Here is a 576,716-nt window from a genome sequence, read left to right on the forward strand (position 1 = left end):
TCCCTACTCAAATTTGGTATATCAAATGACATATGAAATACTGACACAGTCAAACAGAGTGATGTGCAGGACATAATCAAACAGATGGATGTGCAGATGTAACAGACATGAGTACCTATAATAAGTTACTCAGTTGCTAAGAGTTCCTGCTTCTCATTCTGTGCTGGATTATATCAAAGTTGTAGATGTTCAAGAAATGATTGATTGCGTAATTCCTATTAAACAGTCTATCAAAATTTGTTCCAGTAATTTAAGGAGGATTAGTGAAGCATAATACTTTCTAGATGTGGCAACAGGGATTTTTACCCAGCTGAGGTTGTCATTCAAAGGTGTATCGAAGTTCTTCACAGATTGGTGATATGATATTATAGCACTGCCAACAGAATACTCAATAAGTCTTGACAAAATTCAGAACACTAAAAGCAGCAGATACTTTCTCATCTTTAATATTAGTCTCAGGTTCTGAGCTCATCTCAGTACTGAACACAACTGGTAACTGTGTGAAATTACAGTATTGATATCTTCAGGACTGCCACCCATGCAAAGCTGGAGGTCTTCAGCATAGAAATGGTTTTTTACATACCAGTAACAGCATTAATGAGATCTACATCAACATCTGTACTGTGAATGGCAGAGGGTATATCTAGGTGTACCAATTAGTAGTGTTTCTTCCATTTCATTCATGTACAGAACAAGGGAAGAATGATTGTTTGAATGCTTAATCTTATCCTCGTGATCCCTGTGCAAGTGATACTTGGGGGGTTGTAGTATATTCCTAGAGTCATTATCTAAGGCTGGTTCTTGAAACTTTATCAATGGACTTTATCACGATTACATCAATCTTCAAGAGTCTGCCAGTTCAGTTCTTTCAGTATCTCTGAGACACTCTCCCACAAATTCAGACATATGACCATTAGTGCTGCCCACCTCTGTCTAAGTCCAATATCCCCTGTAAGTCCTCTCCGGTATGGCTCCCATATGCTTGAGCAATATTGTATAACCTGTCACGTGAGTGATTTGTAAACAATTTCCTTTGTAGACTGATAGCACTTCCCTGGTGTTCTACCAATAAACCAAAGTCTACCACCTGCTTTACCTATGACTGAACCTATGTAATCATTCCATTTCATATCCATACAAAGTGTTACACCCAGGTGTTTGTATAAGGTGGCAGATTACAACTGTGACCCATTGATATTATAGTCTTAGGGCATAACATATTTTTGTTTTGCAAAGTGCAAAATTTTACATTTTTGAACATTTAGAGCAAATCTGTGCACCACATTGAAATCTGATCAAGATCTGACTGAATATTTATGCAGCTTCTTTCTGCCAGTACTTCATTATAGATAACGGCATCATCTGCAAAAAAGCCAGATAGTGTTATTAATATTGTCTGCCAGATCATTAATATACAATGTGAACAGCAAGGGTCCCAACACACTTCCCGAGGGTGCACCCGAAGCTACTTCTACAACTGATGATGACTCTCCCTCCACGATAACATGCTGTGTCCTCCATACCAAAAAGTCCTCAATCCAGTCACAAATTTCACTTGATACCTCGTATGTTTGTGCTTTTGATAGTAAGCATAGCTGTAGCTGCTGTACTGAGTCAGTTACTTTTCAGAAATCAACAAATACTCAAACTACCTGGTTGCCTTGATCTGAAGCTTTCAGATGTCATGTGAGAAAAGTGTGAGTTGGGTTTCATATGATCAATGTTTTCGAAATCCATGCTGGATGGCACCAAGGAAGTCATTCTGTTCAAGATACCTCATTATGTTTGAGCTCAGAATATGTTCAAAGGCTCTACAATGAATCGATGTCAAGGATATTGTTCGGTAGTTTTGAAAATCACATGTACTACCCTTCTTTTAGAAGGGTAGTAGATGTGCCACTTTCCAAAAACTGGGCACAGTTGTTGTTTTTTCCCCCCAAGGGATCTGTGATGGATTATATTAGAAGAGCGGCTGACTCAGCTGCAAATTCAGTATAGAATCTGACAGGGATTCCATCAGGGTCTAGAGCAGGGCTTCACAACATACGTGCTCGCGGAGCAAGCTGTGAGCAGCAAGGCGCGAGCACGGAGCAGCGCGAGCACGCTACCCCCACTACCGGACCAGAGCAGAGAGTGGGGAGAGTCACGTGGGGTACACAACAGCTGCCGCCAGTCGATGTAAATCCGTGGCCAGCTGCAGGGATATCACTCACGAATTATTACTGCGACAAATGAAACAAATAAAGGAGAATGTACACGTGCCACATAATTTTACTAGCTTAGTGTATGCCTCTACCATCTGTAGACACTGAAACTAAAGAATTCCACGACAATCCTATATTTTCAACACTTTCTTCAACACTACTTAAAATATCACCTCCGGTTGTAGTGTTCTTCATGGCTACTACATCGAGGAGCTCCTCCCTCTCCTGAAGGTCTCTGTTAACACCTCTAATAAATATGGCAAGCTGCGCTGTTCCAGTGATATCAACACTTTCGTCCAGAGCTGGAGAATATGCCATAAAATCTTAACAGATATTTGCAAGCTGGCTCTGGACGTCGTCTGCCATGTCCTGTATGCGACGCATAATGGTCATGTTAGATAATGGCAAAATCCGAAACTGTTCAACTTGAGATGGACACAAATGTTCCGCTGCAACTACCAAACATTCTTTTATTAAATCGCCATCAGTTAAGGGGCGCAGGGATTTTGCTAAAAGCAAAGCAATTTTGTAACCCACTCTGAGAGCTGCCTCAGTTGACTTTTCTTCGTCGTCCAGATCTTCTTCGGATAGCTTCCTTTTATGTTTAATAACTTCCTGTGCATGGTCTGGTCAATCACATTTTCCACGTCCGTAGTCTTTCGCGTGGTACGACATATAATGTCGCTGCAAATTAAATTTCGTAAAAGAATTCACCGTTTTGTGACAAACTAAACATTTTGCAACACTATCTTTTTCAGTAAACAGATAAAATTCCTCCCAATGGGGGTTGAACTGCGAAAGCATGGTTGGGGTAACACAACGGCGACTTCACATGATTCTTAACCAGCGAAGTGACTGTTAAGAGCTGATCGTAGAACTTTAAACGTTACACAGTCGGCGCGAATTCAATAGGTACGCTGCGGCCCTATTCAAACGTGCGCGCGCATTTCCCCTCCCTCCCCACTCCGCGACCTTGCAGCTGCTCGCGAGCACGTGCCTGAGCAAACACGAGTACTCGCGCTCAAAACCGGGCAGTTGTTAAGCCCTGGTCTAGAGCTTTGTTCAGTTTTAATGATTTCAGCCGTTTGTCAACAGCACTGACACTAATACTCATTTCATCATCTTTTCAGTAGTGTGAGGATTAAATTGAAGCAATTCTCCTGAGATTTCCTTTGCAAAGGAACATTTGGAAATGGAGTTAAGCATTTCACATTTGCTTTGGTACCCTCAATTTCGTTTCCTGTGTCATTCACTAGGGACTGGACAGTAACTTTGGTGCCGCTAAAAGCCTTTACATATGACCAGAATTTCATGGGTACTGTGAAGGTTCACTTGACACTATTCTGCTCTGGTAGTCATTGAAGGCATCACACATTGTTCTTGATACCCAAATGTGTTTCATTCAGCATCTTTCTATCTATAGCTTTATGCTTTGTTTTACACCTATTATGCAGGAATCTCTCTTTCTTTAGAAGTTTCTTTACAGTGACTAGATATCATGGAGGTTCTCTCCCATTATGAACTGTTGTACTGCGTACATATTTATCCAGTGCATGATCGACTATTCTTTTAAACTTGAACCAGAGTTCCTCTACATGCTCCTGCCCTGTGCTGAAAGTTTCAAGTTCCTCAGTGAGATAGGACACTACTGACTTTTATCTAGTTTACTGAACATATGTATCATTCTGCTTGTTTTAGTTGGCCTTTGTACTTTGGTAATCATTGTTGCCACAACTATTACATGGTCACTAATACCAGTTTTGATGTGGACATCTTCAAAGATGTGGCTCGTAGTGAAATTGCGTGCTTATGGAATATCATCTCAGTTACGTGACTGGATCTGTGATTTCCTGTCAGAGTGGTCACAGTTCGTTGTAATTGATGGAAAGTCATCGAGTAAAACAGAAGTGATTTCTGGCGTTCCCCAAGGAAGTGTTATAGGCCCTTTGCTGTTCCTTATCTATATAAACAATTTGGGAGACAATCTGAGCAGCCATCTTTGGTTGTTTGCAGATGACGCTGTCATTTATTGACTAATAAAGTCATCAGAAGATCAAAACAAACTGCAAAACGATTTAGAAAAAATACCTGAATGGTGCAGAAAGTGACAGTTGACCCTGAATAACGAAAAGTGTGAGGTCATCCACACGAGTGCTAAAAACAACGCAACTTTGGTTACACGATAAATCAGTCCAATCTAAAAACCATAAATTCAACTAAATACCTAGGAATTACAATTACGATCAATTTAAATTGGAAGGAACACACAGAAAGGCTAACCAAAGACTGCGTTTCATTGGCAGGACACTTAGAAAATGTAACAGACCTACTAAGGAGACTGCCTACACTACGCTTGTCCGTCTTCTTTTAGAATACTGTTGCGCGGTGTGGGATCCTTACCAGATAGGACTGACGGAGTACATCAAAAAAGTTCAAAGAAAGGCAGCATGTTTTGTATTATCGTGGAATATGAGACAGAGTGTCACAGAAATGATACAGGATTTGGGATGGACATCATTAAAAGAAAGGCGTTTTTTGTTGCGATGTAATCTCCTCACGAAATTCCAATCACCAACTTTCTCCTCCGAATGCGAAAATATTTTGTTGACACCAACTTACATAGGGAGGAATGATCACAAAGATAAAATAAGGGAAATCGGAGCTCGTATGGAAAGATATAGGTGTTCATTCTACCCATGCACTGTACGAGATTGGAATAATAGAGAATTGTGAAGGTGGTTCGATGAATCTTCTGCCAGGCATTTAAATGTGATTTGCAGAGTATCCATGTAGATGTAGAAAGAGGTGATGTCTATTTGTTACCAGTAGATCCAATATATTTCCATCATGTTCTAGGTAATTTTCAGAGAAGACAATTAGTAAAATTCCAGAGGCTGTCTTATCACAACCACCACTATCAAAGCTGTAAATTTTCCAGTTAACTGTTAGATGATCAAAGTCTTCACTGATGATTACAGTATGATTGAAGAATGTGTGTACAAGTGAACTGAGGTTTTCTCTAATGTTTTTGGCTACATCAGGAGATGAGTGTGGTGGTTGGAGGAGAATCCAGCTACATTTTACACCCACCCCTGATACCGCGTCTTTCCCGAACAGTCTCACATGCAGCTTCAATTTCTATCTCTATGGATATGAGTTCTTGCCTACTGCAGCAAATACATCACCTTCATTTCCCATTTGCCTATACTTTAGATATACACTTAAATTTTCCCCAAAAATCTCACTGCTTTCAATTTTTGGTTTCAACCAGCTTTCTATACCTAGTATTATGTGAGGTTTACAGTGTTTCATGAGCTCTTCAAACACTGGCACTTTGTTGCGAATGCTTTGGCAGTTAATCATTAGGGTTTTAATACTTTAACCTGAGGGATGCATTTCTTTCGATCTTACACTGATACTTCTGTGTTTCCTACAGCTATTGTTATGGATTGGACAGAGAGTCACCTAATCTAGTGTGCATACCACACACAGTCAGCTACCTGAGCAACAGCCTCTGATGTGTAGTGCACACCTGACCTATTTAGGGGGACACGGGTAAAGTGAGTCCCACTGGCTCAGTTTCAGTTACAGTGAAAAACAACATCTCAAACTTACTTGTTAGGTGGACCGATACAACACCAGACAGCTAGATCTACTATTGCCACGCCACTCACAATCAAGTGGACATGTAATGACAGATCCTCTATTTTCTGTAGAGAAGACAGGATCCACAGGAGAGAACAATACTTGAGGTACCTCTGGTAGAGGTATCATAGGTACATGACTCTCAGGAGCTCTTCCAAGACATCGATTTGCAGCATCTGCCAATTGTTTGACAGTAGTCAGAGCGATTTCCAGCTGCTTGTGAACATCAACCAACTCGTTCTGTGTTTGAGAACAGCATTCACAGTGAGGCTGCATTTTTGTTGGTGCAGTGTATTACAAGGAACTTATCAAATAACTTTAAATTAAACCTGCTGGTTGTCTTTTAATCTGCTGATCTAAAAAGTTGCTAATTCCCTATAAGAATTGAAGCAAGTACACAAAACAACATTTCTATTAAGCCAACATAAAAATCATTGGTAAAAATTGGTAGTTCCATGAAATGTTTACATGTTAATTATATTTGTTATCAAACTCAAAAACAGAGTTAATTTATGATAAATGCAGATAATGTATGGGGCTGTTCTACTTTAACAGAAAACGATATGTAACACAAATGTTAGTTAGAAAATTTGCTTCAGTATCTAAATCACGAATGGAAATTTGCTACAAATTGCTCATAGACTATGCAAAGGACAACGTTAGCTTATCTTTGACTGAACTGTGAACCACAAATGCTGATTTTCTACAAAATAAATTTTATATCCAGAACACTCATACCAGAAACTTATGAAAATATAGTTTTTAAGCATCTGAAAATTCTCAGACTAACCTATTTCTCATGTAATTGTACAATGAAATTAGAGAATGATTGTTTTGAATGAGGACAGACTTACTGTTCTCGAATTTCAGAAGAGCGAAATTTAGTTTGAGCCTACAATTGATGATAACAGTAAGAGTTTATCATGGCACTCACGAATGTTCAAAATTTCACAATATATCACAATGCAAGTGGGTATTGATGCAGTCAATGAAAGATTATGCAGAAGCAACATGAATAGTAAAATACGTGAATCTAGAACTTTAAATCAGCACATGGACTTGTACATGTGATTGCACACTAGGGAAATTTCCTAAGTGGCTTTTATCTATGAATAAAGGTGTGTACTGCAGGGATTTTTCACTTAGGTGATTCTGTGCACACTTCTACATTCACATGCTGAAGAAGACTGCTGCATTGTGAGTTTATCTCAGTGAAAATCACTACGTATCTGTTTACAAAACTTTCATAGTTGATGGATTGAAATGTACTTTTCATTTACATCACAAAGTTAAATTTATTATTGTTTATTCATTCCATGTTGCAGCTGATGCCATCTACTGAAGGAAACCTTAGAATTCCAACATATAGAAGTTGGAGTCCAAAGAGCAACCACATTCAGCATCAATGAGAAATGATAACAGAGCACAGCAGGAATATATTTCCTCTACTAGTAAAAAATGCTGATGGAATCAAATGCTTTGCTGAAGGCTAGAAACGTCAACATCAAGGCATTACAGCTGTGTATGGCAAATTCCATCTCATTAGTTATCTTAATTAGTGTTTCACAGTCGTATACAGTGCATAAAATGTTGATTGTCCAGTAATCACTGGATGGTTGTGGATCTTTCTTCTTTGTAACAGGTTAAGTTATGTTGATGACAGTGATGACTATTGGTTTGTGGGGTGCTCAATGACATGATTATCAGCTTCTGTACAAATTCCCAATCTGTTCACTGTGCAGTCTCTCCATTATTCTGAATTATGAGGAAATGATGAGGACTACACAAACACCCAGTCCCTGGGCGGAGAAAATCCCGAACCTGGCTGGGAATCAAACCTGAGACCCCGTGATCCAGAAGCAGCAACACTAACCACTAGACCACGAGCTGTGGACTAAGCTATGTTTCATTTCCATTTAGAGGAATATGTGTTATTTATAAAAAATAAATTAAATGTGTCTGTCTAGATTAATGTTATGCTTACCACAAGATTTTTGAACAAGGTTATTCTGAAACTGTCTTCTCAACCAGATAACAACAGGCCTGTCCTGCAACAAAGCACTTCAGCAAAAGCAGAAAGTGACCACAAAGGCCTTAGCTGTGAAATGGTGTAAGTGGCCTGGGAGGGGGGATTTACAAAAGGTAATGTCTGCATCCCTCTAAACATAGTTTCTCACATAGTTACATATACAGGCACATGGATCAGAATGACAATATGCCTCAATCATATGTACCTTTGGTTGACTTGGCACTTTTTTCTTCTTGCTGCGACCACCAACTGTGATCATGTCCTGCAATTGCTTGTTTAATAGCAGGTTGGGGAAGCATACATGTAAGGAGGACCTGGCTGCATTGTTCTGACTGTTTTAATAATGAAGCAGATATAAGATGTAGTTAGCACTTCAGCCACATCATGCTGTTCAATTGCACTGTTCATTTACTAGCTCCTCGATCATGTGAAAGTCACAGTCCAGATAGTCATTTCTGCTGATAGTAGTTAACAATGGTTTCTGCAGAAAAGCCGGTCATAACTTTTATGAATGTTCGTATAATTGTTCTGTGACATGGTTAGCTGCTGATCTTGCAACATGATACAAGAACGAAAGTACCTTCACTGTGAATTATAATTGTGTACAGTTTAGAAGTCTCTCTAAAATAGAATATTTGCTGAATTGTGTTCAGTTTCATGTTCCTTGATTCTGTTACTAATATAGAATATCTAATGGTTAACTTGATGACACCCCCCCTCATGAACCATGGACCTTGCCGTTGGTGGGGAGGCTTGCGTGCCTCAGTGATACAGATAGCCGTACCGTAGGTGCAACCACAACGGAGGGGTATCTGTTGAGAGGCCAGACAAATGTGTGGTTCCTGAAGAGGGCCAGCAGCCTTTTCAGTAGTTGCAAGGGCAACAGTCTGGATGATTGACTGATCTGGCCTTGTAACACTAACCAAAACGGCCTTGCTGTGCTGGTACTGCGAACGGCTGAAAGCAAGGGGAAACTACGGCCGTAATTTTTCCCGAGGGCATGCAGCTTTACTGTATGATTAAATGATGATGGCGTCCTCTTGGGTAAAATATTCCGGAGGTAAAATAATCCCCCATTCGGATCTCCGGGTGGGGACTACTCAAGAGGATGTCGTTATCAGGAGAAAGAAAACTGGCGTTCTACGGATCGAAGCGTGGAATGTCAGATCCCTTAATCGGGCAGGTAGGTTAGAAAATTTAAAAAGGGAAATGGATAGGTTTAAGTTAGATATAGTGGGAATTAGTGAAGTTCGGTGGCAGGAGGAACAAGACTTCTGGTCAGGTGACTATAGGGTTATAAACACAAAATCAAATAGGGGTAATGCAGGAGCAGGTTTAATAATGAATAGGAAAATAGGAATGCGGGTAAGCTACTACAAACAGCGTAGTGAATGCATTATTGTTGCCAAGATAGATACGAAGCCCACACCTACTACAGTAGTACAAGTTTATATGCCAACTAGCTCTGCAGATGACGAAGAAATTGAAGAAATGTATGATGAAATAAAAGAAATTATTCAGATAGTGAAGGGTGACGAAAATTTAATAGTCATGGGTGACTGGAATTCGGTAGTAGGAAAAGGGAGAGAAGGAAACGTAGTAGGTGAATATGGGTTGGGGCTAAGAAATGAAAGAGGAAGCCGCCTGGTAGAATTTTGCACAGAGCACAACTTAATCATAGCTAACACTTCGTTTAAGAATCATGAAAGAAGGTTGTATACATGGAAGAACCCTGGAGATACTAAAAGGTATCAGATAGATTATATAATGGTAAGACAGAGATTTAGGAACCAGGTTTTACATTGTAAGACATTTCCAGGGGCAGATGTGGACTCTGACCACAATCTATTGGTTATGACCTGTAGATTAAAATTGAAGAAACTGCAAAAAGGTGGGAACTTACGGAGATGAGACCTGGATAAACTGAAAGAACCAGAGGTTGTACAGAGATTCAGGGAGAGCATAAGGGAACAATTGACAGGAATGGGGAAAAGAAATACAGTAGAAGAAGAATGGATAGCTTTGAGGGATGAAGTAGTGAAGGCAGCAGAGGATCAAGTAGGTAAAAAGACTAGAGCTAGTAGAAATCCTTGGGTAACAGAAGAAATATTGAATTTGATTGATGAAAGGAGAAAATATAAAAATGCAGTAAATGAAGCAGGCAAAAAGGAATACAAACGTCTCAAAAATGAGATCGACAGGAAAAGCAAAATGGCTAAGCAGGGATGGCTAGAGGACAAATGTAAGGATGTAGAGGCTTATCTCACTAGGGGTAAGATAGATACTGCCTACAGGAAAATTAAAGAGACATTTGGAGGAAAGAGAACCACTTGTATGAACATCAAGAGCTCAGATGGAAACCCAGTTCTAAGCAAAGAAGGGAAAGCAGAAAGGTGGAAGGAGTATATAGAGAGTCTATACAAGGGCGATGTACTTGAGGACAATATTATAGAAATGGAAGAGGATGTATATGAAGATGAAATGGGAGATACGATACTGCGTGAAGAGTTTGACAGAGCACTGAAAGACCTGAGTCGAAACAAGGCCCCAGGAGTAGACAACATTCCATTGGAACTATTGACGGCCTTGGGAGAGCCAGTCCTGACAATACTCTACCATTTGGTGAGCAAGGTGTATGAAACAGGCGAAATACCCTCAGACTTCAAGAAGAATATAATAATTCCAATCCCAAAGAAAGCAGGTGTTGATAGATGTGAAAATTACCGAACAATCAGTTTAATAAGCCACAGCTGCAAAATACTAACACGAATTCTTTACAGACGAATGGAAAAACTAGTAGAAGCTGATCTCAGGGAAGATCAGTTTGGATTCCGTAGAAATACTGGAACACGTGAGGCAATACTGACCTTACGACTTATCTTAGAAGAAAGATTAAGGAAAGGCAAACCTACGTTTCTAGCATTTGTAGACTTAGAGAAAGCTTTTGACAATGTTGACTGGAATACTCTCTTTCAGAGTCTAAAGGTGGCAGGGGTAAAATACAGGGAGCGAAAGGCTATTTACAATTTGTACAGAAACCAGATGGCAGTTATAAGAGTCGAGGGACATGAAAGGGAAGCAGTTGTTGGGAAGGGAGTAAGACAGGGTTGTAGCCTCTCCCCGATGTTATTCAATCTGTATATTGAGCAAGCAGTAAAGGAAACAAAAGAAAAATTCGGAGGAGGTATTAAAATCCATGGAGAAGAAATAAAAACTTTGAGGTTCGCCGATGACATTGTAATTCTGTCAGAGACAGCAAAGGACTTGGAAGAGCAGTTGAACGGAATGGACAGTGTCTTGAAAGGAGGATATAAGATGAACATCAACAAAAGCAAAACGAGGATAATGGAATGTAGTCAAATTAAATCGGGTGATGTTGAGGGTATCAGATTAGGAAATGAGACACTTAAAGTAGTAAAGGAGTTTTGCTATTTAGGGAGTAAAATAACTGATGATGGTCGAAGTAGAGAGGATATAAAATGTAGACTAGCAATGGCAAGAAAAGCGTTTCTGAAGAAGAGAAATTTGTTAACATCGAGTATAGATTTAAGTGTCAGGAAGTCATTTCTGAAAGTATTTGTATGGAGTGTAGCCATGTATGGAAGTGAAACATGGACGATAAATAGTTTGGACAAGAAGAGAATAGAAGCTTTCGAAATGTGGTGCTACAGAAGAATGCTGAAGATTAGATGGGTAGATCAAATAACTAATGAGGAAGTATTGAATAGGATTGGGGAGAAGAGAAGTTTGTGGCACAACTTGACCAGAAGAAGGGATCGGTTGGTAGGACATGTTCTGAGGCATGAAGGGATCACCAATTTAGTATTGGAGGGCAGCGTGGAGGGTAAAAATCGTAGAGGGAGACCAAGAGATAAATACACTAAGCAGATTCAGAAGGATGTAGGCTGCAGTAGGTACTGGGAGATGAAGAAGCATGCACAGGATAGAGTAGCATGGAGAGCTGCATCAAACCAGTCTCAGGACTGAAGACCACAACAACAACAACCTTGATGACAAGTGTAATCACCCTGTTAGATTGTTAGACTCTTAGTCAGCCTGTGTTTTTAATTTTGAAATGAGAGTTCGTATGAATGTCACATAATAAATATTTTGTGTGAAGCGTTGTTGCAACACAGGCAAAGGTCAGTTGTGGAAATGAAGCCACTGAATATTAAAAGTAAAGTTATTAAAGAATACACCCAACTGACAACTCAAAATAAGAGGGCACGTACATTCATGAGTGAGTGGTTCAAAATAATAATTAATACTGTAAGGGTCATAAGTATAGTTACGTCAGTACACATTCAGTTGTGTGTGAACGTACGATCAGGATAGGGGCACATACATTCTAAGTACTATCATTCCCTGTGGCCTGAGCAAAAAGAAGTGTGGTTAAAATGCATTTATTCATCTAAGAAAGAAAATAATTGGACTTCATAATTAAATGAAAAGAAAGATTGCAGGTTTTGAATGTCGCAGCAAATATGACCTTTATATTGAAATTGACATTGGTGGCCATGAAGAGAAAGAACACATTCATGTACCTCTATTGTTGAGCAGCGCCATTGTGAAGATCATCACCTCCATCTAAATTCTCCATACAAAATTAAAATAAAAATAATCTTCCAGAGTTAAGGAGCTGGGATCCATGGTATCGTAAGTGAGAAAGTCATTCTGTTTCAGAAGTTGCTTTCATTATTTAGCACAATTTCACTAGTAACTGCACAGCACATCTTATCACCAAGACATGAGAACAACAAAAGGTAACTAATAAACGAAGAGTGTAAAGCTTCTTTTGTCAGTCAGTGTTAAATACTTTTCAAGTAGATCTTTGGTGTGAGAATCAAATAATTATCTATACATTTAACAATAAGAAAAAAAAAATATTAAGTTCCTTTACATATGACACACAAATACAGAAAGTGCAGTTATTGTAATAATTTATAAAACATTTACTGATGGCCACTGATGTACTATACACAACTACAATATTGAATTTTCTTTTGTAAACACAGTGGATAGAGGTCTGTAGACAGCATGTCCAGCCTTTCTTATGCTGTCCATAATGAAGACTCGTGCAACGCACTCTAAAAATCACTATTTGCACTCTTGGAGGAGGCAACTAATTGATCCTGAGGGATGTTACAAAATACTTAAAATAGGTTCAGGATATTGTACCTCAGCATTACGTCACAGACACTTTCATTGTCAAGAAATATCCCCATGAGATGCCGCTTACTAAAGAAATCCTCTTGAACAACCACTTCAAATCTGGTAAGGTTATCAGGGAATGAGGAATATTTTATGAATCCATAATGGAACCAGTTGATCAGTTTTTGTTATTCTTGTGTCTACATGATGGGCCATTTAACTATATGTTCAACACTCTCTTTTGTAAATAGGCGAGAGCAATACGAAAAACAGTTCTTTGTGAAGGTATGACCCTTGCCTAGATCCAGAAGGGCAGTCAAGATGGCCTCTAAAGAGTCGGAATTATAGTCCTTGGTTGAATAGGCTTAGGGTCTTTTTAGACACTTTATTTGGATGAAACAGCATGCAGTGTCTAAAACCATCACATCTAGGAGTGCTTTATTTAATCATAAGTTAGTCAGATTAAAAAACACACACACAAATAAAGCTGTTATTTAATTGTTCATTGTTGGAGTTAAAAGTTTAAACACTTGCTGTCTACAGCTGCCTCCTGATTAGGAGCATAGATTATGTGTTGTTTTTATTATAAAAGAATTCTGCCATTGGCTATGCTATACCTGGTGATAAAATTAAGAGCTCTCAGTTATTTAGTATAATTGTGAGTAGCAGTTTTCTATAAGGTGCACTCAAAAAGAAATGAGCAGGTGGCTGTAAAATGAAAACTGCTGAAAGGTTCATAATGTCATTCCCTGTGGAAGAAGGTGTTGTGCCTATAAGAGCACTGAGGTCCCAAACTCACTCCTAGAGGGCCACAGGTGCACACCCAGGTGCTGACAGAGTAAGTGCACACAAGTATTGAATGTTGGAAGAGAAGGGAGTAACCAGAACACTGTAAATGATATGTCAGAGAAGAATGTCTGGATATACCCCTAGAGACAAAATAAGAAATGTAAACATCATACAAGAATTAAAGATATTTACTATAAATGAAAATACAGAACCACATCTTTAAGGATCCCATTCTCTTGTTTAGATGCATTTGAGTGTGTATCAATGACTTGGCACATGAAAAATCAGAACGTATAGAAGTATCATATGAAAATGGGACTGTGTCTGTGGAAGTCTCATTTATTATGGAGATGTTAAAGGATGTTATCCTTCAAAGTAGTGTCACAGACCATCTGTCAACACATATACCTATATTTTTATCTATGTAAAGCAGCATTCTGGACTGTCACTCCAGCAGGGTTAAACTGTCAGCACTGGAGCAATATCTCCTCGACTCACAATACAGGAGGCAGAGTAGTTTCCTGAAGTCTTTGGTGAAAGTGAGAAATCAATGTACCATGCACACCAGGTGCACTGTATGTCACCTTACAGTGTGTAGCAGATGGTACTTCATGTAGCACTGTCATTTTCCCCTTCTCTTGTTTCAGTTGTGAATTTACTTCAGAAGGAAGATGGATGGTAAACTTCCATATGACCATGAATCTTGCTGATTTTATGTTCGTTATCTTTCTTTTTTTTTGTGAAATATGCATGGGAGGAAGCAGGATATGGGTTGACTCTTAGAATTTCAACAGCAAATCACATTATGGTGTAGGTGCCTCTCTTGTAGTGTCTGCCGCTGGACCTGGCTGAGCATCTCCATTGCATATCCGCATTTACGAAATAAACCTCTAACAATGTGTACTGCTCTGCTTTGAATCTTATCTATTTCCTGTGCCAATTCTAGTTGATACTGATACCACACTGACAAGCAATGTTAAACTATTTGATAAACCAAGATTTTGTAAGCAACCTCTATTTGTGGAAGGATTATAGTTTCTGGGGTTTCTTTCAGGTAATTTGTGTGGCATCTGCATTACTTGCAATTTGTTCTATGTTGGTCATTCCACTTTAAATTTTTCTGTACACATACTCATAGATATTTTATGGATGTGACTGCTTCCAGTGAGGGTTTTGCAATAGCATAATAGTAGAGTGTAGGTACCAACATGACGTCACATAACAATCTGCTCTCAAGGTCACGCTGTAACATGATACCCAGCCCATGCCTTGTAGTCAACTGCATGTGGTATGTTCAAGGCCATGATGTAAACTGACACCTATCATGGGTCAAGACAGGACACCCCACCACCCTTTCCACTGCTCATGCTTGTGGGTCAACTGTACGAGGTGCATTCAAGTTCTAAAGCCTCCGATTTTTTTTCTAATTAACTACTCACCCGAAATCGATGAAACTGGCGTTACTTCTCGACGTAATCGCCCTGCAGACGTACACATTTTTCACAACGCTGATACCGTGATTCCATGGCAGCGGCAAAGGCTTCTTTAGGAGTCTGTTTTGACCACTGGAAAATCGCTGAGGCAATAGCAGCACGGCTGGTGAATGTGTGGTCACGGAGAGTGTCTTTCATTGTTGGAAAAAGCCAAAAGTCACTAGGAGCCAGGTCAGGTGAGTAGGGAGCATGAGGAATCACTTCAAAGTTGTTATCATGAAGAAACTGTTGCGTAACGTTAGCTCGATGTGTGGGTGCGTTGTCTTGGTGAAACAGCACACGCGCAGCCCTTCCCGGACGTTTTTGTTGCAGTGCAGGAAGGAATTTGTTCTTCAAAACATTTTCGTAGGATGCACCTGTTACCGTAGTGCCCTTTGGAACGCAATGGGTAAGGATTACACCCTCGCTGTCCCAGAACATGGACACCATCATTTTTTCAGCACTGGCGGTTACCTGAAATTTTTTTGGTGGCGGTGAATCTGTGTGCTTCCATTGAACTGACTTGTTTCTGGATTGAAAAATGGCATCCACGTCTCATCCATTGTCACAACCGATGAAAAGAAAGTCCCATTCATGCTGTCGTTGTGTGTCAACATTGCTTGGCAACATGCCACATGGGCAGCCATGTGGTCGTCCGTCAGCATTCGTGGCACCCACCTGGATGACACTTTTCGCATTTTCAGGTCGTCATGCAGGATTGTGTGCACAGAACCCACAGAAATGCCAACTCTGGATGCGATCTGTTCAACAGTCATTCGGCGATCCCCCAAAACAATTCTCTCCACTTTCTCCGTCATGTCGTCAGACCGGCTTGTGCGAGCCCGAGGTTGTTTCGGTTTGTTGTCTCCTTCAACTGTCGATGAATTTCAATTGGTTTCACACCACGCAAATTCAGAAAACGAATGAGTGCACGCTGTTCAAGTAAGGAAAACGTCGCCATTTTAAGTATTTAAAACAGTTCTCATTCTCGCCGCTGGCGGTAAAATTCCATCTGCCGTACGGTGCTGCCATCTCTGGGACGTATTGACAATGAACGCTGCCTCATTTTAAAACAATGCGCATGTTTCTATCTCTTTCCAGTCCGGAGAAAAAAAATCAGAGGCCTTAGAATTTGAATGCACCTCGTATGACACAAAAATGATGGGAAAATGAAGGTCACCCACTCACTGTGCCGGTTCTTAGACCAAAATTGAGATAAATCTCCCCTCATTGATCCAGCCCAATAGGAAGACTTAAAAAGGGCAGAGAAATAGTTCACCCCCTCTTCCCCTTCTCTCTCTAGGCCAATTACGTTAGTCTTGTTAGTTGATGTCATTACGGCCATGAAAGGATCATAACATGAAGAACCAGCAGCAAACTTAGACTGCTTAAAAATGGCAGTAAATATTATCGTAATTCATGAAGATAAGTTACCTATGACTTTTTGACATTACGGTGTGTGCCTAAAAGTTGTGGGAAATTCAAAGGGGTGCATTGTCCATTTGGCTGAATTACTATAGTTTAATGATGTCCTGGCATTTTGAGTAAGCACTTCAATATATGACCATCTTCCACTGCTATTCACTATTTTGTGGTAATATGTTACATTTTGGACTGATTGCACCCCCCACTCCCAGTATTACAGATAAACATTTTTCAAAATTGTCAACCAAAGACCACATGTAAAACTTGTAATTTTAATAATTACCACAGTGCATTATTTAAACAAATAAACTATTGATAGATACCAAGACTGAGTTTTACTGTAAGAATCTTACCCCCTACATTACTAGTGTGTTAAAAACAATGACATCACTAATGGGATGTCTTAGAGCAGGTAGAAACTGTAAGAGTACAGTAGACTTGTAAATAATGGCAGGAAAATCCGAGTAGTAGTATTATTTCTACAGACAAGTATTTTGTGTTAAATATTACACCTTAAACAGTATGCCCCGTTTATGCAGTTACCACCACCACCACTGGCATTGGATAAGAATGGTAGAGGAATGCACATTATTTAAAGCAAACAATAAATAACTTCCATTATCCATTCAGTAAGTGCACGCAGCCTGTGCACTGTCTGTGTGCATCATTCTGAGCCACCTTAGAATTGCTGCTGAGGTCACTTCCCCCTGCTAAAATGCTAGTTATGCTACTGGAGTGCAAATAAGATGGAGAATGGTCATTCTCTGGCACACTGGCAAAGTGAATGTGAGACATCCAACTGTTGAACACCCACCCATCTGATACATAACACCACTGGGGGGATAAGACCTCTGGGGTGTCCTCTGTCACAGTAGCCATCAGCCTTAAAAAATAACCTACACATGATAGGTAACACCCAGCAAGCTGTAAGCTGCAGAGCCACAGTGTTCACATGTCATCACCCACAGGTTGTGTGGTATATATCGACAATTTTGTATTTTGCAGGTTTTAGTTGGAGTCGACCAAAACAGTTACTGCTCACACATCTTAAATATGATACCAAGTGTTAACAGAAAGCATTGATTTGTGTTCAGTCATGCAAAAGTATTTTATGTGGTCATTCAGTATTCATTTAATTGGTGTATGTTAACAGGAACATTAAAAATGTGAAGACTAACAAGCTCTCCCACATAGCAAAGCACTAATCTATTCATCTCAGCTTCCCAATTGGATCTTCCTTACACAGTGCCTCCCTACATGTATTCATCATATACACTCCTGGAAATGGAAAAAAGAACACATTGACACCGGTGTGTCAGACCCACCATACTTGCTCCGGACACTGCGAGAGGGCTGTACAAGCAATGATCACACGCACGGCACAGCGGACACACCAGGAACCGCGGTGTTGGCCATCGAATGGCGCTAGCTGCGCAGCATTTGTGCACCGCCGCCGTCAGTGTCAGCCAGTTTGCCGTGGCATACGGAGCTCCATCGCAGTCTTTAACACTGGTAGCATGCCGCGACAGCGTGGACGTGAACCGTATGTGCAGTTGACGGACTTTGAGCGAGGGCGTATAGTGGGCATGCGGGAGGCCGGGTGGACGTACCGCCGAATTGCTTAACACGTGGGGCGTGAGGTCTCCACAGTACATCGATGTTGTCGCCAGTGGTCGGCGGAAGGTGCACGTGCCCGTCGACCTGGGACCGGACCGCAGCGACGCACGGATGCACGCCAAGACCGTAGGATCCTACGCAGTGCCGTAGGGGACCTCACCGCCACTTCCCAGCAAATTAGGGACACTGTTGCTCCTGGGGTATCGGCGAGGACCATTCGCAACCGTCTCCATGAAGCTGGGCTACGGTCCCGCACACCGTTAGGCTGTCTTCCGCTCACGCCCCAACATCGTGCAGCCCGCCTCCAGTGGTGTCGCGACAGGCGTGAATGGAGGGACGAATGGAGACGTGTCGTCTTCAGCGATGAGAGTCGCTTCTGCCTTGGTGCCAATGATGGTCGTATGCATGTTTGGCGCCGTGCAGGTGAGCGCCACAATCAGGACTGCATACGACCGAGGCACACAGGGCCAACACCCGGCATCATGGTGTGGGGAGCGATCTCCTACACTGGCCGTACACCACTGGTGATCGTCGAGGGGACACTGAATAGTGCACGGTACATCCAAACCGTCATCGAACCCATCGTTCTACCTTGCTGTTCCAACAGGACAATGCATTGCTACTAACCATATAGCAGAGATGCTAAGTTGCAGATTGGCACAACAAAAAGACTGTCAAAAAATGAGCTTTTGACCATGGGACGGGTATACACTCGCACACACACATATCCATCCACACATATACAGACACAAGCAGACATATTTTTCCCCCTAAGGTAAGTCTTTCCGCTCCCGGGATTGGAATGACTCCTTACCCTCTCCCTTAAAGCCCACATCCTTTCGTCTTTCCCTCTCCTTCCCTCTTTCCTGATGAGGCAACAGTTTGTTGCGAAAGCTTGAATTTTGTGTGTATGTTTGTGTTTGTTTGTGTGTGTGTCTGTCAACCTGCCAGCACTTTCATTTGGTAAGTCACATCATCTTTGTTTTTAGATATATTTTTCCTACGTGGAATGTTTCCCTCTATTATAAAAGTATGTAATAAGGCTCATTTCTGGTACAAATTCAAGAACAGCATGCTGAAACCTATTCAAATAATAACTACACCTTCTCAATATATTTATTTCTTAATGAAACAATATTATGAAAAGGAGAATTGCTACTAACCATATAGCAGAGATGCTAAGTTGCAGATTGGCACAACAAAAAGACTGTCAAAAAATGAGCTTTTGACCATGGGACGGGAGATGCAACCAGGTGGGGGTTAAGGAGGAGGCTGGGATGGGGAGGGGAGGGATAGCGGGGTAGGAGTGGAGGACAATAAAGTGCTGCTAGTGGGAGCATACAAGGATGAGGTGGATAGAGGGTACAGCAACTAGGTGCAGTCAGGAGGTTAGATGGAGGACACTGGAGGGTTAGCGGGAAAGGAGAGAGGTAAAAAGACTGTGGATGTGTTGGTGGAATAGAGGACAGTGTATTACTGGAATGGGAACAGAGAGAGGGCTAGAGGCTAAGGACATAGACTAATGAAGGTTGAGGCCAGGAGGGTTACGGGAATGTAGGATATACTGCAGGGAGAGTTCCCACCTGCACATTTCAGAAAAAGTGCTGTCGGTGGAAAGGATACAGATGGCACAGGCTATAGAGCAGTCATTGAAATGAAGAATGTTGTGTTGGGCACAGTGCTCAACAATGGGATGGTCCAGCTGTTCCTTGGCCACAGTTTGTTGGTGGCTATTCATGTGGACAGACAGCTTATTGGTTATCATGCCCACATAGAATGCAGCACAGTGGTTGCAGCTTAGCTTGTACATCACACAACTGGTTTCACAGTTAGCCCTGCCTTTGATGGGATAGGTGATGCTAGTGACCAGACCGGAATAGGTGGTTGTGATGGGAGGATGTGTGAGACAAGTCTTGCATCTGGGTCTGTTACAGAGATATGAGCCATGAGGCAAGGGGTTGGGAGCAGGAGTGATGGATGGAACTGAGTCATGAGGGGATGGTCGGACATTGGGAGGTGGTGATTGGAGAGATAAAGCATGGGATATCTGTTTTTGTACAAGTTTGGGAGGGTAATTGCAGTCTGTAAAGGCCTCAGTGAGACCCTTGGTCATCACTACAGGTGTGATGGCATGGATGACTAGGCTGTATGGAAGGGACTTCTTTGTGTGGAATGGCTGGCAGCTGTTGAAGTGGAGGAATTGCTGGTGGTTGGTAGGTCTGATATGGATGAGGTACTGATGTGGCCATCTTTGAAGTGGAGATCAACATCGAGGAAGGTGACTTGTTGGGTTGAATAGGGCCAGGTGAAGCAAATGGGAGATACAGTGTTGAGGTTCCAGAGGAATGTGGATAGAGTACAGTCTCTCTAGATGCAGATCATGAAGATGTAATCAGTGAATCTGAACCAGGTGAAGGGTTTGGGATTCCGGAGTTCAGGAAGGATTCATCTAGAGGGCCCATGAATAGGTTGGCATAGGATGGCTGTATGCAGGTGCCCATAGCTCTACCCCAGATTTGTTATATGTGATGCCTTCAAAGGAGAAGTAATTGTGGGTGAGAACATAGTTGGTCATGGTGATTAGTAAGAAGGTTGTAGGTTTGGAATCCACCAGGCATTGGGAAACATAGTGTTCAATAGCAGTATGGCCTCGGGCATTAGGGATGTTGTGTAAAGGGAGGTGGCATCAATAGTGATTAGCAGGGCACCATGTGGTAAAGGAACAGTAACTGTGGAGAGTCGGTGGAGGAAATGGTTGGTATCTTTTGTATAGGAGTGTAGGTTGTGGGTAATAGGCTAAAGGTGTCAGTCTATGAGAGCAGAGATTCTCTCAGTGAGGGTACAGTAACTGGCCACAATGGGGCAGCCTGGGTGATTGGGTTTATGGCTTTTAGGAAGCATGTAGAAGGTTCGAGTGCGGAGAGTGGTAGAAGTGAGGGGAGAGAAAGAGAGAGGGGGGGGGAGGGGGAGAGAGGGATAGGGAGACTTGTGGGAGAGGTCCTGAGATGGGCCCAAGGATTTGAGGAGAGATTGGAGAGTCTGCTGGATTTCTGGAATGGGATCACTATGGCAGGGTTTGTAGGTGGATGGATCTGACAGCTGGAAGAGTCCTCGCATCAGGTAGTCCTTTTGATTCAAAACAACAGTGTTGGAACCTTTATCAGCAGGTAGGATTATAAGGTTAGGGTCAGTTTTTAAGTGGTGGATTGCGGTTCTTTCCTTGGATGTAAGGTTAGTTTGCATGTTAAAGGATTTGGGGAATGATGGTGAGGCAAGGTTTTAGAAGTTCTGGAACATTAGCAGTGGGGGATTTTAGGGCATTGGGGTGGCATATTTCATCAAAATATAAGAGGTATTCGAGATAAAGTTAGTGAACTGCTTATACATGTTGAGTCTGAAATTATTGGTATATCAGAGCACCACTTAAATAATTTGACACTTCAGAGACTTCCTTTACCAGTATATAGAGTTCCTTGCGGGCTGGGGTAGTGGCCATATATGTAAAAAACAGTATTTGATTTGGGTCCATAGACGCATAATGGCACTGCAATGAACAGATATTTGAATGTTGTGCAGGGACAGATCAATTTAGTGAAATTAAACTTCTAATTGTTGTTGTTTATAGGTCCTCTAACTCTGACTTCAAAGCATTTCTGCTCAAGCTAGAGAGGGTTCTTGATTCACTTTATAGGAAGTACCAGAAATTAGTTATATGTGACTTCAATATAAGTTTTGTATATGATGATGCAAGAAAAAGGATGTTGGCAGAGCTAAATTCATATGATCTGATGCAGACTGTATTTTTTCCAACTAGGTAGGGAGCAGGGGAACAGTAGCTTAGCCATAAACAATATTTTTATTCATTCTTCATTACTAGACTGGCATTCTGTTAGTAAAGGGGTGAATGGCCTTTCAGACCATGATGCACAAATTTTAACACTAAAAGGCTTTTGTACTCAAACAGTTGTCACATATAATTACAAACTATATAGAAAAGTTAATGCAACAGCAATAGAGAGTTCTTTTAAACATCATCAAGGAACAAGAGTGGTAGGATGTTTATAGTGCCGATAACATAGATGACAAATATAATGCTTTCTTTAACACATTTCTCATGCTCTTTGAGAGTTGCTGCCCATTAGAATGTTCTAAATGGGGTACTAGAAGTAAAAGGCAGCCTAGGTGGCTGACAACTGGGATAAAGATATCATGTAGAACAAAGCGGGAATTATATCAAAATGTTAGAAGTAGTCACAATCAAGCTACAGTAGCCCATTATAAACAGTACTGTAAGGTGCTTAAAAATGTTATTAGGGAGGCAGAGGATATGTGGTATGCAAACAGAATAGCTAATTCACAGGATAAAATTAAAACCATATCGTCAGTTGTGAAGGAACTGTCTGGTCAGCAGCACAAGGTCGACGACGTAAGGTCAGCTCATAGTAAAAATATTTCTGTTCCTGATAAATCAGATATATGCACAATATTTAACAATCATTTTCTGGCCATTGCTGGTGAATTAAATAAAAATTTAGTTTCTACAAGGAATCATTCACTCTCTTGGTAAATGCCTATCTGAGATGGATGTCTGAAATACTCCTCTGTGATACAGACAACGGGGAGATTGAGTCAATAATTAAATCACTGAAGACTAAGGAGTCCCACAGATATGATGGAGTGCCTAGCAGAATATTAAAATACTGTGCTGCACATGTTACCCCTGTATTTATCCATATTTGTAATTTTTCCTTTACGAATGGTCAGTTTCCTGGACGATTAAAGCACTCAGTAGTCAAGCCGCATTACAAAAATGGAGAAAGGGAAAATGTAGACAATTTTAGATGTATTTCTATGCCATCAGTGTCTGCTAAAGTTATTGCAAAGGCTATGTATGTAAGGATAGTTCATCATTTTATATCACACGATTTGCTATCAAATGTACAGCTTGGCTTTAGAAGTCATTTAACAACCGAAAATGCTATATTATCTTTTCTCTGTGAGGTACAGGATGGATTAAACAAAAGGTTTCGAACGCTAGGCATATTTTTTGATTTAACTAAGATGTTTGATTGTGTTGATCACGAAATATTGCACCAGAAGTTGGACCATTACAGAACTGGTTCACCTCTTACTTTAGCAACAGACAGCAAAACGTCATTATTCACAATGTTGAGAATGGCTGTGATGTGGAGTCTGAATGGGGTTCAGTCAAGTAGAGGGTGCCCCAGAGATCAGTGTTGGGGCCACTCCTGTTCCTTATTTATATAAATGATATGCCCTCTAGTTTACGGGCTGCTCTAAAATATTTCTGTTTGTTGATGCCACTCCCTTGGTAGTAAGGGAAGTCATGTGCAACATTGGCTCAGCTTCAAATACTGCAGTACGTGACATAAGTTCATGGCTTGTAGAAAATAAACAACACTATATCAGAGTAAGACTCAGGTTTTACAGTTCCTACACACAATTCAACAAAATCTTACATTTTAATTTCACAGAATGGACATATGATTAGCGAAACTGAGCAGTTCAAATTTCTAGGTGTTCAGATAGATAGTAAACTGTCATGGAAAGCCCACATTCAGCATCTTGTTCAAAGACTTAATACTGCCATTTTTACTATTCGAACGGTATCTGAAGTGAGTGATCGTTCAACATGAAAATTAGTCTGCTTTGCTTATTTTTGTTCACTTATACCATTCTAAAATGATATTTTTGGCTCAGAAATGGGCAGTTTGGACAATAAGTGGTGTAAGTTCACGAACCTCTTGTCGACCCCTGTTCACAAGTCTGGGTATTTTGACATTGGCGTCTCAATATATATATTCCTTACTGTCATTTATTGTTAACAGTATTAGCTTACTCCCAAGAATAAGCAGCTTTCACTCAGTTAATACTCGGCAGAAATCAAAACAGCATTTGGATCGAACTTCCTTAACTCTTGTGCAGAAATATGTGCAGTGCACCGCTGCATCCATTTTCAATAAGCTGCCACTAGAATTCAAAAAACGTAGCAGTAATCCATATGCTTTCAAATCGAAACTGAAGAGTTTGTTGTATTAGTGATTGCATTTACTTAAACTTATGGCTTGACTTTTTTCGGATTCATAAACATTTTATTTTTATCTGTTATTACTTTGATGTTGTAATTTCATATACTGACACGTTCCATGACCTTGGAGATTTGCTTCTCAGTTTGGTCCTACGGAACTTGTTGTGTAAATAAAATAAATAAAAAAATCACAGTTGGATGGAGGAGGCAGGCAGGCTTCGGCATTGGTCTTTGGTTGAATCTAACTGGTAGAGTTGGTGGCAGAAAAGTTTTTCCATTGTAGGGACTGTGAGAAGGAGGAAGGTCTTTAACAAGTCCTGCATGACTGAATTTGGGAGTGGGGCAAAATACAAGGCCTCTGCAAAGGACTGATACTTCTACAGGGCTAAGGATCTTGGGGGAAAGATTCATGACTGTGTTTCGGGTCTATTTAGGTTCTAGAATATGTATGGCGGTGGGAGGGAGTTGGGGTGAATGGAAGGTTGGGGTAAACATAGGTCTGCAAGGCAGCGTTTGTCAGCTATGAGGGGCTGTGAGGGAGGTTTGGAGGTTGTTGTAGAGTTGGTGGATAGTGGTAGTCCAAGGTGGGAGTAGGAAGTGAACAGGGTTCACAGTTTTTTTGAGGTGGCATTGTGCATGTTACTCTAGTTCCTGGAGGGAAAGGCTTTCAATGTATATTATGAGATCCACGAATTTGAGATTGCATAGCAGGAGAATTTTATGGATAGAAGGAGGTATGGTGACGAGGTTTGGGCCTGAATGATATACACTCCTGGAAATTGAAATAAGAACACCGTGAATTCATTGTCCCAGGAAGGGGAAACTTTATTGACACATTCCTGGGGTCAGATACATCACATGATCACACTGACAGAACCACAGGCACATAGACACAGGCAACAGAGCATGCACAATGTCGGCACTAGTACAGTGTATATCCACCTTTCGCACCAATGCAGGCTGCTATTCTCCCATGGAGACGATCGTAGAGATGCTGGATGTAGTCCTGTGGAACGGCTTGCCATGCCATTTCCACCTGGCGCCTCAGTTGGACCAGCGTTCGTGCTGGACGTGCAGACCGCGTGAGACGACGCTTCATCCAGTCCCAAACATGCTCAATGGGGGACAGATCCGGAGATCTTGCTGGCCAGGGTAGTTGACTTACACCTTCTAGAGCACGTTGGGTGGCACGGGATACATGCGGACGTGCATTGTCCTGTTGGAACAGCAAGTTCCCTTGCCGGTCTAGGAATGGTAGAACGATGGGTTCGATGATGGTTTGGATGTACCGTGCACTATTCAGTGTCCCCTCGATGATCACCAGTGGTGTACGGCCAGTGTAGGAGATCGCTCCCCACACCATGATGCCGGGTGTTGGCCCTATGTGCCTCGATCGTATGCAGTCCTGATTGTGGCGCTCACCTGCACGGCGCCAAACACGCATACGACCATCATTGGCACCAAGGCAGAAGTGACTCTCATCGCTGAAGACGACACGTCTCCATTCATCCCTCCATTCACGCCTGTCGTGACACCACTGGAGGCGGGCTGCACGATGTTGGGGCGTGAGCGGAAGACGGCCTAACGGTGTGCGGGACCGTAGCCCAGCTTCATGGAGACGGTTGCGAATGGTCCTCGCCGATACCCCAGGAGCAACAGTGTCCCTAATTTGCTGGGAAGTGGCAGTGCGGTCCCCTACGGCACTGCGTAGGATCCTACGGTCTTGGCGTGCATCCGTGCGTCGCTGCGGTCCGGTCCCAGGTCGACGGGCACGTGCACCTTCCGCCGACCACTGGCGACAACATCGATGTACTGTGGAGGCCTCACGCCCCACGTGTTAAGCAGTTCGGCGGTACGTCCACCCGGCCTCCCGCATGCCCACTATACGCCCTCGCTCAAAGTCCGTCAACTGCACATACGGTTCACGTCCACGCTGTCACGGCATGCTACCAGTGTTAAAGACTGCGATGGAGCTCCGTATGCCATGGCAAACTGGCTGACACTGACGGCGGCGGTGCACAAATGCTGCGCAGCTAGCGCCATTCGATGGCCAACACCGCGGTTCCTGGTGTGTCTGCTGTGCCGTGCGTGTGATCATTGCTTGTACAGCCCTCTCGCAGTGTCCGGAGCAAGTATGGTGGGTCTGACACACCAGTGTCAATGTGTTCTTTTTTCCATTTCCAGGAGTGCATGTAGTTTTGCAGGTACAATATATGGGACTGTGTTCTGGCAAGGCATGAGGAAAATTTTCTGTGTTGACACAGATAGAAGGAGTAAGGATCCATGGTGGAGGATAAAAACATATCAAAATACATAAGTAACGTAGAAATACATCAGAAAAATGTGTAAAAGTACATCCAAACACGTGGAAAAAATCACAGAAGGATGAAATAGATGGAGTAAGGGCAAACAAGATGAAATCTGAGGGAGTAGGCCGATAGTGAAAGGCGAAACCAACTGAAATTGGCATGAAGTCACAATGAGATCAAAGGAAAAAATAAATAAAAAGACTGTAATGAGAGAGCGTTGTTGGTGGATAAGTGTCAAGAAAGGGGACAGCAAATGTGACTAGTTAGGTGAAGTTAGTATGTGCGAACTGGAATAGAGAACAGGAAGAGTGAGGTTAGGCGTTGGTAGGATGAGATACAAGTTCATGTGGCACAGGAACACACACACAAAAATACGGAAGAATGAGGCAGGAAGAGTAATCAGTTTGAAGATATTGGATTAATGACATTGGTGGGATGTGAGATCCTTCACAAACATTCAGCATGGTCTCGTAGCAGTCTGTTGAGCACAGCTGAGGTGGTTGATACTGTGTGGCACGTAAGTAGGGCATGCAGTGCAGTTTGTAATGTGACAACAGAAACACAGAAAAGAAGAGAAAGAAGGATGGACACTGGGAATAGGTGTGCCTTCATCATTGGTGCCGACGTTTTTCAGTATCGGCTTCTGGCACACTGCTCAGTATTTATAGCAGAGTTCTTCACCTGTATCAGGCCACAGAGCACTTCTTGGGACACAAGGTTTTCAATTGCATCATCTGCTCAGACTCTCTCAGCGCCCTTCAAAGCCACTTTGCACTTTACACAGTCCATTCCTCAGTGCAACGGGTCCAGGAAACACAACTTGATCTTGATGGAGCCACTGTGATGTTTATGTGGATTGCTGGTCATGTCGGTTTGACAGGAAATGAGTTTGCTAGCCCACTAGTTTTTATATTCCCTCCAATGATCTCTGTGTCACTGTCTGTCAGGGGGTGGAGTCACATTGGCATCACCACTGGTCCTCCCTTCATGAGTGTAGGCTCTGGGTTATTAAGCTTCTCCCAGCAGCTCAGATGACCACCTCTCAGCCCTCCCACAATGAAGAGGTGATTTTAACTAGGTTGCATATTGGGCACTGCCTTTTTAGCCATCGCCATTTCTTAAATGGTGCTCCCCCACCACTTTGCGCGCATTGCGCCCAACTTTCAACTGTCCACCATTTCCTGACGGAATGCCCTTTCTTCAACCATTTACATTCCCATTTGGGTTTGCCACCTGAGCTACTGGCCATTTTAGCGGCCGACACATGGGCTGTCAACTGCGTTTCACTTTTTACCTGTTGTGCCAATATGGCAAAGGCCATTTAATTTTTAATTCAGGACCTCTGTTTCTGTATGGCGTATTTTACAGACCTTTCTCCATGTCTCTGTTTTTAGCTTTTTCTTTGATTGATTGGGATTGATGTATAGTTGTTTCTAACTCCTCTCTTTGTCTTCATGTTTCACCTTTTTTACATGGTCGCATATGACCCAAGTTGTTCTTGCGCCCTAAAACAAAACAAAACAAAACAGACAAACAAACTGGGAAATAGTAATGCATTAGAAAACAGTAACAAAGAAAAACAGCATTGGGTTATGGTGAAAGGACAAATTTATCTTCCCTTCTATACACCTAAGGGGTGCATGTGCCTCGCTGGAAGAGCTGTGCGGGCTGGTTCTAACATATTAGCCCAAAAGCTAATGACTGTGGTAACATTCAAAACAAGCTAATACGTCTTAATCAAGGAGAATGTGAATTGGGTGGACCATGGGTGGCTTACAACCTTTGTTGGGTGTCGTCCAGCGGGATGGGAAAACCATTTCAATTGCGCATTTCATGGCAAAGGGGTGCCCAAACGGCTGTGGATAGAATAGTAATAAATCAGCCTGATAGTCCTGGTGCGTATTGCACTTCACTGCACTATTTGCACTACACAGCATGTGGTATTCTAATTGCCGATACCAGGAGGACAAACTGGGCATCTGGCATCAGGCTTTACATGTCTGTCGTCAGTAGAAGCACCTCGAGAAGAAGCAGACCAGGAAGGCAGCATGGAAAAAAGGTGGTAGCCCTCCTGTTCTTAAACAGACCATGACAGGACAATGACAACGAGCGTGGGGTAAGAATTCTGTGGTTTGCTCAAACCTCATCAAAGTGCCGCTGTGCGGGTGAGCTGCTGAGAGCACGGCCGGGGATGTTGCCTTGTCAGAGAGGAACAAGAGACTAGTCAAGTGATGGTGTTGCATGCCTAGCATCTGGAAAGCATGATCATCTAAGTTCTTCCTCTTGCAGAAGTGACCAGTGAGGGCGTTAGGGGGGCTGGTTCCCAGTCTACACAGTCTGTTGTCTGCTGCTACAAGTGGAGGCGATGGAAGGAGTCACCACACAGTTCCCCCCTTTTGAGAGGAAAACATCAGTCTCAATTGCACAGTGAGGTGTTTGAAGCTGACTGCTGATGCTTGTCGCTATAGCGCTTGTGCTGTGGTTTCCGGTGAGAGGAGGGGGCATAGGCACGTCCTGTGCTCTGCATCGGGAGTATCTTAAGTAGGATCACTGCTCCAATGGTGCAGGTGCTGGTGGTGGAGTTGATGCTGGTGACGGCACACTGTTGAGAGTGATGGGCACCTGTGGAGTTGGGGCACTGTCTATGTTGGCTGGAGGCTATGAAAATGGTAGTGCAGTGGCGACATCAGAGTCCCAGGCACTGGGAGGTGTGTCACTCACATAGTTGGTTGGTGGTGGACCAAGGCAGCATTGGCTGGTGATATGTCAGACATGGCGTCAGGGGTGGCAACAGCTGGTGACATGTCTGGGAAAGCAGAGGGGATGGTGCTGGCCTGCATCATATCAGGTGCGATGTTGTTGGTGCTGTGGCTGGTTCCAGTGGTAGGTGGGGCAACTCTACCTTGATGGTGCTGTGTTTGATGGATGGAAGAGGTTCTAGGACATAGGCTGACTTCAGCCTGTGTATAGAGACAGTTGTTGTGACCCTGTTCAGATGAATGAAGAATGTCTTGTCCCTGCATTGCAACTCCAAGTGTGGGCCCGAATGCTGAGGGCATAGGGGTGGTTGGTATGCATCCACCTGAACATGCCATGTGTGCATGCTGTGCGGTTACTGTGGATGAAAGTATGATGCACACCATGTCGTTGTGGAGGTGTTGGTCACAGATGGGCCATGTAGCCCTGGAGCTGCTGCACAAAACCTGGGATAGTGCTGTCAGGAGGGAGTGGGGTCACTTCTAAAAAATTGCCAGGAATGGCGAGTGGCTGTCCATATACCACCCCAGCAGCTGAAGTTACCAAGCCAGTTGTGTGTGTTCTGCAGGCCTAGAAGTACCAGGGGTAGGGCAGCAGACCATTCATAAAAATAACATGTGAGGGTGGCTTTAGGTGTGCTGTGGAACTGCTCCACCATACCGTTAGCTGCAGGATGTTAGCTGGTGGCATTGTGGAAATTGGAGCCACAGGTGGCTGCCAGAGATCGGAAGAGGACCAAGGTGAAGTGGCACCTGTGATCTGTAGTGATGTCATGTGGACAACTGAAGCAGGACAACCATATGTGAACAAAAGCTGCAGCCACAGTTTCGGCTGAAATGGTTGGGATAGGGGTGGCTTCTGGCCAGCAAGTAAATCTGTCAATAATTGTCAGAGATATCAATACCCATTGGAGGAGGATAGTGCTGACAATGTTGAGGTGAACATGCATGAACCAAAGTTGTGTGGGGGTAAAGGTGGCTGCAGGGGAGGCAAACATACCATCTTGCCTTGGTGCACTGACACGGGACACAGGACAGGGACCAGTTTCTGCAGTCACTTTGGATGCCCAGCCAGATTGTGATGAAGCAAGCTGGGATATTTTGACTTTTATTTTGACTTCCCCTCTTGTTTGGCCATCTGCCTCCTTAAAATACTTTTTTTTTTAAATTTTAACTAATTACCATTAACACACGTGAATATAATCTGCATTTTCATAAAAGAGAAAGGTTAGCCCTCAGTTTTAAATTATGTAACACCAGATCTAATTTTGTGCTTAGTTTTCTGTATGTAATTAATTTTCTAATTTATTTCGACTATTCATAGTTAGTATCTTTTGTTGTAGGGTGAAATCAGTAATTGTTTCTTAACTTACATTCTATTATCGACGTATAAGGAAATATAAATTCTGTACTAATTATAAACATTTCGAAGACAAAATACTAGTAATATTAAAGTATCTACACTCCTGGAAATTGAAATAAGAACACTGTGAATTCATTGTCCCAGGAAGGGGAAACTTTATTGACACATTCCTGGGGTCAGATACATCACATGATCACACTGACAGAACCACAGGCACATAGACACAGGCAACAGAGCATGCACAATGTCAGCACTAGTACAGTGTATATCCACCTTTCGCACCAATGCAGGCTGCTATTCTCCCATGGAGACGATCGTAGAGATGCTGGATGTAGTCCTGTGGAACGGCTTGCCATGCCATTTCCACCTGGCGCCTCAGTTGGACCAGCGTTCGTGCTGGACGTGCAGACCGCGTGAGACGACGCTTCATCCAGTCCCAAACATGCTCAATGGGGGACAGATCCGGGGATCTTGCTGGCCAGGGTAGTTGACTTACACCTTCTAGAGCACGTTGGGTGGCACGGGATACATGCGGACGTGCATTGTCCTGTTGGAACAGCAAGTTCCCTTGCCGGTCTAGGAATGGTAGAACGATGGGTTCGATGACGGTTTGGATGTACCGTGCACTATTCAGTGTCCCCTCGACGATCACCAGTGGTGTACGGCCAGTGTAGGAGATCGCTCCCCACACCATGATGCCGGGTGTTGGCCCTGTGTGCCTCGGTCGTATGCAGTCCTGATTGTGGCGCTCACCTGCACGGCGCCAAACACGCATACGACCATCATTGGCACCAAGGCAGAAGCGACTCTCATCGCTGAAGATGACACGTCTCCATTCGTCCCTCCATTCACGCCTGTCGCGACACCACTGGAGGCGGGCTGCACGATGTTGGGGCGTGAGCGGAAGACAGCCTAACGGTGTCCGGGACTGTAGCCCAGCTTCATGGAGACGGTTGCGAATGGTCCTCGCCGATACCCCAGGAGCAACAGTGTCCCTAATTTGCTGGGAAGTGGCGGTGCGGTCCCCTACGGCACTGCGTAGGATCCTACGGTCTTGGCGTGCATCCGTGCGTCGCTGCGGTCCGGTCCCAGGTCGACGGGCACGTGCACCTTCCGCCGACCACTGGCGACAACATCGATGTACTGTGGAGACCTCATGCCCCACGTGTTGAGCAATTCGGCGGTACGTCCACCCGGCCTCCCGCATGCCCACTATACGCCCTCGCTCAAAGTCCGTCAACTGCACATACGGTTCACGTCCACGCTGTCACGGCATGCTACCAGTGTTAAAGATTGCGATGGAGCTCCGTATGCCACGGCAAACTGGCTGACACTGACGGCGGCGGTGCACAAATGCTGCGCAGCTAGCGCCATTCGACGGCCAACACCGTGGTTCCTGGTGTGTCTGCTGTGCCGTGCGTCTGACCATTGATTGTACAGCCCTCTCGCAGTGTCCGGAGCAAGTATGGTGGGTCTGACACACCGGTGTCAATGTGTTCTTTTTTCCATTTCCAGGAGTGTATTTAGCTCTATTCAAAAACATGTTAGCAAAGCCAGCCCTTAATTAATAGTTTTGTCAAAGGTATTGTTTGCATAACTATATTTATTAATTTCATAATTTAAACAAATAATTCACCCTTTCTCTTGTAGTAGAAGAAACTATTTAAAAGAACCAATTTTTCGATGTGTTCAGTTAATTTAATGAGTTAAGTTTTAATTGTAATTTAACTTTGAACAGTTTGTAGTTTCAGTACCTATTATTCTGATGATATACATGGTGTTACAAAAAGGTACGGCCAAACTTTCAGGAAACATTCCTCACACACAAAGAAAGAAAATATGTTATGTGGACATGTGTCCGGAAACGCTTACTTTCCATGTTAGAGCTCATTTTATTACTTCTCTTCAAATCACATTAATCATGGAATGGAAACACACAGTAACAGAACGTACCAGCGTGACTTCAAACACTTTGTTACATGAAATGTTCAAAATGTCCTCCGTTAGCGAGGATACATGCATCCACCCTCCATCGCATGGAATCCCTGATGCGCTGATGCAGCCCTGGAGAATGGCGTATTGTATCACAGCTGTCCACAATACGAGCACGAAGAGTCTCTACATTTGATACCGGGGTTGCGTAGACAAGAGGTTTCAAATGCCCCCATAAATGAAAGTCAAGAGGGTTGAGGTCAGGAGAGCGTGGAGACCATGGAATTGGTCCGCCTCTACCAATCCATCGGTCACCGAATTTGTTGTTGAGAAGCGTACGAACACTTCGACTGAAATGTGCAGGAGCTCCATCGTGCAAGAACCGCATTTTGTGTCGTACTTGTAAAGGCACATGTTCTAGCAGCACAGGTAGAGTATCCCGTATGAAATCGTGGCAGTGAATCGAGGAAGTACAGTACATACTGACGAAACTAAAATGAGCTCTAATGTGGATATTAAGTGTTTCCAGACATATTTCCACATAACATCTTTTCTTTATTTGTGTGTGAGGAATGTTTCCTGAAAGTTTGGCTGTACCTTTTTGTAACACCCTGTATAAGGGCCTGATTTTTGGTCATGAGACAGTCAGTCCATGGATGAGTTTCAGACGAGGAACCTGTGTTGGTTAGAATGACGACAATGCATGAACTTAACAGTGAAATAAGTGTTAAACAGTTAGGCTGTGTGTTAAAACAGTGACAGTCTCTGCTCCGTACATACCTTTCTATTCTTCAAGAACTGTGAACTTTGTTGTGAGGTTTTTACTGCTCCTCGATATTCAATAGTAAACTATGGTAACAGTATGTGGAGGTTCGCCTGAAAACTATTAATGAGGCTTATGGCAAGTTAAAACAATAGTGCACTGGTCATATTAAATGTGTATATTGGGGGTTGTGAAAAGTGAAAGTAAACATCTGTGAAACGCAAATGTGCATCTGTTGGCTACATCATTCAAAGTAGTCAGTCTTTACTTCCAAACTCCATTTTTCAGCCAGTGTAGCAATGCAGTACGTCGACACTGAAGCCAACCAGTCAATGAAGAAACAAAGTAGGCAAACCCCTACATATGGTGCCCCAATATGAGGAATATTGTACTTAGCCACAATAAACAAGGACTCACAAATTTTTGGCAGTGAACTCAACAGCAGTTTACAGTGTAGTGGTGCAACAACTAATCAACGCATGTGTTTCATGGCCACAGTATGACAGCAGCCAATCAGCAAGTTGGTTCTATTGAAGCAGCCACTGAGTTCAGGAGCAGCCAGTCAGCATGCAGGCGGACACAGCTGACTGCAGGTAAACAAGACGCCTCGCCGAGAGTCTTACAATTTGCCGCTGCCGTGCAGATGACAAATCCGATAACAACTGCAGCAGCAGCAGCAGAAGAAGAGTGATTAAAGATAATGTAATTCATAGCAAAAGTCAAGTGATGCATAGTGAGTGTCCTTAATGAAGAAGACAGTGTGACTGAGGACAAAGCTGTAGAGGTTAAGTTGTTAAATGAACAGAAGTGCATAAGTGTGACTGGTTCTGTAGACGCTGTTAGTTATAAATCAGATATGAATGTACTGCTTGTTCACGAAAAGAAGAGCCAGGCCTCCCTAGTTCTGAGTCGTTAAAATTCGGTCCACTTTGGTTCAATCGTGTTTAGCGTCCGGCCGCTGCCAACCTCAGTGATGTGATACTGAACTGTACGTAGCCATTGTAAAGTGACTGGTGAGCTTCACTGTGTCCCTTAGTGAAGTTTTAGACTGCATTATGATTGACGAAGAGGTTCCTGGCCCATCGTGGACAATGCCAAATACTCCATCCATTCCTCAGTAAAGGGTAGCATACTATGGAGTCGAGAAAGAAAAATAATTAATAATGTCGCTAAATGCTGCAAAGAAGAGAGCAAAAATAAAAAATTGCTCCACCCTCTTTCGCAGCCAATAACACAAATATTTACTTATACAGCGGTGAGCGTCAGTTCCGTGAAAAGAATACGTAGATTTTCTAAAGACAACCCAGAAACGCTCAGCAAAAAAGAAGGTAAATTTCAGTTCAAATTTTTCAGTTTGACATTGCTTTGAATCTGCCGTACTGTTTGTTTAAATTACTGTAGGCGTTTTGTTTGTATGGTGTGAAAGAATTTCTTGTCCTCCAATAGGCATATAAAATTGACTCTAAAGCTGTAAATTAGTCATATCTACGCAATTCGCTTTGTAGCATAGCGGTTATGATGCTTGATTGCTGTACCGAAGGTGACGGGCATGAATCCTGTTACACCGCAATTTTTTTAATATTAATAGCAAGGACTGTTATAATCATTTTCACTCAATTCAGTTAAATGTGACTGCATAGTATGACAGCAGGGACCATAACCTAATACACTAACTAACACTACTCTATAAGTGTTTTAAAAAAGTAGATTCTTCACCTGGAAACATCTAGTTGTTACTTCTAACTATAAATTCTTACAGTCTGACTCTCTAACCCTTTTTTTAAATTCTCTTTTATTTAGGCCAAGATCTACTGGAAAACTCCAGTTGGATAATTTTGACAGGGCTGTTGTAAAACAAATAGTCAATGATTTTTATATTGTACAGAAGATTGCTCCCAGTCTGAGAACACTTCATCCTGTACTACAAGAAAAGATCGGCTGGACGTGTGGTATTACTTCATTGCAGAATATTTTGTTATCCATGAGATTCACATGGCAAAAAGTACAAAATAAGCGGGCTTTTCTGCTAGAGCATGGAAACATTGTTGATTGGTGGTCACATTTCGTTGTGCAAATGAAACGTCTGACGGAAGCAGCCACAGAAATATTCTATTTGGATGAAACATGGATCGACAGCAATATGACAGTAGGTAAATGTTGGCAGAAGAGTGATATTGTCGGCATTGTGGGTTGGGGAATGTCCTCCAAAAGACTGATTATTGGAAGCATTGGATCAAGGAAGGGATTTGTCAGGGAAGCCAAACTAAAATTTTGGGCTAAATCAACAAAAGGTGACTACCATGATCAGGTGAATTCAGGAAATTTTGAAAGGTGGTTTTCAAGCATGGTGTTCCCGAAACTTCCTCCAAAGTCAGCAATTGTGATGGACAATGCTCCGTACCGTAACAGACAGGTTGAGAAATCACCCACATGGTATGACACCAAAGTGAGGATGTTGGAATGGCTTCAAAATAGGCGTGTCGCCTGTAATGAGAGCATGAGAAAGCAGGTTCTGTTTGCTTTAATACAAGAGCATAGACCTGCTAAAAAAACATATGTTATTGACGAAATGGCGAAAGAGAAAGGCCACATGGTTGTACGCTTGCCTCCCTACAATTGTGATCCGAGTGCCGTAGAACTGGCATGGGCGAAATTACAACGGTTGCTTAGGGAGCACAACATTTCAGGGGACATGTCAAAAGTTAACCTTTTTGCGACAGCAAGTGAATCCCTTTTGTCTGTAACTGCCGATGACTGGGAAGGGTACTGCAGGAAGGTCCAACAACTAGAAGAAGAATATTGGGCGTGTGATGGTGTTGTTGAACTAGCAATAGACGATATCATTATTAACACTGCCAAAACAGACAGTAGCGACGAACATGAAGCACACACAGTGATTCTGAGTGATGTATTTGAGGGTACAATACAGCGTAACAATCACCAATAAATTTTCCAAATTTATTCCTTCTCTTTTTACTGCCACAATGTAAGTTTTTCTACTAGTTCTGCATAATGCCAAATTGTCCGAGAGAATTGTTATGAAATTAGTAGCAATAGGCAGTATCATTCAATACGAAACTTTCGATTGCACTTCATAATGACCAACCGTCAAAATTGCAATATTGGGTTTTAACATAAATAATTTCACGTATCCTGCAATCTTTTATTATGCCACTGTCTGCTTTTGCGCTAGTATATGCGCAACATTATTGCCAGCACTGAGTAACATCAGTACGACTTATTACACCGCCAATATGTTGTGTGCTGGTGGGTGGAGCTTACCTCCTCTATACCCTGCATCCCCCCTCAGAATTAGCTCTTCTCTTTGTGAACAAGCAGTAACTTTGAAAGGTGGGGACATAAGTCCTATTGTAAAGAGTGAAATGAACAAAAACAGTACTGAAGTGGGTAAGATCCATAAGATTAAGGAGGAGGAATCTAGTAGCAAAAGTTTGTGGCAAACAGAAAAGTGGAAATGATGTTAGGCATATTATAAGTAGTTTGAGTGTTTTTAATAATATAGCTATGAAGGAAGACATTAGGAGGTTGGAAATTAGTATAAATAAAGTAGTGCATAATACTAATGAGAAATACTGAGTAGTAAATGTGTAGAGGAGAGTGAGAAACTTTGTGATTACAATAGTAGGAATGTGGAGGCTTCTGTAAACTGTGTAAAGGTGAAGGGAAAGCTGTGAGGAAATTTTGTGCTGAAAACAGGGTTAAATCTGAGAACCAAATTGATCACATTAAAAATGATTCAGAAACTGTTGTAGAAATCAAGTGTGCATTAGTGGTAGAGGAAAAACTAGAGAAAGTAAATGAAAATGTAGATTCAAAATTGACTGAAATGGAGAAAAAGGTGGAAGAAGTACAAAATCTAAATCATAGTGAAAGTGAAAGTGGGTCTGAATCTGACAGCAGTTGTAATGATGATGATAATAATGATGAATCCAGTAGTAATGAGGATGAGGTGTTTGAATTTATAATTCATAATGATGGCAACGTGTTAAGTAAAGAAAGAATAGAGGAGGATAATGTTACGCCTAATGAAGAGTTAGAGTTTGAGAGTGGTACTGAGGAAAAGGACCATGCTATCTGTCATTTGACTGTGTCTGATAATCATTTTGTTAAACAGGATGATAGTTTTTCCTGGCAGAGTAATACAAAGGATTCGTTGTATGAAGAAGATCATATGGTAAATAAAAAGGAAGTGTGGCACCCTGTAATAACAGAAAGTGTACAAGGTACACATGTTAAGTTTAAAGTGTAGTTTGACATCAGATTTTTAGTCATTACAAAGGTTTCTAGTTCCATTCATTATACAGTTGTTTCCTTTGTTTAATTCTCCCAATTACTGTTACTTCTTTTTCCCAACATTTGTCAATATTGTTTTCATGAAAATGAATAAAGACTAATTATAATAATAAGACAGTTTTTACAGGTCATGTACATAAAACTGAACCTGTCGTGGTGTTTGTTGTTGTGGTCTTCAGTCCTGAGACTGGTTTGATGCAGCTCTCCATGCTACTCTATCCTGTGCAAGCTTCTTCATCTCCCAGTACCTACTGCAACCTACATCCTTCTGAATCTGCTTAGTGTATTCATCTCTTGGTCTCCCTCTACGATTTTTACCCTCCACGCTGCCCTCCAATACTAAATTGATGATCCCTTGATGCCTCAGAATTTGTCCTACTAACCGATCCCTTCTTATAGTCAAGTTGTGCCACAAACTTCTCTTCTCCCCAATCCTATTCAATACTTCCTCATTAGTTATGTGATCTACCCATCTAATCTTCAGCATTCTTCTGTAGCACCACATTTCGAAAGCTTCTATTCTCTTCTTGTCCAAACTATTTATCGTCCATGTTTCATTTCCGTACATGGCTACACTCCATACAAATACTTTCAGAAACGACTTCCTGACACTTAAACCTATACTTGATGTTAACAAATTTCTCTTCTTCAGAAATGCTTTCCTTGCCATTGCCAGTCTACATTTTATATCCTCTCTACTTCGACCATCATCAGTTATTTTGCTCCCCAAATAACGAAACTCCTTTACTACTTTAAGTGTCTCATTTCCTAATCTAATTCCCTCAGCATCACCTGACTTAATTCGACTACATTCCATTATCCTTGTTTTGCTTTTGTTGATGTTCATCTTATATCCTCCCTTCAAGACACTATCCATTCCGTTCAACTGCTCTTCCAAGTCCTTTGCTGTCTCTGACAGAATTATAATGTCATCGGCGAACACTTTGCAAAGCAAAATAATTAATTACAGTCAGGTTTAGTGATTTTAAAAGTGTCCTGTTTACGGGGGACAAAGAAGACCGCATGGAAAACAAAAGGAAGTCTGTTAAACGTATAATAACGAAATGGAGCGACATTAAGCTCTAACGTGATAGAACTAAGTACATACTTTAAAAGTTTTAAAAAATTCCAAGAATTCAGTGACATTTGTAGTAAATAACAGTGCATGATGGTAGGACTTAAAAATGTTAACACTGTCACAGCAGACTTGTGTTCCTTTAAGCATATTGCTCGTAATAAATCAAAAGATTCGTCTTCTGATGTTAAGGGCAGACGTCGTCTATGAATCACCAATGACTCTGGCCGAAATGTGAGCTTTGTATTTCCGTTTCCAGTTACAGTGTAGAAAGGTCATTCAGCACAATGAATATGGTGATGACAAAATTAAGAAATAGACTAGTCAGGATACACTTCAAGCTTGTGTAATGCCTCAACAGAAGCGGAGGAGGAACCCAGAAAAACTTTCATTACACATTGATGGATTGAGTGATTGACTGACTGATTGATTTTTATTGTTGTAGAGACCTCAGAGGTCATCTGAGGCATTACAAAAGTCAACATTACACAGTATAAAAACAAGAAAAATATTACACAATATAAATATTACACAAATAATTATAGTACTTTCACACAAATACAAAACAGAGAAACTTCTGGTACAAATTGATATTGCATAGTAAATTTAGTCAATTACAGACTTACTCAGATGTAGAAGCATATACAAACTGATCACAAAAAGTGTTGTCATACCATATTCTTTGCCTCTCTTAAAAATTCATCAGTTTTATAAATGCTGAGCCCAAGAAGAAATTCTTTTACTTTTACTTTAATTAAATATCAGAGATGAATGGAAATTTTTCAATAATAATACCATCGCTATTTTTTCCTATGTTTCCACCAAAATTTGAAACCTATAACATCCTCCCAGCCCCCCCGAAGCAATCGGCTGTATTCGTCACTGTGTCGAAGCAAATCGAAATCCAGTTGGTCATTATCTGGTGAGAGGATAATATCACCCAAAAATATCAGAAATAAAGTATCTGTCGACATGAAAAGCAATACATAAAGGAATGAATTCCAAGAAAATTGATTTTTGGTGTTAGTGTTCCAGTAGTACGTTATTACATCCTCTTGTACAGTCAGTACAGCTACACAATTTTGTTGGTTGGCCATCTTCAACCAGATAACTAGCTTGATTTTATCACTAACAGAAGTAGCTGAAAGTCTAAAAAGAAGAGTTCATGCAAGCACACTGTGGATGATAAGAGAAAAAACTGCCTCATTGCTTTTAAACATATCATAAAACTATGTTTGTCTTCCAGCTATCTTATCTAAAGAAAGTGGGACGACTGAGTATTTGCATCGGAGATAATGCATCCATTGCATTCAATCTTCTCATTTAAAAGATATGACTCTTCGTTTCTTTCAGCTTGGAGTTCTCAGAGCACGAACATATCGGTCACTAAATAAACTTCAGCAACGGCGAAAGAGCCCCAAACTAACATTACTTACATATTCTTGTTGTCTCATTGCACTCACTGGCATTGTAGCCTCTGTTCTTGTGTGTGTGTGTGTGTGTGTGTTTTTTTTTTTTTTGTGAATACCAATGTACTTAATTCCAATTTGTGATAACAATAATGATTAGAAATATCTTCATTTCAGTACTGGTGAAACGTTATGACCAGCTTTGACTACGGGGGTTTCAAGATGGTGGCTTCGAGGCAGTGCAGCAGGAGGAGGACAGTTAGCAAATTGGCAGCTTGCATGATTACGACTGCCACTGCAATCTCATGTACACTCTTCTTTGGTTAGCACCCTGACCACAGTAAGAAGTATTTCACGATATTCTTGCACTCACTCTCACTTTATGCCAAATGCCTTTAACAGTCTAGAAAGTTGTTTGTAGCGAATTCTCTGGCACAACATCAACAGCATTCTTATCCTTCGACGAAGTGTACCTTTTATTAACTGCCTATTTCTTTATAGCTGAGAGGGATTCTATTCTTGGATGCAGGCACCACGGATTACTTTCAGAAAACAGTACATGGAAATCTGAAATTAGGGTATAATTACAAGTAACATTCAACACATAATCTCCTTTGTGTTCAAGTTTTAAGTTAACAATCTTATCACACTTGTTATATTGTTTATTTCTTTGTAACTCTTTCAATGCACATTATCTCTAACGTGTTCCATAGTTAGAGAGATTAACTTATATACCATCAAATGGGGTACAATTGACTGAAAAGTTAAAAAAGCATTTGATATTAAATAAATGCACATTGGTAATGAAAAATCTTTTATTTTAGTTATTTTATTTATTGTTAGAAAGTTCTGAATTCATGGCAATGGCTTAATGTATAGCTCCCATTGTTCCCAACCTCTATCTGAATACAAATCGTTTTCAGATGGACTGATTTTTTCAACTTTTCCAATGAGCTTACACTTTTATTCATGTGACTGACATAAAAAAATCATGTGTCTATTCCTAGTAAGACACACTTAGTAAATGCTAACACAGCAGACATTGCGGGGTGTTAAACACCCCGATTTTAATTTTAACAGTATGTTGTCATGTTGTTGTGGTCTTCAGTCCAGAGACTGGTTTGATGCAGCTCTCCATGCTACTCTATCCTGTGCAAGCCTCTGCATCTCCCAGAACCTATTGCAACCAACCTCCATCTGAATCTGTTCAGTGTATTCATCTGTTGGTCTCCCTCTACGATTTTTACCTTCCGCACTGCCCTCCAATACTAAATTGGTGATCCCTTGATGCCTCAGAATTTGTCCTTCCAACTGATCCCTTCTTCTAGTCAAGTTGTACCACAAATTTATCTTCTCCCCAATTCTACTCAATACCTCCTCATCAGTTATGTGATCTACCAATCTGATCTTCAGCATCCTTCTGTAGTACCACATTTTGAAAGCTTCTATTCTCTTTTTGTCTAAACTATTTATTGTCCACATTTCGTTTCCATACATGGCTACACTCCTTACAAATACTTTCAGAAAAGACTTCCTGACACATTTCTATACTTGATGTTAACAAATTTCTCTTCTTCAGAAACACTTTCCTTGCCATTGCCAGTCTACATTTTATATCCTCTCTACTCTGACCATCCTCAGTTATTTTGCTCCCCAAATAGCAAAACTCATTTACTACTGTAAGCGTCTCATTTCATAATCTAATACCCTCAGCATCACCTGATTTAATTCGACTACATTCCATTATTCCATTAGAATGTATGTGTGCAAAGTATGTCATTCTCTGGCATGAACTATTGCACACAGTGAATAATATTTGTAAGGCATAGCATGCTGTGCTAATTTTTTTTTCAAACATCCTAATATGTTCATCCCATTTTAATTGTTGATCAACATAAATAACCAAAAATTTTGTGCTGGCTGCACACACTATGGTTTCATTTTGAAATTTAAGTTTTGTCATATTCGGTTTTTTCTTTATATAGAAGTTTATGATATTAGTCTTTTTCACATTAAGGGTTACTTTGTTGTTATTTGACCAGTTGTGAACTGCCATAAGTGCCTTTTCAGCTTTTACATTTAACATTTCTGGTGTCCTGTCTGTAATTATTATATTGCTGTCATCAGCAAATAACACTGTTTCACCTTGTGTTACCCTCTGTGGGAAGTCATTAATATAAATAAGAAATAGTACTGGGCCTAACACACTCCCTTGAGGTACTCCAATGTTCAAATATTCTTCATCTGAAAGATCTTTCACTAAATACTTTGAGCTACTTGAAATTTGAGATATCTCCACCCTCTGCACTCTGTCCGCAAGGAAAGATCTAAACCATTTATTTACAACCCCCCTGATTCCTAGTGCTTCAAGTTTACCTAGTAGTATTTCATGGTCAACTGTATCAAATGCTTTACTGAGATCTAGGAAAATGCCTCTTACTTGTTCTCCTTTATCTAGGGCTTCTAGAACTACTCTTGCAAATTTTTCTATAGCTGCTTCTGTTCCCATTCCAGTCCTGAAACTAAACTAAACATATCGAAGACTCAAGTGATGCAGTTCAACACCAAACAGTCAAAATGTGAGCAGATTACCGTTAAGACTGTACACAACAACCAAGATATAGAAGAAGCTGACTCAGTCAAATTCTTAGGTTTAAATATAGATAAATATTTGAGCTGGCAGGCACACATGGAATACCTGGCAAACAAACTGAAAAGCTTTGCATCTGCAATGCCAATATTATCAACTGCAATGGACATGGACACATGAAAAGTAACATATACAAGCTACTTTGAATCCATTATTAGGTATGGTAGTGTTTTTTGGGGTAACTCAACAAACATAGTGCGGATACTAAAAATACAGAAAAAAATCATTTGAAATCTGTGCACTGCAAATCACAAAGAACCATGTTGACCATTATTTAGAAAACTTAAAATATTAACTCTGTCTCCTTATACATATATGAGATTATTATATTTTTGTACACCAGACATGAATTATTTGACGGAAACCATTTTGTCAATTCACGATACTAGAAATAAAGAAAATTTTATGCTCCCATTCCACTGCCTCAGACTGTATGCCCAGGGACCTCAATACATGGGAATGAAAATTTGTAATAAATTAAAAGGGGACAAGTTGACGCAGATGAGTTTAGGTTCACTTAAAAGAAAGCTTTATGAGGTACTGACACAGAAGTGTTATTATTCAGTGGATGAATTCATGCAGGACCAACTGGAAATTTGAGCTGGATACAATGTGTTACACGTTCCACATTTATTTATTGTAGTGCTATTATTTATTAATGTAAAAATCATTGTAACTGTATTATAAATTTTTGACATGTCTCCTGTATGCGGACCAAATGGATTGCAAATGTACATCATGAGATGAATATAACACAATTCACAAGATTCAGCAACACATGACCATGATGCTTCAAGTGATTCCACAAGAAGTGTTTGCTGACAGTTTCCAACAGCTTTACAACCAATGTCAGAAGTGTGTTGTAGCTAATGGTGATTACTTTGAAGGCTGATAATGTATTTTGTTTATAACTCTAATTTCATTTATTTTCTGAGCCCATTCACCAAACTTTTCAGATGCACCTTCTATATCTACTACTGAAGAATAAACATAGAATTTTTGGACTTTTTTAAATTGCACCTATATTATGGAGAAAATCAGTTGTGTGATTTAATGATGATAGCATTGTCTTGGACAGATATTCTGGAGGTAAAATTGTCCCTCATTTGAATGTCCGAATGGGGTATACTTGGGAGGATGGAGTCACTGGGAAAAATAAATCTGTCAACCTTTCTGACAGAGCACAGAATGTTAGATCCATTTTTAAGGTAGATAGATTTGGGAAACTAATATGAGAAGTGATAGGTTCAAATTGGAAATAGTGTTGATCAGTGAAGTGCTTTGTCAGGAAGAAGAAGATGTCCAGTCATGTGAGTACAGGCCTACCAACATAAAATCAAAGGGGGTAATACAGAAGTAGGTCTATTAAAGGCTGAAAAATGAGAAATATGAGTGAATTACTATGAACAGCATAGTGAATGCATTATTATAGCCAAAATAGACACATCTACCTACTAGCTCTACAGGTGATGAAGGTACTGAAAGAATGTAGGATGAAGTTAGAGAAATTATTCAATTTGTTATAGGAGATGAAACTCTGATTGTGATTTGTGGAGGCAGGGGCTAGAATTTGATAAGGGATGAACAAACACAGGGGAAAAGGAATGACAGAGGAGGCTGGGTGGTAGAATTTTGCACAGAGTAGCTATTTTGGTCTTCAGTCTGAAGACTGGTCTGATGCAGCTGTCCATGTTACTCTATCCTGTGCAATCCTCTTCGTCTTTGAATAACTACTGCAACGTACATCCATTTGAACCTTGGTCTCCCTATACAATGTCTTATCGTGATTCCTCCCCCCCCCCCCCCCCTCCAATCTAACCTGCAGCATTCTTCTGTAGCACAACAGTCCAAAAGTTTCTGTTCTCTTGTGTGAATTGCTTATCATGCATGTTTCACTTCCATACAAAGCTACAGTCTAGGCAAATACCTTCATAAGGCTTCCTAACACTTAAAATTATATCAGATGTTAACAAATTCCTCTTCTTTAGAAATTCTTTTCTCACCATAGTCTGTGCTTCAGCCATCATCAGTTATTTTGCTGCCCAAATATTAAAAATTGTCTACTACTTATAGCGTCTAATTTCCTAATTTAATTCCCTCAGCATCATCTGATTTGAATCATCTTCATTCCATGACCCTTATACAACTTTTGTTACTTCTCATCTTACACCTCTTATAACTGCACCATATTTTTATTTGGTTTCCTTTAGTACTTGCTCAATGTAAAAAAAAAAAAAAAAAAAGGAATAGCACTGGGAATAGTGTAAAAACATTTCTCATTCCTTCTCAACTACTGTTTTCCTTTTGTGTCCTACAACTTTTACAACTGCAGTCACATTTCTTTACAAGGCATAAATAACCTTTAGATAACTGTAAATGGGTACAATTTAATAATTGTTTAACACTTGGTTAAACAGTTTCTGACAAATTTGGCAACTCCTCCTTTCTCCAAATTTTCTCTACAGAAATAAGAAGCTAACTTGAATTCTGTAACATTTAACATATCTATACCAGTGGTCACATGATATTCAGAGAGGCAGATTATATCAACTGCTTTGCTCAGCTCTAATTCTTCAATACAAATAAGCAACTCATTAAGCTTACCCCTTAGTCCTCAGACATTCTGATGCAATAAAGATAACTAATTTTTTGCACTGGCTGAATTACAACTGAGGAACCTAGTTTTCCTGTCAATTTTTGAGCATCTCTAGTTTCAATCAGAGGTTGTCTGCATAAATTGTGAATATTAAAATTTGCTTTCCGGCTGCTTGTTTCATTAATATGAATGTCATTTTCAACCTGTATCTCAACATCTTTTGTTTCTGCCTTCTCTACCCTAAAAAAACTGCTGCTCTGTCAATTGTAACCATTGGTACTTTACCACTTGTGATAGTGCCCCCCCCCCTTAAGTTATTTGCTATTAGCCAAGACAGTTTTCCCTTCCCTTTCCCATTGAGGTGAAGGCCATGCCTAGCATAGTCCCACCTGCTAATAGAGTCAACAGGAGCCACACCGATGTGAGACCCTATATCTGATCCAAGCAGCCGTTCTATATCTCTAAATTAACTCTCCTAACAGAAGAGTTTAAATGAGGCTGTGAGGCTGGTCATGGTGCCTCAGAACAGACACAAGCCCAACACCAGTATGTCCTGTTGCTATAACTGTCTTCACCAGGTCACTCTCAATTGAATAATTAGGGTTCTTGTATATGCTGTTGCTCACCCCACCCACTATTACCATGGTGTCTTCCTTTGTGAAGTCTTGCAAAGTGAACCTACATCCTCTATCACCTAACCCAGACTTGCACTAGGCTTAAAACAACTTGTGACCTGGTAACCTGAACCTAGTTTATCCTGCAACAGTTGGCCAACACCACTACCATGTGAAATACCTAACAACAAAACTTTCTTCTTCTTCACAACTTTTTCTGACTTCTTACTTTTCAAACACTTTCTGAAAGTTTGTTGTGTCCTGTCTACCACTACGTCTACTTGTGGTTCATCAGTTTCCAACTGTGACAACAGATCAAACCTGTTTTCCACATTCATAACAACACTGTCTGAGAAAGTACTATTCCTATTTCTTCTATAGTCTGTTGTCACTTCCCACCTCTCTTCCCCCCCCCCCCCCCTTTGACCTTTACAGATCTTGTTTTGCTTTATCTACTCCACCTGAAGGGCAGCAATCTTCTCCTCCTGTTTTACTATCTTCCTATCTCTACAGCAAATCCTACACAACCAATGTGGAGCAATATTGATTCTGTGACTTATCTTAGAAGACAGATTAAAGAAAGGTTAACATATGCTTATAGCACTGACTGGACTCTTTGAAACTCTGAAGGCAACAGGGATAAAATATAGGGGGCAAAAGCTTAGCTGCTACTTCTAAAGAAACCAGACAGCAGTTATAAGAATCAAAAAACATAAAGGTAAACAGTGGTTGAGATGGGAGGGAGACAAGGTTGTAGCCTATCCCAGATTTTAATCAGTCTGTGCTTTGAGCAAGCTGTAGTGGAAACCAAAGTGTAATTTGAAAAGGGCAATGAAGTCCAGGAAGAAGATATACAGGGTGAATGACCAAAAACTTGCGCCATAAATACTGCAGAAATGGAAATTTCTATTGATGTGCAGTTTTTATTGAATGGGTTGGTAATGAGGGGCTCATATTGTTAACCAATAAACAGATTGTAATAAAACTTAGCAAGTATATTTTTTGTGCAAACATACACTTTTTTGAAAGGAACAAACCAAATTGACATTAACAAACTAAAAGTAGGATAAATTAGAATGTCAATAGAGTTTGTTGCAGAATTCTAGGGCAAGTCATTTATGAGATATATTTTGAAAATATCTCACACTGGCACTTGTTTGTGCCATTCAGCCTAGGTTGTTGCTAGGTATGATGTTGTTATGTTTGCTTACAGCGAGTGTGCTTGTGTATTCCTGGACTGCATTGCAACTTGCTAGTCAGTCAGTGTGTGACAGTCCAATCAGTAGGTCATGAACGGGCAATGGGATACCAACACAGAAAAATCTGATATGCTCATAGTGTATGGAGAGTGTAAGAAGACTGCAGTTCATTCTTGTATGATATATGGGGGCAAGCTATCCCAAAAGATGTCAACCATCTTGTTGTTATATGAAAGTTATATGAAAGTGGTACTGTAACAACTAAACAATGTAAGGGAAGGAAACAAGTGATGAGAGAAGAGGGGGAAATTAATATTCTTGCTGCCGTTGGAGTGGATCTGCATGTTAGCTCCCATGTAATCGCTTGAGGAAGTGGCATGGATCAGGCAATTGAACTTTGCATTCTCCATCGACATAGGTGCCATTCCTATCACATCTCTCTCCATCAAGAACTGCATAGAAATTATTTTGAGACTCATATTGAATCTTTACATGGGCATTAAGATAGGATACTCCAGGTGCATTATTTACCTTGTTTCATAATGAAGTGACATTTACCATGGCCAGGTAAAATGCTGAAACATGCACTATTGGCCTCTTGACAATACCCATTGGCTATGTCAGGTGGAATGTCAGCATCCATGGAGTGTAAATGTGTGGTGTGGGACAATGAACCCTCTGCTCATAGTCCCGTTTTTCCTAGTGGAACACTGAACACACACAAGTATCACAACCTCCTAGTAGACTGTCTTCCATGGATCTAGAAGACATTCCTCTGCAGACTAGGAAGCACCTGTGGTACCAACATGATTGCTTTCCAGCCCATAATGCATGAAGTACTACAGCATGTCTTCACAAATTGTTTCCAAATCATTGGATTGGATGCAGACAACTTGCAACTTGACCGACCCATTCCCCAGATTTAATGCCTGTAGGCTTTTTTCTGCAGAGAAAGCTGAAAGACACTGTCTACAAGGACACATCAACTACACCCAATGATACACAATGATGTATTACTGTAGTCTGCTTGAACATCTCTGAAATGCTCATAACAGATTAGAAGTGTGTATTGCCTTTGCCTGTGATCATTTTGACATAACTTGTAATGGTTATGTTACTGGTCATAATCCACATAACTAGTTTATGCACTTCAGTTGTTCTTTAGTGTGTGTTACCACAGGTATTGTACAAATGTCTATGTGGGAACTTTTAAAAATATGATATCTTCTAAACCTAGAATCCTACAACAAACACCACTGACACTCTAATTTGCCCTACTTTTCATTTATTAATGTCAATAGGCATTGTTCCTTTTACTAAAAGTGTATGTTTGCACAAAAATGCACTTTCTAAGTATTATTATAATCTTTTTACTGGCTAATGATACAAGCCCCTGACTACCAATCCATTCTGTGAAAACCACACATCCATAGCCTTTCCATATTTGCAGTGCAAGATTTGGTGATTCACCCCGTATATTTGAGGTTCACTGATGACATTGTAATGTCAAAGATGTTAAGCATCTTCAAAGGTCAGTTGGATGAGGGCCAAAGTGGAGATGATATCAAATGCAGACTGGCAATAAAGAGAAAAGTGTTTCTGAAAATGTGAGTTTTTTTTTAGCACAGAATGTGTTAGGGAATATTTTTCTAAAGGTATCTGGAGTCCCTCACCCCATTTGTGAGCAGAACAGAAAAGGGCAAGGGAATGACTAATAGTGGTACAAGATATCCTTCACCATGCACCATATGATGGCTTGCGTACTGTGTGTGTAGATGTTCCTGTACAGTGTAGCCTTGTACGGAAGTAAAATATGAATGAAATACAATTCAGATAAGAGAGAATTGAAGTTTTGCAAGGTAATGCTACACAAGAACACTGGAGATTAGATGGGTATATGGGATAACTAATGAAGTGATACCTAATCAAACTGGGGGCAAAATACATTCATCACATGAGTTGACTAAAAGAGGGAATCAGTTGATAGGACACATCCTGCAGCATGGAATCACCACTTCAGCAGTGGATGGAAGAGTGGGAGGTACAATCTGTAGAGGAGAGCAAGGCCTGACTATAGTAAGTGAGCTCAAATGGATGCAGTTTGTAGTAGTTATGTAGAGATGAAGATGTTTGCACAGGTCTAGAGTGTGGAGGAATGCATTAAACTTGTCTTTGGATTGACCAGAATAGAATTAAGCATCTTCAGCTTGGTATCAGTTTACCAGCCACTAATCTTGATGCAAAGACTCAGTGTAAAATGTGCAGTCATATTTGAAAAGATACAGAAAAGTACACCTGATACCCATCTTAAAGTGAGAGAGACTACAATGAAAGCAAACTAAAGCATTGTGCTGCTGAAAAGTTAGTGAATATAAATGTCATCAGTTCTGAATTCTTGATTCATATGCAAATCTGGTAGCTATAGGAACATTGGAAGTAAAATATTTTGTTTGTGTTTGTGCATTTGTGGCTTACAGGTGCTTGGTGGTGAGGTTATCAACACCCTTATGAAAATTAGTGGAACAAATATGCTTAAAATGCGTAAAATTTTGTAAAGCAAGAAAGAGTATTTCTTACATAATTATATTCTCAATCCCATACGCGGTCATCCACACAGTTGCACTGTTTCACATTCTTTAAAATATCGCAAATATAGGCAGAGATCCTAAAACTGTAAATTAAAATGCAAGTAATACAAGAGGAAAGCTAAAATAAATATACAGGAATATGTGGCTGGCTGGTCATTTATATACTTAAAAAAAAGAAAAGAAAAGCATGGATGAGACAACCACCCCAACAAAACATTAAAATCTGCTCACAAAAATTTAGGGAACAAGTTGGACATTGCACAGGATTTTAAAAGTCATACCACATACATGTCCTAGGCAGTTACAATAGAAGGAAAATTTGTCAGTAAATGATCTTCTGCCCTTTTTTCAGAATATAAAACACAGTACACTAAAAACTGGTGCATTGCAGTCTATATGCCACAATCACCACACATAGGATGTCTTCTCACTGGAAGAAGCAGCTATGCATCAAAGGTCTTTGTCCTATGCAAAGACAAGTAAGAAGGGCCTCATCTCATCTGTGTGGCTGAAATGAGGTATGCCATTGCCAAGTTGTCTACTTTGCTAAAGAACAGCTTACTGTCTGTCATTGCCATGCACACCTTTTCCCATTTACACTTGACTCTATACTTCAAGAGTAAGGTGGTTGTATGTAGGGGGATAGTACACTGAACTATCTGATTATCACAACATGCCTCCTTGACTGCTACACCTGCCACTTCATTTCTCTTCTTTGTAGATGGAGAAAGCTATCCTTGATGTTCTGGACCACGTTCCCTGCTGCGTACAAGTGTCATACAGAGTGAATGGCACTCAGGGAATCAGAACACATAACGAATTTAGAAATCACAACACATTTGATCTCATCCAGTGACCTCAGGATCATTTATGACTCTGCATAAAACATAGTGAACTCTCAAGGTAACTGGATCTTGAGGACATGATCACGGAAAACAAAAGATCAGTAAATGGAGTCCCCTTGTTTACCTCCCTCTGTGAATACTGCTATATGCACTCTAAGACAAAAAAATCAATGTACCATGAAGGAATTATCCAAATGGGATGGAAATTGGTAGATGTGGTGTACATGTACAGACAAACAAACAATTCCAATTTCAGAAAAATTGGATGATTTATTCAAGAGAAAGAGCTTCACAAATTAAGCAAGCCAGAACCCATTGGTCCACCTATGGCCCACCTGCAAGCAGTTATTTGGCTTGGCATTGACTGATAAAGTTCATGAATGTCTTCCTGAGAGATATTGTGGGAAATTCTGTCCAATTGAAATCCAAAGCTGGTTGGAAGGCTCTGTCCATAATGCTCCAAGTGTTCTCAATTGAGGAGAGATCTGGTGACTTTGCTGGGCCCGGTAGGGTCTGGCAAAAAAGGAAGACAAGCAGCAGAAACTCCTAACATGTGCAGGCGGGCATTGTCTTGCCAAAATGTAAGCCTAAGATGGCTTGCCATGACAGGCAACAAAGTGGGGCATAAAATGTTATTGAGGTACCGCTGTGTTGTAAGGGTGCCACGGATGACAACCAAAAGCATCCTGCTATGAAAAGAAGTGGCAGCCAAGACTATCAACCCTGGTTGTCAGGTCATTGGTGGGTGACAGCAGGTTGGAACCCCATCACTGTCCGGGGCATCTCCAGACACATCTTTGGCCTGGAATCTCATTGACTGGGGTAGAGTTGTCTTCATTGATGAGTCCAACTTCAAACTGAGTCCTGGTGGCCAGTGAAGACATGTCTGGAGATGCCTCTGACAGCAATGGGATACCAGCCTGACTGTCGCCCACAATACAGCCTAACAGCTATGAATGATGGTCAGGAGTGTCATTTCATTTCACAGCAGGAGCCTTTTGGTTGTCATCCATGGCAAGTCATTCTTTGTTTAAATTCCAGCAAGATAATGCCCACCGTGCACAAAAAGAGTTTCTGCTGCTCGTCTTTGTGTTTGCCAAATGGTACCTTGGCCACCAAGGACACTGGGTCTCTCAGTAATTGAGAACACTTGAGAGTATTGTGGGCAGGGCCCTCCAACCAGCTCAGGATTCTGACAGTTTAATGCACAATTGGACAGAATGTGGCACAATATCCCTCAGGAGGACATCCAACAATTCTCTCAACCAATGCCAAGCCCAGTAATTGCTTGCATACAGGCCAGAGGTGGACCAACATGTTATTGGCCTGCCCAATTTGTGAAGGCCTTTCTCTTGAATAAATCACCCAATTTTTCTGTAACTGTAATCATCTGTATGTCTGTACTTGTGCATCACATCTACTGATTTCTGTCCCATTGGGATAATTCCTTCATGGTCCTTTTTTTGTCTTAAGAGCGTATTGTGGGGCTCATTTAAAATGATGTAAAATATTGTATTAAAAATTGATGCAGGAATGTAGCTTCTCCTGTAACACACTAAATCTAAAATTACTTTGAGCATCTGCAGTAATCATTGCAGCTGTTGGATCCAACCCTGGATTTTGCTTGTACTTGCTCCACATCAAGTGACTCCACCAGCGTATGCACAGAGCCCAAATGGCATTATTCCTCATGGACAGATTGGGGAAGATGTTCCATAGCTGAATGAACAACAGTATGGTATGCTGGTGAATTGGGAACAGTGAGGATCTTATTTGATTGACGTACCTGGTGAGTGGCAGTTTCCCAGCATCAGCACAGAGATTGGGTATGGTGCCAGGCCCACCATGGCCAGCCTGATCCTCTCATTGTGGATAGCATCAATGATCTTCAGATAAGGTCTCACAGACCCATATGTTGTGCATCCAGTCTACCTGTGATCTCACAAAAGTCCTACAAAACTGGAGCAGATGCATCATGTCCACTACCCAAAGCCTGTTGCTAAGGCACATTAAGATATTAAATGTTTCTACAACTACATCTACATGATTACTCCACATTTCACAATTAAGTATCTGGTTCATCAAACCACCTTCAAGCCATTACTCCAGCATTTCACTCTCAAGCAGCATGGGAAAAAACAAATACTTAAATCTTTCCATGTAATCTCTGGTTTCCATTATAATGATAATTTCTCCCTAAACAAAATATTTTTGCATTTGGAGGAGAAAGTTGGTGATTGAAATTTCATGAGGAAAAAACGTGTTTCTTGTAATTATGGACATCCTGATTTATTTACAATAACCATGGCAATCTCTCTTCCCTTTTGTGATAATATAAAATAAGCTGCCCATCTTTACACTTTTTCAATGTCTTCAGTCAGTCCCCACACCTCGCAAAAATACTCCAGAAGAGTATGCACAAGTGTAGAGTTGATATCTCTTTAGTAGATCTGTTGCTTTTTCTAAGTGTTTTGCCAATAAATCACAGTGTTTGGTTTGCTTTGTCCACAACACTATCTATGTTTTATGGCTATAGCAAAGAAGTTAACAATTACACAACTTTCCTGGGGAACACCATTCTCCTGCTCAAGAATATGTGACTGCACGCTGTCAACTCAGTACCTAAAATAATGTTGTGGTAAGAAGAACTGAATGAACATAGGAAGGTGGAATTGAAAGGCCAATTGGTAGAGCTATTTAACCTTATCCTGTGCAAGCTTCTTAATCTCCCATTACCTACTGCAACCTACATTCTTCTGAATTTACTTAGTGTATTCACCTCTTGGTCTCCCTCTACGATTTTTACCCTCCATGCTGCCCTCCAATACTAAATTGGTGATCCCTTAATGCCTCAGAACATGTCCTACGAACTGATCCCTTCTTCTAGTCAAGTTGTGCCACAAACTTCTCTTTTCCCAAGTCCTGTTCAATACCTCCTCATTAGTTATGTGATCTACCCATCTAATCTTCAGCATTCTTCTGTAGCACCACATTTCGAAAGCTTCTATTCTCTTCTTGTCCAAACTATTTATCGTTTCAGAAACGACTTCCTGACACTTAAACCTATACTCGATGTTAACAAATTTCTCTTCTTCAGAAATGCTTTCCTTGCCATTGCCAGTCTACATTTTATATCCTCTCTACTTCGACCATCATCAGTTATTTTGCTCCCCAAATAGCAAAACTCCTTTACTACTTTAAGTGTCTCATTTCCTGATCTAATTTCCTCAGCAGCACCCGACTTAATTCGACTACATTCCATTATCCTTGTTTTGCTTTTGTTGATGTTCATCTTATATCTTCCTTTCAAGACACTATCCATTCCATTCAACTGCTCTTCCAAGTCCTTTGACGTCTCTGACAGAATTACAATGTCATCGTTGAACATCAAAGTTTTTATTTCTTCTCCATGGATTTTAACCTACTCTGAATTTTTCTTTTGTTTCTTTCACTGCTTGCTCAATATAAAGATTGAATAATATTGGGGAGAGGCTACAACCTTGTCTCACTCCCTTCCCAACCACTGCTTCCCTTTCATGCCCCTCGACTCTTTTAACTGCCATCTGCTTTCTGTACAAATTGTAAATAACCTTTCACTCCCTGTATTTTACCCCTGCCACATTCAGAATTTGAAAGAGAGTATTCCAGTCAACATTGTCAAAACCTTTCTCTAAGTCTACAAATGCTAGAAACGTAGGTTTGCCTTTCCTTAATCTAGCTTTAAGATAAGTCGTAGGGTCAGTATTGCCTCACGTGTTCCAATATTTCTACAGAATCCAAACTGATCTTCCCCGAGGTCGACTTCCACCATTTTTTCCATTCGTCTGTAAACAATTTGCGTAGGTATTTTGCAGCCGTGACTTATTAAACCGATAGTTCGGTAATTTTCACATCTATCAACACCTGCTTTCTTTGGGACTGGAATTATTATATTCTTCTTGAAGTCTGAGGGTATTTCGCCTGTCTCTTATATTTTGCTCACCAGATGGTAGAGTTTTGTCAGGACTGGCTCTCCCAAGGCTGTCAGTAGTTCTAATGGAATGTTGTTGTCTACTCCCGGGGCCTTGTTTCGACTTAGGTCTTTCAGTGCTCTGTCAAACTCTTCACGCAGTATCTTATCTCCCATTTCATCTTCATCTACATCCTCTTCCAGTTCCATAATATTGTCCTCAAGTACATCGCCCTTGTACAGACCCTCTATATACTCCTTGCACCTTTCTGCTTTCCCTTCTTTGCTTAGAACTGGGCTTCCACCTGAGCTCTTGTATTCACACAAGTGGTTCTCTTTTCTCCAAAGGTCTCTTTAATTTTCCTATAGGCAGTATCTATCTTACCCCTAGTGAGATAAACCTCTACATCCTTACATTTGTCCTCTAGCCATCCCTGCTTAGCCATTTTGCACTTCCTGTCGATCTCATTTTTGAGACGTTTGTATTCGATTTTGCCTGCTTCACTTACTGCATTTTTATATTTTCTCCTTTCATCAATTAAATTCAATATTTCTTCTGTTACCCAAGGATTTCTACTAGCCCTCGTCTCTTTACCTACTTGATCCTCTGCTGCCTTCACTACTTCATCCCTCAAAGCTACCCATTCTTCTTATACTGTATTTCTTTCCCCCATTCCTGTCAGTTGCTCCCTTATGCTCTCCCTGAAACACTGTACAACCTCTGATTTAGCCAGTTTATCCAGGTCCCATCTCCTTAAATTCCCACCTTTTTGCAATTTCTTCAGTTTTAATCTACAGTTCATAACCAATAGATTGTGGTCAAGAGTCCACATCTGCCCCTGGAAATGTCTTACAATTTAAAACCTGGTTCCTAAATCTCTGTCTTACCATTATATAATCTACCTGATACCTTTTAGTATCTCCAGGGTTCTTCCATGTATACGACCTTCTTTTATGATTCTTGAACCAAGTGTTAGCTATGATTAAGTTGTGCTCTGTGCAAAATTCTACCACACGGCTTCCTGTCATTTCTTACCCCCAATCCATCTTCACCTACTACGTTTCCTACTACCAAATTCCAGTCACCAATGACTATTAAATTTTCATTTCCCTTCACTATCTGAATAATTTCTTTTATTTCATCACACATTTCTTCGATTTCTTCGTCATCTGCAGAGCTAGTTGGCATATAAACTTGTACTACTGTAGTAGGCATGGGCTTCGTGTCTATCTTGGCCACAATAATGCATTCACTATGCTGTTTGTAGTAGCTAACCCACACTCCTATTTTTTTTATTCATTATTAAACCTACTCCTGCATGACCCCTATTTGATTTTGTATTTATAACCCTGTATTCACCTGACCAAAAGTCTTGTTCCTCCTGCCACCGAACTTCACTAATTCCCACTGTATCTAACTTTAACCTATCCATTTCAGTTTTTAAATTTTCTAACCTACCTGCCTGATTAAGGGAGCTGACATTCCATGCTCCAATCTGTAGAACCCCAGTTTTCTTTCTCCTGATAACAACGTCCTCGAGTCATCCCTGCCCGGAGATCCGAATGGGGGAATATTTTACCCAAGAGGACGCCATCATCATTTAACATACAGTAAAGCTGCATGTCCTCGGGAAAAATGACGGCTGTAGTTCCCCTTGCTTTCAGCCCTTCACAGTACCAGCACAGCAAGGCCGTTTTGGTTAGTGTTACAAGGCCAGGTCAATCAATCATCCAGACTGTTGCCCCTGCAACTACTGAAAAGGCTGCTGCCCCTCTTCAGGAACCACACGTTTGTCTGACCTCTCAACAGATACCCCTCCATTGGGGATGTATCTACGGTACGGCTATCTGTATTGCTGAGGCACGCAAGCCTCCCCACCAACGGCAAGGTCCGTGGGTCGTGGGGGTGGACTGTACACCTTATTGATTTTAAAAAAATACCCATATCTAATATTGCCCACATAGGAAAGCATGCTGAGTAGTTGCCTGTAGTAGGGTGACATTGTCAACAGTGGATCGATATCTCTCAAATCCACAGTGAGAACAGCTAAAGAATTGCCTGGTCTCTAACGTCCAGACCAGATGACAGTTGACCTTGCTTTCTAAGGTTTCTTGTACACCTTGTTAATTCAACAGTCCTGTCCCTATTGGGTCCTTTCCTTGTTTGAGGATAGGTATCAAAGTTGCCTCCCTCCACAAGTTTGGAAATTGTCCTGTCTACCATATCGAATTAACACATTCTAGGAGGAATTACTTTGATGCTGTTTGTAAGTTTCGCAAAATGCTGCATTCAATTTGGCCATGACCCGATTCAGTATCACTAGCCCCAGAAGGTGCCAAACCCAGGTAACACATGGGAGAGAACCATTGTATGACTCAGAATTGTTGGATCTGTAATGTTACTCACCCCTCTCCACGGTTGCACATTAGCAGTGGGATGCTACATCCTGGCTGGCAGTAGCAGCAGTCATCAAAAAATTCTGTGCTTTTCTCTGGCTATTGTCTGCAAGCATTGCTTTAGCACAAGTGTTATAGGTATCCAATTGCACTTACTGGAAATCATCCAGATGGTTTCCTATGGAGTGGTTGTAATGGTTGCCATGACCTTTTCTTGCTCACCTTGATTATGTGCTGTGGTTAGTCTATTGCTACTCTAAAGGCTGTCAGGTTTTCTGCTATTAGGTGGCACTTAAACCATTGCAAAGCTGCATGACTGACACAGTTTACTAAGCAGCACTCATTGGCCCACCAAGATACGGGCCACCTTGTAAGAAGACAAGTCGGTGTCACCCTGAATCACATGTGCAATGTGATCTACCTAGTTTTGGATGCCTTACTCAGTATTCAGACACAGTCATATGGCTGAACAGCATCCAGTTTCCTCTGCTGATTATCCTTCTCAGCAGCTTCCTGTCAAGGACTCCTCCATCTGGTAAGTAGACCTAGAGTGGCAAGTAGTCACTGAAATCAAGATCATCAGCTGCTTCCCAGTGAGCAGAATCTGTGAGGCCTGGGGAGCAGAAAGAGATGTCCTTGTCTGAGGATAATGCAGTAGCAGTGTTGCAATGAGTGGGACTGGCTTTATTGAGGCTGCAAGCACGAGAGACATCATGTAGCTCCTTAAAACTCAGCACTAGAGTGTGGGCCCTGTAAAATATTATCAGCTTGTATGTCTCCCAATAGGAGAAATGGTTGAGGAAGATGGTCTATAAATTGTACTGAATCCTTTTTCAGATAATTATTTTGAACAATTAGTTCATGAGCCCACTCGAAGCGTAAATGGTTGCGAAAGCCTTGATCTCTCAGAAACAAATAATCCTGGACAAATAGGGAGTATCGTGACAGACACAGGGATTAGCGACCACAAGGCAGTTGCTGCTAGGCTGAATACCGTAACACGCACAACCATCTAAAAGAAACGTAAAGTACATCTATTTAAAAAGCTGATAAAAATGCTCGTAATGCCTTCCAATCTGATCATGTAACTGTAAAAAAGATGTGGAATGATTTCAAAGAGATAGTATTGATGGCAATTGAGAGATATACACCACATAAACTAATAGGTGTTAGTACTGATCCCCCATGGTACACAAAAAGGGTCAGATCATTGTTGCAGAAGCAAAGAAAAAAGCATGCCAGATTTAAAAGAATGCAAAATGCCCAAGATTGGCAAAGTTTTGCAGAAGTTCGAAATACAGTGCATACTTCAAATCGAGATGCTTTTAATAATTTCCACAACAAAACTCTGTCTCAGAATCTAGCAGATAACACAAAAATATTCTGGTTGTACATAAAACACACCATGGCAAGTCGCAATCAATACCTTCACTGCATGATAACAATGTTGAAGTCACTGATGTCAGTGCCACTAAGGCAGAGTTATGAAACACAATTTTCTGAAACTCCTTCACCAAAGAAGATGGAGTAAATATTCCCGAATTCCAATCAAGAACAACTGCCAAGATGAGAAACATAGTAGCAGATGTCCTTGGTGTAGCAAAGAAGCTTAAATCACTTAATAAAGGCAAGGCCTCCGGTCTAGATAGTATACCAGGCAGGTTCCTTTCAGAGTGTGCCGATTCAATAGCTCCATATTTAGCAATCGTATACAACTGCTCACTCATAGAAACATCCATACCTAAAGACTGAAAAATGCCTCAAGTCACACCAATACCCAAAAAGGGAGATAGGAGTAATCTGCTGAATTACAGGCCCATATCGTTAACGTCAATTTGCAGTAGGGTTTTGGAACATATAGTGTGTTCGAACATTATAAATTACCTGGAAGAAAACATTTTAATGACACATAGTCAGCACGGATTCAGAAAATATCATTCTTGTGAAACACAACTATGTCTTTATACTCAGGAAGTAATGAGTATTATCAAAATGGGATGTCAAATTGATTCTATATTTTTAGATTTCCAGAAGGCTTTAGAAACCATTCCTCACAACCATCTTCTAATCAAACTGTGTGCCTATGGAATATTGCCTCATTTGTGCGACTGGATTAGCGATTTCCTGTCAGAAAGGTCACAGCTCATAGTAATAGACGGAAAGTCATCAAGTAAAACAGAATCAATATATCCGGCATTCCCCAAGCAAGTGTTATACGCCCTCTGTTGTTCCTGATCTATATTAACGACATAGGAGACAATCTGAGTAGCTCTCTTAGATTGGTTGCAGATGATGCTGTCATTTACCATCTTTTAAAGTCATCAGATGACCAAAATGGATTGCAAAATGATTTAGATAAGATATCTGTATGTTGCAAAAAGTGGCAATTGACCCTGAATAAAGAAAAGTGTGAAGTTATTCACATGAGTACTAAAATAAATCTGCTAAATTTCAATTATGGGATAAGTCACACTAATCTGAAGGTTGTAAGTTCGACTAAATGCTTAGGGATTACAATTACAGGTAACCTAAATTGGAATGATCACATAGATATTGTTGTGGGTAGAGTGACCAATTCATTGGCAGAACACTTGGAAGGTGCAACAGGTCCACTAAAGAGACTGCTTACACCACGCTTGTCCACCCTATGCTGGAGTACTGCTGTGTGGTGTGGGATTCGCATCAGATGGGACTGACAGATAACATTGAAAAGTTCAGAGAAGGGCAGCTCATTTTGTATTATCGTGAAATAGGGTAGATAGTGCCACAGACATGATACGTGAATTGGAGTTGTAATCATTAAAACAAAGGCATTTTTCGTAGTGACAGGATCTTCTCATGAAATTTCAATCACCAATTTTGTCCTCCGATTGCAACAACATTCTGTAGCACCAACCTACATAGGGAGAAATGATCATCACAATAAAATAAGAGGAATCAGGGCCGCACAGAAAAATTTACAATAAAATAAGAGGAATCAGGGCCGCACAGAAAAATTTAAGTGATCATTTTTCCCGCGCACCATTCAAGAGGGGAATGGTAGAGTGACAGCTTTAAGGTGAGAATGAGATTTTCACTCCGCAACAGAGTGTGTGCTGATATGAAACTTCCTGGCAGAGTAAAACTGTGTGCCAGGCCGAGACTCGAACTCGGTACCATTGCCTTTCATGGGCAAGTGCTCTACCATCTGAGCTACACAAGCACGACTCATGCCCCTTCCCCATAGTTTTACTTCTGCCAATATCTCATCTCCTACCTTCCAAACTTTACAGAAGCTCTCCTGCAAACCTTGCAGAACTAGCACTCCTGGAAGAAAGGATATTGTGGAGACATGACTTAGCTACAGCCTGGGGGATGTTTCCAGAATGAGATTTTCACTCTGTAGTGAAGCTGCGAGGATGGGGCCTGAGTCATGCTTGGGTAGCTCAGATGGTAGAGCACTAGCCTGTGAAAGGCAAGGGTCCCGAGTTCGAGTCTCGGTCCAGCACACAGTTTTAATCTGCCAGGAAGTTTCATATCAGCGCACACTCTGCTGCAGAGCGGAAATCTCGTTCTGGAAACATCCCCCAGGCTGTGGCTAAGCCATGTCTCCACAATATCCTTTCTTTCAGGAGTGCTAGTTCCGCAAGGTTCGCAGGAGAGCTTCTGTGAAGTTTGGAAGGTAGGAGACGAGCTACTGGCAGAAGTAAAGCTGAGGATAGGGCGCGAGTCCTGCTTGGGTAGCTCAGATCGTACAGCACTTGCCCGCGAAAGGCAAAAGTCCCGAGTTCAAGGCTCGGTCCGGCACACAGTTTTTATCAGCCAGGAAGTTTCATCTTTAAGGTGGTTCATTGAACCCTCTGCCAGGCACTTAATTGTGAATAGCAGAGTAATCATGTAGATGTATAAGATTAGTGAGATCATATAGAGCATATAGTGATCTTTCGACCAATGTCGGTTCAAACTGCAACTAGGGATACAGCAAAGGAGTGGCATGTGCTGTTTACAAAGACAATAGCCTGCCCTTGGCACTTTCCCCAGTCAGATCGCCCTTCCAGTAGAGGGTATAGCCTCATAGCACAGAGGAGTCAGTGTAACATTTTGTCATCAAGATTTATGTGAACATATTTTGTACAAATATTGAAGCTGATATATTCAGTGTAGTCCATAGGTGTTGATTCACACTTCTAAAATAAAAACAGGCAAATAAACAAAGTTAAAGTCAGGTAGTAAGGAGGGGGGAGGGGAGGGGGGGAGAGGGAGAGGGGGAGGGGGAGGGGGGAGAGGGAGAGGGGGAGGGGGAGGGGGGAGATATATATATATAGAAACCTGTGCTGTGAGTTTTGTTTCCAAAATGGTGCTCATTTTCTTTTGGAAACCACTATCTTGGATACAACTCATAATTTTCAAATGGAAAGTCATATGACTCATCGAACAGACAAACAAGAAAATCAATGGTGACTTTCATTTGAACATAGGTTTAGTGACTCTCAAGGTATGGCTCAAGTTTCTTCTTTACGGTTGGCCTGGAAGCAGGTGATATTAACACAAGCTGAACACACTGAGATGCTTCAACTATTAAGAGACAGGAGCATCTCCTCTCAATGAATGTAACCCAGACAAACCACTCATAACCCACACTGTGCTGGTGAAACTGCTTGCAAAATTCGATAAATCTGGGTCTGCCACAGACGAACCAAAAAATGGATGATCAAAAATGACTGTAGATGAAGCAACATCAACCACTGTTCTGGCATCATTCAGTAAGGAGTCAAAGAGTGCAGTACTCGTCACATCTTGCAGGAAAGTGAGTCAGTCACACATCAATAATGGTAATTTTGGCCTTACATAAATGGCACCCTTACAAAATGCAGATGTTACACTATCTCACCATGAACGATCCAGATAGCTTAGTTCAGTCTGCAGGAAGGGTGACACACAAGCTGACAAAAAATGTTGTTTCCCCTGTGACACACTCTTTATGTATGTAGCTAATTTCTAGGTAAATGGAGAGACAAATGAACACCATCACAGATGCTGGTCAGAAATCGAACCTCATTAGATGAATCCATTAAAAGGAGCTGGTACATCAAAAGTGATGGTTTGGCATGGAATATGTGATTCTTCTCTTGTTAGGTCCTTCTTCATTCAAGGTAAATTAACAGCAGTCTGTTGTCTGCAGCTGTTAGATGAAATGTGCTGCCGCCGCTGTTGTCTATAGATGTGACATTTCCATTTTGCTTTTAGCACAATGGTGCCACAACTCATTATGAGCTAGCTGTCCAGGCTTACATGGATAACTAGTTTTCCTGGATGCAAGTCCATTAATTTTTTATCTGTGGGGTATGTTAAGACAACTGTGCATGCAGTGAACATCAGAAACCTTATGCACCTCAGGGAGCACACTCTTGAAGCTTGTGCTCACATTCCGATACTCACATTGTTTAAAGTGCATGAGTAATTATATAACAAGCACCTTAGGCAACACCGCAACATCCTGGTTCTGTACATAACTTGAGAATGATGTAAGGTACACTCAAATGAAAGACATTTATTTTGCTCATAAAATTCTCATCTGTTTGACACATAACATGACCTTCTTTCCATTCAAAAAACAAAGTCTCATTCACAATTTTTACTAATTTTTTGAAAATCACTTTCACCAAGTATAGGCTATTTTCATATCTAAAAACTCATTGCAGCAACTGTTGACAATGCACAATAATAACTGCAATGAGTTTTTAGATCTAGAGGTGGCTTATACTGGCTGAAACCAGTTATAAAAAAAATAATAGAAGTTGTGACACAGATTGTATTATTCACATACTCAGAACATACAGATCACTGTGGTGTCCCCACAATAGTTCAATGCAAACTTTTTCTAGTGATAATTACAAGTTACATTTCAGATTCTAGCTTCCAGAATAGCTGCAATGTGGTAACATAGCATCGTAGGTTCCATCACCCCTCACCATCCCACACTACTTGATTTTAAATTTCTGTTTAGCCACTTGTTTTTGTTTTAGAATGGTAATCGAAGATGGAGGTAACTTGTCGAAACAGTTGACAACTACACAGGGAATTAGACAACATCTACATACAAGACATCGTCGCCTATGGCATACATATCAACAGACAAATAAAACAGAAGTTATGGCATTCAAGGGAAAATAACCTATCAGATCTAAAATTGTACTAAATAATGTAGTAGTGGAACAGGTAACCTACTTTCACTATCTCAGCTGTAACACGGAATGAAATTTCAACAATGAAATTGACAACAAGATCCTAAAATTTAATGCGTTTTGTGAAGGGGCAAAACACACAATATGTTGTATGGATCTGAAACCTGGGTTCACAGACAAAAGGATATAAGCAGGGATCCAGGCTGCAGAAATATTTCTCTGTAGTGATAAAGGGTGCACTAGAGAAAATCAGTTCAGCAATGAAGACATTAGGAATGAATTGCAAGTTGATGCAATGAACAAGAAATACACCTATATAAAAACAGATGGTGGGAACATGCAGACAGAATACCTCAAAGTAGACTTTCAAAATTAATTCTTGACTACAAACCATGAGGGAAAAGACAAAGGGGAGGCCATGGAAGAGATGGCTAGACCCTGTTGACCAGAACAGGTGAAATCACCTAATCCATGAAGGGAGAAGAAGAAGATATATTGCATTCTTCAAGAACCCTTCCAGCAACTATTACCGCTAAGTGCTTATACAATATGATGTGCTCAAGAAGTTAATCACTAACCATTTATTCAGTTAATACAGGATCATTTCTCATTGTTACAGGCATTATCTTACATTTATTCATATTTAAAGAGAACTTTTGGTCATTACACCCAATCCCTTAAGATTGTCCTGATGGTACTTTCCTGTACACAACAGTATCATCAGCAAGTGATCTTATAGTACTGCTAATCCAGTCTGATAAATCACTTATGGATCCTGAACAATGGAAACTCCAGGTTGGAATATCAACAATGTTAAGTATAGATTGCTACTCATAGTAAAGACGACATGTTAAGTTGCAGGCGCGCACATGATCACAATCACCGACACCTCTGAGCGGCAATCTGGAGTGGGGCAGAAATGGGGGAGGGACAGTAGAGCATGGGTGGGGGAGGGGAAGGGTGTCAAGAGGCTGTGGGGAAGGTAAGTGTGGAATGGAAAAGGAGAGGAACAGTGAAGAGGAAGATGAGTAACTGCATTGGCAGAGGGTGGCACACAATGACAGTGAGGGGACATGATTAGGGAAAAAGTAATAGGACAGGAGGGATGGAAAGTGTTGGGTGGAGGGTGTGGGGTTAGTAGGTTACTGTAAACCAAGGTCAGATTTGGGAGCAGAGAATGTGTTATAAGCATAACTCCCATCTCTGCAGTTCAGAAAAGTGCTGGTCAAGGAGAGGATCCAGATGTCCCCTGTTGTGAAGCAGCCACCCAAATCAAGCATTTTATGTTCAGCTGCATGTTGAGCCGCAAGGTGGGATACCATGCTCTTCGCCACAGTTTGGCAGTGACCATTCATTCTAGTAGACAGTGGTTGGTACCTGTACCAGCATAAAGAGCTCTGCAATGATTCCAGCAGAGCTGGTATGTGACATGACTTCTTTCACAGGTGGCCTGGCCTCTGATGGGGTAGGATAAGCAGGTGACAGGACTAACAGGAAGTGCTGGTTGGTTGAATTGGGCAGGTCTTACACCTGGGTCTTCCATAAGGACATGATCCCTGTGACGGGGTTGGGATTGGGAGTAGCATAGGGATGGACTAGGATGCTGTGGAGGTTGGGTGGGTGATGGAACACCATTGTAGGAGGATAGGATGTCCATTTCAGGTGATAAGATAGATAATCATAACCCTGGCGAAGGATGTTGTTCAATTTTTCCAGTCCAGGGTAGTATTGGGTGACAAAGGGGGCACTTCTTTGCAGTTGTTTCTTGGGGGTGGTGGGAGGATTTGGGGTGCATGGGGATATGGCACAGGAAATCTGTTTGCCGACTAGGTCTGGGGGTAGTGACTATCTGTGAAGGCCTTTGTGAGATCTTCAGTATACTGACCAAGGAAGTTCTTGTCAATGCAGGTACACCATTCCCTGGTGGTCAAGCCATATGGGATTTTTTTGGTGTGTAAGGGATGGCAGCCATCAAAATGCAGGTACTGTTGGTGATTGGCGGGCTTAATGTGGACAGAGGTGTAGATGGATCCATCACAGGGGAGGAGGTCAATGCCCAGGAAGGTGGCATGCTGTGTTGACAAGGATCGGGTGAAATGAATGGGAGAGAAGGTGTTGAGGCTGTGAACGAAAGAGGATAGGATGTCTTGGCCCTGAATTCACATCATGAAGATATCATCAATGTACATGAACCAGACCAGGGGTTTGGAGTTCTGGGAGGCTAGAAAGGTTTAGTCTAGATTGCCCACAAGTTTGGCATAGAAGGGTCTTATGCAGATGACCATGGCTGCACCACAGATTTGTTTATCTTTCCTTCAAAGGAGAACTAGTTATGGATATTGAGAACTTTAGAGATCTTATTACAATTCCTTGTGCTACACCAGATGTTGCAATTGTTTCTGTGGAACATTTGTCTTTCTATACAGAATATTGCATATTTGCAAAGATATTCCAGAAGATGACATCCTGGCTAATAGTGATGTAGTATGATGTCCAATATTGTTCTAAAATCTGGAAAAGGAGAATCTGCCTTTTCTTTTGCATCTGTTGTTTGAAAATTATCATGTAAGAATAAAACAAATGTATCAGGTGGCTGCATTATTTATTGATTTCCAAAAAGCATTTCACTCAGTACTACACCAACTTTTATAAAGAGAAATATGATTACATGAGGCATCCAACAAAATTTTTGACTGGATCGAGGGTTTCTTGAAGGTAAAGACTCGGCACGTAATCACAGATGGGAATTCATCAGAAGAAGGTGAAGAAACTTCAGGAATTCCCCTGGGAAGTGCTGGGTAGCTAACTGTTCACTTTGTATATAAAGGAGTGAGTGAACAATGATAACAGCAACATCAGACTTTTTGCAAAAAATGTAGTTCTCTGTACAAGAAGAACTATATGGAAAAAAGCTGCACAGAAGAATGGCATATTATTGAAGTAGAGAACACTCTGAAGTGCTGGAGTTGCAATAACATATAAAGGTAGCAAACAATGCACATCAGATTATAAACTGCACAGATGTTAGTATTCAAATCTGCTGGAGAAGAAACTGGCTTGTTTTGTGCAAAATCCATTCACCATGAATGAAGGTGGATAACTTTCTTTTGGAATTTTAGGTATTATGAGGCAGAAATTGAAATTTGATTATAGGATATCAATGAAAATAATCAAATCTTGAAAATATAAAAGTTACTGGATGGATGTAAAATTTACTCATCTAGCAGCAGGAGAAGGAAACACATAGAAAGATTTCGGAGATTGTGGCTCCTTCTTCTGGCAGAAGGGTTGAAGGGAAGGAAGAGGGGTTAAGGGAAAGGACTCGTGAAGTTTAGGGAAAGGGATAGAGTTTGGAAAGTCACCCAGAACCCTGGGTCATGGGAGTCTTACCAGACAGGAGGAGAAGGACAGTCTAATTGTTGGGGACTGCACCAAATGAGATTTCAAAATCTGAGAGCTTAAAGCTGGGAGACAGGGTAACATGCAAGATAGAGATTACTGCCAAAACATCATACATGAGCTAATAAGATTGGAAAGCTAATTGCATTGTATGTGATAGAAGTGTGTGTGTGTGGGGGGGGTTAATGGACAGTTCAGGAAATGAAAGATACAGAAAATTAAAAGGGAGTGAAGAAAGGAACAGTTACTGTGAATAAATGCTACGCGCAAAGAAATTAATGAAAATTAAGGCCAGGTGGGTGGTGAGAATGAACAACATGTTGTAGTGCCTAGTCCACCAAATGTGCCATCTAGATTTTCCCCCCGACACCAGTTTTTCAGAACTCCGCTGGTGGAAAGTGGCACTATAACATGTCCTTGGTTCTTGCCACCCATATTACCTTAATTTACGTTAATTTCTCCAGTCTCAGCATTTCTTCACGATAACTTTCTTTTCTTCACTCCCTTTTAGTTTTCTATATCTTATTTTATTACTTGGGTATCCCCCCCTCTATCACATACAACACACTCAGCTTTCCTCTCTCATTAACTCATGCATGATATTTTGATAGTAATCTCTGTCTTGCGTATTACCATATCCTCCACCTCTAAACTCCCAGGTTTTCAAATCTCATTCAGTGCATTACCCACCAATCAGTCTTTCCTTCTCATCCCATCCAGTAAGTTTCCCCTGACCAGGGTTCTGGGCAACTCTTCTGAACTCTATGTACTTTCCTAAATCTCACCAGTCCTTTTCCTTTGCCCCTCTTCCTCCCCTTCAAACCCTCTGCCCGAAGATTGAGACAGTGGCTCCAAAAGATGGCAGACTTAAATACCTCACCCATATGCGTGTGCATGCATGTGCGCACATGCACACAAGGAAATTAACATCTTGCCATGTCCACAGAAGTCTGCATTCTGGTGTCTGTGTGGTTGTGTGTGTGAATATAGTTTTTAGTGGAGTGATTGATCAAAGAAACTCTTCTAGTAGCAAATAAGAGGAATAGGTCCGTAAACACACAATAATTTTTTTGCACTGATTGAAGTGGGTAGGGTTACACCAAGAAGTACTAATCCAGTATTTATCAATCATTGTGGAGTTGTTCATCACATAATTGGTATTAAATGACTAAACTTTCAGTCCCTTGAGGACTGATGTCTGTCATCAGTAGGAGGTGTGACTGCCACAGACACAAATACACTCTTGTATTCACTGTGATACGGAAACAAACAGCCTCCAAATGTCATCCTGAAGAACTCGTTGATATTCTTGAAATGGATACTGTGTCAGTTCACACAGATTGCTGGCTGTAGGCCCCCATTTCCCCCCACCCCCACCCCCATACTTGAAACAGGGCTTGACGGACCTAACATCTCTTGACAAATTAATACTTAAATAAATGGACTTTTTCCTTTTGTGCTAAACTACCTTCAAATATTACCTATTACATAAGGTGTGTATATTTTCTACTCCTACAGTATACATAAAACTAAAGGCCAGAATTAATAATTGCAGAAGAAGAAAGCACTCCAAGAAACAACAGTTGTTTTGTGGTGTACACCATTTTTCACCCTAAATAAAAATTTCTTCCCTCAAAAACTATCTGTTGCATTACACAAAGGTGTCACCATTGTTGTACACTTATGTTGTAAACTTATGGTTTCATATTTTAGTATATGAAGTGAAATCTTTAAATGTCCATTAACAGGCTAATTTCATTTTTGATGTGTGGCTGCTTTCTTATGAAAGATATAAATTTAAAGTTTCAGTAAACAGATGAAAATTTTAATATTATGCTGCCTTGTTCTATTTTACTGTTTTGTCAACTGATCCTTCTAGTGCATCATCATCTTTCCCACAGTGTCACTCTCTTGTAAACTGGAATACTGGCATGTGCACAACAACTGCAAAAAAGTTTCAATATCATTTATTTGGATGGCAATACTATAAGGAAAATAAAACATTAGCATAAAGACTTATTTTAAACAATACTTTAATACTTTAAATATCACTTCCAGTGAATTTCACATAAATATTTTAGCACCCAGATTATTTCTGGATCAACGTTTTTCTTTTTTACATTTGATCAAATATTAAAACATTTCTTATTCAATAGTTACCGTACTCAAGGGAATAACTTACAGTGATACTTAAAACAGCAGACTGGTGTGATCTTGGCTTAAGGCAAAACTGTTTAGACAAATAATGCTGCAAAATATATCACAGTTATCTATGCAAAATATGTCAAACAAGCCAGGAATCTAAAGATTTGGAATTTATATAAAAGCAATTTGATATAAAGACTATAGATCACAGCTGCCTTTGTGAGATATTTTTCCAGTCACCTGAACTAGAAAATTGTGAACACAGTGCCAGAATTATTACAAAGACATTGAGTATCGTCATTACTCTGTCAAACCTCATGAAATTCATTTGAAAACTTGTGCCTTCTTATTCTGTCAAACAACACAAATTTAATTCTGGAACCTTGCACAAAAAACTAAATGGTGAGGTTTGCATTTCTGCAGTATAGACAAAGAGGCTTTCACAGGTTTAAAGTTGCACATGATTAACAATTCACATCTATTTACTATAAATACAAAGTCTCTCTTCATAAAAAAATAATTGTAGTTTCACATTAAAATGATCACATAAATGTCTGTCCAGACTGATGAAAATCTGGGCAGTTTCAACATCTTACAAAACGAAAATGCTGCAGACGCTGCCACTTTATGGAAACGAAAATGATTCTCATGGGAATGTCACAGTTCATTTCATCTGTGCTTTCTGTAGTGATATCACATGCCTTGACTTCTGAACCAGCAGCTTCAGCTCCATACATCTGAAGAGTATCTTTTCTGGTTCTCCATCTTCTTCACATAGGCCATAGCTTCTGACTCTGACATGTTTCCTTTTTCCATGACAACTTTCACAACAATGTCATGCACATCACGTGCCATATTCTTTGCATCTCTGTAAATGACAAAAAGAAATTCCTGTAATTGCTTTTTATAACAAATTTATACTAGTTTTCTCAAAATATAGTGGTCAGGATTACCTACCCACAAACATATAAGTGCCCATTGTTTTCTCCAATGATACTCCAGATTTCATCTTTGTTCTTCTGTAGTAGGTGGGTAACATATACTTTCTCTGCTTGGTCTCTTGAGAATGCAACATACATCTGGGAACAGTTAATGAAAATTAAGCAACCTGACTGATTCAATTTGCTCAGCACTATACCCACAATTAATGCAGTATAAAACCCCCTGTGGTCAAACTATGATCCGTACCTTAAGTGTACCATCATTGACACACTGTTCCAGTTCATCTTGATAGATAAAATCTTCAGATTTCTTACGACAGCCAAAATACAGTATAGTGTCACCAACTGGCTTCCCTGTAAAATAATCCAAATATCAATATTCTGTGAATGATAGTAAGTTGCACGTGGTAAACCTGACTCACACAGTCTGACAAATGGGAATCTGTTTCAATCTCAAAATCAAATATTCTCTTTTGAAAAGCTACAGGAGACAAGCACACAGTAGTACCAAGTGGGATGGCTGCGAAACAAAGATACTCCATGTCCTGTATTAGAATGAGGAAGATAATGCAGCTACAATAATACCAATATTTTACATTCTCCATAGGTGTGGTTCTTAATGCCTAATGACACCTTTTATCAATTTTTCTCATGCCAAGATTAGGAGAAGTGATCGTGCCCAGTTGCCGATTACCAGCCTGTGTGACAATGTGCTAGGGTGAATCCAAACCTCTCTATAATGCATTTTGATGTATTAAAATTCAACACTGTTAAGGGTGAGTCAACCCATGGCTTTACTCATCAATGCAAGTTTTGAATTTTTACTGGTAATCTTTCATGTAACCTCACACATCATGAAAGATTGGAATTCCCATTTTGGACACTTCAACTTCAGTATTCATAGTATCTGTGTGTGTACTGCCTTCCTGTCAGCATTATATGTGAACATCAATGCTTTTATTTATCTACATCTAGTTCAACTTCTATACTGCATAAGCTACCATTCTAGCAAAAGCAACTTTCAGTAGTTATTAATTGCAGGTTTACCATAGCAGATAAACAAAAATATACAGTAACAGATAAGAGGCTCTACCTTCTTTTTTTGAAAGATGGCGTTCTTGAATAAACCCACGGAAAGGTGCCAGACCTGTCCCTGGACCAATCATTATAATGGGTGTCTGAGTTCTTGTTGGCAGCCTGCAAAGAAATACAGACATGAATAATTGTTTCAGATCAATACAGACATGAATGAAAAACTTAATGATTTCAGTAGCCAAGAGAGTGAAAAGCTTCTGAGTTCTCTGGGGCTAAAGACCAATGAAACAACTCTACAGAATCCATGACTGACAAACTGTTATGGTTTGTTCCATCAAATTTGGACTGTGAATGACAGAGCTCCATCTCACTAGGAAGCAACAGTTTTAGCAATAATTCCTGCAGACTCATTTTATAGTTAATATTCACTCAGTATGAGAAATGAGGGGCTGGTGGAAATTAGCACTCGACAAAATTATATATTTTTTTCCAAATAAATGGGAAAACTAGCTTTTAGAAAAGAATTTATATAATCAGATTAATTGATTGCTTCATTCATTCATTCCATAAATCTCATCATCCAAGGGAGCCTTAAGGATCTGGAATGAGTGACAATATGCTTTAAAATAATATTAAAATGTCCTGGGAGGAATACAGACAAGACGAGGATTAAAGTAACTACTCACTGTACCCTTGAAGCATTGAGTTGACAATAGGGACATTAAAAAATCATAACTAAGTTTTCAGAACACACAAAACGAGTTAATAAACACACACACACACACACACACACACACACACACACACACACACACACACACACACACGTATTTGCTTGATTTTATTGATTAGAAAGAAGATATTCAGCGGTCTGTATACTGGAAAAGTTACAACTTTCATATGAACACATGTGTTAACCGGAGAGAGAAAAAAAAACAACCACGAGTCCAAATATTCTGATAAATTTCTGTATCTACATCTTTACACCATGCCCACCTTAGAGTGCGTGGTGTGGTGGATGGTGTTACTAGTACCATATCTTCCCCCCTCCTCCCCAACCTTCCTTTCCTTGTTGTGTTTGTGAATGATAATGGGAAGAACAACTGCAAGCAAGATCTAATTTCTCAGATATTCTTTTTGTGGTCATTTCAGGAATGAAGCAAGTGGAGGTAATAGTTCCCTGTTTCTTCTTGGAATGTACATTAACACAATTTCAACAGTAAATCTCTGTGATGCACAATGCCCCTCTTGTAGTGTCTGCTGCTGAAGTTTGTGGAGCACCTCCATAACACTCATCCAGATCAAAAGAGCATGTATGAAATATGTCACTCTTTGTTGATCTTCTCTATCTGTTCTATTAATTCAGCCTGGTAAGGGTCTCAGTCTGATGAGCAATACTCAAGAATTACCAGAGGTTGAAAGGTTCTTTTATTTAGAATATGACTGGTTTCAGGTTCCTATGCACCCATCTTCAAGTGGTATAACTTCATGCTGTGACCCCAAGCATCGCGGTGGATAAGTACAGGATGTGGTGAATTACCAGCGTGTGCAGAGCACATTCACTGGCAATACACTGTGTTCTGTACTTGTCCACCACGGCACCTGGGGTCACAGCACTAAGTTATAACGCCTGAAGATGGGCGTATAAGAGCCTGAAACTGGTCATGTTCTAAATAAAAGAACCTTACAACTGCAGCAGTATTTTCAACCTCTGGTACAATGCTCAGTTGTGGATGTTCCTCCGACAGGATTGTTTGTACTCAAGAATTAGTCTACAAATGTTTTGTAAGTCACTTTTTCCACTGAACCGCAGCCTGACCCTCTGCTTTTCCTACAGCTGGGAGTTGTTCCACTCCAGGTCACTCTGGATCATTAGTCCTAGGTATTTTATGGTTGCTACTTTTCTCTCAGTGATTTATAGTTAATAGCATAAATGAAAAGCAATGGATCTCTTTGCTTATTTACACATTCAGTGCCAAAAAGCAAATCCTTGCTTTTGTTGTCTATCCTCTGCAGGTCATCCTGCATTTCTCTCTGCAATCTTCTATTATTTCAACGTTCTTTCCTGTCAAGTTCTGTCTTCTAGGAAGTCCTTAATTCAGTTACAAATTTCATCCAGTAATCAGTAAACTTTTATTTTGTTCACTACATTGCAGTGTGGAATTGTACCGAGTGCATTCTGGAAGTTTAGGGTGATGAAATTAACTTGGCTGTTGTTACACATCATCTTCTGGTGCTCATGGAGGAACAGAGTCAGCTGAGTTTCACATGATCTCTATTTGTAGAATCCATAATTATTTTTATGGTGTCTTGCCCCACTCATTACTAATAGCGTGCCTATGGGATGCAGTGTTCTCGGAATGCTATACAACAATTCAGTCAAATAACATTAGGAGTTTTATTCCCAGAAAGCAAATTGACAACACTTAACTTGACTATAGCAAATGTTGCTAGAGAGAGGCGGCATCAAAACAATACAGTCTGATAGTGAAGCACTAAACACACTGCAGGCTCGGGCAGCAGAGGCTAGCAAGAGCTGCAGATATATTCACTTGCTGCAGGGGGCGCGCCTGGTGCGACACCATCCAATTATGTGCACCACTGGCTGCCCTTTCTTCATCACCTTCTCTGCTCTTGCATGCCACCTCTTCATTCCGGTGTTTGTGGTTACGCCGGAACAATTTTTATGGAGGTTGTGGCATTGATGGCTGGGAGGCCCCAACTAGGGAAGTTTTGCCAACGAGTTGCAAGTCTTATTTCAGGTGATGCCACACTGGGTGACTTGCGTGTTGGTAACAATGAAGTGATGATGAGGACAACACAACACCCAGTCCACAAGCAGAGAAAATCTCCAACCTGGCCAGGAATCAAACCCACTGCATGGCAGGCAGACCCATTACCACTCAGCTAAGCAGGCGGAATTTATAGAGGTGATTGTTGTTTTCTAAAAAGGTCAATGCCTCAGCATAAAAAAGTTCTAACAACTATTCTTGAAAGTTGAATTACCTTCAGTTTTTTCCAATCAGTTGGTACCCTTTATGTTTGCCAGCAACCTGTTAATGGCTTTTGCACCAGAACATAAAACTCCATTCTAAGTAGTAGGCAGGAATGCAAAGTCTACAGAAGCATTCTTAATTTAAGCATTGTGGCTGTTAATTTTACAATTCATGTTAAATTCACTAGCTAACCATTAACCACAAATATCATTAGGACGTAAATACAGTGTATCCATTTATGTGATGACCGTGTGCGTGGGGTTGTGGTTGTGTTCATCATGCACGGGAACCACATAGCCTGGTCGAATGAGTTCCATGTCTCCCTCTCAATACTGCACTGCAAACCCCTTCAGCCTGTGTCATTCAAGCAGTAAAACAAACATCATGGGTGTAACAGTGAAGTCTATGAATGCAGCAATGGCAAGACCAAATTATTCCATTCCACAATGAGTGTTTATTTACAATTTGTATGCCTGTATGGAGTTCAGTCTTACTGTCCAGTGCAAGTACTTAAACCTGGTGATTCTGTGCACAGGGTTATATTTTGCGAATGGGTTTTGAAACAAGTGCATGATGGTGAAATGGATCCTCACCTCTTCTGTTTTCAGACAAGGCTTGGTTCCATATACAAGAGTATGTCAATTCCCAAAACTCTCAGAATTGGAGCACTGATGGACCTATTCCACTGAAGCACTTCATGATCAAAAAATAGGAGAGTGGTGTGCAGTTAGTGCTGACAGAATAATAGGTCCAGTTTTTTTAATAACACAGTTAAAAGTGAAAAATAAGTGCAAAATATTTTGCAACCATTTTTAATTAAATAAGTGCAAAAGTATGAAGCTTTGTATTTTTTCATTAGGTTTTGAGAAGGGCTCATACAGCCAATTTGAACATAATTCACGATGTGTTCCATGCCAGAGTCATTAGCAACAATATCTGGCCCAAGCGTGTTCCCAGTTCAACTCTGTGTGTTTTCCATTTGAGGGGAGCACTAAAGGATAAAGTGCACACAACAAATCCACAGACGTTACAGAAACTCAACAATAAGATCTGCAAGTCAATTAATTCAATTTCTCAAAGAGAATTACATCGTGTGATGAATAATTTCTTGAGTAGATATCAGAAATGTGAGGAAAACTATGGCACGCAGTTCCAGCACCTCCTTGTATGACATGGGTGAGTACAAAATTTATTTGCATATATTTTTAATTTAGTACTGTAGTAGTAGTAGTGAGGCAACACAGCATCTGATTCACAGGGCAAAAGTGCCCTTACTGCCTGCTATCTACTGTGCTGTACATGCACTCATCGGATAAATGAAACACCCTGTATACTGGCACATGATTGTAAGAACCCCAAAGTCCCTGAAATGCATCTGCCAGATCTTTTATTTGATTTACATTGCACACGTACTGCAGACTACTGTATGGTGGTAATTTTTGACCTCTGTTACACTGCCTCAAAATATTATGCCATCGGACATTTCTGAGTCAAAGTATGCAAAGTACAATAGCAGTCCCATCCCCAAGTTAACACAATGTGAGAGATTTGCAAGTACAAATCGGGTAGAATTGAGCTTTTTGACTAACTTATCCAGGCACTGGAATAATGTCAGTTCACTGTAGAAAAATATAATGAGCACAATCTGCTTTCCTTAGATAGTCAGAAATATTTGTTTAATTCAGTTACAAACAGGAGTGACATTCAAACAGAAGAACAAAATCACATTCAAGGAGCCCAACCGCATAACAAATGAGGATTGATATGGCTGTAACATTAATACAAAATAAGCCTGAAAGTAATTAAGAAAGGTTACAGTTTAACTTCCTACTGACAACAAGGTCATCAGAGACTGGGCACAATCTCTGATTGGATAAGGAAGAGGTTTGGAAATCGGTAGTGTCCTCTTCAAAGGACCTATCCCAAGCTTCATCCAAATCAATTTATGAAAACTACAGAAAACCTTAATCTGGGTCAGTAGACAGTGATCTGAACCCCAATTTGAACACCATTCCACCTGAAAGTGACCAGCAGCTAAATCACTGTCACCCTGACTGGGTTTTCTGAATATATTTATTGTCTATGCTATCATTAACTAGTATAGCTTTTCTTTAAAAGAGGCAAAGTAATGAGCAACAGTGGAAAATAAAAACTAAGTGTATGTGAAAGGATCAACTGCTGCAGATGCATATTGCCAATAATAATAAGAACACTGAATCTAGACGCTACTTGGCAAAGTTTTATCTTTCAGCTACCAATTTGTAAATCGGTATTTTACCCCTTCCCCAGTTTATGCCTTACATCAACTCTCTCTTTGTGTTCTGTATATGGAGTACAGTGCAGTAAGCTGGTTACCATGTAGTCAGAAAAACCAATATATTTATCTCAAGTCATCTCAGTTGTTGCTGAAAAATGTTCAGTCATAAGGTTAAAGAAGATTTTTGTTCTCTATGTCTGCGATTTCCTATGTAAACTTGTCTTTGCTACAGTTATAAAGTAACTATTTACATTCAAAAGAAGGCTACAAGGAGAGATACTGAAGTGAAATGTGAATATTTTAGTTAATTGTGCGATTGGTTATTCCCAAAGAACAATTTCAGCTGCCTTCACAATCAAGCAGCAGCAGTAGCAGAAGTTAGTTGGAATGTTTTACAGATAAATTTAACCCAAATCACATTCAAGCACAAGTCCTCATGTTAATTTTTAATCAGTTACGAGACCTAAAACAAGAGATGCAACTACATCATTAAGCAGTGAACAGACATCCAGTTGCTTTGGAACAGATTAAAAAAGAACCATACAATGCTAATTTCACTAGAGCCAGATTAAGCATTTGCACTATTACCTGAACTGTGATCTTCTAATGTAGATTGGAGTAGTGGGTGTAAAATCTTCTTTTGGTTGCTTCTTCTTCAGCCAACTTGTTGCAACACCCTTGTTGTGGCGACCAGTAGGTGTCGTATAATCCACCAACACTGCTGTCACATGCACTGAATTTGGATACACCTAGAAGAGCACACAGTAGTTATTAATATCATAATGGAATAGCAGGAATGTGATACAAATAAAGAATTAAATTATGATTACACGAAGCTGCGTGTGTATGAAATAAATGAAAAATAGTTTTATCCATTGTCGGACTTGTTAACTTATTGGTAATTGGATACATACTTCCTGTGATGTACTTGCACATATTAATTTTTCGATTGTACAATGTATCTTTCTCTAGAAATCAGTTTTACTTTAACTCGCATCTTCCTTCTTTTATCACTTTCTTATGCTCCATTTGCCAGAGGATATTTTTATATTATTATATTAGTAGTATTATTAGGTTTTCTTGCACATAAATTGAGAAGATTTGGATTATTTTCACAAGTGTGGGGATGCTCCCGTACTACTACTACACCAAACCAATAAATCAGAGCCACTACAGTATGGTACTCTGATAATACTGTCTTTGTACTTTGTTCAATGAGTGTTCTCTTATGGTTTTCCACCCTAGGCTATGTCCTATGTGAGTGACAGAAGCAACCAACAGCATGTGACATACGGATGGGTGACAATCCAGCTAGAAGCAGCAGAAGCAGGGATCATGCCCTAGTGATCGGTGTGTGAGTCAGAAACTCTGCTACTAGATGGCTACAAAAGCCAACCAAATGATTCTATAAAATTGTGTTCATACATTGTGAAATGTTGTTGTACCTCATAAGTAAGCCAGGAAAATTAGCTTTACTTAGGCAAATAAGGTGATAAAGGAGCACTGTGCTGAAATTTACAACAGTTGGGAGGGGGGGTGGGGGGTCACTTCATGGAGAATTACATCATTTATATCATTAAATATGAAGATCACTGGACAAATTCTTGAAATATATGAGAATGAAGACATATGTTTGACTATCTCATCAATGAATTACATCAAGTGTTTCTTACATGGCCATGAATGTTCAGTGACCAATAACTACACAAGAATGACTGACCACTGCTAGTAAAGAAGACTGACGCATTTAGCAACAAGTTGTCCTTAGGGGTAGCAGTAGCATCTTTGACTAGCAATCTACTTTGTCATGGGTCTCAGGTTTGGGCCTGGTTACACCTTAAATTTTAACCACCTCAACTATAACCTGTTAAATGTACAAAGTTTTATCTATACACTTTAGACTGCATCACAAAATATATTTTTAAGGTCTTGCCAAAGTACTTTATCTTTAAGTGTATACACACCTACCCCAATATATCATACACATTAAATTCCTAATAAAACACACTGAACAACCAAGAAGTGTTACTGATTTTTGATTGTTGAGAACATAATTCATCAGCAATCAATGTTAATTCCAAGTGTTTCAGTTAATCTAAATAGTCTGCATAAAGAGGTCAAATGGTTTACAAATTGCTTTTTCTAAAAGTAAGGAATAAAATATATTAGAGAAATATTTGATGTATCTTATTCGTTGTACACGATTCAAAGGCATTGTCAAGTTTGAAATAACTTTAGGCCTCTGAAGACACCAAGGTAGCAAAGGGTTGCATCCCCAGATGTGTATTTGGAGGTCTGATAGATCCAAATCCTTGAGACAGTCAACAGCATGTATCCCAAATGGCTTGGTCACATGGGGCCAACTCTTGAACAGCCATTCAAAGGCAGGTTGGACCACTGCACTAAATGACAATGACTGAGGTGATGCTGAGATTTTCAATGCCTGTTGAGCCAAAAGGATACAGTGCCAAATCCAGAGTGATGGTTCACAAGCCTCTGCACACAGACTCTAAACTGGGCTGGTCCAAAAGGCTCTTGTCAATATACGAATGCTCTCATGGTGGGTAGCGTCTAACGTCTTGAGGTAGGAAATATGAGCTGACCTATAGACCACGCTGCCATAATCTAAATGTGTTCGACCAAATGCCCTATAAAACTGTAGGAGGTGGGACCTGTCAGCTCCCCATGTTTTTCCGCTAAGCCCATTTCAAAATATTCAATGACTGGAAGCCCTTTGTATATAGGTCTTTCAGGTGTGGGAGCGGAGTTAACTGGGAGTCAAATAATAAACCCAAAAAGCACACAGTTTCTTAAAAACATAAAATATTGTTCTCCACTGTGAGCACTGGTTGGCTAAAACTTCAACAAGCACAGTTAAAATTGACACATGTAGTATTCTCTGGTGAGAACCTAAAACCAGTTGTCCTGGCCCAGGTTTCCAGCCTCCTAATGGTCAGCTGAAGCTGCCTCATCATCATTGTAAGATCAGAGGAAGAGTAGAAGATTGCAAAGTCATCTACAAACAAACAGCATTTGACAGGGCTCCTGACTGCGGAGGAAATGCCATTGATAGCGATGGCAAACAACGTGACACCGAGTACACTGCCTCGGGGGATCCCATTGTCTGGAACATAGCAGTCAGACAAGGCATCGCCAAAGCAATATTGAAAACACCGGTCCTCAAGAAAGGACTGGATAAGAAGTGGCAGGCGACCATGTAGTCCCCTTTCACGAAGTTGGCAAAGGTTGTTGTACTTCCAGGTAGTGTCATAGTTTTTCATGGTCAAAAAAACACACAAACCAAATGGTTTCAGCATAAGTAGGAACCCTGTATCACAATCTCCAGCAGAATTAAGTTGTCAAGGGTGGAACAGTAGCACCTGAAACCGCACTGGGAGCAGGTCAGGTGACCTCAGGATTCAAGCATCCAGATGAAGTGGCAGTCAACCATATGATCAAGGGCCACACTCTGGTAACTGTTGGGAGCAATTCGGTCCTTTCCTGATTTCCAGAATGGAATTAATATTGCCTCCTTCCAAGTTTTGGGGTACTGTCCATCAAACCTGATCTGATTGAAACAAGAGAGGAGCTGTCCTTACACTTCAGGGCACAGATGACGAAGCATGGCATAATGAATCTCACCAGGTCCTGGAACAGTGTCTCTGGCTGCAGGCAGAGCTAATTCCAGTTCCCACATGGAAAATGGAAGCTTGTAGACTTCCTCATTATGTGAGACGAAATGAGAGTTCCCTCATCTCTGCAGTCCTATGGAACACCTGAAAAGCAGGAGCTTGTATGGATGACGTAGTGCCAGCAAAAAAATGTTTGGCTAAGACCTGAGCCATATCTTCTGGCACATCCACCAAGACCCCATTACTTGACAAGGCTGTAAGGGGATGTGTACTGCCCTTGCCTGAAATCCACCTTATTGATTCTCAGACTTGCTCAGTGGAAGTGGATCGATTAATGGAAGTCTTTCCAGGAAGCCCTCTTCCATTCTCGTGCAGATTTGAAAACCTGAAGGTTTTCTGAAGTTGGATGGAGTCTTAAGTTCCGCAGAGCTGTTTGTCTAGCTCTGATTGCCAATCGACAGTTATCATTCACAAAGGTACAGGCCGTCGTCTGAGATGGTTACTAGACGGGATGGATTCTGCGGCAGCCCACTGGATCTCAAGTGATATGGGTCACCATCTCCTCAGCACAATCCTTTTGTTCGAAAATAGCCTATGTAAATCTGTAGCCACTTCCCACTGAACTGAGTCTGCAATAGCTGGGAAACAAAAACAAAGGTCAATGGCTGAAAAAGACACTGTAGCTGTGGAAAAGTGTGTCATCTGACCCAAGGTCAGAAGGCACATTCTCAGAATGGATGAGTCGCTGTTTCGGCTAGAAGTGTTCAATTACAAAGTCGTTTGACATGTTTTAGGGACCCACCAATACTTTCCAATGCTTTGTGAATATAGAAAGGAGAGACCATCTCAAAGATTTCCCCTGTTCTCTTCATTACAATATAAGTGTTATAGCACACTAATGCTCTTTTATATAATTCTGCAACTTCTTTTTGCGAGGATTGAACAACTGAGCTCTCTTTGATGAGTGGGTGTAGGTACTACCTGAGAATACACCCATCCCATCAGGAGTAGCAGTTTGATGAAACCATTCCATAGGGATCCCATGAGATGCTAGGAAAACAACCCTTGACCAAGGCAGAGCCTTGCATGACCAAGCAATCTTTATACAACTTGGGGGATGGCAGGTGCCCCAGAGGTTGCCCACTCGAGACTGTTTTACCTCAACAGCCGTTGACCTCATTAGCACACAGCACACCTTGTGGCTGAGGGGTTTCTAATAGATGTGTGTAACTTCCTTGCAGTCCAGGCGGTGAAGCAAATGCACATTCTCCAAAGCACACAACATTCCACCGCTGCACCACACAGTGGTTGCTGAAGCATGCCTGGAGCTTATGGTAACAGAGGACTGATGGCGCTTACCAGTCCAGAGCTCAGGAACCTGGGGTCACCAAGCCCAAAACCAGCAACCAAGTGCTGAGAGCCTGGGGGGTACTGACACCTTGTTTGCTTTCCTAGCATCTTCTGTTCCCAAAAAGTCTTACATTTAGTATATGATTGAAAGGAAGCCTTTTTGGCACTTAAATATCACAACAATGTATAGTTTTATGTGCAAAATAGCTAGGCTTTGAAGAGATGAACTTTTTGACACTTCATTTTCATAGCTAGCAGCAATTGTTTGAAATATTTAAATGTTCCCTAAAATCACTAAGTTTTTCTTAACTACCTGATTACTTTCAAGTAACTAAATATTTCTTTGCAAAACTAGACTGGTCAGTTTCATATCCTATTTGTTTATTTCCCACTCTTTGTTTGTATATGAAAATTTGGACAAAAACCCATTGTGTAATTTATAGACTGTCATGTGTCTGCACTAAAACATTTGAGCAAAAAGTTTTGGTATTTTTTATCATTTATGAAATGTGACACTTTATATAGCCACAAATGACCTGCCCCAAATTTTGTGCAGTTATTTATTTAGTTTCATGCAGCATAATTACTATGATGAATAATGAAGAGAGATTCAGTCCTCTGAGTAAAGATATCAATCTGTAAGATGTGAAAGTATCAAATTTTGTCAATGATCAGGCAGTAATATAATACCAAAACTACTTCAATTTTTCCTTTTATGGCAGACTTACAGAAAAGTCAGCGTGTAAGCATTTTGCCATTCTTATGTAGCCTTAGCCTTGAACATCTGAAGTTATGCACCCACAGTGTTGAATGCAACTGGGCATTGCTGACACATTATTAGCTTTGTCAATGACTAAGCACTAGCAGTCCAGGTCAGACACAGTAAGTCAGGCAAGTGGATTACCACACTACACAAGTACCATGGTGTTACTATTAAGGTCAAAGTATGGTTTAAATATTCTGATAACAGTGTAGAAACAAGTGATGTATTTTAGGTAAGTGTATTCTAGTATGATCTGATGTATAGAAAGTGACTGATTGTAGGAGAAATATGCACTGAAGCACCAAAAAAACTGGTACAGGCATGCATATTCAAATACAGAGATATCCTAACGGGGCAGAATATGGAGCTGCAGTCGGCAATCCCTATACAAGACAACGAGTGTCTGGCACAGTTGTTAGCTCAGTTACTACTGCTACAATGGATGGTTATCACGATTTAAGTGAGTTTCAGTGTGGTGTTACAGTCGGCACACGAGTGACTGGACGCAGCATCTCCGAGGTAGTGATGAAGTGAGGATCAACATGACAGAAGTGTAGCCTTTCAGCAAATTGCTGCAGATTTCAAAGCTGGGCCATCAACAAGTGCCAGCCTGCAAACCATTCAATGAAACGTCATCGATATGGGCTTTTAGAGCCAAAGGCCCACTCGTGTACCCTTGACAACTGCACGACAAAAAGCTTTACGCCTCGCCTGGGCCCATCAACACTGACATTGTACTGTTGATGACTGGAAACATGTTGCCTGGTCGGACGAGTCTTGTTTCAAATTGTATTGAGCAGATAGACGCATACGGGTATGGAGACAACCTCATGAAGCCATGGACCCTGCATGTCAGCAGGGGATTTTTCAAGCTGGTGGAGGCTCTGTAATGGTCTGGGGCGTGTGCAGTTGGAGTGATATGGGACACATGACATGCCTAAATATGACTGACAGGTGACATGTATGTAAGCATCCTTTCTGATCACCTGCAACCATTCATGCCCGTTGTGCCTCCCGACTGACTTGGGCAATTCCAGCAGAACAATACAAAACCCCATCGTCCAGTATTGCTAAACTCTTATGAGTTTAAACACTTCCACTGGCTACCAAACTCCACAGACATGAACATTATTGAGCATATCTGGCATGCCTGTTCAGAAGAGATCTCCACCCCCTCATACTCTTACACATTTATGGACAGACTGCAGGATTCATGGGGTCAGTTCCCTCCAACATTACTTCAGACATTGGTTTAGTAGAGTCCACGCCATGTCATGTTGCAGCACTTCTGCGTGCTTGTGGGGGCCCTACACCAATTAGGCAGGTGTACCAGTTTCTTTGGCTCTTCAATGTATGTGCACTCATACTATACAACCAGACCAACAATAGCATAAACTTTGAAATATTTTTGTAACAATCAGACAAACAGACAAACAAACAAAAAATTACATCTATTCAACCATGTCATGACTGACTGAAATATAGTAGGATTTCAATAATCAAACTTGGAACCTCACTCCAATAATGGTCTGCCAATGGTCACCACACTTCTAAATACATTGATGTACCAGCAGCCAAGCCAAAATGCAGCTAAATAATTTGGGTGAAGTACTTTCAGAATATAATGCAAGTATGCCCATAAATTGCAGAATACTATTTAGCACACTTTCCATACAAGTAGTGTAGTGAAATTGCAAGTGTTGTGCAGAAGTGGAATGGCCCATGGCTTAACTGTAAACTATTTCAAAGATGCATGACTTTGATGGGCTTAACTGTAAACTATTTCAAAGAGGCATGACTTTGATGAACCATTCTCATCCTCCTGAGAATGTGTACGCCCATGCACTTTATTTATAATGCACCACACACAAGGTTCAGGTGCACAGTCCATCTGCCAAATAATACTTTACTACCATACCAAAAAGTATAGGGAACTTAACACTCGATGTTCAGAAGCAGTTAATACAGTTACAAACATGACATGTTGGGTGTGGTAAAAATGGATGAGAAGGAAGAAAACTAGATGTAATACAATGTTCGATCAGGCAAAACCCGAAAGACAACTGCAGTGGAAGAACTGTGCTCACAAATTGGATTTACCTACATTTTACAAGGAATGATTGAAGAATGAGTAAATCAAGAAGTAGGAGAGAGTGGAATGAGAGTCTTGTTAACCACAATTGACAGAAAGATAGAAACAACATAAAGCTGAACACGTAAGGAAGGTATGGAATGCGTCATGTCACTGAATAAGAAACAGCTGCAATATTAGACTATCAGGATGGGCTGCCACGAGTTGTTTGAAACTTGTGATTGATTCCTTTGCATTTTGGCATTATTTCAACCACATCAGTACTTATATCAAAAGGAAGAGAGAGTGTTATTCTGGGGTTCTAAGGATGTCTCATGGACAATTCAGAATTTATCAATATTATGCAGGTATAATAAATAATCTCCTAGTCAAATGTTCATTCCACAGGATACAGTGTATTGAAATTAGTGATCTAAGAAGTTAAAACTTTATCCAGATCAGGACTGTTACACTGGCTACATCCTGTTAGTAATGTTCTACCTGAATTTTAATCTTAACTAAAGATACAGTTCGAACACACCATTAAGATTCAACAGCATCTTTATTACAAGAATATGTAAATATAGCTCATGTACCTTTGGAGATGATGAAATGGAGTAGTATCTCGCCTGCAGGCGGGGAAGCAGTTCACACAAGTGATCAAGAGCAGGCTTGCAAGAGGGCAGATCTTCCAGTATATGAACAATGTTACGGTTGTCTTTAATTATCCATTGATTGTACAATGACTTTCCTTCAGGAGATGTGCTTGACATTAGCTTCAGTTTCTCTTGTTCCTGAAAAAGAAGAAAATTTATTTTAAATATCTGATAATTAACTGAAAGACTTCCACTAGCAGTCAAAAGTGAACTTCATACAGTTAACAGTTTCTCTTACATGCAAGATAAAAGAGCACAGACACCGTAAGACAATAAAGATGTTTACCTTTATGAAATATTGTTGAATGTCATCATTACAAGTGCCAGTTTAGAAGTGTATTGCACAATAAAACAACATATATAGATCTCACAGCATTTGTCTAATCTTAACGGTTACTCGTCGTTCATTACGTTCCCTCACGATTGTGACAGTACAGTTTTGAGAAGTGGAGTATTTCAAACAAATACTGAGTTATAGTGCAGTTTCTAAATGAAGCATCAGTCTCCTATCATTATACAGTGATACTCCAATTTCACCCATATGTATAGTTCATAAAGTAAATACAACAACCAAATAATGTTCCTTCTGGTTAAATTCATTTCTGTCAACACCGATTGCATCAATAAGATCACCCAAGAATCATAAAATTTTTTACCTCCTTAATTTATGAAAAAGTTATGTATACTCTGGACTTTTTTCTGGGATTTTTTTTTAAACTTGTTGTCGGGCTAGGGAGCACATCTTCAAATACAGATTTACTCTGATGAGTTTACTGCAAGAAAATAATATACTAAACAGTCAATGCAGAACTAGATGGTATTGCGGTTAAGATACTGCTTATTTATTCTGGAAGGGTGTTCAAATCCATGTCCTGTCTCCCTAATTTAGGTTTCTCATTGTTTCTACAAAATTCTGCCAGTGAATTCTGTGATGATTTCTTCAACAAGGTCACAAGTGATTTTCTTTCTCATTCTTGTCCCTTGTTGTACTTCACCTCTAATTTGGTATACTCCTCTGACAATTGTGAGCAAGATTTCCAGCAACCGTCAGAGATGGAACTTTCACTTAGGCAGTTATCTCCTCAGTAGCTACGACCTTTCACCAACAGTGGTGTCACGCAACACTATTGCCTTCATCCAGTTTCTCTAAAGGCAATATAATAATCATTATTACAGCATCCAATGACCTTCATGTTTAAGCCCAGCTTGGGTTTCTTCCTTTTAAAAAATGCCAACAAACATTTTGATTATGATTTGTATTCATCCTACAACTCAGAATAACTTAGAAAGGATTTGCATTACTCGTAATGTAACAGAAAACAGGAAGCATAATAGCTTCTCATTTTGAAACACAATATCTGATCATGTTTAATTATTTGAAGACTGAAACTATCATATATTTCTGAGACTTTATATAATTTCTTTTCCTTAAAATATAATGGGTGCTGCTGAAAATACACATCATTACAAGGGTATAAGTCATGAAAATAATTGCAGACATCACATAAATATATGTAAACAAAAGAAATGTAGTCTTATAATCCAGGAGGAAGAGCAGAAGGGGCAAGGGGACAGCAGAAAAACAACTGTTTTATGGTCCCATGTCCTCTGTCACTTTTTTGCAAAAGATGTTTCACAGTTCCATAGAGGAGTTTGGATGCGAATCAGTCCCTTCTGTGATTGTATTTGGTTCAACCAAATGAGATATGAAAGCAATCTTCTCAAAGGGGAAATTTGCGTCTTACATGTTTACCAGTGATAACTAAAGATGATAATTTTTCCAGTGCAATCCTATGATTTAGCAATACCAATACATTTGAATCCAACAAATAAAAGCTAATGCCACAAAACTGTAATCAATCCATAAAAAAGCTACATCTTTTTATAATGGTTGTTAAACAAAAGTGCTGACAGCAAGCACTGCAAATAAAAGGATGTGTAAGAAACCACTTTGTCCTCCCAATTCCAGAGTGTGTTTGTTATTACGCATTTCCACCACTCAGAATGTCAACCCAATAATTAAATAATGTTTGTGGTTTTTTCTGTACAGTATTTTGCAATGGACAAATTTTCATCTTATCTATACTACTATTTAAAAACAAGTGATTGTTTAATATTGTTATCAAAAATCTTGAAAGGTTCTCGACTGATTTACTTCAAAGTTTTTACATGATACTCAAATAAAAAGTTCTGACGAAAGTTGTATAAACAACTGAATGCGGTTTTTTTCTCTCTTGCAGTTGGTTTTAACAGAAAACAGGAAAAGTGTTTTGTGGCATACTGGGTTATGATTAGACTGCTACTAAGGAATCTGTTCGTACAAAACTTGGAGTTACTATACATTCACATACTAAAATTATGTGAAAAACTGTTATTGAAGCTACTATTTTCACAGATCCAGCAGCATGAGAAGTCTCTCATATGCCATATACCCCAACGATCCTAACCAATTTACCCAACTTCAATTCCCAATCAAGGTTTCATTGGCGATAATAAACAAGGCTGAAGGTCAGAGAGAGGGGAGAAGAGGTGATGGATTGAGGGGGGAGGGAGAAGGAGATTAGGATGTATATATAATTCCCATGCATATTTAGCAATTGCAAAGCATAGTCACATTTGCTAGTAATGTATATTAATTGTAGTTTAAATTATTACACTGCATGTATTGTAAGCTGCTTGAGAGAGCTGGGGGGATAGCAAAGCCACCTACTAGTGATAACCTGGACCACATAAGCTGCTGGGCACCTACACCATAAATGGAAGAATATCCGGCCTCTATCAGCAGAGGCTGTTACTATTATAATGACTGTAGTGAATTAAAAGACACTCCTTCATCCACAGAAAATGGCCTACGCAAGTTTTCATCAATTGTGACCAGAATTGGCAGATATATAAGGTAGTTTATGTTTATGCTAATAGGTGGGAAAATATTAAAAGAGGCATATTTTAATTCTCATCTCATATGTGGTGTCTAAGTACAGGAGATTTAGTTTGGCGGCAACACCTAAAGAGGATTTTTGTTTTGCTTGTTTGAAAAAGAGAGAGCCAGTGCCAAATAGGCCTATATATGAATTTTGATTTAATTTTTTGTGATGAGTAAGATTAGTTTGGATATAGCGAGAAGTAATGCGATAATTAGAAGCTTCAGCTCAACAACGTGCCATTCATTCAACAAGACATCCTCTTCTGGAGTACTGCTGCATGGTATGGGATCCTTACGAGATAGAACTGATTGAGGACACTGAAAAATTTCAAAGAAGGGTAGCACCCTTTAACATGAAATAAGAATGAGCTTATCACGAATATGGTCCACTTGTTGGGATGGCAATCATTAAAACCAAGGTGTTTTTCTTTGGTGTGAGATCTTTTCATGAAATTGCAATCACCAACTTTCTCCTATAAATGCTAACATATTTTGTTGGTGACCACCTACATAGGACGATACAATAACCATAATAAAATTACAGAAATTAAAGCTTTCACTGAAAGATTTAAGCTTTTGTTTTTCCCGTGCTTTGTTTGAGAGTGGCTTGAAGTTCAGTTAACTCTGCTAGGTACTTTAGTGTGAATTGCAGGTATTCACATAGATGTAGATATGTAGATGAACTTAATTGTAGGGGACAAAAATTTAAAATCAAGCATCCTCTTTAAAAACACAACTAAAAATGATGCAATGAGATAAAAAATTTACGATAAAGAATTGAAGGCTTTTTATATGTTTTTCTGGTGCAACAGGCTGTGCTGCAACATCTCAGTATCAAAGATAATATGAAGACAGCTAGCCACACAATTAAAAAAATTATCACTACTCATCTGATAAGACATTCTTTTCTTAAGGCGTAAATAATCAAAATCTATTTGTCATTTCATATAAAATCAGAACTGTTAAAAAAGTGTTAATGAGGATGCATTGAAATTTGTGTACCTTGTAATAGCATCATAAAATGATTAACACATGAAGATTCTGTTGAAACAATAACACTGATCTATGACTACAATTGTCCCACAGGGGTATCAGTTACCACTATGTTAAATTTGTACAGGGCTAAAATTATTTTTAGATCATGCAGAATTTTTTAAATTTGTCATCATGGCTAATTTGCACAGCCAAGAAAAGAAAACTAAGATTTCTGATACCTGCAAGTAGAATCAACAACCCCATTGAACTTTAAGTATCCCAGTAACCAGAGATTCAAATCTTGGAAAATTCCATACTAAGCTTTCCAATGAACTATGAGAATCACCTTCCAAAGATGGCATATGTAGAAAACACAGCAAATAGTAAGAAAATTCTAATGATAATTTCAAACTAATGTGTTACAGATATTTTAAAATAAAATTACCTCTGGATCCTTAGTATACTCTATGAGTTCCTTCAAAATGTGAGTGCGGGGATTAGAAGTGATGTCCAAGTAATGCCTCAGAGCTGTACGATATGAACAAGGACAAGGGAATGGGTGCTTCTTAGTTGATTCCTCTGTAACAGACATAAGGTACATTGTTACTATCAAAGACAAAACTTTTGAAAAAGTTCCTTTAAGGCAATTTAAGAAGCCAGTTAAGTTTTAATAAGCTGTTTTTATCATAAAGAAAGTAAGATGTCTGTAACGAAAGAGACCCTCAACTACACTGAGTAAAGATAAGAGGTTTCTATTCACTGGTGGGAACAGGAACAAGGATATAAAATTTCCTGACATGTAATTCATTATATTAGGCAAGCCATCAAGGTCCAAGTACATACTGAAAAATATAATGAGAATAATAAACCTGAAACCAACAAGAAAAATTCTTTAAGAATATGTAAGTTTACGTACCATCAGTATTTGTCAATGTGATCACAGTGTCCAAGTCAATATTCAACAGTTCACCTATCCTGTTGACAAGTGCTTCATCATTCATGGGATACACAGCCACATGGTCACCTGCAACAAGCACAACAAATGTCGCATAATGTTACAAAAAACATCTACTAGACACTTGAAAGAATTATTGTATATCAATTTTGAAACTGATTTTAATAACAAGGGATTGTATTACTTTTAGATAAATGAATGGGAAAATGAAGAGATGGGAGAAGACAGCCAGGTTTAAAAAGAAGAGCAACTAACCAATACCTTCCACATAAATTTTTTTTATAGAAACCGAAGGATTAAGAAACATCCTGTTACCCCATTCCCACTATCCAAAATGCATTGGTGTCTTAATGAATGACATATTTTTCCACTTTAAGGGAGATCAGGATTTAGCTCTGCATCGACATTAAGGTCCTCAGAGACCATTTTCTCATTTAGTGGTAAATGTATCAATTAATCCTACCTTTCAGACACTGTTGCAGTTTGTCCTGCATCTGCTTTCTTTGCTTACTGTATTATACATTTCAATAAAAAATCATCATCCATAAATGCAGGTAATAAATTTGCACAGTAAAGGATAAAAATGTGCAGTTTCATAATGAACCATACATAGCATGAATTTAAAAGTCATCTTTAAAGGATAGAGAGACCCCAAGACTGTGTTATAATAATGTGCAACAAAGAAGTCAGCTGCATGATGCATTCCATGTGGAATAGACGGAGAATACCTTGCTCTGTTATGTTTACATAATGTCATACATAATTAACACTACAGTGGCTAAGTATCCTCACAATACCTAAACTAACATGAAAACCGTTGCTAATAGTAGTATGTGCACCTTGCAATGCATGCTACATACAGACATGATAGAATTTGCTACTGCCTGGAGTATCATGCGGTACACTGCTCCTTTCTAATTTGCAACATCCCACCATCTGCCTTCTCACATGCATACCATTACAGCATCATGCTGTCATCGCAATTACAAGATAAATGTTTGTTGAAATTTGTGCATCAATACACCATACTGCACTGGGACAAAGTTTGAAACCTTAATAGGTATTCTGTTCATTACTAGGCATGTCCAATTACAAGACTTCAGTTGATAATCCCATCCCAGTAAACAGCAACAATATTTTTATTAGTATCAAGTACTCTGAGACACAAGATGGCGCCGATAGGAAAGTGTAGTGACGCTTCTCTCTCGCTAAAAAGGCAAAAAATGAACAGTTCTTCGTGTAGAGAATGTAAAAAGCGTTTGATGAAGGGTATTCTGTGTATCAAATGCAACTTCTGGTTACACGAAAAGTGCGCGAAAGTAAATCTAAAGTTCGTCAGCGATGATTTTCCGTGGACATGTCACGGTTGTTTACGTGATGAAACGGCCGATCTTGTAAGTGCAGTTGATACAAAAAACGAAATTATAAAATTACTACGAAGTGACATTGAGGCATTAAAAACCGAACTTTCGACCAGCAAGAAAGAAAACGATACATTAATACAAGAAAAGAAGTCCTGTGTGTGTAAAAGCCATCAAACGGAAAAGCAACAAGATCGCGAAAATACGAGTGACCGATCGTACTTTAAAATCAACATTTCAAGTGTTCCCGTTGATGTCTCGGTAAACTCAGTAAGCCAAAAACCGGAAGATAAATATAAATGGAAGGTGGTGACATACAGCAAAAGGAAAAACAAGGTGACAGATACACAACAAAAGGAAAATGACTTTTTAATAATTGGCGATTCGCTGCTGAAGAATATTGCTGTCCCCAATTGCAAGAGCGACGTACGACCTGGTATTAGAGCGCATCAACTCGGTAAACATTTTAAAAATATGGTAAATGCAAGACAAGATACTAAAGAACCAGATTCTGAAACCAGACATAACTATAATGGGGTGTTTATACATGTTGGAACGAATTCGTTAAGGAGCAGCAGTGAGGAAGAAATGGCAAGCGAAACAAGAAACATGATTCGTTCTGCAAGAAATATGTATGCAGGATCTCGTCTGATACTTAGCGGAATCATAAACAGAAGGTCGGTGAGTGAAAAATATATCGCCAAAATAAACTGTGCTCTTAAAGAACAATGTAATCGTCTTGGGGCAATTTTTATAGACCCAAACAAATTCCTATGTGAAAACTCAATAGCGAAGGATGGCTTGCATTTAAATAGACTGGGGTCTGTAACGTTCAGCAGAATGTTTGCAGATGTCTGCAAAATCATTAGATGCAAGGGAAACTAATATGGCCTGAAGGGGGTGAAAAATCATACACTCCAGCTGGAAAAGAAAAATATAAGCACCATACAAAAAAAGACGATACTAAAGAATTTGCCCCAGAATACAGCTCACAACATGTAAACCAACAAAAGAAAAATTAGATATAAGTACTTCATCAAAATATTCAATACTTTGGTAACAAAAAATTAGAAGCAGAAGTACTCCTGAGTGAAGTAAGACCAGACATATTATGCATAAGTGAACATGGACTAACTGAAAGTAAAATACATAATGTGGCAATAAAGGACTACAAACTAGCTAGTTACTTCTGCAGATCTAAATATAAGGGTGGTGGCGTTTGTATATATATTAAAACAGGTACTCTATCAAAGAATGTAAACAGTGAAGCTGCTACATTTCCCATAGCTAGAGAAAAAGATTTTGAAGTTACTGGTATAGTGGCAGAGGATTTTAGAGTGTTTTGTGTGTACAGGTCACCATGTGGCAATATTAGCATCTTTCTAAAAAAAATTGCTAGCTTATTGAGAATGAATATGAAGAGAAATCTTATTATATGTGGAGACTTCAACATTGACATGGGAAAAAAGACACAAAAATAAGACAGGATTTTGAAGAATTGTTAATACAGCATAACATGAAAGTGACAATAACTGCACCAACAAGAGTGACTTCACAAAGTGAGACAATTATTGACAACATAATTACTAATATGTGTAACTATGAGTCACATGTAGTTCAGACACAAATATCTGATGATCATGGACAACTAATCAGCTTTTGCAGAAGTAATGACACAGTACCAGAACCAAAACAAACAACCAAAGAAATTAGGATCATCAGTGAACAAAATATCAACATCTTTAGAACAATGTTAAGTAAGGAAACCTGGAATGAAACCCTACAGGCCCAGAGTGTAAATGAAAAATATGATGCATTTATTTCAACAATTAAGTACCATTTTAATGTAGCATTTCCCAAAGTAAAGAGACAAGAAAGGCAGCAAGATCAAACACAGTGGATTACCAGTGAAATACTAGAACAGCGAAGGAAGCTTCAGGACGCGAGACGGATGGGCGAAGCTGAAAAATATAAAATGTTAAAAAAGAAGTATAGAAAAATAATAAGAGAAGCGAAAGCAAGAGCAATTGACACCACTATAACGAACTCAAATAACAAGGCAAAGGCAGCTTGGAATGCAATCAATGCTGAAAGAAAGGAAAAAGATGGGTCAAACAAATAAGAAGGTATTAGGTCAATTAAAATAGACAACACAGTGGTCACAAATGGTATGGAAATAGCAAACATGCTGAATAATAACTATATCAGTGTAGTAGAAAACCTAAAATTGGAAAGAAATAGTCAAAAACAGAAGGGTATTAAGGTACCAAAAAGATCATGCAATACTATGTTCTTAAGACCAGTCACGGAAGATGAATTGCGGAAAACTATACAGAAACTGAAGTCCAAGAAATCAGCTGGTGATGAAATATCAAATCATGTAATAAAGCTGGTATGTGAGGAGATAATAACACCACTGCTGAACATAGCGAACTGTTCTTTCAGAGATGCAATTTTTCCAGAAAAACTGAAGATAACGAAGGTAGTGCCAGTGTACAAGAAAGGGTGTAAGGATGATCCCAACAACTACAGACCAGTTTCACTGATATCAGGTTTCTCAAAAATCCTAGAAATGCTTATGTATACCAGATTAGTTAACTATTTGGACAAACATAACATTCTCATGCCCTCACAACATGGTTTCAGGAAGGGTAAATCTACAGAATCAGCAATTGTCAGTCTAACAGAATACATTTTACAGTCCTTAAATGAGAAAAAGGTTGTCTCTGCAATGTTTCTGGATCTTTCAAAGGCATTTGACACCATTGACCATGAAATGCTGATACAAAAATTAAGCAACTATGGCATTCGGGGGCAACCAGGTGAATGGATAAAATCATACTTGTGCAACCGCAAGCAGTATGTATCATTAGGAAACTCGTACCAATCAGAAACCAAATCCATCAAATATGGAGTGCCGCAGGGTTCGGTAATGGGGCCATTGTTATTTAATGTATTTGTTAATGATATAGGTGTTGAGGAGGAAGAAAAGAAAATATTGTATGCTGATGACATGATAATACTAAATAGTGACCAAAATATGGAACAGCTTGAGAGAGGAGCATACATATCTGCAAATGTCACAGCTCAACGGCTGTTGGAAAATGAACTGGTTATAAATCTAAAAAAGACTATGTATGCAGTGTTTAAAAACAAGGAAAAGGCTGTAGACATGGATTTAGAGGTTGATGGAACAAGGCTGGAAGAAGTAGAATCTGCTAGATTCTTAGGTATTCTTGTGGATAATGAACTGAAATGGAAAAAACATATTAATAATGTCTGTAAGAAACTGAGCTCTGTCATATTCTTAATGATGCAGATATCACAGTATTCAGACAAGAACCTTCTGTGTACAGTGTATCATGGACTTTTCGAACCATACTTACAGTATGGAGTGACTGTGTGGGGAAACGCAAACAAACAAGAGACAAAACGAGTGTTCACATTACAAAAAAAAGCAATTAGGACCATTTTAAGAAGAAAGACCTCTGAACCATGCAGAAACTGTTTCAAGAATTTAGGTATCTTAACTTTTTCATCGTTTTATATTCAAAACAATAATGTACATCACAAAAGGTAGTGAGGACTGGGTTACAAATGCTAGTGTACACACCCACAATACAAGAAAGAAGAATGAAGTACGGAGCATACCCCACCGACTGGCAATGCTAGAAAAAGGACCCCAGTACTCTGGTATCAGACTACTAAGAAGTCTGCCCAAAAACCTGCTAGATAGTGTACTTCATAATGACTTTCCAAAGAAACTTAAAGACTATCTCATTGAAAAAGAGTTTTACAGTGTTGCAGAATACTTATGCCATTAAATTTGTATATATTGTTACTCATTATCAGTGATGTAAAAATGTAAGCTAAAGGTGTAGAAAAATAAGTGATAAAGAATGTTAATACTTTGACATGTCCTATATTACACGTACATTTACTGTACACAATGTAATCTTACAGGATCAAATAAAATTCAATTCAATTCAATTCTGAGTAATCGATTTGTCTGTAATAACAATTTGAAAATAAGTATAATATGAGTAATATTCAATTAAGTGCAATGAGCTTTTTTATGTTTCCCAAGTATCTTTACATCATTCAAGTGAACTGTATGAACATCATGAGTTGAGATGGTGGGCAGTAATAATCAATTAGGGGAAAGCTGGTAAGGTGGCAGACATATATAAAAGAGCTATACAAAGAAATCAGACTAAGATAACAACATGAAAAGGGAAGATGAGATTGGAGATTGATCACACTTTAAGAATCTGACAGAGCCCTGAATTCTAAATAAGCATAAACAACACCCTTAGAGTACACTACATTCACTCAGAACTACTGATATTCACAGAATAACATACCATGACAAAACAATTTCACCTGCTATCCAAAATATATGGGACAGGTGAAATATCTTCAGATTTCAAAAATAATGTAATAATAATGACAATAAACATATATATACAACTACAGAAATCTGTAATTATTGATACATGTTCAATTACCCGAAAGTTCCTAAATGCAATGTAACATATACCGTACAGTTAAAAGGAAGTCACACTTGATCAAGGTCCGCGTCACTTTCCATTTTTAATCAGACATTACGTCTGAGACAGGAAAGAGAAATAATAATAATAATAATAATAATAATAATAACATCAAACAACAAATACTGGAACAAAATAATGTGCAATCAGAAGGAGAAGAAAATACAGTAATGGACTCAAACATCCCAGAACAAACAAACGGATGGATATATATGTGTGTGTGTGTGTGTGGTATTTTTTTTTTTTTTTTTGTGTTAGGGCGCAAAACTTCTATGGTCATTAGCGCCCAGCCCGTGACTTAGGAAACCGTAAAAAACCGAAATTGAAAACCAGCAGCAATGGGAACAAAGTCATAAAATTGGAGAAACTAAAAGCAGAAGGAATGCTTAAAAATCCACTACAGAAAGGGGTTGGTTGTCCCCAAAAAAGGCTTCAAATGACTGACGTCATTTCACTGTCACTAATAAACTGGAGAACGTGGTCGGCCGAGCGCGTGTCATCTGCTAAAATCGACGATAGATCAGGCGATAGCTGTAGACGGGAGCGTAACGGATTAAAATAGGGGCATTCAATTAAAAGGTGTCTTACCGTCCACAGCTGAGAGCAGTGGGGACAGAGTGGGGGAGGATCGCCGCTTAAAAGAAGTCGATGGCTAAAAAGACAGTGCCCTATCCGGAGTCTAGCTAAAATCACCTCCTCCCGACGACGCGTTCGGGAGGAAGAGGTCCAAGCGCAAGGAAGGGCTTTCACTTCCCGCAATTTATTATGGGGAAGTGTGGACCAATGTGCATGCCATAAATGAGCAACTTTGCGACATAAACCTCTCCGTAGATCGGTGAAGGGAAGCGACTGAATAGCTGGCCGAGGAAGAGAGACTGCAGCCTTGGCCGCTATATCGGCCGCCTCATTCCCACAGATACCAGCGTGTCCCGGGAGCCAGAGGAACGCCACCGAGACGCCCCCCAGGTGGAGCAAGCGCAGACAGTCCTGAATCCGGTGGACCAGAGGGTGCACAGGATAAAGAGCTTGGAGACTGAGGAGAGAGCTGAGAGAATCTGAGCAGATAACGTACTGTATCCGCCGATGGCGGCGGATGTAGTGGACAGCCTGGAGAACAGCGTAAAGCTCCGCAGTATACACCGAACACTGGTCGGGAAGCCGAAATTGATTTGGGGTGTCGCCAACAATATAGGCACTCCCTACACCTAACGATGTTTTCGAGCCGTCGGTGTAAATAAATGTGGCGGCCGTCATTTGTGCACATAGAGCAGCAAATGCCCGACGATAAACAAGTGTAGGGGTACCATCCTTGGGAAATCGACAAAGGTCACGGAGCAGGCAGATCCGGGGACGGAGCCAAGGCAGTGCTGTACCCCAAGTTGTCAAGAAGGTTTTAGGAAAGCGGAAGGAAAGAGAATGGAGCAGTTGACGGAAGCGGACTCCCGGGGGTAGTAGGGAGGAGGAGCGGCCTGCATACCCTACATCAAATGAGGCGTTGAAAAAAAGGGCATGGGCTGGATTATCAGGCATGGAAGACAGATGGCTAGCATAACGACTTAGGACTGCTCGCCGATTGGACAACGGAGGTTCAGCAGTCTCAGCATAAAGGCTTTCCACAGGGCTAGTGTAAAAAGCTCCAGACACTAAACGTAATCCACGGTGGTGGATAGAGTCGAGACGCCGAAGAATAGACGATCGAGCAGAGGAGTAGACTATGCTTCCATAATCCAATTTCGAGCGCACTAAGGCGCGATAGAGGCGGAGAAGGACCACTCGGTCCACTCCCCAGGAGGTACCATTCAGGACACGGAGGGTGTTAAGCGATCGCAGACAGCGAGCCGAAAGATAGGAAACGTGGGAGGACCAGCACAGTTTTCTGTCAAACATAAGACCCAAGAATTTAGCGACGTCTGAAAACGGAAGGTTGACAGGTCCTAGATGTAAGGAGGGCGGAAGAAACTCCTTACGTCGCCAAAAATTAACACAAACGGTCTTACTGGGAGAGAAACGGAAGCCTGTTTCGATGCTCCAAGAGTGGAGGCGATCGAGACATCCTTGAAGACGTCGTTCAAGAAGGCTGGTCCGTTGAGAGCTGTAGTAGATCGCAAAATCATCCACAAAGAGGGAGCCCGAGACATCGGGAAGGAGACAATCCATAATTGGATTTATAGCGATGGCAAACAGTACAACACTCAGCACGGAGCCCTGGGGTACCCCGTTTTCTTGGGAGAAAGTGCGGGAGAGAGTAGTGTTCACCCGCACCCTAAATGTGCGCTCTGCCATAAATTCGCGAAGAAAAAGAGGCAGCCGGCCTCGAAAGCCCCAAGAGAACAGTGTGCGGAGGATGCCTGTCCTCCAACAGGTATCGTATGCTCTCTCCAGATCAAAAAATATTGCTACCGTTTGGCGTTTCTGGAGAAAATTGTTCATGATATAAGTGGAGAGAGCAACAAGATGGTCAACTGCAGAACAATGCTTTCGGAATCCGCATTGGGCAGGTGTTAAAAGACTGCGGGATTCCAGCCACCACGCTAAACGGTAATTCACCATACGCTCCATAACCTTACAGACACTACTCGTGAGAGAAATGGGGCGATAGCTAGAGGGGAGATGTTTGTCCTTTCCCGGTTTCGGAACAGGAACGACGATAGCTTCCCGCCATCGTCTGGGAAAAGTACTGTCGGTCCAAATTCGATTATAAAGGCGAAGGAGGTAACGCAGACTATGGGTTGATAAATGCAGCAACATTTGGACGTGGATACCATCTGGTCCTGGGGCGGAGGAGCGAGAAGAAGAGAGTGCATGTTGGAGTTCCCGCAAGGAGAAAACAGTATTGTAGCTTTCGCGATTTTGAGAGGAGAAAGCAAGAGGTCGCACTTCCGCTGCATGTTTCTTCGGGAGAAAAGCTGGCGGGTAATTTGAAGAGCTCGAAATCTCGGCAAAGTGCTGACCCAATGAGTTAGAAATTGCGACGGGGTCCACTAATGTGTCATGCGCGACAGTGAGCCCAGAGACCGGGGAGAAACTAGGCGCGCCTGAGAACTGTCGAAGCCGACTCCAAACTTCCGAGGAGGGAGTGAAGGTGTTAAATGAGCTAATAAAGAATTTCCAGCTTGCCGTCTTGCTATCGCGGATGACACGACGGCATCGCGCTCTAAGCTGCTTATAGCGGATACAGTTGGCCAAAGTAGGATGGTGGCGGAAAATGCGGAGAGCACGTCGCCGCTCACGTAGTGCATCACGGCATGCCTCGGTCCACCAAGGAACTGGGGGGCGCCGGGGCAATTCGGAGGTGCGTGGTATTGAATGTTCCGCAGCTGTAAGAATAACGTCGGTAATATGTGTGACCTCATCGTCAACGCTGGGAAAGTGACGGTCATCGAATGTCGCTAGAGACGAAAAAAGTGTCCAATCGGCTTGAGCAAACTTCCAGCGTCGCGGGCGCATTATGGCTGTTGAGGCTGCAGTCTAAGGACACATGGAAAGTGGTCACTCGAGTGTGTATCATCAAGGGCGAACCATTCGAAGCGCCGAGCTAGCGGAACAGTACCGACCGCAATGTCCAAATGAGATAAATTTGCCGTGGAGGCAGACAAAAACATAGGGACCCTAGTGTTGAGGCAAACTAGATCTGCTTGGTGGAAGACATCAAGCAATAGTGAGCCACGTGGACAAGGATGTGGAGATCCCCAAAGCAGGTGGTGGGCATTGAAGTCCCCAACCAGCAAATATGGGGGTGGAAGCTGACCAAGAAGATGAAGGAGATCAGCTCGTGCTATTGGTGTGGACTATGGAATGTATACAGTACAAAGAGAGAACGTGTATCCGGAAAGGGAAAGACGGACGGCGACAGCTTGGAAGGAAGTGTTTAAATGGATTGGGTGATAATGGAGAGTTTCATGGAGAAGAATCATGAGTCCTCCATGTGCTGGAGTGCCTTCAACAGAGGGGAGATCATATCGGACAGACTGAAAATGAGGGAGAACAAAGCGGTCATGGGGACGCAGCTTTGTTTCCTGAAGACAGAAGATGACCGGCGAGTAGGATTGTAAGAGGATCGACAATTCATCCCGATTGGCTCGAATACCGCGGATATTCCAGTGGATAATGGACATAGGGTGAACAGGAAATTGAGGAATGTGACCAAGGTCGCTGTCAACGCAACGACTGCTCTGAGCTTGCGACCGACAGCATGGAATGGCATTCAGCCAAAGGCAGAAGATCCTGATCCATAGGTTGGTCAGGAGCAGCTCCCGCCACCAGCGACCGGCCGGTTGATCGGCCGCCAGCAGTGCGCCTCGGCGACACAGAAGACGGCCGAGGGCGACTTCCGCCAGGTGGTGCTGTAGATGGGACACGCCTTGGCGGAGAAGGAGAGGAACTGGGTTTCTTTGTAGCCTTCTTGGAAGTATGATGTTTAGAGGAAGGAGGAACCGATGGTTGGGAAGTTGCCGTACGTAAAAACTCTTCACGAGTATGCTCTTTTTTCGAAGTCTTGGTGTCTGACTTGTGGGCTCGAGATTTAGCAGAACTCGACGAAGAGTGAGCCAGAGAGTGGGCAGGCGAAAGTGGTGAGGTTGAACGGGCGATCTTTGTGCTGGCCGATCTGACGACCGTGGCACTAAAGGTGAGGTCGCAAGTCTGCGTGGCCGCCTCCTTTGTTGGCCGAGGAGAAGCAAGGACAGTGCTGTATTTTCCTTTCTGAGGCACGGTGGGCTGTCGACTGGCGAATAATTTTCAGGCAGCAAAGGTCGACACCTTTTCCTTTACTCTAATTTCCTGGATGAGCTTTTCGTCCTTAAAAACGGGACAATCTCGAGAGGAAGCGGCGTGGTCACCCATACAGTTGATGCAGCGAGGGGATGGAGGTGGACAAGCACCCTCATGGGCATCCCTGCCACACGTAACACATTTGGCCGGATTGGAACAGGACTGGCTAGTGTGATTGAACCGCTGGCACCGATAGCAACGCGTAGGGTTCGGGACTTAAGGGCGAACGGAAATTATCTCATAGCCGGCTTTGATTTTCGATGGTAGTTGAACTTTGTCAAATGTCAAGAAGACAGTGCGGGTTGGAATGATGTTCATGTCAACCCTTTTCATAACCCTATGAACAGCCGTTACGCCCTGGTCAGACAGGTAGTGCTGAATTTCTTCGTCAGACAGTCCATCGAGGGAGCGTGTATAAACGACTCCACGCGAGGAATTTAAGGTACGGTGCGGTTCCACCCGGACAGGGAAGGTGTGTAGTAGTGACGTACGCAGCAATTTTTGTGCCTGGAGGGCACTGACTGTTTCTAACAACAGGGTGCCATTCCGTAATCTGGAACAAGACTTTACTGGACCTGCAATTGCGTCGACACCTTTCTGAATAATGAAAGGGTTGACCGTGGAGAAGTCGTGACCTTCGTCAGACCGAGAAACAACAAGGAACTGTGGCAACGATGGAAGAACTGACTGTGGTTGAGACTCAGTGAACTTACGTTTGTGAGCAGACATAGTGGAAGGTGAGGAAACCATTGCGGAAGAATCCCCCATGATTACCGGCGTCTCCGATGGCGCGCTCCTCCCTTGTGGGGGCCCTCTCTGAGGGCACTCCCGCCTTAGGTGATTGTTCACACCTCAGGTCACACCTCCCGACAAACGGACGGAGGGGCCAATCGGCACTTTCGGAAGGTATCAGCTCAGGTAATCACCCCTCCCTGGGCCTGGCCGTTACCAGGGGGTACGTACGTGTCCTACCTGTCTACCCGGGGCGGGGAATTACGCGTTACCCCGTCACCGGCTACGCATGGAAGTGCGTGGGTTGGCCTTCAGACACGCACAGGGAGGAAGAAAGAGAAAGGGAAAGGAAAGAAGAGAGGTCTCAAACGCCGCAGCGGAGAAGGTAGAGAGAAGAGGTAAGGAAAAGAGAAGGACAAAGGAAGGATGAAGACTTACAAGCAAGGAAGGAAGGCGAAGAATGTAGTATATTTACAAGCGTCCGTCTCCGGACGTAGGCACAAACCATAACCCCAGAGAAAGGGAAAGAAAGAGCCAGAGATGAAAGGGGGGGGGGGCGAAGATGGGGGATGGGGAAGGATGCGGAAAGGGAAGGTATGCAGCCCGGAAAGGAAGGAAGGCCACATCAGCTCGGGGTCCCGTGCTCGCTACGCACGTATCCACAAAAGAGTTGTGGATCCCCTGTGTGTGTGTGTGTGTGTGTGTGTGTGTGTGTGTGTGTGTGTGTGTGTGTGTGTGTGCACGCGAGCGAGAGTGTATACCTGTCCTTTTTTCCCCCTAAGGTAAGTCTTTCCGCTCCCGGGATTGGAATGACTCCTTACCCTCTCCCTTAAAACCCACATCCTTTCGTCTTTCCATCTCCTTCCCTCTTTCCTGATGAGGCAACAGTTTGTTGCGAAAGCTTGAATTTCGTGTTTATGTTTGTGTGTCTATCGACCTGCCAGCAATTTCGTTCAGTAAGTCACATCATCTGTGTTTTTAGATATATTTTCCCATGTGGAATGTTTCCCTCTATTATATTCATACCATTAAATTATTTAACAGTTACATTGCAGACCCATACACATTCCCTGATACACTTACACATGGAATAACTTATCTGAAACCTAAAGATCAAGCAGACACTGCAAACCCAGCTAAATATCGCCCCATAATATGCCTACCAACAATATACAAAATATTAACTTCAGTCATTACACAGAAATTAATTACACATACAACACAGAACAAAATTATAAATGAAGAACAAAAAGCCTGTTGCAAAGGAGCACGAGGATGTAAAGAGCAACTGATAATAGATGCAGAGGTGACATATCAAGCTAAAACTAAACAAAGGTCGCTACACTACGCATACATTGATTACCAAAAAGCTTTTGATAGTGTACCCCACTCATGGTTACTACAAATATTGGAAATATACAAAGTAGATCCTAAATTGATACAGTTCCTAAACATAGTAATGAAAAATTGGAAAACCACACTTAATATCCAAACAAATTCAAATAATATCACATCACAGCCAATACAGATTAAGCGTGGAATATACCAAGGAGACTCATCAAGTCCTTTCTGGTTCTGCCTTGCTCTGAACCCACTATCCAACATGCTAAATAATACAAATTATGGATACAATATTACTGGAACATACCCACACAAAATGACACATTTGCTATACATGGATGATCTAAAACTACTGGCAGCAACAAATCAACAACTCAACCAATTACTAAAGATAACAGAAGTATTCAGCAATGATATAAATATGGCTTTTGGAACAGACAAATGTAAGAAAATTAGCATAGTCAAGGGAAAACACACTAAACAGGAAGATTACATATTTATAACCACAGCGACTGCATAGAAGCGATGGAAAAAACAGATGCCTATAAATATCTAGGATACAGACAAAAAATAGGAATAGATAATACAAATATTAAAGAAGAACTAAAAGAAAAATATAGACGAAGACTAACAAAAATACTGTAAACAGAATTGACAGCAAGAAACAAGACAAAAGCTATGAATACTTACGCTATACCAATATTGACCTACTCATTTGGAGTAGTGAAATAGAGTAACAAGACCTATTTAGAAGCACTCAATACACTTACACGATCACAATGCCACAAATATAGAATACATCACATACATTCAGCAACAGAAAGATTCACATTAAGCAGAAAGGAAGGAGGAAGAGGATTTATCGATATAAAAAACCTACATTATGGACAGGTAGACAATTTAAGAAAATTCTTTCTAGAACACGCAGAAACTAGCAAAATACACAGAGCAATCACTCATATAAATACATCGGCTACACCACTGCAATTTCATAACCACTTCTACAACCATTTAGATCACATAACATCAACAGATACGAAGAAAGTAAATTGGAAAAAGAAAACACTACATTGTAAGCACCCATATCATCTAACACAGCCACACATCGATCAAGACGCATCCAACACATGGCTAACAAAAGGCAATATATACAGTGAGACGGAAGGATTCATGATTGCAATACAGGATCAAACAATAAACACCAGGTATTACAGCAAGCATATTATTAAAGATCCCAATACCACAACAGATAAATGCAGACTTTGCAAACAACAAATAGAAACAGTAGATCACATCACAAGCGGATGTACAATACTAGCAAATACAGAATACCCCAGAAGACATGACAATGTAGCAAAAACAGCAACAGCAACAGCTTGCCTTACAACATAAACTTATAAAACAACATGTTCCCACATACAAGTATGCACCACAAAATGTACTGGAGAACAATGAATACAAATTATACTGTAACAGAACCATTATAACAGATAAAACAACACCACATAAAAAACCTGACATCATACTCACCAATAAAAAGAAGAAATTAACACAAATGATCAAAATATCCATACCCGATACAACAAATATACAAAAGAAAACAGGAGAAAAAATTGAAAAATACATCCAACTGGCTGAGGAAGTCAAGGATATGTGGCATCAGGATAAAGTTGACATTATACCAATTATACTATCAACTACAGGAGTCATACCACACAATATCCACCAGTACATCAATGCAATACAGCTACATCCAAACTCATATATACAACTACAGAAATCCGTAATTATTAATACATGTTCAATTACCCGAAAGTTCCTAAATGCAATATAATATATAACGTACAGTTAAAAGGAAGTCACGCTTGATCAAGGTCCGCGTCACTTTCCATTTCTGACCAGACATAACGTCTGAGAAAAGAAAGAAATAATAATAATAATAATTATTATTATTATTATTCTGGCCCGAGTGGTCGAAGTTGGCGGTCATGTTTGAATGAGGTGTGCTTGCTTATGTGAATGAATGGTGTGCATTTCTCTTTTTTCGATGAATGCTGTGGCCGGAAGATTATGTGTGTCTTAATTATGTCTGTCCGTAACTTAGTGTCTCATCTTTGTGGTACCTATTTAGCAATCTATCTTCTTCTAGAATGCAATAATTCCGATTCCAAAGGGGACAGGTTCAAATAATTTACAGAAGAATGGTAGAAGCTGACTTTGGTGAAGGTCAGTCCGGCTTCAGCAGAGATGCAGCTACGTACAAGGCAATACTGACTCTACGACATAGAAGAAAGGCAAACCTACATTTACAGCATTTGTAGAGTTACAGAAAACTTTTGACATTGTTGACTCGAATACACTCTCTGAATTTCTGAAGGTAGCAGGAATAAAACACAAGGAGTGAAAGGTTATCTCCAACTTTTACAGCAACCAGACTGCAGTTATAAGAGTCAAAGGAGATGAACTGGGAGCAATACTTGAAAAGGGAGTGAGACAGGGTTGTAGACTATCCCTGATGTTATTCAAACTGAGCAAGGAGAAACACAGGAAGGGAATTAAAGTTCAGGGAGAAGAAATAAAACTCTTTGTGGTTTGGCGATAACATAGAGCAATTCCAGGAGGGCAAAAGATTTGGAAGAGTGGTTGAATGGAATGGATAGCGTCTTGAAATGAAATTATAAGATGAACAACAAAAGATAAGGTACCACAAGAGTATTGGTATGTAGTTGAATTAAATAAGGTAATGCTGAAGTAATTAAATTAAGGAATGAGACACAAAGTAGAACATGAGTTTTACTATTCAGGCAGCAAAATAACTGATGTCGGCCAACCAAGAGAGGATATAAAATGCAAACAGGAAGCAGCAAGGAAAGTGTTTAAAAGAAGCCGACATTTAAAATAAATGTGTTTGGAGATCTTTTCTGAAGCTATTTGCCTGCAATGTAAGCTTATACTGAAATGAAATGTGAACAATGGACAGTATATAGAAGAAGAAAATAAAAGTTTTTGAAAACTTGTACTACAGAGGTACTGCTGAAGAATAGATGGCAGGATCACATAACAAATAAGATATGCAGTTCTAAATAGATAAATTTATAATAAAATATTCCAATTAAAGTAAATATAAATAAGGGTATTAATTATGATAATCAATTTTTTTTTTAGTTTTATGGGTGTAACGCAGCTGTCACATCTTCCTGCCCTGCTAGAACCCGACTGTTTTTTCCTGGTATAAAGGTATTTATGAGGTTTTCCTTTCAGGTGAAGTGACTTGCTCCCCCCCTCTCCCCAACCTTCCTATACAAGTCCTTTTTGTGTCACTTGAAGTGATTTGCTCCCCCCTCTTCCCACCCTTCCCATCCAGGTCCTGGTTACACCTTTGGCAAAATAAAAGAAGTATTCATAAAGTAATGCACATTTATCATTCAGGGAGATTTATTCAATGTAGTTAATAAAAGAAATACCAAATGTTCACTGTACCTGAATCGTATCTCATTTTGGATCCCTCAATATCAAATTCTATATGCATGCAGGATCGATCACCAGCCTTATGAAGTTCTCTGTTGACTTTAACTGGTGCAAGAAACGGGTTCTTTGCATCATATGGGCTGAAAAATAAAAGTATTCATTTATCTCTTCATCTAATCTTAATATTTAAGTGTTGTTACTATTTTCGTACTGTCATGTACCCATTAAACATTAAAATTATTGTTCTTAACATGAGGAATCAATAATAACACTATTCTTATATACGAGAGTTGGAACTTAAATAGTGGCAACTATTTATTCACAACCGATACAAAAGATTTACATGTTTGCATCTGTTACTGTCCTTCAAAGTAGTCACCAGCGTTGTGTAGAACCCATTGCCAGCAATGTGGAAGGCATAATAAACCATTAGCAGAACCCGTTCTGTTGATGGTGTGAATGGAGCAGTCTACTGCCTGTCGAATCTCTGGAACAGTTCTGAAGCTAACGCCACGAAGTGCTTCCTTCATCTTCGGAATCAAATCAAAGTCACAAGGACTTGAGTCCAGGGAATATGGTGGATGGTACAGTACTTCCCAGTTCCATCGACCAAACAGAGCAGCCACAGCTAGTGCTGTATGTGCCCGTGCACTGTCGTGCAAAATGATGGGTGGGTTGCACAGAAACTGTCGCCGCTTCTTTCGCAAAGCTGGTCACAGGTGATGCTCCAAAAATGAACAGTAATGCTGTGCACTGACAGTCTACCGTGGAGGAATGTAATGCATTGAGATAACACCATCACAGTCATACACGAGAATCACCATAACTTTAGACCGCTTCATTTGCACCATCAACAGAACAGGCTCTGCTAACGGTATACTATGCCTTCCACATCGCTGGCAACCGGTTCTACACAAAGTTTGTGACTACTTTGAAGGACAACAACAGGTGCAAACATGTAACACACTTGTATCAGTTGTGAATAAATAGTTGCCACTATTTAAGTTCCAACCCTTGTAGTTCATTTTTAACATATTGCCATAAAAGAAGTAAAGAAGACTGATGCACCATAAAGTAAGAAAGATCATGAAAGAAACTCATCTGTGTTCGTGTTATTACATGAATATGATATGCAGCTTACAGTTTGCATCAAAAGAAAGCTGCAAATGTTGTTCAGACACAGGGAAAGGACACAAGTCACAAAATTGCTGAGCTGGAAAGAGTGTGGTTTGTTTGTACATGTTCCTATTATTACCGTACAACCAAGGAAGCAATAAAGATTTTTAAAATAAAAAATTATGTTTATGTCCTCAGAGGTTGCTCAAAATATAATTTAGCTTATAAACTGAAAGTATTGGAACATTAAGAAAAATGAAAATCTTCTACTCACGGTCTCTGGTTTGCAAGTGAATGCAGCCGTGCTACTTCTCCTGTGTAGATCTTGTCAGGTGAAATGGAGTCGTGCTCAGTGAGTCGGTATTGCCGCACACTAACATCTTCACCAGTGGACTCTATACCAAAGAATTCACAAACAGCTGGCCAAAACTGATCCTTCCATGTGATAAAATCGTCTTCAATACTGTCAGAATGAGAATAAGATAAGATGAGTAAAACAATGTGGGAAATACTTTACTTACCGTAAAAATGCAGACAGGCACAATTAAAAGTCACAGATGCTTGATGAACACTCATTCACTCACCCCCCCCCCCTCTTCCCTCCCTCCATGCATTTATCTCACATGATGTACAGTAGCCACAACGCTCAGAGAATAAAAAGACCTTTCCACTCAGCCATATCAATCAGACACACACCTGTTTAAAGGTTCAACTGTAAAGCATTGAAGCTCCAGGACACGTTGTTGGATGGTGATCACATTCACTACAGTATGAATAAAGGTGGCACAACACCTAAGCAATGTTCCTTTGATCTGTTGTTCTCCACAATTACATTTCAGGCAAGTCACACCAAATGGCTGTATGCAAATTACAGCAGTGAAATTGCAGGTACTGCCACTTCAGCATAATCAGGTACTAAATGTCCATAAAATGAGGCAGCAAGCGATAACGTCCGGTTTAAGTCAATATTATTTGTGTAACTTGTTAGCTAGTCATCCTGCGCCACCTCTTAAGCAAATAATGTGGAGGTTCTGCCACAGGTCCACACTCTCATGGCCACTACATGTTTTAACAATTGCCACCAAAAGTTTGGTGCTCTGATTTGTGAGACTAAGCCTGTATTTTAACAAAGTGATTGTACTCACTTGGCATCATCGTCGCCAAGGCCCATTTCATAGACACGTGTTGCGCCTAGGTCTTCCAGCCTCTTGTCAATGTACTTGGCCACCTCATTGTAGTGCTCGTATGTCTTATTGCCCAGCCCAAACACCTGCAACAGAAAAGCGAGTGATATAAACAACAAAACAAAAGTGCAGAAATCTCTAGGCCAGCTCAAAAAATGGTAATTGGAAGTTCACTCATACTAAATTAGAAGGAAGGAAAAGTATTCAAATTTCATTGATGACCACGAGAAATGTATTTTGCGTGTGTGCACAAGTGTGCAAGTGGTAGTATTTGTGCGCCTGGGCATGTGTAGCCTTGCAATAAAAAAAAAGAAGTTTGGTTTACATGCGGGGAACTAATGAGGGGAAACTTGTCAAGAAAGAAATCAGGAATGTGAAGAGAGTATGGCTCATAGGCACAAATAATTTCTTCCTTAGATTCTGACCATTAGCAATAAGCACAAAAGCAATAGTTCAACACCCTCCCCTAAGTAACAGAGCTTTTGTTTGGTAAGATATGGACAATGATGTGTCAGAAAACTATATGAGATCAGATTTCACAAACTTTTGAGTACTAGTTAATACAGAGTAACATAGTATCATTCTATATACTGTAGGTATTGGACACATCTGTTGCTGTTCTCAACATGTGTATTCCATTAGGGTATGCCACCAGTTCCTTGTCTTCTTGACACAATATTTTGATGCATAAAACTTAGATGTCATCTAGTGTTCCCTACTGCACTAAATCACAGAGAATTTGGCAATCTTTTTATATGTGCTGATTACCACACACTGCCATTCCCTTTTTGGAATTTCGAGGTCCTGCAGTCACCGTTCCCAGGGGCTTCTGGACCATCCAAGGTTTTCTGCACCATGTCTAATCCCCGATTTTATGGCATAATCCCAGAATTTGATGCGTTCATACCCACTGTCTCCACTCATATGGATTTCTGCCAATTTGACAACCTGTAACTGGTTACAATAACCCAGAGTGCTGGCATCTGTGCCAGAGATTTTGTTACATTTTAATATGATATGATGAAGCTCTATACCATGTTTACTGACATCTGAACTGCACGGTTGCTCCAGATGAGGGATGTGTTCATACACCATACATTGTACCTTCCTCATCCTAATTGTTAGGTTGATGAATGATATGCTGAACTGTAATGGAATACTGTAAATTGCAACATTTCACAAGTTGAAGTGATTTTTAATACTTAAGGAGATTGCTTGTTTTGTTCAATGTTAAATCAACTTCCATGTCAATTATCATCCACATATAGGTAAGTTTGAACCTGATATTACTTAGGAGGTACTTCCTACAAGGTGCTTTCACTGCCAAAAGTGAGATGTGGAAAGCAATGGCCACCAATGCCAGCAAAAAGTAGCCCCCACCCCCTCCCCAGTGGAGTATAGAGACAAACAGAAGTCCTCAAAGAGTAGCCTTATTGGTGTCAGCTAACACCAGAAATGTTCTGTCGTCAGCCCACAGAAAGAAAACAGAAAACAACCAGAATAATGGAGAAACAAGTATTACCAGCAACATCTGAAGGAACAGTAATGAGATTTAGTCCTCATCAAAACTCCAAGGTTCAGTACACGGCAGTGGTTTTTCTCAGCAGCCCATACCATTGAACAACCTCTGGGGAGCACCTTATGATGATGGTGAATTACGTTTGCAAAATATTGTGCCCAGAAACACTCAAGGAAATGGCTGCATACCAGGAAGACATCATGTGTAAGTGTCATGTCATGTCATGTCATGTGTCACACTTTGCAATTTAATAGGCAGGATTTTACAGCTCTCAAGGTCATCAGTGACATCCTCCTGTTTTACCAGTCTTTCTGTAGTTTCTTCTTGTTGTCAAGTCTTTTATTGTCTGTCCATTGTATGTTTATCTTCATCACTTTCTTTCTTTCTTCCTTCTCCTTTCCTACCTTCTCCTTCTCCTTTCCTTCCTTCTCCTTTCCTTCCTTCTCCTTTCCTTCCTTCTCCTTTCCTTCCTTCTCCTTTCCTTCCTTCTCCTTTCCTTCCTTCCCCTTCTCCTTCTTCTCTTCTCCTTCTTCTTCTTCTTCTTCTTCTTCTTCTTCTTCTTCCCAATCTGTCCTGATATATATTTTATTACAGCATTCCAATATATTTTACTACAGGATTTCAATACATAATCAAATTGTTCTTTATACTATTTAATTTTACTTTTATTATTACTTAATGTCATCACATTCAATTCACAAGTGAATAACTCTCGCTGTGTTCCATGAAACAAGATTCGCTTGTCTTGTGTAAACTATTTCGCCATCTCTTCAATAGAACTGGATCTTATGCAAGAATAATTCAACCATCAAGAAGCAACAAAATACTTCGGTCATTTGACAGCGTTTGTCTTCACCTGCAGCTACAGTTCCTCAACAGAATATTCGCACTGTGACAGTTTCCTAGAAGTCTTGATTCAATTTCCCTCCTTTAGGAGAAGGCCCCCTCCCCTGCATCTGGTTCCATCAAATTGCCATTTTGTGAACAGTAACGAGGGACAGTGCAACAGAAACAAAAGATTCGTGGGAAGTCTGATGCAGTCTCACAGAGCCGGTTCGAGTAAATATAGTCACACAGCAATTCATCTGTAAGCGCTAACCCAACCCCCCCCCCTTTTTTTTTCTTTCTCGCTCGTGCGTCCCAGCTTGGCGCCCGAAGCGGCGGTTTGTTTCGTCTGGACTTTAAACAGATTCGGACCCTGAACTCTCAACAAGCGGAAACTTGTGCAGAATGTTTCTAGTAAAGAGGGAGTTGAAAACGTCACGGTACGACTGCTTATCGAAGTCTTATCACCTTGAATAACAAAAACATGATATTATGTGTGTGTTTGCAGGAACATGCCTAAGGTCGTGATAAGTACAGAAATCCGAGCGCCACCGTTCCGAAACATGGCGCTAGAGCCCAAAAGAAACGGAGCACCCCATTTTGTTGAAGTAGTAATTCGCTTCCTGAGTTTGAAGGTGAAAAACGCTGCAGAAATTCACGCCGACATGCTGGAAGTGTATGGCACCAACGCGCCATCGTATGACACAGTGATTACAGTGCGGGATAAAGCCATGTAGCCAGAGTTACCAGAATCTGCAGGTCCCGGGTTTGGGTGTAAAAAAAACATGTCAAGATAGATATGAGTGGTATTCAACCCGCCGTCCAATGGAAATAAAGCGGTGTCCAAATTTAATTAAAATGAGTAATAACAATTTTAGCTCATTTCAAAATCTGAGCATTAGCCACATCATTCATTGGGTGTCATAAGTCGACACACCACGATACTTAGAAGAAGGTTCCATTGATTTCCAGTAAGGAAGTAATTAATGGACGCCACTATTAAAGTCGTTCATTCCTACTAGGGTGTACCCGATTTTCCTACATTACTTTTGATACGAGCCGTCTAGAGGGATGGTTGCTTTCATGTTGGATCTTTGTTGCACAACGTGTTGTTTCACGGTTCCTGCGTGTCTTAAGTTTTGTTGTAATAGGATACTATACTACGGTTCCCCAACAGTAGAAGGTATTAACACTGTGCCGACGAAAACACGAGAAGCACTGAAGAATAAGGTAAACTTATTTGTTTTGTTTATATAGGTTACCGAGTTAAAAACATACAAGTAATTTCTACAGCCAACAGTGTTTGATCTGATAATAAAATGTTATCGTTATAACTAATTTACTTCCGAATTCAATAATAATGACTATCGCTTGGAATGAAACCCTAGAACGCTTCTAAGCAGATAGGGCTGCCTGTCGCTGTAGTAGTCTGATCAAGACCTTAACACGAGATACAGCCTTTGCGAACACGGATACGTTCGAGCAATGTGCTTCACATCTGAGACATTGAAGCGAAAGCCAAGGTGCTGACCATCTGTGGAGGTGGAATACCTCGTCAATTTAAAACCTTGATAGCAGAAGAGATATTGAATAGAACTCAAATTATCGTCAGTTCTTACCCAGTCGATTTGGAAGAAAACTTAGCTGACAAATTGGGGCAGTTTGTTGAACTGCTCAAAACGGATGTGAATGCTGCTGACAGCATGAAGCACGAGCCTCTGAAACTGCAATTTTGCAAACTTTAGATAGAAAATTCGCTTGCTTCCCAAATGTACAAATAATCTTGCGCATTTACTTGTCTTTGATGATAATGAAAGACAATAGAGAACGTTTTGTTTCAACAAAGCGCATTAAAAATGAGTTAACTGTCACTGTCTGACAAGAATGTCTGGACGATCTCACCTTACTGAACATGGAATGGGATTTGCTTAAGAGACATTGATCTGACTTGTGTTATCTCTAACTTTGCCCAAATAAAACCAGGAAAAGTATTTTTGTAAACTGTTGTTTCATTTTATATCCTAAACTTTGAGTGTAAAGCAAATCAGTGGTTTCTTCGTAGCCTTTGCTACGAGCTTCCTGCTGGCTTAATTCAGCACTGAGTGGTCAAGCAAGTCCGAAGAACGAAGGGGCAGTCCATCTCTCCGTGAAGAAACGGGAATCGCAAAGGTAGTGGATATCCTGGTGCTCGAAGACCGGCGAATCGTTATCCAGAAGAAGGGGGGAAAAGTGAAAAATCAGTTTTCACCATCTCGTACGACATTTTGAACATGACAAACGTCATTGTGTTCTGCACTGCTCACCGGAAATGCAGCTGTCAGGTCAGTCCAAGTGACTTCTTTGGTCGCGTGATCATCATGGACAAGTAAAGGGTCTATCACGAGACGAAGGAGCAAAGCAATCGGCGAAAATCCGTGGATTCGCCACTGACGAAAATGAAACAAGGACCAAGCCCCATCGAGAAAGGAGATGCTGAGGTTTTTTTTCTTTTTTTGCGAGAAGTCGACAGACAAAGCGTCTAGGGAACCAGTGTTTTTGCTTCACGACACTGCCACAGTTCATTCTGCACAGAACACACATACTGCTTTTTTGGGCTTTCAACCCCCCCCCCCCCTCCTCCCCCTCCCGGTATTATTCTGATATGGCACCTAGTGACTTTCTTTCCTCATGTGAAGAAACCATTGTGTGGCAGTCATGTCCATAATGACAACGACATGCTTTTTTGGGTGGAATGTTCCGTGAAAAGTCAAAATGCAGACTTCTATAACCAAGATATCCGCCAGGTCATCCGTCGTCGGAAAAAATGTGCCACACTGAAGGATGGATATGTAGAAAAGCTCTAACACCAAGCTTCATGATCGCAGGTTTTTTTGTTTTTTTTTTTTTTTTTCCTTCTCCAAAGCGATTGTTAAAACTTTATGAGTGCTCCTCGTAGTATCTGTAAAACTATCACTTTCGACTGACTGACTGGTGTGCTGATACTGAAAAAGAGTACGGGCGAGTCGTCAGAAGCTGTAGTCTAAGAAAAGGTAGAAAGAGATAAGCAGGTCGGGTCAGCTGCGGTCTCCGCGATGGTCAGATGTCTCCTCGGTGCGTTGTCCCGAGCTGCCACCGGCTCGCGAGGTCAACGGCTGATGCCTCCTCAGATAGCACACCGGAGCGGCAGTGTGAAACTGTCTGTTTCAAAACTTCTGACGCTTACACTTTAAACGCCGCACTTTGCCTACAGTAATGCTAATGCGTGTCACGTTGATCAGTGCGCAGGTTATCTATGCCAAACGCTTAAGCGGGAAAGTACCGGTAATCCAGAGGGTAGACACTGCGCGAGGGGGGGCATCTTATACGTTACTAACCTGAAGAAACCGTGGCGACCTTAACAACATGCAAAATTTGTCATGTCTTTGCAACACTGGTTCCAAAATCGTGACGGCGACTTTTAACACTAAATGTTTTCGAAGGCTTCGCTTTTGGTTCGCACGCATTTAAGAGTATGTGGAAAAATGCATACTAGCATTAGCGTTAGGATTTTAATTTGCTTCGTTTTACTAGAGCCTTTCAATAAATAAGACTTGTGTAATAATAATATTATTGCTAATACTATTATTAATACAGTCGTTAATGTGCGTAGGAAACATCCTTTTAGGTGCTGCTGTTTCTTCTGCACACGGGCGAAGTTTGGAACAAGTGGGAGAAAGAAACAAGGAAATTATATGAAAAAACAGCAATCATGAAGAATCTTGAAAATAGCAAAACAAGAGATCCGCTGGGACAGGCTGTAAGAAAAGGAACAGTATCTTAAGGTTGTAAAAGAAGAGAAAACTGATAAAGCACCAGAATGTGATGATGTGACTGGAGAACTGATTTTTTTCCCTAAAAGTACGTTGATTTAATCAGGATTCTAATACGTCACATTACTCCCCCTTCCTTTGGCTACAAAGCACTACTTTTTAACACATCCGATTCGTTGAAGGCGGCAGCCTTAAGCCATCCCACTGGGACGGCCTGTATGCCTGCACGTCGATGTCGGAGCCAACGGCTTGCTTCGTCAATAACCACCTCATTATCCACGTAAAGCTTCCCGCGGAGTGTATCCTTCCATGGGCCAAACACATGGAAGTCGGAAGGCGCGAGATCCGGGCTGTGCGGTGGACAAGGAACAGTCCAATACAGTTTTTTGAGCTCGTCTCTACTGCGCAAACTTATTTGAGGCCTTGCGTTGCCATGGAAAAGGATTAGTTCATTTGCGTTTATGTGGCGACGAACACGCTGAAGTACACTACTGGCCATTAAAATTGCTACACCACGAGGATGACGTGCTACAGACGCGAAATATAACCGACAGGAAGAAGATGCTGTGACATGCAAATGATTAGCTTTTCAGAGCATTCACACAAGGTTGGCGCCGGTGGCGACACCTACAACGTGCTGACATGAGGAAAGTTTCCAACCGATTTCTCATACACTAACAGCAGTTGACCGGCGTTGCCTGGTGAAACGTTATGATGCCTCGTGTAAGGAGGAGAAATGCGTACCATCACGTTTCAGACTTTGATAAAGGTCGGATTGTAGCCTGTCGCGATTGCGGTTTATCGTATCGCGACATTGCTGCTCGCGTTGGTCGAGATCCAATGACTGTTGCAGAATATGGAATCGGTGGGTTCAGGAGGGTAATACGGAACGCCCATCTTATCCGCATGGCTGTAACGGATCGTGCAGCCACGCCTCGACCACTGAGTCAACAGATGGGGACGTTTGCAAGACGACAACCATCTGCACGAACAGTTCGACGACGTTTGCAGCAGCATGGACTATCAGCTCTGAGACCATGGCTGCGGTTACCCTTGACACTACATCACAGACAGGAGCGCCTGCGATGGTGTCCTCAACGACGAACCTGGGTGCACGAATGGCAAAACGTCATTTGCTCGGATGAATCCAGGTTCTGTTTACAGCATCATGATGGTCACATCCGTGTTTGGCGACATCGCGGTGAACGCACATTGGAAGCGTGTATTCGTCATCGCCATACTGGTGTATCACACGGCGTGATGGTATGGGGTGCCATTGGTTACACGTCTCGGTCACCTCTTGTTCGCATTGACGGCACACTGAACAGTGGACGTTGCATTTCAGATGTGTTACGACCCGTGGCTCTACCTTTCATTCTATCCCTGCGAAACCCTACATTTCAGCAGGATAATGCACGACCGCATGTTGCAGGTCCTGTACGGGCCTTTCTGGATACAGAAAATTTTCGACTGCTGCCCTGGCCAGCACATTCTCCAGATCTCTCACCAATTGAAAACGTCTGGTCAATGGTGGCCGAGCAACTGGCTCGCCACAATACGCCAGTCACTACTCTTGATGAACTGTGGTATCGTGGTGAAGCTGCATGGGCAGCTGTACCTGTACACGCCACCCAAGCTCTGACTCAATGCCCAGGCGTATAAAGGCCGTTATTACGGCCAGAGGTGGTTGTTCTGGGTACTGATTTCTCATGATCTATGCACCCAAATTGCGTGAAAATGTAATCACATGTCAGTTCTAGTATAATATATTTGTCCAATGAATACCCGTTTATCATCTGCATTTCTTCCTGGTGTAGCAATTTTAATGGTCGGTAGTGTAATATATTGTCAGATTCTTCCCGGAAAGTGCTCTCTCGAAATTTTAATAGCAAACCTCTCCATGATGAACGACGTCTGTTGTAACGTCTGCCACTGGATTTAACTGAGCGTCTCGATGAAGCTCTCGCGCCGACTAAACCATTCCGTGACAAGCGCGCCGCTCTTCGTTGACTCTTCTCTGTTTCTTATATCAGTCTTACCTGTGAAGGATCCCATATTAATGAAAAGTACTCAAAAACTGCTCGAACAAGCACCTTGTAAGCCACTTCCTTCGTGGATGAGTTACATTTCCTTAAGATTGGTCCTCTCTAGGTCTGGTATCTACTTTTCCTACTATTTTTTCGTGTAGTCATTCCAGAATGTTTTAAAAAGTTCTTCATAATCTCAGTAACAAAGAAAGTCCAAATGTGAAGGATATGACACACTGTTTCAACACATGTCGAAAATATTTTTAAGTAAATATACAGAGTGTTCAAAACAGTGTCAGATATTCAGGGGGCAGTACTGGTCAAAAATGGAAGGAAAATTCCTCCAATTCCTCCGGAAACAAATATCTGCGGAGATATGGGCTGTTTTAGTTGTGACGAGTAATATGTTGTGTTCCGGAGTCACAAGAGGTGGCATACTAAATTACCACAATTCGCATGTTGTGGCAGCCGCAAATCCTCGAGAAATAGTGTAAATGAAGCATTACGATCGCTTCGTTTCAGTGTATGGGCAGGAACTGTCAGTGACAGACTAAGTCCATACACTTTACCAAACAGATTAACAGATGCTGAGTATCACCGATTTCTGCGCGATGAATTACTTGACTTCCCTATGCATCAGACCTGAATCCGTAGGTTTTCTGGCTATGGATACCTTTAAAGGCTTGGTGTATGCCCAGCCCATCGACATGTGCAGGCGTTACAAGAGCGTGTGAGCAATGCATGTGAGATAATCTGAATGGAGCCATGTGTATTTCAAAGAGTGCGTCATTTGTTTTTGGCGAGTAATGTTTAGTATTCAGGATTCACAAGATGGTATACTAAATTGCCGCAATACGCACGTATAGGCAGACGCAAATTCTCGAGTAATCATGGAAGTGAGGCACCGGGGCTGAAGGATATGTCAGGATGCAGCACTACCTGTGATGTATACTACCACGTAACAGACAGATAGGAGTGAGAGAACAGATTGGCCCACATATCAACAAGTATTTATATCCGGGCGTATCATTATACGAACTTTTCTTCTAGTTTTGATCAATTTGCCTTCTACAGGAATAAGTGGCACTTTCTTTTTACATACAAAAAGTACTCTTTATAATCGAATAGGCAATAAAACTGAACCAAATCCAGTTGAACAGCAGTTTGGATTTAGACGGAAAAGAGGCAAAAGTGAAGCTATCTTAATGTTACGAAAGGTTGCTGACAAAATACTGTACTTACGAAAACCACAATTTATTGCATTCGTTGAGCTGTAGAAAGCCTTGGGTAACGTGAACAAGATGTGCTAATAAAAATTATGTCTGGTAATTCCGAGGCGGACAAATAGTGTAAGCAATGCATAAAAACAGAAGAAGCATCATACACACAAATGTTGAAGTACAAGAGGGTGACGTACACAAAGAAGTATGTCAGCGATTTAACTTATTATCAGTTTTGTTCGGCCTGTGTACTGAGAAGTGCTCTAAGGAATGTAAAAGGGATATGGAAGGAATAAGTTTGATGGAGCCAGAATCAAAATGGTAATATTTGCTGACGATATAACCGTCACTGAGGAGAACGAAAAGAAATTATAAATAAATTAGCAAAAACCATGTGCTAGCAAGAACTAAATACGAAAATTAAAAAAAAGTCTAAATATGGTATGCCGCTGCAACATAGCGCAGCAGACGGAGTTAATGATACCACTCTGACAAATAAGTACCTTTAACTACTTAGTCAAACAATCTCAGTTGGCAAAAGTTCTGCGGACATAAAGTAAAGAATTGGAAACGCAATAAGGGAGTTGTCTGGAGCATGCCGTTGTATTACCCGGAAACCCTGATTATTGATGCATGCTACAAGAGATGTCTGGAGGCATTTGAAATGCGGCGCTGGAGGAGGGTGAAACAGAGCTCGTAGGCAGTGAACTTACAAGTGAAGAAATTCTTACGATAATCGGTGGAGAAAAGATTTCTACTGTCAATGGCAAGAAAAAGATGAGTTCAGTTAACTGGGCACCTCTACCGACACAAAAATTTCGTAGTTGATGTAATGGAAGAAATGATTCAATGCAAGAGGGGGAAAAGAAGAACTACATTGCAGTATTCGACAAAGATCAGATATGATGATTAGCAAGTCCGTACGAGGTAATAAAGAGACAAAAAATTAACAGTGGAACGAAAAAGAACAACTGCTAGCAACCAGTCTTCGAAATGAGAATAAAGAGGAGCCGAGCGACGTGTAGGTTTCGTAACTATAGACAGAAGGCGCTGTTTCTGATGTCAAAGGCGTGAAGCCGCATGGATAACGACTCCTGCTCCGCTGCCCTATGGCTGCTGTGCGATTAACATCCAAAAAGATGCTCATCGACTTGTAAACGACAGTGTTATACGCCAGGCCAAGAGCATACAAGGGAGACCTGAATAGGGTATGAGCTTTCAGGGTACGGTTTGGTATTTAATGACTGCACGCGTTACCTGATGAGCGTACAGCTCTTGTTACTCAGCAAGGGACACAAAAAATATTTAAAAAAAATTTTTAAATTATTCTTAACAAAACATTGGCCGAGTGGGTCTGTAACTGAGGACAAGCCGTGGCTCTTTTTATCGGTGTCAAGCATTTTCATTTGTGCGACACAGCAAGCGCACACAACTTTTTAAACTGGGTAGTGAACTTTTTGTTCCTTGGGGCCCGCAGTGAACAATATATTTTGTAGTGACATAATTAGGATAATGATACACCGTTTACACTGCTCTTTTGATGAGTTTTGTTTCGTAAATCACAATGAGCTCATTTCGGGACATTGCCATCGACAGGTGTCCTGTAAATACATTAATAGGTTCAAAATGGTTCAAATGGCTCTGAGCACTATGGGACTTAACTTCTGAGGTCATCAGTCCCTTAAAGCTTAGAACTACTTAAACCTAACTGGTCGCGCGGCTCCAGGCTGTAGCGCCTAGAACCGCTCGGCCACTCCGGCCGGCCATTAATAGGTGATAGAATATCAAGACTAACCTGTAACTATCATCGTAAAGGCATTATATATTCGATTGATGTTTTTACCTTACGTGCAATATCGATGCCTCTATACGCCGTCTTTCTTGAAATTTGTATTTAGATCTTACTTGGACGTTCGATATAGACGTCCTGTTATATCTGATTTTCACATATAGTTTACTAAGTTTTCGTGCGTTACTTTCCTTCTTGTCCCTTGGTTGATACGGCATCAGCGATATCACATGTTTACATAGTTACCGCTACAAGTAGGTGGTGTGTGGAAATTCGGTTACGTTTTGATTATTTTCTGACGTTTGTTTCGGATTACGTTTGATACCTGAAACTTCGTCTGGTCTGTGTTGAGATTATTATGTTTTATTTTTACTATATGAAACAAGGCCCCGGGAATAGACAACATTCCATACAAATACTGACAGCCTTGGGAGAGCCAGGCCTCACAAAACTCTACCATCTAATGAGCAAGAGGTATGAGACAGGTGACATACCTTCAGACTACAAGAAGAATATAATAATTCCAATCCCAAAGAAAGCAGGTATTGACAGATGTGAAAATTACCGAACTATCAGTTCAATAAGCCCCGGCTGCAAAATACAATACTGGCCATTAAAATTGCTACACCACGAAGAAACGCAGATGATAAATGGGTATTCATTGGGCAAATATATTATACTAGAACTGACATGTGATTACATTTTCACGCAATTTGGGTGCATAGATCATCAGAAATCAGTACCCAGAACAACCACCTCTGGCCGTAATAACGGCCTTCATACGCCTGGGCATTGAGTCAGAGCTTGGGTGGCGTGTGCAGGTACAGCTGCCCATGCAGCTTCAACACGATACCACAGTTCATCAAGTTTAGTGACTGGCGTATTGTGGCGAGCCAGTTGCTCGGCCACCATTGACCAGACGTTTTCAATTGGTGAGAGATCTGGAGAATGTGCTGGCCAGGGCAGCAGTCGAAAATTTTCTGTATCCAGAAAGGCCCGTACAGGACCTGCAACATGCGGTCGTGCATTATCCTGCTGAAATGTAGGGTTTCGCAGGGATAGAATGAAAGGTAGAGCCACGGGTCGTAACACATCTGAAATGCAAAGTCCACTGTTCAATGTGCCGTCAATGCGAACAAGAGGTGACCGAGACATGTAACCAGTGGCAGCACATACAATCATGCAGGGTGATACGCCAGTATGGCAAAGACGAATACACGCTTCCAATGTGCGTTCACCGCGATGTCGCCAAACACGGATGCGACCATCATGATGCTGTAAACAGAACCTGAATGCATCCGAAAAAACTCCGTTTTGCCATTCGTGCACCCAGGTTTGTCACTCAGTACACCATCGCAGGCGCTCCTGTCTGTGATGCAGCGTCAAGGGTAACCACAGCCATGGTCTCAGAGCTGATAGTCCATGCTGCTGCAAACGTCGTCGAACTGTTCGTGCAGATGGTTGTTGTCTTGCAAACGTCCCGATCTGTTGACTCAGTGATCGAGACGTGGCTGCACGATCTGTTACAGACATGCGGATAAGATGCCTGTCATCTCGACTGCTAGTGATACGTGGCCGTTGGGATCCAGCACGGCGTTCCGTATTACCTTCCTGAACCCAACGATTCCATATTCTCCTAACAGTCACTGGATCTCGACCAATGCGAGCAGCAATGTCGCGATACGATAATCCACAATCGCGATAGGCTACAATCCGACCTTTATCAAAGTCGGTAACGTGATGGTACGCATTTCTCCTCCTTACACGAGGCATCACAACAACATTTCACCAGGCAACGCCGGTCAACTGCTGTTTGTGTATGAGAAATAGGTTGGAAACTTTCCTCATGTCAGCACGTTGTAGGTGTCGCCACCGGCGGCAAACTTGCGTGAATGGTCTGAAACACTAATAAATGCATATCACCGCATCTTCTTCCTGTAGCAATTTTAATGGCCAGTAGTGTACTAACACGAATTCTTTACAGACGAAAGGAAAAACTGGTAGAAGCCGACCTCGGGGAAGATCAGTTTGGATTCCGTAGAAATGTTGGAACACGTGAGGCAATACTGACCCTACGACTTATCTCAGAAAATAGATTAAGGAAAGTCAAACCTACATTTCTAGCATTTGTAGACGTAGAGAAAGCTTCTGATAATGGTGACTGGAATATTCTCTGTCATATTATGAAGATGGCAGGGGTAAAATACAGGGAGCGAAAGGCTATTTACAATTTGTACAGAAACCAGATGGCAGTTACAAGAGCCGAAGGGCATGAAAGGGAAGCAGTGGTTGGGAAGGGAGAGAGAGTTATAGCCTATCCCCGATGTTATTCAATCTGTATATTGAGCAAGTAGTGAAGAAACAAAAGAAAAATTTTGAGTAGGTGTTAAAATCCATGGAGAAGAAATAAAAACCTTGAGGTTCGCCGATGACATTGTAATTCTGTTAGAGACAACAAAGGACTTGGAAGAGCAGCTGAACGGAATGGACAGTGTCTCGAAAGGAGGATATAAGATGAAAATCAACAAAAGCAAAACGAGGATAAAGGAGTGTAGTCGAATTAAATCGGGTTATGCTGCGGAAATTAGATTAGGAAATAAGACACTTAAAGTAGTAAAGGAGTTTTGCTATTTGGGGAGCAAAATAACTGATGATGGTCGAAGTAGAGAGGATATAAAATGTAGACTGGCAATGGCAAGGAAAGCTTTTCTGAAGAAGAGAAATTTATTAACACCGAGTATAGATTTATGTGTCAGGAAGTCTTTTCTGAAAGTATTTGTATGGAGTGTAGCCATGTATGGAAGTGAAACGTGGACGATAAATAGTTTGGACAAGAAGAGAATAGAAGCTTTCGAAATGTAGTGTTACAGAAGAATGCTGAAGATTAGATGGGTAGATCACATAACTAATGAGGAGGCATTGAATAGAATTGGGGAGAAGAGGAGTTTATGGCACAACTTTATTAGAAGAAAGGATCGGTTGGTAGGGCATATTCTGAGGCATCAAGGGATCACCAATTTAGTATTGGTGGAAGCGTGGAGGGCAAAAATCGTAGAGGGAGACCAAGAGATGAATACCCTAAACAGATTCAGAAGGATGTAGGTTGCAGTAGGTACTGGGAGATGAAGAAGCTTGCACAGATAGAGAGCATGGAGAGCTGCATCAAAGCAGTCTCTGGACTGAAGACAACAACAACAACAACAACAAAATTATTATTTGCTTTTTTCTCATCATTGTCATATATTGATACATAGCACTACCATCTAATGCGACACTAGACACACACACACACACACACACACACACACACACACACACACACACACACACACACACAACACACACACACACACATAGATGGAAAGCTACCAACAGTCGTGAAAAAAAAAAGTATTTTCAACCAATCCGTGCTTCTCCCGGCTGACAGCACAAACAATTTGATTTTTCTCACAGTGTTATATTGGATTTTCATGAAACATTGTGTTCGAATCCTTGCATTATAGCCTGCTCGACGCTCGACTGTTGGCGGATATTGCAGCAGCATGAAGGCATTATCTGTTAAGGTCGGTTTAAGGATTATTCCATCGCTGCTCGGTGGGATAGTTTCATACTTATTCGTAGCACGACACAAATTTACGGAATTTTTACAGTATTGATTTATTTCGCTAATTGTTTTCATGTTACAATGCAATCGTTAAGCGATGGCTAGCTGTCTATGGCCTTTTAAACCAAAAGCCTGTTCGCGAAGTATATCAGTACTGTATAATTTCCACAGTTTGTGTTTTTTATTGATAAAAAGTAATGGTCGGAAGTATATACACACCCAAAGGCATGCAAAGCGCCCACCCGTTCAGAGCAATAAAGCAATATTACCTGCCAAAAAACAGTACAAGGTGGCCCTTCCAAACCTTCCACGGTTCAGACGCCCTGGAAGAAAACAATAGATACGATAATAAAACTGCACCATATGTCAGAGCATCTCAAGGGATTTACATTTCCGCGTCAAACGTGCAACTACTGTCTCCAGAATGCAGCACGATCACGTAAAATGAAAATAGCGATTCACAGTAGCGCACGCAAGCAGTAGTACGGTTTGCAGGAACAAAATAGCCGATTATTGTGCAAAGAAACCGCCGCAGGTGATGTAGATGTGAGTTACCGGATCTGAAAACGACTAAGGAATTGTAGTTGCTGACAACTTTAACTGTTCTGAAACGTTGCAGTGTTTCAGAAGAGACAGTGGAGGACATCAGACAATCTTTTCTCAGAAGCCCACCTAAGTCAATTCGGCAGGCATCTAGCCATCTTAACGTACCCCAAGTAACATCGCACTGTGTAGTATGTTAACACGAACGTATAATCACGAACTGCAAATTCCGGAGCATCTGGTGCCGAACGACAAACCACGCCTACAACAGTTTGCTACGGATATACTGCGGCGTACTGACATGAGTGCCAGGCTTCTGCAAAGGTGTTTGTTCTCAGATGAGGCAACCTTTGGTGTTTCAGGAACGGATAATTGGCATAATGTACGGATTTAGGGGTTGCAACATCCGCACGAAGTTATTGACCATATTCGTAATTGCTCTAGACTGGACGTCTTGTGTGGGGGTACTGCACGACATGATTGCTGAACCGTTCTTCTTTGAAGAAAACACAGTAAATGTGCCATTGTATTTGGAAATGTTGTAGCAGTTTGTATACGCGCAGACATAAGACTTGGCAACCCAACATCTCCTTTCAACGAGATGGGGCCCCGCCGCATTGGTGAACGGCTCTTCGCAAGTTCCTGAATACGAAATTTCCCAATCGCCGGATCGCATACGGAGGACTGGTTGTCTGGCCGCCACGTTACCCCGACATAGCCCGCTGGATTTCTATTTGCGGGGATTCGTGAAGTAACGTGTGTATGCGACCAAAGTCGACGCTATTCGTATGTTAAGATGCAGTATTACTGATGCGATTGCAATAGTGACAGAGGACATGTTACGAAGAACATGGCAATAAACTGAATAGACTATATTCTTCGTGCTACAAATGGTTCACGTGCAGTGGTGTACTGATGATATATAAATTCTTTGGAAAGCTCTAGCATATGGTACCATTTCATTATCATACCTACCGTTTTTTTTTTTTTCCGGGCCTTTGAAATACGGGAGGGTTGAAAGGGTCCTCTGTTATTTATTGGCTACATTCGAATCTCTGTTTTCCCCTACAGTTTCTTTTACCTCTACAATTCCCTCTAGTAACGTGAAAGCTATTTATTGACGTCTTTACTGATGTCCTAATAGACTGCCCCTCCTCCCAGTCAGTGTTTACTACACATTCTTTTTCTCGCCGTTTCTGAGGAGAATCTCTTCATTTCTTATAAGCCCACATCTGAACCGCTACAATTTTCTTCTGTTCTGCTTTTCCCACAGTGCGCGATTCACTTCTGTACAAAGCTGTACTCTCCAGGCCGCTCTCTCACAGAAATTATTCCTACGTATGCTGCTGGCTGATTTCTTTGAGGGAGGGTGGACCTATTTGTTTCAGCTAGTTTGCTTCTCATATCTGTGTTTACTAGTGTTTAAAGCCCCAAAAACAAACAGAATAAAACAAGGGCGAAGTGAGGGTAGGGAAAAATGTGTCCAATTATTAATCTATCAAGAGACATCCTGCTATACCATTTCACTTAAGTTCATGAAATCAGACTGCGCAGGGTGTAGTGAGTTATGTGCAACCGCTGGTGGGGAAACAACTTTCCACTCCGGTAGCGAGAACTGTCAGTTGAGAATAGTGTTCTCTGTTCTCCCTGTTTGGACTTTATGAGCTACACCCGGTGATAAAACGGATAACAGTAGTGTGAGGACTGTCTCCTGGCGAGATATAACAGGACTGTAGCACGAACTGAAATGTTATTGCACATCACCGCATGACAATCAGCAGAACGTAAAAGATCGGCAATACAGCGCGCGCAGAGAAAGAGTGATATTTATCCGTGCTATTCTCTAAATTAAAAACTAAACTCCGTCCGAACAGGCCTCTGAAGGATCAATGGTGCTGACCGACCTGCGTTCATACTCGACAAATCGTGGCAGTCCATGAATGCGGGAATGGAGGGCCGTAGGGTCAGCGCACCGCTCTCTCGGCCGTAGTCAGTTTTCGTGACCTGGAGCCGCTACTGCTCGGTCAAGTAGCTCCTCATCTGGTATCACGAGGCTGAGTGAAACCCGTTCCAGTCCTCCCACTGAGGAAGAATCCTTGGGATTATCGACAACCGAAACCGGGCTGTCCGCATGGCAGTCGGCCGCGCTGAACACTCAACTACGGAGGCGGACCCGTTTATAGTAATAAGGCAACTGCAAATTTTAGAGGTAGGAGCAAGAGCTAGCAGGCAAACGGATCGGACGGTACGGCGCGCGATCGTCGGGCCAAGGGTTAATCAGTGTGGCGACATGCTCGGATCGACGTGACCTCTGTTGGCATCCGCTAATTGTACACTGAAGCGCCAAAGAAACTGGTATAGGCACGCTTATTCAGACACAGAATATGTTGTTGTTGTTGTTGTTGTGGTCTTCAGTCCTGAGACTGGTTTGATGCAGCTCTCCATGCCACTCTATCCAGTGCAAGCTTCTTCATCTCCCAGTACCTACTGCAACCTACATCCTTCTGAATCTGCTTAGTGTATTCATCTCTTGGTCTCCCTCTACGATTTTTACCCTCCACGCTGCCCTCCAATGCTAAATTTGTGATCCCTTGATGCCTCAAAACATGTCCTACCAACCGATCCCTTCTTCTAGTCAAGTTGTGCCACAAACTTCTCTTCTCCCCAATCCTATTCAATACCTCCTCATTAGTTACGTGATCTACCCACCTTATCTTCAGCATTCTTCTGTAGCACCACATTTCGAAAGCTTCTATTCTCTTCCTGTCCAAACTGGTTATCGTCCATGTTTCACTTCCATACATGGCTACACTCCATACAAATACTTTCAGAAACGACTTCCTGAAACTTAAATCAATACTCGATGTTAACAAATTTCTCTTCTTCAGAAACGATTTCCTTGCCATTGCCAGTCTACATTTTATATCCTCTCTACTTCGACCATCATCAGTTATTTTACTCCCCAAATAGCAAAACTCCTTTACTACTTTAAGTGTCTCATTTCCTAATCTAATCCCCTCAGCATCACCCGACTTAATTTGACTACATTCCATTAACCTCGTTTTGGTTTTGTTGATTTTCATCTTATATCCTCCTTTCAAGACACTGTCCATTCCGTTCAACTGCTCTTCCAAGTCCTTTGCTGTCTCTGACAGAATTACAATGTCATCGGCGAACCTCATAGTTTTTATTTCTTCCCCATGGATTTTAATACCTACTCCGAATTTTTCTTTTGTTTCCTTTACTGCTTGCTCAATATAGAAATTGAATAGTATCGGGGAGAGGTTACAACCCTGTCTCACTCCCTTCCCAATCACTGCTTCCCTTTCATGTCCCTCGACTCTTATAACTGCCATCTGGTTTCTGTACAAATTGTAAATAGCCTTTCGCTCCCTGTATTTTACCCCTGCCACCTTCAGAATTTGAAAGAGAGTATTCCAGTTAACGTTGTCAAAAGCTTTCTCTAAGTCTACAAATGCTAGAAACGTAGGTTTGCCTTTCCTTAATCTTTCTTCTAAGATAAGTGGTAAGGTTAGTATTGCCTCACGTGTTCCAACATTTCTACGGAATCCAAACTGATCTTCCCCGAGGTCCGCTTCTACCAGTTTTTCGATTCGTCTGTAAAGAATTCGCGTTAGTATTTTGCAGCTGTGACTTATTAAACTGATAGTTCGGTAATTTTCACATCTGTCAATACCTGCTTTCTTTGGGATTGGAATTATATTCTTCTTGAAGTCTGTGGGTATTTCGCCTGTCTCATACATCTTGCTCACCAGATGGTAGAGAATATGTAAACAGGTAAATACGGTGCCGCAGTCGGCAACGCCTATATAAGACAAGTGTCTGTCGCAGCTGTTAGATCGGTTACTGCTGCTACAATGGTAGGTTATCAAGATTTAAATGAGTTTGAAAGTGGTGTTACAGTCAGCGCACGAGCGATGGGACGCTGCATCTCCAAGATAGCGATGAAGTTGGGATTTTCCCGTACAACCGTTTCACGAGTGTACCGTGAATATCAGGAATCCGGTAAAACATCAAATCTGCGACATTGCTGCGGCTGGAAAAAGATCCTGTAAGACCGGGACCAATGACGACTGAAGAGAATCGTTCAACGTGACAGAAGACCAACCCTTCCGCAAATTGCAGCAGATTCCAATGCTGGGCCATCAACAAGTGTCAGCGTGCGAACCATTCAACGAAACATCTTCGATATGGGCTCCACCCTTGATGACCGCACGACGCAAAGCCTTACGCCTCGCCTGGGCCCCTCAACACCGACAATGGACTGCTGATGACTGGAAAAATGTCGGACGAGTCTCGTTTCAAATTGTATCGATCGGATGGACGTGTACGGGTATGGAGACAACCTCATGAATCCATGGACCCTGCGTGTCAGGTGGGCTGTTCAAACTGGTGAAGGCTCTGTAATGGTGTGGGGCTCGTGCAGCTCGAGTGATATGGGACGCCTGATACGACTCAGGTGACACGTACGTAAGCATCCTGTCTGAACATCTGCATCCATTCATGTCCATTGCGCATTCCGACTGACTTGGGCAATGCCAGCAGAACAATGCGACTCCCCACACGTCCATAATTGCTACAGAGTGGCTCCAGGAACACTCTTCTTAGTTCAAACACTTCCGCTGGCCACCAATCTCCCCAGACATGAACATTATTGAGCATATCTGGGATGAATTGCAATGTGCTGTACAGAAGAGATCTCCACCCTCTCGTACTCTTACGAATTTATGGACAGCCCTGCCGCATTCATGGTGTCAGTTCCCCCCAGTACTACTTCAGATATGAGTCGACTCCATGCCATGTCGTGTTGTGGCACTCCTGCGTGCTCGCGGGAGCCCTACACGATATTAGGCAGATGTAACAGTTTCTTTGGCTCTTCAGTACATTTAAGTGATATGGAGCCGACCGGGCAATAGTGAAGCACAGTTCTTCCTATGGCGGCACACATATATGACGACCGTTCCTTATTCCCATTCTTGGCTGTTCCGAGAGCACTTTGTCAGGCCACACAGGTCCCGATTACTTCCTAGTTTCCTCAAAATTATTTATCAACCCACAGTAAATGCCAGTGGCTGCTCCCAAGGGCAATGAGCTCTGAAAAGGCTCGAACTGAGTAATGGGGAAAGAAATTTGAAATTGTCTGTTTCCTTTCCGAAGGAATCATCGCGGAATTCGTCCACAGCTATTTGCAAAAACCGCGGTAAACTACAAGGTGGATTGAAAGCTGTTTCTTCCAAATCCGAGTCCGTCTCCTTAACCACTGCGCCACTTCGTTCGACTACGTTCTTGAGTTATATTAGATACACAGTTGGTTATGCAGAACTATACACAGAGGTAACAAAAATCTTGGGATAACTCCTAATATCGTATCAGACCTCTTTTTGCCCGGCGTAGCGCAGAAACTCGACGTAGAATGCGCTCAATTAGTCGTTGGAAGTCCCTTGAAAAAATATTGAGCCATGCTACCTCTATAACCGTCTAGTGCACGAACTGACCTCCCGATTATGTCCCATAGATGTTCGATGGCATTCATGTGAGGCGATCTGGCTGGGCACATCATTCGCTCGAACTGATCACAATGTTCTTCAAACCAATCGCGAACAATCGCGGCCATGTGACATGGCGCATTGTCATCCATAAAAATTTCATCGTTGTTTGCGAACATGAAGCCCATGGAAGGTTGCAAATGATCTCCAAGTAGCCGAACACAATCATTTCCCGGCAATGATCGCATCAGTTGGATAAGAGGACCCATTCCATTCCATGTAAACACGGCCCACATCATTATGGAGCCAGTACCAGCTTGCACAGTGCTTGGTTGACAACTTGGGTCCATTACTTCGTGGAGTCTGCGCCACACTCGAACCCACCATCAGCTCTTGCCAATCGAAATCGGGACTTATCTGACCTGGTCACGGTTTTCCAGTCGTCTAGGGTCCAACCAATATGGTCACGTGCCCAGGAGAGGCGCAGCAGGCAATGTCGTGCTGTTAGCAAAGGCACTCGCTTCGGTCGTCTGATGCCGTAGTCCATTAACGCCAAATTTTGGCGTATTGTCATAACGGATACGCTCGTCGTAAGTCCCACATTGATTTCTGCGGTTATTTCACGCAGTGTTGCGTGTCTGTTAGCACTGACAACTCTAAGCAAACGCCCCTTCTCTCAGTTGTTAAGTTAGGGCCGTCGGCCGCTGCGTTGCCTGTGGCGAGCGATAATGTTTGAAATTTTGTATTCTCGGTACACTCTTGTCACCGTGGATCTCAGAATATTGAATTCCCTAACGATTGGAATTACGTAAAGTCCTGTGGCGTTTGCTCTTTGGAGTGATTTCAGTTGCTTTTCTATCCCACGATCTCTAATTTAGATATGTGATTTTGACATTCGTGCGGCTATTAAAAAAAAAATCAAATGTGTGTGAACTCCAAAGCGACCAAACTGCAGAGGTCATCGGTCCCTAGACTTACACACTACTTAAACTAACTTATGCTAACAACAACAACAACAACACACACACACACACACACACACACACACACACACACACACACACGCCCGAGGGAGGATTCTAAACTCCGGCGGGAGGGGCCACGCAGTCCGTGACATGGAGCCTCATACCGCGCGGCCACTCCGGACTATTTTAAGGAGAAACTACAGTATCATTTCGCTAAGCCAAACAGTTTTGGAAAAAACTGTTAGTATTTTGACCTGTGTCATCCTCTGTTTCGATGCCATTACAGTCACTGAATGCCTAGACAGATTGCTTCTATCTGTTTACTGATATAACGTAAGACCAATTATCGTTCAGTATTTTTCGAATACCGGTTCACTAAGTTTAGTCAACAGGGTTGAGCTATATGTAAACAAACAGAAATCTTCCGAATAATCTACATGAAACTGCAGTATAAGAAATTTATTTAAAAAAAAAACAGTCTGATAAACTAGCGCCGTACGTAAGACCCACTACTTATCATATGACAGCTTGTCTCGGTTGTGCGTCATCACATTGACATTTCATACCAGCGTGTTTACAAGAAATGTCATGCTACATTCGGCAAATGAACTGATCACAATTGTTGATATTACGTATTTCAGATTTCAACCGTGACGCAGAATACTACTTTTACATGAAATAATGATAATTTGCATGCAACCGGAGGTTTTACCCTGTCACTATAAATTCAATAACCAGTACCTTCTAGCAATGGTGAAGTGTTCAAATGCGTGAATTTCTGAGCGACCAAACTGCAGAGGTCATCGGTCCCTAGACTTACACACTACTTTAACTTATGGTAAGAACAACACACACACACACACACACACACACACACACACACACACACACACACACACACACGGAGGAGGACTCGTACCTCTGGCAGGACCGCGCAATCCGTGACATGGCGCCTCAAACCACGCGGCCAAAACGTGCGGCAGCAATGTTGACCTGGAGGCTGTGCAGAGAATACTACGTTCTGCATAGTGCGAGAAGTCCACAGAGAGTACGTTTTACCCCCTTAGAGGTTTTAGTTACTGTGATTAAATTAAGTGAAGAGCCGATTACAGTTTCACTGCATACAAATACAGCTCTGACTTGCATTCATGCGAACAGCTTTCGCCGTGCACTATGATTCGTCTACAATGACGTCATAGCCTCACTCCTTCGCACGTGCGCTTTTCTAGCGAGCCAGCGGATGTGTTGGCGAGCCAGAGCAACAACACGTCATTAAGCACCTGAATATGATGAACAGCTGTCTCGTTGATATATTGTGCAGCTTTCACAACAGTATCCGATGTGACGCCCGTGAACCAATGAGGCAACAAATTTAGATGTAATCGGAAACTTACTGAAAGTAGGTATAAGAAGCGATGGTCTTGGTTCCCTCCTCCCAATTCCTAGACAAATCTACATCTTCGTTGGCACTCCACAAGCTACATTGCGGTGTTTGGCCTCCTCAAAAAAGATAGCTTCAGAGTTTTCAAAGTATATCGTTGGGTTTGTGTCGGACCTCATGAACACAACACCTAGAGAGGCAGTCGCATCAATAGTTCTTGAAAATAACTATACGATACGATAATTTTTTCACTATTCTCTCCACTGTTTTACAAGGAAACCTTTCTTTCTGGTTCGATAGCTAATAAAATAAGAAATAACAAAAGACTCATTAAGCGAGGAGAACACAAAATAAGACAGGAGCAGAGGAAAGGGCTTTCCTGGCCAAAAGATGTCTGTTGGCACGAAACATCCGCCTTAATCTGAGAAATGCATTTCTGAGAATGTACGTTTAGAGCAGAGCACTCTACGGAAGTGAATTATGAACTGTGGAGAAAGCGGAGGAGAGGAGAATAGAAGAATTTGGGATGTAGTGCTACACAAGAATGTTGAAAATTGAGTGATCTGGCAAGATAAAATGGCTCTGAGCACTATGGGACTCAACTGCTGAGGTCATTAGTCCCCTAGAACTTAGAACTAGTTAAACCTAACTAACCTAAGGACATCACAAACATCCATGCCCGAGGCAGGATTCGAACCTGCGACCGTAGCGGTCTTGCGGTTCCAGACTGCAGCGCCTTTAACCGCACGGCCACTTCGGCCGGCCGGCAAGATAATAAATGAAGATGTGTGCAGAATCGTTAAGGAGAGAAACATATACAAAACGATGAGAAGAAGAAGGGACAGGATGGTAGGATAGTATTAAGACTTCAGGAACAACTTCCACGGTACTTGTGGAAGCTGCAGAGGATGAAAACTGTAGGGGAATTCAGAGATTGGCATATATCCGACAAACAATCGAGGACGTAGGATCCAAGTGCTACTGTGAGATGAAGAGGTTGGCACAAGGAAGGAATTTGTGGCGGGCTGCTTCAAATCAGAAGACTGATAAAAAAGTACTGAACAAGTATCTTCCCGGATAGAGCAGTTGCTGAACTGCAATGTATTGTGTTTATTTATTTTTTTATTTGCTATTACTTTAGCGGTCGTAGCTCTATTCTCAAGCGGTCATTTCTCTAATCAGTAACCCTCAAGCTGGATAGTGGTATCGACACTGACAACAGCAGGGCTAAAAACTGAGCTTTTGACAAGATGCTGATTACAAGAACGACGGCTTGAGAATATGGCAGCGACCGCTAACAAAGAAATAAAAATAATGCACTGCAGCTACGGAACTGCAATTTTCCAAAAGATACGACGGTTGTTACGGTTACAGCGATTTTTTTTTCGCATAAAAGGGATATATGCAGGACACGTAGGAAAGGAAAGGAAAAAAAAAAAAACACTAAGAGGAGAAGAAATGAAGGTGGTGTGTGTGACGAGCACTTACCGCGTAGTTGAGGCCGCTGAGGTCGGGGTCTCCGTTCTGCAGCCACTCGTAGAACTCCATGGCGTTGTCCGTGGGGTCGCCCTCGCCGTACGTAGCCATGCAGAACACAGCCAGGGAGTTGGGGATGTCCTTGAGGCCCGTCAGCTCTTCCTGCAAGCAGGACGGGCTCATTTAGCACAAGACTGGCTGACTGAACTAATTCGTTCAATTAGGAGACGCTAATGTGCGCAGACAATTGAGGAACACATGATTTGTAAATTGCCACGTATCAGCCATTAAGACTGTCAATCGCACTAATATTAAACGTCAGCCCCTACATAGCACATCCGACTTACTAATGATTCATCCAGCTCTTAACTTTTTTTTAAGTACAAGGTGACAACTATTGAACTATATGAAAGAAAATCGTCATAACTTCTGAACGGTTGGCATTAGGACGTTCAAACCGCACGGTAGGCCGCGGAGTACGATGGGAATTAGTATGCGCATGCATGGCCTGGTTTAGCGACGAAGTACATTTCATTTGGTTGGTTTCGTCAGTAAGCAAAATTGGCGCATTTGGGGATCTGAGAATCCGCATTTCGCGATCGAGAAGTCTCTTCACCCTCGACGGGTGACTGGCGCGCAATGTCTATTCACGGAATAACCGGTGCGACATTCCTTGATGGCACAGTGACTACCTAACGGTACGTAAAGGTTTTGGAACATGATTCCACCCCATTATCAAAATGGTTCAAATGGCTCTGAGCACTATGCTACTTAACTTCTGAGGTCATCAGTCGCCTAGAAAGAACCAATTAAACCTAACTAACATAAGGACATCACACACATCCATGCTTGAGGCAGGATTCGAACCTGCGACTGTAGTGGTCGCTCGGCTCTAGACTGTAGCGCCTAGAACCCCACGGCCACACCGGCCGGCTCTCCATCCCATTATCCAAAGTCACCCTGATTTCGACAAGATGCGGTTCATGCAAGACGGAGCTCGATCCCCATCCCAGTAGGAGACTGACTGACTAATGTCCTGGAGCACTCTGGGGATCGCACTCTGGCTCTAGGGGAACCAGGAGGGCACTGGCGTGGCCTCGATTGGCCGCCATATTCTCCGGATCTGGACACATGCGACTCCTTTTTGTGGGGCTATATTAGGGACAAGGTGTACAGCAATAACCCCAAAACCATTGCTGAGCTGAAAACAGCCATTCAGGAGGTCATCGACACCATCGATGTTTCGACACTCCAGCGGGTCATGCAGAATTTCGCTATTCGCCTGCGCCGTATCACCACCAATGATGATAGGCTTATCGAACATCTCATAACCTAAATCCGAATATTTCTAGTGATGTCTACATGTTGAATCAAGTGTTTGCACGCCGTACTGTAGCTAATTTAGGTTTTTTTCATACCGTTCAATAAGTGTCACCCTGTATCTGATACATAGCAATATCGTTTATCCTTTATGAAGAGATGGGGTGCAAAATGACAAAAACTAAGAAGAATGAATTCTGTGGTGCACTATCTGTAGTCTTCATATTTCTTCTGCTGCGCACCGTGTTTTCCGGAGAGAATTGCATGATGGGGCGCTGTCACGTTTAAGCTCATTAATTTAAGACGACATCTAACGAGCCAATACGGTGAGAGATGGAGAGGTTGAGCATGGCCTATGACTTGGCTTGCACGATCACCTGGCCTCAGTTCTCTGGACTTTTCTGTCTAGGGTCATCTCAGAAATTAAGTTCGCGGCACTCCCTTTGAGACTGTTGAATTGCAGCAGCGTGTTGTTCAGTCTTGTTTAGATGCACGAGATAATCTGGAGTGATCTGAAAAAATTCCTAACTCAGTGCAGAGACGAGTGGAGAATCACATCAAAATGAGATGACAAAACGGGAAACACCTACTTTTAAAAGACATGAGTGTACAGTAAATTGTAAAATGCAATGCGATGAAGACATATTTCCTGAAAATATCCTTTATTCAGTCTGTCGACCGCTGTTTTATTGTCTCAATATTACTGGTTTCCAGCAATGTTCCAAACTTAAGATCATTTTTAGGGTTCCGTAGGGGACTGATGACCTCAGGAGTTAAGTCCCATAGTGCTCAAAGCCATTTTTTAGGGTTCCGTCACTCAGGTGGAGCGCTTAGAGACTCCCTTTTTTTGTCAGTCTGTCTGTCTGTCTGTCTGTCCGTCCGACACTGAAGATCCTTTTTCTCTGTAATTGATAATCGTATTATGTTCGAATTTGCTTGCAGCTTAGGGCAATAAAAAGATACGGCCATTTATGTCAGCTCTTTTGATAGTCGCAAACTCACTCATCAAAACATGTAGGGTACTTCCCGCTGAACCTGAATCATGAAATTTGGCCGGTACAAGAGTTAACACGATTATTGACACGTATTTTCCAATCTGATATACAATGCAGTACTACAGAGTCCTTATTTCAGCCATCACTTACAAATCTGTTTCAAATATAATAATTAAGCAATCATTTTTAATTTTCGATTTTCACAAGAACTCTGAAACCACGTTTCACCGCAATCTCAATGCTGCAGATATACATTCCGGAGACTGTTTTTGTGCCAAAAAATGTATTAGTATAATACCTACTTCTAGTTTCGGCGAGAATTTAATTCCCCTGTGGTTTGAAGTGAAGTATCAGATGTCAGCATCTATTAGTCAATTTCTTTCATAATTACATTACTTTTAGTGTTATAATTTAAACGATTTAAATGACGCCAGAGCGCAAAGGATTCCAACAACTTACGTTCGCTGATCTTTACACTTTGATTCAGCTAATTCAAACATTCAATAACGAATTTTTTTCAATTTTAAATAAGAGATGATGTTAATTAGCATAGCATGTGAATATAACCCTTAAATTAATCAAATAAATGAAAAATTCCAAAAGCGAATGCGAAATTGCACAAATAATTTAAACTTGAAACTCAAAATATTCTCGATAATCTTGGAATTCCGGGACCGATACCTTGCCAGTAGATTCCCGGGACCGATATCTTGCCAGTAGCGACATCGGTAACAAGCAAAAATTTTAGATGTTCCCGATTCCCGGGGTGTATTAACTATCAATATACATAATTAGGTTTGTACGGAAACCTCAAAGCTCGAGTCCTACTCGCATTTGGCCAATTTTGCTGTAGTTGGAGCGACCAGTCTTAATGGAAACACTACCACAATACATTTATTTTATTAGGTAGTTAAGTTATAAATTAATTTTAAAAAACCTTCCCTCCCTATTTTCTGAGTGTCCCTGAGGTGAGAGAGAGACTGAAATTACATACCTCCATTAGATCGGTATAGGAGTAAATTGTAAAATTAAAATCAACGCCTTTTCAAGTTGTAATTATTGGAGGTCACAAGATGGCAGTGACCGTTAGACACATTCGTTGGTCTGAAGAAAGGCGCCAGGAGTGCAGGGATACCTTGCTGGGAGGTTGTTGGCATTCAGGACCAACAACGTAATGGCAACCCTCAGAACTCGCTGTTAAGACGGACACAGCTTCTTGAAGGAACGGCCGTTTAGGATGGCAACAGAAAATCCGCCGTTTCCTTGCTGCGACCGACTTTTTAAATGGGCTCCAGCAGGATCACTCTGCCACACTCGTGTTTGAATGCAGCAGCAGACAACACTCAGCGTCCGCCTAGCCGCGTGTCCATCACGGAGGACTTCGTACTGGCCATGTGGATGTAACACTTCACGCACTTAACAGTCGTAAACTCTTAACTACCTTTGAAACAGAGTATGAAGTTTAATATTCGCGAGACGTAAATGATGCACTTGACTCACGCGATCGGAACACAACATCCGGCCACCGTCTGAATAACACAGCGAGATGCTACGTCCTACAGGCTATAATAAATCACCGTCCTCTAACACTACCATTTTCATATAGAGATAGCCGATACCATGTATACTATCGATTCTCGCATAGGTTAAAATTATCTCAGCTGTTTCATTAAAAGAATTCATATGATTTTGTATATTGCAGACTAAAATGTATAAAAAGAAATTAATGTGTTACAGTCGATATGTATAAACCGTTAAAATTACTCTTCTTTCAAAAACATTTGAAATTACGAAATTTCTGGTGTACTTAAAATTCATATTATTAATTCCACAATCTAAATCCCCATTATTAAATTTATTTCTGAATTTATTTATAAAATAATGATATAATTTGATGAAGATTCTTCTTTAGTAAACAAAATTTGTAAACTCTTTTGCTTTGTAAACACTCTGGAATAATGTGAGTAGCGCAGTATGTAAGTAGTAGTGGGCATGCCTGTGATGGTGGTAGACGTTTCCTAAGTTTGTCACCAACAATGTAATTGTTTTTTATTGAATGTGGAAACGGTGTGATGTTGAAAGATATAACAAAGAATAAAATTCAAGAATAACACAGGCAAATTTTCATTCGTTATTTAGCCATCAAGAACCTACAAAATCGAAATTTCAGCTGCAAGGATGTACTGCTAGACAAGACTTTGACCCATCGAAAACAACAAACAGATTATGAAGATAAGTAAAAAGTTATTCCTTTGTATGTCTTACGCCTCTCTAAGCTTCCAAAATTTGTGCACAGAATGAGAATTTTAATAGTGATGTGTGGGAGAGTAAGGCCAATGTCGCTACTCATTGCTAGTATTTCTCTCCCCCTCATCTCAGCCCTAAAATGGCTGCCTTGATATCATTTTGTAGCTTTTAGTTCTAATTGATGCTTCATCACCTGATGTTGGATACCAGTGCACTCTTCCTTCTCCATTTCAGTGCTTAATTTTCGTTTTCCTGTAGGTTTTCAAATCTTAAATGCACAATACATTTGCGATGATTAGGCAAATTTGGACTCCTCCCATTGTTATGATTGTGGTGCGGCCCTTTCGGTTCACCTACATCTGCATGATAACCTTAGGTTAGTCGATGTTCAAACTGACTGCTTGATTTACGCCTGGAAGTCAGACGCTTTCAAGGCCACACGTTACGTCATCACATCCTTTGGGTAGCAGGCGACGTGCACCGTAACAAGTGAAACTGGGAATGTTTCTGCAGAACACTGCTTACTCCAACTACAAGAATGATCTGAAGATAGCAACAATGTCCAAAACCAATAATTTTGAGATAATAAAACAGCAATCGACAGACTGAACATGACTGTATTTTGCAGAAATAAGGATCACGAATCACTTCCTCCTGACAAATATGTCCTGTTTTTCTTATGTACTTCTTATTACGGTACGCCATGAGAGAAATTTGAGCCTAATTAGACGGAAACTTAATCAAATAAGTTTCTACAAACCAGCACAATATTTCACAGTGAAGTAGGTGTCTCCTCATCGTCACACATTCGCACTTATTTCTAAAAGACTGCCGGGCGGTTCTAGGCGCTACGGTCTGGAACCGCGCGACCGCTACGGTCGCAGGTTCGAATCCTGCCTCGGTCATGGATGTGTGTGATGTCCTTACGTTAGTTATGTTTAAGTAGTTCTAAGTTCCACGGTACTGATGACATCTGTTAAGTCCCATAGTGCTCAGAGCAATGTGAACTTTTCAACACGCCCTGATATAATGGTGGCAGTAGAATGGTTGTGCAGTCTGCAGGAAATACCCGTTCTCTAATCCTTCTCAATTGTGTTTTGTGCAATGAAAGCCTTCTTGCCATCAGTGATTCCTATTCTGAGTTCGCGTAGAACTTCCGGAATGCTCGCGTGCTGATGGAACCTACCTGGTACTAATCTAGCAGCACACCTCTGAATTGTTTCGATGTCTTCCTTTAACCTGGTCTCGCGTATATCTCGAACACTCTGGCAGCGCTCGAAAATCGGTCCCACAGGTGTTCTGTGCGCGGTCTCCTTTTTAGGTGAGGCACAACGTTTCCAAAATCGTTCCGGTAAACTGAAGACGACCATTCGCCTCCCTTGCAACGGATCTTACGTGCTCGTTCCATTTCATCTCTCTTTGCAACGTAACGCCTGGTATTTAATCGACCCGAGTGTGCCAAGCTGCGCAGCACTAAGGCCGCACGGTAGCATTAGATGGTTCTTTTTTCCTAGAAGTCAGCATTAACCTACATTTTTTAATTGTTCATTTGTATTTTATGCTATCGGTCACTTCTATTTGTTTTGTGTTTAACATAATGCAACGCGTTTCGAGCACGTTCTGCCCATCTTCAGGCGTTTATGCAGACAGAAAATTCTCACTTGAAAAGGAGTTGACAAACTAAGTTAACATGGAACATTTTGTTTACTCTTCGTTGCTGGAGGGGCTGTTGTGGTATTTGGACGGAGGGCGGACATTGTTCGGCCAAAAATTGATGTCTTCTGCTTGAGTGGGTTGTGTCTTGTTTATTATGAAACAACAGCGATTTTGGCATCCAAAGCTTCCTTTTTTCATCCTTTGTACACTGGCGGAACTGTTGTGTAACATTAAACTTTGTACCATTTATTTTGTCACTTCTTTTGGCGAAATTGCGTCAAAAAACTGTGATAAAATAAATATTACAAAGAATAATGTTACACAATAGCGTAACTACGTAAAAAACAGTGAAAAGTGAGTTGTGCGAGTTTAATGTTACGTAATATTTCCGCCAGAGTACCAAGAATGAAAAACGAAGCTTTGGGACGCCAAAATGGCTGTGGTGTCAATCGTAACAAACCACCGAGCGAGGTGGCGCAGTGGTGTGCACACTGGACTCGTATTGGGAAGGACGACGGTTCATTCCCGCGTCCAGCCATCCTGATTTAGGTTTTCCGCGATTTCCCTAAATCGCTACAGGCAAATGCCGGGATGGTTCCTTTGAAAGGGGACGGCCGACTTCCTTCCCCGTCCTTCACTAATCCGATGAGACCGATGACCTCGCTGTCTGGTCTCCTCCCCCAAAACAAACCAACCCTGTAACAAACAACGAGAGACAGCCCACAAAAGCAGAACAGATCACTGAACATCAATTTCTCCCCAACCACTGCGTCCCCCCCCCCCCCCCCCCGCCCTTTCCTGCCAAAAACCGCAACAGCGCATTCAGCAACCAACAGTGAACAAAAAGTTCTATATTAACTCACAAGGGGAGGCCACGACGTTTGGAACGCGGATTTACTGAAAACTTCGTACAATCGCAGTACTCCACGAGGACAACAAAATGTGTAAGCAGTAGCGCGTTCTCCTCAAGCGTTATTGAGAAAATCTCAAGATAATTTCGGTCGTCAAACATATACCTGTGAGAGACCATTTTTACCATGAAGCGCCGGCAGCCGACTGGTTAGCGTTCAAGCCCTGTAATCCCTGGGTCGCTGGATCTAGTCCCGCTCGTCAGTTTTTTTTATTTCTAACAAAGTCATTTTCTCTACTATTTATATTACAATTGATGTAATGGGAAAATATGTGTAATCGGAACTTTTATTAAATTTACAATGTTACTTGGCAGTCTACAAATTTTTATTATCACAAATAATATAATATTCATAACTACCGACTATTAAACGGCCAAACGCATAAAGTGATACTGAAAATGTATGCTTATGTGTGATTTGAGAAATCCCTTATACCTGGAAGGACCTGAAACGACTTGTTACCTCCAAGTTTTGACCGGCACAGACGGCTTTCGAAAGATGTACAATTAATCGTCGCTTTCGACATTACGAGTACAAGTTGCGGGATGGTATTTTTCGTAAAAACATGAAAAACAAAGTTAAACGGCACCAGCTGCATTGAATAAATGCTTGTTTCCGCGCACGCAAGGTCTTTTGAGGTTTTCCGTGGAAAAACAAACCTCTTAACATTTTCAAAAATCTCTCTTTCAGCCGATAATTTGGAAGCAAACCATGCATAACGCAACAATTTCCTTAAATATCGGCGCTGATCATTTGTCAAGCAGTATCGAGTACATTTTAATAGCGTCTTCACGAGAAGCAATTTCTCGTTCTCTTTCGATTAAATACGAACAATTTTGAAGACACGGACAAGCACACATTTTCAGTATCACTTTATGCGTTTGGTCGTTTACTAGTCGGTAGTTATGAATATTATATTATTTGTGATAATAAAAATTTGTAGACTGCCAAATAACATTGTAAATTTAATAAAGTTCATCCGATTACACGTATTTTTCCCATTACATCAATTGTTCAAATGGTTCAAAATGGCTCTAAGCACTATGGGACTTAACATCTGAGGTCATCAGTCCCCTAGACTTAGAACTACTTAAACGTAACTAACCTAAGGACATCACACACATCCATGCCCGAGGCAGGATTCGAACCTGCGACCGTAGTAGCAGCGCGGTTCCGGACTGAAGTACCTAGAACCGCTCGACCACAACGGCCGGCACATCAATTGTAATATAGATAGTAAAGAAAATGACTGTGTTAGAAATTAAAAAAAAAAACTGACGAGCGGGACTCGATCCAGCAACCCAGCGATTACAGAGCTTGAACACTAACCACTCGGCTGCCGGCGCTTCATGGTAAAAATGGCCACGCGCAGGTAAATATTTGACGACCGAAACTATCTTGCGATTTTCTAAATAACGCTTGAGAAGTACGCGCTACTGGTTACACATTTTGTTGTCCTAATGGAGTACTAAGAGTGTACGAAGTTTGCAATAAATCCGCGTTCCAAATGTCGTTGCCTCCCCTTGTCAGGTTACGTCAATTTACTTTTAAATAATAGTTTTCTGTATGCATAAGGGACTGAAGACGGACAGAACATGCTCGAAATGCGTCGCGTTATGTTAAACTATACATAATACAAATAAAAGTGATTGGTAGCAGAAAATACAATTAACTATGCCACGCAATCACGGTTCGGAAACAAAGCCACAATTAACTTACTTTTTTTTTCCTTCAAATTTAGCGAAACTTTCCATTCGTGGCACCAAATCACCCTGTATCTTCTTACAGTCACCCATCGATGACAGCTTCCCATACACTTCCGGGTGCACTACGAGTCTAGGGGAAACACAAAAACAGCTGTAAATTTCCTGGAATGTTTCAAATTCATGCCACTGCGCGTTATTTCCGTTGTCCGCGCTGCCGTTAGGTGGCATTTTCGTGCGTACTTTGTATTCGGTAGTCACAGGAGTTTTACGTGAGAGCCACGGTGCGTGCCGGGCCACGTCATTGTTGACAGTGCCCGTGTCCAGGCCGAATGGCGGGCGCTGTTGGCCACTGGAGAGGCGAGGCTGTTCCGGGAGTGGAGGAAGGTCAGGCAGAGCCCCGTCGTACTGGCGCAACATCCTCTCCGCGCCGCGGTCCCACGCGCTGCGTCGGGTTAGCGCCGTCCTCGCCACGAGCCGCTAGCGTGTCCCTGGACGTGTTTGTGTCGACTCTACGCTGGGAGCGACATCATCATGACAGCGAATTTGCGAGGCGAGCTGACGCTGCTGATTGGGAGACATTATCTCATCACGCGCTGCCTGCAGCACGGGCTAGCACCTAATGGCCGTGAGTCCGCTTTTGCTGGCCTCTGTCTGCGGGCCACGACGCCACGTCTCCGCACAATGGCGGTTATCGCTGAAACAACTGGTTTTCGGTTAAATCTTTTTTTCAATGCCAGTTTAACCAAACTGTTAAAACTATCATATACACACTAACAACGACCTGCTTGCATGGCGTAATGCGCAGCGCGCTAACTTGCCGCCCAGCTACGTTAGCTACTACTGGCTCGAATCCACGCGGCAGGATAACGACAGTAGGCTGGTACACAGGGCAGCAAAAGTGTGGTTTTTAGGCGGTTTCCCACATCCGTTTAGGCAAATGCTGCGCTGGTCTACATCTACATCCATACTCCGCAAGCCACCTGACGCTGTGTGGCGGAGGGTACCTTGAGTACCTCTATCGGTTCTCCCTTCTATTCCAGTCTCGTATTGTTCGTGGAAAGGAGGATTGTCGGTATGCCTCTATGTGGGCTCTAATCTGGTCTCTTCACGAGATATATGTAGGAGGGAGCAATATACTGCTTGACTCCTCGGTGAAGGTATGTTCTCGAAACTTCAACAAAAGCCCGTACCGAGCTACTGAGCGTCTCTCCTGCAGAGTCTTTCACTGGAGTTTATCTATCATCTCCGTAACGCTTTCGCGATTATTCAATGATCCTGTAACGAAGCGCGCTGCTCTCCGTTGGATCTTCTGTATCTCTTCTATCAACCCTATCTGGTACGGATCCCACACTGCTGAGCAGTATTCAAGCAGTGGGCGAACAAGCGTACTGTAATCTACTTCCTTTGTTTTCGGATTGCATTTCCCTAGGATTCTTCCAATGGATCTCAGTCTGGCATCTGCTTTACCGACGATCAACTTTATATGATCATTCCATTTTAAATCACTCCTAATGCGTAGTCCCAGATAATTTATGGAATTAACTGCTTCCAGTTGCTAACCTGCTATATTGTAGCTAAATGATATGGGATCTTTCTTTCTATGTATTCGCAGCACATTACACTTGTCTACATTGAGATTCAATTGCCATTCCCAGCACCATGCGTCAATTCGCTGCAGATCCTCCTGCATTTCAGTACAATTTTCCATTGTTACAACCTCTCGATACACCACAGCATCATCTGCAAAAAGCCTCAGTGAACTTCCGATGTCATCCACAAGGTCATTTATGTATATTGTGAATAGCAACGTCCTACGACACTCCCCTGCGGCACACCTGAAATCACTCTTACTTCGGAAGACTTCTCTCCATTGAGAATGACATGCTGCGTTCTGTTATCTAGGAACTCTTCAATCCAATCACACAATTGGTATGATAGTCCATATGCTCTTACTTTGATCATTAAACGACTGTGGGGAACTGTATCGAACGCCTTTCGGAAGTCAAGAAACACGGTATCTACCTGTGAACCCGCGTCTATGGCCCTCTGAGTCTCGTGGACGAATAGCGCGAGCTGGGTTTCACACGATCGTCTTTTTCGAAACCCATGCTGATTCCTACAGAGTAGATTTCTAGTCTCCAGAAAAGTCATTATATTCGAACATAATACGTGTTCCAAAATTCTACAACTGATCGACGTTAGAGATATAGGTCTATAGTTCTGCACATCTGTTCGACGTCCCTTCTTGAAAACGGGGATGACCTGTGCCATTTTCCAATCCTTTGGAACGCTACGCTCTTCTAGAGACCTACGGTACACCGTTGCAAGAAGGGGGGGGGGCGGCAAGTTCCTTCGCGTACTCTGTGTAAAATCGAACGGGTATCCCATCAGGTCCAGCGGCCTTTCCTCGTTTGAGCGATTTCAATTGTTTCTCTATCCCTCTGTCGTCCATTTCGATATCTACCATTTTGTCATCTGTGCGACAATCTAGAGAAGGAACTACAGTCCCCACATTACCATCCGCAAACAATTAAAATACACAGAACGAAGTTTCCACGATTCACAGGCAGGTGGCACAAACCACTTCCCTCTCTTAGAGTATCTTAATGACTGTGACGTAACGGAAAGCATCCAGCCAGAAAATTAAAACATAAAATCCACCAAATCCCGAAAAAGCCGACTCCATACTAGACGGGATAAATTCTAGGGAAAGGAAACAAGAAATAGACGCGTTAGCGGTGTGGGTTTTTCTATTGCCTTACGTGAAATGATTGTCGGTCTTAGGGCTAGTTATTAGTTCTTTGAACAAGGTTGAGGTTGTATTGTTCACCTATCTCTCAGAAGTTACGTTTTCGTAGAAGTGTGGAAGAGGGCACATTTCAAGCTCCACGCCGCGCGGAATTAACTGAGCGGTCTCAGGCGCTGCAGTCATGGACTGTGCGGCTGGTCCCGGAGGAGGTTCGAGTCCTCCCTCGGGCATGAGTGTGTGTGTGTGTTTGTCCTTAGGATAGTTTAGGTTAAGTAGTGTGTAAGCTTAGGGACTGAGGACCTTAGTAAGTCCCATAAGACTTCACACACATTTGAACTTTTTGTTTGTTAAAACTGCTCAAAATAACCGGTTTATGAAATAACCTCCGTCTTTAGGGCACGAGTGACCTACCGGGACCATCCGACCGCCGTGTCATCCTCAGAGGAGCATGCGGATAGGAGGGACGTGGGGTCAGCACACCGCTCTCCCGGTCATTATGATGCTATTCTTGACCGAAGCCGCTACTATTCGGTCGAGTAGCTCCTCAATTGGCATCACGAGGCTGAGTGCACCCCGAAAAATGGCAACAGAGCATGGCGGCCTGGATGGTCACCCATCCAAGTAACTACCACGCCCGACAGCGCTGAACTTCGGTGATCTCACGGGAACCGGTGTATCCACTGCGGCAAGGCCGTTGCCACTTATGAAATAACCTATTTTCGGTTTTTACGTGCTGCTATTTGAAAGTAGAAATCGAACAAAGAACAAAGATTGAAACATTTTGTCTCTCTCAGTTTCAAAACATACAGAACGAAATTATTAAAGTAAATAGGTAAATGAAAGAAAACTTAGTCCGTCAACTGTTCGCCACTCTTCTCGAAAGGTGATATGGGGATGACTACTATAAAAAAAATTACCAGTGTTCTATTTATTCCAATTGTGCTCAAAAATCAAGTTGTAATCGCGGATTGAACATTACAAATAGTCAGTGCTAAAGGGTAAAAACTGAGATTGAACTATTTTTCATGTTAATTTGTCCGTTTTCAAAGGCTACAAGGAGATAAAAGACGTGTTACGTAGACACAGGCACACGATCAGCTGATTTCTGTTTTTATTGTAAACCACGAATGAACTGCTAAGTTTTTAAGTTTTCTCTTCATATTATGTCAAGTTTTTGTGACCCATCCCGTTTTCAATCGCGGAAAGCAAATGAACTGGTATCGCACTTCGTAAAATACTTCCCAACTAGGGATGGTGCCATTCTGTAATACAACTGACGTCCGACGACAGTGAGGAACTACCACCATATGGGGCAAGTCTTGCTCCATGCTTGCACGCGAGTACCGTTTAATAGACAACACTATACGTTAACAAGTTCATTACTGTCTCAGCAGTGCCACACCAGTTCTTATGCCACGTGTTTGTTGCTCGTTTCTGTCGGCATTGTTATTAAAATAGCACTGATCGCTTTTCTCATTTTCTATTACAACGCAATATTTGAAACCGATGCAAATTTTACAAATAAAAATTACTCCTTTTTTAAGAAATAAAATAAATGAGAACAAGCAAATACCGAAAAATACTGGTTATTCAGAACTAAAATACTGGTATCGATTATAACCACTCGGTTTTTCTCAGCCCTAACACACGAGCGCGAGTCTACTTTAACTGAATATGAACACGTTACTTAAACATACAGTAAGCATTAAAGTGGTAAAGAACGGTGTGTGACAGAGGGTGCTTTGTGCATCACTGTCCTCCTCCTCCTCCTCCCCCCCTCCCCTCCCCTCCCCCCGCTACCCAGTCCCCTTCTGTTCCAGTCGCAAACAGCCCGCGGGAAGATCTGCTTACAACCTTTCAGGTGAGCTCTAATATCTCTAATCTTATTATCAATTTCTTTTCGCAATCTCTGTGTACGAAGAAGCAATATTTTTTCTATTTAGTCCAGTTTCGTACAATAATATTTTACACCAACCCTTTAATTTTGGTCTGTGATAACCCGAGCGCAAACAAATTGTCAATCACATCGCGCCACATATGTAAATAATGGTACAGTAAGAAAGTAATAAGTATTATTAGTTATAAGATTCGCCTGTTATCCGAGACACGGTTTTTTCATATAGACCGAAACACGTTTTAGCACCTCTGTGCCGTCCTCAGTGGGTTTTCTTTATTTCAAAACGGAAAATTTGAATGTTTTAAGTGATAATTAAGCTACGAAAATTAATCCTAAACAGTTTTGTTGTCATTACCTTAATTTTACATTATGGAATTATGCAGGACCCTCTCTACATTATTGCGTATTGGTAGCTTTGTCATCTGCAACTAAATGTTTTTGATTCGCGAGTTAAGTCATCACTTTGCATGCAAAAGTAATCCTGTTGTACTAAGATATTTGCAGACTATATTTGCAATTACTTACAAATCTTTTTATTTTTTCATCTGTATTCTCTTGCGCAGTTGTGAAGCACACCCAAACACTACAAATATTTGTCCGAACCTAGTTTGTAAATAGCACCGATAAAACTCTGACAAAAAATAGTATAAATTTTGTTCTCTCTCTCTGTGTGTGTGTGTGTGTGTGTGTGTGTGTGTGTGTGTGTGTGTGTGTGTGTGGTGTTCGTTTTAAAAGGCATGTTGATCCTGTACGCCTTAGCAGACTGAAGAGCTGCAACGGCTCGTATGTGGTGTTTACATTTGCACACAAAACGACGACAACGAAGCTTTTTGCCTTACTACTTTCTGAATGTACCATATTTACAAGTGTTGCCTCGATGTAATTGAAAATATTGTCTTCGAGTTGGCCATCCTAGAGCAAAATTAATTATCCAGTGTAAGCTATTGCACTCGATAGCTGGAATAAATATCTAAAAAAAATATTTCTGGATTACTATGAATTTTACTACGATCATCTCCTCCCCCCCTCCCCCTCACGACTCGTGAGGAAGAAATATGAAGCTGACTGTAAAATGAACTTACGCTTTGGGAATTTTAAGGCTACATTACACCGTGGTTTACCGTGCCTCTGTAGTGACTGCCACAGGAGTTGGAGAGCATTTCTGTGGCGCTTTCGTCTTTATTACACTAAACTCTTAACAAAACGCGCTGCGGTACTTTGAGTCTTCCCTATTTAAAAAAAAAAAAAAAAGTTCGAATGGCTCTGAGCACTATGGGATTTAACTTCTGAGGTCATCAGTCCCCTAGAGCTTAGAACTACTGAAACGTAACTAACCTAAGGACATCACACACATCCATGCCCGAGGGAATATTCGAACCTGCGACCGCTCGGCCACCCCGGCTGGCTTCCGTATTACCTCCACGAATCACACATCGTAAGTTTTCCAGACTGAGGATAAATATTCAAGTACCGGTACATCGAAGATTTTTTTAACCCCTTCAAAGGCGGAATACGCTTTCTAAGAATTCTCCCTATGGATCTTAGTCTGGTATCTGCCTTCCCTCTGTTAATTTTATGCGATCGCTCCACTTTTCATCACTCTGTAGGGTTGCTCGCATATATTTAATGGCTGTGGCTCGGTCCAGACACTAATCGGCAGTCCTGCAATAGACGAAAAACAGATTCTTCCGCCATTTTAGGCTTACTGCCACTACAATTTTATGGCGTTGCGACTTGTCTACATACAACAGAATCGCTTTAGAAAAGAACTATAGAGCTTCCAACATTATCCAGTAGGCGATCTGTGTGTGTTGTGATCAGTGATCGTTCTAGAACACTCACGTGATGTACGGACGAAGCTACTTTTACTTCTTAAGATTTCTCTGCGTTATTAACGACGTATGCAACGGTACTCGGGCTCGTTCACTACCTATTTTTGCACGTGGCTCATCTGCAGAGGGGGTTGGTAGTGAACGGTTGCATTTGCGTCCCTAATACTGAGTCATATATTGGCTAGCCTTTGAACAGCAGTGAACTGAATACACAATTGTCTCTACCACAACCTTGCGAAATGAGGTACACTATACAAGTTCAAATTGAAACTTATTTATTTAAAAAAGAAACCCTTCTAACTATGTGGCCATGCATTTTTACGCGCACAAATAGATCCGATCTGGATAATAATAATCGGTGCAATTCGTACACATGGTTTACTGTCTCGCACCTGCACACTTTCACGTTGTTCCTTCACAGTTTATTCGCATCCACTGGCGTCCATGCTTACAGTCGCGGCACTTTCCCGCTCCGAACTTACCACCACAACGGACTAAGACCCGATTTTCCCGCTCATATCCCCAGTCGTGAGTCGGATTACGTGACACTACATTAATTAAAATAGTTCCTAAACATGAGCACAATTCGTTTACAATTTTATAAGATTTAAATACTTAAACCTAAATACATTACATAATTTTACACACAGTTATCACCACATAATTTTATAACCCGTTGCAATTAAAAAACAAAACACTATGCAACAGAACTACAAACGCTCATCAAAACACAAAACAAGTACATTCATGTCCATTTTGCATTACACTATTTTCACTCTGCATTTAATACATAATTTTATTCTTAAGCACGGAAAATTAAAATCAGTACTAATTTATGACATGCTATCAGATTACGTAATTAGGAATAACTCCATATTTTGGCACAGCTTCACCCCTCTCCCTTCATTTAATGACGTCTTTGCACGAAATATGAGACACACAAATACTTGTCTGGCACTACGAAGATCGAAACTGAATGGTGTTTTCATAATAAAATAACGACTTACTTTGCAGTTGTTCTAAACATCTTCATAACTTAATTCTACTATGAAATGTTTTGATTGAAGTACACCAGCCCAACATATTTCTGCTGCTGTGCTTTAAATTTAAATTACAAACTACTTGAAAGAGCTCCATATTATACCCCGTTACCTTACACGTAGAGTATACTGTTCGTTGTGAATTCTTCAATACACTCACAAAGTTGGTCTGACAATCTACACACTCTTATTTTGTTCATTCCACATTCGTTTACGTCTCAGCATTATCTTAGGTACTGCTAATGACTAAGACACTAATTCTGTTTTCAAACATAACTTCCGTAAACGTTAAAAAAGTGTCAGGTCGCGAAAGACAGCATGTCCTTGAACCAACTGTCCCTGTGTCTCGTTCAAAACTTATACTATAATCTAGTCTGACATCTAAAATTGGTTTGTAGATTGTCTGATCCCATCCGATATGAACTACTCGAAAGCCAGGGGTGGTCAAGGTATTTATTTTATGTCGTTACTGCTTTTACCACCTAAACACACCCTACAGTCTCTCAGCAATAGACCATTTTATCACAATCCGTCTCCGGCGAACAACGACCTCTAAGATCACGCGTCGATTCCACAACAAGCGTCGACCTTGTACTAGTTTATTCCCCGTCATAATGCCAAGGAAGATCTTTAAACATTGTCACTGAGCCGTTCGAGAAACGACTCTGGTTATCGATTCCAGAGAAGTGTCGCTGCAAGTGCTGTTGCGGCTGAGTATTCTCTTCGGACAACGAAGAGGTGGACGTAGGTCGGGGTCGCCAGTCAGCAGCCACTCAGCCGGTGAACGAGAAGCACGGAATGGAGCCTCTGTGCGCCGCGAGAAAGCTAGGAGTACTTTACATAGTGACATGCATCCAGCGCCGAGCTGGTTGGCTGGCTAGCTAGCTCCGTACACAGCAGAGAGAGGGGGAGAGAGAGAGAGAGAGAGAGCTCTCTACATAGTCTAGGCACAGAGGACGTTGCGCTGGTGCAAGCTACGCATGTTACCTTCCGATAAGGCAGTAATTATGCAGAAATGACAGTTACATGCTAGCGTGGATGTCAGCTGTGGTTGCCAGTGAAATTAGCCTACGGAAAGTGGCGGAGTGGAATTTGTTTGCTACAGTGCGATTAAAATTACGCCGGCCACTGTGGCAGAGCGGTTCTAGGCGCTTCAGTCCGGAACCGCGCTGCTGCTACGGTCGCAGGTTCGAATCCTGACTCGGGCATGGATGTGTTTAATGTCCTTACGTGAATTAGGTTTAAGTAGTTCTAAGTCTAGGGGACTCATGACCTCAGATGTTAAGTCCCATAGTACTCAGAGCCATTTGATTAAAATTACTTGACGGTTTGCGTCTGTCACTTGCCGGTAAAGTGTTGCCACAGCAGCTACCGGTTACCGCTCGGTTTTGGGTGACAAGAAATACGTGGGATCACTTCGCAAATGCTGTTAATGTATAATTCGGAGCAATGATGGAAGTGGCAGCGGCGAGGTATGACGGAAGTGCCGGATGCTCTGTCGACCGCTGATTTTCAGTCACCGATGACTGAACTGCGGCAGCCGACGCGTTTCGTAGCCTAAGCTAACCACAACCTCGTGATGTGCAATATATCCGAGAAAACGGTGGCCAACAATCTGCAGCAGAACCTAAATCACGATCGCTATGTTCACGGCGATTAGAGCTAGCCTTTACCAGCAAATTCAAGGCAGAAGAAAATTAGATTCAACGCTAAAAGCGAACCGTAATTTCTCGCTATCATTTGATTACCTGAAACTAGCCCCATGCTGGCTACACGAGCTGCCCGTTACCAACTGCTGAGCAGTCCTCGTTGGCACTTGATTGCATAATTACAGACGACACAGGCAGCTTAATATATATGCTACGCCACAGCGCTGGGAAGTTGTTTTTACAACTATGGTGAGCCAGTCGCAACGATGAATTGTAGCCTTAAAAAGTCTGGTTCAGGCAATGTCGTGCCACTTTTATCTATCGTAAGCCGATCTCTGTGATTAGAACTTAAGTGGCGCTGAATGGCGTCTTATGCAAGTATCCAGTAGTGTTGGGTCAACGCTGTGTATGAAACGTGTGTATTTCATTAGCATCGTTCGTTTGTTTTGTTTTAGGTCGCCAAAACAACTGAGGCCATAAGCGCCCATCATTAGCATCGTGTGTGTGTGTGTGTGTGTGTGTGTGTGTGTGTGTGTGGTTACTATGTTTGATGAAATACGAAATAAAAATGCCAGACCCACAATTTGGGATCCGAACACATTAAGAAAGAATGCCGGACAAGGACTTTGAAGCGAACTGCTAATCGTTGTGGTAGTTTGGCAATAGCGAGCGGTTCGCGAGTGACGTTGAGCGCTCATGAAGTGTCAACTACCCAGTAATTTTAATCGGACTACTGTTGGTGGCGCTCAACTGCATTTCAGTGACTGGTAAAGGCTATTCAGCATGTTGATTACTGCAGCGGGAGAATGTTATATTGTGCCCGATCAGCTTATGGACGTCTTTATTCTTGAATCATTCGCTTTCTTCACGGCTTTCTTTTTCTTACTTGTGGCCCCGGGCAGGATGGTGTCGTCTTTGGTCAGGTATGAAGCTGCCTCCTAGAATAAAACAGTGTATCTTCAAGCTGTTCAGTTTAGTGTATTTGTGTGTAGTGTAAGTTCTGAGGTGTCTGGCTTTACTAAAAATAAAGATTCTTCCTCGTCCCCCTTTGCTTGTGAATTAGTAATAAGGTTAATGTTTAGTACTGGGTTACATGTGCCGCTACTGTGTGCCTTTTATGTAGTGTTAAAGAGTGTAATATTTTATCAAAATCATCGATTAAAGTGTTTTTCATATTCAGCTTGCTGGTGGCGCCGATTACTTTTTTTTTATCGTTTGTTTTTAAATATTCAGTGTCCTGTATGGAGATACAGGCTTTCTCGGCGAATTATTCTCGGGTTTCCAGCCAGTTCAAGGCGTCGTTCTGCGGCAACGTTTCAACACGTTTCCGGGTTCACGTCCACCTCGTATCTTTATGGACGTTGGATCTCAAGTTCCTCTGCCTCTTCCGCAACGGATGGGACATGGCAGAGGGGCATGCGATCCACCGTCTATAAAGAGAACCTCAAAATTCAGGCAACATATTACATCCTCCTACATATATATCCCCAAATGACCACAATGATAAAGATAACAGAAATTAAAATTCACGTGGAGGATTACCGATAATAGTTCTCCGCACACACTGTTCGCAAATGAAACAGGAAAAATGAGGGAGTGTGGGAGAGAGGGAGAATGAACAGTAGTGGTATCGTAGGTACCCTCCACTATATACCCTTACGTGGCTTGCAGAGAACAAGTGTAACGTTTTTGAAATCCCACACTGTATTATCATCAGACGTAACAAGTGCAGCAAGATACAATCAACGACACATGAGCTGCAGCAAAATACAAACATTCAACATAATAAAGAAAAAATCTCAACCTTTCACGATTTAGAGAATGCTTTCGACAATGTTTACTGGGACACACTGACATTTTGAAGGTAGTGGGGATAAAATACAGGGAATAAAACTTTATTCACAACTTGGGCAAAAATTAGACTGCAGTTGTAAGAGTTTAAGGACATGAAAGAGAAGCTGTAGATGAGAATGAAGTAAGACAGGGTTGTAGCCTCCCCCCCCCCTTCCCCCCCGTGTTATTTAATCTGTACATTGAGCAATCATTAAAGGAAACCAAGGCGAAATCCAGAAAGATAATTAAAATTGAGGGAGAAAAAAAAGCTTTATCCAAAGACACTGTGATTCTGGAAGAGACGGCAAAGGACTTGACAGAGAAGATGGATGGAATAGACAGTGTATTGAAAAGAAGTTATGAGATTTATATCAACGAAAGTGAAACAAAGGTAACTTGAACGTAATCTAATTCAATCAGGCGGAGCTGAGGGAATTAGATTAGGATGTGACACACTAAAAGAAGAACACGAGTTTAACTACTTGGACAGCAATATGACTGGTGGTAGGAAAGAGCAATATATTTACATCTATCTTTTCTAAAGGTATTTGTATGAAATGCAGCCTTATAAGGAAGTGAAACGTAGACGATAGGCTATTGAGGAAAGAAAAGAAGATTTTAAAATGTGGTGCTACAGCAGCTGAAGCACCAGGGAAACGTCAATTTGGAAATGGAAAGAAGTGTGTGTGTGTGTGTGTGTCACGAAAATGGAACAGCAGAATTTAGGGTAATGTTATGCAATCAAGTTTTGTATTAAACTCGGGGAATCCGCGAGTATGACCTTTGAAAAGTTGAAATAGGCATATGGGGGAACATTCCTTATCAAGAGCACAAGTTTATCGCTAGCACAAATCATTTTTGGAAGGTCGAGAACACGCTGAAGATGAACCACGCTCGACTTCGAAAACCGACTAACGAAGAACGGTTGCGTGGTCTTATGAGATCAGACAGACGTTTAAGAATTAGCGTAACAGGTGACCTGTTGAACACTTTCAGCATGCATCAAATTTTGGCCGAAGATTTGCAATTTGCACATGCGAAAGGTTTGTGCCAAAATGATGCCAAAAAAATCTCACAACTGAGCAGAAGGGCAATCGAAGAAACGTGTGCGTTGAACTTCTTGAGAGTATTGCGAATGACCAGGAATGGTTCAATCGTGCGATCACAGGTAAGATGACTGATTTTTCAGTATAATCGCGAGACAAAGCGGCAAAGTGAGGAGTGGCGCACTGGGATATCTCCTCGACCGAAAAAATCTCCAATGAGTAAATCAAGGATCAAAACAATTCTGATTTCCTTTTTCCACAGCAGTGGTATCGCACATTACGAATTTGTTACTCCAGGACAAACTGTCAACGAAGTGTTTTACACAGATTTCCTTGAACGTCTCAGGAAAAGCGTGAATCGAGTGAGACTGAACACTGCAGACAAGTGGATGTTGCATCATGACAACGTCTCATGTCACACAGCCACTTCCATCACGCCCCTCCCCCCCTCAAAAGTCATTCCTGTTGTTCTACAGCCCCCCCCCCCATTCACCTGTGAGTCCTTGTGACTCTTCTTTTCCCAAAGGTGAAAAATGTCTTAAAAGAACGTCATTTTGGAGCTCTGGAGAACATTGGGCTCTGGAAAACATTCAAAAGAATGTGACCGCCATGTTAAAGGCCCTAGCGGTTGAAGCCCTTCAGGCAGCTACCAAGTCTTGGAACAAAGACTCTGCTGATGTACCACTCCCAATGGGAATTACTTTGAAGGAGACAACATTGTTGTTTGAAAAAATAAAAACTTTCGTAGAAAAGAAAATCAGTCCCATTACTTTTTTCTACCCCTTGTATTCAGAAGTGAAGGTAGATTAATGTGTGGAGCTGTGTCAAACCAGTCTTCGGGCTGAAGATCACAACACTAGACACTCAAGATTTCATTGCTAGAGAGCATAGGCCACACTTCACGACCGCGGAGAACGCGGAACGGAAGAATTAGGCCAGTTGGACAAGGGCACGACATGACATCAGCCGTGAAATGTATCTGCTGAAACATTCCAGCATACGGGCGAGATGGCTGAGCCGCTAGGGAAACCTAGAAAACCGGTGAACCGCTCCGATCTGGTAGAAATTTGAACACCTGTCCTTCAGAAAATGAGTGTGGTTCTAGAAAACTGCATGTCTTCCCTATGTTCCCATTTTTAACTAATGTACATCTATGGTGGATACGTATTTCTGTTTACTCGCATGCAGATGGGCTGCTCCCGCACACGACTTTCATGTCAGTATGGTCTAATGTATCCAGATACCGTGTTACAACCACTATGTTTAATATATTACTAAATTACTGCCCCAGAAATTACACGAATACGCTAAACATACTGAACTCAACAACAAACACCGTCCGAACAGGCCTTGAAGGCCCAACAGTACGACCGGCCGCCGTGTCATCCTCAGTCTTCAGGCCTCACTGGATGTGCATATGGAGGGGCATGTGGTCAGCACACCGCTCTCCCGGCCGTATGTCAGTTTTCATGACCGGTGCCGCTACTTCTCAATCATGTATCTCCTCAATTTGCCTTACAAGGGCGGAGTGCACCCCACTTACCAACAGCACTCGGCAGAACCGCACAGTGACACATCCAAGTACTAGCCGAGCCCGACAGCACTTAACTTTGGTGATCTGAAAGGAGCCGATGTTACCACTGCGGCAAGATCGTTGGTTACATATTTCGAATTCAGTCATTCTATTTTTGAGAGATAAAGCCACCATAAGGTGGCCTGCAGAATACAGCTCTAGACGTAGAAAATGTTTTAAAATCATCAGCTATTCAGTACATTACGGGATATTATTTGGAAACCTTCACAGAGTGAAGATATCTAACGCTACCACTGATCAGCCTTAACTTCTCGTAATAGAAACAAACAAACACACACACACACACACACACACACACACACACAAAACAGGAGCAGGAGCAGCAGCTGTGACTTTCTCACGGGTATTCTAATCACATTACGCAGTCACGTACGACGCGGAACGAAACCACGATGGAATGATTTGAAGCATAATCCATTACTTATCGTCAGGTACGAACATTAGAAAACACCGAGCAATTACACTTTACTTTGTTCGCCAAGGCTGTAAGCAATCGGAAAATTAAGTGTTAACACCTAATGAAAAACATTTGGAATTTTCTTCCCTTTATGTGTATATTGCTTTAACTAAGTAATACGGTACAGGTATGGGTAACCATCAATTTGGGGATTCCCTGACTTCCAAACAGCCAGCTGGAAAAAAAAGTAACGACAACATTTGATCTGAAACTTCCTGATTACGGTTCTTTCATTTATGTAGGTGACAGCATAGTGCTGCTTACTGCCAATTTGTTTGGATTACCGAAAGCTGAGCACTTGTTTTCTGCAGGTGTTGCTGCAGCAGCCACTGGCATAAAATAATTTGAGTGGCTTTGACTTCCCTTCACAGTCACTAGTAAACACCTTTGAATGCAATTTGCGACGTTCTCTCTCTCTCTCTCTCTCTCTCTCTCTCTGGTTTAGTGTACCTCTCCATGTCAGCTCTCCTGTGAAGCCTCTCCATCATAATATGCTACATTCTTTTCCGTAACTGTATTTTTAAATAGAAAAATCGATACATGTAAGTCTACCACTACCTACTCTCTACTTAGAAATTCAGTTACGGAGTAAAAATGAGCCGCGAGCGGAAATAATTTAAAATCTTTTTCAATACTTTCATTATCTGCGAGCACCTTTAACTCTCATGGGAGTACGTCAATTATTTTTATGGCTGCACACTTTGCTCCTTTCTTTCCAAGAGTAAGGTTAAACTATAGTCAGTGGAGGCAATTTTTGTTCCTAGTGTTACATTTATAAATGCTACAGTTATTTTCGGATTGCGCCTTATTAATCCTAACAAACTTCATAAGAAAAATGGTTCAAATGGCTCTGAGCACTATGGGACTTACCTTTTGAGGTCATCAGTCCCCTAGAACTTAGAACTACTTAAACCTAACCAACCTAAGGACATCACACACATCCATGTCCGAGGCAGAATTCGAACCTGCGACCGTAGCGGTCGCGCGGTTCCACACTGTAGCGCCTAGAACCGCTCGGTCACATCGGCCGGCTACAACCGTTCGCTCGACGGAAGATCCGTACACAAAGACTGGAAAGTTGCACAGGTCACACCAATATTCAAGAAAGGTAGTAGGAGTAATCCACTAAATTACAGGCCCATATCGTTAACGTCGATATGCAGCAGGATTTTGGAACATATGTTGTGTTCGAACATTATGAATTACCTCGTAGAAAAAAAGCTCTTTATTCACATGAAGTGTTGAGTACTATTGACAAGGGATTTCACGTCGATTCCGTATTTCTGGATTTCCGGAAGGCTTTTGACACTGTACCGCACAAGCGGCTCGTAGTGAAATTGCGTGCTTCTGGAATATCGTCTCAGTTATGTGACTGGATCTATGATTTCCTGTCTGAGAGGTCACAGTTCGTAGTAACTGACGGAAAGTCGTAGAGTCAAACAGAAGTGATTTCTGGCGTTCCCCAAGGTAGTATTATAGACCCTTTGCTGTTCCTTATCTGTATAAACGATTTGGGAGACAATCTGAGCAGCCGTCTTCGGTTGTTTGCAGACGAAGCTGTCGTTTATCGACTAATCAAGTCATACGAAGATCAAAACAAACTGCAAAACGATTCAGAAAAGACATCTGAATGGTGCGAAAAGTGGCCGTTGACCCTAAATAAAGAAAAGTGTGAGGTCATTCACATGAGTGCTAAAAGGAACTCAAACTTCGGTTACGCAATAAATCAGTCTAATCTAAAAGCCGTAAATTCAACTAAATACCTAGGTATTACAATTACGAACAACTTAAACTGGAAGGAATACAGAAAATGTTGTGGGTAAAGCTAACCAAAGATTGCGTTTTATTGGAAGGACACTTAGAAAATGTAACAGACCTACTAAGAAGACTGCCTACACTACGCTTGTCCGTCATCTTTAAGGATACTGCTCCGCAGTGTGGGATCCTTACTAGATAGGACTGACTGAGTACACCGAAAAAGTTCAAAGAAAGGCAGCACGTTTTACATTATCCCGAAATATGGGAGAGAGTGTCACAGAAATGATGTAGGATTTGGACTGGACATCATTAAAAGAAAAACGTTTTTCGTTGCGACGAAATTCCAATCACCAACTTTCTCTTCCGAATGCGAAAATATTTTGTTGACATAGAGGAACGATCACCACGATAAAATAAGGGAAATCAGAGCTCGTACGGAAAGATATAGGTTTTCATTCTTTCCGCGCGCTATACGAGATTGGAATAATAGAGAATTGTGAAGGTGGTTCTATGAACCCTCTGCCAGGCACATAAATGTGATTTGCAGAGTATCCATGTAGATGTAGAACAGAAATTATACGAAGAGAAAATGTTGCTGAACGTAAGTATTTGAGAACGTTTGTAATATGTGGTCTCGACTTCCAAATTCTGGTCATATAGACAAAAAGAAACTTTGAAAGATCAATTGCACTCTGAGATGACAAAAGTCATGGGATGGCGATATGACGATATACATATTAGGCTAGTACAGCGTACACATGGTTTAATAGGGCAGTGCATTGGTGGAGCTGTCATTTGTAGTCATGTGAGAAGGTTTCCGACTCCAATTGGGCCGCACGACGTGAATTACTAGATCTTGAACGCAGAAAGGTAGTTGGAGCTAGATGCATCGGGCGTCCCATTTCGGAAATCGTTAGAGAAATCAGGATTTCGAGATCCAAGAGTGTAAGAGAATACCAAATTGGAGGCATCCCCTCTCACAACGGACAACGCAGTGGCCGACGGCCTTCATTTAACAACAGAGGTCAGCGGCGTTTGAGTAGTTGTCAGTGCTAACAGACAAGCAACAATGCGTGAATTCAACGTGGGGCGTAAGAAGAACATGTCGGCTAGGATGGCGCGGCAAAATTTGGCGTTAATAGGCTAGCAAACGACCAAAGCGAGTGCCTTTGCCAACAGCACGACATCGCCTGGTCTTCTCAGTTGGATCCCACACGACTGGAAAACTGTGGTCAGGTCAGATGAGTCCCGATTTCGGTTGGTAAGAGCAGATGGTAGCATTCGAGTGTGGCGCAGACGCCATGAAGTCATGGACCCAGGTTGTCAAAAAGGCACTGTACAAGCTGGTAGTGGCTCCACAATGGTGTCGGTTGTGTTTACATGGAACAGACTGGATTATTGACTGTAAATGGTTATGTTTGGAATCTGGAGACCATTTGCAGCCATTGATGGACTTCGCCGGCCGGAGTGGCCGTGCGGTTCTAGGCGCTATAGTCTGGAGCCGAGCGACCGCTACGGTCGCAGGTTCGAATCCTGCTTCGGGCATGGATGTGTGTGATGTCCTTAGGTTAGCTAGGTTTAATTAGTTCTAAGTTCTAGGCGACTGATGACCTCAGAAGTTAAGTCGCATAGTGCTCAGAGCCATTTGGGACTTATGTTCCTAAACAACCATGGAATTTTTATGGATGAGAATGCGCCATATCACTGGGCCACAATTATTTGCGATTGATTTGAAGAAACATTCTGGGCAATTCAAGTGAATGATTTGGTCATCGAGATCGCCCGACATAAATCCCATCGAACATTTATGGGACATAATCGAGAGGTAAGTTCAGGCCCAACATCCTGCACCGGTTACACTTTCGCAATTATGTACGGCTATACAGGCAGGATGGCTCAATATTTTTGCAGGGGCCATCCAAAGACTTTATGAGTCCATGCCACGTCGAGGTACTGCACTATGCAGGGCAAAAAGAGGTCGACACGACATTAAGAGGCATCCCATGAGTTTTGTCACCTTACTGTATGTAATTTCCTTTCTCTCGTGCTTTATTGTTGGCTCAAATGGCTCTGAGCACTATGGGACTTAACATCTATGGTCATCAGTCCCCTAGAACTTAGAGCTACTTAAACCTAACTAACCTAAGGACATCACACACATCCATGCCCGAGGCAGGATTCGAACCTGCGACCGTAGCAGTCGCGCGGCTCCGGACTGAGCGCCTAGAACCGCTTGACCACCGCGGCCGCTTTATTGTTAGTTATTGATCCTACATCCTGTAGCGAATTAACTGCAAGTGAATGGCTTTAGTTCTCTGTCATTCCATATTTCTATTGTATCTTTACGAGTAATGGAAGCCAAGTGTTCCTATAAGCATGGCCACATGTTTTACGCCCTGTCGTTAGAGCAAGATGCTGCGGTGTTACACCTTGCCAGCCGAGCACTACAGCTAACCAATGGAACCCAATGAAGATTATGGAAGGCTGTGCGCCTCGACGCTACTTGCAGCTGTTACTCAAGTAGTCTCTCTGAACACTGATTATTCGGTGCTAGTAATGGAAATGTAAAAGAACAGGAAGGGCAGTACCACTATCAGTCCAGATTGCACTCTTTCATTGCGGTATCTTCTGCGTTAAGGTTTACAAGGCAATAGAAAACGAATCTTAAGCACTCAAATCGGGAGGACAGAGTGGATTAGTGTGCAGTACACACTTTATAATACATCAGTTAAAATAAAAATAACAAAAATGTAACCAAGGAAGTCCCTGCAAGGTAGAGACGAGTGAGACATACAAATGCTAGCAATGAGGAGATACTACATTGCAGCATGATGGCGCATTACCTAACTTGGGAGTGATGTGCCGACAGTGACTTGCGGTTGTCTGAGAGGTCAACTGTGATTGACACGTGTCGACTGCTCCGGGGCACCGACAAAAAGACTGACAGTGAGTGATCCTATTGGATGGCGTTTAGAAAACTAGGCCCAAGCAAGGAAACAGCAGACTGTCAGGGTAGGCATTGTTTTATATTGCCGCCGGCCGGAGTGACCGAGCGGTTCTAGGCACTACAGTCTGGAACCGCGCGACCGCTACGGTCGCAGGTTCGAATCCTGCCTCGGGCATGGATGTGTGTGATGTCATTAGGTTAGTTAGGTTTAAGTAGTTCTAAGTTCTAGGGGACTGATGACCTCTGAAGTTAAGTCCCATAGTTGTTGTTTTTTGGGGGAAGAGACCAGGCAGCGACGTCATCGGTCTCATCGGATTAGGGAAGGAAGTCGGCCGTGCCCTTTGAAAGGAACCATCCCAGCATTTGCCTGGAGCGATTTAGAGAAATCATGGAAAACCTAAATCAGGATGGCCGGACGCGGGATTGAACCGTCGTCCTCCCGAATGCGAGTCCAGTGTGCTACCACTGCGCCACCTCGCTCGGTAAGTCTCATAGTGCTCAGAGCCATTTGTTTTATGTTGCCACTGTAAACAGCAGTTCCTACACAAAGTTGTGTGTCTCACCAGCGAGTTCTGAGACAACTCTGTAAGTAGGCTGTTTAGGTTTTTTTATTAGTAACGCCACCTATGTATGAAAATCACTGGCTGTGCTGTGTGCAGTCTGTGGCTGCTTTGCATTGTTGTAATACTCGCCATTGTAGTGTTAGGCAGCTGGCTGTGAACAGCGCGTAGCGTTGCGCAGTTGGAGGTGAGCCGCCAGCAGTGGTGGATGTGGGGAGAGAGATGGCGGAGTTTTGTAATTTGTCATGAACTGCTATATATATGATGATATCAAGGTAAATACATTGTTTGTTCTCTATTAATATCTTTCATTTGCGAACTATCCCTATCAGTAGTTAGTGCCTTCCATAGTTTGAGTCTTTTATTTAGCTGGCAGTAGTGGCGCTCGCTGTATTGCAGTAGCTTGAGCAGCGAAGATTTTTGTGAGGTAAGTGATTTGTGAAAGGTATAGTTTAATGTTAGTCAGGGCCATTCTCTTCTAGAGATTATTGAAAGTCAGATTGCGTTGCGCTAAAAATATTGTGCGTCAGTTTAAGCACAGTCCTGTAAAATTGTTCAAAGGGGACGTTTCAACTCTAGATCCTTTGCGTTACCATTACCTGACTGGTCGTAACCGCTAACTACCTCCCATGAATAGGAGGTGTGGCTATAAAGTAAAGGGGACTGATGCTGTCATAAAGTACACATGAACCAGCGCAATATCTGTGAAGCGTGACGGCTTTTCAGTCGAATGCGGAATCTCTGGTGTCTGTAGACATATCAGCGGGGCCGTTGGCTTCGTTTGTGTCAGAGCTGTTATTTTGTTTTGCCGAAAAAATGACAAGTAAAATAACGGAGTAACGATTGTCTTGGACTTTCACATGAAACTGGGAAAAACTGCTACTGAAACGTATCTTTTACTAAAATGAAGTATAGGGTGAAGACTGTTTATCACAAACGGTTTCTCAGTGACTCAAGCGGTTTCACGATGGCCGAGAAGACATTTGTAGCAAGGGCCTACGGGACGAAACTGCTGACGTTATTTGTCCCTAAACTTACACACAAACACACACACACACACACACACACACACACACACACACACACGCAAACAAACTTAAGCTAACACACACACACACACACACGCAAACAAACTTAAGCTAACTTACGCTGTGGACAACACACACGCCCATACCCGAGGGAGTGTAATCTCTGACAGGGGGGGGGGGGAGTCGCGCGAACCGTGACTAGGCGCCCAAGACCGCGCGGCCGGAGGAGACACTGAACGTGACTCACGCCCAGGGCGCCCTCCAATATCAAAAACGGATTAAAATATCGAAAAAGAAGTTAATATTCGATCTGACCGTCAATTCAGTATTCGACCGATTGCTGAAACTGTAGGAATTGACGAAGGCCGCGTAAGGAAAAATTTACATAATCTGCTTAACATGAGAAGTGTGTGAGCGAAACTGGTGCCGAAAATTCTCATTTTCGAAAAAAAAAGAACCCGTGAAAATGTTTGTACTGACACTCTGAATATCACTGAAAATGATTCTTATTTCTTGGACAGAGTGATAAAATGTGACGGAACCACGAACTTAGCACCAATCCGTGCAGTGGAAGGGCCCAGCTACACCGAGAGCGAAGGACGCTCGGCCGGCCAAAGTGGCCGCGCGGTTCTGGCGCTGCAGTCTGGAACCGCGAGACCGCTACGGTCGCAGGTTCGAATCCTGCCTCGGGCATGGATGTGTGTGATGTCCTTAGGTTAGTTAGGTTTAACTAGTTCTAAGTTCTAGGGGACTAATGACCTCAGCAGTTGAGTCCCATAGTGCTCAGAGCCATTTGAACCATTTTTTTCGAAGGACGCTCGAATGAGCACATCAAGATTCAAACCGATGAGAATTTTTTTTTTTCGGTATTCATGGAACGGTATATTTTCACTGGGTTCCTGAAGGTCGAAATATTAATGACATTACTACCTTGACGTTCCTGCTCAATTCCGCGAGGAAATAAGAACAAATTGGCCAGGTGCGAGCAGGACTTGCGCACTAAGGATTCCGCACAAAATTATGTACGTAGACAATTAGAGAAAGTCTACCATTTTTGCCTTTAATCAAGATTGATACTGGTGAGGTATCGGTCCCAGGTATTCCGCGATTGCCGGCCAGAGTGGCCGTGCGGTTCTAGGCGCTACAGTCTGGAGACGAGCGACCGCTACGGTCGCAGGTTCGAATCCGGCCTCGGACATGGATGTGTGTGATGTCCTTAGGTTGGTTAGGTTTAATTAGTTCTAAGTTCTAGGCGGCTGATGACTTCAGAAGTTAAGTCGCATAGTGCTCAGAGCCATTTGAACCATTTATTCCACAATTATCGAGAATATTTTAATTTCGATAATATAAATATGATGAAGCCATGCAGGAGGCAAGTGACCATCATTACAGTAACCAGTAGTTCTCCATTCAGGCTGACTGGGTAACAACAGTAAAAGTCAAACATCAAGCAAGCATGGTTTGTTTCACATACAACTTGAAACGCCATATCTTCATACAGTAATTGCTCCTGGATATCTGATGACGGATTTATTCGTTTTAATTTAAAGTTTGACGTTGGATAACTAATGATAAAAGAAATACTTTTCGTGTAATGTAATTACAAATCAACAATTTTCTTCCATTACTTGTACTGTGACATCTTCCTTCTTGCCAAATTTCATGATTCTAGGTCAATGGGATATACTCTGTAGGCTTTGATGAGTGAATTTAGGAGTATTAAAATATGTGACATAAAAGGCCGAGGCTTTTGGTTTCTCTGACTTAGCAGCTAAGGATCTATAGATCATAGTATGTGACAAATTTCAACTTGACACGTCTACTTGTTCCTGAGAAAAAAAAGGGGTCTTACCAGATGGACTAACAGAGTTATATAAGAAAAGACCAAAAAATGGTGTCTTACAGCTACAGATTTACAATTTCTGGATTTTTTACGTTTTGCTGTATTGTGAAATATTCCTTCTTGCCAGATTTGACGATTCAATGAGAAGTACGTTATAGGTTTTGATGAGTGACTTTGCGACTATTTAAATATGTGACAAATGGCCGTACCTTTTGATTGCATTTACTTAGAAGCTTACATTTATAACGTAGTCAAAGGACCGTATAACTCAGTAAGCGACATAAATTTGAACTTAATACGTCTAACCATTCCCGAGAAAGAGTTTTTAACAATCGGACGGTCAGACACAGACAAGAAAGCGATCCCTTAAGGGTTCCGTTTTTACCGATTGAGGTACGGAACCCTAAAAAAAGAAAATAATTGTGAAAGAACATCAAGATCACGCACCGGCTCTTACCCCATTATCTGTTAACATTTCTCGCGAAGTGAAGCATCTCCGTTTTTACCGATTGAGGTACGGAACCCTAAAAAAAGAAAATAATTGTGAAAGAACATCAAGATCACGCACCGGCTCTTACCCCATTATCTGTTAACATTTCTCGCGAAGTGAAGCATCTCACTGTTAGACCATCCACCTTATTCGCCTAAACTAGCACCCTGTGACTTACACAGTCCCCAAGGTCAAATCTGCATTAAAGAAAAGAGATTTTAGTCCGTTGAAGCGGTACGCGTCATCAAGAAGCTCACACAGAATGACTTCCAGCACTGCTTCCATCAATCCAAAATTCGCGTACTGAGGAGGGGAGTACACTGAGGGTGACAATAATTAAACGTGGCTTTTTTTTTAAGAAAATGTTTTACAGCAATGGTCCCTTTTTTATATAGCCACACTTCGTCTATGGTGTCGTTCTTCAAAAGGAGGAGCTTCTCCAATAGTCACTGCTATCTAGGTGACCACCAATAATTACTGGTCAAAGGCGGGACCTAAATTACTCCTGCACAGAGGGAATAACGTTCAGTAATTTCCGTACGACTCTCGTCTTGAAGCCGCGCGGGATAGCCGTTAGCGTAAGCTAGTTTACGTTAGATTAAGTCTCGAGATGGGACGGGAGGGTGGGGGGCAGGGAGAGGTTGCAGCAGGGGAGGGGGGACAACACAGAAAATATGGAGGCGGTTTTTTAATTTTAAATTATAGCTTAATTCTCTAATAAAATAGATGTAGTGCCAGCCACAGACCATGTCGCATTCCTCGGGGTCCGCCACCATGCCCTTGAGGCGATAGCGCGCTCCCTCCTTGGCGAGCCGGCCGGCGAACTCCTCTGCAGTGCCCGTCTGGCTGCCATAGAACACCACCAGGCTGCGACCCGACGTCTTCAGCTTCTGGATGAACGACTGGTCGGACGCGGGCGCCGTCATTGCCGTTGGTCTGCAACCAATGAGGCAAGTCACCTTTCCTTCCTACCGCTCACAGAACATATTGGCAAAATACATGGACGGAAAAAAGTTGCAACACAAAAAAAAAAAAAAAAAAAAAAAAAAAAATGTACAGAAATGAAATTTCGAATACATTTGTCTAGGTAACATAATTAACTGATTAACACTGCTAGCTCACAGGATAATGTAAGCACGAAATGAGTCATTGCAAATGTGAAATGCTGGTACATTATTAAGCTGTGTAACCGCCAGAATGTTGAATGCAAAACAGTTGCGGGTGTCAGTTTGTGGGATGGAGTTGCATGCCTGTTACGCTTGGTCTGTCAATACTGGGACGGTCAGTGCTGTTTGTGGATGACGCTGAAGTTTCCGTCCGATAATGTCCCATACGTGACCGATTGGAGATAGATTAGGTGATGGAGCAGGCCAATGCAACATGTCGACACTCTGTAGAGCACGTTAAGTTACAACAGCGGTATGTGAGCGAGCGTTATTGTGTTGGAAACCAACTCCTGGAATGTTGATCACGAATGACAGCACAATAGGTCGAATCACCAGATCGACGTACAGATTTGCAATCAGGGTGCGTGAGATAACCACAAGAGAGTGCTCCTGCTGTCATACCAAACAGCACACCAGACCACAAATCCAGGTTTAAGTCCAGTGACAGGTTGGTCGTAGGCCCTAAACTGGCCTCCTCCTAACCAACAAATGGCCATCACTGGCACCGAGGCAGAACCAGCTTCCATAAGAAATCACAACAGACTTCCACCGTACCCTCCAATGAGCTCTTCCTTGACATGACAATTCGCAAATGGGGTCCGTGGAATGCACGCTACAGGGCGCCTGGCACGCAGCTGCTCTTGAAATGACAGATTCGTAACAGTTCGTTATGTCGCTGTGGTGACAGATGCTGCTCTGGTTGCTGCTGCAGATGCAGTAAAATGCGCCAGAGCCATACGCCAAACACTTTTGTCTTCCCACTCGATACTGCCACGTAGCTGTCCGGGGACTAGTCTTCTTTTGACCGTACATTCCCCTGGCCACCGTTGCCGGCAATCGTGTACAGTGGCTAAATTCCTATCAAGTCTTTCTGCAATAACGCACAAGGAACATCGAGCTTCCCGTAGCCCTATTACACGACCTCGTTAAAATACGGTGAGGTGTTGATCGTGGCGTCTGTCGCGTTACGGTCATTCTTGATTATCAGCTCACCATGCCCAATCTCAGGGGTAACGAACGTTGATGACTGTTACAGCGTCTATTAAAAAACCTGATTTTCATCCTCGTAGCGCCACTCTTGTGCGACTGGCGTGAAATTTGAATAGACACCTTCAGACGTAGAAGCACATGTACCAACTTTTCGTTTACGTCGCGCAAAACACTCTACTTGCGATCGTTTTTCCAACAGTGAAGTTTCACCTTCTCCTCCATTCTTTTCCAAGAAAATTTTATTTCTGAATCCGTAGTTGATTAAGTATATTATTGGAAACATAATGCCCACGGCTAAACATCATTGTCTTCATTTATATTTCATCCTTTGTGACTAGTTTCATGGGCTCACTTCCATTTCCATGCGCGCTGTATAAAAATAATACGTAAAGAGTGACTCTCAGCATTAAGATACAAATTTTGACAAATTACACTGTAACAGCATTATAATACCATTAATTTGTGGAAAAATGGCGTGCAGCATTGTTGGCTGGGAGACCTGGAAGGGCAGGTTCAGTAGCCTAATTGGTAAGGTTTATCTATCCTTCGTGCACAATGGCACTTTCCTTCGCGAAAATGAAAAGTGTGTAGAAGGGTGCCGTCCGTGGTAAGTGGAGGCAACTAATGGGTGTTTGTAGTGTGATGTCATGTATTTGATGATGATGATGATGATGTGAGAAGGGAGTAGGTGAAAACTTGTGCCGGCATATAGCCTACTCCTCTCTAACAGCACCAATGATGCAGCGTAGCTTAACGTCCCCATCCGAGAGACGGACCAACTCACTTCATGAGATATCGCGGAGAAGGACACTGGTGCACAGTTTAGTGTTCAGGAACTTGATGCCGCCGGCCGCGGTGGTCTCGCGGTTCTAGGCGCGCAGTCCGGAACCGTGCAACTGCTACGGTCGCAGGTTCGAATCCTGCCTCGGGCATGGATGTGTGTGATGTCCTTAGGTTAGTTAGGTTTAAGTAGTTCTAAGTTCTAGGGGACTGATGACCACAGCAGTTGAGTCCCATAGTGCTCAGAGCCATTTTTGAACTTGATGCCAACCACCCTCATCCCCTTTCCCGTAAGGACAAAGTGTAAGCAACCAACAGCACGTGGCGTACGCGGGCGACTGCCCATCCGAGCACTGGCCACACGCAACATCTCTGACCTCGGTGAGCGTACGGGAGCCGGTGTACAGGTGTTCTACGAGGAGAGGCCATTGCCATTTGATTTACGTAACACAAAGAGAGTTTAATCACTACATGGGTATAATGTAGTTCACATGATAAATAATCTGCAATCTAATAACAGTATTTCGTCATAGGGGCAATATAGATAAATGCACTCTCAGGAAGAAAGTGCAAAGAGGCAACAATAATTATGAACCATCTAGTTCTGCTCTGACCAGCAAACTTTGGTTAAAATAATATATAGATTATGTGGTTTACAACTAATGTTCCGTCTGGGCAGTTTCACTCCCTTCGAGTCCATGGCTACTGTCTACGGTTTCTACACTACTCTTGGAAGAAAGTGGAACACCAAAATCGAGAGATGTGTTCACAATGAAATTACAAAAATGTTCAAATGGCTCTGAGCACTATGGGACTTAACTTCTGAGGTCATCAGTCACTTAGAACTACTTAAACCTAACTAACCTAAGGACATCCATGCCCGAGGCAAGATTCGAACATGCGACCGTCGTGGTCGCGCGGATCCAGACTGTAGCGCATAGAACCGCTCGGCCACTCCGGCCGGCAATGAAATTTATTCCACCGATTGGAGACATGACACTACACAAATGATTAGGATTATATATCTGTACATGCGCTGTGATGACGAAAATCAGTATATAGTAGCGCCACCTCGTGCTGCAATCAGAGCCGCTAGACGTCATGGCACGAATCAAAGAGCGCCTGAATATGCTACTGACCACGCTGTTTGTAGGCGCGTCCACAAAGCATCAACTGTGGTTGCAGGAGGACCTAAACGGACAAGTTGCGACTGTATCCGAGGCATGTTCGATGGGCGAAATGTTAGACGAACGGGCCCGCCAGGGAAGCAGTGGTGCCCGCAATTCTTCGAAGAAGGTTTGCACATTCCTCGCCACATGTGGCTAGGTATTGTCCTGCTGAAATACGGCATGTGGAACCGTCTGCAGGAGGGGCAGTGTCTCGGGCTGTAAGATCTCCCTGATGTAGCGGTAGCTGTTCAGACTGCCCTCGCAGACTTAGGAGGCAAGATCACACATTATAAGCAATGGCGCCCCCAAACTTTGCGTTTGTCCGCCTGCCGCTCAACAATACAGCCTGCACGATTGCGTTCACCACGGCGGCGTCGAATGGGCATGCGGCCATCATTGTAGGACAAGCTGAAGCTGGACTCGTCCGAAAACAGTACATTTTGCCACTCAGCGCGTTAGTGTTAGCGTTCACTTGCCCATTGTAGTCAGAGGCATTGGTGGGTGCTGGTCGATGGAAGCTGACGCAACGTCATGCGTTCCACCAGTGCAGCGCGCAGAGGACAGCGTCAAACCGTCGACGCAGAAATGTCTACACCCGTCGCAGTATCCCAACGTTGCGCCAATTCCGTAGGCGAAGCTGTTCCGTCAGTTACAGTGTGTCATCCAGTACACTGTCACTACGTTTACGTCCGACACATCTTTCGGGAGTCGGAAACAATTTCGGAAAGCGTTTTTCGCTGTCGTGATTACTTGTTAAGGCCTGAAGTGGATTTGCTAGCCCATTCAAATACGGCCTCTGGAAATCAGCTGTTCCAGTTTCTGATGTAACCGGCACAATTGCTATTTCTCTTCGGTTAAATATTAGAAGTAGCTTCATGCTCAGTGTGATATTTCTACTTCTCCTTCACACTGCGAAAAGTCACTACGTCTATATTAGCTGATTTTTTAAAAAAACAGGTCGTTAACTAGCAACCCAAGCGCGCTTCAAAAACAGTTGTGCTTTGACACGGTAGCGAAAATCGATTGTGGAAGAGGAAAACCGGCAGCAAGAAGCGGATTTCCAGACTATTTTGGAGGGTTTACATGACCAACCAAAAGCGGTATTGGAAAATCGATTTACGTACTCCGGTTGCCGGAGTGGCCGAGCGGTTCTAGGCGCTACAGTCTGGAACCGCGCGACCGCTACGGTCGCAGGTTCGAATCCTGCCTCGGGAATGGATGTGTGTGGTGTTCTTAGGTTAGTTAGGTTTAAGTAGTTATAAGTTCTAGGGGACTGATGACCTCAGAAGTTAAGTCCCATAGTGCTCAGAGCCATTTGAACCATTTTTTGTACAATCATTACTCCTGAGCGTTTCACTTTTTACAAATAGTAGCGTAGCTTATTTTTGGTATTCAATGAAGGTGACGTGAGCTCTCTTTTATTCGATATGTCACACTTCTATTTGAAAAATATCCTGTGTATAAATATGAAGTCTTCAATGGTCGATATGTTACCCCACAGAGATTCTGATAACAAGCAAAGTGATCTTTGGTTGTCAGTAGCATTGTCATTGCCACTGAAAAATAAGTGAAAGTCAGGTGTTGGTATCGCTGTAGAGCGGTATGAAAATAAATGGCAGGTCACAGAAAGAGAGACGCAGAGGGGGTTGCTTTTTGAAGATAAGATTTTATAAAGATTAAGTTGAGAAGTGTAAAGATATTCTGGCGATGTTGTTGCTGAATTGCGTGCTCGCGCGTAATTTATCATGAGTTTGCGAAAGGGAAATATTTAGCACGATTTTTATCTTTGTCGGTTCGGGTCAGTTAGTTTGATGGATTGCTGAGACGTGATTAAACAAAGTTGTCTACTCGCACATCTAGGACTCAAGAGTTATAGATTTACCACTCCCTTACCATTTCATTAACCAATTTGATGGTAAAATTGTATTTTGTATGAAAAGTGATTTTTCTGACGATGGTTGTGATTTTTAAGGAATGAGATTAATGAGATTCACAATACATTTTTGATGATAGCCTCTTTTCAGTCACTGAGTAAGTTTCTCCCGTCGACTCCTCACGAATTTTTATTTTCTAGTCATGCGCTGTCGCATTGCTCTTAGTGGAACACAGTTGTTCACACTTGGTGTATGATGTGGTTAGCATTGTTGCCCTTCCTTGCACTGGACTTCGACAAGGTTCCTTTCTTTAGCTGGTTTGCTGCTGCGTTTAATATTCACCAGTTTCGAGCAGTATCTAGTTTTCGTTACAACAAAATTTGTGAGCGCCGATTTAATACCAGTGACACATTGTATTTCAAAATTATCTTCAGGGTCGGTTCAGTAAATACCAGTTCAGACCCCGTTTATTATGCAGATATTCTGACTCTTACAGTGCAGTATTACATTCGTGCGTACATCATTTAGTGCACGGTATTTTAATCAATCAGTTTGCGCACATATATTTACAGGGCATTATCACGGAAGAATTTTGGATAGTTATTCTTTCAAAATTTTACTCTGCCGGTTTTTGTGTGTTGGAATTGCAAGACACGCACTGTTAGCACTGTTGACTGCATTTCACAGCACAGCATTTCCCAGCACAGTTTTTTTTTAATATACATATTCACGTTTTTTATTTATTTTTAGTAGAAGTTAATTGTAACACAGTTATACTGTTTCTGGTGGATTTGGCACTCTTTATCGGATAGCATTTACTTAAGTACACCACTTGCATTGCTCAGGTTCACATTGCAACACAGATATACGAAAGTACAGAATAGCGAACGTGTTTACACACAACACATCAACAGTAATAAAACAGAACTGTTGTTGTTGTCGTCGTCAGGCCAAAGACTGGTTTAATGCAACTTTCCATCTACTCTATCCTGTGCAAGCCTCTTCACCTCCGAATAACTACTGCAACCTACATTCTCCTGAATCTGCATACTATATTCATTTTTTCCTTCCTATACGATTTTTCTTCTCCAATACTGAACTGTTGATCCCTTGATGTCTCAGACTGTATCCTATCAACTGACCCCTTCTTTTAGTCAGATCCTCCCATAAATGCACGGCTCGCATTTATCCCATTTATTGTTTGTCATCTTCTATTACGGTATTGCCGCCTCGTTTTCTTATTCCTGTCGTACTTGCCCGTGAGCGGCAGCAGCAGCGTATATCGACAAGTGCACTGTCGTACCATCTCTGGACGACCGATAGTATTTCCGGGTCGTCGTGTGTCTGGCAGTCTGTTCGGGACGGACCAGCAGTGGAGTCGGGACGCAGCAGCAGTGGAGTCGGGGGACGGAGCGCCGGTGAGGCGCAGACAGCCAGTGTTCGCCGACCGCTGGCGACACACACTGGCGAAACACGCTGCCGAGATTGGGGCAGAACGATCGTTGGTTGGTCGTCGCATCGGACGACGTATACTTGGTCCTTTCACCGTTTCCAGGCCTGTGCAGTTGGTCGGTTGGCGTGGAGCACGAGGAAATCTCCGCGGCGCGTAGTTTGGCCGAACCCGCTGGCTGCCTCTATGCGGTGTCACAGTGTGTGGTGCTGTTCCCATTGCTACGAGGTTCGTGGCTCACCAATCCTGGGCATGAAAGTTGAGTTTTGACTTAATCTACCAGCCAGTCACGACTGTTCACATTGTGTCGTTTGGAGTTCGTTGTCAGCTGTTGGGATATTCCCGAGAGCAACAACATGTGTTTTCAAGTTGGCAAATTTTAGCCACCCTCCCGTGGAGTTTAACTGCACTTGGTTATTTGAATTTAAGTGCACCAGCGGAATCTTCTGCCTTGTGGCCATTAACGTTCCGGTTACCTGTCCTGGTCGTTGACGTAAATTCAGGCAGTGTACTTTCCTGATCATGTTGTCGCTATCCAGCACAGTGTGTAGTTCGACAGTTCAATGTATTGGTTGTGGGCGCCAATATCTTCTACGTTGTTCCATTGAACTCCCTTGTGTGCTGGTCGGGTGAAGCGGAGGTTATCTTGTCGGTGGGTCCGTTGACTGTCTATCGGTTGGGTTGTCGTCCAATCGACAATGGTTGGGCCGACTGCCTGTCTCACCTAAGCGAGCGTTAGTGTTCGAATTCCAGGCCGACCCTCGGAACTTCTGAGCGCCCTTGGGTGTACTGCCTTTTCTTGTTTGTTTTTGTTGTTTGTACTTGTATGGCTTCTAGCCGATTTTTAGATTAAGGTTGTTTTGCCCGTAAGGCGCCAGATGATTTGGATCTTCAGCCTAATTTAAGAACTGTTCTATGTAAAGCCTCTGGCATTTTTAAAATTAATGTTATTGAGTTTTGAGTGTTGGGTCTTCAGCTGGTGTTGAATTTAAGTGGTTTTGCTCTTAAAGTGTCAGATTCTTTGGGCATTCAGCCTAATTAAAGAACTGTTTTAAGATAAGGCCTTGCCTTTTAAATTGATGATTTTGGTTGAGCTTTAAGTTACTGGCTTTCAGCAGTTTTTAAATTAAAGTGGTCTTGCCCTTAAATCATGAGATTGTACGGCGCATTCAGCTGTTCATTAAGTTCCAAAACCAAAGCTGGGTGTTTTTTTTTTCTTGGCTCTTGTAATGTTTGATCAAATAAAAGGTTGTATGTTCGAGTGTAACTGACAGCCGCTTCTTTGGCCCCTTTCCACAACTTAAACTACTTGTCCTGTCCTGCGGGTTTAGCAGGGCATCTCACTTCTCATTAGTTACGTTATCTACAGATCTAATCTTAAGCATGCTTCAATGGCAACACATTTCAAAAGTTCCTATTGTCTTGTCTAAACTGTTTATTGTCCATGTTTCACTTCCATATATGCCTAAACTCCATACAATAACCTCTAGAAAAGAATTCCTAACACTTAAATCTATATTCGATGTTAAGAAATTTCTCTTCTTCAGAATCGCACAGTTACAATTGTCTTATTGGCTCTGAGCACTATGGGACTTAACATCTATGGTCATCAGTCCCCTAGAACTTAGAACTAGTTAAACCTAACTAACCTAAGGACAGCACAACTGTCTTATTTCTATGAGTGTATGTAGCTATATCCTTAGAGATAACGTCACTATTTGTAAACTAAAATGTACTTCATACTTTGTATGGATTTATGTCCTATCGTCTATTGCATACATTAACGGCGGTATAATACTGTTATAATTTACCAAAATTTGTATCTTTCAGCTGGGACTCACTGTTTATGCATTATTTCTATGCAGGAGCGTTGGAGACTGTGTGCCACTCCGAAGTGCTCACAACGAATGAAACATAAACCATCAAAATAAAAATAAAGGTGGTTATCGAACTGATATTTCCAGAAAAAATACTGGCCAAGAAAAAATCTCACACCCTGCAGCAAATCACGTGCATGACACCTACCTAATTGGTATTATGTTGGAGAGTATTTATTTTGTTTTTATTAGCTTTAACTTGCTGACAAACCCGACGTTATTAATAACTTAGCACCGTCTCATTTCTGGCAAGGATGGGACAAGAAATAGAATGTAACGCTTTTAACAATAAAAATCCAATCCAGTGGCCAGTAATTTCTTTTTTTATTGCGCGACCAGTTTCCACGCCTAATGCTTCATCTCCAGGTGCCGCCAAATAATTATGGAAACATAAACGTGTGGCAGCCGGCCCAGCCAGTTATGAGGGGTCACGACCACGGCTAACAAACGCGTGGGAGCGTAGGACCAACAGCCCTTCTGGACAGCCAAAGCATCAGTCCTTCAAACTTATTTCACATCCAAAGAGCACGTTTTCGGATATGTTGAGAGGCCAGACAAACGTGTGGTTCCTGAAGAGGGGCAGCAGCCTTTTCAGTAGTTGCAGGGGCAACAGTCTGGATGATTGACTGATCTGGCCTTGTAACATTAACCAAAACGGCCTTGCTGTGCTGGTACTGCGAACGGCTGAAAGCAAGGGGAAACTACAGCCGTAATTTTTCCCGAGGACATGCAGCTTTACTGTATGATTAAATGATGATGGCGTCCTCTTCGGTAAAATATTCCGGAGGTAAAATAGTCCCCCATTCGGATCTCCGGGCGGGGACTACTCAAGAGGACGTCGTTATCAGGAGAAAGAAAACTGGCATTCTACGGATCGGAGCGTGGAATGTCAGGTCCCTTAATCGGGCAGGTAGGTTAGAAAATTTAAAAAGGGAAATGGATAGATTAAAGTTAGATATAGTGGGAATTAGTGAAGTTCGGTGGCAGGAGGAACAAGACTTTTGGTCAGGTGATTACAGGGTTATAAATACAAAATCAAATAGGGGTAATGCAGGAGTAGGTTTAATAATGAATAAAAAAATAGGAGTGCGGGTTAGCTACTACAAACAGCATAGTGAACGCATTATTGTGGCCAAGATAGACACAAAGCCAATGCCTACTACAGTAGTACAAGTTTATATGCCAACTAGCTCTGCAGATGATGAAGAAATTGATGAAATGTATGACGAGATAAAAGAAATTATTCAGATAGTGAAGGGAGACGAAAATTTAATAGTCATGGGTGACTGGAATTCGTCAGTAGGAAAAGGGAGAGAAGGAAACATAGTAGGTGAATATGGATTGGGGGGAAGAAATGAAAGAGGAAGCCGCCTTGTAGAATTTTGCACAGAGCATAACTTAATCATAGCTAACACTTGGTTCAAGAATCATAAAAGAAGGTTGTATACCTGGAAGAATCCTGGAGATACTAATAGGTATCAGATAGATTATATAATGGTAAGACAGAGATTTAGGAACCAGGTTTTAAATTGTAAGACATTTCCAGGGGCAGATGTGGATTCTGACCACAATATATTGGTTATGAACTGCAGATTGAAACTGAAGAAACTGCAAAAAAGTGGGAATTTAAGGAGTTCGGACCTGGATAAACTGAAAGAACCAGAGGTTATACAGAGTTTCAGGGAGAGCACAAGGGAACAATTGACAGGAATGGGGGAAAGAAATACAGTAGAAGAAGAATGGGTAGCTCTGAGGGATGAAGTAGTGAAGGCAGCAGACGATCAAGTAGGTAAAAAGACGAGGGCTAATAGAAATTCTTGGGTAACAGAAGAAATATTGAATTTAATTGATGAAAGGAGAAAATATAAAAATGCAGTAAATGAAGCAGGCAAAAGGGAATACAAACGTCTCAAAAATGAGATCGACAGAAAGTGCAAAATGGCTAAGCAGGGATGGCTAGAGGACAAATGTAAGGATGTAGAGGCTTGTCTCACTAGGGGTAAGATAGATACTGCCTACAGGAAAATTAAAGAGACCTTTGGAGAGAAGAGAACCAATTGTATGAATATCAAGAGCTCCGATGGAAACCCAGTTCTAAGCAAAGAAGGGAAGGCAGAAAGGTGGAAGGAGTATATAGAGGGTTTATACAAGGGCGATGTACTTGAGGACAATATTATGGAAATGGAAGAGGATGTAGATGAAGATGAAATGGGAGATAAGATACTGCGTGAAGAGTTTGACAGAGCACTGAAAGACCTGAGTCGAAACAAGGCCCCGGGAGTAGACAACATTCCATTAGAACTACTGATGGCCTTGGGAGAGCCAGTCATGACAAAACTCTACCATCCGATGAGCAAGATGTATGAGACAGGCGAAATACCCATAAACTTCAAGAAGAATATAATAATTCCAATACCAAAGAAAGCAGGTGTTGACAGATGTGAAAATTACCGAACTATCAGTTTAATAAGTCACAGCTGCAAAATACTAACGCGAATTCTTTACAGACGAATGGAAAAACTGGTAGAAGCGGACCTCGGGGAAGATCAGTTTGGATTCCGTAGAAATGTTGGAACACGTGAGGCAATATTAACCTTACGACTTATCTTAGAAGAAAGATTAAGAAAAGGCAAACCTACGTTTCTAGCATTTGTAGACTTAGAGAAAGCTTTTGACAATGTTAACTGGAAAACTCTCTTTCAAATTCTGAAGGTGGCAGGGGTAAAATACAGGGAGCGAAAAGCTATTTACAATTTGTACAGAAACCAGATGGCAGTTATAAGAGTCGAGGGGCATGAAAGGGAAGCAGTGGTTGGGAAAGGAGTGAGACAGGGTTGTAGCCTCTCCCCAATGTTATTCAATCTGTATATTGAGCAAGCAGTAAAGGAAACAAAAGAAAACTTTGGAGTAGGTATTAAAATTCATGGAGAAGAAGTAAAAACTTTGAGGTTCGCCGATGACATTGTAATTCTGTCAGAGACAGCAAAGGACTTGGAAGAGCAGTTGAACGGAATGGACAGTGTCTTGAAAGGAGGATATAAGATGAACATCAACAAAAACAAAACGAGGATAATGGAATGTAGTCAAATTAAATCGGGTGATGCTGAGGGGATTAGATTAGGAAATGAGACACTTCAAGTAGTAAAGGAGTTTTGCTATTTAGGGAGTAAAATAACTGATGATGGTCGAAGTAGAGAGGATATAAAATGTAGACTGGCAATGGCAAGGAAAGCGTTTCTGAAGAAGAGAAATTTGTTAAAATCGAGTATAGATTTAAGTGTCAGGAAGTCGTTTTTGAAAGTATTTGTATGGAGTGTAGCCATGTATGGAAGTGAAACATGGACGATAACCAGTTTGGAGAAGAAGAGAATAGAAGCTTTCGAAATGTGGTGCTACAGAAGAATGCTGAGGATAAGGTGGGTAGATCACGTAAGTAATGAGGAGGTATTGAATAGGATTGGGGAGAAGAGAAGTTTGTGGCACAACTTGACTAGAAGAAGTGATCGGTTGGTAGGACATGTTTTGAGGCATCAAGGGATCACAAATTTAGCATTGGAGGGCAGCGTGGAGGGTAAAAATCGTAGAGGGAGACCAAGAGATGAATACACTAAGCAGATTCAGAAGGATGTAGGTTGCAGTAGGTACTGGGAGATGAAGAAGCTTGCACAGGATAGAGTAGCATGGAGAGCTGCATCAAACCAGTCTCAGGACTGAAGACCACAACAACAACAATCAAAATTTTAACTACAAAGTCCCTCTACAACCTCAAGGAGCTAGTAACAGGAATTTTAGAACACACTATACAGGGTGAATATTAATGAAACCGACAAATTGCAGGAACAGAGTCCTTATTTGAAATGCACGAGAAAAGGTCCTGTCAACACGTGTCCGGAATTGGATGGTGTGCGTGCAAAGACAACATATCGTCCTGCAACACAGTACAGAGCTACATCGCATCCATGTCACAACAGCTATTCAAAGTGGTCTCCATGGAATGCAGTGCACGCGTTCGCACATCGCATCATCGACTGCCGCCCTCTTTCCATTGTTCCTGCCTCTCTCCGAATCGCGTTAGAGCGTGAACACGCTGTTCAAGGGTTTGCACACCAGGAACTGGTTCAGCACGCACAACGCTTTTTCAGATACCCCCAGAGATAAAAATCCTGGGGCTTTAAGGCCGGTGATCTGGCAAGCCACGCCACAGAGGCTCCACGTCCTATCCAACGTCCGGGGAAGATGTTGAGGTGATGGCGAACTGTAATGCGGAAGCGGGGTGGTACTACGTCATTAAGAAGTCACGTAACCTGTAGTATTGCCAAAGGCACATTCTCCAGCAGCCGAGGCAGAGTATTCCGCAGGAAGTCCAGGTACGTTCCTCCCTCGAGGCGTTGTGGAATAACAACCGGTCCACGTACGTGGTCGACGAGAATCCCTGTCAACACACTGACCATGAACCGATGCTGATGAGACGCATCAACCATTCCCTGAGGAGCGTCTGTACCCCAACGGTAACGATTACGCAGTGCTGGTAAAGATTGCTTTCTGACTAAAGAGGACCGATGACTTAAATCCTATAATTGTGATGGTGTGGCGCAGAGCCCATTCACAAAATCCTTCCCGTAGAGATAAATTCGCTGCTGATAATCGTTCCACTCATTGCATGTGATAGGGATAGTAGCTGGTGTCATACAGGATACACATAATCGTACTTTGGCTTACACCATGTTGACGGGCCACTTGCCTGTAGCTTGTGCCGGGGGGTTCGTCACATTAGCCTGTACAATCCAGTCTTCCAAATCTAGTGTACGAAAAGAACTCCGCCTCCCTGCTCGTTCGTCTGTCTCAAAGAACCGATGATCACACAAACGCCCGAAAAGGGCTTGCAATGTTGTGATGTGGTTGGGTCTGTGAGGGTACTTGTTTTGGTATAGCCGTGATGCTTCTCGACTGCTTCCATTTGCTTGGCCGTACACAAACACCACCTCGGCGTGTTACCGACATGAATACTGGGCCATTCTGCTGCTTAAAGTACGTTGCGTCAATCACACAGCCTACAACACACAAGGAACGCACGACACGAGGAACTGTCATTCGTCAGCGCCATCTACCTTTTCCTCCATTTCAAGCCACCTATCCGAGCTAGAAGTTTGACGCTTTTATTAATGTTATGTTGTTTAAACTAAAAATGCACATTATTTTATAATCATTTAACAAAAATGTTCACATTGCAGAATAAATAAAAACGAAAACCCACTGACGTTGGCACAGTGGTGCCGAAACATGTTTGGGTACATCTACATCCATACTCCGCAAGCCACCTGACGGTGTGTGGCGGACGGTACCTTGAGTACCTCTATCGGTTCTCCCTTCTATTCCAGTCCTGTATTGTTCGTGGAAAGAAGGATTCTTGGTATGCCTCTGTGTGGGCTCTCTGATTTTATCCTCATGGTCTCTTCGCGAGATATACGTAGGAGGGAGCAATATAATGCTTGAATCCTCGGTGAAGGTATGTTCTCGAAACTTCAACAAAAGCCCGTACCGAGCTACTGAGCGTCTCTCTTGCAGAGTCTTCCACTGGAATTTATCATCTAAATGATCCTGAAACGAAGCGTGCTGCTCTCCGTTGGATCTTCTGTATCTCTTCTATCAATCCTATCTGGTACGGATCCCACACTGCTGAGCAATATTCAAGCAGTGGGCGAACAAGCGTACTGTAACCTACTTCCTTTGTTTTCGGATTGCATTTCCTTAGGATTCTTCCAATGGATCTCAGTCTGGCATCTGCTTTACCGACGATCAACTTTATATGATTATTCCATTTTAAATCACTCCTAATGCGTACTCCCAGATAATTTATGGAATTAACTGCTTCCAGTTGCTGACCTGCTATACTGTAGCTAAATGATTAGGGATCTTTCTCTCTATGTATTCGCAGCACATTACACTTGTCTACATTGAGATTCAATTGCCATTCCCAGCACCATGCGTCAATTCGCTGCAGATCCTCCTCCATTTCAGTACAATTTTCCATTCTTACAACCTCTCAATATACCACAGCATAATCTGCAAAAAGCCACAGTGAACTTCCGATGGCATCCACAAGGTCATTTATGTATATTGTGAATGGCAACAGTCCTACGACAGTCCCCTGCGGCACACCTGAAATCACTCTTACTTCGGAAGACTTCTCTCCATTGAGAATGACATGCTGCGTTCTGTTATCTAGGAGCTCTTCAATCCAATCACACAATTCATCTGATAGTCCATATGCTCTTACTTTGTTCATTAAACGACTGTGGGGAACTGTGTCGAACGCCTTGCGGAAGTCAAGAAACACGGCATCTACCTGTGAACCCGTGTCTATGGCCCTCTGAGTCTCGTGGACGAGCTGGGTTTCACACGACCGTCTTTTTCGAAACCCATGCTGATTCCTACAGAGTAGATTTCTAGTCTCCAGAAAAGTCATTATACTCGAACATAATACGTGTTCCAAAATTCTACAACTGATCGACGTTAGAGATACAGGTCTATAGTTCTGCACATCTGTTCGACGTCCCTTCTTGAAAAGGGGATGACCTGTGCCCTTTTCCAATCCTTTGGAACGCTACGCTCTTCTAGAGACCTACGGTACACCGCTGCAAGAAGGGGGGCAAGTTCCTTCGCGTACTCTGTGTAAAATCGAACTGGTATCCCATCAGGTCCAGCGGCCTTTCCTCTTTTGAGCGATTGTTCCTCTATCCCTCTGTCGTCTATTTCGATATCTACCATTTTGTCATCTGTGCGACAATCTAGAGAAGGAACGAGAGAAGGAACTGAGAAAAACGGTGTTTTGCGTAACTGGCGGACCTCACATCCAAAAATTATTAATGTTCACTCAGTATACACTGCCGTGGCGTGTACTCACTGTATGGTGTAGGACTTTGTGGAGAAGGCGGCCAGCTGGGCCTCCTTCTTGGCCTTGCGGCTGCGCAGGTACCAGACGGCGAGCCCCAGCAGCGCCGCCAGCAGCAGGATGTCGACGGCGCCGAGCAGCGGCTCCTCCTCCACCGGCTGCGCACCCAACTCGTTGCCTCCGGCCTCTGCTTCCATCCTGCAACACCAGCACACTCGGACACGTCAATAACGACGGCGACCACGGGGAGGCACTGTATATTATACCGCAATATGCAATCAAAGTTAAATACAGAAATTTGTATCGAAAGTAATCTTTGCCTGATACTACACTACCGGCCATTAAAATTGCTACACCAAGAAGAAATGCAGATGATAAACGAATATTCATTGGACAAATATATTATACTAGAACTGACATGTGATTATATTTTCATGCACTTTGGGTGCATAGATCCTGAGAAAACAGTACCCAGAACAACCACCTCTGGTCGTAGAAAACGGCCTTGATACGCCTGGGCATTGAGTCAGAGCTTGGATGGCGTGTACAGGTACAGCTGCCCATGCAGCTTCAACACCATACCACAGTTTATCGAGAGTAGTGACTGGCGTATTGTGACGAGCCAGTTGCTCGGCCACCATTGACCAGACGATTTGAATTGGTGAGACATCTGGAAAATGTGCTGGCCAGGGCAGTAGTCGAACATTTTCTGTATCCAGAAAGGCCCGTACAGGACCTGCAACATGCGGCCGTGCATTATCCTGCTGAAAAGCAGCATTTCACAGGGATCGAATGAAGGGTAGAGCCACATCTGAAATGTAACGTCCACTGTTCAAAGTGCCGTCAATGCAAACAAGAGGTGACCGAGACGTGTAACCAATGGCACCCCATACCATCACGCCGGGTGATACGCAAGTATGGCGATGACGAATACACGCTTCCAATGTGCGTTCACCGCGATGGCGCCAAACACGCATGCGACCATCATGATGCTGTAAACAGAACCTGGATTCATTCGAAAAAATGACGTTTTGCCATTCGTACACACAGGTTCGTCGTTGAGTACACCATGGCAGGCGATCCTGTCTGTGATGCAGAGTCAAGGGTAACCGCAGCAATGGGCTCCGAGCTGATAGTCCATGCTGCTGCAAACGTCGTCCAACTGTTCGTGCAGATGGTTGTCATCTTGCAAACGCCCCTTCTGTTGACTCAAGGATCGAGACGTGGCTGCACGGTCCGTTACAGCCATGCGGATAAGATGCCTGTCATCTCGACTGCTAATGATACGAGGCCGATGGGATCCAGCACGGCGTTCCGTATTACCCTCCTGAACCCACCGATTTCATATTCTGCAACAGTCATTGGATCTCGACCAACGCGAGCAGCAATGTCGCGATGCGATAAACCGCAATCGCGATAGGCTACAATCTGACCTTTATCAAAGTCGGAAACGTGATGGTACGCATTTCTCCTCCTTACACGAGGCATCACAACAACGTTTCACCAGGCAACGCCGGTCAACTGCTGTTAGTGTATGAGAAATCGGTTGGAAACTTTCCCCATGTGAGCACGTTTTAGGTGTCGCCACCGGCGCCAACCTTGTGTGAATGCTCTGAAAAGCTAATCATTTGCATATCACAGCATCTTCTTCCTGTCGGTTAAATTTCCCGTCTGTAGCACGTCATCTTCGCGGTGTAGCAATTTTAATGGCCAGTAGTGTAAATGCTACCACAGGGTGTAACGTGGACAAAGAGAAATAATATTTCCCGACTTTTCCTGGTTAAAAATACAGTTTCTCTCGGTTCAAAATATACCTTTTCCAGGATCAAAACACACTATTTGAGTATTTTGCTGCCTACGTAGCAGAATTCCTTTGTTTACACCACGATCCCCAATGCTAACTTTTAGTTTCTCGCTGTTGTCAATTCTGCTCCTTCTCATTACTTTCATCTTTCCATATTCTGTACTCTTTAAATTCTACATTCCATTCAACACATCCTGCAATTCTTCACATTCACCGAGATAGCAATGTCGTCAACGAATCTTATCGTTGATATCAGTTCACTCTGAAGTTTAATCCTACTCTTGAACCTTTCGTTTATTTCCGTCATTGGTTCTTCGATGTACAGATTGAACAGTAAGGGCGGAAGACTACATCCGCGTCTTATACCCTTTCTAGTCAGAGCACTTCGTTCTTAGCCTTCCAGTCTTATTGTTCCCTCTCGGTTAGGAAGTCTGTAATGTCTAAATAGGGACCTGTAGCCGCAGTGCTGTATGAGGCAGAGGTATCAGGGGGTTTCGAAGATATTAATTTAGCTCCAAGTGGGCAGATAGATCAGCAGTACACGTCAAATGATATCATAAATCAATAGCCTATACAGACGACATTTTACTGGTGAGCCAGAACGAGAATTGGCTGAGAAATATGGCAGAAGGCGTCATCGTAGAGGCGACGAAACTGGGTTTGGGTTGGGTTGTTTTGGGGGAAGATACCAAACAGCGAGGTCATCGATCTCATCGGTTTAGGGAAGGATGGGGGAACGAAGTCGGCCGTGCCCTTCCAAAGGAACCATCCCGGCATTTGCCTAGAGCGATTTAGGGAAATTACGGAAAATCTAAATCAGGATGGCCGGGCGCGGGATTGAACCGTCTTCCTCCCAAATGCGAGTCCAGTGTTCTAACCACTGCGCCACATCGCTCGGTAGGAAACTGGGTTTACAGCTCAATGAAAACTAGACTGAACAACTACTGGTATCACGCACTGAGCAAGACCAGGTCACGCTATCTTCACACAGACTGGCATGTGCTACTTAATCCTGAAAAATACACTAGGTTCAACGCGGTCACAGACAAGACTAAACGCAAGACATCCTCCTCATCATTTGACCAGTTGTTTTCTACGGCGTAATAACATGGAAAGCGAGGCCCACAAGAAAAACAGACCGTGGCACATACGTAACAGCATGTGACACTGCAGATCTTTTCGAGTGCTAGCAGCCGTCTCCAGCAGTAGCAAGTAACTACTCCAGACGAGTTTAACAATGCTTAACTGAGCGTTTACATGCATGCAAGCTCTCATTAGCACACGACAAAGTGACACGACAAATGGGTATCTTTTCACTGATATTTTGATTTCTCGTGGGCCCTGCACGGAACGGAGTGTTCGTGAGGTATGGCGGACAAGGCGACTGCTGTGACGTCACATGCTCGTTGCGGGGTGGGGTGGGGGTCGTAATTCTCACGGCCTCCGATGGACAGCTAGCAAGGAAGAGAGCAAACGTGTTGTCTTCTTTGTATTACAACCAGGCAGCTGAGAGGACGACAAGTGGCGTGACGGGAAGTCAGAGGATCATAAATGCATTGAGATACAAGAGACTCCAGCACATTAGCGTGAGGCGAGAACATGCGAGAACGCAATGCCTGGAGAGTTGGTGGGACAGCTATAAAAACCGCTCCTCCTTGACAGTGCGAGAATACGTGCGGGGGAATGGTACAACAAATTGGGCATTTTAAGATAGTGAAAGACGTGGCCCTAAATCCACACAGGTTCAGGCAACTTGTTGTAGCAGCAGATGATCTTTCTGACCGATGATAGCTTCAAAAAATGGTTCAAATGGCTCCGAGCACTATGGGACTTAACTTCTGAGGTCATCAGTCCCCTAGAACTTAGAACTACTTGAACCTAACTAACCTAAGGACATCACACACATCCATGCCCGAGGCAGGGTTCGAACCTGCGACCTTAGCGGTCGCACGGTTCAAGACTGTAGCGTCTAGAACCGCTCGGCCACTACAGCCGGCTGATAGGTTCACGATAATTAAGGTGCCGGTATTTACTTAGCTTTTGACCTCCAAATACTTCGCTACAAAACAGTACACACACATTTCCACCGACGTATGAGTGTGGCTCGTAATGTCGACAGAAGTAATATTTTACGGATGGATCAGACTATGGAAACAATACGACTAGTACGCAAAGGGAAAGAATTTTATTGTGTAATTAATTCTATCATTTACGAAGATATGGAATGATCTGTTTTGTTCTGGTACTCAATATTTATTACTGGTACTTCAGAGAGAGGGTTGAAACCTACAGCGCAGGGGCGGCTCCAGTGATTTTACCTCTCCTACCAGACTTTTGAAGGATTTGGTATTTCCACAGTGAAGGCTAGTTTTCGTGCGTCATGCCTTACCTCTCGGCGCGCCGGCGAGCGCACGCCGTCGCTTTACGGCGGAGGCAAAGTGGTGTCTTTCTAGAAATTAAGGACAGAGCTCTCCGGTAGAGAAACCTTGTATGCTGCTGGCTAATAAGGCGACTAGCTATTACGAAAGCGCCAAGAGCTTGAATACTTCTGGCGGTTGTTTCTTGTGAAGTGGGAAAACGAGCTCTTTCTTTCGTGATAATCGTAGATTGTGTAAGTTCGCATGAGTCTAGAACTTGAGTAATTAAAGTAAGTTCAGCTTAGGCAGCACACTCAAAGGTAAACTTTAGATTAGCAATTAGGGTGGTGAATTAACCCAGGAATTCGTGGATTTAGGACAACTGAAAACGATGAACGGAAGAACTGTCAAAGAAGACAAAAGCATAAATAATTTGTCTTTCGATAACTAACTGCCGCATTTTGAAGTAATTTCACAATGCGACTGACATAAGATTTATAGCCATTTCTGAACCTCGGTGCTCTTTTGCTAGCATGCAGTGAAAGTTCTCCACTAAACGTCAACTAACAGCGAAGAGGGCTCTCAGTACGCAGAGGCAGACAGATTTTGCTAATCTGATTTATTTGCACTCGCTTCACGCTCTCCGCCATTCTGGTCACAGGCAGGTCAATCGGCACACCGACAGCTGTGTTATCCTCTGCCAATGGCGTCAAGTTCAGGTCCTCACTCTAAGGAAAAATTTCTGGCAGTACCGGGAGTTGACCCCGGGTCCTCCATATGACAGTCAGCCACGCTGACCACACTGCTACCGAGACGGACTAGAGAACGCAGGTGATCAGTTATTTTCCGTTTTTCTAGATTTCCTACTACTCCGTACACTGATTAGAGAGATGACCGTAAAGAGTATTTCCTCCGAGCGTCTCACTGTTAACTAACGATTCTTCACGAATTAAGGTCAGAATGTAATTTTGTACGGCGGTCATCAAAAAGCGTAAGGTTTTAGTGTTCAAACTCAAATTATAAATCTAGCAAGCATTCATCACATATTCAAGGTACTACCGAACGTGAAAAAAAATTTATTAAAAATAAATAAATAATGGTTCTAGAACCGACCCCAGATTTATCACAGTACGCACGTATTTTAATGCACGGAAGAAGAGTTAACTGTTATTCTTGTGTGTGTTCGGTGAAATAAGTCACGGTGAAGAATATGTTCTAACGCCATCATTGTCCAATGAGTGTGATGGGCACATTTCAACGAAACACCGTGTTATGTTCTTTAATGTATCTTAGATACGCTACCTTCTTTGCCCAACACGCCCTAGATATTTTAAACCTTCATCCTGCCAGATTTTCTGACCATTTTGACAACACTATTGACAGTATAGAAACAAACACAAAAATGCCAAGGATTTTAGTTTTCTACAAGATAAATAAAGGAAGGCAATACACATGTCTTGAGAAGCAGACGTTTTGTAAGAGTTGGCACAAAAATGTCAAACTAATTGTATGAAATTAGTTATACCTTCGGTCTATACACTTATTATGCGACTCACACACACACACACACACAAACACACACACACACACACACACACACACACACACACACAGAGACAGAGAGAGAGAGAGAGAGAGAAACTATGTTAACAGGTAGTGAGACATGTTTTTCGCTGTTGGATATAGTGCTATTCCTAATCCTCTCCTCCTCTTGTGTGTTACGAACAGCTATTGGAAGTTCACTATTTGTGTTTGGGACAGTGAATAGCAAACTGATCTAAGTATGGAAAAATTCATCTTAATGCAGATGAGTAAGAAAAACAATCTTAACATTAATGGTGTGCCGCTTAACACAGTCACGTCGACTGAATAACTAGGCGTAACGGTGGAAAGCAACATAAAATGAAACAAGCGTGTAGGGCCGGTTGTAGGGTTGGCGAATTGTAGACTTCGATTTGTTGGGAAAATCTTAGGAAAGTGTAGGTCATCTATAAAGATGGCAGCAAACTAAACACTTGTACGACTTATTCTTGAATACTTCAAGAGTGTTTGGGATCCCTTCAGGTAGCTTTAAGAAAGACATCGAAGCAGTTCGGAGGAGTGCCGCAAAATTTGTTAACGACGGGTCAAACCAACAACCAGACACCACGGAGATGTTTCGCGAACACCAATGGGTTCCCCGGTAGCGAAGGTATTGTCCTTTTCAAAAAAACACTCATGACGAAGTTTGGAGATACCAGCATTTACAACAGAGTACAGAACGGAACGATCTTACTGCCACCAATATTTATCTCGCGTACGGACCGCAAGAGCCGATAACAGTAATCAGGGCTAATGCCGAAGCGTGTATATATATGTGAATCACTTTTTCCTCCCTCCCTTTGCTAGTGGTAGAGGAGGGGGACCGACAAGCAATGGTGCGAGATACACTCGCTCATTCGCCTTATGGTCACTTGCGAGAAGTATGTGTTCGTATGTAGACTTGTTTCCCGAATTAAAAGAACTTGATACACTACTGGCCATTAAAATTGTTACACCAAGAAAAAATGCAGATGATAAACGGGTATTCATTGGACAAATATATTATACTAGAACTGACATGTGATTACATTTTCACGCAAATTGGGTGCATACATCCTGAGAAATCAGTACCCAGAACAACCACCTCTGGCCATAATAATGGCCTTGATACGCCTGAGCATTGAGTCAAACAGAGCTTGGATGGGGTGTACAGGTACAGCTGCCCATGCAGGTTCAACATCATACCACAGTTCATCAAGAGTAGTGACTGGCGTATTGTGACGAGCCAGTTGCTCGGCCACCACTGACCACACGTTTTCAATTGGTGACAGATCTGGAGAATGTGCTGGTCAGGGCAGCAGTCGAACATTTTCTGTATCCAGAAAGGCCCGTACAGGACCTGGATCTGCAACATGCGGTCATGCATTACCCTGCTGAAATGTAGGGTTTCGCAGGGATCGAATGAAGGGTAGAGCCACGGGTCGTAACACATCTGAAATGTAACGTCTACTGCTCAAAGTGGCGTCAATGCAAACAAGAGGTGACCGAGACGTAACCAATGGCACCCCATACCATCACGCCGGGTGATACGCAAGTATGGCGATGACGAATACACGCTTCCAATGTGCGTTCACCGCGATGGCGCCAAACACGGATGTGACAGTCATGATGCTGTAAACAGAACCTGGATTCATCCGAGAAAATGACGTTTTGCCATTAGTGCACCCGGGTTCGTCGTTGAGTACACAATCGTAGGCGATCCTGTGTGATGCAGCGTCAAGGGTAACCGCAGCCATGGTCTCAGAGCTGATAGTCCATGCTGCTGCAAACGTCGTCGAACTGTTCGCGCAGATGGTTGTTGTCTTGCAAACGTCCCCACCTGTTGACTAAGGGATCGAGACGTGGCTGCACGATCCGTTACAGCCATGCGGATAAGATGCCTGTCATCTCGACTGCTAGTGATACGAGGCCGATGGGATCCAGCACGGCGTTCCGTATTACCCTCCTGAACCCATCGATTCCATATCCTGCTAACAGTCATTGGATCTCGACCAATGCGACCAGCAATGTCGCGATACGATAAACCGCAATCGCGATAGGCTACAATCCGACCTTTATCAAAGTCGGAAACGCGATGGTACGCATTTCTCCTCCTTACACGAGGCATCACAACAACGTTTCACCAGGCAACGCCGGTCAACTGCTGTCTGTGTATGAGAAATCGTTTGGAAACTTTCCCCATGTCAGCACGTTTTAGGTGTCGCCACCGGTGCCAACCTTGTGTGAATGCTCTGAAAAGCTAATCATTTGCATATCACAGTATCTTCTTCCTGTCTGTTAAATTCCGCGCCTGTAGCACGTCATCTACGTGGTGTAGCAATTTTAATGGCCAGTAGTGTATGAATCCAGAGGCGGTGATCGCGGAGCGCACGATCCGTCATAGAGCTAGTTACACTCAAAGGAGAAAAAGATCTACGTAGCACAAAGGAACTATCCGAATGGGATGGAAGTTGGTAAATGTGATGTACATTTACAGACAAACGAATGATTTTAGTTTCAGAAAAATTGATCATTTATTCAAGAGATGGAGCTTCACAAATTGAGCAAGTCGATAATGCATTTGCCCACCTCTCGCCCTTATGCAAGCAGTTATTCGGCTTTGCATTGACTGACAGAGTTACTGGATGTCCTCCTGAGGGATTCTGCTGAATTTGCATTGTCAGAATTCCGAGCTAGTTGGAGGGCTCTAACCATAATGCTCCAAACGTTCTCTACGAGGGAGAGATCCGGCGTTCTTGCTGGCCAGGTAAGGTTTGGCAAGCACAAGACAAGCAGTAGAAACTCTCGCCACGTGCGGTTCGTCATTATCATGCCGAAATGTAAGCCCAGGATGGCTTTCCATGAAGGGCAACAAAACGGGGCGTAGAATATCGTCGACGTACAGCTGTGCTGTAAGTGTGCCAAGGATGGCAACCAAAGGAGTCTTGCTATGAAAAGAAATGACACCCCAGTCCATCACTCCTGGCTGCCGGGTCGGATAACGGGTAACAACTGCTGTCCAGGGTGTCTCCAGACACGTCGTCACTGACAATTCTACTCCAGTGAATGCAATGCCAGGCCGATAACGTGTTTTTCATTTCTGAGTGTGTATTAATTTGTACTCATAGCTACTTATTGCTAGTTTTACTTTATACATAAGCGACAGATCAAAAATGGTTTAAACGGCTCTGAGCACTACGGGACTTAAACTCTGAGGTCATGAGTCACCTAGACTTAGAACTACTTAAACCTAACTAACCCAAGGACTTCACACACATCCATGCCCGAGGCAGGACTCGAACCTGCGACCGTAGCGGTTGCGCGGTTCCAGGCTGTAGCGCCTAGAAGCGCTCGGCCACCCCGGCCGGCAGCGACAGATCAGTTTTGTTGAATGACAGGCTTCTAAACAAATTTAACTCAAATGTATAATTGGACCTTTCTTTAAATTGCGCGAAATTAGTAACATTGTTAAGGTTTTTGCGAATACTAAAGCTCGGAAAGTAGATTTTCTGTAAACATTTATTTCTCTTAAAACTAAGTATCTAATTACAAGTTTAATGTTTGTGTGCTAATAATTAAGATTTTGCAAAACGTGTTCTTCTAACTCCTAAAACAAAAATTCTGAATAAATTTTTTAATCCAACCTAAGTTCGACATCAGAAGTGAGTACCAACATAGTGCTCGCAACCCTCCAGTGCTAGAAAGGCTGCATGAAACTTTGAAAGAAAGGTGACGTTCTCACGCAACCCTATTGGGTAAATCAAGAGAACAGGGATTCGAGGAAAATTGTGCACTAGTTGCGTTGCTTTTCCCATATAATTTGTGTACCGAGGTGTATAGGCATTTTCCCTGAGCGCCTGCGTGAATGAATAGGGGCTGAAAATGTCTAATACTGCTACCAAGTACGCTCTGTCTTTATGCTTGGTGGCTTGCAGAATATGTGTGTAAGTGAAGAAGAAAAATATTTGGAATCAATAGCAACGCTCACGGGTGTTTAAGAATTCGAAAGACTAAGTAACACCTTACGTAAGTGTGCAATTTCAGTGCAGGTCTGACGCTACGCTTTCATCAACACTTTTCAAGCGATGCACGTACTCTAAGTTAATTCCGCACACGTGCCCTTCACAAGGATGAGCGAGTCGTCGAGCGTCTGGCCGCGTGTAATACGAATGCATTCTTTGTAGCAACACAACTTTCACGGCAGCGGTACTGGTGCCTTTCCAGACATGTTCCTTCCTACTGTACCACATCAGCAGACCAGGAACTGTATCCTGGGTAATGTTCTGTTGCAGTAATCGAGCGGTAGGGGTTTTAAAAGAAAACTGAAATGTGAGGATTATAAAGGTCGTACGAGAGAAAAGACTGAACAAATACGTATGTACCAAAAAAATTAGGTTTCCACGTGATTTAGATGCTATTACTGAAACATTCAAAAAGTTTGCCGTAGATTCCGGTTACCACTGAAAGCATATGTCACTGATACGTTTCCAGTTGCGCACGAATTTTTTAGTAAGCGCTCCACAACTGAGAAATCGTAAATCTAAGGACGAGGTCTAATGCACAAAGCGAAGGCCAATATTATAAATACGCACATTTCAACAAGTCAGGAAGGTAAGCAAGTGAACATCATGTCCATTATTTACATTATCGTCGGTAAGGTGCATGCTTTTAACACAGGGGACCATGAGTTTATGCTTCCAACATATACTTAGGCCCCTACTGCACAGAGGTAGTGAAATTTTTTACAATACATTAACATATATTTCAGCAACCGTAAAAAAGAATTTTTTTTCAGTCACCAGTCGTCTGACTGGTTTCATGCGGCTCGCCAAGAATTCCTTTCTTATGACAACCTCTTCATCTCAAGAGTAGTAATTGCAACCTGCGTACTCTATTTGCTGGATGTATTCGAAATCTCTCTCTTCCTCTATAGCTTTTACTTCCAAAAGCTCCCTCTAGTACCATGGAAGTTATTTCCTGATGTCTTAACAGAAGTCTTACCATCTTGTTCCTTCTTCTTGTCAGAGTTCTCCGTATATTCCTTTCCTCGACGATACTACAAAGAACCTCCTGATTGCTTACCTGATCAGTTCATCTAATTTTCAATATTCTTCTGTAGCACCACATCTCATACACGTTGATTCTCTTCTCCTCTTTGCTCCGTCCATCATTGGTTATTTTGCCGCCTAGGTAGCAGAATTCCTTAACTTCATCTACTTCGTGACCACAAATCCTGATGCTAAGATTCTCGCAGTTCTCGTTCATGTTACTTCTCATCACTCTCTTCTTTCTTCAGTTCACTCTCTCTGGTGCCTTTACCTTTCCTAAAGCCGAACTGATCCTCATCCAACACATCCTCAATTTTCTTTTCCATTCTTCTGTATATGTTTTCTTGACATCAACTTGGATGTACGAGTTGTTAAGCTGATTGTGCGATAATTTTCGCTGTTGTCAGCTGTTGTAACATTCGGAACTGTTGTAAGGTATTTTCTCTGGAAGTCAGATGCTATATCGCCAGACTCATACATTCTACACACCAATGTGAATAGTCGTCTTGTTGCCACTTCCCCCAATGACTTTAGAAAGCCTTATGGACTGTTCTTCTGCCTTATTTGATCTTAAGTCTTCCAAAGCTCTTAAATTCTGATTCTAATACTCGATCCCCTATCTCTTCTATATTTTAGACAAAAAATTCGTAGCCTGGCTTATTGAACGGACCGAGAAGGTAAAAAGTCTTGCGTAATCACGTTTAGAGAATGAGGAAAATGTGAGAGAACATTTCACAGTTTGTTTTCTCGGAAGCCTTCATCTACTTTTACGTACGAATTTCTATGCCCTGCTGTAGAATTCTCTTCCCCGTGACTAATCTTCAAGGCATCGTCGGTTTAACAACGGTAAACAATTTGACGACTGTCACGAGAGGCTCGCGGAAGCCACTACAATTTTTATTACAGATGAGCAAAAATTTTCCCAGACAGCAACAGATCAAAAATTGTCCACAACAAGGAGATCACTGGCTAAGCGATTCATTATCTGCAATGATAATTGGCTACACAGAATTTCCTTTGTTCTTCACGCTAACAAATGTTGCAGCTGCGAGCTGTGACAACTTCAGAAATAGCGCATATATTTCGGAGATTTCACATACAATGTACACCGAAGAAAAAAAAAAACGTGTTGTAAGGTGTGTCTTTGCCATAAAATTTTTCACTTCACGTTACTAGTACTCTTTGTCACACTTAGAAACTGTTAACATGTAACTATGTTTTAAAATAAACTATCCAGTCTATAACCTAGGGAACATATTTAGACAGTAATTACGAATGCATTGTTATAGTGAACAGACGACACAGTGTTATTGTGTGTGTACATTTTTGCTTGTTAGTGGCACGATTACGTAACGACCATAAGGCTCACATACTTAGAACATGTACCGGTACTGCTAATGAGATTTTAATGCAACATTTTGGTTTATTTGAAAATACATTCTGGATTTAAAGTACTTTCTGAGAGATATCAGATGACACAGTGGTTAGTTTATTTGACAGCTACACGATTATATCACGACGCTACTAATGAGTGACAATTTATATTATTGCTTTTGCGCTGTATCTGTTTTTCTGTATTATTCTGGAAAGTAAAACATGTTTTAGTTGTAACTTTTGTGGTATAGCTACAATGAGACAGCCTTTTCCGTAGCACAACAATACGTTACATTATAGTACTTTCTTGATCACGGTAAGGTATGTAATAACTACGATATCTATACGCAAGGCATTTCACTTTCGTTTATGATGAGGTAAGTACATTGACTTCAGCAGAACTTTGCTTACAGAGGACGATAACTACGACACTTCCCCAGAGATTATCTTACAACAAGACGCACAGTTTAGCGCTACAGTGCACGTATTTGAGTGATTAATTTTGTACTTAAACCATTTATTTTTCAAGATTTTTGAATTACAAAGAAAGTTTTCCGTGATACATTTCATTCCATTGCTGTAATCTGTAACACCTGAGGGTATAATTACATTTATCCTCAGGGGGTACACGCCTACTTTGTGTACAATGTGTTTGGCAAGCACAAGGAGCCCTAGCTAATATGGTATTTGCTTATACAACTTTACACATCGGTAACATATTTCTCTAACAAAGAATTACACAGCTATCTGATCATTTAACTGAGAAAGACAAATACTTATTTTACTACATCAGTGACAGATGTTTACGTAATTACACAGTTGGATAACTTCACACTTGCGAAATTGTATTTTGTCTGTACTTTGTGAACTGTTCATATTTTTTCGGAACCATTGTGATATTATGAGAGCTTTGAATGATATATTAGATATGGGATCATATAGTACGTTTGAGGTAGATTACACTATTTAAATGAGCAGAGAATTTTCTTTAGGTTTTGAAATTATTGCAGAAAGCTACGACGTTTTCAAAATTTGACTGAGGTGTTATATTATTACGACGACGATGTGTATTATGCTGCTGAGGTATGTTTATGATCAATAAGATGATGCTACCGTATATGAGGAATTTGAGTACGCTACGTATTTCTCATGATGAAATATTGAAGAAGTGTCGACGAATATGTATATGTATAACGAGGTAAGGAATAATGAGTAGTGGTTAGGGACTCTGATTTGTGGAAAAGGATGTTGGAAACCAAGAATCGTACTTTAGAATTATGAAATGTGTGAATGTATCACAATGCCACTGAAAATTTTTTGGACACTGTTATATTCATAGGATTTTGTTTCTACACATTTGCAACGCAAATTCTCGACCTGTGAAATTTTTTATGTGAGACTGTCACAGTTGTGCAAACTGGTGTCTTAAATTTTCGGTAAGAAAGTTAAGTGACCTTCACGTAATGCGTCGTGGGCACCCAGATGGGAGACAGAAATATTTTATGTCTATACACCTGATTATGACTACTGTCTTTCTAGTTGAGAGATATTTTTTACTACCTTATGAAATGCCATATGGCTAATGAATAATATTTCATGCCTTCCTTTGTATATATTTGCTCATTTCGTTTAATATCTAGTTTCTAGCTGCACTGCAGCATTGGTTAAAATAAAATTTTATAGATGTACTAATATAAATATTTTCTGTCTACAAATCGAGTAAATAATTTTTTTCAAAAAATGAGGGAGCACAAAAAGAAATTTACCTTCACAGGAACTGCATTCATAATTTTCTTTTCAAGTACTTGGTAATTTATTTTGTAGAATAAGTTGTGGTGCACCACTTTAATGACATAGATATTAAGATGTGAATAGACATTTCCCTTTTCTGCATTGATGTCTTGAGTGTAATATTTTTTTTCTGCTTGAGCTTTGTCATGTTTAGATATAAGTTATTGCGTTTGCTGCTGCTGTTTGCCAGGCATAGTGCTACTAAATTTCACTTTGTATTACTCTGTTAAGCCAGTTTTACTACTGATTTATTTTTCTTGTTGCTGCACATTGGCTCATATTAGTGATAATGTTCATTTGCTCTTCAAATTTAGATTTACTGCTGCTAGCTTTGCCAATTTGTATTTTTTTGTCATTGCTGTTTGTGTTAATTGTTTTGTGCTGCTGCATTGCCTCGTCCCTTCGTATATATATCTGAGCTCAGTAGATTTAAGTTAGCTTAAAATGGGGTAGGCTATATAAGAGAACGAGTTGTGATGAATCTGAAGAAATGCATTGAGAAGCTATAAGAATATGGTTTGGCCAAAAAAGTATTTTGAAAGAGGATATGAACAAAAAAGTAGGGTTTAGAGACAACAAGTTTAGGTAGGATTTTCTTGGAAATAAATGATGTAAGATAATGGAAAATAAATAATGAGGTAAGAAATATGTGAACATATAAATACAGAAAGCATGCTTGGATAGGATTTTTTTGGTGGAAACAAATGTTGAAATAAGACGAAAGACCTATGGAATGAAGGTCTAGGTTGGACTGCAGTACCAAATGTTACCCTGAAAACGAACCCTGTCTTTCCTTTCGTATTATTCCGCTGTGTTTATGTATCCTTGTGTATTTGTCTTTTTCCTGTCTTTATGTGTTTAGCTAATAAGAATTATGTTGTAGAATTTTTCAAATACTATGTTATTTTCTTTGTAAAGATGTTTAGGCATTATTTATTCTGATTTGTTTTAATGCTCATGTGTGAAGTTGATGTTTCAAAAGTTATTCTGATCTTTTATGTATGAACTTATGTCATAATTCCTGTAACACTGATATATATGTTATTTCGATTCTTTTGTAAAGCCTGTACTACAAATGTTATCTGTATTGTTATGTTCTTTAATGATGTATTTTGTACCTTTGTAATTGTATTCTTATGTTATAAAATTGTAATTGACACCAGTTCATCATATTATTAACTTGTAAGTTCCATTTCACTTCACACGTTTCTGTTGGTCATAGTATATGGACAATATGTGAGAAGTAGGGACTGTTAGTGTTTGCACGTGTGTTAATCATTCAGCAAGGGACTGGATAACAGCATTGCTGGTTCTAAGGACAATTCCAAAAACTTTGTGAGTGCACAACTGGTGGTTATGGACTTGCTATATTGTCTGCAAGACTCGTCGATGGTGATTGTGCACCTGCACAGTCGCAGCAGATGGCTGCTGGGCATCTCTGCAAGGACTACAGCGGGTCTACACTTTTGATGATCCATCAATACCATTATTTCTACAAGGACTGCAGTGGATCTGCACCTCTGGTGGCCCACCAATACCGTAATCTCTACAAGGACTACAGTGGGTCTACTCTGTGATGACCTACCTACCAATATTCTTCAAAACCTCGACTGACTTTGCGGTGGGTTTGCTCTGATGTGGCCCATTACCTGTCTGCATGTCAAGAGTCAGCACTGTCTTTCCGTTGGAAGGACAACACTACTTCTTCAAGACTGCATGGAAATCCACTACTTCCGTGTGCATTGTCTTTTACTGCTCAGACTTTGAGAAAGGAAACGGCAGTTTTACTGTAATGAATGATCAGGACTGTCTTTATGGACTGTGAGAATATTTTAGCTTTTGACAAACGTTGTATCAATAAGTGTGTGTGCATTTGATTTCTTTGTTATTGTAATTATGAAAAAAATTTTCAAATCTGTATTGGCCACTACCCAAAATAATTTGTAAATTTTTTTGTGGGGAGCATGGGGGCTATGTAAGTAGGCTGTTTAGGTTTTTATATTGGTAACGCCACGTAGCGCTCTGATGAAAATCACTGACTGTGCTGGTTTGCATTGTTGTCTGCCATTGTAGTGTTGGGCAGCTGGATGTGGGGAGAGAAATGGCGGAGTTTTGAAATTTGTAAGACTGGATGTCATGAACTGCTATATATATTATGACTTTTGAACACTATTAAGGTAAATACATTGTTTGTTCTCTATCAAAATCTTTCATTTACTAACTATGCCTATCAGTAGTTAGTGCCTTCAGTAGTTTGAATCTTTTATTTAGCTGGCAGTAGTGGCGCTCGCTGTATTGCAGTAGCTTGAGTAACGAAGATTTTTGTGAGGTAAGTGATTTGTGAAAGGTATAGGTTAATGTTAGTCAGGGCCATTCTTTTGTAGGGATTTCTGAAAGTCAGATTGCGTTGCGCTAAAAAAATATTGTGTGTCAGTTTAAGCACAGTCCTGTATAATTTTTCTAAGGGGACGTTTCACAAGTTTCATGCCCAATACATCAGAAAAAAATTGCTTGGCGTGAGCTAAATGATATGCAGACATCATCAGTAACCTCTCCAATGGTGATTCGGCGATTTTTTGGAACTATTTTCTTTACTTCTTCCACACTGCCGTCAGTAATTGATGTGCCAAGGTGAACAGGGCAGTCCTCACCTTCAATCACTTCTTGGGCCTCTTCGAAAACTATAGCGCTATTTAAACACTTGTTTTACTCATAATAGATTCGCCAAAAGCCACAGTCAGCATTTCGAATGCGCTGACTTTTCTTTATTTCATTTTTAAGCTAATTTTAATGCAAATACTTTGATCCATGTTCGTTGTAATTAAAAATTCGTGGAGAACTCGAAAACACGTGTAACCTTTTCTACTGTCGACGATAAACTAAATATTCAAAACAGGTGAAAATGCAAACATAACTCACGAACATGTGTACCGACAAGATAAAAGAAAAGGTTTGATAATCAGATGTACAAAGCCTCGAAATTAAATTTCCATTACCTTTGAGCCCACCTGGTATACCGATGACAAACATTACATCCAACTTTTAAAGCTCTCTTCCAATTCACACAATTTGAGGAAATCCTGATGTTTCAGTGAGTGGTGTGGGGAAGGAGCTGCATGTTGTAATAATGACATGGTGACACACGTTGGCCTCAGCCGCTGATTAGCAACATGGAAACCGAAATCATGGGAAAGCAGGGCAGTTGGCGAATGACCAGCTAGCAGCGGAAGCTGAAATTGCAAGCATGCTGACGTAATTGCGAACCAACAGTCGCTGTACACGAATCTGGCGTGTAATTGCCAGCCTCCCGACCCTGGCGGTGACCCTGCATGACGCAGCAACGCGTTGCCAACGGAGCCGCAGATGCCTGCGTTGCTACTCAAGAGTCTCGCAGACTCACGCGACGGCTGCCAGTTTTCAGCTTCTCAACAGCGACATTAAGAGTTTCTGAAATGGAAGATTCGAACAGAGCTTTCTTCGACTTCTGAGCACATCTTAGAGCAGTGGTTCCCCAGGTGCGGATAATTACCCTGAGGGGTAAAATGTAATTTTCTGAGGGGTAAAAACAAAGTAATTATCAATTTTTTGTGCGCCTGTAACACACCGAGGAGACAAAAGTCATGGGACACATAACATCGTGTCGGACCGCCTTTTACCCAGGCTAGTGCAGCAACTCTACGTGGCATGGACTCAACAAGTCGTTGGAAAACCCCTGCAGAAATACTGACCCATGCTGCTTCTATACGAGGGGAGTTTGAAAAGTCCGTGCAAAGTCCGAGAGATGGCACCACCGGCGCGTATCGAGGTCACGTTTAGTTAGTAGCATCTTTGGAAACAACGTACACAAGTTTCAGCCATATTGGTCTATTTCTCTACTAGAGATGGGCAAAGTGAAACACGTTACTGTTTCAAAACAAATGAAACAGTACAATGTAATGTTTCGATACGCTGTTTCGAAACAGTGGAACAGTTTGTGTTTTGTAGTCTAATATCCCTACACATTTTATCATCTTGAATGTCTACTGTGTAAGTATGTCCATATAAACACAAATGAGGTGCGAGAGCGCTAATCATATCGCAGAAAGTATGAAACTATCACTTAGGTGTCTTGGCAGCGTGACTTTCATACTTTTCAATTGGCTGAGGACAGCCGTAGCTGAAGATAGAAGAACCACCACGAACGAAACTGGAGGTGGGAGCAAACTGCAGAAACAACGGATATGCTACTGGGATTCCCACATTCCGTTAGTATGGGTAATATACCCATCCTGCTAATTTCCATGCACACAAAGGGAATCATTGTGGATAATAGGCACAGTGACTAAAGACTCACAAATAACGCCAAATAATTCGAATAAATAACAAAATATATCAGAAAAAAATTTTGTCTTTCAAGGTGTTTCGAACCGTTACTATAAATTCACCATGCTTCCCAACCCTTCCCGTTCACCATTACACTATCAGTGATATGTCAAACAGATTGCTTGCAATTATACCTACATCAAATTTATGTATATGTCTAATAACTGTCACTCTACGCCTTTTTTTTATTCAAAATGTTGTAGGCTTACTTAAGTTTCTTAATATGATTATTGCACATGAACAGAGAAGCGTATGTTATAAAAAAAGTGTAATTTAACTAAATGATTTTCACATATTTATTATTTTGAATGTGAATAGTATGCGTTGTTTTATTGTTTTGTTAGTGTTTATAAAGCAGATGTTACGGCATTTCGGAATAGGACAGTCCGCTAGAAACGAAGCTTTTTTTTCGGATATCTTAAGCTTCATGCTATTTCTTGTCAAAAAGATTTCGACACTCTTGAAAGTGTTTCATGAAGTCGTATGTTGTGTTTCAGTACCTGCGCCGAGCCCGAAACTCGTCCGACACAGAGCGGAATGAAACATCCCCGTTTCGATACAATTAGTCCGTGGACTGAAACAGCCTTATTTTGAAACAACGATACAGTTTCTGTGTCTGGCTCGAGATCGAATCTAGTCCGGTTATCCGAGACAGGGGCGGAATGAAACACCACTGTTTCGAAACAGTGAACCACAGCCGTTCCGAAACACTGAAACAGTTCCACGTATCGATACACTGTATCGAAACATAGAAACAGTGGCCAAGTCTCTACGTTTGGCATTCGCGTGAATCAAGGAAGTCGAGTGATTGTCAAAAAATGAACGAAAAAGAATTTCGTACGGTGATTAAACATTACTTTATGAAAGGCAAAACGCCTCAGAAGACTAAAGAGAACCTTGATAAACATTACGGTGACTCTGCACCTTCGATTAGAACAGTTTATAAGTGGTTTCAAAATTTTCGGAGTGGCCATATGGGCACAAGTGATGCTGAACGTTCTGGACGCCCTGTGGAGGTTACGACTCCCGAAATCATTGATAAAATCCATGGCATGGTGATGGCTGACAAGAGTTAAGGTGCATGAGATTGCTAGTGCTGTGGACATCACGAATAAACGGGTACATAATATTTCGCATGAACATTGGGACTTGAGAAAGCTATCCGCAAGATGGGTTCCGAGATTGCTCACGCTTGACCAAAAACTGAATCCTGTGAAGTGTTGCAAGGATGGTTTGCAGCTGTTCAGCAAGAATCCGCAGGACTTCAAGCGTCGTTTCGTCACTGTGGATGAAACATAGATACATTACTATACTCCTGAGACCAAACAACAATCTAAACAATGGGTTACCAAGGGAGAATCTGCACCAAAAAGGCGAAGACCATTCCTTCGGCTGGAAAGGTTATGGCGACTGTCTTTTGGGATTCGCAAAGGATAATCCTCACCGACTATCTGCAAAAGGGTAAAAATATTACATGTGAATGTTATTCATGGTTATTGGACCGTTTGAAAACAGCTGCAAGAAAAACGCTGGCGATTGGACCGCAAAAAAGGCATTTTCCATCACGACAATGCACCAGAACACACCTCAGCAGTTGTGGTCGCAAAATTAATGGAAACAGGATTCCAACTTCCCACTATTCTCCAGACTTGGCTCACTCGGACTACTATTTGTTCCCCAATTTGAAGAAATGGTTGGCGGGACAAAGATTTTATTGAAACGAGGAAGTGATTGCAGCAACTAATAGCTATTTTGCAGACTTAGTCAATTTCTATTATTCGGAAGGGATTAACAAATTAGAACAGCGTTGGACGAAGTGTATAAGTGTAAAAGGAGACTACGTCGAAAAATAAAAAAGGTTTACCCCAAACACGTAAGTTGTTTTTATTTTTGTACAGACTTTTCGAACGCCCCTCGTAACTGTCCATAACTGCAAAAGTGTTGCCCGTGCGGGATTCTATGCACGAACTGGCCTCCCGATTATGCCGCGTAAGTGTTCGATGAGATTCATGTTGGGCGATCTGGGTGGCAAAACCAATCGCCAGGACTGTCTAGAGTGTTCTTCAAACCAATCGCGAATAACTGTGATATGACGCATTATCATCCATAAAAATTCCATTGTTGTTTGGGTAGATGAAGTCCTCGAATGGCTGTAAATGTTCTCGAAGTAGCCGAACATAACCATTTCTTGTCAGTGACCAGAAGACCCAGTCCATTCCATGTGACCACAGCACACCATTATGAGCCACCACCAGCTTGCACAGTGCCTCGGTGACAAATTGGGTCCATCGCTTTGAGTGGTCTGCGCCACACTCGAACCCTACCATCAGTTCTTACCAACTAAAATCAGGACTAATCTGACCAGGCCATGGTTTTCCAACCGTCTAGGGTCCAACCAGTATGGTCACGAGGCCAGGAGCGCCGCTACAGGCGTTGTCGTGTTGTTAATAAAGGCACTCGCATTGGTCGTCTGCTGCCATAGCATATTAACAACAAATTTCGCCGCACTGTCTTAACGAATACGTTCTTCGTTCGTCCCACATTGATTTCTGCGGTTATTTCGCGCAATGTCGCTTGTCTGTTAGCACACACTACGCAAACGCCGCTGCTCTCGGTTTTTAAGTGAAGGCTCTCGTACACTGCGTTAACCGTGGTTAGGGGTATGCCTAAAATTTGGTATTTTCGGCACACTCCTTACACTGTGGATCTCGAAATACTGCACTCCCTAACTATTTCCGAAATTGAATGTCCCATGTGTCTAGCTCCAACTACTGTTCTGCGTTTTAACTGTGTCGATTCCCGTCGGGTGGTCTTAATCAGACCGGAAACTTTTTCACATGAATCACTTGAGTACAAATAGCTCCACCAATGTACTTGCCTTTCATACCCTGTTACGCGATACTATCGCCAACTGTATATCTGCATATCGCTATCCGATGATTTGTCACATCACTGTACTGATTACAGAAGTTAACAGTAATTACATTTTTTTCAAATACTAGCCGTTACGTGTGATGCAGTGTGGTGGAGATTACAGCTTGTAAAACCCATGTATGACTATCATCCACCTCACACAGTGAACTCACTACACATAAAATGTACTTTGTACCGTGCGTCTAAGACAGTGAAATTGAGACACACACATCACATATGCTTAAATACCTGAAGCAGTTTCCCTCTACCAGTTGTAAGAAGTTCAGGAATGGACCATAAATTCCATCATTATTCATGTCGCAACAATAAAAGAACTAAGTGACAGCACAACTCAACAGTAAGTGCGCAATGACTTCTACACTGCGGTAAGGCCTCACTGAATTAATAATAATAATAATAATAATAAATTGCCAGTCGTAAAAGGCGACGAAAAGAACAAACCACTAATAGGGCTAACCCCCCTTTTAGTGTGATGAGTTGGTTCAGGACAGAACTAAAGAAGCCTCGGACAAGCGCCGTCATGGTCGGGGACGACGCTTGAAGCCTATGCCCGCCCACAATGGTAACAACACTGCTAGCCAACTGGAAACGGATCCAAATAGAGGTGTTTTGCAGGATATGCTTCCTGCAACCACCCTAGAAGGAAAACAAAGACAGAGGATGAGATGGTCAGATGAAGTTAATCGACACCTCATGTTCTGTCATTACCAAGCAACAAACCTAGGAACCAACACAACTGGATACAGATCACAAGTATACACAACATTTATTACCAGATACCCAGAATTAAAATTTTTAACAGAACAACGACTAGCTGATCAGATCAGTGTAACAATCAAAAATAACAGGATACCCCAGTCAGAATTAGAAAACATCAAACAACAAGTACAACAAATACTGGAACAAAATAATGTGCAATCAGAAGAAGAAGAAAATACAGTAATGGACTCAAACATCCCAGAGCAAACAAACAACGAACAACACGCATCAATTAAACAATCAGAGGAAAACGAAATCTTAAGACAGCCACCAGAACAAGTACAAATAGAACACGAAGTGACACACATGTTAGATATAGAAGAAAAATTTCAGCTGACATATATAGAACACAAAGACACAAATAGAGACATTAGACCATTCTTGCATAGACCGCCAAATAACCCACAATTCGAAACAACAATAAAAACAATCCACACAATCATACACAACAAAATAAATGAAAACACAACTATGGAAGAGTTACAACTACTGGTTTATATAGGAGCACTCACTACACTAAATATACACACTAGGCAGAGATCAGAACCAACCAACACACAGAAGAAACCCACAAAACCAGCATGGCAACACAGGCTACAGATCAGAATAGAAAAACTGAGAAAAGACATCGGACAGCTAACACAATTTATAAGAAATGAAATGTCAGAAAAACAACGAAAAATGTTAGGTAAAATCTCACAACAAGAAGCTATAGAACAATTAGATGAAAAGAAGCAGAAATTACAAGCATTGGCCAAACGACTTAGAAGATACAAAAAAAGTGAAAATAGAAGGAAACAAAACCAAACATTCAACACAAACCAAAAGAAATTTTACCAGACAATAGATAACACACACATTAAAATAGACAATCTACCAAACATAACAGAAATGGAACACTTCTGGAGCAACATATGGTCAAACCCGGTACAACATAACAGGCATGCGCGGTGGATACAAGCAGAAACAGACACATACAAGATGATACCACAAATGCCTGAAGTGATAATTTTGCAGCATGAAGTCACCCGAGCAATTAATTCTACGCACAATTGGAAAGCCTCTGGAAAAGATAAAATAGCAAATTTCTGGCTAAAGAAGTTCACCTCAACACATTCCCTGATACACTTACACATGGAATAACTTCTCTGAAACCTAAAGATCAAGCAGACACAGCAAACCCAGCTAAATATCGCCCCTTAACATGCCTACCAGCAATATACAAAATATTAACTTCAGTCATTACACAGAAATTATTGACACATACAACACAGAACAAAATTATAAATCAAGAACAAAAAGCCTGTTGCAAAGGAGCACGAGGAATATCATCACATCACAGCCAATACAGATTAAGCGTGGAATATACCAAGGAGACTCATTAAGTCCTTTCAGGTTCTGCCTTGCTCTGAACCCACTATCCAACATCCTAGATAATACAAATTATGGATACAATATTACTGGAACATACCAACACAAAATCACACATTTGCTACACATGGATGATCTAAAACTACTAGCAGCAACAAATCAACAACTCAACCAATTACTAAAGATAACAGGAGTATTCAGCAATGATATAAATATGGCTTTTGGAACAGACAAATGTAAGAAAAATATCATAGTCAAGGAAAAACACACTAAACAAGAAGATTACATATTGGATAACCACAGCGACTGCATAGAAGCAGTGGAAAAAACAGATGCCTATAAATATCTAGGATACAGACAAAAAATAGGAATAGATAGTATAAATATTAAAGAACTAAAAGAAAAATATAGACAAAGACTAACAAAAATACTGAAAACAGAATTGACAGCAAGAAACAAGACAAAAGCTATAAATACTTACGCTATACCAATATTGACCTGCTCATTTGGAGTAGTGAAATGGAGTAACAACACACTTACACGATCACAATGCCACAAATATAAAATACATCACATACAGCAACAGAAAGATTCACATTAAGCAGAAAGGAAGGAGGAAGGGGATTTGTCGACATAAAAAACCTGCATTATGGACAGGTAGACAATTTAAGAAAATTCTTTCTAGAACAAGCAGAAACTAGCAAAATACACAAAGCAATCACTCATATAAATACATCGGCTACACCACTGCGATTTCATAACCACTTCTACAACCCTTTGGATCACATAACATCAACAGATATGAAGAAAGTAAATTGGAAAAAGGAAACACTACATGGCAAGCACCCGTATCATCTAACACAGCCACACATCGATCAAGACGCATCCAACACATGGCTAAGAAAAGGCAATATATACAATGAGACGGAAGGATTCACGATTGCAATACAGGATTAAACAAACACCAGATATTACAGCAAGCATATTATTAAAGATCCCAATACCACAACAGATAAATGCAGACTTTGCAAACAACAAATAGAAACAGTAGATCACATAACAAGCGGTTGTACAGTACTAGCAAATACAGAATACCCCAGAAGACATGACAATGTAGCAAAAATAATACATCAACAGCTTGACTTACAACATAAACTTATAAAACAACACGTTCCCACATACAAGTATGCACCACAAAATGTACTGGAGAATGATGAATACAAATTATAATGGAACAGAACCATTATAACAGATAAAACACCGCCACATAACAAACCTGACATCATACTCACCAATAAAAGGAAGAAATTAACACAACTAATCGAAATATCCATACCCAATACAACAAATATACAAAAGAAAACAGGAGAAAAAATTGAAAAATACATCCAACTGGCTGAGGAAGTCAAGGGCATGTGGCATCAGGATAAAGTTGACATTATACCAATTATACTATCAACTACAGGAGTCATACCACACAATATCCACCAGTACATCAATGCAATACAGCTACATCCGAACTCATATATACAACTACAGAAATCCGTAATTATTTATACATGTTCAATTACCCGAAAGTTCCTAAATGCAATATAACATATACCGTACAGTTAAAAGGAAGTCACGCTTGATCAAGGTCCGCGTCACTTTCCATTTTTGACCAGACATAACATCTGAGAAAAGAAAGAAATAATAATAATAAAACAACAATAATAATTTGCGGCAGCTGTCAGATACAAAGCATTGGTAGCCTGAAGTAATCTAATTACTGCCTGTTCAGAAGCAAGGACTCCAGCAATCGAGTGATTTACAAACAGCGTGCCTAAGTATGGTGTAAACATTTTAATTTACTTGATTTTAAACGCAGGTGGAGACAGTCAAGAAAATATGGCTTGCGAGACGAGTGGCATACAGTGAACATGTTTTGCAACAAGCGTCTACCCTCAGTGCGGATAGCTCACTTTCATTTCTGAGGTGTAGTAGATAGCACTTGGCAATGTACTGGGGATTACTTCATCATTCCGTAAGAAAAGCTTTTCACAAATGAGCAGTACGAACTGTGTCAATTGACTCATTACTTCGCCGTTTAATAAAGCACCTACAAAAATTAAATATAATTTACCTTTTGCAATTTTAAAATGAAAGTATTTTCAAAGAATACTCTTCCTCTTTCTAAAGTTTTGTTAGGCTCTAGTGTTGATCATGCTGGGGGTAGAGTAGAGGGGAGGGGGGTGGATTACTATGGAATATCTGATTAAGCTCAGGGATAATGGTCTCAGAAAGATTGGAAACTGCTCTCGTAGAACCTGTGCCAAGCGCGATGCACATAAGCTGCTGGAATATCACTATCCTTCAACACTTGCACGGCTTGAGAATACCACACCTCTCGGGCAGATCCACCTACTACATGCGGTTCGAATTTCACGTTAGACTGAGGTAAGTTAGGTACACTCAAGTCGCAAAGTGGCGTCCAACTGATACACTTTGCGCCAGCAGTTGACACACACTATATTGATAATAAAGACGAGAAAAATCATTGTGACCGGGAGGTGCCATGGGGTAACGCTGAACGCCTTTTATACGAAGGATAGATGCTGATTCAACGGGAGTTTCACGGGGCCACGACATCCTCCTAAGAACAATTTACTTACATGAAATGCAGTTACACAGGGTGTTACAAAAAGGTACGGCCAAACTTTCACGAAACATTCCTCACACACAAATAAAGAAAAGATGTTATGTGGACATGTGTCCGGAAACGCTTATTTTCCATGTTAGAACTCATTTTCCATGTACTTCCACCTACGCTCAATGGAGCACGTTATCACGATTTTATATGGGATACTCTACCTGTGTTGCTAGAACATGTGCCTTTACAAGTACGACACAACATGTGGTTCATGCACGATGGAGCTCCTGCACATTTCAGTCGAAGTGTTCGTACGCTTCTCAGCAACAGATTCGGTGACCGATGGATTGGTAGAGGCGGACCAATTCCTTGGCCTACACGCTCTCCTGACCTCAGCCCTCTTGACTCATTTATGGGGGCATTTGAAAGCTCTTGTCTACGCAACCCCGGTACCAAATGTAGAGACTCTTCGCGTTCGTATTGTGGACGGCTGTGATACAATACGCCATTCTCCAAGGCTGCATCAACGCATCAGGGATTCCATGCGACGGAGGGTGGATGCATGTATCCTCGCTAACGGAGGACATTTTGAACATTTCCTGTAACAAAGTGTTTGAAGTCACGCTGGTACGTTCTGTTGCTGTGTGTTTCCATTCCATGATTAATGTGATTTGAAAAGAAGCAATAAAATGAGCTCTAACATGGAAAGTAAACGTTTCCGGACACATGTCCACATAACATATTTTCTTTCTTTGTGTGTGAGGAATGTTTCCTGAAAGTTTGGCCGTACCTTTTTGCAAAACCCTGTATATACAGCGTGAACGTCAATAAAACCGACAAACTGCAGGGGCGGGTTCCTGACTGGAAATGGGGGAAAAAGTTCCTGTGAACACTTTTCCTGAAACGCATCGTTGCCACGGTAGATGGCGCTGACGAATGAAAATTCCTCCGACCACGCGCCGTGGTTTTCTTGGGTGTTGCATGCTGTGAGATTGAAGTAGCGTATTGTAAGCAGCAGAATGGGCCGTCATGTCGGGAACAAGCCGAGATGGTGTTTGTGTAAAACCAAGCAGATGGAAGCGGTCAAGAGGCAGCAAGGCTATACCAAAAAATGTAGCCTCACAGGCACCAACTACATCACACAACATTTCAAGTCTTTTTTGAGCGTTATGACCAAGGCTCCTTTCAGACAGACGAACGTGGAGAGAGGCGGCGGACTGTGCGAACAACAGATTTGGAGGACCGGGTTCTACAGGATATTAAGACGAACCCTAGTACAAACTCCAGGCAAGTGGCCCACCAATATGGTCTAAGCTAAAGTACGAATATGTGTATCCTGCATTCCGACCGATCCCTATCACCTGCAATGAGTGCAAGGATTTCCTGTTATCAGTTCCCGTTACAGATGAGGCAACCTTAAACAGAACTGGCATCATCAATTTGCATAATCGTCACCTGTGGGCTATAGACTATCCTCGGGGAATGACTGAGGCGTCTCATCAGCAGCGATATGTGGGCAGGAATTCTGGCAACCACATATTTGCACCGGTTATTATTCCATAATACCTCGACGGAGGAACGTGCCTGGATTTCCTGCGATATCCTCTGCCTGGGCTGTTTGAGAATGTGCCTTTGGCAATATGACAGGTTATGTGGTTTCTCCATGACGGAGCACCACCACCCCTCTTCCGCATTACAGTTCGCCAACACCTCAACATCCTCCCCGGATGTTGGATAGGACGTGGAGTCCCCGTAGCGTGGCCTCCTAGATTACCGGACTTAAGCCCCCTGGATTTTTATCTTTGGAGGCATCCGAAAAAGCGTTGTGCGTGCTGAACCAGTTGCTGATGTACAGACCCTTCAAAAGGGCGTTCACGCTCAAACGCGATTCAGAGAGGGGCACGAACGTTCGAAAGAGTGCGGCAATCGATGATGCCCTGTGTGAACGCGCGCGCTGCATTCCATGGAGACCGTTTTGAATAGCTGTTGTGACATGGATGCGATGGAGCTCTCTACTGTGTTCCAGGACGATATTTTGTCGTTGCATGCACACCGTTAATTTCCGAACCACATGTTCATACACCCCCCCCCCCCCCCCCCATGAACCACGGACCTTGGCGTTGGTGGTGAGGCTTACGTGCCTCAGCGATACAGATCACCGTACCGTAGGTGCAACCACAACGGAGGGGTATCTAAAAATGGCTCTGAGCACTATGGGACTTAACATCTATGGTCATCAGTCCCCTAGAACTTAGAACTACTTAAACCTAACTAACCTAAGGACATCACACACATCCATGCACGAGGCAGGATTCGAACCTGCGACCGTAGCAGTCGCCGCGATTCCGGACTGAGCGCCTAGAACCGCTAGACCACCGCGGTCGGCGGAGGGGTATCTGTTGAGAGCCCAGACAAACGTGTGGTTCCTGAAGAGGGGCAGCAGCCTTTTCAGTAGTTGCAGGAGCAACGGTCTGGATGATTGACTGATCTGGCCTTTTAACATTAACCAAAATAGCCTTGCTCTTCTGGTAGGGCGAACGGCTGAAAGCAAGGGGAAACTACAGCCGTAATTTTTCCCGACGGCATGCAGCTTTACTGTATGATTAAATGATGATGGCGTCCTCTTGGGTAAAATATTCCGGAGGTAAAATATTCCGGAGGTAAAAAAGTCCCCCATTCGGATCTCCGGGCGGGGACTACTCAAGAGGACGTCGTTATCAGGAGAAAGAAAACTGGCGTTCTACGGATCGGAACGTGGAATGTCAGATCCCTTAATCGGGTAGGTAGGCTAGAAAATTTAAAAAGGGAAATGGATAGGTTAAAGTTAGATATCGTTCGGTGGCAGGAGGAACAAGACTTTTGGTCAGGTAAATACAGGGTTATAAATACAAAATCAAATAGGGGTAATGCAGGAGTAGGTTTAATAATGAATAAAAAAAAATAGGAGTGCGGGTTAGCTACTACAAACAGCATAGTGAACGCATTATTGTGGCCAAGATTGTGCAAAGCCCATGCCTACTACAGTAGTACAAGTTTATATGCGAACTAGCTCTGCAGATGACGAAGAAATTGATGAAATGTATGAGGAGACAAAAGAAATTATTAAAATAGTGATGGGAGACGAAAATTTAATAGTCATGGGTGACTGGAATTCGACAGTAGGAAAAGGGAGAGAAGGAAACATAGTAGGTGAATATGGATTGGGGCTAAGAAATATAAGAGGAAGCCGTCTGGTAGAATTTTGCACAGAGCAGAACTTAATCATAGCTAACACTTGGTGCAAGAATCATGAAAGAAGGTTGTATACATGGAAGAATCCTGGAGATACTAAAAGGTATCAGATAGATTATATAATGGTAAGACAGAGATTTAGGAACCAGATTTTAAATTGTAAGACATTTCCAGGGGCAGATGTGGACTCTGACCACAATCTATTGGTTATGAACTGTAGATTAAAACTAAAGAAACTGCAAAAAGGTGGGAATTTAAGGAGATGGGACTTGGATAAACTGAAAGAACCAGAGGTTGTAGAGTGTTTCAGGGAGAGCATAAGGGAACAATTGACAGGAATGGGGGAAAGAAATACAGTAGAAGAAGAATGGGTAGCTATGAGGGATGAAGTAGTGAAGGCAGCAGAGGAACAAGTGGGTAAAAAGACGAGGGCTAGTAGAAATCCCTGGGTAACAGAAGATATATTGAATTTAATTGATGAAAGGAGAAAATATAAAAATGCAGTAAATGAAGCAGGCAAAAAGGAATACAAACGTCTCACTACTGAGATCGACAGGAAGTGCAAAATGGCTAAGCAGGGATGGCTAGAGGACAAATGTAAGGATGTAGACGCTTACCTCACTAGGGGTAAGATAGATACTGCGTACAGGAAAATTAAAGAGACCTTTGGAGAAAAGAGAACGACTTGTATGAATATCAAGAGCTCAGATGGAAACCCAGTTCTAAGCAAAGAAGGGAAAGCAGAAAGGTGGAAGGAGTATATAGAGGGTCTATACAAGGGCGAGGTACTTGAGGACAATATTATGGAAATGGAAGAGGATGTAGATGATGAAATGGGAGATACGATACTGCGTGAAGAGTTTGACAGAGCACTGAAAGACCTGAGTCGAAACAACGCCCCGGGAGTAGACAACATTCCATTGGAACTACTGACAGTCTTGGGAGAGCCAGTCATGAAAAAACTATCATCTGGTAAGCAAGATGTATGAGACATGCGAAATACCCTCAGACTTCAAGAAGAATATAATAATTCCAATCCCAAAGAAAGCAGGTGTTGACAGATGTGAAAATTACCGAACTATCAGTTTAATAAGTCGCAGCTGCAAAGTACTAACGCGAATTCTTTACAGACGAATGGAAAAACTGATAGAAGCCAACCTCAGGGAAGATCAGTTTGGATTCCGTAGAAATGTTGTAACACGTGAGGCAATACTGAGCCTACGACTTATCTTAGAAGAAAGATTAAGGAAAGGCAAACCTACGTTTCTAGCATTTGTAGATTTAGAGAAAGCTTTTGACAGTGTTGACTGGAATACTCTCTTTCAAATTCTAAAGGTGGCAGGGGTAAAATACAGGGAGCGAAAGGCTATTTACAATTTGTACAGAAACCAGATGGCAGTTACAAGAGCCGAAGGGCATGAAAGGGAAGCAGTGGTTGGGAAGGGAGAGAGAGTTATAGCCTATCCCCGATGTTATTCAATCTGTATATTGAGCAAGTAGTGAAGAAACAAAAGAAAAATTTTGAGTAGGTGTTAAAATCCATGGAGAAGAAATAAAAACCTTGAGGTTCGCCGATGACATTGTAATTCTGTTAGAGACAACAAAGGACTTGGAAGAGCAGCTGAACGGAATGGACAGTGTCTCGAAAGGAGGATATAAGATGAAAATCAACAGAAGAAAAACTAGGATAATGGAATGTAGTCTAATTAAGTCAGGTGATGCTGCGGGATTTAGCTTAGGAAATCAGACACTTAAAGTAGTAAAGGAGTTTTGCTATTTGGGGAGCAAAATAACTGATGATGGTCGAAGTAGAAAGGATATAAAATGTAGACTGGCAATGGCAACGAAAGCGTTTCTGAAGAAGAATTTGTTAACATCGAGTGTAGAGTTAAGTGTCAGGAAGTCTTTTCTGAAAGTATTTGTATGGACTGTAGCCATGTATAGAAGTGAAACGTGGACGATAAATTGTTTCGACAAGAAGAGAATAGAAGCTTTCGAAATGTGGTGCTACAGAAGAATGCTGAAGATTAGATGGGTAGAGCACATAACTAATGCGGAGGTATTGAATAGAATTGGGGAGGAGTTTGTGGCAAAACTTGACTAGAAGAAGGGATCGGTTGGTAGGACATGTTCTGAGGCATCAAGGGATCACCAATTTAGTATTGGAGGGCAGCGTGGAGGGTAAAAATCGTAGAGGGAGACCAAGAGATGAATACACTAAGCAGATTCAGAAGGATGTAGGCTGCCGTAGGTACTGGGGGATGAAGAAGCTTGCACAGGATAGAGTAGCATGGAGAGCTGCATCAAACCAGTCTCTGGACTGAAGACCACAACAACAACAACAACAACATGTTCATAGGACGTTTTTTCTTCAATTTCCAGTACGGAATTCGTCCCTTTAGTTTGTCGGTGTTATTAACGTCCATCTTCTATATCAGTTGCCGAAAGTCGTCTCTTGGAGAACAACTTAGCATGAAAATTAACGGTCTCGGTAATGGCATGGAATTCCACTTTTTAGAAGGTGCCCACGAAAGCCAACCCACGTTAATGGGCTGACAGCGTGAATAGCTAACGGAAACATTCCAGCCAGCTGAAAGTACCCGTAAATAGGCGGACAGTACCTGCTGCCGTCAGTGACAAATGCGACATATTCCTGCATACAAGGAAGCTGAGTAAGACTACTTTTCCCGAAAATAGGCGGAAAAAACCGAAACAAATAGCGTTCTTACGAAGTACAGGCTGTCGTAGGCAGTCCGTAGACGTGTATTCAGTGTTAGCGCTACGTGAAATGGTGAGGTCACACTGATTATGTCGTGTAAATTAAGACGTTGCTGAAGTTGTGTAAGTCTGTTGCTCTTACAGATCTTCAGTAAATTGTTATGACACGTTCTTCTTCTTCTTCTTCATCATCATCATATCATCATCATCTATTTATTTATTTACTTATTAATTTTACTGTCTTCATTAGAACACTCTTTATTTAGTTGAACAAAGGTTAATACAGGTTGTTGTTATTCAATAATGCAATTCAGTTCAATACTAATTCAATAGGGCGGTCGTTATACAAGGGTTATTATAGTTTATTATTATAGGAAGGCTGTTTTGCTCTTCTGTTTATCCAACACTTCATTCTTTCAAATATTTTCTTTCTTTCTTAATCCTTTTTACTTTCGAAAGGAGTATGTCTCATTTAACCCTTCTCTCGGCGGTCTTCGTATTCTAATCGGTAGCATGACCGGCTAATGACAGAGAACCCAAGTTCAGTTGCTCATAACAGCCTGGGAAGGTCTTGGACACGCTCCGCTCAGTCTCATCTAGCTCACTAAGAACTTGTTTGAATGCATAAGAAACGTGATTTCGACACATACCGAACACAAGAAACGTGATTTCGACACATACCGAACACGTGGAGACAGGCTGAAGGTGTTTGCCTAGAGCGCGTGAGCCACATAAAAACTCGGGCGTTCCCCAGAACGACGTAACTGAAATCCAAATCAGTGAGTCTTATGTACGAGTATTATTGTACCACGTCATATATTCTGAAATCACTATATTTCGCTGATATTTGACTGAAATTTTATCTATGTACGAGAGTTTGAAACGGTTCACGCTCTGTATCCCGATCTCAGTATATTTCCGTTTCAGAACTCTTAAGGTTTCCGAATGTTATCTTTACATTCAGAAATACAACCATACAGCATACCTTCTCCTACCAGACATCTGCACTGCAAAACTATGCGCCTGACATATTATACCACTGGTGTGGCGGTAGTCGCCGGAGGGGAATAAAGTGGAAACACTTTCACCCAGTAATGACTTACGAAGCGTATGGCTGGTAACTGAAGAGCAAATCCTTAGAGTTGACTGTTAATGTAGGAAAGGTTGCTATTGCTGAAGATCGAGACGAAACTATATTAACCATATACACACATCAAAAAGAGTTTTCCATCACCCCGGTTCCCAGTGCTCCTCAAAATAGACGTTGACTGTGTATATTTTATCACAGACACAGTCCCTTTGACTGTTCAGAGATGTCACTAATCCCACCCATTTAAGATGAAAACAACCATGCATGAGCAGCGTCTATTAGATGGAGGAGGTCCGACGGCCGATCAGTTCCAGTCATTCCACCAGAAAGGAGGTACACGGCTCATGTTGTCTGTAGTTCAACCATGCCTAAACGGTCAATACCGCGGTTCGACTGCGTCCGCAGTGTTACTTTGTGCCAGGAAGGGTGAAAGGTCTCTGTTGGATTCCTTTCATGTTCAATTTCTTAAATCTGTTGTCATTTACGGCATAAATTCCTCTTCTAAATTTACTGTGGCGTTTCTGACTATCTGGGAGGAAACTGAGTAGTGGAACGTGTTACTTTTACACACAAACAAGAACGATCTGTCACACTACTACACTTTAAAACACAGTTTATATGTAATTCATGTCACACAGTCTCATACGGAACCTACATCCGCTTTCTTTTATATACTGTATATGATAAGATACTGTCATCCCACTTCCCTTCTGTGTGAGAGGATGAATGAGCAAATGTATTTCTAGTTGCATGCTTGACGGTAGCAGACAAGGCTGTCTGCTAGAGAACAGTAGGACCAACGTCGGAACAGGTAGCTACGCTTTCAAAAAGCAAAGAGGTTTCTATCCTTAGTATGGTCCTGTCCGTCCGTTGTCATGTTGGTATAGGAAGCTGCCCCTCTGGCCACTTCCGTTTGTATTTGTGAGCCATCCTCAGGAAGCACGCTCGGTAGTAGCGCAGGTCAGTCTGTCCGTGGCGAGCGTCTGAAGTGGTAAGATCTCCGGCTAAGCGCGTGTCTGCTAAGTCCGTAGGACAATGGATTTCTTAAGTTCAGCCTAACTGAAAATTTAATCACCTTTATTTCAGGTTTAGCTCTAAAATATCTAATGTTATCTTAAATTGCAGCGCAGTATAATTCTCGTGTGAAGTTCAGATTATTTTCCGGTAGTTGCTTTGTCACTACTTTGTGAGTAAAGTGGAACCACGTGTTGATCAGTAACTCTAAGTAAGTTCATCAATCTTAAATGCGAATGTGCGTGAGATAACGTCTCGTCTTGACAATATTTTTCAATATAGCAACTTTTCTTTTTGTTCAACCCACGTGGGGTGTTCTTTGTGAGACCAGTACCACGTGCTTATACAATTGTTTGACCCATCAGGTTAATAGTAAGACGATAGTAACCAGTTCGAAGTTTTTCTTTTGGAAATTGCTTTTGATCTAATTTATTTTAATTATCAAAATTATTGTGGAGTTATACGCTTTGTGTAAACCAAGTTGACCACGTGAAGCATGTGGTGTAATCATCAAAGTAGCCCTCAGCTATTCTTTTTGGGAAGATTTCACAGAGAGTTAGTATGAATTTAGTATACCAGTGTGTGGTAATTACATGACGGACAGGATTGTGCTACGAACGTAATTTCTTTGGGTGAAAATTTGAATCTGTTTGTAGTGGTTAACTTTCTCTTGCATGCGTGTCAACGTTCTTTGTGTGTTGTTTTATGAATGCAGTCTCCCAATCTTGGCTCCATATTTGATGTGTTCCGTAAGATTGCAATCTCACATTTCCACAATCCTAAATAAGGCACCAGTTTAGTTAGGAATCAAGTGTAATATGCTGAAATTTCAATGATCAATCTTAAAATAAATTTCCAAATATAAACTGATTTCTTTCTTTTTATTTAAATTCTCTTTATATATATATATATATATATATATATATATATATATATATATATATATATATATATATATATATATATATATTACCGGTTGTTGTATGACTATTAAAAGATTATAATTAATTTTAGTCTGTTTGGGAATTTGGTAAACCTAGACTAGATACCTGATGAAACAGTTTCTTAGTAATGCAAGATTAACTTCCCCAGACAGCTCACAGCTTTTAACCCGCTTTTATTGGCTAGCAGTAACGCTTACATAGCAAAACAAAGTAACAAACTTACAAGGGCTCTCAACAAGGGAAGTGTCCAGGCGTCTCTGAGTGAACCAATGCGATGTTTGGACATGGAGAAGATACTGAGAGACAGGAACTGTCGATGACATGCCTCGCTCAGGCCGCCCAAGGGCTACTACTGCAGTGGATGACCGCTACCCACGGATTATGGCTCGGAACACTGGCAGCAACGCCACCATCTTGAACAATGCTTTCCGTGCAGCCACAAGACGACGTGTTACGACTCAAACTGTGCGCAATAGGCGCAACTTCACTCCCGAGGCCCACGACGAGGTCCATCTTTGCAACCACGACACCATGCGCGCGGCACAGGTGGGCCCAACAACATGCTGAATGTACCGCTCAGGATTGGCATCACGTGTTCTTCACCAATGAGTACCGCATATGCCTTCAACCAGAAAATCGTCGGAGACGTGTTTGGAGGCAATCTGGCCAGGCTGAACGCCTTAGACACGCTGTCCAGCGAATGGAGCACGGTGGAGGTTCCCTGCTGTTTTGGGGTGGCATTATGTGGGACCGACGTATGCCGCTGGCGGTCATGAAAGGCGCCATAACGGCTGTACGATACGTGAATGCCATCCTCCGACCGATAGTGCAACCATATCGGCAGCATATTGGCAAGACTTTCGTCTTCATGGACGACAATTCGCGTCTCCATCGTGCACATCTTGTGAATGACTTACTTCAGCATGTTCTCCAGACATGAACCCTATCGAACATGCCTGGGATAAACTGAAAAGGTTTGTTTATGGACGACGTGAACCACCAACCACTCTGTGGAATCTACGCCGAATCGCCGTTAAGGAGTGGGACAATCTGGACCAACAGTGCCTTGATGAACTCGTGGATAGTATGCCATGACGAATACAGGCATGCATCAATGCAAGAGGACGTGCTACTGGGTATCAGAGGTTCCGGTGTGTAGAGCAATCTGGACCACCAACTGTGAAGGTCTCACTGTATGGTGGTACAACATGCAATGTGCTGTTTTCATGAGCAATAAAAAGGGTGGAAATGATGTTTTTGTTCATTGGTTGGTTGGTTTGGCGGATTTAAGGGACCAGACTGCGACGGTCATCGGTCCCTTTTTCCAAAAAATTAAAACCACCCAAAGAGAATAAAAACGAACAGCAGGAAAAACGTCAGACGACACAGGACAAGAAATACTCCTACAGAGATCAGACAAGACAAATTAAAATCACACAGAGTGTGACGGTGGTTGGCCGACCATAGAGATAAAAAGGAAAAGCCAACCATCGAAAACACATTAAAAACTCAGCGTAATATCGTAGGCCAATGGCCAGAATCAACACAAAAGAACAGAACAAACACTCAGAGTAAACGATAAAAACCCCCTGTCCGAATAAAACGTAAAACTAAGCCAGCCATAACAGGGTCATCAGATAAAAGGGCAGGGAGCGTATCAGGCAGCGCAAATGTCTGCCTGACCACAGCTAAAAGAGGGCAGGCCAACAAAATGTGGGCCACTGTCAAAGCCGCCCCGCAGCGACATACAGGAGGGTCCTCCCGGCGCAGTCAATAACTGTGTGTCAGCCGGGAGTGGCCAATGCGGAGCCGACAAAGGACGACTGAGTCCCTGCGGTTGGCTCGCATGGATGACCGCCACACAGTCGTCGTCTCCTTAATGGCACGGAGTTTATTGGGCGTGATCCGATCGCGCCATTCAGCGTCCCAAAGCGCAAAAACTTTTCGGCGGAGGACTGCCCGCAAATCAGTCTCTGGGAGGCCAACAGCCAGAGACGGTTGTCTCGTGGCCTCTTTCGCCAGGCGGTCAACATGTTCATTGCCCGGGATACCGACATGACTGGGGGTCCACACAAAGACCACAGAGCGGCCGCAACGCGCAAGAGTATGCAGGGACTCATGGATAGCCATCACCAGACGAGAACGAGGAAAACACTGGTCGAGAGCTCGTAAACCGCTCAGGGAATCGCTACAGATAACGAAGGACTCACCTGAGCAGGAGCGGATATAATCTAGGGCTCGAAAGATGGCGACCAGCTCAGCAGTGTAAACGCTGCAGCCGGCCGCCAAGGACCGTTGTTCGGAATGGTCCCCTAGAGTTAGCGCATACCCGACACGACCAGCAACCATCGAACCGTCGGTGTAAACAATACCAGAGCCCTGATACGTGGCCAGGATGGAATAAAAGCGGCGGCGGAAGGCCTCCGGAGGGACCGAGTCCTTCGAGCCCTGTGCCAAGTCGAGCCGAAGGCAAGGGCGAGGAACACACCACGGGGGTGTACGCAGAGGCGCCCAGAAAGGAGGTGGAACAGGGAAAAACCCAAGCCCGCAGAGAAGCTCCTTGACGCGTACGGCGATCGGACAACCCGACCGGGGCCGACGGTCTGGCAGATGGACGACTGACTGCGGGAAAGGGACACGGTAATTTGAATGCCCGGGCAAGCTAAAAACATGGGCAGCATAAGCAGCCAGTAATTGTTGGCGTCGTAACCGCAGTGGAGGGACACCTGCCTCAACAAGGATGCTGTCCACAGGGCTGGTGCGGAAGGCGCCAGTGACAAGTCGGATCCCGCTGTGTAGTATTGGGTCCAGCACCCGCAACGCAGAGGGGGATGCTGAGCCATAAGCCAGGCTCCCATGATCCAGACGGGACTGGATTAACGCCTGGTAGAGCCGCAACAGGGTAGATCGGTCGGCGCCCCAGTGGGTGTGGCTCAAGCATCTCAGAGCGTTTAGATGCCGCCAACACGCCTGTTTAAGCTGCCGGATATGAGGCAGCCAAGTCAACCGGGCATCGAAAACCACCCCCAAAAACCTGTGTGATTCCACCACTGAAAGAAGTTCGCCGGCAAGATAAAGCTGCGGCTCCGGGTGGACAGTGCGTCGCCGGCAGAAATGCATTACGCAGGTCTTGGCTGCCGAAAACTGGAACCCATGAGCTACAGCCCAAGACTGCGCCTTGCGGATAGCACCCTGTAGCTGACGTTCAACAGCTGCAATGCCAGTAGAGCTGTAATAAAGGCAGAAGTTGTCAGCATACAGAATTTCCCACGGCCGCAGCGAGCCCGTTAATGGCTATTAAAAACAGGCAGACACTTAAAACAGAACCCTGTGGCACACCGTTCTCCTGGACGTGGGTGGAACTATATGAGGCTGCGACTTGCACGCGGAAGGTACGATACGACAGAAAATTTCTGATAAAGATCGGCAGAGGGCCCCGAAGACCCCATCCATGAAGCATAGAAAGGATGTGATGACGCCATGTCGTATCGTACGCCTTCCGCATGTCGAAAAAGACAGCGACCAGGTGCTGACGGCGGGCAAAGGCAGTACGGATGGCCGACTCCAGGCTCACCAGATTGTCGGCGGCGGAGCGGCCTTTACGGAACCCACCCTGAGATGGAGCCAGAAGGCCCCGAGACTCCAGTACCCAAGTCAAGCGCCGGCTCACCATCCGTTCGAGAAGCTTGCAAAGAACGTTGGTGAGGCTAATGGGGCGGTAGCTGTCCACCTCCAAAGGGTTCGTGGCTGGTTTCAGAATGGGGATAACGATACTTACCCGCCACTGCGACGGAAACTCACCCTCGACCCAAATACGGTTGTAAAGGTCGAGGAGCCGTCGCTGGCAGTCCACTGAGAGTTGGTTCAGCATCTGGCAGTGGATGCTATCTGGTCCAGGAGCGGTATCAGGACAAGCGGCAAGGGCACTGCGGAATTCCCACTCACTGAATGGAACATTGTACGATTCTGGATGGTGGGTGCGAAACGAAAGGCTCCGACGTTCCATCCGCTCTTTAATGGAGCGGAAGGCCTGAGGGTAATTCGCAGAAGCGGAACTCATAGCAAAATGCTCTGCTAAGTGGTTTGCAATGACGTCGGAGTCAGTACAAAATGCTCCATTCAGTGAGAGCGCAGGGACGCTGACAGGTGGCCGATAGCCGTAGACGCCTCGAATCTTGGCCCAGACCTGTGATGGAGTGACATGGAGGCCAATGGTGGACACGTACCGCTCCCAGCACTCCTGCTTGCTTTGGCGGATAAGGCGGCGGGCCCGCGCACGCAGCCGTTTGAAGGTGATCAGGTGTTCAATGCAGGGATATCGCTTGTGACGCTGTAGCGCCCGCCGGCGATCTGTAATCGCTGCAGCGATCTCAGGCGACCACCAAGGCACAGTCCGCCGCCGAGGGGACCCAGAGGAGCGGGGAATGGCAGATTCGGCGGCAGTAACGATGCCGGTGGTGACCGATTGAACCACCGCATCAATGTCGTCATTAGAGAGAGGCTCAAGAGCGGCAGTGGAGGAGAACAAGTCCCAGTCAGCCTTATTCATAGCCCATCTGCTAGGGCGCCCAGAAGAGTGACGCTGTGGTAGTGACAGAAATATCGGAAAGTGGTCACTACCACACAGGTCGTCATGCACACTCCATTGGACAGACGGTAAGAGGCTAGGGCTACAGATTGAAAGGTCAATGGCGGAGTATGTGCCATGCGCCACACTGAAGTGTGTGAAGGCACCATCATTTAAAATCGAGAGATCGAGCTGCGACAATAAATGCTCAACGATGGCGCCTCGACCTGTTGCCACTGACCCACCCCACAGAGGGTTATGGGCGTTGAAGTCGCCCAATAGCAAGACAGGTGGCGGCAATTGGGCTATCAGCGCAGCCAGGACATGCTGCGAGACATCACCATCCGGTGGAAGGTAAAGACTGCAGACCGTAACAGCCTGGGGCGTCCACACCCGAACAGCGACAGCCTCTAAAGGTGTTTGGAGAGGGACAGACTCGCTGTGCAGAGTGTGAAGGACATAGAGGCAGACGCCACCAGACACCCTCTCATATGCTGCCCGGTTCTTATAATAACCCCGATAGCCACGGAGGGCGGGGGTTCGCATTGCTGGAAACCAAGTTTCCTGAAAAGCAATGCAGAAGAAAGGTTGAAGGCTGATAAGTTGTTGGAGCTCAGCTAGATGGTGGAAAAAACCGCCGCAGTTCCACTGGAGGATGATATTGTCCATGGCTGAGAAAGGCGTGAAAGGACTGGGAAGGCAATTTACGCCACTTGTTCACTCACTGCCACTGATTCAGTACCCGTACGAGAGGCATCCATGGCGTCTGAGGGACCAGCGAGATCAAGGTCCTCAGCGGACGCTAGAATCTCGACTTCATCCTCAGACGCAGAGCGCGAAAGGTGCGGTGGGGTTGGTGCCACCGCAAGTTCATTAGCCTTAGAGGTCTTTCTCTTGGACTTCTCTCGCTGAACCTTGGGTTTCACCGGCTGGGAAGGCTTCACCGATTCAGTCTCCGGGACAGAGGAGGATCGTGAAGCCCTACGCCCGGCCGCTGGTGAGGACTTATGCCACTGTCGGCCGTCATCCTTCCCGCTGGTGGAACCCTGGGAAGGGAGGGTCCCAAGGAAACTCTTACGGGCGCGAGTAGCCGAAGAAGTTAGACGCTTCTCCGGCTGAGAAGCGGGGACGGACGTCCCCGACGGGTGGGAGGAGGTTGCTCCTGAGGTAGTGGTGCAGGAGCAACCGGTTGGGTAGAGCCCCCCCACGGGCAAGGGGGCAGGAGGAGTCTTACTGCTTATCGAGCTGGCTGGAAGTCTCGAAACTGATGGGGCTAGCACAGTTGTTGTAGCAGCTGCGTAAGAAGATGTCATTCTCACAGGATGGAGTCTGTCATATTTCCTTTTGGCCTCAGTATAGGTCAGCCGGTCCAGGGTCTTATATTCCATGATTTTGCGCTCTTTCTGAAAGACTTTGCAGTCAGGCGAGCAAGGGGAATGATGCTCTCCGCAGTTGACACAGATGGGAGGCGGGGCACATGGAGTATCGCGATGAGATGGGCGTCCACAATCTCGACATGTGAGGCTAGAAGTACAGCGAGAGGACATATACCCGAACTTCCAGCACTTAAAGCACCGCATCGGGGGAGGGATGTAGGGCTTGACGTCACAACGGTAGACCATCACCTTGACCTTCTCCGGTAATGCATCACCCTCGAAGGCCAATATGAAGGCACCGGTAGCAACCTGATTGTCCTTCGGACCCCGATGAACGCGCCGGACGAAATGAACACCTCTACGCTCTAAGTTGGCGCGCAGCTCGTCGTCAGACTGCAAAAGTAGGTCCCTATGGAAAACAACTCCCTGGACCATATTTAAACTCTTATGTGGTGTAATGGTAACGTGAACATCCCCAAACTTGTCACAAGCAAGTAACCTGCGTGATTGGGCGGAGGATGCCGTTTGTATCAGTACTGACCCAGAGCGCATTTTGGACAAGCCCTCCACCTCCCCAAACTTGTCCTCTAAATGCTCGACGAAGAACTGAGGCTTTGTGGATAGAAAAGACTCCCCATCAGCTCTCGTGCAGACTAAGAATCGGGGCGAATAACTATTACCTCCATCCTGAGACTTACGCTCCTCCCACGGCGTGGCCAGAGAGGGGAACGTTTTCGGATCGTACTTTTGAGCATTAAATTGAGCCCGAGAACGCTTAGAGACTGCTGGCGGCTGGCCGCCAGCGAGAGATGATGTACCACGCTTCATTGCGGGTCATCCGCCCTGATGCCACCTACTCCGACCAAGGGCCCTCCCCACGGGCGCCACCCAGCCGCAGCAATAGCCACCTGGCAGGATGTCCATTGCCGGGAGTCCTGATGCCCCAGGGAGACGGGCATCTACTCCTTGGCATACGTGGGGAGTTAACGGCGCAGGCATCAGTAGAGCAATCCCTGTGTTGTCAGGGGGCTACAACCAAGAGGGTACATGGCGGCCCCACCACAACGGACTGGCTACCGTGCTGGATCTTAGGTGCAAAAATGTCCAAGGTCGTCGGCGCAGTTAAAAGCAACACTGCAGAGTGGAGCGTGGTAATCGCACCCAGGGACGTATCCTCGCCCAAGAGACGGAAAACGAGCGGGACACCATCGCAACGACGAAAAAGTCGGCTAAAGGTCTCAATGCACGACGGATACAGTGCACCATGTAAGGCGCCCTTCCCCAATTGGCTCGCTCTTCGGAATAATTTAGAAAGATGGAGGTCAAACCCGAGAGGGGACCATCACATAAGGCCGAAACATTTGAGACTCCTTTTAGTCGCCTCTTACGACAGGCAGGAATACCGCGGGCCTATTCTTATCCCCGAACCCGCAGGGGGGATGTTTTTGTTGATCACTATTCAAATTTTCTGTACAGGTTCCGGAACTTTCGGAACCAAAGTGATGCAAAACTTTGTTGATATGTGTATATATGTGGTGTCCGAAAGAACAGATAGTATTTTGATCCAGCAGCCACTATGAGTTAAGACACAAAGGAAGTACAGACATTGGCGGCAAGTGGTCAGTGATTGACATCGCTGGGGAAGGTGAAAATTTGTGCTGAACTGGGATTCGAACCCGGGTCTCCTGCTCCATAGGAAGTTGCTCTGACCACTGAGTCGTCGGGACACAGTGGTCGCCCCATGTGCACGGACTAGCCTAGCACGCCTGCCGTCTGACTCCAATTATCAACTTATCCACACACTGATAATATAGTGCCCCTTGCTTGTTATCTTCGTACAGTCAAGGTTACAGCTACTGACCTCTTCAGTGTGGATGCAAGCCGGGCTCTAACTCTTACTGGAATCGGCGAAATGCCGCGAGTAATGATGGCAAAGGACAAGGGGCACTACATTAGTAGTGTGAGACTAAGTTGTGAATTTGGGTCTGACGGGAAGCGTGCTAGGGTAGTCCGTGCAGTTGCGATGACCACTGTGTCCGGATGGGTCAGTGGTCAGAGCATCTGCCTAAACAGCATGAGATCCGGGTTCGAATCGTAATCTGGCACAAATTTTAAACTTTCTCCATTGGTTTCAATCGATTTCCGCTTGAGTCCAATGTTTGCAATTCCTTTGTGACTTTTTTATATCAGTCATATTTATCTGCTTCACTTTTCACAGTGTTCGAGCTGTTGCAATAATCTCATATAATATTATGCGTGACTACAGCTGTGGTTCTAAGTATTTCTACTAAGACGTTACCATCAATTGTCACGCTGCTTTTGATTTCCGCTCGGTACCGGTTTTTAGATAAAGCTTCAAGTTATTGAGAGAATCTGCAAATAGAGAAAGTTTTTTAACACTACCATAATGGTCAACTAAACAGCCTTGCTTCCAAACGCACTGAGCAATCATCAAAAGCAATGTCCAATGTGATGAATTTTCTGGTCACTGTCAGACTTAAATAAGAATCCTTGGAAGATCTATCACGCAGTTCTCGCGAGAGAGAACCCGTATTGGAAGAAGACAGCCACCAATGTATATTTCGCGTTAGGTTGGTTCAAATGGCTCTGAGCAGTATGGGACTTAACATCTGAGGTCATCAGTCACTTGGAACTACTTAAACCTAACTAACCTGAGGACATCACACACATCCATGCCCGAGGCAGGATTCGAACCTGCGACCGTAGCGGTCGCGCGGTTCCAGACTGAAGCGCCTAGAATCGCTCGGCCACACCGGCCGGCCTCGCGTTAGGTTATGAGAGATTAGCCCGCGTGCAGAAGCACTTTTCCCTACACCAAAGGCGAATGGAATACAAAAGATAATCGCTAACATTTGCACGAAGTACCTCCCAATATGTACCATACACTTGCGTTCCGGAGTACGTCTTTAGATGTAGGCGATATATGACTTTTCTAAAACTGTGTGCGTTATACTTTATATAAAAAAATAGAAAGTTTTCAGGAAGAAAATAAAATAGGAAACTTTCAAGAAATGGTTCGTACTTTTAAGAAATGGTTCGTAGAGCCTATATGAAATCAGAGGAACTAATTGAGTGGACGGAGAAACTTCTGAAGACTTGCAATTACAAGGAAGTTTGCCAAGTTCTTCTGCTACCATAAGTATCAGATAAATCATCTTGGCGCTTAAAGAATGATAACGTTTATTCAACTTTGTCGTGTACCCAACACTGTCCCTTGAATAAACATGCCTCGCAGAAGTGGAAAATTTCGCGTCATCCACTGCGCAGGAAGCCTCTCGCTCCGTGTTGACATCAAAGGAAACCTCCCTAGAGAGAGTTTTAAAGTCGACGGCAAGGTCCATGACGCGTTAATAAGCTGGCTAAACGGGCAAGAATTATCTGCTGTTATTACTGAAAACACTGGCTTCTAGCCTTGGACGCGGTAGACTTCCACGCTTTGTTTAAATATGGAGGTGTTTTATCAGTCTCAGACGCAAATCTAAAGAAAACTGTTTGGGATGGCTGCTGCAGAGCTGTCGTCTTATATTCTAGTACATCCTTTTATAACAAAACCGAGTAGAGGCATGAACCAAAGAAAGTACGAGCTTGTAAGAAATCTTTAGCACTATTTACTCAAGTGAACAGTCCTTCGATTGCTAAATGTGAACAGGCCTCTAAACACACACACACACACACACACACACACACACACACACACACACACACACACACACACACACACACACACACACACACACACTCTGGAGAGAAGCCGAGCTATCCAGACACGTCTACGACCCGCCCTCACAACATTATTACACTTGTGAGGGGGGCGCCGTAAATAGTCTATGGATAGCTCATTCGGTACCGATAGAGCATTTGGTCCCCAGAAGGCAAAGGTTCCAGATTCGAAACCTAGTCCAGCTCACAAAATGGTTCAAATGGCTCTGAGCACTATGGGACTTAACTTTTGAGGTCATCAGTCCCCTAGAACTTAGAACTATTTAAACCTAACTAACCTAATGGCAGCACACACATCCATGCCCGAGGCAGGATTCGAACCTGCGACCGCAGCGGTCAGGCTGTTCCAGACTGTAGCGCCTAGAACCGCTCGGCCACCCTGGCCGGCAGTTCAGCTCACAATTTTCAATCTACCAAGAAGTTTTAAACCAGCGCACACACCACTGTGCAGTGAAAATTAATTCATGAAAAATTACAGATGTGTAAAAGGTGGCATTAAATATATACAGTTCTTACCAGTGTTCAGACTATTGTGGTAAAGTTTGAGCTGCAGAAATCTTCAACTAGCCATTGCCAGATTTTTCTACATGTGTCAACGTAAACCAATAATAAACTTACGACTACTACAGCATTAGTACCGTAGGTCTCAATTTAGAAGACAATTGTAAAGTATTTCCCGTTGAACGTATTACCATAATGGCTGCAGTGTCACATAAACACCACTCAGTTAATTCTACTGGGATCAGCCGTCAACAGTGTTTGAGGCTTTCTTAAATTGTATTTCACAAAATCCTGGGGCGTTCTTAAAGAGTGATTGTCATTAGAAAAGAGCGATGCTTCCGTGTAGACAGTTTAAACATTATTGGTCAGCCTATGACAAACAATGGTTCAGAATTAATACCGCTATGAATTCAGTTTTTCCTTACTTTTGAAGCTCTTAGTCAACGACGGAATGCCCTTACATTGGAGAAGGGGTAGGAGCGGTGGGAGAGACATCCAGTGTATAACCTTAGATTCAACACTGATGTGACAGAAGTCATGGGATAACTCCAAATATCGTGTCAGACCTCATTTTGCCCGATGTAGTGCAGCCACTCAATGTGGAACGGACTCAAAAAGCCGTTGAAAGCCCCCTGTAGGAATACTGAGCCATGCTGCCTCTATAGCCGTCCACAACTGCGGAAGTGTTGCCGGTGCAGGATTTTGTGCACGGACAGACCTTGCGATTATGTCCCATAAATGTTCGACGGGATTCATGTCGGGCGATCTGGGTGGCCAAACCCTTCGCAAGAACTGTCCAGAACGTTCTTCAAACCAATCGCGAACAATTGTGGCCCGGTGACATGGCGCATTGTCATCCATAAAATTTCCACCGTTGTTTGGTAACACGTCCAAGAATGGCTGCAATAGTCTCCAAATAGCCGAACATAACCATTTCCAGCCAATGATCGGTTTAATTGGACCAGAGGACCCAGTCCATTCTGCATAAACATAGGCCACACCATCATGGAGCCACCACCAGCTTGCACAGTGTCTTTTTGACACTTCGCAGGGGTCTGCCCCCCGCTCGACCCCTACCGTCAGCTCTTACAACTGAAATCGGGACTCACCTGACCTGGTCACGGTTTTCCAGTCGTCTAGGGTCCAACCAGTATGGTCACGATCCCAGAAGAGACGCGGCAGGCAATGGCGTGCTGTTAGCAAAGGCACTCTTGTCGGTCGTCTGCTGTCACAGCCCATTAACGCCGAATTTCGCCGTGCTGCCCTAGCGGATACGTTCGTCGTACGTCCCGGAAGGACTTCTGTTGCTTGTTTCTTAGCACTGACAACTCTCAAGCAAACGCCGCTGCTCTCTGTCGTTATCTGAGGTTCGTCGGCCAATGCGTTGCCCATGGTGGCCATCAGTATATGTGCATATCGCTATCGTAAGACTGTCACCTCAGTCTATTAAACACTGCACTTCACGAATTTAAGCCGTTTTCTCATCGTCATTTCGACTGCAACCTGTGATGATTGTTTATCTCGTTTGGCGTTCAACCTTTCAGGGTATTTCTTTTAATTGTTAAACACCTAACGTCTTTGGAATTAGATCAATGTAACACAGTATACCGAACCATGCAACTTCTTGTGCTAATAGACCAGACTAGTTTTAAGACTCATCATTATTGTAAGGTTTTTTTTTTTTTTTTTTTTTTTTTTTTTTTTTTTTTTTTTTTCCTCTGAGCAGTACACAGATCCACAGTGAGTCTTTCGCAGGGAAAGAAGTGATTCGGTTTTACGCAATCATCACGCGGATAGATCTGACGAAGGCCATCTACGTGGTGACTTTTATCAGTATGTATTTTACACACCGGATCCTCAATGTTGAAGGAAGAAAAACTGTTCAGCGTTTAACGTCCCGTCGCCATCACTGTAAGTGGTGTGCGCACTAGTTCAAATTGGGGAAGGGTGAGAAAGAAATAGACTCTTTCAAAGGAACCGTCCAGACAGTTGGGTTAAGCTACAGGGAAATCATGTGGAACATATTATCTGGATGGCCGGACGGGATGTGAACCACCGTGCTTCCGAAAACGAGTCCAGTTTCTCACATTTGTGCCACCTCGCTCGGTCCCGTAAATGATGTTCTGCAGCGCCACAGCTAGGAATTACATGATATTCTGCCACGTTCTCTATTAATCCAGTGAATGTTTATCGTCGTCGTTTCGCTTTTGGAGGGTACTGCCTTAATCGAGTATGATAAAACAGGTTTCCTCGGTGCTAGCAAATTGTGGAGAATTACTGTAACATTACGCGATCGATTTTGTCTCAACTGACTACTCAACAGATTCGTTTGCACGTCAGCACGAAAACTGTGCTTGTTGAGAGAGCTCCGTGCTGTGCGGCTGAGCACCTGAACGGTGAAAATGAGGTTATGAGGGGGCTGTCCTTTTTAGGAAAAAATCGAACTAAACCTTGAGGTCATAATTGAAGTGCAGCTATACTCACAGAGGTTCGTTGTGGGCTGTGATTATCGTATGACAGCGAAATTTAGTAGGTATTGTAATGCGTTAATGCGGAAACAATTTACGCTGGGGAAATATTAGTTCCAATTTTGGCCACCAGGTGGAAACCTGGTACTGTGAATGCAAGAAAGACGTATAGAAATGATGTTTCCATGTGTAATGTATTAGGAACGTGACGTGAACAGAAAAGGTCAGACAAGTAAGAAAGGCATAATATTGATACTGTCAGCCGCCGCTTACACAATTTGCTCAATCTGAGCAGCGGAGACGAGATGTTGTACAGGCCAGATTTGCAATTTGTGGCCAAAATTGGAACTAATTTTTTTCCAGCGTAAATCGATTCCACATTTAACGCATTATAATATCTACCAAATTAAGGTGCCATACGTTCATCTCTGAAGGAGGCCGTGTATAGAACGCTCGTGCGACCCATTCTTGAGTAGTACTCGAGTGTTTGGAATGCACACCAGATCGGATTAAGACAAGATATCTAAGCAATTTGGAAGGTTGCTGGTAGATTTGTTATGGGTAGATTCGATCACGCGAGTGCTACGCAGATACCTCGTAAATTCAAATGAGAATCTCTGGAAAGAAGACAATATTCTTTCTGCGGAACACCATTCAGAAAACTTAGAGAACCGGCATTTGAATCTAGTTTCAGAACGATTCTACACAGTACTGGTAAGGAACACGGAGATAAGAAAATTTAGGGCTCATACGGAGGCATATACATTGTCTTTTTTCCTCGGTGTATCTGCGCGTGGAACAGGAAAGGAAGGGCTACTAGTGGTACAAAGTACCCTCCACCAAGCAGCACACGGTGCCTTAAGAAGTATGTAGGTTGATATAAACACAGAAATAAGATTAAGTCAGTATTCGGAATGTGATGATCCAAGAAACTTTGTGACATAAGACGTCCACAGGAGCCCCGCTCATCTCAGTGAGGAACGAGAGCTCCCCTCTCTCAAATCTGAAATTTTTCCAGCTAAAGACCAGCACACACTCCAAACATCTTTCTCAGCACTTTTGTAGTTATTCAGTAAGCAGCAGCTCATTACTTCGGGATACAAACCCAAAATATCAAGGTAGTTTTCCAGTGGGTCCTAGGATTTTTTTTTTCCACTATTTACCGATTCTTTCATTCTGGCAACGATTAGTGACAGCGAAATTTAGTAGGTATTGTAATGCGTTAATGCGGAAACAATTTACGCTGGGGAAATATTAGTTCCAATTTTGGCCACCAGGTGGAAACCTGGTACTGTGAATGCAAGAAAGACGTATAGAAATGATGTTTCCATGTGTAATGTATTAGGAACGTGACGTGAACAGAAAAGGTCAGACAAGTAAGAAAGGCATAATATTGATACTGTCAGCCGCCGCTTACACAATTTGCCCAATCTGAGCAGCGGAGACGAGATGTTGTACAGGCCAGATTTGCAATTTGTGGCCAAAATTGGAACTAATTTTTTTCCAGCGTAAATCGATTCCACATTTAACGCATTATAATATCTACCAAATTAAGGTGCCATACGTTCATCTCTGAAGGAGGCCGTGTATAGAACGCTCGTGCGACCCATTCTTGAGTAGTACTCGAGTGTTTGGAATGCACACCAGATCGGATTAAGACAAGATATCTAAGCAATTTGGAAGGTTGCTGGTAGATTTGTTATGGGTAGATTCGATCACGCGAGTGCTACGCAGATACCTCGTAAATTCAAATGAGAATCTCTGGAAAGAAGACAATATTCTTTCTGCGGAACACCATTCAGAAAACTTAGAGAACCGGCATTTGAATCTAGTTTCAGAACGATTCTACACAGTACTGGTAAGGAACACGGAGATAAGAAAATTTAGGGCTCATACGGAGGCATATACATTGTCTTTTTTCCTCGGTGTATCTGCGCGTGGAACAGGAAAGGAAGGGCTACTAGTGGTACAAAGTACCCTCCACCAAGCAGCACACGGTGCCTTAAGAAGTATGTAGGTTGATATAAACACAGAAATAAGATTAAGTCAGTATTCGGAATGTGATGATCCAAGAAACTTTGTGACATAAGACGTCCACAGGAGCCCCGCTCATCTCAGTGAGGAACGAGAGCTCCCCTCTCTCAAATCTGAAATTTTTCCAGCTAAAGACCAGCACACACTCCAAACATCTTTCTCAGCACTTTTGTAGTTATTCAGTAAGCAGCAGCTCATTACTTCGGGATACAAACCCAAAATATCAAGGTAGTTTTCCAGTGGGTCCTAGGATTTTTTTTTTTTCCACTATTTACCGATTCTTTCATTCTGGCAACGATTAGTGACAGCGAAATTTAGTAGGTATTGTAATGCGTTAATGCGGAAACAATTTACGCTGGGGAAATATTAGTTCCAATTTTGGCCACCAGGTGGAAACCTGGTACTGTGAATGCAAGAAAGACGTATAGAAATGATGTTTCCATGTGTAATGTATTAGGAACGTGACGTGAACAGAAAAGGTCAGACAAGTAAGAAAGGCATAATATTGATACTGTCAGCCGCCGCTTACACAATTTGCCCAATCTGAGCAGCGGAGACGAGATGTTGTACAGGCCAGATTTGCAATTTGTGGCCAAAATTGGAACTAATTTTTTTCCAGCGTAAATCGATTCCACATTTAACGCATTATAATATCTACCAAATTAAGGTGCCATACGTTCATCTCTGAAGGAGGCCGTGTATAGAACGCTCGTGCGACCCATTCTTGAGTAGTACTCGAGTGTTTGGAATGCACACCAGATCGGATTAAGACAAGATATCTAAGCAATTTGGAAGGTTGCTGGTAGATTTGTTATGGGTAGATTCGATCACGCGAGTGCTACGCAGATACCTCGTAAATTCAAATGAGAATCTCTGGAAAGAAGACAATATTCTTTCTGCGGAACACCATTCAGAAAACTTAGAGAACCGGCATTTGAATCTAGTTTCAGAACGATTCTACACAGTACTGGTAAGGAACACGGAGATAAGAAAATTTAGGGCTCATACGGAGGCATATACATTGTCTTTTTTCCTCGGTGTATCTGCGCGTGGAACAGGAAAGGAAGGGCTACTAGTGGTACAAAGTACCCTCCACCAAGCAGCACACGGTGCCTTAAGAAGTATGTAGGTTGATATAAACACAGAAATAAGATTAAGTCAGTATTCGGAATGTGATGATCCAAGAAACTTTGTGACATAAGACGTCCACAGGAGCCCCGCTCATCTCAGTGAGGAACGAGAGCTCCCCTCTCTCAAATCTGAAATTTTTCCAGCTAAAGACCAGCACACACTCCAAACATCTTTCTCAGCACTTTTGTAGTTATTCAGTAAGCAGCAGCTCATTACTTCGGGATACAAACCCAAAATATCAAGGTAGTTTTCCAGTGGGTCCTAGGATTTTTTTTCCCACTATTTACCGATTCTTTCATTCTGGCAACGATTAGTGAATGCGGAAAACATTGAGTTGAATCCACATTTAAGTGTAGGTCCCCGTTACAACTGGGTAGTTAAAGTCACTTCGAACACAGGAGGCCCGGGAAATCAACGGCTTACGACCTTCAACAGAACTATGCCTCGAAGTAAAATGGTGTACTCTTTAAGCCAACCTGCTGATTGAGGGCCTTCGACAATTTCTGAAGCGTGCAGCAAGGACTAAGATTCATTCTGCTACATATCATAAGCATGTATACGTTCGAGATGCAATAATCTAAGTTCGTCTCCACAACCGTTACGGAAAGAAAACGTGGAAGGTAACAACAGGTTTCTGGGGAATATTCGCTATGTTGAAAACTGAGCGAGCACAGCTTCCCGTAACGTCTTTTAGTCAGTTGAAGACATATTACTTTCCGTGGTGGTTCTTCGGTACACGCTCACTGGAGTTTTCCAGGAAGGCGTCAGTCGAATTTTGCCACTTACGTAACCTAAGGTGGAGCCTTCTTTCACAGCTGAATTTCATATCCCAACTGACTGTTGCTCCCAGATATCTCTTAACTATTGGCTTACTCCAGTGCTGGTTCCTTGAAACAGTAGTGAGAATTTTCTTTAAAGTCAGTACCGCCATTAGACTGTTGTTTATTTGCAGTGTTACAGTTACATAATCATGATTTCGGCTTCAAAGTGCCATTATCAAGCGTTTTAAGTGTTCTACAGTGCCTACGATGGCATACTGTCGTATTTAAAATACACGATTAGACACATTGTCTAAGGGTCGATATTTCTGGTAAGCCTACTGCTTTGTTTTATCACTGAGTATACCATCTTGAGGATACCATCTGAGTCAAGGTGGTATACTCAGTGATAAAACAAAGCAGTAGGCTTTACCAGAAATATCGACAATGTGTCTAGACTGGCAATGGCAAGGAAGGCGTTTCTGAAGAAGAGAAATTTGTTAACATAGAGTATGGATTTAAGTGTCAGGAAGTCGTTTCTGAAAGTATTTGTATGGAGTGTAGCCTTGTATGGAAGTGAAACATGGACGATAAATAGTTTGGACAAGAAGAGAATAGAAGCTTTCGAAATGTGGTGCTACAGAGGAATGCTGAAGATTAGATGGGTATATTACAAACTAATGAGGAGGTACTGAATAGAATTGGGGAGAAGAGGAGTTTGTGGCACAACTTGACAAGAAGAAGGGACCGGTTGGTAGGACATGTTCTGAGGCATCAGGGGATCACAAATTTAGCATTGGAGGGCAGCGTGGAGGGTAAAAATCGTAGAGGGAGACCAAGAGATGAATACACTAAACAGATTCAGAAGGATGTAGGTTGCAGTAGGTACTGGGAGATGAAGAAGCTTGCACAGGATAGAGTAGCATGGAGAGCTGCATCAAACCAGTCTCAGGACTGAAGACCACAACAACAACAACAACAACAACAACAACAACAACAACAACATGTATTTTAAGTACGACAGTATGCCATCTTAGGCACTGTATAACACTTAAAACACTTGATAATGGCACTTTCAACCTGAAATCATGATCGTGTAAATGTAACACTGCAAATAAACAACAGTCTAATGGCAGTACTGACTTAAAAGAAATATATTACGACTGTGGGCCCGCATTATGAAAAAATTATTAGTAGTGAAAAGCAAGCCATTGACTAGTTGGAGGAAGACTGTTGCTGCTGGATGCTCTATCGGCATGCAGAGTACATTGACGTCGGGACTTCTGTGCCACGAGTGCACACACATGCAAGCAAACAAAAATTAATTACGTAACTTCATTTTTTCGAGATGATAATTAAAATTTTTTGATTGCCCGTTACAACTGAGGGAAGTTGAGTATTCCTATACTAAGTAACAGTATGCTGTCACTTTCTATTCTCAAGCCAGCTACATTTTGACAATGTAAGTTTCTTACGTAACAATAAATTAGAACAATTTTCTTCCGTGTGAAGATCTGCCGTATGTTAGTGACATCGCGCAGGGACGAGAGGTACCAAGTTGTGTGAATTCTTTTTAATCTCACTGCGCCTTATCGTCATCGTCTCCAAGCAGGAATCACTAGAGGAACTAGAAGAAAGAACATCTTTTAATATCCAAGTTCGTACTGAAAAGAAGTGGTCAGGTAGCATCACAAAGACGATGGTCGCGGACTGAGAATTTAGTCAGTTCCTTCAGCCACCTACTGAAGTGGTGCCGCCACTTCCGTTTCCCTTCGGTTCACAGTTATCCTCCCCCACCCACCTCCTGTCCCATGGGACAACGGAGTGCTGAGACCCTTTAACACCTCCCTTCGGGGCGCTGTGTGCCAACATCCCCAAAGAGGAGCATTTCACAGAACTGTCATTCAAGACCGGGAAAACCCAACGGGAGGTCTGTTTCCGTGAAAAATCGCGTGGGCTCGTCCCGTCTCCAGCTGTCGTGGTGGTAAGGTGGCACGTTCCCACGTTACGAAGAAATAAACTGCACCAGTCTGGTGAAACGTCGTTTCCTTCCGTTAGGGTTTAACGAAGATTCTTCTACAGTTTGCTCACAATTTTCCGCAAAAATGAGATACTGATTGTGTTCACTTAAAGGTACGGAACGAGGCACAGATGTTAGTACACTAAATTCATATGCGGGAATAAAGCAGTTCAAAACCCCGTCGGCCATTTAAATTTGGTTTTTCCGCGGTTTCCTTAAATTGCTGGAATTGTTCCTTTGGAAAGGACATGGCCGATTGCTTTCTCTGTGTTTCCCTCACCCCGAGCTACTGTTCTGTCTCCAATGACCATATCGTTGATGGAACGTTAAACCCTAACTTTTCTTCCTTTTTCGCTGAAAGTCCAATTTTCTTAATTGTCTTGCTAGTACCAGCTGCTTCCCATGAAACGGTTGGGAATTGCATATTTTCCGTTTTTATTTAAAGCGTTGTATAGCCTATTTTCAACTTTCAGTGACGTTGGAAATTATGGCGGATTATAGTAACTTCTTTTTGTACGTCTCTTATACAGTCCTTATTCCACAACCCTTGTCCTTCCCATTTTTTTTAAAGCGTATCTCTGCGACTATTAAAGTCTATGTTAGGTTCTCTTTATTACATCACAATCTCTAATGGACTGTATCTAATGGATTTTAGTACAAATATACAAACTAAGCATGTTGATCGTTATTTGGGGTTTTGTAATTGCCCCCACTTGCATATTATGAACATATATTGGTGTATATGTTTTTTTTTCTATTTTAAATCCTCTTAGTTCAAATTAGGATTTTATCCAGATATTTGTCCCCCACATTTGTGTTGCTTTCGATCTGGTTTCGCTGGTATCCTTGCACATAGCATTTCAATACTTCACAAGTTCACCTATATACTGGCCACTTAAAGATGACACTTTTTAGCATCCCTTTTTTCCATTTAGTAACAATTTTACCACCACGATAAAATATCACATGAGATTCGGAAAAAATTCATTCAAAAACGATGATACGTACATTGCTTCCAACATCTCGGTTCTGTTTGGGATTATGCATTATCTACCTTATGACATCGTCACGGGAGCTCCTTTAAAGTGTGCACGTTGGCTATGGATTTGGAATACAACATTGTGACCAAGATGGGACTCAGACCTGCTACCTCCGCCATTTTATCAGAACTGAATTTATGTTTATGGCGCTAAGACACACAAATTTATCAAGATTGTGAGGCATCTGTTCGGTACCGATAAAATGAAAGGCTATGTTTGCGTCGAACTGTCGGCCTGTCTAATATAATTCCATGCTACAGCGGTATCACTGTTACAAATAAATTATACCAGGACCAGAAGCATTTAGGCCTAGAACGGGATCCAGAATGAGAATTTCACTCTGCAGCGGAGTGTGCGCTGATATGAAACTTCCTGGCAGATTAAAACTGTGTGCCCGACCGAGACTCGAACTCGGGACCTTTGCCTTGCGCGGGCAAGTGCTCTACCATCAGAGCTAGGTCCCGAGTTCGAGTCTCTGTCGGGCACACAGTTTTAATCTGCCAGGAAGTTTCTAGAACGGGATATTTAAAAAGTACTCACAAAACAGTTTTGTGATCCACAGAAAGAGTTACGGAGTGTTGTGAACACATTGTATTGGTTTGGGGTTTTAAGGAATAAGATTCTGTTCCTCAGCCAGCAATTCGTATAGGGCATTTTATTTTTCCTGCACAAAGTTAGTTTTCATGATACGATAAACAGAACAATCTCCCCTTCCCTTCATATGGAATGTGAAACTGGTACAACAGTGCAACATTTAATAGATTCACGTGGCACCAAAAATACATGTTAATTGACTGCGTAACAATGCAAGAAGAAATAACATTGACAAAAGTAGCAAATACTTTCAAAAGCCAGCTGGAGTGGCCGAGCGGTTCTAGGCGCTAGTCTGGAACCGCGCGACCACTACGGTCGCAGGTTCGAATCCTGCCTCGGGCATGGATGTGTGTGATGCCCTTAGGTTAGTTAGGTTTAAGTAGTTCTAAGTCTAGGGGACTGATGACCACAGCAGTCAAGTTCCATAGCGCTCAGAGCCATTTGAACCATTTTACTTTCAAAATTTTTTAGCACAGTGCATGCAGTTTGTAGTCAGTTTCATTAAGTTTAATATAATTTAACAATCTTTTTTTGCATGCACCAGAGAAGCTATTCAGACCAAATAACATGTGTACAAGAAATGAGAAGAGAGGTTTGGATAAAAAAAGGATAACAGCAACAGCAAAAATTGTAGTATATCATACTGGTACAGTTCAAACACGCTCAAAAATTTTAGAAATGAAAACAATTATCCAATGTTAACGAAACATGTTTTGGTACAGAAATCAAGAAAAATGAGTAAGTTTCCTTTCGAGTACAAACACGAACTGTGGAAGTGTCATCTGCTGTAATACCAATAAACGAGGGTGTGCTGAAAAGTAATGCCTCCAAACTTTTTATGTGAAAACTCTTAAAGCTTTTTAAACAAAACAAACTTTATTCTCATTCTACACCTTTATTCTTCACGTCTACATATTTATTTCTCAACATAGTCGCCCTAACGATGAACAAAGTTCTCCTTAGAAGATGTCAGTTTGTTGATAACGTTACTGTAGAATTTTTGACTTTGTTGACGGAGCCTTAACCTCACCTGGTTGCATCGCTTCATCTCTACGAAAGTGAAGTCCTCGATGGTGTTCTTTGAGTTTTGGAGACAGATTAAAATCGCATGGAGCGAAGCCGAGACAGTGTGGAGGATGATCGATGACAGTGAATCCAAGGCGTCGGATTGCTGCTGATGATGTAGCGCTCGTGTGCACTGCGATGCTGGAGGAAAGGGTGCTCCATGTGGACGAAGTCTTCGAATTCGAAACTCGATTACAGAATGGAATTTCCCACCCACCAACATAATTACGTGACACCGCCATGTTACATGCTACAAATCAGAGCCCCCTGGCGGCAGAGGGTTGCAGACATTTAGAAATGAAGAATACAGATGTAGATTGTTAACAGCGTTTGCTTTATTTAAAATGCTTCAAGATTTTTCACGTGGATAATTCGGACGCCCTCGTACGTAGTACGGAGGAAGAATGGACAATTCCTAAAAAGTACAGAACTATTTTTACTGCGTTTTCGTGCATATACAAACTAAATGTACTTAGAACTGGCATTCTCGAGTGCAGGAAAATTCGCTCCCATCAACGCGCCGCGTTTCTCTTACTGTACGTCACGGATCCCAATTAAGTCGCCGTGCGCCTTGGCTATTCCACGAACTGTGCTGCGTTCCCGTTATCTCGTCGAGCCAGGTCGCTTCTTCAGATACGGTGCTGTATCTTTCTCGTGACATTCTCCTCGGCATTTACGGTCATTACACCTGCGCACTTTTCAGACTATCCCTATAGCTCTAATAAACTAAAGAGCTATAGTTTTCAGACAGTCCATGAAAGCAACCATTCCATGAAACTTTTGGTTCGATTTGACAGAACAGCTCATATTTTTACGACAGACATTAGCCTAAAACCTCCAGCATCACTTTCAATTGCGCTGTCTTCGCCCCGAGAGTACCACCATATTTAATACCTCAGCTTTATCACACGAGAGAGTAAGCAACTGGAGCTTTGGTAATTCGAAAGGAAACGATCAGCGATAAGTAGAAAAGAAGTGCCATGGGTATTTTCAGGAGCTGTCAGACAAGCTAGTCAGAGGGCCTTGCGGATATTCCAGCCGGTTTAGCGAAACCCGGCAAATTAACAGGATAACAGCTAGCCAGGATAACAGACTTACCATAGCATGCCAAAGCCGCTGCCAAACGAGAATCTCAGCGTCGACACGACCTAAATACAGGGATTGTCAGAGCGTGTCTCCGAAGTTTTGCAGAGGAGACTGTTGTGGTCTTCAGTCCTGAGACTGGTTTGATGCAGCTCTCCATGCTACTCTATCCTGTGCAAGCTTCTTCATCTCCCAGTACTTACTACAACCTACATTCTTCTGAATCTGCTTAGTGTATTCATCTCTTGGTCTCCCTCTACGAATTTTACCTTCCACGCTGCCCTCCAATGCTAAATTTGTGATTCCTTGATGCCTCAAAACATGTCCTACCAACCGATCCCTTCTTCTAGTCAAGTTGTGCCACAAGATCCTCTTCTCCCCAATTCTATTCAATACCTCCTCATTAGTTATGTGATCTACCCACCTTATCTTCAGCATTCTTCTGTAGCACCACATTTCGAAAGCTTCTATTCTCTTCTTGTCCAAACTAGTTATCGTCCATGTTTCACTTCCATACATGGCTACACTCCATACAAATACTTTTAGAAACGACTTCCTGACACTTAAATCTATACTCGATGTTAACAAATTTCTCTTCTTCAGAAACGCTTTCGTTGCCATTGCCAGTCTACATTTTATACCCTCTACTTCGATCATCATCAGCTATTTTACTCCCTAAATAGCAAAACTCCTTTACTACTTTAAGTGTCTCATTTCCTAATCTAATTCCCTCAGCATCACCCGATTTAATTTGACTATATTCCATTATCCTCGTTTTGCTTTTGTTGATGTTCATCTTATACCCTCCTTTCAAGACACTGTCCATTCCGTTCAACTGCTCTTCCGAGTCCTTTGCTGTCTCTGACAGAATTACAATGTCATCGGCGAACCTCAAAGTTTTTACTTCTTCTCCATGAATTTTAATACCTACTCCGAATTTTTATTTTGTTTCCTTTACTGCTTGCTCGATATACAGATTGAATAACATCAGGGAGAGGCTACAACCGTGTCTCACTCCTTTCCCAACCACTGCTTCCCTTTCATGCCCCTCGACTCTTATAACTGTACAAATTGTAAATAGCCTTTCGCTCCCTGTATTTTACCCCTGCCACCTTCAGAATTTGAAAGAGAGTAGACTATGGACAGCAAAATGTAGGCGATATTTACTAACAAATCGGAGGCACTCAGTCGGGTTGTTTTGCAATAGTGAGAGGGAAGCAGTTGATGTTCAAGAACGGGGGAAAAGAAACAGAGAAGGAGGGGTGGGGGGGGGGGAGGAAGAGGGAAGGAAAGAGAGAGAGAGAGAGAGAGAGAGAGAGAGAGAGAGACGACGACGGGACATGTGATGCGCGCTGGTGGCGAGAAAACGATGACTCGGTGCATGAGTGCAGATTTGTGATCAAGCATCCGTCTGACACAAAGGGAAGATACTGGATCACTTCATACGTATTAGACGAGTCTGGTTGATCGGAAAATACGCACGCCGCACAAAAAATTAGTCACTCTATGGTGACTTCACTCTAATACCGTGCAGACTCTAATCTTGATATGGCCTCGGTTCCTTGAGGAAGAGCGTCCACAAGTTTCTTCGTTTACGCCGTGTAATGATGAAGACGCACTATGATTAGATACCATATAACTTCCAAAATGTGGGAAGGATGACTGCTGCCTTTCAGCCACTGTTCAAATACGTTCCACACATTTTCTGTGGATTAAGATGGGGTAGTTTAGCGGGCCAGTTGCAGTTCGACAGCACGCCTTAGCGTTCATCAAACTAGCAACGTATGCATGTAGAATTGTTAACATGGCTGTTGTCATATTTACGGAAGGGAGTGTCCTCAGCATACTCATCGTGAAGATGTAGAAGTAACGCAATCCCGTTATCGATAATGTTGACACACATCCTGCTTCATGTTCACGGCATTCTGCATGAGCCGTGCGAAGCGATTCTGGTAGCTTGAGTGTGAGGTTTTCGTTAATTCTTCCTTTTCAGTTCTTTATGTGATTTCCATAGGAACTCTCATCCTTTAACACAAATTTCTTTATTTATAACCGAGAAGTCAAATACCGAGTTTCATAGATGTAGTATTAATAATGTTTTAACGTAACGAAATATTTCCGTAAAAATTGTCATCCTCCATTCTATCCAGTTAGTGGCTGAATTTCCAAAAAACCACGTATTGTTGAATTTCTAACCGAGAACCCAAATGTCAAATAATAATGATTTATATTCAAAAAGAAACTTTCATCCACTATTACACGCCCTCATGGGGTTGAATTTCCCAAAAAGGCTGAAAGACATATTTATTATTTTTGTCTGAGAAACCAAAAACCAATTTTCGTAGTACTAACATAAAGATTACCTTATAGCGACATATTTTCAGAACACCTTCAATCTCCAATTTCATCTAATCGTGGAAGTTCGAAAAAATTCCATCTTAAATGATGTCTACAATACAAGATCAATACCTTTTCCAGATTTCAAGTTTCTTTCCCTAGCAGTTGGGACTGGACCGTGATGAGTCAGGACGTTTCCTTCTATACTGAGTGTCCTAGAATGTTGCAACGAACTTCAAGGGGTTGTAGAAGATGTCTTGGGGACCAAATCGAGGATACGAACATGTGCCTGGAAAAGTCATCCAACTACGCTACAGAGCGTCGAACTCACAGGCGCCGGCGCCGGCGCCTGCCCCTAGGCAGCAAACGTGACTTTGTTCGCTGAATGTATCGCAATGTTGCTCGTTACTCTGTGATGACGAGTGGATAAGATGGAGACAGCTGCTGCGTCGACAAGACTTGTGTCCTCTAAAGCGAAGCTTTTTGCCTTAGTGGATGACGGTTTCCATCTGCAGTTTATTTTCCTCCTGTAAACCGAAAACCATTGGAGATTTTAGAGGGTTCCAGGTGAAAAACTGCGGATGGAAACCCATGTCCGAGAACGTCAGACCACCGAGGGAACAGAGCATCACAATAATATGAGAAAGTGTTTCTACGCAGCAGCTAGCTGTATCTTCTCCATTGGCAATCTCAACAATCAGCCGCGACCCCTGAATAACAAACGACATAGCGAGGCGTTCTGCTTATGGTCTGGTCAGTCAGCGAACGAAGTCAAGTTTTCTGCCGAAAGGGTGGCGTAGTGGCAGGCACGGGAGCCCGTGACTTCGACGAGCTCTAGCGTCGTTGAATGTTGTTTCCTGACATGGGTTCCTGTCCCTTATTTTTTCCTCGAGGCACCATCTACAATCCCTCTTTCTGAGCACCTTGTACGTAGAGATTGTTAGCAATTACCTTTTGTGAGGTAGCAGAGTCCAAACGACAACTGCATGTCTTTCCCTTCGCAATGTTGGCTTGTAAATTGCTCAAAATTAACCTGTATTCACTTTCACCAGCAGTTCCTTTGACGCCGATTGTCATCGACAGGGCGTGACATTTGTCTACGGTCCCTGTCGATTAGCTTGGTTGGTAGCTTTGATTTTTAAAGAGACCAAACTGCGTGGTATCGGTCCCTTGTTCCACTGAACTAAGTCCACGGGATAAAACGGAAAACAGTACAACAGTACACACCACAGGAATTCTAGATGGACGCAAAAAACACGAAGCTGAACACACCGGGGACAACAGAAGACAAGAAAAGCACAGACACGCAAGAAACAGGCAGAAGAGCTTAAAACAGGAGAGCAGATGTCCTGGGCTGGCCGATCACAAGGATAAAAAAGGATGAGCCAGCCACTCTGCAACACATTAAAATCTCTAACCTAAAAGAACTTGGGTAGAAAGCACAGGGAGAGAAGGGACAGGAAACAAAACTTAAGCCGAAGAATAAAAACCAGCGTCATGTAGAAAACGTAAAACCAAGTTAGCCGTGGAGGCATCGTCTTCTAAAATCGAAGGAAGTGGCGTCAGGAAGATGTCAGACGGGAACCGCAGCGACGACATGGTGGGGCCTCACGCCGCAGAAGATAGCCATGCGTCAGCCGAGTGTGGCCGATGCGAAGGCGGCAGAGGACCACAGAGTCCCTGCGGAAAGCCCGCAGAGAAGACTTCCACTCATGTGTGCTCTCCTTGATGGCGCATCTTTTTACTACCACCGTTCTTACGACGAGTTACATGCTTGGGTGCGGTTAACTGTTTATTGTAGACACGTTGGACAGTCTGCGTTGATACACAAACAAATGGGGTAGTTTCACTCATGGTGGAGTAATGGGAACGTCAAAACGCGATACTGCTTTCTGCCATTCTTTCACGTCAACGTGAACCCATCTTACTGCGCTGGTACCATACAGTCAACTGGTACGTTAAGATTATTTCACTCCCATGACTTGTGTCAGCGGTGATGGATTGCATGAACGCCTGTAACAGCTTTGTACTGCCTATATCTCTCCCTAGTTACGAGTCAGCTCTTTTATGGGGGGAGTGACTAATATTTCGTCTTGTGAGCTTACTGAGGCATTGCAACATAGGGAGGGATGAGAGGGCTGAATGGTGCAGCTTTCGATAGCAGCGAGGAGAGATGCAACTTATTTTTTAAAGTTTCTAGTGTTGCACCGGCGCTGTTAAGCGAGGTGAAAACGTGCTCATATTTTCTGAAGAGGACAAGCAGTCCAGTTGTTATAAAGTACCGGTAAGTGAATGTAATTTTGGAGTTTTGTTTCTAGTGATTTGTTAACTTAGTTTTGATTAGTCTATTCTTTTAGTTGCTTTAAGCGTTTTTCTACGAGGGTCCTGCAATAAGTAATGCCCCACATTTGTTCTCTCATAACATATTTATTCTTAAGAGCCAGAATTTGGTGGTAATATGCATCAACATCTCTTGTCCATGTCCTATTTTTCTACGTAGTCTCCATCACATTCCATGGTCGTACGCCAACGTTGAGGAAGAGCTTGTATTCCCTGCTGGTAAAAATTCTTGTCCTGTAGGCCTAACCATGTTTTCACTGCATTACTGACACTCTCGTCATCTTCAAAGTCTGTTCCCCGTAGAGAATATTTAAGCGGCCCAAAGAGATAGAAGTCCGAGGGTGCCAGGTCTGGGCTTTAGGGTGGATGAGTCAATGTTGTCCAACCCAATTTGGCAGGTTCTTAGACATGGGTGTGGGCGTGCATTATCGTGTTCGAGCAAGATTTCTGATGGATTCTTGTCCGATCGAACACGTCGGAAACTGTTCTTGAGTTTATTCTGTGTCTTCAGGTATGCCTCTGAATTGATGGTTGGCCCTTTTGACATCTCGTTCACGAGAACGACGCCATCACAATCTCAGAAGACTGTCACCATGACTTTTCCGGTAGAGGGGGTTGTCTTGAATTTCTTCTTTTGACGTAAATGAGGATTATGCCACTCCATAAGCTGCCTTTTTGTTTCCGGCGCAAAGTGGTGCACCCAGCTTTCGTCCCCCGTAACGATCCGTGACAGAAAGGCCTCTCCGTCGGTCTGAAAACGCTCCAATAATTCAGATTCTTTGAATCTTGTGGTCCGCTGTGAGCATTCGTGGAACCCGTCGTGAGCACTTCTTTGAATATCCGGGAGTCTCGATCATTGCAGACACACTTCCAATACTGACCGACAACTGCAGAGCCGGTCGGCGCAAACAATGGCATCCGCACGACTCAGCATTCTGGAGCAGTGGCTGTGACAGGACGTCCCAAGCGTGGCTGATAATGGAGCTCTATTTCTGCATTTCCTGAGGCTGCAACTTTCTTTACCCATCGCCCAACCGTACTCCTATAAGCTGCAGCATCGCCATACACTGCACACAAACTTTTATGGATGCTGAACACTGGTTGTTTTTCTGCACTCAAGAATTAATTGCAGTGCGCTACTTGTATTTAGACGCCATTTTGACGCTCAACTAAGGCTCTGCTATCTGTCGGAACGGTTCGAAACTTCACCGGCGCACAGAACAAACATCAAATGTGAAGCACCAACAATGACGTTTGTCTATGTATACTAGTGGCTTTTTAAAAAAAAAAAAATGTGGGGCATTACTTATCGAATGACCCTCTTACATTTTCTTGTGGCCGAGCTGGTCTAATTTATTACCTCTCTGCATTTCATCGATCTAACTAGTCGCAGATGTTCCAAACTGCAGTAGTCAGACGGCCTGAAAAAGTGCAGGATGTTTCGAAAAGAATTACCTGATTACGAAACTCCATATCTATTGACAAAAACTTACTACAAAATAAGGGCCGGCCGAAGTGGCCGAGCGGTTCTAGAAGCTACAGTCTGGAACCGCGCGACCGCTACGGTCGCAGGTTCGAATCCTGCCTCGGGCATGGATGTGTGTGATGTCCTTAGGTTAGTTAGGTTTAAGGAATTCTAAGTTCTAGGGGTCTGATGACCACAGCAGTTAAGTCCCATAGTGCTCAGAGCCATTTGAACCATTTTTGAACAAAACAAGGGCTGAATCGCAAAATACTGAAAACTTTTAGCTTAGCTATTAACAAATGCTCTGTGTGGCCACCAATATGAGAGCGAACAACATCTAGACGATGGCTAAATTCGTAGTAAACTTTACACTGTGTGTCTGCTTTTACAGACGGTATGGTGGTGTTATTTTGTTCTTCACTTCTATGTCACGAGGTAAAAGGGAGATAAAGACACTTTCCTTCACATATCTCCATAAGAAAAAACCCCATGCGGTCATGTCTGGCAACCTTGGAGACTAAGAATGCAGGCGGGCAGTGTCTAGGGTGCGCTCTATTCAGCGCTTGAGGCAGAGTCCCATTGAGAAACTGACGTACGTTGTTCCGCCTGTGTGGTGGAGCTTCATCCTGTTGGAAAATGAAGTCATCGGAGTCCTCCTGAAGTTGACAAAAAAGCCAATTCCGCAGTATTTGAAGATAGGGCGCGCGGGGCCCCGAGATACTGAAATTCATTCATGACCTCCCACATTGCCAGATACGACCCTATGCGATTTTTCCTTGTGGTGATATGTGAAGGAAAGTGTGTTCGTCTCCCCTTTGCGTCGTGACATAGAAGAAGCGAAGAATAGAATAACAGCTGCCATAACGTCTGTAAAAGCAGATGAATTTAACTATCATCTGGATGTTGTTCGTGCTGCTGCTGCTGGACACGTAGAGCATCTGTAATAGCATAACTAAAACTTCAAGAATTTGTGAGTATTTTTCAATACATACCTTGTTTGTAATACGTTTTTATCAATGAATATAAAGTTTTTGATGTCGGGTCATTATTTTTGAAACACCCTGTATATTAGGTTGATGGCCCTGTTTCGTGTGAGCTTAAATGTAGACCGAGACTGACGAGTGTCATATAGAATCTATGAGGTTGGTTGGTTGATTGATTGATTGATTGATTGATTCGGGGGATGGGACCAAACAGCAAGGTCATCGGTCCCACATGATTAGGGAAGGATGGGGAAAGAAGGCGGCCGCACTTTTTCAAAAGAACCATTCCGGCATTTGCCTGAAAGCATTTGCCTGAAGCGATTTACGGAAATCACGGTAAACCTAAATCAGGATGACCGGACTCGGGTTTGAACCGAATCTATGAGGTATGCAGACAACCGAACAGTAGGTGGGTATTTTGTTTGCCGAGTTTTTAACTAGTCTCTACAAGAGCGTCGCTTTCATCACAGTCGGTACTGTCGTCTCAGCACGAAGGGGATGGCGTATGCAGAACACATTTTGTGGGTCTCTTACTCAACTTAGCCTAATTGAAGGTTAACGTTACAAGGTTCGGAAACTTGTTCCAGTCACGTAGCACGGACCGGTTCGAGAAAATTTTTCCACACAAACGCCAACACCCCCCCCCCCTTTTTTTCTCGTCAAACACTGTCACTCCCGTCAGTTTTCGCTACTAATCGTGGATACACATTCTATACAAATGTTGAAATTCGGTGCCCATGGCGCCCCAAGCGGCGGCTTGGGCTTTAACCAGCACTGCATGTAGTGGAAAAACTCCGTTACATGTTTGTATTGCAGGTAATCGCGCAAAAACTTGCATGTTCGTGCCAACTGCACAGCTGCCTTTCGCTAGAGCGCTCAGTTTCTTTCCCGAGATTTTCAAAACATCACAACTTTGACGTGGGCTTTAATTTTCATATTATCAGTCTTACTCGTTTGTTTCGTGACATGATCACTTTATAAGCTACAAAAACTAAACAATGAACCAAGCAAAAAAATAAATCAATAAATGAAAAAGTAACTGCGTGCAGCGACAAATTATCCCCACGGAAACATACAAGGAAACATCACAGGTAGGGCTTCAACAAAGTAAATAGTTTGCAAAGCGGCCTAACAGAGTTCACAGCTGGGTCCATTGCACTTAACGCAACCGTCTTAGGCATTACTTTAAATTCTCACATCCGTGAAATGTAGAGTACGTTTTGTCTGTCCACGGGGTAGCTCGTTGGCATTATTTGCCACTTTCATTAGCCTGCGAACACGTATAAATTACGCAACTGATGATTTCTAAATAATTTTACCACCGCATCACTCAGTCCCTAATGTTTATAAATTATTTAAGTCTGATCTTTACGAAACGTGACTGCCACCAGAAAACTACATGTGCTCAGTCCTTTAAGGACGAAATATAGCAAAGAAATTTGTAGAAGAAACTGTGAATCAATAAAAACGGGATGAAAATGCAGAGCTTAAGAAACTAAATAAAAATCGTCTTTTACTGGAAACCGAAAACTTCAATGGAAGTAGCGAGCGAAATACTACGAGTAATTAAAATACTATTGATGACAAAATACATATTGGGCGACTGAATCATAGAAACACTGAAAAAACATGTAAAAACAGGCACCCCAAATTATTTTCTAATGTCAGTTACAGTCCATAAAAGAATGCAGATTTCGGCTACAGATAAAGTTCACTTTGGGAAAGCAAGAAAAAAGGGAACATTTGAAACCTGTAGTTCAAACAAGATATTAAAACTCAAATGGACAGAAAATATGAAATGACGACACATTGACAAGAATTGAAGAAGAAATCAGTTGGGAGATAACAGCAAGAATGTAGATCGTTGATGCATAAACGCACAGTGCAAAGAACATCCTGGTGGAGAGAAGGGAAGGGTAGGGGAGCTTTAAGGATTGCAAAATGTGGTGAAGATTAATAAGGTGATGACGCAGCAGATACTGAGAAATAATTATACTGGCACCGAAAACGTCAGCTCTATGTAAGGAACACCACTAAAATCAAATTACAAAACGTTTTCTTCATTTCATTTGTTAATGACAGTTTCGGAGACCGAACCTAGTGCTCGACAGGCAATAAGTTCTCCAGCACACACCTATGCTGTTGTGTTTCACATGAAGTATGAGCAGCCGGCCGGGGCGGCCGAGCGGTTCTAGGCGCTACAGTCTGGAACCGCGCGACTGTTACAGTCGCAGGTTCGAATCCTGCCTCGGGCATGGATGTGTGTGATGACCTTAGGTTAGTTACGTTTAAGTAGTTTTAAGTTCTAGGGGACTGATGACCTCAGAAGTTAAGTCCCATAGTGCTCAGAGCCATTTGAACCATTTTTGAAGGATGAGCACATGGATTTACATTCCACTGGCCCGTAGGGAGATTGGAAATAATTAGACTAAGAGAGAGAAGTGATTAACAATTCCTCTAGACCCAGGCGCCAAATCTAATAATTCGTCAGGGCTCGAGGTGATTAACTGCTGCCTGAACGATAACAGTCCACAATATGAATTGTTAGATCAGAGTTATTTACCACAAAAACCACGTCACGAATGCTAGCCAAAAATATGGGTACGTTTACTAGCCAGTTGACATTATAATGGCGCAGCGAAATGAGATGTAGGCCTATCGCTTATTCGTTCAATTCTCGTGTCACACTACCCTTAGTAAGCTACTACTGTATGTCTTTTCGCTATCAAGTCAACGCCTGTCACATGAGTGAGGGGGTGGGGTGGGGGGAGGGGGTTGGGGAGAGAAAGGACATGGCAACCATAACTGACGTGGCTGCATTGAGAGGCGAAGAGAAGCTGGCTGTCGTGACGTAACTTGACACGGTAGCCTGTGGGCCATGACCGCGGCACAGAACCTGTCCCTCCTGGTGTAGAACTGGCTCGCCTTCCAGTAGTTTCCAAGTTTCCAGATGAGCAACCGCCCGGGCGCGCAGGTACCACCACGTTGCGTAATAATTTAGGCACCTGCAAGACTGGCGGGAGCTAAAACGTACCGATCGCAATGTAAACCATCTTCTGGCGCAACCTCTACAGCCTCCCACAATGGCTTCAATCCAGCTGCTAATGATTAAAAATACTTGCCGTATAATACCGGGTGAGATCCTTCGTTAGTTGTGAACTAACGATTTAATTCCTGTCTCTCCTTGCAGCTCTGTACTCCGTATTTAGATGGAAACTGACTTTAGGAGGAGGAAAACACTCCGTGTAAGTCATAATTTATTACGAGTAATGATTAGACGTACTGTCATACTCTAAAAGACATTTAAGATCCTGACATCGGCAGCCAGCCACCACTGGTCCTTCTGCTACTAATTTATCGAACGGAAAGGCCAGCCACAATCAGAGTGTCCATGACTAGTTTATTTTTAATGAATGAGTGCAAAACTTCACAACTACAAAACTTCTCACATTGTCAGCTTCACAGTCACGCTATACTGCAGCTGAAACGCATGGATGAGTGAAGCAATTCAATCTTTCGCTACAGATTGTGCGTTTTACAGTATCCCGAAGTGGAGCTACACGTAGAATACAGATGCAATTTCAACAACATAATTGTCAGACAGCCAGATCAATTTTTTTAATCAAATGAAACTGTATGGTTCCAGAGACCTTTTCAAGTCTCGAACATCTATGATGTGTATATGCAGGCTGAAGCGACTATTTAATATTTGTACCCATGCTGGGATTCGATCCCAGGTTTCTTGCTCACTAGGCAGCGCGGTAGCCACTACGCCACCGTAGCCTTGCACAACTGCACTGACTACCCTAGCACGCCTTCCCCTTCATTCGTCGATTCAGTCTGCATGTAAAGTCATAGGTGCTTGAAACTTGAAAAGGCCTCTGGAAGCATTAAAGCACCTATGTCTGGGTTTCAGGCAGGATCTCCCCCATTTCTTTCGACGCTGAGGTTCTGTTTCAGTGCAGTTGGAGAGCCTCTGCAATGCTGTCGATGTTTAGGGGATAATACCAAGTAGGCTGATGCGTGAATTGGAATTTGGATTGAGGAAGGCCTGCTAGGGTAGTCCGTGCAGTTGTGCGAAGCCACTGTGGTAGGGTGTCGTAGTCGTTATCGCATCTACCAAGTGAGCAGGAGACCTGGGTTGGAAACCAGGCCTTGGTACAAATTTTCATTCGTTGCTTCAGTCTGCATATGTAGTTCAGTTTTATTTAAAAACAGACTCAAATGCTTTATTTTAGGTCTGTTTGCTCATCTGATGCTAGATTCCGTAACAACGACCACACTTACTTTTCAGCAGCAACCACTGTAGTTCAACATCCAGCCTTTCCCATACTTCTCCAATCATTATGCTCTTCAGTTATACGCATCCATTTCGTTATTATGTGTTTCCTAACGATGTCTAGGTACTCTACAGTAAGTCATCGCCTCGCACTTACCTGTTAGAATACAGCAACTAATTTACTTGTTCGATTCACCATCTCTTCGCCTAGCTGCATATCTCGCCCAACCTATTTTACTTCCGTTACAGTCTTAATGACATCTTTTACCCCACATCCACTATGTCTCCTAGTTGATCTCGAAATACACTATCCACTGTCGACTGGACAACCCTCATTGTTCAGCAATTTCGCATTAAAAACCCATATCTACCAAAACTTGTAGTGTACGCCGATTGTAAACTTCTCGCTGCAGACAAATAGGAAGTTTGGTTTTTAAAGGTACGTTGTCCAAGACGCGACGCACACTAGCGACTGCGACGGGTCGCTACGTGACGTCAGAAGTTGCCTGCTGGCGCATGCGCAGTTCGAGTTTGGGATGCGACGCGCGACTGTTGCGGCAGCTGTCGCAGCACTGCACCAGTGAGCAGTGTTGCGACGGAAGTCGCACGACACAAAGACGTACGGCTGCCAGAAAGCCACTCAAGGAAAACTGAAATGAGCCACTCACAGGATGTGATGCTCTGTGAGCTGGTCTCGCTACATCCTTGCCTTTACGATTTGAAGAACCCTAAATATAGAGACACTATGTTCAGAGACAGAATTTGGGAAGAAATTGGTGCACAGTTGAAACTGGCAGGTGAGTGAAATATATAATATTTTCCCATTAATGCAAATTTTTCAGGCATGTTATGAAAATCATATAATCCATGCAGATGTAGAATTAGAATGATGAAAATGAACTTGAAGGTCAATTTTCGCATTACTCTTTTTTGTGACGATAAAAATTGAAAACGGCAAGTACATTATAAAATGAACAATCTAAAGTATAACGAGAAAGTTACATTTTACAATACCTTCACTTCGAAAGTAAACGGTAGATTGGTGTCTTGATGATACCTTCTAGTTGTGAAAAACCACCACCAGATTGTTGTACAGCTTTCTGTAATCAATAGATGTTCGTTTTTGAGAAAGGCGTTTCTCAACAGATTGCGCAAACAGTTTGCTGCAATAAGTAATTTGTCACATTCACTTCAATTCATTGGTAGAAGGTGGTGCTCAAATAACTTGTGCCAAAAGTGCACTACTGTTTTACAAGGCCCTTCTGGTCTGACACAGTTCACAATTGAAATTCGTCTTTTCTAAATCCTGGAGTCATCTTTTGAGTGCAGCTTGGCAAGATTAAATGTTCATGTCATCCATAACGATGTATGCTGTCAGAATATAAGAATATGGAAGTTCATTTGGATGGGAATAAAGAGTCAGTCGGCTATGAAAGTTGCCTTAGCTTGTTCCAAAAGTTTCTGCATGGGAGAAACTGACAAGTATAATTTGGGGAAATTTTGTGAACAAGCATGGACATTATTTCTTCCACATTTCTGCTAGTGTATACTGTAGACGTTCAGAATGAAAATTCTAGAGATGTTCAAGGTGAAACCCTATCTTGTTGTCAAGAACTTGAAACAATGCAATGACGCTAGCGTGCGCTTATTGTTAATAAACTTATCTTTCATTGGAATTTTAGGTGAAATGTGCAAAAACACATGGAGGAATATTCGGGACTCGTGTCAGAGAAATAAACGAGAAAGAAAGCTTGGAACAGGTTCAGATGCCTCAGCAAAACCAAGAAAATGGGTTCTGCTTGATCACTTGGCTTTAAGAAACCTACATTTCGTGGCATTTTAAATGAAATTGTCAAGAGCATATGGAGAAATATTAGTAACTCATACCGGAGAAATATATGACATAAAATGGTTTCATTAGGTCCAAACGTGTCAGCGAAACAAAACAAATGCATTCTCTATCGTGTGACGACCACACGATTCTCGTTGCGCGTCGACAGAACTGGCGGCTAGTCGCGACGCTCCCGGAGATATATGAGCCCAAATCTCGGAAACGGAGATCGATATCATTCTGATTTCAACTTTAAAAATAATTTCGATACGTTAGCTTCTTTTCATCGGCAACGATGTATGACCTAACGTGAACCATACGTAAAGTAGCCAGCGACCACATTTTTCACTGTACACAATTCAAATTTTATGCAGTAGGTTACTTGTAAATTAAGTATCGGAATAACTGTGACGAATATCGGAAAAATAGACACCTCATTATCAAGCTGTGATGTGAAACTGTAAGATACGCAAACATCAATTTTTTGTGCCTTTTACTTTCCTCACAATTGATAGAGAAGTAATATACAGCGAAAAAAACACGCAAAACCGGAAGAGATACTTTTCAATTTTTTAAAGTAAAAGGAGAATCTGTATCGAAAAAGTAACTCTGGGAGCCGATGTAACTTTGTTGCATTAACATACAGTATTTTTTACAGCAAGAAAATCGGAATTCTTATTTTTCTTATGTATTTGAATCCGCCGCCGCCGCCGACCGGAGCTTGGGAAACGGCGACGACTCCAGTCGTGTTGCGGCCGTGTCGCCGTCTGCCAGGTTGGGAAAAGAGGAGGGGGCAGCGTCGCAGTCGCAGCCAACTGTCGCGTCTTGCACAACGTAACTTAAATCCGGGTCAAATAAAATGAAATGGCTCTGAGCACTATGGGACTTAAAATCTAAGGTCATCAGTCCCCTAGAACTTAGAACTACTTAAACCTAACTAACCTAAGGACATCACACACATCCATGCCCGAGGCAGGATTCGAACCTGCGACTGTAACGGTCGCGCGGTTCCAGTCTGAAGCGCCTAGAACCGCTCGGGGTCATATAAACTCCGTATTTATTTGCTTGTTCACCCACTGAATTTGAACTGTCCTAAATACTCAAACTCAACTCGTTCTTTGGCTTTATTGTTATTCTGTTCAATTTTCTTTTCGATGTGTTAATTATACATAATTTTAGTCTTATTAAAATTTATTTTCATGCCAGCTGACTAACTATATTAGATCACGCACGCACGCATAAATTCACATTACCACGAACAACACAAAACACTGATGCGTGCAAGTAAATTAAAGTATTTTGACTCAAAGATTTAACGTTTCACCTATTGACGTTTATCGCAGTTAAAGAAACAAAAAAGTTTTCATTATCGGCCTGCCACATCGAGCAGCTTGTCTAGTAACTCAATGCGAACGCCGCACATATCCACTTGTCAATTTTCAGCCAAGTCTGCTCCCCTTCTCCTGCCCCCACCCTCTCGAGTAGTTTTTAAGGGGGAGTGTGGACTCTATAGACTCAAAGATGTCAAGGGAAGTACTGTACCGCGACGCGTATGTTAACGAAATGGAGACCTCTTGACTTAACCTTGCAAACGGAATTCCTCTTTCCGTTTCTCTTCATTTTACACTGTCTACATGCTCAGAAAGCAAGAAAGAAAATACTGTTTTCATTCTTCGTCTTTAACTGACTAAAGCTTTGACCCTGTTAACTGAATGCGGTAACACAAACAGCGGACAATTAACCAACAAACATTTCAACAGCTAATTTCTGCAGGCAACTTAATACAAAATAGGTTACAAGAACTACGAATATGTGGAAATCTTATGTACTTATCCATATAAGTAGGAACCTGACAACGGGAGTCAATACATCTGACAATGAAATTAAATGATCGTGTGGCATTGTTGGGCGAGAGGCGCCATCCGGGGAAGTTCGGCCGCCGAGTGCAAGTCTTATTTCAGTCGACGCCACATTGGGCGACTCGCGTGCTGGTGATGAGAATGACATTATGATGAGGACAACACATCACACAGTCCACGAGCGGGAATTCTCCAGGCCGGCCGGGAATCGAACCCGGGCCCGCTGCATGGGAGGCAAGCACGTTACCACTCAGCTAAGCAGGCGGACTACACTTAATGCTCCTGTGTGTTACGCAGAAAGCCTCATAAGTGGTAAAGAAGTTTATTTTACGACGTAATTGCAGTTAAAACAACCACTAAACAATTTTTTAATCCTAGTGACGTGAGTCAAAACTATTTTAATAAAATGTGCTTTTATTAGAATCGATTCCCCCACCAGCATCATCATCGTCATATTAATAATAAATAAATCCTGCAAAATAATCACCGCAAGTATTTTCTGACCATACGATTCGCAATGTTTAATTTTCTTGGTTTGAATATTTGCAGAAAGCGATGATCTTTTTATTTTAATCGTAGCTTTGGGAACTTTCACAAACTGTACAAGACCAAAATTTTCATTTGTTCCACAGCTCAAAGCTGTGTTTCAGTCGTAATATCCAGATCGTCCCTGTTTGTTTTAGGAACGGTACAGCATTGTGAAAGTTTTCTAGCCCACTTCATGACGCCAACGATGTTACATACGCACAGTTACCACAACGGAACGACCACTGACGCATTTTCGTATTGATTCATATTAGCTGTCACGCGAAGCAGCAGAAATTCTTTGCGTTATGCGTTCTGCAACACCTACCCATGATGTCGTTGGTAGATGGATACGTACGTCAATACAACGTTACTGTAAATGATCGAAGCGATTTCATAAATTCACTATAGTTACATTGACATTGTCCAAAACGCAGCGCTCATACAGAAAAACGCAAAAAGTTTTGTACTGTTGCCATTCGCTGATCCGCAGTTTAAACACTTCGGGATGCCTCTGCAGTGAATGAAAAAACGTTTGACCGCTTGCGGGCGAGTTTCGCACGTAGCCCACAGAAGTCGACCAACAGAACAAGCAGAGAGCTGAACATATCACACCGACCGTTTGGGAGATCTTAAGGAACCGACTGGAGCTGAAGTCCTTCCGCTTGCAATTGCTACAAGCCCCGACTACCGATTACATAGTCAGACGCTTTGAATTTTTAGCACCGTTGCAACAGCTTACGGAAGAGGATGGGCTTTGTGAAAAACTTATGACGAAGCAAGACCTTTTTGTGAATGGGCACAATGTCCCAATCTGAGGGACAGAGCGTCATAACTATTGTGCAGCAAATTCGAGATTCACCGAAAGTTAATGTACATGAAATGTATTCGAAGTTCCAAATATGAGCAACCATAGCCTGTATAATGGAATGACGACAGTGGAAATTTGTGCCGGACCGGGACTCGAACTCTGATTTCTCGCTTATCGCGAGCGGTCGCCTTACCATTTTATTTTATTTTTTTCTCTTTTTTTCCATTTTTTTCGGTATTGTTCGTTGCGTTTGGTCTGGGCGGACGTCACAAGACATCCGTTCAGGTTGATCGTTGATTCCTTTACTCTGTTTTATTACAGAGGGCTGGCAGCCCTCTGACCGAACACGCTGAGCTACCGTGTCGACTCATTTGGCTATCCGATCACGACTCACCGTCAGACCCAAGCTTCCATATGTCATCAACCATCTATCTGCAACCTGTACTTGTACGTCCTTTGCCGGCCAATGTGGACGAGCGGTTCTGGGCGCTTCAGTCTGGAACCGCGCTGCTCCTACGGTCGCAGGTTCGAATCCTGCCTCGGGCATGGATGTGTGTGATGTCCTTAGGTTAGTTCGGTTTAAGTAGTTCTAAGTCTAGCGGACTGATGACCTAAGATGTTAAGTCCCATAGTGCTCAGAGCCATTTGAACCATTTGCATATCCTTTACGTATATTCCCGTACAGGGGAGACATTTTAAAGTAGCTTGCCACGTGTCGGCGTATAACTTATATTGCAGTGCCTGGGCACTGAAGTTGCTTGCTCAGGCACTGCAATATCGTATTTATCCGCCGACACCGAACAAGAGAGTTTCAAATAAAATGTGTCCCCTGTGCGAGAATACACATAATGGATATACGAATACAGGTTGTAGACGCGTTGTTGACGACATATGGAAGTTCGTATATGTATTTTATAATCGTGTTTTGATATCCAAATGATAAAGACGACCGATCGCGATAAGCGGGAAATCCGGGTTCAAGTCTTGGTCCGGCACAAATTTTCATTGTCATTCCATTATACAATTGATGGTTGCCCATATTCGCAACTCCGAATACATTTCTGTATTTCATAACGGCTGTGGACGTCACAGTGCCCGTTCCTCCGGGCATGCATGCATCTTCAGAGGAACATTGCATCGTAATTCGGAATAACAAAGGCACTGCAGTATCGTAAAAGTGTGTGTGTTCTGTGCAGTCTCACAGTTTACGGACGCATTTTCTTCTGCATAAAGTCCGTTGGAGGACACCTGTATCTGGACACGTTGGAAAATTAGCTCATGCCACAACTTTCGTCGTGAATTTTCGAACAGGAAATTGAGAAACCGATGGGTCGGCCATGGTGGAGTTTATGATCAGTAATTCATGTCATGGCTTCCGCGCTAGCCTGACACCGCTATTTTCTTTTCTTTTTTTGTGGGGTTATGTGAAAGGTTCAGGGTTTATGCCCCCTCTACCAAAAAACCTCCAGAACTGTGAGCTCGTATGAACAGAGCCTTTGAAGAGAGTGATAGGAACATGCAGCGCCGAACTTCGGAAGAATTTAGAATTTGATTATCGACTTAATATTTGCAGAATCATTAGCAGGGGGGGGGGGGGAGGATATGGAAAACTTTCATATAAAAAAAACTGAGTTTTTCTATGTGCGACGATACGTCAAATGATATAGCAACAGCAAATCTGGAAAATCGCTTCAATCATTTATAATAACCTTGTATATAGGTCACACAATTCCAGCAGCCTCTCGAAAACTCCGTGTCCTTTGTCAGAAACATTAGCTGTAGGGAGGAGAGGCGAATTCCAGAGATCAATAATCATAAAAACCTAACTCACAGCTTCAGTGGTGTCAACTGTATTAAGTTTGAAGAAGGCCTATGTTGAATATGAGTACAGCCATCTACGTTACTTGGGCAAAAAATGTTTCCATTGAGCCGGCTAACTCGTTTCCATTTTTCCAAGGTGCAAAATAAAGCAAACAGGAGCAAACCGTTATTTCAGTAAGTTAACTTACAATAGAAGAAGAGATGGAATACATCAAGGAGTTAAGGGCAAAATTAATGTTTATGAAAAGAAGCAAAATGTTTTGTTCAAAAATAAATATTTAAGTCAGGAGAAAACCAGTTAAAAGTTGCATCTGTAAGAGCATTTGGGTGTGAAATGTAGACCTAAAGCAAAAACTAAATGAAATTTTCTTGAAGCGTTTGAGGTATGTTGTTGGAGGTGCCAGCTATATATAAAATGGACGGACGGAACCAGAAAAAAAGTCTTTCAAAGAATTAGTGAGGAAATAAAATCAGGGAATACAATTGAACGATGACGACATGAGTGGTCACATGTTGCGCCACACTCGGTTCTTTGTAAACATTCTAGAAGGAATAATACAAGGAACGAAAGCACGACGAAATCATTGATTGACAGTTTTACAACACCCAGAAATATCCTTGGAGATTTCTGTTTTATGGCCATTAGTGCATAGCCTAAACATGTTTCTTTACCTAATACTTCGTCTCCTAATGCTGGAGACGTCCTCAGAGGCTGTAAAGAGGTAGTTAGTGAATTTTTTGAACATAAACACGCCAATAGCAATAAAACAAATCACCAAGGATGGGAATACCGGCCGCGATAAATCCGACTGCACGATCAAACCATAAATAATACGGGGCTCAATAAGTATACCGAAATGAAGGAGTTATGTCCTGTAATAGATTCAGATGGAAAGCTAGTCGCCAATCGAAAGATTGAGGATGATGAAGACGGCGCAATCGCGATTCTCCTCCGTCCATTGCAGTAATAATTAAAAATGTATAATAATTCAAAACGTAATTCAGTACAAAGAAAAAAACCAGCTGAAGCTGCAAAATTTCACCTTATCTTTTTTATTCACTCGATGGCTTGTTTCGGTCCGGTACCCATTTTCAAAATGATAGTAACAGATAGTCAGATAGATAGAGTTATCTGTATTCGCTATAACTTCGTTTGCACATGTTTGACATGGTTTTTGCATTTTCTGGAATACCATTTTGACTGTGTTACGATGATTTGAAAATAGGTCCCGGCCCCAAACTGGTCATCGAGTGAATAAAAATAAGAGAAATTTGCAACTTTAGTTGGTTTTTCGTTGTACTGATTAACAGAAGTTAATTATTACAATATTACAATTATTACAATATGCTGGAAGTTTGAAAGTGTAATTTCTCAACGAGACTACACACAGTGTGTAAGGCCGGAAATGCATATCCTCCTATTTCCATCTATTGCACTGCAAATTTTTTTCCTTATTTTGTTACCTGAAGATATAACATTTCTGTGTCTTTGTATATTGTAATTGTTTTACTATTTGTATATATATGCATTTACGTCGATGTATAATTGGTTTGTTTTGTGAATATTATTTGTATTTATACGCTGGGTCTGGCCTAGGGAAAACTATGCTATCGAACGAATACATCGATAGGTCGTGTGGAGAACCTAAGTGTTTGGGATCTTTGGTAGTGTTAACGCTGTCGCGTGGAGCGCGGGCAGAGAGAGTCTGGTTGGAATAGTGCGATTGAGCAGGTGTGTTGTGTGACGCTCCCGCAAGTTGCCGGGCTTTCGGGGTTTGGCAGCATGTAATTGCTATCGACTGGCTATGGTAGTTTCTAGCACGGTGTCGCGGACGGGAAGCATTAGTTGGCACACATCAAGAGCCCGTTTCGCCTTGTGACCGTGTCGAGAAGAAGGCGCGCCAGCATCCAGCTTCTGCAACAGCGACGGCCGACAATGAGTGACTGTCGCCACCTCCTCGATCGGCAACTTCAAACCTTCAATCAACCAACAAGGAAGACTGGAAGCATGTAAAGTTTTAGAACTGTATGGCAGACCTCAGCTTTTCAAACTGTTCAAATCACAAAATTACAGCAACGTAGCATGAACCTTTGTTGCTCATTGTCCCAATTGCATTACCAAGTAGGGTCACTTCCTTTTCCGGAATGAACCCGAGTGTCGTTGGATTTCAAACGCCAGCATTTAAGTAATATCATTCGATTTCACTGCTTTAATCTCAAAGTTCAGTTAAGGTATTCATAGCTGGCTACAATATTTAGATTACACAAGCACAAATTAAGAGTGCGAGTTTTGTTACCGTATTTTAGCTTACCTGTGACTGCAGCTCAGCTTGGTACGTACTAAATTTTACTATTGTTAATTGTTCAGAATCATTTAATTCAAGTTCAAAGTTAAATCTCTTATTTCTAAATTGGGTAGAGTCAAGTTGCTTTTGAAATGATTGTTGAGGTAGTCCAAGACTAACCGTATTTTACTGAATTTCGATGTGCTTCAGAAATAAAGCTCACTATTAACTTCAGTCACTAAATTAACTTTCGATTTTCCGGTTTTATTAATTCTTTTGCTAAATTAAGTCAGAGTGTAGCGAAATTTATTACTTCTGACAAACTTTCAGTTTTCACACTACACGTGTCAACCTTCAGTTGCCACGCTTCTAGTGCTAATTATGTGTGTAATAACCTTTCTTTTTCAGTTACTATAGTAATTGTCCTTAGGACTGGCGACCGTAATTTCCCCCAAATCTCAAATTACCGCTAGTTAATTGTTAACGTAACGGCCGCACATTTACTTTCTTTATTAACTTTACCCCTTTTCAAAATTAATTTCCACCAGTTTCATTTGCATTTTTCCTTTCATTTAGATGTAACCCTTTCCTCCCTCTTTACCGACAGATGAACTTCGGTGACGATTGCTTTCCCAAATTTCCATTAGGTACACGCGGTTTAATTTTTCACTGTCATTAAGGTCGATAAGTGAGGGGGAGGTTACAAATGGTTTATCATCTGAGAACAGTAATCTGCAAAAACGTGTAGTAAATGAGCGCTGCGCTCCAGAATACACGTGCCTTCTAGCTTTACGCTCCACTGACAGTCACTACACAGCTTCCACCTTTTCTGATGTACAGGGGAGACGAACATCTGATACTTACGTTAAGTGAGGCACAGACGTCAAAGTCTGTGTTACTAGACCGGAACCGCAGGACTATCGCATTCTGCTTTTTGGCAAGATCGTTAACTCGCTGCACAGAGTGGATAAAAATATTTCTCCGAATGTTCTGCAGTTGTTATTAACACCTATCGTACGGCATCATATAACCTTCGCGGGGCTGTTCATTCTCAAAATAGAGGAGCGGGTCTAATGCTCCCGCTTACATGTGTATATCTGTGTATATCAAGGCTCTCATTTCCGCTGTCCGAGAGTTAATATAGAGTCCAGTAGCAGTACAGGTGCGGTGACGGAGGGCGGATCGTCTGCAAAAACAGTCACTCGTACTGGGGAAACTTCAGGAAAACAGCCAAATGTCACCCGCAAGTACCAAGAACAAGTCAATGAATGGGCTGTAGCTTCAGTAAGTACTAATCCTCTGTCCGACGACGAATGTGACTTTGGTTGGTGAACCCACAAACTGTTCAAGAAAAGGAAAATGTGGAAATCACATCTCGCAAGAGATCCTTACAGACTAGTCCTCTTCGATTTTAAAGATCAGAGGCCAGACAACAGTTTCCCAAAGCAGTACAATGCACTTAAAGATGGTTCAAATGGCTCTGAGCACTATGGGACTTAACATCTATGGTCATTAGTCCCCTAGAACTTAGAACTACTTAAACCTAACTAACCTAAGGACATCACACAACACCCAGTCATCACGAGGCAGAGAAAATCCCTGACCCCGCCGGGAATCGAACCCGGGGCACTTAAAGAAATGAGAAGAAATGCCAAAGTTTAATAAAGATGTTGCACTGCTACTAATCAAAACGATCACGATAGAACTTGGCTGCTGAAATCCAAACGGCGAAGACTGCACTAGAGAGATAGTCAATCATAACAGCTTTTAACACCGTCGATCTTCACCCAGACCGAGACCTCCACAAGTAGCGACCTGTCAGAATAAAACACCGTATCAGATTATGTTCCACTACGAGCTTGTACAATTCCGACGGACGGGTTGCGTAACGCTAACAGCGCGAGTCAAGCGCTCTGACATGACCTTGTCAAACCTGCGATGCAGAGATATCAGCGCTTCTCTTACTGGAATTTTACGCTATGAGGGCACTTTTAAAGCTTCGAGACGAATAATAAAGTAATCTAAATCTCTATCCATTATCTTCGCCATGTACACATAAACAAAAGCTTATCAGTCACTACTTTGACATTTCTACTCATAACGTAGGTTTTTCGTAGATAAAAAAAGATTCGCCGTCCCTAATTTAGTAGTTCAACAATTTCTCCTAAATCAGTCCACTGAAATGTTCAATTGTCCCACGAAGTGGTATAGCCTATTTTCAGTCCTATCCTTATCCACTCCTGTGTTTCCTCCCTGACTGCGGTGTTTGCATTATACCTCATACTAAACTGAAACGAAAAAACTTTGCTGTTATTCAGGCGTCCGTTTTATTCTGACCACATTCTGGACAAATAAAAGTTCCTAACCAAGCACGTTGTTGACAGCCGGCCGTAGTGGCCGTGCGGTTCTAGGCGCTACAGTCTGGAACCGCGAGACCGCTACGGTCGCAGGTTCGAATCCTGCCTCGGGCATGGATGTGTGTGATGTCCTTAGGTTAGTTAGGTTTAAGTAGTTCTAAGTTCTAGGGGACTGATGACCTCAGTAGTTAAGTCCCACAGTGCTCAGAGCCATTTGAACCTTCGAACGTTGTTGACAAAAAGTAACAATTTCGAAGGACAAACAGAAGCTAGCAATCCAGAAGTAGAAGTTAGGAATCCAGGAGAATGTAAATGATGAAGGAGGAGGAGATTAGTGTTTAACGGCCCGTCGACAACGAGGTCATTAGAGACGGAGCACAAGCTCTGATTAGGGAAGGAAATCGGCCGTGCCCTTTCGAAGGAACCATCCCGGCATTTGCCTGAAGTGATCAAGGGAAATCACGGAAAACCTAAATCAGGTTAGTCGGACGCGGGATTGAACCGTCGTCCTCCCGAATACGAGTCCAGTGTGCTAACCACTGCGCCACCCCGCTCGGTAATGTAAATGATATCACACATCTTGGGAGGCTACGTAGATATATTAAAATAGTTAATATGTTACACCATACGAACCGATACATGCCGGGCCCCATGTTACTTTAGACCAACGCCGCCTTACACCCAGGTGGCGTTGCTTTGACCTCAGATAAAGTCAGACCACTTCCACACTATTCTGATGTGTTGAAATATAAAACTACGTCACATGGTGGGTAACTGAAGCCTGTCAGTACACACTATGTGAAGAGGAGCTGACAGTTACATTCTCTCATTTATAGCTGTAACCAAGAATTCATTTTAACAACTGAGTGGCTTACTGCAGTCACGGCCGTCACTGACTTCTCAAATAATTGTAAATGTTAAAGCATTTTACCTCCTCCCCTCACACAAGACAGCTACATCAGACCAGTCTTCAGACTGGAGATCACAACATATGAAGACACATCAACCATAAACTATCCAGTCAATGCGATTTTCAACGCCATGCACTTTACAATGACTTGTGGAATATACAGGCTGTTTCACAATTCGTATTAGCCAGCAGGCTTCTACGAGTTTTAGAGGGGGATTTGGTACGAGGGTTATTTTTACAACCTCTGATCGGCTGCGAAATTAAAACCACAGCGAAAGTCCGATGAAGCTCTTGGCAGATGAGTTGTGCATTTGTCTCTAGGTATGTCCGTTGATCGCGTCACGTCGCACTTCCCAGTTCTGAGCGCACAGTGCGCACATAAAGATATTTACAACAATGGAATCTCCTGCAAAATGTTCATAATGTGCAAATGTGTGTGAATTCCTAAGGAACCAAACTGCCGAGGTCATCGGTCCCTAGACTTACACGCTAACTTAAACAAAATTATGCTAAGAACAACACACACGCCCATGCCCGAGGGAGGACTCAAACAGCACGGCCACTCCGCGGGGCTGCAAAATGTGAAATGCCTGCTGAGGGGTTCAAAAATGGTTCAAATTGCTCCAAGCACTATGGGACTTAACATCTGAGGTCATCAGCCCACAAGACTTAGAACTACTTAAACCTAACTAACCTAAGGACATCACACACATCCATGCCCGAGGCAGGATTCGAACCTGCGACCGTAGCAGCAGCGCGGTTCCAGACTGATGCGCCTAGAACCGTTCGGCCACATCAGCCGGCCCTTAGGGGTTCCGCCTGATTTCACGCAGCCCATCTGTGATGCGTTTCTTTCTTCATCACAATTTTAGGCCGCACACTGCAGCTGCAAAAAAGACTCTCCTGCACCGTTTCCGATGGGAAATGATTCATGAACCCCTTCCATACGGCCCTCTTCGCTCGGTTGATCCGCTGGCCATGAGAACACCATTTTGACACAAAAGAGCTGCAGGCCAGCGTAGGGAATTGGCGGAAGACACTGGCGGTAGCTTGTATGATGATAGCATTGGAAAGCTGGTACCACGATACGGAAAATGTTGGTGGGTTGATTGATTTAGGGGAAGGGGCGAAACCGCGAGGTCATCGGTTCCATCGGATTAGAGAAGGAAGGCGGCTGTGCCCTTTCGAAGGAACCATCCCAGCATTTGCCTGAAGCGATCTAGGGATATCATGGAAAATCTAAACCAGGATGGCCGGACGTGGGTATGAACCGTCGTCCTCCCGAATGCCGAGTCCAGCGTGCTAACCACTGCACCACCTCGCTCCGTTCGGAAAATGCCGAAAGTCGGAGTGGCTACTATGTAGAGAAGTAGTTGTAGGTATTGCTGGATGTTGTATTTTTAGTTTTTGCTGTGGTTTCCATTTCGCTACCAATCGGAGATTGAGGAAAAAAATAGCTCTCTAAGATAAAGGTCTGATAAGGAAACCAAGTCTGGAAATGTGCCGTTTGGATGTAAACTATGCTTGAAGACCATAACACTTTCAAATGTCCCGCTTTACGGTACGTAACATAATAGCAGAGCTGCAGAACGTTTGTTATCATATCGGGCCGCCTCAGTCCATCATCACATATGGCTGCGAGAAACTGGTACGTTCACGACTACTGACTGGTGCCCCACAGACGCGCAGTGTGTTCAACAAACAGCGGCGCAGATCCTGTGAAACACACACATAATACCTTCATGGTCCCTTCTACAGACCCTAAGAGCCTGCAACAGGAATTGTGAAACACCCTGTATATGCACATATCGAGTCCTGTAATGAAAACAATATGGAACAATTTTTCTTCTTGGGATATTGCTAACATCAGAAAATTTTCAGTAGTTCCTTTAGTTCGGTAACATGAAAATCGGATCTCAATGAAGTGTCACCAAATCCAGCAGCGCTGAAGGTTGCCAGATATTCGGGTCAAGGGAGGCGACCGCTATGAGTTAGGAGTACATCAAAACTTGAGCCGCTCCTGGTCAAAGTACGAGCAAACTGAGCGATAGCCTTTGCCTTTTGCGCCGTATCGAGTTTCCAAAGCTACAGAAGCTGCCGCAATTCACCACTGTCTCAATCATCCTGCAGAGTTTCAGTGCTCGCGGGCGATGATAACTGAACAAAGTCCAATGTACTACGAGTACATTCACTACGACAGGATTTAATCTCGCCTGAAAAATGTGCCCATGAAAAAACAACTACTTATCGTCCTATCTATGCTAACCTGGACTAAAAGATTACACATGTAACTCTTCAGGTACATCATGGATTACGATTTCTCTCTCCTCTAGCACTGTGGTACTGATGTCTGGTATATGCTACACTGCCAGAAGGAACGAGACTACTCCCACATCTGAAGTTTTTTTACGCCATCATTGCGTTAACTGTAGTTTCCTAAAGCAGGAAAAGAATCTGTATCCATGAATATGTTATTAGCAGTAGGAACCTGTGTGATATTTTAATGAAATATACTGACGCGAAAAAAATTGCAGCACCAAGGATATAACCGAAAGTTGGTAGGCGTGTCTGTACATCCGAAAGATGAGGTCTATTCAAATTTCGCACCAGTTGTATATGAGTGGCGCTAGAAACGCCACTATGAGAATTTAAATCAGGTTTGCTTTAAGTATACGCTTAGTCAAGAAAGTCTTTAAGGCGACAAAGACGTCATTATCAACACCCCGCTAGTTTAAACGAGGTCGTGTAATAGAGTTACGACAGGCTGTGTGTTCTTCCCGCGATACTGCAGAAAGACTTGGAAGTGGTGTAGTCACTGTCTAGAATGCAAGCAACGGTGGTCACAAGAATTTACAGTTCAAGAAGACAGGAACGACAGTTCCGAGCCAGACGTCCAGTAACATCCATTCAACTGACCCCAAACCACCACCATTTGCGACTTCAGTGGTGTTAAGCGAGAGCTCACTGCAGGACAGTCTGGAGGTATGTTGCTTTTTCTGATGGAAGTTGGTGCCAGTGACGGCCGTATGTTGTTTAGGCCCGTACTGCACTATCATATTTCTTTGTCAAAGTTGATACGTCAAATATTACTGTCAAAGAAATTTGGTGCTGCAATAGGGAATTTTGTCAAATATCGCCTTTCGTCAAAGAAATGTGATCAAATCTAGGGCCTCGCCGTAGACTTGATCATAAAAGTCACAGCAGTGTGAAATTTAACCGTTTGGAGTGCTGGCATCGTTACAGCTATCTGACGTCTGTGTCTTTGTAAGCAAGGCTACAAAGTTTAGATGGTGTGTTCTTTCGTCTTTTTATAGCGGCATTGCTTCGACAGGGGTGGGGGAGTGAGCAAGAGGCACAGTGCATGCAATTAATCGTGTACTGGCGGGATATCCTGTAGGTGACTTCCAAGACTTCAAATCCACAATCAGTTACAGCCATACAATTCTACATCGGGAAACACCAAGGTAGCCTTTCAGCAAGCCGCAATAGAGGACGACACACACTAAAATAAAATAAAAATTTCTATGCTCTCCATTCTAGTTTGTCTATTTTTGAACTCTGGATGCCAAACACGGTAAAAAGTGCTTCATCTGTTTCGCACATTTTCATTAATTTTGTAATATTTGGAACATTAATTCTATTAATTAAATTTTAAAAAATAGTTCTTAATGCCCATATAGTGCACTAAACGTTTATTTATCTTCAGATATTCCTACTTCAGTAATTCATAAATCACTTCACACGTGTCTCGAATTATTTTGGATAAATTGAGTGCTGTATAGTAAGTTAGAGTACCTGTCTTCTCCACATTATTCAAGTGAGTATTCTGCTTTGCAATATCAGGAGTCACTTTATTGAGCAAATATTGAAATGCACTCTCTCCATTCGTGAGTTATATAAATAAGTTATAAGTTGTATAAATAAGTGAGTTATATAAATAAGACTTGACGTCCTCCATTTGCAGCTCTCGTAACAAGTTTTGCTGAATTCTTTTTATTATCTCGACATAAAACCCACCGTTTCACGCAAGTGTTTCCTTTTTTTCCGCCGCTTCTCTTCCAGATGCATACACAATGCAATTGTTGTACAAGCAACTCCCATAGTAGCCAGTTATTGTTACCCGCCATCTTTACTTTGACGAAAAATATGGTGATAGTGTAATGCCCCTTTTAAGCGCCACGTCAAAGATCTTTATCTAAAGATCAGTGGCAAAGAAATTTAACGAATATTTGATCATATTTCTTTGTCAAAGAAATAAGATAATGTAATACCGGCCGTAGGATGAGGCCAGTTAACAGCCTGCTACTAACCTGCCGCCAAGCAAAGGACCCGGGTTCGATTCTGGCACTGCTAAGGATTTTTCCTGGGGCGGGGAGCAGTCAGCTTCGTCATGCCGACAGAAGATCTACTTGACCGAACAGTAGCGGCTCCACGGTCTAGGCGATCTCCAAAACGGCCAGCAGAGTGGCGTGCTGTCCACATGCCCCTCCGTACCGCTTCCGCTTGAAACCGCAATGCTGAGCATTATCACGGCAGCCAGTAGACATCTCTTGGGCCTGTACGGCCTGGAGAGGAGCTCTCTACTTCTTTCCTGCTACGGCTGTACAAAAGTATAAATAGTGGAATCCACGGACTGTTTTAACACATTTGATACCTAACACGAGCATTCAGCAATCTACTAAGACATTTCCTGCCGAATACAGTGACCAAAGATTCTGCTCCGTTGTTAGTGTCTAGTTTTCAAGGTTTTGTTCCTCAAATTATTGTGTAGTGTGGTCGGTGGTTAACTGTTTCATAATAAACCGAAAGCGATAAAAAAATTTAAGAAAATGAAACGTTCTGTATGCAGTGACTAACATAAATACCTATACAAGCGCCATCATATCCATCTCACACTTATTCACCTCTTTTACAAATGGAATCATTTAAGCTAAATCCCTTCTCTTTTCTCCAGACAACCTAGGTTCACAGCGTAGAGTTTCCAGCTGCACTTGTTGAACATGTCCCTTCAATTCTTCAACTGCATTGGGAGTTGACAGAACTTACAGTACCCCTAGCCGTTCAGCAGTCATTGTGCTTTTGAAATATGCACATTGGTGGACTTCGTATTTTTTCAGCAGCTGACAAAGTCGTATAAATCTTTCTTGCGTAACAGTAACTGTGAATGGTGTTGCGCGCGTAAATTCAATGTTGAGACTAACAATCTTTCGGAACGTCACACACAATTGGTCTCTTTCGTTTGTCAATGTGAGCAGAATCACGATCGCAAGACAAAAGAATGTCCTTTCACCAACAAGTTGTGTTCTGTTTCCGTACAGTTAGTTACCCTTTTCTGTTAGGTAAGTAAATGATTCAATGTAAGTAGTGAACTATAACCTCATAATCAGAATGACGATTTTTGTCGAAACGAAATTCCTTTCAATGATGAATTAAACGTATTAAAATACTTTAACCCTACTTACGTAGATACCAAGGTTTGACAGTCAAGATCTACCTGGTGCTTGGGGCCTCTTCAGCTGGAACTAAAATACTGTCTTTTCGATAATATACCTTTCCTTCGTTGCCTAGTTTCTTCTTTCACTCTGAGCTCTACCTTCACCTCTCTTCCTCCGTTGTGGTGCAGTTTTCCTTTCCATTTTGAATTACTGTGTATTATTCACAAATAATAATTACTTCAACAATGCCCTACTGTTACAAGCAAACCACAGAGCAATTCATTTGTAAACAATTCATACAAGTGCACATGTCACATGACTCATCATTTGAACGTCGATGTTGGTCTTAGACACGAATGTCATGTTCAGACTGCTTCATACACTATTTCCCGTTGTTCTGGCTTGTCTGATTATGACTGTGGCCTTGGCATTTACGCGGAATTTCACCAATAACTCAAGTTTTCCTTTTCTGGCGCTTGACCAGTTATTTACTTACATGCCACAATTCTGGCATAGGGTGCAAAGAACTTGGAAGATCATCTGAACGGGATTTATATTGTCTTGAAATGTTGCAAAATGAAAATCAGCAAAGCTATTGGAATGTAGTCTAATTAAATCAAGCGAAGCTGATTAGTAAATGAGACGTTGAAAATGGTAGAACAGTTATGATATTTGCGCAGCAAAAGTAACTGATTGCAGAAGCGAACAACTAACAATAGCAAAGAGAGCTTTCTGAAACAGAGAAATGAGGTGCCATGAAAACTAAGGTTAAGTGTTAGGAAGTCTTTTCTCAAAATGTTTGCTTTGAGCATAGCATCACATGGACGCGAAACATTGACGACAGACGATGCACAAAAGAAAAGTATGGAAGCTCTTGCAATGTGATGAAGATTAGATAGGTAGATAGGATAGCCAATGATGTGGCAATGGACCGAGTCGCGGAGGAAAGAACTTGATGGCACAATTTGACTTAACCTAAATAAGTGACAAGTTGTTAGGACAGATCCAGAGGCATCAATGAATAGTTAATTTAGTAATGGACGCGCGCGTGCAATCCGCAATCAGCATGCTTATCGAGCGGGGCTGGAGAGAAAAATCAGAGGGGAGCCAACGCAGGGCTACAGCAAGGAGGTTCGAAGGGATGTAAGCTGCAGTAGTTCCGCACAGATGAAGAGCCTCGCCACCCTAGACCAGCCTGGACAGCTGAATCAAACCACTCTTCGGTGTGAAGTTGATGGCGGAGACAGTTGTGGCTGTTGTCTACAAAGGAGTCAACACACGTATGCAATCGTTCGATCCACGGGCCACATCTCAACCGTTATTCGTGATGCTGCAGAAATGGCTCTGAGCACTATGGGACTGAACATCTGTCGTCATCAGTCCCCGAGAACTTAGAACTACTTAAACCTAACTAACCTAAGGACATCACACACATCCATGTCCGAGGCAGGATTCGAACCTGCGACCGTAGCGGTCACGCGGTTCCAGACTGAAGCGCACGGCCACACCGGCCGGCGAGGCTGCAAAAAACCTCCATAATTTTTTGCCTTCCGTCAGAACACAATAACATGTGTACAGAGTATTGCTCGTCCAATGCCACTGGGTAGATCGAGTTATATGCAGATCGTCATAGCGTGGCGACACAGTTCAACACAACGCACACTAACACACGGCAGCAAGTAGTTCCTTATCAGTATTAACAGCTTTACTCTATGTCGAGGTCCCATATCTTTGTGTCACGTTAAACGTAGTATCTCCTATTAATGAAACACACACAAAGAACGTAATAAAAATACGTCGAAGAAATACCAAGATCGCAGGTCGCCCTCCAAGTTTTTTTTTTACTAATCACCTCAAGCGAACTCCACTGGGTTGCATTATTGCCATTATTTGCAAGTCAGTCTGTTACCGTTGAAAAATGGCTGTTCAGAAATTGGCCGATTGATTGGTTTAGAATGAATGTCTAAAGAAACAGTACTACGGAAAGAATGGAAATTGCACTAGAAGGTTTTCGTTGGTTGCTTCTTTTTTCCCCTGATTTATATGAACGGGCAGAAGCAAGACGAAAAGATGCTGTTTCAATTGTGGAATGCCAGTTTGTGAGGCAAATAAAAAAGGCCAACTTTTTCTTATTTCCAGCAGACAGAAAATATGAAGGTAAGCACTAATGTACTTTTACCTGAATATGTTATTAAAACCTGTAATTCATTGTATAGCTGCACGTATTTGCTTTCCAAATGTAACAGTTTAACATGCAGAATCTGATCGCGTTGGTATGTACATGGCGAACTGGGGTAGGTGCACTGAAAGATAACAGGTGCGCACCCTGTAGAAAAGAAGCAGACGTGAAGAAAAAGGCAAGGAATGAAAAGAAACAACAGAGTGTACTCGCGATAGACTGGCATAGCTGTGAAGAAGTAAGGAGGTTCCACAGTGCCTCGGAAGGGATGCGACTGGGCGCCATGGGAGAGGCCGCGATGTGCACGCACGCCATCTGGGCAGAACCGGTGCACCTGCAGCCAGCCGCGTTGCCGACCTTGAGCGCACAGCCTCGCGCGGAGCGCAGTTCCGTAGCTGACAGCCATTGTTGGCCGACGGACACTTCGGCAGGAAATGCCACCTAAAGGATAAACTGAAATGAGATGAAGGCATGGCATTGCTAGCCAGAAGTCGCAAGTGTTTTCAGCTTATGACAGATTACGGAACTTAGGTATCGATGAGATGATGGCGACATCACAGGGGCCAGTCACCGAGCGGAAAAAGTCTCCGGACCGGCGGGGAATCAAACCCGGACCCGCTGCATGGCAGGCGCGATGACCACTCAGCTAAGGGGCGGACAAAGGATACGCTGATGAGCTGAACCATAAGCTTTCCCGGCGTAATATTTCTTGGGTAGTGTCGCCGGGTTTGCTGCCGCATCCTAAAACCAACGTGACTCCGCTGAAAACTAGGGATGGGAACAACCGAATAAAAAAAAAAAAAACCGCTTCACTCGATTGTTGAAAAACAATCGACTCATTCGGTTGTAGTTTTACGTATCGGTTAAATTATTCATTCATTCATTCGAGCGAAACTAGTCTGTGGGAGCAACCGAATGAAAACAGTCGGCGTAGTCTGGAGCGTACAGTTCTGAGCGGAAACATTCGATCGTTTTGCCATTGTTAAATCATTATTGTTGCCTGCATTCTGTTATAGCCTGTCGTCGCTGTTATCGCCGATATCTGCTTTTTACTATTAATTCAATTTTTCGTCCGCGTCGTTCTTAATAGGGAACTTCGTGTGTGGATCAGAATTCTGAGCGCTCAGTGGCACGGGCATGAAAAATCATACAGGGTGTTCGAAAAGACTTTCCCTGATTACATAAATTGATAACTCAGGCTAGAAGTAAGATACAAATTTGAAACTTGTGTCTAATTGTTTACAACTATCAAAGTTTTTTTCCCGTTTTAGGTTCGCAGTACGTAAGTAATGGATGAGGTGCAGTGCCCAAGAAGCCATGTTAACCCATCAGGAGAAGGCACAGTGTGTCCTGTGGTACCATGAGACACGATCACCAACCACAGTGCAGAGACACTTCCAGACAACATTTGGAAGGAATCCACCTGATGTCAAGAGCATTAAAGCCTGGTATGAGAAGTTCAAGAACACAGGATCGGTTGCCGACCTTCCGAGGTCTGGTCGACCAAGAACCTCAGCAGACAGGGTGGAAGCTGTAAGGCAGTCTTTTCTGCGAAGTCCGAAGAAATCGGTGCGCAAGGCCTCACGTGAATTACAGATGCCAAAAAGCTCTCTCCATGACATTTTACACAAACGTTTATTGTTTCGTGCATACAAAGTGCAAATCGTTCAGGCCTTGTTGCCCAATGACAGTACACGTCGATATGACTTTGCGGTCGAAATGCTATCACGTATTGAGGACGATGATGGTTATCTCAGACGAATTGCCTTTTCCGACGAAGCGATCTTTTTTGTCAGTGGAGTAGTGAGTGAATCGCCATAACGGGCGCATTTGAAGTTCACAACCCCCTGGCGAGGTCATGGAGTTCACCAGAGGCAGTCCAAAGGTGAATGTTTGGTGCGCGCTATTGCAGGATAGAATTATGGGGCCATTCTTCTTCGCTGAGGCTGCCATCACATCTGCAGTGTATCTGGACATGTTGCAACTGTATGCTGTTCCTCAGCTGCTTCAGTATCACCCCGATGTCTTGTTCCAGCAAGACGCTGCACCGCCTCATTGGGGTTTGTACGTCCGTGCCTATCTCGATATGACCTTTCCTGGGCGATGGATTGGTCGTGATGGGCCAACGGTTTGGCCTCCACGCTCTCCTGACATAACCCCATTAGACTTCTTTTCATGGGGTTATGTCAAGGACGAGGTCTACCGAACACTTGTACCAGTTCTTGAAACCCTGCGGCAACGGATAACCACAGTCGTTGAATCGATCCCTCCAGTGACGTTGGCTAATGTGTGGACGGAAACTGAATATCGCCTAGATGTGCTACGTGCTACCAAGGGTGCTCATGTGGAAGTTTACTGATGTGTGAAAAAAGACTGATAGTTTGTAAACAATTCGACACCAGTCATATTTGTATCTTACTTCTAGCCTGAGTTATTAATTTATGAAAAAAGGGAAAGACTTTTCGGACACCCTGTACGACTGGATGAAAAGCGATCAAGATAAATTCAATGAAGACAAATATTGCTAACAGAAAATGAAAAAAAAAACATCCGGGAAGTGATAATAAACGCTTAAAAACTGTGTTACTAAATCATTGAAACAATTTTATCTTATAAGCTTTCTGTTCACTTCACCTCAGCAGTTACGGAAATAAAATTAACGGTAACAGAGGTTCGATAAATTTCAGTAAATAGTTATTTCAATATATTTAAATATAAATTTATAATGTAGCACCTGTTATTAACTTTTAAACCAACTAAACATACATATTCAATGCCAAAAGTTCGAAAAATTCGTATTTAAATAAATACATAAATTTCGAAAACACTTCAGTTTTGGAAATATACTCTTTTATTCGTCTCACGTTGAGGTAAAATCGGTATTAAACGCAGAAAACGTTGCCAACCTTAGTATAACCGTAAAGGCTGAAAAAGAATGTAAATGAAATCACTCGAACCCAGTGACAGATTGAAACGATTCACAAGGTGACATGACTGCAGAGACTAGTTTCATTCGGTTGTTTAATTCGAGTGAGAAAATCGACTGAACGAAAAAACAATCTACTGGTCAATCGGTTGTTAAAACCAGCCGGTTGTCCAATCATTAATGAAAATTGACGGTATGTGCGTCGTTTATCGTAGGTTCTGCTTGCGCCTGCGTCTGAAAAATCGGCGGTAGCGGAACATTGCTTAAATGAGGGACGAGACCCTGATAGTTCTCCGGTACGTCCGGTTTCTGGGACAAGGTTTATAAGGAGGCATTTGAAATTAGACTGGAGAGACAACTTGATTAATCGAGACAAGGATTTTCTTCTTAGCAAGAGATGGAACCATGTGCTACCTCGCACCAAAATACGTTCTTCGGTGCTCTGGCCAGAGTGTTTGAGGATAGTCTTGAGTGTGATACATCGTTGACGCCGGTGTTCTACTGCGGGCGACGCAATCATCCCAGGCTTGAGGGCAGCACCTGTGGTGGACGACACATACGCCGTGTGTGTACGGGGACCTACACAGATCGACTGTTTACGGCCCCGGCATTTTAAATAAAGAAATAGTTGTCTACCTAGCGAAGAGGAGCATGATTGAAGTACACTTCCATCTAACACCAATCACTCAACTGATTTGAAACCTACTATCAACAAAAATGCTTACCGTGACAGGAATCGTGAAAGGCATGTATGTCGGCAACGTAAAGGCAGACATATATTGGCCACACAACAGAACGTCCTTTCTCGAGTATGTTACTACTACAAGAAACTAAGCAACCGTCTTTTGACGTCCATCATAAGTATGAGGCTAGAACTCTGGTGTTATCCTTAACAAACGCGTCGAATAAAAAATTCTACTTTCTGGAAATTGTGGTCAAGGTAAATTTGACGTGGCCGTTCTGAATCATATAATACTGTCATAAACGCACAAGAAATTGGCTGCAAGGGGTTTTCACCTACCTATGAGTGTTACCGCCTTCCTCTACAGATTCGATGTAAATAAGTATAATTTGATACCGAAATACATACAAGAAGCTGATATACAGGTTTAAATGTTTTACTACAAGTTCAATTGCACCAAACAATCTTATGAATACAGCCAGCTTAGAATAATGCGCTGTACCTGTTGCGTTACGTATTATCTGTTTACCAACAGCGATAGAAAAGTTGAACCAAAGCATACTTTGATAGAGCGAGTATTTAGCTTTCGACATAATTGGAGTGATTAAAAAAAGGGGATCATAACTGCTACAAAGCATGATATGAGCGAAGCGTGTAGTCGTTAAAGACATGTTTGCCTTGTAAGCACCTGCAATTTCAGTATGGATCACAAAGATTGATAAGATGGCAATGTCTAATTACCAAACAATGCGGACTTTCCGACTTCTGATAGAGGAAGCTGAATATGGGGCAAAAACCATATTACAGATGTGTCGAGGCAAATCGGATATGTCATTAGCGAGTGCAAATAACGTTGTGTAAGCTGTCGCACGTTTATTTCAATTGCTTTAACATAAAAATCGCCGGCAGAGCATACAAACATAACATTTAGATTTGACGATATTTTCCTGTTGAAAAGACGACGGCATGATTCCTTTGGAGTGGTGTTATTTTATTCCGTAGCATCATATATGCTACTGCCTGTGGGCTGAGGATGAGACTGTACCGTTGGGCCTTCCAAGGCCTGTTCGGACGGAGTTATACATGCCTGGGAACGTAATATTGGCGCATATGAAGACAACGCATGCTAATACAAGTTTGATTCAACATAAACGAACATGTCGCAAATTCCCTGAGGGTCTAATAGAATTTCAACTATCGAAAGGACTTTTAATATTACTGTTGTGCAACAGTGTTCTCGTAGTAGTACAATAATCATGCTCAAATTTGATTAGTTTTATATGTAATGAAATGGAATATTAATATTATCCCAATTCAAATTATTTCAGAAACTTATGATTATACATTTGAAGTAAAAGCCAGCAACGCAATTCTTTTTTCGACTACTTTCCTGGAGGTTCACGTTGTTTTTTTTTATATTCGGTGTCCGGTTTCGGTTATATAACGATCTTCAGACAAAAATGTCTGGTTGCCTTCATATATGAATTTATACCTTATACCATTTATCAGGCAGTTGTCTAAAGCAAACAAGTTGCAACTAGGGCTATTTTAAGATCGGTTTTCATATTCATCGCCATAATTCCTTAGACGCTGTGTCCGCATACAGTTTAACGTTGGGCGATGTACACTTAACTGGCCATGCTATATGATCTAAGATAAAAGTAATTTATCGATTGTTATTTTTTACCTGTTTTCCTTGTACTTTGTTCGTGGTAAACGTCTATAACAAGATTAACAAAGAGACTGATGACGCACTGCTTGACAAATCAAAAAGAAAATTACCGTCAAAGCCGCAACAGTAAAAACTCCTTTGCATGGTCAAGGGGATGCTTCCCTAGCTGCTGTCACATGTCTACTTCTTTGTAACGACTTATTTCAGAAATACAGTAAATCTTTTAGCTGTTCCTGATGAACCCATCAAATTCAGCAGAGGCAAGTGTGTGAAAATACAAGTTACTGTCTCGCTCCTATCTGTGCAATAATTCAAATTTTACCTTATGCAAATTGTGACACGTGACTCTCCCTGTCTGAAAGTTTGTGTAAAGTTTCAGGTTGACATATATGGTGCCAGTATAGATGAAAAATTGTTTTTGTTGTATTGTTACACGCGTCTCCGTAACTGAACTCAGAGTTTAAATTCGGAATAGTTTTGCTTACTTCGCTCAAAGCAATGCTGTGTTTATTTCACTGAAATATATTGTGCCGCCATAAATCTCTCTATTTTGGTTGATTTATCGGCAAAGTAAATTAAATTAATGTTGGTAAGCTTTATGAAGCTTCTACTCATTCTGAACATTTAAGAGTTAAATAGGTGAATCCGAATGTGCTCTCTCTTAAACGTTCCTAAAGACAGGAAACAAGGATGGAAACATCGAGAAAGAACAGAATATAGCCATGGACGATCAACGATTGAAAGTTTACAAGATAGTTGACATCATTGGCGTATCAGAAGGAAATAAAACCGAACAATTTACACGAACACTCAACATCGAGAAAGTTTTGTGCAAGATGGGTGGCGCATTTGTTAAATCGAAATGCAGAAAATAATTTCGCAGCAATGTTTGAGCTGTTTCAAAGGTACCTGTTTTGTAGTCTTAACTAGTTACGGTGCATGAGAGACGTGGACTGTCTTCTGGTAGGAGAAAGAAATCTTTCTTCTTGATTAGGTCATAAAAGGATAAGTCGATAACTTGTGAATATTAGTCAAGTTGTATGGGCTAACTGGCGAACCAAAAAAAGGCTTGTATTACAAAAGAAGAAACTCATCAGGACCTTGAACTTGCCCACAAAGATGCTTTGGAAGAATATACATAATGGAAAACCGTTAGACAGTGCTTTGACCTAACAGGGGAGTACGTCAAATATACTTATTTTTTTGAGACAGAACTAATCTTTCACCTCCAAACGGAGAATGTTGCACTTAGCGTTTGTATGGCCAATAAGGTCCGTCCAGATGAGTTAGTCTTCAGGTTGGAGGAAGGCTACGACGTATCACTTCCAAAGAACCTTATCTAGTAAAATAGGGTGAAATTAAACCAATTTTCACAATGATGACTGCTCTCCATTGCTTTGTGTATATCATTACCTTTTCAAAGCCCAAGACACTTTCGTGACAACCTTATAACCAAAGCAAGTTTACGAAAGCTCTCACATGGTCACGTAACAAAGGCTTCTAGATGCAGATGGTGTTGCATGTAATGAGTGGTCAGTAAGTTAGCGTGTCAAATCTTATCGCCTCGAAAGTACAAGGAGCTGTTGTTTTGAAATCTCTCGCGGACTCTGATATTCTTCTCCTTCAATACTACTTACAAGCGACCTTACGCGACTAATTGCCTCCAAAAGATAGAAGAGAAGACAATTATCCTCACCTATCAGTTTCGGTTATCATGCTGTGATAATGAACTAGTCTGTGGCAATCTGAGTTACGAATACGCAGTATCTAAATCAGAATGTCTGATACGGATGATTAAGTCTAACTTATTTTAATCCAGAAAGCCTACTGAAGATAGTCGCTTGTAATTTTTATACCCCTTACTTCGGAGTAAAACTCCAGTGCACGATAATTTATAATGACACAAATTACTCGAGAACAAATAAGACATGCCTTTCAACACAGTCCTATAAAAACTGAAACTACAGGGAACGCACAAGAACGTACTACAACAAAACCTTAAGCATCGTACACCAATGTTCAGATATACCGTACTTTGCAACAGAGAACAGTTATCAAGCTATCGAACAGTGTTACACGATTATTACATGAAGCTAACTACGGATAAAAGTTGCTGATAAAGGGTAACGTACGCATTGTAATCTCACCACCCCTTCAGGTTTGATCCATATTCTTCCTTTACATCTCCACAGTGTAGCCATGTATGGAAGTGAAACATGAACGATAAATAGTTTGGACAAGAAGAGAATAGAAGCTTTCGAAATGTGGTGCTACAGAAGAATGCTGAAGATTAGATGGGTAGATCACATAACTAATGAGGAGGTACTGAACAGAATTAGGGAGAAGAGGAGCTTGTGGTACAATTTGACTACAAAAAGGGATCGTTTGGTAAGACATGTTCTGAGGCATCAAGGGATCACCAATTTAGTATTGGAGGGCAGCGTGGAGGGTAAAAATCATAGAGGGAGACCAAGGGATGAATACACTAAGCAGATTCAGAAGGATGTAGGTTGCAGTAGGACTTGGGAGATGAAGAAGCTTGCACGGGATAGAGTAGCATGGAGAGCTGCATCAAACCAGTTACTAGCCCTCGCTATGGCAACCGTTTTCAGTCCACATGTAACAGATTCGAATCCTGGGAATTTGAGTTATTATAGTACCGCCAGTATTAGGCCGGAAAAGTGAGGAGATATGGTGGCATGAAGTAATGGTAACCATACTACGTACAGAACTACTCTTCAGTGTCCAATTGATCGAGGACATGTGACACTGTAGATGCTGATCCCGCATCCCTCTTCTGAATCTACATCTATAAAGGGTACCACTGGTAACACTATTTGATATCCCTCCCCTGTTCTATTTGCGAAGAGCGCGTGAGAGGAGTGGTTGTTGGCAGGTTAACATATAATCTCCCTTCGTTGTGTTCATTTCGCGAGACATACACTCCTGGAAATGGAAAAAAGAACACATTGACACCGGTGTGTCAGACCCACCATACTTGCTCCGGACACTGCGAGAGGGCTGTACAAGCAATGATCACACGCACGGCACAGCGGACACACCAGGAACCGCGGTGTTGGCCGTCGAATGGCGCTAGCTGCGCAGCATTTGTGCACCGCCGCCGTCAGTGTCAGCCAGTTTGCCGTGGCATACGGAGCCCCATCGCAGTCTTTAACACTGGTAGCATGCCGCGACAGCGTGGACGTGAACCGTATGTGCAGTTGACGGACTTTGAGCGAGGGCGTATAGTGGGCATGCGGGAGGCCGGGTGGACGTACCGCCGAATTGCTCAACACGTGGGGCGTGAGGTCTCCACAGTACATCGATGTTGTCGCCAGTGGTCGGCGGAAGGTGCACGTGCCCGTCGACCTGGGACCGGACCGCAGCGACGCACGGATGCACGCCAAGACCGTAGGATCCTACGCAGTGCCGTAGGGGACCGCACCGCCACTTCCCAGCAAATTAGGGACACTGTTGCTCCTGGGGTATCGGCGAGGACCATTCGCAACCGTCTCCATGAAGCTGGGCTACGGTCCCGCACACCGTTAGGCCGTCTTCCGCTCACGCCCCAACATCGTGCAGCCCGCCTCCAGTGGTGTCGCGACAGGCGTGAATGGAGGGACGAATGGAGACGTGTCGTCTTCAGCGATGAGAGTCGCTTCTACCTTGGTGCCAATGATGGTCGTATGCGTGTTTGGCGCCGTGCAGGTGAGCGCCACAATCAGGACTGCATACGACCGAGGCACACAGCGCCAACACCCGGCATCATGGTGTGGGGAGCGATCTCCTACACTGGCCGTACACCACTGGTGATCGTCGAGGGGACACTGAATAGTGCACGGTACATCCAAACCGTCATCGAACCCATCGTTCTACCATTCCTAGACCGGCAAGGGAACTTGCTGTTCCAACAGGACAATGCACGTCCGCATGTATCCCGTGCCACCCAACGTGCTCTAGAAGGTGTAAGTCAACTACCCTGGCCAGCAAGATCTCCGGATCTGTCCCCCATTGAGCATGTTTGGGACTGGATGAAGCGTCGTCTCACGCGGTCTGCACGTCCAGCACGAACGCTGGTCCAACTGAGGCGCCAGGTGGAAATGGCATGGCAAGCCGTTCCACAGGACTACATCTAGCATCTCTACGATCGTCTCCATGGGAGAACAGCAGCCTGCATTGCTGCGAAAGGTGGATATACACTGTACTAGTGCCGACATTGTGCATGCTCTGTTGCCTGTGTCTATGTGCCTGTGGTTCTGTCAGTGTGATCATGTGATGTATCTGACCCCAGGAATGTGTCAATAAAGTTTCCCCTTCCTGGGACGATGAATTCACGGTGTTCTTATTTCAATTTCCAGGAGTGTATGTGGAGGAAGCAATACGTTGCCGAACTCTTCGTGGAACGTACTCTCTAAGATTTTCAATAATAAACATCTACATGAAGCACAACGCCTCTCTTTTAGCGTCTGTCACCGGCGTTTGTTGCAGATCTTTACAACGGTCTCGCGCCGACTAACGGATCACGTGACGAAACGCGCCGTTCTTCGCTGGATCTTCTCTACGTCGCCGGTCATTCAACCAGGTAACGGTCCCAGTAATACTGAAGAATCAGTCGGACAAAAATTTTGTGAGCTACTTCTTTGATGGATGAATCACATTTCCTTAAGATTCTTGGTACGAGTCTTAGCCTGGCATATGCTTTTCCTACTACTTGTTTTATGTAGCCATTCCCATTTAGGTCGATCCGAATAGTTATTTCTAGGTATTTCGTGGTAATTACTGTTTCCAGTGATTTGTCACCAATAGTGTAGCTGTGTACAGTAGACTATTTCTTCGCCAATTCATTCGCAATACGTAATATTTATTTTCTTTCAGGGTCAACTGGCAGTCCCTCCACCAATGATCAGTTCTTTGCTGACCAGCCTGCAGTTTGCTGCCATCTTCTGGCGTTGTCACTTTCTTATATACAACCACATCGTCTGTGAAGAACGATGTGAAGCTTTCCTCGTTATCCACTAGATCAGGCATCGGCAACCTGTGGTGACCCGCACGCCTGATTCACTTAAGCCCGCAGGCTGGCTCGTCGCTTGACGTGGCAACAGCGTTCCTAAGGTCAAATCCGTAGCGATCGCGACATTCATGTCTGTGGAGTAACGTACCGATACGAATTGCACCCATTTTCCGATATGACACGAAAACAAATTGGGTCTCAAAACGCGCGTTTCTGATGGTACATTCGTATTAAGTTCACCTCATCTTCAGATGTTTACATTTAACATCTTTAAAATATTGTTTCTTTACTATGACCACGGAAATGTTTAAGACATCTATTGTAAAACATCGTAAGTGAAGGAACAACGTTCACGACGAGTATATAAATGTAAACATCTGAAAATGGGATGCCAGGCATCTTCACGAGTCATCACGGAAGAATAAACGCCTGTAAAAGCAAATGGTTGTAGCTTATTCACTATAAATTATCTTCAGTTTCAACAACTGCAGCGTTCTAATACGTCCACAATGGACAAGAATTATTTACTAACGTTGATACGAAAAAGAAGAAAAATAAAATACAATACGACAGGCGGTCCCAGTCCACAAGTGATTAGAAGTGACTTCGCAATTTTTGGCCACTGAGATGTCATTAGAGTGTTTGAAATTTAATATCCACAAACAGTATTGGCATGCATTTTTTTAAAGTATTTGTCGAATAATAGTTCGGATGACTAGGAACAACAGAATGATGAACATCCGAAACTGTGTCACGGGCGAAGTACAATGTGAACTCCTGCATCTCTTTCCCATGAATTTCTTCCGCTGGCCTGACAAACAGATCACGAGACGGTTACATCCCGGGGCCGCATGTTGCCTACCCGTACACTAGGTCATTTATATCTATATCGTATACAGTAACTGATCTGTCACAGCTCCTAGAGATACTCCTGAAATTACATCAGCCTAATTTGTTCCGCTGAGAGCGACGTGTTCAGTGCTATCTGCAATGGAGTTCTGAATCCAATCACAAATCTGGTCAGGCACTCGACAGGCTCTCTCTTTATTTTTATTTTTCCCTATTCGGCAGGAGCAGGCTGTATGCGAGCTAGTTTTGTGTGTGTGTGTGTGTGTGTGTGTGTGTGTGTGTGTCAGAGAGAGAGAGAGAGAGAGAGAGAGAGAGAGAGTGTTTCAGCCTTTTTTCACATCCATCCATAATAAGAATGGAAATGACCGTATGGCATTGTTGGCCGGGAGGCCCCATTCGGGGGAGTTCGGCTGCCGTATTGCAAGTCCTTTTGAGTTGACGCCACTTCGGCGATTTGCGAGTCATTGATGATTAAACCAGTCCCCTACCGAGAATCGAACCCGGGCCCCCTGCGTACCGCTACGCTAGATTCTGCACAGCGTTGCGTTACCACTCACAATTGTCATCTGCAAGACACAGCTGCTTCGAGTTCTTTCACCACCAGCTGTTTCAACGCTCTGCCTCAGTTGGCCCTGACCTTCGTGTTCATTGGCCATTTCATTAGCATTACACAAGTTTGTTAACAATACTAGTGACATTTTATAGCATTCTCACACCAAAATGGGTTGTCTACCGACACACGCGAAGAACATTTAGCATTTACTGCAAAGTTTGCAGTAAAACAGATCTCTCTTACTGTCGCCAACACAAACTGGCTGAATTCTGTTTATTTATAAGTCTGAGTAATTTTCACAACCCATAATCTCACTCATTTTCAAGTATTGTTAACTCAACAATATTTTTGTGGTATTTATTAGCAAGACGCGTTTCGACCATCATCAGGTGCATTTACAGTTACTTTTACTTAGTCTTGCGTGTGCCAAATTTTTCAGTCGAATTCAGACATCAGATTACAATAGATATATGCGGTGAATTTCTTGTTTACTTCACAAATTCTCGTCATCTGACTCAACCAACACAGTGCTTCCTCCAAGGCATAGCCGGCCGTTGTGGCCCAGCGGTTCTAGGAGCTTCAGTTCGGAACCGCGCTGCTGCTACGGTCGCAGGTTCGAATACTGTCTCGGGCATGGATGTGTGTGATGTACTTAGGTTAGTTAGGTTTAAGTAGTTCTAAGTCTAGGGGACTGATGACTTCAGATGTTAAGTCCCATAGTGCTCAGAGCCATTTGAACCTCCAAGGCATATCTCGCGGAAAGACCATGAAGGTACTCGTAAAAACGAGACAGATTCGAGCTCACATGGAGGATTACCAGCAATCGTTTTTCCCGTGAAACCTTCTCAACTGGGAACGAAAAGAGAAAATGACAGTGGTAAACGGTACTCACCACCACGTAACACACGAGAAAGCAAGTTAATATTGCATTGTCATCCCGTTCCAAACTATGTTTAAAATTTAAAGACTAACTCACTGCAAGTTAGTTTAAAATCAATTGCAAAATTTTTACCGAGCAGACAGACAAGAAAACAATGTAAAGAAATCGTAGTAAAAACAGTTGTCTGGCTCTTCGACGTCATTGGCAATTTGTTTTTATCGACCGCTGATTCCATATTATTTTAGTCTTACTGCAATTGATTTTATGGTCTCTTTAAAATTAATTCTAATAAATCCTTCCGTATATCGTTGAATTTCATCCACACTATGGAGCCAAATGCATAATAAACATCAGCAGAATGAAAGATATACAGATGTGATCCATTAATACGCTTTTTTTCTTCGTTTTTTTCATTTTATGAATCTCCACACTTGCTCTACGGTAGCTGGAAATAATTATAATAAGGAATCTCCTTATCTATCCGGAATTTCCCACAATCTTGCTGAAATGAGATGATATATACAGTCTTCAGAATATTAACGCTAAAGGAATTAATTTCTTGGTTCTTAAGAGTCGTCGGTACAGATTTTATTGTAATTTGAGCCTCAGGTTTTCTCAAAATCTATGAATACCAAGCCAAAGTGGTAATAAATACTCGCAACACCGTTCCGTAATTTCGTTTTAGACTTGCAAATGGTTGATAGCGCTGTATACTCTTCTATGACCATCTTTTTCCCTTGGTGGATTAAATCCAACCTCTCTCTGAACATTAGGCTATGGGTGATTCTTAGTGGATATCTACTGTGCTATGGAGTAGAGGCTGATGTGTCGATACTGTGTTTTTTTCCTATTGTCTTTCTTACGAAGTAAAACAGTTGTTGCATAGTTCAAGTTGGATAGTTCTACAAAATTCTTTTTATCTCTCTGCATTTCCGGAAATGGTAGGCAGGACACATGTTTCATGTTAAAATGTTTCCAGCTGGCCAGATATTACAGCTCCTCTTTTATAGTTTTGTCACTTCCATCAGTATTGTGACACTGTCCTTTCAAAAATATTCCATGCAGCACTTAATATTCCCACGTTTAAGCCCGCAGATGGGAGTGTTGATCCCCGGAACCATGAAATGTTAGCTCAGTAAATGCACGATACGGTCCTCGTTATCAGCACTTATCGCCACCTGACCATGGCCAATGGCCACAGTGATACGCTATCTGCACTTCGGTGCTTGCATTCTATATTGTCCAGCCGATATCTGTGTGATGGACCACTTAATACCCTTGACGCATCCTACACCTTACCTCTTACGTTGCGTCTGAACGTAAAAGCAAGCATTCAACAAAATTTTAACTGAACAATTATTGGTGACACCACGATAAAAAGAAGAAAGGTTTTTAACAGAGCCCGAATTGTTGCATGGTTGATTGCATTTTTGGTCATTTGGGGAGTAAATCCGTATTTCGAAGATTTCATCGACATAACGGCATGAATTTAGACATTTATAATGCGTATTACATTATTTTTCTCGCCTCAGTAATATAATGCAATGAGTTTCATACCAGCACCTTTTATTGGTGTTTTTTCGTATGAAATAGACAAAAATTACGACGAAAGTACAGAAAATGAGTAATTTTGCGAATATTGTTGCACTTCGTAGTGAGCTCAAGCGCCCTCGTTCGGCTCAGTAGACGTCGGTAAAAGGCAATATACTTCAATGCCAGTAAATTTACATAAAGCAAGGTCCTATTGTTCAGTTATGCAGCCTGCATATGATGAAGGCCGGTAAGGAATTAAAATATTATATCCTAACCTACAATGAAATGACGAAAGTCATGGGATACCTTCTAATATAGTGTCCGATCCCTTTTTGCAGCAACCGGGCGAGTCACGGGCAAAATAATTCGTTCGAAGTTCCTTACAGAAATATTGTGCCAAGCTGCCTCTACAGCTGTCCATAATTGCGAAAGTATTGCCAGTGCACGATTTTGTGCACGAACTTACCTCCCGATTATGGCCTATAAATATTCGATGGGATTCATGTTCTTCAAAATCAAAAGCGAATAACTGTGCTCCGGCATGGCGCATTATCATGCATAAAAATTCCATCGTTGTTTGGGAACATAATGTCTTTGAATGGTTGCAAATGGCCTTCAAGTATCTGAACATAACCATTTCCAGTCTGATCGGTTCAGTTGGACCAGAGGACACAATACATTCCACGTGAGCACAGGCCCCACCATTATGGAGCCACCATCCGTTTACACAGTGCCTTGTTGGCAACTTATGTCCATGGCTCCGTGTGGTTTGCGCCACACACTATCCCTGCTCTCACCTCTAACCAACTGAAATCGGTACTCATCTGACCTGGACACGGTTTTCCAGTCGTCTAGAGCCCAACCAGTATGGTCACGAGCCCAAAAGGGGCTGCAGACGATGTCGTGCTTTCAGCAAAGGTATTCGCATCGATTCTCCGCTGCCACAGCCCATTAACGCCAAATTTCGACGCACTGTTCTTACACATACGTCCGACATCTGTTTCTGAGGTTATTTCACGCAATGTTGCTTGTGTGTTAGTGCTGTCAACTCTACGCAAACGCCGCTGCTCTGGGTCGTTAAATGAAGTCCGTCGGCCTCTGCATCTTTCTCTGGGGGAGATGGGGGGGGGGGGGAGAGAGGGGCGGCGAGGGCGTCGCGTAGACACTTTCGAAGCCACTAGTGCGGCTTGCATTAAACACGGCCGGCCGAAGTGGCCGAGCGGTTCTAGGCGCTACAGTCTGGAACCGCGCGACCGCTACGGTCACAGGTTCGAATCCTGCCTCGGGCATGGATGTGTGTGATGTCCTTAGGTTGGTTAGGTTTAAGTAGTTCTAAGTTCTAGGGGGCTGATGACCTCAGCAGTTAAGTCCCATAGTGCTCAGAGCCATTTGAACCATTAAACACGAAGAAGTGGCAGTCAAGAAAAGCACATTTGAAGCGAGACCTAACTTACATAAAATCAAATTTTGCGCACAGTTGAAAGCCACAAATTGGTGGCATATCTCCATTACTGAAGAGGTTGAGAAATCTATGTAATCATCGTACGGAGAAGGGATTGTTGCAGCAGAAGATAAAAAGAGAATCGGATCAAATCCCGATTCTGAGTTTATGAAGCCGAAAACAACTATTTTCTGGCTAAAATTTAAAAGTCTTTCAACTTGATCGGATTGTCTGAAATTTCTTCACTGAAGAACTCACCTGTTACGACTAGTGACGTAGAAAGGTCATTTTCTGTGTGCGAAAATATCTGCCTGGTACACGGATGAGCGTAAGTTAAGAAAGTCTGGAGAAATTAGTTGTTTACTGTTTTAGAAGAAAATATTAACAAATACTGAAATGAATTTTGATGCCGCATATTCTTATTGTTTTGCTTCGCCATTTTACATGTTTAATGATAATGACACTGCATGAAAGCATGCATGTTTCACGATCTGATAGTGCCTGACAATCCGGGCTCCACTTATTACTGTTTACCGTCCCACTGAGGGCGTCGTCACTACAGGCCGAGCACAAGCGTTGACTGGGTTAGGACAGCGAAAGAAATGCAAAAGGGGCGTCTCCTTTTCAAAGAAACCCTATTCTTCAGTCTGATAATCTGTATGGTGGTGACCGTAGCACAGAAATGTTTCGTAAAGTTTCTGTAGTTTCTTAATGTAATTTTCAACATGCAACCATATGGTCGCGCGTGCGAATCTTCCTGCGTGCCATTTTTACAGGTGGCTCGAATGAGCTACACGTCTCTTAATTTCAAAGTTTTATGTCTTCCGTACAGTTACTTGGGTGCTCACAAGAGCATAATACAGTCTGAGCGGTCGAGTTACAGACCCGAATGACGATGACCTCTATGTGCCACGCTGGCTGCGTGGAGTGATGCAGCGGTTTAACTTACAACTGGTACTAACGTCAACGTGGCAGGGACACGCTCGTTTCCGGCGCTTGTTTAGCTCGCCGTAACAATAGACTAACGATTTAAAAGTCCGCGTACGTACAATGAATATGCAAGCGATTCCAACATAATGAGAATGCGACTATTGTTTCCCGTAGCGTAATAGCGCTACTTCGTTACTTTGGAAGTGTAGGAATCGAACTGGCCAAAAACGAACTGTTAGTCTATCTCTCAAGTGTAGGTAATCATTATCACTTGTTTCACGATTGACAATTGTTTGCTGCACCATGCTTCAAATGCCATATGTCGACGTAATGATTCAGAAGTATTTCGTCTCTCTGCTAGTTTGGGCTTCCAGATTCCGCTACATTCTCAGACAAGAATGTAGAAAAAAAAGTAGAGGGGCGGGGGAGGTAATATAAAAACTCACTGAGGTACGAACGACGTCCAAGTAATTCCAAAGTGTGCTGCTTCCCTCCTTTAAACAACGTGAGTTTTTTTGGAGATTGTGAAGGAACTTAAATGAGGATTGATGGTAAACGAAAGCAGATCACGTTTCAGCAGCCCCCTGTAAAAAAATCTGTTACTGGGAATCTGTACACACTACGAAAGTATTCCACTATATCCATTTCATATTTCGTAAAGGACGTGAGGGCAGAGGGGGGGGGAGGGGGAGGGGGCGGCGGCGATCAAAAGGTTTGCGTTTGAGGGCGTTGCTGCAGCGTATACCCAATGTAGAGCGACTCCGATGCGGGTATATAAGTAGCGACAAGAGATAAGTGTGCTATTCCTGTCTGTCCGACTTGCGTGCGGTAAATGTGGAAAACATGAAATACAGCCATCAATCGGAGAACGATGAATGTTTACGGAGCAGCATGTCTGTCGAAAACCACAGGTGAGGAATGGTGAGCCACGACTGGTATCACGTTCTCTTCGCCGATGAGTGGCGCATATACCTTTAACCAGACAATCGCCGGAGACGTGTTTGGAGGCAACCTGGTCAGGCTGAACGCCTTAAACACACTGTCCAGCGAGTGCAGCAAGGTGGAAGTCCCCTGATGTTTTTGGGTGGCATTATGTGGGGCCGACGTTCGCCGCTGGTGGTCATGAAAGGCGCCGTGTTGGTCGCGATTCGACATAAGACGCCCCAAAATCGCAAATGTCGTAACGCAGAAGTTACGCAAACTCAAGTGGGAGACACTCGAGCACCCGCCATTTGGTCCTCATCTCTCCACGTGCGATTATCATGCTTTCGGTCACTTAGAAAAAGGTCCTGAAGGGTCGACGATTCCTACCGCACGAGGATGTGCAGATGGCAGTTAACGGAATTATTTACGCAAGAGAAAACGTGTTTTACCAAACAGGTATCCTCAACCCAGTGCGTCGGTGAGATGTTTGTCTCAATACTCAAGGCGATTTTGCCCGATTGGAACACCGATCCTGGTCTGTACGGCCTTCGATTGGAAACTTCTTGATCGCCCCTTGTATGAACGAAGGAAATCTGCCTCTTGTATGAAGGAAGGAAAGCTATTCTGTGTTCCTTCATTCGTGAATGGTACTAAGCACGCACTGCCTCACAAACATACAGGCCAAAGTGGTATAATATGATCTCATGAAATAATAATAATAATAATAATAGACGTTAATGGCTCTGAGCACTATGGGACTTAACATCTGAGGTCATCAGTCCCCTAGAACTTAGAACTACTTAAATCTAACTAACCTAAGGACATCACACACATCCATGCCCGAGGCAGGATTCGAACCTGCGACCGTAGCTGTCGCGCGGTTCCAGACTGAAGCGCCTAGAACCCCTCGCCCACACCGGCCGGCAATAGACGTTAATGGTGGTGGCTTTTGTCAGAACAATGTCAATATTGATATCTCACAGATGTTTAAAAATTCTGTCGAATAACTATTACAGTAAGTAGGAAAAGAGCGTCTTGGTGTCTAAGTGTACAGATAACTTACGTATTTCAGCTCCCTGCCAATTAAATGCCATTTAAGCAGCCAGGTGAGCTCTAAGTCACAACTGGATGAATTTCATTTTTTTGACGGCGTTGACAAGTGAGAAGCTAATGACGTATTTTTATTTCAAAATCTAGTGTATTTATTTAAATCACAGCAGCGAAATTATGTAAGTGGCTGGTTTCGGGCATTAGAGGCCATCCTGAGATCCCGATTGGTTGGCTACGCTGCAACACCACGTTACAATCGTAGCTCTAATTTATCAATTGTGACATGCCGTATTGTTACCAACCAACCGGGACCTCAAGATGCTCTTTAATGGACGAAAATAGCCTCATGGCCTGTACCCTTAACAAAAACAATTTAATATACTGCGCATAAACAGAAGATCCTCCCATAAATGTATGATTACTGGAAGCAGTCACAATCTGCGTATCCTTACAATTTGCCTTCATTTTACCCTATCTTGATATATTTCTTCTCTTGGTATTGTTTCCCAGTTTTCTCCTCGAGTCTTCAGATGTTTCTTAATAAGATGTAGTCTTCAGATCTTCCTTAATACGATCTATTCATCTTTTTCTGCATCGTCCTAAAGGTGTGTGAGAAAAGTAATGACTGATTTTTTATCTGCCTAAGTTTTTATTTATTTTTCAAACAACAATATTGTTTCGTTAAAAGTAGTTCCGTTCGGCAGCTAATACACTGGAGGAGTCGTTGCTCCCGGTCTTGGTAGCAGCACTGAAATGCTTCATTTGGTAGGGCCTTTTAACATGTTTGTCACATTCGCTCGAATGTTCTCCAGAAACCCTAAATGACGTCCTTTTAAGAAATTTTCTCAATTTCGGGAAAAGAAAAAGTCACAAGGACTCAGGTCAGGTGACCAGAGGGGCTGTGGAACAACAGGAATGTCTTTTGAGATCAAAAATTACGTGACGGACGTGGCCACGTGACATGGAGCGTTGTCGTGATGAAGCATCCACTTGCCTGCAATATCCGGTCTCACCCGATTCACCCTTTTCCTGAGCCTTTTAAGTACATCATTTTGTCACCCAACACCCTTATTGTTAAGCGTCGGCCTGATGCCACGAGAGCACGCACGCGTTCGGCGTTTTCGTCGGTTTTCAAGTCGAAGATCTCCCGGAGAGAGGGGTTCATTTTCAACCTGTTCACGGCCTTTCAAAACAGATTTGTACCAGCGAAAACCTTGTGCTCTCGATGACGAATGTTCGCCATAGACCTATTTAAACTTTTCGAAAGTTACAATCGCGGATTCCCCGAGTTTAACACAAAACTTGATGGCATAACGTTGCTATAAAGTCCGCTGTTCCAGTTTCGAAACACAAAACAAAAACACAACTTCACTGCTGACTTTCTCAAAAACCACGTGATGTTTGTACGTAGCTTAAACTCTGACTGAGCATCCGGAAAGCATGACGAACATCGGTCTACACAAGAACAACACAGCGTTGCCAGGTCTCTCACAGTGTTGTTAGAATCATAACTTTTCTCACAATCATCATAAGTATTTTCTCCTATACATTCATGTGCAAGTATTGTTTTGACAGTTACCCTTCATCCTCTTCACATGTCCAAACCTCTTGAGCCGTGCAGCACTCGGTCTCTCAGTCACTGACAGATCCACTTGCATTTCTCCTCGGATGTCTTCCTTCCTAATTTTATCTCTTTTAGTCTTCTGCAAAGCTGATCGCAGAAACTTCATTGAACATGATTGTAGCTTCCTCAAATCTGCCTTTTTAATTACACAGAGTTCGAAGCTGTATTTCAAAACATGGTATGTTTGGCTCTCACAGGAACCCCTTTGTCCCACCAAAGTTCCGTTGTTGATGAAAAAAATTAGATCCATATCTTACTCTGTTTTGTACTTATATTTTGGCAGTTCCATTCCTTGATATTGAACTTTTCAGGAAACTGAAAGCTTCCACGCATTCAGTTTTCTCCCCGTATAGCATCAGATAGCCTTGGGCAAATGTCCTGCTCAAAATCACTGCTACAGTTTTGCCTTGCTTACTGTCAGCTGGTACTCAAACTCGGAGTTCCAGTCATCTCATTTTCCCTGCACTTCTGTTTCTCACCAAATAGCTTCATCATCAGCAAAGACTAAAGCACTGAGATCACTATTCTCTCCCTCTCCTTGATTTTGCCGTGAGTACAATAAAAAGTAATGGGGTAAGTGCACTACACAGTTGCACTCCTCTCTATGTTCTGAAACAGTCCGATCTGCCATTACCCACCAATACACAGCTTTTGCAGCCTTTATGTAGCATTTGCGCCTTCCTTCCTTATTAGGGAGTTTGGAATCATTAGTTTTTCACTGTCAGATCTTCACTTTGGCACACTGTCATACGCTTTTTCCCAAATTCCATAACACCATGTGATTTTGCCGTTTTCCCAATACTTTTCAATCAACTGTCTTATTGCAAATATGAGGTCTGTTGATCTTCTGTTGGAATGTGTCATACGTATCAAATAGCTGAGGAATGTGCGTACGGAGCTCTATAAAGTTGAATGACCAAAAGCTAATCAAAGGAAAGGCATATGTTATACAGTTTCATTGGAAAACCCCTTCGGAAGTTGCGTCCACTCCTTACGAAACAGTCGTTCGACCATTATTTGAGCATTGCTCGTCATCCTGGTCGCCTCAGCAGATAGAACTGATAGAGGAAATAGAACATTCAAAGAAGAGCATCGCATTTCGTCACAGGTTTATTTAGTAGGCGCGAAAACGTCGTGGAGATGCTCATCCAACTCCTGTGGCAGACGTTACAAAAGAGGCGTTATGCATCACGGAGTGGTTACCTGTTCAGATTCCGAGAGCATAAGTTTCTAGAACAGAACAAATAGATTGCTTCATTCTAGGCGTATCTCGCGTGAAGATCACGCAGGTAAAATTAGAGATATTCGAGCTCACATGGAGACATAACAACAATCGTTCTTCCTGGAGACCATTCGCGCGGTTGGAACAGGAAAGCGGGGGCGCGACAGTAATACACGAAGTACCCTCTGCCATCGTAAGATAGATCCACCTGAACTGCGACAAGTGCCTTACATAGGAAATGTCTAGCCGTTTGCTATGTGCTGAAGGAGAGGATGCGAACGCAGCAATTCTGCACGTTTAACGGATGTTGATGGCTGAGAATAGTTTGCGCCAGCTACAACCAGAGGGCCGTGTCATGCTGATTCGATAGGTTGTCCTGGCGAGATAGTCACCGCACCTCACGTGGTTGGAGTGTAGTATCCAAGCCACTCTCATCAGGAACTCTCTTTACTAGCAGCTTCTTACTGAAGGTGGTACTCCCAATAGACTTAATCCGCCTCCTTCTAAACCACTGGATCGATTTCAACCAAACTTGATACATATATCACTTATTGCATGGAAATCATCTCTGGGGGGAGGGGGGGGGAGGAGGAGGAACGACTCATCTATCAAAGGGGTGGGGGTGAAAAGCAGCGTAGCCCACGACGCCCAAGTACCCATACTTCTGTCATCCAGTATTTGAGAATGAGAGCACTTAAGAGATCGCAACGAACTTTACACACAATTTCAAACACTTACGAAGCTGCTGGAAAACCATTCTGGAGTGTAATTAACAGTCTTCGAAAGGGAGGTAAGAAGGAAATGACAAGTATTTTGGATAGGTCAGGAAAACTGCTGGTGAATCCTGTGGATGCCTTGGGCAGATGAAATATTTTGAAGAGTTGCTCAATGTAGGTGGAAATACGATCAGTAATGCTTCAGATTTCGAGGTAGAATGGGATAGGAATGATGATGGAAATAGGATCACATTTGAGGAAGTGGAGAAAATGGTCAATAGATTGCAGTGCAATAAAGCAGCTGGGGTGGATGAAATTAAGTCGGAACTCATCAAATACAGTGGAATGTCAGGTCTTAAATGGCTACACAGGATAATTGAAATTACCTGGGAGTCGGGACAGGTTCCATCAAGATTGGACAAAAGCAGTAATCACACCAATCTTTAAACATAGAAACAGAAAAGATTGTAACAACTACAGAGGTATCTCTTTAATCAGCGTTGTGGGTAAAATCTTCTCGGGTATTGTTGAAAGGAAAGTGCGAGTATTAGTTGAGAACCAATTGGATGAAAATCAGTGCGGGTTTAGGCCTCTTAGAGGTTGTCAGGACCAGATCTTTAGCTTACGGCAAATAATGGAGAAGTTTTATGAGTGGAACATGCAATTGTATCTATGCTTTATAGATCTAGAAAAGGCATATGACCGGGTTCCTAGAAGGAAGTTATTGTCTGTTCTACGAGATTATGGAATAGGAGGCAAACTTTTGCAAGCAATTAAAGGTCTTTACATGGATAGTCACGCAGCAGTTAGAGTTGACGGTAAATTGAGTTCATGGTTCAGAGTAGTTTCAGGGGTAAAACAAGGCTGCAACCTGTCTCCACTGTTGTTCATATTATTTATGGATCATATGTTGAAAACAATAGACTGGCTGGGTGAGATTAAGATATGTGAACACAAAATAAGCAGTCTTGCATATGCGGATGACTTAGTTGTGATGGCAAATTCGATTGAAAGTTTGCAAAGTAATATTTCAGAGCTAGATCAGAAATGTAAGGACTATGGTATGAAGATTAGCATCTCCAAAACGAAAGTAATGTCAGTGGGAAAGAAATATAAACGGATTGAGTGCCAAATAGGAGGAACAAAGTTAGAACAGGTGGACAGTTTCAAGTATTTAGGATGCATATTCTCACAAAAATGGCTCTGAGCACTATGGGACTTAACATCTATGGTCATCAGTCCCCTAGAACTTAGAACTACTTAAACCTAACTAACCTAAGGACAGCACACAACACCCAGCCATCACGAGGCAGAGAAAATCCCTGACCCCGCCGGGAATCGAACCCGGGAACCCGGGCGTGGGAAGCGAGAACGCTACCTCACGACCACGAGATGCGGGCATATTCTCACAGGATGGCAACATAGTGAAAGAACTGGAAGCGAGGTGTAGCAAAGCTAATGCAGTGAGCGCTCAGCTACGATTTACTCTCTTCTGCAAGAAGGAAGTCAGTACCAAGACTAAGTTATCTGTGCACAGTTCAATCTTTCGACCAACTTTGTTGTACGGGAGCGAAAGCTGGGTGGATTCAGGTTACCTTATCAACAAGGTTGAGGTTACGGATATGAAAGTAGCTAGGATGATTGCAGGTACTAGTAGATGGGAATAATGGCAGGAGGGTGTCCACAATGAGGAAATAAAAAAAAAATCGGAATGAACTCTGTAGATGTAGCAGTCAGGGCGAACAGGCTTAGATGGTGGGGTCATGTTACACGCATGGGAGAAGCAAGGTTACCCGAGAGACTCATGGGTTCAGCAGTAGAGGGTAGGAGGAGTCGGGGCAGACCAAGGAGAAGGTACCTGGATTCGGTTAAGAATGATTTTGAAGTAATAGGTTTAACATCAGAAGAGGCACCAATGTTAGCACTGAATAGGGGATCATGGAGGAATTTTATAAGGGGGGCTATGCTCCAGACTGAACGCTGAAAGGCATAATCAGTCTTAAATGATGATGATGACTAAACTTTTTCTCGCTGACGACCCCAACAAAATGAAAGGAAAAACGTTTAAGACTTATTAAATTTTCGCTGTACATGCAATAAAACTGCCGCATTAAGCATCACGTTTTGATTTATTGCTTCTTTACTACGAATTTTATTCGCAACACGTTTCACAGACAGTATCCACGTATGTTGCTGAATGTACCTCCAAAAATGTATCATTGTACGACACACAGTTCAGGAGATATGTTGTCAAATAGTGAGATGCGTGAAAACTGTGGCACCATGAACGGTCTTTTAACGTACTAATTCTGTGAAACTTCGTGGCAGATTAAAACTGTGTGTCGGACCGAGACTCCAACTCTGTACGACACACAGTTTTAACCTGCCAGGAAGTTTCATATCAGCGCACAGTCCGCCGCAAAGTGAAAATCTCATTCTGTACTACTTCTGTACACATTTTACAGACATTAGGCAGATATACCACTGGATGTACCTGCAAAATTGTATCATTGTACAGCATACAGTTCAGCAGATACGAAGTCATAAGTTTTGAGCTGCGTCAGATACAGGTGAAATATGTGCACAAATGCGTTGAAATATATTAAATGCCGGCTGTTGCCTTTTGCTTCGCTCGCATATCAGTGGTTTTGTTATGATGACTGACAGTAAGAAAGCAAGTAATTTTTCCGAAATGTCTGCATATATACTGGTTTAGAGACGTATGTATAAGAAATGTACGCAGAGCCGGCATGTAGGTATATAATGAATGTATTATTTTGCTGTATGTCTAATCTGAATGCATTGTATTTTCTAAGTACATTTAAGAAAGGCCTCGTTTCATTACATTCGTGCAGAAGTAGAGTTATAGGAATTCCTTTGGCTCGCGTAGTACTGGAAGTGAGGTTTTGCCACCAGAACAGCACACACCAACCATTTCTTCCTTCCATTTCAATGCATTATAACGTCTACATTTTTTATCCTTCCCTTAGATGACTAATTTATTATTAACATAATCAGTTAATAGATGCTAGTGAAATGCAACCTGACAAGGGCCTCCTACGTCCCACATGTAACCGCACGGCTCTTTTTAGGTCTTCACGCGTCTCGGAAGCTATAAGAGACGCGCCTCACCCTCAGCGTCTAAAATGCGACCGCCTGTGACTGTCCTAATGTCTGTGTAGCCCTTAAAGCACCTGATGTTCCGGATCTAAGTTCCGGCAGACATGAGATTGTTCTGAGGTTTACAGGATCCGAGTAACATTCGCAGATTGAGTTCTCTTGAAACCATGCTGTCAATCACACTTACGTTTGCAAGGCTCACAGTATTAGTTTTAAATACAGCAGAACTCTCCAGCAATGCCAAGTAGCGTAGCAACTCAATATCATAAACCACGCTCTCAATAAAGGTTTTTCACTGGCACCGAATAATCTACAAAACCCAAGAGTCGCCGACCAGCGCGCCAGCGTCATCTTCGTCCTATTCATGTACACCATATTTGAAAAGGTGAATAATACCCAAAAATATACAACTTTATAAAGTGACCAAGCTCTTCCTCACTGTTCAAGCTATTTTTGTAACAAATTTAATCGGAATCGATTTAGCGGTAGAGTCGTGAAAATGTAACAGAGTTACTTTCGCACTTATAATTTAATGTGGATGTATGTATTGGCATGGATTAAATACGTTGATGATTACATAAGCATTGTACTCTAGCTGTTACCCACTGCTGCGCTCGAGAAACAGTAAAATAAGATGAAGTGTGCGTATGGCTTTATTGGCCAGGCGATACCGGTTGGGATGTTCGAAAAAAAAAAAAAAAAAAAAAAAAAAAAAAAAAAAAAAAAAAGAGAGACCGGGAAGGGATCGAGCCCGGCAACGCATGAACGACAAACAGGAACGCTAACGACATGACCACAACCTGTTCGCACGTGTTTGACCGAAACGTGGAAGTTAAGAGAGACACATGACGCTCAGCGGCTAACACGTGACGGACTTGTGAGTGATATTAGTTATGAAAGTATCGGTTAAACACGTAGAGGATTGTGTAAGCATTACATTGAATCGTATTACATAGAACATAACCAATAAAAGCATCTTCACAAATATGATAAAGTTTAAAAGTCAATTAGTAAATACTAAATACTTTTTCAATGAGCAATTTTTGTTCCACATTTTGCGTTATATTCTTCAAATCCTCAGCGTTCAAGCTATTTCCCTACCAAATTTTATCGAAATCAGTTCAGTGCTTTAGTCGTGAAAGCGTAAAAAGAGAGCTACTTTCACATGTATGAAGACGCGAAATACGCTTGACATGTGCGTAGGCGCGCAAAGCCATGGATAAAAAGCTCATCCTAAACGCCTGAACAATTTTAACCAAATTTGGCACACATATTAGTTACAATTAGAAAAGAAATACTGTGGGTAAGAACTACCAGTAAGAACTACCAGCCTCCTATTGGGGTTAGAGTGATAACGTGGAGAGATTCGGGGCAGGAGGAGATGGACAGACAGTAAGAGTGAAGGAGGAGATGAGCATAGATACGGGGCGGGAAGAGAAGCTCAGATTGCTGGTGGAGGAGGAGGAGATGGACTAATAGAACACTGGAATAAATACACACCCGGGCAATGCCAGGTATACAGCTAGTTGATGAATAAAGCTCTGCTGTAGCATGAGGTTCCGGACATTCGTATTGAACGACAAAGCCTTAGTAGCTGGGCGTCTGACACCAGAGGTCCTGTACAGTTCAGTGAGCTTATTGGCGGACGTGACCAGGAGCCGCATGCCTCACCCTGGGGCTGTCAATCGGGTTCAACGCAGCGGCCGGACGAGCTGAGCGGATATTTCCGCAGACGCGTGCATCCCGTGTTTCGGGTGTGCAGCGTTGCCACGCCTGCTAGCCAGTGGCCAGAAGCCAATGGTCAGCAGCCACCGGCCAGCGATGTCCAGGCGGGCCTTCGCAGCCGACACCTCACTTGACTGCCCTAGGCGTAACTGGCTGCCTCCCTCGTACTCTGGGCACAACGCCCAACCACTGCCGGCGTTGCAGGCTGGAGGAAACACATCCTGAGCTACGTGGCGTACTGCTTTTGTTTCATTTCGAGAGGTGGTTATGTCGTACCGAGAAAATTTTCCCAAGACACCTGGACTCGCATTCTGGAAGAGCGGACTTGAAATTCCCGTCCAACAACACTGACGGACGTTTTCCGTGGTTTTCCTAGACCCTCCAGGAGGATGCTGGAATGGAATAATGTGCTCAAGCGTGTGGGATGCACAGCAGGTTCATTAACAGCGATCAACCGGTCTACAATGCTAAGGACAGAGCAAATGATTAAAGGGTTGTCTCACGGGATGTCGGGAGGAATGTTAAAACGTCGACTGGCAGGCAAATACTCGGGGAAACATGATGAGTAAATTCCTGAGACATGCTTTCAGAGTGAAATCCACGAATAATCTTCAGCTCCCCACAGACTGTTTCCATAGCGAACGAGAAGGTAAATTACTTGTCCAACGTTCCATCCGTGAAGGAAACTAAAAATCCTGATATGTGACAGTGAGAAGTACCGTCTGCAACGCACTTAAATGTATATTGTGTGCGCGTACGCGCATAAGCTAATTTACTTCAAGTTATCGTTTTGTGTACTCGTTTGAGAATAGTTAAAAATCACCCCTCAAATCCGTATCTAACAACTCTACATAGCATCAGTTCTGAAGTTTGACGCAGTTCTCCATTGCATCCTCACTAGCACGAAGTCAGTGTGCCTTGAGTGTGTCATGAGGAATAGTTTCTCTGTCACAAACTAAAACAAAAACGTGCTGTAATGAAACTTCCTGGCAGATTAAAACAGTGTGCCGGACCGAGACTCGAACTCGGGACGTTTGCCTTTCGCGGGCAAATGATCCACCAACTGAGCTACCCAAGCACGACTCACGCCCCGTCCTCACAGCCTTAATTCCGCCAGTACCTCGTCTCCTACCTTCCAAACTTCACAGAAGCTCTCCTGCGAACCTTGCAGAACTAGCACTCCAGGAAGAAAGGATATTGCGGAAACATGGCTTAGCCACAGCCTGGGGGATGTTTCTAGAATGAAATTCTCGCTCTACAGCGGAGTGTGCGCTGATATGAAACTTCCTGGTAGATTAAAACTGTGTGCTGGAGCACATTCGAAAGTGTGTGTGTGTGTGTGGGGGGGGGGGGGGGGCGGCAAGTGCTCCTCTTGCGGGCACCTATGCACTCAAGTTAATAATGCAATAAAAAATTAGTGCGGCACGCAACCCAAGCAAGACCCCAATCAAAAACAAAATGAGTGTGACAGTAAAAATGAACAATGCAAAACAGAAATAACAACAAAATCTTTAAATTGTGATTCGCAGCTTCGACATGCTGTACTACAGTAATGTGGTTGTATGCTAGATGACGCCGTGCCATGTAATAGGCCACTTGCTTCCAGTGTTTTACTTGCATACTTGGAGCATATTGTAATCATGGGCAGTTGATTTATTCTACTTTGACCTGTAAAATGTGTCAGATGAAGTTTTGCTACATATTTGACGATTTATTAAATAAACTGTTTTTCTTACAAAAGAAATAAGACTTTGCTTCAGAATTTTAAAACAGCCCAACCCAGATTGAATCTAGCAGCAGAATTGCCTCAGAATAAATATGTTTTACTATGTGTGCAAGTTCCTCCTGTTCCTCCGCGAAAAGGACTTCCGCTGGTCAAAACCTGGTGGACTTAATGGAAAAAACTACTACAAGAATGAAATGTTAGATTAGGTACAGAGGGTCGGTTACCTACATTGCCACACGCTAGCCACTTATGTAATCAATGCGCAGTACAGGTCGAAAGTCGACAAATAAAGCAGAATCGGAAGCTGAAGTGTCTCCTATGGAAGTAGGATGAAATGTGAAGTGAAAGTGCTGAAAAAGGTCGCCGCCTCACAAGTTCTCTATCAGAAAATAGGGAAAGCTACGCACAAGCACCTCAGCTAACTAAATTCATAGAACAGACAGATTAACTTTGTTGGCATGTTTGCGGCTACTGAACGGTCGAAACTTCGGAAAGCTCATATGTATTGATAAGCCTACCTACACGTTGGTACACCTCGTGTACAAAGTACAAATACTTCAAGTAGACCATGACGAGCAGTTTGTCTTACTACGGGGAAATTTCAGCTATATCCATCGCAACGCCCGAAAGTCTCAGCAACAGGAGGAATTGTGCAAACTATCATGGTATTAGTGTGATGCCATCCATGGCAAGAGTCTATGGCCGTATCCTAAAAATGAGGATAGAAGAAGAAATAAGTGAATCTGAAGAACAAAATGGATTCAGATCTGGTCGCTCCTGTACTGATGGAGTATTTACCCTCAAAAACCTAGTGGAGAAAAGGACAGCAAGGGGCCTTACAACCCACCTCGTCTTTGTAGACCTCCAGAAAGCTTATGACACAGAACAAGCTATGGACAAGTCTTATTGATAATGGTGTGTCACCGAGCTATGTGAAAGCTGTCAGACTCCTCTACCAAGGTTGTACAGCAATGGTTAAAGTGAGAAATCAACTATCTCAAGAGTTTGAGGTGACAAAGGGACTACGCCAGGGATGCACACTTGCCCCTACACTCTTTAAGATCTACCTGGAGGAGACACTAAAATCATGGAAAAGGAAAAGCGGAGGAATGGGTGTCCCTATAGACGAGATATTGTTCACTCTATTTTTTGCTGACGACCAAGTGTTAGTAGCTGGAGATGAGGAAGATGCAAATTACATGCTCAGCAAATTAAAAGAATATGAAACATGGGGTCTTGTGATAAACGTATCTAAAACATAATATCTGAAAGTGGGAGAAAATACTGTTAACGACTTACAGCTCGGTTCTGATTCTGTTAAAGGGTGTCATAATTTTAAGTACTTGGGAGTGACACTTTCATCCAATGGTAGAAGTATGGATGATGTAAACAATAAAATAGGCCAGGGCAAGCGAGCCATAAAACAACTAAATGGTATTCTCTGGAACAAAAACATAACGCGCAGAACAAAACATACCATCTACCACACAATTATTGAAAGTATCACAACATATGGTGCAGAGTTGTGGGAACTAACTCAGAGGCAGAAAGATCGCCTGCTGGCTGTCGAGATGGATTTCTGGAGACGGAGTTGTGGATACTCCAGATTTGACCATATTAGAAATAATAGGATCAGAGAGGTTATGAATGTCAAAAGCACAATCCTAGACTACATAGAAAGGAAGCGCCTACTCTGGTATGGTCACTTACAGCGTATGCCAGACACAAGATGGCCAAAACGGGTATGGCAATGGACTCCACATCAAAGAAGCGCGGTAGACCTGCGAGATGCTGGAAAGACGACGTCAACGAAGCAATGGCGGCGAGAGGTCTTAATGAAGGAGACTGGAATGACCGTGAACGATGGAGATTGGGATGCGAGAGGCGGCGGCAGCCGTAGAAACATCGCTTATATAAAATACAAATAAATATTGACAGCCAGCAAACATTGCAGATAATGTTTAATATTTTCGTTCAGCTTCGCCTAACAAGGGAAACCACAGGCCACGTATGGTAGTGTCTTTCATTCCTCCCACAACATGGCTCAATTCCATGGCCGGTCTGAAGTGATCTTGCTTGCTACTGTTTTTCGCTCTAACTCAACTCACTACTGCTCAGCTGAGTCGAGTTTATGGCTGCGAGTCTGTCATCACTCATACGTCTCTATCTACCACTACGGTTCTCGCATATGACCAAGAGCATATCCCTACTCTCAAGGGCTATTAGACATTTTTTCGTCAAACGTTCATGTTACGGAGGCGGAGCTCGGCGACTGTACATGGGTTAAGCAACAAATGCAGACTTCCGGCAGTCTAATGTTGATCCTAGGATAGTTTCTGGCTGTAACATATAAACTCACAAAAGCTTAATGGCATTTACATTCCACAGTGTCTAGTTGGTGGTAAATGTGACGACTCTGTAGACACTACTATGCCTCTCTCAGTCGTTCTTAATGATCGCGAAATGCCACGAAACTAGAAAAATCGCTTATCGAACGAATGCGTTATCACATAGGCTGTTTACAAGATTGCTTGTATATGTGACCGAGCTTTTTTTTGTGATGTGGTCTTCTCATTAATGGGAAGCACCGGATGGTTGTGATGTTTCAGTGTAATCACTAATGAATGTAGTCTTCTCATTAATGGGAAGCACCGGATGGTTGTGATGTTTCAGTGTCATCACTAATGAATGATCACAAAGCGTCACTTTCACTTTCTGTCAGTGTTCCAATTTGCGCCTCAGTGTTGCAGCGAAGAAGCGCTTCTTAATGCGTCTGTGCCACTGGAAGGGGGAGGCGCATGACCCTGACTGTGCGCCGCCGTGTCACCTTGAACGAGGGACCTCTGCGTTCTGATAGCTGCGAGCCCAGCACGTGCTAAGGCACAAGATTCCGCGTAACGCTCGACCAGACGTCACTTGGTGACGACTGGCATAACTAAACGCTGCTCACAAGTATAGGCATGCCGCCGCAAATAGAGAGCTGTCCGACTTGCAACGAACACCTAAAGAGGAATAAGTTCTGTTTCACTTAAACTAGTACCCCTGTCTTCTGCTGAGAAGTACTTTTTGGAACACAAGATTTATCACTCAACGACGAGGAGAGGAGGGAAGAGGAAATAAGTTCGACATTCTTAATGCAAATAGCATTGCCAGTGGTGAAAGTCATTCATAGTGTTAGCTACAACGAAGTTGCAGAATGAAGCCTTAGATCAGGTTCCTATTAGTGCTTGGTAGCTCTGTAAGGAGTAAAACACAGTCCCGGCCCGATAAAATGTTTCAAGCGTCAAAGAAGTTCCAGTTAAGCTTTCCGCTTCTTGTCTTGCCCACCAAAACTATATAACATCACTCTCTCATATGCACTGATGAATGCAGTTTTATTTCTTTACGTAATATTTGAAAATTACACAACATACATAAACGTTTGAGTCTGATTTCGTACACGCGCTTTGCATATGGCACGATTCCTACCTAATTTACGGGGCTTTTCCCAATAGTCTTAGGGGCGGACACTTCATATGTCCCTCATGAGACATTCGGAATTTGATATTCTATCCCATGGGTGGGAAGGATCAGCAGTGTCTTCTGTACAACGGACTATTGTAACAATGAAATGAGAATAGTATTTTTACAGCGCAGGATTATCTACTCTTGCACTCTCTCTATGAAGATAAGAGGATACTTCCACGCTGTCTCAAAAAAAGTAATGACATGATTGATAGAAACAGAAACAACTTTACTGACTGATCACAGCACGTCAGAATCCGATAACAACAATCATTTTAAGAATAGAGGTATTACACGCGATAGCTATTTCGTAAAGTTTAAGACTGTTGTCCCTACTGCACAGTTCAAAACTTCCTTGTAAGTGAGAGGTAAAACATGTTATTCCTATTTAAGTGAATGAAATGTCCCCCAATGCCCAGCTTCCATTGCACAGAGCTAACATTGCAACAAATGTCTCGCTTACGCTAGACAAATGTCATTACATCAAAGTGTCACGTTAAGCATGAGCACTTCTAAGGTCTGAGTTGCCCCAGGCAGTTTTAAAACATTTTATAATAAACGGAAATATTTTAAATATGTTGAGGTGGTGTTTCTTTCTCAAGACTAGCAATAATATGAAAACAATGACATGAGGAACAAAAGTTGCCGAAAGTAGTTGTTTGAGCACTTCAATATAATTGTTTCTTCTTCAACACGCACACAGAAAAAAAATTGGACCACTGTACCTTACTTGTTGACTCCTATTCATATGATTCACCTGTATAGGAGTTATTCTATTTGTTGTTTGCGAGCGAGTCCATTTCATTTAGAGGACCTAGTTAATAATTCTTTGTAATAAATTTTTAACAGTTTCTTCTGACGATTTCTCTCTGACGGCATTAAATACCATGCAAAATTACTAACTCTGCTCGATGTATGTTAAGTAGGTCATTCACATTACAGGCTATCTCGTGAAAATCAAATGACACTGCACAATAGGGGCCAAAAGAATTTGGCTGTGCAGAAGAATGGAGTTTGCTCCGTCTGGCCATCCGATTTAGGTTGTCTACGCTATTTCTAAATAATTTCAAGCAAAAACCATGATGATTCCTTCAGAGGCACGGTCAACCATCTGTCCTATCCTCCTAAAAACATACTTGTATACTCTATATGTGTATTTTGATTATTATGATGAAAAATTCTAGGTCTTTGTGAGATGAACTCTGGATGAATAAATAAATCAAATATACAGTATAAACAGTATGACTGGACTCAAAATCGCCCCTCCATGATTTTTAAAATTTTATGCCCATCCAGCATTACTTGTACCGGTACACAGCGCAAAACCGTTGTATGTAAAAGCATGAATTCTGCAAAGCTTACCAAGTTATCCCCATGCACACAATCAAACGCCTTTGGCAGATCGGGTAAAAAGCAGCTATCGATAATGACAACGATGACGGTGAAATGCCACCATCAAAAAGAATGACGTCTGTATTCCCCTGCTCATCTCCGCGCAATTGCCTTCTTAGCGAGGATGTATGAAACAGCTTGGTCCCCGTATGGTCGAACATCCTGACTATAGCTGCATCCAAATGTTAATATGAGATTAGAATGAATATCTCCTTGGATTGGTAACTCGAGATGCATGTTAATCTCTGAGTGTTGTTTGCTTATACAAACCGTTTAAGTCCGCCGAGAACAGACTATTTTGTTTGACAATTTAGAGCTTATATATGTACAACTTTCCTTCGGAATTTTATTTCAGCATAATGTACACAGCCTTGGTACTTTGCTGCAGCAGATTAGAACGATCCTTAATTACTGCTTATTTCTCCCATGTGAGATCTACGTATCAAAAACTGTCGACTTCACCGAAGTCGCTAGAGAAGATTTATAAACCTGTCAGAGAGCAGTCCAGTGGAATTGCCCGAACACAGCTAACACCAACTCTACTAAGTGCTCCGAAACTGTAGGTGGAAACAGACAAGAAAAATGGCAAACCGCTTTTCTTGAAAACAGCTTTACTCAAAGTAGTCCATTAGTCCATCCACTTACTTTCACTTTCATCTCGCTATCTGGCTGTTGTACAAATAATCTTCCAAGAACAGTTAAACTAATACAGAATAGATTCCGGCAAAAATTAAATACGGGACGCAGATATAGATTAAGTCAAGGGCAAATCTTACGCGGGCAGACATGATGCGCGGAAAGTGAAAGATGGGACCAGGGATAACGTAAGTAACAAGCAAGAGACTAGGCCAGTTCCAAAAGTAATCATTACTCGTAAACAAGCAAGTAAATGTTCCCACGTGAATTTTTTTTTCCTGATGCCAAAGAGACGCTTTGCAAACTACGATTTAGCATACAAACATTTGCACGTTCTGTGGGACAATGTCTACGGGTTCCAGTAACTATGCTGTTGACAAATGTTCTCCAACAGTGCCGTAGTCTATTTTCTTCTCTCAATTTAATACAAAATATTTGCGCTGTTCGGCTGGTAGCTAGACAAGCTCTCGATTACGTAACATGTTACCTGTTTCTCGAATGGTGTTCGTCACCTACTAAAAAAAAAAAAAAAAAAAAAAAAAAGTCGCCAGCGCAAAGGTGTACCGATCTTCAGGGAACTGAGGGATTCAACGATTCAACCGTTCACTATGAAAATTTCGGTTTTTGTAACAAAAAAAAAAAAATTGTACTGGCGTGAGAAAGCCTTTAATTCTGACCCCAGCTTACTTTCATATTATTTCGTAGCCCCGTGGAATAACAGTAACTATAAGTTAGCATCCTGCTTTCTCCACGGGGAGAAAGTACCGAACATGGACTGACGCCAGATTGAATTCTCTCGCGTACAACTGCAAGTGGTACGTCGGTGTCTTTCTACATTTCAAACTTCGCAATCTACCTCTTTCCTTGCTACAAATGTTGATGTATCGAAGTCGCAACCGGTACAACAATATAAAGATACCAAGTTTTCGCTCACATTACAATACAAATCATCTGCAAATTTTAAGACAAACATATACAGGAATTTAATATATTCATGTCAAAAAACTTTTATGCTGACAAATATATCGCCTTGTTTCCTACTATACTCCACACTGTTTATCATTCACATACACATAGGAAGAAAAACTCGATTGTTCTCAGGGATATAGTAAACGTCAAGTGCTTAATGTATGGAACAGGATGATTGCTCTTCGAAGAACTACCAACGTAGATTAGCAGAATTTGTTAGGTTATGTTTGCACATATTGTTACAATTCAACACCCTCAAACCTTCCGTAACTGTATATTACAAATACATTACCTAAGATGTTGTTTGCTCTTCAGTATCAAAGATGTTCCCCACGTCCGGAGAGTGCAATCTTGATATGCTAATGTTACGTCGTTGACTTTTGTTTGACTTCACTACCGTCCGGAATTTACGAGCGAGAGAGAAATAACAAAGAATTTACTAACAGTCCCTCCACACGTAAACGCGCACTAGTAAAGCCGCACAACGCCACAACTTCCACCACCAACAACCTACAGATATCGGCACTGAAATGCCTCTCCGCTATCAACGACTTTGCTTTTGCTTGCAACAGCTGGCCTGCAGGCGCAACTCGGCGGCAGTGCCTCACACGGCCGCTCGAGGAACTACGGTAGCACCTACGTCATCCAAGAAAATTAGCGCCGAGTTCGAAGTTCACGCGGATAACTACGCTTACGCTTTATGCAAATTCATTCCTATCTCAACGAGTGCGGTCTCCTCGCACACCAATGGACATGCCGTTGTTGAAACACAGTAAGTGTAAATGTCAAATGAAAGAAAATGAAACTGCCTAACCAAACACAATGTAACAACGGGTTTTATAACTTTTAGGTGCTCGTTGGCAACACTGATAACAGAAAGATCGTTGAAATTCGCAAGCGCCGCTAAATTTGATATTTTAGTGACAAAAAAGTTTATTTTTAGTGCATCTGTAGGTGTAGTTTTAGCATATGCTTTTTTACCGTTAAAAATATTTAACCCCTAATGTCTGAACACATTTCTTCAGGGGTTTAAAAATATATATATATATCTCGCTCTGGAAACACCCGAAACACTTAGGTCTTAGGACATGGCAGCTCACTTCAGAAGCTTTGGTACCTTCTTGTAGAATTTGCACCCACCGTCGCTGGCGCTCGAAAACAGTCAATCTTACAATTACTAGCCGCACTGGTATGATGCGTATTCGCGACGCCCGGCGTTACAGGGTTAATAACATAATATTTAGCTAAATCAGTGATATTTGTATATCACATACACGCCTTTCTTCTTTAAAATTGGCGAATTGTTTTCATTAAATTAACAACCAAATCTCGCGTAATCGCCGTTTATCGTTAAACATCTTCTCGACTACCAAAAATATCTTCCCAGTGAATAAATGTGGAAACTACCGCTGAGGAGTGAGAGAGACTGTCTACAGTTTTTGCATGTTGGATATTGTGAAGCAACCATCTTGCATGGCGATGTGACTAGACATTGATCCTGTAATAATTGCTCTTATCGCTCCGCGATTATGGAGAAGGAGCAACTGATTTTAAAAGTCATAGCTGATCTGGCAGTGTTAAGAACAGAATTAGAACAGCTGAGAGCTGCACTTAGCAGCAGTAAGCTTAACAACAGGGTAGATGATTGGACTGTGGTCAGATCTGTTAAATAAGGCACGTGGTTTAGAAAAGATGCAAGTCTGCTTAAACTCAGATTGGACGTTTCCATCAGCTTCACTGCTCTGGAGACTGTCGACAAAAGTGTAAAGATAACCCAAGACGTTGAGAAACACTGTCGAAACAGGAAAAAAACGCAAGTTAAAGCTATTAGTAGCCAGAAGTTTCAAAAGACCAAGAAGCAGCTTTTGCTGGAAAGCAAGAAAATGTCCAAGTAAGTAAGAAATGCCCAACCTGGACAGGGATTACAAGGTAACTGGTATTATTAAAAGCATTGCAGGACTTAGTGATGACATCTGTTATTTAAGTTCCATGGGGAAATATCTTGATAAAGAAAATAATTTAGCTATTATTAGAGGCGTTGGGGATAGCCTGAAACACATGTGTGTGATATGATACGCCTCTCACACGGTCGCACCACATACGCCATGGTCTACATCCGTATGTTTACAATAAAAAGTTACTTGCATGACTAATTTCCAGGAACATTTAATGTGACATGGGCACTGTGTGTCCGAGCACCGTAATTACCAATATATTCACTAGGCATTTTTAGGGTATGTTTTTCTGAAAGACCGAGCTGCTAAATAACTGTCGACACATTTGCAAAATAAGCGTAGAATCAAAAACCAACCATTTGGATAGCACAAAAGGCAAGATTCATGATAAATTTGGACTTTTGCAACACAACATAAGAAGGTCGTTGAACAAGAAACATGAATTAATATTTCGCTCTGCAACAGAATGTGAGCTCTTTCGAATCTTCCCAGGAAAGTGGCGTTCTCACATTACTAAAAGTAAGTGAAAATTCCGAAAGTTTTATTTCTTTTTTTTTTTTAAAAAAAAAATTGTGGTAAATTCCTGTGGGACCAAACTGCTGAGGTCATCGGTCGCTAGGCTTACACACTACTTAATCTAACTTAAACTAACTTACGCTAAGGACACCACACAGCCATGCCCCAAGGACTCGAACCTCCGACGGGGGGAGCCGCGCGAACCGTGGCAAGGCGCCCAAGACCACGCGGCTTAAAGATATTTCTGCAGATATTATATGTGTAATAGGTATCATGTGGAAGTTAAACTTTGTGTGGATGCACCTAGACGGGTACAGTTAGTTGTAATTTAGTTGTAATATGAGGAATGAGGTAGGGCCTATATACACAAAAAGTGGAATAAATTCCCAGGCCACAAACCAAAGTGAATACTACATTGAGCGGCTCTTTGAGTGCTGTGCTTTAGTAATAGAAAAGCATAAGGTAGTCGTTACGTGAGTTTACAGGCACACTAGAGCGAATGTATGAAACCTCATTAAGCAATGAAACTAACAGGGCAGTAACTGTGGGCGGAAATTTCAATGCTGATCTTACGTTGTGTGTTTTTGATCGAAGGCACTGCCCATTCTTGTTACGATTCCTACAGTAACATTTCTATCAAGAAGAATAGGACATAGCGCAACTGTAACTTACAAATTATTTCTAAATTCAAATGTCTTACATGAAATAGATGTGAGCCCGATAATAAATGGTTTTTCTGAGCGTAGTGGTCAAATGGTAGTAAAAAATTATCCCATTTAATATGGTTTAACTAAGAATGGAAAGATGCAGACTCAGTTACAATATTCAGTTAGAATTCTCGGGGGAAACAACGAGAAATAATTTACTAAGGATACACAATAAATGGGAATTCTAATTCTTTTTTATTAAAAATATTCTGAGAACAGTATGAATCCAGTTCCCTTTACAAAGAGTAAGTAACAATTACGGTGGAAGTCTAGAGATAGAGTGACAAGCATCTGAAATTAAAGTACCTTGTACCAAAGGACGTGTAGCTCTAATCATAAATTAAAGAGACATACTAGCAGTGTTCCAGCATCATTTACCATGCCATGAAAAAAGCAAAAACCAAACACAAAAAAAATTGGAGAGCAGTTTGGAGCATTATTAGGCATGCAACCAATACTCTCGGTAAGGTAGCTGAAATTCTGTTCCCTGGCGAAAGTAACAGTGAGAAAAATGATTTTAAATGCATATAATTGGCTACTAAATCCAATGAATGCTTCCAGACAGTAACTGAAAACCCAGGAACAATATGTGGATCAATGAAAGGAGATCTATAAGATTTACTTAAATGGGCATTGCGAACTTCGATTTTGCGACATCTACTGTAAAAAAGACCATGAAAGGTCTCTATTGGATTCCTCTCATGTTTAATTTCTTAAATCTGTTGTCATTTACGGCATAAATTCCTCTTCTAAATTTACTGTGGCGTTTCTGACTATCTGGGAGGAGACTGAGTAGTGGAACGTGTTACTTTTAAGCATAAACAAGAACGATCTGTCACACTACTACATTTTAAAACACAGTTTATATGTAATTCATGTCACACAGTCTCATACGGAACCTACATCCGCTTTCTTTTATATACTGTATATGATAAGATACTGTCATCCCCCTTCCCTTCTGTGTGAGAGGATGAATGAGCAAATGTATTTCTAGTTACATGCTTGAGGGTAGCAGACACGCCTGTCTGCTAGAGAACAGTAGGACCAACGTCGGAACAGGTAGCTACGCTTTCTAAAAGCAAAGAGGTTTCTATCCTTAGTATGGTCCTGTCCGTCCGTTGTCATGTTGGTATAGGAAGCTGCCCCTCTGGCCACTTCCGTTTGTATTTGTGAGCCACCCCTCAGGAAGGGACCAGGCAGTCTGTCCGTGGCGAGCGTCTGAAGTGGTAAGATCTCCGGCTAAGCGCGTGTCTGCTAAGTCCGTAGGACAATGGATTTCTTAAGTTCAGCCTAACTGAAAATTTAATCACCTTTATTTCAGGTTTAGCTCTAAAATATCTAATGTTATCTTAAATTGCAGCGCAGTGTAATTCTCGTGCGAAGTTCAGAATATAATCCGGTAGTTGCTTTGTCACTACTTTGCGAGTAATGTGGAACCACGTGTTGATCAATAACTCTAAGTTCATCAGTCTTAAATGCGAATGTGCGTGAGATATAACGTCTCGTCTTGACAATAATTTTCAATATAGCAACTTTTCTTTATGTTCAACCCACGTGGGGTGTAGTTTGTGAGACCACGACCACGTGCTTATATAATTGTTTGACCCATCAGGTTAATAGTAAGACGTTAGTAACCAGTTCGAGGTTTTTCTTTTGTAAATTGCTTTTCGATCTAATTTATTTAAATTATCAAAATTATTGTGGAGTTTCACGCTTTGTGTAAACCAAGTTGACCACGTGAAGCATGTGGTGTAATCATCAAAGTAGCCCTCAGCCATTCTTTTTGGGAAGATTTCACAGAGAGTTAGTATGAATTTAGTATACCACTGTGTGGTAATTACATGACGGACAGGATTGTGCTACGAACGTAATTTCTTTGGGTGAAAATTGAATCGGTTGGTTGTGGTTAATTTCCTCTTGCATATGTTTCAACGTTCTTCGTGTGTAATTTTATGAATGCAGTGTTGTATGCAGTCTCCCAATCTTGGCTCCATATTTGATGTGTTCCGTAAGATTACAATCTCACATTTTCACAATCCTAAATAAGGCACCAGTTTAGTTTAATATGCTGAAATTTCAATGATAGATGTTAAAATAAATTTCCAAGTATAAATTGATTCATTTCTTTTTATTTAAATTCTCTTATATATATATATATATATATATATATATATATATATATATATATATATATATATATATACTCCTGGAAATTGAAATAAGAACACCGTGAATTCATTGTCCCAGGAAGGGGAAACTTTATTGACACATTCCTGGGGTCAGATACATCACATGATCACACTGACAGAACCACAGGCACATAGACACAGGCAACAGAGCATGCACAATGTCGGCACTAGTACAGTGTATATCCACCTTTCGCAGCAATGCAGGCTGCTATTCTCCCATGGAGACGATCGTAGAGATGCTGGATGTAGTCCTGTGGAACGGCTTGCCATGCCATTTCCACCTGGCGCCTCAGTTGGACCAGCGTTCGTGCTGGACGTGCAGACCGCGTGAGACGACGCTTCATCCAGTCCCAAACATGCTCAATGGGGGACAGATCCGGAGATCTTGCTGGCCAGGGTAGTTGACTTACACCTTCTAGAGCACGTTGGGTGGCACGGGATACATGCGGACGTGCATTGTCCTGTTGGAACAGCAAGTTCCCTTGCCGGTCTAGGAATGGTAGAACGATGGGTTCGATGACGGTTTGGATGTACCGTGCACTATTCAGTGTCCCCTCGACGATCACCAGTGGTGTACGGCCAGTGTAGGAGATCGCTCCCCACACCATGATGCCGGGTGTTGGCCCTGTGTGCCTCGGTCGTATGCAGTCCTGATTGTGGCGCTCACCTGCACGGCGCCAAACACGCATACGACCATCATTGCCACCAAGGCAGAAGCGACTCTCATCGCTGAAGACGACACGTCTCCATTCGTCCCTCCATTCACGCCTGTCGCGACACCACTGGAGGCGGGCTGCACGATGTTGGGGCGTGAGCGGAAGACGGCCTAACGGTGTGCGGGACCGTAGCCCAGCTTCATGGAGACGGTTGCGAATGGTCCTCGCCGATACCCCAGGAGCAACAGTGTCCCTAATTTGTTGGGAAGTGGCGGTGCGGTCCCCTACGGCACTGCGTAGAATCCTACGGTCTTGGCGTGCATCCGTGCGTCGCTGCGGTCCGGTCCCAGGTCGACGGGCACGTGCACCTTCCGCCGACCACTGGCGACAACATCGATGTACTGTGGAGACCTCACGCCCCCACGTGTTGAGCAATTCGGCGGTACGTCCACCCGGCCTCCCGCATGCCCACTATACGAACCTCGCTCAAAGTCCGTCAACTGCACATACGGTTCACGTCCACGCTGTCGCGGCATGCTACCAGTGTTAAAGACTGCGATGGAGCTCCGTATGCCACGGCAAACTGGCTGACACTGACGGCGGCGGTGCACAAATGCTGCGCAGCTAGCGCCATTCGACGGCCAACACCGCGTTCCTGGTGTGTCCGCTGTGCTGTGCGTGTGATCATTGCTTGTACAGCCCTCTCGCAGTGTCCGGAGCAAGTATGGTGGGTCTGACACACCGGTGTCAATGTGTTCTTTTTTCCATCTCCAGGAATATATATATATATATATATATATATATATATATATATATATATATATATATATATAATCACCGGTTGTCGTATGACTGTTAAAAGATTATAATTAATGTTAGTCTGGTTGGGAATTTGGTAAGCTAGACAGCGGTCGCGCGGTTCCAGACTGTAGCGCCAGAACCGCTCGGCCACCAGCAAGCCCATGCCTACTACAGTAGTACAAGTTTATATGCCAACTAGCTCTGCAGATGATGAAGAAATTGATGAAATGTATGACGAGATAAAAGAAATTATTAAGGTAGTGTTGGCAAGGAAATCGTTTCTGAAGAAGAGAAATTTGTTAACATCGAGTATAGATTTAAGTGTCAGGAAGTCGTTTCTGAAAGTATTTGTATGGAGTGTAGCCATGTATGGAAGTGAAACATGGACGATAACCAATTTGGATTTTATTTCTTCTGTTACCCAAGGATTTCTATTAGCCCTCGTCTTTTTACCTACTTGATCCTCTGCTGCCTTCACTACTTCATTCCTCAGAGCTACCCATTCTTCTTCTACTGTATTTCTTTCCCCCATTCCTGTCAATTGTTCCCTTATGCTCTCCCTGAAACTCTCTACAACCTCTGGTTCTTTCAGTTTATCCAGGTCCCATCTCCTTAAATTCCCACCTTTTTGCAGTTTCTTCAGTTTCAATCTGCAGTTCATAACCAATAGATTGTGGTCAGAATCCACATCTGCCCCTGGAAATGTCTTACAATTTAAAACCTGCTTCCTAAATCTCTGTCTTACCATTATATAATCTATCTGATACCTTTTAGTATCTCCAGGATTCTTCCAGGTATACAACCTTCTTTTATGATTCTTGAACCAAGTGTTAGCTATGATTAAGTTATGCTCTGTGCAAACTTCTACAAGGCGGCTTCCTCTTTAATTTCTCCCCCCCAATCCATATTCACCTACTATGTTTCCTTCTCTCCATTTTCCTACTGACGAATTCCAGTCACCCATGACTATTAAATTTTCGTCTTCCTTCACTACCTTAATAATTTCTTTTATCTCGTCATACATTTCATCAATTTCTTCATCATCTGCAGATCTAGTTGGCATATAAACTTGTACTACTGTAGTAGGCATGGGCTTGCTGTTGGCCGAGCGGTTCTGGCGCTACAGTCTGGAACCGCGCGACCGCTACGGTCGCAGGTTCGAATCCTGCCTCGGGCATGGATGTGTGTGTTGTCCTTAGGTTAGTTAGGTTTAAGTAGTTCTAAGTTCTAGGGGACTTATGACCTCAGTAGTTCAGTCCCATAGTGCTCAGAGCCATTTGAACCATTTTTTTTAGGCATGGGCTTTGTGTCTATCTTGGCCACAATAATGCGTTCACTATGCTGTTTGTAGTAGCTAACCCGCACTCCTATTTGTTTATTCATTATTAAACCTACTCCTGCATTACCCCTATTTGATTTTGTATTTATAACCCTGTAATCACCTGACCAAAAGTCTTGTTCCTCCTGCCACCGAACTTCACTAATTCCCACTATATCTAACTTTAACCTATCCATTTCCCTTTTTACATTTTCTAACCTACCTGCCCGATTAAGGGATCTGACATTCCACGCTCCGATCCGTAGAATGCCAGTTTTCTTTCTCCTGATAACGACGTCCTCTTGAGTAGTCCCCGCCCGGAGATCCGAATGGGGGACTATTTTACCTCCGGAATATTTTACCCAAGAGGACGCCATCATCATTTAATCATACAGTAAAGCTGCATGCCCTCGGGAAAAATTACGGCTGTAGTTTCCCCTTGCTTTCAGCCGTTCGCAGTACCAGCACAGCAAGGCCGTTTTGGTTAATGTTACAAGGCCAGATCAGTCAATCATTCAGACTGTTGCCCCTGCAACTACTGAAAAGGCTGCTGCCCCTCTTCAGGAACCACATGTTTGTCTGGCCTCTCAACAGATACCCCTCCGTTGTGGTTGCACCTACGGTACGGCCATCTACACTCCTGGAAATGGAAAAAAGAACACATTGACACCGGTGTGTCAGACCCACCATACTTGCTCTGGACACTGCGAGAGGGCTGTACAAGCAATGATCACACGCACGGCACAGCGGACACACCAGGAACCGCGGTGTTGGCCGTCGAATGGCGCTAGCTGCGCAGCATTTGTGCACCGCCGCCGTCAGTGTCAGCCAGTTTGCCGTGGCATACGGAGCTCCATCGCAGTCTTTAACACTGGTAGCATGCCGCGACAGCGTGGACGTGAACCGTATGTGCAGTTGACGGACTTTGAGCGAGGGCGTATAGTGGGCATGCGGGAGGCCGGGTGGACGTACCGCCGAATTGCTCAACACGTGGGGCGTGAGGTCTCCACAGTACATCGATGTTGTCGCCAGTGGTCGGCGGAAGGTGCACGTGCCCGTCGACCTGGGACCGGACCGCAGCGACGCACGGATGCACGCCAAGACCGTAGGATCCTACGCAGTGCCGTAGGGGACCGCACCGCCACTTCCCAGCAAATTAGGGACACTGTTGCTCCTGGGGTATCGGCGAGGACCATTCGCAACCGTCTCCATGAAGCTGGGCTACGGTCCCGCACACCGTTAGGCCGTCTTCCGCTCACGCCCCAACATCGTGCAGCCCGCCTCCAGTGGTGTCGCGACAGGCGTGAATGGAGGGACGAATGGAGACGTGTCGTCTTCAGCGATGAGAGTCGCTTCTGCCTTGGTGCCAATGATGGTCGTATGCGTGTTTGGCGCCGTGCAGGTGAGCGCCACAATCAGGACTGCATACGACCGAGGCACACAGGGCCAACACCCGGCATCATGGTGTGGGGAGCGATCTCCTACACTGGCCGTACACCACTGGTGATCGTCGAGGGGACACTGAATAGTGCACAGTACATCCAAACCGTCATCGAACCCATCGTTCTACCATTCCTAGACCGGCAAGGGAACTTGCTGTTCCAACAGGACAATGCACGTCCGCATGTATCCCGTGCCACGCAACGTGCTCTAGAAGGTGTAAGTCAACTACCCTGGCCAGCAAGATCTCCGGATCTGTCCCCCATTGAGCATGTTTGGGACTGGATGAAGCGTCGTCTCACGCGGTCTGCACGTCCAGCACGAACGCTGGTCCAACTGAGGCGCCAGGTGGAAATGGCATGGCAAGCCGTTCCACAGGACTACATCCAGCATCTCTACGATCGTCTCCATGGGAGAATAGCAGCCTGCATTGCTGCGAAAGGTGGATATACACTGTACTAGTGCCGACATTGTGCATGCTCTGTTGCCTGTGTCTATGTGCCTGTGGTTCTGTCAGTGTGATCATGTGATGTATCTGACCCCAGGAATGTGTCAAAAATTTTCCCCTTCCTGGGACAATGAATTCACGGTGTTCTTATTTCAATTTCCAGGAGTGTATATCGCTGAGGCACGCAAGCCTCCCCACCAACGGCAAGGTCCATGGTTCATGGGGGTGTTAATTCTGATAGGAAAAAAAACGATTCGGCGGCGCAGGGCGCCCCCCTTGTATGTATGGAGTCATAATTTGACAACAGCGAACAGTCCCGTTAGCAAATTATACGACTGGAAAGCAAATATTCAGAGTGCAATTGAGACTGCAAAAACACTGAATACGGAGAAACGCCCTGGCAGGTTAAAACTGCCTGCCAGACTGAGACTCGAACCTGTGTCCATAGGAAAGTGCTCTTCTGTCTGAGCTATCAAGGCGTGAGTCGCGACCCACAATTTTATTTCTACCAGTAATTCTTCCCTTAACCTCAGAACTGCAGAGTTCTCCTGCATACCTTGTACCAATATAGCATTTGCGTGCGAAAGGCAAAGATCCTAGGTTCGGTCCAGCACACAGTTTTTATCTGTCAGGAGGTTTCAAATCAGTGCACCCTAGGCCGCAGAGTGAAAATTCATTCTCCAAATAACTATTCTGTCCCACTAGGTTTAGTACTTGGCTCGCTCTTGTTCTTGACCTAGATAAACAATTTAACTGGGGCACTGCAGCACCCTTCAAGAACTACGATGTTTGCTAATCATGCTAGTATGCTGATGAAGGACTGAAACATATCCGTCATGCACATCCGGGATGATAATGGAATAGGGCTCCAACGTGATTACAGTAATCAGTTTAACCCTTAACATTACAAAGATTCAATTCCAGAGCTGAAATTTTAAACAAATCAAAGCGATTTACATCTACCAGAGGCAGAGATCAATGGAGGCGCATAGATGAGGCTCCTTTGTGAAGTTCCTAGGAAGTTTGATAATAAACTGAGGTGGTACCAGCTTGTGAACAAGTAAATCACGAAGCTTAATTCTGTCTACTATGTGCTTAGAAACCTCCCTCATTGTGGCAACCTACAGACGGCACTGCTAGTACACTTTCACTTTGTCACATCTAAGGTCAAAAAAGTGTCTTTTCTGCAGGAGTGTGTCTCACGAACAGTGTATAAAGTTTGTAACCAAACAGAGACCTTTGGATTCTTACACTTACCTGCCAATAGCTATATATCTAATGGTATTTTTCGCTAATAATAAAAGTGAATTTAGAATGAACTGTGCAGTTCACAATCACAATATTAGAATCCTACAGGGATACAGATAGCCGTACCGTACGTGCAACCAAACAGAGGGCTACGTGTTGAGAGGTCAGACGACGTGTGGTTCCTGAAGAGGGGCAGCAGTCTTTTCAGTAGTTGCTGGGGCAACAGTCTGGATGATTGACTGAGGTAATCTTGGAACATCAACCAAATCGGACTTGCACTGCTGGTACTGCGAACGGCTGAAAGCAATGGGAAACTACCGCCGTAATTCTTCCCAAGGGTACGCAGCTCTACTGTATGGTTGAATGACGATGGCGTCATCTTGGATAAAATATTCCGGATGTATAATAGTCCCCCATTCGGATCTCCGGGCGGGGACCACTCAGGAGGATGTCGTCGTCAGCCTGGCGTTATACGGATCGGAATGTGAAAGTTAGATCCCTTAATCGAGCGGATAGATTCGAAACTTTGAAAAGAGAAATGGGTAACCTAAAGTTAGATGTAGTGGGAATTAGTGAAGTTCTGTGGCAGGAGGAATATGACTTCTGGTCAGGTGAATACAGGGTTATAAATACCAAGATAAATAGGAGTAATACAGGAGTGGGTTTAATAATGAGTAAGAAAATATGAATACGGTTAAGCTATTATGAACAACATGGTGAACGAATTATCGTAGTCAAGATAGACACGAAGCGCAAGCCTACTAAAATAGTACAAGTTTATATGCTAGCTAGCTCCGCAAAGAATGAAGAGGTTGAAGAAATGTAAGATGACATAAAAGAAATTATTCAGATAGTTAAAGGAGACGAAAACGTATTGTGAAGGGGGACTGGAAATCGATAGTAGGAAAAGGAAGAATAGGAAAAATAGTAGGTGAATACGGAATAGGGGAAGGTAATGAAAGAGGAGGTCCGCCTGGTAGAATTTTGCAAAAAGCATGATTTAATCATTGCTAACATTTGTTTTAAGAATCATAAAAGAAGGTTCTACGTGTAGAAGAGAATTTGTGGCACCGGATGGTTTCAGACTGATTATAGGCCTAGAATGGTAAGACAGATATTTAGGAACCCATTTTAAACCGTAAGACATATCCATGGACAGATGTGGACTCTGAGCACAATGTATTGGTTATGAACCGCAGATCAAAACTGAAGAAATTGGCAAAAGGTATGAAATTATGGAGGTGCGACCTGGATAAGTTGAAAGAACCAGAGGTTGCTGAGAGTTTCAGAGGAAGCTTTAAGCAACGGTTGAATAGAACTCGAGAAAGGAATACAGTAGAAGTACGAATGGTTAGTTGTAAGAGATGAAAAAGTGAAGACAGCAGAGGATCAAATAGGTAAAAATACAAGGTCTAGTAGAAGTCCTTGGATAACGCAAAGGATATTGAATTTAGTTGATGAAAGGAGAAAATTTTAAAATGCTGCAAAAGAATCAAGCTAAAGGGAATACAGACGTTTAAAAAACCAGATTGACAGGAAGTGTAAAATGGCTAAGCAGGAATGGCTACAGGACAAATGTAAGGATGTAGAAGCATGTTTCACTAGGGGAAAGAGAGATAGATACCACGCACAGGAAAATTAAAGAAGTCTTTGGGGAAAAGAGAAGCAGCTGTACGAATATCAAGATGGAGATCGACATGAAAAACCAGTCCTAAGCAAAGAATGGAATGCTGAAAAAATGATTTAAATGGCTCTGAGCGCTATGGGACTTACCATCTGAGGTCATCAGTCCCCTAGAACTTAGAACTACTTAAACCTAACTAACGTAAGGACATCCACACACATCCATGCCTGACGCAGGATTCGAACCTACGATCGTAGCAGTCGCGCGGTTCCGGACTGAAGCGCCTAGAACCGCCCAGCCACCGGGCCCGGCTGGAATGCTGAAAGATGGAAGGAGTGTACAGGAGGTCTATACCAGGGAAATGAACTTTAAGACAATGTTATAGAAAGGGAAGTGGACGTAGATGAAGATGAGATGGGAGATGTGATACTGCGAGAAGAATTTGACACAGCTCTAGAAAATGTAAGTCGAAACAAGGCCCCGGGAGTAGACCATATTTCGTGAAAACTACTGATAGCGCTGGGAGAGCCAGCCATGACAAAACTATTCCATCTGGTGTGCAAGATATATGAAAAAGGCGAAATGCCCTCAGACTTCAAGAAGAAAGTAGCGACACCAATTCCAAAGAAGGCAGTTGCTGACAGGTGTGAAAATTACCGAACTATCAATTTAATAAGTCATGGTTGCAAAATACTAACACGAATTATTTACAGGAGAATGGAAAAACTGGTGGCAGCCGACCTCGGAGAAGGTCAATTTGGATTCCGGAGAAATGTAGGAACATGCGAGGCAATACTGAACCTACGACGTATCTTCGAAGATAGGTTAAGGAAAGGCAAACCTAAGTTTATAGCTTTTGTAGACTTAGACCAATCTTTTGACAATATTGACTGGAATACTCTCTTTGAAATTATGAAGGTACCAGGAGTAAAATACAGGGAGCGAAAGGCAATATACAACTTGTACAGAAACCAGATGGCAGTTAGAAGAGTGGAGGGGCATGAAAGGGAAGCAGTCACTTAGAAGGGAATGAGACAGGTTTGTAGCCGATCCCAGACGTTAGTCAATCTGTGTATTGAACAAGGAGTAAAGGAAACCAAAGAAAATTCTGGAGTAGTAATTAAAGTTCATGGAAAAGAAATAAAAGCTTTGAGGTTTACCGATGACATTGTGATTCTGTCAGAGACAGCAAAGGATTTGGAAGTGCAGTTGAATGAAATGAATACTGTCTTGAAAGGAGGATATAAGATGAATATCAAGAAAACTAAAACAAGCGTAATGGTATGTAGTCGAATTGAATCATATAATACTAAGATAATTAGATTAGGAAACGAGACACTTAAAATAGAAGACGAGTTTTGCTATTTGGGCAGGAAATTAACTGATGATGGCCGATATAGACTGGCAACAGTTTAAATAAAAAGTGAATAGAAGCTTTCGAGATGTGGTGCTACAGAAGAATGTTAAAGTTAGATGGGTCGATCACGAAACTTATGAGGAGGTACCGAATGGAACTGAAGATACAAGAAATTTGCGGCACATGTTGACCAAAAGAAGTAATCAGTTGACATGACACTTTGCGAGACACCAAGGTAGTGGGGGGAGGGGAGGGGGGGGTGTTTGAAGTCGTAGAGGGAGACCAAGAGATGAATACAGTAAGCACATGCAGAGGCTCGCACAGGATAGTGTAGCATGGAGAACTGCATCATCCCAGTCTTAGGACTGAAGACCCAACAACAACAAAAGTATAGTGACGTTAGTAGCACGATGTGACACTAATGTCATAGTCGTTATGCAATAGTAATTAATTTTCTGCCTCAATTTCGCGGTTATTTTAGCGAGTACACGGAGCGTAGCTACTGGAAAGGCAGCCTTCCGGTCACCATGCCGGGGCGGTGTGACACCAGAAACGTCTGTAGGGCCTTTCTGTCGGTAGAAGACCATCTGTGAATCGTTATGTCAAGAGGGCTTCCTCTGGGGATACTGGCAGTTTGGTAGAAGTTGGGAAGCGACCAACTCTGTGACTATTGAATACTGGGCAGGCGCCTACACCCTCTGTGGTTAGAGAATGCTGCGGTTAACCCCAAGCAGTAGCGGGGCATGAATGAATTTATAGAACAGAAGGATAAGCCTAAATTATTGCTTCATCTTGGTTTCATTGACTTTGTAAAAGATGTTGATTCTGTAACAGTAAAATATCTCTCAGCCACCTTTAAGAGACAACGCCTATGTTAGAAAATGGCTTACATTATTTATAATTAGAGTAGTGCGAAATTCAGAACTGCAAGAGGAATCAATCAAGCAGTGCTGTTCACAACAGTACTGAGAGAAATTTTATGAATGTTGAACTGGGAAATTGAAGAAAAACGTTAATAGACAAGCGGAACTTAACAAATCAGTATTGTAAGGAAATCAGAAAATTAACGTCACTGAGCCTTAGAGGAGTAAAAACGGCCTGGAACGCATTTTGTAAACCAAACAGAGATTCTAAAATAAAAAAGTTGTCATTTTCTTTGAATGCAGTGTTCACAATTAGTGTGTATAACCTACACAATATGTTAGTTACTTGAATGCAAGATAGAAAATTCCACATACTTTACTGCATATTGGCTCTCATATGAACTGTAATAACATGTTATTGTTGGAGATGCAAGTACAAAAAGTAACCAAAACGAAATACTTTGACTACCTTCCAGATAACTGTAACTTAGAAATTTGAGAGACCCTTGATATGTGTTTCGCGCTCGAGCCACCTCCACTCTGCCACTTAGTTCAGGAAGCTTTTCTTGGTAGGCGCTTCGTAATTGATGACCGTTTTGACTCACAAAGCAAAATTTCCTCATCCACTTCTCCATATAAAATATTTCCGATGTCAAAATCTGTGACAGAAACAATGGCATCGAGAAAAGTGTGCTTATGTTTCTGTCACGATCACGGAACACTGCATTATCTGTGTGAAGTAAGCGTCACTTTCTTCACGTATTGCTTCCTGCGTTGCCTGTTCCAAAGAAATGCAATACCTGATAGTGTCAGAAGAACCAATTATTTTACTATAAACTGAAAAACATGTGCCAAGATGAGGTGCGTCTAACATCGCAAAACCCATTTTTCCTACAAGCAGAACTTTACCTATTGATTTTAGACCATTTGTGAGGTATATCCTATTACCTAATTTAAATGTCATGGACGTGGCAGAATACCTGCATTTTGAAAATTTTACCTGCCTCGCAATCCCCATTCGAATATTTCACATTTTATGCTTTAGAAGAACATCTGAACACTTATTCCACTGCACAGTTGACCAGATAAATTTCTTCTGGCTCTTGAATTACTGGATGGTTGTAATTAAACTTTCGCTACTTAAGAGGGCCTCCACGAGAAACTAGTGATCATAGTACAGTGGAACTTTGTGGAAACATTGGTAGGGACGTAGAGAAGTGAAATAACGATTAAACCATTGAAAGAAACGCATTTTAATTTCTATGTGAGAAGTTAACATTCGTTAACTGTATACCACGTTTAAGTTCCAGGTTACAAACATTGCTCAATGGGACGACCATCCGCATCTACGTCAGTCTGGAATTGCCCTAGAGATTTCATTTCACAAATGTTCGCAACACTTTTCGGAAGGCAGACCATGGGACGTTCAACTGTCGTGACACAGCTCGTGCACTAGTCGAAGATAGCACATTGCGTCCGGCATTCCCAGCCATCGCAACAGTAACTACTACGACTATTTGTAGTGCAACTGGCTTTTTTGGCCTCTACCCGGAGCAATTCTCAAGTCGCCAGTTAATTCGAACTTGCGAATCACGTTCTTCAGCCCAAGTACGGGCCGGCCGGGGTGGCCGACCGGTTCTAGGCGGTACAGTCTGGAACCGCGTGACCGTTACGGTCGCAGGTTCGGATCCTGCTTCGGGCATGGATGTGTGTGCTGTCCTTAGGTTAGTTAGGTTTAAGTAGTTCTAAGTTCTAGGGGACTGATGACCTTAGAAGTTAAGTCCCATAGTGCTCAGAGCCATTTGAACCATTCCGTACTCCTTTAATATGTTGATACTGGCAAAGAGCAGCAGCACTTCTGCTGTTGTTTTGATATAACAACTTTACAAGTAAGGCCCTGCTCACCCTGTCCAGACCCGTGGTGAATGCGACTATTCACTGAGGTGACAAAAGTCACGGGATAACGACATGCACATATACTAATGGCGGCGGTAATGCAAAGTACAGAAGGCATAAAGGGTCAGTGGATTGGCGAAGCTGTACTTTGTACTCAAGTGATTCGTGAAAAGGTGTCCGACGTGGTTGTGGCCGCACCACGGGGATTAACAGGCGTCGAACGGGGAATGGTAGTCGGAGCTAGACGCTTGCGACCTTCCATTTCGGAAATCGTTATGGAATTCAATGTCAAGAGCGCGCCAAGAACAAATTTCCGGCATTATCTCTCACCGCAGACAACGTAGTGGCGGACGGCCTTGACTTAACGACCGAGAGCAGCGGCGTTTGTGTAGCGATGTGGGACGTACGAAGAACGTATCCGTTAGAACAGTGGGCAGAAATCGTAAATGGGCTGTGGTAGCAGATGGCCGACGGGAGCGCCTTTGCTAACAGCACGAGAAAGCCTGCAGCGCCTCTCCTGGGCTCGTGACTATATCGGTTGGACCCTAGACGACTGGAAAACCGTGGCTTGGTCAGATAAGTCACGATTTCAGTTGGTAAGAGGTGATGATAGGATTAGAGTGTGGCGCATATCTCACGAAGTCATGGACCCAAGTTGTCAACAAGGCACTCTGCAAGCTGGTTGTGGCTCCAATAATGGTGAGTACTTTGTTTACGTGGAATGGACTGGGTCCTCCGGTCCAACCAAGGTGAACCGATCATTTTATGTTTGGCTACTTGAAGACTATTTGCAGCCTATTTGCAGTGCTTCATGTTCCCAAACAACCATGTCATGTCACCAGGCCACAGTTGTTCTCGTTTGGTTTGAAGAACATTCCGCACAATTCGAGTGAATGATTTGGCTGCACAGATTGCCCTGCGTGAAGTTCATCGAACTTTTATGGGATATAATCGAGAGGTCAGTTCGTGTACAGCATCCTGCACCAGCATTACTGTCACATGGCTCAGTATTTCTGCAGGGTACATCCAAACACTTCAGTTGATGCATTACGGGCGAAAGAAGGTCGGACACTATATTAGGAGGTATCTTATGAAATTTGTCAGCTCAGTGTAATGTATGATGTTTGCGTTTCAGCCCTACGTCGCCGTACTAGTACTGTCGGCTAAAGGCAAGTCATGACACTAATACTACTAACGGTGCAAATCCTACAGCGCACAGTCTGAACATCATTCCTATAAACTTGGGTTCCGACATGGTAAATAGTTTTCCGTTTGCACTGGCTCAAGTATTGAAAGTTTAATTTAACCACGCTGCAGGTTATACTATTTCGGAAGTTTTCTCCATTTTCGATATGTTTGTCAGAGCCGTAAACAGAATGAAGTTATTCTTCCTTTATGCACTGGTGACTTGCTTGTAATCGTCAACAGAGACACGTGTAGGTCTTTTTACTCCTTTTTTTACCAGTAACTTTGTTAATACAGGTATGCTGATTCCGTCTAAATCTCGCCTTAGGGGAAAACTTCTTCATTCTTGGCGTCGTGGCACTAGAATGAGTGGGGTGGGGGGGGGGGAGAAAGCGACAGGAAGGGCATCCGTCCACTTTCCACAACCAAACATTGCCAAATCCAATTTATAATGCAGACCCTGTAAAGATACGGGAGAACATCAGTAAAAAAGGAGGCCCTCGAATACAGATTTATACGGTAGCCGCTCTATTGTCACTCGTTTAGAAATATGGCATTTTATTACACATATCATTTCCTGTGTTATGTAAAAACTTTTTAATCTTTCGCTTCATCGGTCGTATGAATAAAACGGAGAATGTGCTTTATTCTCGGAATTTCGGAGAACATTCTAAGGTTCGCTAGTGTAAAACGAGTCAAGAAATATACCTCACCTGAGAATGTTCTCAACTTCAGTAAAAAAAAAAAAATGGTTCAAATGGCTCTAAACACTATGGAACTAAACATCTGAGGTCATCAGTCCCCTAGAACTTAGAACTACTTAAACCTAACCAACCTAAGGACATCACACACATCCATGCCCGAAGCAGGATTCGAACCTGCGACCGTGGCAGCAGCGCGGTTCCGGAATGAAGCGCCTAGAACCGCTTGGCGACAACGGCCGGCCGGCTTCAGTAAAAGGATGGAGAAAATTGCTCTACGTGGAGAACATTCTCAAACTTCGCATAAATAAAACTACAGAAGTTCCTCACAAGCGTACAACATTTTGCGTTTTTTGAAATGAGCTCTGTAGCATACTTCGGGCTGGTGACTCTGTTGAGATTAAGTTCTACAGAGTTGTTTTTTTTTTTTTTTTTAAAGTAAAATGGCAGAATATCTTTTGGTTTGAAGCCAAAAGGATATAGGTAGGCCGAATAAATACTCAAGATGGAAACTGTAGAAGCTTATACAGGTTTAACACCAAAAACACTCTTTGGGTGGCAAACTTCCTTTCCGAAAATCGTGAAAGAAGGCTGGCCGACGTTTCAGACGATGCGAAAATGAAAACATTTTTGTTCTATTTAGCAGATCATTGTTTTTACACAGGTGTAGGAGAACACTTAAGGTATATCTTATATTTTATTACGTTAGAAATAAATAGGCGATTCAGAAAAATTAATAATAGTTTTATTACAAACTCAGCGATCTGTCTCCTGAAATAAAAGCGAACGGGCTCTCTCTTAAGTACTTGAGGCTTCAGCGGACTACTTATTATTCGTCTTATTTAACCAAAATTATCTCGTAGTAGAAAACTCTGACAGAGTTCCGGTTTGGAGTACATGATAATGTGATGTATTCTTAAGATTTATTTCGCATAATCAGTTCACCTAACTTGAAAAACAAAAAAGTTTCCAGCATATCGAAACTTCTGTAAATTCGTCAGAAAACGCATTTTCGTAAAATGGCCGTAACTGTCTTAATAATTTGTAGCCGCATATACAACTGAAACAGAAACGTGGTGCAGCTCTTCCAGAACAGAATGATGCCAGTCCCGTATTTGTACAACGAATAGTTTGCCTGTTTGAGAATGATCTCGTTTTTATTCGTACGACCCCATGTATACCAACGAAAATCTTTTTAGTGAATAATGGGTGAGCCTTTATTGATTCCAACTCCTCTTTATCTTTCTTTTGCTTGCAGCCTTCAGAGACACGTGGAATGGAATTGTGTGTTCTGTGACGGGTATATTATTATCTTATCTCTGTACTGATATGGAGAGATGGATTCTGACGCAGCAATCACGATTTCAAGGCTTTTCTTTTACGGCTCCTGCATGGAGTCGTAGATGTGGCATTAACGAGACACTTAGCGACAGAAAGGCAGACTATATACTGCAGCGCCCACTTGGAAGCAAAGTTTTTTAGAATAAATAACCAAGACCAGAAACGACTTCTGCACAGAAACGCCTTCTGCACCTCTCACGAGTTGCTAGGTTCGCACATTCACTTACTGACATCGACCACAAACGGTGCTACATTGTCAGTTCCTTTTCAAGAATGCCTATTGGAACTGATGTACTCACTGTACATGGAAAAATATTTTTTCTTGGAGGAAATACACAATTTTAAGGAAACGCACTCAAAGTAACATAATGTTCACGCCCCATCATTTCCATAGTATTTGCCAAGTAGGTCTCACACAGTGCATGTTTGTTGTGTGTCCACCGCTTTATGTTCACGTAACGAACATAATTTCTTCTCAGAAAGAAGCAAATAATTATACGTGATGTTTCCTTTATTAAGTAAATTCCGTAGTACTACAGAATGAAAATAATTATTATGGGAATAAATACAGCTTTCTTTCTATTCATAACACTGAGGCGCCAAAAAAAAAAAAAAAAAAAAAAAAAAAAAAAAAACTGGTATAAGTTGGCGCATTCAAATACAGAGATATGTAAACAGCCAGAATACGGTGCTGCGGTCGGCAACGCCTATTTAAGACAAGTATCTGGCGCAGTTGTTAGATCGGTTACAGCCGCGCGGAGTGGCCACGAGGTTAGAGGCGCCGTGTCACTAAGCGTGCGGCCCCTCCCGCCGGAGGTTCGAGTCCTCCCTCGGGAATGGGTGTCAGTGTTGTCCTTAGCGTTAAGTTAGTTTAAGTAGTGTGTAAAGCTAGGGACCGATGACCTCAGCAGTTAGGTCCCTTAGGAATTCACACACATTCGAACATTTGAGATTGGTTACTGCTGCTACAACGGCAGGTTTTCAAGATTTAAGTGAGTTTCGATGTGCTGTTATAGTCAACGCACGAGTGGTGGGACACAGTATCTCCGAGGTAGCGATAAAGTAGGAATTTTTCCCGTACGACGATTTCACGAGTGTACCGTGAATATCAGGAATCTGGTAAAACATCAGATCTGCGACATCGCTGCGGCCGGAAAAAGATCCTGTAAGACCGGGACCAATGACGACTGAAGAGAATCGTTCAATGTGACAGAAGGCAACCCTTCCGCAAATTGATGCAGATTTCAATGCTGGGCCATCAACAAGTGTCAGCGTGCGAACCATTCAATGAAACATCTTCGAGATGGGTTCCACCCTTGACGACTGCACGACGCAAAGCCTTACGCGTCGCCTGGGCCCCTCAACACCGACATTGGACTGCTGATGACTGGAAATATGTTTCCTGGTCGGACGAGTCTCGTTTTAAATTGTACCGAGCGGATAGAGGTGTACGGGTATGGAGGCAACCTCATGAATCCATAGACCCTGCATGTCAGCAGACCGAGCGAGGTGGCGCAGTGGTTAGACACTGGATTCGCATTCGGGAGGACGACGGTTCAATCCCGCGTCCGGCCATCCTGATTTAGGTTTTCCGTGATTTCCCTAAATCACTCCAGGCAAATGCCGGGATGGTTCCTCTGAAAGGGCACCGCCGACTTCCTTCCCTAATCCGATGAGACCGATGACCACGCTGTCTGGTCTCCTTCCCCAAACCAACCAACGATGTCAGCAGTGGACTGTTCAAGCTGGTGCAGGCTCTGTAATGGCGCGGCGCCGTGTGCAGTTGGAGTGATACGTGACTACCGATACGTCTAGATACGACTTTGACAGTTGACACGTACGTAAGCATCCTGTCTGATCACCTGCATCCATTCATGTCCATTGTGCATTCCGACGGACTTGGGCAATTCCAGCAGAACAATGCGACGCCCCACACATCCAGAATTTCTACAGAGTGGCTCCAGGAACAGTCTTCTGAGTTTAAACATTTCCGCCGGCCACCAAACTCCCAAGACATGAACATTATTGAGCGTATCTGGGATGCCTTGCAACGTGCTATTGAGAAGAGATCTCCAGCCTCCCGTACTCTTACGGATTTACGGACAGCCCTGCAGTATTCATGGTGTCAGTTCCCTCCAGCACTACTTCAGTCATAAGTCGAGCGCATGCCACGTCGTGTTGCAGAAATTCTGAGTGCTCGCAGGGGCCCTACACGATATTAGGCAGGTGTACCAGTTGCTTTGGCTCTTCATTGTATAAATAGATTTCATTCATCATCATCTGGTGACGATTTTATAGGTGTTCCATCCCGTTACCATTGATTGGAGATTAGTTCAACTGGTTCAAATGGCTCTGAGCACTATGGGACTTGAACATCTGAGGTCATCAGTCCCCTAGTCTTAGAACTACTTAAATATAACTAGCCTAAGAACATCACACACATCCATATCCCGAGGCACGATTCGAACCTGCGACCGTAGCAGCAGCGCGGTTCCGGACTGAAGCGCCTAGAACCGCTCGGCCACATCGGCCGGCATTGTAGACAAGTAAATTACCGTCCCGTGTATATAACACCACAGTGCTACATTTGCAGAGGTTCTCTGACCGAGGAGCATCGATTGCTGATGAACAGTGACGCATTGTGTTCAGCGATGAATCGCGGTCCTGCACAGCATGCGAGTCAATGCTACTGGGTTGGTGCAAAAAGTTGGTAGCGTTTTTCCATAATCATAAACACAACAGGTACAAATAACACTTTAAAAAACTAAACTAAACTCCGTCCGAACTGGCCATGAAGGCCCAACGGTACCGACCGGCCGCCGTGTCATCCTCAGACCACAGGAATCACTGGATGCGGATATGGAGGGCAAGTGGTCAGACACCGTTCTGCCGGCCGTATTTCAGTTTGCGAGACCGGAGCCACTACTTCTCAATCAAGTAGGTCCTGAGTTTGCTTCACAAGAGCTGAGCGCACCACGCTTGCCAACAGCGCTGTACAGATCGGATGGTCACCCATCTAAGTGCTAGCCCAGCCCGACAACGCTTAACTTTGGTGGTCTGACGGGAACCGGTGTTACCACTGCGGCAAGGCCGTTGGCCACACATAACACTTTAGTCATCTAATATGTATATTCTCCTTCACAATTTATAATAGCTTGGCAACGATGGGATAACTTCTCGATTCCGCTACTGTAGAAATCACGTGGTTTTAAAGCGAAGAACTCGTCGAGCCATGTTAAGCCATGTTCGGAGCGCATTTTGATCCGGAAAGGAAGTTCCTTGAACGTTGTTCGACAGAGAGCGGAAAAGCTGAAAATATAGAGGGCGCAATTTCAGGTGAATAAGGTGAGTGCGGAATGAATTCCCAACCCAACTTCTGTAAAGTGTTTTTTGTCAACCTGTATGGTGTTTTTTGTCAGTCCAGTAGAATTCAGGTTGGCGTTATCGTCTTCCTCGTCGTTGTTCTTGGAATGCGTCTGCAAGACGTCTCAGTTCCTGACAACAAACGTCAACAGTGATGGTTACCCATTGGGGAGCAATTCGTATACACCACTCCGTCGCTGTTCCACCAGAGGCATGTTATTTTTTGCGAATACACGCAGATCTTTGTACGGGGAGTTGCTGCCTTGTTTGGACTCAACCATTCCTTTCTTTACGTTATGTTAGCATAAAAACACAATTTTCGTTACCAGTAACGATACAGGATAGGAATGGTCGGTGCTGTTCACGAGCCAATTCATGACGATGCAGTGATGCACAAATGCATGCGATACCCACACACCTGATTGTTGAACCTTCTCCATTGCATGCAATTGTCGCACGATGCTGGAATGATGGCATTTCATCACATTTGCCAATTCTTGATTACACTATCGTGGTTCATTGTGGATTAATATGTTTAAACGATCTTCATCAGTCCACGAAGGTCTTCTTGAACGTGGAGAGTCACTAATGTCAAAGCGATCCTCCTTAAAACAAGGAAACCATTTCCTTGTCGTGCTCTGTCCAACGGCATTATCCCCATACACGACGCAAATGTTTCGGTTCCTCCTCTCCTGTCACTCCTCTAGTGAACTCAAACATATGAATATGTCGGAAAAGTTCCGATTTCTCCACTTGGGACTCCCTTTTCTAGCGTCCACAACTCCACTCACTATCTCCGAATGGAAAAATGACAATATGTGAATTCAAACAGCAACAGTGAACTACAAACAAAAATGATAATCGATAAATAAACCCATAGCAACCGGAAATCCAACACACAAAACAAAAACGCTACGAACTTACGTACCAGTCTAATATATGCCTGATATTCGTGGTGCTACCTGATTCCGTATTTTTTGGAAATTTATGGTAAGGTCTTATGGGATCAAACTGCCGAGGTCAAAGGTCCCTAAGCCTACACACTACTTAATCTAACTTAAACTAACTTAGGCTATGGACAACACACACACCCAGGGTTCGAGGGTGGACTCGAACCTCCGACGTGGGGATCCGTATTTTCTTTTGTAACATGACACCTGGGAAACCCTAGACTGTAAGGACAATTGTTTGCGCAGTTACAACAGCTTAGCGCCTTCTTCTTTGTGTGTGACTGTGTGTGTGTATTAGAATATGACGGGAATGTCTAATACTGATTATTTCAACAGTGACAAGGAAATGACCAGATATCTGCAGTGTTATACATAAAATAAGCTTCCTGACATTTGTTGTAGCTGTTTTTAGAGGAATAATGTAAAACCTTACCGTTGGTGGGAAGGCTTCCGTGCCTCAACGACACAGTTAGCCGTACCGTAGGTGCACCCACAACGGAGGGGTATCTGTTGAGAGGCCAGACAAACGTGTGGTTCCTCAAGAGGGGCAGCAGCCTTTTTAGTAGTTGCAGGGGCAACAGTCTGGATGATTGACTGATATGGCCCTGTAACACTAACCAAAACGGCCTTGTTGTTGTGGTACTGCGAACGACTGAAAGCAAGGGGAAACTACAGCCGTAATTTTTCCACAGGGCATGCAGCTTTACTGTATGATTAAATGATGATGGCGTCCTCTTCGGTAAAATATTCCGGAGGTAGAATAGTCCCCCATTCGGATCTCCGGGCGGGGACTACTCAGGAAGACGTCGTCATCAAGGGAAGGAAAACTGGCGTTCTGAGGGTCGGAGCGTGGAATGTCAGATCCCTTAATAGGGCAGGTAGGTTAGAAAATTTAAAATGGGAAATGGATAGGTTAAAGTCAGATAGTGGGAATTAGCGAAGTTCGGTGGCAGGAGGAACAAGACTTGTGATCAGGTGAATACAGGGTTATAAATACAAAATCAAATAAGGGTAATGCAGCAGTACGTTTAATAATGAATAAAAAATAGGAGTGTGGGTAAGCTACTACAAACAGCATAGTGAACGCATTGTTGTGGCCAAGATAGACACGAAGCCCACGCCCACTACAGTAATACAGGTTTATATGCCAACTAGCTCTGCAGATGATGAAGAAATTGATGAAATGTATGATGAGATAAAAGAAATTATTCAGGTAGTGACGGGAGACGAAAATTTAATAGTCATGGGTGACTGGAATTCGACAGTAGGAAAAGGAAGAGAAGGAAACGTAGTAGGTGAATATTGATTGGGGCTAAGAAAAGAAAGAGGAAGCCACCTGGTAGAATTTTGCACAGAGCATAACTTAATCATAGAGAATCATGTAAGAAGGTTGTATACATGGAGGAACCCTGGAGATATTAGAAGGTTTCAGATAGATTATACAGTGGTAAGACAGAGATTTAGGAACCAGGTTTTAAATTGTAAGACATTTCCAAGGGCAGATGTGGACTCAGACCACAATCTATTTGTTATGAACTGTAGATTAAAACTGAAGAAACTGCAAAAAGGTGGGATTTTAAGGAGATGAGACCTGGATAAACTGAAAGAACCAGAGGTTGTACAGAGTTTCAGGGAGAGCATAAGGGAACAATTGACAGGAATGGGGGAAAGAAATACAGTAGAAGAAGAATGGGTAGCTTTGAGGAATAAAATAGTGAAGGCAGCAGAGGATCAAGTAGGTAAAATGTCGAGGGCTAGTAGAAATCCTTGGATAACAGAAGAGATACTGAATTTAATTGATGAAAGGAGAAAATACAAAAATGCAGTAAGTGAAGCAGGCAAAAAGGAATACAAACGTCTCAAAATTGAGATCGACAGGAAGTGCAAAATGGCTAAGCAGGGATGGCTAGAGGACAAATGTAAGGATGTAGAGGCTTATCTCACTAGGGGTAAGATAGATACTGCCTACAGGAAAATTAAAGAGACCTTTGGAGAAAAGAGAACCACTTGCATGAATATCAAGAGCTCAGATGTAAACCCAGTTTCAGCAAAGAAGGGAAAGCAGAAAGGTGGAAGGAGTATATAGAGAGTCTATACAGGGGCGATGTTCTTGAGGACAATATTATGGAAATGGAAGAGGATGTAGATGAAGATGAAATGGGAGATATGACACTGCGTGAAGAGTTTGACAGAGCACTGAAAGACCTGAGTCGAAACAAGGCCTCGGGAGTAGACAACATTCCATTAGAACTACTGACAGACTTGGGAGAGCCAGTCCTGACAAAAGTCTACCATCTGGTGAGCAAGATGTATGAGACAGGCGAAATTCCCTCAGACTTCAAGAAGAATATAATAATTCCAATCCCAAAGAAAGCAGGTGTTGACAGATGTGAAAATTAGCGAACTATCCGTATAATAAGTCACAACTGCAAAATACTAACGCGAATTCTTTACAGACGAATGGAAAAACTGGTAGAAGCCGACTTCGGGGAAGATCAGTTTGGATTCCGAAGAAATGTTGGAACACGTGAGGCAATACCGACCCTACGACTTATCTTAGAAGAAAGATTAAGGAAAGGCAAACTTACGTTTCTAGCATTTGTGGACTTAGTGAAAGGTTTTGACAATGTTGACTGGAATACTCTCCTTCAAATTCTGAAGGAGGCAGGGGTAAAATACAGGGAGCGAAAGGTTGTTTACAATTTGTACAGAAACCAGATGGCAGTTATAAGAGTCGAGGGGTATGAAAGGGAAGCAGTGGTTGGGAAGGGAGTGAGACAGGGTTGTAACCTCTCCCCGATGCTATTCAATTTCTATATTGAGCAAGCAGTAAAGGAAACAAAAGAAAAGTTCGGAGTAGGTATTAAAATCCATGGAGAAGAAATAGAAACTTTGAGGTTCGCCGATGACATTGTAATTCTGTCAGAGACAGCAAAGGACTTGGAAGAGCAGTTGAACGGAATGGACAGTGTCTTGAAAGGAGGGTATGAGATTAACACCAACAAAAGCAAAACGAGGATAATGGAATGTAGTCGAATTAAGTCGGATGATGCTGAGGGAATTAGATTAGGAAATGAGACACTTAAAGTAGTAAAGGAGTTTTGCTATTTGGGGAGCAAAATAACTGATGATGGTAGAAGTAGAGAGGATATAAAATGTAGACTGGCAATGGCAAGGAAAGCGTTTCTGAAGAAGAGAAATTTGTTAACATCGAGTATAGATTTCAGTGTCAGGAAGTCGTATCTCAAAGTATTTGTATGGAGTGTAGCCATGTAGGTAAGTGAAACATGGACGATAAACAGTTTAGACAAGAAAAGAATAGAAGCTTTCGAAATGTGGTGCTACACAAGAATGCTGAAGCTTACATGGGTAGATCACATAACTAATGAGGAGGTATTGAATAGAATTGAGGAGAAGAGGAATTTGTGGCACAACTTGACTAGAAGAAGGGATCGGATGGTAGAGCATATTCTGAGGCATCAAGGGATCACCAATTTAGTACTGGAGGGCAGCGTAGAGGGTAAAAATCGTAGAGGGAGACCAAGAGATGAATACACTAAGCAGATTCAGAAGGATGTAGGCTGCAGTAAGTACTGGGAGATGAAGAAGCTTGCACAGGATAGAGTAGCATGGAGAGCTGCATCAAACCAGTCTCAGGACTGAAGATCACAACAACAACAATGTAAAACTAGAGACAAGGCGACATCAAACATAAAGCTCAGAAAGTCTAACTTACATGTCGGTGAATGACGCTTATTCCGTTCTGTTAGACAATACTTTCAGCTTGATCAGCATTAATAAGCGCGTCATTAGAAGCTCTTTTCCTTAAGCGCTGGTAGTCATCATTGCCTTGAATAACAACTGGGAAAGAAATTTTAATATGTTAAAAATGCTTCCTACATAGCAACGTTTTCCTCTTTCTTAATTTTTTATACATGTCTTGACTTAGAGTTTCAGTGATCACCGTCGATATACTTATTTAGCATGTTTTCTTATTTCTAATTCCCGCATGAAACTGTTCATAATTGTTGAAAATTTATATTCAAAAGTTCTTTTTTTTACCCTGTTATTTTCTTTTCTGGATCAAAACTGTAATTTTGTACGGATAGAGACATTTCTTTCAAGAACAGCACCAAACGCGGTTAAAACGCTTCACATTAGGAATCTACGAATGTAAGAGAGCAGGTAGGGTAGAGAGGCTAGTTAGCGATGGGAAGATTGTTTGCTAGAATGGTGGTTTGCTTATCCTAAATAAATTTTCGTTTAACGGTCATAGGCGGCATTCTTCAAACCACATTATCATCGTGCGTCAATGTGCGAAACCTGGTTATCTGCAACAGACTTTGTAGTGAGAGTGTCAGTGCGGGCAATGAGGTCATTTGAATATGCCAGTTCTAAATGTTAGATGTATGAGACCACTAGTCAGGGCCCATTGGATTTTACGTCCACCAATAAGCAGCCCATGGCAGATGAAAAGTGTTATAGCTTCAGTGACTACTTCCTTAACATGTTTTGTTCCTACTTCTTCCTGGTAACTTTTGTCTTTGTAGGTAGTCAGTGGTCAAACAATCTATAATTTCCTGTGCTTTTTTATGCTGTAAGCTGTAACTTCGTACATAAAGTACGGCCGTCCGTAGAATTTTTCCCAGGAGGATTCAGGAATCTAAAATTGTCGCTTTTAACTTACAAGACTCGTGAAGAGGAAGACATATCGTGCCGTGATCCAAGAATTAATTCTGTAAGAAGATATATTAAATTTACAGTTATCTATCCAATAAATTTGTTTTTGTGTTATTTATAGGATTATGTGTGTCACCGTTTTGGAGAAAATCATATTAGATATCAACAAAAATAATCAGAAAGAAATATCACTCTTCAAAGTGTAGAAACAAGAGACAAAATTTTTACAAAATTGCTTATAGGACTTTGACTCCATCTGTAATAATTTCCTTACTAAACTGCACTTTGGTTCATGTTAATAGATGTATTGGGTTTCAGTCATGCCATCTATTTTTTTTTAATGTCGACTGTCGTAATTAAAGTTGAACAAAATGCATAATTAAAGCTACATCGCTGGGTTGCTTGTGTAATGAGTAACCTGTGGCCAGCATTCAGCTTTACTAGATACCTGTATAGCTGCATGTTTCACTTTGATGCACTCCATAGCAGTTGAGATGATGCCTACTCCTGGAGCGGGCATACGCTGAGGTAACGAAGTTCACGGGACGCCAAAATGCACATATACAGCTGGCAGTAGTATCGCATCAAAGCGTATAAAAGGGAAGTGTATTGGTGGAGCTGTCATTTGTACTCAGGTGTTTCATGTGAAAAGGTTTCCGATGTGATTATGGCCGCAGGACGGAAATCAACAGACACTCTGTGAACGCGAAACGGTAACTCGAGCTAGAGACATAGGACATTCCACTTCGAAAATCTTTAGGGAATTCAGTATTCAGAGACCAACAATGTCAAGAGTGTGCCAGAATACAACTGTTTTCAGTGCTAACAGACAAGCAACGCAGTGTGCAATTACCGCAGGAATCAACACGACACAGGCGACGAACGTATATGTTAGGATAGTGCGGCGAAATTTGGCGTAGATGGGCTATGGCAGCCAAGGACCGAAGCGATTGCTTTTGCCTGCTGACATCGCCTGCAGCACTTGGTATATCAGTTGGACCGTAGACGACTCGAAAACCGTTGCATAGTCAGCTGAGTCCCGATTTCAGTTGATAAGAGCTGATAGTAGGATTCGAGCGTATCGCAGACTCCACGAAGCCTTGGACCGACCCGGCCGTTGTGGCCGAGCGGTCCTAGGCGCTTCAGTCCGGAACTGCGCGTCTGCTACGGTCGCAGGTTCGAATCCTGCCTCGGGCATGGATGTGTGTGATGTCCTTAGGTTAGTCAGGTTTAAGTAGTTCTAAGTCTAGGGGACTGATGACCTCAGATGTTAAGTCCCATAGTGCTTAGGCCGGTATTACACTATCAAATTTCTTTATCAAAGGTTTGATCAAAGTTGTGATCAAATATTCCGTCAAATATATTTCACAAAGATCTTTGACGTAGCGCTAGAAGGGGTATTACACTGTCATATTTTTCGTCAAAGTTCAAGATGGCTGACAACAACAACTTGTTATTAACCGCAGCAGTTGCATGTACCACAATTGCACTGTGTGCACCTGCGGAAGAGAAGTGGGGGAAAGAAGGAAACGTACCTGGGCGTAGCCGTGGGTTTTACGACGACACGATAAAAGCATTCAACAAAACTTATTACGTGAGCTTATAGTGGAGGACGTGAAGTCGTACATCAGTTACTTAAGAATGGATGAGCATACATTTCTGTATGTGCTCAGTGAAGTGTATCCTCATATCACAAAGCACAATATTCACTTAACAACTGCTACATCTGCAGAAGACAGGATCACTGTAACACTATGGTTCCTTGCTACAGGAGAGGGTTAGGTTAGGTTAGGCCTCCAATCTTCTTAATCTATTTTTGTATTCAGGGTGCCTCACTTGTAAAGCGCCTCTTCAGCTTTATACATCTCTATTAATTTTGTAGTTGTTGGTACACACCAATTGTATTTACCGGCAATGTTTATAAAAACACTACAGACGATAGAACGCTGCAGCGACGCTAGCGCTCCACGTGGTAACATGTCACATTACAGTGAACAGAAGACAAGCAACTTCTTTGATAAAATCTACAGCGATGCCCAAGATTTGATCAAATATTTGACGACATTCAATAAAGTTCCCTTTTACACCATCAAATTTCTTTGACAAAGATATTGGACAAAGAAATTTGATAGTGTAATACTGGCCTTAGAGCCATTTGAACCATTTGAACCTTGGACCGAAGTTGTCAGTCAACAAGGCATTGTGCAAACTGATTGTGGCTCCATAATGGTGTGGGCTCTGTTTACACGGTATATATTTGCTTCTCTGGTCTAACTGACCCGATCATTGAGTGGAAATGACTATGTTCGGATTCTTGGACGCCATTTTCAGGCATTCATGGACATTATGTTCCCAAACAAAGATGGATTATTTATGGATGATAATGCTCCAGGTCACTAGGCCACAGTTTTTCACGCCTAGTTTGAATAACATTCTGGACAACTGGATTGTTGATATGGGCACAGAGACTGCCCGATATGAATCCTATCGAACAGTTATGAGACATAATCGAAAATAGCTCGTGCACAAAATCTTGCACCGGCAACACTTTCGCAATTATGTGCGGCTACAGGGACAGCATGGCTCAATATTTCTACAGGGGACTTACAACGGCTAATTGAGTCCATGCCACGACGATCTGTTGCACTATGCTGGGCAGGAGGAGGTCCGACACGATATTAGGAGGTATCCCATAACTTTTGTTACCTCAGTGCATTTTTTTAACTTTATGTTTCACACTTTTATTCTTTCCTAGCACGGATAATTACTGGTTGCGACGATTCCGCTTAGTTGATCATTTAAAGCACGGAAGTGCATACCTACAATATAAAATGACTGTGTTCTTTAGGTTCTACAATAATCACTTCTCCGTGTGAAACTACACTACTGACCATTAAAGCTGCTACACCACGAAGATGAAGTGCTACAGACGCGAAATTTAACCGACAGGAATAAGATGCTGTGATATGCAAATGATAAGCTTTTCAGAGCATTTACACAAGGTTGGCGCCGGTGGCCACACCTACAACGTGCTGACATGAGGAAAGTTTCCAACCGATTTCGCATACACAAACAGCAGTTGACCGGCGTTGGCTGGTGAAACGTTGTTGTGATGCTTCGTGTAAGGAGGAGAAATGCGTACCATCACGTTTCCGACTTTGATAAAGGTCGGATTGTAGCCTATCGCGATTGCGGTTTATCGTATCGCGACATTGCTGCTCGCGTTGATCGAGATCCAATGACTGTTACCAAAATACGGAATCGGTGGGTTCAGGAGGGTAATACGGAACGCCGAGCTAGATCCCAACGGCCTCGTATCACTAGCAGTCGAGATGACAGGCATCTTTTGCGCATGGCTGTAAGGGATCGTGCAGCCACGTCTCGATCCCTGAGTCAACAGGTGGGGAGGTTTGCAAGACAACAACCATCTGCACGAACAGTTCGACGACGTTTGCAGCAGTATGGACTATCAGCTCGGAGACCATGGCTGAGGTTACCCTTGACGCTGCATCACAGACAGGAGCGCCTACGATGGTGTACTCAATGACGAACCTGGGTGCACGAATGGCAAAACGACATTTTTTCGGATGAATCCAGGGACTGTCTACAGCATCATGATGGTCCCATCTGTGTTTGGCGACACTGCGGTGAACGCACATTGGAAGCGTGTATTCGTCGTCGCCATACTGGCGTATCACACGGCGTGATGGTATGGGGTGCCATTGGTTACATGTCTCGGTCACCTCTTGTTCGCATTGACGGCACTTTGAACAGTGGACGTTACATTTCAGATGTGTTACGACCCCTGGCTTTACCCTTCATTCTATCCCTTCGAAACCCTACATTCATCAGGATAATGCATGACCGCATGTTGCAGGTCCTGTCCGGGCCTTTATGGATACAGAAAATATTCGACTGCTGCCCTGGCCAGCACATTCTCCAGATCTCTCACCAACTGAAAACGTCTGCACAATGGTGCCCGAGCAACTGGCTCGTCACAATACGCCAGTCACTACTCTTGATGAACTGTGGTATCGTGTTGAAGCTGCATGGGCATCTGTACCTGTATACGCCATCCAAGCTCTGTTTGACTCAATGCCCAGGCGTATCAAGGCCGTTATTACGGCCAGAGGTGGTTGTTCTGGGTACTGATTTCTCAATATCTATGCACCCAAATTGCGTGAAAATGTAATCACATGTCAGTTCTAGTATAATATATTTGTTCAATGAATACCCTTTATCATCTGCATTTCTCCTCGGTGTAGCAATTTTAATGGCCAGTAGTGTAAGTATAGACTCATCTCGCAACCACCCATGTGAAGGTCCCATTTTGAGCAACAGCCAGGCAGAGATAGTGGGTGAAAGGGAGGAGGGAGAGTGAAGGTTACCGGCCAATGAGGTCCTCCAAGGACGCCGGTCTGTCATTTGGAGGAGAAGTGTCTTGGAAATTTGTGAATGACACGGCACGTTAGTCTGTTGGACTGCTTCTTTTCTGCAGCTCGATAAGGGATTTACGAAAAACCAACAGAGGAAACCCGGGGTCACTATTTCGGCACTGTGTGGTGAAAGTTGCCATGAGGTTTGTCTACAAGACAGCGTCGAATGTGCCCCCACGGCAACGAAGCAGCGTAATTTCTCGTGAGCAGGTTTACAGACAGGCAAACGTAAGTTATACAGGCTGTTTTACGACTAACACTAAGTATTTTAGAAAGTAGTAGTATACAATAATTCGAATAAAATATTGCATATTACAAGTGTTCAGTTTTTAGTGGTTAGAGAGATACAGCTGTTAGAAGGTAACCCAACCATTCTCTCCCGCAAGCTATTAAAGCAGGGTCAGTGATTAAGTGCAAAGTTAATTTCCATAAATTCCATCTCCAGCATAAATGCATTTTCGAATTCTCTTGACAAAACCATGTGCAGCTCTTCTGGGATCCTCGTGGCGTTGTTTTATGAGGACTGCACTATTCGTAATTCGATGATCTTTGTAGACCTCGCCTCTCAGTGTTTCCCCACAGACAAAAATCTAAAGAGATAAGGTCTGGGGACCTTGATGGCCAAGAAAAGAGACCACATACGCCGATCTGACTTTCTGGGAATGTTCCGTATGCATGGTGTGTCACCTGACGACTAGAATGTGCAGTGGCCCGTCATGCTGGAAGAACACACCCATCCTTGCAGCCGAAGGAACATCTTCCAATAATTTTGTAAGACCGTCTTCAAGAAAGTCTAGATAACGACGCCCTGTAAGACGATGTGGTAACATAATACGAGCAATCAGCTGATTGTCTATCACAACAATCATTTACAGAAAAGTGTTATTAAAAATATGATTCCACTAATGCATGTGGTTTTCGTTGGACCACCGATGTGAAATTCGAGTGTTATTGAAGTAGCTTCATCAGTAAACAGTATTAATGGGATCACTCGGCGATTTGCAACCAGCCAACTACGAGTACAAAATCCCGATCGTCTACCTCTATCTCCTTCTCGAAGGTCTTGAATCCGCTGTGAATAGTATGGTTTGAATCCATGCATACGCTGTGCCCGTCTAATTGTATTTGGAACGCCGAGATACGCATAAATTCTACATGTGCTTGTTGGAGGCTACGTTCTACAAACTCAATAATGTCATCATCTTTATCCAAGCCAGCTGGGGGAGGGGACCGATTCATACCACCGTCCAGGTGGCAGGTTTTTGGGGGCGGTAAAATCTTTAATTTTAATATGGTTCCGAAAGGACGAATTAATCAAGATAATTAAAGCTTTGCATAAATGAAGAAGTGTGGGAATAAGTTCGAAATATTAATAATTCATAAAATCCAGTGTCTTACTGGAAATTGTCTTCGGTAGTATGAAAAAGATGGCAAATGAAGCACTACAGTTCGTCATCTTAGGTACATCTTTCAAAATACCAAAGCTTGCGAGTGACAGGGCTGCCAACTCTGTTTCTACCATGCGATTACAAAACACTTGAAATATACCTTCGTCAGCTTGAAAGACCCCGTAGCGAGCGAAAAACTAAGATTTAGAAATAAGGACAAATGTCAACGTATGATGGCCACACAGTTCCTATACAGCGACCTGAAACACCTGTAGTAGTGTCTCTGAGAAAACGCTTTAATATGACTGAATAAAGAATCATTACAATACCCTGAAGCGCTACAGAAACTGGTATAGGCAGGCGCATTCAAATACAGAGATATGTAAAGAGGCAGAATGCGGCGCTGCGGTTGGGAACTCCGATAGAAGACAACAAGTGTCTGGCGCAATTGTTAGATCGGTTATTGCTGCTACAATGGAAGGTTATCAATATTTAAGTAAATGTGAAGTGGTGTTATAGTCGACGTACGAGCGATGGGACACAGCATCTCCGAGGTAGCGATGAAGTGGGGATTTTCCTGTACAAGCATTTCACGAGTGTACTGTGAATATCAGGAATCCGGCAAAACATCAAATCTTCCGCATAGCGACGGCTGGAAAAGGATCCTGCAAGACGGGACAAACGACTACTTAAGAGGATCGTTCAAGGCGACAGAAGGCAACCCTTCCGTAAAATTGGTGCAGATTTCAGTGCTGGGCCATCGACAAGTGTCAGCGTGCGAACCATTCAACGAAACATCATCGATATGGTCTTTCGGAGCTGAAGGTCAACTCGTGTACCCTTGATGACTGCACGACACAAAACTTTACGCCTCGCCTGGGCCTGTCAACACTGACATTGGACGGTCGATGACTAGAAATACGAGGTGCATTCAAGTTCTAAGGCCTCCGATTTTTTTTCTAATTAACTACTCACCCGAAATCGATGAAACTGGCGTTACTTCTCGACGTAATCGCCCTGCAGACGTACACATTTTTCACAACGCTGACGCCATGATTCCATGGCAGCGGCGAAGGCTTCTTTAGGAGTCTGTTTTGACCACTGGAAAATCGCTGAGGCAATAGCAGCACGGCTGGTGAATGTGCGGCCACGGAGAGTGTCTTTCATTGTTGGAAAAAGCCAAAAGTCACTAGGAGTCACTTCAAAGTTGTTATCACGAAGAAACTGTTGCGTAACGTTAGCTCGATGTGCGGGTACGTTGTCTTGGTGAAACAGTACACACGCAGCCGTCCCGGACGTTTTTGTTGCAGTGCAGGAAGGAATTTGTTCTTCAAAACATTTTCGTAGGATGCACCTGTTACCGTAGTGCCCTTTGGAACGCAAGGGGTAAGGATTACGCCCTCGCTGTCCCAGAGCCCGAGGTTGTTTCCGTTTGTTGTCACACGATGTTCTGCCTTCATTAAACTGTCGCACCCACGAATGCACTTTCGACACATCCATAACTCCATCACCACATGTCTCCTTCAACTGTCGATGAATTTCAGTTGGTTTCACACCACGCAAATTCAGAAAACGAATGATTGCACGCTGTTCAAGTAAGGAAAACGTCGCCATTTTAAGTATTTAAAACAGTTCTCATTCTCGCCGCTGGCGGTAAAATTCCATCTGCCGTACGGTGCTGCCATCTCTGGGACGTATTGACAATGAACGCGGCCTCATTTTAAAACAATGTGCATGTTTGTATCTCTTTCCAGTCCGGAGAAAAAAAATCGGAGGCCTTAGAACTTGAATGCACCTCATATGTTGCCTGGTCGAACGAATCTCGTTTCAAATTGTATCGAGCGCAAGGACGTGTACGGGTATGAAGACCACCTTATGAATCCATGGACTCCGCATGTCTTCAGGGGACTGTTCAAGCTGGTGGAGGCTCTGTAATGGTGTGGGGCGTGTGCAGTTGGAGTGACACGGGACCCCTTATACGTCTAGATACGACTCTGACAGGTGACACGTACGTAAGCATCCCGTCTGATCACCTGCGTCCGTTCATGTTCAGTGTGAATTCCGACGTACTTGGGCAATTCCAGCAGGACAGTGCGACACCCCACTCGTCCAGAAATGTTGCAGAGTGGTTCCAGGAACACTCTTATGAGTTTAAACACTTCCTCTGGCCACCAAATTCCGCAGACATGAACATTATTGAGCATAACTGGGATGCCTTACAACGTGCTATTGAGAATAGATCTCCACCTTCTCGTACTCTTACAGATTTATGGACATTCCTGCAGGATTCATGTCAATTTCCTCCAGCAGTACTTCTGACATTAGTCGAGTCCATGCCACGTCGTGTTGCGGCACTTCTGGGTGCTCGCCGGGGCCCTACACGATATTAGACAGGTGTACCAGTTTCTATGGCTCTTCGATGTACGAACTGCCTGTCACCTGCCATAGTCCTTTGAATTCAGATATTTTGATAAGCGGCGTTCACAAGTGGAAAGATGCGTTGCATCCTTCTCGCAGCACCCCCTCTCCTTTGGATCTGCCATAAATACCATTTGCACTACTCTTCTTCTTGCCTTCCTGCTCCTCTAAATATTTTCTGTTTTGTTTGCAACTTCTTTCAACTTTTCCCTGATTCCCTTTCCTTACTCGCGGTTGAAGCCGTACTCCGAAGGTACTAGTATCATCCGGAAAAATACTATCAAATCTTATTTCAGCGCTGAAGCAACTACGCTGATGAACTGTTTATATAGTTTCGTCACCTTTCACACTGTTTGCGTTTCGACAGCTTTATTTAGATTTTACCTGTTACTTTTCGCAACAGTAAATGGAAATTCTATCAAAACTCGTTTTTAAATATAAATCGTGGTTGTGGCACGTCGGAAAGTACCCCTTTTCAATGCCCGACCATTGCCGTTTTTCCTTTGTGTACTGCGGTCACACTAAATAGCCAGCGGCGATTTATACATTTTTTGGACTAATAAAGCGTTTCTATGCAAGTCACTCGCTGTCCTATGATCTTCCACTTTGTACAGCAGAAGCGCGGGCGATGCCGTCGACAGTGTAATAACCTACTCTGCTGTGCTGATTGCTACTGATTTCGCGCCACACGCTCCCCTCCGCTCATGGAACGAGAAAAAGGAACAGATTTTAGTTACATACTCTGCGAGTGAAAACTTACTTAAGTTTGATTGAAATAATTAATTTTAGAGTTGTAACTCATAATGGATTAAACTGTTCAATTTTCACTGCAGTTTCACTGAATGGTGCCCCATACCTCGCTCTGGTCTTAAAAACGTACTCACGTAAAAAATAAAAAGGGAATTGCGGGTCTGCAAAATCCCTAGGGCCAGCCGCCATCATCCATATGTTCATTGGCACGTTCAGATTAAATTTAACTGCTTGGCATTACATCGGTCTTTCGCAGTTTTCTCGTAGAAGATACGTCAAGGAAAGGCAAACCTGCACTTATAGCTTCTGTAGACATAGAGAAAGGTTTTCACAATGTTGACTAGTATACTCTCTTTCACATTCTAAAAATGGCAGGGGTCAAATACATGGAGCGAAAGGCTATTTACAATCTGTACAAAAACCAGATGGCTGTTATAAGAGTCGAAGGGCACAAAACGGAAGCAGTCGTTCAGAAGGGAGTTAGGCAGGGTTGTAGCCTATCCGCGACGTAATTCAGTCTATATATTGAGCAAGCAGTAAAGGAAACGCAAGAAAAATTTGGATTAGGAATTACAGTCCAGGAACAAGAAACTAAAACTTTGAGGTTTGCCGATGACATTGTAATTCTGTCAGAGACAGCAAAGGACCCGGAAGAGCAGGTGAACGGAAGGGGCAGGGTGTCTACAGGAGGATATAAGATGAACATCAACAAAAGCAAAGCGAAGATAATGGAATGTAGTCGAATTAAATCAGGTGATGCTGAGAGAATTAGATTAGGAAATGAGACACTTAAAGTAGTAGATGAGTTTTGCTATTTGGGGAGCAAAATAACTAATGATGGTCGAAGTAGAGAGGATATAAAATGCAGACCGTCAATGGCATGAAAAGCGTTTCTGAAGAAGAGAAATTTGTTACCATCGAGTATAGATATAGGTGTTAGGAAGTCCTATCTGTATGGAGTGTAGTCATGTATGGAAGTGAAACACGGACGATGAACAGTTTAGACAAGAAGAGAATAGAATCATTTGAAATGTGGAGCTACAGAAGAATGCTGGAGATTAGATGGGTAGATCAAGTAACTAATGAGGAGGTGCTGAATAGAATCGGGGAGAAGAGAAATTTTTTTGCTACAACCTGACTAGAAAAAGGGATCGGTTGGGAGGATACATTCTGAGGCATCAAGGGATCATCAGTTTAGTACTGGAGGGAACCTTGGGGGGGGGGGGGGGTAAAATCGTAGAGGGAGACCAAGAGATGAATACAGTAAGCACATTCAGAAGGATGTAGGTTGCAGTAGTTATTTGGAGATGAAGAGGCTTGCACAGGATAGAGTAGCACAGAGAGCTGCATCAAACGAGTCTTTGGACTGAAGAACACAACACAAACTCACGTACAATTTCACAACTTGAACTTAAAAATAATAATAATAATAATAATAATAATTTCGTGTGGCTCAGTGACCTGGTGCAAACCTTCAACTGGACACTACATGACGACATGCTTGTCTTCACCTACCACAGCGCCGGCCGGGGTGACCGAGCGGTTCTAGGCGCTACAGTCTGGAGCCGCGCGACCGCTACGGTCGCAGGTTCGAATCCTGCCTCGGGCATGGATGTGTGTGATGTCCTTAGGTTAGTTAGGTTTAAGTAGTTCTAAGTTCTAGGGGACTGATGACTTCAGAAGTTAAGTCCCATAGTGGTCAGAACCATTTGAACCTACTACAGCAATGCTGCTAGGGAAAGGGGACCTGCAGTCTAACGCAGAATCCGAACCGTGTTTTCCTTATTGGCACGTCTGGCACCATGGAGAGGTGAAGGCTAAGTTAAAGGCAGTCTGAAAAATTACGTGATCTGACCGAGATTCGATCCCGCGAGCTTTCGGTTTCCAAGCACGCGCTTTACTCCTTATAGACACATACCTTGTTTTGTACTGTTGAGACGTACAAATAATGTAAGTTTCTTTAAGTGACAATCACTCTTTTCTTTTGTTCAAATATTGTGTTACTGTCTTTCATTTACACCCGCGTCACCGTCTATACGTTATTACTAGGTTTTATAACGAAATGCGAGTGAGTCTTGCTGTATGAGCGGTAATAACCGTCTTGGGCGAAGTTTCCTTAGCCGTCATTACGGCCATCTCTTCGAGATAATTACGAATCACAGTAATTATTCAGGACCTGCTTGCTGTTTAATTTAAGAATTCCGATTTTCACGTGCGAACAAAATTGTCGCACTTGAAATATTCAAAACTGAGACAAAATAAGAAACCAAGCCAGTTATCCCCGAAACATATAATATTTCGTGTGAGTTTACAGATCTTCAGTTCATCGTCAGTTTAACTCTCCAGTAGAGTTAAATCCTTGACCATCAGGTTCGACTCAAACAAAAGTAACAGTCAATAAAATAATCCGATGCAAGTGGAGTATCAACAAGGGAAATGGAAACTTATCTCTCTGCGTCACTGTATCTCTGTAACCACTAAAAAATGGAAAAATGTTATGAGGAAAGTTTTATTCGGGTTAGCCCATAGTTTCACCTACTAAAATATTTACTATTACCCCTAAAACAACACGTGTAGTGGTTGCCAAAGCGACGGTATTTACCATTGCTTCCCGCAATGCTAAACTAGAAGCTCAGTCGAATCGTAGACAGTTTTTTATAGGAACGCATGATAATCCTGTAACGAATTGAAAGTTTGTACTCCAGATTTCAGGAGGGGTATGTCCCTGCTTTCTGCTGCCTCCCTCCCCCCCCCTACCCCCCCCCGTTACCCCCTCCCTCTTAGACTCCTGTGACACACACATTTCTTTCAAGAACACTCTCAAACACACGATACAGGGTATGTGTGTTGCATAAGAGAGTGTCTAGTTATCGAGACATTAAAAAAAGAGACAATTCGCTGCTATCTACTGTTACGAACGCTACAAGGTTCTTCGACCACCGAGACATTTCTTGTAGAGACAGCATGAACGGTAATTACATGGCTAACACCTCATCTTCCAAACACGCGATTCATTCTTTCAAGAGATAAGCGTCGCCAGAAGGCACCAAAGAATAATTATCATGCGACGTAAGTTTTATGTAATGCTTGTGCTCACAAGCCATTTTCCTTCCTTCAAGATACTGAGTTAAGGTTTCATTCACCGCAAGCACTCTACGGATGCAAGTCACGAGAGACGATGGAGAATCTAGTCTGCAGTGTGGCCAGGATCACTGGAGTGATTATCCGCTTACACAAACCAAAGTTTCGTAGCGGAATATTTTTGATTTTGGCTTCCATCCCGATGATAACAATATAGATCGGAAGACGACGAAACGATGTAGAGGAAATTCGCTCAGAGTTAAGTGCTGAAATTAAATCCACGCTCTGTGGAATGGGTGACCGTTACATTCCACCACATGTCAGCGACACAAGTTATCTACATGTGTATACGACGGAACGCAGGTGGCGCAGTGGTAAGAAACTGGACCAATATTCAGAAGACGGGGTCTCAAATCACCGTTCGATCACCAAAAGTTAGGTTCTCGATGATTTACCCACATAACTTAATTTCGGGATGGTTCCTTTCAAAGGGCACGACCGATTTCCTTCCGCAGTTCGAGCCTTTGACTAATCTCTAATGACCTCGTCGTCGACCGGTACTTAAGACACTAACCTCCCCTGCTAGCTTCCTTCTACACGCATGCACCCATGGTTGACAGTATTCGCGCTGCGCTGGTCGATGCCGAAAACGCCCATTTCACCTACATCTCGATTTAAACCTATTTCCGCGAGACACCTTACCGTTTGTGGCAGAGGATACTTCATATTTTTATTAATTTGTTTGGAAGATCTTAGCAGCTGGTAAGAAGTTTATGTAAAAAAAAATGGCTCTGAGCACTATGGGACTTAACTTCTGTCGTCATCAGTCCCCTAGAACTTAGAACTACTTAAACCTAACTAACCTAAGGACATCACACACATCCATGCCCGAGGCAGGATTCGAACCTGCGACCGTAGCAGTCGCGCGGTTCCGGACTGTAGCGCCTTAACCGCGAGACCACCGCGGCCGGCAAATTTATGTAATTTGTCTGTCTGAACACCATGTAATAATAGGTATAGAAACTCTTAATATAAGTGTTTATACATTATCTGTATATTCATGTCGATGCACTGTTAATAAAAAATTAGTTTTGACACACATGAAAGAGAAATATACACTGAGGTGATAAAACTCGTGGGATACAACCTAATATTGTGTCGGACCTCCTTTCGCCCGGCGTAGTCCAACAACTCGATTTGGCTTGGACTGAAAAAGTTGCTGAAAGTCCTCAGCAGAAATATTGAGCCGTGCTGCCTCTATCCGTCTATAATGGCGAAAGTGTTGCCGGTGCTGGATTTTGTGCATCAACTGGCCTCTCGATTATTTCCCCACAATTAATCGATGGGAACATGAAGTATACGAATGGCTGCAAATGGTGACCATTTCCAGTCAATGATCGGTTCAGTTGGACCAGAGGCACAAGTCCATTCGAGGTAAACACAGGCCACACCGTTATGGAGCCACCACCAGCTTGCATAGTGGCTTATCGAGAACCTGTGCCCATTTCTTCGTGGGGTCTGCACCACATTCGAACTCTGCCATCAGCTCTTACTAACTGAAATCTGGACTCATCTGAACTGGCCATGGTTTTCCATAAATTCAAACAACATTTCCATACGAGGACAGTAATCTGGTGTTATAATTTGGTTAAAATAACAGTCTAGAGCTTAGTGATATTTATTTATTAAGACTTTAATTTAAAATCATCTACAGATGTGAATACGCTATAGCTGGTGCCTCCTCGGCTGTTCTCGTGATAGCACGGTCGTAACTGACACAGACAAATCAGGTTTTCCAGTCGTTTAGGGTCCAGCCGTTATGGCCACGAGCCCAAGAGAGACGCTGCCGGCGATGTTATGTTCTTAGCAAAGGCACTCACGTATATCTTCTGCTGTCACAGCCCATTAACTTCAGATTTTGCCGCACTGCCTTAACGCTCACGTTAGTCGTATGTCCCACATTGATTTCTGCGGTTGTTTCACGCAGTGTTGCTTCTCTGTTAGCACTGACAACACTGCGCAAACGCCGCTGCTCTCGGTCGTCAAGTGAACGCCGTCGGTCACTGCATTGTCTATGGTGAGAGGTAATGCCTGAAAATTGGTATTCTCGTCACGCTCTTGACACTGTGGATCTCGGAGTATTGAATTCCCTAATGGTTTCCAAAATGGAGTGTCCCATGCTGTAAGAGGTCCATGATTTAAGAATTTGTTGCTAGCGCACTCGAGCAGATGTAATTTCGATGGATTGCTCACGCGCTGCCTGCGATATGTAAGCTATAAGAGAATTGAGACCAGAGAGCAGTGTTGTCATCAGTAGGAACTGTGTAGCACTTATCGTAGTAGTAGCGAGCAGAGATGGGCAAACTGAAACACGTAACTGTTTCGAAACAAATGAAACAGTACAATGTAATGTTTCGATACGCTGTTTCGAAACAGTGAAACAGTTTGTGTTTTGTAATCTAATATCCTTACACATCTTATCATCTTGAATGTCTACTGTATAAGTATGTCCATATAAACACAATTGAGGTGCGAGAGCGCTAATCATATCGCAGGAAGTATGAAACGATCACTTAGGTGACTTGGCAGTTTCGTATTTCCTGCAGCAAATGCGCTGCTTTCGTGTCGTGTGATTTTCATACTTTTCAAATTGGCTGAGGACAGCCGTAGCTGAAGATAGAACAACCACCACGAACGGAACTGGAGGTGGGAGCAAACTGCAGAAACAACGGATATGCTACTGGGATTCCCACATTCCGTTAGTATGGATAATATACCCATCCTGCTAATTTCCATGCACACAAAGGGATCATTGTGGATAATAGGCACAGTGACTATAGACTCACAAATAACGCCAAATAATTCGAATAAATAACAAAATATAACAGAAAAAATTTTGTCTTTCAAGGTGTTTCGAACCGTTACTATGAATTCACCATGCTTCCCAGCCTTTCCCGTTCACCATTACACTATCAGTGATACTTCAAACAGATTGCTTGCAATTATACCTACATCAAATTTATGTATATGTCTAATAACTGTCACTCTACGCCTTTTTTTTATTCAAAATATTGTAGGCTTACTTGCTTTTCTTAATATGATTATTGCACATGAACAGAGAAGCGTATGTTATAAAAAAAGTGTAATTTAACTAAATGATTTTCACATATTTATTATTTTGAATGTGAATAGTATGCGTTGTTTTATCGTTTTGTTAGTGTTTATAAAGCAGATGTTACGGCATTTCGGAATAGGACAGTCAGCTAGAAACGAAGCTTTATTTTCGGATATCTTAAGCTTCATGCTATTTCTTGTCAAAAAGATTTCAACACTCTTGAAAGTGTTTCATGAAGTGGTATGTTGTGTTTCAGTACCTGTGCCGAGCCCGAATCTCGTCCGACACAGAGCGGAATGAAACATCCCTGTTTCGATACAATTAGTCCGTTCCAAGCACAGGTGGACTGAAACAGCCTTATTTTGAAACAACGATACAGTTTCTGTGTCTGGCTCGAGATCGAATCTGGTCCGGTTATCCGAGACAGGGGCGGAATGAAACACCACTGTTTCGAAACAGTGAACCACAGCCGTTCCGAAACACTAAAACAGTTCCACGTATCGATACACTGTATCGAAACATAGAAACAGTGGCCAAGTCTAGTAGCGAGCAGTCGTGTGTGTGGAGTTGGTTGGGCCGGTCGTGGGGGAGCGATGGCGGTGCCTGAGCATTGTAGTATAAGGTAAAAGCAGACTTGCGCATATGTAGTGTTGTTACATCAAGTCGCATGTAAATTTTTTAAAAAAAGAAATCTCTTAATAATAATTCTTTCTTATAAAAATTAACTTTTCGACAATCATTCATCTCAATTTAAAGAATTTACTAATTTCTCCAATCCATGGTCATTCCGATTATTGTAAAGAAAAATCAGTTGTTCCTTTTCATACATGACAAATCTATTGGCCAGCATTGCACTGAGCTGTGCCACAGAAATTTCTTATAGGAGCAGATATATACGCGTTGTCCGGCGACTTTATTGAGGTAAGAATTTTCATTTTTTATTCAGAATTATCTTTCAGGGCCATGACGCAGCGCTGCTGACGTCCAAAATTTAACAGTTTTAATTCACAGTCAATTATTGAAAGGTTATAAGTGAGCCACAATTTTATTGAGAGATTAGTTACCTTGTATTTTTGGTAGGTTACGGAATTCATTTAGTGGGAGGTTACACTAAATGTAAATATTATTCATATTATTTTATTGTGGGGAGGTTACAATGTGTCTAGCTCCAACTACCACTCCATGTTCAGAGTCTGTTAATTCCTGCCCTGCGGCCATAATCACGTGTTGAAACCTTTTCATATGAATCACTTCTGTACAAATGACAGCTCCGCCAATGCACTGCCCTTTTATAACTTGTGTACGCGATACTACCGCTATCTGCATATGTGTATATCGCTATTCCAGAACTTTCATCTCAGTATAAATGCAAAAACGTAGAAATAAGCATTCTGTATAGATCAGCATGTAGAAGCATGTTCTTGTGAATTAATATTTGAAAATTTGATACTTGTGACTGTTACAGTTACCCTACTGGGTAACTCGGAAATTTCCACGAAAAATTTTGATGGTTTATTGCTCTGTTTGTCAGACCGAAAGAAGGATTTATTTGTGATGGTTTCAATGGAAACTTCTTGAAGTAATCTGACAGGGAAAGTGATGTAGAGGTGGTGGTAGCCACTTACAATTTAGTATCAGTCATAAATTTCTCCACCCGATTTGCTAAAGCTAGTAGTACACTTACTAGATGATGTATTCACAACTTTGCTTCATATAGAGTTCAGAAGCATCCAAAGAAATCAGGGAGGCTGATTAATGACAAAACAACTGAAGATTTTATAAAAACCTTAAAAATGTTGATGGGAATGAAGTTTATAATGAGCCGAAAGCTAGTTCTCAGTCCAAGTTAATTTTAACGAGTTTGTATCCATTACTGAAAGCAGTTTTCTAAAACCATTAATGCAATAAAGGGAAATCGTTAATGAAACCTAGGATCACTACAGGTATAAGAGTATCTTACAGTGAAAAGGACGTGTACAAAACAAACAGAACGAGTAATTATCCAGGAGTCCTTTTATGTTATAAGCTGTACTGTAACATATTAATAAAAATTGTAAAAAAATTCCAAGAGTATGCACATCTTGTCAGAAACTGACACATCAGAAAATAAAATCAATATGTAATAGTGTTGAAAGAGAGACAGGGGAACAAGCCACAGAATATGACATTATTTCTGCTAAAGGGAATGGGAACATTATAAAAGACAGTTTAGGTGTGCATATATTTCTCTTTATTACTTCGTAATAGCAGTTAAGAAATTTTATGCGTATACCATATAAGATAGCGAAAAACAGTACACCAAGGAAGCGATAAAGAATATATTTAGGCAATCAAAAACTAATCTCCACACGACTCTTTAAAATACTGAAGCTCATCAAGACTGTAAAATCTAAATGTTTATGTGGGGTGGATATCTTCAACAAGATATTAAAAAGTTGGGGCCCTATTATTTGTAATGTTCTTAGTCACTAATGTAAGGCGTTATTTATTCACGGTGTTTTCCTAGAAAGATTAAAATACATCATTGTTAGGCTTCACTATAAGAAGGGTGATTCCACAGAGGTAAATAACTATCGCCCATTGCCACTCCTTACATCATTTTATAAAATTTTTGAATAGTTAATATACTCCAAAATTGTTACACACCTATGTAATGTTGGGAATTCCAATGGGGCACTCTATTCAGAAAGCTATTTATACATTTACTGAGCACATAAATAAAGCCGAAGTATCACCAGTTGGGATCATCTATGGCACATTGGAGCCGTTTGATTGTGTCAATCGTAGTATACTGCTAGAGACGTTTAGTTTTTATGAAATGTGTAGTTCGGTGTATTCCTGGTTTAGTTCTTATTTAAGAAGCGGAATGAAGAAAATTAATTCACGCTATTCGATTAATAAAAGACGGACGCCACATCATCTACAGCCAATAGCCATCCCACAGGCCTCGACCATTGGCCGACGAGCGTTCTTGCTTAATGTTAACGATGTACCATTTTATTTGAATCAGGCAGCGGAATTAGACCTGTTTGCAGAGGATACAAGTATTTTGTGTAGGCGAAAAAAGATGTATCAACAGAGAAAATAGGAAATGCGATTTTTGTGAAATCAGACACTGGTTTTTCAAAACTCGGCTAAGTTCAATATTGGAAAAAAACATAGCTCATCTAGGTTAGTACCACCAAAAATATCCCATCTCCAATTAAACCAGTATAACAGCAAGGAATAATACACGACGCAGAGAATTCTAAGTTCTCAGGTGTGCATACTGATGACAACTTGAAATAAAAGAAACATACAGTAGATCTGCTAAATCGTTTAGTTTCGGCTACTTTTGCATAAGAATAACAGTCAACTTTGGGGATCTCTTCTTCTTGTGGTCTTCAGTCCCGAGACTGGTTTGATGTAGCTCCCCATGCTACTCTATCCTGTGCAAGCTGCTTCTTCTCCCAGTACCTACTGCAGCCTACATCCTTCTGAATCTGCTAAGTGTATTCATCTCTTGGTCTCCCTCTACGATTTTTACCCTCCACGCTGCCCTCCAGTACTAAATTGGTGATCCCTTGATGCCTCAGAACATGTCCTACCAACCGATCCCTTCTTCTAGTCAAGTTATGCCACAAACTCCTCTTCTCCCCAATTCTATTCAATACCTCCTCATTAGTTATGTGATCTACCCATCTAATCTTCAGCATTCTTCTGTAGCACCACATTTCGAAAGCTTCTATTCTCTTCGTGTCTGAACTATTTATCGTCCATGTTTTCACTTCCATACACGGCCACACTCCATACAAATACTTTCAGAAACGACTTCCTGACACTTAAATCTATACTCGATGTTAACAAATTTCTCTTCTTCAGAAACGCTTTCCTTGCCATTGCCAGTCTACATTTTATATCCTCTCTACTTCGACCATCATCAGTTATTTTGCTCCCCAAATAGCAAAACTCCTTTACTACTTTAAGTGTCTCATTTCCTAATCTAATTCCCTCGGCATCACCCGACTTAATTCGACTAAATTCCATTATCTTCGTTTTGCTTTTGCCGGCCGAATTGGCCGAGCGGTTCTAGGCGCTACAGTCTGGAACCGCACGACCGCTACGGTCGCAGGTTCGAATCCTGCCTCGGGCATGGATGTGTGTGATGTCCTTAGGTTAGTTAGGTTTAAGTAGTTCTAAGTTCTAGGGGACTGATGACCTCAGCAGTGAAGTCCCATAGTGCTCAGAACCATTTGAACCATTTTTTTTCGTTTTGCTTTTGTTGATATAGAGTCATATTTAGCATACATTCATTCACGGGATAATATTCTGGGGTAACTCCTCACATAGGCCAAAAAGTATTCTTTCTACAAAAGAAAGGAATTACAATTTTATGTGAGGTTCCCGCACGTACGTCTCGCTTTCATCTGTTTCAGCATCTGGTGTAATTTTCAAGAAACCTTCGGCATTCAAGTCGCCCCCTCACTGCTAACGGTATACGCATATATCGCACGCCCGACTTAAGAGACGGGCATTTTCCATATTCTTTTGTGCGTTAACAAGAGAATATGGTATAACGTTGTTAATAGTCATTAGCGAATCTGTTCTATTATCCAGTTCAAATACTCTTGCGTGGCGGAAGTTAATTCCTCGAATATCCGAGTACTGTATAGAGAAATTTTCAGTCTTGCTGGAATTATGGCTTGATGGCAAATCAGGATCAGAGGAGTTCCGTAGACTGTTACGATGAAACGTTTGTAAAACTGTACAAGAAGACCACTGATGTACACTTCACCCTCTAATGTGCAAAACGCAATAAAAGGACTTCGATAAGAAAAAAGCACTCTAGAATGAAATTTTCACCCAGCAGCGGAATGTGCGCTGATATGAAACTTCCTGACAGATTAAAACTGTGTGCCGGACCGAGACTCGAACTCGGGACCTTTGCCTTTCGCGGGCAAGTGCTATACCAACTGAGGTTCGCAGGAGAGCTTCTGTGAAGTTTGGAAGGTAGGAGACGAGGTACTTTTAAAAAACACTCTGTTTGATACCGCGAAACTGAGCAGTGAAAATAGCACAATTATCGTTTCGTGCTGGGTAAAAGATTACACGTTACAAGCAATTGCGTCAGAAAGTGGAATGTCTGTGATTACCGTGTACGACTATTATGTGTTTTGTCGTGAGGCCTCCTATGTCACTCAGACAAACGAAACTGTCCTATTCGATGGTTACAACAAGATTGTGGTAGTTGACGAGTCTCCCTAAGAACGAAGTAAAACGTATCTGGGTTTTTTGTGACATCGAAAATAAATCGAGGAAGTGCTTCATACTTTGAGGGAACTTTAGGGGTAAGACAACTTTAGTAACCCTAATAAAGCATTTCAATGTGCCAGTTACCAAAGTGATAACAAACGGCTGGAAATCGTATCGAAATTTGAAAAATGAGGGTGTCGATCACGAATTTGTCAACCACTCCATAGAGTTTGTATCTTCCTACAGTCCATCGCTGCAAACCCAAAACATTGAGAGATTACGGAAATCATTCACATCAACAGTTAAAAGAAAGTGCCGATCGAGGGAGAGAGATGAACTATGTATCTTCCAATACTTGTTTTTACATGTTTTTCTTGTCAGGGAAATCTCTTCCTGGTGACACTCTCTCCATATTTTTGAGAGACATTTCACGAGTTTATCCAGGGTACGGAAGAAAATGAATGCTTTCAGCCGCCTATACTACACGCGCCATCGTCCACACTGAGGATGTCCCTGACGACTGAAGTAAGTGAAACTACTACGTTCTTTATTACATTGCTCTAAGTGAAACGAAATGTTGACTGGAATACCCTCTTTCAAATTCTGAAGGTGGCAGGGGTAAAATACGTGGAGCGAAAGGCTATTTACAGTTTGTACAGAAACTAGATGGCAGTTACAAAGAGTCGAGGGAGACACGGTTGTAGCCTATCCCCGATGTTATTCAATCTGTATATTGAGCAAGCAGCAAAGGAAAGAAAAGAAAAATTCGGAGTAGGAATTAAAATCCATGGAGAAGAAATAAAAACTTTGAGGTTCGCCGATGACATTGTAATTCTGTCAGAGACCGCAAAAGACCTGGAAGAGCAGTTGAACGGAATGGACAGTATCTTGAAAGGAGGATATAAGGTTAACATCAACAAAAGCAAAACGAGGATAATGGAATGTAGTCGAATTAAATCGGGTGATGCTGAAGGAATTAGATTAGGAAATGAGACACTTAAAGTAGTAAAGGAGTTTTGCTATTTTGGGAGCAAAATAACTAATGAAGGTCGAAGTAGAGAGGATATAAAATGTAGACTGGCAATGGCAAGGAAAGCGTTTCTGAAGAAGAGAAATTTGTTAACATCGAGTATAGATTTAAGTGTCAGGAAGTCGTTTCTGAAAGTATTTGTATGGAGCGTAGCCATGTATGGAAGTTAAACGTGGACGATAAGTAGTTTAGACAAGAAGAGAATAGAAGCTTTCGAAATGTGATGCTACAGAAGAATGCTGAAGATTAGATGGGTAGATCACATAACTAATGAGGAGGTATTGAATAGAATTGGGGAGAACAGAAATTTGTGACACAACTTGACTAGAAGAAGGGATTGGTTGGTAGGACATGTTCTGAGGCATCAAGGGATCACCAACTTAGTATTGGAGGGCAGCGTGGAGGGTAAAAATCGTAGAGGGAGACCAAGAGATGAATACACTAAGCAGATTCAGAATGATGTAGGTTGCAGTAGGTACCGGGAGATGAAGAAGCTTGCACAGGACAGAGTAGCATGGAGAGCTGCATTAAACTAGTCTCTGGACTGAAGACCACAACAACAACAACAACAACAACAACAAGTGAAACGAGTAGTGTTACGCTTTCATTTTTCTATTACATGCAGTTTAAAACAGATTCGTCTTTTGTTGCCTATATTGTCAATGCCTGTACAGTGGGCGTTAGATATATATCGCTCGCAGTCAGGGCGCAAATTCGATACCCAAGGCTTCTTAGAAATTGCTGCAGCTGGGAATATTAACCACAGCCTCACAGCACACGAATTTATTTATGAAATTTATCAACAATTCATCTTTGTTTATGAGTAACTGAGATATTTACAAATACAACAATTAAAATTATCCGTATTACTTAATAATGATCCGTATTACCCTTTAATGAATGTAATTTTGGCACAGAACAATGTGATATTTGCAGCTATATGGCTCTTTGACATTCGCTCCATGCAAATAAAATCATGGAGGTAAAAAAATAAGGGATTTGTCATTACGTCAGAAACTTGAAGCAGACGTCCGCCATCGCATTGATACCTCCACGGTTCACCGCGGTGATACGTTCCCGTAATATTTTGACCGCTGGGGATATCTATCGACTTTCAAGGTCGTATCCCAACTAGCATCCGGCGCTTTGATTGTGTGGAGACGTTGCTGTTTCATCAAAAATGCCAGCTTGCGTCATTTACGGTTATACTAATCGATCCGATCATAATATAAAGTTGAAAGGAATCACATTTCATTCGTAAGTGGTCATTCAAGCAACATTTTCTTTTATGTACATGAATTACGCCTTGCACTTTTTACTTTTATCCTTTCCTATGTTTTTCATTGCCTTCCAAACCGCAAACGTTCCGACATCTCAACCACACTGTATCAACGGTCTCGTCCCCGCACGACATAACGGTTACGTGACCGCGCTAATTGTTGTTGCTGCATCTCATGCCCTAAATTCCTCCAGCCGATAATTTCTAGTTGTTCACATTTTCGCCCTCTTTAAAAAAAGATTCTGCCAGAACAGCCGGAGAAAGTGAGCAAGAGGCGTGTGTGTGCCTTCTTTCCTTGGTGACGAAAGTTTTAGCCCAAAACATACATAAACACACATTTCGTCGTGCCTGCCTGCTGATCGGCGTGTGGGTAGAAATCTATTCGCTTCACAGTATTGTTATTCCCTCCTGAAATTTGTTGTAAATAACGCGTTGCACTTCATCAGGAACAATGATGTACATAATTACAACACTGGAAGAAAAGCTACGCCACATTAAGGTTGTCTGTAGCACAAACAGGGATTCACAATGCTGTAACGAAAAGTTTTGACCACTTACCCAGCGACAAAATACCTGACACACAGCTAAGAAAAATGTGAAACTAAACTGAAAACGTTTCTCTTTGACATCTCCTTCTATTTCCCAAAAGACTATCTACTATTGTAAAGTGTAAATAGTGATGGGTGGTAATTACTAACATCTGTCTGTCTTTGATTAATAAATGATCAGCATGGAGGCATACTTAGAAAAAAAATTGATATTAATATAAAATGACTCGTTCCACGTTGTAACGATTTATCGAGGAAATGATACATGGAACATGACACTAATGAACTATTGGTATATCCAAAGCATGGTATAGACTTATACATTTTGATAAATCTCCAAATGAAATTCTAAGATAAAGCGAAGAAGAGGAACAGAGTAGATGTACATTCCAATTGTGATATGTTTGGTTATTCCTGAAAAACTGACAATAGTTGCTGGCGAGAGATATTCCGGGAAGAGAAGCAAAGAGGCTACTGTTTGAAATGGCCATATGTTACACAGGTTAAGCTATCATTACCAAAACGACGATGTGCTGGATTTGGCAACCTTTTTGCTTGTGCTACAGAAAAGAAAAAGAAAAATAAAGCGTGATATGTGGAGCAAAAAGTGGTTAAAAAACGAAAACAATGTTTCTGTATTAACTATTCGTGGTAGACACGCCATGGAAACAGTCTCACAGTACTGATGATTTTCATCTCTCTTTCTCCACGTAGTACTGTATTCTTTGACTTGACCTACAGTACAGTACAACCTTTGTACAGAACGTAATTTAACAGGCCCGAATAGAAATTAAATCAAACCAGATAACTGACAAATGATTGCACAAGCCTCCCTATTCTTGGTACACACCCTCAATCATACACACGCCTGAAAGCTTGCACAAGCATGCATAATCGAAATTAGATTAAGGTTCAATCTATTTATTCAGTCCTGTTGCTTGCGCAAATTTATCTTATACACACTCTCAAGCATGCTTGGGGAAGTACGCTTGTGCAATGATACATGTCAAGCATGCTTTTATGTGTGGGGCCGCCTTAGCCAACACCTTCTAACATACAGGCCTCCCAGCCAAGATGAGTAGGCCATGTGACGTCACTGCCACTAGGCCAGTGGTGGAAAGACAGATTTTGCTACAACTAGCGCTGCTGGTGGCCAAAACTGGATCTAATAGCCATACCAACCATGCAACAAAAGGTACCGCTACAGTACATTGTTCGTTTAATTGAAAATGAGTATATGAAGCACTGCAAGAAAAAGTAGCGCCGTTTACAAAGCAATATGGGATCAGAAATCTGCATCGTGAGATGCTGTGCTTAATTTGTGTGGATTTACCTTTATAAGCAATTCGAAATTCTGTGTTTATGTTGGCTAACCTACCCAGGAAACAAAACTTGTGTTCTGCTTACTTTCAAAGTATAGTGGTTGATTCGTCGAAATTACATCTCCGTTTAACTCTGAGATTTGATTTAATAGTTCGAAATGGTGTATAAGTGTTGTGTTCCACGTTGCAGAGGAAATTACGAAAATGGGCCACGAGTAGCGGTGTTTTCTTTTCCGGGTCTAGTGAAGCAGGGTTACAACCCGTCGGCTTTGAACAGTGACGTCATTCCTTAGTCATAGATAGTAATGTCTTCACTTCGAGGCATAGATAATAAAGCAGTTCTGTGTTCTAATAAGCGCTATCATTAAAATAATTGAATGTGAATCTAAAAGCGATCGTTTATCTATATTTCACTATTTTACCATATTTCACTTTCTCATTCCACCAATATGCTTCAGTAGCTGATAAATGTTTTTTGGCTTATTAATAAAAATCTCACGAGATAGAATAAACTGATCCTAAGATACAGATGCTTCAGTAGTTGATAAGTATTTTTTGGCTTTAAAAAAAATCTCACGAGATAGAATAAACTGATCCTACTTCATTAAGCAATCAATAAAAAAACTAAACTAAAACATAACAGCTTTAGTTTAGTTTTTTTATTGATTGCTTAATAAAGTAGGATCAGTTTATTCTATCTCGTGAGATTATTTTTTAAAAAGCCAAAAAACACTTATCAGCTACTGAAGGGAGCTACAACACTAAGAAGAATCGCTTCTCGGCTTTTGACAAGATCAATGTTTATCTCTCTCGCATTCCTTTGTTTCTCAACATTCTCCTCAGCTCTTTCATCTTTGTAATACATGCTCTCTGGCGACTTGTGACGTCATTGTTGAAAGCCGACGGGTTGTATCCCCTGCTTCACTAGACCCAGACCCTCTTTTCCTAAAAGCACTGAACTACAGCAGAAATGGATATCTGCAATACATCGTGAAAATTTCCAGGTTACACAGAATTCGAAGGTAAGCTCAGGTTCTTTACAATTCAGTTAGATTGTCTCAGGGTGTGTGTTCTTTAATTTTGCACGCTCTTTAGATGTTCATTAACAACGTGAATTCGATTGATTTGATGCCCTTCTCTAGAAGATCAACTACATTACATACATTACTGAGTCACTGGAAAACTGTGATTTACTTATGCAAGAATAGACTTTTAACCTGAAATACCGAGTGAACAATAATCGATTTGATCTGAACTGACACTAATCCCATGTGTTAGCATTAGTTCCCCTCGGGATTACTACATGTCGCTGATAAAAGATTTTCTCATTATTTCAAGGTCTGCGAGCTCCACTTCACTGAAGACCTCATTCTGAAACATAGTGAATATTTCGACAGTTCCACAGGGAAGAAATATTATGTGCCACTTCCAAAACCTCGCCTTAAAACAGGAGCCATACATCCATTCTGCCTAACTGTCCGAAGTATCTTTCGTCAGCTTCTTGTTCGAGGGAAAGTGGAGATGAAAGACGAAAGCGTCTAGAAAATAGAGACTTAGAAATAGCTATTGCAGCGAGTGTAGCAACTCATGCTCAGTATGAACAGGAAAGACATTTTGTGGACTTTAATGGTTTTGTTAAGTGTTTAGTGGGTATCAAGCTGCCTAATGAATGGCATCAGATAAAGTCTGTAAGTTCCATAGCTTTTGTTCTAATAGACGTCAAAGATATTCCTACACTTTTGTGTTCTGTTGTGGTGACTACTGACCTGAGTATGTCTTTATATGAAGGTAAAAGTGTAATCTCAAAACTATAAACCATTTAAATGACTTAATTAACACTATTGATAACTTGGAGAACTTTACTAGGAAAAACAATGGTAGCACTGGAAAAGACCACTTGCTATTCGTTATTGATTATTTGAAAGATATGGCAAAACATTTTGATGAGAGTGAAAGTAACAAAATAATTTTTTTATGTGAGCAATTGAATCTAATGGGAGTCCACAAGAGCCATCACAGAGACTCAACAGACTATTATATTTTGTAATATTCTATTCTCAATATCACCACATGCTTATAAGTTTATAAGAAGTACACAGTATCTTGTGCTACCTCATCCTAATACCCTGCATAAAATCTGTTCACATTTTCAAACAAACCCAGCAGCTGAGCAGCTAGGTGGCAATTTTCTGATGTGTATAAAACAGAAACTCCAGTTTCTTTGTGAATCAGATCATGTTGTTTCACTAATGTTAGATGAAATACACTTGAAACCTTATTTAGACTTCACAGGAGGTGACATTTTGGGTGCTGCATTCAATTCTAAAAATGTGGCAACTAGTGCTCAGGCTTTTATGATACAGAGTTTGTTGTCTTCATATAAAGATGTAGTCCACGTTCTTCCAGTAAAAAATATAAATGGTGAAGGACTTTTTCACTGTAATAAAGAAAACAATTTCCAGACTGCATGCAATAGGTTTTAAGGTAGTCTGTGTTGTTAGTGACAACAATTCAGTTAACAGAAGGGCAATGTCATTGTTTGCTTCCCTTCCTCAACTGTCAATTGTGTACAAACACCCCTGTGATGACACTGATCATCTTTTTTTGTTTTAGATTCTGTTTACATTTTAAAATGTGTCAGAAACAACTGGATTAATAAAAAAGATCATGATTTGACAATTATGTACCCCCAGTTTGAAACAGATTCAGAAAATACACAGCTGTGTATGGCCAGATTCTGTTCAGTTAAAAAACTTCATGACATAGAGTGTACGCAGATAGTAAAATTTGCCAATAAGCTTAATTTAAAGTCTCTTTTTCCAAGTAACCTGGAGCGACAAAATGTCAAACTTGTACTTAATGTTTTCAATGAGACGACTGTCCAAGGTTTGCTAGCCTTGGGGGAACATCATCATATTGAAAGTTTTGATAGCATTGCTAAATTCATTAAATTAATTTGTACATGGTGGAACATTGTTAATGTTAGCTCACCTGGTAAAGATATCCGTTTCAAGGATGCAATGCTGAAACCACTCTCGAGCACTAGTAATGAAATTATCAGATATTTAAAAAGATTTCTATCATGGCTGGATAAATGGAAACATATTTCTGATAGTACATTTGGATTATCCAGTGATAAACATTTGGCCATATCACATACCACGCACGCCCTTCTAGAACTGACCAAGTATTGCACTGAGGAGCTGAATTATAAATATCTTTTGCCAGGTAAGGTTCAGACAGATGCTCTAGAAGCAAGATTTGGAAAATATCGAACAATGGCAGGATCTCAGTATTTGGTATCTTCGAGACAGGTATTTGAAATTGAATCCAAGCCAAGAATTCAGACTCTGCTTTCCTTGAAAATTTCATCCTCTAGTCTTGGTGAAGTTGGCATAGATTTAGATTCTTTTGAAAGTGATTGTGTAGATGATATAACCTTACCACCACCATCAAACTTTGAGAGCATAATGGATTTCAGTGAAGAACAAGTTCAGTCTGTTCAGGAATGCTTGCCTGTTTTCACATACTTGTCAGGATACTGTGCCAGAGCTGTTCTTAAGAAGCTGAGGTCTGAAACATGTAAAACATACTTAGTGCTTGATAAAACATTATCAGTAACAGAAAGTGATGAAAGCTATGAACTTATGAGAAAGGTAGATAGAGGTGGATTGTATTGCCCTAATAATGAGGTCATTAATGCTGTTATTTTCACTTATTTGATTGTTACAACTTGGTGTCTGGAGAACATGAGCTCTCCTTCATGAGATGTACCTCCCAGAGAAATCTAGTTATAAGATTAGCTGTTGATGTAATTAAAAGGGAAGACTTTTTCCTAAGGGAGTTTTCTTGCAGTCGGGTAGATCACACTGACGACAAAATTCTTCAGTCTGTAGTAAAAGTAGCATGTAATATATTTCTCAATAATTATGTTAAAAAAATTAATGACAGCCATATTGGCAGTAAAATGAAAAAGAGAAAACTGTCAACTGTAAAGTAGTTTAGAATAAATTTTGTGACAGGTTAACAAACATTTACATTTGTCATTCTCTCCTAATTCGTACTTTTCTCTACTTGATGTGTGTAGCTGCATTGCGTAAAATGAATGTGCATAAAATTAGGCCTATATTCTATTTACAATGATGTCATATCATTATCAAGAATATTCTGTTACATATTTGAGAGTTTTGATGAGAGAGACAGACAAAGGTGTCAAACTTACAAAATCCCTGATTTTGCTTTGTGGGTTAAAGGTTAGAGTAGATTCAGTTTTTGTATTGTAGACTCAAAAATGTTATGAGTCTCATGGGTGTCGGACATGTCAGAAGATATAACATAAAAACATAGGACACTTTAATATAATACTCACTTCCCTGATCATTTTGCCAGTAGATGTCAAGATATCCAGATACTTTACAGTAAACTGAAACTGCTAATATCTACAGAATGTACACAGTCTGAACGAAACATAATTATACACTTTTATTAAATGTATCATACACAAATTACCCAATCTTGACTGTTGTGGCCAAGTGCTGTCAGAGCTTAAATGTAACACACATTTTTACTTCAGCTTTTCTAACAGTCCCTGTTAAAAAAAATTCATCTGTAGAGTACAAAAGGAGTTACCTACCAAGAAGCTTTTCAACCTGTGCTTTATCTTAAATCAAGTTTTTAATGGTTGCTGGTAATTTATTGAAAATGTGTATTCCTGAATATTGGACCAAGGTAAGTGATTTTAGGTCTTTATGTAGATTGCTCTTATTCCTAGTATTGATACTATGTATTGAGCTATTGGTTGGAAGTAGAGACATATTGTTTGCAACAAATTGCATTAAAGAATAAATATACTGAGAAGCAGTGGTTAGAATACCCAGTTCTTCGAGTAGATTTATACATTATGTTCTTGAATTTAAACCACAAATGAGTCTTATTTTACGCTTTTGCATTGGTTAAATGAGCGTTTGTAATTAAACTTTTCACTGTGACAATATCTCCAATATCTATGCGATCATTGATGAGCCATTCATGCCGCAGTGAATTACATTTTTTTTTTTTTCCAGCAGTAAACTTATGATCACTACAATAATTTCGTCGTCCTGTCTGTTAACTGTTACGAAGTATCTCTGTTAGTGTCATTTACTGACTAATGGATCTAGGTTTCTGTAGCGACGTTTTTATTAACAAGTAAGTCAGATTTTGCATACGATTTTAAACACAACAGAAGGAGATCCGCTCAGTCCGGAGCCGCGCGACTGCTACGGTCGCAGGTTCGAATCCTGCCTTGGGCATGGATGTGTGTGATGTCCTTAGGTTAGTTAGGTTTAAGTAGTTCTAAGTTCTAGGGGACTGATGACCATAGATGTTAAGTCCCATAGTGCTCAGAGCCATTTGAACCATTTTTTAGAAGGAGATCACACTGTGTTGTAATCAGTGTGCCACATTGCGCGCGATATCATACAAGGGCAGCACAATTTCTCTGTAAAGGGCAAATTTAACGATCAGTGAATTTGTTATGGTTTTACGGAAGAAATACACGTTCATCGGCTCGGTGAATTCCTGAGACACTTGAACAGCCTCCATGCCAACATAACATTTACCATGGAGGTAGAAAAGGACAGGAAACTGCCATTTCTAGATGTGCTGGTCACAAGGGACGGCGGAAACCTGGAACACAGCGTGTATCGAAAACCGACACACACGGACCGATACCTGCACAAACTGTCAAACCACCACCCGAGCCAGAAAAGAGGCATGATTAGTACGCTCGTAACGAGAGCAGGACGAATATGTGAGCCGCAACACCTCAAACGAGAAATGCAACACCTGGAAACTGTCCTGAGGAGCAATGGTTACTCCACAAATTATATTAGAAGTGTAACAGAGCCCAAACCTCGGCGAAGTAAGGAACCGGAAAAAGAATTGTCGGGTACGGCCTTTCTGCCATACATTCCCAGAGTGACGGACAGAATCGGCCGTATATTGCGCAAACATGGCGTAAAGACGATTTTCAAACCGACAAGGAAGATCAAAGAGTGTCTTAGATCGGCGAAGGAGAAAAGAGACCCACTTGCAATGTCGGGAATATACCGCATTCCATGCACATGCGGAAAAGTTTATGTCGGAATGACTGGACGATCCATTAACACCAGGATCAAAGAGCATAAGCGACATTGCAGGTTGGGGCAGGTGGAGAAATCGGCCGTGGCAGAGCACGCACTGAATGAGACCGACCATGTAATAAAATTCGCCGACACGGAAGTTCTGGCTGTAGAGAAGCACTATCACACGCGCTTGTTCAGAGAAGCTGTAGAAATACAAAAACACGCGAACAGTTTGAACAAGAAAGAGGAAAGCCTTAAGGTCAACGGATCCTGGCTTCCCGTACTACAGCGAACGACCGTCGCAGGTAGCAAGAGGAGAACCGCACCGGAAATGACCGCGGAGAAGCCCTCGGACGTTGGCGCGCCAGGTACATATAGTCTGCGGCCGCGAGCTCGCCTCCAGTTCACCACCGGCAATGGAGGGTGAAGCTTTGACAATGCCAGCCACTCGTGCTGGCGAAACGTCAGAAAAATCATTAGATGAACGTCGGCCGAAGAACCCGAGACAGAAGCCAATAGGCAGTTTGTCAATGTATACACTCTTTGAAACTTAATATCTCTTTAATGAAAGGGTTAGAACTACAATTTTAGTGGTGTTAGGTGCCTCATGGTCCGACTTAAGGAGGTAAATGTTCAAACAGGTGTCCGACCATCGCAATACACCGTCGACAACGACTTTTGAGCGACATGCCAATTTTATTGTTACTAGCGGAATAGCATCACAGGCTTCCTCAATTTGCTCTGTAAGATTACCCTTTTTGTGTGATCTCGCAGCGTAAACTGTGTTCTTTAGAGTACCTCACAGAAAGAAGTCTAGAGGAGTTAAAATAAGAGAATGAGCGGGATACTCCACACTCCCTCTTCGTCCTACCCATCTGGCAGGGAATGTACGATTGAGAAATGTCCTCACATCCAGGTGAAAGTGAAGTGGAGCCCCATCCTGTTGAAAGCAATAATCTTCATTTCAAACACAACGCTAAGACCAGGAGCTATCATTTCGAACATTTCCCAGTACGAGTCGCCCGTGACAGTGCTGTCAAAGAAGTGCGGCCCGATTAACCCTCTAGAAGAGAGACCACATCAGACTGTTACTCCTGGTAGATTAACATGCCTTTGCTCGATTACGTATAGATTTCCCTGGTCCAGTACATCCGGTCTGGCGGTTAATTGTTCTATTAAGTGTAAACGTCGCTTCATCTGACCAAAGAATTCGATCTTGGAAACGTTGCTCTTCTTCACATCTGTTATTGAACAACTCACAAAATTCGCTTCGCCTATCAGGATCATCCTCCTTAAGAGCATGGAAAAGTCATGGAATGCAAGGCTTGAAGTTCTGAGACAGCAAAATTCTATGAACACATTTACTGCAGATCACAGTCTCACGAGAGCATTGCCTCACAGATTTCTTCGGGGATCGTGTGTTTGCCTGTATTACTGCATTAACACTCTCATTGTCAGCTGAACTTCTCTTTCGTCCGCTATGTCCCTTCTTTTCATACACCGTTCCTTCGACTTCAAACTTATCTTGTCTGTGGTGGTCTTCCAACTTCAACTCTCCAACGTCGGCGATCCGCACTCACACTCTTTATTTTCCAGTAACACTTTAGCACCCATTTCCCTTGTTCAAACGATAACGCCATGTTTGTTGCCAATCCCGAAACAAAAGAAGGCATTTTTGTGTATTCGCCGCCTTTTAAATTATTACCCATAAAATTGTATTTCTGTCTCCTTTAATTAAAGAGATATTCTGTTTCAAGAGATATTCTGTTTCATTATTTTGAGGCACCCTGTAGAGGATCCTAATTTACCATCCACTATATGTACAGTGCCTCATTCAGCTGAATCCCAATGCCAGTTTCTTGGGAAATGCAGGAATAGAAGTCTGGTGAAGGTCCAAGTGACCCTCACGACGAAGATCTTGTTGCTGAAGCCGATTCCGTTTGCAAGCGATTTGAACGCATGAGTTGAATGATTTTGCACGAGATTTGGGACTATCCAGAAAAGCTTCAGAACTGTTAGCATCACGACTGCGCGAGAGAAACTTGCTTGGAAAGGAGCTGAGGTATCCTACTTTCGATAAAGACAAAGTGCGTTTCTGCAACACTTTCCAAGTGATGATGGATTCCCATCTTGCTGTAACGTACGTGTTTAATGGAGAGTTAGGGATTTTAGCCTACAACGCAACTGAATGGCGATTGTTCATCGATATTTCAAAGTGGAGCTTGACGCGTACCCTATTTCACAGTTTAAATTTATTTGCTCCAGGCCCAACGCGCCATTCAGTTATTTTGCGTGAAGGATATGAAGACATAAAGAGAGTCCCAGATTTGTTGCGGTATCACTTGCATCTCATCGATGTTGACTTTAAAATGGTCTGCTTCCTGCTTAATTGCAAAAAAGCATCAAATTGCATTTTTTACATTACCATCTTGCGATTTCCCGGAAAATCTTGGTGCAGTCAGTGGCGATGGATTCCATCAACATTTGAAGCTTATGGAGGCACGATATCGAGGTAGATAGGATGTACATATGGTAGCTGACAAATGTTGGAGAACCAAGCGAGAATACCCACAGGTTAAACACTGCAGAAGAAACTATAAGCGAAATTTCTTGCTTAAGGTGTATGTTCACTGTTTGGTAACTTTATTATTTGTATGAACCCAATGTAACCCGCATTAACTATTACACGCTTTGTATGAATAAAACAGTTCGCCGTGAACAGAATATGTGGTAAGATATACGTTTATTTTCCTTTATATGCACATTTTCTATGACTTTTGAGACATAGACAGACTATTATTAGCTTAAAAAGTTGACTTGACAGACTAAAACGGAGGCTATTTTTGGATTAGGAGGCTAAAAGTTAGTCAAAAACAAGTGACAGATCTAAGACAACCGAACTGCTGTTTTCTAATGTTATTGAACCAATCGTTTTCTACGAAATGGTAACTTCTGATAGACACATGAACAATACCCCTCAACCCTGTTCAAAGAACTAATAACTAACCTTAAGACTGGCAATCATTTCACGTAAGACAATGGAAGAACCCACACCGCTAAGGCGTTTTTTTCTTATTTCCTTTCCCTAGAGTTTATCCCGTCTAGTAAGTCCGCTTTTTCGGGCTTTAGCAGATTTTATGTTTTAATTTTGTGGCTGTATGCTTTTCATTACGTCACAATCATTAAGGTAATCTAAAGGAGGGCTGCGCAGGGTAGCCGTGCTTTCTAGGGCGTCTTATCACGGTTCACGGCTCCTCCTGTCGGAGGTTCCAATCCTTCCTCGGGCATGCGCGCGTGTGTGTGAGTCGACCTTAGCGTAAGTTAGATGAAGTAGTGCGTAAGTCTAGGGACCGATGACCTCAGCAGTTTGGTCCCATAGTCCTTACCACAAATTTTCAATTTTTTATAAGGGCGGAAAGTGGTTTGTGCCACCTGCCTGTCAATCGTGGAAACTTCGTTCTGTGCATTTTAATTGTTTGTGGATGGTAATGTGGGGACTAGCGCAGCATTTGCCTAAACGTAGATGGGAAACCGCCTAAAAACCACACTTTTGCTGTCCTGTGTACCAGCCTACTGACGTTAACCTGCTGCGTGGATTCGAACCAGTAGCGAACGTCGCTGGCCAGCAAGAGCGCGCTGCGCGTTACGCCATGTAAGCGGGTCGTTGTTAGTGTGTCTATGTGTTCTTTGACAGGATAATTGACTGACCTTGTCGTTCCAGAGATCTAAATCGATGTGATATGGTCTTTGGTGATGTTAATAAAAGACAGGGTATACGCAAAAAAATCCCCTCATACTCGATGAGATAGAGAGTTTCCGGCCTGTGATTTCAAGAATTGTGGGAGCCAAAATTAGATGGATGCTTGGAAATGTGTTCAGAAGGTTTCAAGCTGCTCTTGCCGCAGACGGAAGTCATTTTGAGCACCTACAACACGTACGGATAAGCGTGTTTCAGTCACATTGTATCTTACTTTATGATCAACTCTTGGAAGACCGGCTAGCCGTCATGAGACAGCTGCTAGGGGATCTAGCCGGTGCGAACGGCGGGCATGCGCCAGCGTCCTACGAGAAAACACCCCGTATTTCATATGGTGAGGCAGCAAGAGCGTCATCTCTCAAGCACGGCAGCTAACATCAATTCGACTGGTCAGTCTTACTATTATATCAAACAGGATTACGAGGATAGCATAACCCATTAGGTTCGTAGCGTTTTTGTTTTGCATGTTTGTATTCCGGTTGCTATTGATTTATTTACGGATAATCATTTTTCGTTTGTAGTTCACTGTTGCTATTTAAGTTTACATAATGTCATTTAGAAATAGTGAGTGGAGTTGTGCACGCTATAAAACTGAGTGCCAAGTGGAGAAATCGGAACATTTCCGACATATTCTTCTGTTTGAGTTCAATAGAGGAGCGACAACAGCGGAGGTAGCCAGAAACATTTGCGCCGTGTATGGGGATAATGGCATTGCACAGAGCACGACAAGAAAATGATTTTCTCTTTTTAAGGATGATCGTTTTTGTTATGGCGTAATCACAAGCGCCGGAACGAAGACGAAGAACGCAGGACCAAAGAAGGTGGTGAGGCGACGTCAGCCAATTGCCCGCTGACAAGGACCACGAGAGGAACGAGACCTCTGCAAGAAGTGAATATAAGCGCCGCTCCTGCCAACCTGTACCTTCTACATAAATTGTTAACCATCGAAATGTTTTTAACCCTAGAAATTGTGTATCAACTATGTCGTAATTTTATCTTAATTCCTAATTTTTCACTGTTAATCTTATTTTAGCTCTTAATTTTCAATGTCAATCTTATCGCATAATTATTCATATTCCATAAAGTTCAAACACACAGCAGCAAAGTGTACCCATGTTCAAATATCATATTGTACGATAGATGGAAACAATATACACAAGGAACACCAAGAATTATAACTATATGCAAAATGTATAACAAGAACTGTAAATTAGAAGCAATTAGAAGTAAGACATAGCTGTAAGAACATTGTCAATAAAGAAACATGCAACCAAAAAAATTTTAAGCTAAGGCCAAATAGAGCGAGACGCTTTCAAGTGGCCCACTCACCACCCCTCAGGTGTGGGAATGAAAAGTATAAAAAAAGAAAAAAAGCCTCGGCCTGACATTAGTGGACAGTACTCGCACAGTATTAGCGCGGCCTAGGAGAGAGTACTACGATATCAGTTATTAGTGATCCAACCCAATTGCTTGTCTGGTCTTTGTCCATAGCAAAGAACATTATTATATTGCATGTCGCCCATCGCTTGCGACAACACGATGTAAATACAAGTTATTGTCAATCTACTTTACTGAAATAAAACTACTAATGTTATTTCCTTGAATTTTTATATAGCATTCCAAGAACGCAGCATTCCTTAGGCACCCTATAAGAGATGAGGGGGCAAGACATCACATTTGGCGACGAGGACTCAACAGTTTTGACATTAGTGACTTTCCATGTTCAGGAAGACCTTCGGGAACTGATGAAATCGTTTAAACGTATTAATCCACACTGATCCAAGAGAGTGTACTCGAGGAGAGATTTGGTGATTAAAACTTTGGTAGACGATTCCGATGCAACGAGAAACGCCTTTCTTTTAATTATGTCCACATCGAATCTCATAACATGTCAGTGACGCTCTCCCTATTTCGCTATAATACAAAACATGCTGCTCTTCTTTGAACTTTATCGATGTACTATGTCAATTCTATCTGATAAGAATCCCAGATCCTGCAGCAGTACTCCAAAACAGGACAGACAAGCGTAGTGTAAGCGGTCTCTTTAGTTGATCTGTTACATTTTCTAAGTGTCCTGCCAATAAAACGCAGTCTTTGGTTAGCCTTCCCCACAACATTTTCTGTGCGTTCTTACCAAATTAAATTGATTGTAACTGTAATTCTTAAGTATTTAGCTGAATTTACGGCTTTCAGATTTGGCTGATTTATTGTGTAACCGAAGTTTAATGTATTCGTTTTAACAGTCATGTGGATGACCTCACACTTTTCATTATTTAGGGTCAATTGCCAGTTTTTGCACTGTATAGGTTTAGTTTCTAAATCGTTTTGCAACTTGTTTTGATCTTGTGATGGCTTTACTAGAAGATAAATGACAGCATCATCTGCAAACAACCTAAGACGGCTGCTCAGACTGTCTCCTAAAGCATTTACGTACGAGTGTCAAAAGCCTCCTGCAAATTCAGAATTACGGAATCAATCTGAAATTCCTTGACAACAGCACTCAACAGTTCATGTGCGTAAAGAGACTGTTCTCTTCAAGGCAATTCATAATGTTCGAACACAACATATGTTCCAAAATCCTGCTTCATATCGACGTTAATGATATGGGCCTGTAATTTAGTGAATTACTCCTACTGCCTTTTTTGAATATTGGTGTGACCTGTGCAACTTTCGAGTCTTTGGGTACGGATCTTGCGTCGAGCGAACGGTTGTATATGATTGTTAAGTATGGAGCTATCGCATCAGCATACTCTGAAAGGAACATAATTGGTACACAGTCTGAACTGGAAGATTTGCTTTTGCTAAGTGACTTAAGTTGCTTCACTATTCCGATGATATCTACTTCCAAATTACTCATGTTGTCAGCTGTTCTTGATTCTAATTCTGAAGTATAAACTTCGTTTTCTTTGGTAAAGGAATTTCGGAAGGCTGGGCCTAGTAGCTCTGCTTTAGCAGCACCGCCATCTATAGTATTTCCATTGCTATTGTGCACAGGAGGCATTGATTGTGTCTTACCGCTAGCATACTTTACATACGACCAGAATCTATCGAGATTTTCTGCCAGGTTTGGAGACAAAGTTTCGTTGTGAAAACTATTATAAGCATCTCGCATTGAAGTCCGCACTAAATTTCGAGCTACTGTAAAAGGTCGCTTATTTTGCAGATTTTGCATTCGTTTGAATTTGGCAGGCCTCTTTTTGCAACAGTGTTCTGACCCGTTTTCTGTACCAAGGGAGATCAGTTCCATCGTTTGCTAATTTATTCGGTATAAATATCTCAACCTCCCCCCATGAACCATGGACCTTGCCGTTGGTGGGGAGGCTTGCGTGCCTCAGCGATACAGATAGCCGTACCGTAGGTGCAACCACAACGGAGGGGTATCTGTTGAGAGGCCAGACAAACATGTGGTTCCTGAGGAGGGGCAGCAGCCTTTTCAGTAGTTGCAGGGGCAACAGTCTGGATGATTGACTGATCTGGCCTTGTAACATTAACCAAAACGCCTTTGCTGTGCTGGTACTGCGAACGGCTGAAAGCAAGGGGAAACTACAGCCGTAATTTTTCCCGAGGACATGCAGCTTTACTGTATGATTAAATGATGATGGCGTCCTCTTGGGTAAAATATTCCGGAGGTAAAATAGTCCCCCATTCGGATCTCCGGGAGGGGACTACTCAAGAGGACGTCGTTATCAGGAGAAAGAAAACTGGCGTTCTACGGATCGGAGCGTGGAATGTCAGATCCCTTAATCGGGCAGGTAGGTTAGAAAATTTAAAAAGGGAAATAGATAGGTTAAAGTTAGATTTAGTGGGAATTAGTGAAGTTCGGTGGCAGGAGGAACAAGACTTTTGGTCAGGTGATTACAGGGTTATAAATACAAAATCAAATAGGGGTAATGCAGGAGTAGGTTTAATAATGAATAAAAAAACAGGAGTGCGGGTTAGCTACTAAAACCAGCATAGTGAACGCATTATTGTGGCCAAGATAGACACAAAGCCCATGCCTACTACAGTAGTACAAGTTTATATGCCAACTAGCTCTGCAGATGATGAAGAAATTGATGAAATGTATGACGAGATAAAAGAAATTATTCAGGTAGTGAAGGGAGACGAAAATTTAATAGTCATGGGTGACTGGAATTCGTCAGTAGGAAAAGGGAGAGAAGGAAACATAGTAGGTGAATATGGATTGGGGGGAAGAAATGAAAGAGGAAGCCGCCTTGTAGAATTTTGCACAGAGCATAACTTAATCATAGCTAACACTTGGTTCAAGAATCATAAAAGAAGGTTGTATACCTGGAAGAATCCTGGAGATACTAAAAGGTATCAGATAGATTATATAATGGTAAGACAGAGATTTAGGAACCAGGTTTTAAATTGTAAGACATTTCCAGGGGCAGATGTGGATTCTGACCACAATCTATTGGTAATGAACTGCAGATTGAAACTGAAGAAACTGCAAAAAGGTGGAATTTAAGGAGATGGGACCTGGATAAACTGAAAGAACCAGAGGTTGTAGAGAGTTTCAGGGAGAGCATAAGGGAACAATTGACAGGAATGGGGGAAAGAAATACAGTAGAAGAAGAATGGGTAGCTCTGAGGGATGAAGTAGTGAAGGCAGCAGAGGATCAAGTAGTTAAAAAGACTAGGCCTAATAGAAATCCTTGGGCAACAGAAGAAATATTGAATTTAATTGATGAAAGGAGAAAATATAATAATGCAGTAAATGAAGCAGGCAAAAAGGAATACAAACGTCTCAAAAATGAGATTGACAGGAAGTTCAAAATGGCTAAGCAGGGATGGCTAGAGGACAAATGTAAGGATGTAGAGGCTTGTCTCACTAGGGGTAAGATAGTTACTGCCTACAGGAAAATTAAAGAGACTTTTGGAGAGAAGAGAACCACTTGTATGAATATCAAGAGCTCAGATGGCAACCCAGTTCTAAGCAAAGAAGGGAAGGCAGAAAGGTGGAAGGAGTATATAGAGGGTTTATACAAGGGCGATGTACTTGAGGACAATATTATGGAAATGGAAGAGGATGTAGATGAAGACGAAATGGGAGATAAGATACTGCGTGAAGAGTTTGACAGAGCACTGAAAGACCTGAGTCGAAACAAGGCCCTGGGAGTAGACAACATTTCATTAGAACCACTGATGGCTTTGGGAGAGCCAGTCATGACGAAACTCTACCATCTGGTGAGCAAGATGTATGAGACAGGGGAAATACCCTCAGACTTCAAGAAGAATATAATAATTCCAATCCCAAAGAAAGCAGGTGTTGACAGATGTGAAATTTACCGAACTATCAGTTTAATAAGTCACAGCTGCGAAATACTAACGCGAATTCTTTACAGACGAATGGAAAAACCGGTAGAAGCGGACCTCGGGGAAGATCAGTTTGGATTCCGTAGAAATGTTGGAACACGTGAGGCAATACTAACCTTACGACTTATCTTAGATGAAAGATTAAGAAAAGACAAACCTACGTTTCTAGCATTTGTAGACTTAGAGAAAGCTTTTGACAATGGTAACTGGAATACTCTCTTTCAAATTCTGAAGGTGGTAAGGGCAAAATACAGGGAGCGAAAGGCTATTTACAATTTTTACAGAAACCAGATGGCAGTTATAAGAGTCGAGGGGCATGAAAGGGAAGCAGTGGTTGGGAAAGGAGTGAGACAGGGTTGTAGCCTCCCCCCGATGCTATTCAATCTGTATATTGGGAAAGCAGTAAAGGAAACAAAAGAAAAATTCGGAGTAGGTATTAAAATTCATGGAGAAGAAGTAAAACCTTTGAGGTTCGCCGATGACATTGTAATTCTGTCAGAGACAGCAAAGGACTTGGAAGAGCAGTTGAACGGAATGGACAGTGTATTGAAAGGAGGATATAAGATGAACATCAACAAAAGCAAAACGAGGATAATGGAATGTAGTCAAATTAAATCGGGTGTTGCTGAGGGGATTAGATTAGGAAATGAGACACTTAAAGTAGTAAAGGAGTTTTGTTATTTAGGGAGCAAAATAACTGATGATGGTCGAAGTAGAGAGGATATAAAATGTAGACTGGCAATGGCAAGGAAAGCGTTTCTGAAGAAGAGAAATTTGTTAACATCGAGTATAGATTTAAGTGTCAGGAAGTCGTTTCTGAAAGTATTTGTATGGAGTGTAGCCATGTATGGAAGTGAAACATGGACGATAAATAGTTTGGACAAGAAGAGAATAGAAGCTTTCGAAATGTGGTGCTACAGAAGAATGCTGAAGATTAGGTGGGTAGATCACGTAACTAATGAGGAGGTATTGAATAGGATTGGGGAGAAGAGAAGTTTGTGACACAACTTGACTAGAAGAAGGGATTGGTTGGTAGGACATGTTCTGAGGCATCAAGGGATCACCAATTTAGTACTGGAGGGCAGCGTGGAGGGTAAAAATCGTAGAGGGAGACCAAGAGATCAATACACTAAGCAGATTCAGAAGGATGTAGGTTGCAGTAGGTACTGGGAGATGAAGAAGCTTGCACAGGATACAGTAGCATGGAGAGCTGCATCAAACCAGTCTCAGGACTGAAGACCACAACAACAACAACAACAACAACAACAAATATCTCAATTGCTCAAGATACTATTTCTCTGAATTTAAGCCATATCTGGTCTACATTCACACTGTTAATTTGGAAGGAATGGAGATTGTCTCTTTGGAATGCGTCAAGTGAACTTTATCTGCTTTTTTGAATTGATATATTTTTACGTTATTTTTGGAGGATTTGGGGGTCCAATATTCATTCTCGCTACGACAACCCTGTGTTCATTAATCCCTGTATCCGTTTTGATGCTCGTTGTTAGCTCAGGATTATTTGTTGCTAAGAGGTCCAGTGTGTTTTTACAACCCTTCACTAGTCGCGTAGGCTCATGATCTAACTGCTCGAAATAATTTCTTTTAGCACGATTTCATGTATGTTCTATCTGTACCTCCGGATTATACATGTATTTCGGCCAAGGTAAATTAAAGTTGCCACCAAATAGAATTGTATGAGTTGCGAACGTGCTTGAAATTAAATTCAAGTTTTCTTTGAACCTTTCAGCAATTGTATCATCTGAGTTGGGAGGTCGGTAAAAGGATCCAGTTATTATTTTATTCCGGTTGCCAACAATGATCTCTGCCCATACTAACGCACGGGAACTATCTATTTCAATTTCGCTACAAGATAAAGTAATTAATAAGACATGCCGGCGCCAACTGCGTTTTAGCCTATCCTTTGTGAACACCGTTAGGTTCTTCGCAAAAATTTCGCCTGAACTTATCACCGGCTTTAGCCAGCTTTCAGTGTCTATAACGATTTGAAAATCAATGCTTTTCTATTAGCGCTTGGAGCTCTGGTACTTTCCCAACGCAGCTACGACAGTTAATAACTTACACTGATGGTTCTTGGATTTACGTTCTTCCTGTGATCGACCTACACCCTTTGAGACTGGAGCTCCTTTGCCGACCACTGGTGGCCGAGCGGTTCTAGGCGCTTCAGTCTGGAACCGCGCGACCGCTAAGGTCGCAGGTTCGAATCCTGCTTCGGGCATGAGTGTGATGTTCTTAGGTTAGTTAGGTTTAAGTAGTTATAAGTTCTAGGGGACTGATGACCTGAGATGTTAAGTCCCATAGTGCTCAGAGCCATTTGAACCATTTTTTGAAGCTCCTTTTGTGTTTCCCTGAGACCCTCTAACCTAAAAAAAGGCCCAGTCAAAGCCTCACAGCCCGGCTGCTACCCTTGTAGCCGCGTCGTGCGTGTAGTGGACTCCTGACCTATTCAGTGATACCCAAAACACATCCATTCTATGGCGCAAGTCAAGGAATCTGCAGCCTACATGGTTGTAGAACCGTCTGACACTCTGATTCAGACCCTCCACTCGGCCCTGTACCAGATGTCTGCAATCGGTCCTGTCGAATATGCTGCAAATGGTGAGCTCTGCTTTCATCTCAAAACCAAGTCTGCAGCCTTTACCTCTTCTGTTAGCCACTCGAAACCTCGAAACCAGAGACAATCTCTTCCGATCCGAAGCGACACACATCATTGGTACTGACGTGAGTCACCACCTTCAGTTGGCTGCACCCTGTGCTGTTCATGGCATCCGGAAGGACCCATTCCATTTCTGGAATGACTCCACCTGGTATGCACATGGAAAGCACACTGGCTTTCTTCCCCTCCTTGGCAGCCATGTCCCTAAGCGGCCCCATAATGCGCCCAACATTGGAGCTCCCTATTACCAATAATCCCACCCTCTGTGATTGCACAGATCACGCAATTTCAGAGGTTCCCTCTGAAACAGGACAATCGACAGCGTCCAGCTGAGGGACAGTTTCAGCCACAGACAGCACCTGGAACCGGCTTGTCAACAGGTGGAAGGTCAATGCAATAACTGGGCTGGAGCCCTTTCTGTATCTTTCCGCCATTTTGCCGATCGGTTCGGCACGCGAGGGCACCGAACGATCTTGTTTTTGAAGGAAAGCCCCAACATTATTCTGTAAGCATTTCGGAAGCGATGCCGAACGATCCTACAAACCGAAACGCTATTGTCAGTTCCCCTCGCGCCAACCAATCAAAAGCAATCTGTCTGCGATCCGCGCATGATCACTGCAGCGCCACAGCAGCGCGAACTCGAAGTGGCTAGCAGCCGACATAGACACGCTATTCTTCACAGTACCGAAAAGTGTGGTTAAAGTACGTAATACTGTTCAAATTTCGCTGAGAGCGTACTTCCATGAATGCATGATAACGATAGAGTATTGACTGTGTTCTAGGAACTGTCATAAATGTCACATTATGTCATTTTATTCTCATTCACATCGAAGTCTTGTTTTGGATTTTACGTTTCGGAATATGAGTTAAGAACAGAGTGTAGAGTACCACATTCTGCAAATACATCTACACAAACACCCGAAAAACTTGCAATTTTTTCTGTTTTCCGTCGTTCCTTAGTTGCTTCAAAATTCATGAAGGTGCGTTCTGTATATGCAGCTAGTTGAAGGTAGTTTATTGCCGTACGCGTTTCGCTTCTTTCATTCGTGAAGATCCTTCATAAATAAAAGAAGCGAAACGCATATGGCAATAAACAAACTACCTTCATTTAGTTGCATAGACGGAACACATCTCCACCAACCCGAAAAATTGTTGAAGAGAGTGTCAAAGAAAGAAGATGCATAGAATGTGGTTGTAACGCTATGGTCGCAGGTTCGAATCCTGCCTCGGGCATGGATGTGTGTGATGTCTTTAGGTTAGTTAGGTTTAATTAGTTCTAAGTTCTAGGCGACTGATGACCATAGCAGTTAAGTCGCATAGTGCTCAGAGCCATTTGAACCATTTTTTGTGGTTGTAACTCGCTCATAGAGATCTATATGATGAAGTAACCTACTTCCCTATATGATACATCAACGATTTGGTTCATAAAAACAAACAGCTATAGAAGTTCGTTGTAGTTTATAACACGTATCTCATGAATCAAAATGTCTCATATTTGGTGGTATAGTCTGAAAATATTGTGGCGGGAATCTTTAATCTCTGTCTACTGTTGTTAAGGATTTGATCGCAGATAAATACTTGTAACAAGCTAGAGTATAAAGACGACTGCTGCTAGTTTCATTCGCAATAATTTAAATTGTGCTCTTACATTGCTGTCTGGCCACACTCTCGGAAATCGATACATATTCATAAAAAAATGGTGAATTATTTGTGACAAGAAAAAGTATAACTGTCACTTTCAGTTGTTTCACACACAGCAATTTCATCTTTCACTTCTTAAACATACGGAAGTCACGAAATCGTTACTGAGAAAGCACGCTCTTACGTCTAAATAACAACGGTTATTTCAGATAAATGCTTAGCTTTGACGATTAACGAAGTCTCAGTATGTGTCACAAACACGAAGAGGCAAAAAAATATTTTCGTACTCAACGGTGTGCGAATCTGCGCGCTTCGACACGACAGTCCGTCGCCTTACCGACTTTTTTTTTTTAAATCTCATTTTGTTCGTTATTGCTCATTGCATTTGTTCATGGCCGACATCCCACGACATCGATTCAAGTTCGTTGTTGATCCGTTCACTCAGTTCTGTATTACAGAGGGCAGCTAACCCTCTGACTGAACACGTTGAGCTACCATGCCGGCTGAAAATATTCAAATGTGTGTGAATTCCTAAGGGACGAATCTGCTGAGGTCATCGGTCCCTAGACTTACACACTACTTGAACTAACTTATGCGAAGAACAACACACACACACACACACACACACACACACACACACGAATCTGCTGAGGTCATCGGTCCCTAGACTTACACACTACTTGAACTAACTTATGCGAAGAACAAAAAACACACACACTCACACACACACACACACACACACACACACACACACACACACTCATGCGCGAGTGAGGAGTCGGACCTCCGTGACCTGGCACCTCTAAGCGCGCAGCCACTCCGTACGCCAACCAACTTGGCTACTACAACTTGCATGCCTTTAGCGCTTTATTCCACATAATTCCACTCGAAAGAGACGTAGGCTGATTTCGTTGCCGAATGATGCAGACGTAGGCCGTAAATGCATGAAATTTTGGAAAGTTTCCTCTATCAGGCTTCACAAAATTCCATCGCATTGTTACTTAAAAGTTTTAAACGTGTTTCGATAATTAATAAGTAAACCATTTGCGGAAAAAGTATACGAAGCACTAGTAATTTCAGCTAACTCTCATGTGATATATATAAGCAGAGCTGACATTTTGAAATTTAATGATTTTTTAAACTCTTAATTGCGTAAAAATAACATGTATTTTGTGAGAATATTGACAGAAACTATTTTTTATGTTATAATCATTGACAGTAACAACAATACAAACCATATTTCTAACAAAGGAAAATATATTATGAACTCACTTCCCACCTGGCCGTGTCCTGGTGATTTTTCAGTAACATAATCACTAAATCTGAAGCTAAAGCCGCTCAATACGTTTAAAACAACAAATTCTAAGTGTAAATAAACCACACCAAACCAAACGAGAGGGCCATACCGAAATACAAAACCTCTCGGTACAGTTGTCAAAAAATCAGCACAAGGACCGATGGTAACAGGTCTCGGAAGCTTACTGAATGAGAACTTCGGATAAAGAATGGCTTCACTACTGAGGCTAACCTATTGCACCAATCGGTATGAACGATACAGAATAAGGCCCATGTCCACCGGTATGGACCGATTGGCAGACTCAGATGTGCTGGACGTCCGTTGGATCCCAACGACGCCGGCCGAAGTGGCCGTGCGGTTAAAGGCGCTGCAGTCTGGAACCGCAAGACCGCTACGGTCGCAGGTTCGAATCCTGCCTGGGGCATGGATGTTTGTGATGTCCTTAGGTTAGTTAGGTTTAACTAGTTCTAAGTTCTAGGGGACTAATGACCTCAGCAGTTGAGTCCCATAGTGCTCAGAGCCATTTGAACCATTTTGATCCCAACGACCAGCCCACAACAATGATGCCCATCCACTGCACCTTCAAGAGGTGTAACTGAAGTCATCACAGCCTGGAGCGGAGAGCGTCACCAACTCAGCTCGTATCCACACACAGCGGTCACAGTCCCTACCGATACTAAAAACCGTGGGAAACTACACTATGTAGACAAACAATTGCAACAGACACGCACTACGGATCTCTGCTGTAGGGAGGAAAACGCAAACACTGTACCTAATAAATTAGATTAACACGTAGAGATTCAAAAACTGAACTACCAAAGCACTCAGCTGAGACTAAATAATTCACTCCTCGTTAGGAACTTCTACTGCGTCACAAAATAGGTTTACTTTCCGACGCAAACGTAAACGTGAGAACTGGATCTATTAAATATTAAATTAACAAGCAGAAACTGAAAAAACTAAACTACCAAAGCACACAGATGAAACTATGCAATTCGCTCCTGGTTAGGAACTCGTAAAAGGTCACAAAATCTGTTACTTCCCTGTTGCTGCTTGTGTCTTGGCCTGCTGCTGCTGCCTGACAAGGTGACTAGCGCCGAAAGGTAGTTTCCGAGAAAAGGTTCAGAACTCGGGCGCACGGGTACCACATGCTCTAAGCCAAAATCAGAGAAATCGGCTGGTGCCCAAATGTGCAGCTCTGGTTGCTCGTCAACAATTGGCTCATGAACAACGCCGACCGTTCAAAATGATTGGTTCAAATGATTCAAATGGCCGTGAGCACTATGGGACTTAACTTCTGAGGTCATCAGTCCCCTAGAACTTAGAACTACTTAAACCTAACTAACCTAAGGACATCACACACATCCATGCCCGGTGCAGGATTCGAACCTGCGACCGTAGCGGTCGCTTGATTCCAGACTGAAGCGCTTAGAACCGCTCGGCCACGGCGGCCGGCTAGCCGACCGTTCCTATCTTGTATCGTTACTGATGGCGAGAAATGGCGTCCTTATGCTAACATAAGAGGAAAAAAGGAATGGTTGAGCTCAAACAGAGCAGCAACTCCTCGTATAAAGACCAGCGTGCATCTACAGGAGATAATGTTACGCATCTGGTGGAACAGCGACGGTGTGGTGTACTAAGAATTGCTCCCCAATGCGTAACCATCACTGCTGACATTTATCGTAGCACGTAAGATGTCTCGCAGAACCGGTCCAAGAACAACGCCCAGGAAGTCTGCGTGAAGTGATGCTACTTCACGAAAATTCCCGCCCGCATTCTGCTAGACTGACAACAAACACCATACAGGAATCGTGTTGGGAAGTCATTCCGCACCCACCTTATTCACCCTCAGATTTTCTCCTTTTCCGCTCTCTGTTGAACAACTCTGGGAACTCCTTTCCGGGAGAAAATGCGCTCCGAGCGTGGCTCGACGCGTTCTTCGCTTCAAAACCGCGTCATTTCTGTACTCGCGGAATCGAAAAGTCACCCCAGCTGTGGTAGACTGTTCTAAAGAGTGAAGGAGAATATATTATTGATGATTAAAGTCTCTGTTACGTGTATCTGCTGTGTTTATTAAACTTAGGGAAAAGCACTACGAACTTATGCACCTACCCAACATATGCTAAAACTGACAAGCACACCAGACACGGAAATTGATTATAGGATGTACCTTCAGAAATAATGAACAGTTGTTGCAACATGATAAGGATTAGGTTAATGTGAAATACAATTCGCGAAGTCCCTCCGTATCTTCTCGTTGCATAACCAAAGGAGGGCGTATCCGGCGCTTCGTGTTGTAGGCGCCATGTACAGCACTGCTCTCTAAAGAGTCGTTAAAGGGGAGCCCGAGGGCCACGCCCTGTGACACCAGAGGCCGTCAGGAGAATATTTACGACGTGGTCAAGTGTTCCTAACGACGTATATCTCAGGGCTGACGTAATGCTTCTGTTGTGGCTCTTCTCGAGAAGTAGCTTCGGCCGCCTTTTGACCGCCACGAGTAGCTGCAAAAACTAGTCATACTCGTAACGCATGACCTCGCGCTAGTGGTGAAGCTCGACGAAGCTGAGTACACGTGTCAAAAATTAGTCTGCCCTAGGAGACGTGACGCTAACACCGTGTAACACTGCATCTAGGCTTGATAACATCCTGTGTCGGCGAGGAAGAGAATCCACGAGTTGCTGCAGGAAGGCCATATACAGCTGAAGCCATCCACTAATGACGAGACCCCGTCGAGCTGGGGTGGCCAAAAATTCGTCTCGTGACCCTCTGCGAGATCCGTGAGCTTTAGCGCTCAGTGAGTCTGTGCAATTCCCCCATCGCCACGCCACGCTGGCTAAGATGGGAGCGAGGTACAGGGCGAACGCACCGTATTTAAAGGGCAATGCAGCCGTATTTGGTTTCATATTTCTCAACAACACAGATCGGAAACAAAACAAATGTCCACTATTGCTTAATTATTTTTGGCACGTTGAAGGCACTATACAGTTTTTATCTCGTACAAACTGTCGGCATACTGACAGAAGGAGACAATTTCACAGATTTTAGCACTCAGGTTCCCACGTAACTGTGACGTATCTAGTTTCTTAATAGAAAAAAGAAAGCCTTTCACACACATAGCACGATCGAAATATTTTATCACGTTTGCAAACTCATTATGGCGACGTAGAAACTCTTCCTGAGGAAAAAAAATAGATGTCCTGGACAGTTTTAAAGTAAGCGGATTTATCTTTAAAACGGGCGTCAAACTGCAGATCAAGCAGTTACATCTGCACATGCACAAGAGCGCTTCAAACTGACATGGCAAACGGTCTCGAAAACAGTTCGAAAACAGAGGTAAGATTGACAGTGTTCTCAAAAACGTTTAGAAAATTATCATTGTAACTCTTTCAAGGCCACAATGAATCCTTCAGACCTCGCTTTTTCTTTCACGCCTGTGGGTTTAAGGAACTGGAATGTGTTTTTTGTAAGCATTTGTCCATTCTACAATGCGATTTTCTTTTCAAATGCATCGGCATCAAATCAAGTTGTTTATCACCTTGGAATGTCTTACTATGGACAGTATGGAATCAAATCCACTTGAAATTCGAGCGCTGCAACCCATTCGGGATGTTCTAATTTTCATTCCTGTAATCTTTTGCCTTCATAAATTCAACAATAGCGGGCTTTAAATCGAAAAATCGTTCCAGGCACGCCCCTTCACTTAACCGACGTACTTCGTAGTAATATCTAGAGTGTCCATACTCTTCGCTTAATTCCATCGAAAACGGTTGCAACATACAGTGGAATAATGCATGCGAATTCAGAAATTCAATATTTTGATGTGCTGCATGCCTGAAAATACAGCACAAAGAGCTTCTTGATGTACAGAACAATGAGCCCCGTCTGTCGCTCTTCGTAATGTTTTGCTTGTGGAAAAAGTGTTAATTCTGTCTGCCTGGTGATGTAATATCGTTTCATAGCAAATTTGTAGTATGTGTCAATTGTGGAACCTAATAGATATTAAGAGTTCTCATCCCTCTCACGTGTCATCCACATTCATTTTTGAAGGCTTCTGACGATATATTGCCAGACGGTCTTTCTTGTGCAAACAGCCACTGGACCCCTGAGCGTCCGCCATAGCAAGAACAAACAGCGAAGGGTAAACAGTACTGACACAACGATTTTGCCGAACTGAAAGGAGTCGTGCCCACGGAAAAATGCCGCACCACAGTGTTAAATGAAATTTCATGCTGTACCGAGTACTTCCGGGAAGGAAAGAGCAAAGCTGAGACATCTATATGAATTCGTGGTGTCTGTTCTTTCGGAAATGTCCGAAAGGATACCACATTCATGTAACTGATTCGCCCCGATGGACAACGAGCCCATCACCTTCACTGCGCGTGCACAGTTACGTCGACCTCCTGCAAGAATGTCAAAGTAGCGAGTATGGAGTACATGAACGGGGACTGCAGATAGGTGGCGCTAGGTGCGAATGTTGGTCGGCTGAAAGGCGTGCCGAGATAGTCCACCCAAGTGCGACAAACACTGTGTCCGGTTGGCGCACTGGTTAACGCAACTGCTTAGTAAGCGGGTGATCCCGAGTTTGAATCCCGGTCCGAAACACATTTTTGCTCGTCGCCGCTAATTCCGCGTCAAGTCCCGATGCAGCTAACATCAATAGTCTATTCCCTTTCCTTTCCTTTTCTTTCTCTCCCCCCCTTTTTTTTCCTTCAATTTACATACAGCTCAGACAGAGCGAGTTGTGGGCCACCCGTCACGGCTGGCCTTGCCGTAGAGCTGCTAAACTGTGGATATGCATGTTGTTACTTTTCACTCCCTGTTCCAAATAATCCCAGACATTTTCTGTGGAAATAGGATCGGGTGATTTAGTGGACGTCGGCACGGTAGCTCAGAGTGTTCGATCAGAGGGTTCGCTGACCGCTGTAATTAAAAAAAAAAAAACTGAGTGAATGGATCAAAGATGAACTTGAAAGGGAATCATAGGACGTCCACCACGAACAAATGAGATCAACAACAACAACAACAACAACAACAACAACAACAACAACAACAACAACAAAAAAATGGGTCAGTCGAGGTGCGATAGGCTACCTCAATGTTCGCTATACTGGGAAAATATATGTGCAGGTCTTTTAATAAGGGTGTTGTCAGCTTGGAAGACGGGAGTACCCGTGGCATACTTATCATGATTATGTGACCGAGAATGGTTAAATAAACATCCAAAATAATGCTCATGGTAATTCGAATGCGTGGTCCCAAATCATGGTACAAAAACATGATCCCAAAAATCACATAATCACCTCTGGCTCCACAACATCTTCCACACACAGTGGATTAAACGTCTCATTAGGCTGTTGGTGCACTCGACATACTGCGTTATTTGAAAATAGGCAAAATCACGACTCGCCGAACCACACTTTATGTCTCCAGTTACCCACAGTCCAAGTGAGGTGTAGCTGGTTCATTGAACAGGCTTTGTCATTTTACGAACGTGAGCCTCTGCTGTCTTCACTGTCTCTCAAAGCTACCTATTCGTCTTCTGTTGCATTCTTTTCTCCTGCTTCATTCCATTTTTGCCTAATGCCCCTTCTGGAACTCTCAACGACCTCTCGTTTCTTCAATTTATCCAGGTTCCATCTCCTCAATTTCGTCCTGTTTTGCAATTTCTTCGGTTTTAACCTTCAGTTCATAACCAAAAAATTACGTCAAGAGTCCAAATCTCTCCCTGGAAATGTCTTAAAGTTTAAAATCTGATTTCGAAATCTCTATCTTTCCATTATACATGATGTTAAGGGTACAAGAGCAGATATTTTCATTGCTCACTGAGGACAGTACAGGGTTATTCTAAATAATGGACCCCATTTTCAAAATTTCGTATTTATTCAACTACAAATCCAAAATGAACAAGCTGTATACCAATAAAAAGAGGAAGCTTCAAAGTTTTTTTTTCATAATGATTGATATCAATTAAATAAATTTAATAATTTGTAATTAGTTTTTAATTATTATTTAATAATTAGAAATGTGATAAACGTTATAAATGTTCAATGTAGCCACCGTTGGCTGCACGGCTAACATCTATGCGATAGCCAAACTCGTGCCACACATGCGAAAGCGTATCTGCTGTTATTGAGTGCACGGCAGCAGTGATCCAGATCCACAGATTATTCAGAGTGGTTGCTAGAGGCGGGACATAAACAGCTTCCTTCACATAACCCCATAAGAAATAGTCGCAGGGTGAGAGCTCAGGAGATACCGGCAGTCACAAGTACAGAGCCAGGTCCTAAAGTCCCCTGCGATTGATTCGGCACTGATGAAGGGAGTCATCCAAAAAGTCTCATATATCATGGTGCCAATGGGGTGGAGTTCCATCCTGTTGGAAAATGAAGTCCTGGGTGATTCCCGTTACAGTTCTTTCCACAAAGAAAAATGGTCCTTAAACCTTTGTACAGGATACGGCACAGAACACGTTGATTTTCGGTTAGTCTCTTTCGTGTTGCAATGGTGAATGTGGATTTTCCAAACCCCATATGCGAACATTGTGTCTGTTGACTTTTCCACTAAGGTGGAAAGTCGCTTCATCGCTAAAAATTACACGCTGTAGAAATGCGTCATCCTCCATCTTTGATAGCACATAACCACAAAATGCGAGACGCTTCTCTTTTGTCATTGGGGTTGACAGCCTGCACAAGTTGTAATCGGTAGGGCTTGTGCAGAAAACTCTGTCTCAGAACATTCCATACAGTTGGATGGGGCATTCCAAGTTCTCGACTGGATCTATTGGTAGACTTACTGGGACTGCGCACAGAACTTTCTTGAATCCGGACACCATCCACTGACACACCTGGTCGGCCTGTGTTTTTTTTTTCTCTCTTTTTTTTCTTTGCACACGCCCCCAATCTGTTTAAATTGCTTAGACCAAAATTTGGTACGAAATGGCTGCTGCACTGCAATTTGCGACTCACTTTTCGCGAACTCAAGAACGCAGAAAACCTTGTGCTCCACAGTCGCCATCTTTCCCACAACAGACAGTGAAACGGAATGACGGCCCTATTGCTGTGCGCACTCTGCCGGCCACTTCTGAAACCATCACCGCGCGCCGCCGTCCTCCAAAAACTTTGAAACTTTCTCTTTTCATTAGTATATAGCTTGTTTATTTTGGACTTGTAGCTGAATACATAAGAATGTTTGAAAATGGGTCCATCATTTAGAATAACCTTATATATTGAATAATATTATATCAGTATTTACTCCAATTGCAGGTACCGAGCGAGGTGGCGCAGTGGTTAGACACTGGACTCGCATTCGGGAGGACGACGGTTCAATCCCGCGTCCGGCCATCCTGATTTAGGTTTTCTGTGATTTCCCTAAATCGCTCCAGGCAAATGCCGGGATGGTTCCTTTCAAAGGGCACGGCCGACTTCCTTCCCCATCCTTCCCTACTCCGATGAGACCGATGACCTCGCTGTCTGGTCTCCTTCCCCAAAACCAACCAACCAACAATTGCAGGCTAATAATATCAGCCATTAGGAGTAATATGTTTTTAGGATGGTTAGTACGAGTATCTCCAAGTACATGTGGCAAGAGCATGCAATTAATGGTTATTTTCCCCTAGGCAGCAGCTCAGGTACTGAAGTGTGGCTCCATGGATGCAAAACGGTTAATCTATACTGACAGGCGTAGTTCACTTAGGAGTGCAGGTACGATCGTTCAGAAAACATCAGATTGTAAATTTTGTGATGTGTTTGTGGGAAGACTGTTAGACGCAAAGAAATAACAACTAATACACTGAAGTGGGTACATATTAAGGTACTAATGATCACAATATCTGCATTTAAGACCCTAACATGCTATATAATCAGTGTGAAACCATACAGTGGCCCTAAGTCTCTTCCACATGTACAACCGTCTTCCATTATTCTTAAACCAAGTATTAGCGACGAATAAATTATTCTCTGTGCAAAATTCTGTCAGGCACTACTATTTCCATTTTTCCCCAGTAGATGTACTCTTAATATTTTTCCTTCTCTGTTCCTATCCACCGAACACCAGTCACCGATAACAATTAAATTTTCGTCTCCCTTAAATACCTAAAAAATTTCCTGTACCTTATCATATGTTCTTTCAGTCTCTTCACCACCTGTGGAGCTACTTCGCATATAAACCAGTGCTAGTGTGGTGGATGTTGTCTCTGTGGTTATCTTGACTGCGATAATCTGTTCACTATGTTGTTCATAGCACCTTACCAATATTCCTACTTTCTAATGCACTGTTAGACCTAGTCCTGCATTGTTCCTATTTGATTTTATATCTATAACCTCGTACTTATGTGACCAGAAATCTTGTTCTTCCTGCCACCGTACTTCACTAATTCCCACAATATCTAACTTCGGCCTATCGATCTCCCTTTTTAAATTCTCTAACTTGCCTACTAGGTTGAGGGACCTAACATTCAACGCTCCGACCCATAGAATGTCAGTTTTGCTTTTTTCCGATGAAGATGTCCTCCTGAATTGTAGTCGGGAAACATGTCGCGACCAGCACGGGTTTTCGCCTTTACGACCTTATGATATGCTACAGCCTTCATACGACTACTTGCTCAGGGAAACTAAACACAGTAACGCTTCGATCTGCTGGTAATAGGCATGGTTATTTCATGGATGGTATATTATTTCACCAACGGCAGTGGCTCTCAGTGTCGTCTGTTATGATAAGATAGCTGTGCCACGCCACATCAAAAATGGTTCAAATGGCTCTGAGCACTATGGGACTTAACATCTGAGGTCATCAGTCCCCTCACGCCACCTCCTTAGCAACTCCGTACACTAGTCTCCGACTCGCTCCGCCCTCAGTTAAACATGCGTGTAAGTGGTCCACGTATAGCCTCTGTGGCTCATAGAATTTCTGATTAATATAAACCGGTACATCATTCCGGTGGCAACTCTTCAACAGACATGTAAGTAACATCGGGAATACTGCAACGAAGGATGAAATGAAATGAAATGTCGAGTGCCTGGGGCCTCCCGTCGGATAGACCGGTCGCCTGGTTCAAGTCTTTTGAGTTGACGGCACTTTGGCGACTTGCGCGTCGAACAAAGAAGGATAATAGGGTCTTTAAAGTTGTCAAACGATAGCATCAGATGGTATCAGCTGCAGCATAGGTTTGTTCTCTGACGATTTTCTCTGTTGCTTGCGGAAAGTATCGTCGCTGGGCGATATTAAGGAAATACAGAAAGGCTTAGACCATACTATCCATTTGGATATGTTAGCTTTTAAATTTGAATAAAAGTTTGGTAATTGTGAAACTGATTTCCATTTATGAATCCTACTTCCCACAACTTCCATACAGATAGATGACCCTTATCTAAGTAACTACAACCATTTTGAAACTGGATTATGAACTGTCTTCACCGCAGTAAAATGTTTCCGTTAAATGGTTACCGGTTTCAATCAGAATGTGTCCCTCTTCAAAACATTTATAACAAGGTATAAATGAAGATGGTCACAAAGTTTCGAACGCTTGGCGTATGTTTTGATGTAACAAAGGCATTTGACTGTGTTGACCACACAATATTGCTCCAGAAGTTAAACCATTACGGAATAAGGGGAGTAGCTCACAATTGGTTCAACTCTTACTTTAGCAACAGGCAGCAAAAGGTCATTATTCACAATGTTGATAACGGCTGTGATGTGGGACCTGAGTGGGGTACTGTCAAGTGGGGGGTGCCCCAGGGATCAGTGTTGGGGCCGCTCCTGTTCCTTATTTACATAAATGATATGTCCTCTAGTATTATGGGTAAGTCTAAAATATTTCTGTTTGCTGATGATACTAGCTTGGTAGTAAAGGATGTTGTGTGCAACATTGACTCGGTTTCAAGTAGAGCAGTGCATGACCTCAGTTCATGGCTTGTAGAAAATAAACTAACGTTAAATCTCAGTAAGACTCAGTTTTTACAGTTCCTAACACACAATTCAACAAAACCTGATGTTTTAATCTCACAGAATGGTCATATGATTAGTGGAACTGAACAGTTCAAATTCCTAGGTGTTCAGATAGATAGTAAGCTGTCGTGGAAAGCCCATGTTCAGGATCTTGTTCAAAGACTTAATACTGCCATTTTCACTATTCGAACGGTATCGAAAGTGATATTTCGACACGTAAATTAGTCTACTTTGCTTATTTTCATTCACTTATGTCGTATGATATTATGTTTTGCGGTAACTCTTCCCATTCTAGAAGGATATTTTTGGCTCAGAAACGGGCGGTTCGGGCAATAAGTGGTGTGAGTTCACGAACCTCTTGTCGACCTCTTTTCACGAGTCTGGGTATTTTGACATTGGCCTCTCAATATGTATATTCCTTAATGTCGTTTCTAGTTACCAATATTAGTTTATTTCCAAGAATAAGCAGCTTTCACTCGGTTAATACTCGGCAGAAATCAAACCTCCATTTGGATCGGACTTCCTTAACTCTTGTGCAAAATGGTGTGCAGTATACTGCTGCATCCATTTTCAATAAGCTGCCACTCGAATTCAAAAATCTTAGCAGTAATCCACGCGCTTTCAAATCAAAACTGAAGAGTTTCCTCGTGGGTCACTCCTTCTATTCTGTCGAGGAGTTCCTTGAAAAATTAAGATGATTCTCGAGACATCTTGGGTTGTCGGGAAAGCCTGAAGAGTTACAAGATGATTCTCATTGTATTGCTGATAGCGTTTGCTTAAACTTATGGACTGATTTTCTTTCAGGTCCATGAACATTTATTTTTATCTGCTATTACTTTTTATGTTGTAAGTTCATGTACTGACACGTTCCATGACCTTGGAGATTTGCTCCTCAATTTGGTCCTACGGAACTTGACATTTAATTAAATTAAATTAATTAACCATTAAGGTATAAATGGTATGAAGATGCTCACATTCTGCCGAAACCGGTACCATAACAAATAAATATTTTATGGTGGTCAAGACTGTTCCTAATCAATTTTTAAAGTATTTTAGGAAGACTGCTGATTTTCCGCGCGAGAAATGTTCTCAAAAACTCCTAAAATTTAACGAGTTGAACTCTTTAAGTTGTTGTTTTCAGTGTGATGGTGTTTCTATTGTCTGCAGTGGTCACATCATGAGTGCAATGACACATAAGAAGCAAATACATTAAGCACTGCTCAGCCAGGGCAGCTCTGTCCTATGATACCAACACTCCCCTGCCTTTTGGAGGGCGGTCAAAATCCTGACGTTCAGGAAGCCAGGGAGAGACCACTCCCTCCCATACAATAAGTGACCCATCAGCCTACTGAGCTCTCTCAGCATGATTGTCGAGAAGGTGATTTTAAAACGACTCACTATGTACTGTATCAAAAATGACACTCTGAGCCGGAGCAATTCAACTTCACAAATCATCACTCTACAAAGCAGCAACTCCTCCGCTTAGCAGAAAGTATATATGGTCGCACATATATTTCAGAGCTCCAACAGTAACTAATGCTGATTAGGCTCAGTATACAGAACGAAAATACTTCGGGAACTTAAATGAGAATATCTGGCACAAAGGTGATGTTCTACTTTCCAAAACTCGTTGGATAAATTTAGAGACCCGGTTTTTGAGGAAGATTGTGAAACATTTCTGTTGCCACCATAGTATATCTGGCGTAGCAATCATGACAGTTGGAAAAGAGCACCGCTACTGACTCAGCACTGCTGCAGTGCGGCGCGAGGATGGTGTAGCGCCGCAGGTCCCGCGTCGTGAAGGAGAATCTCGACACCGACGTCACGAAGGCACCGACCTCGAAGTTCTCCGACGACTGCAGTCTCGAGGGTCTCGCAGCCTGACGTCAGAGCATGCCACAGTCTAGGGGGACACATACTGGCGGTGGCCAGTGATGTGTTCAACGTAGATGTCGCGGGACCACTTGATGGTGTCGGACACCATCAATCGCCGCATCAGTTGGCAGTAGCGGCTGGCGATGCCTAGGTGCCGAAGCACCGCATCGTTCTGGCGGTCCCACGCCCCCAGAGGTAAACAGACAGTCATTTATTCTCGTTGAATACGTGAATGAAATAAGAAAGAAACTTACAAATATTTGTACAAAGTACAGCCTGGCATGCACACTGCAATTTTGAGGAGTGTATACACGGTCAAGTCATACTAATGTGCCCACCGCCTATGTTCGACGTCAGTGTGCAACAACCGCTCACAGATGGCAGACCTAGCAGTGGAGGGTATATACAGCGTGTCGGGGGACACAGAAAACAGTGCAGTCGTTGTCGTAATGCAGAAACGGAGCGAGTTACCTTACATTCAAAAAGATATGATCATTGGCTTTCGGGCCAAGAGTGGAAGGGTTTCCGAAACGGCTAAGTTTCGAAACTGTTCACGTGCTGCCGTGGTTGAAGTATACCGTGCATGACAAAATGGCGCTATCCAAAAGCGGCGCGAAGGAAATGTGGTTCACCACAGGCTATAGATGACAGGTATGAATGGTCGAAGCAGAGATGTGTACAGTCGAACAGACATGCATCTGTTGAACAATTCACTACCCGGATTAAACAAGGGGCTACCAACAGTGTCTGCTCAACAACCGCTCAGTGGACGTTGCTGCATAGGGGTTCGACAGCAGGCCCCTGGTCCATGCACTCATGCTGACTGCTGTTCATCCTCGATGAAGGCTCGAATTTGCACGCCAGTACCCAAACTTGACGTCCACCGAGTGGCGACAAGTGCCTTTTCAGGTGGGTCACCTTTGATGCTCCATCGTACAGATGGAAATCGGGGCGTTATGGTCTGGAGAATGTTTTAGTGGCATTCCCTGGGTGATCTCGTCATTCTAGAAGGTACAATGGACCAACAAAGTATGCATCTTTCCTTCGGGACCAAGTCCACCCCTACATGCAGTTCATTTCTTCCTTGACACAATGGCATTTCCAGCCAATAACTTTCATGATACAAGTGATTTTTTAAAACGCATTATTGGCGAAAATATTTCGTAAATTTCGGTACTAAGAAACTAAGAACCAAGAACATTATTGTTGTTGCAGCCTGGTAGGAGCGAACTGGTGTTTAATATTCCGATGTCAGTTTGTAAGAGCCAACATGATTTTGATTGTAATTCTCAAAGTTTCTGTCTGCAATTATGGATGACATCACCTCTAATTATTGAAACGATATACACGCAAAGGCGAATCAGCCATTAAACCGGCCAGTTTTGTAACTGCTTTTGTGCGGGACATTTGTGCCACTTGAAGGAATAAATATGTAATTTCAAAAGTGAAACTTCGTTTTAACATGACGACTTGAAATATCACTTGGCGTACCGATTCATTAGCTACCCTATGAAGAGGTCAGGAAGTTGCAGCAATTTGGTGGAGCAGATAAAATTCTTTTACAGCATAGGAGTCGGCAAAAAACGAAGACGAGTGTTTTCTACTAACTACTACATTCACAAAAACAGTATATCTACATCTACATACATACTCCGCAATCCACCATACGGTGCGTGGCGGATGGTACCTCGAACCATAACTAGCATCTTCTCTCCCTGTTCCACTCCAAAACAGAACGAGGGAAAAATGACTGCCTATATGCCCCTGTACGAGCCCTAATCTCTCTTATCTTTGTGGTATTTCCGCGAAATATAAGTTGGCGGCAGTAAAATTGTACTGCAGTCAGCCTCAAATGCTGGTTCTCTAAATTTCCTCAGTTGCGATTCACGAAAAGAACGCCTCCTTTTCTCCAGAGACTCCCACCCGAGTTCCTGGAGCACTTCCGTAACACTCGCGTGATGATCAAACCTACCAGTAACAAATCTAGCAGCCCGCCTCTGAATTGCTTCTATGCCCTCCGTCAATCCGACCTGATAGGGATCCTAAACGCTCGAGCAGTATTCAAGAATAGGTCGTATTAGTGTTTTATAAGCGGTCTCCTTTACAGATGAACCACATCTTCCCAAAATTCTACCAATATCGCTCTGCAATGTTACGCCCAAATATTTAATCGACGTGACTGTGTCAAGCGCTACACTACCAATGGAGTATTCAAACATTACGGGATTCTTTTTCCTACTCATCTGCATTAATTTACATTTATCTATATTTAGAGTTAGCTGCCATTCTTTACACCAATCACAAATCCTGTCCAAGTCATCTTGTATCCTCCTACAGTCACTCAACGACGACACCTTCCCGTACACCACAGCATCATCAGCAAACAGCCGCTCATTGCTATCCACCCTATCCAAAAGATCAAACGCTTTCCGGAAGTCAAGGAATATGGTATCCGTATGATACCCTTCATCCATGGTTCGCAAGAAAAAAGGGCGAGTTGCGTTTCGCAGGGGCGATGCTTTCTGAAGCCGTGCTGATGCATGGAAAGCAACTTCCCTGTCTCGAGGAAATTCATTATATTCGAACTGAGAATATGTTCGAGAATCCTGCAACAAACTGATGTTAAGGATATTGGTCTGTAATTTTGAGGATCCGTCCTTCTACCCTTCTTATAGACAGGCGTCACCTGCGCTTTTTTCCAGTCGCTCGGGACTTTACGTTGGGCAAGAGATTCGCGATAAATGCAAGCTAAGCAAGGAGCCAATGCAGTAGAGTACTCTCCGTAAAACCTAACTGGAATACTAACTCGAGATAAATAGGGATTGCAACCAATTGGCTAGGTTACATTTCAAGTTCTTGTATAGTTGTGTGGGGAGTTTTTTTAAAATATCTACGCCAGGGTATCGAGGTGGAGTTCATTACGTAAATCCGCGGTGCGTATGTATCTTGGATCCGTAACAGGTTGTCCTGTATGACCTGCAGGTGGCGCAGACGTGTTTGAGCTGAGTAACCCCACACTGGAGCTGCGTATGTTATCAGAGGTCTGAAAGTGTTATGTGTATGGACCTCGACACCCTCCTAATCAGTGTGCTTAGCCTGTTAAGCTTAGGGTACACTTGTTTGAGCGTCGCCTGTGCATTGTTGGCGACATGTTGTATGTAGCCCCCCACGTGAGTTTCCTGTCCATCCAGACACCTATGTATCTGATATTTTCATAGAAACATATTGGACGTGTGCGTTGAATGTTGGTGTTTGTCCAGATGTTTCGGTCTGCATGTAAGCAGGACTACCTCACATTTGTCGACATTTACTTTGATACGTCATTTCTCCAACCAAGGCTCGATAGTTCTGAGTACTGTCTTGCACTAGGATGGCAGTGTCATCTGCGTAGATGGCAACCATCGTGTCATGTGTTGTTGGAATATCATTAATACAGAAGCTAAACGAGAGGGGGTCCAAGATGCTGCCCTGGGGTACTCCAGCTTGTATACCATTGATGTTGATTGTTTGCCCTGAAAGTCAGTGTTGAAACTTCCGTACCTGAGATATGAGTGTATCAGATATTTACGAGTCCGTCGGGGAAACCAGTGTCGCTGTTTGCGGCTGAGGCCGATGTCTCAGAGACAATCGAAGGCTTCGATTTCCAGAAACACAGGCTCCTCGTTGCTTTGCTGGTGTTGTAGCCGTCTGTTATACACTCCTGGAAATGGAAAAAAGAACACATTGACACCGGTGTGTCAGACCCACCATACTTGCTCCGGACACTGCGAGAGGGCTGTACAAGCAATGATCACACGCACGGCACAGCGGACACACCAGGAACTGCGGTGTTGGCCGTCGAATGGCGCTAGCTGCGCAGCATTTGTGCACCGCCGCCGTCAGTGTCAGCCAGTTTGCCGTGGCATACCTCAGAACAATCTCATGTCTGCCGGAACTTAGATCCGGAACATCAGGTGCTTTAAGGGCTACACAGACATTAGGACAGTCACAGGCGGTCGCATTTTAGACGCTGAGGGTGAGGCGCGTCTCTTATACACTCCTGGAAATGGAAAAAAGAACACATTGACACCGGTGTGTCAGACCCACCATACTTGCTCCGGACACTGCGAGAGGGCTGAACAAGCAATGATCACACGCACGGCACAGCGGACACACCAGGAACTGCGGTGTTGGCCGTCGAATGGCGCTAGCTGCGCAGCATTTGTGCACCGCCGCCGTCAGTGTCAGCCAGTTTGCCGTGGCATACGGAGCTCCATCGCAGTCTTTAACACTGGTAGCATGCCGCGACAGCGTGGACGTGAACCGTATGTGCAGTTGACGGACTTTGAGCGAGGGCGTATAGTGGGCATGCGGGAGGCCGAGTGGACGTACCGCCGAATTGCTCAACACGTGGGGCGTGAGATCTCCACAGTACATCGATGTTGTCGCCAGTGGTCGGCGGAAGGTGCACGTGCCCGTCGACCTGGGACCGGACAGCAGCGACGCACGGATGCACGCCAAGACCGTAGGATCCTACGCAGTGCCGTAGGGGACCGCACCGCCACTTCCCAGCAAATTAGGGACACTGTTGCTCCTGGGGTATCGGCGAGGACCATTCGCAACCGTCTCCATGAAGCTGGGCTACGGTCCCGCACACCGTTAGGCCGTCTTCCGCTCACGCCCCAACATCGTGCAGCCCGCCTCCAGTGGTGTCGCGACAGGCGTGAATGGAGGGACGAATGGAGACGTGTCGCTTCTGCCTTGGTGCCAATGATGGTCGTATGCGTGTTTGGCGCCGTGCAGGTGAGCGCCACAATCAGGACTGCATACGACCGAGGCACACAGGGCCAACACCCGGCATCATGGTGTGGGGAGCGATCTCCTACACTGGCCGTACACCACTGGTGATCGTCGAGGGGACACTGAATAGTGCACGGTACATCCAAACCGTCATCGAACCCATCGTTCTACCATTCCTAGACCGGCAAGGGAACTTGCTGTTCCAACAGGACAATGCACGTCCGCATGTATCCCGTGCCACCCAACGTGCTCTAGAAGGTGTAAGTCAACTACCCTGGCCAGCAAGATCTCCGGATCTGTCCCCCATTGAGCATGTTTGGGACTGGATGAAGCGTCGTCTCACGCGGTCTGCACGTCCAGCACGAACGCTGGTCCAACTGAGGCGCCAGGTGGAAATGGCATGGCAAGCCGTTCCACAGGACTACATCCAGCATCTCTACGATCGTCTCCATGGGAGAATAGCAGCCTGCATTGCTGCGAAAGGTGGATATACACTGTACTAGTGCCGAAATTGTGCATGCTCTGTTGCCTGTGTCTATGTGCCTGTGGTTCTGTCAGTGTGATCATGTGATGTATCTGACCCCAGGAATGTGTCAATAAAGTTTCCCCTTCCTGGGACAATGAATTCACGGTGTTCTTATTTCAATTTCCAGGAGTGTACGTACTGCTGCGCGGAGGAGTTGCTGCTTTGTAGAGTGATGATTTGTGAAGTTTAGTTGTTCCGGCTCAGGGTGTCGCTTTTGATACAGTGCGTAGTGAGTCGTTTCAAAATCACCTTCTCGACGATCGTGCTGAGAGAGCACAGCAGGCTGATGGGTCGCGTATTGTGTGGGAGGGAGTGGTCTCCCCCTGGCTTCCTGAACGTCAGGACCTTGGCTGCCCTCCAACAGGCAGGGGAGTGTTGGTGTCGTAGGATGGAGCTGCCCTGGCTGAGCAGTGCTTAACAGCCCTTGAGATTTCATGTGCGCTAGAACGTCTGGTTTCGCTGCGTACGTTCTGGGTTACAATTCGTGTAACTTCCCAGTCCATTTCACGTGTGAATACTGGGTCTGAGAGAACCAGATTCGGTGTGAAGGACTCTGCTAGCGTTCTTGACATTATTTCCGGCTTTTCCTCTGCGGAGTAGACAGCTCCATCTGGTCCTTGTAGAGTGGGTGTATTACCACAGGCGCGCAAGATTAAGTGGGGTGTGTTTTAATAAATAAATATTTATTTCCAATCTATTAGTCTTTAGAAGTTTCGTACTGGAATACCATATATGTCGTAGTATGCTGCTATTGTTTCATTGTCAGAACAGCAGCATGAAGTATGACTCCCTCTTGCTATCATTATCTGCACGAAGATACGTACTTCAGTCATCTCACATAACGGATGCATTCTTGTGGACGGCAGCACTGTTTATCAGCGATCTGATAAAGCAATCTGTTCATATTGATTGCTGAGAACATCCTGCTAGCGTTCATTACTTTTTACGTTGAGGTACAAAGTTTGTCTTACACAATCGAGTGTATGTGGCTCAAGAGCGAAATATCGGCTTTCAAAACACTTAATGATACAAATCCCACGCGTTATGAATCATTTCCGGTTACTCATTTTGATGCCATTCGCCCATGTTAATATATAGATATTTCTCTCGTTACAACAGTCTGAAACTGGCACGTCATGCAATGACGAACTCACACACGTATTTGATCCTCCTTTCCGCCAGTGCATTACCTCACCGGTCTATGGTTAAACAGCACTCGGCCAGTCTCCTATTCTGACATAATAATAGACAACACTGTATGGAATCATGATTATTTTCATTTCAAACTTTTCCAGAAACTGGTAAACGCTACTCAAAGACACTGCCTAAAATTTATCTGTCTCCTTTAATGTAGCTTCTATGGCAGTAGGCAAGAAGAAGTGTGCGTGTGATGGAGCAGCGGTGAAACTTATCTGGCACTGTACAGACACAGATGGGTCCACTCGTCAAAAAAAGGAAGACAGGTCGTGTCGACATGGAAGTAATTACAAATGACGCGGTTGTCGGCCTTGTAGTATGGTGCGTGTCAGACGTAATGCTCATGCTAGTATTTACATTGAATTGCCAGCAGCAAAACTTTACAGCGAAACTCGATCCCATTCCACGTTATGAGATACACTGAAGTGCCAAAGAAACTGGTATAGGCACAAATGTTCAAATACAATGAGATGTAAACAGGCAGAATACGACGCTGTGGTCGGCAACGTTTATATAAGACAACAAGTGTCTGGCGCAGTTGTTAGATTGGTTACTGCTGTTACAATGACATGTTATCAGGATTTAAGCGAGTTTGAAAGTGGTGTTATAGTCGGCGCACGAGTGATAGGACACAGCATCTCCGAGGTAGCGATGAAGTGGAGATTTTCCCGTACGACGATTTCACGAGTGTAGTGTGAATATCAGGAATCCGGTCATCAAATCTCCGACATCACTGCGGCGGGAAAAAGATCCTGCAACAACGGGACCGACAACGACTGAAGAGCGTCGTTCAACGTGACAGAAGTGCAACCCTTCCGTAAATTGCAGCGGATTTCAATGCTGGGCCATCAGCAAGTGTCAGGGTGCGAACCATTCAGAGAAACGTCATCGATATGGGCTTTCGGAGCCGAAGGCCCACTCGTGTACCCTTGATAACTGCACGACAAAAAGCTTTACGTCTCGCCTGGGACCGTCAACACCGACACTGGACTGTTGATGACTGATTACATGTTACCTAGTCGGAATAGTTTAATTTCAAAGTGTATAGAGCGTATGGACGTGTACGGGTATGTAGACAACCTCATGAATCCATGGATCCTACGTATCAGCAAGGGACTGTTCAAGCTGGTGGAAGCTCTGTAATGGTGTGGGGCGTGTGCAGCTGGAGTGATATGGGATCCCTAATACGTCTGATTTTAAACACTTGCGTTGGCCACCAAACTCCCCAGACATGAACATTATTGAGCATATCTGGGATGCCTTACAAGGTGCTGTTCAGAAGAGATCTCGCACTCTTATGGATTTATGGTCAGCCCTGCCGGATTCATGGTGTCAGTTCCCTTCAGCAGTCGAGTCCATGCCAAGTCGTGTTCTGGCACTTCTGCGTGCTCGTGGGGGCCCTACACGATATTAGGCACTTTCTTTGGCTCTTCAGTGCATCCCGTAATCAAAATCTGTAGGGTATTTCCCGTTGGCCTAGAATCATGACATTAGGCAAAAAGGAAGGTTCCATAGAATAATAAAAGGGAAAAAATCCGAAACTGTAAGTATGTATTTATAACACGCGAAAATTTTTTGTTGTTGTCATTTTTATCTTTCTTTCTCTTCCTCCGTCTGTTAAGATCCCTATTTCTTAGGAAAGGGTAGACGTATCAAGTTGAAATTAATGTCACATTTTAAGGCCTACTACCCCTTGCCTGTGTAAAACTTTGAAGCTTTTAGGTCAGTGCTGTCATTCCTATCAGATATTTTGACTCTCGCAAACTCATTCATCGAAACCTACATGGTACTTCTCGTTGACCTACAATCATGAAATTGGGCAAAGGGGAAGGTTTCACTGTAAAACCAACGGAAAAAATCCGCAGACTGTACATTTGTAATTATATCAGAAGAAAAAATTTTTTTTCGTTTGTTATCAGACTTTCTGTCAACCTTACATCCTTTTTCCTCTGGAATGGGTAGACGTTTCACGTTGAGCTTCATGGCGCATACTAAGTTCTATAAGCCCTTGACAATGTAATAAATGTAAGTTTCTAAGTCAATGCAACGAAAGTATACGGGCTATTTAGGTGACATATTTTAACACTCGCTAACTCACTCATAAAAACCTATAGGTTACTTCCCGGTGGCCTAGAATCATGAAATTTGGCATGAACCAAGGTTTCACAGAACAACAAAAGGAAAAAAATCCGATAACTCTAAATACGTAATTATAAAATAAGAATTTTTTGTTATCAGACTGTCGGTCAATTCGTCCTCCTGTCAAGATCCCATTTTTTCAGGAACGGATAGAAGTATCAAGTTGAAATTTTAGGTTGCATGCTGTCTATGATCTCTTGGTGGTGTAAAATGTTGAAGATTCTACGTAAATGCAGGCAAAAGATACAATCATTTATGTCACATATTTTGATACTCTCGCTCATCTAAACGTATACGGTACGTCCCATTGACCTAGAATCATGAAATGTGGCAAGAAGATAGGTTTCACAGTACAAGCAAAGGAAAAAAATCCGAAAATTGTCAGTTTGTAATTATATCACACGAAAAATATTAATAACGGTCGCCCGCCTCCTTCATGACTTTATGACACATTTATATCATTGAAATTAAAACATTCTCGAAAATCTTATTATTTTATAGAATTTATCAAAATTTCGTTCTGATGAAACGCCCTTAGTAGGTGTCGAAAGCGAGATCAATGTGCCTAACAGTTGTTTGCAACCGGTTAGCTGTATAATGCTATGATGAAATCAGAAATAAATTGTTTCTCATCTTGTAATGACTTACTGTGGGCAGTGAGCAGTCAACTCCACTTAATCTTACATTACTAAACACTTGTCGTCTTTACGATTGCAGTTGGTACCAATTCGCGGTTCCCCCCAGTCTGGTATTGCCAGTATAGGGTGTAAAACAGGACAATTCGTATTTACTTTGTGACATACCACTGGCGCCCTTGTCATTGTAATTAACTCTGCGTTGCTACTGTGTTCATCTGTACCACCGTCGCTACGAAGGGTCTCACAGACCCGACCTGCGTATCAGTCTGATTTGTTAAGGATAGGGAACACAAAAGAGCTTCATACTCAAGTATGTTGTCTAGATGAAGTAAACAAACACGTTTTGCTTTGGGTTTGAGTAAATTGTTGTCCTTCATTACTACGTAAGCAAATTAGACAGTGATTGCAATATTTACATACCGTACAGGACAAAAAATGGGCAACGGCCTTGCCGCAGTAGATACACCGGTTCCCGTGAGATCACCGAAGTTAAGCGCTGTTGGGAGTGGCCGGCACTTGGATGGGTGACCAACCAGCCGCCATACGCTGTTGCCATTTTTCTGGGTGCACTCAGCCTCATGATGCCAATTGAGGTGCTACTCGACCGAATAGTAGCGGCTTCGGTCAAGAAAACCATCATAACGACTGGGAGAGCGATGTCCTGACCCCACGCCCCTCCTATCCACATCCTCCTTGAGGATGACACGGCGGTCGGATGGTCCCGGTAGGCCACTCGTGGCCTGAAAGACAGAGTGAGTGAGTACAGGACAAAAATGTTTACACAATGTGACTGGCGTGTGTCATAGCACACAAAGTAGAACAATGAAAGCTACGGAAAAACCTCAGGTACGAACAGATGAGTAGAAAACATGTACGAAAACGTTGTAAGTAAACGGAGAGTCTCCACAATGTCTTTTGAACGTACTGTTTCCACATGTCGTTTTACCACACCAGACCATTACATGCAGTCTTAACAAATTAAACTTGAGTGTTTTTTGAGACACACAAACTCAGAGCATTCGCAACAAATATATTGCGTTTTGCTATCTCCACACCCTTAGCACCGACCTCTCTTAGGCACCGTACTCTGGTTCACACTCCCATCGTCTTGCTGTTCGACCCCCGCCAGTCTGTTGACAGATCTTTTGAGAGGTCGTTTGATATGCTTACTGCCAGCACTGTGTAGTAATTGACCTCTGACAAGAGGCTTCCCAAGCGATTTCAGAAAGTCTCTCCTCTTGGTCTTGCCCTGGTTGTTAACTCTGAAGATGACAAGACTATATATGCCTGCTACATGCAGTAAGCAAAAGAAAACGGCCAATGGCCACCTTCTAGTTAATCTTGCTACATCATAGGTAGCACACATCTGTTCTACTAAATCTACCCCACCCTTAGTAGCATCATACAGAGTTATCTTCTCCGGCTTCATTTCTTCCCCAGTAGTTGCATCTGTTTTGTTGTCATGGCGCATAGTACTCATGAGAAGTAAGCACCTGTTTTTCTTTGGTACATAACTCACCTATGTGCACGTCTTCTAAAAGCCAAAGATAGTTGTAAAAGCATTTCTACCTCTTGTGTTCACGAATTCTGGGGGAATTTCCGTCTTGTTCTTCTTTACTGTTCCCAAAAGTTTTAATTTATGGTCTTTCAGAAGTAACAGAGCCCGTTCATAGCTCGTAAACCAGTTACCCATCGTTATGTTCCTTGATGTGTTGAAAATATGATTACACAACCTTTTGACGACATCAGCGGCACCATTACTCAACTTATACGATCCATCTGGCTGCTGCCGGCCGAAGTGGCCGTGCGGTTAAAGGCGCTGCAGTCTGGAACCGCAAGACCGCTACGGTCGCAGGTTCGAATCCTGCCTCGGGCATGGATGTTTGTGATGTCCTTAGGTTAGTTAGGTTTAACTAGTTCTAAGTTCTAGGGGACTAATGACCTCAGCAGTTGAGTCCCATAGTGCTCAGAGCCATTTGAACCATCTGGCTGCTCACCTAAACAAACTTCCAAATTTGACGCGTACTCCGTTCTTGCAACAGCTAGATTGAACACTTTTATTCCATATTTGCCAAGATTGGATGGAATGTACATTCGAAAACTACATCGTCCTAGAAATTTGACAAGCAATTCATCTACGGTGACATATTCTCCGAGAGAATAGTGTGCTATGCAGTTTTTGGTAAACAAATCAAATATATTTCGTATACGAACCAATTTATCGTCTTTTCGCTGTCGGACCTCGTTGACTTATCGTCAAATCTCAGTCACTGTGCCAGAAACCTGAACCTCTGTATGGTCATTCTAGAGTAGAATAATTCCAATCCTGTTCCATCTCTGTCCCGGAGTTCTTCTAAATTAACCCTAGCAACCTTGTAGACAACTGACCAATAAATGCTTCAATTTCACCTTTATCTGTCTCTTGAATGAAGGTCTGAAACGAAGAGTATCTCCACTTAGCGGATTTGATACATTGGTTAGTATGTATCACTACTTCATCCGTTATTTCATCCGTGAAAAACAGCCGCCATATTTCTGCATTTGTCGCTTTATTCTTTGCCATTCCACTCACACCAGGAATATGTGACACAATATTATGTGAACTATTTCATAGGAAATCTGCAGTACCTGTCGCTTACGTGACTACATAATATGTAAGGCTATTTTAAATGATGGTCCCATTTTCAAAACTTCGCATTTATTGAAGTACAAGTCCAAAATGAACAAGCTTTACACCAATGAAAAGAGGGAATTTCAAAGTTTTTTTTCATAATGTTTGATATCCATTTAATAATTTGTAATAATCTGTAATTAATTAGTTTTAAATAATTATGAATGTGATAAATGTTATAAATGTTCAATGTGGCCACTGTTGGCTGCACGGCAAACATCGAGGCAGTAGCCAAACTCGTCCCACACACGCGAAAGCACATCTGCTATTACTAAGTGCACGGCAGCAGTCATCCAGTTCCGCAGATCATTCAGAGTGGTTGGTAGAGGCGGGACGTAAAAGACTTCCTTCATGTAACCCCATAAGAAACGGTCGCAGGGTGTGAGAACAGGCGATCTCGATGGCCAGAAGTGCAGAGCCAGGTCTTCAAGTCCCCTGCGACCGATCCAGCGCTTAGGAAGGAAGTCATTCAAAAAGCCTCGTACATCACGGTGCCAATGAAGCGGAGCTCCATGCTATTGGAAAAGTCCTGGGAATCTTCCAAAACTTGAGGGAACAGCCACTGTTCCAACATATCCAGATACATGATTCGTGTTACAGTTCTTCCCACAGTGAAAAATGGTCAATAAACCTCTGTACGGGATACGGCACAGAACACGTTGATCTCCAGTGAGTAGAACGTCGCTTCATCGCTAAAAATCACATGCTGTAAAATGCGCCATTCTCCATCTTTGCTAGCACATAACCACAAAATGCGAGACGCTTCTCTTTGTCATTTGGGTTGACAGCCTGCACAAGTTGTAACCCGGTAGGGCTTGCACAGCAAACGGCGCTTCAGAACTTTCTGTACAGTGGGTTGGGGTATTCCAAGTTCTAGATTGGCGCTATTGGTAGACTTACCGGGACTGTGCACAGAACTTTCTTGAATCCGTCGGACATCATCCTCAGACACAAGCGGTCGGCCTTTACTTTTTCCCCCAGTCTTTTTAAATTGCTTGAAGCAACAGCTAATGCTTTTGCGAGTTGTTGGTTGAATATCGAATTTGGTACGAAATGCCCGCTGCACTGCAATTTGCGACTCACTTGGCGCGAACTCAAGAACGCTCAAAACCTTGTGCTCCACTGTCGCCATCTCACTCACAACTGACTGTGAAATGGAATGACGACCCTCTTGCCGCGCGAACTCTACCGGCCGCTTCAGAAACCATCTCCGCCCGCCCGCCAGAAACTTTTAAACTTCCTCTTTTCATTCGTATAAAGGTTGTTCGTTTTGGACTTGTACTTGAATACATACGAATTTTTGAAAATGGGTCCATCATTTAGAATAACCCTGTATATTGAGGATTCTCATCCCTCTGCTTCTTTTTGTCCAAGCAGCTATTGGACTGATGAACGTCTTTCGTACCACGAACAAACAGTGGAGGGTAAATAGATGTGACACCACGATTTCGCCGAACTGAAGAGTGGTTTACCGCCCGAAAAGCGCCACACCACAATATTAAGTGAAATGCCTCACTATACCGAGTACTTTCGCGAAGGGCCGGCCGCTGTGGCCAAGCGGTTCTAGGCGCTTGAGCCCGGAACAGCGCTGCTGCTACGGTTTCAGGTTCGAATTCTGCCTCGCGGATGGATGTGTGTGCTATCCATAGGTTAGTCAGGTTTAAGTAGTTCTAAGTCTAGGAGACTGATGACCTCAGATGTTAAGTCCCATAGTTCTTAGAGCCATTTGAACCGTGAAGGAACGAGCGATGCTGAGACAGGCAGAGCCTTGGACCTCAAGCTCGACGTGCGTGCAGTTTGGCTCGCTGTGACCGGCCCTGCTTTAGATCTACATTAAATTCGAGGCAGCGATTTGCTTGTACTGTTATGAACTTTACTCTTTGTTTACACTGACCAGCGCAAACATTATCACATCTGCTGACCGTGTGACTGGATCGCGTCTAGTGACTTTGTAGGCATGTGAGGCAGTAAGGAAAGTATACGAGTGAGCAGAGACGAATGGGAAATCATTCCACAGCTGAGTAAATCCACTGACGCAAGTGACTTTGATAAAGGGCAGATTGTTATTGGCCAGCACCTGGGAATGAACATCTCGGAAACCGAGAAGCTGATCGGCTGTTCGCGTGCTACTTTGTGAGCATCTGTGGGAAACGGTTGATGGACAGTTGAACCGCGAGTAAGTGATAAGGAATTGGACGTCTATGCCTCTAACATACCATGGAAATTGGAGGCTTGCCCACTCCATAAAACAGGATTTCTACATCTATATCTACACTCTACACATCAGTATGAAGTGTACAACAGAGGGTACATTGCTTAAATGGTAATTCGTTTCGTTCTATCTTCACAATCCCTGTGGGAGCCATGTGTAGGCATTTTCAGCATATCCAGAGAGTCATTACTCAAAGTAAGGTATAATAGCTTCTGCCATTTCCGTTGTTTCAGCATCTCCCTGACCGAGCGAGGTGGCGCAGTGGTTAAGCACATTGGACTCGAATTCGGGAGGACGACGGCTCAAACGCGCCTCCTGCCATCCTGATTTAGGCTTCCTTAAATCGCTTCAGGCAAATGCCAGGATGGTTCCTTTGAAAGGGCACAGCCGAATTCCTTCCGCATTCTTACCTAATCCGATGACCTCACTGTTTGGTCCCTTCCCACATATAAACCAACCAATCAACCATCTCCATCCAAATGACAAACCTGTGACTGTTCATGCTGCCGTTCTTTGTACTTACTTACTTTTATGGGCTTCTCCACTCCTCGGCAGTTGCCTAGTATTCCCATTCGCCAACTTTGACGATCATGGCAGTCTTCTTCTTTCAGGTTTATCTTCTTCATCATTGTAATTACTCCCGCTCTCCATGTAATCTCGGCCGTCCATGCTTCCTCCTTCACGCTGGCGACCATTCCAGGACTGCTTTTGGCCATTGTCCTTGCTCCATTCGCCGTTCATGGCTATACTATCGAAGAAATCTAATACCAGTTCTTTGCATAATTGGTTGTCCCATATCCATTATCTCCCTTTATTTTTTAAATTTTTTCAACATTCCGACTGGTTTGATGCAGCCCACCACGAATTCCTCTCCTGTGACAACCTCTTCATCTCACAGTAGCACTTTAATTCTACAGCCAAAGTTATCTACTGGATGTATTGCAATCTCTGTTTTCTTCTGCAGTTTTTATCCTTTACAGTCCCCACCAGTACAATGGAAGTTATTCTGTGATATCTTAACTGATGTCCTACCTCCTATCCCTTTTTCATGTTGGTGTTTTCCATATACTTCTTTCATCGCCGATTCTCCAGAGAACCTCCTTATTCCTTACCTTACAGTCCACGTTCCACTACCATACAATGCTATGCTCCAAACTAACATTCTCAGAGATTTCTTCCTCACATTAATACCTGTCTGACACTAATAGACGTTTCTTGACCAGGAATCCTCTTCTTGCCAGTGTTAATCTGCTTTTTATGTCCTCCTTCTCCGTCCGTCATGCGTTATTTTGCTGCCTAGGTAGCAGAATTCCTCAACTTCTACTACTTCGTGACCATCAACCCTGATGTTAAGTTTCTTCTTGTTCTCATTTCTGCTACTTCTCATTACTTTCGTTTTTCTTCGATTTACTCTCAGTCCTATTCCGTTCTAATTAAACTGTAATTCGTCTTCACTTTCACTGAGGATAGCAATCAGCGTATCTTATCATTGATATCCTTCCGCCTGGAATTTAAATTCCACTCACAAACCTTTCTTTTATTTCCGTAATTGTTTCTTCAATACAGACATTGAATAGTAGAGGCGGAAGACTATATCCCTGACTTACTTCTGTTCCTTCTTCTATCACATCAGACAAGTCTTCTCCCTCATAGTGGCCTTCAATGTACTCTTTCCATCTATCCGCTCTCGCCTCTGCATTTAACTACGGAATTCCCACAGCACTCTTTATATTACCACCCTTGCTTTTAATTTCACCGAAGGTTGTTTTGGCTCTTCTGTATGTTGAGACAGTCCTTCTGACAATCATTTCTCTTTCAACTTCTTCATATTTTTTCTGCAGCCATTCTGTCTTAGTTTCACTGCACTTTCTGTTTGTTTCATTCCTATGTGACTTGTATTTCTGTATTCCTGATTTCCCTTGACTATTTTTGTATTTCCTTGTTTCATCGATCAACTGGAGAATTTCTTATGTTATCCATGGTTTCTTCACAGTTACCTTCTTTGTAACTATATATTGTATTTCTGTATTCCTGATTTCCCTTGACTACTTTTGTATTTCCTTGTTTCATCGATCAACTGGAGAATTTCTTATGTTATCCATGGTTTCTTCACAGTTACCTTCTTTGTAACTATATTTTCCTTTCAGACTTCTGTGATTGTCCTTTTTAAAGATGATCATTCCTCTTCAAGTGATCTGCCTACTGAACTATTCATTATCGCAGTATCTATGCTTCAGAGAACTTCAAGCTTATCTCCTCGTTCCTCAGTACTTCTGTATCGCGCTTTGGGCACTGATTTTTTTTACCAGTGTCTTAAACTTCAGGCTACTCTTCATCACTACTAAATTGTGATCTGAGTCTATATATGATCCTGGGCACCTCCCTAATTTCCTCATTTCTTCTCCGCTCTGTTCTGGATGATCTACCTGCTGTCCATATTCTATCAAACTCTACTTCCTGTAGCCTGCTTCTCTGCCGCTCCCCCAAGGTCCATCGTTCTGCACCGTATGTTGGTCTACGAGGTGCGACAATAAAGTAATGAGACTAATGTGAAAAAAAAATTTGCTTACCGTTTCAGTCAAGTTTAGTGTTGTCTGCTTCAAAGCAGTTCCCTTCTGATTACATATTTTTTCCAGCGCTTCTGCCACTGATGGTAACATTTATGGAACTCATCTTCTGTAATGTCCTCCAAGACCCTCGTCACAGCTTTTTGGACACCTTGTGTTGTTTGAAAATGGTGACCCTTGACCGCCGTTTTGACTCTTGGAAATAGAAAAAAGTCGCACGGAGCGATATCTGGTGAATAAGGTGGCCGTGGTAGTACTGAAATTTGTTTTGAGGTTAAATATTGCTGTACTGACAGAGCAGTATGGGATGGAGCATTATCGTGATGCATAATCCAATTATCAGCAATGTTGGCACAGACATTCTTTGTAGTAATATTGGTTAACTGTTTGTCCAGGAGGCACCCATTCTTTATGAACAATTCCCTTGGAATCAGAGAAGCACACAGGCATGCTTTTCACTTTTGACTTTGACATGCGAGCTTTTTTTGGTCTGGGTGATCCCTTTGAGCACCATTGCGAACTTTGGCGTTTTGTCTCTGGATCGTACTGAAAAAAACAACTGTCATCACCAGTCATAACACAGCTCAACAATTTTGGATTGATTTCAGTTTGCTCTAACAGATCGGCAGCCACATTTTCCCATGTTTCTCACTGTTATGAGTGAGATTTTTGGGGACCATTTTTGCACAAATCTTTCTCATACCAAGATCTTCAGTTATTATTAGACGAACCGTTTCTTGATTGACGTTCAGTTCTTCTGCAATCATTTTCACGGATAATCTTCAATCAGATCGTACGAGTTCACGCACCCTGGCCAAGTTGACATCCGTCTGTAAAGTTGATGGTCGTCCACTGTGGTCTTCATCTTCAACATTCGTTCTGCCTTCACTAAACATTTTATGCCAACGAAAAACTTGAGCTCTTGACATATTCTCCCCTCCAAAAGCCTTCTGAAGCTTACCTTAATTTGTTGTCGCGTTTTCACCCAATTTAACGCAAAAAGAAATGGCATACCATTGCGCAATATTATGTGGTTCCATTTCCGTGACGAGAGACACAAACACATGTTAACTTATTACAGCACAACTCAAGACTGAGCAGTTGCATCGATGTGCCGCTTGGACTAGAACCAGCTTATAGACCAAGATCAAAGATATTGTGCCTACGCAAGCCTGCAGGGTTGTCACATCTTGCAAAGAAAATCACTTTCATTACCTTATTGTTGCACATCGTACTTTCCGCTACTGTTTGCAGAATCCTCTTCTTTTATATATATATATATATATATATATATATATATATATATATATATATATATTTCCCGGCTCCACAGAACTCCATTTTGCATTTTAAGTGCTCCTCTTGCCTGATGGATGCTGCGTCCCACATCTGCTTCACAACTTCCTGAGGAATGGATAATCGAACCTAAGTGTTTAAACCGCTTTACAGCTTGAGGCAAAACTATGTCCCTTCCATCTTTTCTCACTACAAGACATTCCGTTTTGCTCACATTTATTCTAAGTCTACCTCATTCAAATGCTTTCATTAAATTCTTTATCATAAATTTGACATCCTCTCTACTTTTTGCTATCAGTACTTTCAATACCCCCTGTTAGTCCTATTTAGTATGGGTCCCACACACTTGGGCGATATTGTAGGATGGGTCGCACGAGTGATTTGTAAGCAGTCTCTGCTGCAGACTGAATGCATTTCTGCAGTGTTCTTCCAATGAACCCAAGTCTATCATCGCCTTTACAGACTACTGGACCTACACGATTGTTCCATTTCATTTCCCTACAGACTGTTATCCCCAGGTATTTGTATGTGTTGACTGATTCCAATTGTGACTTGTTGATAGAGAAGTCAAAGGATACTAAGTTATTCTCTTTTTGTGCAGTGCACAATTTTAGATTTCTGAATACTTAAGGGAACTTTACAATCTTTTCAAAACTTTCAATTCTTATCAAGATCCGACTGAATATTAGTGCAGCTTTTTTCAGATAGTACCTCATTATATAACGGCATCACCTCCGAAAACTTAAGATTACTAGTAATATTATCTGCAAGATCATGAATATAGAACCCGTAAAGCAAGGGTTCCAGCACACTTCCCTGAGGCACACCTGAAGTTACTTCTATATCTGTTGATGACTTTGGATCTAATATAACAGGCTGTGTCGTTCCCACCCAGTAGTCACCAATCCCATACGATCGCAATTTCGATAATAAGCATATTTGTGGGACTGAGCCAAATGCCTCTGTGGCGTCAAGAATCACCGACTGCCTTGATCCATGGCTTTCAGGATGTCATGGGAGAAAAGTGCGACTTAGGTTTCACAAGACTGATGTTTTTGAAATCGATGCTAGGTGGCATAGACGAGATCACTCTGTTCGAGATACGTCATTACATTTGAGCTCAGAATATACTCTAAGATGCAGTATTATATGGATGTAAGGAAACTGAACGGTAGTTTTGTGGACCACTTCTGTTCCTATTCTTGTAGATTAGCATTACCTGCGTTTTCTTCCGACTGTGGGTACAGTCTTTTGTTCGAGCGATCTTCGGTGCATTATGCTGAAAAGAGATCTAACTCAGCCGAAAATTCAGTATAGAATCTGATAGGGATTCCATCGCGCCCTGGGGTTTTGTTTAGTTTAATGATTGCAGCTCTTTCTCAACGCCACTGACACGACCATCGATTTCATGCTCCACTGCAGCGTTACGAGAATTAAATTGGTGAGGGGGATGGGGGGGGGGGGGGGACTGCTAATTTGCCTATGCAAACGGAGATAACCATTTCTGCTTTTCTATATTATCCAGTAAATTGTAAAGAACAATCAAAGTTGCAATATTAATTTCTTTTCTTACTCGATGACAAGTTTCGAGCCTCAGTTCATTGTCAAGTTATCCAATAAGCTACACAGTAATATCCATTACGACAGCCAAACCCTTTCGCTTTGCCACGGCCAGGATTTTTTCGAGTTTTGTGAGAGATCTTCCGAGAATATTTTGCAATGGTAGTCGTTGAAGGCATCATACATTGCTCTCTTGACAGCCGAATGCGTTTCGTTCAGCGTATCTCCATTTATACGTCTACGCTTCCTTCTACATCTACTACGCAGTAGTATCTGTTTCCTTACTGTATACAGGGTGTTACAAAAAGGTACGGACAAACTTTCAGGAAACGTTCCTCACACAAATAAAGAAAAGATGTTACGTGGACATGTGTCCGGAAACGCTTAATTTCCATGTTAGAGCTCATTTTAGTTTCGTCAGTATATACTGTACTTCCTCGATTCACCGCCAGTTGGCCCAATTGAAGGAAGGTAATGTTGACTTCGGTGCTTGTGTTGACATGCGACTCATTGCTCTACAGTACTAGCATCAAGCACATCAGTACGTAGCATCAACAGGTTAGTGTTCATCACGAACGTGGTTTTGCAGTCAGTGCAATGTTTACAAATGCGGAGTTGGCAGATGCCCATTTGATGTATGGATTAGCACGGGGCAATAGCCGTGGCGCGGTACGTTTGTATCGAGACAGATTTCCAGAACGAAGGTGTCCCGACAGGAAGACGTTCGAAGCAATTGATCGGCGTCTTAGGGAGCACGGAACATTCCAGCCTATGACTCGCGACTGGAAAAGACCTAGAACGACGAGGACACCTGCAATGGACGAGGCAATTCTTCGTGCAGTTGACGATAACCCTAATGTCAGCGTCAGAGAAGTTGCTGCTGTACAATGTAACGTTGACCACGTCACTGTATTGAGAGTGCTACGGGAAAACCAGTTGTTTCCGTACCATGCACAGCGTGTGCAGGCACTATCAGCAGCTGATTGGCTTCCACGGAAACACTTCTGCGAATGGTTCATCCAACAATGTGTCAGTTCTCATTTCAGTGCAAATGTTCTCTTTGCGGATGAGGCTTCATTTCAACGTGATCAAATTGTAAATTTTCACAATCAACATGTGTGGGCTGACGAGAATCCGCACGCAATTGTGCACTCACGTCATCAACACAGATTTTCTGTGAACGTTTGGACAGGCATTGTTGGTGATGTCTTGCTTGGGCCTCATGTTCTTCCACCTACGCTCAATGGAGCACGTTGTTATGATTTCATACGGGATACTCTACCTGTGCTGCTAGAACATGTGCCTTTACAAGTACGACACAAAATGTGGTTCATGCACGATGGAGCTCCTGCGCATTTCAGTCGAAGTGTTCGTACGCTTCCCAACAACAGATTCGGTGACCAATGGATTGGTAGAGGCGGACCAATTCCATGGCCTCCACGCTCTCCTGACCTCAAACCTCTGGACTTTCATTTATGGGGGCATTTGAAAGCTCTTGTCTACACAACCCCGGTACCAAATATAGAGCCTCATCGTGCTCGACCGAGCGAGGTGGCGCAGTGGTAAGCACACTGGACTCGCATTCGGGAGGACGACGGTTCAATCCCGTCGCCGGCCATCCTGATTTAGGTTTTCCATGATTTCCCTAAATCGCTTCGGGCAAATGCCGAGATGGTTCCTTTGAAAGGGCACGGACGATTTCCTTCCCCATCCTTCCCTCACCCGAGCTTGCGCTCCGTCTCTAATGACCTCATAATGTTACTTTAAAATCCGTCTTGATTGCAAATTTTTTTTTTATTATTCATATGACCGGTTTCGGTTCATTCAGAACCATCTTCAGATCTGATATTTTAGTTACAGGAGTAACCCGTCCAAATCCAGCAACTTTCACATGCTACGTCACATAAAATTTTATGTGACGTAGCATGTGAAAGTTGCTGGATTTGGACGGGTTACTCCTGTAACTAAAATATCAGATCTGAAGATGGTTCTGAATGAACCTAAACCGGTCATATGAATAATAAAAAAAAAAATTTGCAATCAAGACGGATTTTAAAGTAACATTATAAAATCACTGATTGCTGTTATCCCATAAGACATTATGTCTGTGTTTGTCTAATGACCTCGTTGTCGACGGGACGTTAAACACTACGATACACGAGGTAGGGATGGCGGTTATCGCTAAAACAACCGGTTTTCAGTCACACCAGTTGCGCATTATACATCTTAATGCGCATACTGAGTTGTAACACGACGTCCTGTGGCTACGAAAAATGGTTCAAATGGCTCTGAGCACTATGGGACTTAACATCTATGGTCATCAGTGCCCTAGAACTTAGAACTACTTAAACCTAACTAACCTAAGGACATCAGACAACACCCAGTCATCACGAGGCAGAGAAAATCCCTGACCCCGCCGGGAATCGAACCCTGGGAACCCGGGCGCGGGAAGCGAGAACGCTACCGCACGACCACGAGCTGCGGACCCTGTGGCTACACAAAAAGCGTTATTCAACATGGTGGCATTGCTGTCGGGGTTCCTCCGAGCCATAATCCGTAGGTAGCGGTCATCCACTGCAGTAGTAGACCTTGGACGGCCTGAGCGAGGCATGTCATCGACAGTTCCTGTCTCTCTGTATCTCCTCCATGTCCGAACAACATCGCTTTGCTTCACTCCGAGACACCTGGGAACTTTGCTTGTTGTGAGCCCTTCCTGGCACAAAGTAACAACGCGGGCGCGATCGAACCGCGGTATTGACCGTCTAGGCATGGTTGAACTACAGACAACATGAGCCGTGTACCTCCTTTCTCGTGGAGTGACTGGAACTGATCTGCTGTCGGACCCCCTCCGTCTAACAGGCGCTGCTCTTGTATGGTTGTTTACACCTGTGGACGGGTTTAGTGATATCTCTGAACAGTCAAATGGACTGTGTCTGTGATACAACATGCACAGTTAATGTCTATTTTCAGGAGTTCTGGGAACCGGAGTAATGCAAAACTTTTTTTGATGTGTGGATAAACATTTGTAATATATGAAGGGGTTTTAATCCACAATAAATGTAAAAGCAGAAACAGCACTTATCATTTGTAGTTACTAGTGCCCTTAATTATTCATTTATGTTGATGTTGTAATTTATATGTTAAATAGCAATAAGTAGGAGATTATCTCACCATTAAGACATCCTAAGATTTGTTTCAGGGAGTGGTCACACAGGGACAAATCTTCATTTTCGCATTCAGTTGCGTATATTAATTTTACACACGCCTGGAGTAGCATCTTGGAAATGAAGGAAACCTATTATATCCGAGAACAAAAATCGATTATTCAGAAGTAAAATACTGGTATCGGTTTTAACAGGTCGGTTTTTCCTATCCCTAACACGGGGTCAAGGATTGTGTACGGGTGCGTCGTCACCCAAACGAACGACTGCTCGAAACATGCATCATTTTTCGGACGCAGGTCGGTGGGAGCAGTATTATGCTTTGGGCTCTCACGAGACCTGTGGTTGTAACTGAAGGCAGCATGATAGCTGTGGACTATGTGAGTATTATTCTGGACTACCTGCACCCCTTCAATACTTCATGTCTTCCGCGACGGCGAGGCGTCTTCCAGCACGATAAATGTCAGTGTTAGAAAGCCCGAACCGTTTTATAGCGGATGAGGAGTGTGTTGATATCTGGTGCCACATACCTATGAAAACTTACCAATGACTTGTTCAATCCATGCTATGAATAATCGCTGCTTGTAATTTATGGAACCTGAATGGCCGACGTGTGTGGCCGAGCGGTTCTAGGCGCTTCAGTCTCGAACTGCGCGACCGCTACGGTCGCAGGTTCTAATCCTGCCTCGGGCATGGATGTGTGTGATGTCCTTAGGTTAGTTAGGTTTAAGTAGTTCTAAGGTCTAGGGGACTGATGACCTCAGATGTTAAGTCCCATAGTGCTCAGAGCCATTTTTTTTTTTTTTTTTTTTTTTTTTTTTTTTGAACCTGCGTGTGGACGCACGGTAATACATACCTTCGGAAACCTACCAAGGACATGTCGAATCCATGCCTAGCAGAATCACTACTGTATTGCGTTTCGGAGGTGAACCAAAACGGTTTTTAGCAGTTTATAATTGTATTTTGGATCATGAGTGTACGTCAATATTTGTCAGTCAGCTGAGAAAGCCGTCTTGCTGTCTCGCGATTACAAGTTATTGTCGTTACAGCTTCTTTTGACTAATAAAGTAGTTATTCGTATCTCCATAAATAGGAATGCCTGATGCTTATGCTGACGCGTCATCGACACACTGTTAACGTACGATTTTCAATGAACATCTGACTCACTGCCTTAATGTGATATCGTGACGTGTAATTTGCGGTATCTTATCTACGATCTCAGTGATTAGCAGACACAGGAAATTGCGCCGTATTCTCAACAAAACGCACTAAGAAGCTTTGTCCACCATCATAGAAACAAATCCGGGAGATATTCTGGTGCTACATTAGTTCCTATTATCGGTTAGTTTAGCCCCGTCACTGACGAACAGTGCGAGTGTGACGGAACGATTTGAGGCTCTCGTCATCTATGAGTGTGTTAGAGGTCTAACTGTACCGTTTAAATGACTAAATAATTGTTTTCTGGCATTTAGGCGGGAGGGGGAATATGGAAACAAAGGAAGGGGAGACGGATTGGGACTGAATACCGACACCGCTGCAGAAAATGCCTCTCGAAACACAAAAAGTGAGTTGCTGAATTTTAAGCGTTCCCATCAGAAGGACTGATATCATCGAAGACTACGTTAAACTATCATTCCAAAAGAAATTGCACAAAAGTTTAGGAATTTCATTTATTCTCGAGTCAGAAACACGGGCTGGTAATCAAACCAAGGAACAGATAACTTAAACTGAAAAAAAGGCACATGTGGTGAACTTGGTTCTTCATATTACACGAGCGCAGAACTTCTCAGACTCCAACGCACTCAGGTTAACATGAATATCATTATTTGTGGAGGATGTGCGAGAATGAACATACGGCATTGTCGAATAACATTTTGGTCATAATATACGATAATGTGTAAGTGTCCGTGATCCCACGAACATAGATGCTAGTATACGACGCCCAGGTCGATAGTAGACAGCAGTCGATTGTCAAGCGCTGCAGGAGACAGTGAGACCTAGTGTCGAGTGCGGAGTAGTATGGGAGACTGACCAGTGATGAGTAGTGTTGGAGACACGGGCAAGAATGGTGGTCGAGTAAATTCACCGAAGTGCGACAGATGAGCGCGTCCCCCTAAACGTCGTCGCCAAAAGTGACAAGTGCCGAATTTCGTGTTTCGCGTCAACCGCGTCGGCCAGCAACAACCATGGATTGCAGTGAGGATTGTTGTGGATGTAACCCATCATCATTGCGTGTGACGAAATACCTAAAATCAGCAACCAATAAGAGATATAACCGTAATTAGATGTGTAAGGCGAAGGTAGCAACTGCCTCAGTATTTGTGTGTTAGTAGGAAATATATATTAGTTTGTACATCGCAACCTTTGTGCTCCTTAATAATAGACAAACTTTCAATCATTCCACTATTAAGTTGCAAAACAGCCGCACTCGGTTGAAATATCCCCGAAACCACAGCAGAAAAACTGATAGCCTTTCATCCATTAAGCACACGGTCATATAATCATAAATAGTAACTGTTTGGCGGCTTCGGTAAATTACACAAAATCCAATAAAGAATTTAAACGGGGGTTTCAAATGCACAAAATTATGTGATCCTAGCGTAAACACCTTATTTCCGAAACACGTCTTCTGATTTCGTGACAGTGGTATCGTCTTTCGTTTTTTGCTTTCTTGTATGCCCTCTCTTGAGTTTTTATGAGCCTCCATAACGCCTGTGACAGTTGCGCTGTTATACTGATCTACGGTTATAGCGGACCTCACACACTATCACTGGTGTCAGATTATTGCTTTCTGCTTGGCACTGCACTATGGTCCAATTTGAGGTAGTTAGTATTTACCAGCTACAGTACACACCAACGGCAACCTGGCTTTGTCGACTCCCTCTGTTGCCAATTTCGCTCCGCAAACGATTGTGCATGTCAGTTCTAAACAAGAAAATTTACCGGACGCGAAAATTTCGTCTATTTCAAGGAAACTCTATACTTAAGAACAGACTACATAGATCTGAACCGCATGTGAATATCAGAATGTTGACGTAATTTTTGTAGGACATAGGCACTTAAATTTCATTCTTGTTACAAGTTGAATATTGACAAATCTGTAAAAAAGAGGAGGCGTTTTATCGAAGCTTATACACAGCGAACGCAATACAATACGCACTTTTGGAAAGATCTGTTGCCGAGCGAGGTATTTTGGTAACCGTACTATAAAACTATATAAAGCTGTCGTGTGCAGCGTCAAGAGAGCATGAGTTCTTAGGGAATCTTCATGTGCTAACGCAACAGAGGTTGAATAGCTGAATTTATTAAAATACATACGAGAGCTGTTAAAAAGGTCTGTTATCTTTCACAGAATGACCAGTGCTACGAAGCTGACCACTGAGCTTCATACACGTCTAGAGTGCAGTTTTCAATGAAAACTGTGCGATGACATAAATAAAACATTGTTGCTGGATATCCTATTGTCAAACCAGGTACCGAAAAGAAGATTTCAGTGCTGACAGGAAAAGGAAGTCAGTACTTCTGACCAGTGGAAATATATAACATTTACAGGAGGCTGTGTTGACAGAGCATTAGGGGAGCTGTGAAACCAAGCGAACTATACCGGTATATAACTTAGGAAGGGAAACTAGGTAGAAATGTCTGTTAAATCAGATTAATTGGCCGTTTAGTGCAATAGAGCTAGCATTGTTCCCAGTACAGGATTACATTTTCCAAGATGACAAGGCCACCACCCACATAGCTCGTAAAGCCCAATATTGGTGGACGAGTATGAGGATGCAGTGTGATGTCTTCCCTGCATTCAAAACTCGTCGGGTTTGACGACTGTGAGACCATTTGGTCTCTATTAAGGAAACAAACGCATGTTAAAAGCCACATCCATTTCCCTTACTTCTTAACGAATTTGAACGGTTTCTTTGCGAGAAACTATAAATTCCTGTAGACTCCTTTTTGCACTTTTTATTTGTTTCCTGAAAGTATCTAAAGTGTTTTGATAGTAGAAGTGGCACTAAATCATGTTAGGGACGGATCACATTGTTTTGTCTAACGTCTACAGCCTCCGCCACGTCATACCAGATTTGTCTCTCTACCGGCATTCGAGCCGGGTAACTCTTTGTAGAACGACACTGTTTTATTATACAGTTACATAGAACACAGACGCGTATGCTGAAGAAGTTACGAGTAGGGAATGTCAGCTTATTGTTTGATATTTGTGGGGCTGGAACACACTAGAAACTCGTCTCGAGAATCTGCATCTACTCCGAAATATGTAACTACATCTGTCACATATAAAAACACTGTGAAGATTGTGCAGTTTGTTGTATTATGTACAGGGTGGCCCAAAATAGGTGTTAGAAAGTTTTTTTGTTTACGACAACATAATATGGGGTGATAGATTCTTGTTATCATACTTGTGCTATAGCAAACGACCTGAAATTCAATACAGTAGGCTTTCAGAGTACTTTCATTCTGCAACACTGAGTGTGCAGAGCCTTAATTCTGTGATGACCTTGTGGGTAACATTTTACACTGCACGAATCTCCCTGGAAACTGCGGTACTAACAGCCTTGAGTGTTTCGGGTGTTTCTGAGAAGACTCTGCCCCTCAGAAAACCCCACAAAAAGTAGTCACACGGGTTACGATCGGGACTATAAGGGGCCACTCCACACCGTGTCCAGTCAATGCTAATGTCTCCCGGGCAACCATATGATCTATGAATGTCTCCTGAAAGAAACTAAAGACATCCTCAGAATGCTACGTACGTGCTACATCCAGTAGTTTTGGAGCACTCGACTGTGTCGCGCAGCCAGTACAGGTTCAGGTTCCAGAACCTGTCTGTATTTGTCTGGTGAGACAGGCCCATCAATAAAAATGGGCCCAATAACAAACACACTGTGCACTGATTGCGCACCAGTGACTTTATTGATGAGGTGGAGCAGCAACTTGAACATGTGGATTCTCAGTAGCGCAGTGGTGCCAGTCTTGTTTGTTGAAGTACCCGTGGAAGTGAAAGTGTGCTTCATCACTAAACCAGATCTGATCCTTATCGACTGTTCCATTTTCAAAAGCCTCAGTCATCTCATTTGCAAAAAAACACCGCTGCTCCACAGCCCTGTCGTTCAAAGGTTGGTACCGTTGAATTTTGTGAGGGAAAAGGTTAAGTTTCTCTTTCATTATCGTTTGGAAAGACCGTTGTGACATACTGAGTTGCTGTGCTGCATGTTTTGTTGATGTAGTGGACTCCCCACTGGATAAGGTTCGCTCTCGTTACACATTCTCCAGGGTTACAACTGAGTCTGGTCGTCCTGGCTGCTCCTTCTTGTAATCGTGTAGTAATCTGGTATTTTAAAAACAATTCATCAGTCTGTTACAAAACATGAAAAATTTTCCACAAAATCTGTACCAGAGGAATGCTTCAATTTTGTCACCTCAATAGGTTTGTTTATAAATAACTCATCTGCTACCAGTCACGATTTTCTTTATTTTATTTTTCGCACGACGCGTTTCGGGAAATGATTCCCATTTTCAAGTGAGGTTTCTTTGTGTTTGTTATGTCATTCCTATGTGATGTTGTCGATGTGTGAGATTCTGATTTCATAGGAATGACATAACAAACACAAAAAAACGCACTTGAAAATGCGAATCATTTCCCCAAACGCGTCGTGCGAAAAATAAAATAAAGAAAATCGTGACTGGTAGCAGATGAGTTATTTATAAACAAACCTATTATTTTCACAGTCGCAGACTTTCAGAACCATTTATAATGGATCAAATCAGTTTGTCACCTCAGTTCAATTCTGGACTCTAATCTCACTCAGAAGTAGTCATTAAGAACGGTGCTGTTCTTGGACCAAAAATGGTGTTGAAAGCGCGTCCCTTCACAACGATAAGTCCATAATTTGCATAAAATTTATTTACGATCAACAAATGGTGTTCCAGTACTAGTGCTTCCATTCAGAAATGTGAAAAGAGACATCGATGAGTGAACTATAGAATTTTCAGAGCTACAATACAACAATATTACAAGAAGGATCATTTACAGCATACAATTAAACCGCAGTAGACAAATACTTTCTATTTCTAACACCTATTTTGCGCAATCCTGTGTTAAGCTTTACTCCCGTTTCATTCACGAATATAATAAGACGTTTTTACAAATGTTTTACGGCACCCGCAATGTAATATATATAGTACGCCAGTTGTTCTCTTAGCTACCTGCTGCCCATGGTTTGCTCTACTACACACAGTCCTATGTATCTCTCTTCCTCGTCTTTCAGAAGGTACCCAATTCCATATTTGTACCGCTTATCTTTCCCTCTCCATGCTTCTAAATTTCGATGCCACGACAGTCTATTAGGCTCGATTCTGTTCCGAGCGTGCCAGTACTAGTTCAATTTTGTTTTCATGGTTTCTACGAGAGCGATATGTAGAAAACTGCAGATTATTTGCAGCTTTTCATCGCATGATTTCTCAAATTATGGCATATTTTCCTTCAAACAGCTGCCAGTTCAGCATTTTCCTTACGTGCTGCGACAAGGCAAATCTACAGCAATTTCAACTGCCTATTTTTGGACGCAGCTGATGTTCCCTGTATACATATCCACCACGTCTGGATAGCATTTCAGTAAACTATATACCGGCGCTTTACAAACATTTTTTTCGGAACTAACGCATTTCCCTTGCATCCTTGCTTCACCAGTCGATTCACTTGATGGTGAGCTTAAGAGATCGTTCTGCTTCATATTCCTACCCAAAAAGAAACGTTTGGGTAGTTAAGATACGTATTTTCAAGAACCGGGGTTCAAATGTTCGGCCAGCAGATCGATTTAAATTTTATGTATTTTGGCTAAATCACTATAGGCAAGCAATGGGTATTTGCTTAAAATATTCGTTATTGACGCAATTGGAATTAGGCTGTCTCATAGCTATCAAAAAGCGAGGCTGTGCTTCATCACTCGTGACCTCCATGATGACAAGGACGTTCACCGTAAATTAATTTTCTACATTTTCATCATACTCCAAAGCTCTGTCACTATCAGCTATCTTATGGCACGACAAACTTCAGTTGCGGCTCGTTATCGTGCAGTCAGCAGGTATTAAATTATTACATTTTGTTAAATACACTACTATATCTTTCCCTGCATTAAGTGCTAGTTGCTGATTTTGTAACAGATTGATACATTGTTAATATCTCTTTACAATTACAACAATTTTTTTATTGACTAACGCTTCCCCAGAGAAAATCGCATCATATATATGCGAAGACCCTTAAATGAACTAAACTAGTCTACCACGCTTCTCTGGAAAACACCCAAAATTAATTGTACGTCTGTGGATGATTCTCTATCGATAATGTGCTGGGTACAGTCTACTAGAAATTCCTCAGCCTACTCACAAATCTGGCTTGGTACACCAAAAGAAAATAGTTTCTTAAGCAAACGTAAATACGCTGCTGAATTCAAAGCTTTTCGCATACCCATGAACACTAAATCCACTTTTTTTGTGGATTTCCCACACGAAGAACTTGATTTTGGTTTCAGACAACAGGTGTTTCCGGAAGCTTTTCAGGTTGATGACGCATAAGGTCGTCCTTGCTCCAAGTACGACTCCCGCAGAATGACTACGGATTCGTGGAATACATGAATCACAGTGACTAGGGTATTGTGAGAGTTCTGACTGGTTACGTGGTCATCATGACGGCTCAGATTGTTGAAAGTCACGATACTCAGGGTTCGTGTGATCCGTGCTCGGAAGGCTATCAGATTCTTGTGGCTGGAGCTTGCATCACGAGTGTGACTCAGCAGTTCCGCCGGCGTGGCTGCTTGCCGTTAGGGCTTATGCGATACAGATATCGCATGTCAGCCGGAGTGGACCACCTACGAACTGTCGACAGTTACCGCAAACTGTCACAGAAACCATTGAGCGCTGGAAAAAAAGAATGCCCTTTTCCCGGAAAGAACTACGATATGGTCTACTTTATTTGTCGGAAGTTTGCGCAGACACAAATTACTGGACACATCTGTGTTAAAAATTGCACTCACAAAGATATCCAGCTTGTTCTGTTTGACAATCGTACAACTTTGCTCTCCCACGTCGAGAATGAATGGTACCATGCATCAAGTCTCAGTTTTCAAACAAACATAACGCACAAGCAACAGGCACAGTTCGCTTTTTTATCGTAGTCTTCGCGAGTTTTTAACTGCCTCTTTCGTATTGTACTAAGGTCTCTTGGTCAAACTTGTCCCGGTAAATGAGTAACGATCGCGCGGGAAACTGTCAGATTGTGACACAGAAAGGTACTGAGACCCCATGGCCAGTTGGTCCAAGCACTTTCCTTTTGGTAGTAATCGTGACTCCCATTTCTGCCGATACTTGATGTAAGTGCAATGCTAAACTACACTGTGATTCGGACTCCACGTTAAAATACAGGGATTGGACAAAGATTCGGAAACACCGAGAGAAATGCACCCTTGAACATAAACGCAGATGCTAGCCCAGCCTGTAGGTTGCGCTGCTGTATTTGACCACGAATGGAACTATTGCAGTGTCCTCTATCCGTCCCCAGTCGAGGACAGAAAATACAGGGTGGGCACAAAGTCTTGCCCTGATTATAAAAATTTACAACAGAATAACCGTTTGACATTATAAGTTACATTTGATGCCGTTGCATTGGTTACTATTTTTTTTTAAGACCACTTACGTTTGTAAACCTCAACGTGTGCTCCCTTGGTAGCTCGGAGAATGTCGAGGCGGTATTCCAGTTCCCCTATGGTGTTTTGTAACATGTGTTCTGTCACAGTACCCACAGTAACTTGTATACTAGCCTTCAGTTCGTCAACGTCAGCAACTGGTGTGACGAAGACTCTGTCCTTGATATAGCCCCAGAAAAAAAGTCAAGGGGCGTAATGTCTGGAGAGGGGTGGCCAGGGTGTTGGACTGCTCCTTCCAATCCACTGATCCAGACATTACTCCCACTCAATTTCTCGCGGCCTTATATACTCTTGCTGGCAACTGCTGTACTGTTGTGTATAGTAAATTCGCTAATTACAATTACAGGAGTTTTAGATAATTACGAAAAATATTATCATCGGGTGGTTACAACTGAAATGCATGGGATGTGACACAAAAATGGTTACATATCTCTTCTTTTCATGGGAAAATACGTGAAATGATACGAATAAACAATGCTAATTACATGATTGTTAATTTAAGTGAAACTACACTACCCCAAGTATTCCTACCACGTTTCCTGTTTCAAATATAAATACATTATTCTTTAGTGTGAACAGAATTTCAATTTATAATACGGCAACCCAAATAAACGCTTCGTGTTCATTATTAATCTGGTTTCGTTTTATGAATTACAGTAACTACGAGGAAATTAAATGTTTTTATGTAAGCCAGTAGCATAGCAAGCTGACAGTATGATAAACAGAGTTGTTATTGGTTTCAAACATTATAATTACAGTTTACTTGCTATCTCTTTTGTTACTAGGTGGTTCGTAAATGAAAAGCCCTAATTGCAACTAAACGAACTGAAAATATATGTTCCAACAAATGGAAATAATATTAGTGAGTACTTTGACATGAAGTTGTTAAAAATTATGCTACAGAGCTCAAAAGACGAAATTACTTATATGGGTCCCACATAGTGACGCAACAGTTGATGATGGAATCCAAGCTTAGAATTCGTATGAAAAATGAGGTGTTATATTTCACTTGCTAAGATGCATACACACTCGGGAGCCAAAGCGCTATATCCACCAACTTAACAGCGTGCAGGTCTACCTTTGGAATGCAGTTCAAAAATTCAAATGGCTCCAAGCACTATGGTACTTAACATCTGATGTCATCAGTCCCCTAGACTTAGAACTACTTAAACCTAACTAACCTAAGATAACACACACATCCATGCCTTGAGGCAGGATTCGAACCTGCGACCGTTAGCAGCAGCTCGGTTCCGGACTGAAGCGCCTAGAACCACTCGGCCAAAGCGGGCGGAGAATGCAGTTCAGCTACGATTCTGAGCTCCCGTTAATTACGGGCTGGTGCCTTATACAGGGTGTCTGAAAAGTCTATCCCTGATTACATAAATTGATAACTCAGGCTAGAAGTAAGATACAACTATGAAACTGGTGTCTAACTGTTTACAAACTATCAAAGTTTTTCTCACACATCAGTAAACTTCCACATGAGCACCCTTGGTAGCACGTAGCACATCTAGGCGATATTCAATTTCCGTCCACACATTAGCCAACATCACTGGAGGGATCGATTCAACGACTGTGGTTATCCGTTGCCGCAGGGTTTCAAGATCTGGTACACGTGTTCGGTAGACCTCGTCCTTGACATAACCCCATAAAAAGAAGTCTAATGGGGTTATGTCAGGAGAGCGTGGAGGCCAAACCGTTGGCCTATCACGACCAATCCATCGCCCAGGAAAGGTCATATCGAGATAGGCACGGACGTACAAACCCCAATGAGGCGGTGCACCGTCTTGCTGAAACAAGACATTGGGGTGATACTGAAGCAGCTGAGGAACAGCATACAGTTGGAACATGTCCAGATACACTGCAGATGTGATGGTAGCCTCAGCGAAGAATAATGGCCCGATAATTCGATCGTGCAATAGCGCGCACCAAACATTCACCTTTGGATGCCTCTGGTGCACTCCATGACCTCGCCAGGGGGTTGTGAACCCCAAATGCGCACATTGTGGCGATTCACTACTCCACTGACAAAAAAGGTCGCTTCGTCGGAAAAGGCAATTCGTCTGAGATAACCATCATCGTCCTCAATACGTGATAGCATTTCGACCGCAAAGTCATATCGACGTGTACTGTCATTGGGCAACAAGGCCTGAACGATTTCCACTTTGTATGCACGAAACAATAGACGTTCGTGTAAAATGTCATGGAGAGAGCTTCTTGGCATCTGTAATCCACGTGAGGCCCTGCGCACCGATTTCTTCAGACTTTGCAGAAAAGACTACCTTACAGCTTCCACCCTGTCTGCTGAGGTTCTTGGTCGACCAGACCTCGGAAGGTCAGCAACTGACCCTGTGTGCTTGAACTTCTCATACCAGGCTTTAATGCTCTTGACATCAGGTGGATTCCTTCCAAATGTTGTCTGGAAGTGTCTCTGCACTGTGGTTGGTGATCGTGTCTCATGGTACAACAGGACACACTGTGCTTTCTTCTGATTGGTTAACATGGCTTCTTGGGCACTGCACCTCATCCACTACTTACGTACTGCGAACCTAAAACAGAAAAAAAACTTTGATAGTTGTAAACAATTCGACACACGTTTCATATTTGTATCTTACTTCTAACCTGAGTTACCAATTCATGTAATCAGGGAAAGTCTTTTCGGACACCCTGTAGAGTCCCGGATGCATTCCGTCGGGTGACCAGATCAACGTGAAGTCACTATCAAGCTCCTGTAACCACTGTAGCACGACTCTGCTTCAGTTATCCTGCTGGAAGATTCCATTGACGTCGGGGAAGACGTCAAACATGAAGTGATGCAGGTGGTATGCAATAATGTACACGTAATCCATAGCTGTCATGGTGCTTTCGATTACTGCCACAGGCCATTTTGGATGCCAAGGTGAATATTCCCTATAGTGTAATAGTTCCCGCACCAGCCTGTGTCCGTGACGCGGTGCACGTTTCGAGTATCCGTCCGCCAAAGTCACGGTGTATCCCAACACAACCACCGACTTTGTGTAACGACAGACATGATTCATCTAGACTACGCGAGATGTTTCCATTGCTCCTCCTCCTCATCTCGAAGACTCTCGTGCTCACTGCAGTTATAATTTACGATGTCAACATGGGAACAAGTGGGGACCATCTACTGCCTAGCCCCTTGTGCAACAATGTACGCTGAACGGCGTGCTCCCACACGCTCGTGCCTGCACCAGCATTGCACTATGTCGGCAGAGATGTCACAGATGTCTATTCTGCGTTACAGAGTGGGTAAGCCACCGACCTCCACGTTCTGTGCTGATGGTACAGTAGACGTCGGACATCAAAAAAATGGTTCAAATGGCTCTGAGCACTATGGGACTCAACTTCTGAGGCCATCAGTTCCCTAGAACTTAGAACTACTTAAACCTAATTAACCTAAAGACATCACACACATCCATGCCCGAGGCAGGATTCGAACCTGCGACCGTAGCGGTCTCGCAGTTCCAGACTGTAGCGCCTAGAACGGCGCGGCCACTACGGCCGGCTCGGACATCAAGACATCATGTCTTGGTTTCACTGTGCTTGAATCAACTTCCATAGATGCTCACGAAATGCTCTTTCCAGGCACGGGCTATATGAATCTGGCCTTTGTCGAAGTCGCTTATGTCTGTTAGCTTCCTCCTTTACAGCCCATATCTTCGCTAGAACGTTTCCCCACTGGTCTCTGCTCCGCTTTCCTTACCGCCCGCAACGCTACCAGGAAGCATTCAATCTCGCGGTGGGTAGTGGTTGCACTGCTTACGCTCATCAGTGTCAGTCTGCAGGGTTTCGTGGCCATTCTCGTTGAACGTAAAGACTTCTAGGTTGTAAATCTGCACCATGTTCCTCTTCAAAAGCCTTGTTCAATAGTCGGCTGATATTCAGCCAATCGGGGACGCAGGAAGAGTCCTGACCAAGATTGCAGCAGTGTTCGAAACATCTACCACTGAAGAAGAAATTTAAAGAGGATCGTGTCGAGGCTTTACAACCCAGAATATTTTTCCTTATTCTAATCATGCTTTTCCTACTTTGATTCTGTCGTGTTCATATTCACTAAAATATGTCACTCAGCTCAGTCAAACACAAGAATTCTGACTTCTCATTATAGTTTTTCTATGCTTTAAAGTTGCATATAATGTGTATTACGTCCGCATCGAGCTCTCACACTTCTGTTTATTGTGAACTGTTGTGTTAGCTTGCCAGATCATCTCTTGACTGACTGGCGAAATCTGTGTGATTATATACAAATATTGCTCCACATTTCTTTTGTTGTAAGTAACTGTGGAAAGCTATTAGGAGAAGATAAGTAACATCAGAGAGAAAGTAGGAAGATGCTTAGTAAACACTTCTGTAGTTACACCAATGTTCAGATTACAGTATCAGTTTTAATTTTCCAGGATGAAAGTGGCAGCATTTGTTGACTGTTCTTTAGTGCTAATTACATCTGAAATGATAACATATCGTTTCCATTATTTAGTCGATTTTCTTTTCTTCTTCTATTTCTAGTTTCTGAGGCATGATCGATTCTTTGGACTTCATTGCACTCGCTTCAATGGAAGTCCGAAGAATCGATTACAGTTTTGTATACAGCAAAGATCTACATCCTCAGACGCTTTGGAAGAGCGCGATCCTTAACAATGAGGTGTAATAATATGGTGTATCTTTCCTTGGTCTTCTATTAAAGCGAATTGCAGGAAACTATTCGGCACAAAGTGACTGGTCATTTGTAATGAGTGACTCTTCCGTTCTGCTTGAATGACTAGGGTCAGCGTTTGTAGGAAATTCGCCTTTGCTAGATTTCAACAAATCTCTGGTGTAGGGACGAATGTATTTTGGAATTCGCATCGAATCGTCTGGCAGCAACGACGTTAAATAGCTAGAGTTGATTGAGGCAATTAAGTGAAATGAAATATTTTACACAATGGATTACTACCTCATAAGAAGACACATCTAAGACTGTGGTCTGACAGTACTTAAAATGACTTGAGAACACAGTACCGCATAAGCAGTTGTACAGTTACACGGTTGAGTATATTATCTTTTGTATCATGCATGGGAAGAACGATTATTTATGTTTCTACACGAATTATATTTAATTCCATGTTACTTTTACAATCACCAGAGAAGTGGTATGTCGGGGACTGCTAGATCGAAAAAAAAGCACTCCGTCATCTGGCCACAAGTGGCCCATCGGTACCATCCGACCGCCGTGTCATCCTCTGCTGAAGATGCGGATAGGAGGGGCGTGTGGTCAACACACCGCTCTCCCGGTCGTTACGATGGGTTTCTTTGACCGGAGCCGCTACTATTAGGTCGAGTAGCTCCTCAATTGGCGTCACGAGGCTGATTGCACACCCAAAAATGACAACAGCGCATGGCGGCATGGTTGGTCACCAATCCAACTGTCACCCACGCCCGACAGTGCTTAACTTCGGTGATCCGACGGGAACCGGTGTATCCACTGCGGCAAGGCCGTTGCCAGGTCGAGAAAACCTATTACTATATGCCATATCCTACCTCTCCTTGTATTCATTTTTATTCTGGCTTTTATTAGCACTGTGACTACAGTTACTGTCTTTATCACATGACCTTCCTTTGCGTAATCTCTATATTCCACGTTGGTCCATTGGTCCACATTATGTGCATCCAGTTGACATGGGCCTCCCGAAACCGGATTTCGTAAGCCGATTTCCCAATACCGCTTCTAGGTGGTCAAATAAACACTTCAAAATCGATTTTGGAAATCCGCTTCTGGTTGCCGGTTTTCCAATTCCTTAATCGATTTTCGCTCCCATGTAAACGCTACCTGTTTTGAAACGTGCTCGGGCTGTCAGGTTTCGTCTTCTTTTTAAAGATTTTCGGCTAATACGGACGGAGTGTCTTTTTGTACAGTGACGGATAAGTAGAAATATTACACTGAAGCTGTTTACACCTCGTTTAATTGAAGTTAAACAGCAATTCTGCTGACTAATTCGCAAACTGTAACAGCTGTTTCCCAGGCACCATATTTAATTAGGCTAGCAAATCGGCTTCAGCCCTTTGCATGTTAATGCGACAGCGATAAACGGTTTCCGAAATTCGGTTTTCCGAAAGATATGTCGCAAAACTCTGTTAACATGATAGGTGAGTAAGCCTTTTTTAATGTTTATTTCCCTGTTTCTCCACTCTGACGAATATTAATCAGTAGTATTTTTGGCAGGTTACTTTTGTTGACGTCTAACAGGATTTTATCAGTCCATGTTATTTTTTTCCTATTTCAAATTTTTAATTTTCAGTATCTACATAACTTTACTGACACATGAATGAAAATAGACTTTGTGAATATTTTCTGTTTTTGCAAATTTGTTGTTTGCGCTGTATTTAATGATGTAATTTCGGTTTGTAAGTCCAGGCAGTAATCAGTCTCGAGAGAATTGTAGCTGTTACAGGCGTTTGCATGGCACCAGCAGAGAGTCCAGGTTACAAGTGTGAGGTCAGTGCTCCGCCCAAGCATTCCTCATTTATCTGAGTAGCGTCTGAATAGCGACACGTGCTTGCTGATGCTGCGCAATGCCCGACCACTTCAGAAATGCGGACAACGATTCGTTTAGTTGTGTGGCTTTCAGCTGTTTCCGCTGAGAACAAACCTCTGTCACTCTGTTTAAAGCACCTCATGGTCAAGTACACAAGCTTGCTGCTTACAATTCTTCTGTTGTGATTATATTGTTACCTGAAGTACGGCGAAAAGTTGTTCCATCCAATACCATGAGACACACGAAAGTATACTTCTTATCGAAGTGTTTTAGGGTTTAGACTCAGCTGTCTGTGTGTGACAGAGAAAATGACAGTGAAGAGATTTTGTACATAAAATGTCTAAAATAAATTTTACATGTTCTAAAGAGGACTCTGTCCATCAGATTTAGTACAGAGATGGTCAGCAACTCACGTTCTCATCTACTACACCCTTTTCTAAAACTGATGTAAGCTTCTACACTCATCAAATTGACCACGTTGCAATTTTGATATTCTCCATACTTAAAGAACATCAGATTATAATATGAGCAATGATTGGTGTTCATGAGACAGTGTACAATTGTCTGAGTTAATCATCCATGAAATTAAATAGTTTACCTTCCATTTGCTTGTATGAATTGTAATACAACAATTTTTAAAAGTACAATAACTGTAGTTCTAAAGAGGCGCATTTCAATAGACTGTCCCTTCGCTTGGTATTTTTTGAAATTTAATGGGTATGACGATGACTTCATCTTCCCCACACAATTTTTCCTTGCTGGCCCACCTTTTTAAACACGAAAAATGGACTGTTTTTAGAGTCCGTACAGAGTGCGGTGGCCTATGCGCAGTGACCAATTTTCGTCCAAAGTGCTGGGCGATTCTATTCGTTTGTTCGGAAGGGCGGGGGGAGGGGGGGGGGGCTGACAGTGACTGCCACCTTTCGATCGGTCACTGATGACACAATGGAGAAGCACGCTCTGCAATCTTTCTTAAACGATTTTGCGGAGACCATTCAGCAAAAAAAATTCATATTTCCTTTACTTGTAGCTTTATTTGTCAGGCTCACGAAGAGCCCATCATTTCGTTAATAGTCATAGTGTTTAGCTAACATAATGAATTTTTCTTTAGACTTATTTGGATGTCTATCTGCCACCAATTTCGAGAAAATTGACCTGAGATAGTGCACTCATTGGCAATAGCGCCGCGCCAGCGATGAAGTCAGAGTGAAATATCCACAACATTCCTCATATTTCATAAACGGTCAAGATATCGAAATGAGAATTTGGCAAATGATAGCATGCAAAGAGGAGAGTATTTTTCCATATGGTTAGTATGCAAAACTTCATTATCTAACGTGTTAATTCACTAACTACAGACTTTTTCTATGAAATAAGGGCTATCGAACAACATAAGTGAAGACATTACACATTTACACTACTGGCCATTAAAATTGTTACGCGGGTATTCATTGGACACACTGCCTGTGAAACTCAACGTACAGCAACTTCCCTGGCCAGCACGATCTCCAGACTTGTCTGCAGTCGAGCGTGTGTGGGATATGATACGACGAGAAGTAACTCGTGTACCTCGCCAGCCGACAACTCTTACAGAACTATATACACAACTAGCCATTAAAATTGCTACACCAAGAAGAAATGCAGATGATGAACGGGTATTCATTGGACAAATATATTATACTAGAACTGACATGTGATTACATTTTCACGCAATTTGAGTGCACAGATCCTGAGAGATCAGTACCGTGAACAACCACCTCTGGCCGTAATAACGGCCTTGATGCGCCTGGGCATTGAGTCAAACAGAGCTTGGATGGCGTGTATAGGTACAGCTGCCCATGCAGCTTCAACACGATACCACACTTCATCAAGAGCAGTGACTGGCGTATTGTGACGAGCCAGCTGCTCGGCCACCATTGACCAGACGTCTTCAATTGGTGAGAGATCTGGAGAATGTGCTGGCCAGGGCAGCAGTCGAACATTTTCTGTATCCAGAAAGGTCCGTACAGGACCTGCAACATGCGGTCGTGCATTATCCTGCTGAAATGTAGGGTTTCGCAGGGATCGAATGAAGGGTAGAACCACGGGTCGTAACACATCTGAAATGTAACGTCCACTGTTCAAAGTGCCGTCAATGCGAACAAGAGGTGACCGAGACGTGTAACCAATGGCACCCCATACCATCAGCCGGGTGATACGCCAGTATGGCGATGACGAATACACGCTTCCAATGTGCGTTCACCGCGATGTCGCCAAACACGGATGCAACCATCATGATGCTGTAAACAGAACCTGGATTCATCCGAAAAAATGACGTTTTGCCATTCGTGCACCCAGGTTCGTCGTTGAGTACACACCATCGCAGGCGCTCCTGTCTGTGATGCAGCGTCAAGGGTAACCGCAGCCACGGTCTCCGAGCTGATAGTCCATGCTGCTGCAAACGTCGTCGAACTGTTCGTACAGATAGTTGTTGTCTTGCAAACGTCCCCATCTGTTGACTTAGGGATCGTGACGTTGCTGCACGATCCGTTATAGCCATGCAGATAAGATGCCTGTCATCTCGACTGCTAGTGATACGAGGCCGTTGGGATCCAGCACGGCGTTCCGTATTACCTTCCTGAACCCACCGATTCCATTTTCTGCTAACAGTCATTGGATCTCGACCAACGCGAGCAGCAGTGTCGCGATACGATAAACCGCAATCGCGATAGGCTACAATCCGACCTTTATCTAAGTCGGAAACGTGATGGTGCGCATTTCTCCTCCTTAATCGAGGCATCACAACGTTTCACCAGGCAACGCCGGTCTACTGCTGTTTGTGTATGAGAAATCGGTTGGAAACTCGCCTCATGTCAGCACGTTGTAAGTGTCGCCACCGGCGCCAACCTCGTGTGAATGCTCTGAAAAGCTAATCATTTGCATATCACAGCATCTTCTTCCTGTCGGTTGAATTTTGCGTCTGTAGCAAGTCATCTTCGTGGTGTAGCAATTTTAAAGGCTAGTAATGTACTTTGTACCGTAGATGGCCTTTTTCATAAGATGCTAACCTTACTTTTCCTCAGTTCCTCACTTAACAAACTTAAAGAAGCACTTTTTCAGGATATTCTCGCAATTGCGTCTGCACAAGTTATTAGTGGGGTGGGACTGTCTAAACTCCGCTGTGTTTTGCAAAAGAAGCCAATTTTAACATGGCTACAAGAGAAATGTGCATGTTTTACTCAAAATTCCCCGCTCATGATGCTTCTCTGAAAGTTACAAATGGTTAATAAGTCAGGCGAAAAATAAACCGTTGCATTTTCGGTGGAATTCATTTTAGTAACTAACCAAAGCAGTCACAATGTAAGTGTGGGCATGGGGACCTCACTTAATATTTACAAAAAAATGTGAATGTAGGCTTCAGTTTACAACCGCACTTCCCCTCCAGCACTCCGAATTTCCCCTATATCGCCTTCCCGCAACCCCCACCGCTAACGCTCTCTCACACGCGTGCCCTGCCGCCTGCCCATCTACCGGACACGGTATTCTGCGCAGATTGTGTCATTGGCGCAATTGCAACTATCGAGCTATCACTATATCTTTCTCCCACCATTACCTCATATCTTATTGTGCCTTTTTCAGACACGTGCGTTCTTTTTTTCAAGGTAACATTGTAGTCCTTGACGGCACGAGATAACACAGATGCCAGAAATCGTGTTTATGTAAAGGAGCAGAAAAAGAACCGCAAAAACTTTTATCATGGTGAGACGACAATCCACAAAGCGTTTTCGATGTATGATGTGTTTCATCATCGATTCTTTGTGTGTGTGTGTGTGTGTGTGTGTGTGTGTGTGTGTGTGTGTGTGTGAGTGAGAGAGAGAGAGAGAGGGAAATAGTCTTGATGATCACAAGACGTAAAAAAAAAGACACTTTACTATCTCGATGAAACAACAAACGTCGGAGAAGTTAGGGGTCGTGTGTTGTGGCACTCCAGCGGCATGTCGACAGTAGAAATGAATCTTTACATTTCGTCTCTTCATGCGAATGAGCTGTCGGTGACCTTGCGCTGTCGGCAGTTTGCGAGGTCCACTACTGATCTCATTTGACTACACACACACACACACACACACACACACACACACACACACACACAATAAACAGAGTAAGTATGTATGTGTGTGTGTGTGTGTGTGTGTGTGTGTGTGTGTGTGTGTGTGTGTGTATTTGGAGCTTACGGGCGCTCAACACCGAGGTCATCAGCACCCTCACACGTATTAAAAGAAATTATTGTTACGCAGTGTAGAGGATGCAAATAAACTGAGAAACATTCACTCACTCACTCCCAACTCACTCGTATTTACTCAAGCGTTCCTCTCACACGCCTTAAAACAACGGACAAATGGTGAATGATGCTATACATGGGATTAAAACAGAAGGAAAACCGCAGAAGAGTTAAAAGAAAGGCACAGGGAAATGTGACTGGCTGACCACTCACAAAAACGTGGGTGAGCCAGTCACCCTGTTAACACATTAAGACCATTTCCCTAAAATTTTCTGAAACAAGTTGGAGAAATCACAAAAACTTAAAACTCTAACCACATTCGTTTCAATGTCACTTAAAATAGAGGGCAAGTCTGCCAATAAACACACAAATAATTGAAATCGCCGTTCAGCATTCATGATGTAGACCTACCCGGCAGTGGTGGATACAGAAAAACCTCAAGGAGGGGGGCGCTAAACATATCTTGAGCTACTTCTACGTCTAGCGTAATAAAAAATAATCATGTAACATGCAAATTTTAAGAAAGTTTTATTTAAACTGATTATTCACATATAAAAGAGAATCTATCTTACGATATAAAAGGGTTACAATTGTGGTTCTCTTCCTTAAATTATGAATTCTATGCGCCTATTCTTTCTGGAAAATTAGCTAATTACATCGTCAATAGGACAATCAATGGCAGGGTGAGTGTTCAACAGAACTGAGCCATTAAGTCGATACCTATGTGCCAGACGGAAACGTATAAAATTCGGAGACGCGGACGCGCGTGCTACATAGGAAAAGAAAAAAAAAAAAAAAAAAAATAGCGTGCGGGCTGACTGGCGGGGACGGCACGGATGGCAATCCGGGCAGCCCCGCAAGGGGCCACTGTATCCGCCACTGCTTCCCGGTGGTCATTAATCATCTCACCCGAATGTTCAGGCGATTCATTCAGCAACATCACTAACCTTGGCCGGCCGACCGACCTTTAGTCCGATGGCGCTTTGTGCAAGCCGAGGCACTTACGGGCTTCGCACTTTTTCCGCCTCAAAGTGACAGTAGCCGTGCGCGCATACACGTGCTTTGAACTTGAAGAAAGCGTGTATCCTACACATTGTCTCTCGCTTGCTGATATAGAATTCGTCTATTACCAGACCATCAGTGATGACAACTCGCAACAAATGGAATATGAATTTATGAAACGTCCCCTTAGAAAAATTATAAATGACTGTGCTTAAACTGACACACAATATTTTTAGCGCAACGCAATCTGACCTTCAAAAATCCCTACAAAAGAATGGCCCTGACTAACAATAACCTATACCTTTCGTGAATCACTTACCTCACAAAAATCTTCGTTACTCCAACTACTGCAATACAGCGTGCGCCAATACTGCCAGCTGAATAAAAGATTCTAACTACTGAAGGCACTAACTACTGATAGGCATAGTTAGCAAATGAAAGATTTTGATAGAGAACAAACAATGTATTTACCTTCATAATGTTCAAAAGTCATCACATACAGGGTGTTACAAAAAGGTATAGCCAAACTTTCAGGAAACATTCCTCACACACAAATAAAGAAAAGATGTTATGTGGACATGTGTCCGGAAATGCTTAATTTCCATGTTAGAGCTCATTTTAGTTTCTTCCACCTACGCTCAATGGAGCACGTTATCATGATTTCATACGGGATACTCTACCTGTGCTGCTAGAACATGTGCCTTTACAAGTACGACACAACATGTGGTTCATGCACGATGGAGCTCCTGCACATTTCTGTCGAAGTGTTCGTACGCTTCTCAACAACATATTCGGTGACCGATGGATTGGTAGAGGCGGACAAATTCCATGGCCTCCACGCTCTCCTGACCTCAACCCTCTTGACTTTCATTTATGGGGGCATTTGAAAGCTCTTGTCTCCGCAACCCCGGTACCAAGTGTAGAGACTCTCCGTGCTCGTATTGTGGACGGCTGTGATACAATATGCCTTTCTCCAGGGCTGCATCAGCGCATCATGGATTCCATGCGACGGAGGGTGGATGCATGTATCCTCGCTAACGGAGGACATTTTGAACATTTCCTGTAACAAAGTGTTTGAAGTCACGCTGGTACGTTCTGTTGCTGTGTGTCTCCATTCCATGATTAATGTGATTTGAAGTGAAGTAATAAAATGACCTCCAACATGGAAAGTAAGTGTTTCCGGACACATGTCCACATAACATATTTTCTTTATTTGTGTGTGAGGAATGTTTCCTGAAAGTTTGGCCGTACCTTTTTGTAACACCCTATATATATATATCAGTTCATGATATCCAGTATTACAAATTTACTGTCTCTGATGGACACACGTCCAGATCATCCGCTCTCAAAACTCCGCCATCTCTCTCCCCACATCCACCACTGCTGGCGACTCACCTCCAACTGCGCAACGCTACGCGCTGCTAGCAGCCAACTGCCCAACACTACAATAGCAAATTCCAACAATGCAAACCAACCACAGACTGCACACATCACAGTCAGTGATTTTCATATAGAGCGCTACATGGCGTTACCAACATAAAAACCTAAACAGCCTACTTACATCAACATAAAAACCTAAACAGCCTACTTACAAATTCACTAAATAACTCGGTACCCAGAACACGTCTAAAATCGCTTGCTATAGTTCGTTAAAAACTATATTGAAATATAATCATAATATTCTTTATATCGTTGATTTGTTTAGCGCCATTGCCTTTGAGGGGAAAAATTCGTGAAACGTATGGCTGCCCCCATCCCGTCCATTTGGATCTGTGCCTCCACACAACATGCTGGGATAAGGCTGTAAATATAGAATGAAAGTTAACAGTGTTTGGTACATTATATTATTGACAATGTAATGCGTTTTGCGCTGCCCAGCCAGATTAATGTGACCACTTGTCGCAAGCATGAGTAACCATCTCTTGCCCGCCCGGTTGGCCGTGCGGTCTAATGCACGACTTTCCGGGCGGGAAGGAGCGCCTGGTCCCCGGCACGTATCCGCCCGACGGATTTGTGTACAGGACCGGTGAACCGGTCAGTCTGTGGATGGTTTTTAGGAGGTTTTCCATCTGCCTCGGCGAATGCGGGCTGGTTCCCCTTACTCCGCCTCAGTTACACTATGTCGGCGATTGCTGCCACGTACGCGTACACCACCATTACTCTACCACGCAAACCTAGGGGTTACACTCGTCTGGTGTGAGACGTTCCCTGGGGGAGGGGGGGGGGGTCCACCGGGGACCGAACCGCACAATAACCCTGGGTTCGGTGTGGGGCGGCGGAGGGGCGAAGTGGACTGCGGTAGTCGTCGTGGGGTTGTGGACCACTGCGGCTGCGGCGGGGACGGAGCCTCTCCGTCGTTTCTAGGTCCCCGGTTAACATACAGTACAATAAAATAGAACCATCTGTTGCAGGGCACACCACTGCGAGGCGTGCAGGAAACGAGTCAAACAGGTTCTGGAATGACCGACAGGTACATGGAACCATGACGACTCCATTGCAGTGGGCAACTGAGCTAGGTGTCTCTGTTGCAGGTTCCTGGTCGCAAACAGCCCGATCTTGGTGGTCTCACAGATTCTCGACTGCGCTTAAATCCGGGGAGTTTGGTGGCCAGGAAAGTACGGCAAACTCAGCCTGGTGCTCTTCGAACATGCACGTACACTACGAGCAATGTGTCACTTTGCATTGTCCTGCTGGTAGACGCCATCGTGCTGGGGAAAAAGGAACTGCATTCACACGGTCGCCAAGGATAGATGCACACTGCGCTAATCCACTGTGCCTTCCGTAATCACGAGATCGCCCCGGGAATGCCACGAAAACATTCCCCAGACGATAACACTCCCTTCTCCGGCCTGGCTCCCTTTCCTTTCGGACGTTTCACGCCGTTCGATGGAGCATGAAACGTGATCTATTTGAAAAGGCCATCTGTCCAGTTGCGGTACTGGCGTGCATATTCCACCTTCCGTCGCCGATGAACAGGAGTCAGCGTGGGTGCCTGGACCAGGCGCCTGCTGCGCACGCCCGTAAGCAGCAAAGTTCGCTGAACGGTTGTTGAGGAGGCACTGTTGGTAGATCCGTGGTTTACCTGGATCGTGACTTGTTCAACAGTTCCATGTCTATTCTCCCATACACATCTTCGAAGCCGTCGTTCACCCCTGTCATCTATGGCGCGTGATGCACCACATTTACCTCGGCGCCGGTTTTGAATAGCGCCATTTCGCCATGCGCGGTATACTTTAACCACGGCAGCACACGAACAGTTTACAAACTTAGTCGTTTCGGAAACGCTTCCACCCTTTCACGTCCGATTAATCGCTCCATTTTTGTACTACAACGATAACACTGTTTTCAGTGGGTTCCTGACACATTTTAAATACCATGTTGACGTCGAACGTAGGCGGTGGTCACATTAACGTGACTGGACCGTGTACTACGTGACAGCTGTGAAGTAGGTTCGATTTTATGTTATTCGACGTCAGAGCTTTAATGTTGCCATGTAAACTGTTTAAAATAACTTTATGATCCTGATGACGATGACGATGACGGTGTGATGGTGATTATGATGTGAGATTTGGAACTGATACTAATGAAGAAGTACTTGGGAGCAGCTTTTGACAGTGGAACAATGACATTTTTAAACCTTTGCTCATGTCGATGGTAAACTATAAATCCCTGCATCGGGCGCCAATCCTCTGCAGGTCTTCCTACATTTTGCTGCAAGTTGCTAACTTTGCGTCTCAATACGCGAACAACCTCATGCAAAAAAAAAAAAAAAAAGGTTCAAATGGCTCTGAGCACTATGGGACTTAACTTCTGAGGCCATCAGTTCCCTAGAACTTAGAACTACTTAAACCTAACTAACCTAAGGACATCTCACACATCCATGCCCGAGGCAGGATTCGAACCTGCGACCGTAGCGGTTACACGGTTCCAGACTGTAGCGCCTAGAACCGCTCGGCCACTCCGGCCGGCAACCTCCTGCAGCTTTCGGCGTTATCCACCAGGTCATTTATATGTATTGCGAACAAAAATAGACGTATATAGGGCACGATCGAAGCTAGTTTTACGTCTCAAGGTTTCTCTCTGTTAAGAATTACATGCTGTGTTCTATCTGCTGGGAAAGTGATTCCAAACCTGGATCTAATTACACCGTGAGGGTTAAAATAAATTTTTTTCAGGGGTAAAAACACGGTCATGAAACTACTTTTAAAAGATCATTACTGTTATCGTTATTTCGTGAGAGTGTAATACTAATTATTTAAGTTACCAGCAATTAAATTTTTTCTCGGGTACTAGCATTGACGCGAGACACAATGTAGTGGAGATTAGAGCTTGTGGGACGTATGTACGAACAACCCACTACTCGCATACTTTGTTCTTTGTGCTATGCGTCTATAACAGTGAAATAGAGACACAGATATCATACATACTGAAATATGAAAATGCCTTCTCCTAGTTGTAGGTAGTTTCGGCAATAGACCAGAAATTGCTTCATTATTCACTTCGCAGTAATAAAGGAACAAGTTGGCAGTACAACAAACAGTAAGTTGTATTATTATTATTGTTGTTTTTGTTAGTGGCAGTGGTCAGACAATAAAATTGGGTGATTTTAAATGGGACTGCAGGGTGTGGGTGAAGCAAATGTCGCTAGGGAGAGGAGTGTTGCAGAGGAAGCATGTTTTGTAACAATTGGCTGTCCTCAATGTGGATAGTTGTCTTTCTTCTCTGGGGAGGAGTTGCGGATAGCACACGCAATGTATTGAGAATTATTGCTTCACCATTCTACACAAAAAAAAATTGTTAGAAATAAGTAGTAACGATTGTCTCATTGGTTCATCATTTTTTCAAAGAAAATTCTTTTTAACTCCAACGTTCAGTTAGGCGCCAATGTTGATGTATATGGGGAAGCTAAAATCTGATTCATATGAAATAGAGGGTGGGGAAGTAAAGGGGGAAAGATGGATGGGAAATCGTGATTTCCAGCCGTATAGGGCACTGTGATAATGCAGTGGCGAAAGTTGAAAATTTGTGCAGAACCGGGACTCAAACCCTTCTCTAAAACGTTTGCCTTAAACGCCTCGATCATCCGAAACGTCAAGGAGCCGTTGCCCTCTCACAGAACTGTATATGTCTGATTGCACTGAGGGGTAACGATCTCAGAAAGGTTTTGAACAGCTGTGCTAGGAACTCTGCAGTCCAGTCGCAAAGCTGCTTTGACATTCCGTATGCTTATTATGCGATACTGCGGAACCGAATCGAACGACCTGACGGAAGTAACGGAACACGGCGTCGAAACTGCAGTCATTGTTTTCGGACGATTCCTGGAGAAATCTGGGCAGTTACTCAAAACATCTGCGTTAATGATCGTTCTACAGCGTTTATAATTATTAAGAAGTAATCACCTTTGGTGATGGAATTGACGGCACTGCTCCTTCGGCACGCCAGGCGGCTAGCGAGTAGGCGGAACTTGCTAAAGGGAAACGGCTCTCCGTTCTGAGAAGGCCCTCTGCCATATGATTGGAGGCTGCATGCGTGTCAAGGCACGAGCGCCGGTGTGTGGCGAGGTCGGCCGCATCCTCGGGGCATCGTCCTTGGTCGTGGCCGGCACGCGACAGCCGCCTGCTAGCTAAGTGGCGTAATGCAGCAGGGAAAGACCGAGGCGCGGGCGGTCTGATAACGCGGCTCGTCAGCTGTGATTCGCACGTGGCAGCACACCTTCACAAGTATCGGTTGCTCGTAATTAAAAAGCAGCTACTCGCTGGGGTCCAGTGTGGGCTGTGATTATCGTATGGCAGCGAAACTCGGCAGATACTCGTATGCTAATGCGTTAATCCGGGACCAGTTTACGCTGGAAAACAAATTAGTTCCGACTGCGCTCAACTGGTGCAAGTTTGGCACTACACACTGTCTGTATGACGTTATGACATCCACCCTGTCATTTGACGAGCCATAACGTGAATGAACAGTTTGGATATCGAGAAGAGAGACGGTGCGAAGTTAGTGAAACTGTTTTATGTGAACGACAGCAATTACAGTGCTGCATAGAGAGAATTTCGTCAACTGAAAGATCTCAGGACAGGTCCGATGCCTGGAATTCGATAATACGGATGAGCCTGGTGTTTCGAAAGCTTCTGTTCTCTTCTTGTCTAAACTAGTTATCGTCCATATTTTGCCGGCCGGTGTGGCCGAGCGGTTCTGGGCGCTACAGTCTAGAACCGCGAGACCGCTACTGTCGCAGGTTCGAATCCTGCCTCGGGCATGGACGTGTGTGATGTCCTTACGTTAGTTAGGTTTAAGTAGTTCTAAGTTCTAGGGGACTGACGACCTCAGAAGTTAAGTCCCATAGTGCTCAGAGCCATTTGAACCAATCCTCCACAATTCACTTCCATACATGGCTACACTCCATACAAATACTTTCAGAAAAGACTGGATCCCCTATCTCTTCTAAATCGACTACTGTTTCTTCTTCTATCACATCAGACAAATATTCTCCCTCATAGAGGCATTCAATTTATTCTTTCTACCTATCCGCTCTCTCCTCTGCATTTAACAGTGGAATTCCTGTTGCACTCTTAATGTTATCACCGTTGCTTTTAAAGTCAACAGAGGTTGTTCTGTCTTTCCTGTGTGCTGAGTCTGTCCTCCCGACAATCGCTTCTTTTTCAATGTCTTCCCATTTTTCCTGCAGCCATTTCGTCTCAGCTTCCCTGCACTTCTTATTTATTTCATTCCTCAGCTACTTGTGTTCGGTATTCCTCAGTTTCCCGGAAAATTTTTGTATTTCCTCTTTTCATCGATCAATTGGAGTATTTCTTCTGTTACCTATGGTTTCTTCGCAGTTACCTTATTTGTGCTTACGTTTTTCTTTCCGACTTCTGTGATGGCCCTTTTTAGAGATGTCCATTCCCTTCAACTGTACTGCCTACTAAGCCCTTCAACTGTACTGCCTACTAAGCCCTTCAACTGTACTGCCTACTAAGCCCTTCAGTTGTACTGCCTACTAAGCTATTCCTTATTGCTGTAGCCTTAGAAAACTTCAAGTGTATCTCGTCATTCCTTAGTGCTTCCGTATCCCACTTCTTTGCGTATTGATTCTTCCTGACTTGTGTCAAACTTCAACCTATTCTTCATCACTACTATATTGTAATTCGAGTCTACGTCACCTCCTGGGTACGCCTTACAATCCAGTATCTGATTTCGGAATCTCTGTCTGACCATGATGTATTCTAAGTGAAATGTTACCGTATTACCCGGCCTTTTCCAAGTATACCTTCTCCTCTTGTGATTATAGAACAGAGTATTCGCTATTACTAGCTGAAACTTATAACAGAACTCAAATAGGCTTTCTCCTCTCTCATTCCTTGTCCCAAGCCCATATTCTCCTGTAAACTTTTCTTCTACTCCTTCCCCTACAACTGCATTCCAGTCCCCCAAGCCTACCAGACTTTTCATCTCCCTTTACAAACTGTATTACCCTTTCACTATCCTCATAAACTTTCTCTGTCTCTTCATCTTCTGTTTGTGACATCGGCATGTATACCTCAACTATCGTTGTCAGTGTTGGCTCCATTAGAACTTCATTATTTGCCAACAATCGGCCGGCAGCTTTAACAGCGAGCCGCACTATAGTATTATGAGTGCATAGACTCGCCGATTGTTTACTTTGTTTTTAGCCTGGCACTCTTATCGGTACAGAGTGTGAGGCGGTGAAATGATGCTGATAACAGACAACTGACTGAAATTTTAATAGAGGAGATCAAGAAACGGCCAGCTTTGTATAAAAAGAGCTTAAAGCAATATAAAAAAAATATCTGTGATTGGGAGTGTGTGATACAGTTGTTTCGGGATGGAGTCTATGTGACAATCAAGGAAGTCTGGATCTGGATGCACATTTTCCTCCTCCTCCCAAACACTACCTATTATATTTCTGTAATACACCAAGGATTCCATTTGTCTCCAGCTATCTCCAAAATTTTTGTTTTACGTTTTTATTTTATGGGAGTATTTACGCCATTACTCTTCATCAAATGGAAATGGAACAGCGCTTTGTGTTGAAGTAAAACACGACAATAAGTGGGGTGTGTAGTTCCAAAAGTCGATATCTGCTTATTACGTCATTCTTAGAAAAATGGAAAAAAAACTTCCAATGTTAACAGAGCTCATATGAATGGAAATTATATTCTTTTGTCATTAAAAATAACTAGGTATAAAATAAATAATCGCGAATAGAATAAAGTACCTATTATATGAGTTACAAGGTACTTAAATATGAAGATGTCGTGTTTTGGAACTAATTACTGAATATGCCGTCATTTGGAACCAATAACAGTGAAAATGTCGGGCATTGGAACTAAAACCATATGTCCCATTTTACTTACGAATGTTAATTTTATTCAAAATGTTGTCCATAAAAACATTTAGTAACATATGTCTCTTCAATTTGGGCTCTTTTTACGTTTACTTTAGTTAATAACAAGTTGTAAATACTCGCATGTCCCGATTATATTCACAATCTGGATCTGGATGCACATTTTCCTCCTCCTCCTCCTCATAAACACGATCTATTATATGTCTGTAATACACCAAGGATTCCATTTGTCTCCACCTATCTCCAAAATATTTTCCAAGTAATCGCTCAACATCACGCAGTTTTTTTCTTTTTTGATGATGGAGGCATCCATGGGAAGTTCCGTTTTTTCCCTGTTATAAAGTGTACTTCCCCGCTTCAGCATTCCTCTGTATACATTCAAGGTCACTTCTGTAGTACCGCTCACCTCTTACTACAACTGCTATTTTCGACCTTTTTATCGTAATTCTCTTGCCAAAATTTCATTTTGAAACGCCAGGCACTTGCTCGTTGAAAACACTTTGTAGGCTTGTTTTCCAGTCATAAACTGGACAGTCCACACCTCATTTGTTCTGGGAACCTCAGCTGTCGCATATATTGAAATATTCTCCCAATTTAATAATGGTGTCTATTTTCTTTATCTCGTCCTCAGTTCTTTCGAATACTCGGTCAGCCGGGATAAAAGAGCGACCAACAACTGGAACGACCAACTGAACTTCATCGATATTCTGTGGTACTTCATTTCTCGTCCAGTAGGAAATCATGTCAATAATTGTGCTGGTTTTGTTTTGTCCTGCGAGGCCATAGGCAACTAGCTTAATATTTTTTATAGCGGAGAGATCAAACTGGTTTAATCTGTCACAAAGTGCCGATGACATTTCGTTTGATCCTTTAGGGCGACACGATTCTAGCCAAACATACATGAAAGTACCGCCCTTATTTTGGTGATCATGATATGAACTAACACGAATAGTGAAATTGTATAAGTACAATTCCCGAGAATAATAAGCAGCCTGATTAGGAATTTTCGGCAATACCAAATTGTTTTTGGCAATCGTAACTAAGAGTGGGTTCATCGGTCTCTTCCTTTCGCAAGCCGTCATAGAAAGCTTGGCCTCTTGTACTCAGAGTAGTCAGCACCTCTAACTTGTCTTGGGGTGTTTTAGAGTGCTTTGCTTTTTCTTTCAGCATCAGACAGGTGGAACAAACATCAGTTGATGGGATTGCAAAGCCTATATTGTAATTTGTACCAAGTTCCGGCCCCGGTAGCTGAGTGGTCAGTCCGGCTTTCGCCGCCGTGCAGTGCGGACGTGTTGTTGTTTCCGCCTGCGGAGCGCGCGTGCTCGCTGTTGTTTACATTTCCGCGGCCGTCACTTACGTGTCGCTTACGTGCATTAGAACCATGGCCAACCGTTTTAGAAAATCAACATTACGATTCACCTTCTGCAACGACTACGCACGACCAAGGGCCTTGGAAGTGGAACGCTTCCTACGCGACGTTGCTAAGATCCCAGCTTCCGACATCTTGGGCATCCATTTGTCCATATTAAGCAGTACGGTGTACGTCAAAGTCGTCAGTGACGCGGTATGTGAAAGAATACTTCGTGACACCAACCATGGATTACGCTTTTACCACGCCGACGGCAATGTCGGAGCGGTCACTGTCGACCACGCCGGCTTAGGAATGCGCACCATACGAGTTTTCGAACTCCCGTTCGAGCTCCCGGCGGAAGACGTTATCGCGGCTTTCCGCCCATATGGCACTGTACATGGCCACACTGCCGAACGCTGGGCGCAATTCCAAACGTACCCCGTTCTTAACGGTGTACGGCAGATCACCATCGATCTCCATCGCCACGTGCCATCTTACCTGCAAATTAGCGGGTGCCGCGCGGTTGTCATATACGACGGCCAACCCAAGACCTGTTCCGGGTGCGGCAAAGAAGGCCACCTCAGATCTGAGTGTCTTCAGCGACGAATCACCCAATTGCCAGCCGCTACCGTGGCACCTCCGGCTCCGACGACGGTTTTACCGATCACCTACGCATCGGCGCTCTCTTCTCCTCCCACCGGCCGCCGCATGTCGGACCATGTACCGGTGACTCTTCCAGCAGCTACGGATACCGCCGGGGCCTACACGTCGCGCTCACAGCCTGGTGCTACTCCGGCGCCACTACCAACAGCGACGACTTCCGACCCCCACCCGCCCGACCATATGGACGCCCCTTCATTTGACGTTCCCGCGACGACCTTCCTCTCAGAGCGACGCGACTCCCTTCCGTCTTCCGACACGGAGGGACGAACCCGCAAACAACGTTCACCTAAGAGGCGCAAGAGGAGGCGCCGTACGGTCTCGGGACGAGACGGATCACCTCCCCCTGATGCTCCAGAGGCCGTCCGACCCGACGAGGCCTCGGAGAACCTAAACGACGATACGAATGAGGACAACATGACGCCGACTGTGGCTGTGTCGATGCCTACTCTACTAGCTCGCCCAGGTGCTCCTGAACCAATGGACTCCACCGCTGCGACTGCCGACGAGACGTCCTCCGCCCCTACGACCGACGTGGAACGTACGACCATCACAACGACAGCGCCTTCAATGGTGTGGAGTGAGGACGTCGATGAGGACCCGGACCACACGCTGGGGACAGAGTTACCCCAGACGGAAGCATCGTTACGCCGCTGATAACGTTGTCAGGTGGCGTACGGCACGACTCGCCGTTACCTCGCCCCTCTTCATCCTCCGCCGGTGGAGTTCCCCTCCACGGCGGGGTACGGCTCCAAACCTACCGAATAGCGACGATCAACACTAACACCATTAGCTCACCCGTGAAACTTCAACTGCTGCAACAGATGATATGGGCGTCGGACGTCGATATCGCACTACTACAGGAAGTACACTTGGCCACACTTCCAGACGTCGCGGGATATAACACTTATCCTTCTCCTGGTGACCACCTGGGACGCGGCGTAGCCATCTAAGCCAGGGAAGGCATTCCAGTGACCGATATCACATACCTTCCATCTGCCAGAGGCATGGCCGTCACCGTCATGGGGACGCGTATCGTCAACATTTACGCTCCGTCAGGCTCCACCCGCAGACGCGACAGGGCACTCTTCTATTCAGAAGAAATAGCTCCTTTGTTTCTTGGACGCTGCGACCATTACTTGCTTGGGGGGGGGGGGGGGAGGGGGATTTTAATTGTGTCTTGCACCCCAAAGATCAAGTGCCCCACTACAACACCTGTCAAGAACTGCGTCTTGTCGTCCGCGATCTGTTGTTCCGCGACACTTGGGAAGTTCGGCACGGCGACGCGCCTGGATATACTTACCAGACGAGTCACCCCGCGAGCCGCCTTGATAGGATTTACGTCTCTCGGGAACTCACACCTGCAGTCCAAGGTGCAGAACTTTGGCCCCTGGCCTTTTCGGACCACTGTGCCTACATCTGCAACATTCTCTTCCCCAAGCAAGTGGTCTGGCGTAGTCGTGCACCGTGGAAGCTAAACACCACCCACCTTCATGATCCCGAATGTCTTCAACGTGTTACCGAGACATGGGCCACCTGTGAACGTCGCTTACCTATATACTGTATATACTGCACGACCTTGACCTGGTGGCTGGAATGTGCCAAACCTGCCATTCGCCGTACTTTGATTCAGTATGGCAAGGAAGTAGCTGCGTGGCGCCGGCACACTACCGACTATTTCTACGCCGTTCTCCGCGACCTGGACGCCCAACTGCCCACCCCCGACACCCAGAGGGAACGCAGCAGGATTAAGGCGCAAATTATAACGTTGACACGCCATATAGACTGCAGGGGGCTATAGTGCGAACCCGATGTCAAGATTCGGCGGAACAAGAACATCCCACCATGCATCACATCGCCTCCGATAGGAAACATCGACGACAACAACTCATCATCACCGAGATCAACACCTGTCACGGCCAGCACGCCACTTGCCAAGCTGAAATCGTCAGTGCCTTTATCGACCACTACCGCACAATGTACCAGGAGGAGACTACCGACAACCACGCTGAGGAGTCTGTGTTACCACACGTAACTCGCACCCTCACCAACGACGAAGCGGACGAAATGATGGAGCCAATTACGCGTGACGAAGTCCATGATGCAATCAAAAAAGGCGCTCTGAATAAGTCACCTGGTGTCGACGGATTGCCGATAGAATTTTATCGCGCTTTCCTCACACTAATGGCGTCACGGTGGAGAACGATGTTTCATGAACTGCTGACGATGGGGAACGCCGTACCGCCGTCCTTCGTCACGGGAATTATTATACCCATCCACAAACCGACACCAGGTGTGACGACAGCACATTACCGTCCCCTGACTCTGCTTAACGCAGATTATAAAATTTTTACACGTCTACTGGCAACGCGATGCCGCAAGGTCCTACCTAGCATTCTATCCCCGGAACAGACAACTCCGGGCGGCTCAGTTAATATACAAACGGCCACAGGAGAATGTCGCGATTTAATTGCACTGGCAGCGGCGTGCAGACTCCGCGCCGCAGTGGTTGCCATTGATTTTGACAGCGCATTCGACAAAGTGCGGCATCCTTTTCTGTTCTCGGTGATGAACCGCATGGGTTTTCCACCAGCCTTTATCGACGTTATCCGACGCCTGTACGGCACCGCCGAATCGCTGATTCAGGTTAATGGCCGTGTGGTGGGACCAGTGGCAATCCGGCGTTCCGTACGGCAAGGCTGCCCACTTTCGACCCTACTCTATGCCATAAGCCTGGAGCCACTCATCGGGAGTCTGACGAGCCACCTTTCTGGTCTCACTTTGCGACAGCACAGTTTTCGATGTCGTGCGTATGCGGACGACCTCCTCCTCTTGATCCGCTCACGGAGTGAAACACACACGGTACTTGATTTGATATCAACGTACGGCGCTGCAGCGGGCAGTAACATGAATGTGGCTAAATCCGCGGCGATGCCCATTGGACGCGGCCTCTCACACGACGACTTAGCACCTCTCCCGTGTGTAAAAAAACTACGATACCTTGGTATCATTTTCACCTCCACCGTGCGCCGCTCCGCTGCCATCAATTTTCGGCGTGCACTCCAAACTATCCGCACGACGGTGCGACAAAATCTTCTCCGACGACTCGATTCTTTACGACGTGTCCAATACCTCAATCAACATGTGGCGTCCAGAATGGTCCACATCGCACAGGTCCTTCCGCTGCCATCAACAATTGGACGCAGCCTCCAGGCTGCCTTCGGATACTTCCTTACGGCCGGCACGGTCTTTAAGGTTCGCTACGACACGCTCACCCTTCCCATGCGAGCGGGAGGCCTCGGCCTTGTCAATGTGCGACTCCGAGCGGCGTCCTTGTACATGTCCACCATGCACAAGCAGTGGCACGGGGGCACCTCTCTTACGCGCAGCTTGCTGGAAATTCTTGTGCCCGCGACCATAACACCACCAGTACCAGTCGGACACATCAAGCACCATCTGACGCACATTTCTGATTTCATCGTCGACTTCAGTTATGCTCACACACACTTACCGACCACGCGTTCTCCTCGACCTAAAGATTTTTACACCCCACTGCTTCGATCCATATCCAGCAACAATATCGAACTCAGACTTCCGTCCAAGCGGTGGCCCACGGTTTGGCGTCTTATCCACCAGCCTTTTCTTCCCTCCAACGTCCGGGCAACATGGTACCAAGTCGCAAATGAAAAATTCGCCACAAATCATCGCCTTCACGCCATCGGACTAATGGACTCACCACTTTGTTCCACTTGCCACCTCGTGGATGACGATGTCCATCAACTGACTTGTGCTGCCACCAGTGACATCTGGAAACTAGCCCGACAGTTCGTTGCCTGTTATCTCCGCGTTCCGCCGGACTCGATTGACCCATGGACTTTTATCCATCCTGAGAATACTTATTTCCCCGCCGCCAAAAATCATGCGATTGTATGGGTCAAGGGATGGACGATCACCTACATGTATAACGATGGCGACAAATCACGCCTTGATTTCTGGCAGTACTTACAAACCGCCCACAGTCAAGTCGAACACCGACCACGCTACCGCACCTTCTTCACCAATTACCTACATGCGATCTTTACGTCACCCCCGCTCAGTTGGATGGTGCCACACGCCGACAACACTCCCGCCCCCCCTGCTGACATCTGAGACTCCCCGCGCTACTTTCTATATTGTAACCCACAGTGGAGTAGACGCATGGACACGCGCCTCCTTTATTTTATGCAATATACCAGAACACACTGGTTTTTCCCTCACTCCACTGTATATTGCTTCACACCTCTTAGCTTACATCAGTATTATTATTCTTTTTTTCCTACACCTTGTTCATAAAAACAAAAACAAAATTGCTCGCCTTGTACGAGTATATGGTCTTGTGTTCTTTTCGCCGGAAGGATGGCATTTCTGTTGTATTTCAGTTTGTACCAATAAAGATCTTTTGTTAATTTCCCTGTTCCTGGTAAAAAAAATCACGATAATAAAATACAAATAAATATAAAAGCTACTTTGAGGGAGTGATTCAGGGACGGGAGGGGGGAGACATCGCGGCCAGGCCTCGGGTTCCGACCCCTGCCCGCACCCCCTGCGGGTCCGGGGTAAGAATAGGCCCGAGGTATTCCTGCCTGTCGTAAGAGGCGACTAAAAGGAGTTTCAACCGTTTCGGCCTTCCATGTGATGGTCCCCCTCGGGGTTTGACCTCCATTTTTCAAAATTCTACAGAAGTACGAGCCTTTTGGGGAAGGACACCTTACGTGGTGTACCACTGGTCCTAAGTGCACTAAGACCTTGGCACTCAGCATTGCACCGGCGTTGTAACCATACCCACTATTCCTCAAATTGGGCCTAAACGCCTGATGGGTTGTCCAAGTTACGCCCATAGTGCATCTCCATCTGCACCAGCGATCATGATGGACTTTCCATGGCACCAGAAATCCAGCACGGTAGCCAGCCCGTTGTGGTGGGGTCGTCATGTACCCTCTAGGTTGTAGCCCCCTGACAACACAGGGATCGTACTGCCGATACCTGAGCTGCACCCTCCCCACGTCGGCCAAGGAGTAGATGCCCATCTCCTTGGGGCATCAGGACTCCCGGCAATGGTCATCCTGCCAGGTGGCCCTTGCTGCGGCTGGGTGGCGCCTGTGGGGAGAGCCCCTGGTCGGAGTGGGTGGTATCGGGGCGGACGTTTCGCAGATGAAACGTCAACACGTATCAGGTCACTCTGCGGCCGAGTCTTTCAAAAGAAAAGGTACCGTTTCTAGTTCTGGTTCTCCTGCCCTTTCCCCCTTGGCCACTCCATGGGAGGAGGGACAGGCCCGCCGGCTTGGGGCGAAGTACTTCCCCCGCTATTTGGTCTGTTCTCGAACCGATGGGGGGACATTCGCCACCTCCAAGCCCTTGTTCTTTGTTCAGCACATTGAGGACATCTTCGGGGAAATTGAGGCTCTCAGCAAGATGCGTTCAGGGTCCGTTCTTATCAAGACCACCTCCGCCACACAGTCGGCGGCGCTCCAGGCGTGCGACCGCCTAGGGGACATCCCAGTATCCATTGTCCCACATCTGGCACTAAATAGAACGCAGGGGGTTATTTCTCATCGTGACCTCCTGCTACAATCTGATGAGGAGCTCAGGGCAACCTGGAGCGCCGAGGCGTGCATTTCGCCCGGCGAGTCCAGCGCGGCCCCAAAGACCGTTGCATCGACACCGGGGCCTTTATCCTCGCCTTCGAAGGGGATGTTCTCCCGGAGAAGGTAAAGGTGATGTGCTACCGGTGTGACGTGCGACCTTACGTCCCGCCTCCTATGCGCTGTTTTAGGTGTTTGCGCTTTGGGCACATGTCGTCACGGTGTGAGGCTGAGCCCCTTTGTGGCGATTGTGGATGTCCTCTTTGTGAGGAACATACATGCACCCCACCACCTCGGTGCATTAATTGTCCTGGCGTCCACTCGCCTAGATCCTCAGACTGCCCCGCATATCAGAAGGAGAAGAAGATACAAGAAATCAAAACTTTGGATCGGCTCTCTTATTCTGAGGCCAGGAAGAAGTATGACCGCCTCCATCCCGTGCCATTGACCACTTCGTTTGCCTCAGTTGTGTCCACTCCTTCCGCGGTATCCTCACCCCTATCCTGTCCCCCCTCCGCCTCCTCCGCCCATCAGGGGGCTCTGCCTCCGCCTCCCAAATCCCTCCCTTCCAAATCCTCCTCCCCCGTGGCCCCCACCCCCTCTGCCCCAGGGGCCACCCTTCCTCCTCCTCCTGCCCCCACGCCACCTGAGAAGCGTTCCTCTTCTCAGGCGTCCATCGGGGAAACGTTCCGGACCCCAGCTTCCGAGGTCCGGCGTTCCAAAACGGACCCCGCACGTGAGGACCTTCTTCGGGTCCAGCCCACCATCCCTGTGCCTCCTCGGCCTTCCAAGAAGGCCTCCAAGAAGAAGTCTCTATCCCCCTCTCCACGCCGGCGCGTTTCGTCTGACGCTCCATTCGTGAGTCGCTGCTCCCGTCCGTCCTCAGTTTCGCCGGGACGCTCTGCTGGCCTTTCGTCGGCAAACGATGCTGCCCCTCCTACACAACCAGGGACAGCGGCCGCAGCTGGCGACGAGTCGATGGAACCGGATCCGCCTCCCGTCGGTTGTAGCGTTGTTCCCTCACAACCTGGCCCTCCGCGGCCGTCGAGGTGACCAGCTCTTCCCCCGTCTCGTTCCCCCAACTTTTTGACTAGCGATGGCGTTGTTTCATTGGAACATAAAAGGTATTCGATCTAATCGGGAGGAATTACAACTGCTCCTCCGCCTGCACTGTCCGCTCGTCCTTGGTCTCCAGGAAACCAAGTTGCGCCCGACTGACCGTATTGCCTTTACCCACTATACCTCGGAGCGGTATGACCTCACCCCTGTGGCCGGTGTCCCAGCTCATGGTGGGGTCATGTTGCTCGTTCGGGACGATGTCTATTACCATCCCATCCCATTGACCACCCCACTCCAAGCAATAGCTGTCCGCATTACTCTTTCTGCTTTTACTTTTTCAGTTTGTACCATCTACGCTCCACCGTCATCTGCTGTTAGTCGGGCTGACATGATGCACCTGATCGTTCAGCTTCCCCCGCCGTTTTTATTGTTTGGCGACTTCAATGCCCATCATCCCCTTTGGGGCTCTCCTGCATCCTGTCAAAGAGGCTCACTCTTGGCGGATGTCTTCAACCATCTCAATCTTGTCTGCCTCAATACTGGCGCCCCGACTTTCCTCTCGGACTCTACTCATACCTACTCCCACTTGGACCTCTCGATCTGTTCTACCACTCTTGCCCGTCGGTTCGAGTGGTATGTCCTTTCTGACACCTATTCGAGCGACCACTTCCCCTGTGTCGTTCGTCTCCTGCACCACACCCCATCCCCACGTCCTTCGAGCTGGAACATACTGAAAGCTGACTGGGGACTTTACTCCTCCCTGGCGACCTTTCCGGACCACGATTTTCCCAGTTGTGACAGTCAGGTCGAATACCTCACGGCTGTTATCATCAATGCTGCCGAACGTTCCATTCCTCGTACTACCTCTTCTTCACGTCGCGTTTCCGCCCCCGGTGGAACGAGGCTTGTAGGGACGCTATCCGTGCTCGACGACGTGCTTTACGCACCTTTCGCCGCCATCCTACGTTGGAGAATTGTATTGAATACAAACGACTCCGAGCGCAATGCCGTAGAGTCATCAAAGACAGGAAAAAAGCTTGTTGGGCCTCTTTCACGGCCTCTTTCACCAGCTCCTTTAACAGTTTTACTCCCTCTTCTGTCGTCTGGGATGGCCTGCGCCGGCTGTCGGGCATTAAGGCCCACTCCTCGGTACCTGGCCTGCCTTCAGGTAATGAGGTCCTTGTTGATCCTGTGGATGTCTCAAACGCCTTTGGCCGCTTTTTCGCGGAGGTTTCAAGCTCCGCCCATTACCATCCTGCCTTCCTTCCCAGGAAAGAGGCAAAAGAGGCTCGGCGACCTTCCTTCCACTCGCTGAATCTGGAAACTTATAATACCCCCTTTACTATGCGAGAACTCTAACGTGCGCTTGCACTGTCCCGGTCCTCTGCTCCGGGGCCAGATGCCATTCACGTTCAGATGCTGGCACACCTTTCTCCGGCGGGCAAAAGCTTCCTTCTTCGTACCTACAATCGCGTCTGGACCGAAGGTCAAGTCCCCATACGTTGGCGTGACGCCGTTGTTGTTCCTATACCCAAACCCGGGAAGGATAGACACCTTCCTTCTAGTTACCGCCCCATTTCTCTTACAAGCTGTGTCTGTAAGGTGATGGAGCGCATGGTTAATGCTCGGTTAGTCTGGATTCTTGAATCTCGACGGCTACTTACTAATGTCCAATGCGGCTTTCGTCGCCGCCGCTCCGCTGTTGACCACCTTGTGACCTTGTCGACATTCATCATGAACAACTTTTTGCGAAGGCGCCAAACGGTAGCCGTGTTCTTCGACTTTGAGAAGGCTTATGATACCTGTTGGAGAGGAGGTATCCTCCGCACTATGCACAGGTGGGGCCTACGCGGTCGCCTGCCCCTTTTTATTGATTCCTTTTTAACGGAGCGAAAGTTTAGGGTACGTGTGGGTTCCGTATTGTCCGACGTCTTCCTCCAGGAGAACGGAGTGCCTCAGGGCTCCGTCTTGAGCGTAGCCCTTTTTGCCATCGCGATCAATCCAATTATGGATTGCATTCCACCTAATGTCTCAGGCTCTCTCTTTGTCGATGACTTCGCGATCTACTGCAGTGCCCAGAGAACATGCCTCCTGGAGCGCTGCCTTCAGCGTTGTCTAGACAGCCTCTACTCATGGAGCGTGGCAAATGGCTTCCGGTTCTCTGAAGAGAAGACGGTTTGTATCAACTTTTGGCGATATAAAGCGTTCCTTCCGCCATCCTTACATCTCGGTCCCGTTGTTCTCCCATTCATGGACACAACTAAGTTTCTAGGGCTCACGTTGGACAGGAAACTGTGTTGGTCTCCACATGTCTCTTATTTGGCGGCCCGTTGTACACGTTCCCTTAATGTCCTCAGAGTTCTTAGCGGTTCATCTTGGGGAGCGGATCGCACTGTCCTGCTTCGCTTGTATCGGTCCATAGTCCGATCGAAGCTGGATTATGGGAGCTTCGTCTACTCGTCCGCTCGGCCATCCCTCTTACGCCGGCTCAACTCCATCCACCATCGGGGGATACGTCTTGCGACCGGAGCCTTCTACACTAGTCCTGTCGAGAGTCTATGCTGAAGCTGCCGAGTTACCATTGACCTACCGGCGCGACGTACTGCTGTGTCGGTATGCCTGCCGGCTGTTGTCTATGCCCGACCACCCCTCTTACAAGTCCTTCTTCGCCAACTCTCTCGACCGTCAGTACGGGTTGTATGTGTCTGCCCTGCTGCCCCCCGGAGTCCGCTTCCATCGCCTGCTTCGACAATTGGATTTTGCCCTCCCTACCACCTTCAGAGAGGGTGAGAGCCCGACACCACCTTGGCTCCAGGCTCCGGTTCATATTTATCTCGACCTCAGCTCACTCCCGAAGGAGGGTACTCCGGCTGCAGTGTATTGCTCACGGTTTGTCGAACTTCGTGCTCGACTTGCCGGTCACACCTTTATTTACACCGATGGCTCCAAAACTGACGATGGTGTCGGCTGTGCCTTTGTCGTCGGGGCCGCCACCTTTAAATACCGGCTCCTCGACCAATGTTCCAGCTTTACGGCCGAGCTTTTTGCTCTCCATCAGGCCGTTCAGTATGCCCGCCGCCGCCGCCATTCATCGTATGTACTCTGCTCTGACTCACTCAGTGCTCTTCAGAGCCTTGGAGCTCCCTATCCGGTCCATCCCTTGATTCAACGGATACAGCAGTCCCTCCATTCTTTCGCTGATAATGGTGGTTCTGTCAGCTTTCTGTGGGTTCCCGGACATGTAGGAGTGCCTGGGAATGAGGCTGCGGATGCTGCAGCCAAGGCTGCAGTCCTGCCTCGGCCAGCCTCCCATTGTGTCCCGTCATCTGACGTTCATGGGGATGTATGTAAGAGGCTTGTGTCGTTGTGGTGGGATGCTTGGTCATCCCTCCAAGGAAACAAGCTCCGGGCAGTAAAACCGCTCCCAACTGCTTGGACAACATCCTCCCGACCATCTGGGCGCGAAGAGGTCCTTCTGGCCAGGTTGCGGATTGGGCATTGCCGGTTTAGCCACCGCTACCTGCTCTCCGGTGACCCAGCCCCGCAGTGCCCTTGTGGTCAGGCATTAACAGTGCGCCATGTTTTATTGTCGTGTCCCCGTTTTAGTCAATTTCGTGTTGTCCTGTCCCTGCCATCTACTTTACCGGATGTTTTAGCTGATGACGCTCGAGCAGCTGCTCGTATTCTGCGTTTTATAACTTTAACTGGCTTGTCCAAAGACATTTAACCTTTTTACTTATTTTATCTGCATCTTTGTCAGGTCCTTCTGGTGTCCCCCCCATCCCCTTGAGTTTTACCAGATTCCATGTGCTCTCACAACAGTGACTGGGCGCTAATGACCTCAGCAGTTGAGCGCCCAAAAAAAAAAAAAAAAAAAAAAAAAAAAAAAAAAAAAAAAAAACCTGCCCGCCTTGTCTCCACCTACTCATAACTGAACACTCTTAGTAATAAAAAAATAAAAAAAGGGATAGCGTCTCAAAAAAAAAGGGGGTAGCGTCTTAAAAAGAAAATTAAAAAAAAGTGGTCAGCGTGACGGAATGTCAATCCTAAGGTCCCGGGTTCGATTCCCGGCTGGGTCGGAGATTTTCTCCGCTTAGGGACTGGGTGTTGTGTTGTCCTAATCATCATCATTTCATCCCCATCGACGAGCAGGTCGCCTAAGTGGCGTCAACTCGAAAGACCTGCACCAGGCGAACGGTCTACCCGACGGGAGGCCCTAGCCACACGACATTTCATTTCATTTTTTTGTACAAAAATTATGTCGGAAATAAATCTTGTTTATTCTAATATCACGTGCAACCGATTCATTGAATATTTTCCAGAGTTTGGTGACATTCACATCACTTTGCACGTACTGCGGCCTTTAATCTGGGCTCTACATTAATGGAATTCACTTCCATTACCTACTTGTTCCATGAAATTTTTCATAGCCACCTTTTTGATCTCATGTTTCTTGCTAAGTGTATCACCTCGTTTTTGTACTGGTTGTAACCCAGTTTCTAAATGCCGCTTCCAGACAAGCCGTACCTGAGCCTTTGAGACTTGCAAGATTCCTAGTGAAGTTTGCCAGCACACAAGGAAAACAAGTGATTTCATTCCTGGATATCCCACTGTTCTTTTTACAAAATATTTAATGGAGACGGTTTTTCTACTTTTTGTTACCTGTTGTGATTTTCTTCTGTCTACTTGGATGACCAGCTGCTGTGTATTTAAGGATGAATGCATCCTGAAACATTTTATGACAATGCATTCTCTCATGTAGGGATAAAAGACTGCATTGGAAAGCTTCTGTTTTATGGCTAGGAATTTGGGCTCTGGGACTGCTTTTCGCTGAGTGCTTAAAATAATGAATAAAAACAAATTATAAGATAAACGAGCATGCAGTGTATTAGTCATACATAAACAGGTTAAAAAACTACAGTAAACAACATACCTGGTACTAACCTTTCTATTTGCTTGTCCATTTAGTGGTACAGAGGACACACTTCCTTCCGCGTTCTGGCGCTGCTGGTAACACGTCTAGTACATGAGATTACATTTCATAAGCTCAGGATAACGCGACAAGTCACTCTGAGAAACGACAGAGAAGAGCGGAAGTGCCGATAATGCAGTATAATAATATGGCATTGAGTTAGTGCTGGATTGTCAGCGTTTCGTCCAGTGCAAAGTGCGCTATCAAGATGCAGTGTTACAAACTTGTGTAAAATAAGTATCACTTACCTTATGAAACAAACGTCGTATGAAAAAATGTCAGGTTGTGGAACATAACATGCTATCGTGGTGCACAATGTAAATGTCTGACTTTGCAACTAACAGCAAATGTCGAGTTCGGAACGTTCTCTCACGAGATTACGTCTAGTTCTGCAAATAACTCCGAATTTCAATGTTTATTTTATAAATAGGAGAATGGTTCGGAGAGTACACTGGTGTTTTTTTTCTCGACACATTTCATGTTAAGGAAGCAGGAAACGGCCGTACCTCATTTTCTAGCCAAAATGTCAGATGCCGACTTTTTGAACTATGCACTTCAAGTATTGTCTGTGTCACTCATATTGTTTCATCCTCGGTTGTTTTCATTAACTATCAAATTATTCATAGGATAGTCGTAGAGTGTATCTGCGAATTTCACTCCATCTTTTATTTGTACATAAACAAGCTTTACTAATGCGAACGCAAAAATTTATATTTTCGTCTACTAGACGGTGTAAAGTACGCCATTTATTGGTCATAATACCGAAAATAAAATTGACCATGCGATGGTTAGTTAAAAATTATCTTGGTGTACTCGTAGTTTATTTTTTTCGCATATGGACGTAACATGTGATTTCCTATCCCGAAGGCCGCGTTACCCACAGCAAAAAAGTGCGCCGTTTTCTTCCAGGGGGAACATTCAGTTGGTTTCCTGAGAACCGTTTACGCGCGTTAGAGGTTTTGAACAACTCTAAATCATTAACTGCTCCACAAGAACCGACGTCTGTGTGAACAAATTTATAATCTGCGTCGCACCAAACCGTGAGATCACAAGGAGAAGAACTTTTTGTAGTTAAAATATGAAGATTCGAAATCTTTTGGTAGCACCATCCGTATATGCCTGCCGCTAATCGCTCCAGGTACGTCTGGAAAATTGGCGCGATGATAAAGTTGGCTAGCAATTTGCAACCACTCAGTTTTCTTATTTACACTCCTGGAAATGGAAAAAAGAACACATTGACACCGGTGTGTCAGACCCACCATACTTGCTCCGGACACTGCGAGAGGGCTGTACAAGCAATGATCACACGCACGGCTCAGCGGACACACCAGGACCCGCGGTGTTGGCCGTCGAATGGCGCTAGCTGCGCAGCATTTGTGCACCGCCACCGTCAGTGTCAGCCAGTTTGCCGTGGCATACGGAGCTCCATCGCAGTCTTTAACACTGGTAGCATGCCGCGACAGCGTGGACGTGAACCGTATGTGCAGTTGACGGACTTTGAGCGAGGGCGTATAGTGGGCATGCGGGAGGCCGGGTGGACGTACCGCCGAATTGCTCAACACGTGGGGCGTGAGGTCTCCACAGTACATCGATGTTGTCGCCAGTGGTCGGCGGAAGGTGCACGTGCCCGTCGACCTGGGACCGGACCGCAGCGACGCACGGATGCACGCCAAGACCGTAGGATCCTACGCAGTGCCGTAGGGGACCGCACCGCCACTTCCCAGCAAATTAGGGACACTGTTGCTCCTGGGGTATCGGCGAGGACCATTCGCAACCGTCTCCATGAAGCTGGGCTACGGTCCCGCACACCGTTAGGCCGTCTTCCGCTCACGCCCCAACATCGTGCAGCCCGCCTCCAGTGGTGTCGCGACAGGCGTGAATGGAGGGACGAATGGAGACGTGTCGTCTTCAGCGATGAGAGTCGCTTCTGCCTTGGTGCCAATGATGGTCGTATGCGTGTTTGGCGCCGTGCAGGTGAGCGCCACAATCAGGACTGCATACGACCGAGGCACACAGGGCCAACACCCGGCATCATGGTGTGGGGAGCGATCTCCTACACTGGCCGTACACCACTGGTGATCGTCGAGGGGACACTGAATAGTGCACGGTACATCCAAACCGTCATCGAACCCATCGTTCTACCATTCCTAGACCGGCAAGGGAACTTGCTGTTCCAACAGGACAATGCACGTCCGCATGTATCCCGTGCCACCCAACGTGCTCTAGAAGGTGTAAGTCAACTACCCTGGCCAGCAAGATCTCCGGATCTGTCCCCCATTGAGCATGTTTGGGACTGGATGAAGCGTCGTCTCACGCGGTCTGCACGTCCAGCACGAACGCTGGTCCAACTGAGGCGCCAGGTGGAAATGGCATGGCAAGCCGTTCCACAGGACTACATCCAGCATCTCTACGATCGTCTCCATGGGAGAATAGCAGCCTGCATTGCTGCGAAAGGTGGATATACACTGTACTAGTGCCGACATTGTGCATGCTCTGTTGCCTGTGTCTATGTGCCTGTGGTTCTGTCAGTGTGATCATGTGATGTATCTGACCCCAGGAATGTGTCAATAAAGTTTCCCCTTCCTGGGACAATGAATTCACGGTGTTCTTATTTCAATTTCCAGGAGTGTATTTGCCATATACAGTGGTTGAAATAAATTTCATATTTGTTCATATGTTTTTACAATATCTCGTATTGTAAATGCTCCAGTCAGATATGTAAATGAGAGCTGTTAGAAACTAGATGCAGTAGGCAGATATCTGCAAAATAATAATAATAATTAGTAAGCATTATTTTCAACTGAATGTATTTATATAATTGCTAATCACGAAGTACAGGAAAGTGGAACATTTTGCGGACTTGTTTTAATCATCGTTTTGAACTGAATTGTATTTATGTAACTGCAGGTCACGAAGTACAGAAAAAGTGGAACAATATTCAGATTTGTTTTCGTAGAGAATCGGATCAAGCTGCGAGAAAGAGACGAAAATATGTCTACTTTAACGTTTAGTTCCATGCATCGACAATCGTTCAACAGAAGGCAATATAGGCGCAGCACATTCTCAGAATGCCGTGATGGCGATGATCTGCAGGCGACAGCAAATTTGGACCTCCTACTTGTACTTCAATCCCCCACACTCGACGTAAAGAAGTCTTGGAAAGAATCGTACCGCTCTTGATGATAGTGACAAAGCGTTATTACCAGCATGAAGAGAGCCAAACGACGAGGATACCAACTTCGCATTGTCTATTGTACCCTTACGTCAGTCTCTTGCCCCACAAAGAAGGATTGGAAAAAAATGGTTCAAATGGCTCTGAGCACTATGGGACTCAACTGCTGTGGTTATCAGTCCCCTAGAACTTAGAACTACTTAAACCTAACTAACCTAAGGACATCACACACATCCATGCCCGAGGCAGGATTCGAACCTGCGACCGTAGCAGTTGCACGGTTCCGGACTGCGCGCCTAGAACCGCGAGACCACCACGGCCGGCCGAAGGATTGGATGCTAAGGTTACTTTCATAAGCATTTTTTAAACAGACGTTAGCTAAGCATCATCGTCAGATTGCTTCAGAACTATGTCAACTGCAAGCAGCTACAAAAAACTCACGTCAACGTCGTCCTCTTCTCTAATTCATCATCTACGGATAAGGTTTCTAATGCAACCGGTGACAAATGAAACAAGTGGTTTTTCACGTATTATTGGTGATGACATAAATTAGCAAATTTGCCGACAGCGCCTGAGATGTCGGACAATCAAAACATTACATCGCCAAATGCTCCAACGCCACGGTACAATCACGTTACTCCAATTTCACTGATGATTCTGATTTACCTGATTTGTAAGAAGCATGCAACTTAATTAAAAAATAAATATACCTGTTGTTGTTGTTGTTGTTGTGGTCTTCAGTCTAGAGACTGGTTTGATGCAGCTCTCCATGCTACTCTATCCTGTGCAAGCTTCTTCATCTCCAAGTAACTACTGCACCCTATATCCTTCTGAATCTGCTTAGTGTATTCATCTCTTGTTCTCCCTCTACGATTTTTACCCTCCACGCTGCTCTCCAATACTAAATTGATGATCCGTTGATGCCTCAGAACATGCCCTGCCAACCAATCCCTTCTTCTAGACAAGTACCTATAAAAAGAAAATAGGTGTTTTACTTGCCTTAAAGTCATACTTCGTCTCTCTTCTACAGCTAAAAATTATATCTTGTTTTCTTGTGGATTGACCAATTAATTTAACAAGTTCATTGAAACTGCCAATGCTCATTCTATAAAAAGCGAAAACTTTTTTCGAAGAGTGTAGTAGTCTAGAATGCAGTGTATAAAACGCTCCTCTTAGTAATCCATCACTGTGTATTGGATGTACCAAGTACTCTCGACTTAGTTTATTCTTAATTATTTTACACCTCCAATTTACAATAAGAGCAATAATAGAAGCACTACTCGACAACTTTCTGTTGAAAAACGGCGCTCTATCCAAGTGCACCTTTACAGCTCGCAACTGGACGGCTGGTTGCGGACCTGTCTGCGCATCCACTACCAAACGAACACTTTAACTGTAGCAGTGTGCGGATATGCAGTCCAATCCGACCAATTATCGTACATTAGTTTGTCCTTAGCAACAATCGTTCTTCCCATTAACCATTCGCGACTGGGACGGGAAAGGGGGGTACGTGATAATAGTACTCCAAGTACTCTGCATCACACACATACATAATAAAATAGACTTCGGAGTATAGTATACAGATGTATATGTGTTGTAAGATTTCTAAAGTTGGAGAGCGTATACGGAAGTACATAACTGAATATGCTACTTCTAACTATTGTTGGATTCTGCCAACTGAGGACTAGAGCTTGGTCGTTTAAGTGCTTCATAGTGTTTAACAGGTTGGTAAGTGAAACAGAAAACACACCTCGCTTATATCATATCATTTCTTCTGATTTTAATTGCTATCCCGGCAATGTCTTAAATGAAAGTTCCATTTCTTATTTTGAAAAATATTCAACTCATTTTGTAACAAAGCAGAGATATTAATAAAGTTGAACTAGTTACCGAAACAGCTGTCTTCAAGTTCCAATTCAATGAGTTGACCAAGATACTTTACTCCATGGTCTATTTCGATATTCTGAGGGTGTTTTTTGAAAGTGTGCGTTAAGAGACCCTTATCCAAACATCAAAATTGTTTTGAGAATATTTATGATAATACCTGTGACTGCAGCAAAGAACTACTTAAGGCTGAGTATGGCAAAAGCAGATAGTCAAATTTAGCTATCGTGTCGACAGAATACGACACAGGTGGTGAACTTGAGTTCTGTGACATAATCAATGATCTTGCTTCGCTCAAAGTAAGGAAATTCAATGTAAATTATAATAAGAGCATAATTCCTGGAAAGAGATACTTTCTCACTTCTTAATTATAGCCATTCCTTTTTGTTGTACGTAATTAATAAATTATGCAGGAATAAAAAGAAACTAGGAGAATCGTTGAATAAATAATGTGCCGAATTTAAACTGATATTTCTGCTGCATGTATGCGAAATTTCGATCTCCAAGCAAGACGCGCGTTACAAGCAGTGTTCTGTAATTGAATTCTTGTTTGAGTAAAAAGAAACCGTGGTGAGCATCTACTAACGTCTGTGGGCAGTGTGTGATAATGAGGTAGTTGATATGAGTGCTTTTGCGTGATAGGTAAAGAGAGTTAAATCGTCAGGAAGTGCAGAAGCTGTTGCATGACCGACCACGTTGAGACGTCCTTCACGGCTACTGCTCCAGCCATGATGAATCGCGCGGATGCCATTATTCTTGCAGACAGGCATATCACAACCCGACAATTCGCTGTGCAATCTCGCTAAGAACTAGAATGGAATGACACACTCTTGCATACTCAAAGGTGAGCTCTAAACCTGTTCCACGCGTTCTAAACAGACCACGAGATTCAGAGAAAAGCCTTTTCATCCGACCTGTTGGAAAGATTTCAGGCCAATGGAAAGGCCATTCTGTCACGGACCATTAAAGGTGCATCCCTTTTACCAACAGGGAATAAATGCTATTTCACAACACTGGCGCAAGGCCAAAGAATATGATGGTGACTGGCAGAAAAATAGCACATGCAAAAGAAACGTTGCCTGATATTGTCACCATATTTTAACTCTTAAAAATAAATATGTTCTGAGAAACAAATTGTGGGGCATTATTTATCGAAAGGGTCTCTTAATTTATCAGGACAATATAAAATCTGTTCTTTCTCACACAAAAACCAATGTACAGTAATGCCACAAACAAGAAGATATAGATTACTTTTAACTTTCAATTTTTTTAGAATGACATGTGTGACTTATTTGCTAGAATTAAACATTTAATTTGTTGTGTGAAATATTTTCCATAATTGTTGTTGTGGTCTTCAGTCCTGAGACTGGTTTGACGCAGCTCTCCATGCTACTCTATCCTGTGCAAGCTTCTTCATCTCCCAGTACTTACTGTGGTGTCACCGCCAGACACCACACTTGCTAGGTGGTAGCCTTTAAATCGGCCGCGGTCCATTAGTATACGTCGGATCCGCGTGTCGCCACTGTCAGTGATTGCAGACCGAGCGCCACCACACGGCAGGTCTAGAGAGACTTCCTGGCACTCGCCCCAGTTGTACAGCCGACTTTGCTAGCGATGCTACTCTGACAAATACGCTCTCATTTGCCGAGACGATAGTTAGCATAGCCTTCAGCTACGTCATTTGCTACGACCTAGCAAGGCGCCATTACCAGTTTATATTAAGATGGAAATGATGTACAGTCCAGAGAGATGTACTCCAATTATGGATTAAAGTTAAGTATTACAGCAACTGCGTCCGTTTTTCTAAGTTCTCATTTCTCTGACCTGTTCCAGACCTCACGCCAGTCTGCGTGTAATTAAACGCGTGCATTCCGGCCTCCTCTAGTAATACGGTGTTGGCTCTTCTGCCAACACAGCACTTACTGCAACCTACATCCTTCTGAATCTGCTTAGTGTATTCATCTCTTGGTCTCCCTCTACGATTTTTACCCTCCACGCTGCCCTCCAATGCTAAATTTGTGATCTCTTGATGCCTCAGAACGTGTCCTACCAACCGGTCCATTCTTCTTGTCAAGTTGTGCCACAAACTCCTCTTCTCCCCTATTCTATTCAATACACCCTCACCCTCATCAGTTACGTGATCTACCCATCTTATCTTCTGCATTCTTCTGTAGCACCACATTTCGAAAGCTTCTATTCTCTTCTTGTCCAAACTATTTATCGTCCATGTTTCACTTCCATACATGGCTGCACTCCATACAATTACTTTCTGAAACGACTTCCTGACACTTAAATCAATACTCGATGTTAACAAATTACTCTTCTTCAGAAACGCTTTCCTTGCCATTGCCAGTCTACAGCTCTCCATAATTATGGTTCATTTAAGTGATGTTTTTCAATAATGTTTCATTTTTATTAAATACTATACAATTTACTCGGGGGGTGGGTGGGGGGCTCAGCTTTATTAGCTCTGCCAGTGGGGCAAGATCACCTCAGTACAGCTTTGGGCAGTATATTTGCTGTTCAAACACAGAAACAGGTGATTTTTTATCAAAATAACTGCAAACAACCTTAAAAGCAGTCGTTATATAAATTCATGGTAGTCAAGACAAAGGCCATCCGCAGAAATTTATCCAAGAGGGACAAAGAACCAAAAATTATTATATAACTAATCTGCGTCTTATTATAGCCCAACAGGAACGTAAAACTAAATATTAGAGTATAAAATTGTGTGGACAATAGTATTATTACAGAATAAAGCACTCGGTCAGCTCGACAGATATAGCAGAGGGCATTGGTTTGGTGTTGCTGAAGGCAGCATCCGGACACTTGGCGTTGATGATTTACATCGCAAAGACTGAACAGAGATTTCAGTCGTTCATTTAGTAATTAGCTAAGTACCAGACGTTGCTCAGGTATCTATTCCTGTCTTCTATTAGTAGAACTCTGTCCATCTCATCCTTCACCCTATCTCTGTCCACCTCCTCCTTCCCCCTCTCCCTGTGCATCTCCTCCTCTTTCCTTTCCCTGTCTTACACACTTCTCTCCCCTCTCTCTGTTTATTCTTCTCTCCCTCCCCTCTGTGTCCATCTCTTTCCTCTCCCTGCCCATCTCCTCTCTCTCTGCCTACCTATCTCCTCTCTCTTTGCATTTCCCTCTCGCCCTAAATCTGCCCAAATCCTCCCCGTCTCATCTGTGTCCGTCATCTCCTTCCTCCTCGCTGTCTGTCCATCTCCTCCATCTCTCTCCGCGTTATCACGCTGACAGCAATAGGATGCTGGTGGTTTTCACACCTGCAGTATTTCTCTCCAGATTGTTACTAATAACTGTCCCATATTCGCTGGAAATCATTCGGGGGGTGTTAGGATGATTTTTGTCTGTGGCTTTGCCTGTTTACGCACGTGTTAAATGTATTTCACATATATTTAACATATTTCACACATATTTGTTAATATATTTTATATCTCTACCGAATTTCGCCCTGCGGTAACATTTTCACGCAGCTTTTAATGTTCATGACGTTCCACCTCCTGAACCATGAAAATTTTGCAGGTACATCAGGTAGTATGTATTATGAATAGAGCTGATATCAAATAAGTAATAAATTTAAACGTCTTAGATAATGCAGCAGCTTTTCATGCGTCTCAGTGTTTATGAAGTGATGTCTCCTGAACTATGTGTCGTACAATGATATAATTTTGCTGGTACATTCAGTGATATATGTGAATACTGACTGAAAAATTGTTGGAAATACAGTTAGTAGCAAACAAGTACGAAATTAAAACGTCATGCTTCGTGCGACAGTTTTAATGCATAGATAGCGAAAATGTAGTATGGAATTAATATAATTTCATCATTTTGTGGAGGTTGTTAGCAAGAAAAATTTACGTCAAGAATTGAAATTATGTGTGAAGTTTATTCCAAGCCGCTAAATGCTCTCATTCTCAAATCCCAGATAACTAAAGTTACACTTCCACAAATACCCCTTTGGTAGGTAGGTGGTTCTCATTCCCACAGCGATAATATATATATATATATATATATATATATATATATATATATATATATATATATATATATATATATACCACTGCACCACCTGGACATAAGGATTATCGTAACTGCGTGGACTATTTGAGAATGCCTCTCGGCTGACCCACACTCTCATCTAGCGCCACTTATCCGCAGTCCCTGTCCATATCCTCCATGCTCGCTATTCAGATTCCCGCAGGAGATCGGACGTAAGTGTGCATCCGCATTGAAGAAGGTGGCGGGACGAATCAATTATATGAATGCGTGGTGCCTGTTGCATTCGTATAATGGTTCACACACTACTGCAGCGCCACTACATATGTTAGGTTTCATGGCCTGTAACTTTACTGGCGTTTGTTGCTCTCTGGAGAATGTACATGACTATTCCCTACAGCGCTCACCAAGGCAGCGCCGTCTTAATCTACAACAAACTACTACCGATGGCGGCTAGCCGTCTGGGTAGCGTTTTTGTTGTCGTATTTAATTTAGTCCATGAGGGATCTTATCTGGCGGACCTCGATTCTGTTTGGTCTATGATGACGCTCGAGAATGTATAAGCCGGAGGAGGAAGAGGAGGAGGAGAAGGAGAAGGAGGAGGAGAATATTAGTGTTTAACGTCACGTCGACATCGGGTCACTGGAGACCGAGGACAAGCTGCGATTAGGGAAGGATCAAGGAAAGCGGCTGTGCGCTTTCGAAGGAACCATCCGAGCATTTGCCTTAAATCACGGATGATCTAAATTACGATGGCTGGACGTGGGTCTGAACAGTCTTCCTCCCGAATGCAAGTCCAGTGTGCTAATCACTCTGCTACCCCACTCGGTTGAAGCCGCTAGACAACTGATCGACATCAACAAAAAGGACTATATACACCAAATATCTTTACTAGATGTGTAGATCGGGTAACTAATTAAGAAGTATGACTCAAATCACGGAGGGGGGAAAATTATGGCACACCTTGGCTAAAAGAAGGATTAGGTTGATATGACGCATCTTTAAGCCTCAAAATGGGTAGCCTGAGTAGTCGAAGACGGCAACGCAAGCCTGTGCAGTGACGCTAGGTTCGAGGTAAACAGGTCCTGTTCTGTGGTGTTACGTATTACTTAAGTGGTCATGCCTCGTAACTAGCAATAAAATATGTCCGCCAAGGCAGCTCCGCACATGTTCGACGTCTTAACAACTCACCAAGGCAGGTGGCAGCGCTAAGGAGTGGAGTATACGCACAAATCAAAAAAAAAAGTTTTGCATCACCTCGGTTCCAAGAGTTCCGGAATCTTTACAGAAAATTGAAATAGAGATCAACATAAACATCATTTCCGCCCTTTTTATTGCTCATGAAAACCACACATTGCATGTTGTACCCCCAAACAGCGAGATCTACAGAGGTGGTGGTCCAGATTGCTGTTCACACTGGTACCTTTAATACCCCGTAGCACGTCCTCTTGCATTGATACACGCCTGTATTCGTCGTGGCATACTATCCACAAGTTCATCAAGGCACTGTTGGTCCAGATTGTCCCACTCCTTAACGGCGATTCGGCATAGATTCCTCAGAAATCACGTCGCCCCATAAACAGACTTTTTCAATCTAACCTAAGCATGTTCGATAGGGTTTATGTCTGGAGAACATTCTGGCCACTATAGTCGAGCGATGTCGTCATCCTGAAGGTCATTCACAAGATGTGCACGATGGGAGCGCGAAGTATCGTCCATGAAGACGAATACCTCGCCAATATGCTGCCGACGTGGTTGCACTATCGGTCGGTGGATGGCATTCACGTATCGTACAGCCGTTACGGCGCCTTCCATGACAACCAGCGGCGTACATCGGCCCCAAATAATGCCACCCCAAAACAGCAGAGAACCTCCACCTTGCTGCACTCGCTGGACAGTGTGTATAAGGCGTTCAGCCTGACCAGGTTACCTCCAAACACGTCTCCGAGGATTTTCTGGTGAAGCCATATGCGACACTCATCCGCTCGGCATGTTGTTGGGTGCATCTGTACCGCGCTGCATGGCATCGTGGTTGCAAAGAATGACCTCGCCATGGACGTCGGGCATCATGCATCCTATTGCGCATACTGAGTCGTAACGCGACGTCCTGTGGCTGCACGAAAAGCATTATTCAAAATGGTGGTGTTGCTGTCAGGGTTCCTCCGAGCCATAATCTGCAGGCATCGGTCATCCACTGCAATAGTAGCCCTTGGACGGCCTGAGCTAGGAATGTCATCGACAGTTCCTGTCTCTCCGTATCTTCTCCATGTCAGAAAAACTTCGCTTTGGTTCACTCCGAGACACCTGGACACTTTCCTTGTTGAGAGCCCTTCCAGGCACAAAGTAACAATGCGGACGCGATCGAACCGCTGTGTTGACCGTCTAAGCATGGTTGAACTACAGATAACATGAGCCGTGTACCTCCTCCCTGGTGGAATGACCGGAACTGATCGGCTGTCGGAAACCAGTGCTCATGCATGGTTGTTTACATGTTTGGGCGGGTTTAGTGATATCTCTGGACAGTCAATGTCTATAAACATTGGCTTTCGGACCAGGGAGGAGTCATTTCTGAACTGGCTAAGTTTGTAAACTGTTCGCTTGCTGCCTTGGCTAAAGTTAATAACGTACATGGGAAAATGGCGCTATCCAAAACAAGCGCTGAAACAACTGTGGTGCAGCAAGAGCCATAGATCACTGGGGTGAATGGCAGCTGCAGAGATGTGTACAGGTGAACAGACTTGCATCTATTGTGCAACTGACCGCCCAGATGAACCAGGGGCTACAATCAGTGTCTCCTCAATGACCAATGAGCGAACGATGATGCTGTGCGTGGATCTCTCCAGTAGGCGTCTGGTTCAGACAGTTATCCCGACTGCTGTTCACCGACGACGAAGGCTGGAATTTGCACGCCAGTACCACAATTCCACGTCCACTGAGTGGCGGCAGGTGGCCTTTTCAGACGTATCACGTTTTAAGCTCCATTAGACAGATGGCCATCAGCGTGCACAACGTGGAAGTCTGACTACTAACACCCTGCAACCAGGAGGAAGTATTATAGTCTGGGGAATGTTTTTGTGGCATTTCATGGTTGATATCGTCATTATGGAAGGTACTGCCGGTCAACACTTGTATGCATCTATCCTTAGGGATCGTGTCCACACCTAAATGCAGTTTGTTTTTCCTTGACACGATGGCATCTACCAGAAGGACAATGCAACGTGTCACAAAGTTCGCAGTGCACGTGCGTGGTTCGTAGAGCACCAGGATGAGTTTACCGTACTCCGCTGGCCACCAATCCTCCCCCCTCCCCCTGGATTAAAACCCAATCGAGATTCTGTGGGACTACCTCGATCGCGCTATTCGTACCATGAAACCACAACTGAGAATCCTATTGCAGCTGGCCACGGCACTAGAATCAGCATGACTCCACACCCATGTCGGTACCTTCCAGAACCTCACTGATCCTCTTCGTGCAGATCTCGAGAAGAAGAAGGTGGTTATTCATTATACACGGATATGCAAAACCTGAGGAAGAAAGCAAGTTTAGCATTAAGTGTCACTGCCAAGTTACGTATCTCGATGCAACTTGGATCACACATAGTAAAAACTGCTACAGTATGTAGGCATAAAGCCGGCCGCGGTGGTCTCGCGGTTCTGGGCGCGCAGTCCGGAACCGCGCGACTGCTACGGTCGCAGGTTCGAATCCTGCCTCGGGCATGGATGTGTGTGATGTCCTTAGGTTAGTTAGGTTTAAGTAGTTCTAAGTTCTAGGGGACTGATGACCTCAGCTGTTAAGTCCCATAGTGCTCAGAGCCATTTGAACCATTTTTGTAGGCATAAAAATCATTGGCCATTTACCTATGATCTGAAGCTTCAACATTTAATGAAAACATTTTAAAGAATAAATTATACTATCTGTCTGACAAGTCACGCTCGAGTGAAGAATCTTTTTATCATACATCAGTGTGCATAAATGTATGTGTTTCTTCTGCAGTCGGCCGGAGTGGCCGAGCGGTTCTAGGCGCTTCAGTCTGGAACCGCGCGACCGCTACGGTTGCAGGTTCGAATCCTGCCTCGGGCATGGACGTGTGTGTAGCCGGCCGAAGTGGCCGTGCGGTTAAAGGCGCTGCAGTCTGGAACCGCAAGACCGCTACGGTCGCAGGTTCGAATCCTGCCTCGGGCATGGATGTTTGTGATGTCCTTAAGTTAGTTAGGTTTAAGTAGTTCTAAGTTCTAGGGGACTGATGACCTCAGACGTTAAGTCCCATAGTGCTCAGAGCCATTTGAACCACTGATATTGGAAACAATGAAATCAACTTTGTTGCTTACACTTTGCCAGCATGTTACGTTTGAGAAATGCTCTTCGGTTGACAGCACCAGCTGTGGAGTAGGTTTAATAATAGATCACTTAGCAGCTGCAAACTGCAGTAAACTCAAACCAACTCAACTATACCAACACGAACTCAGTGAAGTTATTTCGCTCAATCACACGAGACAGACAGGGAATGCTGGGGAGGTACGGTATGTCTGTAAACAGAAAAGCGAGCAGCGCTCATCGTGGGAGAAGTTGTCCTTCCTCACTCGTAGACTCAGTTGCTAACTGGTCCCCACTATCCTGCATGTTACTCGGTTCACTTTTTGTAACAACTATTCCCAGTACATTGTCATTCTGAATTTCCCTAACATCGCTCTGTTGTGTACTGTCCTGCTGGAAATCCATAGCTAACTCACTACTCGCAGTTTCTGAATGGCCGGATACTACTTTGTCAAACTCGTTCATCCCAAACTGTGTGCACAAGCATGGATGGGTTAACTTCGATGTGCCTTGACACTGACACAAACAACAAAACACTTCCCGTCTACCACGAAATCTCTAACTCCATAGTGGTAGCAATTTAATATTTTAGTAACACAACTTAGTTATTATAGTGATTTCATCATATTCTTTCTCTGGTCTTGGAATGTAAAATTAAACGGTAAACTTGTGAGATTACAGCTGAGCATTTAGCATACCCCTGTGTTACTAACAAGTTCTGAACACGGTGACTTATACAGTGAACAGACCGTTTCAATTAAGATCATGTGAAATTTTAATGAAAGTTACAACTGACAGTATTGAACATCTGAATTTAAACAGGGGTGGCCCTACTAGACATGAAATATGGGCATCATAGCTTACATGGATGCAACGGGAAGGGGTTTCATCGAACTACTAAATGACACCAAAAGTCGCAATAAAATTCTATTTATTACTAAGATGCAAAAACTTGATTCCAATTATTGAAGCCGGCTGATGTGGCCGAGCGGTTCTAGGCGCTACAGTCTAGAACCATGCGACCGCTACGCTCGCAGGTTCGAATCCTGCCTCGGGCATGGATGTGTGTGATGTCCTTAGGTTAGTTAGGTTTAAGTAATTCTAGGTTCTAGGAGACTGATGACCTCAGAAGTTAAGTCCCATAGTGCTCAGAGCCATTTGAACCATTTTGAACCAATTATTGAATAGGCAAAACAAACAATTATGAAGTGCACAGAGATTCAAATGTATTGTTCTATTTTAAGCTAATATAATAATACCTTGGAACATGTGAGTGGAACTGTAAATGGAATGGTACAATTAGAAAAATCCAGTAAACCCTCCAATAACTGCTAAATCAGTCAACAGATTACAGAAAATGCCCAGAAAAATACATATAAGCACCAGCTTCCTTGCCTAAGCGCATGCTGAGTTCAATTAGCTGAGAGCGTGAATTAATTTTGAAAAGTAAAACTCTGGCTCGAAAAATACGACTTTATCGCCCCTCCGTCATGATGCTCACAAATGTTGCTCATGCTTACCAAGTGCAGAGGATGGCTGCAGTGACAGCTGAAAGTTACAATTTCAGTCCCAGCATCTCTGATCAGCTCTAGGACGAACTCCTCTCTCTCTCTCTCTCTCTCTCTCTCTCTAAAACCTTCCGAGTTCTGACCAATGAAAAATTAAAACAACTAGTAATACGCACTCCTCCCTTAGAGTGGGGCAGAAAGCAGTGGGAGTGGCTTCACATTTCGGCCAATGACAGTGGCTGCAAGTATACACTCGCGAATCTTCATCGCCACTACAAAAATAGGTTTGGTCAACCAATCTGGAACTCCCTTACAAAATTTAAACATCAATTACTGCTGGGTTGCATGAGTCCAACAAGTTTTTCTCACTGAGTGCTTCGTGTTTCCCCACCGCCTTTTAGATTTTTATCTTTTTAGAAAAGCATTCATTATGCTGCTTAACGCAACGAAAATATACAGCTGGCCACACGCCGCCTCCAGCTCTCTATGAGGCTCTTACCGGAATGTGGGAGTCCGTTTCTGTCAGCGCCCACCTGTGCAGTGTGTACGAGGCCCGGGATTCTGCCTTTCAGCGAGGAACTTGAACGACTCGCAGTTATACTCCTGCAGTCCCCACTTTCCCACAGTCAGTCAGCGGACCCACAGAACAAGATTACACATATCTTTCCCACACAGAAATGGAATCATTTGTATTTGTTTCCGTCTCATTTGCACATTCATGGGTCGCTGGTAATCTGATTTGATTAAGCGGTGTAATTTGAATAGTTAGTTTTAATTAGGCTACGTGGCAGTTTTGAAAAAAAAAATACCTGCCCTGTAACATTTTCCATATACTGAGAGGTGGTAGTATGGACCAAGACAAGAAAAAAAGTCCAGTACACATGGACTCTAAAGTGTATACCTTAAAAGCTGTGAGCACTTTTTCATCTTCGCTACTGTGAAACATTTCTTCTACTGAACGAGTGCTCATAGCTCTTAAAGTATGCGATTTAGAACCCATGTTTACTAGACAAATTCAAATGGCTCTGAGCACTATGGGACTTCTGTGGTCATCAGTCCCTTAACTAACCTAAGGACATCACACATATCCATGCCCGAGGCAGGATTCGAACCTGCCACCGTAGCGGTCGCGCGGTTCCAGACTGTAGCACCTAGAACCGTTTGGCCACCCCGGCCGGCTTCACTAGGCAATTTTTTCTTGTTTCGGTCCATACTACCTCCTCCTAAAATATGGAAAGCCGAGTCCACAGTAGAATAAAAGTTTTTCACAGCATCGAAGATGAAGAAGGGCTCTTAGCTCTTGGAAGACATGTATTTTAGAACCCATGATTATTGGGCATTTTTGCTTCGAATGATCGTTCCTGTCGTATCCTGGAATAATGACCATTCCTCCTGGAGCACCACGTATGTAATAAGGAAATGTTTATTACAATACTTACTAATAAAAATAAATAATAAATGTCATGTGGCTCACAACTAGACGAAAATAGTTTTGCTGACGCTATTTCAGTAATGGGAGTTTCAGTTTAAAATGGTGCTGTCACCTTTAATCGAACCCAGATCAACCGCGGAAAAGCTAACATTCAGCTGCAGAGAGGGATTATAGTAAGTTTATTTGCGTGGCCATCATATCACATTATAACAATTATTAGTAGAGGCCGGATTATATGTATGCATATTTGGCGCTGTAAGTAGACTGTTTAGGTTCTTATATTGGTAACGCCACCGCCACGTAGCGCTCTGTATGAATATCACTGGCTGTGCTGTGTGCAGTCTGTGGCTGGGTGGCATTGTTGGAATTTGCTATTGTAGTGTTGGGCAGTTGCCTGTTAACAGCGCATAGCGTTGCGTTGTTGGAGGTGAGCCGCCAGCAGTGGTGGATGTGGGGAGAGAGTTGGCGGAATTTTGAGAGCGGACGATCTGGACGTGTGTCCATCAGAAAGAGTAAATTTGTAATATTGGATATCATGGACTGATATATATATTATGACTTTTGAACACTATTAAGGTAAATACATTGTTTGTTCCCAATCAAAATCTTTCATTTGCTAACTATGCCTACCAGTAGTTAGTGCCTTCAGTAGTTAGAATCTTTTATTTAGCTAGCAGTAGTGGCGCTCGCTGTATTGCAGTAGTTCGAGTAACGAAGATTTTTGTGAGGTAAGTGATTTGTGCAACGTATAGGTTAATTTAGTAAGGGCCATTCTCTTGTAGGGATTATTGAAAGTTATTGAAAGTCAGATTGCGTTGCGCTAAAAAAATATTGTGTGTCAGTTTAAGCACAGTAATTCATAAATTTTTCTAAGGGGACGTTTCAGCGCGTTTCCATCAGTTATTGCATATTTTAACTAAAAACTGGTGACGATACATATTTTCGCTCTATGTTTACAATATTTTAAAAATTTAGACGGGCGGTCTCTAGCTCGATCTAGTTTTGATGTCTCACAGATTGACCGCGAGCTACAACTGCGAGCAATCGCTAACTGAGAGGCCACTGCCTAGCGAAACCATTACAGAAGAGGAAGAGGCAAACGGGGTCAATGCTTCTGCGCCCGCGCTCCCCGGTTAATCCCCTCCACTATCATACCGTATGCGTCGGCAACAAATTAAACTACGAAAGCTTTTAGTCGCACATCCATTCTTTCAGATTAGCTTTCTATTTACTTGTACACAGTTGAACATGTTTACGACATGTAGTGTGTAACTTATTGTGCGCCATGCCGCCTGAAAAAAGAAACGTTTCCGTGCGTAGCTGACCATCCTGGAACATTTACATATGATGGAATTGTTTTATATTGTCGAATTTGCGAGAAAAACGTTTCGTGCATGTCAAGACAAATCATCATATCGCAGAATGCAGAAGACAGGACCACGACAACTTCTGACAACTAGTTGCAGTAGCAGGAATTTGTCCAAAGGTAACCAAAAAAGTCGGTTTAACATGGATCTACGTGAAGCATTCATTGCAAGCAATATTCCTCCTCACAAACTTACAAACCCTATCTTCAAAAGTTTCCTACGCAAATTTTGCTCAAATCAAAATATACCAGATGGATCGACGTTGCGTAAAAATTACATACCGACAACTTACGTAAATGTTCTGGATGAAATACGCAATGAACTCAAGGACAGCATTATCTGGATTTCAGTTGACGAAACCACAGACGCTTGTGATCGTTTCATTGCAAATTTAATTGTTGATGCTTTGAAAGAAGAACCTCCTTCTTCCTGTTTAGCGGCCTGCAAAGAACTTGTAAAAGTAAATCATTCTACGATCGCCAGATTGGTGAATGAGGGCATTAGAAAAATATTTCCAGAATCTTCTGCAGATGAAAGGGTGTTTGTGTATGCTGCTCCCTATATGATCAAAGCAGGGAAAGCCCTCCGAGAATTTTATTTCAATTTGATTCTTGTGACGTGCTTTGCTCATGGAGTAGATCGCCTTGCTGAAGAAGTGAGATCCGCAATTGTGAATGTAAATAGATGATTTCATCCACAAAGAAAGTGTTTCTAAAGAACCCTGCTCATATCAATACCTACAAAGAGAAATTACCGAATGTGCTTTTACCTCCCGGACCAGTGGTAACTCGTTGAGGTGCGTGGGTCGAAGTTTTGTTGTTTACAATGAGTATTTCGAGGCCATTAGAGGGGTAGTCATTAGAGGGGTAGTAAACGACTTCGGTAGTGTAGAGGCTTTGGCAGTTAGCCAGTGCACGGAATCTTTTAATGATTCCGGTATTAAAAAAGAAATTGCTGTGATTAGCACTCATTTTTCCCATATACCTGCCAGGATTAATCTACATCTACATGACTACTCTGCAATTCACATTTAAGTGCTTGGCAGAGGGTTCGTCGAACCACAATCATACTATCTCTCTACCATTCCACTCCCGAACAGCGCGCGGGAAAAACGAACACCTAAACCTTTCTGTTCGAGCTCTGATTTCTCTTATTTTATTTTGATGATCATTCCTACCTATGTAGGTTGGGCTCAACAAAATATTTTCGCATTCGGAAGAGAAAGTTGGTGATTGAAATTTCGTAAATAGATCTCGCCGCGACGAAAAACGTCTTTGCTGTAATGACTTCCATCCCAATTCGCGTATCATATCTGCCACACTCTCTCCCCTACTACGTGATAATACAAAACGAGCTGCCCTTTTTTGCACCCGTTATGTCCTCCGTCAATCCCACCTGGTAAGGATCCCACACCGCGCAGCAATATTCTAACAGAGGACGAACGAGTGTAGTGTAAGCTGTCTCTTTAGTGGACTTGTTGCATCTTCTAAGTGTTCTGCCAATGAAACGCAACCTTTGGCTCGCCTCCCCCACAATATTATCTATGTGGTCTTTCCAACTGAAGTTGTTCGTAATTTTAACACCCAGGTACTTAGCTGAATTGACAGCCTTGAGGATTGTACTATTTATCGAGTAATCGAATTCAACGGATTTCTTTTGGAACTCATGTGGATCACCTCAAACTTTTCGTTATTTAGCGTCAACTGCCACCTGCCACACCATACAGCAATCTTTTCTAAATCGCTTTGCAACTGATACTGGTCTTCGGATGACCTTACTAGAAGAAATTACAGCATCATCTGCGAACAACCTAAGAGAACTGCTCAGGTTGTCACCCAGGTCATTTATATAGATCAGGAACTGCAGAGGTCCCAGTACGCTTCCCTGGGGAACACCTGATATCACTTCAGTTTTACTCGATGATTTGCCGTCTATTACTACGAACTGCGACCTTCCTGACAGGAAATCACGAATCCAGTCGCACAACTGAGACGATACCCCATAGGCCCGCAGTTTGATTAGAAGTCGCTTGTGAGGAACGGTGTCAAAAGCTTTCCGGAAATCTAGAAATACGGAATCAACTTGAGATCCCCTGTCGATAGCGGCCATTACTTCGTGCGAATAAAGAGCTAGCTGCGTTGCACAAGAACGATGTTTTCTGAAACCATGCTGATTACGTATCAATAGATCGTTCCCTTCGAGGTGATTCATAATGTTTGAATACAGTATATGCTCCAAAACCCTACTGCAAACCGACGTCAATGATATAGGTCTGTAGTTCGATGGATTACTCCTACTACCCTTCTTAAACACTGGTGCGACCTGCGCAATTTTCCAATCTGTAGGTACAGATCTATCGGTGAGCGAGCGGTTGTATATGAGTGCTAAGTAGGGAGCTATTGTATCGGCGTAATCTGAAAGGAACCTAATCGGTATACAATCTGGACCTGAAGACTTGCCCGTATCAAGCGATTTGAGTTGCTTCGCAACCCCTAAGGTATCTACTTCTAAGAAACTCATGCTAGCAGCTGTTCGTGTTTCAAATTCTGGAATATTCCATTCATCTTCCCTGGTGAAGGAATTTCGGAAAACTGCGTTCAATAACTCCGCTTTAGCGGCACAGTCGTCGGTAACAGTACTCATCGGCACTGTGCAGCGAAGGTATTGGCTGCGTCTTGCCGCTTGTGTACTTTACATATGACCAGAATTTCTTCGGATTTTCTACCAAATTTCGAGACAATGTTTCGTTGTGGAACCTATTAAAGGCATCTCGCATTGAAGTCCGTGCCAAATTTCGCGCGTCTGTAAATTTTAGCCAATCTTCGGGATTTCGCGTTCTTCTGAACTTCGTAGGCTTTTTCCGTTGCCTCTGCAACAGAGTTCGGACCTGTTTTGTGTACCACGGGGGATCAGTTCCATCTCTTACCAATTTATGAGGTATGAATCTCTCAATTGCTGTTGCTACTATGATTCAGAATAAAATCTGATTTATAGGATAGAATTGAATACCTCGGAATGGTGTTTTATTATAGAATGGTAAAATTATTAAGATTCTAATTGATAAGAATAATGCAATAACTTTGAATTTGAGCCACATCTGTCTACATTTGCATAGTCAGTTCGGAAGGAATGGAGATTGTCTCTTATGAAGGCTTCTAGTGGAACTTTATTCGCTTTTTTTAAATAAAATTATTTTGCGTTTGTTTCTGGTAGATTTGGAAGAAACGGTATTGAGCCTAGCTACAACGACCTTGTGATCACTAATCCCTGTATCAGTCATGATGCTCTCTATCAGCTCTGGATTGTCTGTGGCTAAGAGGTCAAGTGTGTTTTCACAACCATTTACAATTCGCGTGGGTTCGTGGACTAACTGCTCGAAATAATTTTCGGAGAAAGCATTTAGGACAATCTTGGAAGATGGTTTTCTGCCAACCACCGGTTTTGAACAAGTATTTTTGCCAATATATCGAGGGAAGGTTGAAGTCCCCACCAACTATAACCGTATGAGTGGGGTATTTATTTGTTACGAGACTCAAATTTTCTCTGAACTGTTCCGCAACTACACTCCTGGAAATGGAAAAAAGAACACATTGACACCGGTGTGTCAGACCCACCATACTTGCTCCGGACACTGCGAGAGGGCTGTACAAGCAATGATCACACGCACGGCACAGCGGACACACCAGGAACCGCGGTGTTGGCCGTCGAATGGCGCTAGCTGCGCAGCATTTGTGCACCGCCGCCGTCAGTGTCAGCCAGTTTGCCGTGGCATACGGAGCTCCATCGCAGTCTTTAACACTGGTAGCATGCCGCGACAGCGTGGACGTGAACCGTATGTGCAGTTGACGGACTTTGAGCGAGGGCGTATAGTGGGCATGCGGGAGGCCGGGTGGACGTACCGCCGAATTGCTCAACACGTGGGGCGTGAGGTCTCCACAGTACATCGATGTCGTCGCCAGTGGTCGGCGGAAGGTGCACGTGCCCGTCGACCTGGGACCGGACCGCAGCGACGCACGGATGCACGCCAAGACCGTAGGATCCTACGCAGTGCCGTAGGGGACCGCACCGCCACTTCCCAGCAAACTAGGGACACTGTTGCTCCTGGGGTATCGGCGAGGACCATTCGCAACAGTCTCCATGAAGCTGGGCTACGGTCCCGCACACCGTTAGGCCGTCTTCCGCTCACGCCCCAACATCGTGCAGCCCGCCTCCAGTGGTGTCGCGACAGGCGTGAATGGAGGGACGAATGGAGACGTGTCGTCTTCAGCGATGAGAGTCGCTTCTGCCTTGGTGCCAATGATGGTCGTATGCGTGTTTGGCGCCGTGCAGGCGAGCGCCACAATCAGGACTGCATACGACCGAGGCACAAAGGGCCAACACCCGGCATCATGGTGTGGGGAGCGATCTCCTACACTGGCCGTACACCACTGGTGATCGTCGAGGGGACACTGAATAGTGTACGGTACATCCAAACCGTCATCGAACCCATCGTTCTACCATTCCTAGACCGGCAAGGGAACTTGCTGTTCCAACAGGACAATGCACTTTCTCATGTATCCCGTGCCACCCAACGTGCTCTAGAAGGTGTAAGTCAACTACCCTGGCCAGCAAGATCTCCGGATCTGTCCCCCATTGAGCATGTTTGGGACTGGATGAAGCGTCGTCTCACGCGGTCTGCACGTCCGGCACGAACGCTGGTCCAACTGAGGCGCCAGGTGGAAATGGCATGGCAAGCCGTTCCACAGGACTACATCCAGCATCTCTACGATCGTCTCCATGGGAGAATAGCAGCCTGCATTGCTGCGAAAGGTGGATATACACTGTACTAGTGCCGACATTGTGCATGCTCTGTTGCCTGTGTCTATGTGCCTGTGGTTCTGTCAGTGTGATCATGTGATGTATCTGACCCCAGGAATGTGTCAATAAAGTTTCCCCTTCCTGGGACAATGAATTCACGGTGTTCTTATTTCAATTTCCAGGAGTGTATATCATCGGAGTCTGGGGGTCGGTAGAAGGAGCCAAGTATTAACTTAGTTCGGCTGTTAAGTATAACCTCCACCCATACCAATTCGCACGGAGTATCTACTTCGACTTCACTACAAGATAAACCACTACTGACAGACACAAACACTCCACCACCAATTCTGCCTAATCTATCTTTCCTGAACACCGTCTGAGACTTCGTAAAATTTTCTGCAGAACTTATTTCAGGCTTTAGCCAGCTTTCTGTACCTATAACGATTTCAGCTTCTGTGCTTTCTATTAGCGCTTGAAGCTCAGGGACTTTCCCAGCACAACTATAACAATTTACAACTACAACTCAAGTCTGGCGTTGAATGAATCTATTGAGTTAATGAACAAAATTATTCTAGTGAACTCCTCATTGCCGGAAGTATTCCGAAGAAAACTTAAAGAAAAGTTTGAAAACCATTTAAACAATAACCAAGGCTTTGAATCCTAGTGCCAAATTAATAGTTTCATTAAACGGGACGAGTGAACTTTTACCAGACACAATAAGTGCCAACATAACATCCAAATTTAAACACTGCCCAACGTCAGGTGATGTATATCCGACCTTTTCTGCTTAATAAAGTGTTTTGATTGATCGAAGACACAATCTTACTACCGAAAATTTGGAACAGTACTTGGTCGTTTATGTTTACAATAGTAGAAAAATGTAAAATAAATTGTAAATAATGCTTTTGTCCAGTAGTATGAATTAAAGGTTAAAGCTGTTCAAAAACATCATGACTATGTTGCCTTTTTTTTAATAAAATATTACGGACTTTTTGAGTGTGCCCCTCTGCGTGCGATATATCTCGAAGTTGGTTCTGCACGTATCGATTATTTCGCTGCGACTCACTCGCATCGCATCCGCTTGTTAGCGACGACAATACAAAGAAGGAACAATTCTTGAAACGCGATATGCGTCCCCATTTTGCAAATTTTTAGAAAATAATCCCAGAAAGGCCCCTTTCCTAACCTCTACCAGAACGTATTCAGAAAATGATACCAGCGTTCTAAATGTACCGATTTTTCTAGTGACCGGCGCTCTTCCTCGTAATTGACATGTACAGGTTCAACTATTAGATATATCCCACGCAGAGGGGCAGTAAATACCATGTTTTTTTTATTATTATTTGCTCTAGCATATTTCGACACTTTTCATGCATTTTTAAGCATCTTTCATGCATATTTGCCCGCATATTTTAAGATTTTTATGATGCATATAATCCGATCTCTATGTATTACATATGCAAAATGCTTCTAAATCAATATTGTTAACCTCAGGGCATTTTGCATATTAACCTGCATTTAATCATCACAACAAAATCATCGCTAATGCTCAGTGATGAGCAATAAAACGTTTGTGAAACAGAATCACTCACCCTAACCAGCTGTGGTACCTCCCTTCTCTCCTTCCCACTGTATAGACGATAATGACGTTCAAACAACGTGACAGCAAACCTTGAGTCCCGACTGGGGTTCGATTGGTCTCCTAGAGCGTTCTTGCTCAGTTCTAGTACATTATTCCGTGTACGCTTGTCCGACATTTTTGTGAAGTTATTTTAGATTTTAGTGCCTTCACGACGACAAACCGTCTGACGAAATTATGTCAAAGAAAAAGAAACTGCCTGGCATATGTATATCGAAGAAAGAGCAAAGAAGGAAGGAAAATAAATAAAAGGCCATGTTTTCTTTTACAGCGTCTTCTACAAATAGCGAAAAATCTTATAGATGTTATTTCTCTAAATAGAAATACTTGTGCTTAGATGGCGACCGCCCTACGGCTGTGACTATCTCTTGAGTTGAACCATTGCTGGTGCAGGTAAGAGCTTATTTTATACACTTATTGCCTTACTCAGTGGCTTGTTTCTAAATAATTACGCAATTTATACAGTATGTTGTCTTTTAAAAGCATCGATGATGAGCATCTGACTTAATCCAAGCAAGGTTGGACAGACACCAATACATGGACTGCATAACGGTACAATCTATCAGTATTATAGAGATGTTATAGTGTAACTCGATTAATAAAGAATTTCTGTAGGATACTAACTGCCAGTTCCTCCCCTTTTATATGAGAATTAAAAAAAAATCGCAGATACAATTTTTCTTCAGCTTCATCGCTCAGCTTACCTTATTTTTATAAAATTTATCCTAACATACAACTGTGACTCCTCATAGACATTGCAATGAGTTAATAATCCACACACAGCCCGCATCTCGTGGTCGTGCGGTAGCGTTCTCGCTTCCCACGCCCGGGTTCCCGGGTTCGATTCCCGGCGGGGTCAGGGATTTTCTCTGCCTCGTGATGGCTGGGTGTTGTGTGCTGTCCTTAGGTTAGTTAGGTTTAAGTAGTTCTAAGTTCTAGGGAACTGATGACCATAGATGTTAAGTCCCATAGTGCTCAGAGCCATTTTTTTGAATAATCCACACTAACGTTAGTCATAAAATACTAAACGATTATCACTTTAGAAAAAGCATGAGATGAGAGCGTTAATCTGGCCAAGGCAGGAAATTGGGAAATTCCAATTAACTTCTGGCTTATTCGGAAGTTTACTAGAATAACCCTGGCGTAAATGAAAACAACACGTAGCATCTGCTACACTTAATACACCTTTTAGTTCGATGCCTGAATTGGCAATATTTAGAAGAAATGCAGAAATTTGTCCTATCTCTTGGGTGAATTTACACATTTTTGCGGCGCGAAGAACAGCTTGTAACAGCGGTTTGTGCAGCCCTGCCCGCCTAGCGCGCGACTCGGTGAATCACTCACGCAGCGCCGCGTAGCGTAATTACCGGGAATTCACAGACCAAAAATGGTTCAAATGGCTCTGAGCACTATGGGACTCAACTGCTGAGGTCATTAGTCCCCTAGAACTTAGAACTAGTTAAACCTAACTAACCTAAGGACACCACAAACATCCATGCTCGAGGCAGGATTCGAACCTGCGACCGTAGCGGTCTTGCGGTTCCAGACTGCAGCGCCTTTAACCGCACGGCCACTTCGGCCGGCTTCACAGACCAATTTTAAGCACTTAAAGCCTGGTTTGCAGTGGAAGCGAAACATGTTCGAATAAGCATTTGCAGTAAAGTCACTACCGTTTGCTTGTATATGCGTGGAATCGTTTATACTAGAGGGAACGGGAGATAACACGAGGTAGCGAACATTGCCTATGAACGCTGTGTTCTTAGTTTTTAGGACTAATATTGGGCATACAGGATACAAGCTATCTTGTTGGAGCCATAATGCGAAACTTTGCTATTCCGTGAGGATTATTTTGAATGGCGAGAGCACTGTTCTTGGCGGAGTATGCAAAATGGCGCACGGAAGGAAGAATTTAAGTGTCTCAGTTTGTATGGAAGCGTGACAAGCGTGGAGAACGTGTGCTTTACACGGAATTGCATCTCCAACCCGGCCGGGTGGCCGAGCGGTTCTAGGCGCTACAGTCTGGAAGTGCGCGACCGCTACGATCGTAGGTTCGAATCCTGCTTCAGGCATGGATGTGTGTGATGTTCTTAGGTTAGTTAGGTTTAAGTAGTTCTAAGTTCCAGTGGACTGATGACCTCAGCAGTTAAGTCCCATAGTGCTCAGAGCCATTTGAACCATTTTTTTGAATCTCTGTCTCTCGTTAGTAATGGTCCAAAATTTTCCTTGTATGTCGGCTGCCATTTTTCCCTGGACTCTCATTATTATTGAGGGGAAATTTATAAACAGAACACTAATTACCGACGTCGAGCATCATCTCAATAGTTGACACAGCTAGCGTTTTCTACTACGCGTGTAAGGTCTAATGGTCATTTTTTTTCCCTTAAAACAAAAATGGTCTAGTAGCAGAGCGCGGGATCAAATCCCGTGCAGACCGTAACTTTTTCACTATGATTTTTAACCGAGCATTCACTTCTCACAGATTCTGGAGTGGCCATGAAAGACATGTGGTTCGGATTCCACGTTAAACTGCAGGTCTGCGTTTTCCGATTAAGTAATTGCGAAAGTTTAGGGACACTTAACTAGCTGCAGTAGCGTCCAGTTGAAATACCTGCAAGAGGCCTACAGGGTACACCGCACAAGATTCTCTTTTGCTCCCGTGAAAACCTGGCTCAAACAATACAAACATTTTTTTTTTATAAATTCATATCGACAGCTCCATTCTTGCACATTTAATTCTGTTAAAAGTGGCTAGCAGAGAAAATAAAATCACGGCAGAGTTTGATTTCACAGACGATTTCCATCAATGAGGACTTGTAATTTGTTGAAATGACATGTATCATGTAGTACTACATTTTATAATAGCTCCTGTAGGTCATTGCTTACAATAATGTTTGAATGTTGTACATCTGACTATCAGTGAAACAGTTCTTTGTTTATTCCCAGTGGCCGTCACAAAAATGCGAAGTGTTTACCGAATGACAAAAACACTTTCCTTGCACCAGACACACCGGGCAAAGGAAAAACTGATGCAGTGAGGCACTTCGCAGTAACCACTGGTTTTGTTTAGACTTTAGACAGAACTGAGATGGAGTCAGAAATAGTACCGGCCGTTGTTCTGCATATTTATTTACAAATGTACCGCTGACCTCGGGTGTGTGTGTGTGTGTGTGTGTGTGTGTGTGTGTGTGTGTGAGCGCGCGCTCGCGCATCTAGTTGCGCATGCGTAGTTGCTACAGCACCAGTAGGGGTGTGTATTTCTACCGCCGCCTGAGGGGTCTACGAATTTGGCAATTTTCAGCTATTTTTTAATACTTGCTGTGCCTCTTAGCAGCTAAAATTTTGACTGCCTTTCTTCCGTTGTCTTCTTCCTGTGTAAAAAAGTTTCAGGGTAGGTTTTGACATGTCTTATTGGACCATTTTCTTGTCAGCTCAATCCAGTCGTTCATCAGTAAATCTAATCAGTGACACTGCCATTAGATATACGTCAACTGCTGAATAAACTTTCTAAATATAGGAAAAAGATGTACATAAGGAATTTTCAGTTTATTAATAGTGGGAATTCTATGTGCTCGCGAACGGGTGTGTGTGTGGGGGGGGGGGAGGGGGGGGGGATCGGATGGCCGAGGGCGCGCGCGCAGTTTCAGATTCCTGGTGGTTGTGCCAGTCGAAAGTTCCCAAATAATAATGTTAGATTAAATTAGATTAGTACTTGTTCCAGAGATCATGAATACGACACTCCGTAATGATGTGGAACGTGTCAGGTTAATAGAAGGTGTCTGTACAAGATATTACATTACACACTATATTACATGACCCTCAATATTCATTATTGTGGGGGTTGGGAAATTACCCACTTACTGTATCCAAAAATTCATCTAATGAGTAGAAGAAGTTGCCATTAAGAAATTCTTTTAATTTCCTTTTAAATGTTATATGGCTATCTGTCAGACTTTTGATGCTATTAGGTAAGTGACCGAAGACTTTTGTGGCAGCATAATTTACCCGCTTCTGAGCCAAAGTTAGATTTAACCTTGAGTAGTGAAAACCATCCTTTCTCCTAGTGTTGTAGCCATGTACACTGCTATTACTTTTGAATTCGTTCTGATTGTTAATAACAAATTTCATAAGTGAATATATATTGTGAGGCTACAGTGAAGATTTCAAGCTCTTTAAATAAGTGTCTGCAGGATGATCTTGGATGAGCTCCAGCAATTATTCTGATTACACGCTTTTGTGCAATGAACACTCTTTCACTCAATGATGAGTTACCCCAGAATATGATGCCATACGAAAGCAGAGAATGAAAATAGGCGTGGTAAGCTAATTTACTCAGATGTATATCGCCAAAATTTGCAATGACCCTAATAGCATAAGTAGCTGAACTCAAACGTTTCAGCAGATCGTCAGTGTGTTTTTTCCAGTTCAACCCCTCATCAATGCATACACCTAGAAATTTTGAATATTCTACCTTAGCTACCGATTTCTGATCGAAGTCTATGTTTATTAATGGTGTCATTCCGTTTACTGTGTGGAACTCTATATACTGTGTTTTGTCAAAGTTTAATGAGAGCCCATTTGCAGAGAACCACTTAATGATTTTCTGAAAAACATCGTTTACAATTTCACCCGTTAATTCTTGTCTGTCGGGTGTGATAGCTATACTTATATCATCGGCAAAAAGTACCGGCTTTGCATCTTCGTGAATATAGAATGGCAAGTTATTAATATATATTAAGAACAGCAGAGGACTCAAGACCGAACCTTGCGGCACCCCATTCTTGATTGTTCCCCAGTTTGAGAATCATCAGTTTTTTGCATATTATGTGAACTGTTTATTTCAACTTTATGCACTCTTCCAGTTAGGTATGATTTAAACCATTTGAGCACTGTCCCATTCATACCACAGTACTTGAGCTTATCAAGAAGTATTCCATGATTTACACAATCAAAAGCCTTTGATAGACCACAAAAAATCCCAACGGGTGACTTCCAGTTACTCAGAGCATTTAATATTTCATTAGTGAAAGTATTTATAGCATTTTCCGTTGAAAAACCCATCTGGAAACCAAACTGACATTTTGTTAAAACTTTATTTTTACAAAGGTGTGAAGCTACTCTACAATACATTACTTTTTCAAGTTGAGGTTAATCAGATCAAATCCCTGTTACTAACTCAGCAATGTATGTGAAGCTCCAGTGATACATTAATCGATGCGTAGTAAGAAATTCCCACGCCCGTTTATCTGTAATGTCATGCAGATCTCGGGGTGAACGAGATAAACGGCTGGTCGATAGCTGTCGCCACTGCCTACAGCCGCTTCTTCTCAAACGCCCTGAGTGCCCGCAGAGCGCAGGAATGACGAGTGTTGTTCGCTATCGGACGTCGCCAGCTCCGAAGGTGTCGCCACTGCCGCAGCGTTTCTGCGTAGCGTGACGTCTGCCAGACGGCGACCAGCGTGTGCGAAAGCGGAGAAAGCGTCTGCCAGTCTCACGCTCGGCCCGAGAGTCAAACCGCAGCCGCGGGAATCGAGTTCGGTTATTCGTGCGTTCGAGGGTAGCCGTCGACGCAGTGGTTAAAAAGTGGAGACGTTACTCACTGAAGCAGACTCGTAGGAAACCCTGTATTCGAACGCCGTAAACTTTTTGACGCACACACTCCTTTCCTGTTCCAGTCGCGATTTCTCTGTAATGCTCTGTGGCACCGGTCGTCAGACAATTTGCTCAAGAACCAATACTAAGACTGTAGGGCGATATGTCGGGCCGCATATGCACAGATCTCATTATTAATTAGTGACCTTAGTATGTTAAAGCGCCGCGCGGGATTAGCCGAGCGGTCTGCGGCGCTACAGTCGTGGATATGGCTGGTCCCGGCGGAGGTTCGAGTCGTCCTTCGGGCATGGGTGTGTGTATTTGTTCTTACAAGGGAACCTTCCCATCGCACCCCCCTCAGATTTAGTTATAAGTTGGCACAGTGGATAGGCCTTGAAAAACTGAACACAGATCAATCGAGAAACCAGGAAGAAGTTGTGTGGAACTATGAAAAAAATAGCAAAATATACAAACTGAGTAGTCCATGTGCAAGATAGGCAACATCAAGGAGAACGTGAGCTCAGGAGCGTCGTGGTCCCGTGGTTAGCGTGAGCAGCTGCGGAACAAGAGGTCCTTGGTTCAAGTCTTTCCTCCAGTGAAGAGTTTATTTTTTTTTTATTTTCAGACAATTATTATCTGTCCGTCCGTCCGTCCGTCCGACGCGAGGTAACTGCGCCGTAGCATGAGGATGCTACATCTAAACAAACATCGAAACACACGACGTCAGTCGACAACAGCGCACGGAAGAGAGAGTATTCCTGTTAACGAGGCTCCCTGGCTGGCAGTTGACTGTTCGCTACTTTGGACGGGTGTGCATTAAATACGTGAGATGTATTCCGTGGGCAATATGAATCCAGCAAATATAGCTCGCGACTTCAATAACAAGGTCAATGAATATTTTCCGAACTGTACGTGTTCGGTGCGGTTGCAAAACTTAGACACTAAACTTATTACAGTGAACAGAGACGTCAATGAACGAACGGACAGATCATAACTTTGCGAAAATAAAGTAAGAAAAATTTTCACACAAGGGAAGACTTGAACCAAGGACCCCTCGCTCCGCAGTTGCTCACGCTAACCACAGGACCACGGCGCTCTTACGCTCACGTTCTCATTCATGTTGCTTATCTTGCATGTGGACTACTCAGTTTGTATATATTGCTTATTTTTTTCATAGTTCCACACAACTTCTTCCTGTTTTCTCGAATGATCTGTGTTCAGTTTTTCAAGGCTTATCCACTGTGCCAACTTATAACTAAATCTGAGGGGGGTGCGATGGGGAGGTTCCCTTGTTATGATACAAGGCGCATTCAAGTTCTAAGGCCTCTGATTTTTTTTCTCCGGACTGGAAAAATATAGAAACATGCGCATTGTTTTAAAATGAGGCCGCGTTCATTGTCAATACGTCCCAGAGATGGCAGCACCGTACGGCAGATGGAATTTTACCGCCAGCAGCGAGAATGAGAACTGTTTTAAATACTTAAAATGGCGACGTTTTCCTTACTTGAACAGCATGCAATCATTCGTTTTCTCAATTTGCGTGGTGTGAAACCAATTGAAATTCATCGACACTTGAAGGAGACATGTGGTGATGGAGTTATGGATGTGTCGAAAGTGCGTTCGTGGGTGCGACAGTTTAATGAAGGCAGAATATCGTCTGACAACAAACCGAAACAACCTCGGGCTCGCACAAGCCGGTCTGACGACATGATCGAGAAAGTGGAGAGAATTGTTTTGGGGGATCACCAAACGAATGTTGAACAGATCGCCTCCAGAGCTGGCATTTCTGTGGGTTCTGTGCACACAATCTTGCATGACGACCTGAAAATGCGAAAAGTGTCATCCAGGTGGGTGCCACGAATGCTGACAGACGACCACATGGCTGCCCGTGTGGCATGTTGCCAAGCAATGTTGACGCACAATGACAGCATGAATGGGACTTTCTTTTCGTCGGTTGTGACAATGGATGAGACATGGATGCCATTTTTCAATCCAGAAACAAAGCGCCAGTCAGCTCAATGGAAGCACACAGATTCACTGCCAGCAAAAAAATTTCGGGTAACCGCCAGTGCTGAAAAAATGATGGTGCTCATGTTCTGGGACAGTGAGGGCGTAATCGTTACCCATTGCGTTCCAAAGGGCACTACGGTAACAGGTGCATTCTACGAAAATGTTTAGAAGAATAAATTCCTTCCTGCACTGCGACAAAAACGTCCGGGAAGGGCTGCGCGTGTGCTGTTTCGCCAAGACAACGCACCCGCACATCGAGCTAACGTTACGCAACAGTTTCTTCGTGATAAGAACTTTGAAGTGATTCCTCATGCTCCCTACTCACCTGACCTGGCTCCTAGTGACTTTTGGCTTTTTCCAACAATGAAAGACACTCTCCGTGGCCGCACATTCACCAGCGTGCTGCTATTGCCTCAGCGATTTTCCAGTGGTCAAAACAGACTCCTAAAGAAGCCTTCGCCGCTGCCATGGAATCATGGCGTCAGCGTTGTGAAAAATGTGTACGTCTGCAGGGCGATTACGTCGAGAAGTAACGCCAGTTTCATCGATTTCGGGTGAGTAGTTCATTAGAAAAAAAATCGGAGGCCTTAGAACTTGAATGCACCTCGTAATTTAGGTTAAGTAGTGTGTACGCTTAGGGGCTAATGACCTTAGCAGTTAAGTCCCATAAGATTACACATACATTTGAACGTTATGTTAAAACTCCAATAGACTTTTCACTCCATTCCACACCTCACGTGATCATTCCTTCAACAATGGCTTTTCCCCCTCTCTCCCAGTGCAATATCCATCCCTTCTGCAGTTATACAACTAAAGTGCGATGTACGTCTATGCCTTATACGTTTAAATTATACAAATTTCAGAGGTACTAGGCGTCACTCTAAGGATAATGTGTATGAAGTGTATAATTTTTTCAAAGCGCTGGAAAACTGCCAAGAAAAGGTTTGTGATTTTTTCAGAGATACGCAAAAAAAAAAAAAAAAAAAAAAATACAAGCGCAGAAGCATATCATGTCGGGGTAAGAACAGTGAAACTCATCTGTGAGGAATCCAATAAACGTGAAATCCAAAATGAAGATGCCATAGCGCCAAGCTTTTCCTCCCCAAGAAAAAAGAAAAGAGAAACACTACAAGCCAAAAACCTGTCACAGGGTTAGGTGATTTCCAGAAAGACATAATCCGTCCTTCAGTTCATGAATTTTATGTTAATGATGCATTCCCAACACTTTAAAAATATAAAGCTATTTTAAAAGTTAAAACAGATTACGAAGGAGGTGTTACTTCTTTGTATATAATTTTAAGAAAACTTAGCTTTAGATATCGAAAAGCTAGTGACAGTCGGAAATTTTTGTTGGAGAGAAAAGATATTGTGGCCGCAAGAGCCTCATTTTCAAGAAGAGCGCATTAGATAAGGAATGATCATCTTCGTCATATTATTCACATATATGGAACTTGTCACTCAAATCTGCTCTAAAAGTTTTATCTGGCAGGATTCTAAGACAAACGGTGGTCTAAATTCCCGTTAGGTAAAGGGCCACGTCAGGTAATCTGCCATGCAGGATGGGTCAAAAATTATTTCATAGAGGGGGCAGAAATGGTGTTTAAATGCAGTGTTGATTATCATCAAGAGATGTATTGCGAATACATAGAAAGAAGGATCCTTTATTGTATGATTATATGATAGCGGAACAAACACTGGTAGCCGTTACTTCTGTAAAATATCTGGGAGTATGCGTACGGAACGATTTGAAGTGGAATGATCATATAAAATTAATTGTTGGTAAGGAGGGTGCCAGGTTGAGATTCATTGGGAGAGTCCTTAGAAAATGTAGTTCATCAACAAAGGAGGTGGCTTACAAAACACTCGTTCCACCTATACTTGAGTATTGCTCATCAGTGTGGGATCCGTACCAGGGTTGACAGAAGAGATGGAGAAGATCCAAAGAAGAGCGGCGCGTTTCGTCACAGGCTTATTTGGTAAGCGTGATAGCGTTACGGAGATGTTTAACAAACTCAAGTGGAAGACTGCAAGAGAGACGCTCTGCATCGCGGTGTAGCTTGCTGCCCAGGCTTCGAGAGGGTGCGTTTCTGGATGAGGTATCGAATATATTGCTTCCCCCTACTTATACCTCCCGCGGAGATCACGAATGTAAAATTAGAGAGATTAGAGCGCGTACGGAGGCTTTCCGCCAGTCGTTCTTCCCGCGAACCATATGCGACTGGAACAGGAAAGGGAGGTGATGACAGTGGCACGTAAAGTGCCCTCCGCCACACACCGTTGGGTGGCTTGCGGAGTATAAATGTAGATGTAGATGAATAATGTAGTGATTACGGAATGGTTTACCTATCTACTGCGAAGCCTGGAAGACGGATGTGTGATAGTCATGAAGAATGCAAGCTATCATTCCATGCTTAACGAAAAAAATTTCCAATACAAATTCCAAAAAAAGCTGACATTTTAGAACGGCTGCAAAGCAAAAGCATACCTCATGATCCGCCGATACCTGAACTGCAATGCACTTTCAGGCAACACAGCAGTAATTAGCCTGTTATAGGCGATATGAACTTGATGATGTAGCTGCAGAAACGAGACATGAAATAATACGGCTTCCTCCATATCACTATCAGTATAATCCCATGCAACGGATATGGGCTCAGATAAAGCGAGAGGTAGCAGACAAGAAATCTAGATTTAAAATTATAGACGCGAGAAAATTAATGAGGATGCCATTAAACACGAGACGACAAAAGACTGGCAGCGACACTTTGCCCATGCGGAGCGACTGCAGGAAGAAGACTTCGCGAAGGAAAGACTCTGAGATGAACGCATTCAGAACATTGTAATAAATCTGCGTGAAAATAGTGACGACAGTTCCACTGGCGACGAAGGCAGTGAAGACGATGTCTGCTCTCTGTAATTTCTGTTTGGTGGATTAAATTTAAACTCTCTTTTCTTTCCCTTTATTAATATAATTATTTTAAATTAATAATCTCAAGAGTCGTGAATAAACATATTGCAAAGTGGAAAAAAAATTCATTAAAGTGTAATAAATTAATTCTAAAAGCCGTCAGTGCTTATTATTGTTCGTACAGTACCTTGTTTAAGCGGCAATAGCTATTGACCGTGTAATGTAGTTCGGAAGAGCGTGTGGAGTGGGGATAAAGCGAGGCAAACTTGAGCCGCCTGGCCAGGATGAAAGAGTATAGCTATAGTAATCTGTCCGCCGTCCCCCAACCACTGATCGTTAAAAGTCGGTACCATTCGAGCACAAAGATGTGACACTGCAATTGTCTTACGAAGTGATGTGTTGTCTGTGCGAGCACCCGATTAATTAATAGCAGTAATTGCATTTATATTTAAATGCATTCTGCAATGTGTTAATGTAAAACGCTCTTAGTGACTTTTCCCAAGAAAAGCGTTTTGTGTAATCTGTTGCATGTCTCTACACTTGTTTCAACTATCAAATCACGGAAGAAATGTCTCAAACATCCATTACTGGATAGCATGGTCTTTTTCTAAGCAATGCTTCCCCATATATTCCAAAGTGCCATACATACAGGTCTTCTCCATCATGAAGCCTGGAATGGTTTGAAGAGAGATTTGAAGAGAGAGCGCACACGGTTTTCGCGAAGAAACAAAACTCAACACTAAGAGAATTTTTTCTTGAATTTAATTATGTTATTCATTTATAAGAATGTACAATAAATGACAATTGGGTTTTGCTGACTACAGTTTTACTAGTTAAATTTACTGCTGCATTTCTGTACCTTTATTATCATAAATAAAACGTAGAGCTTCTGTATTACTGACAGCAGAAACAAAAACTTTCCTATTGGATCTTAGAGCCAGACGTTTCCTGGTATGACGCTTTGAGTGTTCCTGATAAATTGTTTATTTCTTCATTTGTTTCATTTTTTGCAGTAATGAAATGAACAACATATTTCTGTGGTATATGAACAACATATTTCTGTGGTATCAGAATACCTTCTCTCTTTTTTGAATATAAATAAGTCATTTATTCTCCTGACAAATGTGGGATTTGGCACTTAGAACCTTTCCCAGTTCCAATTTTCAAATGCTTATTAAATGTTTGAATGACTTGACCACATGAGGCCCGCGGGCCGCAATTTTATGACCTCTGTGATGTTCAAACCAATCCCGTAGGACTGTTGGAAGAAAACCGTTTATCCCCATACCTATACACGTGCAGCTAATGGTAATGATAGAGTTGTTCTGGTCTTCAGTCCAGAGACTGATTTGATGCAGCTCTCCACGCTACTCGATTTTTGCCCTTCAAGCTTCCCTCCAATACTAAATTGGTGATTTCTTGATGCCTCAGATCGTGTCCTACCAACCGATCCCTTCTTTCAGTCACATTGTGCCATAAATTCCTCTTCTCCCCAATTCTATTAATTACGTGATCTACCTATCTAATATTCAGCATTCTTCATTTCGAAAGTTTCTACTCTCTTCTTGTCTAAAATAGCTATCGTCCATGTTTCACATCCGTACATGACTACACTCCATACAAATACTTTCAGAAAGGACTTCTTGACACTTAAATCTCTACTCGATGTTAAATTTCTCTTCATCAGACACGCTTTCGTTGTCATCGCCAGTTTACACTTTATATCCTCTACTTCGACCATCATCAGTTATTTTGCTTCCCAAATAGCGAAACTGATCTACTTTGTGTGTCTCATTTCCTAATCTAATTTCCTCGGCATGGCCTGTTTTAATTCTATTACATTCCATTATCCTCGTTTCGTTTTTGTTGATGTTCATCTTGTATCCTCCTTTCAAGACATTTTCATTCCGTTCAACTGCTCTTCCAGGTCCTTTGTTGTCTCTGAAACAACTACAATGTCACCGGCGAACCTCAAAGTTTTTATTTCTTCTCCACGGATTTTAATTCCTACTCCAAATTTTTCTTTTGTTTCCTTTACTGCTTGCTCAATATACAGATTGAATAACATCAGGGAGAGGCTACAACCCTGTCTCACTCCCTTGTCAACCACTGCTTCCCTTTAATGACCTTCGACTCTTATAACTGCCATCTGGTTTCTGTACAAATTGTAAATAGCCTTTCGCTCCCTGTATTTTACCCCAGCCACCTTCATAATTTGAAAGAGAGTATTCCGGACAACATTGTCAATATCTGAAATAATCAGCACTGTCTGCGAGTTTCCTGGGTGTAAGATGAGCTCCTGTTGGTCCGCTCTATTACGTAACTAAAAGACGTTATGAGACTTACGAAATTCAAGGACCATTACATGTACACGTAACTGAGACATACCACTGGCCATCAGCGAGATAACGTGCTTCTTAAATACATTCTTCTTCATCATCATAACGCAGCAGGATGAAGGAAATGGTTTATTTATCTTGCATGGAATGTCCACTGGGTGACAGTTATTTATCTAAGACAAAAAGCGAAGCCTAACAGTGAATTCGTTGATGAGTACAGAAAACAGCATAGTCATTGCAAAAACAGAATTCCGCAACTGAACCGACTCGGGTTGGATTCTTGGTCACATTCTACCAACCATAAGTAAGAGACCGACAGTCTACGGTCTTCCCTTCAGAGAAACCTGTCTTGTGAAAGTAGACGAGTTACTTCGTGACAAACGCGAGTCGTACTTTCGCGAAGTTTCCTCGATATGGCGCAAGAATTGCTTCCGATACTTTCTTCGTCTAGATTCTGTCATTTGAAATATATACATATGATAATGACCTTGTTACATGCATTCCTAGCCATTATCTAAGTTTTGCTTACACACGTACTTTTTTCACTATAAGTTCAAGGCTAATATAAACTAACGCACACGCATCGACGAATCGCCCGGCGCAGGACATCGGTTATTTCGTTATTATAGCGTGACTGATAGGCCGAGGCACGTTAAAACACTGGAAATCTGCAGTGTTTTTGACAGTCACCTAGTTAAATGCGTAACTTATGTTATGAGGGCGTGCTCAAAATTAACGCCTCCGAATTTTTAATGCGAAAACTCTTCAAGTTTTTTAAATAAAACAAACGTCATTCATATTTACATATTTGGGTTTCAAGTTTACATATCTGCAGTTCTCTGCTGTTACAGGGCACCGCACGTTGCCGTATAACATGGCGGTGAGTAACGTAACTATGTCGTTGCGTGAGAAACAGCGTGCTGTAGTCGAATTTGGAACTAGAAGAGTTCATCTACACATAAACTATCCTCTTCTTCAGCATGACAGACCACACATGAATGTCGCGACATCTGTTAACAGTCCTACTCCTTGAGTTCATTGTCATCTACATCCTCCATACGGTCCTGACGTGCCCCATCCGATTTTCAAGTTTCCAAAACTTAGGCCCTTTGTTACGACCTGAAGTTTTTATTAGTATTTTGAAATTTAGTAATTCAAAAGTTTAACAGACATTGGAATAAAACTTTAACCAAATAACTAGTACATTGTGACCTATTGTTGTTATTGTGGTCTTCAGTCCCGAGACTGGTTTGCTGCAGCTCTCCATGCTACTCTATCCTGTGCAAGCTTCTTCATCGCCCAGTACCTACTGCAACCTACATCCTTCTGAATCTGCTTGGTGTATTCATCTCTTGGACTCCCTCTACGATTTTTACTCTCCATGCTGCCCTCCAATACTAAATTGGTGATCCCTTGATGCCTCAGAACATGTCCTACCAACCGATCGCTTCTTCTAGTCAAGTTGTGCCACAAACTTCTCCCCAGTCCTATTCAATACCTCCTCATTCGTTATGTGATCTACCCACCTAATCTTCAGCATTCTTCTGTAGTACCACATTTCGAAAGCTTCTATTCTCTTCTTGTCTAAACTATTTATCGTCCATGTTTCACTTCCATACATGGCTACACTCCATACAAATACTTTCAGAAACGACTTCCTGACACTTAAATCTATACTCGATGTTAACAAATTTCTCTTCTTCAGAAACGCTTTCCTTGCCATTGCCAGTCTACATTTTATATCCTCTCTACTTCGACCATCATCAGTTATTTTGCTCCCCAAATAGCAAAACTCCTTTACTACTTTAAGTGTCTCATTTCCTAATCTAATTCCCTCGGCATCACCCGACTTAATTAGACTATATTCCATTATCCTCGTTTTGCTTTTGTTGATGTTCAGCCCGCATCTCGTGGTCGTGCGGTAGCGTTCTCGCTTCCCACGCCCGGGTTCCCGGGTTCGATTCCCGGCGGGGTCAGGGATTTTCTCTGCCTCGTGATGGCTGGGTGTTGTGTGATGTCCTTAGGTTAGTTAGGTTTAAGTAGTTCTAAGTTCTAGGGGACTGATGACCATAGATGTTAAGTCCCATAGTGCTCAGAGCCATTTTTTTGTTGATGTTCATTTTATATCCTCCCTTCAAGACGCTATCAATTCCGTTCAATTGCTCTTCCAAGTCCTTTGCTGTGACCTATATGTGAAAAAATTAAAACCTTGGAATATGCACTGCAGTGAATACTGATTTTTATCTTCTCTTTGAGTCATCAATCTTCTGGCTGGTTTGATGCGGCCCGCCATGAATTCCTCTCCTGCGACCACTTTTCGTCTCACAATAGCACTTGCAACAATTATTTGCTGGACGTATCCCAACCTCTGTCTTCCTTTACAGTTTTTACTCTCTACGGCTCCCTGTAGTACCATGGAATAGATTCTCTTAAGAGACGTCCTATCATCCTGTCCCTTCTTCTTGTCAGTGTTTTCCATGTATACCGTTCCTTGCCGATTCTGTGGAGAACATCTTCATTCCTTACGTTATCAGTCCATCTTATTTTCTACTTTTGTCTGTAGCACCACATCTGAGATGCTTCAATGCCGTTCTGTTCCGGGTTTCTCACAGTCCATGTCTAACTGCCGTACAATGCTGAGCTCCAAACGCACATACTTAGAAATTTCTTTCTCAAATCAAGAACTGTGTTTGATACCAGTTGACTTCTCTTGGCCAGCACTGAACTATGTGTGATTTTTATTTTGGGTACACAGTACTTCCACTTTATTCAAAATAAAAGGCCAAAACAAATTTTATTCTTATGATCATTAACTTGTTGAAACAGTAAACCAATTTGTTGTTTTGTCGTATTTAAAAGGCGTTTTTTAAAAGCCACTTTTTTTCTCGTAATAATTTAAGAACATATTACATGCTCCTGCTTAAAACATTTAATAGAGAGTTGAATAATGCTGTTCACTGTAAGCAAGCACTGTTATTAGTATTCACGAAAAATTTTGTTTTTGTGTCAAATAATGGATGAGATAATGATACTCAAGTATGCGCAAAAGTTGATTACGGGAAATTGGAAGTAAAGATTTGCATATAATTTTTCCCTGAGTGATAACATCAAAACGCTCCATCTCCATAATCTTGTTGATTCTGAATGTCCTTGTCAACTTCTTTAGTTTTGTTTCTTTTCTTTGTTATTCTGGCGTCATGTTACGCTTTCACCAATTTTTCCAGTTTCAGCGACACGTTGCCTGGCCACTTACAGCAACCCACTTTCGATGTTGTCCCCAGTGTTGATGCTTGGTCTGCTCATGGTTTTTAATCTGTTTGTTACTCCAATATTAAAACATATGACATCCATCACGCCAATCTAAAAAGCTGACATGACAACAAAAGCAGTATTTGGCAAGTATTCCAAATGTAATTACTGAAGCTTTGATTTGGAGTCTATGTTTTGCCATGTAAACATTTTTCCAGGAGATAGAATCTGCAAATTCTCTATATACTGGGTTTAGTTCTACTATAACAGTTTCTGGCATGGGCTGTGCATTTGTATCTTTCTGTCCATTTCCTTCTCATCTGTTAGACCTGCACCATGAAGTGTTTCCTTTTGGGCTGAGTCCATGCTGTGAATGCTCGTCAGTGGATATTCTGTGATCGAGTTGCCCAAATTGCTTTTCTCATCTCTCTTACATTTTCCCTGTTTCCCTCGATGACTAGACCATAATATTCTTCGAGGTTTTCTATTTTTGATTTGGTGAGTCTGCCTTATCCACTAACTGCTTTGCACATCAGAGTGTTTTTTCCTTTAATATCTTTGTAGAGTTTGCTAAGGTTCGCCCCCATTCTCTTCTGCACATGTCCAACGCATTTAACTTTCTTAATTTCGGTTTCACCACATGGTTTAACAGCCACAACACTACTGAAGCCTTAGGAGTTACCATCACCATAGTAGTCAGTGTATCGCACACCACATCTACCAGCTGATTACTAAAAGTATAGACTGCCCCTTGCTTTCCCTACCACCTCAAAAACCTTCAAAGTTTTTGTCACATTTGTATTCATTTACCTTATTGGCACAAAACTGGAAGTGTTTCGTCAGACATTCATAGTCCAGTACCTTGCCTCTATCTACAGAGGTAACTGTGATAATTCAGTGATAATAAGGCCACTCTTCTGCCAGGAACCGTCCAACACAGCAACAATGTCAGTTCATTGACAAATACCTACAGTTTCTTTAGCTGCTCTCTGCATAGATGCTTCACTGACTTGTTACTTCATAATGCAAACCTTTACAATACCCAAATTTAACAGGTGGCGGTAGTAGATTCATCATATCACAAAATATTGGGCTGCTTTTCTTCCCTCCCAATATACCTCATGGCATAAGCAATGTGAATATTCACTTCACTGTCTTCTTTGTGCATGTTATAGGTGATTTCACTGTATGACTCACTACTTTCAACACTTGAAATTCCACTACAATTTTGCTGGAACTGTCTCTTCTTTTACTTATGTCCTCATTAAACGCAAGGGATTTTTCACTGTTACAGTATTTACATTTATCAACAGACAAAAAGAGTTCTGAAAGCTTGCACTTACTAATTAAAATGTAACCGCTATCTTCCTGTTTACAAAACCAGCATCTTCTTCATTTTCCGTAAGATGTTTCAACTTGCATATTGACTGGCGGACTTTGAGGCTTAACCTCACTTCGCTGTGTCATAATTTCTTCATTTTACGATACCCAATAATACGCTTGTGTTGTTACAATAAAATTTACGACTGCAATAAACTACTTCGTTGTTGGCGTTTTACGATAAAAATGTTTGAAATACGCAGTCACAACTAGTTTACAACACGAACGCACGCAAAAAACACAATGTCTTATGTTTTGTGTCGACAGAAAGGCCGGCTGCAACAAATCCCTGGACATAGTACAGTCGATATGTTCTTCAAGGATATCAGACAAACGAGTCGGTATAGAAATAGGCAAGGTTTTGTGTTTGATAGTAGCGTGACAGCTAGGCATTCACGCGCCGCATCTGCTTCAGAAAGGCATTTAAACACGAACATGATGCGACGCTATACGTGAAGTACATATATTTAGCGTTAGGAAATATCATAGAATTTTCTAAATTGTACTAAGTGACCATCTTCATAAAATAAGAGGAATGAGAGCTCGTACCTAAAAACATAGTCATTCTTTTTTTACCACGTTCTATTCTAGATTGAAACGGTCGAGAAATTCTCTAATAATGGTTTTTAGAACGTTCGCCAAACACCAAAGTGTAAATTGCAGAGTAATCGTGTAGGTGTAGAAACAGAATTTGAACTTATACTGTTTGCTAGTATTCATCGTTTTTACGGATCTCATATACAGGAAACCTGACGTTACATTAATGCTCCTCGCGGCAGCGAGAACAGCGCAGCTGACCGTGATACTTATACGTAATTTGAATGCACTCGACAGCTTATGATTTACTTTCCGCTGTGAGCATACACCAATGAATGAATTCTGTGTTAAAATGAACTATGAACGGAGTATAATACGGTAAGCTAGACGTTCGAGCGTCCTCTTCACCTCTCTACATCTAAATCTACTCCATATTCCGCATGCCACAGTACGGAGTGTTTCGGAGGGTAATTGTGGTACCACTGACAGACTGGTCCTCCCTTCCCCGACCCACTCGCAAATAGCGCGTGGGAAGAGCGTTTGGCCGGCCAGAGTGGCCGACGGTTCTAGGCGCTACAGTCTGGAATCGCGCGACCGCTACGGTCGCAGGTTCGAATCCTGCCTCGGGCATGGTTGTGTGTGATGTCCTTAGGTTAGTCAGGTTTAAGTAGTTCTAAGTTCTAGGGGACTGATGACCACAGCAGTTAAGTCCCATAGTGCTCAGAGCCATTTGAACCATTTTTGAAGAGTGATTGTCGGCGGCTAGTGGTTTGCGGCGTGCTTACTTTCTTACCATCAGATTAAGTTCCACACATACAGGGTTACTATAAATGATTCACTCATTTTCAGACTTCTATATATTCCAAAGTATTAAATGATAGCTACACGAATGAAAAAAAAAAACTCACAGAGTTTGCACTGTGCGTAGCAGTCAGCGTTACGAATGCAGCGCCTTCACAAAATGGCGACAAAGCATGGGGATGAGCATTTCGTCTTCAACCTGATATTCCGCGCCGAAGACACATTCCATTTACAGGGTGACAATTACTGAACTGACAAACTGCCTATTGGCTTCTGTCTCGGGTTCTTCGGCCGACGTTCATCTAATGATTTTTCTGACGTTTCGCCAGCACGAGTGGCTGGCATTGTCAAAGCTTCACCCTCCATTGCCGGTGGTGAACTGGAGGCGAGCTCGCGGCCGCAGACTATATGTACCTGGCGCGCCAACGTCCAAGGGCTTCTCCGCGGTCATTTCCGGTGCGGTTCTCCTCTTGCTACCTGCGACGGTCGTTCGCTGCAGTACGGGAAGCCAGGATCCGTTTACCTTAAGGCTTTCCTCTTTCTTGTTGAAACTGTTCGCGTGTTTTTGGATTTCTACAGCTTCTCTGAACAAGCGCGTGTGATAGTGCTTCTCTACAGCCAGAACTTCCGTGTCGGCGAATTTTATTACGTGGTCGGTCTCATTCAGTGCGTGCTCTGCCACGGCCGATTTCTCCACCTGCCCCAACCTGCAATGTCGCTTATGCTCTTTGATCCTGGTGTTAATGGATCGTCCAGTCATTCCGACATAAACTTTTCCGCATGTGCAAGGTATACGGTATATTCCCGACATTGCAAGTGGGTCTCTTTTCTCCTTCGCCGATCTAAGACACTCTTTGATCTTCCTTGTCGGTTTGAAAATCGTCTTTACGCCGTGTTTGCGCAATATACGGCCGATTCTGTCCGTCACTCTGGGAATGTATGGCAGAAAGGCCGTACCCGACATTTCTTTTTCTGGTTCCTTACTTCGCCGAGTGTTTAGCTCTGTTACACTTCTAATGTAATTTGTGGAGTACCCATTGCTCCTCAGAACAGTTTCCAGGTGTTGCATTTCTCGTTTGAGGTGTTGAGGCTCACATATTCGTCCTGCTCTCGTTACGAGCGTACTAATCATGCCTCTTTTCTGGCTCGGGTGGTGGTTTGACAGTTTGTGCAGGTATCGGTCCGTGTGTGTCGGTTTTCGATACACGCTGTGTTCCAGGTTTCCGCCGTCCCTTGTGACCAGCACATCTAGAAATGGCAGTTTCCTGTCCTTTTCTACCTCCATGGTAAATGTTATGTTGGCATGGAGGCTGTTCAAGTGTCTCAGGAATTCACCGAGCTATTCTTCACCATGGCTCCACACCACGAAAGTATCATCGACGTACCTGTACCACACCTTAGGTTTGCAAGTCGCCGAGTCCAGTGCCTGTGCTTCGAATTGTTCCATGAAGAAGTTGGCCACCACTGGACTGAGAGGACTACCCATGGCGACGCCTTCCAGCTGTTCGTAGAAATCGCCATTCCACGTGAAATAGCTCGTGGTGAGACATGCATGGAAGAGCTTTTTGATGTCTTGCGGGAACATGGAACCGATGTGCTCCAGAGCGTCGCTGAGTGGCACTTTCGTAAATAACGAAACAACATCAAAACTGACCAGGATGTCGTTTGGCGCAAGTTTCAGTTTCTTCAGCTTCTCAATGAAATGTCCTGAGTCCTTAATGTATGTGTCGGTCTTTCCCACGTGTGGCTGAAGCAGAGAGGCCAAGTGTTTCGCCAGTTTATACGTTGGTGAGCCACGAGCGCTAACGATCGGTCTCAGTGGAACGTTGTTCTTATGGATCTTGGGTAATCCATACAGCCGAGGTGGTAGGGCTTCTGTGTTGCGCAGGTTTCTCTGTATGTCCGCCGGCAGAGAAGACGCCTTGATTAATCGATTCGTATTCCGAGTGATACGCTGCGTCGGATCTGCGCTTAGTTTTCGGTACGTCGTCGGAACTAATAGGTCTCGGATCTTTTGCTCATAATCTTCGGTCTTCATTACGACGGTCGCATTCCCCTTATCGGCAGGCAGTACCAATATACTCTTGTTGGCGTTGAGATTCTTAATGGCTTGTACCTCTTCTTTCTTCAGGTTGCAAGCTGGTGGTTTTGCTCGGCGCAGTATCCTGGCTGTTTCAGTGCGTATTTCCTCCGCCCTTTCACAAGGAAGGGTCCGAATGGCTGCTTCGGTGTTGGCAATGATGTCTTCCATAGGTATAGTTCTCGGGATGATAGCGAAATTCCCTCCTTTTTGAAAGACTGACACTTCCTCTTCGGTCAATTGTCGTTCAGTGAGGTTGACCACTGTGTGTGACATGTCGGGAATCGCCTAGTCGGTCTGCTTCCGGCATCTTTCAAACTTTTTCTTTTGCCGCTCGGTGCAGCGCTCGAGTTCGTTCTGCATGCTCCTGTGAGTGATGCTGTCGATCTTGTCCCAGTCGTCTCGATGCATTCTGCTACTTAGTTGATAGAAAATGTCCAGAAGTTCCTGATCCGTTCTTGCCAAGTCTCTCCGTGTTGTATGTATTCGCTCACGAAGAAAAGCTCGTTCCATTCTGTCGTAGATACGATGTGCTTGGGCGGTGGTGAATAGGCGCTTGCATCTCAAGAACTTCGGTGTAGCACATTCATCTCGGCACCGTGACAGAAAGGCGAGAGAGGACATCAGTCGCGCTTTCTTCTTCCGTCGTTGGTCAAGGCGTCGGTACAATCTGCAAATCTCCTCCCCGTAGAGGCGTAATACAAAATTTTTAAGGCTTTCGTGGCCACGCACTGAAACAGCCAGGATACTGCGCCGAGCAAAACCACCAGCTTGCAACCTGAAGAAAGAAGAGGTACAAGCCATTAAGAATCTCAACGCCAACAAGAGTATATTGGTACTGCCTGCCGATAAGGGGAATGCGACCGTCGTAATGAAGACCGAAGATTATGAGCAAAAGATCCGAGACCTATTAGATCCGACGACGTACCGAAAACTAAGCGCAGATCCGACGCAGCGTATCACTCGGAATACGAATCGATTAATCAAGGCGTCTTCTCTGCCGGCGGACATACAGAGAAACCTGCGCAACACAGAAGCCCTACCACCTCGGCTGTATGGATTACCCAAGATCCATAAGAACAACGTTCCACTGAGACCGATCGTTAGCGCTCGTGGCTCACCAACGTATAAACTGGCGAAACACTTGGCCTCTCTGCTCCAGCCACACGTGGGAAAGACCGACACATACATTAAGGACTCAGGACATTTCATTGAGAAGCTGAAGAAACTGAAACTTGCGCCAAACGACATCCTGGTCAGTTTTGATGTTGTTTCGTTATTTACGAAAGTGCCACTCAGCGACGCTCTGGAGCACATCGGTTCCATGTTCCCGCAAGACATCAAAAAGCTCTTCCATGCATGTCTCACCACGAGCTATTTCACGTGGAATGGCGATTTCTACGAACAGCTGGAAGGCGTCGCCATGGGTAGTCCTCTCAGTCCAGTGGTGGCCAACTTCTTCATGGAACAATTCGAAGCACAGGCACTGGACTCGGCGACTTGCAAACCTAAGGTGTGGTACAGGTACGTCGATGATACTTTCGTGGTGTGGAGCCATGGTGAAGAACAGCTCGGTGAATTCCTGAGACACTTGAACAGCCTCCATGCCAACATAACATTTACCATGGAGGTAGAAAAGGACAGGAAACTGCCATTTCTAGATGTGCTGGTCACAAGGGACGGCGGAAACCTGGAACACAGCGTGTATCGAAAACCGACACACACGGACCGATACCTGCACAAACTGTCAAACCACCACCCGAGCCAGAAAAGAGGCATGATTAGTACGCTCGTAACGAGAGCAGGACGAATATGTGAGCCTCAACACCTCAAACGAGAAATGCAACACCTGGAAACTGTTCTGAGGAGCAATGGGTACTCCACAAATTACATTAGAAGTGTAACAGAGCTAAACACTCGGCGAAGTAAGGAACCAGAAAAAGAAATGTCGGGTACGGCCTTTCTGCCATACATTCCCAGAGTGACGGACAGAATCGGCCGTATATTGCGCAAACACGGCGTAAAGACGATTTTCAAACCGACAAGGAAGATCAAAGAGTGTCTTAGATCGGCGAAGGAGAAAAGAGACCCACTTGCAATGTCGGGAATATACCGTATACCTTGCACATGCGGAAAAGTTTATGTCGGAATGACTGGACGATCCATTAACACCAGGATCAAAGAGCATAAGCGACATTGCAGGTTGGGGCAGGTGGAGAAATCGGCCGTGGCAGAGCACGCACTGAATGAGACCGACCACGTAATAAAATTCGCCGACACGGAAGTTCTGGCTGTAGAGAAGCACTATCACACGCGCTTGTTCAGAGAAGCTGTAGAAATCCAAAAACACGCGAACAGTTTCAACAAGAAAGAGGAAAGCCTTAAGGTAAACGGATCCTGGCTTCCCGTACTGCAGCGAACGACCGTCGCAGGTAGCAAGAGGAGAACCGCACCGGGAATGACCGCGGAGAAGCCCTTGGACGTTGGCGCGCCAGGTACATATAGTCTGCGGCCGCGAGCTCGCCTCCAGTTCACCACCGGCAATGGAGGGTGAAGCTTTGACAATGCCAGCCACTCGTGCTGGCGAAACGTCAGAAAAATCATTAGATGAACGTCGGCCGAAGAACCCGAGACAGAAGCCAATAGGCAGTTTGTCAACAAGTGGCCACGAAAGCCTTAACAATTTTGAATTACTGAACTATATAAAAAAAACGTAAATCTGTTACAAACTACGGCGTGCACACATTTTATTCAACATATTTAGGTTATGACATGTTCGATATGCCTGCCATCATTGGCGATGATGTGACGCTGGTGAATAGCGAAATTCTGCATGGCCCGCTGAAGTGTCGGAACATCGATGCTGTCGATGACCTCCTGAATGGCTGTTTTCTGCTCAGAAATGGTTTTGGGGTTATTACTGTACACCGTCTCTTTAATACAGCCACACAAATAGGAGCCGCATGTGTTACGATCCGAAGAATATGGCGACCTATTGAGGCCCTCAGGCCAGTGGCCTCTGTGTACCCCAGTCAGAATGCAATCCCCAAAGCGCTCCTCCAGGATATCAAACACTCCTGCTTCGAATGGGTCGAGCTCCGTCTTGCACGAACCACATGTCGAAATCAGGGTCACTTTGGAGAATGGGGATGAAATCATCTTCAGAAACCTTAATGTATTGATCGGTAGTCACTGCGCCATCAAGGAGTATCGCACCGATTATTCCGTGACTGGACATTGCACACCAAACAGTCGATCGCGAAATAGAGATTCTCAATCTCCCAAATGCGTCAGTGTTGCTTATTGACGAACCCATTCAAATGAAAGTGGACTTCTAGCTAAACCAAGCCATGTGCATACTAATTCCCATCATGCCCCGCAGCCAACCGTGCAGTTTGGACTTCCTAACTCAAGCAGTTTAGAATTAATGAGGATTTTATTTCATATAGTTCAATAATTGCACCCTGTATTTGGAAAAGTTAATCGCCACAATGTGAGAATCTGAGGCACTGAAAATCCGCATGAAATTGTGGCGCCTGAATCAGATTCGCTGAAGGTTAATGTTTTCTGTGTAATGTAACAGACGAAGCTATATGGGGCTTTTTTTTTCTCTGGGGAGACAGTGAAATGTTGTTTTTACCTTCATATGTTATGATTGAGAGAATTAATTCTGCCGACAAGACGGGGCACCCGCTCATTGGAGCATCAATGTTCGTCGCTACCTAAACGACGAACTTTGGCACCACTAGATTGGAGGTGATGATGAAGATGTGACTCTTTTCCCTTACCTCCCTCACCCCCTAGATCGCCATCTTGTTTCCTTTGGAGAGTACATTAAGGACCTTGTGTTTTGTCATGTGCACAGAGGGGCACTCATAGAAAAGCTGTAGAATTCAAAATGCAAGCTCGTTGAGTTTACGGTTCTATTCATGCATCAGTCATATTTGTGCATGTAATAATTAAGAAAGTATAGAACTCTGAAAACGAATGAATCGTTTATAGTTGCCCTGTATTATGTTGTTGACGTCGTCTTCGAAAGCTCCTTCCAATGCTACGGAAAAAGCGTACAGTGTCATTAAAAAGACTGCTTCATGATTTGGCACCTATAAACGTTAAAAACTACCTGCATAATCACAAAATTCCCCACGCTGGCCTCTAAAACTTTACGGAGAGCACACCTCGATACATTTAAATTAGTCTTTTTTTTTTTATAACTGCCTCACCGTATATAATGTGGAAAACAATCTCAGGTCATATTTCACCTATTTATTAGTAGCTTAGCATTAAATACATCTGTTTCTTTATAATAAACAGAGTGCAACAGAACTGAATAATAGCACTTTATTTACATTGCTGAAACAATTTACCGCGCTACAATACATGCTACTAGTGGAAAAAGAATTAACGAAATAATAGGAAAGAAAGAGACAAAAAGAAAAGAATTAAGGATGAAGAAAAGATAACAACTAAACACTAAAACGTCAGGTAACTAGGCATAACTTCCCAGCACACTGCTGCAGCTGTATCTACTCTGCCACAGTTCGTATTTGGGCCACGTAGTGTCCATGCGCCAAAAATCTCTTTACCAGTTTCTATCCCCTACCCGCTGACTGGTTTCCACTTTGTGATCATAAAACCACCTACGGCTGTAAGTGAAGTCTCATCGTTGTCTGGGCATCTGAATAGTCTCCCTAGTTGCATTTCTCTTCCTTACAGTAAGAGCCAGGTGTGCTTCGTAATTATAGCGACGTTGGAATACCGCTAAATACTATTCAACCATACTTGCGAAACTAATTGAATTGAGCAGCTTCTTCTTAATGTCAGGTACTGTACCAGGATATCTCTGTGCCCTTGTTGAGTGTCTGCTTTCTTAGATATTTGTTGTTTCGTTGACAATCCAACATTTTGGAATATCACTTTGATGTGGGAGAGTATACCTTTAAGGAGGCAACTCCTATCTTTTGTTTCTTGAAGTTTTTCCGGCGGCTTGAATATTCCATTATTCTAAGTCTGTTACCGCTGACAACCTTTCAGCCATTCTCAAGGTGAGTCGCTTGCAAGGTTTTTAAATTACTTTACACAACACTGTGGAGTAACTGCGCATGTGTCAGAGATAAGACTGTTGGTAACAAGAGCAAGGACGTATTGTACTTCCACGAAGAAGAGAGTCAGTCACAGATAAAACTTTGCGCTTCCAAGAGTAAAACAAAGCAAGCAGAAGTCAGCGAATCCACATGGCTTACGAAATATTTACTGGTTGTTATGGATGGCACATGTTTGAATGCCAGGCAGTGAACACTTCACCAATATTTCACGTCTATGTTCTCAAAGAAAATATTGTTTTAAATCTTCCATGCCCGGAATTCCAACATATGTTATCCATAATAATCAGCCAAATATTTTGCAACGACTGTAGATTCGCTGACTTTGTGCTTACACAGGAAGTTTTATCTGTAACTGACGATCTTCTAACCAACAGTGTTATCTCTGACAAATGCGCGATTACTCAGTATTGTGTAAAGCGATTTAAAAATCTCGCAGGCGACTCACTTCGAGAACGGCTGAAAGACTGTCAGGCGAAACAATCGGGCCAATAATTAATAATATCCCGGATGAATGCCTGAAACATGAAGGAACTTCTATCTCCTTTCCAGGAAGGCTGTTGTTTCTATGTTAAGAATAAACGCAAGTAAGTGTGTGAGATACGAAAAATGGAAATGATGTTCTTATATTCTTCTTTGAGAGTATGCTGTATTGATCATTTATCAAAGGTTGAAACGTCTAATTTGCCATAACAACCATGGTATCGAAGTCTACGAACTTTCGGTGCCATAAGTATATGGGTCTATGTGATGGATTCATGAGAAGGGGACAAGTGCTTGCAAGTATACAGGGTGATCGGAAATTCCCTTTACAAACTTCTAGAACTTTTAGAGTGGATTGAGTAGATAACATTTTGGATTGGAACCCTAAGGGGTCCGCGATTCCTTAGCCAACGATACACATTTTTGGCATCACACTGGCTGATAGTTGGCAAAATCGATTGTCAAGCGCCGCTGGCGCTTAGTGATTGAAGTGTTTGTACAGTTAGAGTTTGAAGTCTGTTGATTGCGGTCGGAATTGCAAGCTCTCTTACCGGCTGAGCCAGTCACCACCGCCATGGGCTGACCCTCAACGAAACATTACCGATTCGTGACATGTGATATTCTTGACAAGTGTTTTACAAAGATTTTTAAGTGTGCCGTATATTCGCGTTCGCGTCAACCGCGCCGACCCCGTTTTGGACCGCAGCGAGGATTGTGTGTGATGACCATTGTTACAGCATGTGATGGAATAATAAAAATTCTAACCTGTGATGAGATTAACCTTAACTAGAAGTGTGAGCCGAAAGTACTGTATCTCATATTGCGTCCTAACAGAATACAAGTCAAACACAGTGAAACATCTTGGCATTGGTTATTGTAAAACCCTTTATCGTTGTGATAATTTTGTTGGACAGCCCACCCCCGTTACAAACGACCCCCGACGCAGCAGAAACCGATTAGCGTTTATCTATTAGACCAAGGTCATATCAAAGTTGAAGCTAGGCTGCTGTTTCGGTGAACAACAGTCGTCATGTCAGAAGATGAAACATTACCGTGCCGAATTATTACAGTTCATCCGAAGCTTGCAGCTGTCATTTCACACGTCGCTAATATGAAACTCAGCAACTGCAAGTACTGTATCATGTGTTCTGCTCTTCATCGGAGATTGGAATGGAAAAGTGTGAAGTTATTCACATGAGTACTAAAAGAAATCAGCTAAATTTCGATTACGCAGTAAGTCACACAAATCTGAAGGCTGTAAATTCAACTAAATACTTAGGGATTACAATTACAAATAACCTAAATTGAAACGATCACAATAATAATATTGTGGGTAGAGCAAACCAAAGACTGCAATTCATTGGCAGAACACTTGAAAGTTGCAACAGGTCTACTAAAGAGACTGCTTACACCACGCTTGTCCGCCCTATTCTGGAGTATGGCTGTGCGGTGTGGGATCAGCATCAGGTGGGACTGACGGATGACATCGAAAAAGTACAAATAAGGGCAGCTCGTTTTGTATTATCGCGAAATAGGGGAGATAGTGTCACAGACATGATACGTGAATTGGAGTGGCAATCATTAAAACAAAAGCGTTTTTCGTTGCGACAGGATCTTCTCATGAAACTTCAATCACCAGTTTTCTCCTCCGATTGCGAAAACATTCTGTTGGCACCAACCTACATAGGGAGAAATGATCACAACGATAAAATACGAGAAATCAGGACTCGCAAAGAATAATTTAAGTGCTCGTTTTTCCCGCGTGCCGTTCGAGAGTGGAACGGTAGAGAGACAACTTGTAGGTAGTTCATTGAACGCTCTGCCAGGCACTTTATTGTGAATAGCAGAGTAATCACGTAGATTTTTTTTTACATTTTAGAGCATTCAGAAGGACCATGACGGTGTATTCTGTAAACGTGTACTGTACCATATTGCCCACACTCACAGGCATGTGAATGAGGCTGGAACCAAGTCAAATAGATAGGATAGACGTCAAATGACGTCAGTCGATCCGACATAACACCCCCCTCCCCGTAGCATGACTACTCTGTTGCATACCTACCTAGCGAACATGTGTTTAAACGGCTGTGACATGAGTCCCTATTCAAGGTGATATATTCTCACTCTCCTCTACTAGTCCTAGAAGTTTGTAACGGCAATTACCGACAACCCTGTACAAGTACAGTGCTTTGCAAAGTGATATGAGTTCTTTCGCAAGCGGTTTGTGCCACATTACATACACGGCGTTTCAAAAAGAATGTATGTATGCTTGTCGAACGCTTATATTTATTAAACTGTAAGACATACAGCTATGAAGCTTGGGACACACATTTACTAATCTTTTCAAGTTTAGTTGACAGATGGTCAATATATCCTCCACCAGCGACATGAACAATATCACATTGAGCCTCCAAATCCTCCCATACTCAGGTAAGAATGCCTATCGTCACTAATGTTATCGCCGTACGGATCCGCTTCTTCAACTCTTCTAGGTTCTGCGGTAATCTTGGTGCGTAAACTCTGTCCTTAATGAAACCCCCCACAGGAAGAACTCACACGATGTCAAATTCAGTGACCGTGGAGGCCAGCTGAGAAGTACCAAGTCGCCGGCTATCACTAGCCCAACGGCTCGGGAGAGTTTCCTTGCGCTGATAAACTCGCCGTTGGGCGCCCATAAAGTCAAAACACATTCACTCTCAGGAGTTTCGTTCAGATATTCACGCAATTTACGACTGCAGTGCATGGGTGCGCCTTTTGTTGAAAAATAAAGGTGTCCTCGTTCAGCCTCGAAAACGACCAGATTTGTAACATAGCAAGATACTGCTGACCGTTAACCGTGTTTGAATCAAAGAAGGTTGGGCCATAAACAAATGAGTGGAATATCTAACACACTTTGTGTGAATCTCGTACGCGATCAGTGTGTGTATGTGGGTTCTGTAGGCCCGAATTTCGAACATTGTGTTTCTTTACTTTTCCACTAAGGCGGAAAGTCGCTTCATCACTAAACAAGATGTGTTCTGCGAAAGTGTCAAAGCATTCTCAAGCTCGTCAGAAAATGCCACACGACTGGCTTTGTCGTCACTACGTAGAGCCTGGAACTGCTGTAACTAGTATTACTTCAAAACTAACCGACGTCTCAAAACAAGCCAAACTGTTATTGTAGGCACTTGTCATTTTCGTCAGAAACACGAGGGCGGCCAGGACGCTCCTTCACAAACACATCCTGTGTCTACAATCTGTCGATACCATCAGTGAGTCTTCCTTCCACTCGGAAGATCAGTTTGGTACATCAACCTGAAACGTCTTTGGACTGTAATTACAAAATTACACTTCGCAAACTCGTGAACACAAGATGATTTCCGCTGCGGAGGAGCTATTTTGGAACATGTGACCTTAACAAAGCAAACGGAAGGCAACCGACATCTAGCAGCAATGTATTCCTTCATTCAATAACCGAGCCGTAGCGCAGCGATCGATAGTTTTGACAACATACTAGTTTGTAACACATAAATTATTTTTGAAACATCCTGTATATCAATATGTTGAGAAAAGCTGTAATAGACGAAAGGTATGAATCACAAACTGTTAATGTGAGTGGGCTGCTGCATGTGAACAACTAGCTAAAATTAAGTTAGTAATACAAATTGTTTTCAACTGGCTGTAAGAACAATTTTTCTTTCGATTTTTTGTTTTCCATATTCTTAAAAAATATTAGAGGCGAGAATCAAACAGTTTGCAATTACTTAACTATTCAGTGACTAGATTGCTTTTATTTATTGATTTTTCATGTACTGCAAATTTTTATGTTTGTCCTGGCTCCTGTGTAAGCACTTATATGCTCGAACTTCTTGGATAAAAGTTTTCGCTTAACTACTTGTCGCAACTGCTCCGTTCACTGCACCTGATATTGCCGGTAATACCTATTTCGTTTGATCCCACAATTACTTTCACCTCATTTCTTGCTGCCTTGAAACCGTTTTTGAACTCTCTAATTTCCCTCACAACCTTAGAAGGCTCGATCATGATATTAAGAAAGCGAAGTTAATAGCTTTCCAATTTCTCTACAGTTCCGTTTATGACAGGTTCGGTCTATGACAGTTTAGGCTCTACGTCTTCATAGCAGTGTAACTGCAGTACCGGATGATACGATTAAAATGTTCAGCACTAATAACTCAAACAGTAATAAACATCGAAATCTGTTCTTTCAGTGGCCGGTTCTAGGCGGTTCTAGGCGCTACAGTCTGGAACCGCGCGACCGCTACGGTCGCAGGTTCGAATCCTGCCTCGGGCATGGATATGTGTGATGTCCTTAGGTTAGTTAGGTTTAAGTAGTTCTAAGTTCTAGGGGACTGATGACCTCAGAAGTTAAGTCCCATAGTGCTCAGAGCCATTTGAACCATTGTTCTTTCAGTGACATTTCCAAGCGCTTTCTAATGGCACATGCAGTACTTTTGCAATATGCCAGTAACTACTGCGATAGCAACATCCATGACAAAACCATTCCATCTGGCCTGAAAGATATGAGACAGGCAAAATACCCTCAGGCTTCACAAAGGTTGTAATAACTCAAATTTCACAAAAGGAAAGTGCTGACAAGTTTTACAGAACTATCAGTTTAACGAGGCATGGTTGCAAAATACTGACGCGAATTATTTACAGAAGAATGGAGAAACTAGTAGTAGCCGACCTCGAGTGGGATCAATTTGGGATCCGGAAAAACGTAACAAAACGCGATTTCAAGCCGACCTTAAGACTTATCTGCAGATACAAGTTAAAGAAAAGAAAATTTACGCTTATAGCATTTGTAGATTTAGAGAAAGCGTTTGACAATGCTGACTTGAATTACCCTCTTTGAAATTCCGAAAGTAGCAAGATAAAAAACAGGGAACGTTACTCACTACTTGTGCAGAAACCAGACGGCAATAAGAGCTGAAGGACATGACGATACGACAGGGTAGCAGTGGCTGAGAAAGGAGTTATATATGGTTGTAAGCTATCTCACATGTTATTAAGTATGTACACTGATGAAGCTGAAAGGGAAAAACCAAAGAGAAATTTGGAAAGGGAATTAAGGTGCAGGAAACAGATATAAGAACTTGGAGGTTTGCTGATGACACTGTAACTGAGTCAGAGATGTAAATGGACTTAGAAAATCAGATAGTGGAATGGATAGTGCCTTGCAAAGAGGTCATAAGATGCATATCAATAAAAGTAAAACCACGATAATGGACATGCTGATGGAATTAGATTACGAAATAAGATATAATCCTCACTTGCGTTTTATTTTTGTTGACGTTCATCTTATTGTCTCTTTTCAAGATCCTATCCATCCTGTTCAACCGCTCTTCCAGAGGACTTAGTATGAAATTAGGAAATCATACACTGAAAGTAATAGAGGAGTTCCGATATTTGTGCAGCAAAATATTTTACGATGGTCGAAGTAGAGAGGATATAAAATGGACTCTAGTAATATCAAGAAATACGTTTCTGATGAGGAGGAATTTGCTGAAGTTGAATAAAAATTTAATTGTTTGGTAGTCTTTTCTGGATACTTTTTTTGGAGTGCTACCTTGGGCGGAAGTGCAACGTGGACGACAAGCAGTTTATACCAAAAGAGAATAGAAGCAAGTATTTGAAATGTGGTGATACGGAAGAATGCTAAATATTAGATGGGTGTATCGTATGACTAATGAAGAGGTACCTAACAGAATTAGGGAAAAAATTGTGTGAAAAATTGACTAAAAGAAGCAATCATTTGGTAAGGTACACCTTGAGGCATCAATTAATCGTCAGTTTGGTAATGGACGCACGTATGCGTGTGTGGTTGGGGAAGGGGAGGGGGGGGGGGAGAGACTAAAGCAGGAGACCAAGGTTCGAATACAGTAACTGTTTCAAATCGATGTGGATTACATTAGTTATGCCGAGATGAAGAGACTTAGACAAGACAGAATAACGTGGAGTGCTGCATCAACCCAATCTTTGGACTGCAAACCACAACTACTGTATCACTAGGGAATCTCATATATATATATATAATTCGCCGAACGTTTGATTGCAGTTATAGGTACTGAAAATTCATGGGTAAAATCTTTCATAAATCAGACAGATAAATCTCATGAAAATGTGAAGTTTTCCCTGGAACATCACCCACGAACTACACGCTGCACTTCACAAATAAGTCGCTAACCGAGTGGCCAAGGTTCAAGCCGCATGTGACTCAAGGGCTGTTGACACTGTGTGCCTTTTTCTTCCTGACACCGAAGTGTTTCCGACATGTCCACCAGATATTTCATCATCTATTTCACCGTCTCGTGTCTGCAGCATAATTTCTAATGTAGATCGCCACCAATTAACAATGAGACCAACATTGAAATACCATATTTTCACTTACCTAATAGAGTTGAAGCCCTTATCAAATAATCGATAATGCTTATGTAAGAGGATGATGATCTAAGCTCTGCGCGATCAATACCTAGCAACAAAGAACATATGCTTCCGCAGCCTGCGTCACGATGATTAAAATTCTTCTGGGTTTGCACCGTGTTGTTTTATAATATACTTTAAACTGTAAAACAAACGTTTCTACCGAATCAGCAACGGCTTTCTTCAGGACAAGATTGGTTTTGGTGGAGCGAAGGTAGCTCTATTTATTGCAGACGATTAGTCTGCGAAATTTTATTGGTCCTAGAATATAATAGGCTGGTCATGTCGGAAGGGGCGAGGATAAGAAAGAAGCAATTCGTAGGCTAGCGGCATTGTCGGTGAGTGGCTACAGTATGGAAATCAGCGCTCGGTAAAAGGTGTACATGTAAGTGTATTTTTAAGTGAAGACAAAATACCTCTTCGTCAAGGCACTTTGTGTTCATCTATATAGCTGTCTCACCAGAACCCGAAAACAATGGAAAAAAACAAAAAACAAACAAAACAAAAAAACAGTGTTCATTGAGATTTTTCAATCAGTCACAACCTTTCAGTTACTGGTACATATCTCTTCACAGACACCACGAGATGGGAACTGCAGATTTCCAGGTCCTGTCAGAAGAGTTGGCATTTCACCAGTGCATTGGAAATGGCCCCTATCTGCAACAGATCGTGCTGACTCGGCAGTCCAGCTGCAGATGGATCCAGAAAAACGCTCATCATCATTAGACCAGTTCATGTGAGCACCGCCAGCTTAACGTGCATTTTGTGACATTACATCCGCGACTTTTATTTAGCAGTATTTTGACTAAGAATGACACGGCGCCATTCTTTTGAAAAACAAAGTATCACGCCAAGATATTACTGCAGCAATTACTGAACACTGGGGAGGGTAGTTATCCGTTATCTTATTGCGTCTCCATCTCTTCATCTCTGAGTTCTCATCAAGTGTCTCCTTTACTCGTTGTGTAACTCTCAAAGTCAGAGGATATTTGCGTATTGTCAAATGCCTACTGTGTTGTATGGCATCTATTTCAATCGCATTGGTATTACAATTTTCACAAACGCTAATGTATTTAACAAGTTATAGTATGCTGCAATCAAGCAAAGCACAGAAAGGTCGAAGCTAACGTAGAGTCTAAAATTGCAGTCTGATTAATTTACAGGAAATGCTCAACTAAGGCCCATTAGAACCCATGCGCATACTGCTGACTGGATGTGAGCAACGACGTCTGTTTTTCGAAATAGGAACGGTACCATAAGGCTAGCGATGCTGGATGTAAACTGAACTGTTAGAAGGAAAGGAAGTGTTTAATGTCCTATCGACATTAATGGCATTGGAAATGAAGCACGGGCTCAGACTGGCCAGGCATGGGGGAAGAGAGTGGTACTGTCATGTTTGTGGAACATTTCTGGCACTAACCTTAAGTAAAGTAACGAAACCATTGAGGCGTTAGATACATACGGCCGTTTGCTTGCCAAAACGCAACCGTTATTTTTAGTGGTGTTTTTTCCAACTGTTTTTTCTGCACAACTTGATCTGACGATCTCTGAGTCTGCTTGTGTTAATCTAATGATGCCTGTCACTGCTAAAAACAGGTGTGCCGTCTTCAAATTGTGTTGTGCGGATATTCTACATTATTAAGATCTCACTGGCAATAACGTACAAGAAATAAATATAAAAAAAAGTAATAGAATTACAAGATCTTGATACACATGCTCCACCTGTCAGGATGGCCGAGCGGTCTAAGGCGCTGCGTTCAGGTCGCAGTCCACTTCTGTGGGCGTGGGTTCGAATCCCACTTCTGACAATTATTTTTACATCGATATTTAGGGGCAACAGTTGGTCATCAACTTTCACATTAATAATACTTGCGTGATTTTTAAATTTGCAACATTCTGTACTATGGTTAACCAAATGCAGAACGAAGGCTCCTATTATTGGTCGGTAGTTACAACGTACAGGGTGTGAAACCAATCGCTTGGGCTCCAAGGTCAAACTTACAAGGGAATCGTCCAATTTTAACATATCGAAACTCATCCTGACATTTTTTACGCAGCAATATCACAGCAATAGAAATGCACTGCCAAAATTTTAGCTGCCGAGGAACATAACAAGTATTTAAAAACAAAAAAAAATTAAAGTTACTCATTTTTGCAGCACGAACAGCTTCCAACACCCTTCCGGCCTAGTGCCGAATCGGCGAATAAATAGACGCAGCCGTGACAAGAGGACGTAGCGCTGTTCTGCGAAGTGCAGGCACGCGAATTTTAGCAATTAATGTCTCAAATAGTTAATTTCTTGAACAAATAGTAGCCGGCCGCGGTGGCCGTGCGGTTCTAGGCGCTTCAGTCCGGAACCGCGGGACTGCTACGGTCGCAGGTTCGAATCCTGTCTCGGGCATGGATGTGTGTGATGTCCTTAGGTTAGTTAGGTTTAAGTAGTTCTATGTTCTAGGGGACTGATGACCTAAGATGTTAAGTCCCATAGTGCTCAGAGCCATTTGAACCATTTTTGAACAAATAGTAGTTTATATCGATAGCTAAACTGCCGCAGATGTGACTAGAAGTAGAAAGAAAATCAAGGCCAAGGCACTTTACAACGTTATATTTAAATATTTTATGACAACTGCTGTGGCATAGTTCTTATGATTATTTTTGAGCAATGTATAGTTTGCTAACAACGAAACAGTTCTCTGTTTATTCCCCGTGGTCCTTACAAAAATCCGAAGTGTCTAATGGATGAGGAAAAGAAAGATTTTTCTTACACCAGACGCACCTGAACACATTCAGGCATTTCACAGTATTTACTAGTTTTATTTAGAGAGAACAGGAATGGAGTAAGAAATGGTTGTGGCTGCTGTTCTGCATATTTTGCTGCACGCTATGCATGCTTTATCAGATACGAAAATGTGCAAACTGACAATGCAGCAATGTCTGAAGTTTGACAGCATTGTTCCACCTTACATGACAAAGAACCAGCGGAAATTACATAGCCTGAATTTTCAGGAGAAAAGGCTGAATCACACTATTACCGAATGATATTAATTTTTTTTGCTCGTTCTCCTGTAGATGTCTTTATGTTCAGGCCAAGAGTCCAACAAAAGCAGCGAATTATTATCTGCTAATCTTAAGAACGCGTTTCGGATGTAAAATTTAAAATTTTTCTCTCCAATTTTTCCAGATTTAGCTACATCGAATACAAGATTTTTGCAATGAATAGTGTGTGTGAATAGGGGGGGGGGGGGGGGGGGCGTGCATCGTGCATAAAATATAATACATAATGGAACCTGATTAAAAATTGCTGCTTAAATTTTGAAAGAATAATTGCATGTGCAATGTCACCTCAGAAGGCTTTAAACAGCGGAGCTCAGCGCGTACTCGCCAGTACTACTACAGTGGCATTCATCTGAAGATGGCCAGAAGACTCTGCGCCGAAATATCGTGGCAGGAAGTTACTGATACCCGGCAGTTCTCCCGTGTTTTTATGGAACAATCAGTACGCCGGGAAAGCTTTAAACATCACATAATTGAAAGAAATTGGAAAGTACTCATATCCTGAGTGAACTTTAGCTGGTATTAATATCAACAGACATTCAATATTTAATACATTATGAGATTAACATTCGTGATTTTACGTACATCGTTTTCTTGTTACCGCCCTTCTGGTATGACAATACTGGTTCAGGATCGCCCCTCCTCTGCTCACGAAAATTCTTTTGGTTTGCTTCGATCCTCTTGATGCAGAATTCTCGGCGCGGGCGAAATGATGAACCAAATATGAATGTAGGAATAAACTTTGCTTTCCTAATAACTTTCTATAACATTTCTTTAATGTACGGTTGGAATACACATTTTTTTAATAATATTAACTCGGCGAAACTCTTAATACGTCCGCCCGCTATCATTTATAGAGACAAAAAAGTGAAGATTAATCAATTGAAGAGCGTATCTCTACATGTTTTGTTTGTATGCCAATATTATCTCCGTTACAAAACTATTATTTTACATATATATCTTATAAAAAGATAAGAACGAGGGAGAAAATAATAATAATAATAATAATAATAATAATAATAATAATAATCCCCGTGGAGGCCCGGGAAAAGAATAGGCCTCCGGTATGTTCTGCCAGTCGTAAAAGGCGACGAAAAGAACAAACCACTAATAGGGCTAACCCCCCTTTTAGTGTGATTAGTTGGTTCAGGACAGAACTAAAGAAGCCTCGGACAAGCGCCGTCATGGTCGGGGACGACGCTTGAACCCTATGCCCGCCCACAATGGTAACGACACTGCTAGCCAACTGGAAAATGATTTAAATCCAAATAGAGGTGTTTTGCAGGATATGCTTCCTGCAACCACCCTAGAAGGAAAACAAAGACAGAGGATGAGATGGTCAGATGAAGTTAATCGACACCTCATGTTCTGTTATTACCAAGCAACAAACCTAGGAACCAACACAACTGGATACAGATCACAAGTATACACAACATTTATTACCAGATACCCAGAATTAAAATTTTTAACAGAACAACGACTAGCTGATCAGATCCGTGTAATAATCAAAAATAACAGGATACCCCAGTCAGAATTAGAAAATATCAAACAACAAGTACAACAAATACTGGAACAAAATAATGTGCAATCAGAAGAAGAAGAAAATACAGTAATGGACTCAAACATCCCAGAGCAAACAAACAAAGAACAACACGCACCAATTAAACAATCAGAGGAAAACGAAATCTTAAGACAGCCACCAGAACAAGCACAAATAGAACACGAAGTGACACAGATGCTAGATATAGAAGAAAAATTTCAGCTAACATATATAGAATACAAAGACACAAATACAGACATTAGACCATTCTTGCATAGACCACCAAATAACCCACAAGTCGAAACAACAATAAAAACTATCAACACAATCATACACAACAAAATAAATGAAAACACAACTATGGAAGAGTTACAACTACTGGTTTATATAGGAGCACTCACTACACTAAATATACACACTAGACAGAGATCAGAACCAACCAACACACAGAAGAAACCCACAAAACCAGCATGGCAACACAGGCTACAGATCAGAATAGAAAAACTGAGAAAAGACATCGGACAGCTAACACAATTTATAAGAAATGAAATCTCGGAAAAAAAACGAAAAAGGTTAGGTAAAATCTCACAACAAGAAGCGACAGAGCAATTAGACGAAAAGAAGCAGAAATTACAAGCGTTAGCCAAACGACTCAGAAGATACAAAAAAAGTGAAAATAGAAGGAAACAAAACCAAACATTCAACACAAACCAAAAGAAATTTTACCAGACAATAGATAACACACACATTAAAATAGACAATCTACCAAACATAACAGAAATGGAACACTTCTGGAGCAACATATGGTCAAACCCGGTACAACATAACAGGCATGCACGGTGGATACAAACAGAAACAGACACATACAAGATGATACCACAAATGCCTGAAGTGATAATTTTGCAACATGAAGTCACCCAAGCAATTAATTCTACTCACAATTGGAAAGCCCCTGGAAATGATAAAATAGCAAATTTCTGGTTAAAGAAGTTCACCTCAACACATTCACATCTAACTAAATTATTTAACAGTTACATTGCAGACCCATACACATTCCCTGATACACTTACACATGGAATAACTTATCTGAAACCTAAAGATCAAGCAGACACAGCGAACCCAGCTAAATATCGCCCCATAACATGCCTACCAACAATATACAAAATATTAACTTCAATCATTAAACAGAAATTAATGACACATACAACACAGAACAAAATTATAAATGAAGAACAAAAAGGCTGTTGCAAAGGAGCACGAGGATGTAAAGAGCAACTGATAATAGATGCAGAGGTGACATATCAAGCTAAAACTAAACAAAGGTCGCTACACTACGCATACATTGATTACCAAAAAGCTTTTGATAGTGTACCCCACTCATGGTTACTACAAATATTGGAAATATACAAAATAGATCCTAAATTGATACAGTTCCTAAACATAGTAATGAAAAATTGGAAAACCACACTTAATATCCAAACAAATTCAAATAATATCACATCACAGCCAATACAGATTAAGCGTGGAATATACCAAGGAGACTCATTAAGTCCTTTCTGGTTCTGCCTTGCTCTGAACCCACTATCCAACATGCTAAATAATACAAATTATGGATACAATATTACTGGAACATACCCACACAAAATCACACATTTGCTATACATGGATGATCTAAAACTACTGGCAGCAACAAATCAACAACTCAACCAATTACTAAAGATAACAGAAGTATTCAGCAATGATATAAGTATGGCTTTTGGAACAGACAAATGTAAGACAAATTGCATAGTCAAGGAAAAACACACTAAACAAGAAGATTACATATTGGATAACCACAGCGACTGCATAGAAGCGATGGAAAAAACGGATGCCTATAAATATCTAGGATACAGACAAAAAATAGGAATAGATAATACAAATATTAAAGAAGAACTAAAAGAAAAATATAGACAAAGACTAACAAAAATACTGAAAACAGAATTGACAGCAAGAAACAAGACCAAAGCTATAAATACTTATGCCATACCAATATTGACCTACTCATTTGGAGTAGTGAAATGGAGTAACACAGACCTAGAAGCACTCAATACACTTACACGATCACAATGCCATAAATATAGAATACATCACATACATTCAGCAACAGAAAGATTCACATTAAGCAGAAAGGAAGGAGGAAGGGGATTTATCGATATAAAAAACCTACATTATGGACAGGTAGACAATTTAAGAAAATTCTTTATAGAACGAGCAGAAAGTAGCAAAATACACAAAGCAATCACTCATATAACTACATCGGCTACACCACTACAATTTCATAACCACCTCTACAACCCTTTAGACCACATAACATCAACAGATACGAAGAAAGTAAATTGGAAAAAGAAAACACTTCATGGCAAGCACCCGTATCATCTAACACAGCCACACATCGATCAAGACGCATCCAACACATGGCTAAGAAAAGGCAATATATACAGTGAGACAGAAGGATTCATGATTGCAATACAGGATCAAACAATAAACACCAGGTATTACAGCAAGCATATTATTAAAGATCCCAATACCACAACAGATAAATGCAGACTTTGTAAACAACAAATAGAAACAGTAGATCACATCACAAGCGGATGTACAATACTAGCAAATACAGAATACCCCAGAAGACATGACAATGTCGCAAAAATAATACATCAACAGCTTGCCTTACAACATAAACTTTTAAAACAACAAGTTCCTACATACAAGTATGCACCACAAAATGTACTGGAGAATGATGAATACAAATTATACTGGAACAGAACCATTATAACAGATAAAACAACGCCACATAACAAACCTGACATCATACTCACCAATAAAAAGAAGAAATTAACACAACTAATCGAAATATCCATACCCAATACAACAAATATACAAAAGAAAACAGGAGAAAAAATTGAAAAATACATCCAACTGGCTGAGGAAGTCAAAGACATGTGGCATCAGGATAAAGTTGACATCATACCAATTATAGTATCAACTACAGGAGTCATACCACACAATATCCACCAGTACATCAATGCAATACAGCTACATCCAAACACATATATACAACTACAGAAATCTGTAATTATTGATACATGTTCAATTACCCGAAAGTTCCTAAATGCAATATAACACATACCGTACAGTTAATAGGAAGTGACGCTTGATCAAGGTCCGCGTCACTTTCCATTCTCAACCAGACTTAACGTCTGAGAAAGTAAAGAAATAATAATAATAACTTTTAAAACAACAAGTTCCTACATACAAGTATGCACCACAAAATGTACTGGAGAATGATGAATACAAATTATACTGGAACAGAACCATTATAACAGATAAAACAACGCCACATAACAAACCTGACATCATACTCACCAATAAAAAGAAGAAATTAACACAACTAATCGAAATATCCATACCCAATACAACAAATATACAAAAGAAAACAGGAGAAAAAATTGAAAAATACATCCAACTGGCTGAGGAAGTCAAAGACATGTGGCATCAGGATAAAGTTGACATTATACCAATTATACTATCAACTACAGGAGTCATACCACACAATATCCACCAGTACATCAATGCAATACAGCTACATCCAAACATATATATACAACTACAGAAATCCGTAATTATTGATACATGTTCAATTACCCGAAAGTTCCTAAATGCAATATAACACATACCGTACAGTTAATAGGAAGTGACGCTTGATCAAGGTCCGCGTCACTTTCCATTCTTAACCAGACTTAACGTCTGAGAAAGTAAAGAAAGAAATAATAATAATAACATAACACAGCTAATCGAAATATCCATACCCAATACAACAAATATACAAAAGAAAACAGGAGAAAAAATTGAAAAATACATCCAGCTGGCTGAGGAAGTCAAAGACATGTGGCATCAGGATAAAGTTGACATCATACCAATTATAGTATCAACTACAGGAGTCATACCACACAATATCCACCAGTACATCAATGCAATACAGCTACATCCAAACACATATATACAACTACAGAAATCCGTAATTATTGATACATGTTCAATTACCCGAAAGTTCCTAAATGCAATATAACACATACCGTACAGTTAATAGGAAGTGACGCTTGATCAAGGTCCGCGTCACTTTCCATTCTCAACCAGACTTAACGTCTGAGAAAGTAAAGAAATAATAATAATAATAATATGATTCACTACAGCAAGTAAAGAGTCCTTTTTTTAAATTTTTGGCCCTATTTTGCCTTTAAGTTCCTGAAGACATATAAAACTGCGGAAACAGTACTCCACTGATACTTATCACTGGCAACTGTCCTATACAAATCTATCAGAACATTCGTCGACTGCACAAACGATTTTATCTTTTTCGCTCGAAATGACAAATTGGGGTTGGCTCGAAACCTTACTGACTGGCTTTATATGCAGCATTTTAGAGGATAGCAAGAAGATTCATCTCCACATCCGCTACGAATTTCTCTATAGTATTACCTATTAATGACATCTCTTGATGAAAAATGGCTCTGAGCACTATGGGACTTGACTGCTGAGGTCATCAGTCCCCTAGAACTTAGAACTACTTAAACCTAACTAACCTAAGGACATCACACACGTCCATTCCCGAGGCAGGATTCGAACCTGCGACCGTAGCGGTAGCGCGGTTCCATACTGTAGCGCCTAGAACCGCTCGGCCACTCCGGCTGGCATCTCTTGATGATTACTTGAGGAAAACTTTATAATTTTGCGACTTTATTTTCTGTATATATCCTGAATCTGTTTAACAGGGTCGAACAAGCCTGGAAATCAGTAATGTTTATCTGCCTTGCAATTCAGAGCATCCAATCTCGTAGATCTCTCTCAACAACAGAGCACTGACTGACGATCTGTTCTAAATCCTTCTTTCACACTTAAGTTTCACCTTGGCACGTATTTTGCGCTTTGTGTAAATCTTTCTTCCATTTATACAATTAATATTCAGATTTTATTAAACAAAACTGACTTTGCACAGTGCTTACGTAAAGCGTTTTTTCCCTCCTCCAAAATTATATATATATATATATATATATATATATATATATATATATATATATATATATATATATATATATATATAGCATTTACTTTGTCACTGAAAGCTATTACTGTAAATGATTTCTTTGGACTTGGTATGTACCTTATTCTTGTTCGTCCGAACCACAGTTCACGGAATCTACAGAGCTATCCCTGCTTCCTATGACGTTTTCACAACTTGCAATTAATTTTTTAACTTGTTTAGTTTGTAATGAAATGTTGATATCACTCGAATGAATATCCTAGAAATTAATTAATATATAACACATATGCACAGGAGAAGTAGGTAATATCGATTGGCTATCACATTCTTTATATTTCATCTTGCAAGGTTGAAAACAGTAACTGGATTCCACATATTGTGAAACTCAGGAACCCGCACAAAGGCAGATGGTTTTAGCAAGCAAATATGAAGAAATCACAAAGAAAATTAATTCAGTTTCATTTGCATTGTTAATCATTAATATTACCAATCAACATGAGAACAGACGATGTTGAGACAGTCTTTATACTTTTAGGGAACTTAAGAGACGATGCTAGAAGTTTTTTCAGTTACTTGTACGAACAAAGGATGCAATTCAACGCTTCAGAGATTGTATTCAGCCATACACATGCTGTCAGTCACAGATTAGTATAAAAATGAAGCATTTAATTTTTTTGTAATTTTTATACTGAATTAATCGACTGAGAAGATTTTGTAGTGGTTTGAAGTAGTAGGTGACATGCAAAACGTCCCTATGAAGTATTGGTAACAGGATTATAGGGTACGGTGCAATGTGTCTTGTGACGAGTGGTTTCCATAGGAGAGGAAGGATAAGCAGCCGTGCGTATTTTCTGACGCTCTCGTTTTTTTCTCTTTTCCTACTTTAATTTCAGAAACGATTTTTAACACTATAAAATGGAATTCCACTATTTCTATAAAAATAAATGTTGGTATTAAAAACTGAACAAAATCCACAGAAATCCAGTCATAAGAAGCCTGGAAAAATTAACCTATGCGTCACTACTGAGCATAATACTTGAATAAATATATTTCAAAAGACGAAAAACAAGTTACTTATATACTCAATTTTACACAGACTATTTTATGGACCAGTCACACTCCTCAGATTATTTGAGAGCTTTTAGAAGATCAGTTTGTTTACTTGCTTATAAAACTCTACAAAGCTCATTTGGAAGTTTTAAGTACACTGTAAGATGCTCTCAGTTGCTGATACATCCAAACGACTCCGTTCCTCAATCCACTGAGCTCTCATTAATGAAGAAAATTTTCTCCCTATTAGAATTACGTGCTGTAATTGAAAAGAAATACCTTTACCAGTTCTGACTTCTAACGATGAACTCTGTATTTGTGAAAAATTTCCAGCCATTTGTTCCAGGCAAGTAATACTGACTTCCAATTATCCTTTGAAACTTTTGAAACCAGAAAATTCTTCAAGTGTACATACTGATCAAACATAACTGACTCACAAATATCTACTTCCATTCCTTTTATATAAACCAATGTGCTTAAGCATTGTTTCCCCATTCCACCAATTTAGTAAAAGACATCCATTCCAAAATGTCAAAACCTGATAGCCGATGAGACCATATCGTAAGATAAGAACTGGCAGTTTCATAAAACACTTAAGTCATTGAAAGTTTTCCATGATTCGTTACAGCAATGATTTCATGCATTTTTAAAAAAAATTCTTAAGTTTTCATACCCAAATAGCGACAGTTTTCTTTCTTTTGCAATGAAACTATTGTACTGTCACTTAGATCACAAATGTGTTACTACGGTCAATTTTTTTTATTTGCTTACTAAACAAATTTTTTCATTTGCTTACTAAACAAACTCATCTCATAGTGAATAAATCAAAAGTAAGCGTCGTTTAAAGGAGCAGAGAAAAATTCTACCAAGATCTCTGATGGCCTTTCTTCTGACAAGGAAAAATATGTCAGAGCTTTCCCAGTTGTAAAATACACTCCACTGCAGGTATTAAAGACATTCATTTAGTTTTAGAGAGTGACAAAAGGTCTCTAGAAGTTAACCGCAAATTCACAGAAGAGAGCAAGTTTTGAGGTTATGATTGTTAAGATGGAAAAGTAATTAAATTAACTCGATATCAACAGGTAAAACGCCTGTGGCAGTTGAAAAAGTGTTTTGTAAAATATATGTTGGACAGCCCACTTCTTCCAAGTCCTTCCCAAGTTTCGTTTTTAAGAGATTTAAAATGTTCGTTGTCTTCACCTCCATAGTTCAACATCCGAAATTGGTGATGAAGTTGTCGCCGAAAAATGCTACACAATGTTTTAAATTAATTTTAACATCTGTGGGTGCTGAAATGCTCCAACTTAGTTTAGTTTGTATCCCTTCACCTGCGTCAGAACACTGAACAACTGCACGAAATAATTTCAGTGCTTTGTGATTGCCGCAATCAGCTACTAGTCTGTAAAACAAAGATTTTTAAGTCCAAAAGGGAAATGGATACAGAATGAGGAGCAAGAACATGTTTGATTATTGTTATGACTTTTGGTCTTGCGACACCGCTTTTTTGCAACCACAGAATCAAGATACACAACTGAACACAATTTCGCTGTGCAATCACGTGACTTAATTTGTAAGGTGGCGTTATTTTACGACTTACAAACCGCATTTACATCCATTACGACGTAAAGAAGTCCCTTCAATGATAGAACAGACAGGTTTGTGCTTGTTCATTACAAACACGTATGTGACTGACATCATCTAGTATACTTAATTTATTGTATAATGTCTGCATGTTGGGTGACGGGGGAACAAGCAGAGCTGTGAAACTCGTGGTAGAACGGAAGGACACAGGAAGCTCACACATTCCTTCGGACAATAGGACGGCACAGCCGCTTCCGGCGCTAATCCCGGGAACCTCCCGTGAGCTGGACCACCTGCAAAACAGGAACACGTGTCCGGCATGCACGCGTGAGAAAAAGGTCTGGTCAGCCAAATTCACATGCCAGCAGGTATTCGCGTACTTTCCTTCGGACATAGAAAGAACTTCCAGAAACTTCGATCTGGATTCTAAACTGCGATTGGTCTGCGTTCAGAAACGAGCGCCTTCCGGAAAGATGATTCGCCACCCAAATTCAAGGCGGAGTAAAGACTGAGCAGCGAAAAGAGGAGATAAGTTTAAAGGAGAGTCGTTGCGGGGTCGTGGAGCAGGAGAGTCGTCTTGGAGTCCCACGGCAGTCGACGGACGTCTTCGGCTGTAATTTTGGTGAAGTACAATTTTGCTATTATCTCGCTGATGCGAGAAGTTATGCGGTTATAGCTTCTGATCATTACGGTGATGTTGCTTATGTACCGGCGTGTAGGAAAGTGAATTTACATTGGAGAATCACGTGTTCCACTCCTTGGCTGGCTCTGAGCACTATGCGACTTAACTTCTGAGGTCATCAGTCGCCTAGAACTTAGAACTAATTAAACCTAACTAACCTAAGGACATCACACACATCAATGCCCGAGGCAGGATTCGAACCTGCGACCGTAGCGGTCACGCGGTTTCAGACTGAAGCGCCTTTAACCGCACGGCCACACCGGCCGGCGATTCCAATCCTTTCTGCACTGAGGTTTCACACTGGTCACTGAGATGGCAGTTCCTTCTTGCTATTTAGTACAACAGGGCATGTCAGTTACTCCGTGTCTAATCACAGATCGCGAGTAAATTGTAGGGCAGAGCCAGATAGTTTAAGGGCCAGTATTAATACAGGGAGAACCTGAGATTTGTAATCATTATTTCGTGTCTTTAAATTGTTTTTATGGTGAATAAATGTGTTAAAATCAAGGCATTTATCCTTTAATAGATAGTATTTTCCTGTACCAATTAATCTTGTCTCTTGTGTATATTTTACTACAGCCGTAATTTTCCCCGAGAGCATGCAGCTTTACTGTATGATTAAATGATGATGGCGTCCTCTTGGGTAAAATATTCCAGAGGTAAAATAGTCCCCCATTCGGATCTCCGGGCGGGCACTACTCACAACGGAACCTCCCCATCGCACCCACCTCAAATTTAGTTATAAGTTGGCACAGTGGATAGGCCTTGAAAAACTGAACACAGATCAATCGAGAAAACAGGAAGAAGTTGTGTGGAACTATGAAAAAAATAAGCAAAATATACAAACTGAGTAGTCCATGTGCAAGATATGCGACATCAAGGATACTGTGAGCTCAGTAACGCCGTAGTCCCGTGGTTAGCGTGAGCACCTGCGGAACGAGAGGTCCTTGGTTCAAATCTGCCCTCGAGTGAAAAATTCATTTTTTTTTATTTTCAGACAATTATTATCTGTCACCAGTCTCGTATAGAATATACCAGACGTGTTTTCCTGTGGAGGAATCAGTTGACCTATGACCTTGCGATCAAATGTTTTCGGTTCCCATTGAAGAGGCACGTCCTTTCGTCTACTAACCGCACGGTTTTACGGTGCGGTCGCAAAACACAGACACTAAACTAAACTTACTACAGTGAACAGAGACGTCAATGAACGAACGGACAGATCATAACTTTGCGAAAATAAAGAAAGTAAACTTTTCACTCGAGGGAAGATTTGAACCAAGGTCATCTCGTTTCGCAGCTGCTCACGCTAACCACTGGACCATGGCGCTCCTAAGCTCACGCTATCCTTGATATTGCCTATCTGTCGCATGGACTACTCAGTTTGTATATTTTGCTTATTTTTTTCATAGTTCCACACAACTTCGTCCTGTTTTCTCGATTGATGTGTGTTCAGTTTTTTAAGGCCTATTCACTGTGCCAACTTGTAACTAAATCTGAGGGGGGTGCGATGGGGAGGTTCCCTTGTCAGGAGGACGTCGTTATCAGGAGAAAGAAAACTGGCGTTCTACGGATCGAAGCGCGGAATGTCAGATCCCGTAATCGGGCAGGTAGGTTAGAAAATTTAAAAAGGGAAATGGATAGGTTAAAGTTAGATATCGTGGGAATTAGTGAAGTTCGGTGGCAGGAGGAACAAGACTTTTGGTCAGGTGATTACAGGGTTATAAATACAAAATCAAATAGGGGTAATGCAGGAGTAGGTTTCATAATGAATTTAAAAAAATTAGGAGTGCGGGTAAGCTACTACAAACAGCATAGTGAACGCATTATTGTGGCCAAGATAGACACGAAGCCAACGCCTACTACAGTAGTACAAGTTTATATGCCAACTAGCTCTGCAGATGAACAAATTGATGAAATGTATGATGAGATAAATGAAATTATTCACGTAGTGAAGGGAGACGAAAATTTAATAGTCATGGGTGACTGGAATTCGAGAGTAGGAAAAGGGAGAGAAGGAAACATAGTAGGTGAATATGGATTGGGGGTAAGAAATGAAAGAGGAAGCCGTCTGGTAGAATGTTGCACAAAGCATAACTTAATCATTGCTAACACTTGGTTCAAGAATCATAAAAGAAGGTTGTATACATGGAAGAATCCTGGAGATACTAGAAGGTATCAGATAGATTATTAATGGTAAGACAGAGATTTAGGAACCGTGTTTTAAATTGTAAGACTGCAACAAGGTGGGAATTTAAGGAGATGGGACCTGGATAAACTGACTAAACCAGAAGTTGTACAGAGTTTCAGAGAGAGCATAAGGGAACAACTGACAGGAATGGGGGAAAGAAGTACAGTAGAAGAAGAATGGGTAGCTCTGAGGGATGAAGTAGTGAAGGCAGCAGAGGATCAAGTAAGTAAAAAGATGAGGGCTAGAAGAAATCCTTGGGTAACAGAAGAAATATTGCATTTAATTGATGAAAGGAGAAAATATAAAAATGCAGTAAATGAAGCAGGCAAAAAGGAATACAAACGTCTCAAAAATGAGATCGACAGGAAGTGCAAAATGGCTAAGCAGGGATGGCTGGAGGACAAATGTAAGGATGTAGAGGCTTATCTCACTAGGGGTAAGATAGATACTGCCTACAGGAAAATTAAAGAGACCTTTGGAGAGAAGAGAACCACCTGTATGAATATCAAGAGCTCAGATGGAAACCAAGTTCCAAGCAAAGAAGAGAAAGCAGAAAGGGCGATGTACTTGAGGACAATATTATGGAAATGGAAGAGAATGTAGATGAAGATGAAATGGGAGATACGATACTGCGTGAAGAGTTTGACAGCGCACTGAAAGACCTGAGTCGAAACAAGGCCCTGAGAGTAGACAACATTCCATTAGAATTACTGACAGCCTTGGGAGAACCAGTCATGACAAAACTCTACCAACTGGTGAGCAAAATGTATGAGACAGGCGAAATACCCTCAGACTTCAAGAAGAATATAATAATTCCAATCCCAAAGAAAGCAGGTGTTGACAGATGTGAAAATTACCGAACTATCAATTTACTAAGTCACAGCTGCAAAATACTAACACGAGTTCTTTACAGACGAATGGAAAAACTGGTAGAAGCCGACCTCGGGGAAGACCAGTTTGGATTCCATAGAAATGTTGGAACACGTGAGGCAATACTGACCTTAAGACTTATCTTAGAAGAAAGATTAAGGAAAGGCAAACCTACGTTTCTAGCATTTGTAGATTTAGAGAAAGCTTTTGACAATGTTGACTGGAATACTCTTTCAAATTCTAAAGGTGGCAGGGGTAAAATACAGGGAGCGAAAGGCTATTTACAATTTGTACGGAAACCAGATGGCAGTTATAAGAGTCGAGAGGCATGAAAGGGAAGCAGTCGTTGGGAAGGGAGTGAGACAGGGTTGTAGCCTCTCCCCGATATTATTCAATCTGTATATTGAGCAAGCAGTAAAGGAACAAAAAAAAAAAAATTCGGAGTAGGTATTAAAATCTATGGAGAAGAAATAAAAACTTTGAGGTTCGCCGATGACATTGTAATTCTGTCAGAGACAGTAAAGGACTTGGAAGAGCAGTTGAACGGAATGGACAGTGTCTTGAAAGGATGTAAGATAAACCTCAACAAAAGCAAAACGAGGATAATGAAATGTAGTCGAATTAAATCGGGTGATGCTGAGGGAATTAGATTAGGAAATGAGACACTTAAAGTAGTAAAGGAGTTCTGCTATTTGGGGAGCAAAATAACTGAATATGGTCGAAGTAGAGAAGATATAAAATGTAGAATGGCAATGGCAAGGAAAGCGTTTCTGAAGAAGAGAAGTTTGTTAACATCGAGTATAGATTTAAGTGTCAGGAAGTCGTTTCTGAAAGTATTTGTATGGAGTGTAGCCATGTATGGAAGTGAAACGTGGACGATAAATAGTTTGGACAAGAAGAGAAGAGAAGCTTTCAAAATGTGGTGCTACAGAAGAATGCTGAAGATTAGATGGGTAGTTCACATAACTAATGAGAAGGTATTGAATAGAATTGGGGAGAAGAGGAGTTTGTGGCACAACTTGGCAAGAAGAAGGGACCGGTTGGTAGGACATGTTCTGAGGCATCAAGGGATCACAAATTTAGCGTTGGAGGGTAGCGTGGAGAGTAAAAATCGTAGAGGGAGACCAAGAGATGAATACACTAAGCAGATTCAGAAGGATGTAGGATGCAGTAAGTACTGGGAGATGAAGAAGCTTGCACAGGATAGGGTAACATGGTGAGCTGCATCAAACCAGTCTCAGGACTGAAGACCACATCAACAAACAATATCCTGACATTCTATCATGTCCACAGGTTAAGATTAGGAAACAGGTAGGTTATCACCTGACAATGAACATAATTAATTGGAATAACGTACTCCTACTGGGGGACGGATAAACGTCGGGGCGACGTCAGTAGCGTTAACGTTTTATTATAGGTAATTTAGTTATAATTGCATCTGCTGCAGCGCTTGAGTTTCTACTCACTGGCTTCGGTGCTTTAGTTTGTTTGAAATAGTGCCGTGCTTGAGCGTCTGTTCGCTGGCTATAGTCGTTAAGGAGTGTTTTGTATGTGCTTGTACAGATCACTGCCAAATGACGACGGTGTCTTAGGAAAATTAAGTGATTATTAAATTACTTTCTTGTATGTGTGATAGTGACAATTTAGTAATTATTTGTGTGAGGGAACTTTGCAGGTGAGGGATAATATCGAGTTCTACTCCTCATGTTAACGAGAGCTGAAGCTCGTTTAGAGAAACAAACAAATACTGTAGACAGGATTAATAGTGAAATGGCGGATGCTCATGGAAGTAATGAAAATCTGTGGGACGAGACAGAATTGAGACTGGTAGGTGCGCAGGGAACTGATGAGATAAACGCGGTTCACAGGGAATTTCGGGTGGAAGGTAGATTCAACCAAGCCAGGGGAGGAGAATCTGATAGCGAGGAAGAAACTTGAGAACACGTGGATGCAGTAGTAAACATCAGAAACTACGGTGTAGTTAGCCCACATGGACACAAAAGCTCCAGTAATTACTACAACCCACCACAATCGAATGCGTCTGCCCGCAGTAACGCATCAGGTTATAGTAGACACTAAGAGATTGATATAACACAATACCGGTATGTCCCCACTTGTTCAGAACCAATTGTGTCAAATAACGTACAAGATGCGGACGCGAAAGGAATGGCAAATATACTCGCGTTTCTCAAAGACACTAGAAAAGCGATACATGACGGCAATACGAAGATGCAAAACGAAATGCAAACTAACATTACAAAAATCCAAACCAGTACGAAAACCGAAATTAAGAAGAACATGATGGGAATTCACAACAGGATGGACAAAGATGGTATGGCTATTACAAGCCAAATTGGCACACCTAGTAACTGTGATAATAAGAACTGCTAATGAAGCTAAATTAATAGCAAAAAACGTGGAACCCATTGCTCGTGTTACTAAGGAGACAATACAAACAGCAAAAGTAGGAAAAGGGACAATATATAAATAGCAGAGTAGGATAAGGCCCGTCGAGAGACGCAGTTGCGTGCGAAAGAGACACTGCCGAATGAAGTACCTAATATGGAATTAGTGCAACTCCGAATAAGCACGAAAAAGGAAATGAAACAACTAGCGCCGGCCGCGGTGGTCTCGCGGTTCTAGGCGCGCAGTCCGGAACCGTGCGACTGCTACGGTCGCAGGTTCGAATCCTGCCTCGGGCATGGATGTGTGTGATGTCCTTAGGTTAGTTAGGTTTAAGTAGTTCTAAGTTCTAGGGGACTAATGACCACAGCAGTTGGGTCCCATAGTGCTCAGAGCCATTTGAACCATTTGAAACAACTAGCCGACGAAACAAAGTCTCAATACAAAAGTTCAGAAAATACGGAAACCCAGAGTGAAAGTAGTGTTAAGAACAGCGATAACGTTAGAAACAAGACCAAATTCGGTGCACACAACCTTGTACAAACAGAAAGTAGTGTGTCTGACAGTAGCGTGATACACAGCGTAAACACAGTCAAGGAATATGGTGTGGCCAACTTTGGCATGGAACATTTAACCACACAAAATCCAATAGCCTCGCATGTCGCAAACCACGCGAATAATAACGCCATATCCGATATGGACAACTGCAGCCTCTTAATTCGTACTACCGCACACCTGTCGAATAATACTGAGTGCGCTGTAGAAATGCGGAGCAAACACAGCCGGAACAGCGGACCTGAGGAAGATGCTAAGTCCCACCAAAGAGAGCAGTTAAAAGCTCCGAAGAAAATTCTGTCTTCAAGCACTTCATTTCAGTCAGAAGGTTCCAACACTATAAAGATGACGGAAACATTTTACACCCCAAGACGCTTATAAGACAATTTGATCTGATTTTACCACCCCATTGGCCTCTCAGATACCAATTAAATTTTGTCTGCTCGCACATGTAAGCTGCAGCCGCCGAATTGATAAGAAACTTGTAAAACATATGAAGAGTTCCGCACAGCGTTTCTCAGAAAGTACTGGTCTACAGAAACAAGACCAAATTAGGCAAAAGATGATGATGTCTAGATCTACATCTACATTTATACTCCGCAAGTCACCCAACGGTGTGTGGCGGAGGGCACTTTACGTGCCACTGTCATTACCTCCCTTTTCTGTTCCAGTCGCGTATGGTTCGCGGGAAGAACGACTGTCTGAAAGCCTCCGTGCGCGCTCGAACCTCTCTAATTTTACAATCGTGATCTCCTCGGGAGGTATAAGTAGGGGGAAGCAATATATTCGATACCTCATCCAGAAACGCACCCTCTCGAAACCTGGCGAGCAAGCTACACCGCGATGCAGAGCGCCTCTCTTGCAGAGTCCGCCACTTGAGTTTGCTAAACATCTCCGTAACGCTATCACGCTTACCAAATAACCCTGTGACGAAACGCGCCGCTCTCCTTTGGATCTTCTCTATCTCCTCCGTCAACCCGATCTGGTACGGATCCCACACTGATGAGCAATACTCAAGTATAGGTCGAACGAGTGTTTTGTAAGCCACCTCCTTTGTTGATGGACTACATTTTCTAAGGACTCTCCCAATGAATCTCAACCTGGTACCCGCCTTACCAACAATTAATTTTATATGGTCATTCCACTTCAAATCGTTCTGCACGCATACTCCCAGATATTTTACAGAAGTAACTGCTACCAGTGTTTATTCCGCTATCATATAATCATACAATAAAGGATCCTTCTTTCTATGTATTCGCAATACATTACATTTGTCTACGTTAAGGGACAGTTGCCACTCCCTGCACCAAGTGCCTATCCGCTGCAGATCTTCCTGCATTTCGCTACAATTTTCTAATGCTGCAACTTCTCTGTATACTACAGCATCATCCGCGAAAAGCCGCATGGAACTTCCGACACTATCTACTACGTCATATATATATATATATATATATATATATATATATTGTGAAAAGCAATGGTCCCATAACACTCCCCTGTGGCACGCCAGAGGTTACTTTAGCGTCTGTAGATGTCTCTCCATTGAGAACAACATGCTGTGTTCTGTTTGCTAAAAACAGCTGGTCTGATATTCCGTAGGCTGTTACTTTGTTTATCAGGCGACAGTGCGGAACTGTATCGAACGCCTTCCGGAAGTCAAGGAAAATAGCATCTACCTGGGAGCCTGTATCTAATATTTTCTGGGTGTCATGAACAAATAAAGCGAGTTGGGTCTCACACGATCGCTGTTTCCGGAATCCATGTTGATTCCTACAGAGTAGATTCTGGGTTTCCAAAAACGACATGATACTCGAGCAAAAAACATGTTCTAAAATTCTACAACAGATGATGAACAGGAATTTCGAAAATTCAGGGTTCCGCAGTCCGGTAAAGTTTTTTTGTAAACATGACGAAAAAGAACCAATGGTTAGATGAACCATGCAGTCCGGCAGAAATTCTTCGGCTATGTCACATCAAGTTACCAATAACATACCAGCAAATGCTATCCAGTAAGTGCGGCGACAATGTGGAGTTGTTTAAAGATACGGTCAGAGAATTAGAATTTGCCTTTAACGAACGGAAGAACAGGGACAAAAGGAATCAAAGAGAAACCCAGAATCTGAACCGGGATAATCAAAGCAGAATCAATAGAGCCCAGGATTGGAACAATGAAGGTTACAGACAACAACAAAATTTCCAATAAAACAATCAAGCCAGGATTAATCCCACTTGGGAAAATAATAGAGATAGTAGACAGCCACATGAACAGAGAAGGAACACGTGGAACAATAGTGGATAGTGGAGCAATAGTAGAAACAACCACACACGTACCAATCAGGTATGGCAAGGAAATGGTCGCGCCGAGAATGGGCAAGAAGTCGACATTCGTTGTCCAAATCCTGGATTGGTATGCTGGTTGGTTTAAAGGAAGGGGGACGGGGGGAGGAAAGGACCAAACTGCGAGTTCATCAGTCCCTTGTTTCAAGTAAAATAATTACACAAGGGAAAGAAGAAAAGAAAGGAGACGTACAGCACAATAACAGGGGAATGGAAGAACCAGAAGAACGACTGGACAACCAACACTACTAAAGGCAAAACAGGAAAATAAAACCACAGAGAAGCAAGAAGCAGATAGAAGAGATAAAAACAAGAGAGGAGATGACCGTGGCTGGCCGACTACGAGAATAAAAAGGAAAAGCCAAGCACTCTGCGACACATCAGAACATCCAGCCTAGAAGCGTTAGAGTGCAGAATACAAAGGACCAAAGTAGATGTGCGAAAACTTATACAGAATGATAAAACCCATTGTCACGTACGTAAAACTAAATTAGCCGATGAGGCGTAACTGACGAGTCCGTCGCAGGGCAGCCGAAGAAGGACAGCTCACCAAGATGTGGACCACTATGAGCCGGGCGCCGCACAGACACTGAGGTGGGTCATCACGGCGCAGGAGGTAGCCGTGTGTCACCCAGTGCGGCCAATGCAGAGCCGGCAGAGAACCACAGAGTCCCTGCGAGAGGCCCACACGGAGGACTGCCACACATTCGTTGTCTCCTTAATCTCACGCACTTTGTTGTGCGTGCTCAGATCATGCCTTCCGTCTCCCAAAGCCGCAAAACCTTGAGCCGTAGTACTGAACGCAGGTCAGTTGTAGAGAAGCCGATCTCCTTACGCGGTTTCCATGTAGCCTGTTTGACCAGCCTTTTGGCAAGTTCGTGCCTGGGATTCCGACGTGACCTGGGGTCCATAAAAACACCACTGAACGAATGGACTGTTCTAGGGCATAGATGAACTCCTGAATGGTCGCTACCAAAGGATGATGAGGGTAGCACTGGTCGATAGCTTGTAGGCTGCTGAAGGAGTCAGTACACAGAAGAAATGACTCCCCAGGGCATGAACGCTTGTGCTCAAGAACACGAGATATAGCCACCAGCTCAGCAGTGAAAACACTGCAGCTGTCAGGCAAGGAATCTGTTCAATACGTCCTCTATTGGTATACACGAAGCCGATGTGATCATCAGCCATCGAGCCGTAAGTTTAAGCCACTTCATGGCCTCAGTACATGTCAAGAATCGAGAGGAAGTGGCAGTGGAGAGCCGCGGGGTTAACTGAGTCCTTAGGGCCATGTGACAGGTCCAGGCGAAGCTGCGGCCTAGGTGTACACTATGGTGGTGTAATTGAATGGACCTCAAGTATAGGTGGTAAAGGCAAGGACTCCAGTTTGGAAAGAAGGAATCGGACACAAATTGCAATTGGAAGCCCTGACCTGGGCCGCCGATGTGGGAGATGAACCACTATGGGTGGGAAAAGGAGATGGTAATTCGGATGCGCAAAAGTATGAACGTGTGCAACGTTAACTAGCTAGCAGTTGTGCACACCTAACCTGCAAAGGAGGGACTCCGGCCTCCATCAGGACGCTGGTCACCGAACTCCTCCTAAAAGCTCCTGTCACTAGGCGAACGCAACAGTGGTGCACTGGGTCGAGCAAACGCAACGCTGAGGGCGCCGCTGAACCATAAACCAGACTCCCATAGTCAAGGGCTCTGTAGAGCTGCTGCAGCATAGAGCGATCTGCACCTCAGTTGGTCTTGCTAAAGTTGTGGAGGGCATTGAGGTGCTGCCAGCACTTCCGCTTAAGCCGACAAGATGAGGAAGCCAAGTCAATCGGGCGTCGAAAACCAGTCCTAAAAATCGATATGTCTCCACTACAGTGAAAGGATCGTCATTAAGGTAAAGTTCTGGTTCCGGATGAATGGTATGACGCCGCCAGAAGTGCATAACACAGAACTTTGCTGCCATGAACTGGAAACCGTGGGCTAGAGCACATGACTGCGCCTTGTGGATGGCTCCGTGTAGGCGCCGCTCTGCAACACCCGTACTGGAGGAGCAGTATGAAACACAGAAGTCGTCTGCATACAGAGAAGGTGAGATAGACGGCCCTACAGCTCCTGCTAGACCATTAATGGCCACTAAAAATAGAGGTACACTCAATACAGAACCCTGCGGGACCCCAATCTCCTGGATATGGGGCGAACTATGGAAGGCACCAACTCTTGACATAGAAAGTAAGAAGCGACAGGAAATTTTGGATAAAAATCGGGAGCTGGCCTTGGATATCCCACTTATATAATGTGACAAGGGTATCATGTCGCCAGGTCGTGTCATATGCTTTTCGTAAATAAAAAAAGACGGTAACCAGGTGTTCGGATCGCAGACTTGAGGTACACAAGATTATAGGTGGCAGAGCGACCCTGGCGGAAGCCCGCCCTGACATGAAGCCAGTAGGCCACGTGACTCCAGGACCCAACCCAACCACTGACACACCATACTTTCCAGCAGCTTACAAAGAACGTTGGTGAGGCTGATGGGCTGATAGCTATCCACATCAAGCGGGTTTTTACTGGGTTTGAGCACCGGAATGATGGTGCTCTCCCGCCACTGCGATAGAAAGACGCCATCGCACCAGATCTGGTTGAAGATGAGATGTCACTTTTAGTCAGATGAGAGATGTTTAATCATCTGACTATGGATCCGATCTGGCCCAGGAGCAGTGTCGGGGCAATGTGCAAGGGCACTGAGGAGCTCACATTTTGTAAATGGGGCGTTATAGGAAGCATGTAGTGAACGAGATGACTTTCCCTTCCGGCTGCCGTTTGAGAGTGCGAAAGGCTGGGGGGGGGGGGGGTAATTCTCCGACGCAGAGGCTCGAGCATAGTGCTCAGTGAAGTGCTCAGCAATCGCGATTGCGTCGGTAGATAACACGCCACTTATGGTAACACCAGGAAGACCTGTTGGGGCCTGGTACCCGAAAGCACGTTGGATTCTTGCCCAGACTTTGCAGGTGACGTATGGCACCCAGCCATCTCTCCCAACATTACTGCTTCAGTCGTTTGATAAGTTGGCGAGCGCGGGCATGGAGCCGTTTAAAGGCTAGGAGGTGTTTCCGGGAAGGGTGCCACTTATGCCGCTGTAGAGCTCGCCGACGCTCCTTAATTGCTTCAGCGACTTCCGGCGTCCACCAAGGGACTGCCTTTCGCCGGAGGCAGCCTAAAGAGCGAGGGATAGTGTTTTCTGCCACAGAAAGGATTGTTGTAGTCACCTGCTCAACCATCACACCCATGTTCTCCTACGGGGGAGATTCAACGGTGACAGCAGAGGTGAAAGTTTCGCAGTCTGCCTTGTTTAAAGCCCATCTGGGCAGGTGTCCGTGGGCCTGACGTCAGGGCAGTGACAGGTCGATGGGGAATGGTCACTACCACGCAGGTCATGATGTGCTCTCCAGTGGATATATGGGAGAAGTCCTGGGCTCAAATTGATAAATCAATGGCAGAGTAACTACCATGAGCCACACTGAGACGTGTGGCGGTCCCAGTATTTAAGAGGCAGAGGTCGAATTGAGACAGTAAAGTTTCGACATCTCTGCCTTGGCCAGTAGGCACGGTGCCACCCCACAAGGGGTTATGGACGTTGAAATCTCCCAAAAGTATGAAAGGTTTAGGGAGTTGATCAATCAGTGCAGCTAATACACTTGGGGTTACTGCACCATCTGGAGGAAGATATACATTGCAGACAGTTATTTCCTGTGTCGTCCATATCCTGACAGCCACAGCTTCAAGAGAGGTTTGAAGGGGTACAGTCTCACTACAGATTGAGTTTAGCACATACACGCAAATTCCATCTGACACACTCAGTGTAGGTCAGTCGGTCCAGGGTCTTTTACTCCATGATTTTCCTTTCTTTCTGTAGAATTCTGCAGTCAGTCAAGCGAGCTAGGCAAATGGTACTCTCCGCATTCGACACAGATGGAAGGCAGGGCACATGCGGTATTCGGATGTGATGGGCGTCCACAATCTCAACATGTGACACTGGAAGTACAGTGGGAAGACATATGGCCAAACTTCCAGTGTTTAAAGCACCACATTGGAGGAAGGATATAGGTCTTTACATCACAGCAGTAGACCATCACCTTGACCTTCTTGGGTAATGTATCACCCTTGAAGGCCAAGATGAAGGCACTGGTGGCAACCTGATTATCCCTCGGACCCCAGTGGACACACCACAAGAAATGTACACCTAGCTGCTCTAAATTGGCGTGCAGCTCATCGTCAGACTGCAAAAGAAGGCCCCTGTGAAATATGATACCCTGGATCATATTTAAGGTCTTATGGAGCATGATGGTTATAGAAACATCCCCCAGCTTGTCACAAGCTAGTAACGCACGTGACTGGGCAGAGGATGCTGTTTTCATCAAGACTAACCCAGATCTCATTTTGGACAAACCCTTCACCTCACCAAACTTGTCCTCTAAATGCTCAAGAAAAAACTGAGGCTTCACTGTCATTAAAGATTCCCTATCAGCTCTCGAACATACAAGTACTGGGGCAAATAAGAACCTCTGCCATCCTTAGCCTGATGTTCCTCCCATGGTGTGGCCAGGGAGGGGAACGATTTGGGGTCTTACTTATGTGCACTGAATTGAGCCCGTGAACACTTAGAGATTGCTGGTGTTTGACCACCAGCAAGAGATGATGTATTATGCTTCATTGCATGTCATCTGCCCTGATACCATCCACTCTGACCAGGGCCCTCCCCACAGGTGCCACCCAGCCGCAGCAAAGGCCACCTGGCAGGATGGCCATTGCTGGGAGTCCCGATGCCCCATGGTGATGGACATCTACTCTTTGGCATACGTGGGGAGTTAACGGCGCAGGCATCATCAGAGCGATCCCTGTGTGGTCAGGGTGCTACAACCAACAGGGTACATGGCGGCCCAACCACAACAGACTGGCTACCGTGCTGGATATCAGGTGCAACCAAGCAAACAAGTCCACTATCATCATCAGTGTAGAAAACGGTACTGCACTGTTGATGGAAAAATACGCACCCAGGAGGGTGACCTCGCCCAACAGCTGGAGAATGAGCAGAAGTGCAGATCCACGTTGACAAAGGATGCGAGAGGTCTCAGCGTGACGGACAATATGCACCATTTAAGGCGCTCTTCCTCAATTGGCTCGCGCTTCGGTAAAATTTTGAAAAATGGAGGTCAAACCCTACAGAGGACCATCACATGAAGGCCGAAACGACGGGCAAGAATACCTCGGGCCTATTCTAACCCCCAGACCTGCAGGGGGGAAATTCTGGACGTGTACAGGTGGCAGAAGTAGGAAACGATGACTGACTAGGCTAGAGATCGGGCAAGACACAGAAACAGCCCGAAAACAGAATCGGATTCGGTCAGGTAAATATTTTAGAATATGAAAATGTAGGAAAATTGCTGTTAGAAGAGAAGGAGGCAGAAGGCAGAGCGGAAATTTACCCAAGGGGCACAATAAAAATAGGCAACATTAACTGCACTGCAATAATAGACAGTGGGAGTGAACTGTTGGCGATATCAGACTCTCTCTATAACATATGCAGGGACTCTGTGAATCCACCAACACTAGCGGTACAGAAGTCGAAGGTGAGAGGTGCACTAATGGGAAAGGGCACAGAGATTTCACAACAGACACAAATCGAATCTGAATGCCAGTGACATGAACTTATGGCAAATCTGTTTGTAATACCAAAATTAACACCAGACGTAATTGTCGGGGACGACTTTCTCTCTGCTCAAAAGGTGATAATAGATCTGGGAAGGGGTTAATTAACAATTAGAACTGACACTGCACAATAATGCATAAGTCTTTTCGCCTACAACAGGGGCAATAAAAGGATACCAATACTGATTTAATGTGAGGAAACATAGACCTTTTCGTATTTCACCCAATGTCATTCCATGGTCATACGCGGTAGGGTTTTAGTAGAATTACAGAAAATGATGACGACGGCGTCATTGAACCGGCAACACCCGAATACAACAGCCCTTCAAGAGTGGTTGAGAAGAAGGATGGTGGTATCTGACTCATTATAGACTCGCATCAAATAAACACACATATTTGCCAAAAACAGATCGCCCTGAGTGGTTAGAGGAACTTCTCCAGAAATTCCATGGGATTACAGTTTTTACCTCATTGGATATGAGATCTAACTTTTGGCAAAAAGAACTCAATACTGCATGCCGCAAATATACTGCATTTATTGCATTTGGGCAGTGCTTCCAGTTCCGAAGGTTGCCATTTGGATTAAGTATTTCATCTGCAGCATTCATCAGAGGTTTTAGTACCATATTAAGTTGTAAGCTGAATGAAAGAATCAACATGTTATGTCGACGACATACTCTTAGCTGAGAGCACGTGTAAAAAAAAATTTTGCCTCAAAATGTAGTTGCATGCGTAGAACTAAAAATTTCAGTAATATTAACAGTAGCACTATTCAGTGTGTGTGTGTGTGTGTGTGTGTGTGTGTGTGTGTCGTAATCTGACTTGTTCCACATCATATCGATAAACTAATCGTGAAAATGATCTACGGAACATGACATAACTAAACTACCGGGAGAAATGCTGGGCAGACTAAAACAACATGGTGTGACGGTAAATATTAGTAAATCGTGTTTTGGGAGCAGTCAGGTGCACTTTCTTGGTCACATTATAACTAGCGAAGGGATCTCCCCCGATCCAGAAAGCATGGCAGCTATTGCGGAATTTGCAACGCCAAGAACTAGAAAACAACTAAGAGGAGTCTTAGGAGTAACCAATTTTTACAAACAATTTATTTATGTCTTCTTTGGCTACACCTTGCCTCTGTCAGTTGACAAGCAAACAGACGCCCTGGGTATGGGATGAGTGCGCACACAGTGAATTTCGTGCTCTCGAGTCACCACTTGTTGCTGCTCCTATACTGTCGCACCCGGATTTGTCTCAGGACTTTTGCATGGCGGCATAATGCGCACAGACGGGATTAGGGGTGATAATTTTGCAGGAGTACGAGCAAGACGGAAAGAGACTGAATAAAACTATCGCGTTTGGGAGCAGAGTTCTGACGAAGAGCGAAAGAAATTCAAATGGTTCAAATGGCTCTGAGCACTATGGGACTCAACTGCTGAGGTCATTAGTCCCCTAGAACTTAGAACTAGTTAAACCTAACTAACCTAAGGACATCACAAACATCCATGCCCGAGGCAGGATTCGAACCTGCGACCGTAGCGGTTCCAGACTGCAGCGCCTTTAACCGCACGGCCACTTCGGCCGGCCGAAAGAAATTATTCTGTAACGGAACTCGAGGCATTAGTCATAGTTCGGGGCTTTCAAAAATTTAGGTATATCCTTTTCGGTAGTAAAACGAAAGTTTATACTGATCATAAAGCCCTTGAATTCCTGCCGACCGCCAAACTCACCTATGGAAGACTGACAAGCTGGATACAATCGTGCACGTGCCAGGGTCCACTAACGTCATTGCCGATGCACTTTCGCGTTCACCCGTAGGCATAAAAGAGCAGGAAGCAGGAGAACTAGAATACGAATATTTTTCGTTGTTCTACCTCCGAAAGGTGGCGTTCGAAAAAATCACTGCCATGATGCAAAATATGACAGAGCGGGACAAAGACCCCAGCTTACTGGAGATAAAGAGAAAATGGAGGAATCGAGCCCAGGCAAATATACACCAACATTACCTATACACCAACATTACCTTCTTAGAAAGGGAGTTCTCTTTTACAGAACAAACGTGGATGAGTCATTTTGGGTGGTGTGTATGCCAGAAGAAGTTATTAATACACTCATTTGGTACATACACTTAAGCTACACATACTTTGGTGCTCGTAAATGTCTTGTGAAACTGAGGGGGATATGTTATTTCAAAAACATGGAAAGGAGGATAAGAAAAATATTGGCTGTCTGCAGAAGGTGCCAAAGGGCAAAAACGACAACTGTAGCATTGCAAGGCCCGATGTATCCTAAGTACCCAAAAAATTGCGTCATATCGCGGTCACAGATTTAATGGGTCCTTTTCTGACAACGCCAAGGGGATATAAGTACATTCTGTGGTGTTAGAACTCACATCTAAGTTTGTGACGCTGGCACCACTTCGCACACTCACTGTAAGCAAAGCATTCTGCAAAGACTTCCTAACTTAGGTCGGATCGGTCGATGTGGTTCTCTCAAATAATGGATCCCAATATAAATCAGAAATTTGGAAGAGAACATTAAAGAGACATAAGATCAAACCTGTCTTCATCTCTAGATTTAGGCCCAGTTCGAATCTTTCTGAGAGAACGATGAAGAGCCTAGGGAACCTTTGCCGTCTGTACTGTGGCAAAAGGCATGTGACATGGGATGTCTTCCTGAATGAGTTTCAGGATGTCATCAATGAACATCATAGCACCACTTTGATACCGTCAATCCTCATACTGAAAAATAGACCAGCTCTGGATAGAATAAGGGAACTAGTTGACTTCCTGCCAAGGAAACGACAACAGCATAGAGCCCTCATAGCAGAAGCGCTATGTAACATTCGTGTGGCAGGAGAGAAGCGCAAGACACGTGCAGACACCAAAGCAAATGAGCAAGAATTTGTTTTTGGCCAATGAGTGTTGGTAACATCCCACTGTATGTCCAATAAACAAAAGAGGCTACACAACATATTCATCGCTACCTGTGACAGACCTGTACGGATTAGGCGGTTAGCACAAGCAAACGCAGTGGAACTGGAGTCCATTAAAACGGGTAAATCACTTGGCTTACATCACGTAAGCCATATCAGAAAATTTGTGGAGTAAACCAAGGGATGGTAAACTAGTAAATGGAGAATGGGATGCCCATTGTATAAATTATTTATAAGTTCAGAGATTAAGTAGTTGTAGTAATCTGGTAGAAAATGATTAGAATTAAGCTGTAGTAGAAAGAACAATAGTTAAATTGATAACCAGCAAGTACAAAACCATTTAGTGATTCCATATTATCTGTACCTGGGAAAGATATAACAATACCATTGAGTTTATTTGAGGAAAGTTATCTATCTTTAAATATGTTCATAGTGATATACAGGGTGTTACAAAAAGGTACGGCCAAACTTTCAGGAAACATTCCTCACACACAAAGAAAGAAAATATGTTATGTGGACATGTGTCCGGAAACGCTTAATTTCCATGTTAGAGCTCATTTTAGTTTCGTTCTTCCACCTACGCTCAATGGAGCACGTTATCATGATTTCATACGGGATACTCTACTTGTGCTGCTAGAACATGTGCCTTTACATGTACGACACAACATGTCGTTCATGCACGATGGAGCTCCTGTACATTTCAATCTAAGTGTTCGTACGCTTGTCAACAACAGATTCGGTGACCGATGGATTGGTAGAGGCGGACCAATTCCATGGCCTCCACGCTCTCCTGACCTCAACCCTCTTGACTTTCATTTATGGGGGCATTTGAAAGCTCTTGTCTACGCATCCCCGTTACCAAATGTAGAGAGTCTTCGTGCTGGTATTGTGGACGGCTGTGATACAATACGCCATTCTCCAGGGCTGCATCAGCGCATCAGGAATTCCATGCGACGGAGGGTGGATGCATGTATCCTCGCTAACGGAGGACATTTTGAACATTTCTTGTAACAAAGTGTTTGAAGTCACGCTGGTACGTTCTGTTGTTGTGTGTTTCCATTCCATGATTAATATGATTTGAAGAGAAGTAATAAAATGAGCTCTAACATGGAAAGTAAGCGTTTCCGGACACATGTCCACATAACATATTTTCTTTCTTTGTGTGTGAGGAATGTTTCCTGAAAGTTTGGCGGTACCTTTTTTTAACACCCTGTAGATGCGTGATAAAAGGATTACCTGTAAAAATGGGATGAAATTTTCAGAACGACAAACTGTAAAGAAATATTTAATTTGTGTGAGTACAGGATGTCAACAGTGAGTGATTTGATAGGCATTATTTATGGACGCAAATGTGTATGTCTCCCGTGTTATTTAGAAGTGTTGATGTTAATATAATTTGGTGGCCTGCTCGGCGTAAGGTACGTAAGAGCGCACCGTGAAAATGTAGAGCGAAACAATTATGTTTAGTGAGACAAGAGATTAATTATGGGTGCCTGATCTGTGCAATGCCATATGAACGCACTAAAACCTGAAAAGTTTGCAGGAACTTGACGTCAGAATGTTAAGTATAGTTACTTAATTACGTAAGATAAATACATAGAAGAAATGGCTGGACTACCAACTGAGAAAATATGACTAACCGTTATCTATGCGGTGTGGCGCATTCTGTTCTTATGTTCACAGGGAAACCCACACAGCTTTCGCAACCAGAGAACCACGGCGCGGAAGAATGCTTCTGAGATCGTGGAAACAAAAAAGGGAGTATAATAAGAGTGGGGTAGACACGCAGGCCAGCGCCTTTTGCTTCCTTTGTGTTTGTTTTTTGTTTAGTGTTAATAACTAGCATAGACAGATATTTACCAAATGTCATGGGCCTTGGTGTTGGAGTACACTTTATGTCCTAATGAAAATATTTCTCCCACATAAAACGGGTCCGGTGGAAAGGAGAGCTGCATAAAGCACAGGTATTTATAAAATTAAAACTAAAGTAATAATGTAAATAAGAACATCTGCCTTAAAAGTCACTGCCGTCCATCCTTAATAGACAATGTAATGTACGATGTTTATGTATATGTTAAAATCCATGTACAGGTATCGATGATTTAGACTGTGTGCGTTAGTAGGTGCAGGTATTCAGATGACCCGCACTAGTAGGACGAGCTGTTCGAGGTAGCACTGGACAAAAGGAGCCGGCTGCTGGGGTGGCCGAACTGCTGGTGTGGATGCAGACGGTGAAACAGCTCCCGGCAAGCACACCACGGACAAAAGTTGACGGACAGCGGACACACGCCGTCGCACTCCCTGGTATCAACTGGGCCCGCGCACCTTGCTAATGATCTACAGAGTGGCAACAAGGCTTCGACAGCAGATGACAAGGCAGATAAACTGATAGGATCTGTCGCCACAGGCAGGCCCTACACAGATGAGGTTTGTGTACCGCAAAAGAAACCATTATCGGTACCTTGTAGCACCATCAAAGCTTAAAGAGTGACTTTCATGTCACGAACCCAATAATTACGTGTCTTCTCACACCATCTAACGGGAATCGAGGCAACTACAAAAGCTCGCGTTTCGAAGCAAAACCTAAACCAATCCTAAAAGTCAAATAACTTACAACGACCTATGTTCCTTACCTAATTACAATAGTTTACATGAAACAGAAGATCACGAAGCAAGAAGATTAGGAACACTAAAATTAATGGCTGAAGCTGAAATACACGAAGAGTGAAATAGAGACAGCTACACATACTCTTAGTCAACGCAGAAGAAGTATAGGTTTCCTAATATCCACTGTCTACTCCACATAAAACCTGTGTACCTTCCTATCGAACAATTATCTCTCTCGGCGAAGAACACCAGATGTGACTGCCCATAAATGCAACATTACATTGCTGCGCACCTTGTGAACAGACATCATACACCGACGTTACTGTACCTCGGCGATCAGTGTCAATCAACAAGAAAGCTGAGCGCCCATGGATCTTATTGCAAACGCACTATAGCTAATTCACACCAGAGACGCGCATCAGTTCTCACCACGTACCATCACACATCAATAGTGTCAGTGAAGTGTCAATCTGTGAATAGAATTAGGATCATACAAACAGTAGTGCCACATCTGATAGACTCTTAACACCCACAGACAAAATTAATCGATGCTTTTCTGAAACATTTTTTGTAAACTGTGTCAATTTAAAATGTATCACACTAATCTACGTAGTTTCTACATATTTCTTGTAAGCGAACACACTGAATATTTGTTCATTTCCCTTTGCTACTCTAACATTGAAAGGTCGATTCGAAAACGAACATTTGTAATTTTCTTTTAAATGCAGATCGTCAAAGTAAACAATATGATTACAACCATACCTCTATTGACTTTACACTAAAAGTAATCACTGGTCTTACCCAGGCCGCTTATAAATTATGGAAAAATAACTGGCTCATGCACCAGGGACAGAAACACTTCCAGATACAATTTCACCTGAAAATTGTTATATGTAACGAATATTAATTGGTTGAAATGATAAAACGACAAAGTCATATCTGTTGAAATGATAAAGACGAGACTGACCTTTTCTAATACATGAAATTTTAATGCTGGACGATCATATGTATCAAATGTGTTTTTTTAATATGTTGTATTACTATAGATTCAGTTAGGGAAGGATGAGAGACTGTATGAAGAGAGTTTAAATAGAGGGGCGTTTGTCATAATTAACTAGATAAATTATATTGTCTCTTTACATGTTTCTTTGGCTGACATGTGTTATTCTGCACCTGAACATTTGTAACACGCCCGGGAGTACAATTGGGTGGGGTGGTACCTTAAACTGGTTGTCGTTTCTGCTTTTCTTGACCGTGCGCCCTGTCCACACCACGTACCTGGTAATCCCGCGGCGGTCGTATTGTTCTGCTCCACACTGCTGCTGGCTTGCCTGAAATTCTTACGCTCATCACGCATACAAAGATATTTGGTACCAGTCCTCCTTGACACTAGTAATAAATTTTATCACCGTTCACAAGGTCAAATTTACAGTTCACAGTTCTTCAGTTGTACGAGCGTGCGCGTAACCGTCGCGGCGCGGCTGATTGTTGATGATGCCGAACGCGATGATCGAACGCACGTTCTCACGCTCGCTACAAGACACTGGCACTTAAATGCTCTCTTTTGTAAAAAATAGTATTACTGATTCACATTAGTTCATTCTGGGAGACCGAACACGCGCGCGGATGATTAATACAGTACGGTACGACACGCATCGAAAGGATACACAAATACGTTATCAGCAGCACTGTTCATTTTTAAATTACTTCTTGACGCACTTTCCTCTGAATCATTTACTTATTTTGTCACTTTACTGTAATAACACTTGTAGCAACACTTCAACATCCATGCTAACAATGCCTCTCACATGCAGAACTACACAACATAACAGTTCCGTGTCCCGCGCTCGACTCGACAGACGCGGCTGTCCGCAAAGATACTCCACAACTAAGCCAGCGATATGACAGTACGCTTACACATTGTATTAGTCATGCTACAAACCAAAAATAATTCAGACTATAAGGCACCGATGAACAAAGTAGTAAATAATTACCACGTTTAAAGTTGGTAGCATCCCAAAAGTGAATGTTTGGTGAATGGGTAAAGGCATATTGGTGTTTATCTGTCCCTCTGCTCTCGGTAGATTTGATAAATTGATAACGGCACAAAAAAAAATTGTACTGCATGAGATGACACTGTAAGAGCTCATATTAGAACAAAATTGCGGGGAACGCGAAGGTATTGTAAGGTGCGTTATTTTACTACTTACAAACCGCGTTTACATCCAATACGACATAAGTAAGCCCCAGCACTCCATCAAGGAACGTCATTTGCTTATAAAATACATATGGTTCGCTGGACGTAGCATCATCACCACTTGTTCCTTTGCTTTTCATATATTTTGTATAGGAATCTCTCATACTTTTCCACCGTTTCTGAACTTCTATCCCTAAAAGATAACGAATAAAAGTATTCTAGGTTTATGTAATTACCTGGAGCTCATTTAATTTCTCCTACTTAAAATGAAATCATTTAACAGGTTTGTGTATGAAACAATTTTTCTACTACCAAGAACGATTTTTTCCATTTATATTTTCCACAACGTGTTATGAAATGGTTCTCATTTTCTTGTGAATTTCTGCGTGCTGTCCGGTACTGCAGTCTTGTGTTGTCTTTAGTATAATGTGTAAATCCATGTGCAGTTTTTAACCAATGATCGACGGTTTTGCAGACTTTCACCATTAACTATATATAAAGACAGACAATTATTTCAATATTCCTCTTGGTTTTATATATTACAATGAAGACAACAGGACAACGGAGCACCTAACACGTGGAAAAAATCACGATAAAGTAGCATAGCACACAAAAATACGTTTGGCAGTGAGAACCATTTTCTGAAACATAAATAAAGAGAAAATCCATTGGCTTTCCCCAACCATTTCTAACTGATCAAATCAAATTTTACAGGCATCTGGGGACTGGAAATTCGATGCGTTCTCTGCATTTTGAGTTTCTTCTCGGCCGATTCACAATTGCTGATATTATTAGAGATACTTGCACTTCCATATGGGAGATGCTGAAAGTGGAGTATATGAAACCCCCGACTACAGAATAGTGAAAGAATATCAGCGACCAGTATCAGAAGACAGCACACTTTCCTCATTGTGTGGGATCCATAGATGGAAAACACGTTAGAATCGTTAAACCATGGACATCACGCAGCGAATTTTATAACTACGAAAGTATTTTTCTATTGTATTGATGGCCATAGTAGACAGCAAATATTGTTTCAGATTCATAGATGTTGGGGCATTTGGTCATCAAGGAGACTCCAATATATTCAAAGCAACTGAATTGGGTAAAAAACTTTACCAACAAGTGTTGAATTTGCCAGAAGCTGCGCCATTTCCGAATGATCCTTGTGGACTGAAAATTCCTTACGTGTTTGTGGCTGATGAGGCTTTTGCGATGAGTGACCATTTAATGAGACCATATCCCGCAAGAAACCTTACGAATAAACAAAAAGTGTTTAACTACAGACTGTCACGAGCACGACGTTATGTGGAATGTGCATTTGGCATTTTATCCAATAAATAGAGAATTTTCCATCGTCCAATCGATGTTAACGTGGATGTGGCGGATATTATTGTTCAAGCATGTTGTGTACTTCACCATTTTGTGAGACAACATGATGGTTACAAATTTGAAGACACTGACTTGCACAATGGAAAGTATTCCGGCACATGGGACAAAAGAAACGGTCAGTGGCAAAAGTATCAGAGATCATTTTGCTGATTACTTCTGTTCCCCTCAAGGATCTGTACCATGGCAAGATCATTATGCGAACTTCTTCAAATGAAGACTAATTTTTGTATTGGCTTGTTAACATTTTATTCATGTATAAATTTCATTGTACACTGTTTATAGCAATTAATAAAATATTTACTGTCTGTAATTACCTAGATCTGATTTTTGCTTATTATCCATTCCATCCCATTTTTCTCCCAGAATGGCCGCTGTAACTGCTCGCCACGATTCTCTTTTTCTTTCTCTAATTTTGTATTCCGGATCCCTTGTATTGTACAGCCATGGATGTTTCTGCACTTCCATAATAATGATTTCACTGTCCAGACGCTCCATTCTGGCACTTTATAAAATACAAGAAGACTGCTACAATTACAACGAAGCGAGGACGGCAAAGTCTGTCCGTAAACTGAACAGCGAGCTGCCGAGCAGGGTTGCCAACCATAGAACTTTTTTCCTCGTAAATAAACAACTAAAATTTCGTACTTTGGCTATCAAACCACGTACATTTATCATGCATTTGACATGTTATAAAACCAAAAATAAGACATGTGTGGCTACTTCATTATGAAATACCTACTTTTTATAATATCGCACCACGCATTGTTAGACTGCATATGTTCTTTATTATGAAATACCTATTGAAATAATACCGCTCCACGCATTGTTGCATATGTTGGCATCGCTACAATTTCAGTTTGGTAATTGTCGGTAAGCGTCGGAGGAAAGGGCTGAGGTTCCGGACTCGGCCGCAGCGTGTCTCCTGCCCGTGTGGCCAGCGCCCAGCGTGAAAAACACGCAGAACGAATGCACCCGAGAGCGTTCACTCAGCGTGAAGGCCGAAGTTTTCGGGCCCGCGGCGTGCGAAAACGCCTCGTGGGGCGAGCCCCATTCAACACGCAAAAACGCTCGTGTGGCCGTAGCCTTATAGGTGACACGCAGCAAACGCGGCGCGCACTTCACAAATCCTGTTAATGCGTAACACGGAATAGTGTTGGAAGTCGCCGCTGCGAAGTATGTCGGAAGTGCGAGATGCTCTGTCGACAGCAGATTTTAAGTGATCAATGACTGAACTGCGGCAGCCGACGCGTTTTGTGGGGTTGGAACACTATGCACAGAGTGACACTTGCACGGAGCCTGAGTCTCGTTAGCTCGAACTCATACCACAGCAGTAAGCAACTATGTATCGCTTCAGGGTGTCTCATTAACGCGTTTCGTGGCAAATTTATTTTTAAGACATATATTAATGAGAACTGGCGCTGAAATTCAACATCTCTTAATATTCTGATGATGCAAAGAACAGAGGGCAGCTAAGTAAGAAAAACATTGTATTTCTTCCGACTGTGGAAACCTAATGAACTGCCGTTTTTGGACGAAATTTAAATTGACATATTTATATTTCGTTACCACTTTATTTAAACATAAACTTAAAAACACAGAATGTCGTTGAATATTACTTACTTTGCTTTTCATTTAAGGATAAGTGTCTGGTGCCACTTATCGAATAATACTAATTCGAAAAGAAGCTCTTAAGAAGTCTGCCAGTGAGCTTCTGTTGAGTGGATTTCGTTCTCGTCATTGCGTAAAAATGCAGAATGCACGTGTATGCGTAAGCACTGACATGGTCATAGCAGCAGACTTGTGAAGTCGTGAAAATTTACGTTGAGGAAACAGAAATCTACGAGAATAATTTTGCTACAAAACTTATCACGCAAAGTCACAGTAGGTGTATAAGTTCTAACTGTCTATATGTCTAACTGTCTAAATGTCTGGACATTGTCAATATAACCCGAAAATCAGTGAAACTGCGCAAACCCTTTGCAAGCTGAAAAGCAGTATGGTAACTTGATCTAACTGCAGAATCATTCATTGAAAGTTCCTCCTGAAACTAACCTACATTAAAATATATTTTCATCATCATTTATCTGTTTTTTGTCTTTCCATTAGTTGCTCTAAATTCGTGGAGATATTTACCGTCTATGCAACTAAATGGAGGCAGTTTGTTGCCATACGCGTTTCGCTTCATTTATTTGGAAAGTATCATCAGTGGCGAGAAATACACGTTTCTTTTTATACATACAATAAACGTATAATGTGATAGATATAATATGCTGATATATTACATTTTGTCGTGTTTTTCTCTTGCTTTTTAGGTTAGAAGCAAACTTTTGAAGCACAAGTTTCGTATTGTGAATGTATCGTTCGGTGTTACTCACGATTTCCAGCGCTGTGAACACGTGTGTGTGTTCCTGGAGATGTATTTGATGTTCTTCATACTCCAGCTGGCCGATTTCTGGCGTTGTTTCATACGCACTTGTCACATCGCATGTTTCACTTTCAGTTCCATTTGGTGATCAACATATGTGTGTTTTCGGTGTGTAGGTTGCCAACTGTATCGTTCGGTGTTACTCACGATTTCCAGCGCTGTGAACACGTGTGTGTGTTCCTGGAGATGTATTTGATGTTCTTCATACTCCAGCTGGCCGATTTCTGGCGTTGTTTCATACGCACTTGTCACATCGCATGTTTCACTTTCAGTTCCATTTGGTGATCAACATATGTGTGTTTTCGGTGTGTAGGTTGCCAACTGTTCTGTGTTTGCCTGTCTTTTGTTTCTGTTGTGTTTGATGTTTTCCATTTGTTTTGTGTGTGTGTGTGTGTGTGTCAAACAACAACAAACTGCCTTCATGTAGTTGCACAGACAGTACACACCTCCACAAATATATTTTCATACTGAAAACTGGAGAATTGTTGAGACGTTTATGTCTCTGCTCCCATATGGTGAATACTTTCTTCAATCATGTCGCTAAAAACATTTCTTTTTTTTGCCCACATCGGCTCCTCGCTGTTCACCTTCAAAGTGTCCATAATCTCTCTCATGGAATTTATTGTAATGTCGTCGTAGACTGAATTTTTGTTGTGTTCAAAGTTTTGAACCTCATTAATAAAACACTAAGAGCATCAACAAACCATAAGCATATAGACTAAGCATTCTGCACTGATACGTTGATGTTGCAGTGTCTGAGCGCTTTGAATTTCCTAAACTGACCATCATGCTACTTTTCATGCCTTTAAAAACAGCTAAGGGGAGACACCACCCAAAAACTTTAATTAAAAAAAAAAGTTAATGGCTATTTCGCATCTTAGAGCGTTCACTCTTAGATTCCAAAGCGATTTGGCCGTATTCGAATTAAAAGTACGTCTAACAAATAATTGAAATACAGGATTTGTAAGGGGCTGTGACGCACCGAAAGATGTCAAAGATAATTTTTTTACTTCTATCACCATCAAACAGAACCATCTTTACTTCGAACTCGACATAAACTCAAAACTGGGAAAATCAAGTTGCAAATTTCCAGGAAAATTGTAAATCAATTACGTTGCCTGTTGACTGTGTAAATATAAATTTATGGAATACACTGAAATCCTGTTTAGTACAGTCAACAAGCTCCAAGGAAATAGCCACTGGCTTGCAATCAAATATACTTACCACTGCACCTCCTCAAGAAGACTGTGAGGTCATTTTTACTCAGAAAATTCGAGAAAAAGGCTACCCTGATCTTGAAATTACAAGAAGCAGCCTTATATAAGCAGGAAGGGAAAACGTTATGGTGCCGGTGAATTTTAGTGGGTATTTGTCTTTCAGTAACATTCATTTTTTGATAAAATCTTAAAATCCATTTTCCCTCAAGTTTGTTTCTGTAAGCTCAGTGCCAATTTTTTATCATAAATATTAACCAATCAGAATGAAATGTTTGCAGGCAGTAGTCTTGATGCGTTTGCATGTTTCTGTGCATTAATATAATCGAAAATGTAATTAGTTTATTTTATCCTCACATTTCTGTAACGACAATTAAAGAAAATTTAAGGCTAAAATTTTAGACAAACACTGTAAACAACTTACCAATATTTCTCATAAAATAAATGCACAGAACCATTGAACTATGTTTTGTGAACGTACCTATAAAATCTGGCATGTGAAAATTTTGGTGCGAGTTCCAAAAGTTGGTTTTCAAGAATACCATTAAAATCATATCAAAAATTCAAAATTCGAAAACTAATGAAGTTATTGCTACATATTTATATAATAGACAGATTTAAACTTTGGTTGCTATCGGCAAAGCAGAAGAAAAGTTAAATTTTTGGGTAAATACTGCATGTTCATATCTATATCTACCCCGAAACAAATTATGGTCAAGAGACATTTAGCCGACTTTGTATCGTTTCCAGTGAACAACACGGGGAGGTAGTCTGTTTCCAATGGCGTAGCTTGCCTTAAACGGGCCCTGTATCGAAATTTGTCACGGGGCCCTTTTACCCAACTGTGGCGATGCTCAAATGGAGAGTAAAGATTTTTCACAAAAGAAACAACAATTCTCATTTTGAATGAAACCGAATTGATTAAGTGTAGGTTGAATGGGTAAGTAATTGTTTACAATTAATGCTCTTAGGCGCTAAGTTAGCCAAGATATTCAAATAAAGACTTTACTCGCCTTTTTTCGGCAAACTTATTTATTAAATGATTCATAGCTGAAGACGATTTTAGTTTTTCGAGGTGTTCTGCCTCTATAGACAGCACTGACAAGTCTGAAAAGCCGCTCTTGGCTCACAAAAGTCCAAAGGTAGTTCTTAATCAGTTTTAATTTCGAACAACTTATTTCAGCTGCTACAGTTGTTACAGGTAGGGTCAAAAATAGGAAACATGCTGTTATTACTTCCGGAAAACCGGATGCTATTAAATTTAATCTTTAAAATTACGAGAGTTCTTTAATTTTCTGAATTTCAGCATGTCTTTACCGTATTTAGCAGTCAATTTTCTCGCTTCCTTTTTTATTATTTTACTTGAAAATGATGAGTTTCTCCAGTTGTAGCATTTCGAATGTATTACTATGGTCACAAAGGCTTTGAAATCTTATTTTGAAAACAGTCCCCCCCCCCCCCCCCCCCGTCTTTTGCTAGGTCCCTGGACTCGTTTAGTAAACCGCGAAATGAGTTTTGATTTCTTATTTCGCTCAGTTTATTCAAAACATTACTTAGTAAAGTACTAGCTTTCTGTAGGTAATTATTTTCAAACTGCAGAGACTTAGAAACTGGATTAATGAATTAAAAAAAGCAACAAGCACTATAAAATAGAAGTACTCTAAAATATTATACTTTTACTATACTTTTGTTTGGAGAAAATCAAATCTATCTGGTACAAAGTTTTCATTACTAATGAATAATTTTTCCTTATAGCCGATAAAGCGCCGTGTCTTAAGACCGTCTAGTAGGGCACATCTTCTTAAGGGTAATTCTATATTTTAAATATTTATCGTTACTCACCATTGCCTAGCGTTTTATGCTATTGCCAAAAAAGGTATACATTTTTTCCAAATTATCGACAAAATTTACACTTCAGGAACACTTTTCGCACAATCATTTAAAATTAAATTTAATGAGTGTGCCGTGCGATGAATATAAGCGGCATTTGGCACATGTTGTTTTATAAAGGCTTGTAATCTTCTATACACACCCGACATAACATTTGTTCCATCGTAACGCTACCCTCTACATTTGGGCAAATCAGTTCCACATTCTTTTATACTATTAAAATTTTATTTTTAAATCCTTCTGCACTACAATCAGCTACTGATATTAATCACAAAAAGGACTCGCAGATTTTTATTTCCTTAGGCTTTTTTCTGTTATCGAGGAGTATCGAAAAACTACAGAACGTTGCTCAGTTTTTGACAAGTCTTGAATTGTGTACAAAATAGTCGCCAGAAATGGAGCTTTTTAAATTTCTAAAACAATATTTACTCTAACTGCGGTAGAAAGTAAGTTAATGATCTCATTTTGAATCGTTGAACTTAAATAGTTTATTTCAGTAAAAGCGACAGAAATTTCCAGATTCAAAATTATGGCCTCTTATAGGTACATTGCGTGAAGCTAAAGAAAGTATGACATTAATAACAGGATGCAATGCATCTCGCCAGAAAGTAATTTTTCTATTGATTTCATTTTGCAGTAAAGTGTCGATGGTGTTACCTGCAACCAATTATTAAAAGATAGAACTAGACTTGGCCACTGTTTCTATGTTTCGATACAGTGTATCGATACGTGGAACTGTTTCAGTGTTTCGGAACGGCTGCGGTTCACTGTTTCGAAACAGTGGTGTTTCATTCCGCCCCTGTCTCGGATAACCGCACCAGATTCGATCTCGAGCCGGGCACAGAAACTGTATCGTTGTTTCAAAATAAGGCTGTTTCAGTCCACCTGCACTTGGAACGGACTAATTGTATCGAAACAGTGATGTTTCATTCCGCTCCGTGTCGTACGAGATTCGGGCTCGGCACAGACACTGAAACACAACATAACACTTAATGAAACACTTTCAAGAGTGGCGAAATATTTTTGACAAGCAATAGAATGAAGCTTAAGATATCCGAAAATAAAGCTTCGTTTCTAGCTGACTGTCCTATTACGAAATGGCGTAACATCTGCTTTATAAACACTAACCAAACAATGAAACAACGCATACTATTCACATTCAAAATAATAAATATGTGAAAATCATTCGGTTAAATTACACTTTTTTTATAACATACGCTTCTCTTTTCATGTACAGTAATCGTATTAAGAAACGCAAGTAAGCCTACAACATTCTGAATAAAAAAAGGCGTAGAGTGACAGTTATTAGATATATACATAAATTTGATCTAGGTATTATTGCAAGCAATCTGTTTGACATATCACTGATAGTGCAGTGGTGAACGGGGAGGGCTGGGAAACATGGTGACTTTATAGTAACGGTTCGAAACGCCTTGAAAGGCAAAATTTTTTCTGTTATATTTTGTTATTTATTCGAATTATTTGGTGTTAACTGTGAGTCTATAGTCACTGTGCCTATTATCCACAATGATTCCCTTTGTGTGCATGGAAATTAGCAGGATGGGTATATTACCCATACTAACGGAATGTGGGAATCCCAGTAGCATATCCGTTGTTTCTGCAGTTCGCTCCCACCTCCAGTTCCGTTCGTGGTGGTTCTTCTGTCTTCAGCTACGGCTGTCCTCAGCCAATTGAAAAGTATGTAAGTCACACAACACGAAAGCAGCGCATTTGCTGCAGGAAATACGAAACTGCCAAGACACCCAAGTGATAGTTTCATACTTTCTGCGAAAAGATTAGCGCTCTCGCACCTCATTTGTGTTTATATGGACATACTTATACAGTAGACATTCAAGATGATAAAATGTGTAGGTTTATTAGATTACAAAACACAAACTGTTTCACTGTTTCGAAACAGCGTATCGAAACATTACATTGTACTGTTTCATTTGTTTCGAAACAGTTAAGTGTTCCAGTTTGCCCATCTCTAGATAGAACAGCGTTAATATGCTAATGTGAGTTTTCATAGTCAGATGTATATTGTGTAAAATTGCTTCTAACTGAAAAACACCGTTAACCCATGCGGAGGAGTATTATTTGCTTTGACCATCTGCTAACAAGCAACAGAGGTGACAATACGATTTGTTTAAAATATTAGAATAACATAGCCATGGCCTTGATGTTTTTATACCAGTCTCATTGAAATATGAGTAATTATAGGCTGAAAAACATCGCTTTTAAGAAATTCCTCAGAGTTAATAAGAACTTCGGTATGGGTTTCTTTTATTTCCCGAACCTCTGGCAGACAATGTGTTCCAGATGAATCTAAAAATAAAATGAAGTAAAATTAATACTGAGAATTTTTGAAAATTATAAAAACTGTAGGGTTAAAAATGTTAAATCTTACATTTTTAATTAATTTTTAAACCAGGCCCGGCGAACCCAAATTGTTCCACTGGCCTCCTTGAGGTGCAGAAGGCGGATGTACAACGGCACGGTGGAAAGAGTGAAATAAATAGACCTAATTTGCGCCATCTTATTCAGTGCAAGACTTTGTGGGCTTTGAGCACTATGGGACTTAACATCTCAGGTCATAAGTCCCCTAGAACTTAGAACTACTTAAACCTAACTAACCTAAGGACATCACACACATCCATTCCCGAGGCAGGATTCGAACCTGCGACCGTAGCGTTCAGTGCAAGAAAAAAACACACACACACAACCATTTTCCTGTCGTGCCGCACGACTGCTATGGTGGAGATTCGACGAATACAAATGATAAATTTTGTGGAAGCACTTTCTTTGCAGAGTCATTTATATTCTTATGTGGTACATTTTTCTACCAAAGAAGATGACAAAGTAAGCCGGTTCTGGTACAGATATTTCATGAGCAAGAGAAGACTGACATTTAAAATACGGTACTTACTAAACTAACACGATCCTTTTGCGTGCCCTTGAGGCGTTGAAAAAGTAATAGATAATGTGCCAGGAAAACTTTGGAAATTTGTGGTAAGATCTTATGGGACCAAACTGCTGAGGTCATCGGTCCCTAAGCTTCCGCACTACTTAGTCTAACTTAAACTAACTTACGCAAAGGACAACACACACACACCCATGCCCGAGGGAGGACTCGAACCTCCGACGGGTGGAGCAAAACTTTCCTCACCCATCTAGTAATATTAGAAATTCAACTTTAAGCTCGACAAAGCGAAAGTAACAATAAAACATCACGGTGTAGCTGATACTGCAGCGCAATATAAATAATCACTGCATACATACATCATGTTTCCAGCAGCACGGAAAGTTCTAAGCATCACGGGCGAGATTCCTTCAGAACATTGGAGGATCGTGAAAATGTGAAGAAGATAGCGGACTACAGGGCTTAATTCTAGCCGGAATGGCGTTTCGGCAGCTCCGAAGATATATTGAACCGGGTGGACCAAGTCCGCACCGGAGACTGAAAGTAGTACACTTATTTCAAAATGTAATGTAAAATAGAATTCGCCGCTGTGCAGGAACCTGTGAACGTAACAGTGACTGGCTTGTTTGTTACGAAAGTGTTAGCGATTTGTTTGGAAAAACATTCCACACGAATATCAATTTGAAATAACTGCAATTTGCGTTGACTGACCCCTCTATAATTTTCAGTGCGATAGGGTCGGCAGCTGCGAAGAATTTTTTGAATGACTTCTTGAAGCCTTCAGCTGCCATTTTCTTTGTTTCCTGTACGATTGCACAATTTCGGTCTTAGGCCATTTTCAGTTATTTTATGGATGATATTTGGTAACAGATTCTGTCATACACGTCGTTGCTCCTATGACATCATGTTATGCTCATAAATTAGGTCGAGGTGTTCAGGCTATTTTAGGAGCACGTTACTTTCGAGCAGTTGTTGCAAAGCTCTTACATACAAGAGCATAATTATAAGCATAACATGATTTCATAGTAGCAGCGACGTATATGACATAATCTGTTACTAAAAAATCATCCATAAAATACTTGAAAATGGCCTAAGGCCGAAATTGTACAATCGTACAGGAAATAAAGAAAATGGCAGCTGAAGGCTTCAAGAAATCATTCAAAAAGTAACCCCTTTATATTTGTGCTCTTCCCATTTGTAATCGTCTGTGAGTTTAGATGCATCGAGAGATATTTCTGTTCGTTCACGTTACACTTTTGGGAAGTGTTACTTACGTACGTATACTGTAGTGCTCCTGTTCTTTTTTTTTTTTTAAATATAAAATGTGCCTTTCTTTTCTTTGGTGAGCTTTTCTTTCATACTCTCCTTTCGTGGCAAATGAATGTTGTAATAAATACTAAGTGAACATATTGACCTGTGATGTTTTCCAAGGCACATCAAGATAGAAACAAATATTTGTAGCAGTTCTAAGACGAAATTAATGGTCTTGGGGAATATATAACCGGCAAAGTCAACATACCATCCTGTAACTTATATCGCTGATTAATACGTTTTCGTCTAATCTATAGTCCATAAATTCATCGATATTACTCGAAAAATTCGATTATCGTCCTTACTTATAACGAATTTTCCATCGAGCCATTTCTCCCAAGGAAATATATTTTTGCTGTTGGAGGTATCAGGTGTTATTTTGTTTTCATTGCGAGTGACGAAGCCCACATACCTACAAAACATATTTTATAATCTTTGGTTTAATGTACAGTACACGCTGATAATCACGTCTCCCGACCTAAAATACGAGGGTCGGTCAAAAAGTAATGCCTCCCATTTTTTTTCTACTTAAAGAAATTAAGTTAAGTGAAAAATTTGAATTTGGCGCCATTCCTCAAACCTTCTTCTGCAATCCACTGCAGTAGTAACTTTCTGTGTCAACAGGTGGCAGCACAGCAGAAGTTTGTAAGATGGCCGACATCGATGTTCGTTTGAGACAGCGTTGTGTGATTGAATTCTTGAATGCAGAAGGTGAAACGCCCATACGCATTCATGAAAGACTGAAGAAGGTGTATGGTGTTGTGACAGTGGATGTCAGCACTGTTAGACGATGGGTTCGTCGTTGTAAGGAAGCTGAAGGGCAAACACCGTTGACTGACGAAAAGCGGAGCGGCAGGCCGGTGAGTGCAGTGACTCCACACAACATTCAGCAAGTTGATGACATCATTCGTGGTGACCGTCGGGTGACTGCAGATGAAGTGTGTCGCATTATTTCTCTTAGTAAAGGCAGTGTGATCACGATTATTAAACAATTGGGGTACTCAAAAGTTTGTGCACGGTGGGTTCCAAGAATGTTAACCGATCAGAATAAAGAGGCAAGGAAAACAATAGCCTCCCAACACTTGCAGCGCTTCCGTTTGGAGGGAGATGAGTTTCTGAAAAAAATTGTGACCGGGGACGAAACATAGGTGCATTTTTTTGAACCCGAATCAAAGAGGCAGTCAATGGAGTGGCGTCACACAAGCTCGCCGAGGAAGAAAAAATTCAAAACTGTGCGATCGGCAGGGAAAGTTATGGCAACAGTTTTCTGGGATACAGAGGGTGTGATTCTGGTTGATTTTGTGGAGCAGGGATGCACAATAAATTCTGTTCAATACGTCACAACCCTCAAAAAACTTAAAGCACGTCTTCAGCGAGTTCGCCCAACAAAATCAATGGCAGATGTTCTTCTTTTGCATGACAATGCAAGACCACACACCAGTCGTCACACCTCTGACGAGATTGTCAAAATTGGATGGGAAGTTTTGCCTCATCCCCCATACAGCCCTGACCTGGCACCATCAGACTTCCATCTGTTCGGGCCACTAAAAGAAGCTCATCGTGGGATTCATTTTGAAGATGAGGAGGCCGTCAAAACATCCGTGCGTCAATGTCTTAGGAAGCAGAGCTGTGATTTTTACCGTGCTGGGATACATGCCCTTGTTCAAAGATGGACCAAAACTGTAGAGATGGGCGGAGATTACATTGAAAAATGACAAAATGATCCTCAATGTTGTGGTTTTCAACCTATGTAATTGCATTTAAATTTCCTGCCAATTAAACGTAGAAAAAAAAATAGGAGGCATTACTTTTTGACTGACCCTCGTACATTATAAACGAGTCAAAAATGGGTAGTTAGATCTGTAGTTACAATTCTTGCATTCATTTAGGGGAAAATTTACTGTAGCATAGAAAGTTCGTGTTAAAATGAAATTTAATTACGCTTGGGACTGAAAGAGGGTTCGTATTTCGCCGTAACCGAAATTCGTGTTAACCGATAAAATTTACTAGTTGAACTAATGTATTTCTGCCTGAACTAATTTTTTTTCACGTTGACCATTAGTGCGTTTTGAGCGATTTCGCGCTAACGAGGTTAAACAGTAATGCCGTACTATATTGATGAAAAGTTTATTTTATTAAATATGTACTTCATAATATCTACATAGACTGATTTTATTTTTCATCGCCCTTTCCATACCCGATGTATTGGCTGGAAGAAATCCCTGTGTGATATAAGCTCACTGTTGTAAACATATCTAATTTATCACCATCTTGTTAACTTCGTACGATGAAATTTCCGCGACGACGTGTAATGATTCTTATGAGTCCTACGTTACACAGAGTAGAACGCTACGTAACGTGACCTAAATTATAAACAAGAAGTATTTTTTCCGTGGAGATAGATAAGTTTTAATACTTACTATTGCAAAGTAAATCAGCCAAAGAATCTTCTGAAAAAAATGAAGAAATTTTAGGCACTTCCTATATAACTTTCTTCTTCCTTTCATAGTTTCTCTGGGGTAATCTCTCTTCCATCACAGACCTATTAACGAACATATAATCACTAGATTTACAGCGTTAGAACGTAATAAACCGCGTGCAAAGACTGAAATAAAAGACTATAGAGAGTTCTCATTCAACTGAAAAGGAGAACTATCGTAATCATTGTTGTCTGCTGACGTGCGCCGCGGGAAATCTGAGACATTCAGTGTTGCCAACATTTGGCGCTCGGTTAATTAAGAGTTTAGGGTACGGCCTTAACTGACTCGAGCGTTCACCTTGAGTGAAATTGCGGAAAACATTTTACGAATTTCTGCTAACACATGTCGGGGCGACTGTAGCCCGGTGGCGCCTTAGCATTGATATGGCAAGATACGGCGGTAGCTACGCCCTTGTCTCTTTCAGTTCCCCATAAAATTTATTTACAATATTTAAAAGATTTTCAATGATTACATTAAACTATTTTCAATATTTACATATTTTTCAATGATTCTGACGTTTTCTTCGTCATTTTAACTTCTGTGCATAGGCCACATAACTCAGAAATGATTTTAAGTTTGCATTAGTTCGGAATTTCTTTAAGCCATTCGCAATCGTTTCGTCAGTCTTCATGCAGGTTTTTTCTTGTTTTCCCGTAAAATTTTAAAATTAGTCAGTCAAACTGGTGGCTGTTGTACTCTGCATCTTCTCGAAGATTTTTCGCTAATGATTAAACATTCGGATGAGCTTTTGTTTATTCTTCGGTTCCATCCTTCTGAGCCGTTATTAGTGCGATGGCGCCTTCCACTGCAATTCCACATCTCTCTTGGCATATGCCCCTCATTGAGCCACTGGCCCAAAAAATTAGTCATAAAAGTCTCGAAGCGTTTGGTTTTCAGGCATGCTCTTCTGAATACACTGTGAACTATCATCCAACGTTTCTACGGAAGATGTGCCAAAAACGGAACACATTTTTATGTGACAGCATATTTTCTCGTTTTCCTTAGACGCTGGAAGGAGGCCGCAACAATGAACTTCTTTTCATAAACGTTCACTAAAATGTTAACTGCAGCCAGTAATCTCTGTCCAGGAAACAAACTGTCAGCTGCTTTGACAATGGGTTCCGAAGTCCATCAACAGAGATGCAGGGTTCCATCCAGGCACCTCAGCTTTAGTTAAAGCTTTAAAAAACGTTCATATGTTTCTCGCTTTTTATTTTGTTGCAAAACGTAAACAACTGGAATGGTGTTTGTTTCCTGCCAAGAACTATAAGGACGGCATGGAGTACAAACAACCAAACTACTTGCTCGAATTCTTGAACATTCCATTCACAAAGAACGATTCGCAGTTTGATAAACACGGCTTTCCCTTATCGCTGGCAAACATCAGTATTCTGTTACCGAGTCCCCCGTTATCGTCTGCAAGTAAAAAATTGCTACCATCATTCATTACAAAATTATTTTCTTGCAAGAATATTCCTCCAGAATTGGTGGGATCTTGTATAATTCCCCTATATTTCCACCTAATGCGAAGTAACGATTGTTTCGCACTTCTGTGTGATGGTAAAGATGTTACTAAGCCGTAACCTCGATTGAAGAGCTGCCCTACTTCAAGATAAACTGATGAAACTGTAGCGTCTGTTTTTTGCTTGCTGCTTTGCTCTGACAAAATGTTTTGACCCTTCATTTGCTGCTTCATCTAGAATACTAATATGGCTACCTTCCTCTGCATTTACTCTTTTTAAAATTTACACGATGCCAATAAGTCACTTCTTGTTTGTTTGTATAGTCCACTATATACTGATGGAACGGGAGGTTCCAAATGATTGGAAAAGAGCACAGGTAGTCCCCGTTTTCAGAAAGGGTGGTCGAGCAGATGCGCAAAACTATGGGCCTATATCTCTGACATCGATCTGTTGTAGAATTTTAGAACATGTTTTTTGCTTGTGTATCATGTCATTTCTAGAAACCCAGAATCTACTCAGTAGGAATCAACATGGATTCCGGAAACAGCGATCGTGTGAGATCCAACTCGCTTTATTTGTTCGTGAGACCCAGAAAATATTAGATACAAGCTCCCAGATAGATGCCATTTTCCTTGACTTCCGGAAGGCGTTCGATACAGTTCCGCACTGTCGCCTGATAAACAAAGTAAGAGTGTCAGACCAGCTGTGTGGCTGGATTGAAGAGTTTTTAGCAAACAGAACACAGCACGTTGTTCTCAATGGAGAGACGTCTACAGACGTTAAAGTAACCTCTGGAGTGCCACAGGGGAGTGTTATGAGACCATTGCTTTTCACAATGTATATAAATGACCTAGTAGATAGTGTCGGAAGTTCCATGCGGCTTTTCGCGGATGATGCTGTAGTATACAGAGAAGTTGCAGCATTAGAAAATTGCAGCGAAATGCAGGAAGATCTGCAGCGGATAGGCACTTGGTGCAGGGAGTGGCAACTGACTCTTAACATAGACAAATGTAATGTATTGCGAATACATAGAAAGAAGGATCCTTTATGGTATGATTATATGATAGCGGAACGAACACTGGTAGCAGTTACTTCTGTAAAATATCTGGGAGTATGCGTACAGAACGATTTGAAGTGGAATGATCATATAAAATTAATTGTTGGTAAGGCGGGTGCCAGGTTGAGATTCATTGGGAGAGTGCTTAGAAAATGTAGTCCATCAACAAAGGAGGTGGTTTACAAAACACTCGTTCGACCTATACTTGAGTATTGCTCATCAGTGTGGGATCCGTACCAGGTCGGGTTGACGGAGAAGATCCAAAGAAGAGCGGCGCGTTTCGTCACAGGGTTATTTGGTAAGCGTGATAGCGTTACGGAGATGTTTAGCAAACTCAAGTGGCAGCCTGCAGGAGAGGCGGGATTCGAGAGGGTGCGTTTCTGGATGAGGTATCGAATATATTGCTTCCCCCTACTTATACCTCCCGAGGAGATCACGAATGTAAAATTGGAGAGATTCGAGCGCGCACGGAGGCTATTCGGCAGTCGTTCTTCCCGCGAACCATACGCTACTGGAACAGGAAAGAGAGGTAATGACAGTGGCACGTAAAGTGCCCTCCGCCACACACCGTTGAGTGACTTGCGGAGTGTAAATGTAGATGTAGATATAGATACCCGTTGTCAATCAGTAAAGGTTTCTCTTTAGTGGTCTCTGTGAGCTCCATCATCTCAACACAGAACACTATTTGCCTGTTAGAGGTCAACTGCAATACTGAACTCGGGGAGAAAGCTACGCACACAATGAACAGATGAGGGGGACAGGCAACTTTGTGCAGCAATGGGCTTTGGCCTTCCCCAGAATACGTCGCAAGTAGTGGCGGACAAGCCAGGGTATCTTACTTCTGGAACACCCTACTTCTGTCCACTACCTGCACTGTCCTGGGCTCCATGCAGATATCAACACATTCCCTCTCCGTACAACTGTTACTCCATGCAAATGTCACAAACCCCCCTTTTTTTTTGTAGCCTCGAATTATTAAACTCGTGTCCTAACCTAACTTCAGCCTCGTGATGTGCAATATACCCGAGAAAACTGCGGTCAGCAAACTGCGGCAGAACTAAAATCACGATCGCTTTGTCCACGGCGATTAAAGCTAACTTCTACAGGCAAACTCAAGACAGAAGGAATTCATTTTCAGCGCTAAAAGCAAAGTGCAATTTCTCACTATCATTAGTTATCTAAAACTAACCTCACACTGGGTACACGAGCTGCCGCGTTACCAACCGGTGAACAGATCTGGTTGGCACTTGGTTGCAGATTGTAGACGACATAGGCAGATTTCAAACGAAAAAAGAATTATAAGAAGAAAAATGAGAGCAGATAAAAAGTCAGTATGATGATGAAAATGACACGGCGAAGAATTATAAACAAAAAACCATTTAAACCAATTAAATGAATAAAAATAAGAATCAAATTCTTGATTAGATTTAGAATTCAGAAAAAGGTCGGAAGATTTTTCGTGACTCGAACCTACGACTTTCAACATGTCAGATTTTTACACTAACCATTGCGCTACACCGTAACACAAAGGTAAACAGGTTTACGACTGTGGTGACCCAGTCTCAACGATGAATTGCAGCATTCGAAAATTCCATGTCACCCAAAGTTACCTGATGTAAGCTAATTTTTGTGAGTATGATAAATGCATATATTACGCTGTATTGCGTATTGTGTGGAAGTATCTTGTAGTGTTTGGTTAGTGCTGTGTATAAAACGTGTGCATTTCATAAGCATCGTTGTGAATTTGTGTTGTTTTTCTTGTGATTATCGTGTGTGATGAAATACGAAATAAAAGAGCAGACCCATGGTTCGGAATCGGAACACATCAAGAAATAATGTCGAACAAGGAATTGGAAATTAACTGGCCAATTGTCGTTGTGAATAGTTTGGGCGTGACGTTGAGCGCTCTGACGGGAAAACCAGTTCCAACGCGTAAAGTGTCAACTATCAAGTAACTGTAATTAATCCACTGTACAACTATTCGCGATACAGACATGGTTTGAAAAGCTGCTTAAAAGCGGCGGAGTCGTGTATTACTTTTGATACATATCGGAAATAAAACATAAAAAAACGAAATACTGAAAGTCTACGAACATTTTCCATATAATACACTCCTGGAAATGGAAAAAAGAACACATTGACACCGGTGTGTCAGACCCACCATACTTGCTCCGGACACTGCGAGAGGGCTGTACAAGCAATGATCACACGCACGGCACAGCGGACACACCAGGAACCGCGGTGTTGGCCGTCGAATGGCACTAGCTGCGCAGCATTTGTGCACCGCCGCCGTCAGTGTCAGCCAGTTTGCCGTGGCATACGGAGCTTCATCGCAGTCTTTAACACTGGTAGCATGCCGCGACAGCGTGGGCGTGAACCGTATGTGCAGTTGACGGACTTTGAGCGAGGGCGTATAGTGGGCATGCGGGAGGCCGGGTGGACGTACCGCCGAATTGCTCAACACGTGGGGCGTGAGGTCTCCACAGTACATCGATATTGTCGCCACTGGTCGGCGGAAGGTGCACGTACCCGTCGACCTGGGACCGGACCGCAGCGACGCACGGATGCACGCCAAGACCGTAGGATCCTACGCAGTGCCGTGGGGGACCGCACCGCCACTTCCCAGCAAATTAGGGACACTGTTGCTCCTGGGGTATCGGCGAGGACCATTCGCAACCGTCTCCATGAAGCTGGGCTACGGTCCCGCACACCGTTAGGCCGTCTTCCGCTCACGCCCCAACATCGTGCAGCCCGCCTCCAGTGGTGTCGCGACAGGCGTGAATGGAGGGACGAATGGAGACGTGTCGTCTTCAGCGATGAGAGTCGCTTCTGCCTTGGTGCCAATGATGGTCGTATGCGTGTTTGGCGCCGTGCAGGTGAGCGCCACAATCAGGACTGCATACGACCGAGGCACACAGGGCCAACACCCGGCATCATGGTGTGGGGAGCGATCTCCTACACTGGCCGTACACCACTGGTGATCGTCGAGGGGACACTGAATAGTGCACGGTACATCCAAACCGTCATCGAACCCATCGTTCTACCATTCCTAGACCGGCAAGGGAACTTGCTGTTCCAACAGGACAATGCACGTCCGCATGTATCCCGTGACACCCAACGTGCTCTAGAAGGTGTAAGTCAACTACCCTGGCCAGCAAGATCTCCGGATCTGTCCCCCATTGAGCATGTTTGGGACTGGATGAAGCGTCGTCTCAGGCGGTCTGCACGTCCAGCACGAACGCTGGTCCAACTGAGGCGCCAGGTGGAAATGGCATGGCAAGCCGTTCCACAGGACTACATCCAGCATCTCTACGATCGTCTCCATGGGAGAATAGCAGCCTGCATTGCTGCGAAAGGTGGATATACACTGTACTAGTGCCGACATTGTGCATGCTCTGTTGCCTGTGTCTATGTGCCTGTGGTTCTGTCAGTGTGATCATGTGATGTATCTGACCCCAGGAATGTGTCAATAAAGTTTCCCCTTCCTGGGACAATGAATACACGGTGTTCTTATTTCAATTTCCAGGAGTGTATATAGCTTTTACTGTATGTGCCGCATAAAACCATTAAGGATTCGTTAAAAAAATAAACAAGTCTTCATTTCTAGAATCTCTATTTCTGTACTCCACGTACGACGTGTCCCACCAACATCTCCAGTCTTTAAATTTCTTCAGAAGCCCTGTCAGAGATTCGTCTGCCTCGCACTTTGTAGAACAGCATAGTAAGACGGTCGGCCAAAATGCCTACATACGTTCAATTGGCGGTCGCTCGGTGCGTATGTAGGTCGCTTTAAGGAATGCAAAGAAAAGTAGAGCCTTCTACGCAAGCGGCTGTTTTCTTCGATGCCCCGCCAGGTTTTTAACCCTCCGTCGCTCGCGCGGATGACACTCGTCATCCACTTGACTTTCCCGCTCAATTTTGTCTGACAGGGCAGTACTGAGATCGTGACATTTTCAGTACCTTTCTGTTAACTCTCCAGCAGTTAGCTCCAATCATTGTTGGCTTTCAGTTACGAAAGATACATTGTTTATGAAACATTATTATAGTCTGGAGGACACCAGTCATCCGCGCCAGCTCTGCTGCCACAATCTGAAACAAAGCAAGTCTGTATTACTTTATTGTTTTCCTAGATTCACCCGATCTTTCATGTGCGTAATTTTGGACTTATTGAAACTGACTGCAGTTACTTTCCTTGTTACGTAGTACTCTCTTTATTTTTAGATTGTGGAAGAAATGTCAAAAGCAAAAAAACCTCGGACAGAGTTTAGTAGAGATCCTAATGTGTGGTCGGAATGGTTCAATGAGCTGAGTGATGAAGATGCTCACAGTGATGGCGCTGACTCAGAGACTGAAGACTGTTCATGAAAGCGGTCATGATTCAGGAACAGAACAAGAAGTGCCTGAGAATAATGAAAATGAGTCACAGGAAGAATTGGCTCAAGAGGATTCATTTCTTTTAGGGAAATATGGAATAACTAAAAGGAGAAAAATAAATATCCTACCATTGTCAGCTTCCCCCATGAACCATGGACCTTGCCGTTGGTGGGGAGGCTTGCGTGTCTCAGCGATACAGATGGCCGTACCGTAGGTGCAACCACAACGGAGGGGTATCTGTTGAGAGGCCAGACAAACATGTGGTTCCTGAAGAGGGGCAGCAGCCTTTTCAGTAGTTGCAGGGGCAACAGTCTGGATGATTGACTGATCTGGCCTTGTAACATTAACCAAAACGGCCTTGCTGTGCTGGTACTGCGAACGGCTGAAAGCAAGGGGAAACTACAGCCGTAATTTTTCCCGAGGACATGCAGCTTTACATGCAGCGTTACTGTATGATTAAATGATGATGGCGTCCTCTTGGGTAAAATATTCCGGAGGTAAAATAGTCCCCCATTCGGATCTCCGGGCGGGGACTACTCAAGAGGACGTCGTTATCAGGAGAAAGAAAACAGGCAATCTACGGATCGGAGCGTGGAATGTCAGATCCCTTAATCGGGCAGGTAGGTTAGAAAATTTAAAAAGGGAAATGGATAGGTTAAAGTTAGATATAGTGGGAATTAGTGAAGTTCGGTGGCAGGAGGAACAAGACTTTTGGTCAGGTGATTACAGGGTTATAAATACAAAATCAAATAGAGGTAATGCAGGAGTAGGTTTAATAATGAATAAAAAAATAGGAGTGCGGGTTAGCTACTACAAACAGCATAGTGAACGCATTATTGTGGCCAAGATAGACACAAAGCCCATGCCTACTACAGTAGTACAAGTTTATATGCCAACTAGCTCTGCAGATGATGAAGAAATTGATGAAATGTATGACGAGATAAAAGAAATTATTCAGGTAGTGAAGGGAGACGAAAATTTAATAGTCATGGGTGACTGGAATTCGTCAGTAGGAAAAGGGAGAGAAGGAAACGTAGTAGGTGAATATGGATTGGGGGGAAGAAATGAAAGAGGAAGCCGCCTTGTAGAATTTTGCACAGAGCATAACTTAATCATAGCTAACACTTGGTTCAAGAATCATAAAAGAAGGTTGTATACCTGGAAGAATCCTGGAGATACTAAAATGTATCAGATAGATTATATAATGGTAAGACAGAGATTTAGGAACCAGGTTTTAAATTGTAAGACATTTCCAGGGGCAGATGTGGATTCTGACCACAATCTATTGGTTATGAACTGCAGATTGAAACTGAAGAAACTGCAAAAAGGTGGGAATTTAAGGAGATGGGACCTGGATAAACTGAAAGAACCAGAGGTTGTAGAGAGTTTCAGGGAGAGCATAAGGGAACAATTGACAGGAATGGGGGAAAGAAATACAGTAGAAGAAGAATGGGTAGCTCTGAGGGATGAAGTAGTGAAGGCAGCAGAGGATCAAGTAGGTAAAAAGACGAGGGCTAATAGAAATCCTTGGGTAACAGAAGAAATATTGAATTTAATTGATGAAAGGAGAAAATACAAAAATGCAGTAAATGAAGCAGGCAAAAGGGAATACAAACGTCTCAAAAATGAGATCGACAGGAAGTGCAAAATGGCTAAGCAGGGATGGCTAGAGGACAAATGTAAGGATGTAGAGGCTTGTCTCACTAGGGGTAAGATAGATACTGCCTACAGGAAAATTAAAGAGACCTTTGGAGAGAAGAGAACCACTTGTATGAATATCAAGAGCTCAGATGGCAACCCAGTTCTAAGCAAAGAAGGGAAGGCAGTATATAGAGGGTTTATACAAGGGTGATGTACTTGAGGACAATATTATGGAAATGGAAGAGGATGTAGATGAAGATGAAATGGGAGATAAGATACTGCGTGAAGAGTTTGACAGAGCACTGAAAGACCTGAGTCGAAACAAGGCCCCGGGAGTAGACAACATTCCATTAGAACTACTGATGGCCTTGGGAGAGCCAGTCATGACAAAACTCTACCATCTAGTGAGCAAGATGTATGAGACAGGCGAAATACCCACAGACTTCAAGTAGAATATAATAATTCCAATCCCAAAGAAGGCAGGTGTTGACAGATGTGAAAATTACCGAACTATCAGTTTAATAAGTCACAGCTGCAAAATACTAACGCGAATTCTTTACAGACGAATGGAAAAACTGGTAGAAGCGGACCTCGGGGAAGATCAGTTTGGATTCCGTAGAAATGTTGGAACACGAGAGGCAATACTAACCTTACGACTTATCTTAGAAGAAAGATTAAGAAAAGGCAAACCTACATTTCTAGCATTTGTAGACTTAGAGAAAGCTTTTGACAACGTTAACTGGAATACTCTCTTTCAAATTCTGAAGGTGGCAGGGGTAAAATACAGGGAGCGAAAGGCTATTTACAATTTGTACAGAAACCAGATGGCAGTTATAAGAGTCGAGGGGCATGAAAGGGAAGCAGTGGTTGGGAAAGGAGTGAGACAGGGTTGTAGCCTCTCCCCGATGTTATTCAATCTGTATATTGAGCAAGCAGTAAAGGAAACAAAAGAAAAATTCGGAGTAGGTATTAAAATTCATGGAGAAGAAGTAAAAACTTTGAGGTTCGCCGATGACATTGTAATTCTGTCAGAGACAGCAAAGGACTTGGAAGAGCAGTTGAACGGAATGGACAGTGTCTTGAAAGGAGGATATAAGATGAATATCAACAAAAGCAAAACGAGGATAATGGAATGTAGTCAAATTAAATCGGGTGATGCTGAGGGGATTAGATTAGGAAATGAGACACTTAAAGTAGTAAAGGAGTTTTGCTATTTAGGGAGTAAAATAACTGATGATGGTCGAAGCAGAGAGGATATAAAATGTAGACTGGCAATGGCAAGGAAATCGTTTCTGAAGAAGAGAAATTTGTTAACATCGAGTATTGATTTAAGTGTCAGGAAGTCGTTTCTAAAAATATTTGTATGGAGTGTAGCCATGTATGGAAGTGAAACATGGACGATAACCAGTTTGGACAAGAAGAGAATAGAAGCTTTCGAAATGTGGTGCTACAGAAGAATGCTGAAGATAAGGTGGGTAGATCACGTAACTAATGAGGAGGTATTGAATAGGATTGGGGAGAAGAGAAGTTTGTGGCACAACTTGACTAGAAGAAGGGATCGGTTGGTAGGACATGTTTTAAGGCATCAAGGGATCACAAATTTAGCATTGGAGGGCAGCGTGGAGGGTAAAAATCGTAGAGGGAGACCAAGAGATCAATACACTAAGCAGATTCAGAAGGATGTAGGTTGCAGTAGGTACTGGGAGATGAAGAAGCTTGCACAGGATAGAGTAACATGGAGAGCTGCATCAAACCAGTCTCAGGACTGAAGACCACAACAACAAACAACAACCATTGTCAGAAGCAGATCTTGTAATATTATTACGCATTTGCCTGGACGAAAAAATCAAGCTCGTATAAAAAAGACAAATAGAAATTCCGAATTGGTTATTGGATGAAAACATAATAAGCGTTATCGCAACATGCATTATAATATATCCATCAGTGAAGTTCATGGTAACTTCTCTAGGGAAAGGGATGCTAAAGAAACAGATGCGATAGAGATCAGAGGTTTCATTGGTTTGTTATATCCGTGTGGATCTTTGAGATGTTCTAGGAAGGGTATATCAAAATTGTGGGATAACTCAAACGGAAACGGACTTGAATCATGTTATTTATGCATGAGTGAAAACCGATTCAGGTTTCTGTTGAGATGTCTTAGGTTTGGTAATATACGTGATAGAGGTGTTCGCAGAGAGTCTGACGAGTTGGCTCCTATCAGAGAGGTACTTGAATTATTCACGAACATTTGCCAAAAATATTACTGTTGACGAACAGCTTTTGGCATTTTGAGGAAACTGCCCATTCCATTCAGACAAACCAGCAAAGTATGGATTAAAAGTATTTGCTTTGGTTCATGTAAAAACAGCTTACACTTTGAATTAAGAACCGTACGTCGGTAAGCAACCAGAGAGACCATGTAATGTCAGTAATGCAGCTGAAGATATTGTTCTTCGAATGGTCGAACTATTTCAAACGTTAGAATATATTATACGGTGTACGAATATTAATAAATACGAATATTTAATAAAAAATCATAAAATCAATCATAAAGACCGTTCAGAGTATACAAATAGACCGCTTGCTTTGTGGATGACACCTGTCATCCGCGCGAGTGACCATGTCATGAATTTTTGCGCGAGTAACGGAGGGTTAAATAACCTCCACAGCGTGAGCTCTCTGGGAGCCGAGTTCTTCGTGGCTGCTACAGTCTCCAGACCGCATTGTACTACCGTTCAGGCGCCATGATGAGACAGTTCAGTTGAGTCCACAGTGACCAAAAAGTTCGATAAGGGATTGCCAGAGGCCTTGGTGCTAACGGTCTTGTTGCTTGCTAGTAGCGGCAATCAGATAATATGGAGTTATGGTGGCAACTCGCATCTGGACCACCAGCGCCTTCGTGCCGCAGCTAAAGTTACACTCCTGGAAATGGAAAAAAGAACACATTGACGCCGGTGTGTCAGACCCACCATACTTGCTCCGGACACTGCGAGAGGGCTGTACAAGCAATGATCACACGCACGGCACAGCGGACACACCAGGAACCGCGGTGTTGGCCGTCGAATGGCGCTAGCTGCGCAGCATTTGTGCACCGCCGCCGTCAGTGTCAGCCAGTTTGCCGTGGCATACGGAGCTCCATCGCAGTCTTTAACACTGGTAGCATGCCGCGACAGCGTGGACGTGAACCGTATGTGCAGTTGACGGACTTTGAGCGAGGGCGTATAGTGGGCATGCGGGAGGCCGGGTGGACGTACCGCCGAATTGCTCAACACGTGGGGCGTGAGGTCTCCACAGTACATCGATGTTGTCGCCAGTGGTCGGCGGAAGGTGCACGTGCCCGTCGACCTGGGACCGGACCGCAGCGACGCACGGATGCACGCCAAGACCGTAGGATCCTACGCAGTGCCGTAGGGGACCGCACCGCCACTTCCCAGCAAATTAGGGACACTGTTGCTCCTGGGGTATCGGCGAGGACCATTCGCAACCGTCTCCATGAAGCTGGGCTACGGTCCCGCACACCGTTAGGCCGTCTTCCGCTCACGCCCCAACATCGTGCAGCCCGCCTCCAGTGGTGTCGCGACAGGCCTGAATGGAGGGACGAATGGAGACGTGTCGTCTTCAGCGATGAGAGTCGCTTCTGCTTTGGTGCCAATGATGGTCGTATGCGTGTTTGGCGCCGTGCAGGTGAGCGCCACAATCAGGACTGCATACGACCGAGGCACACAGGGCCAACACCCGGCATCATGGTGTGGGGAGCGATCTCCTACACTGGCCGTACACCACTGGTGATCGTCGAGGGGACACTGACTAGTGCACGGTAGATCCAAACCGTCATCGAACCCATCGTTCTACCATTCCTAGACCGGCAAGGGAACTTGCTGTTCCAACAGGACAATGCACGTCCGCATGTATCCCGTGCCACCCAACGTGCTCTAGAAGGTGTAAGTCAACTACCCTGGCCAGCAAGATCTCCGGATCTGTCCCCCATTGAGCATGTTTGGGACTGGATGAAGCGTCGTCTCACGCGGTCTGCACGTCCAGCACGAACGCTGGTCCAACTGAGGCGCCAGGTGGAAATGGCATGGCAAGCCGTTCCACAGGACTACATCCAGCATCTCTACGATCGTCTCCATGGGAGAATAGCAGCCTGCATTGCTGCGAAAGGTGGATATACACTGTACTAGTGCCGACATTGTGCATGCTCTGTTGCCTGTGTCTATGTGCCTGTGGTTCTGTCAGTGTGATCATGTGATGTATCTGACCCCAGGAATGTGTCAATAAAGTTTCCCCTTCCTGGGACAATGAATTCACGGTGTTCTTATTTCAATTTCCAGGAGTGTATTTGCTATGTGCTGTCGTTAGTCTTTTGCTCGCCTTTAGCTGTGTGTTTGATTTCTTCATTTTATTTCCTATGTTTACTTATGAGTGTCTTTCTTGACTGATCGAGCGTTGTCTGCCACTCCAGTAATATCCAGGCACTTTTGCCACATATTTCTGTACCTTTTTACCTTGTTCAAACTGTGAGCTTAATTGTCAGTAGTTTTGTGGGACTTTACTATACTCTACATATTTAACTGAGTCTGTTGTCGATTCTTATTGAAGCAGAATTGTGCCATCCCCTTCTGTCCTTAATATTTCTACTGTGATTGTGCAGACAAGGTCGATTCGTGCCTGTGGTAGGAGATGAATTCGATGATTTAGGCACAGTCAGGGCAGGATGTTGTGTAATGTGAGCTCCTTCCCGAGGCACCCAACTGGGAACGCAGTTTCATTTTTCAAGAGTGGCCCAGATTAGTATCTAGACACTTGATGACACGTGGGCCAGAATCGACAACAAGAAGCCGAAGCTGAAATGCTAAATTCTGCATTCGGAAGATCCTTAATAACGTGTAATCGATGATTGCTGCCACTGTTCAGTGGCCATTGCAGCACCACTAGTGAGGATAGTGATATAGGTGTCAGTAAAAGCAGATACAACAGCTAAAAATGGAAAAGCTCCAAGGCTTGGACAGGATCCCTGTGTGTTCTATTCAGAATCAGAACCACCAAGCATTACTGAAGTGCAAAATAGCTATTAGTTGTACTTATACATTATTAAATCAAAATCACCTCTCAACTAACAGTTGATGCAATTTCTTAACACCTTCGACATATGACTGATAAATCATCTCCTTTACCTAAACTGAAAATCACTGAACAATGAAAATTAACTGACTACAATAATTGTTTAATGCATGTAAAGCAATGCGACAAGTAGCTTTTGGTTGCTGAGTTGTATCAGCGACACAATCAAATTAAAAAAAAAAACTGTTTCCTCCAATAATATTGTATTTTTAGGTATTCCCCACTTCTGAAAATTTCTCTTCTTCTAATGGGAACCGCTTGCTCTGGCCCAGAGCGCCACCTAACCTAACCGATCACCCTCACACGTCGCCCAAGACTCGATTACGATTAGCTCCCCAACCCCCCCCCCTCCCCCCCCGGCTACTGCTGTTCTGCTTATCACACGCTGTCTTGCTCAATAATGCTTTTCTTAATAGTCAACGACCATGTAGCTTTTACTGTGTCCAAGCTTTACAAATTTATCTATTGAAGTTAACGTTTTTGCAGTCGATTTGTTACGTAACTGACTGATAAACTCGTGCTATGGACAATCGTTTCAGTAAACTGATACATCACAAACTATTTTTATAAATAAAATTTCTTCATGATATGAGTGGCAGACAATATGTTTCTCTAAAATTCTTCTATAACACAAGTCAGATTGATCTATAAAATTTTCCTATGTCTTACAAAGTAGGTGGCTTTCTCCTTACACGAACCTTTCAAAATCTACAATCACATACAGTACGGATCAAGAGGAAATTAATAACACTAATGTGAGTTACATGAACCAAAATAAGGGAGAAAAATTCTTACATAGCTAATTTAACATTAGGACAGCGAAACGGGACTGTCCCATCTTTTGGATGGCACTTGACATTAGCATTGCCAGCTGATTGCATGGTGAGCAAACCTGAAAAAGAAGAAAACCAAAAATTAGTGATTGTAGGCTATGTAACTGAACACTGCAAATGCGTTTGTAGACCTAAAAGAAGGGGCATAGCTTAAGAAGCCCCAAAAACTGCGGGGAAATTAACTTGCTCTAAAGTAAAGCGATGATGGCTCACCAGTGCTGCAAAACCTGTGTAACCAGCAAGAATTCACGTGGAGTGGCTATGGCTATGTCTGCAGCGGAAAGGTAGTGTCGCTGAAAACAGGTGTAGACACGAACAAGTAGTGTGGGAAACTGATGTTGGGCAATGCGCCGCGAAATGGCAATTAAGGAGATGTGAAATGTGTCGACAGAAGGCACAGATGTGGCGAGGAAGTTACGTTGCTATGTTTTTAAAGCGAAGGTTGTGAGCCGTTACATAAACCAGCATGTATAGATAAAAGAATACAGCATAGGTAATATAGGAACAAGAACCATTATATATAAAATGATGAAATTACGGCAAATACTCTAAGAATTACTACGATAAAATAATCTGAAAAATTGTTTTGGTGAAATACCAATAACGTCAAAACTACAAAATGACTATAAAGTAAGGCTACTTACATTTATTAAAAATTATTAAAAGTTATTAAAATTATTAAAAACGCCGATGGGAATTCTTAAAGAAACATGTTGCAAGGTGACAAATAAGTATTCCAGCGACATAAAATAATTATTAGACATAAAAAGTACAAATACGTAAAAAGGTAGGCTGATAAGGGAAACCGTACTGCAAGGGCCAGTATGCAATAAAAAAAATAAAAACAGAAACA

At 42.6% G+C, this 576,716-nt stretch overlaps 1 protein-coding gene, 1 non-coding gene and 1 pseudogene across 2 annotated transcripts; 1 reads left to right on the plus strand and 2 right to left on the minus strand.

Annotated features, from left to right (window-relative positions):
• Window positions 1–68,719: 68,719 nt before the first annotated feature.
• LOC126251878 (NADPH--cytochrome P450 reductase) lies at window positions 68,720–304,760 on the minus strand. Its single transcript, XM_049952568.1, has 15 exons — window positions 304,483–304,760; window positions 180,337–180,522; window positions 164,873–165,062; window positions 132,581–132,730; window positions 107,886–108,010; window positions 107,015–107,203; window positions 105,637–105,764; window positions 89,364–89,471; window positions 88,893–89,026; window positions 84,490–84,687; window positions 76,666–76,826; window positions 70,883–70,986; window positions 70,037–70,143; window positions 69,806–69,927; window positions 68,720–69,716 (listed from the first exon to the last, which is right to left on the minus strand). Exons 2-15 carry the CDS (start codon window positions 180,519–180,521, stop codon window positions 69,572–69,574), a joined length of 2,046 nt encoding a protein of 681 aa, XP_049808525.1. The 5' UTR covers window position 180,522; window positions 304,483–304,760; the 3' UTR covers window positions 68,720–69,571.
• Window positions 304,761–327,415: 22,655 nt separating this feature from the next.
• LOC126253903 (5S ribosomal RNA) lies at window positions 327,416–327,533 on the minus strand (annotated as a pseudogene).
• A 187,149-nt stretch (window positions 327,534–514,682) lies between these two features.
• Trnal-cag (transfer RNA leucine (anticodon CAG)) lies at window positions 514,683–514,766 on the plus strand. Its single transcript has one exon. It is a non-coding gene; the product is annotated as a tRNA-Leu (tRNA).
• Window positions 514,767–576,716: the final 61,950 nt, after the last annotated feature.

The sequence above is a fragment of the Schistocerca nitens genome, chromosome 4 (assembly GCF_023898315.1).
Source record: "Schistocerca nitens isolate TAMUIC-IGC-003100 chromosome 4, iqSchNite1.1, whole genome shotgun sequence".
Classification (NCBI taxonomy): Eukaryota; Metazoa; Arthropoda; class Insecta; order Orthoptera; family Acrididae; genus Schistocerca; species Schistocerca nitens.

Excerpts from the sequence above, each read along its gene's own strand:
- LOC126251878 (XM_049952568.1), bottom strand. The coding sequence starts at position 180,521 with ATGGAAGCAGAGGCCGGAGGCAACGAGTTGGGTGCGCAGCCGGTGGAG. Across the intron at positions 84,688-88,892 it reads AGTATACTAAGGATCCAGAG|GAACAAGAGAAACTGAAGCT; the intron begins GTAATTTTATTT and ends CTTCTTTTTCAG. Across the intron at positions 69,928-70,036 it reads TCAATGATGGTACACTTAAG|ATGTATGTTGCATTCTCAAG; the intron begins GTACGGATCATA and ends AACTGTTCCCAG.